Here is a 570933-nt window from a genome sequence, read left to right on the forward strand (position 1 = left end):
TGGAGACTGACTCATCTGTTGTTGAAGTAAGTAGACCGTAGACACAGACCAGTTCTGTACCAACGGACCCCAAACAGGCGTTCAGCTCATACCAGAAAAGGGCAAAGGTTGGGTCCTTACTTCTAGGAGGAATGGTGTCGTGCCTGGAGCATTGTAGACACCTGAGGAAAGTCACTGAATGGTTAACTCAGGGTGGATGGTGTCCAGGCTAAAAATGGTTGGTGGCTTGGCATTCATTGGATCCTGGCTTTCTCCCCGGCGCGGCCACTGAGATTTCACTCTTGTTTCCCCACCTCGCTGGCAGGGGCTCAGACTCCATCTGGTTTCCTTAAATACCCAGAGGACCCGACACAGTGCTTTGCACGTGGCAGATCTTAGCAGTTAATCCTTCTGTTTTGCTCGCTAAATGCCAAGTATTATTCTAAGATCTTCACACACATTAGCCCACTTAGTCCTCACAATCCCCGAAAAAGGGGGGCTATTCTCTCATTTTACAGATGAGAAAACTGAGGCACAGACAGACAAGTGACTCACCCAAGGTCAAGGTGGGGGGAACTGAGGTTTCTGTTGAGGCAGTCTAGCTCCAGATTCCATGCCCTTAATCACAATCTATATTAATTCCTTCAAAATTCTAAAAAATAAAATGGTCTATTTGATAGAACATATGTGTGCATGTATATATATATATATATATATATATATATATATACATATATGTATATATTACATATATATAATATATATTTATATATGTATATATTACATATATATGTAATATATATTTATATACGTATATATTACATATATATTCATTGATGATATTCTCTCAATGCACACATCACATACATATATACAAATATGTCTGTGTGTCTGAGGATTTTCTACTTGTGCACCATGGTCTTAGATGTCGGGGAATGCAGAGAACAGTCCTCGCCATAGAGAGTAATTTACTATCTGTAAGAGGGAAACATGTGTATAAATAGATCATTTCAATATACCGAGGGATTAAAATCCACCGGGGTCTGTCTTAGAACAAAGCTATATGAAACTGAGACACCTTGGCTCTTCCCCCTCCCCCTTTTTTAAATGTTTTTATTTATTTATTCATTTTGAGGATGAGAGAGAATGGGGTGGAGGGGCACAGAGAAAGGGGGACAGAAGATCTGAAGCGGGCTCTGTGCTGAGAGCAGAGAGCTTGATGTGGGGCTCGAACTCACAAACCACGAGACCAAGACCTGAGCCAAAGTTGGACGCTTAACAGACTGAGCACCCCCGCCCCCCCGCCAACCCAGGCGCCCCTGTTTCTTGATGTGGGTGGTGGGTACAGGTTATGTTCACTGTCTGAAAATTCACTAAGCAATGCATTTAGGATTATGTGGGTTATATTCTTTAATATAATCAACACTTTAAAACACTTGAAAGGAAGAAAAAGTGTCTTGGGAGCTCAGAGGATGTAGCAAAGATTCAGTTTTGGCCGGAGCCTCAGGGATCAAGCACCCTGTGTCCTGCCCGGCATCTGATCACTGCTTGTCTCTCAAAGTGCCACCTGGGCCCTCCGATGACATCAGCTTCTCTCATGTGGCTCCAGAAAATGCGTTTTTCTCTCTGGCACCTTCTACCGCATTCTGCACAGATGTGTCTTGTTTTGCTTTGCTTCTTACATTTTTTTAAAGTTTATTTTATTTATTTTGGGGGGGGAGAGCGTGCAGGGGAGGGCCAGAGAGAGGGAGAGAGAATCCCAAGCAGGCTCTGAGCTGTCGGTACAGAGCCTGATGGGGGCTGGAACCAGGAACCACGAGATCATGACCTGAGCCGAAATCAAGAGTCTGATGCTTAACCAACTGAGCCACCCAGGCGCCCCTTGCTTTGCTTTTTAAAAGCGAACTGAGTGTCTCTTTGTGAACCTTTCCTACGTGGACACACAGGGGTTATGAACCATACAAAGGACCCTGTACACTGTGGAGGGCAGAGGCCACTGGGTATGGAACCCCCCTGCTCTAGGTGAGGAAACAGTGCGGGAGACCTCAGCACGCCCTCCTGGTTGGGCTTATTCTGGCAAAAATCCATCCGACATCTCTCCAAATATGCCTGGTTCGACAAACCACAAAATTCCATGCGGCCATCATTCATTGGGCACATACCTGACTAGAGCCCCAAACATGAAGAACTTAGCTGATTTCTCCTTATTCTGTGGCTACCGTTCGGCATAAGCAGATCAAGTGATTTTATTCATAACATTCAGGGATGGTTTGTTCATTTTTCCAGAAATGACACGTTCACTAAACACATGAATACTTTCTTTAGATGAATCTAAGTTAGGGCATAATTAGGGTTGTTATAATTTAGCAGCTTATTTAAAAAAAAAGAAAACAGCAACCTAAATTATGTCTTCAGCAACCTGTGGCCTCAATGATATGTTAGTTTAAAATATAAGATAAGTTTATATAATATTATAACAACACATTAGGAACCATGCAGAACACCACTGCTTTAAACACAACTTGCACGTTTAGCAATTTTTTTAAAATTTTTTTTAAATGTTTATTTTTGAGAGAGAGACAGAGACAGAGCACATGAGTGGGAGAGGGGAAGAGAGAAAGAGGGAGACACAGAATCTGAAGCGGGCTCCAGGCTCCGAGCTGTCAGCACAGAGCCCGACATGGGGCTTGAACCCACAAACCATGAGATCATGACCTGAGCCAAAGTTGAATGCTCAGTCGACTGAGCCACCCGGAAGCCCCATAGCAATGTTTATTTTTAGAAGCAAAAGTGCCTAGCAATTTAAGTACAACATTTCCAACATTTGTTCTACTTAGTTGCGATAAGGTGTCATTCCATCCCGCTGTTCTCATTTTGTTTTATCACTTGATTATTCTTCTAAGTAGATTTTACTATAGGTAGAAATGAGGAAATTTCGAAGAAAATATATATTTAAAGTAACACAAAACTAATATTTTAAATTTAAATTCGTGGCTTCTTGATGAAAATTAAAAAAAGGAAGTATGGGATAGTCACACAGGCTATCAATCTGTGTCTGTTAATTAAGGGAAAAAATTTCTGGATACCCTTCCATCAACAAACATGTGCGGGCAACACATTTTATACTTTTGGTAGTTAGAACCTTGCTTTCCCCTGTCTTCAAAACTTCTTACCCTCAGTGTTCACATGTCCCATCTCCTTTGGTTACCTCGATTAAACTCACTGTCAGGAAAGCCTGAGATGCTGATTTATACTAGAGTGTCAATGGTTGATATCTTCTGTAAGAGTGATCTCACTTAAAGACACTGGCATTTTACGGGGAACCAGTAGCTGAAGCCAAAGGTGTTTAATGAAGGGTAAGATGATGGGTAGAAAGTTTACCCGGACCACAGCCTTCTGAAGTCCACCCCAGAGATGTTCGTTGTGGACGTAAGTGCCTGGCTGGTCTGCCTCTGCAGAGCTGGTAGGTTGTGGCTAGCACATGGACACCTTCCCTGGGGCATTTGGTGGCAGGTGCTCAGATGCACTCACAAGGGCATGCCCGGCAGGGCCGGGAGCAGCTTCCATTTCCCGAACACTTTCCGAAGCCTTGGGTTCCGGGAATTTGTGTTGAGAGTGCTTACTGCCTTTCCGTACCCTCTGCTTCTTTATGAACTCCAGGCGGGCTGCCGTGTATCTGTTCACGGCCATGACCGACACAGCCATGCAGAGCGCGAAAGAACCCCACGCGAGGCTGTCAACAAAAGGCACAGTTAGGGAAGAGTGTGGGGCTGTGGTTTCCTTCCTGCGGGAGGTCAGTCTGATGAAAATCCAGCTCGTAGTTCCACTGAGCTCGGACCCGGACTTTGGATCACAAGTTTCGGACACCAGCCAACAGTGTTGTTAAGAGAAAAGATTTCGGAGTCATTGTGCCCAATGTGCACTGTGGGTTTACGCCCATCTCTTAGGAACTGTGCACCCTTGAGCTGATGACTTCACCTCTCTGTATCAGTTTCCTCATCTGCAAAACTTGACCGATAGTAACACTGCACACAGGGCGGTGGTGAGGAATTTAATGAACTAATGTGTGGGAAGTACTCAGCATGGGATCTGCTGATACAGAAGTGTTGCTTTTTTGTTATTGTTGCTCTTGGCTCTAACGCAGGACACCGGCCCTGGGTGTTGTTACTTTAGATCCCCACCCTCTGGAAACCTGTTACATTCAGAGATGATGGTCTGTCTACACTTTTCATCTTCCACAGAATAAGGAGGAATGAAAGAGAGATAACCTCTGCCAAGTGACGAGTGTGTGTTTTCGGGGGACGAAATTCCCAGGTAGAAGAGAAGCCTCCACATCCAATTACCTACAAAGAAGCCTACTGTAGCTAAGTTCTAAACTCGCTGCGGAGTTTCCAATCATCCCTAAACATGACTTGACCCTCAAGGACACCAACATCTAGGGGGAAAGCCCAACAACAAACAGAAAAAAAAAATCCAAAGGAAAGAGCTAAGAACAGAAGAAAACACCAAGAAGAAAACCTTTTGATAACTATCTACAGAGACATATGAGAAGCTATTGCATGAACAAAGCAAGATCAGGATATTTAGAAAAGGAATAATTAGAAAACAAGAAAGACCTAGGGCACCTGGGTGGCTCAGTAGGTTAAGCATCTGAGTTCGGCTCAGGTCATGATCTCCCGGTTCGTGGGTTCGAGCCCCGTGTTGGGCTCTGTGCGGACAGCTCAGAGCCTGGAGCCTGCTTTGGATTCTGTGTCTCCCTCTCTCTCTGCCCCTCCCCTGCTCACACTCTGTCTCTAAAAAATACATAAACATTAAAAAACAAACAAACATGGGGCGCCTGGGTGTCTCGGTCGGTTAAGCATCTGACTTTGGCTCAGGAGATGATTTCACAGTTTGTGGGTTCGAGCCCCACATCGGGCTCTGTGCTGACAGCTCGGAGCCCGAAGCCTGCTTCGGATTCTGTGTCTCCCTCTCTCTCTCTCTCGGCCCCTCCCCTGCTCATGCTCACTATCAAAAATAAATAATAAAGACATTTTTAAAGAATGTAAAAAAGAGGGAACAGAAAGCTAAGAAATGGAAATAATCAAAGAAATAATACCAGAAAAAAAACCCAGAATTCTAGGATGTGAATATTCCGATTGAAGGGCCCGTCAAGCACAGGAAAGGGAGAATGAGTGTGAATGAGAGATTTTCCCTCCAAGGTGCATCATCCTGACATTTCAGAATACCAATAATAGAGTAGAAAGGAGCAGCTTACCTATAAAGGGACATGAATCAGAATAGTATGGAACTCGTGCCAGAAGCAGTCGATTCTAGAAGGAAATGGAGCCACACCTTCAACATTTTAAGGGAAAATGGTTTCCAGCAAAGGATTATGCACGCTGCTAAACTATCAAATATAGAGCATTGGATAAATACATTTCCAAATATGCACGAAATAAAATAATATCTTTGCTCCTCGAACCCTTTCTTAGAAAGCTACTGGGGGATGTGCTCCCACAAAATGTGAATGTGAACTAAGTTAGATAATGACATGGGGCCCAGAAACAGCTCTCTGCTCACAGCACTGTGGCAAACCTCCGGGCAGGGAGTCCAGAGCGGAGAGGAATGTGGAGGGTTTTGGTTGGGGCTGGAAGAGTGGGATAGGAGGAGACGGAATTGAGAGATTGCTATATTTAATGCCATTTTATTTTCAATTTTTAAACATCCTTAAATGTTTTTATTTATATTTGAGAGAGAAAGAGAGCAAGGGGAGGGGCAGAGAGAGAGGGAGACGCAGAATCCCAAGCAGGCTCCAGGCTCTGAGCTGTCAGCACAGAGCCCGACGCAGGGCTCGAACCCACGAGTGGTGAGATCACGACCTGAGTGGAAGTTGGACGCTTAACCAACCCATGATTTTTTAAAAAGATATTATTTTTAAGCAATCCCTACACCTCATGTGGGGTTCAGACTTACAGCCCCAAGTTCAAAAGTCATACACTCTACTGACTGAGATAGCCAGGCACCCCTGTTCAATACTGTTTGAGTTTTAAAAACTATTTGTATGTACTTCTTTGATTAGAAGTTAAGTAATTACAATTAATAGGAAACAAAACAAAACAAAATGATATTGGAACCAATACCATTTTTTGAGAGAGATCACGAGCAGGGGTGGGGGGAGGAGGAGAGAGAAGGTGAGAGAGAATCCCAAGCTTGGCGTGGAGCCCAACGCGGGGCTCAATCCCACGACCCTGGGATCATGACCTGAGCTGAAATCAAGAGTCAGACGCTTAACCGACTGAGCCACCCAGGCGCCCCTGTATAATGTGACATGACTGAGATTTTCTGTTAGGAACACAACTTATCTGTCCATTAGAAGCAGGGGCAGGGTCTCTCATGATTGGAGTATTTATTAGGCAGCATTATAACTCAGGACTCTTCCCCGTAAGCCATGTTTAAGAATGGGATAACATCAGTATCCCCATTTATTTATTTTTTAATATTTTTATTATTTTTTTTAATGTTTGTTTATTTTTGACACAGAGAGAGACAGAACATGAGCAGGGGAGGGGAAGAGAGAGAGGGAGACACAGAAGCTGAACCAGGCTCCAGGCTCTGAGCTATCAGGACAGAATTCAACACGGGGCTCGAACCCATGAACCGTGAGATCATGACCTGAGCCGAAGTCGGACACTCAACCAACTGAGCCACCCAGGAGCCCCCAGTATCCCCATTTCTTGAGGGCTCGACTCTTTGCCAAGGATTTTACAAACATAATCTCTTTGAATGCCTAGGGACACATGAGACAGGTCTCATCACCTTCCAGATGAGAGAGCTGGGCTCCAGAAAGGTTAAGAAATCAACCCAAAGTCAGACGGCAGAGCAATGGCCAAGGTCGGTAGTCTTACAGAACCTGCGTGTAACCCTGCGGGGCCGTCGGGGCTTGGGCACCATGGTCAGCAACTTACCAGTATGACCAGCCATAGTCCCACGTCTGAGGCTTCCAGTCTTCGGGACCAAGGTTCACAGCAATTTGAAAGATGGTTGTGTACATCATGTGGGCCACCATCCCGAGGAGCCCTGCACGAGGAAAGCTTTGTGAGCCACAGGTGGGGATGGGGTTTCCCTACCTTGCGCGAGTTGGATGTAAACCCCAGGAGCGTCCTTCTTGAACCCTTCCAAGCAGGTCCCCCGTCACATTCACACCAATTCCTCGTTGTCCTGAATGCATATGGCGTGTGTTCCTCTGACGTGTTGTTCCTCCCGTGGCCACCTCTCCCCGTGTGTCATGCCCCTGTGTCCCTGTGCTCAGAGGCACTGATGCTCCAGTCTCTCCTTCCCAGGGCAGAGGAGGGGTCCTTGGACCACATTTGGCCTGAAGCCACACTCCACGGGGTTCTGTTCTGTTACTTCTTTTGCGTGTGGATGGTTTGCTAACTCTGGGATACTTTAGGGAAAAATCTGAGTGCGGGGGGCAAGCCTGGGTGGCTCAGTCGGTTGAGCATCCAACTCTTGATTTCAGATCAGGTCATGATCTCACGTTTTGTGAGTTCGAGCCTCACCTCGGGCTCTGTGCTGATGGCACGGAGCCTGCTTGGGATTCTTCCTCTCCCTTTCTCTCTGCCCCTCCCCTGCTCGAGCTCTTTCTCTCTCTCTCGAAATAAATAAACATTAAAAAACCCAAGAAATTGGGGCACCTGGGTGGCTCAGTCGGTTGAGCGTCCGACTTCGACTCAGGTCACGATCTCGCGGTCCGTGAGTTCGAGCCCCGCGTCGGGCTCTGTGCTGACAGCTCAGAGCCTGGAGCCTGTTTCAGATTCTGTGTCTCCCTCTCTCTGACCCTCCCCTGTTCATGCTCTGTCTCTCTCTGTCTCAAAAATAAATAAACGTTAAAAAAAATTAAAAAAAATAAATAAATAAAAATAAAAAACCCAAGAAAGTTGCCTTGGATTTCACTTTTAAATGCTGGCTGTTTCATTGTTGTGTCTTTCTTTTGTGGGGAGTCTAATCTCACGCGTGTTTTCATTGGATAAATGCGTGGCAAATGGTGGCCAGGTAGGGATCAGCTTCAGGGGCCCAAATAGAAATGAGTTTTAATTGGTGGGGGCAATTATTTATATATTAATGGGCCATCTAAAGTCCTTGTGATGTAAACCCTCCAACAGTCTACCTGAAACTGTGTTTGCACACTTGAAACTGAACAGACGTCCAGAAAGAGGCTTACTCATGACCTTGGCAGGGGTTGGGGGGAGCACTGGAGGGTGCCAGGACCTGGGGAGGAGTCTCCAAGAGCCCATGGCCTACCTCTTTGTTATGAAGATCCAGAAATTGGATTTTATCACCCTATTCGCTGATGATAAAGCTTGGGAAAGACTCCTGATACTTATCACGCACAGAAGTGAGCTCCCGGCTGGACTGATGTACTGTTAGCAGGGCTTGGGGTATGAGGACAGAGAAACAAAGGAAGTCATCTGTTGGGGGTCCTTTTCTTGATGGAAAGGCCACTCCGGAGACCAAATGAAGCTGCTCTGATACAGAGGAGGATACAGAAGGAAGACCGCCACCCCAAAGAAAGGGAGTTCTTTATTCTTACACGTACATCGAGCTTGATAATGACTTTCAGCAAGCAACCATTTCTTGCATTCTTCCCACAGAGTAGGTGCATTTACTTAGTCATCACTATAGCCACTGGAGGTAGCTGGCTTAGAGAGGTTGAGTAACTTGCCTGGGGTCACACAGCACTCACGTAGCAGAGAACTGACACCCAGGTAGGATTTCCTGACAAACTACTGTGGGACATTAGGCAATTTCTGTTCTCAGAGCCAATGTGTCTCCTTCCCAGGGTTGTGATAAAGACCCAGTAATACATTTTATTTTCCATCCCCTTTCTTTTCATCCGTCAGCCAAAGCATCATTGCTTTCCCCCGCCCCCTGCCCCTCCAATGGGATTTATTCAGTGACTTCTCCGGTGGACCAGCCAGCTGTCCTGCTGAACGGGCCGTTGACAGGATAAGAGCCAGCCTGCGCTTTGGCAGTGGGGACAGACAGCCCGGAGCTTTGTCCCTCCCGCTGGGACAGGCTGTGGGGAATCCCCTGTTGGCTGCTGTTGACAAGTACCTGCGAGCACCGTGAGGATGGCTACAGAGGCGTCCACCTTGAGCCAGCGGAAACCAGCGCTCTGAGAACTCACTCCGGAGCCCAGGAGGACGGCACTCGTCAACACCAGAAGGATGTTCAGGATCTCGGCCCCAATGGACAGCCACAAAAGTCCTGCAAAGTGTGAGGATGATAGAGACATTGAGCCTGGAGAGTTCAGAAGCACCATGATGTCGGGGCGCCTGGGTGGCTCAGTCGGTTGGGCATCCAACTTCGGCTCAGGTCACGATCTCGCGGTCCGTGAGTTCAAGCCCCGCGTCAGGCTCTGGGCTGACGGCTCAGAGCCTGGAGCCTGCTTCCGATTCTGTGTCTCCCTCTCTCTCTGCCCCTCCCCCATTCATGCTCTGTCTCTCTCTGTCTCAAAAATAAATAAAACGTTAAAAAAAAAAATTAAAAAAAAAAAAAAAAAAAGAAGCACCATGATGTCGAACCCTTTGATCCTGTTCACTTCTAAGACACAAAAACAGGGTGGCCTGGATGGCTCAGTCGGTTGAGCATCCGACTTTGGCTCAGGTCATGATCTCACTGTTTGTGAGCTCGAGCCCCGCGTCGGGCTCTGTGCTGACAGCTCGGAGCCTGCTTCGGATTCTGTGTCTCCCTCTTTCTCTCTCCTCCCCCGCTCATGCTCTGTCTCTCTCTCAAAAAATAAACATTAAAAATTTTTAAAAAATTAAAAAATAAAATACAGAGATTGTCAGCATGTAAAAAGAAACAGAAAACAGGGGCTCCTGGGTGGCTTAGTCAGTTAAGCGTCCAACTTCAGCTCAGGTCATGATGTCACAGTCTGTGAGTTCGAGCCCTGCGTCAGGCTCTGTGCTGACAGCTCAGAGCCCGGAGCCTGCTTGGGATTCTGTGTCTCCCTCTCTCTCTGCCCCTCCCCTGCTCATGCTCTGTCTCTCTCTCTCTCTCTCTCAAAAATAAATAAACATTAAAAATATATTTTTTTAAAAGATTGTCCTTCGCTGGGAGGGGGAAAAATAAAAACAACAACAATAAAGCAGGAGTCTGATGTGGGGACAGGAGAGAGGCTGGGGGGGTGGTGGCCTCTCTATTCCCCAGTTCAGAAGTTAGTACGTTGTTTGGATTTGACCAGAAGACTTTATCTTGGTCTTTTTTTTTTTTTTTTTTTTTTATAATGTTTTATTTATTTTTGAGAGACAGGATGCGAGTGGGTTGGGGCAGAGAGAGAGGGAGACGCAGAATCCGAAGCGGGCTCCAGGCTCCAAGCTGTCAGCACAGAGCTGGATGCCGGGCTCGAACCCACAGACCGTGAGATCATGACCTGAACCGAAGTCGGACGCTCAACCGACTGAGCCACCCAGGCGGCCCAATCTTGGTTTTTTAAAGAAGACACCAAGCTTAAGGAAGAAGGCAGAGGCGGCTGAGCGTTTAGGAGCCCTGGTTAGAGATCCCGAAACCTTGTTTGTATCTGTGTGGGCCGATCCTTTGCCCTCCGGAGGGCATCCCGCCCGCTTCTAGGAGACACTGTGCTGCAGGTGGAGGTAAGAAGACAGAGGAACAGGGAGGGAAGCTGGTGTCTGTGAGCTGCGTCCTGGGGCCCCAGCAATGGGCGAAACAGGTGTAGATCCAGCCTTCACAAAACCTGCACTCCCGCTGGGGAAACAGACCCCGCGAAACCATCACGGATTTGATGAGCGGCACAGACAAGACGAAGGGTGCGGGAGCCCATCTCTTCCCAGCCCTGCGTCCGCCGTGGGCCGCTGTGGGCGTATGCGTGCCCTGGGACCCGGTAAACACTACCGGTCAGGGCTTCCCGCCCCTCCCTGCCGGCAAGGTTGGTTGTGTCACCTTTTCCAGCGCCCCTGATGACTACAGGGCACATGCAGGGGGCAGATGGTTCCAGTGCTTGGACTTGACTTTGTGGAAAAACCACAAAGAGCTCTCTCGTGTCTCCGCCCCTCCCCCCGCCTCCCCCAACACACACAAAGTGACCCACGCTGTGAGGCGCCCTGGTGGACAGAACATGGGTGTTTACCGTGTTCTTCAGCTGGTATTATACTCTGGAAACTTCTACACTTTTCACCTAGAACACAAAGAGAATATACTCATAAGGAGGAGTAACTGTGTTTCTAGCACCCTCACTCTCTTAGGGACAGACTGTGTTTCGAGCACCTTCAGTCTATCCAGGGTCATTTTTTTTTTTTTATTTTTTTATTTTTTTTTTTGAGAGAGACAGAGTGTGGGCAGGGGAGGGGCATAGAGAGAGAGGGAGACACAGAATCTGAAGCAGGCTCCAGCCTCCTAGCTGTCAGCATGGAGCCTGACGCGGGGCTCGAACTCACAGACTGTGAGATCATGACCTGAGCTGAAGTCGAACGCTTAACCGATTGAGCCACCCAGGCGCCCCTATCCAGGGTCATTTTAATGGAGAGAGAGACAGAGCATGGGTGGGGGAGGGACAGAGAGAGAGGGAGACGCAGAATCCCAAGCAGGCTCCAGGCTCCGAGCTGTCAGCACAGAGCCCGACGCGGGGCCCGAACTCGGGAACGGTGACATCATGATCTGAGCCAAAGTCGGACGCACAACTGACTGAGCCACCCGGGCGCCCCTATCCCAGGTCATTTCGAACAAGGATTAGGGGACGTGGCAGATGGCTTTACTGTTCACAGACATGTGCTGGCCCCCTTACCCACCCCACCCACCCCTCAACAGGAGCATGATTCAATCCCCTCCTGGTGAATCCAGGCTTGGCCATAGGACTTCCTTTGGCCAATGAACTGGGAGCTGGCATGGGGTGGGTCACTTCTGGTCAGAAGCTTTAAGAGCCAGTGTTCTGGTTCTTGTTCCGCTGTCTCTGTGTTCACAGAAGCGCCTGTCCAGATGGAGTCCCCATCAGCCTGGGTCCCTGGATAGCTGTGGGGAGGAGTCACCCTTCGCCAACCTAAAAAATACATGCGGAATGAACTAGGGATGAACTTGTTGATTTAAACCCCTGGGATTTGGGGGTTGTTTGTTACTGAGGCATAATCCAGCTTGTCTGGGCTGATACTGCGAGCCTTAGACCACAGGTTCTCACCTTCCCAAACAGCATCCGTTATGGTATGAGTCTCAGTTTGTCTCTGGTTAGAGGGAAAGGAACAAAGTTTGTATTGTTTTTTTTATTTTATTTTTAATGTTTATTTTTGTGTGTGAGAGAGAGAGAGAAACAGAGTGCAAGCAGGGGAGTGAAGCAGAGAGAGAGGGAGACACAGAATCAGAAGAGGCTCCAGGCTCAAACTCACGAACGGTGAGATCATGACCTGAGCTGAAGTTGGACGCTTAACCGACTGAGCCACCCAGGCGCCCCTGTAATGATTTTAAAAAACACACTGGAGCAGATTCAGAGCTGTTACCGAGTGACCTCGCTGTTGGAATCCTACTGTGCTTTCTGGAGCGTGGAAGGACGGGGGTAGTTACTGAGTGTGCACCAGAGGCTGCTTATTTCGTGTTCCGGAAGGGTCCCGGAAGCCTGGGAGTATCATCTGCCATGACAGATGCCCAGATGCCTGCACAATCACCTGCTTCTTCCCTGCAGAGTTCAGGGGAGTGGCTCCAAGGACCCCTGAGGGTAAGTGGCTGGTACAGGAGCATTAGGACTCGGGCCGCATTAGGACACCGCCCCCGCTGCATCACTGACTGGATGCAATCTGGTGCACAGCCCAGAAGGTGCCAGAGGATGCAGACAAGCCTGAGCCCCGGAGCTGCTCCCCGTCTGGGCTGGTGGGAACTAAAACAGGGCCAGGTGGGGCACAGATCACTGCCTCTCCAAAGGAATGGCTTTCTCAGCCCTAAACCAAGCTTAGCGGTCCCCGCGTTGGCCTCGCGTCAAGGATTTAATGAAATAATGGACAGGAAAGCCGCTCTCACTTCCTACGCACCGAAATCTCCCTGAAATAAAATGAGTTGTACTGGGGGCTGTTTGCATGTGGTTAGGGCCCAGATTGTTATTAAATATAGCACACTGTAAGTATCCTGAGGGCCAGGGTCACGTCACCTACCTTTGCTGGAAGTTTTCAGGGACAGAAGGAAGCTTGGGGGAGCATCTTTAGACCGCAGAAATTATTTCTCCTTTGTAGGAGAGAAAACCCCAGGTAACTCTCCTACTCAAGAACCTACAGTGGCTCCCTATTCCTCCAGCTCTGAGTCAAGGTTCCTCTTCTTTGATGGCCTTGCTTCCTCAACACACAGCCCTTCCCTTCGGTTCACCTTCTACCGCGTCAGGCTCATGCGGGAAGGACTGTCCACACGAACAGGTGCACGCTCATGGTGGTGCACGTCTAAATGCCACAGACCTTCAGATTGGCCACACTTGTCCTCACGAAACACCAAGCGCCCTGGGGCCTCATTGCTTCCCACGTCTGCCCTGCGCCTCTGTTGGGCTCTGGGAAGAAGAGGAACAAAGGCTGGGTTTATGATACAGCCACTTGGTTGAGCTGCTCTGATGGGATTCTTTCTGGCGAACGTGTCGCAGGCTTTACCCATCACATGACCCGGGGGAGGGCATTTACACAACCTAGGGGTGAGGATGACAGCACTGGGGACCCATCTGCCAATCTGTAGCCACGGTGGCCTCTTCAGCTTTTGAATTAAGCCCACTTTGGATGGATGCAACCGTTTTCCTGAAGATTCTCTGATTTTGGCAGTGGGCACGGTGTTAGGGTCGCAGCAGCAAAACTTCGGCCAGTTTTTCCTGGTTGTACCAAGGAAGTCGCCATTGCACTGGGGACATCTCCACACTCACACGCTGCTCTCAGAGAGCTTTTGGGGCCGGCGAGCGCTTCTTCACGTAAGCCCCCGTGTCATCCCCACGAGACCCAATGAGTGAGGCCGGCAGGGGGTAACAACTGCATGTCAAGGACAGAATGGGGCACATAAATCCTCAAGGCCTGGCCTCTGTGCCTGGTTCTGCCATTCAGTAATCGGACCACTCTGAACCTCGGTCTCTTCATCTGTGAAATGGGTATGATAGAAGTCCTCCAATGACAAAGTTGCGAAAGGATTCTGTGAACTGCCTTATGTTTTTATTTGTTTTTGGTTTTTTTTTGAGTGTTTTGTTATCGATAAAGACAAGTGCACACAGCCACATTTTACAGATCTGGAGGCCAGACACAAACAGGTCGGTAGAGTCAGGAATCGAAACACCTGAGACCCAGTGCCTTATGCACATCACCCACCTGCTGTCTTTCTCCATAATGCACGGAGGACGAATTCTCTCTCTTGCCTTCCTTGGAGGGCCGCCCTTTCTCTCAGGAATAAAATGGAGGCCAGGTACAGAGCCAGGGGCAGGGCAGAAAAGAAAGCGGAGGCCGGCCAAGGAGATTAGGAGAATTCACAATAGCTTAGAAGGCTGAGGTCAGCCTGGACCAGATGTCAGGCCGTCGTGACCCCTTGATTAATCTGAATCCTCAGAAATGGTGTTCCTTTTGAATGAGGCCAGCGGGATTAAAAGGAAAAATCTTCATAAATCCCACGAAGCCAGAGAGGCGGGTGTTAACGGAGCTTGGGGATAGAGTTTCACCAGCCAAGCAGGGCAACGTGCCAGCTTGGGAACTGGTGTCCGGGTCCCCAGTGCTGAACTCCGGCATCTCTGTCTGCTTGTTCCTCACCCCCTCCCCTCTATGGGGTGCCCAGGCCCCTCTGTCCTTGACCTTTGGGGTTTAGTGCAACAGCGAAGAATTGGAAACTGACACCTTGTGTTGGCTCATTGATTGGACGCTTTCATCTCAAATCTCCATTTCAGAGTGTGGGATCAGAGGTGCTGCACCCCTTTAAAGGCACGTTAGGCAGGGCCCCCCGGGGGGCTCAGTCGGCTAAGCATCCGACTCCGGCTCAGGTCATGATCTCTCCGTCTGTGGGTTCAAGCCCCGCGTCGGGCTCTGTGCTGATGGCTCGGAGCCTGGAGCCTGCTTCCGATTCTGTGTCTCTCCTTCTCTTTCTCCCCCTCTCCTGCTCATGCTCTGTCTCTGTCTCTCAATAATAAACACATTAAAAAAAATTTAAAGGCACTTTAGACAGTGGCATAAAGGAATGGGAGGAGGTGGCTTGTGCAGAGGATGTTCTAAAATCACACTCTGGATTAGCCTCCCCTGGAAGGTCAGCTTTTGCAAGGACAGAGCTGACTCAGAAGGAAAAGATCCAGGGACACTTCTGGGGACATCAGAGCTGGGGAGGGGGTGTTGGACTTCCCGAGACCCCTTTCCTAGGCTTTCTCAGATCAAGGGGCACCCTCCCCAGGATGGAGTCCTTACTGTCAGGTGTCCTGAGCTCCCCCCTCCTCCGGGACTCTCTCTTTGAGCAGTTTGGGTGCCCTCCCATTCACCTCCAGCTGTAATCCTTCTCTCTTCTTTTTTTTTTTTTTTTAATGTGTATTTATTTTTGAGAGAGAGAGAGTATGCGTGAGTAGGGGAGTAATCCTTTTCTGTCGTCTACCCCAAATCTCCCAGACACTTGTGATAAATGAGACTTACGAGCAGATGTTTATGGGGACTGATCTTCAACTGGGGGCCCCAGGCTATATTCCGCAGCCAATGTGTTTTCCTGGGCCTACGCAATGTTTTTGAGATGCTTTAAAATTGGGGATTTTCACAGGGAAATCCAAGTATTTTACTTTTCTGTAAAACTTGGAGGATCTGACAACATTGAGCACGTAAGCCCTCATGACCATAAAGTTGAGCTGAGCCAGGGGCTGCCTCTTTATCTGGGGATGAGGTTTCAAGGTCATTGGTATTCTCTGATGACCTTGCTTCATTTGCTTTTGTTACCACCTTCTGTGGGCATTGGTTTGCGACCTGTGGCATGTATCTTTTGTTTTATTCCTTTGTGTGTTTGCTGTTAATTTAGTTACTCTTTAGTAAAAATTTCATTCTAAGCTTTTTGCTCTGGGAGCGTCTCATAACACATGAAGGTGATCACATCTCTCCGAGGGAAAAAAAGGTGTTCTGGAGAACATGCTTCTTCTTGGCTCTTAATAAAGTGATGACGGTATTTAGAGACTGTGGTTTACTCGGATGAACTTATTATCTTAGGAAGCATAAAAAATGTGAGCAGAGGGTTTTTTTTGGATTGATAGACACAAAATTATTCATTGTCAATTATAAGACAACTTCTCTTCAGTTGAGTTTTGGGCACTGTGGAGGGAAAGAGGGAGTCTGGGTAAGACTTTTACAAAGAATGAGGGGCGCCTGGGTGGCTCAGTTGGTTGAGCGTCTGACTTCAGCTCAGGTCACGATCTTATGGTTTGTGGGTTCAAGCCCCGTGTTGGGCTCTGTGCTGACAGCTCAGAGCCTGGAGCCTGCTTCGGATTCTGTGTCTCCCTCTCTCTCTGCCCCTCCCCTGCTCATGCTCTGTCTCTCTCTGTCCCCAAAATAAATAAAAACATTAAAAAAAAAGAAAATTAAAAAAAGTATATAAGATGCACATAAATCAGAAAGGAGTCAAGAATCCCACTCTTTATTTCTACTTGACTTTGTCCATGAAACGTTGAGAACATCAACCCTCCTTAGAATTCAGCCTGTGTTCCTGACAATATATTTAAAAACCTTGCAGAGGTGTGATCCACGAGAAGGCAGTGTGTGTGTGTGTGTGTGTGTGCGTGTGTGTGTGTGTGTGTGTGTGTGTGTGTGTGTGTGTGTGTTGGTAGAATGTCAAGGAGATTCCGGGTCTCTAGAGGAAGAAGTGTGAAAGGTCTTCTCACGGCCCATAACTCTGCTGTCGGCCTCTTCTTAGGTGGAGAAAGCCCCCCTCCTCCCGCCTGGGTCACAGGTTTTTATCAGAAAGCTCAGGGACAGGTGTCTAATTTCCTGGCTCCTGAGAAGCAGTGCTTCTCATCTTGTTCATTTAGGTGTTTCTTTCTAGGGAACACTGTCTTGCTGTCTTGCCCAGATCCTTGTCCTGAAGTGACCATGACCTTGCGTGGCAGGGTAGGAGAGTTGCCTCAGGTGACACTGAAGAGACACATGGGTTAAGTTCTTCTGTAACGAGGCTTCCCCTTCCACCCTGCTTTGTGTTCTAATGCAAATACCTGGACTGTTCTGCCTCAGACACTCTGTCCTGTCTGCCTGGAATATCCTAATCTCCATCTATTAAAGTCACAGTCCTGCTTGGAGGTACAGTGGCCACCTCCTTTATGAAGCCTTCGCCATGCCCAGAGCTGTGAATAACCTCTTTCTCCTTTCTATTCTGATATCATATGTGAATCTTTGTGGTAACCATGGTCATATTTTTCCTTGTTTTAGTTTCATCTTGATCCTCACCACTGTGGTCCACTCACCTTTGTATCCCCCCATTCCCCTCATCTTGTGCTTGACAAGGAAATGTTTTTTAGTGAATTTGTTCCATGCTGCTCAGAACGCCCTTTCCAGAGGGCTTTGCTATACCCCAGGGCATGCTTCTCTAACTCTGGTGTGTGTCTTAATCACCAGGGGAGCTTATTAGAGATACAGATAACACCATATAGAAAAGAGAGCTGAGGGGAATAAAAAACAATGCTATGAGGATGGGAAAAGAAAAGGCAATTAGGAACTCCAGGGAAAGCAAAAGGCTGTACAAGAAATTTAATGTACTGGTAGCACCTCCTTGATTCTGTAATGAACAATATTTATACAGTCTAAATAATTATTGGTTTATTGATTTATAGAAAACAACAATATAAGTATATTAGGAAGATGGGAGAACAGACATAGGATGTGGTGGTATGAGAGATTTATCCTTATCTGTCATGACAGAAAGTCAATAAATCATGTCTAACATGAAGACAGCATATGGTTTTTGAAACATGGAGGCAAATACCAGAAGAAACAACTGAGCTAAAAGTGGTTTCTCTGAAGGGTGGGACCAGGTTATAGAGCAGGAAGGCAGCAGGGGACTGTTGGTTTCTCTTATAAGTGTTTTTAAATGATTTGATCTCTTATCTATGTATAAATATTACCTTACTTAAATATATATATATATATATATATTTTTAAAAAGACTGTGGATATCTAGACCCCATTTAGATCTATCGAACCAGAATCTCCTGCACTGGGCACCTGGACTTGTATTAACTTGCTGGGCGATTCTCATGCACAACAAACATTTGATAACCGGAGTGGTGCTTATATGCAGCTATGGAAATAGAAGTAGGCAGACCTCACGTGGGGACTTGGAAGGGGAGTGGAAATTCCCAAGCAACTTCCCTATAGGTTTGGTGACTATATTTTCCAAACTGAAAATCTGAGACTGCCTTCAGTGCCCTCCAGAATGCAGGATCATGAGCCTCCTGTGTCTGTGGGGGTAGAGAGAGAGGACGTATAGGAAGATAGTGGCACCCCCCCAGAGGAGAGGGGCAGGAGGCCCTTCCAGTAGCTTTAGCTCTAGGTACTATTGTATCGTGTGTACCACACTTAAAGCAAAGGCCATATGTACTGACGGGGACACATGGAAGGGTAAGACTAGGCACTGGTGGCCCCCAGTAGGGCAGGATGGAGAGGGGTAAGCAGCATTGAGAGGGTTCCTACTTGGAGCCTTTTACTTAGACCTCAGAAGAAACCACTAATGCTATAAGGATGAAAAAAAGGCAATTAGAAACTCCAGGGAAAACAAAAAGCTGGTCAAGAAATTTAATGTGTTAAGCCTGAGGTCAAGAGAAAAAAGGGGGGGAGGTCCTCTCCTTTCCACCTTGACAGGTGTGCTTTTCTAGGAGGAAGGGCAGAGCATTGTGGCCCCAAGCATGGATTTGGGTTTGCCCTCAGGCTGTATGACACTGCGGAGTTCAGCTCCTCCCTCCTTAGTTCCTTAGGATGTAAAACAAAAAAAATTTTTTTCTGAAATAGGTGTTCCAAATACCAACCATTCCCTTCCCTCTTCTCTCTTGTCTTCCTCTCCCATTTCCCTTACCAACTGGCAGAAGTTCAAAAGATATGGAACCGGGGCTGAGTAATACGGCAAAAGCGGGGTTGGGCTCGCCAGCCATATGACCTGAAACTCTGAGCCTCAGTTTCCTCACTTGTGAGCTGAAGAAATAATACCTACTCTGCAGGGTTATTGCAAGGATTTCCAGAGACAAAGGTCTAGCTTGTTAAGGATTCTTACTTCTTGAAGGTGCCCCCCAAGAGGGAGGATCCTTTCCCACCGATGATGATAAAAGTCAATTTTCCAAGAGAACTTGCCATTTCTTTTTTTTGTAAGTTTTTAAATTTTATTTTTAAGTTTATTTATTTATTTTGAAGGAGAGATAGAGTAAGGGGCAGACAGAAAGAATCCAAAGAAGGCTCCACATTATCAGTGTGGGGCCCGATTCGGGGCTCGAACCCACGAACCGTGAGATCATGACCTGAGCCGAAATCAAGAGTCGGATGCTTAACCGACGGAGCCCCCCAGGTGCCCCTGAGAACCTGCCATTTCAAGACCCCCTAAAAAGCGCAGGGATGCGGTTTAGGCTCAGACGGGGCCACTTTGGGTTCTCGGGGGATTGGGTAGACACTAGCAAATGGTCAAAGCGCATTCTTACAAACACCCCACATCAGGCACTGTTGCAAGGCAGGGAAGCCAGTCATTTACGCTTTATAATAACTCTTGCTGACATACTGCTGTCATCCTATTTCACAGATGAGAAAACGGAGGCCCAGAGAGGTGAAGAAGCTCACCCAAGGACACAGAGGCTGTCAGCGGCAGCACTGGGATTCAAACCCAGGCAGCCTGGCTCCCGAGCCCCTGCCTCTGTCGCCCCCACCCCCGGCACCTGCGGCCACGCTCGCTCACCTGCGCTGCCGAGGTTTTCCTCACAGGACTGCCAGAGCCCCACGTGGAACCGGCTCTGGATGAACCTGTCGTCTCCCGTCTCCCAAATGTACTGGACGGCCTGGCTCTCGTCGTCCCTCCTGCCACCGCCGTGGCCCCTGTTGAGATGAATGCATCCTAGCCCTCCCGGATGGTCCTGGCACAGAGGCTTTGCCACCCTGCGGGTCCCCTCGCACCAGTGGCTGCTGCCCAGGGCGGCGAGGGAGAAGGCCAGGGCGAGGCAGACGGGAAGTAGGGCGTGCACCTGCTGTCTCCCAGCCCCGTCCATGGCTGGAGGAGGCGTGCGGCCTCGGGATGAGCAGCGGGCCGCCTCCCCACCTCCGCGTGCTGCCCGCCCCTCTCAGCCCTGCCATCTGGCACCCTTACGGGCTTCTCTCCCATCCCCGGGGGGCCCCGCAGCGTGTGACGCCCGTGTGCGCGCCTGTGGCCTGAGAAGCCGCGGGAGAAAGAAAGCACGAAGCCGACGTGTTCCCATCAGCTGCATTCGCGCCCCCAGCCTCCCCAGGGTGTGGGTGTGTAGGACGATGCCGGCTCTGTTTTTGTCTTTTTAAACCCGGGGTAAAATACGCACAAGACAAAATTCACCATGGTGACCGTTTTCTACTTTCATACTGCTGTGCCCCAGTCTCTAGTCCCCTCTTCATCTTGGGACCCCGGGGGCGGAGCTCCCCTTTCCTGTCCCTGGCCCCGGGCACCCGCCACTCCACTTCCTGTCTCTACCAACCGGGCCACTCTGGGGACCTCACCCAGGTGGGGTCATGCAGTACCCTCTCTTCCTGACCGGCTTCTTTCACTCAGTGTAATGTCCTCAAGGTTCACCCGTGTCATAGCGGGTGTCAGAGTTTCCTTCCTTTGTTTTTATGTATTTTTTAAGTTTCCTTTTATTTCTTTAGAGAGATAGTGAATGGGGGAGGGGCAGAGAGAGAGAGAGAAACAGAATCCCAAGCGGGCTTCACGCTGTGAGCGCAGAGCCCAATGTAGGGGCTCGAACTCACAAACGGTGAGATCATGACCTGAGTCGAGACCAAGAGTCGGACGCTCAACCGACTGAGCCCCCCCAAGGTGTCCCAGATATTTTTAAGTCATCTCCATATCAAACGTGGGGCTCAAACTCACGACCCCAAGATCAAAAGTTGCACAATCCACCAATTGAGCCCCCCCCCCCAGGCGCCCCCAGAATTTCCTTCCTTTGGAAGGTTCTGTGGCATCCCTGGTGTGGATAGACCACGTTTTGTTTGTCGATCTGTCCACGGACACTTGGGTTGCTTCCACACTTTGGTTTGTATGGAGGAGGTCGGTGCTTGATGAAGACCAGGGGCGTATGGGCAGGTGTCTGGGTGAGTCTGGACCACCCCCCGCTTGCCTTTTGCATCCATTGGGGTGCTCAGGATTGGGTTCCAGAAATTTGGAATCCCGCAGCCTGCCACAGCCTGCTCCCTGCCCAACCCTACAGAGACAGGGACTGCCAAAGACAACGTCCTGCTTCGGGGACGGAGAGACTCAAGGTTCAGGCAGCCTCCTCTGGGGCCTCAGGGCTGTGCAGAGCAGGGGTGTGGCACCCAGCACCGTCCTGGGGTCTCCAAAGCCGGCAGGCACACCCGTTGGCACCCTCGGTCCTGTCCTTGTCATGGGGGCTCTCCGGGAGTGGTGACACAGAGGACACTAGAGTCACTTCTCGGGCGGAGGACACTGATGCAGGAATAAGAGCAGGAAAAACATCACAGAAGATTGCACGTGGTCCTACATGGAAACACACGGGTCCTAGACTGTATGGCCCCCCAGATGTGCCCCCAGATGTAACAGAGAATCACCGGGATGGGCGGGCAGGGGAGAAGGGCAGTGCCCTGTGGGTCGCTGTCACTCTCTGCCTCCTGCTGGCTCCTCCTGTGAGCCCTGCATTTGCGGGGTTGGCCACCCGAGTCTTGGGAAGAGGAGTTACCACGTTTCGTCACTAGATGGCATCTGTCCAGCAGCCGACAGCTCGTGCGTGGCCCGGACTCCTGTCCCTTCAGGGAAAAAAGGATGCTTGTTCTTTTTTTTTTTTTAATTAATTTTTTTTTTTTAGTGTATTTATTTATTTTGAGAGAGAGAGAAAGAAAATGCAAGCAGGGGAGGGGCAGAGAGAGAGAGAATCCCCAGCAGGCTCTGTGCTTCCAACAAAGAGCCCAACGTGGGGCTTGAACCCCTGAACCATGAGATCGCGACCTGAGCTGAGGTCATGAGTCGGATGCTCAACCGACTGAGCCCCCTGGGAGCCCCAAGAGCTGCAAGGATTTCTATTAAGCGATGTTTGCATGTTTCTCCCACACGGTTCAGCAATCATTTACTCAGATAAGTGAGCTCAGGTGAGCCCCCCTGTTCGAACTTGAATGGAGACAAAAGCAAGAGTAAACTAAATGAAAACACAATCTTTTTGTCTCCTGCAGACTGCGTTTCATCCAGTCAGGACCTCTTCCTCCTGGGCCTCTCTGGGCTGGACGGGGAGAGGTGAGGTGAGAAGGGCCGAATGGAGCCTTTCAGAGGCCCCGCGAGGAACCCGCCAGCACAAAGGAACAAGGCCTGCAGACCTAAGGTGAGATAGAGCACGTGACCAAGTAACCGTGGCAGGTGATTCTGGGTAACCCCGACTCTCCCATTTACTGCTGTGTGGCCTTGAGCAAGCATCCTAACCTCTCTGGACCTCACCTGCTCATCTGTCAAGGGGGGAAATGATCACGCCCTCACCAGACCATCGTGAGGGCAAAGGAAACAGGTGGTGGGCCGAAAGCTCCTGCGCAAATGCACATGTGTGAAACTACAAACATGTTAGTTGCCTTTTCCCCTCGTCCTTGTGCTCTGGTGTAGACGGGGCCGGGGTCCCCGACTGGGGGCTTTGCTTCAGGACCTGGGTCCGGACCTGAGCTCTCCCTGGAAGTGTTAACATAGACGCCCCCCCACCCCCCCCCAGGAGGAGACCCTGCCCTCGCGGCCAGGACGAGCTGCTGCCTTAGTAAGAAACGCAACCCCTCACCAAGACGCCCACCGCACAGCTGGAACCGGGCCCACCCTGTCCTGCACGGCAGCTGGAACCAGAGGTGGCCTTGTGCCCTGAGCGGGGGCTTCGGAAGCGGGGCCCATTGCCCGCCCGGCTTTTCCTCCCGGGGCGGCCTCTGCTGAGGAAGTCCCTGGGAGCACAGCCGACTTGGGGAAGGTCTGGGAAAAAATCTCCCTGCCCTCGGGGTGGGGGCCGGGGCGGGGGATGAGCCGCCGGCTTCTGAGAAACCCTGCAGATTCGGTAGGTGGCTCTAGACCGGTTCGGAGGCTCTCCTCCCCGCGTGCGCGCACTGGGTTTGTGCAAACATTCCCCCCACCCCCGCCCCGTGCAGGGAAGAATGCAGCGGGAGGCCGCCTGTGGTACATCTCGGACCTTTCTAGAAGCGTGCCCGCACTTGTGAAGTCGCGGCAAGGAAGGGGAGGCCGGCACCGAGCGGGGCGGCGCCCCGGAGAAGGAAGCGGGGTCCCCCACCTGGAGTCCACGCGCTGCCCATGGGCACCCCCGTTGCCCGGGGGGCCAGGCCTCTCCCCGCCTCCGGGAAGCGCTCTCCCCCGGTCCTCGGCCTGCTCCTCCTGGTCTTCATCAAGCAAGTAAGAGCGCGTTCTCACTGTTATTGTTACAATGATTGCTGTTAGGACCACTTTTGTATCTTTTCCGATCCGAGAAGCCGTGTGGGGCTCTGGTAGGCAATTTGGAAAAACATTAAGACGGAAGCAGCGAGAAACCACAATGTAGGTATTCGGAGGCCATCGCTGTTCGTATTTTGGCATGTTTTCTGCAAATCCTATGCATGCTTCTAGGCAGCTGAAATCGTGATGTATAAAGCGTTTTGAATCCCACTTTCCCCTTGACATCATTTATATAAGCATTTCCCAGGGCCCACGTGAACTCTGTCAATAACGTTCAAGGGGCGCCTGGGTGGCTCAGTCGGTTGAGCGTCCGACTTCGGCTCAGGTCACGATCTGGCGGTTCGTGGGTTCGAGACCCACCTCGGGCTGTGTGCTGACAGCTCGGAACCTGGAGCCTGCTTCCCATTCTGTGTCTCCCTCTCTCTCTGCCCCTCCCCCACTCACTCTGTCTCCCTCTCTCTCTCTCTCAAAAATCAACTTAAAAATTTTTTTGTAAATAGCATTTAAACTTGTCACATAGGTCCTCTTGTCTGCTTTTACAGTTTTCTCAGGCCTGATTATTTAGGTTGATGGACAGTGGGGTTTTTTTTTCCTCCTTTCCTTTCTCCTTTTCCTTCCTTCTCAGTATGAAAATATAGAATGAGCATTGGTTAAAAAATTAAACGTATGCAATCTGACGAAGTACAAACACCAGCTATAAATCACTGGATCCCCACCCCCCCCAGAAATCACCCTCGTTCGCTTTGGGGGTCTTGTACTTTCAGACATTTTTCTGCCATTTATTTCCATATAGTTTTTTTTTTTTTTTTTTAACATAGGCTCGGACTATAAATATTGTATTGCAACCTGCTTTCGTCTTAACGAAATACAGTAAGAGCTAACACGAGCTAACACTTGGATGGAACACTCACGATGTTCTCCAGGGCCGTGCCTGGCACGTCCTGTGTACTAACTCATTTCGTGCTCTCAGCAACCCCGAGAGGGAGGCCCTCCTGTTAGAAATGCCTCCTCTGCCCCCGTAACAGGGAGGGCCGTGTCCCTGATCTTGTAAGTGTGCACCTCATCGGGCTTTCTTTGCTGCTAACCCGGGACCAGACGGGCAGAAAACACCCACCAAATTCTCTGCATCCGACTCCTCCCCGAGACTGCCTTCAAGCCCTCACGGACTGTGGATGTGAGCCCGATGGATGGTTTCGTGGAATCCCTGCCATGGTGGCAGCCTCTGGGCGGGCCACCATCGTGCTCCTGAGAGCCAGCGGGTTGCCGGGCGAGTCCCTACGGAACTCGCCTCCTGGCTTCAATCTTCTGTACGTGGCATGTTAAAACTGAACACAGAGCTGTCTGGCCTCGTTCCCCTTCTACGCACGATCACTCATCGATCGTCCCCTAAGTGCCCACCACTGCTGTAGCACCGTCCCGCTAGGTCCCCGCCACGAGCCTCGGACGGAGGTGTTATCACCGAGCCCATTTTACAGTCGGGGAAATTAAGGTCGGTGGGAGTTAGATGGTCACCTGAGATCACGTGGCTCGTGAACAGTGGCACCAGGGAGTCAAGTCAGCCCGTGGTGTCTGAAGTGTTCTCGCTTCCCTGGCATTCCTTTGGGAGCTGTTGACATACGGAATATATACGTATATATGTTACGGCAGCGAAATTTGCAATGTGTCAGGCCGGCTCGTGACACTGAAAAAGCCACACCTCAGCTCTATCATTTGGCATTCTCACAATCAATACTCTTTCCAAGCGAGCAGTGTCCCTGGTCTGCCACCCGCATCTATTTCCAGAAGCTCTTTCCTCTGTCTGTCCTCCAGTGTGCATCTATAGCCCCAATGTCCCCCCCGCCCCCGCCGCCCCGCTCTTGGTTCTCAGTCTTAAAAACCCATATTTTCCCTCCAGATGTTTACACGACGAGGCTTTGCATAGACTTTCATGATGGATTTTGCTCACAGATGCTTTCCCTGCCTGGAATATTAATGACTATGGCATCTTTTCTGGCAGAAAGTCTTCGTAAAATTCACTTCATGAGAAATTCTCAGGGATGGTTTAGTTTTGAAATCCAAGCAGGTTCCACCCCCCACCCCCCACCCCAACTCATTTAAGTGAATAAGCAGTTGCTGTGGCTTTAAAAAACATGAACTCTCTATCGAAGGCTCTTGGAGAAACAAATCTGTGACTCTTTGGTGCATTGCTGATGAGAGTGTAAAAAGGTGCATATTTTTAAATTAAAAAAAGTTTGGCGAGGACAGTTTGGCACTATGTTACCAGAACCCTTTAAAAATGTGTATCCTCTCTGGCCCAGAAATTCCAATTGAAGGAATTTCTCCTAAGAAAATGAAGATGTGCTCAAACATTTAACTGTGAATATTTTCAGTGCAGCATCATTTCTATTAACAAGCCTCTAAGCCAGTGCAAGTGTTTCATGCTGGAAGATTTAAAATTATATCACATGTGTTCATAGAACATTATGTAGCTGTTTAAATGGCATTTTAGAAGTATGGGTCTTGAAATGGATACATAGTCACCCTATATCTTCCGGTGAAAACACAAAGCAAGATGATTTCCTTTTTTGGTTAAAATAAAAAGGGAAAGAAAAAGAAGAAAGTAAACGGAAGCATGTGCACGGAGAGAAGAGTCCGGAAGGAGATGGTATTTTCTGATATAAGATTCTGATTCCACCTTCTCCCCTTTTTGCTTTCCTGTAATTTTTGTTTGATTGACAGAGAGGCAGATGCCTTCTTGAACCAAGAATACAATAAAATGTATTTAAAGCCGTCAACAGAAGGTCTTTTTTTCCTTTTCCTCTCTTTTCAGCCAAGTTAGTCGCTGATGCTGGTTGCCTGTGAGAAAGGGAAGAGGGAAAGAAGAATCGAGATCAAGTCAATTTTTCCAGTTAGAAAACATCCATCCGTGTTCTTGCCGTGCCTCTATTTTGTTTGAATCGGGCTGTGATTGAACTTGGATTTGCGTCTTGTGTTCCTTGTGTCTTTAGGACAGGTACTTGGGAAGGCAGTCTGAGTTTTTCCAGCTCCCCTACATTGACCAAACTCAGTGCTTTGTAGATTTCTTCTCCTTCTTTTTCTTCTCTTCTTTGTCCTTCTCCTTCCCCCCGCCCTCCTCCACCGCCTCCTCCCCTCCTTCTCCTCCCCCTTCTCCTTGCACTTTCAGCCATGGCCATCAGTCATGGCACAGGGCAGGAGGAGAGGGTCATGTCCATCCAGGGACAGTTCACGTGCCTGACTGATTTTATTGTCTTTTCCTCGGCCAGTTCTGGGGAAGTCCCTGAGGACATAAACAGCACCTTATCTAAGAAAGGGTCTTCCTTCGGCGGCCTGCAGGATTCTGGAAGCTGACAATTTGGCTATCAACTTATGTGCTGAACTTGTAGACAATAATATAGAGTCCGCTATGGTCCTGTTAGGATGTTTATTTCCTTAAACAATGTGTTAATAAGCTTCCATCTTGATTCTTGCTACAACCCAGAGACAGAAAATATTAAGGGGAGACTGAAAGCCTGTTGCCTAGGGATAAATGCCAACTATTTCCTCCTCATTATCATTATCATGATTACTTGTTGGCTAATCCCATGGTTTCTAAATTGTGTGCTAAGGTGCCTCGAGGCACCGCTGTGAGTTCACAGGGCTGCTGTAAGACATTTTAATTTTTCAAGGGAAGTCCAGCTCTACGTGACATCTGCCGGACCTGGCTCAGGGTAGTTCATAGTTTCAGTATTCGGTAACACTCCTCTCCCTTTGATGATGTTGGATCTCTACAGAGCTGGCAGTGTTTTGCAGATGCTATCATAAAAAGCAAGGACCACCCAAACATCAGTATGGAACAGGGGCAAACATGGCTGTGTCCGATCTGATTCCCAGATTTGGGAGGTTGTCCAATCTCCGGTGGGCACACAGTTGCTAGGATGCAAAAGTTTCTTAAGTTGTTTGGCCCTACCTACTAAACGAATGGGACTTTAGGCATTTCTTTTGGCTTAGGGGTGCTGTGGGGGAAATGATGCAGCCACTGAGGGCACCATGAGTTGAGAAAGTTTGGGAACTCCTGGTCTAACAATGACTATACCAATTCTTCTTCAAAAAGCTAGCCGTGTGATTCTTTGGGGAAAAAATGTGAAGGAACTATTCCCAGACCCCGTCATGAATTCCATAGCACTGGGGGGTGGGCCACGCAGGGCAGAGGAGGGGGAAGGTAGATTGGACTAATTACTCAGAAGGTGGAAACTGGCTGCCCCATTGGGCTCATAGGTGGTTGGGGTATTTTCGTGGGGGGTGAGGGTGATGGTGGTGCTGGCTGTGTGTGTGTGTGTGTGTGTGTGTGTGTGTGTGTGTGTGTGTGAGTGAGATCACATATTTAACCCCTCTTGTGTTCAGCCCCACCCCAACTCTGTCCCACACCTGTGCTTCTGTTTCTTTAGCTGGAATTTGGGGGAAACTGAGGACAATAGCTCCTGCCCTGTGCTAGAGGCTTGTATTCAGAGATGAAAAGACACATGTCAGCCCTCAAGGAATATATGGGATAGTGAAGGGGTTGGACAATTCAAGCCCCAATGACAATACAACACAATGGGCCATAGGACTTGTTTATGTATGGGGTCACTGGGGAGAAGGGTCACTAGCTCAAGACTTGAGTGACAGAGGTGGTCAAGCATGATCAGGGGTCATTAGTCTCGACTGAACAGGGGCAAACAAGGAGTGAGCCAGGTTGACGACGAGGGTGGACGAGAGGACGTTTTCCAAAGTCGTAGAAAAGCATGACTGGGGTCGAGAGGCTTGAGCTGGGGGTGGTTGAGATATGAAGTCAAGTCAGCAGGCTGCGAGGGGAAGACCTTATGCAGGAGAGCCCTGTGGACCTATCCCTTTGGGGGCAGTGTGGACCAGGTCAGAGACAGAAGAAATGGGAGGCAGGGTTAGGCAGGAGAGAGGCTTAGGACAGAATCTGGTGCTTAGTTGAGCCAAGGAAAACTCCTCATTTCTGGTTCATGACCAATGGTGCCGATACTGAGCCACTAGGAGATGAGGCTCTTTAGAAGCAGAGGACGATGGCATAAGAATGTCACTTGACTTTGCATGCCAGCCAATTACACAGTTGTCTTATCTTTAGCAGATTCTAAGTCCTTTAGGGCAGAAGCTGTATCTTGCTCATCACTGCACCCCTTCGGTCCCTCCTTAATGCAAAGCCTAGCGCACAACAGGTGCTCAATAAAGATGAGTTAAGTTAAAGAAGAGAAAACCCCTTTAAACCCCTTGTTTTGTTCAAAAGACAAAAGCAGTGGTACGGATATGCAATTAGATGTTGTTGGACAACTCTGTTGTCTGCAAAGCCCAAAAAGTTGTGCTGTATTTTTAAGACTCTATGGGAGGAGATAGTTCATGTCAGAAAGAGAAAACTCCCAAGGCCTCAGTTTAGTAGCAGAGCATCTGTCTACCCAATCTTTGACTCTGGACCCACGGGCCGCTAGGTGGGATGGCACAGGTCCCTAAAATTCGTAGCCTTTCCCTGACAGTATCGGGCCCTTCTTGGTACAATGCTTCTCTCTTTGAGATGCACATAATCTTAGGAACGTGCAAATATTCATCTACCAGGGCGTGCCATTCAGGGTGAGCAGGTTGCCTCCTCTTGAAACGTCAACCCCAGTTGAAGATTTTGCAGCGGAAGAAAAATCTTCCACATTTGTACTAAAACCAGTGTGATTAGATCAGGAGACCCATTAGATCAGATTAGATCAGATTAGACCCATCTGTAAGATGGGACATGAGATGTCGAAGAAGTTCTGCTTCTCAGTGCAGGGCAGGAGGGTCCCTTCAGTGGGACGGTTTGAGAGTCATGGCAAAATGCTAATGAGGCCTCCTCTGTGTTTGTGGCTAACCTGGGGGTCACCGTGGTGTTTTCTGCCCAGGTTACAGGATCCCTCCTTGAGGACACAACTCGCAAGTGGGCTCAATACAAAGAGAAGTGTCTGAGAGACTTACTCAAGGAACCTCCTGGTAAGCACATGTATGAGCTTCCCATGGCTGTGTAACAAATAGCTCCAAAGGTTAGTGGCTTAAAGCAATCATCGTCGTCATCATCATCATCATCATCATCATCATCATCATCATTTATGATCTCTCACAGTTTCTGTGGGTGAGGAATTCAGACCAGGCAGAGCGAGGATGGCTTGTTTTTGCTCTTCAGTATCTGAAGTTTAGCTGGAAGACTCGATGACTGGGGCTGGAATCATCTGAAGGCTTGTTCACACTTACATCTGCTGGTTGATGATGGCTCCCAGCTGAGAGTCCGTTGGCCATAACACTTCCCCACATCCTGTCTACACCGCCTGGGCTCCTCACAGCATGGCAGGTGACCAGAGGCCATGTTGCCTTTTATGATCTAGCCTCAGAAGCTACTTCCTCCATGTTTAATTGGGTCAGATGGTTACCAAGGCCTACCCACGTTCAAGGAAAGGGAAGAGAGACTCCCACCTCTTATTATAAAAGACAATATGAGACAAGATGTTCATAGATGTGACTATTTATTTAAAGCCATCGGTCACAGCACACTCACCACCATGATGTGAGCGACTGCCATAGATTAACCTGGGACTCTATTGGGTAGGTGGGTGGGAGGAAGTATTATCTGAATCTGAGTCTTAACATTTCTCTTATCCAGATCTACAGTAGATTTAGAGTGTTCTAGCAACTATGCTAATAGTTTGATCAGTCCATGGCCTCTCCTGCCCTCATACTGACTCTTTGAGTACATCTAGACTCTTTTTTTTTTTAACTTTTGTAATGATGAAAGCCAGCCCCTCCTTATCCTTCTGGCTGCTTTCAGAGTATTTCATTTAGGGGCCCACAAGAAGACAGGACATCATGAACTCTCTCTTCTTTTTCTGGACCCAAAACCAGTGCCAGCCTTCAAGCCATACCCCTCTCCCTCTGAATATTTTTTTCAGCCTGGACTGGTAGCAATCAATGCTTGACATCTGTTACAAGAACCACCCCTCACTTTGGGGAATGCCGAAATACTTTGCTTTCTGAAATCAAAGTAGGACAAGTCCTCTTTATTTGAAGTCATGCCGTGAGCAGCTCGGCCAGGTGAGCACTGCTTCACATAGACCATGTGCCGACACTTGGCAGTTGGGTCCACAAGACGCCTGAGCCAGCTCATAACCTGGCAGATCTGTGTCTGTGGGGTCCTGACGCCAGGAACGTGGCTGTTCAACCTGAGTGGCCCTTGCGTTCCAGACCCAATAGGAAGCAGATAGGAACGATGCTTGGTTCCCAGGAGTGAGCCGCTTGCAATATGGACATTTGGGATCCGGCCTGAAACCCCTTCATTCCATTCCAGGAGGCCCATAAGGCTGCATCGTAGGTTTTTATCTTCTCATTGCCAAGTGCCAGGGTGTAAATCATCCCTTGAATTTGAGATGGTGCAGATATCTCACAATGATTGTTGGCTTGGTCTTCGAATGGAGAAATATGACCAAATAGGGGTTGGGTCAGATACATGTAACCAAGAACCTCAATTCTCCCTGTCTACCCACTGGCCATCTTGCACATTTCAGTACGGGTATTCCAGGATCTAACTGATGAAGATTTGATGATTCTTTAGTTAATTATGGAACAGAAGGCCCTGGCTGAATCCCCAAGTGTCCTCTTGACCCCGAGTTTGTGTGAGAGTTCAGTCCATGTTAAAACAAACCAACATCAGCGTGACGTACACACTGACATAGCTGATGGGACCAGGGCCAGAGGTCAGGTTGGGTAGACAGAGTCACAGTGCTTGGGGATGCGCTAAGCTGATTCCTTCCTCCCCACACCATTCCGCAACCTTGACCGTCTGGACAGTGGGATACCCATGCTAGTTCCTGAGCAAGATGCACCAGCTTCCCATGCCAGGAAGGGGGCTCTGGGCTCCTGGGCACCTCTGCCTCCATCAGTGCCTTGGATGCTCCAACACTTCCATTCATTCTGGACCTTTTCTCTCCACAGGGACCTTTTGTAACGGGACCTTTGATCGATACGTGTGCTGGCCTCATTCTTCTCCAGGAAATGTCTCTGTTCCCTGCCCTTCCTACTTACCTTGGTGGCATGAAGGTAGTAAGTCTCATTTTACCATTTTCTGGCAGTTTCCTTAAAGGCTGCTCCCTCCTGGGTAGGCCAGTCAGGGAGCAATTAGAGAGAGAGAGAGAGAGCTCCAATCTTGTGGTCTTCTGAAGTCCTGCTCCCCACAGAAGGTCTCCTACACTGTCAGTAACACACTTTCCTTCTTCTCTGTGTACCTCTGCTTGTCTTCTGCACCTGGATGCTCCATTAATGCAATAGTCCTCTTTTCTTTGAAGACTGGAGAGTCTAGGCCCAGCTATCACTGAATTTACTGCAGGGTCATCGTGGAGAGGAGTGAGAGGTGGGGGAGAGATTGGGATGCTCACATCCCCAACTTTGGGCTTGTCAGATGGAGAAGAAGGGCATCAAAACTATCCTCACAAGGGGTGCCCGGCTGGCTCAGTCAGTAAAGCATGCAACTCTTGATCTCAGCGTTGTGAGTTTGAGCCCCGTGTTGGGTGCACAGATTACTTAAAAATAAAATCTTGGGGCACCTGGGTGGCTCAGTCGGTTAAGGCGCCTGACTTTGGCTCAGGTCATGATCTCACAGTTCATGGGTTCAAGCCCCACGTTGGGCCCTGTGCTGACAGCTCAGAGCCTGGAGCCTGCTTCTGAATCTGTGTCTCCCTCTCCCTCTCTCTGCCTCTCCCCTACTCGCATGCATGCTCTCTCCCTCTCTCTTTGTCAAAAATAAAATGAACATTTAAAAAAAAGTTTTAATCTTTTTTTTATAATTTAAAAAAATGTTTGTTTTATTTTTGACAGAGAGAGAGACAGAGGGGGGCAGGGGCAGAGAGAGAGGAAGACAGAATCCGAAGCAGGCTCCAGGCTCCGAGCTGTCATCACAGAGCCTGATGCGGAGCTCGAACTCATGGACTGTGAGATCATGACCTGAGCCGAAGTCGGATGCTTAACCGACTGAGCCACCCAGGTGCCCCCCAATTTTTTAACCTTAAAAAAAATTACCCTTGCAATAACATTGGAAGGTGGCGCTGGTGGATGGTGCTTTTAAGCCCCATGGGACTTGGATGGAATCTTTAACCACTCAGCTCGCCCCCACCCTGCCTGAAGGAAGTGGCTATTACATAGGACTCCAGGATGATTATCCTGCCCCCCCACCGGCCCCAGCAGCCCAGCCTCTTGGTGGGTTTATTCTGGAAGGGGACAGAAGCAATTACTGGTTAGAACTCTTTTGCCTTTGATCGCAGACCATCAGAGAGCAAGTAAAAAAAAATTATTCTCAAAAAACATAAGCGGTTACAAAGTTCTAGGCAAAACCAAGTGAGAACGGGTTTCTGTGCAGGCGAGATGGTGATACTTTGTGTTTAATTTCAGCTCACTAACTCATCATCAGTTAAAACCTGGTTTCGATTAAGAGAGAGTTTCCAAGGAAGAGAGATGCATGTCTCGATGGGAAAGCTAGCAGCATATTCTGTGGAACTGTGCTCTGGTCAAATCCAGCTGAAGGTGACCCAGAAGGCATGAGGACGTGATGTTTAAAGGGAGATACCAGAGTCTGCTGGACCAGAGAGTCTGGATAGTTGGGGCAAGCCAGCGTAGTGGGGTGGAAAGAGCCCTGCATGTGGGGTCCAGAGCCTACCCCTTGCTTTTACCCTCTGGGACTTTGGGCAAGTGTCCAAGCCCTCCGAGCTGTGGTTTTCTTGTCTGCAAAGTGAAGCAAACAGTGGCTACTTTTAAGGCCACGCAGAGGAATGAACAAAAAGGCAGGCACGGAGTCAGCCGCATGGTAGTTGCTTCGTAAACGGAACTGAGGCTGAGACCGAGGTCAAGCCCTTGGATTCCTGAAGGTCTTTAAGACCCTGAATGTCCATGGGTCTCAAGGGCACATGAAACGGACCATCACCACCCGGCCCCTCCGTCCACCTGTTTTTCCCAAGAGCTAAAGACACGGGTACATTCCATTTGGGGGGAGGGGGGGGGAAACGTGGTCCAAAATCTAAACTTACAAAGAAGTTGAGTTCAAGGCTTTTTTTAAAAATGGGATCTGGGCTTCTGGAGTGTCCCAGAGGGAGTGTGATTCACAGAAGGTGGGAAGTTACTCTTTTGCTCAGCATCCTGTGCGTTAAATCTTAGAATCCAGACGGGTTCTTGCAAGTGAGAAGAAAATATGGAGGCAAAGGAGAGGGTTAGAGAAGGAAGAAGGAGAACAATTCTGGTGGGAAAAGACCAGGGGAACAAGAACTCCGATCCGAGGGTGGGGAGGGTGTGATGGGGGACTGTAACGGTGACAGCCCTGAAGGGGAAAGAGAGCCACCGGGAGGTCAGGTCAGAGAGTACTAGGAGCCAGACCTTCCAGGGCTTTGTGGGGGCCAGGGAAGGACCCTGACTTGTTTTCAGACAGCCCTGGGAAGATTTGGGATGAGGCATGACATGGTGTGACTGTCGTGTTACCCATAGACCATGAGGAGGGGCAGGAGTATTGGAGGCATTTGCAATAAACCGAGAGAGGGAGAGAGGGAGAGGGAGAAGGGCAGCTCCAGGGAGGGGGAACAGAAGGTGAAAGGTGAAAGGCTGTGCTCAGACTCGGGTAGGTTGGAAGCCCGGCAGCTGACAGGCTTGGTTGATGGGCAGGATGAAGCGTAAGAGACACAGAGAAAAATCAAGGACGGCTCCAAAGTTTGGGGCCCCAGGCCTGGGAAAAAGGGTGTGCCATCAACAGAGGCAGGAAGTGGGCAGGGGGCGCAGGTCTGGGGAGCAGGTGTTGGGAGAATGGTCAGTCGGGGTCAGTCGGACAGGCTCCGAGGGGCCCTTCGGGTGGCAGATGGGAGCTCCCTCTGGGTGGCCGTCCATTAAAGCCAGCGAAGCGTCACCATCAGCCTACTGCCAAAAGGCTCGGGGTGGGAAAGTTCGGACATTTTCCATTTCTCATTTGCAAGTCCAGTCGCCAGTGGCCCAGGGAGGGGGAGACCCCTTTGGGGAAGGGTCCCGGGAATGGATGTGGCTGGGCCACATTGATCATCATCGCGGGCAGAGCATCTCAGGGAGCGGAGGGACCACGAGCTCCAGGCCACCGAGCTTGGAGGTGGCCCAGCAGGCTGGGTCCCCCCCGTCTCTTCCTCGCCACATCGCCCCTTAAGCACCAGGACGCGATGGCCCTCCGATCGCACCCCAGGTCCGCGAGTCTCCCAGCTGGGCTGTGCATCTCCGAGTCAGGGACTCAGAGGGACTGTTCTGGCTCCTGGGATTTTGGGTAAACACAGCAGACGTGAGCAGGTCGTGGTTTGTTACGAAACTCAGAAGCTTCCGTGTTTTCCTGAGGGAAATGCAAATCCCTTTTCCCTGGGATTTTCCACAGCTTTGCGGTGAGGACCTCACCACGTACTGGGGAATGGGCTGTGGCCCCTGACCTTTCTCCCAGAGCTCTGTTTACTTTTGCAGAAAACTCTGGAAGGGCCTACAGACGCTGCCTGGCTCAGGGCACCTGGCAGACATTGGAGAACTCCACAAATATTTGGCAAGATGATTCCGAATGCTCCAAGAAGCACAGTTCCGAACAGAAAGTGAGTCTGCTTGGCCCGGTGACGACGGGGTCCTCCCCTCCCCCCACCCTCCACCAGGGTCCCCCTCCACCCCCACCCACCCCCGGTTGGCTTTCGGGGCCACACAGAGAGCCTTCCTCTGAAGCCAGTCTGCCCCAGACTCACCTGGGGAAGGTCCACAGTCACACAACAGCCAACCTCTGGCTGTTTTTCTGGCTGAATTTCTTTTGCAGCTCAGGGTGACGTGTGGACCCCCAAGGACCCTCCGCTTCTCACCCCTGGCCTAGTACTGGGGTGCCCAGAAACGTTTTCACACCATGGGCACTTAATAAATACCGAAGGGATGGTTTCACAGATTCTTTTTTTAATGTTTATTTATTTTGGGGAGAGAGAGAGGCAGAGCATGAGCAGAGAGAGAGAGAGAGAGAGAGAGAGAGAGAGAGAGAGAGAGAGAGAGACAGAATCTGAAGCAGGCTCCAGGCTCCAAGCTCCAAGATGTCAGCACAGAGCCCGACGCGGGGCTCAAACTCAAGAACCTCGAGATCATGACCTGAGCCGAAGTCGGACGCTTAACCGACTGAGCCACCCAGGCGCCCGTGGTTTCACAGATTCTGAGTCGGTGGGTCTGTGATGGGGTCTGGGCATCAGACGGGTACCTAGTTCCCCAGGGGAAGCCAACGGGCAGCTGAGGCTGGGGCGGAGGTGATCCCGGGGACTCACCAGCAGGGCTGACGTGACAGCCTGCCGCTTCCTCTGGGCTCAGGTCTGCAGGGGCCCCCTCGGAGGCAGGGGCAGGGACAGCAAAACAAGAGTTGAGAACTGCACTCACCAAGGTTGCAAGTAAAGATTTCTCTCTTTAGGAAGGTGACGACCAGGGTATGGCCTCCTCCCCTCTGCAAATGACCGTATTTCCAGGAATTCAAATACTCAAAAAAACAAACAAAAAAAAAAAAACCCAAAAAACAAAAAACAAAATCCACAAAAAACGCAAAACTCCAAAACACATAAAAACCAACTTCTGGCCATGTTTGCCTGTGTTTCTAATAGAGGGTTGACATTTTGTCCACAAAAGGCGAGTGATATTAGATCTTTGCTTTTCAGAGTGTTGGTAAACAAAAATCTCATCAGTTGGGGGTCCTTATGTATGATAAATGGTACTTTTTAGAGATTGTGTTAGTGCACGTGTGTATATGTGTATGTGTGTGTGTATAATTTTAATTTATAATTTTAATGATGACATTTGGTTTCCATATAACACAAGATATATCAACTATATGTGTTTTTCAGCATTGTATTTTGAAAAATCCAAACACACAGAAAAGTTACAAGAATAATAAACACTCACAGACCCATTATCTAAAATTCAAACTGTCTTAACATTTCCCCGGATTTGCTTTTGCTTTGCCTCTCTTCTCATGAAATGTCTGACAATAATTTGCAGGCATCATGAGATTTCACTCTTAAATATTCATCAGGTCCTTCCTAAGCAAAGACATTATCCCTCATGAGTACAAACCAGCAATTAACTGCATATCAGCTGATGTTTTATCCATATTCAAATATCCCCCGTTTTCCCCTCCATTTTTTATAGCTTTTCTTCCCTGGACTAGAGTCTTGTCCAGGTTTGTATAGAGCATTTCATTCTATATCACTTTCATATCTTTTCATCTGTAATCTCCCCACCCTGGCCCATGACGCTGGCTTTTTTAAAAAATTTAAATTCAAGTTAGTTAACATATAGTGTAATAATGATTTCAGGAATACAATCTAGTGATTCATCACTTACATATGACACCCAGTGCTCATCCCAACAAGTGCCCTCCTTAATGCCCCTCCCCCATTAGCCCACCCCCCACCCAACACCCCACCCCTCAGTTTGTTCCCTGTATTTAAGAGTCTCCTATGGCTTGTCTCCCTCTGTATTTTCATCTTATTTTTGCTTCCCTTCCCGTATGTCCGCCTGTTTTTTTTTCTCAAATTGCATGTATGAGCGCAATCATATGATATTACAACACTGGCTTTTAGAAGACCCCCCCCCCCCCGCCCAAAGAACTTTGTTCTAGAATGTCACACAAACTGGATTTGTTTGTTTCCTCGGGATGTTATTAGATGCACTCTCTTGTCTTCTGTATTTCCTGTAATCTGGAAGTTGGATTTAGAGACTTGGGAAGACTCAAGCTGATCCACACAGGTGCTGGGTACTTTGTATAGCATTACATCGGGAGACCAGAATCTCGGGTGTCATACCACAGTGATGTTCTGTGCGATCATTTGATCTAGGGGGTGACAGCCAGATCTCTCCACGGTAAAGGCGCTTTTTCCTTTTGTATATTGTCAGTCATTGGTAGGACAATAGTTTGGAACCTTGGATCTTCATCCCTAAGAAACCTTTATCAGTGTTTCAACCTTCATCGATGATGCTTGCTTGAATTGATTCGAGCTGTGTCCTTTCTTCTACATTTACTAGCTGGCATTCTTCTGAGGAGGCTCCTTCCCCTTCCCTCTGGCCTTGAGCGTCTGCTCTGAGCTCACCAATTGCTTTATTCACTTATTATGATGATGATTTTGATGATCAGTGTTTTTCTAAATTTAGCTAGTGAAATCCCTCCAAACTGGCTCTTGTGTCCTTTTGTGATAGTCTCGTTAGTCTTGGAGCGTTTCCTTATTTTCTGGCACAAGACGATGGTCCAAGATCATCTCGCGTTTTCCCTGTCCCGGACCCAAATCAGCGAGTTCTCCAAAGAGTTCTGGATTCTCTGCGTGGAGGAATGTTATTAGAAACCAAAATCTGATTGCTAGGTGTGTTCACTGTTACTACAACTAGGACCTTTGTAGGATACAGATTTAAGAAAAAAAAATCACATTTGCAGTATGTTTTTTCCTGAGGCTATATGTTCAGAGTACGGTGCTCATAATTATTGGAAATAATTATTTTCTCTACGTGGTCATGTTACTGATTGGAGACACGGTTTTATTCAATTGTTCCTATTAGTGTTAAGGATTTGCCTTTTTCTCCTCTCTTTCCTTCTCTTCTCTTCTCTCTTATTTTATTTTTAATAAATACAATATCAACAGGGTTTGAAAGCCAAGACTATATACAAAACATTTGGTCGGAGAAACCACGCTCCTATCGCTGTCTTTACCGTTTCTGCCTATCTCCTCTAGATAACTAACCATTTTAAAGATTTTTCGGTTTAGCTTTCCTTCCTTTTTTTTTTCTTTTCTTCTTCTTCCTTTTTTATCAGATTATCACGTACAGCTTATGTTTCTTTTTGTAAAACTCAGCCAAAATCTAAATATGTTGTTTTACCATTTTTCTTACGTAAAAGGCAGTACATCTGAAGCCTGATAGGCATTCTGCATTTTGCCTTTTTCACTTAACAGCATGTTCGAGAAGCATTTCTCCCTTTTTTCCTTTCACAGTTGCATAGTACTCTGTCTACCCTGTGTATCTACCATTGTCCATTCACCCACTCTGCTGTGGCCACTGGGATTATTTCCAACATTTTATTGCTAATGATGCCACCTCAAATAACCTTGTATGCCTATGTTAGTTCGTATTTGTGATGGTGTATCTCTGGAAAGATTCCCAGAAATGGGGCTGCTAGATTAAAAAGTAGATGCATATACAGCTGTGTTAAATATTGCCAGAGTCCCACCCTCCCCATAGGAGTTGTGCCATTTTGCCCTCCCTTCAATGTCCGAGAATACCTGCCTTCAATATGCATACCTCAGTGTATGCATATTGCACACCATGATTACGAAGCATTTCGTAAAGATGTCTGAGTGACTTAAGACTCACCTGTTGGTACTGAGAGTGACCTGGGTGTTCTGGGGTCACTAGGGAAGTAGCCAGGTTTTACTGGAGGCTGCATGTAGAGGACAGTTTAAGAAACTCCTCTGAAGGGGTGCAGTTAAACCAATTGTTCTAGGTGCTCTTGGTACTTACGTACATCCCCTTGCCCTAACCAATTCAGTACACAATTGTCTAACTTCTTAGCGTTAGCACATGTGTTTCTTTGCTGGTTCTCTGGTTCTTGGTTTATAGCCTATCTAAAAATCCAAAACAAATGCAAATAACACATTAATGAATAATATAACTGAGTCCCCTCTTTGTGAAACAGACCACAAGTGTCTTCGAAGTTCAGAGTTGACAATACACAGAGAGGCATTCAAGGAGGACTTCTTGTAAGAGGTAGGCTGGTGCTGGTTTTAGAAGGATAGATTTAGTTTTGAGGAGAGGGGAGACCAACGAAAACAGGGACAGGACAGGATTATAGAGATCTTGATGGGGTCCGTAGAAAGTAATTCTAGATAGAAATATGGTTGGGCTTGATTTGGAAAGACTCAAAAGTTACATAAAGATTTCTGCATCCAGACCACCACTACAAGAAACGTTTAAGAAAATCCTTAACATAGAAAGGCATATATGCCAAACGGAATTTGTATCAACATAAAGGAATGCAGAGCACCAGAAATGGTAACTAGGAAGGCAAAATTTTTAATCTTATTTTTTAAATCTCTTAAAAGATAAGTGAATAGGGGCGCCTGGGTGGCTCAGTCGGTTAAGCATCTGACCTCGACTCAGGTCATGATCTCATGGTTCGTGGGTTTGAGCCCCGCATTGGGCTCTGTGCTGACGGCTCAGAGCCCGGAGCCTGCTTCCGATTCTGTGTCTCCCTCTCTTCTCTGCCCCTCCCCCGCTCACACTCTGTCTGTCCCTCTCAAAAATAAATAAACATTAAAAACTTTTTCAAAAGATAAGTGATCAGTTAAAGTGAAAATAGTAACAATGTATTATGGGCTCTAATATACATACAAGTAAAATGTTCAGCAGTTGCACAAAGGCCAGGATGAGGGACGTAGCAGTATGGTAAGTTAAAGATGTGTACCGTAAACATGAGAGCAACCACTAAAAAGCAAAACAAAGACGTATAGCTAGTAGGTCATTGAAGAAAAAATTGAGTGAAAAAAATACACTCAAACCAAAATAAGGACAGAGAACAAGGACAAGACGGGACGAAGATCTAAAAACTCAGCCAGATAAATAACCCCATTAAATGTAAATGGCCTAAACACTCATTAAAAGACAGAAACTCTCAGGTTAGATTAAGAAGATAAAACAAAACAACATAAAACCCAACTATGTTCTGTCTACAAGACCCAGGCAATTGATTTTTGACAAAAGTGTCAAGGCAATTCAGTGCGGGAAAGAATAATCCTACCAAAAAAGAGCACCAGAACAATGGGATGGGAAAAAAAAGAAAGCGAACAAACAAAAAAGCAAACAACCCTAAATTTCAACCCTTGCTTTACACCATGAATAAAAATGAACTAGAAATGGATCATATACCTAAATTTAAGAGCTCATTCTATTAAACTTCTAGGGAAAAAATAGCTGAAAATATTAAGGCCCTTGGTCAGGTAAATATTTTTTTCAGGGAGAACTCAAGTGCAAGCAGGAGAGAGGCAGAGGGAGAGGGAAAGAGAGAATCTTAAGCATGGAGCCTGACATAGGGCTCGATCTCACTACCCTGAGCTCATGACCTGAGCTTAATTCAAGAGTCAGATGTTTAACTGACTGAGCCATCCAGGTGCCCTAAGACTTTTTATTTTTATTTTATTTTTTTTTAATTTTTTTTAACGTTTATTTATTTTTGGGACAGAGAGAGACAGAGCATGAACGGGGGAGGGGCAGAGAGAGAGGGAGACACAGAATCGGAAGCAGGCTCCAGGCTCTGAGCCATCAGCCCAGAGCCTGACGCGGGTCTCGAACTCACGCTCCGCGAGATCGTGACCTGAGCTGAAGTCGGACGCTTAACCGACTGAGCCACCCAGGCGCCCCCCCTAAGACTTTTTAAACAGGACACAAAAAGCACAACTATATAAAAAAGTTGATAAATTGAACTTCATCACAATAAAAAAAAAAAAACACTTCTGCTCTTCTAAAGACACTGTTAAAAAAATACAAAGGCAAGCCACAGGATGGGAGGAAATGCTTGCAAAACACCTACCTTACAAGAGATTTATATCTACAATATATAAAGAACATTCACAATTCAACATTCAGGCAAACAATCCAACTTAAAAGATGGCCAAATATTTGAACAGATACTTTATCAAATAAGATACACAGATGGCAAATCGGCACACGAAATGATTCTTAACATCATTAATCATTAGAGGAATTCACGTTAAAACCCCAGTAAGAATCCTACTACATACCCATTAGAACGGCTAAAATTTTAAATACGGATGATATGAAGTGTTAGTAGAATCTAGAGCCACTGGAACTCTTAATCCACTGCTGGTGGAAATGTGAATTGATACAACTTATTTAGAAAGCCGTTTGACAGTTTCTGAAGAAGTTAAAACATACATCGTGCCACTCCCACCATTTTATGTCTACATATTTATCTGAGAGAAATAAAAACCTATGTCTACATAAAGACTTGTACAGAAGTTTTCATAGCAACTTTACTGGTGAAAGCCAAACTCTGAAAACAACTCAAATGTCCGTCAATAGGTGAATGGATAAATACATTGTGGTATATTCACAATGGAATACGACCCAACAATAAAAAAGTAGACTATTGATACATGCTATGACATGGGGGGAATCTCAAAGTAATTATTCCAAGGGAAATAAGGCTGATCAAAAAAATAATAAATAAAGAGTACATATCATAGGATTCTTATATAAAATTTTTAAAAAATGGAAACTCATTTCGAATGACAGAAAGCAGACCAGGGTTTACTTGGGCATAAGATGGTAGGCGGGGATGAGAGATGGATTATAAAGGGTCACAAGGAAACCTTTGGGAGGTTATAGAAATGTTCATTATCTTGAGTGTGGTGATGAGATCACAGATATATTCATACCTAAGTTCATCCAGGTTAATTCTTCAAATATGTACAGTTTATGGTCCACCAGGCATGCTTCAATGAAGCTGATAAAAGTGTTATGTGGAGACATTTAAGGCATGATTTAGCAGGTAATACATATTTTCTGTGGGTTCTTGTACAAAAATGTATTAAGAAACATAATTTTTATGGCGATTAGTATGATGGATTGAGTGAGAAGGTGGGATTCCACTGGAAAATCACAACAACAGACTTTCCGGTAAATTATGCCCTGTTCACAATCAGGCTATCCAGAGACTCAGGGAAAATATTCCACTATTTTATTGGGTGTCCATCTAAGGGGTCATCAATGAAAAGTTGTTTTAGGAGGGCCCCATCTTCAGAGAAAGGGACTTCTATATTCTAGGAACAGCATGCCCAGGGACAGAGAACCTGTCCTCATTTCTAAGCCACACTTTGGTGTTCTGGTGCTCTGGGCACAATACTTCCATGATACTGAGAATCTTGGTGCATCAATGCTGGGCTATGGGACAAGCCAGGAGGGTGAGACCCCCAGTGGGCTTTTCAATTCATCAAGACTCTTTGGCCTCTAAGTGTGCCAGAGAACAGTCTAAGCTACCCTACTTGGCTGTCAACAAGGCTACAGTGCCTGCCTAGAACCTTGGTCATCCTGGGAATGGAGCTGGGGGTTGGAGGTCATAGCTTCCGGGCTTGGTGGTCAGATCTACTCCTTGTCTGTGCTCAGGTGGAAAACCACGCCTTGCTGTCGACCTTGCAGCTGTTGTACACCGTGGGGTACTCTCTCTCCGTCGTCTCCCTCCTCTTGGCTCTCACCATCCTCTTGTTTCTTCGGTGAGTGGAACTTCTGCTGGCACCCTGGGATTTGCTTCCTGGCTCCCTCTAGAAGGCAGAAGACTGGGTTGAATGACATCATGGTCCACCAGAGCTGGAAGGGATCTGAGAGTCTCCAGCCCATCAACCCCATTGTGCAGGCAGAGGGGAAAGGGATAACGATGGTCTAGTGAGAAGCACTGGGTCACTGCAGGTCACGGGACACTGCTAGAACTGGAATCTGGGAGTCCTAACTCTGATTTAGCCACTTTGGATTGGATAGCCTCCTGTGTGCCCTGCCCTACTGGAGGCATGATTGTTACAGAAGAGATTAAGAAACTTCTCCAAAGCAAATTAGTGAGCGGTAGAGCTGTGATTTTAATCCATGGCCCTCAGACTCCAATTAGCTATTAATCATGTGAATGCTTCCTTGGTGCCAAACATTGTTCTAACCACGTTACATGCATTAAGCCCTTTAAATTTCTTCCCTAATCAGAATTAAGGTTAATTCTAATCCTAGAAGATTAGCATTATTATTAGCCCCATTTTATAAATGAGTTGACAGAAATATGGAGAGATCAAGGAACTTGCCCAATGTCACACAGCTGGTGAGTGCTGGGGACAGGTTCACAACCAGGCAGTTCAGAGCCTGAGCATTTTCATTCCCTTACGCTGCCTTTCAGAATCCCAAAGCCTGAGTGCATTTTACTAAACCATGTTTTCATACATCAACCAAATGATTTATTTATGGACGTCCTAAGGAGCCCTCCAAGCCTGCGTCTTGGCCTCACCCCTTCAGGAACATAACTGAGTATGATGTGGCCGAATGAACATTTGATACAGATGCAGGAGACCTAGATGGGCACTGTGGAGGCCTGGATGCTAGCTCCAGAACAGGTCCCCACATAGGCTCCTGTAGCACCAGGTCTGGCCCCTCAATCCCAGGATGTTCTATGGCTCCCCAGAGCACAGTCATGACCATATACCCCATCTAGAGAGCAATTCTTGAGCAGTGGGAGAATTCCATAGCCTGTACCCCCTGCTATCCATGACCTCCTACACTCGCCTTCCCAAAGTCCCAGAAGCAAGCCAGGAGAAAGTAACTGCCCAGCTAAGCAACTGCTTTAGTGAAGCCTAGGTTGACCAGATATCCATTTTGCCCCTAGTGCTGGAAAGAACAAGATCTAGTGCCTGCCCTTGAGTGGCACCCAGTCTAATTAGGGAGAAGGATGCATAAATAATAAAACACTTGCCTCAAGTACTGTTTAGAAATTTAAAAAGTAATAATAGCTCTAAAGCCAGGCAGGTGTGTGTGCTACATGGGGGCACAGGCAAGGCTGTGAAGGCACAGTGATGGAAAAGGGTCCTTTTGTCTAGAGACACTAAGGACACACAGTTTTACACCAGCCAGTACAAGAAAAAGAGCCTGCAGGAGGCTTCATGTGGGTGAGAGGGAGGTAATGAGAGCTGACATTTTCTGGGCACTTACTAGGTGTAGGTACTGTGTGAGTACTTTGCACCCCAAACCAGATTGTTGCTACGGCGATCCTTGAAGGAAGTGCTCTCGTCCTTACAGGCAGTAGAGCCTTGGAGAGCTGTGCTTTGGCCTCAGAGTGTCTGGGTCTGAATCTCACCTCCACCACTTCTCTAGGACTTTGGACAGCTGACTTAACCCTTCTGCCTCAATTTCCCAATTTGTGCTCCACGTGTACATGTTATCCCTATTTTCCAGATGAGGGAAATGAGGCACAGAGAAAATCACATAACCCGGCCGCGTGGCTCTGGAGCCTACACGATGAATGTCTGTCCTCTAGTGATAGGTACATAGGTGTTTCCGGCACATGCCTGTTGGTCTGAGCTGTTCTTTCCTGAGGGGAGACACTTGGTTTTTTCCCTGCGCAGAAAACTCCACTGCACACGCAACTATATCCACATGAACCTGTTTGCTTCTTTCATCCTGAGAGCCCTGGCCGTGCTGGTGAAGGATGCCATTTTCTACAACTCTTACTCCAGGAGGCCCAACAGCGACAACAAGTGGCTGTCCTTCGTGTCAGAGGTATGTGCCTCCCTACCATAGCCTCCCACCCGGCAGATCAGGGCTGGGAACCGTGGGGTGGGAAGGTAGGACGGGGAAAGGCAAGAAGGACATGAAGAGGTGTCAGAGGCCTCTGGTGAGAGAAGTATCATCGGACTAAAAACAAAACCCCAAAACCAAACCCCCCAAAAACCCCTCCAAACCTCCCGAGAGTGAGGCAGGTAAAGGAAATCAGCCACGGGCTGCTGTGTGCCCGCGGGTGGGAAATTTCTTCATCTGTGAACCAAAGAGCTGAACCAGATCAGTCTTTTTAAAAAACTATTATTACTAATTTTTAAAGAGACAAAGCTTTCCAAATTGAAATCTGCCTCTGTTGGGATGCTTTTTCTTTTATCCTATTAATACTGGTTGTAGTAACTTGTTAAATTAACCTTGCACCCCTGGAATAAACCCAACTAGGTTCTGATATATTACTCTTTTTCCTATATTTCTGGATTTGTTCACTGAGGTTGTGTTTTGTTTAGCATTCTCTCATCTGCCTCAGTGAGTAATTTTCTTGTGATAAAGAAACTAAAATTTACGCTTACGTCAAACAAAGCGGACTTGTTAACCTGTTTCTCTGTTCTCTGGAAGAACTTATTTAAGATGAGTATTTTTCTTCTTTAAATGTTTGATAGATCATTCCAGTGAAGCCACTTGGGTCCAAAGTTTGCTTTGTTGGAAGGCTTTTAACTGGGGGCTGTTTTCAGCTCTTATATTCAGATTTTCTATTTCTTCTTGTGTCAGCTTTAGTACCTGGTGCTTTTCTAGGGATTTGTACACTTCATCTAACTTTTCAAATTTCTTGCCATCATATTGTTCGTAGTTTCTGAAGATCTTTTAAGATCTTACCATCATAGTTAGAGCAGTATTGCTTTATGTGTCCCTGATACTGACTATTTATACTTTCACTCTCTTCCCTCTTGCTCATCCTTACCAGATGTTTTTCAGTTTTACTGGATTTTCCATAGAATGAAATTTTGGCATTGCTGATTCCCTTTGTTTTATGTTCCCTATTTCATTAGTTTCTGCTTTTACCTTTCTGCTTTCCTTCCACGTCCTTTCCATAGGTTAGATTTTGCTTCTCTTTCTCTGACATGATAGTTAGGATAGTGGACTTTCAGCCTTTTTCTTTTTTAACTAAGGCTTTTAAGATTATAGGCTTTACTCCTGGTGTGGTATTAGTTGCATACGACACATTTTGATATGCGGTATTTTCCATTCATCTGGGTCAGAAATAAGTTCTAATTTATATTATTTCTTTTTTGATTCCTGGGTTATTTAGAAATTTCTTTCCTCCTTTCCAATCATCTGAAGTTGTTTTTTGTTTGTTTGTTTTGTTTTTTAGATTTTTGGTTTCTAGCTTAATTGAACCAAGACCAGAGAACATACCTTTCAGGGTTTTCTTTAGGGAAATGGCGCCAGGGAATTCTCTCTGTTTTTGTCTACAAATGCCTAGAACGTTAAGGGAGAGACTGGGCTTTGAAACCTACAGGAAGCCCCCCTTCCCACTTTGGTATTGTCACCAGCCTCTCTGAGATTGTCAGCAGGTTCGGGAGTGAGGGGGGTGAAGAGGGAGGGCTGTGGGTGGGGGGGGGCCCTTCTTCACCATCTTGGGCCCACGTGGGAATGCCTGGCCTCACCCTCGGGTGCTCTGTCCTCCTCAGATATCTGTCTCCTGCCGCTCTGCCCAGTTCCTGCTGCACTACTTTGTGGGAGCCAATTACTCGTGGCTGCTGGTCGAAGGCCTTTACCTCCACACGCTGCTGGAGCCCACAGTGCTCTCTGAGAGGCGGCTGTGGCCCAGATACATGCTGGTGGGTTGGGGTGAGTGACCCGAGCCCCCAACCTCTTCTCCTAGGGGCCATCGGAACATATGAACCCAACAGATCCTTTGGTTTCCCAACTGGAGGGACCATCTGGGATGGATAACTCCTCAGGGACGAGAGCCTGAAGACAGCGGGGGCGGGGGGCGCACACGCACAGAGACGCACAGGTGCTGTAGACCCAATGCTTATGTTAAAAAACCAACAAGGTTTTGGGAGAATCAGATGCCATTCCTCCCACCCCGTCCTCAGCTGTGGTCACCCGCTTGGGGCACCATAATAAAATGCATAGACTTTATGGCTCAACCAACAGACATTTATTTCTCATAGTTGTGGGGTCTGGGAAGTTTGAGATCAGGATGCCAGGGTGGCCCAGTTCTGGCAAGGGCCTCTTCCTGGCTTGTAGACAGCTGGATTCTGACTGTAGCCTCACATGGTGGAGAGAGAGAGAGACAGAGACCGAGAGAAAGCAAGCTCTCTGGTCTCTTCCTACAAGGACATTAATCCCATCATGATGCTTACCCCTCCCTCCAAACCTAACTACCTCCAAAGGTCCCACCTCCAATTACCATCACACTGAGGGTTGGAGCTTCAACATGGGATGGGAGGGGACACAAACATTCAACCCATAACACCAACTGAGTCTTCAAGACAAGATTTAGAGGGGCATCTGGGTGGCTCAGTTGGTTGGGCATCCAGCTTCAGGTCGTGTCATGATCTCACAGTTCATAAGTTCAAGCCCCATGTTGCGCCCGCTGCTGTCAGCCTGGAGCCTGGAACCCGCTTCAGATTCTGTTTCTCCCTCTGTCTCTGCCCCTCCCCCATTCTCTCTCTCTCTCTCTCTCTCTCTCTCTCTCTCTCTCTCACACACACACACACACACACACACACAAATAAATAAACATTAAAAAATTTTTCTAGAAAGGGATTCCTGAGTGGCTCAGTCAGTTAAGATTCTGTGTCTCCCTCTCTTTCTGTTCCTCCCCCTCTCGCACTCTGTTTCCCTCTCTCTCTCAAAAATAAAAATAAAGATTAAAAAAATTACAAAAAATAAAAAAAAAAAAGATGGGATCTAAACCCTGAAACCCCGTTGTCACAAATTCTTAGAGAACGTGATGCTGCAGGATTCAGAGGAAATGCCCTTGACCGACAACTTGGGAGACTTTGGTTAACGCCTTGGATTTACTCTGAGCTGCTTTGCAACATGTGGCAAATGTTTTCTCCTCTCTGCTTCCTGGTTTGTGGGACAGTAAAACAACAGATGGGCTCTGTGCCACCCCAGGTCTCTCCAGATCTCAGCCTGCAATTCTCTAATAGTTGGGCTTTTAACCGGATGTGTTTGGCCCATCAGGCTGGGGTGAGAGGCAGGCGGATTGAGTCATCCGGCCCCTAACTGCATTTCCCTGTTGTCTCCCCAGCCTTCCCGCTGCTGTTTGTGGTACCCTGGAGTATTGCTCGTGCACAGCTGGAGAACACCGGGTAGGAAATTCACACCCGCTTTCACACCTGCTTTCACCTGCTCGCAGCCAGGAATTCTAAGATATGCCTAGATGCAAGGATTTATGCCATTTTCCCAAAGAGCATAGCCACCCCCTTCCATTTTGGCTGTCTAGAATATGCTTAGGGATGTAGATTAAAAAAATCAAAGACCTTTCTTACAGTAATGAGTTTGTTAGCTTAGGTATACACGCAAAGTAGCACAAAAATCTGCTCAAATTAATGCAAAAATTGGCTGCCTAGGTTAGCAGTGACCCTCAATATGTAAGGATATGGGTACAAAATTGGTTATGGTGTCATTGTTCACAGTGGGGGGGGGGCAAAAAAAGCGAACTGAAATGAGTGAAGGGGGTCAAAAGGTACAAACTTCCTTATAAAATAAGTAAATCCCAGGGATATGAAGTGCAACATGGAGACAGCATGGTGAGTTGATAATACTATATTGTATATTTGAAAGTTGCTAAGCAAGTCTATTTTATTTATTGATTTATTTAAATGTTTTTTTTTTATTTATTTTTGAGAAAGAAAGAGAGACAGAGACAGAGTGTGAGCAGGGGAGGGGCAGGGAGAGAGAGGGCGGGGGGACACAGAATCTGAAGCAGGCTCCAGGCTCCGAGCTGTCAGCACAGAGCCCGACGTGGAGCTCGAATTCTCGAACTGTGAGATCACGACCCGAGCCGAAGTCGGACACTCAACGGACTGAGCCACCCAGGCGCCCCTAAATGGGTCTATTTTAAAGGTCCCTGTTGCAAGAAAAAATATTTGTAACTATGTGTGGTGATAGACGTTAACTGGATTTATTGTGGCGGTCATTCTGAAATATATACAAATATCGAGTCATGTTATACACCTGAAACTAATATAATGTTATGTATCCATTAGACCTCAATTAAAAAATAACCCCAAACAAACAAACAAAAAAGTGCCTGATCATGCACAAAAATGAGAAGCCATGAACAAACTGTGGCATACCTATATTGCGGAATATTAAGGGGAATACTGAAAAAAACAGGTTGGTTCCGTACCTTTCGGCTTCTCGGGCTGACTCCCAATAGCACATTGCCAAGCCTGTTGTGAATAATGTATGTCATGTGATCATATTCTTTTCCCTCCAAATAATCATTACCAAAAGTCCCCTATGCATAATTAAGAATTTACTTTTGGAGGGGAAAAAAAGAATTTATCTTTGTGTGAACGTAGGGAAAAGTGTAGAGGGTCACGCACCAAGGAAGGGGTTTTAATCCTGTTTTTTCCCTCTCCCCCTCTCAGGAGAATCATGGGTGGGAAGTCAGTCCTTCTTCCAGAGGGTCTGAGGCCGTCACACTCAACCTTGTCCTGCCTGCTCTCTGCCGTAGGTGCTGGGGAACCAACAGGAATAAGAAAATCTGGTGGATCATCCGGGGGCCCATGCTGCTTTGTGTCATGGTAAGGACCATCCCGCCCCCTCTTTTTCCTCTCTGAACTTGGCAGCTGTGGGGGACCCCGCACCCCTGCACCTGCCCCCCACCAAATTCTCTGGCTCCAAATGAGCCTGGACCAGTTCCTTGGAGAAGGAGTCGCCGAGCTGTGAGTAGGATGTGTTGAATGTTAGAAGGAACAACTTGGAAACTTCTCCTTGTTCTGGCTCTGGGCTCAAATGCAGGCTTGTACGCACGCCTCCTTCTCTCTGGGTCTGTAAACTATGTATAGCAACCTATCTATCACCTGCTCGGCGACCCCGTATTGGGGGCTGTGATTTGTACATGGGTAGGTGTCATTGTTCTGTTTCTTCTACCCACGAGGACACGGAGAAGATGGCAGGAGACTTGCCTCAAGTCCCAGTAAGTGGGGGCACTGGATCTCAGCCCAAAGGGACTGACTGGGGGCACTGGCACTTGTCGCCACAGCCCTGTGCTGCTGCCCCCCCCCAATATTTATTGACTCCTGCCCACGTGCCTGATGCAGACCTGTCACGCATTAGTACCTCGCTTTGGACTATCCTGAGATTTGTCACTTTATCCACCCACTCCCCCCCACCCAGCTGCTGTCCCCAGACATTTCCACCGAAAGGTGGATGGTCACACCCCGCCTTGTGTCCTTCCAGATCCCTTACAGACTTCTGCTACGGTCCCGGCAATGTTTCCTTACATGTATGTGTCTAAAACCTGTCCGCTGCCCCCGTGAGTCCTGTGTTCTTCATCCTGGCAGCCAGTCCGGACAAATGGCTGTCCACATGGGCTTACTCAGCGAACGCCTGGGACCCACGCTCCCCGGCACTAGAACGTTCTCTCTAACCAGCCAGGCCCTCCCCGGGATGGAGCTCAGGCTCGGTGCAGCTGGAACCCCAGTGTTTACTCTGCAGTCCTTCTAGAGGAGACATCCATGCTTGTTATTGATGCTCTTGATTGATTCCCTTGGCTGCTCTTAGAAGCACCGTGGTGTCTTTTTTTTTTTTTTTAATGTTTATTTATTTTTGAGAGAGAGAGAGAGAACAGGGGAAGGGCAGAGAAACAAGGAGACACAGAATCCGAAGCAGGCTCCGGGCTCCGAGCTGTCAGCACAGAGCCCGACGCAGGGCTCAAACTCACAAACCGCGAGATCATGACCTGAGCTGAAGTCAGATGCTTCACCGACTGAGCCCCCCAGGAGCCCCACCGGGGTGTCTTTAAAGATTCTTCTGTGCTTGGGTCTCACACCCAGAGATTTGTGTTGCGTTGATCTCGGGTGTGACCCAGGGATTCCAAGGTGCAGCCAGGGTTGAAGAACATCTTGTGACACACGCTCAATGCTCCAAGTGTGGCCACCCAAACTCTTGTAGCTTCAGGTTCTCAGGCCCCACCCCAGCCCTGCTGAATCCGAATCTGCACTGCAACAAGATCCCCAGGTTTGGGGTGCACATCGAAGTCTGGGGAGCTCTTTGCCCACACACCAGTGGTTCTCCAAGCTGGCCGTGCGTTAGAAACTTAGTGACTCGTATTGTAGAGAATTACATCAGAAATTCTGGAGGTGGGGCCCGGGCGGTTGTAGTTTTACAAGCTCGCAGGTGGTTCAAATGGACTTCTCCTGGTCCCTCCTTGTTCCCGTAGCCATATTCTCTCCCCGCAGGGGAGCAGACAATGTGCTTTATCGGCTCATCTCTGATAAAGTGACCTTCACACTCTTGCTGTCACCAGCTACGCAGAAGTGGCCAGAGTCACCTTAGCTCACGGTGGCTCCTTGCTCTCCCATCCACACCTCCCGCTCCCCCCCATTGCCCAGCGAATGACACCGCCATCCATCTACCAGCTACCCAAGCCCCAAACCTGGGTGCCCTCCTGCCTGCTCTCCTCTTCCTCCCTGCAACATGCACTCAGACTTAAGTCATCAGTTCTCTCTCCAAAGATCTCTCCAAGCTGTCCCTTCTCCCCCCCCTCCCCTCGTCTCCATTGTTCTTCAGCCTCTGGGGATTTCTCATGCACACTTGTGCAAATGCCACCTGCTTGGTCTCCCTTCTTCCTTCTTGCCCTCTGACAATCCATCCTCCGCATTGTGGCCAGAGTGGTCTTTCTTGAGCAAACTTTGGTTACGTCTGTCTTCTACGTGTGTCTTTCTCGTGGCGCACTGTTGCCCTTGGGCGTGCCTTCCAAACTCCTTAGTGTGGAAAGTATTGTTATTCCTGGTCTACTCATCCAACCACAAGCACCCCACGCTTTATTTATATGGAGAAACTCGCCGTTCCCCGTATCCACGCTGCTGTTTCGCTAGTCCCACATTTTGCACACGCTGCCTTCCTGCCCCCAATGCCCATCGGATGGCCCCGCGACTGGTGAACACTTAACTTCCTGCTTGGAGACTAAGCTCTTTACGAATCTCTCTACCTCTCAAATTAAGGAAGAGTCGACAGGCATGCCTGAAAGGGACACGTTCATAATCGTCCTCAGGTCTGTGAAGATCTTACAGAGGACCTTGCTGAACTATGGTTGTCTGTGTACAGGGTCTTGGACAAGAGGAATGGGCTTAAATAGAAATGGGAAAACTTCCCTTTGGACACAAGGAAGAACGTCAGAATCTAAACTGGTAAAACATTGGTGTGGACCACAGAGAAAGGCTTTGGGTTTTTTTTTATCTCTGTCCATTTCCAAGAGGAGAGACTCTGTCCTGAGAAGCAGGCTGCAGAAACTCATGTCTTCCTCTCCCTCCCCCCACCCCACCTGATGTCTTCCTCTCCCTCCCCCTCCCACCTGATGTCTTTCTTTCCCTCCCCTTCCTCATGTCTTCCTCTCCCTCCCCCCACCCCACCTCATGTCTTCCTCTCCTTCCCCCCACCCCCCACCAGCTCTAGGATCCTATACACTCCAAGGACAGTGGGATTTGCATGCCCTACATGAAGTGCAGGCTTCGTGGTTAATCTATGGTGTGCTGACCTCTCTAGGCTGCTGTTTCATCTATAAAATCAGAGTTGGCCCAGACCAATGGTTCTCAACTGAAGGTGATTCTACCCCCTCATTTGGGCAACTCTGGAGATATTTCTAATCATCTCAACTGGAGTGGGGGTGCTGCTGGCAGCCAATGCATAGAGGCCAAGGGTGCTGGTGCACAAAACAGCCCCCACCACAAAGCACTATGGTCAAGAGTACTGAGGTTGAGGAACCCAGGACTAGACAGTTGGCTGTACATTATAGCTCAGGAGGATAAGGAAAAAGCCATAACTAACCCCAAACTGGACTCTACCCTAGATTGATGGAAACAGAACTGCCAGGTTGGGCTTCCTTAGCTTTGGAATCACACACATTCACTCTCTTGCACCTTCATTTAACATTTATGGAGCACCAGCTGTGTGCTTAGCTCAGTGCTAATTTCTTTCTGGGAGAAAAAAGATGAATTCCCCATAGTTTTTGCCCTCAGTCAGTTCAAATCTAATAGTTGTGATTTTGAGACTCATCAGACTATGACTGAGCCAAAAATTGCCTTCATGCTTAGTTAGAAGACCACATGTTACAGTTTTCCTCTGACCTGAGTGAATGTAACCCAAACTCCAAAATAAAATTCCTTGAACCACACATGGAAGGAACCAGGGCCCCTGAATGTCTTCATAGAGCAGAGCTTCTCCCATTGCAATAGAGTATTTAGTAAGCAAAATAATAATAATAATAATAATAATAATAATAAACCTTTATTGTGTTTGGGGGAACAAAAAGAGTTTCTTGACCACATATTTTCTAGCTAAGCTGAAATACTAAAAACAACATAATAATCAAGATGTTGCTCATAGCATTTGGCATTTCAGGGCACTTCACAATCTCATTTCACCTTGTCCAAATCTGAGGCTGGTCCTATTCTCTAGAGGATGGATCAGAGGTTTCTGGGAAACCCCCAGGCCAACTCAGCCCCCCAGGCAGCATCCTTGTTGCCATAGCTGGGCTTCCCCCACCACCTCCTGATTGGGTCTGTGTCTACAGATCAGCATCTGGGTGAAGTGAATGAATGTCATGCTGGGTTTTCAGACCTCCCACCTGACTTTATCTACTGCCTTCTGGATTCTCTGTGTTTCAGAATAACATATTATGACAGCCTGAACAATTCAGATGCTCTGTAGGTCTTTCATGAGACATAGAAATTGGAGACTTCCCAATTCCCATCTTCTTCAGGATAAAAGACTCTACTACTTAAATTAAGCTGTTACCCCTGAGTGTACATTAAGAATAGAACCATTCTGGGGCACCTGGGTGGTTCAGTTGGTTAAGCGTCCAACTCTTGATTTCAGCTCAGGTCATGATCTCACAGTTCGTGGCACCGAACCCCATGTCGGGCTCTGCACTGACAGTACAGAGCATGCTTGGGATTCTCTCTCTCCCTCTCTCTCTGATCCTCTCCCCACTTGTTCTCTCTCTCTTTTTTTCTTTCAAAATAAAATAAACATTAAAAAAAAAGAATAGAACCATCCTGAAATATGGAATATTCTTATATCCCAGTCTCCTCTGCTCCCAGTAGAAAATCCATAAAGCTTTAATTAGTCCAAACCTTCAGGGTTTACAAAATACATACATTGTGCAAGATTGTTCTATCCATATCATAATTCCTGGAGATAACGGAACAACCAAATTAAACAGCCAGTTGAATAGCTTTTTTGAGCCAATGACTGAATAGACCATCTGTTGACTTTATGAAGTTATATAGTCCAATGCCTTCATTTGTTCTTACTGGATCTTCTCTAGCAGCCTCAGGACTTGGCAAAGCTGAGAAATCAGTAAAATTAGTCTTCACTGGTCTTGTCCCTTTTTAGGTCTTCCACCTCACCAGGAACCCAGGGGCGTGCTGTGTCCTCAAAACATCTCCTAATTTCCATATCCCCTCCTCTAAGAGTTACAGTGGGAATCTCTCCATACCCTGTATTTTCCCACCCCCTTAAAACTTAGTTTTGGCGCATCCCATCTTCTGCTTCCCATGGTGAAAGTAGGTCAGATCATAAGTAAGCAATTGAATTATCCATTGTGAAAATGGACACATGAATGAATAAGAGTTGGAGAAAATCCCCTCCATCCCACCCCAAGTGTTCTTTATCTTCTATGTGATGTGTACACATCAGCAGCGTTCTAGGGATGAACTATTTTAAACCAAAGGAGCAACTCTAATGGTAGGCATTTTAGTCCACACAGCAGGCCAGAAGAGGAGGGGTTGGGGTAGGTGGAGAAGCTTAGGGGTAGATGAAGCCTACTTCTGAGCCCCCTACTATGTTAGCCATCACCTCTTCTAGCACAGGACCTAAACACAGGAGCTGCAATGCCAAGGAAGTGTCACCAAGAATCTTATATCTGATAATGCATTCTGCACTGTCTAGGACCTGAAAGGGAACGTTATCTATCTGGGGTCCTAAGCACCCCCATTCTGATCACAGCATCTAAGAGGAATTGGCTGGGTTCTTGGAAGATTTCCTCCTTCTGCTCCTTTTCCTACTTCTGTACAGATGAAGAACAGTACTACCCAACGTGCCTACTGACTCTTGTCTTGTGTCTTGACCATGAACCCAAGCTCCATGGTCAACCAGGCTGGTGTTTCATCCTGTGGCACTGAAGAAGCACTTCCTCTGCACGGCCATTGGTTGATGCCCATTTTCTCATGTCTGGTCCCTGGAAGGCACAAACAACAGCAAATCCACATCCTCTCCATCACAACCCTTCGTATCCTAGGAAACAGTCCTGATCGAAATTAACTTGCTAAAATATGTGCCTTTCCCCAGTTAAGCTTACTTTACAAGAAAAAATGCTTGAGTTCAACAAATCACTAAGCCAAGGACACAACGTTTTCTCTTCATGAGGAAAAGCAGATATCCCATTAAAGAAATAAATTACTTGGTTGCATTTAGTTTGTATTTAAGTGTCCTGTTGCTAAATATTCCTTGGCTAGGAAGCTCCATCATTCCTGTTGGCTAGTGGGTTGGGATAAATAGCCTCTTGCCTGGAACTGTAGACTGCTAGCTTTGAGCACTGACTCTCCTGAGGCCAATAAGGCAAGTCTCAGTAGGTACACATTGGATTCTGGAGCTTGTGTTTCAATATGTGGTTCAAGGGATTTGTTTCCAGACAGGGGTGGGGGATTAGTACTGCACTGGCTCAAAGTTCATAGAGACTTTGATCTCTAGTTTGTAGACTCCATTAATTGTTACCCAATCACCGTCTCCACTGGCTCTTTTTTCATTGCAGAGAGGCAGTTTTGTCTTTTCCATTAAAAAAAAAAACAAAAACAAAAACCTGTAACCCCAAACCTCTTCTAGCCCTGCACAGAAAAGTGATCTCCTTCTGTATCTCTTGTCAATTATTCTTTTTATTCTTCTGCTTCCCTTCACAGCCAAGCCTCTTCAATGTGGTCTACACCGGCCGTCTCCCTCTTTACATCTAGCTCACAAAACAAAGCATTGCAATCTACCTTGGGCTCCCACCTGTGAACTGCACCTTCTCTCAGCTCTTTGTTGCTAAATGCAGTCTTATTTTGCTGAAATTTCGGGTAGCATTTAAGCCTCCTCAAAGTTCTTACAGACATGAGTTTCCAGGACACCACTTCCTTGTGGTCTGCTCCAACTGCCCGGGCCTGTTCTTTCTCAATCTCCTTTGCCGTCTCCGCTTCCACCATTCCCTTCATTACAAGGTGAGTCTCTTACCCTCTTTTTCTCCCAGTCTGCACAGCTTTTCTGGCTGGAGCCAGCCATCGCTGGCTCCATGCTCCAGCTGGGACCTCTCTGCTGAGATGCAGACATAAATATGTCACTGCCTTGGGACATCGCTTGTGTCCAAAACAGCTGGAATCATCCCTCTTCTCCCCACACCGCTCTTCTTCTTCCATGTGCTTATTCTCAGTGAATGGTAATACTGTACATCCGAGATCAGCCGAGAAATGTTGGGGTCATCTCGGACCTCACATCCAACCACTAACAAAGGCCATTTGACTCAAGCTCCTTAGAAAGTTCGAATCCCTCTCCTACTTCCCATCACTGATGCACCATGGCTGTGGCTTTACCTCATCTCTCCATCATCTTCCTCCGATTAGCGTCCCCTCCTCTGATTCTCCGTTAGTCTCCCCTCCTCTGATTTTGCCTTCGTCTAATCCATTCTTCCCACAGCTTCTAAAATGATCTTTCTGAAGTTCGGAAATATAAATCTCATCGGGTAACTTACCTGCTTGAGATTCATCACCGGCTTTCCATTGCTCTCAGAAGAAAACCTAAACTCCTTCCTCCAACCTTGAGAAGACTGTGCAGGAGCTGGTTCTCCACCCCTACTCCAGCCTCACTTTTCACAGTTCTTGTTCTCATTCTCCAAGCCCTACCCACACTCAAATATTTGCCCTTCTACCTCTCCAAGAGCCCCACAATGTCTCACGTGGTTGCTGTCAAGGTGTTGGCCAGGGCTGTGGCCGTCAGATGGCTTGACTAGGGCTGGAGAATCAGCTTCCCAGTGGCTCATACACATGGTTGGTAAGCGGTGCTGGTTGTTGGTAGGAAGACTCAGGTCTGCCATGTGGGTTTGTCCACAGCCTGCTGAAGTGTCCTCACAACATGGCGGTTAACTTTCCCCAGAGGGAAAGAGAGAGCAAGAGAGACAGAACCAGGTGGATACCATGCTCCTGAGGACCTAACTTCAGAAGTCACATAGCATCCCTTCCGCCATATTCTTTTTATTAGATGCACACAGCTAAGTCTAGCTCACGTACCAGAGGGAAGGGAGAAATTAGGCTCTGCCTTTCGAAGGGAGCACTGTTGAAGAATTGTCCGCCATATTCTTTTCATTAGATGCACACAGCTAAGTCTAGCTCACATACCAGAGGGAAGGGAGAAATTAGGCTCTGCCTTTTGAAGGGAGCAGTGTTGAAGAATTGGCACACATAGTTAAAAATCTCTACCAAGGCTGACAACAAAGGGATGAACTTTCCCAACCCATGACAGGTGTGGAATATAGTCTAGGGAGTGGGGAACATGTAATTTCCAATAAATTCCATGGCAGCAACAAGATCTCAGGTTAGATACCAATAAGGCTGGAGTTCTTTACAGAAGGGAGGCAGTGAGTTTTCTGTTTCATGGAAGGAAAGGTAATTATCGGGTAAAGCTGTGTGTAAGTACCAGCTCCATCACTTACCTGCTGTGCGAACTTGGTAATTGTAATTGTTCCTCTGTGCCTCTGTTTTCTCATTGTATCACAACATAAAAATAGTGTGGTTTCCTCAGAGGATTCTTATAAGGATTAAATAAAATAATCTATGGATGTATCAAGATGGCCCTAGGAAGAGTGTGGATGACCACAGGCACATACTACCCGAATGGCCAGTTGCCAAGTTTCCCCTGGTTTATCTGGATAAGGATCCAATGGCCAGGCCCCAGATGACCTTGATATTCATAACCACATGGACTCCATCATGTATTTACCCATATCTGCTTTTTTTTCCCCCAAGGTCAATTTCTTCATCTTCCTGAAAATTGTCAAGCTTCTCATTTCTAAGCTCAAAGCCCATCAAATGTGCTTCAGAGATTATAAATACAGGTGAGTGGCCTGAGGTCAGTACCCAATGCTCCAAGATTATTTTGACCCCTTCGGGCTGTCCTGGTTAATGCTCTGGGAAGAGGGGCATGAGTTACATCAGTATGTCTATCTCCTAAGATAAGAGTATCCGGAAGAGACCCTCTTAAAAGGTGTCATGGTGTCGTGTGGGGTTTTTGCCACTGCTGAGGACCTTCTGGCCCCGTGGAAATGAAGCGAGTAGTCAAGGGTACACATTTCCTGTAGCAGGAAGCTTAAAGTGCACCTAAGAATGGGTGGTTGAGCCATTTGGTTGAGCCAAAGGAGGGGCTCTAATGGTAAGGATTTTAGTCCCCGTGGCAGGTCATAGGCAGAGATGTGAGTGGGGACAGCCAGAGCTCTGTTTCTCTCTAAGGCTAGAATGGGGCCTGACCCACATGTGCTGGGAAGGTGGTTTTCCTGTTTAGCTGACAAACATTTATTTTTATTTTTTATTTTATTTTTTTTAATTTTTTTTTAACATTTATTTATTTTTGAGACAGAGAGAGACAGAGCACGAACGGGGGAGGGGCAGAGAGAGAGGGAGACACAGAATCTGAAACAGGCTCCAGGCTCTGAGCGGTCAGCACAGAGCCCGACGCGGGGCTCGAACTCGCATACCACGAGATCGTGACCTGAGCCGAAGTCGGACGCTTAACCGACTGAGCCACCCAGGTGCCCCTTAGCTGACAAACATTTAATGAACGCCTACCATGTGCCTGGCACTGAGCTTGGAACAAAAGAAAGGTACTATGCAGACCCAGTCTGCAAAGACCACACATTCCAACCCCAAGGACTAGTATATTGGCGTGAACATGCATCAGGGAGGCTGGTGCTGGCCACGGCTCCAGATTCTCTGAGTGACCTTGGGCAAGTCACTTGGCCTCTCTGGGTCTGATTTCTGGTGTGGAGAATGGGAATGTCACATGAGACCCATCTTTTGCCTGTTTGGAGGACCGAAGAAGGTCATAGATGTGGGTACTCAGTCTAATCAGATGTGGCGAGTGGTGTTTGCCCAGGATCCAGACCCCAAGTCCTATCTGCTTAAAACCCTTCTTCCAGGAGGTCCCGAAGGGTAAACACGCATGGTTCCACACTGGCAAAATATATGCTATAACTGGCCCAAATATTTTGCAAACACCCTTATCCCCAGAGCACTTGGGCTGGCTTGGACAACACAGAGCCACACCGACTCTCTTGGCGCCTCTGGTGGAGACTCTAAGTGGCTCAAAGTTTCTTTGGCCCTTTCCCAAGGCTCAGCCTCCAACTGTTCTGTGAGAGTGGAGGTCCAAAAGCATAGTCAGAGCTGTTCTAGTCCGCCCACTGAGGGTCCATTCAGGGAGGGCAGCCCTCTCACCAACCAGGTGCAGGGGACACTGGGGCATCTGGGAAACTGGAAAGAGAACATCGTTCCCCACAGACAGATCAGGGAGCAGACAGATCCCAAGACACCACTCTCCATGCAGACTGAGAGCCGGCACCCTGCTATTTGGTGGCCCCAAAGCCCGCCATGTACCACTGGGGCTCTCCCCGTGCTCCAGACCCATAGCACCCCTGCAGTAACTTTCCATTCTGGCTGCTTGTAAGCGTCACCTGACAGCCAGCCTAAAGGATAGACTCGTGAGGCTCCCCACTGGGTATTCGGACTCAGTAAATGCGACATGGGCCCCCCCTCCCCCGCCATGTGGACTCCTTATGGAGCTCCCCAAGAGATTTTGATACACAGAGTGCAGGACCTCTGCCTCAGATGCCCTAGTGAAATAATGCGTGGAATTTTCTGGTGGGGCCGTGGCAGATGTGTTTCTAAGCAGCCTCAATACCCCTTTTTGCAAGGTCTCCTTTGGAGTTATCCAAGATGGTGGTCTCTAAACTTTTCTGATCATGCATCTTTTTCAGTAAAGAAATTTTGAGCATGCCTCTCATCATATGTACACATGGTCTGCTGAACTAATATGGACATTATAAAATACAAAAAAAAGAGAAAATTATAAAGGATAGATTAAATATTAGCGCATAGAACTCCCATTATCTTTCCTTCTTATATTTTCTCCTAATACCAAATGGATTGTCTTGAATATCCCTGAAGCTCATTGACCGATTGGGAACCAGTGATCTAGGGAATCGTAAATCAAGATACCGGGGAGACCCTCATGGCCGAGAAATGATTCAGGACAGCTATTTTGGGGGAAGAAGGGATAACCTGTCTGACATACACAATCTATCTGGAAGGTTCTCTTTTCCTTTCCTAACTCTCGTTCAAGGATAAAGCTTGAAAAGAGGAACCTGGGTGCAGGGCCACCTGGAGGCCCCCCAGGGTGAGCCACCTCACCTTGGCAAGTTTGCTACCACCTGGCGGCTGAGCTGGGGACCTATCAGTGTCCCCAAGTGACTGAGACTTTAGAGGGCCGACTCACACACCAACTGAACTCACAAGAGACAGATACATAAACCGGACTCTACAACTGTTCATTCTTAAGAGACCGTGGAAGGCAGGGGTGGGCTGAAGCTTCCTTCTGGTGCCGTCACTCCTAGCTCCATTGGCAACAAACGATCCAGAAATCCAAAGCGGTCACCAGAGTCTCACTGGTGTGAGTAGGGTGGTCGGTGGGAAGGATCACTGACTGTGAGCAGCCACCTGCCTGGCGAGAGCAGGGTTCATTCCCCCAGGGTCTCCACACGTAGGGCTGGGTAAGTCCAGGGGACTTCTCACTTCTCGGTGATTTTCTCCATCATTTTGGTTGGCCATCAATTTCCCTTTACTTACCCTGTCTCCGTGCAGAGTACAGTACAATTAAGTAGCTTGTGCTCATTAATGAGCAAAAATCCAGGCCCTGTCTCTCAGGGCACACCGGGCCACCTTACTTTACTGCCTGGGCTGGAGAATCCTCCAACGTCGATGAGGCAATTGCCCGTTTTTCTCTCCCAACAGCGCTAACACCCTCATTTCTAAGTTCCGTCACCCACGGTGGGTCATCAGCACCCCCAGCTCACACTGCCCTCTCCCTACATTGGAGGGGTCTCCCCCTCCCCCTCCAGGTCCCCCTCCAGCTTTGTTTTCTTTTGTCGTCCTCTGCCAGGGTGGGGAGGAAGAGGCAGAGGGACCCAGGGCATTTTGTCCAAACTCTGGTAGAAACGGGTCTGCCTCCACCTCTCCCAGATTTTGAGAACTTTCAGAATGTGGCTCTCAAGATTTGGCCCCCCTCCAGGAGTATATTTTAGGAAGGTTTAAAGTAAATATATTTAGGTCTTGCCAAAAAGGCAAGTGGCTAGGAGGTGGAGGAACTTTTGTAGTCCTAGCTCTGTCTCTGGGCTCCCACCATTCAGGCAGAGGAACGTTACGGGGTCCCCCTGCCTGGCCCGGAGCAGGAGAGCTGACCCAGTCCCCCTGAATGTGGACAGACACCTGCCGACGATCAGCGCGGTCTCTGATCTGTGTGGCTCCCAGCCTTCAGGCGACTGTCCCCCTGGAGGACCCGTCTTAACTCTGTGTGTGGTGTGTGGGCAGAGCTCTTGACGAATTTATAAAGAAGAATTATTTCTTAACCTGCTGGACCCCAGAGCCCTCTCTTAAAAGACTTTCTAGCAGGCAACCAAAGACAAAAAAAAAAAAAAGTTACAAATGGAAGTAAAATTGATCATTGAGGCTACAAAGGCACCCCAGGGCAGGGATGGCTTCTTTATTTTTTTAAATTTAAATCCAAGTTGGTTAACATTTAGTTTAATAATGGCTTCAGGAATAGAATTTAGTGATTCATTCTATATATAACACCCGGTGCTCATCCCAACAAGCGTCCCCCTAATGCCCATCCCCCATTTAGCCCGTCCCCCCACCCAACACCCCCTCAGCAACAAAAATACAGTTTGTTCTCTGTATTTAAGAGTCTCTTATGGTTTGTCTCCCTCTGTGTTTTTACCTTATTTTTGCTTCCCTTCCCTTATGTTCAGCTATCTTGTCTCAAATTCCACATATGCGTGAAATCATTTTGCTTAGCAGAATACACTCTAGTTCCATCCATGTTGTTGCAAATGGCAAGATTTCATTGTTTTTGATCGCCGAGTAGTATTCCATTGTATGTATACACCACGTTTTCTTTATCCATTCATCAGTCAATGGACACTTGGGCTCTTTCCATCCTTTGACTATTGTCAATAGCGCTGCTATAAATATCGGGGTGCATGTGCCCCTTTGAATCAGCATTTTTGTACCCTTGGATAAATACCTACTAGTGCAATTGCTGGCTCATAGGGTAGCTCGGTTTTTAATTTGTCGAGGACCCTCCACACCGTTTTCCAGAGTGGCTGTACCAGTTTGCATTCCCAGCAACAGTGCAAGAAGATTCCTCTCTCTGAGAGTGTCAGATACCATAATTTTAAGGGTTTACATGTCATTTCGTCTTTAAAAATGACTGTATTATTATTAATAAATAATATCTTATTATGGTTTCAACACTTCTTATTATCAGCCGTAGAACCCTTGTTTTTACAGACGAGAGGTGAAATAGTCTGCCCAAAGCTACATGGCCAGTCATTGATGGTGCCGGGATTTGAACCCAGGCCCAGATACTGGCCTGTGCTGTCTTTGATGGCAACTCTTCCTCTCTCACTGCGCTGACTCATGCTTAATAAATATTTGTTGGATGGCTAACGGACTGCAATAAGCCAAACAATTTAAATAAACAATTGGCCGTAGATGAAAAAATGAGCATAAATACGGTTCACAAGCGTAAATGGCGAAAGACATTTATGGATTTCCATTCGACCAAGGACACACACGGGGTTCTGTCTAAGCAGAAGTCAGAGCAAGGTGAGGAATGGGAAATCCCTTGACATCCATGGATCTGGTCGTTACCAAAACCTCATAAAAAAGATGTCATTTTTTAAAAGATCATCCCGTACTAAATGCAGGATTCTGGCACGTGCAGAGGACATCCGTGGGAAAAATTGGTGAAACCCGAATGGAATCCGGATGTATAGTTGTTAGTCACATACCAATGTTGGACAAATGGTCTGTGGTTAATACAAGACTAACATTAGTGGAAACAGTGAAGTTGTATGTGGGCACTCGCTGTACTATTTTTGCTACTTTTCCACACATCCAAGATTATTCCAAAATAAGGAGCTTATTCAAAGCACGTAATGGCATAGCGAGGCCCCGAGAATGATTTGAGAGTGAGATGCGGATCTGCACTCAGTATGTAAGTATGTGTCCTCGAAACCCAGATGACCGGAGCGAGGGTGGCAAACTGAGATGCTTTCGGGGGCCAGGCGAGGAACTGTGGGTGAGTGGGGCAGACCGGCTGCATGTCCTGGAACACATGTTCCCTCTAGAAAGAAACAGCCACCCTCAGGCCAGAGCCGACGGTCACCAAGCAAGAATTCGGGCCCCGTAGAGCCAGCTTCTCCCACTTTTCAAAAGAAGCCGGAAATCTGGACCTCTGCTCAAACTCTCCTTACTTATTACTTAAAGATGGCTCCGATAACAAAAATCACCCTCTTCGCATAAGTAAAAACCGTCTGCAGGACAGATACACCCTGTGGCCACCATTTCGCCATTATCTGACCCAAGCATTTTAAAAATACTCCTGGAAATTAAAACACAAATATCTCTTGACCACGGGCCCGGGGGGCATCCCCTCTGCTCTTTAACGGGCTTAGGTCTTTTCGGGGCACAAAGGTGAGGGTTTTCTTGTTTTCTTGATAACATTACACTTGAATGGCTCTCACGGGTACAGGATCCATACTAAGCACTTTCTCTTGGGCACAGTTAAACCTTCCTGAGGATACTGCCCGGGAGCTGCTGATATTCCGACATGTTTAAGTCCATGGCCTTCAGCAGGGGAGAGATTTCTCCAAGTCTGGCCCTTTAAGACAAGTGATTTGGGCTAAAAGTCATTACGATGAAACTCTTTTTTTCCAATGTGTGTATACAAGACAGTAGCTCTGTTTGTACCCTGCATATGAGTCACTTTTGCTAATGTAGTTAGTTTTAAATTAATCTCAGTACTGAAAAGCAGTTGTTCCCAAATGTGGCTGCTTATAAGAATCCCATGAGGAAAGCCTTAAAAATTCACATTCCCAGGACCAGACATCCAGAGGTTTTGACTCAGGAGGTCGATACCGGGGCCCAGGAAGCTAGCTGGCTCTATCTATTATCTATTATCTATCATCTACCTATCTATCTATCTATCCATCCATTTATCTATCCATCCATCCATTTATCTATCTATATGTCTATCACCTATCTTCATATATATATATATATATATATATATATATATATAACCATTTATCTTCCTATCTTCAACGTATCTATCCATTTATCTATCTACCATCTATCTGCCTATCCATCTATCTATCTATCTGTCTATCCATCTATCTATCCATCCATCCATCCATCCATCATCTATCTTCTTATTATCTATCCATTTACCTATCTTCCTATCATCAATGTATCTATTTATCTATCTACCATCTATCTGCCTATCCATCCATCTATCTATCTATCTGTCTATCTATCTATGTATCCATCCATCCATCCATCCATCTATCCATCTATCATCTACCTTTTTAAGTTCCTTAAGGAATTCTAACGGTAAACCATGTTTGGGAACCACCGGTATGTGGTATGGAATGTTTGGACCCCAGCTGTGCACTTTGCACGTGGGTGGTACAAAGGAATGTTTGTCTTTTTTACGTAGAGTATATACAACAGGAGCTTCCACACAGCACTTTTTATGAGGAGGATCAGTCTCTCATTTCCTGCAGCCCTTGCCGTCTTGGGGCTGAGGGGCAGCATGGAGGCTAACGGTCAAGCCCTCCATGGAATGTGAAGGGTGTGAGTGTGAGGTCAGAAATCTTACTTCCAGGCCTGGATTTGTCACTTAGTAGCTATGGGACCCCAGACATGTCAGTTTCTTTCCCTTCTCAGGTTCAGTAAAGCACTGACATTGGAAGTCCTGAATAGAGAAAGGAAGAGAGGCACCTGCTAGCCAGGTAATCAGGTAACAGGAAATCTGTCAAATGTGGTAGTGCTGTAGTGTCCCGAGGTGACAGCCATGCACGTGGAAATCTATCCATCAGGCAAAACATAATCTGATGTTTATAGATGATGATAGACACATCATAATCTATATAGGAGAATTCATCCATCCATTCATCCATTCACTCAATTCATGTTTGTTTTCTGAACGTCTGGCCACGAGTCAGGTGGAGGGGTGCATCAGTAACGAAGACCACACTGGCCCTCAAGACATCCCATGTGTAGCCAATGAGACAAACTGGAAGGTCAACTATTTAGCAGTAGGATAAGAGCTACCATAAAGTCACACACAGAAGAGCGGGAAACGTTGCCTCTTCCCAGTGTGGTCCTCGTGACAGTGTTGTTGGTTTTCATTTGCAGATTGGCAAAGTCAACGCTGGTCCTCATTCCTTTGTTGGGCGTTCACGAGATTCTCTTCTCTTTCATCACTGACGATCAAGTCGAAGGATTTTCAAAACTTATACGACTCTTCATTCAGTTGACTCTGAGCTCCTTCCATGTAAGTAGGCGTCTGAACCAGGATTCCTGTGCTGTGGTGAAAACAAAATGCTCTTGACCCCAGCAGTCTCAGAATTGAGAAAGCCCACGGATGTAAATGAAGCCGTAGTGCCAGTGGGCTCTATGAGAGGGCCTTTGGCACTGGAAGAGTGGGCGGACCAAAAGCATTGCCTTGATCCTGCCAGCGTGACTCAGTGACTAAGAAGCAAAAAGTGCTCTGTTTCCTGGGCGGTAAGAGTTGGTGTCTCTCACAACCATATTAACCGTGAGTATCAACGCGAAGCCTTTCATTAAGTGTCTATTTTTGCTGGATTCTCCGCAGGGCACTGTACGAAACGAACGTTGTTTATGCTTCAGGTGACACACTCAGAATATAACACCACTTGGTAGGAACCAGTGAGTTGAGACCAGGAGGCTCTTGAACCTAGACAGACATGTCAAGATGTGTCAGATGGGGCTGAAACGAGAGCCAAAAGGCCAGCCGTGTTTCCTTCACCTGGATATTTTGGGTATCCATTCCTTAAATGGGCTAATCATTACCCTGTAGCTCACAACAGTGATGATTTTTATTATTTCTCATTATTCTGGGGACCAGGATTCCAGGTGGGGCACAGTTGGGATGGCTCACCTCTGCTCCATACGTGCCTCCCGGGGCTGGAACTTCCAAGATGCTTCGCCACTCATATGTCTGGTGCCTGAACCGGGAAGGCTCACGTGGCTGGAGTGGCTTCATTTGGGTCGAATTTCTGGGGCTTCATTTCTCACTGCCAGCTACATTCCTCAGTTCCGTATCGTCTTAGGGCTTCTCTCTCACTACATGTTCTTTTTCCGTGGTCCTCCTTGCAGGAAAGCTGGAACTTCTTACGTGGCAGTTCAGGGCTCCCAAGGGCACAAAAACAGGGACTTCCAGGCCTTTTATATGCCTAAGCCTGACAATTCCAGTGTGTTTTAACATTTAAAGCAAATCCCAGACCCAGCCTGGACTGAAGGGGAGGAGACCACACAGGGGCACCGATACTGAGAGGCATGGCTCAGTAGCCAAGGCCATGAATGCAAGTGACCACCATAAGTAATGTTGGCAGCAGAGGTCCCATAGAGTGGTCTCAGGACTAATCATTCTAAAATGCTAATATAGGGCAGGACTTCTGGAATGGAGAAGAGAGACTTATGGCACATACCCTCCCCCAAAAGCAACAATAAAATTGGAGCACCGTGGAATCCAGCCAAAGGCATACAAAAGGTTGGGAAGGGTTTACTCAAGAAAAATGACTGAAGCTGAGTGAGAACAGTGGGGTCTGTTGGTTTAGCCTCGAGTGTGTTTGTTCTCCGACCTCATCTCCGTCAGTAAGGAACTTCACTGCAGAGAGGGGCTGACCCAATGTAGATCAATCGGAAAGTGGAAAAAGCCCACACCCCTGGCCATTGTCAGATACAGCAGTGATCTCAGTGGCAAACGATCAAGGAATGACAATATCATAGGCTGACATGGTGTCCTAACTGGGACGAGAAACAGCCTGGTGAGCTAGCCAGAATTCTAACAGGGGGATCTGAGGAATGAGACACCTGTCATGAGCCTTGATCAGCTTCTACATATCTCTCTGGGGGGCTGGAGGCTTGTGTACATGGACAAGGTTGCACACACACTCGGGAGAGACCAGAGAGGATATCGACACGTTGCTGGCTGAGTTCCCACACACACACACACCCAGTAGACACAGGAGGTGGAAAATAAAAGCCACCAAAGACTTATAAACTGTCTAAACTTGGAACTGGCCCCCCAGGCTACACGCAGATCCGTTGTCAAAGGGTGTGTAAGCTTTCTTGGCTTCAGGTGGGTGAGCACAACTTCTGACCAATCAGTGAGTAGTCGGGGCCAGGAGGCCAGGCTTACACACAAAACCAAAAGTTTTTGAAAGGAGCACAGACATCAGTGGCTGTGTGCCCCAGGGGAGAAAGATGTCACAGAACTGGCGGTCCAGGCAAATTACTAAACAAACAAAACACCAGCAACCACCCAGGGAGTGGGGAGTAGGGAACCAGATTCCTGAGCTGCTACAATATATGATCTAAAACTTCCAGTTTTGAACACAAAAAGGAAAGTACGAAAACAGGAAAGTATGACACGTACTCAGGAAAAAGAAAATCAGTCCATAGCAACTCGCTGAGAATTCTCTTAGACAAAGACGAAGCTATTATAAATATGTTCGGGGGTGACTGGCTGGCTCAGTTCGTAGAGCATGCAACTCTCAGTCTCAGGGTTGTGTGTTTGAGCCCCACGTTGGGGCTAGCGATTAATTAAAAATAGAATCTTTAAAAAATATATGTTCAAAGGATTGGAAGAAACCATGTTTAAGGAAGTAAATGTATGTATGATGACAAAGATGTATCGATCAGGAAATCTCAGCACAGAGAGAGAAATGATAAGATAAGAACCAATCTGGGGGTGCCTGGGTGGCGCAGTCGAGGGAGTGTCTGACTCTTGATCTCCGCTCAGGTCATGATCTCACAGTCTGTGGGTTCGAGCCCCGTGTCGGGCTCTGTGCTGACAGCTCGGAGCCTGGAGCCTGCTTTGGATTCTGTGTCTCCCTCTCGCTCTGACCCTCCCCCACTCGCACTCTAACTCTGTCTGTCTCTCAAAAATGAATAAGCGTTAAAAAAAATTTTAATAATAAAAAATTATATATATATATATATATATATATATATTATGTGTATATATATAATATATATATATATTAAAAAAGAACCAATCTGGAAAAATTCCGGAGTTGAAAAGTACAATAATGGAAATTTCACTTGAGAGGCTTGATGTCAGATTCAGACGCCCCCCCAATCCCTGCATCACAGTCTTTTTTTTTTTTTTTAATTTTTTTAAGGTTTATTCATTTTTCAGAGACAGAGACAGAGTGTAAGTGGGCTAGGGGCAGAAAGAGAGGGAGACACAGAACCCGAAGCAGGCTCCAGGCTCCGAGCCGTCAGCACAGAGCCCGACGCGGGGCTCGAACCCACGAACCGCGAGATAGTGACCTGAGCCGAAGTCGGACGCTGAACCAGCTGAACCACTGAGGCACCCCTCTGCATCGCAGTCTTAAAGCCACTGCCACCAGGTGGAGCCAGGTGCTAAGATTCCAGGACGGAGCAGGGAGAATGCGCCAGCCCACTGCAGGCTCACCAAAGGCCAGGGACACAGCCTGGGGCACGCGGTCTGGGCAGCTGGATGATGGCTCCTCTCTCCTGTTAGAGCTGTGGCTCTGAGCTGAGACAGGACCCATTGCTAACCTTTTTTTTTTTTTTTTTTTTTTTTTCATTATGAAACCATGTTTAAGTTATTTCAATCTTTTGGGGGATTTCAATGGCTAAGTTTTAATAATTTGGGGTTTTATGTTGTTCAGTTTAATCTTCTTTAAAAGGTAATCCCAGGGGCGCCTGGGTGGCTCAGTCTGTTAAAGCATCCGACTTCAGCTCAGGGCATGATCTTGCAATTCGTGGGTTCGAGCCCCGCATCGGGCTCCGTGCTGACAGCTCGGAGCCTGGAGCCTGCTTCGGATTCTGTGTCTCCCTCTCTCTCTCTGCCCCTCCCCTGCTTGCACTCGGTCTCTGTCTCTCAAAAATAAATAAAAGAATTTTTTTAAAAAGGTAATCCCAAATTAGAGACATCAACAACAAAGCAAGAAGCGACAGCTGTTCTGTCAGTTAGTATTTGATGGTCTTTCTTCCTCTGAGGGCTCAATTGGTCATATGAACCAGGGATCTCACACACTCAAGGCCGTCTGAAGACCAGACAGCCATGGGGAGCTATGGAAGATTTTGAGGAAGAATCAGCCTATCAGACCCGTCTGGCAAGGGAGCCATCATTTGCTATGTGGCAAACTACCCCAAAACTTCATGGCTTAAAGCAAGGAACCGTGTTACCTTTAATGAATCTATAAGCTGGGCCACCTGGACTCAGCAGGGTGATACTTTGGATACATGCAAGTTTTGAATGGGGCTGAGCATATCTGAAAGCTCGGTTGGGTCAGAACATCCAAAATGACCCATTCACGTGGCTGGACGTTGACACGGTCTGTTGGCTGGGGCTCCGAGGAGGCTCTTAATCACAGAACTTCAGCTCTCCTCCATGTATCTTGGGCATCTCCTAACCGGGCAGCTGGCCTCTCAGAGCATCCCCAAAGCAAATGTTCTAAGAGGGAGAAAGTAGACACTTCCAACCCTCCTAAGGTGTAGGCTTGGAAATCCCAGGATATCTCTTCCACCATGTTGTACTGGCAGAAAGAGTCACAAGGTCATCCCAGATTCGAGGGGAGGGGACAAACCAGGTCTAACACTTCCTGTGAGCGGTAGCATATGCCTACAGGGAGGGGAGAGATCTTTGGGACCATTTCTAGACACTGGCCACCACGCTGGATCCTTTGGTCCTGCAGCTGGAGCTCTGCCCTTCACCCTGCACCTGCTGAGGGACGTGAGGAACCAGGGTGGCCCTGCAGACTGGGGCAGGAAGCACACTGAGAGGGTCTGTGCATGCGCAGAGACTTCCCTCCTTCTGAGCACCGCTGCACGGCTCCCCTCCCTGTGGCCAGGCAGATGTGAGAGTGTGGGTGGGCAGAGGTGTGGGAGCAAATCCGGTGGGTCCCATCTCAGTGCATCGGCAGGAATTGGCATGAACCTGGCAGCTGCTTGGAGGGTCCTTCACTCTTCCGAGTGCTTATTTCTTTTCTTTTTTTAAATTTTTTAATGTTTATCTATTTTTGAGAGACAGAGAGAGTAGGGGGAGAGAGAGAGAGAGAGGGAGTGAGGGAGGGGCGGGAAGAGACAGAGACACAGAATCGGAAGCAGGCTCCAGGCTCTGAGCTGTCAGCACAGAGCCCGACGCGGGGCTTGAACCCACAGACCGTGAGATCATGACCTGAGCCAAAGTCAGAAGCTCAACCGACCGAGCCATCTAGGCGCCCCCAAGCGTCCATCTTTAGGGAGTTTCACCTTCAAGGGATCTTTGGGAAGACTGCCCAGTGGTGGTCACATTGGGAGTGAGCATTGTCTCTTCTGTGGGACCACTCCCTTCTCACTTGCTTTATCTGGAAGGAGAGTTAACTGGATGCCAGGAGGCTCCTAAAATGGTGACCCAAGAACCCGAAGACGTGAAGGACACGTTTGTGATGTGGAATCCTATTTTAGCCAAGTCATTTGTGAGAATTCTAACACCCTTCTGATATCATATGTCCAGAGGCAAGCATGACCAGCCCTGCTAACTGCACCGGGCGGCTGTGAGCCTCCAATGAACTTGTGTGTTTGACAGTGATAAACTGGTCCCACTGTGCCCCTGTTTAGGAGCTATAGCCATGGAATATGGGGTGCATAAGAGAAAGAAAATTCCGCACTGACGGGCAGAGTCCAAAGTGACATCGGGATAGCCAGCATGCTAGACTTTTAGCTTCCATAAGAAAGCATAAAAACTTCCCCTCCCCCCCCAACCAGGGCAACATGTTATAATTCCTTTACAATGTCAGCTCCTTTCCCAGTACCAGACCCTCCTTACCAGCCACTAGGGGTAAGAGAAATGTTCTCAACAGAGATGGGAGAGTCAGCCTGCCCTGTGACCTTCACTCTTCAGTTGGAAATGTGTCCTTTGCTTGTGAGTCCTGGCTTTTTACAAGGTTCCTCCCATAAACACTCAAGTGCTTGGGTCCTGCACACGTATGGAGGTCCAGTATTTCAGACACACGGTCCAGGCCCCCTAGACCCTCATGTCATGGTGGGCGGGAAGCCGTGGCAGGGAGCTCAGCTCAGGTGGTTATCACATGAGGAAGCATAGGAGTCAGAAAATGCTGGAAGACCAACATGAGCTCGAGTAGCCTTGATTCCAGACCTCTGGCAGTTGAGCAGTGAATCCAGAAAAATTTTCCAACATCAAGTCAGTATCCCTGTACTGAGACTTCCCCAACAGAGATGTTCTGGAAAGGGAAGTGCTGTGTGAAGGTGGCCTATTGTTTTTACTGGGACCCTTGTGTCCGCCATTCTTTTTTTCCTTTAATGTTTACTTATTTATTTTGAGAGGGGGAGGAACAGAGAGATAGGGAGAGAGAGAGAATCCCAAGCAGGCTCTGCACTGTCAGCACAGAGCCTGATGCAGGGCTCGAACCCATGAACCATGAGATCATGACCTAAGCCGAAGTCAAGACTCAGATGCTTAACCAACAGAGCCACCCAGGGGCCCCCACAATTCTTTACAAATGACTAGGGAGACAACAGAAAGGAAACTGTCCTGTCCTATTTTAGAAATCGTCTGACATTGTACAAGGCAAGACTCCTGTAGGAGTAAGTTACAGAAATCTAACTCATTCATTCATTCACTCACTCACTCATTCACATATTCCTTTTATGGATATGATTGAGCTCCTCTCATGTGCCAGACATTTGTTTCCAGTGCTGGGGATCTGGCCGTGAAAAGATTCCAGCCTTGCTGGGGCAGGGGCAGGGAAGGACAGATAATAGCCAAGTTGACTGGCAAGTAACAATATAATTCTCGGGCCACAAAGAATATAAACTAGAGAGCCCACAGCTCTGGTGATATTTGAGCTAACACCTGGATTTTGAGAAGCCAGTTAGGCAGAGAGTTGAGAGAAGAAGGGTCCAGAAGACAGAAGGTGTGAAAGGACCTCAGTAGGGAATGAGTCATGCTAGTCAGTCTCCAATATGGCCCCCAAGGATCGTCTCCTCCTGGTGCTCACGGCCCCGCAGAGTCCCCGTTCGTATGGAATAGGGTTGACCTGTGTGACCGTATTGTGGACATGAAGTTGTGTGTGGCTTTGGAGGCCACGTCATCAAGGGGTTGTAGTTTCCATTTTGCTCCCTTGGATCAACCCCCACTCTGGGGGAAGCCAGCCCCTGTGTCATGAGGACATTCAAGCAGCTCTGTGGGGGAGACTGAGGCCTCCTACCACCCACCGGCACCAACGTGCCAGGCGTGTGAGCCATCTTGGAAGCAAGTCAAGCCTTCAGAAGACTAAGGCTCCATCCAACATCTTGACCGTAACTTGAACGGTGACCCTGAGCCAAAATACCCAGCTTAGCCACTGTCAGATTCTTGGCCCATAGTAAGTATGTGAGGTGATAAATCTTTACTGTTTTGATCCACCAAGTTATATGGCAACAGGTAACTAATACATTAGCTTGAGATGCTGGAGGGAACCAGAAGGCCGGTGTGGCTGGAAAACAGTGGTTAAGGGTAAACAGGGCACAAGATCAAGTCAGCGACACAGACACAGAGCCCAGGTCGCCTTTAGTCCCTTCTGTGGTGAGGAGCTATTATTTTATCTAAGCGTGATGAGAAACCACTGGCATGAAATGATCTATCTTTTCTTTATTTTTTAATTTTTTTTTACATTTATTATTTTTGAGAGACAGAGCACTAGTCAGGGAGGGATAGAGAGAGAGGGAGACACAGAATCCGAAGCAGGCTCCAGGCTCCGAGCTGTCAACACAGAACCCGACGTGGGGCTCGAACCCACGGACCATGAGATCATGAGCTGAGCTGAAGTCAGACGCCCAACTGACTGAGCCACCCAAGCACCCCTATCTTTTCTTTTTTTTTTAAAAAAATTTTTAATGTTTATTTAGTTTTGAGTGAGAGAAGAGTGTGAGTGGGGGAGGGGCAGAGAGAGAGAGAGAGAGAGAGAGAGAGAGAGAATCTGAAGAAGGCTCCAGGCTCTGAACTGTCAGCCCAGAGCCCGACATGGGGCTCAAACTCACAAACGTTGAGATCATGACCTGAGCTGAAGTTGGATGCCCAACCCACTGAGCCACCCAGGCGCCCCAATCTACCTTCCGAAAACAAATGTTCTGACAAGAGAAGGGGATATTTCTTATCTCACATAAGTGAAAGTTTCAGCATCAGGCATAGCTGGAGCCAGGTACGCCAACAAAAATTGTAAATCTTACCATCTCCAGCCTCTGCTTTTCTCTCTGTTGGCATCATCCTTGGACAGGCCCCCTCCATGCAGCTGGGTAGATACTCATGAGCATCTCCAGGCTTCCTTGGACAGGATACAGTTGGCAAACACAGGGAAGAGAGTTGAACCCTTTTTTCCGTTCCCAGTGAAAAGAACTCAGTTGGCCCTGTTTGGGCCCTATGCCCATTTGGGCTGGTTTATTGTGGTGATGACCATCCTGGAACGTGGGGACCGTGACTGGCAGCCTTCCCAGAAGCCCGGGGAATAGGGGAGGGTGAGCTCCCAAAAGGAAAGAATGAAATTCAGGCCCAAAACAGCCAAGGCTCACTATGAGCAAGTAGACGTGGGACGGCGGTCTTGTACAATATTTGTACAACTGGATGAAGAATATAGGGTCTTTGGGATTCCATCGTCATTCACCTGTAAGCATCTAAGCGAACATCTGGGCTGATGTGAGGGGTGGGGGTCAAAGTGAGAAGAGACCCCCACGAAATCCAGGTTAACATAACCCGGATGACGACCTCTGGTTAGTGCTAGCATTGTGATCGTCTGCCTCTTCTGGAAGCTACCAGGACTGGCGGGCCCTTGGGCTTTCCAGGGGACTCTCAGACACCTTTGACTGAGTCAAACCTCTCACCGCCTCCTCCTTTTGTTACAGGGATTGCTCGTGGCTTTGCAGTACTGCTTTGCCAATGGAGAGGTACGTCTCCGGAGCGGCCAGCCAGGTTCCGGAGAGGCCAGGGTTGGCCTCCTGCTGTCCCCCCTGGAGGTGGCGGGTCGTGTGATGGTGCCGTGGGGCGGGGTGGGTGCAGTGCCGGGCACGTATTGGGACAAATTTGTACTCTGAGCACCCAGCAGGGGGAGCAGGAGGCAGTTGAGACCAGTGGGAAAAGGTGTTGGGATGAGTGAAAAGCTCAGAACCCAACCCTGAGTCAATCAGGGCACCGTAGCTATTTGAGACTCAGTTTTCTCATCTGTACATTGGGAATAATATCTGTCCCTGCCCTATAGTATTGCCCTGGGCTTGCTGAGCTCCTGGGAAAAGCCCCACACCTGGTAACTATGATGGCTTTTCTTATTAATATTATTGCAAGCCTTGGAAAGGGGCTCGAAAGGAGGAGGGCAGGGGCCAGACGGTTCTCTCTCGGCTTTAGGAGTTGGTGGAATTTCCAGGCCCCCTTTCACCCACTAGAATGGGAGCTTCTCGACAGCAAAACCCTTTTCCCCCTCCCTGTTCATTGCTGCTGCCTCTGTCTTCGCGAGGGGGCACCTTGCCCGCCAGGCACGTGTCCTGTGGTGCCTTGACACAGTCCTTTCCAGAACACCGTATCTCAAAGCTCTGCCCCCTCGCCCCACTGTCCTGCTCAGCGTCCTGTGCTTCTCAGTTTCTTCTGTCTGCTCATCATCCCCAGTTAGGAGGTAAGTGTCCCAGCGGCGACACGTAGGAGCCATGCAGTAAATAATCACCGAGAGGACACACACACACACACACACACATACACACACACACACACGGCAGAGTGACTCCAGGGCAGTGACCCGCCCTCTCTCCCCTCCACCCCCACCCCGGCAGGTGAAGGCTGAGCTGCGCAAGCACTGGGTCCGCTTCCTGCTCGCCCGCCACTCCGGCTGCAGGGCCTGGGCCCTGGAGAAGAACTTCCGATTCCTGGGGAAATGTCCCAAGAAGCTGTCCCAGGCAGACGGCAAGGGGACGCTCCAGAAGCCGCAGCCCTCGCCGGGCGGTGGGCAGCTCCTGCACCTGGCCATGCAGGGCCTGGGGGGGCTGGGCGCTCGGCCGCCTCGGGGACACGGGGCCTGGCCCCGGGGCAGCAGCCTGTCCGAGAGCAGCGAGGGAGACTTCACCCTGACCCACACCATGGAGGAGATTCTGGAAGAGAGCGAGATCTAGGCTGGAGGCCCACCGCCCTGGCTCTGCTCCCCGAGAGCACGGTTCAGAGTCACCGGTCTTCCCCACGCACCCCGGCCACTTTGGCATCAAGTTCACGTCCCAGTCTTGCATGCTGGAGACCTTGAGGGGAGCGTGATCCGGAGGCTGAGCGGGGTCCAGGCCATTAGAGTCAGGCTCAGCGACTGAATGCATAAGTCAAGGGGCTGAAGGAAAACCACAGGAGGAACGGCCTAGAGAAACGCGTGTTCATTCCCTGGAGTGTCGCTTTTAGAGAGTGCAAAATGCATGTGTACGTGGGCGGGTACGTTGCCAGGGGACCAGATACAGCCACGCAACAGGGGGAGGGACGGTATGGTATTTATCAAGGCGGGTTGCCAGACTTAGGAGTTCAAATACATAACAGTCAGTTACATTTGCATTTCAGATACATGAATAATCATATTGTAGCAGTATTCCCCTTTATCTGCAACTCAGATGAAGTCCTGCATCCTGTATTTTATTTGGCAACTGCATTGTCAAGGATGCTTTGCAACACGGGTGGGGACAAGGGTGAGGCAGGTGAAGAACGCAGTTTGGGTACAAGATTTCGGACAGTCCTGGGAAAAACACCTCGATTGTCACAATAAGTGATATTTTAACACGACATTAAAAAAATAAACTATAATCCGCAAGCTACAGTGGATGGGCCCTTTATAAACATAACTTTTTATCAGAACCAGGGCCAGGCTGAGAGTGAGGTCAGTTCCTACAAAGGCGGGGTCTGATCCTGACTTTATTGACTATTCTGCTCGTCATGGACTTTTTAATATTCGTTTCTATTTTTAAACGATTGCCCCAAAATATTATTTATCTTGGTGATTGAGGTTTTCTTGGCACTTTCCCCAGGACAGACGAGGGCATAACAAAGCAAAGGGGTATTCGTGGGGGGGCGGGGTCCAGATTTTCCAGAGTTCAGTCATTAAAATACACATCCTCCTAATATCTCCTTGCTCTCAATGTCTCTGACTTTCCTCGTCCTAAAAAGCTGGGGTCCCAGCACAGCTGGACCAGAGTAGGCACTCAGCACACGTTCATCGGTGACACAGGACAGAAATGTCCTGGGATCATCAGATGCGGGTGAGTCACCCGGGATCCGGCCTCGAATAGAGGGAACTTTTCTTTCCCCAAAGCATCTGTAAATATGTCCTGCCCTGTCTTCACTCCGCAAATGGCGTGCATGTGGGCGCGTGCACGCACACTCACACACACACACACACACACGCACACACACACACACACACACAGCTTGCTCTTGTCTTGCTAAACATTAAAATAACAAGTTTATTTAATTTGGTTTGTATGTGGTCGATTCTTTGACATGTGTTTCTTACTGGTGCCTTGAAGGACCCAGTGAGCTGTTCTTGGGTAGAAGTGGAAGAAACAGGGGGCACCCGGGTGGCTCAGTCGGTTAGGCAGCCGGCTTCGGCTCAGGTCATGATCTCATGGTTCATGAGTTCAAGCCCCGCGTCGGGCTCTGTGCTGACAGCTCAGAGCCTGGAGCCTGTTTCAGATTCTGTGTCTCCCTCTCCCTCTCTCTCTGCCCCTCCCCTGCTTGCATTCTGTCTCTCAAAAATGAAGAAACGTTAAAAAAAATTAAAAAAAAAAAGAAGTAGAAGAAAGAGCTGTGGCATTAAGCCTCCTCGGGGACCAAGAGGAGTGGGCAGAAGGGTAGGGGACAGAGGTCAGAGGTCAGCGGTCAAGAGGGCGGGCAGCAAGTGTCTTCCCTCACCTAGACCACCCCGTAGGTCATTCACTTTGCTTGTTGCTTTGAAGGTCTGGCCTAGTGGGTCTCAATCCTGGCATGACAATTACCTGAGGAAATTTCTAGAAACACTGATGGCCGGGGCCTGAGCCAGAGATTCTGACGAAATTGGTCTGAATGAGCCTGGACACAGGTATTTTTTAGAAGTTCTTGAGTGATTCTGTTTTTTACTGTGGGTAAATATATATAACACCGAATTTGCCACTCGAACCACTTTTAAGTCTATAGTTCAGTGACATTAAGTGCATTCACACTGTTGTCCAGCCATCCCTGCCGTCCGTCTCCAGAACTTTCTCACCTTCCCAAACGGAAACTCTGCGCCCATTAAACAATAACCCCCCATCTTCCCACCCCAGCCCCTGGCACAACCATTCTACCTCCTGTCTCTGAACGTGACGACTCTAGGTACATTAATTATATCAGCGGAATCACGGTATTTGTCTTTTGGTGACTGGCTTACCTCGCTCAGCACAATGTCCTCAAGGCTCATCCATGTTGCAGCATGTACTAGAATTTCATTCATTCTTTTTTGTTTATTTTTGAGAGAGAGAGCGTGCGCGAGAGAGCAGGGGAGGAACAGAGAGATAGGGAGACACAGGATCCAAAGCAGGCTCCAGGCTCTGAGCCCTCAGCACAGAGCCCGATGTGGGGCTCGAACTCACGGACCGTGAGATCATGACCTGAGCCGAAGTTGGACGCTGAACCGACTGAGCCACCCGGGCACCCCAAATTTCATTCTTTCTTATGACAGAATAATATTCCATTGTACGGCTATTTTTTCGATCCATTCATCGGTTGATGGACGCCTGGGTTGCTTCCCCATTTTAGCCACTGTCGAATCATGCTGTGTCAGCATGGCGGTGAGAAGGGGTCTGCTTGGGTCTCTGTTTTCAATTCTTTGGATAGATGCTTAGGAGAACGGCTGGATCACATGATCATTCTGTTTAACCAAGCTGAGGAATGGCCAAGCTGTTCTCCGAAACTGCACCATTTTATAGTTCCACCAACCAAGCACAAGGGTTCCAATTTATCCACATCCTTGCCAACACCTACTTTCTATTTTTTTGATAATCGCCATCCTAACAGGTATGGGGTGGTAGCTGGAGTGGTTTTAATTTGCATTTTTGTTTTGTTTTGTTTTTATTTTTGAGAGAGAGAGAGTGTGCGAGCACCTGTGAGTGGGGGGAAGGGGCAAAGAGAGAATCTCATTGTAGGCTCTACACTCAACACAGAGCCCCACCCGGGGCTTGATCTCACAACCATGAGATCATGACCTGAGCCGAAATCGATGTCCTGGGTGGACGCTTAACCAGAGGAGCCACCCAGGTGCCCTATCTCCTTTTCAGTTCAAGTGACATGGGTGCCCTGACTTCAGAGAGAAGTGAAAAGCCCCCAACCTGACTCCCCAACAAATCAGATTCACTCGTGGAGGGCTGGGGGCGGGGTGGGGGTTGGCGAAGGAACCCTGAAGCCCTTTGGCTGTACCCTTGGGCTACCCTGAGCTGGGCCCAAGGTCCTTCTTCTCCCCCTGAGCTGGCTCCTACTTGTCTCATACTGGAGGGGTGTCTTAGGCAGGTGATTCTAACAATAACCCCTTCCCTGACCCTCTGGAGCAGCCGGCCCCTCCTGCCCCTGCTGTGCGGGTCTCCACGGTAACCTCACCACCCGGAACAGCTTGTTGGAGGCCCACAGGGCACCCCCTGCAGCCCTCCATCTGCCAGAGAGCAGGGCAATGCTTGCTCCCTTCCCCTCACCCCTCCCCACCCTGGCGGGTGTCTGCAACGGCCATACATCCTGGTCTGGGAGGCTGAGACGACAGAAATCATTCCTTCTCCCAGTTCAAGAACGACCAGTCAGCTGTGTGCCCAGCTCCTCTCGCATTTATTGGAACCTGCTTACCCAGCAAACCGCAAAGGAGCTTACACAGTGGTGGGGGGGAGTGGGGGAGGGTTGGTAGGACTCCAGCGACCCAATCCTGGGATTATCACGGAGGCCCCAAGGGGCGGGCAAGGGAGAGGAGGTGGCTGGGAGGAACGGGAGGGACGCTAAGGCCTGGGAAACCCCCTTGGCCCCTGGGGAGGTGTGCGCATGCCCGGGTTTCTGTGCGCGGCGGGGGGAAGGGCTGCGCAGTTGGCATCAGGGTTTCTTCTCCTTTAACTTTTCCTTCACTTTTTGAGGCTCAAATTGGATCAGTCGCAGGATTTCCTTATTGGCCAGGGTCCCCTCGATGAACTCTTCCTCCGTGAGTTTGTCTGTGGGCGAAGGGGGGAAAAAGAGCGCCGTCAGGCTCGGCTGTTTCAAGCTGCGGCCGAGCTGACGCCGGCCAGCGCGCCCCGTGCGGACGTTATCCAATATGAAAACACGGAGTATCTGCGCCCCCCGAGGGTGCCGCCCCCCAGAGACCCAGCTCCTCCCCGGGGCGCCCTGGGCCTCTCGGTGATCCTCCAGGGTGCATTCCGGTGCCTCGACTCTTCTGGCGGGTTATTAAATATTTAGAATATTGCCCAAGCCCCCAAGCTTCAAGCCCTGGGGGGGACTTCTGGGAGACTGAGCAAAGCAAACAGTATCCCTGTCAGAAGGAGGAAACAGCATCCACCCAGGGAGTGAGGAGTGACAAGTGAGGGGTCCAAACGTGGTTCCCTGGGAGAGCCTGGCTCGCGGAGAGGTCTCTCTGTCCCCCTCCCAGTGCTCGGGCTGTGGCAGTGCCACTGTGCTTGGGGCTGAGGTCGCTGCAGCTCCTGGTCTGATGGGGAAGGCAGTCCCATGTTGAAAAACCTCTGGAAGGAGGAGCTTCTTTCTGCTTACGGTTCTGTGCACAGCACCTGCTACATGCAAAGCTCGGCTGAACTGAACTGGGTTTCCATTGGCCTATGTTCCGCGCCTTCTGGAAATCCTTAGTGCCTTCCCGGGTTAGGATTCAGGGTGATTCTCTGCACAGGTCTGGGTCGTGAAATTTGGGTTTTAAAGGCTCAGCTGCCCCATCAGCCTCACACAGAGCTTGAAACTTCCACAGAGCCCAACTGTGGAGTGAGGCATTCATTGTCTCCAGTGGGGCCATCCGGAAACAGCCCCCGAACACCACCGCCTCCTGTGACCGTGATGTTCACCTGGGTCAGTTTTCAGGTAGAACAGGGGACCCCACACAAGGCAGACCTGAGCGATGTGCCAGACGGGGTTAAAAAGCCAGTGGGGGTGGGGGTGGGGTGCCTGGACGGCCCAGTCGGTTGAACCTCGACTTTGGCTCAGGTTGTGATCTCATGGATTGTGGGTTCGAGCCCCGCGTCAGGCTGACAGCTTGGAGCCTGGAGCCTGCTTTGGATTCTGTGTCTCCCTCTCTCTCTCTCTGCCTCTCCCCCACTTGTGCTCTCTCTCAAAAATAAGTAAACAAAAAATTTACCAAAAAAGAAAGAAAATCAGGTGATGAGGTCCCAGCGGGCCCCAGTGGGCCTGCAGCAATCAGCAGGAAGCCATCAGACCACTATTTGCCAGTCCCTGTCACGTAGTAGGCCTACTGTCCTCTTCTGTCCCTTCACCATCCGGGCCCCTGTGGCCACGTGACTTTGCAGCCCCCGCCTGAAGCCACTCTCTGCCGTACGTCCCTCTGCCGGTGCCACCTTCTCTGCAGTCTGGTGGCATTCCCGGCCTCCTCTGCGTCCCTCCTCCCCGAGCCCGGCCTCCCTGGGCCCTTCCTCAGTAAATCCCTTGCAATCTACTCTAAATCGAATTCCATCTTCTCCGGGACCCAGACTGACTCCCTAGAGTAAAACCAGGTAAGGCGAGATCCCACTTACCGGGGACTCGATGCTAATACGGCCGGAGACTGAGCCGAAGTCGGCCGGCCCTGTCGTCTCTGGCCCTGTCCTAACCTTGCAGAGAGCATCCTTAAAACCGAGTAAAGCACGCCCAAGCGTCTAAGGCGGATAAGCAGCCGTTTAAACAGAAAGCTGCTTTGTAGTTCCTCTAAACCAGCTGCTGCGTCTGCTTGGCTTAGGAGCTGCTGGCCTTTCCACCACTCCGAGGGTGGCTGAGGCTGGCGACAGAAGATGTCCTTCACAGGCGCCCCACCATCCAGAGCCTTCCCTCGGCCCCAGAGAGCTCAGGCAGCCATGGAGCTGGGCGAGCCAGGGGCGTGTGGTGGCATTCCCCATCAGCAGCTTCTGTTCCAGGGCGGGAGCAGAGCTGGGCCCTGCTGACTGCTCTGCTGACCCCCCTCCAGGGCCCCCCCCCAGGCCCCCAGACGGCCCTGCAGTGCATGCTGGGATGGGGTGTCCCCTGCCCCCGACCCCAGGCCCCCAGACTGCCATGCAATGTGTACTGGGATGAGATGTCCCCTGCCCCTGTCCCCAAGCCCTCAGACAACCCTGCAGTGCGTGCTGGGATGAGTGTCTCCCGGCCCCGACCCCAGGCCCCCAGACTGCCCTGCAGTGCATGCTGGGATGGGGTGTCCCCTGCCCCCGACCCCAGGCCCCCAGACTGCCCTGCAGTGCATGCTGGGATGGGGTGTCCCCTGCCCCCGACCCCAGGCCCCCAGACTGCCCTGCAGTGCATGCCGGGATGAGTGTCCCCCGGCCCCGACCCCAGGCCCTCAGTCAGCCCTGCAGTGCATGCTGGGATGGGGTGTCCCCTGCCTGTAACTCCAAGCCCCCAGACAGCCCTGCCGTGCATGCTGGGATGAGGTGTCCCTGGTCCTATCTGGGCACTGGCCCCCGGAAGGATCACTCTCGGGGTCTCCAGGAAACAACTCGTGACTGTAAAACCACAGGCTATGAAGGGGAGGGAATTCACCATCATCTTTCTTTCCAAAGAACCCCCAGATCTTCTCGGTTCGCTTCTCTGGGGTGTTTTCATCCTCTGGAAGGTTCTTCGCGTCCTCGGGACTGATCATTTTGAAAATAGCCTGCACCAAATAAAGACGAAGGTCTCAGAAGGAGAAGCAGAAGCCTGTGTGCCCCCCCCCCCCCACCCCGGGGCCAAGCATCCTCTATGGCAGAGACTGAAAGGCAGATGTCCAGGCCCCGGGCTGCCCTGCTGAACCAGAATTCATGGGAGTGGGGTCGGGGCGTCTCCACCTCCGAGATCCTCAGAAGGGACAGGGAACATGGTGGAGAAGTGAAGAGGTTGTCGGTTATTTTCTCCCTCCTGTGCCTTTTGCATTTCCCGACCATGTAGGCACATTACTTTCATTTTATAAAAGGAAGAACTTAAAAGCGTTGTGATGATAAGCCCACAGCAGCCCCCAGGTTGCAGTCTGGGATCCGCTACCTTGAGCCTTATGCCCGGAAGTTTTAGGATATCAAACAGCTTCTTCCGGGTCCATGTGGTACCTTGGTTGCCCAGCCGGGCTGGCCGCATGGTAAGAATTGGTGAGAAGTGTTGAACACTTCCCGTGCCACATTTCCAAACACCTTCATATGTTACCTTCATGACAACCTCACGAGGTGGGTGTCACTGGCCCCATTTTATGGGTGAAAAAACTGAGATAAACTAGTGTGCTAAAAGTCTCCCGGCCAGAAGCAGAGGAGCAGACATTCCAACCCAGCAGTTTGGTTCTAGAATCTCCACTTGGAGGGCATCCCAGAGGCTGGGGAAGAGAGAGGGGAATGTGAACGAGAACATTCCAAAGCCCCCACCTCCACCCCCACCCCCACCCCCACCCCACCCAGGACACAGGAAGCCTCTCATTTATGCTTCCGCTCAGGGGGCGATCCAGAGAAAGATTTAGATTTAGGCTCCAGGATCCTTCTCGCCTCCCTCTACTCGCGCTAGTAAAGGAGCTCGATGTGTGACGTAGGACAAAGCAGGGCCTGTGACAGGGAGGGGAGACCTGGGCAGGTCTCCCTGGGCTCTGCCAGCTCCGGGTTACTAGGATTCCACCAGCTCAGTAAGTCCAGGCCTGGAGGGCAGGCAGGCGTGTTGGGTGGGAGTGGGGGGCACCTTGGAGACACCGAGGCAGGGGCAGTAAGCCTGGGAAACTGGCCTGGAGGGAAGGTCAAAAGCTTTGGGAAGTCTCCTCCCAAGTCCCCCCTCTCCCCCGTCCCTCCCCCCACAAGCTGTAGCAAGAGAAGCAAAAATCCACTCCAGGCAGGAGCCTGGCTGGCAGCACTCAGGGCCTAGGGGGGCCCAGCAAGTGTGGGTGGGGGGCTCCCTGAACGCCTCTCTCTGTCCTGAGCTGGGGCGACCATGTGCAGGCCCAACTGCTAAACACCGGCCACGATGCCCGTCTGCCCCACCTTGCTTCTAACTCCGAGGACAGACCGCCAGGGGCTCAGTGAAGGAACAGGCCTTACCCCGGGCCCCAGAGATTTTTTCCAAGGCCACGAGAGCTGGGATTAGAACCCATAACTTGGGCCTCCCAGGGCAGCGGCCGCGCGATCGAGTGAATTGCAGAACCCGGGCACCACCTTGCACGGCCTCAGCGGCTGGCTGCTACCCCTCCCCCTCTCCCTCTTTCCCTCCCTTCTTTCTTCCCCTCCCCCCCTCCCTCCCCTTCCTCCTCCTCTTCCTCAAGGAGCAACCAACTTTCAGGCCACGGCTGGGCCTGACCCCCTTTAGGTGGTTCTGAGGACGCGGTCCCTGTCCCAGGCCACCTGCCAATCCAGGGGAGCTGTCTGTGGGTGGTGCCCGGGTGCCAGTGAGGTTCCCGCCCTGACCGGGAGGCCCAAGCAGAGTCTGCTGCCCGCGGCCCGCCCTCTTGGCTACTTGGTTTATGGTCTCTCCCTAATCAGGGGATGGGCCGTGCAAACGAAAACAAGATTACAAATGCACCAAAAAAATGAAATAAAAGCCGGAGACATTCTCCCCTCTCGCCAGGCACGGAATTAGGGAAATAAAGCAAGGATGTGGGGTAAGTGAGGGGGGACTAAAAAGATTTAGGGAAAAGATACCAAGTGAAGAGCACCTCAAATGACATCATACGGAAAAAATAGAAGCATCCGAATTGCCCAAAAATATAGGGCTACTTATATATTTTTTATGGCACTTCCATTAAGATGGAATTTTAAGCAACTATTAAAAATGGTTTTGAAGAGGATCCATGGAGAGAGAAAACATAACAAAATCGTAACTGAAGAAAGTTCTGATAGAAATCATACATGGCGATGCCATAGTTCCTAAAATTATTTTTAAATATATAGAGATGAAGGGCTGGGAAGGCATATACCGATATGCTGACGGTCTCTCCCTCTGGATGATGACATTAAAGGCAATTGCAATTGCTTTTAAGTTTCACCTATTAAATAGGACTATTCTCGAGACACCTAAATTCTTTACAGCAAATGATGTGATGCTGGGCCAGTGCGGGCAGGAAGGAGAGTGTGTTTTCAGAAGCGCTGGCCAGCAAGGAGCCTGAAGACCCCTCGCTCAGTCCAGAGCACACGGTTGGGGAGGGGGGCGGTGGGTGTGAAAGCAGAGCCCCCCCACCCAACAGCCTGGGGTGAAGTGGCCTGTCCCAGGCTACGAAAGACCATGAGGACTGGAACCCAGACTTCACGTCCCTCAAAGCTGGCCTCCTTCTGCTGTGTATTGGAAACATGTTACAGACTTAAAACTAATTCCGGAAGAAGCTGAATATGTACTGTGGAAGGTTTGGAAACACATTTTAATGGAGGTTGGAAGGATGAATGAAAGGACACGTGGACAGAAGGGCAGATGGAAGGAAGGACAGAAGGAGGGAAGGAAGGAAGGAAAGAAAGAAGAAGGGAAGGAAGGAGGGAAGGAAAGAAAGAAAGAAGGAGGGAAGGAAGGAGGGAAGGAAGAAAGGAGGGAGGGAGGGAAGGAAGGAAAGGAAGAAGGAGGGAAAGAAGGAAGGAGGGAGGGAAGGAAGGAAAGAAAGAAGGAGGGAAGGAAGGAAGGGAGGAAGGAAGGAGGGAGGGAAGGAAGGAAAGAAGGAAGGAAGAAGGAGGAAAGGAAGGAGGGAAGGAAGGAAGAAAGACGGAGGGAAGGAAGGAAAGAAGAAAGGAAGAAGGAGGAGGGAAGGAAGGAAGGAAAGAAAGAAGGAGGGAAGGAAGGGAGGAAGGAAAGAAAGAAGGAGGGAGGGAAGGAAGGAAAGAAGAAAGGAAAGAAGGAGGGAGGGAAGGAAGGAAAGAAGAAAGGAAGAAGGAGGGAGGGAAGGAAGGAAGGAAGGAAGGAAGAAGGAGAAAAGGAAGGAGGGAAGGAAGGAAGAAGGAGGGAGGGAAGGAGGGAAGGAAGGAAGGAAAGAAAGAAGGAGGGAAGGAAGGAAGGAAGGAAGAAGGAGGGAAGGAAAGAGGGAAGGAAGGAAGGAGGGAGGGAAGGAAAGAAGGAAAGAAAGAAGGAGGGAGGGAAGGAAGGAAAGAAGGAAGAAGGAGGGAGGGAAGGAAGGAAAGAAGGAGGGAAGGAAGGAAGGAAAGAAGAAAAGAAGAAGGAGGGAGGGAAGGAGGGAGGGAAGGAAGGAAGGAAGGAAGGAAGGAAGGAAGGGAGAGAAGAAACCCTGGAGACCCCTCCTCCCGTGCACTCAGCACCCCTGAGCCCCAGAGCTGGGATCCCCGCTCCACCTGCCGGCCCGGCCCCCGTCGGGGCACCCCCACACCCCGGGGGCGGCAGCGGCGGCCGGGGCCCGGACCCCGCCCCCCAAGCCCGTGACCCCGGTCCCACCACGGGGCGCTGGAGACCGACCATGACGATCTCCAGCACTTCGTTCTTGCTGATGGCTCCGTTGCCGTCCACGTCGTAGAGGGAGAAGGCCCACTCCAGCTTCTGGTTGGTCTTGCCCGCGGAGGTCATGTGCAGGGCGATGACATACTCCTTGAAGTCCAGGGTGCCGTCGCTGTTGGCGTCGAAGCTTCGGAACACATGCTGGGCGTAGGCCTTGGGGTCGGCTTCGGGGAAGAACTTGGCGTAGATGCTCTGGAACTCCTGTCGCGTGATGCGGCCGCTGGGACAGTCCTTCAGGAAGGACTGGTACCAGGCACACAGCTCCTCCTCTGTGAACTTGGTGTTCAGCTGCAGCTCCTCCAGGATCTCCTTGGACAGGGCCCCGCTTTTGCTGTTCCCCATGGGTGAGGCCGGGCGGCTGGGTGGGAGCGACGCGGTCTCCTGGCTGCAGAGGCGGGTGCTGCTGGAGGCAGAGGAGAAGGTGCTGGCAGATGAGAGGCCGTGTGGCGGGTTCACCCCAGCACTGGGAGGGAGGAGGGGCCGGGATCGGGTGGGGGCGGGGTGCAAGCTCCAAGACCCCCCCCCCCCAAGATTAAAATAAAGAGCTGACAGCAGGTGGCCAATCCATCTCGGCCTTCTGGGAGGACAGGGCAGGAGATCAGAAACTTCAGAGCCAAAGCCTTGGCCTTCTCTGTTGCCCCTTGTCCGTCCCTCCGCCTCCTCTTCGACTCCAGCTTTCCAGAAGCCATGAGGCTCACAGCCTGTCTTCCCCCCCCACCCCAAACTCTGAAGATCCCAGGGACAGGAGTGGCATCTTGCATTGGGCCCTATACCGTAACCCTTAAAAGCCAGGCTCTGGAGCCAGCCCCAGTTCAAACCCCAGCTTTGCAACTTACTAGCTGTGTGACCCTAGGCGTGTTTCTTAACCTCTCTGTGCCTACAGTGCTCCTCAAATTCTTCACCTCCTTCAGGGCTTTCCTCAAATGTCACCTTCTCAGCAAGCTGGACTGACTACTCTATTTACAACAACGCACCCCGCTGCCAGCCGTCTGCATGCCCCAAACCCTGCTTTATTTTCCTCCCTTTCAGGTACACCTCCTGATTCACTTTTAATGATCCCGTGTGCTATGCCTGTACCAGAACGAAAGCTCCGTGAAGGCAGGGATTCTCTCTGTTTTGTTCTCAGCCACATTGCCATTGCCCAAATGGTGCCTGGCAGGTTTGGGCTCTCGGTGAATATTCCTTGAGTGACAAGGCATAAAAACAGTATCTACCTCATGGTTATTTTGAGGCTAAAATGAGTTAATACATGCAATGCAGTTAGAGCCTGGCACACAGTCAGTGCTAAATTCATGTTACTTCTTATTCATCTGCAACAGGGATCAAAACGTAGACTGCCTTCAGGGGCCAGCAGGTGGAGGAAGTGAGCGAAGCAGGTGAATCAGGGACAAGACAGGTGGTGAGGCCTGTACCACACACAGAAGGGGCTGCCTGTGGTCAAAGCCATGTGAATGTGATCATCCGAGATGACGGCCCAGTGTTACCAGATTTTTCAGTGCTGACCCCTGGGGTTCCGGAGGATTTCTCAGGAGGCCTTAATGTTGGGGGTGTTTCTGTGTGTCTCTGTGTTTACTTACTATTTTTTCCCACCGGTTTGTGAGCGCATGTGATTTCGTAATGGAAGGCCTTTCTTTTTTTTCCTAGAACTTCACTATCCCATAGCGAGGCATTTGTTCTCAAGAGCAGTTGGGAATAGGACAGTCACCAAACTCAAAAACCAACCAACAAACCAATCCACCTCAGCCCATGAAAGTGAGGCCACAGGCTTCACCTCTTGCCCTTGAACCAGATGGGGGAGGTGATTAGAAATGCCTGTTCGTGCTGGGCCTGTCCGCGTGGGGCCTGCGGATCAGGAGAGGCATATTATAGGGAGGAAATGGAGCCCAGAAGGGCATGTAGCCTGCCTGGGTCACACGTTGCTAAACGGCAAAGCCGGAAGGAAAGCCCTGGTCTGCCAGGCTCTCTGTTCGGGGTCTTTTTGTTATATTGCAACTACCTCCTTTCCCAAGGAGGCCTGAGTGAGGGGCTAAGAAGCTCCATTTTTGCAAGAGCTGGGGTTGCCCTGGCAGTAGAAGAGGTGGTGGGCAAGGAGACAGGGCCCTGGGTTAACACAGGAGGCAGTCAGAGACCCCCCCCCCTCCACCCTGGGGCCTTCTGCCCTGGCCAAGGCCAAGGAGGAAGGAGCCAGAACCAGGTGGGAAGCAGCCTGGTACTTCGGGTCCACATTCCTCAGGTTGTCGTACCCAGGAGGGCCCCGCCGCGTGGAAAAGACCACAGGCAGCTGTGTTGATGCTGTTGGGAGAGGGGTCATGACCTGGGGGGTTTGTTTGAAAACCTGTATAAACATCTTCTATCAGAGGGAGAGTTTATGCGTATGCGCCTTAGTCAAACAAGTTGTTGGAGATGATGTATTGTGAATGGGTTTGTTAAGTCTGAGCTGGGGCCATAAACTCTCCTCGAGCCCCAGAGGGTGCTGGGGAGGAGGCCGGCCCCCCAACCAGAGGACCTCCGTTTGTGTCTCCCCATCCCGGCCTTGCCTCCAAGGAAAAAAGCGGTCTCTTCCCAGAGGCCGGGTCGGTCCCTCCCGGAGCCAGGAGCTCTATCTTGGCCGCTCACGGGGGCCTGGCCGCCACACTCATGCCACCCCCAACTCCTACCTTCGCTTCTTTGGAGCTGAAGGACAAGATGGCCTTCCCTCGCTTGTCCTGGAACCGGAGCCGGCACCCCCATCTGCACTGGTGCCCGGAAAGGGGGTGTGGAGAGGGTGTCCGGGCGGCCCTCCCACGGCTCCCCTGTTGCACTAAATGGCTGTCCATCTTTCGGTGGCTTGGACTGGAGTCCTGGGGCCGTCTTGTCCCGTCAGCACCTGTCACACCCCACCCCAGTGTGCCGGCACATCCGGCCCCTGACGACTTCCCTGACTTCCACGATACCACCTCCTGCAGGCACGGTCACCGGTCTGGTCCCTGCTTCTGTCCTTGTCCCCAGCAGGCTGTGAAGCCAGCCCCACAGCCATGAAGTAGGCCGTGTGCTCCTTGGCTCAGAAACCCCTCCCCGGCGTGAAAGCCAGAGTCCTTCAAGGACCAGCAAAGCCCCACAGAAGCTGTCCCCGTCCACCATCCCGCACCTGCCTCCCCCACCACCCGGGTCTCCTTGCCTTCGATCCAATGCCGCCTTCTCAAGGAGGCCGCCCCAACTGCCCTCTTTAATACTGCGACGTACCCACTGTCAGCCTCACACCCTGCCCTGTTCTTCTTTCTCCCGAACACCTAGCACCTTCCACAGCCATGCTAGATTCGTTATTATGTCGACCTTCTTTGTTTGCCTCTCCCTGCTGGAAAGCCAGGTCCACGAGGGCAGGGCTCACTCGCCGATGCGTCCCCATGACCTAAAGTGGTGTTTGGGATAGAGTACATGCTCGATAATTACCGCATGGATGAATGGTTGGATGGATGGATGGATGGATGGATGGAGGGAGGGAGAAACAAAAGCCAGGAGCCACTTCTGTCCACAGGGACGTTAGGCACCAGGGGAGGGGGCCGAGCAGGGCCAAGTGCGTGGGTCTGGCAGCGTGGTACCCATCTGGGGGGGGGGCGGTCAGTGCCTAGGTGCCCTCTGCTAAGACATCAGGCATAAAATGATCACCACCCCTGGGTGCCCTGTGGTTATGCTGAGCCCATTTATACAAAGGAGAGGGTGACAGCGGGCTCCAGGAAGGAGGGTCACCCAGCAGGCCCCAGTGTCTCTGGACAGTTTATTTTACATGGGATGAATGTAAGCATCTTGAGTGTATACACAGAGCCAAAGGGGGGGCGAGGGGAAGAAAGAGAGAGAGAGAGCATTTAACTTCCTGAAAACGCTTTATAATAATGCAGAACAATTATATATAGCAAACGCCTTCAAAATTTAAACCCTTTAAACATTAGTTCTTTAGCATTAATACACACAAATGCTATTACGGGGGACGGGGCGGGGGGCAGCCGGGGGACCGGAGGAAAGGGCGAGTTACAGCCTCCATAGGGATCAGAGTTTCAACAGTGTTACTTATAAATTATGGTACATCGATGTTATTTACTGATCTAGGCAGCCAGAGGAAGGAAGGATATACAATGTGGGGTAAACACATTCATACCAGGATGAGCAATGCTGGCAGGAGACGCAGCTTTTTAACATTAAAAATGTATAAAGTATTTAGCAAAAGTTACAGAAAACAGACCAAATAAGCAAGTTTATTTTGTTAGAAAATTCCACTGTCACGGGCTTTGCTGATGTGCTCGTCTGTGAAAGGGCTGCCCCCGCCCCCGGCCCCCATCTCCTCTTCCGAAGGGAAGGGAAGGGAAGGGAAGGGAAGGGAAGGGAAGGGAAAGGAAGGGAAGGGAAGTGATGCCAATTTGGGACCCCCCGTCACCAAGGACGGCTGGTGTCCCTTTATATGTCTGTTCCTGGGTCCACGTGGCTGCTAAGAGCCAGTCTGCTGAGTGCAATGCCAGAAAGGGCCCGTCTCCGCTTGACAGGGGAGTGCAGAGGTCTCGGGAGGGAATGTGACTTCACTTTGGGTTACAGGACGAATGAGGCAGCAAAGTGGGGCCAGTCCAGTGCTCTTGCCCTGACGCCATATGCTTTCCTTCTCTGTCCCCACGTCACACCGTCCCCATTACGGCACCTGCGAGCCCAGACCTTTTGCATTCCACCACTGCAATCCTACTAAAAACGTCTCTCAAACACCAAGGGTCAATGTCCCCGGAACGGCACACAGAGAGATCCGAAGGCCACCGCCACCCGTCTCCGTCAGAGAACCCTCCCAACAGAAAGGCTCCAGACAGGGCCACGCGCCAGCATCTAAAGGGTCAAGGAAAACGAACCATCGGTTGTCGTCACCCGTCTTATTCCCACCCAAGCCTGTTGCAACAGGATTGGGTCCTTCACCGTCCACAAAAAAAAATTCTCCCGCGGGGGTGGGGGGGGATGGGGAGTCCTTCCTGGCACATCTCGACCCAGAGGCGCCCACGAAGCATGGGACCCTGCAGACTTGGGCTCCACGGCCAACACCTTCACCTGGCCTGGACCCAGGAATGTCTTCTGTTTGCTGGGGGCGGGGGGGGGGGTGTGTGTGTGTGCCTGGTTGCCTTCAAGGGCTCACCTTCCACTGAGCAGGACCTAAACAAGACACGGTTGGTGGAGTCATTACCTTGGGGGTCACGCCCATAGCCTGCCCGGCGTTAGTGGGGTTTGGTCCTATCTCCGTCACCACTGGCCACCACCCGGCGGGCCGCAGGCACACGCCTGGCTCGATGTGACCGCCAGCTGAACGAGGCTCCGGCAGTGACAGGAACCTCACGGGAAGAGACGCGTTCTTCACGCCCGAAGACCTCAGCACACGCGATCAAAGATGGGCGGACGAGACCCAAAAGATAATGACTTCTGCTTCCTTCAGGGGCCCGGGAGGAACTGCCTCATTCTCACCAGCTCAGGAAACTCTTTAATGTTAGCTCTGCTTTGCGTCTACACAGAGAAGTGCCAGGGTACCCCTCTCGGGCAGGTTCCAGACCCCCGCGTGCACGACGGCGCCCGTGGGGCCCAGGCCAGGCACGACCGGGTGTCAGGTGAGGGACTGGAGACAAGAAGGGGACAGCGTTCGAAGTAGCTGGAGGAGCCTGGGGAGACCAGAACGGACACCTGCAGCCCAAGGAAGCGACACAGATCCAGGGGAAGGCCGCTGACGAGCCAGCCCCGAGCCCTCACCCCCCGCTTTGTCCGTTCGCTTTCCACACCCCCTAATGCTCAGTGCCTGCCCGGGGCCACAGCGGGGGGTTGAAGCCAGGGTCCCCGGGAGTGCGTGGATTTGCCAGCCGACAGTGTGACACAAGTGGGAGGCCCCCTTCCCCCCTCTTCCCTGGCCCCTTTCTGCACAAAAGCCTCAAACGGACCACAAAGAACCACTGTGGGCACAGCTGGCATCTGGAGAAGGAGCCTCGGGAGACACAGGAAGCAGCCGTGCAAACAAGCCGGAGACCCCGGGCCGGGAACCACTCACGGGCGCGAACAACTCGCTTCAAAAAGCGGGGAAGCGGCCGTGGGTCACCCACCCGTGCAACGGAGCGCTACTCTGCGAGACAAGGGGACACGCTGGTGACACACGCACGTGGGTGACCCAAAGCATTAAGCCGAGAGGAAGAAGGCACGAGGGCCCCATCGGCAACTCCGTTTCCCCGACATTCTAGACAAGGCAAACACCATAGCATCAGAAAACCCATCAGCGGGAGTGGGGGGAAGGGGGACAGGAGTGGATCGACCGTAAGGGAGCCGCAGGGAATTTTCAGGAGTGATGGAAATATTATGTTGATTTTGGTGGTGCATTTGTCAAAACTCACGGGCCGGGGGGACTCTCACTGCACATCAATGAGCCCCGATACTGTTACGTCAAATACCTCTCGATAAACCTGAAGAAAAGAAAAGGGAGTAGGTCTTGGAGGAGCGAGGGGGTTGGGGGGGGAATATGCAGATCTGTACCTCACTTCACATCTTTAAAGTGCTTTCTCTGTCTACATGACCACCAGCACAGGATCCTGTTTAAGATCTCCCTGTCAAGGCCACGCACGGCTGGAAGCGAAATCACTTAAAACGAGCCAAAGTCTTTGCTGTCCTTTGAAGTTTATGGCTTGTGTTTCCAAGAAGGGAGTTTGGCTCAGCCCGAGATGTTCATGCACCCATCCGCTCATCCAGTAATCGATTGGTTCTCACAAAGGGATTAGAAAGCCCTGGTTTGTGCACATGCACAGCGTTCCCGTCTGCTTCAGTCGCTAACCAGCCCCGATGAGGGGGGCCTCCTACTGCAGAAATGCTCCTGGCTCGACAGGAGGGGGGTGGAGGGTAGAAAGGAGACCCAAGGTGGTCTTGATCGCAGCTACCCTATGGCTCTGCTGGCCGGTGCTTTGCAATAGTGATTGAAGGCGACAGGAAAAAAAAAAAAAAAAAAAAAAAAAAGGAAGGAACAAGAGATTTCTCCCAGACACTGTCGTGGAAACCGACTTACTCTGCACACCATTTGTCTTACATTTCTTTTCTCAACGATCTGGCTTTCACTGACCAAACGAGGTGCGTCCATGTTTCCCGGGGGGCAGGGAGAAGGACCCACCTGTTCCGAGAAAGAGAACAATGGAGGTGCTCAGGAACATTCCAGACACTCCCGAATACGCCCGGCCACACCCTCTTCTAACCCGAACGCAAGAACAAAAGAGAACAGCAACAACGAGACAGAACGCTACTCCCAAAGCTCGCTTTGGGACATTCTAGACTTCACCCTAAGCTCAGTTCCCCCCCCAGGGCAGGAGCCCCATGAACAGACCGTGCTCTTCAATCACTGGGCTCGCTGGCCGGCCTTGGGCTTCGTTATTCCTCTTTGTGAAGAGAGGAGAGTTATTTACAAGAAACAAGAGAGATCTCTGAGATCCCAGTCGGATACGGGCTGCAAGCTCTGGTGACCAGGTGATTACACTCTTGTGACTGTCCACCTGTCCACCTGCCATCCAATGGTGGACCCCACACTGGCGGTGGTTTGTGTTCTCATTACAGGCTCCAGGTGGGTCGAATGTGGGACAGATGCAATGCTCTCACTGTCCAGAAAGACCTCTCAAGAGCCCCTTGTCTGCGTGGAGAACAAAGGGGATGGGGAGAGAGTGCCGGTCTCACATGCGGCTACGTTTCCAGCACCCCTCCTGGCTCATGCCCAGTATCGCTCGATAAGTGAACGAGTGAGCGAGTGAATGAATGAACGCGGATCTACCAGCATTAACAGGATCTCAGGAAACCTCAATGCTGCAGAGAGTACTTGGGTGTGAATGCCAAGGTCGCCGGATTGCAAGAGCCCCGGTGAAAAAAGTCTAAGTCTACACAAACGAAGAGATCCCGTGCCCGGTCTTGTCCCCAGATCTCAGCGCACTGCCCAGCCTTCTCTAAATTCCCAACGAACGGAGGAGGAGAGGACAACGAAAAGCAAAGAAAAGAAGTGTGTACTAACGTGGGGGAGGGGGGGGGCGGGAAGAATGATTCCGGAAAATAGACCGGCCCATACGGGGCCCAATCCAGGCTCCCCTGGAAAAGGCAAGAGAGCTCCCCCTGTCCCAGGGAGCAAAGGAAGACTCAAGAATCCTCACACGGGAAGGAGAAAACAAAATCAACGAGCCGTATCGCACTCAAAATATCTGTGTTAGTAACAAGGCTACTTACTGGCTTTGAACATTTGAAAATCACCCACAAATTAGTTTACTAAGCCACAAAGCGATGACTGCTAGCACCCATTTTGAATAGAGAAACCCAGAAATAACATCCTAAAATTGGTCGCTGGTGTCATGGGCACCAACCCCAGATCTGGAAGCTGTGGTCCTCCGTGGCAGGGACACACCCATTCTCACACTCTCGTGCTGGGGAAGGCTTTCACGCTGGCCTTTCTGGGTCGGGGACAGTTCAAGAAGAAAAGCGACAACGTCTGGCTTGCTCTAGAATACTCAGCATCTTTCTACTAGAAGCTGTGAGGCGGTAATTCTGAATCAGTGAAAGAGGGGCCGAAAGACTCGAAGTCATCAACTCCCGGCACGTGAGACCCAGGGACCAGCGAGTTGTGCTCTTAGAATCGTGACCTTGTGTGTGTTGGGGGGTGGGGTGGGGGCGGGGTACGGACCCTGCACGTCCAAAGTAATCGAAGGGAAAAACGAACTAAGAAAGATGGGCTCTCAGGGCACGGGTTCTGGGCTAGACTCTGCCCCCTGCTGGCCGTGTGACCACGCCCACCTTCAGGGGGCACTTCTACGGGTCCCCTGGAGCCAATTCTCAGGGTTAGATGCTGCACCAGGTTGTTTGCCGTGTTTCTATAAAGGGAGAGACTGATGAACGAGGACCCAATGGGACGGGCTGAAAGCTTCCCAAGTCACGCACCAACCCGGCTTTCCCAGGAATTTGGTGGGGGGGGTGGCAAAAGGGGAAGGGGGCACCAGCACCAAGCAGGGCTCTGGAACGTGCAGAAGCAGAGGTCAAGGTGACAGGACACTGCCTGGAAGCCAGGACCGTCTGCCATGTCCGCACGGTGTCCACGAGGGAGCGAAAGCCTCATGGGGGTTGGCGGGGGGGGGCGGGGGGGTTGGAGAGTCACCCCCCCACCCCCCACGCACAAGCAGGGGGAGCCCTCTGGGGGTGGCAAAGACCCATCCCAACCCATCTCCCACAGGGGACCGACCCAGCCCCAGTAAGAGCCCGGGAGGGGGTGGGGGCGGGAGCTTCCTTGAGGAAACAGCCGAGGGCTGGGTTGGAGGAAGGTTTCCAGCCCAGAGACCTGACAGGAGATGCCTGACCGAATATAAAAACACGACTCAACACTCTGACTTGGGGCCGATGTGCTGAATGAGGTAGTTCCGTCCTGACCTCTCCAGGCAGGGTCAGTCTGGGTAGAGAGGAACCAGGCCTTATTCCCAAGACCCCAGACGATGAAAAGTGGCAAAGGAAGAGCCAGGATGTGGGTTTCCAGAATGCAACGGGGGGAAAAAAAAAACTAAGAGGGCGGGCCACAAGAGGTTCTGGGTGCGGGCTGTTGAGCTGAACGGTGCCTTCTATCCACGATTCCGACCCTCGTCCTGGGTTGGAGACAGGGACCTTTCTCCCATGACCCTCCAAAGCCCACCACACAGCTGGAGGCAGGGCCTTGGGGCTTCCGGGGACACAAGCGTGCGACGCAGCCAGCTCTGGGTGGGGATGTGACCCCTACAGGGTGCAGCAGGGACCATAAAGTTCCAGCCTCAGTCTGTTCTCGGAGCAGCAAGCACAGGACAGGAATTGGGGGGCTTCAGCCTCGGAGACAAGGGCAGGGCTGTGGATCAGTCTTCTTGGCCTGGGGACACGGGCAGCTCCCGGCAGGGCCGCCTTTCTGGAATCACCAGCTCAGCAGACCCGGACAGTGGGCGGGAGGACAGCTGCACTCAGCAGCGGCCCCCTGGCCACCTGCTCTCCATGGGACCCCCCGGCCCCTCTCCTTGGCAGGACCCCCGGGGCCGTGCATGCCCGTCTAAATCTCCATGTCCACGGGGCGGATGTTGCCTGTCTTGTGCTCTCTGACCCACAGCTCCCTGTCTTTGGCTGGGTCCACTTTCCGAAGCAGTTGGTCCACAGGCTCGACTGTCTGTAAGGGACAGAGAAAGGGACGTGGTCAGAGGTGGCGGCTGGGGACAGCACCATTGGGCCACGCTGCTTATGCCTTCTGGCCTTCGGAGTAGCCTTTCTAGAAGGTCGTGGGGGCCCCAAGGGAGGCCTTGGGGAGGGACGGCTGTACGCAGGGTTGCAAGAGCAGGGAGCCCCAGGCTCCTGTCCCCCTTCTGCCCTCCAGCCCACAGGCCTGCGTGACCAGGCAGGGTGGCCCATGGCCACCAGTCCGGGAACTCCTCCATCTGTCCCCACCTTAACCATCCAAGAACATGGCAGATAGAACTTCAGCTTTAGAGATTTTGAACAACACTTCTGGGTTATTTATTATTTTGGGGGTGAGCAGGCAGGTGGTAAGAAATTTGCCAGGGGAGGGGGTGCCTGGGTGGCTCAGTCGGTTAAGTGCCTGAGTCTTGACTTCAGCTCAGGTCATGATCTCATGGTTGGTGGGTTCAAGCCCCGTGTTGGGCTCTGTGCCGACAGCATGGAGCCTGGTTGGGATTCTGTCTCTGTGACTCTCTTTCTCTCAAAATAAATAAATAAACTCAGGGTGCCTGGGGGGGCTCAGTCAGTTAAGCGTCCGACTTCAGCTCAGGTCGTGATCTCATGGTTTGTGGGTTCGAGCCCCGCGTCGGGCTATGTGCTGATGGCTCAGAGCCTGCAGCCTGAGATTCTGTGTTTCCCTCTCTCTCTCTGCCCTCCCCCTGCTTGTGCTCTGTCTGTCTCAAAAATAAATAAACATTTAAAAAATAAATAAATGAATAAGCAAACAAAAAAAGACATTTGCCAGGGGAGGCGATAAGGCCTTCAGTACTTCAATGGTCATGACCTTCTCTCTCCTCAAGGGAACAGCTCACGTGTGTCTCCAGCTCATGTGCTTGGGATGGAGCCACACGGACATGCAGAACAGACCGTGAGCCCCTCCCAAGAGGTGGCCCGTGGGTTCCAGCACCTGCCACGGACCACCTTCACCAGCCCAGCGCAGGGTGGCTCTCCTCTCGCCCCGCCCCGTGGGTCCTACCGGCCCCGGGCAGGGAACTCACGCTTTGGTTGAACATGTCTGTCTCGTGCCGCAGCTGTGTATACTGGCATAGATGTTGTCGAATCATCTCTACCCTCTCCGCCTCCAGCCGCTCTAGCTCCTGCCGAGGAGGAGACCACAGAGCCCTGAGCGTGCGCCCTCACCTCGGGGGACCTTCCCACCATGCAGGTCCCAGCCCGCCCTGTATGCAAGACACGCGACTTAACTGTCCTCGATGATTTTAACACACAAGCATCGCTTGCCCGAAGCGCGCGGCATTATGGGGGAGCAGCAGGGTTCGAAGCAGGGTCTGTCGGGCTCGGACTCCTGATTCTGCACCAGTGCATACCCAGCCCTAGTTCCCCGACGAGGTGGACAAATAGGTCACGTGTGGAGGTTCTGTGCCTCTGACTCTTGGGACTCTGTCCCTGGGCCTCTGCGGAACAGCCTCCCCTCCTCTGTCCATTCCGGGTGCTGAGGTGCAGACCAGAGACCAGGTAAGGGGAAGCAGGGAGCGGGGGGGGATGGCCATTGGGAAACGGAAGAGAAAGGGTTTGTCCTCTGGCTTCTAGAGGGTTCCGCACCTTGGGAATTTAGGGGATCAGACTGCTGTTCTGGGCACAACTAGGTCACTGCCTAAGTGATTAACAGGGAACGAGGGTAAGTCAGGGGGGCTTAATTAGGGGATTAACCAGGAGGAAAACTGGGTCACTGTCCCTGGGGGAGGCCTCTAATCTGCTCTGGGGGTGCTGACACGTGGGGAAGGCAGAGAGTTCTTCTGTCCTGTGCTGGATGGATGAGGATAGCTTTGGGCGGTGGAGACAATAATGCCTGGCCCAAGACCTCCCTTCTCGTCCAACCCGATGGCCCAAGTGCCAACCACGCTTCACTGTCCAATCCAACGGGTGCTGGGGAGGAGATGCTCTCCCTTCACAAGAAATACTCAGGAAGGCAAAAGAAAAGGGGTCTGATGCCTATTCCCTGTGCCCTTTGGGCAGGGACCTCCCCTCCCATTCTCCCTAAGTACCTACTACCTCCCATCCCACTCCAAACGTGCTTCTTATCCTTCTGGGGGTGGGAAGGGTCATGCGTCCTACAACCTGGCTATTTGTCCTAAAGGCACCACTGTACATTTGGCTGAGGGCATCCTTGGATGACCCTGACCCTTCAGAGGACAGCCAAGGAGGACACAGTAAGACTCAACCCTCTCCTGTGTCCACACAGCTAGGAAGTGCCCAAGCAGGATCTGAATCCACACAGACTGGCTCAGGGTCGAGGTCTTGACCTTGGCGGTAGAGCAGATCTAATGACCACCTCGACGGCCACCTCCACTCCATCATCCTCACGGACGCCAGCACCCCCCCCCCCACCCCCAGGACTTCCTGAGCACGGGTCCCTGTGCCGACACGCTTACACATCTCTGCTCACTCACCAGTGTGGTGGTCACCATCTCTTCAAACCACTTGGACTGGGCCTGGTTGTAGAGATCCACGCAGCGCATGAGGTCATCTCCTGGAAGAGACCATCAGCCACCATCACACTCTGTCTTGTCCTCACCATGGCTGCCCTCTCGTGTCCCTGGGTCGTGGAAGCCACTGGAAAGCGGACAGATGGAAAGCAGAGCAAAGGAAAGGGGCCACCCAGCACCACGAGAGAACAGCTTCGGAGTGCCCATCGGAACTTGACCCCAGATAACCAAGAACTCAGGATGAGGGTTTCCTTAGCGTGTGTACGTGCGAACGTGTGCGGTGCTCCCAGGGCACCCCCAATCCTACCATGAGCCCAAGGAAAGCTTCCCTCTCTAAAGATCCCAGTTTCATTTGACATTGGAGGGTCCTTCTTGGTTTTAAAACATGTCACGGCAACCTGGAAGCAGCCAAGAGTTCAAAAGGAAGTCTGCAAATTGTGTGTGTGTGTGTGTGTGTGTGTGTGCGCGCGCGCACCCCAGAATATAATTCTGAAACACAAAATAACGTGTCTGATGGTTTGTGGCTCGTTCATGTGCAGCGAGGGTACAAAAACATGCACTGGCAGCTATATATCAATCCCAGGACAGGGGTGACAAAGAGAGGGAAACAGGGTAGGTGGGAGGGAATGAGCTCTTCCCACGGCATTTTATTTCATAAAAGAGAGACGGGAAACCAACATAACTACTCAATCTCGATGGCTGGCATGTTACTACCTTCTGTAACGGCAGGTACATTTGAAGCCTTTCGTTAACCAGAAAGAAAACACGCTTTATGTAAAAACAATCGCAAACATTACTAAGTACACAGGCACCAAGAACCTCATCACCCGAAACACAGTTCCTGGACCTGTAGCATCAACGTGCACGGAGAACTTGCTAGAAATGCAGGTCTCTGGGCACAGAGGAGGCCTGCCGAACAGGAAACTGCATTTTCAGAAGAGCCTCGGGTGAGTGGCGTGCACCTCGCAGCCGGGGTACCACCAGAGCACGTGGCTCCGTCTCAGTGTGGTTTTCTGATCATCGCAGGGTGCCAGAGACGGGAAGGCATCGTGGTCTTTGTTCGCGGCGGGAAAACCTCATGAGCCAACCCGAAGCTCGCTCTTTAGGTCTAGTATGGTAATTCCAGCAAATTCAAAGTTACTTAATAATATCCCCTGGCTCACGGGTATTCTGAAATGGAGGTGAAAGAAATCAGGGAGACTCGTGTCCACGTGACCCAGGGCCCAGCTCAGTACCCCCTCTACCGAACTATACCTAGCCAGCTGGGAGACGGGGCTGAGTAACAGAACCCAGTCAAGGGCTGTGTTCATTTTGCTTTTGATCTATGGCCAGCGAATGGGTCCCCGATCCCAAGACGGAATGACCAGGAGAGAAGGAAGTGTATGCTTCACTGCAAACACATTCCCACCAGCCCCCGCCCGCTGCCTGGCCGAGGGGGGTCGGCATATCACCCTACAAACGTACAATGATAAAACTCCCAAAGCCCTCTCTGTCGATCCCGATTTCGAGAACATGCTTCGGAAAACTTCTCCGACACCAGGAAATAGGGCAGCTGAAGGAGACTGTGTCTTCTCTCCAAGTAGCCCAAGGGTACCCTTCTGAACAAGCTGAGTGGGAAAATGTGGATTCTGGAACCAGGGTATCCGGGCTGTCTTACCGGCATCCCTGTGTAGGAGCTGTGGGAACTTGGACAAATCAACGAACCTGCTTAAGCCTCAGTTTCCTCATCTATGCAAACATCTATAAAACAACAGTACCTTCACAGGGTCATGTGGACAGTTAAGTCACCCGATACCTGTCTGGTGTTTGGAACGGACACAGGCAGAGTTAGCGCGACAGTAACGCGAGCTAAGGGGGTGACGGGGACAAATGAGGTCAAGCCCCCTGAGGACCCAGAGGTGCTCCCTTCCAGCAGCCTTGGAAAGGATGAGGGAGGGAAGGAAAAGAAAGGAGAGAAGAAAAGGAGGCATCTTCTGGGTAACATGCTGTCCAGAGAAACGGAGACAAGGAGTCTTTGGAAGAAAAGAAGGTGAGATTCTGGGGAACAGGGCTCCATGACTGTGATCCTGGGGAATGTTTGTCACCTGCCATCTGCTTTCTCGCCTGTAAAGGGCATAGAAATACCTCCCTGCAGGAATGGGGGGGTTCAATGCGGAGGCTATGACACACGGGGCTGGGCACCTCGCACATAGAAAAGGTTTCGGAAAGGTAGACTTTTTCACAATCAGATCCAAGGACAAGGACAAGTCACTTCCATCACAAAATAATTCCAAACTTTAGGGATAAGAGACGTATTGTCTGATGGCAATGCACCCAATGGAGACACAGCAAAACCAGAGAGCCAAGGTAACCGAGCCCCCGGCTTGTGAAAATGCAACATTTTCTAAATTTGGCTTAAATTTAGTAGAAGTAGCAAATCGCAAGATTCATCTAGAACACAAGAGAAAGGAAAACACGAGAAATCAGGACTTGAGGAACGTGGTAAGGAGCAGTGGTGTGAGAAAAAATAAACGCCCACCGGGGCAAATATTTACGTATTTATTTTTTAAACCTGGGGTCAAAGGCAAAAAAAGTGATTAAAAAAATATGCAGAAAGGAGAGGTCTAAGTCAGTCACAAAACCCAGAATTTACAAGGGAAAAGACCGCTGTACAAAGAAATTCAACAAAACAAGCCAGAGAGAGAAGAAAAGAAAGAAACACAAAGACCAAAATTAAATGATCGAGGGCAACCCCGGAAAAATATTTCCAATTCAAATTTTTTTTTTTTTCAACGTTTTGTATTTATTTTTGGGACAGAGAGAGACAGAGCATGAACGGGGGAGGGGCAGAGAGAGAGGGAGACACAGAATCGGAAACAGGCTCCAGGCTCCGAGCCATCAGCCCAGAGCCTGACGCGGGGCTCGAACTCGCGGACCGCGAGATCGTGACCTGGCTGAAGTCGGACGCTTAACCGACTGCGCCACCCAGGCGCCCCAAAATATTTCCAATTCAAACCACAGAAGGTTAATTTTCCTGACACAGAAACGTAATCCTCGTCAACCAATCAGTCAGAAAAAGACCAGCTACGTCGACAAGAAACTGGGGACAGGACAGGAGTTCATCAGTTCACAAGAAAAAGTCACACGTGACCTCTACAAGTCTGTTTTTAAAATGCTCAAACTCACTCAAAAAGAAATGTAAACTTGAGTTACCCACACAATATGGATGCTCACTAGACAGCTATGGTGTCGAAGTCGGATCGCACACAGCGCTGACCGGAGTTTAGGGAACGGACATCCCTACTTTCGGTAACACGCACACCTCTCTGGAAAGCCATTTGGAAATGCCCACCCAAACCCACACAACGCTTTGACCCAGAAAATCCACACCTGTGTTCTCTCTATCCGAGGACTGAGTCTCACATACACACAGATGCCGGGACACTAACAACCATCACGGCCGCTGACGAATCTGAAAGTCCTGCAAACGTCAACCAGGTGAACTCATGAAATAAATTCGGGGCCAATCACACACTTGGACACTATTCAACCATTTATGAAGTCCGATGTACAGGGGACGCCCAGGTGGCTCAGTCAGTTAAGCATCCGACTTCGGCTCAGGTCACGATCTCATGGTTTGTGAGTTCGAGCCCCATGTTGGGCTCCGTGCTGACAGCTCGGAGCCTGAAGCCTGCTTCAGAATCTGTGTCTCCCTCTCTCTCTATTCCTCCCCCGCTCGACTCTGTCCTCTCTCACTCTCTCTCAAAAATAAATATTAAAAAAAATTTTTATTTTTAAATTCAAACACTTGTAAGTGTTCATAGTGATTATATCCAGTGGAGAAGAGTTTATGTTCTTAGGTGCTGATTACAATGTTTTGCCAAGCAGTGACAGAATTTTATTTTTAAAGTAACTTAATATATTAAACGAATTTAAATAGCCTCTCCCTGTCCTGGGGTTCCCTTCTCAATCCCCGGTTAAGTACATTACGCCTTCTATTTCTGGATCCAATTACCACCAGGCATTGTAAGATCTTTCCATCGAATGTTGTGTTTACGTGACATTGCTTTGCTATCCGCTCTTCCTACGCCACTGTATCTCGTAACGTCCAGACGGTGGCTGCTTTGTTCTATGATGAATGAGCTGTCCCGAGTTCACCAGCAGTTGAGGTGGGAAAGACTCAGAAGCCATCTGATCCAAACCCTAATCACAGCACATGCTTTAATCCCGGAGGGCAACACGCATTGTCCTTGCAGGCGGTTAAACTCTGGGTCTCTAGGGGCTCCTGGGTGGCTCAGTCGGTTAAACAACTGATTTCAGGTCATGATCTCATGGTTCGTGGGTTCGAGCCCCGCATGGGGCTCTGTGCTGACAGCTCAGAGCCTGGAGCCCGCTTTGGATTCTGTGTCTCCCTCTCTCTCTGCCCCTCCCCTGCTCTCTCTCTCTCTTTCTCTCAAAAATAAACCTTAAAAAAAACCCAACAACTCTGGCTTTCTGAAGGAATATTTACTAAGTTTTTTACTGGTTTACCCTTCTTGTGCATCGGCTAATTTTTGCCACAAGGTGGAAGCAGAAACCGACTCAACTGGGGGAATCTTCACGAGAGAAGGTGAAATCTGGTTATTTCACTGAACAAGACGTGGGCCTCCGTTCTGGGGCAGGAGAGCCCTGATCGCCACGGGCGAGCCCTTGGAGTATCACTCCCTGGGGAGGTGGGGGGGTCTTTACTTCTGCTATGGGCTCCTCGCAGGGACAGGACACGGTGTCACCGCCCCCACCCCAGCCTGGCCTTTCAGTGCGGCCAAGGCCAAGGTCGGGGGAGGGCAGGAGAGGCGGGGGGGCGGGGCTGGCCGCACTCACCAGCCTGCGTGGACTTCCTCCGAGCCTTCTTGATATCCTCCTCTGTCTTGTTGCTCAGCTTGATCTCCAGCTGCTGGGTCTTTATCTCCAGGTCTCTCTGCCTCTCCGTGAGGGCCTTCCGGGCCTGGGGTCCAACGACACGGGGACGCTGCTCACAGGGCCCCGCGGGTTATGTGGCCCCCCTCCCCCTTGCCGGATAAGAGTCCTCTCTTCCCCCTGGTTCGTGATGTTTTTTTCCCAGCAATGCTTAGTGGCCGGAAGCACCAGCCAGCCCATTTGGGGGCCGGATGGGTCCTTTGCCAGCAGCAGCTGGCAAACTCGGGGGTGCCCACAGGAGTACGCATCCTTTGTCCTGCACCCCTCCCCAAGGCGCTGGGGTCAGCAGCTCCTGGCGAGGTCGGACCTCCCAGGCCTTGGCAGGGGAGCGATGCACTCAGGAGAGAATTGGCCCCGGGAGGCCCGGAGAAGGGCCTGTGGACCAGCACACGAGCCAGCGGGGGCTGTCCCACAAAAGCACGGTGCGTGTGCCTGAGTGAGCCCCACCGTGTCTCCCACTGGCCCTGTGGCAGTGACCCGAGTGCCACGGGGAAGCGGCTCCTCCCTGCCCCTTTGGCGGGGACGGGGCTGGAGGCTGGCGCTCCCTGCCCCCCACCCCTGCCACAGGGGAGCCGGCCCACCCGCTCCCAGCAGGTCCGGCCTCCCGGGCCGCTCACCTTCTCCACTGCGGCGTGACGGCTGGCAAGCTGCTTACGGAGGTCGGTGATGTGGTGTTCACACTTTTTCATGTCCTTCTTAAAGTTCTCCCGGAAGTTCATCAGGGGCTTCTCGACCTCGCTGTGAAGCTGTCAAAGACAGGAGGGGGGACGCGCTCAGGGCCCCCGGATGGCCGCCGCGGGAGGAGGAGGGGGGCGCTCTCCCCAACTCCACAGGGGAAGGTGGACTCGGGGACAGTGGCCTGGGCCACCCGACAGGAAGGCAGAAAGAGGGCGCCAGGTGTCAGGTCTCCGGTGAGAGGAGGTCCCCTCAGCTGGCGAGGCCCCGGGGTTCACACCAACGGACTGAGGGACTGGTTAGTGTCCGAGGCTTTCTGGGCCCTTCATCCGCTGCCTCCTACCTCCTGCCTCCTCTCGATTCCTAGAGCTGCCCGTCGGGTTTTGCTCAGGTGCCCGTCACCCTTCCCTTCCCCACTGGGAACCTCCTGGGGGCAGAAACCAAAAGCCCACCTCTGTGTCCCCAAGCACTTTGCACAGCGACTGCCACACGTACGCCATTTAATTAGAGGAACTCAAGTCAGCTCTCTTTGTTGAACATCTGCTACGTGCCAGGCGCTGGGACCGCAAAGGTGGTCTGGACACAGTTCAGAGCCCGAGGAAGCCCCGGTGGGAGGCGCTGGAGGCCGGGAGAAGCTCACAGCTGCGCCCAGGAAGGCTTTCCTCACCCCTCCCGCCTGCATGGGGACAGGTGCACGGACCCTCCCGCCAGAAGGGGCCGGCCTCGCCCTTCGAGGGCCAGAGAGGCGCTGGGTGACGGGGGTATTTTGAGCTTTTTCTTTCTCTTTTATGCCTTCTCTTTTCCCTACTTCACTCTTTTCAGGAGAGATTTTACTTAAATGTGTGTGTGTGTGTGTGTGTGTGTGTGTGTGTGTGTGTGAACATAGGTTATGTTTGATGAGAAAACAGATCAGTGTGGGTCTGTTGCAGGCACAATCAGAGCCCAGAGGACTCACACTCTCAGAGTCTCATTCACCCCTCCACTCAGTCTCCCGGAGCCCCCCCAGGCTCATTCCTCTGCCCCCCCCCACTCAGCCTCCTGGAGCTCCCCCCCCCCAGGCTCAGCCTCCCAGAGCAGTCCTCCCCCCAGATTCAGCACTCGGCCTCCCAGAAGCCCCTGACTCAACCTCTGATGGGCCCCCCTGATGGCCTTCCAGGGTCTCTCGGCCTGCACCTGTCCCAGAAGTGCCTTTGAAAAGCACAGCTGAACCATCCTGGACATAGGACCTCCCAACACTGGACATCTGTCACTTCTCTGTCTTCCTCTTCACCAGGTTCTGGCTACATTGTCTCTTTTTCTGGAGACCTCAGGACTTGGGCGTTTGCAGCTCTAAGCCACCAAATACTCGGGACTGTGACCTCCAAGAGGGCAGAGGCCCTGCTGGCTTTGCCCCCACTGTGTCTGCAGGGTCTGGTTGGAGCCCATGCGGGCCAGGTGCCCCTTTACTACCCGGGAGAATGGCAAAATCTTCAGTGCCCAATGCCCAGGGGCAGAAGGTGACACCTTTGTGGTCAGATGACCTTTAAAGGCTAATAGAGGGCAGGCCATCCAGACAGCCCTCTCCCCCTGCTGTGAGTTGTAAAGCCTTCCTGTGAATTTTCTGTGCCCCTTGAAGTTGCCTTGCAGAGGAAAACACCCCCATCTGGTGGCAGCTTGTAAGATGATTCAGGCCTGAGAGCAGCCACTGAGGACTGCGTAGATCCCTTTCCCATACAGATCAGGGGAGGAGTAGCCAAACTTAGCTTTCGTAGGAACCTGCCCCTGACTGGGGGGTCTGTGAGGGGTAACTCAGCCTGCTCACTCGGTAACTCTGGGGTCTCTTTCCCAGGGCCTACAAAGGGAATTGATTTCCAGATTTCCATGTGCCCAGGAGTGACCCCCTGAGGGTGTTTTCAACATTCATCCTGGGCTCCAGTCCCCCAGTTCTGTGGTCTGGGAGAGGGGCCCAAGAACCTGCCAATATACCAAAATCTGTTCCCCAGATTTCGAATGACTTTCTGGAAACATAAGGCCACTGGTTGTCATACATAGGCAATCCCATAGATAGAGACCCATGGATTCTCCTGTATTTTAAGTGCTTTTAAAAAAAAAACTAATTTAAAAAATTTTTTTTAACATTTATTTATTTTTGAGAGACTGAGAGACAGAGCATGAGCACGAGAGGCGCAGAGAAAGAGGGAGACACAGAATCCGAGGCAAGGCCCAGGCTCTGAGCTGTCAGCACAGAGCCCAATGTGGGGCTCAAACTCACAAACCGTGAGATCACGACCTGGGCGGATGTCAGACAGACATTTAACTGACTGACACACTCAAGGGCCCCTAAAAAACTAACTTTTTGGGGGCTCCCTGGGTGGCTCAGTCGGTTAAGCATCTGATTCTTGATTTCAGCTCGGGTCATGATCTCATGGTTCGTGGGATCAAGCCCCCACAGTGGGCTCCACACTGAGTGTGGAGCCTGCTTGGGATTCTCTCTCTCTCTCTCTCTCTCTCTCTCGCTCTCTGTTTATGCCCCTCCAACTCTCTCTCTCAAAATAAATAAACATTAAAAAAAAAAAAAGGCTAATTCTTTCTTTAAGAACTCTGGCTGAGTGTCCTCTTATACTCATTCTTAACTGTTGAGCATCTCTCTCCATCCAGATGGTGGAAGGCCTTCCTAGACATTTGTCCTCATGACCTCCCTGCTGTCTCGGGTGGGACAGGCCCCTGGAGCCACTGTCTGCCTTTCCAGAACCCTGGAACTCTTGGCCAGCCCCTCCTGTCTTTCGCCTCCACATCGGAAGACAATCACAGAAATCACAAGTCGAAACGGATGTCACAGACTATCTGGTCCTGTGCTTTTCGAATGGTGGGTTCCTGAGACTTGTGAGATCAGTTTAGCGTCAGGACCAGCTTTCTGACGAGGACAGACCAGATGGGAACAGGACACATCCGTGCATTTCAGACAGGACAAGTGCGCCTTTGTGAAACATTGGTCTCAGCCACGCACGTGTGTGGCTAGCTGGGTACGGGTACCTGTGTGTTCTGGCTGCCCGTGTAAAATGCATTCCCGTGGGAGTAAGTTCCAACAAGTTTCAAGTACATTTCAAGCCACTGAGCTGATCCAAACTTTTGAGGTCACATGTGAAAAAAAAAAGGGAAGCCCAGAGACGCTAAGACTCGCCCAAGGTCACAACGCTTGTGAGCGATGGCACTGACGTAAGACTCATGTCTCTTGACTCCCACTGTCCCCCGCCTAAGAGCTTCTGTCTGCAGTGCATGGCCTCTGCTGCATGATTAGATTTTCTTCGATCAGAAGGAACTTTTCTATTTTCCCTTCTTCGGCTGAAGTCAGGTCTAACTTCCTTTTGTACACAGTAATCTTCTTTCTTTCTCGGCCTGTTGCTATCAGCTGTGGCTTAAGCCGGCAGACTAGCAAAGCCTGAGAGATTGCCATAACAAAATTGCATTTTTTTTAACGTTTATTTATTTTGGAGACAGAGAGAGACAGAGCATGAACGGGGGAGGGTCAGAGAGAGGGAGACACAGAATCTGAAACAGGCTCCAGGCTCTGAGCTGTCAGCACAGAGCCCGATGCGGGGCTCGAACTCACGGACCGCGAGATCATGACCTGAGCCGAAGTCAGGACGCTTAACTGACTGAGCCACCCAGGTGCCCCTTTAAAAAAATTTTTTTTAACATTTATTTTTGAGGCAGAGATAAAATTGCATTTTTTAAAGAGCTCTTGCCCCTGACATGGAATATTCAGAGCGGAATTTCAATGAGCCCTCTGGAGCAGACAGTAAGATGGGTTTCGGGCATTTGAAGCCATATGACCCATGGCGGGTAGATAAACCCTTGGAGCCCCTTGGATTTAACCACACGACCACGCGGCTGCTACTGTGATTGCCTAAGGCCACCAGCGGCTCTCATAGAAAATCTGCGTTTCGTGGGCATTCTTCACAAACCCCCCGCCATCGGGTGCACGGAGTGAAGTCAGCCTTGCTTCGTCAACTCCTGACTTAAAACATCCCGACCATCCCCTGGGGAGGGAAGGGGGCCTGGAGATTCAGCTAATGAGCAATCGTGCCTGAGTGATCACACTTCCAAAATAATCTGTAAATTACAGGGTTTGGAGAGCTTTGGGGTTGGTGAGCATACCCACGTGCCGGGCCGGTGGTACAGCCCAACTCCACGGGGACAGAAGCTCCTGGGTTCGGGACTCCTCTGGACCTCGCCCTACATGCACCTCTTCATCCGGCTGTCCGTCTGTATCCCTTATGATGTCTTTTAATATATAACAAACCAGGAAAGCTAAGTACACATTCTGGAATTCCTAGCAAATTATCAAACCCGAGGAGGGTGCGGTGGGAACCCCATCTTGCAGCCGCCGTTCAGACGGAGGTGTGGTTACGTAACCTCCGAGCCTCCTACTTGCAACGGACATCTGAATCGTGACAGAGTCTTGTGGGATGGAGCTGCTGCCCCGTGGAATGGGACACCAGAACTGCGGGGCGCCCGGCTGGTGTCAGAGCAGTGGTGGGGGTGGGAAGAAAATGGTGCCTCGGAGAGCATTTTGTCACCTGCTAAGCGCTCTATAGACAATCAAGACTCAAGGGTCCTGCTGATGGGGAGTAGATGCCACCAGGGTTCCTGGGGACCCAGCAGGCGACCGTTCAGAGCTTGTAGAGCCGGCTGCAGAAAGAGGACAGAGCCCCTGGGGCCGGGACACGAGAAGGGAGGCCCCCGAAGGGAACACTCCCCAGGATCAGCAGGTTGAACAACTCACTGCTTTGCACGCGAGGCAGAAAAAAAAGGTACTGGGTGGAGCCCCCTCCCCCACGCTCGCCGGGCAAATTTCCCGCAAAGCGCTCAGTGCGATGTGTTAGGGTGTTACTCGCTGGGAGCCCAGAAGGTCTCACTCACAGCTGGGGTCAACCCAGTCTCAGGGCGCTAACATCCTTCAGAAGCGGGGAGTCCGGTAACAGTTTCTTCCTCCCAGCTCTTTATAAAGCCCCTGCGTGCGTCCTCGCCGTTTTGAGCCATGAATTTCGCCCTGTGTGTGCAGGGGACCATCACGGGGTGGGGTGGCGAGGTGTGTACAAAGCCGATTTCTGTCCTGCAACAGCTCGCATCCCTGGGGGACCCCAATTCCTATAAGGAGAGCGCTGGAGAACAGATGCAATCAAGTGCTGAGTGTGGAAGTCAAAGAACAGTCGCCTTAGGGAGATGCTATCTTTACGTTACAGTAAAGGAGGCAGCGTGCCCTTCAGGTTCAGGGGCTCAGAGTTTAAATGCGTTGTGTGAGGTCCTCACGGGGCTGCCGTGTCTGACTGGTAACTGGGAAGGGTGTGGACCCCAGGAGGCAGAGGTCACTGGGAACAGTGCCACTCTGAACAGCCTCTCTTCCCTTAAAAGGTAACCAGGCAGGGTACCTGGGTGGCTCAGTCAGTTAAGTGTCCCACTCTTGGTTTTGGCTCAGGTCACGATCTCATGGTTTGTGGGTTCAAGCTCCACGTTGGGCTCCATATTATCAATGTGAAGCCTGCTTAGGATTCTCTCTCTCTCTCTGTCTCTCTCTCTCTCTCAAAGATAAACACTTTAAGAGGCAACCATGTTAAAAATAAAAAAATAAAAAAATAAAAAAATAAAAGGCAACCATGTTAGTGGGTAGCCCTATCAGTCATGCACACTTTAGTATGAATTATTTCACTTCAGACATTTGGTTTACTTTTCCCCTGAAGAGTAGGTGAGAGCCTTAAAAGGAATTGGAGATATGAGCTGGGGGTGAGGGGGGATGGCATGGTGGTGGGGGACAGGGTCATTTGGAAACACAGAGAAATCCAGAGAGAAAGTAGGGCTTAAAAAGATGGGGGGTGTCAGAAGGAGTAAGTCAGTTGTCCCTGTTCATTCACTACTTTCAGAAAATATTTATTAAGCATCTACTGTGTGCCCGACCCCACCCTGAGTACTGAGGGCAGAAACCATACTGCCCTCAAGGTCATGGTGCTAGATTCTGTAGGACCAAACAAAAGAAGGGTCAGCTACCTAGTGTGACAACAAAAAACCAAAAAATCCTCCCTGTGGCACAGTCTAGCCTCTCCTGACAGCAAGAACATGCACACATGTTCCTCTGACAGCCCAGCAAAGTGAGAGTGGGGGGTCCCCTGAGGAACTTTGGGGCACCCACTCTCACACGTCACAGAGGTGTACTGGGGCTGTTTGGCAGAATTTGTAGAAATTTTGTGAGCCGCTTGTTAAAGATGGCCGGTGTGAAAAATTAAACATGATCTACACTTAACCAATCATATTAAAAACAAAGGTAATGGGGAGCCTGGTTGACTCGGTCGGTTAAGCATCCGACTTTGGTTCAAGTCGTGATCTCACAGTCTGTGAGTTCGAGCCCCACGTGAGGCTCTGCGCCGACAGCTCGGAGCCTGGAGCCTGCTTCGGATTCTGTGTCTCTCCCTCTCTCTGCCCCTTCCCCGCTCGTGCTCTGTCTCTCCCTCCCCTCCCCTGCAAAAAAAGATTAAAAAAAAATTTTTTTAATAAATAAACTTAGATGTAAATTAAAAAATAGTTAAAAAAAAGAAAATACGAAATAAAAAATGAGAGTTGCAAGAATAAAAAAAAAAAACAAAAAAAAAATGGAAACAAAGGCACCGAATACTTAGCGTTTATGAACCTTTTACTCTTCTCCATGCTCCTGACGGGCGCTAACGGCTACCGACGCCATTGCACGGGGACAATGGACACACTGGCTGATGATGGTGAGCTCTGGGGACTCTCTTGCCCCCACTGGAAATCTACACCACGGAAAGGGGCCGAGAGCACACGCTGGAGAGGCTACTGTGAGCCACTCGGCAGCACACGGCCGCGGACCGCCAGCCCGGAGGGGCCGCGGGGACGGACAGCTTACCTTGGCAGAGAACTTGAGGTGAACTTCCGCCTCGTCCGCAAGGCTCTTCTTCACCTGGGCCCACGCTTCTCCCAGGGAGCTGCAACCCAAAGAGGACTGTCAGACCCAGACCCCGGACGGCCACGCTGCCCTCGGATCGGAGATCTCGGCCCCTCCTGGGCGGCGGGGACGGCGGGTCTCGACGTGGAGCCCGCCCGAGACGGCACGTGGATGGGGCAGAAAACGCCTGTTGAGCAGCGCGCTCTAGCCTGGGAGCCAGGTGAAGCCGGGAAACACCCGGAGCTCAGAGAATCGGGGGGAGATGAGAGAGGAAGGTGGGGTACAGCTGCAGGGCGGGACCTGACACCTGCCTGTTACTGCCCCCCGTGCGCCCCCCCCCAGTGCCTATCCCTGGTTCACTAACAGGCGGTGCGAAGGCCTGCTGGTCAGTCAAGGGAGAACAGCCACGTTCTCAGGGAGAAGCAGATCTCAAACAGAAGGTGCCACACAGCCCTGCCTGTGGGCAAGCCTCCAGCGGCCTGACTTCCAAGGGGGGCAGAGACGGACCCCTGTGCCGAGGGACGGCTCACGGACGCCCACACAGCAGGGAAGGCTCTCCGTCCCCATCCTCAAGAGGCATGGCTCCTGCCGGTCCTGATTCCGGGCTGTGACCTCTGGTGCCGCCCACACCTTCCCGGAGAACGGCAGAATCCCTTTTCCACCCCAAGGAGATGTTTCAAACAGAAGCATCTCCCCAAGTCCTCAGGGCTTTCACATGTGGCCCCCAGGCCCCACTCTCCACTCCTTGGAGCTCCTGAGCCTTGCCGGCCTTCAGGTGATGCCCCTGCGTCCTTGCTGGAGACCTCCCCCCGCCCCGCCAAACTGTTCAGGTCACTTAACTGCATCAAAGAGCCATTTTCCTCCAAAGAACTGAGCTCGAGTGACACGGCACGCAGCTCCCAGCTTTTGAGCGGGGCCAGCGGCAGCTGAGAACGAGTCCCTCTGGTCACAGCCCAGGCCTGTGTGGTTGTGGCACGGGCTCAGGCCGAGCGGGCGTGACGGGAAACGACCGACCAATCTTATCTAGGAGTCCCTCGGGTGGTCCTGGCCGGGGAGCGGAGCCCCCCCCAGGGAAGAGCAGGGGTGAGAAATGACGGTCCGAGCTGCTGGCGGGTAGGGGAACAGACCGCGAGGTCCAGAAGCAGACACAGCATCTCAGTGGGGAACGGATGGTCTTTTCAATAAATGGTGTGGAGACCACTGTAGAGCCACAGGGAAAAGAAGCAATGTCGACCCTGACCTGACACCACACATACGGATGAAGTCAGGACGCAGCACATCTACAGTGAAAGCTGGGACTGCACAAAAGCAGGCCCAGGGGGAGCAGGAACTCAAAGACGGGCTGACAGACAGGAGCCGTCCCTGCACCGAGCTGCTCACGGGCCTACAAACGAGAGCCCAGAAGCCACAAAGGCCCTGGCTGGTGGGGAGTTTGTAAGTCTACCGTGGGCAGAGCGTGAGGTCAGCCACTGGCCAGTGACGGCTTTAGTGGCCTGCGCAGGTCACCGGCTGTGGGGAACGACAAGGTCCGCGGCCCCACCTCCAGGCTGGGCACCCAAAGCCGGGCGGACGCCCCTGTGAACACGCAGCTGGGCCCGTCTGAGCAGATACCCTCCCCCAGACACCCCCCCGCTCCCCCCCGCCATCCGGAGCCACCTTCACAATCGAGAAAAAAGCAATTTAGAAAATGCTCTCACTTGAAGACCGATTTTTCCATCTGATGAGAGGTTAATGAAAGAAATCAAACCTGAGCTGTGTTTCCGTTGCAATATCCGGTCCGAGGCATATGCCAAATCGGAACGCAGGTTACTGGTGCAATTACCAACCAGAAAAGACACAAATCCCATTTCCTTTCCACACAGGCGAGAGGAAAAAAAAAAAAAAAAAGGAAACTGCAGGCGTAATAAACAATCCGATCTTGCCTCTCTACCAACGTGCACGTACCCTCTTGGAGTCTAATGGGGGCCGGCACCTTCCTGGCCTGCCCCAAATTCCTAGGACGGGGCCCACGTGTTCACCACCCCGCCACAATCCCACGGTGCCTGCCGGAAGGAGCGTGTGCGTGTGCGTGCACGGGGACAGGGCACAGGGTCATGCCCGTGGGCAGGGGTGCATCATCCGTGTGTGTGAGAGAGTGTATGTAAGGGGTGGTGGTGAGGGCCTGGCTCGTGCAGCTGGGAGCATATGCTGCTGAGCGTGTTGGCAGGATGGAGTGTCCTTGGCACCAGCCCAGGCCGAGGCGGCAGCCGGAAGGTTCCGGATCGGCACTGTGGTTTGCAGGGCACGGGGATGTCCAGGAAAACCTCCGTGCCAGGTCGGAGGGGCGACTCCCCACTCCCCCCGACGATGCCGTCTCGAGCCCAGTGCCTGGGCCAGGAGGGGGCCACCAGGGCAAGCTCATTTCTGTCTGCAGAGGAGCCCCTGACCCCCCAGGGCCACCCTGTGCCCACCAGGCCAGTGACAGGCCTGTAGAGGCGGCCTCTTGGCTGCACCACGAGCCCACGCAGAGGCCGCAATCAAAGCCGCCTTTGGTTGGCACAAGCCATCCCCTGAAGGCCTCAAGCCACGCAGGCAGATCTGGACTTGTTCAACATTGCAGCCGTCTGCCAACCACAACCACACACGACACAGCGTCCCCCTTCCTTGGGGCTCACCTCCCCTTGCAGAAAGGGCCCCGACATAGACCGCACCGGCGGGAGAGACCTCGGGGGGAACCTTTTGCCTCTAACCTCCCGAGCCTGGTGTTCTTTATTCCCGAGGCGAAAGTCACATCATGTGAAATTAACCGTCTTAGAGAGAACGGTCCTGCGGGGCATTTCGTACGGTGACCACATTGTTCAACCACTACCCTCCACCTTGTTCCAAAACATCTGTATCCCCCTGTTATGCACTGTTTGTGGACCCCCCCCACCCCCAAATTCATATGTTGAGGCCCTAAGCTCCCTACCCACAGCGGGGCTGTTATTTGTAGATGGGGACCTCTAAGGAAGTAATTAAGGTTATGGGAGGTCATAAGGGGTCGGGCCCTGGCCCAGTTGGGTTCCTGTCCTTGTAGGAAGAGTCACCAGAGAGCCTCAACACCCAGAAAAGGCTGTACTTAGAACTCTAGAGGAGAGGTCTCACCAAAGCTGCTGGCACCCTGATCTTGGACTTCCCAGCCTCCAGAACCACAGTAAATTAGATTTCTATTGTTTAAGCCGCCAGGTCTCTGGTATTCTGGGAGAGCAGTCCAAGCAAATGAATGTACACCCCAAAAAGAAACCCCGTACCTGAGGGGTCTGGGGGGGCTCAGTCGGTTAACCATCCGACTTTGGCTCAGGTCATGATCTCACGGTTCGTGAGTTCGAGCCCTGCGTCGGGCTCTGTGCTGATGGCTCAGAGCCTGGAGCCTGCTTCCAATTCTGTGTCACCCTCGCTGCCTGCCCCTCCCCCAATCGCGTGCTCTGTCTCTCAAAAGTAGACATTTAAAAAAATTTAAAAAAAAAAAAAAAAAAAAACAAACCCAAACCCGTACCCATTAAACAGGGACTCCCTGGCAACCAGCCACGTTCTTCTGTCTCTGTGGATGTCCCTATTCTGGACATTTCACATAAACAGAATCCTACAACATGCAACCTTTTTGTCCAGCTTCTTCCACTGAGGATAATGTTTTTCAGGTTCATCCGCGAGGCAGCACACAGATCAGGACTTGATCCCTTCCTGTGGCTAAATAACATTCCATCACTTATCCATATATGCAACGGGGAGGTACCCGATGTGCTAATCCGTCCACGTACGATCCGTCCATATGTACGGACACGCACATATACACAGATTCGTCTTGAGGATCTGTTTCCAGTTCTATTGGGTATAAACCCATGAGTGCAACTGCCGGGTCATGGGGCCATTCTGTTCAGTATTTTGAGGCGCTACCAGTTTTCCATGGCGGCTGCACCATTTCACGTTCCCACCCGCGGGCTGAAACTCTTTGTTAAGGGACACGCAGAGTAGACTACTCTCTTCCTTCAGGAGGGACGCTTCTGGGGCCTGGAGGGTGTGGGTGAGCCTCCCCCAGCCCAGGCCCCACCCAGGGAGGGCAGGACTGTCAAAACTGGAGAGGAAGGAGAGCTGGCCAGAGAGAACTCTAACCAATGGGGCCGGGTACAGAATCGTCTCCCCACCCCCACCCCCAGTTTCTTCTCAGCCTGTCCTCAGAGACAGGGGATTCGATTCGGGGGCAAGGGGGTGCTGATATACTCCAGCATCTGGTGGGAGGCCCTCGGTCACGGGGGAGTGTGGAAGGGCCCATCCTAAGTATGGATGTGCACACCGGGGGTCGCGGGTGCCCGGCCTGAGCCAGGCCTGGCAGACTTCCCCATTTAGGGGAGGCCACGGCAGCGATCAGCGATGCAAAGAGGAATCCACCCCCGACGTCCTGCCCCCTGTCCCTCCCCACTCACCCTTCCTCCTGTGCAGCCAAGGAGTTCTGAGAGAGCTTAGCTAAGTTCTTCGCATACTCCTCTTCAATCTTTATCCTGCAAAACGGAGAAAACCCAACACGTCAGCCCCCCGGTGCGAGACTGCGGGTCTGACCCGCTGACCGGCCGCTTGTGAACTCTGTAAAGGAACCCACTAGACCAGACGCTCTGACAGTTCGGGGCTCTTGTCCCTCCGCTGACACACGGCAGGGGTTCCCCAACTATCTGCTGAAGGAACGAACTTCTCTGAACCTCTGTCTCTTCTTCTGTGAAATGGGATGTTCCCAGCTGTCTGCTGGGCTGTCGTTCACACAGCTCCCAACCCGGGGCTGGGCACTCGGGAGGCCTTCAGATGGGTGAATGTAACTTGTGATGCCCACAGGCATGCCCGGTGGTCCTCACCTCCCGTCCAGCCCCCAGTGCCTCTAACTGTCAAGCTGCAGGGCACAGGGATTTCCATGGAAACCAGGCAGTGCCCAGAGCATGTGGCTGATTCCAGTTCCCTAGAGAGGGAAGTTGCCTTGGTTTCTGCTTTCAGCAGGGCGGGCCCTTGACACACTTTCAAGGCAACTCTCTGGGGGGTGTTCCGTATTATCTGGCACATGGCGTTAAAGTGTCGTCAAAGGCACTGTTCACCGCCTGAGTGGTCCTCTGGGCCTTGTGGGGACAGGGGCCACCACTCAGAAGCCCCGGGCCCGTCGCTGGGCAAACAGGAAGGCCCCGGAGATGCTCTGAGGGGCTGGGGCACTCGTTCCCAGCGGCTTCAAAGCTGATGGCCCAAGGGTGTGGCGATGTGGAAACGGGGGGCCTGACTGAGCCCCGTGGCATCATTCTGAGCAAGAATCCTTTTCTGCTTTGGCCTGAGAGACCCACAGCCATGTTCCTCCCCTCCCGGCTCTGCTCTCACCTCCACCTCCGGCCGCCTCCGGGGGCCGGCTGGAGTCTGTCTCCTGGTCTGTCACTTCCTAGCCTTCGCTCTGCCCTCCCCAGGGTGACCCGGGGCGGGGGGCCGGTCTGCAGCCCCCAGCCGGCGGTCAACACATCTCTCTCGAAAGCAGATCTGACCACGGCACACTCCTAGCTTCACGACTCCAAAGATTCCTCGAGGTCAATGGCACACACCAGGCAGGGGCCCCGGCTCCACCCGCCCATCCGCCCCAGGCCGCGGCCACGGCAAACCACCCGGCCCAGCACGCTCTACCCGGGCACCTCCACTCTCGCTTGTCTCCCTAGCAGACCCCGGCGGGCCGAGAAAAGTCTGCACTCCTCGCGGAAGACCAGAGTGTTCTCAAAGGGCAGATCCCGCTTATCTGTCAACACGGTGGTGGTGTTTTTTTTTAATTTTCTTTTTAACGTTTATTCATTTTTTGAGAGACAGAGAGAGACAGAGCATGAGTGGGGGAGGGGCAGAGAGAGAGAGAGGGAGACACAGAATCCGAAGCAGGCTCCGGGCTCCGAGCTGTCAGCCCAGAGCCCGACATGGGGCTCGAACTCACAGACCATGAGATCGTGACCTGAGCCAAAGTCAGGTGCTTTGCCACCTGAGTCACCAGGTGCCTGGCCTTTTCCTGTATTTGATACCATTGTTTCTTCGCATCTGAGCTATGAGCTCTGCTCATTCCCTACCAGCTTCATGGGTCATAAAACAAAGATTTGAGGGGCGCCTGGGTGGCTCAGTCGGTTAAGCATCCGACTTCAGCTCAGGTCATGATCTTACAGTCTGTTGAGTTCAAGCCCCGCGTCAGGCTCTGTGTTGACAGCTCGGAGCCTGGAGCCTGCTTCGGATTCTGTGTCTCCCTCTCTCTCTCTGCCCCTCCCCTGCTCATGCTCTGTCTAGGTCTCAAAAAATAAAAAAATAAAATAAAAACAAAAACAAAAAAACCCCAAAGATTTGATGAAACAAATCGAAAGCATACCTCGGAAGGAAAAGAGGTGTTTTAAAATGCCTAAGAATGATTATTAAATGATTACTACAATTAAGAAAGATTTTTAAAAATGCATTGCTATTTATTGTAAGTATTTCCAGCGTGCCCTGGAAAGTCCAGATGGAAACTCGTGTGCATGTGAGTGGGTGCTCAGACCTTGGAGGAACTGAAAAGGCAGGAGGTGGAGAAGGAACTTCTTATAATCTGTCCTGGCTGAATTTATCGTTTCCTCGTTTCTGTTCACACAAACCATCCTTCAGCAAAACCACTATTATAATCCCTACACCTGTCATAACGACCCCACCTGACTCTTTCGTCGGACTGAGCCCCCGCCCCCCCCGAAAGGGATGGGGGAACGGGTTCTATCTGCCCAGGTCTGGGACACAGCTTTGGTTTGAGGATGAAATAACAAGGGAACATTCTCCTTTCTCGTTATGATAGGGACAGAGCGTCAAATGAGGGCCACGCAGGTCAGTACAGGGGCCCAGCGGTCTATGTGCAGACGCCGTGGGGAAGGAAGATTCCAGCAGACCAGGCCTTTCTGCCTTCTCCAGACAAGCCAGAGAGCCAGCTTGTAACGTAAAATCTACCAACTCAAAAACAAAAACGAAAGATGTTCACAGTCCAAACCTGAAAAACCCCACATGGGCCAAAGCCATGCAAGCTATAGGTGTCCCAAGAGCCGCAGCGGGGGCCTCTGGCTCCCCTTGGTGCTGGGCGGGCAGGACGCATCCCAGCTGCCAGCCACCGACCTGGGGCTCAGGGGCCGAGGTGGCGCTGGGACTGGTCCCGGGAGCTGGGAGGGGCCCGGGTCTCACCTCTCCCGGATGAATTCTGACATTTCCTTCTGCATCTGTTTGCCCTTTAGTTGTTTCTGAAGGAGCAGTTCAAACCCAGCCATGGTGCCGTTGCCTTGGGGGTCCTTCTTATCAGCCTAAAAAGGATACAGAAGCACGAGAGAGCTTAGGTGACAAGGGTGTCCCGGGTGCAGGGAAGGGAGCCCCGGAAGGGACCGGGTGTGCGTGGCAAGCAGACCTTAGCCCAAGAAACTTCTTGGGCCCTGCCTAAACCTGTGTCCTCCGCTGTTAACAGCCTTTCCCCACCAGGAATCCAGACTTCAGTGCTTTGGTACTTCATGGAGGGAGCGAAAAACACATCCTTTGATATCAGACAGGTGCATCGCTGAGGACCGTGTCCCAAGTTCCTAAAGACCTGGTCCTTGTCTCAGCTCAGCCACCAGGTGACACGGCCAGGCCTTTCCAATCCTGGGCTCTGTCCCCTGCAACCCACACCCTTAACGTTGCAATAGGACTGGGTTGCATCTCTAAGATCCCTTCCAGAGCAGACTTTTTTTTTCTTTTTTAAATGTTTATTTTGTTTTTTCTTTTTAATATGAAATTTATTGTCAAATTGGTTTCCATACAACACCCAGTCCAGAGCAGACGTTTTAGGGGAAGGGCATTTCAGAAACAGGTGGGTGATGCCTGGAGAGACCCCACCTCCCATCGTCAAGAACTCGAAAAGCTTACGGACACCCCCTCCCCTAGAACTCTCTCCCAATGCGGGATTCTCCCATCCTCAACTGAAGCGTTCTGGGCCACATCGCTAATACCTCTTGTGACAGGGAGATCACTACCACACAAAACGCACCACATCACAGCAGGGTGGCTCTGACCATTTAAAAGCTCCTCCAGGTATGTCAGGTTTGTTTGCTTTTTTTAATGTTTATTTATTTTTCAAAGAGAGAGTAGGAGCGGGTGGGGGGTGGGGCAAAGAGAGGGAGACACAGAATCCGAAGCAGGCTCCAGGCTCCGAGCTGTCAGCACAGAGCCTGACACGGGGGCTCGAACCCACAAACTGTGAGATCATGACCTGAGCCGAAGTCAGACGCTTAACCCCCCAGGCGCCCCTTCTCCAGGTATGTTTAAGATTCGAGCACTTCGCGGTATGAATGCTACACCCTGATAAAGAAGCAAAAGAGGGGCGCCTGGGTGGCTGAGTCAGCTGAGCATCTGACTCTTGATTTCGGCTCGGGTCACGATCTCGGGGTTCGTGGGCTGGAGCACAGAGCCTGCTTGGGATTCTCTCTCTGCCTCTCGCTCTCTGCCCCTCCCCCGCTCACACATGTATGCACGCTTTCTCTCAAAGTAAATAAATAAACTTAATGATTAAAGAAAAAGGAAAAGAAAAATCCCCCCCAAATACCAGGCCTCCGTGTGCCTCCCACATAAGGTGGGTGTGCCGAGCGATCCGTCCACACTCGGGAAAACCGGCCAGGAGAGGGGGGCTTTAGCGGCCCATTCACAGCAGGGAGATTTCCGTTAGAGGGAGAGATGATGGTTGGAGAAAGAAAGCCCTAGAGTAAGGAACAGAGTCCCAGCAGAGCCTGAAGGAGGATGAGAACACACAACTTTTGCTCTTCGATGCTGGCCAGGGGCAGGTCCACACACTCCCCTCTGGCTCCCCAGGGCTCCCTGAGGCCCCCACATGGTACCCCACGCAGGCTGACCTCCGGCTCCTAGGGTCTCCCCTGAATACTCTGCTTCCCGCGTCCCTCTTTAGGGCTGGCGTCCATAAACTCAGCCACTTGTCCTCATGCCCCCGGGGCTCCCGCACCTGCCGCTGAGCCCTGCCCTTGCCCACTCACAGTCCTTCCCGAGCGATGCTTCTAAACCAGACCATGCAGCCCCCCAACGTCTTCCGAAAGCAGTTGGAATAAAAACCGCCGGGCTCCCAGCGCCTAAGGAGTCTCGAACACTCTGTCCCCTGCTCACCGTGAGTCACCTCTGAGCACCCCCCCCGGCCTCTGATGCCCCACGGAGCCCTCCCCACGATGTCTGCTGCCCCTGCACGCACCCCCAGCATCTGGAAGAAACACAGCTGGGCCAAGACGACTCACTGGGTGTCTTCGAGAGTGCAAGTGACTTATTAACAGAACAGAAGTGCTTTCGTCTAGTTCTTGGTTATCAGCAAATCTGAAAAAAGGGCAGTAATCCATTCTGCACGGTATTCTGTTTATTTATTGTTCCTCGGGGTCTCTGCACCTTTTTTTTCCCCCCAAAGTGTACGATTCCGTGGTTTTTTAATATGTTCCCAAGGTCGTGCACCCATCACCACTATGTGAATCCAGAATGAGGCCCTCTCGGTGTGAAAGTCATTGCTGATTTTCAGATGCAAATGGCAACAGCTATTCCCAGAGTTTCTGAGCAGGTGGGATGTGCATTTGTCAAAAGGTATTTATTTAATTGTGGGAAAACACACTTAGCATAAAATTCACCACCTTACCCACTGTTATGGGTGCCACCCGGTGGTAGTAAGTCCCTGGTCATATGCAACCATCATCAGTGTCCTTCTCCAGAACCTTTTTTTTTTTTAATCTTGCAAAACTGAAACTCTGCACTCAGTAAAGAGGATGCAGCAAGTTCCAGAACCACAGTTACTGAAGGTGAACTCTCTACCGATCCCTGCCCCCAACCTCATCACTGATGGAAGCAGGGAGGCCCAAAGAGGTAAAGCGTTTGTCCAAGGTGTCCCCTTCAAGCATGCCCCACCAAGTCGTGAGAGCAGATCCCTCCACTGAAGGTGCTTCCAGTCCCCTGCCCTTACGGAGCAGCAAAGGAGTGACCCTCGGGCTTATCTGCATTCTGTCCAGGGGTTTGTTTCCTTCCATGTGGCCCTGAAGGAAAATCCTGTGGATTCTCTGAGATTTACGGAATCATCTGGACTTCCAAGAGGGGCTTAAATTCCTGCCTCGGATGCTAAATCTCCTGTTGAGACCTAAAGAGAGAACCCTTCTTCTTCGAGCTCGAGGCCCCTCATGCCCCTTCCGGCTGTCCACTCCTGACCCTTTGGTGGGGGGTTGGAGGGTGGGGGAGAGGGACGGTCACAGAGCAGGGGAAACCGAGGCACCACTTACCCAGAAGTAGTCACAATAGCTCCACTCTGTAGGTTTCAGCAGTTGCTGCTCTGGCATCGTGTCCGGATGAGGAAACGTCACGCAGTTTATCTGCAGGGCACAGGACAAGGCAGGAAGTGACTTGCCTGGACGGGAAGGCTTTGCGCCTGGGACACAGCATTACAGAGGCCTCCGTTCAGCGCCCGCTCGACAGAGCGTGCGTGGCAATCCTGGGAGGCACGTGTTTTTCGAATGAGGGGCAAAGGACACCCACGCCCGCAGAGGGGCTGGAATCGGCCGGAACTCTCTGGAAGGCAGTACAGTAACAGCATCCACCAAAACCACACACAGCGTGAGCCTCTGACCCGGCGACTTGTTCGTCAAAGACCACCCCCTACGGATGGATCGCGTGTGTCTAAACCCTCTTGTCTGCCAGCACACAGGTTTGTAGCAGCAAAAACACAACTCCACTGTCCTCCAGCAGGGGAAGAGCTACACAAAGCTTGGGGCAGAGGGGCATCTGTGGGGTGTGCATCGAGAGCAGAGGACACGGGGAGAAAGTTCTAACGTGCGGCTACAGATGTTGTGCCGGGTCATATTATTAAGTGGGGAAGAAAAACATGAGCTGCAAAATGGTACTTAAGAGTATGCTACCATTTGCATAGGAAAAAAAAAAAAACAAGAGAGAGAGAGAGAGAAAATACGCACACATTTGGTTATTTACGTACGGAATACTTCTGGAAGCCGATAACATCGTTTGCTTCCAGAGAAAGGAATTCTGTGGTTGAGGGTCAGGGCGACAGGTTACCTTGTGTGTCTCATTTCACAATATTTATTCTACGAACAAAAAGCGTCTGAAAAGATGGTCCAGGATGTGTGCTCGGGGCTGGCCCTCGCCCAGGAGAGGGCAGTGCAGACATTCCTGGGACCCGTCTCACACTTTTCCTGCCCAAGCTTGCCCGCCAGGGGGAAGTGGTTTTACCACTGCTTTTGCTGGGCCTGTTTCCAGCCCGGGATCCGCTCCTGTGGAACCTGCTCGTTTGTGTCCTTTGTGGGAGCCACAGAGCCTCACCCTGCAGACTTTAACTCTCACCACGGAGCCTGGAGCTGCTGCGTTGGGGGCCGTCTGATGATCAAGGCAAGAGCTGTGCAGAAAACCCAGGGGTCCTGGGGTCGCTTGGGGGAGGCTCAGTCGCTTAAGTGTCTGACTCTTGGTTCCGGCTCAGGTCATGATCTCCCGGTTCGTGAGTTCGAGCCCCATGTCAGGATCTACGCTGACAACACGGAGCCTGCTTGGGATTCTCTCTCTCCCTCTCTCTCTGCCCCTGCCCTGCTAACATTCTCTGTCTCTCTCTTCTTTCGCTCTCAAAATAAATAAGTAAACTTTAAAAAAAATTAAAAGAAAAAGAAAACCCCAGGGGTTCTGGAGAGAGGCCACCAACTCCAAAGCCAAGCGGCCATGCAAACAAACAAGGTACAGGAGCCAGTTGGTCAGAAACTACAGCGTGGGGGCAGAGGGGGGGGGGGGCGAGCAACCTCGGCCTTGGGGAGAGGTGGCAAATGATTCAAAGCTAAAGATGCTAATAAGGAAGACCAAATTCCTCTGCCAGCTGAGTCGGGCTCACGGGCCCCCCAGCCGTGTCCTGGGGTTCGGGGCCCCCACCCTCTGCTGCCAGGGGCACAGGTCTTCCTTGTAGTCTCGGGAGGAGAGCAGGGGAGGAGTCCCAGCCGAGGACAGGAGCCCCCTCCTCCCGGACCCTGACATCTGGTGGAAGGAAGGGCCGAGATGCCCACTCTGAAGGAAAAGACGGAGTGGCAGGAATGACCCAGAGAACCCCAGAAACAGGGAGCACGGATTTCCACCAAGGTCAAAGTGTAGGTGCGAGGGACCGCCTGGGGTGGGGAACTTCCGCCCCAAGGTGTCCCTGGCCTGCAGGAGCCTGCTGTGGGCGGTAAGGGAGGGCCACCTCTCAATCCCCACAGCAGACAACGGTCTCCCCAACCCTCTCTCCAGGCTGCCGCTCAAGGCGTGTCCAGAGGGGAGTCTCCTTCAGGGGCTTCAATGACCCACCGCCATAGGCATCTCCCGTTGAATCGTGGAAACGAGGGCTGAAATGCAAAGCTTCACGTGTTCCTTATTTCATGTTCTGGCTACTCCTGTGTCCAAAGATAACAGCGATCGCGAGGCATCTTTGTCTTGCTTAATATTGTGGTCCGTGAAAATTTCAAACAAATCTAATGGCAAATTAACTGTGACATTAGACTGGGCCTTAAGGATCACGGAACCAGGAGGGGAGGGGGGCATGGTGGACACAAGTGTCTTCTAGGGTGTCCTGTCGGCGTCTAGAGGCAAGGGGTCCCACACGTGGCCCCATCACAACCACTGAAAGGGAGCTGTCTGGGCTGGGGGAGACAGGAGGGGAGGGTAGGGGCTCATCCCTGTTGTTGCCCTTACCACTCGGTGAGGACACAGGTCCTTGGACAGACTGGTTGGGGACCCCAGGGTGCCTGTCCCCCGCCTGTACCAACTCTGGTTTAGGGACAGGCTGTCCCGGGTGGGGGGGGGGGGTGCATTTCCCCAATGCTCACAGAGCCCTGCGCCTCCTGGTGGGCGACTGGAGAACTGCACCCTGCCGGCCTCCCTCCCCCCAACCACCGCCCCAGGAGGCAGCTGTTAACACCCCCCTCCACCCCCCGGGGGGAGGGGCGGAATCAGAGGACAGCCCTCACTCGGACACCCCACCAGGGGCCTTGCATGCATTCACTCCCAGGTCTTCATCCCAGCAACCCCGCCAGCTGGGTAACACGGGCCTCATTTTTGCAAGAAGAAAACCCGAGGATCACAGAAAGCAAGATTCCGAATCAGAGCTGGGCGGACCACAGAGCTCAAGGCCTCCACCCAGAGCCGTTCATTCGGTGGACCCCTTGCTCGTCCATTTCCCATGCAAATATCTGCTGAGTGGCTACTTGGACCCACAGACCCTGCTAGATCCTTCCAGCCCTTTGCACACACGCATTTGTAATTACACTTCTCATGACTGCTTAATTAGCATCTCTTTTCTTGCCAGACAGTCTGCCCCACGAGGGGAGGGAGCCCCTTTCCCTGCTGTTTCCCTATTGCCTGGCAAGCACAGCCCCCGATGGGAGCTCAGGAAGGGTTTCTTGGTGCAATGACTCAAGGGCCAGAGACGGACAGAATGCTCTCTGTCCTCAATGGTCTTAGAGCCTCACGAGGAAGGCACACAAGTGACAAAGTAATGGCAGCACTTTGGGGTAAATATACCACTGGGCTTAAACATGGGTGCTGGGACTGCAGGAAGGGAGAGGGACTGGGGGAGGAATCAGAGAGAGAGAGATTTAGGTAATGAGAGGGTTAGGGTTTGGCAGACAGGGGGTGGGAGGTACAGAGAGTTGTAGCGGGGGGAAGGCCCGAGGTCTCAGGATGCGCCCCACAGTTGGGGAGGCAGGGAGCAGTCAAAACTGAGGCCGGAGGGGCACCCTGCAGGCACGGGAGCCCGGAAAGTGCCCTGAAGCACAGTGACCTGACTGGGCTACTCACGGGGTGCACACACTGGCCGCGGCAGAGGGGGGGCACTGGAGGGAGAACACCCACCCTGGCCACCAGGGAGGCTCCCCAGGGACCAGCCCTCCTCCCAAGGCCTCCCGGGCACCCCCAGAGCTCCACGGATCGTCTTCCTCCCAGCAGACACGGGGCGCGGGGTGGGGGGTGGGGCGTCCTAAGGAACCATCCCCTGCTAAGAGCTAGTAACTCGTTCTGTTTTACACCTATCGCCTCACTCAGTCGTCATGCCAACCCTGGAAGGCGGGTGCTATTATTATCCCCATGCTACAGAGCAGGAAACGAAGGCACAGAGAGGTTAGGTAAGTTATGCAAGATCACACAGCTTGTGTGTAACTAACAGTGCAGTCGCGGTCTGAAGTCAGACAGTCTGGCTTTCCACTTTAGTCGCACCGCCTTCTACGCTCCTATCCAAGGCAGGGGCTCAGGCAGGAAGGGGTGCTCAACACAGAGGAGCGGGGGTCTGCCTCTCCATGAATACTGTTTGCGAGAAGTTCTGGGAGCCACACTCCCACCCTCGCTCCTCCTGAAATCACCATCCTCGACCTGCAGCATCTTTAAGCTGACACCAACCCTGTTTTCTCCAACCCTCAGATAAATGGAGTAAGCCCCTCCCCTCCCTGCTGAGCACAGGTTCGACCCGCGCCCGGGGCCCCGATGCGGGGGGTCCCTGAGCGCATCACCCTTGGCCCCCAGTCCCGGCCCCATGCGGAGGCTGTGCTGGAGGGCAGAGGCCACGGTCCCTCACCCACCTATCTGGGCAGCTGGCTCTGACTGTGCTTCTGGAGGGAGGCTGATCTGGGAGGGCGTGGAAGGAGGAAAGTCAGAGCCGAGGTCTGCGGGAGCAGAGAAGAAGCAACCCGGAGGGTTCACCTCCCGCCCTCGGGCTCCCACCCAGGGTTCCAGGGCGCCCGCCGGGTCACATCAGGAAGCGGAGGCTGAGGACCACAGGAGTCCCCAGAACCTTCCTTCCAGGACGGGAGTGTGGCTGTGTAATTGTCATCTTCTCTGGAATCGTCTAGATTCTGACACATCGTGTTTGTGCCCAGGGCTGCGAGCTGCCCTTAGTGCTTGTCATTCCTCATCAAGCAATCCGGTCCACAGCTGGCCCTGCCCAAAGCGTGCTCCGGGCCACCAGTGGGAGGGGGAGGCTGGAATCTCAGAATGGAGTTCAATCCTGGCTCCGCAGCCCCCACGAAGACGCAGACCCGGACCAGGACCCGGACGCACGACCCTTTGCTGCCCAGCAAGCATCCGGGTGAATCTCTCTAAGCGTCTGCTCCGTGGGATCTGCACCCCGACAGGGTGACAGGGTGGGAGACTGCTCACCCCGTCGTCCCCACTCACCAGGAGGGGTTTCCTGCACCCCGGGAGCTGGGCCATACCCCTTGCCCCCACCCCGTCCCAGTGGCCCTATGGGGTCTCCTCCCTGGAAAACCATGAGCTCTGGAGGATCAGAGCCCAGAGGAAGGGCTGGGGACGGGGCAGGGAGGGAGCGAGTGCTGTAGGGACAGGGTAGAGGGGAGGCACACAGGCCTTCACCCATCTGGACACCTGGGGGCACGCAGCCGGCAGACCCAGCCCCAAGACCGGGGAGCTGCTCTGCACCCTCTGGCCAATCCCTCCCATCCTCAGGTTCTCCAGCAAAAACTGGCAGACTCCGGCTGGGGTCCCAGACCAACCAGGTCGTAGGTCCAGGAATCCTTCGAGGAACCCCGCGTTTTAAGTAAGCTCCCCGGAGGCTGTGGCGGCCGACTGCACTTTGCAGGCTAGCTCAGAGAGGCACCGATGTAGGTCAGTGGAAGGAGGAGGGAAGACACGGGGATGGGAGGGCCGGTGAACAAGGTGTGCTGGAGAGGAGACCCTGGGGCGAGGCCCAGGGCGCTCAGAGGATGCCCCAAGCTCCGGCTCAAAGGCTCAAAGGCTCAAAGGCTCAAAGGCAAGGCACAGCAGGTGGGTGACGGGGGCCCCACCCTGGGGCCTGAGACTGTCTCCCCCTTCCCGGCAACTGCTTTCCGCTTTCCATTTCTGCTTCGGACTTTTCTTCTACAATTCCCACATACGCTCCCCGCCTTCTTCTTCCTCTTTCCCCGTTTCAGGGAACTTTAGGGGCTTCTGCCTTGCTCTGGGGCAGTTGATGGCACCCTAAAGTGGCAGGAAGATGCCCTCAGGAGGTCTGCCCTGGACTCAGGCCCCGCTCTCAGGAGGTGACAGCACAGGTCTCGAATCCTGATGCTTCCCAGCCGGGAGAGGTATATGGCTGTGTGCCTCAGTTTCCTCATCTGTAAACCGGGTCGAGAAGGCGACTGGACACAGAGCACTGACTACAAGCTCTGTTCTAAGTGCTTTCTGTGTACAGACTCATTTAGTCCGCACACGATCCCCAAGGCACAGACACCCACCATCTCCCCATTGTACAGACGTGGACACTGAGACCCAAAGGGGCAGAGACACTTGTCCCGGGCTGCCGTGCAGCTCGCAGGTGCTGTAACGGACCCTCTGGCTTCAGACCCCTTGTTCACAACACTGGTTCTGTCCCCTCCCCCTCACACGGTGAGCGGAGAGGGAAATGAGCCGCTCGGAACACTACTGGTGCATAATAAGTGCACACCAAAGTGGCAGGGACTGCTGCTCCTGGTGTCGTTGTGCATGCAAACCTCTCTTTCCTCCAAAGCAGGATTTGCAGCCTCCACCAGCCAGGGGAGGCATACCCACTGTCGGGGTCATCTCCGTGGGGGTGGTCAGAACGGCTCAGAGCTGCCTGTGCCAGACGGAGCCCGGGAGAGCAGGTCCCCGTTCCCGGCTCCGGGGCCCCTGTGTCCAAACAGCAAACCCAGGACCACACTTCTCACGTCTCCAAGCCCTTGGCTGTCTGAGCAGCCGGACGATGCATCTGCCCCCAACATGCGGCTGGTGTGTGTGTGTGTGTGTGTGTGTGTGTGTGTGTGTGTGTGTGTGTAGAGGGGTGCCCTCCTCAGCCTGCACGTGGGAGCTTGGCGGGCTTCTGCAAGAGCCCCAGGAGGCGGTCTGGCCACCCCAGGCAGGAGCCGCCTGCTCCCGTCAGGAACTCTATTCTTAGGGTGCTTTCTCTTGTTTTTTAACTTTGGTACCTTCTAGAAGTCACCCTGCATGAAAGCAAGCCCCAGTGGGTGTAATTTACATGTCATGTCGCTTAGGCGGAGTATGGCCCACCCCCCTTCCAACCACCCCCCACCCCCACCCACCACGGCTTCTGCATCGATCCCACCATGCCTGCACTCGGTCGGTCATCCTCGGTCATCCGGAGGGAAATCAACAGAAGGGTCGGGGTGGAGGGCGGGGGTGGGGGGCGGGGTGGAGGGCAGGGGGCGTTTCGGCTACATCCAAGCTCTGGAACTCCCCAGTTTCCAGCCTGGGCTTCCGCTCAGCTCAGCGGTCCACATTGCCATGGCAACCACCCAGCATGGCAGCAAGCCCCAGAGCTCGCCCAACCTGCCCAACCTGGGAGCAGCACCCAGCGGGGAGTCACTTACCGTGATGGTGTTCTCCTTGCTCTGCTTTTTGCCTGGTGACGAGGATCCCAGGTTCTGGGGAGAGAGGCAAGAAACATCATCAAAGCTGTTCTCCATCCTGGACGTTTGCGCTTTCTGTTCGGGCTCCCCGAAGGCAGGGGGGATGAGTGGAGGCCCCTTGCTGGGGAAGTTGGTGGGGGGGGGGGCGGATGCTCAAGCTGCCATTAACCCTTAAGTCACCATGTTCTGGAAGAGGGCAGGCAGGGGTGGCCCGGACCCCACACTGCTCCGGGGGCCCCCCCTGCTTTGAAGGCAAACAGGAGGAAGCCTCCCGCACAGCTCCAAACCAGGTCTCCCTCCTCTTCTCCCAGTTCCTGATTCGGGCAGTTAACCCCTCAGCTGCCCTCTGCTGGCAGACCGGTCCGCCTGCTGCCTGAACCCGCAGAAGCCACCCGAGAACAGAGAGTTAAAGCAGGCCACCACCTCCATGACTTCTTATTCCGAATCCCCAGGGTCCGACATGTCCAATCCTCAAGCCGCGGAACGTGCATGGCTGGCGGGGTGAGGGGGGGCGGGCTCGGCCACCTCCGTGACGTGGGAGGGAGGCAGAAGGGATTTCTCGGCAGAGGCGAGTTGAGGCTCTTATTCATTCAGGCTCTGGATTGCCTTTTTATGTTTTCCTGTTGCCTGCAAGCAAACTAGGGTCCCAAATGCCTCCGTCCCCAGGTCCTCAACATCTTGCCCCGGTCCTAGGATGGTCCTGGTGCAGAAAATTAAGGATTCCTAAGCTGAAAACACTACATGGGTCACAGGAGCCTAAAGGGGGCAGGTCGATCCTGGGTCGTCACTGCCCCACAATCAGCAGTTACGTTAACGAGTCAACAGGGTCCCAGACTGTCCTGAGCCACACGGTGCGTGGGGTACACGCATGACGTGGGACCCACGGCCTTCTTTCTCTAGTGAAACTTAAGGACATGGTTGTTGACATTTCCTAGAAAAGGCTCAGAGAGAGAGGTCCCTCCATCCAGCCTCAGGGAACCAGCAGCCCCCCATCCCGGGCCAGCAAAGCCCGGACCACCGGCAAGGATGAGCATCGGTGGGGTGGGGAGGGGCAGGGGTAGGGGTCAGTGCTGCCTCAGGATCTCAGCTGCTCACCACACAAAACAGGGAGCTTGACTGAGTCCCTGTTTGTGGTTCCCTCATTCCTTTACTCCCGTCCAGATCGACCTGGGCTGGTAAGGGAAGTCCGTTAATGGAAGCGGATGCCCTCTGACCGTCCAGCTAAAAGAACTCTATAGATCGGTCATGTCCCAGGCGAGGAAATAAACTCAGTAGTCTGGACACCCTGCCAAGCCACGGGCCTTCTCTGAGCCTCGATTTCACCCGTTGCTATCGACGGTCCACAAGCTTTGGAGGGCATCAGAATTAACAGGCATTGGCCCCAAATTGGGTCCTGGCCGCACCCCCCGGAGCTGAGCCGGCAGCAATCAGGTGGGCCAGCGCCTCTGAAGCAGAGTCCGGGGGCCTCCCTTGGGGACACACTGATCTACGTGGTGTCATTCACCCAGGCTCCCTTACTATGGCAGCCGCACCGGCTCAAGCGTGTGACCAACCACAGCTTCCACCAGAGCAACGACGCACGACCTCCCCCGAATCGTCTCGAGCTATCAGTGGTCGCCCAGGGCATGTGCCCAAATTGGGAGGAAGACCGAGGCCACGTGGCTGGAGCTCGAGTGCCACTATCCTGTGGCAGGTGTGGGGGTCTCTCGCAGGTTCATCCACGCAGAGGCACTGGCCAAACAAATCCATGCCGGGGAGGGGAAAGGGGAAGGGGACACTCCAGCATGGATTCTCCCCACCCTCGACACACATTGCCACCACGCTCCGAGCTCTCGCCCACCAGGATGTCAGCTAATGCACTAGCAACCAGTCTCCGTATCGATGCTGACGACGGGGACGAGGGGGGGAACTCTCAGAAGGAGGAAGACACCAGCCTAGGCATCAGACATACTCAAACCTGCGTAATCCTCCCAGACTCCGCGAATTCAGAGGCACCGCCTCCATTGCACAGATGGGGATACTGAGGCTTGCGGAAACGAACTCATTTGTCTAGGGTCACAAGGCAAGTGAAACTGGAGCCTGCGGCGGAATCTCGCTTTTCTCGATATTCTGCCGGCTCCCCACTTTTGAGACCAGGGACAATCTCTTGTTTTCCAGGTGGCTCCACAGGGGTCAAGAAAGATCATCATCCACAGTCACTGACCTGGGGACCACCGTGTCCAAGGCTCTGTGGAATGGAGCCGGACACAGAGGTGGCCCTCCTCCCTGTAACTGGGGCCAGGACAGGAGTGCAAGTAATGGCATTGACGATGGGGGGGAGGGGTCCTCTGCCCCCCCCTTCCCCGCCCTCTCTGCCCTCCTGGATGCTCAGAATCAGCCAGGGCTGAGCAGGGTGACGCCCAGCCCTTCCAGGCAGCTCAGGCTCTGTCCTTGCTGCCAGTGGTCTGTGCCTACTGTCCCAACATCACCTACATACACATGCATCATATACACGCACTATATATACATACGTGTACACACATCCACACATCACACACATCCACACACACACCTGTAGCACTTCACAAAAGGGCCCGGAAGGAATTACACCTCCATCACAGAGAGAACACCTACTAGCCAGAAGCTGGCTTCTAAATACTATTCCATACTAAAAGGAAACGAGTCCCTTGGAGAAATGGCTCATTCCAGATGCCAGACAGATCTGGCACATTCAATTGTTCTGGGAGGTAAGAAACAGGGCAAAGAACAATGTGGTCTCACCAAAGGACCCAGGCGCCAGCAGAGAGAGGGTCCAACAAGCCAAATTTGGGACAATTTGGGCATGACCGAAAACGAGTAACTTAAAAGGCAGCAAAGGGGGCGGGGGGTGTATGCGGTATTTCTTTATGGAAGAATGCCCCTAAAAATGGTTAAGGAATCAGAAAATTACCACTTGCAAACCCCAAAGTCAAAACGGATCCAGGCCACAGTCACCAAGGATGCTGAAGCACTGAGGAACAGTATCACCCTTACCGTCCCCCCACCCCCAGATTACTGGCTAATCAGAAAGGGAAAATGCGCCCTTGCAAAGGGGCCATCGCATCAACCGGGAGCTCAAACTCAGCATCGCTGGAGGGGTGCTAACCTGAGAAGCCCCAGGAGGTAGAAATCTTTGCCAAAACTGCTAACCCTGAATCTAAGCAGAAGAAAAGAAATAGATAATGCATCAGGGTCACTCTGCAACTGACCTGGGCTCTTCCCACAAACAGCCACCGTGGGGCAAGACAGAAAGAACAAATGTGTGGGGAAAATACAGTCTAGATTAAAAGGAGCTAAAGCCATAGATGAGATAAAATGGTAAGCCCACAGGATGGGATACTACGTGGCCCCGGGGAAAGGAACACAGTGTCACTCCGTTTGCAACATTCGCAGACCTTGAAACATTGTTGTAAGTGAAAGAAGCCAGACACACGGAGGCCCTGCATGGTGCCGTTTCACTTCTATGAAATGTCCAGAAGAAAGAGGCTCACCTACGGAGACAGGCAGAAAGCAGATTAGTGGGTGCCCAAGACTTTTGGGGATTCTTTCCAGGGTGATCAAAGTGCTCTAAAATGGAGTGTTACTGATGGTCGTGCAACACTGTACGTTGTAAATGACTGGATGAATTACATCTCCGGAGAGAGAGGAACGGAGTAAAAAGATACACCAACCAATGTATCCACCTGTAAAAGTGGAATGGACTTTAGACTCGGGATGTTGCCAGTGTCCATAATAAAAGTTTATTTATTTATTTATTTTTAAATTTTATTTATTTTGAGAGAGAGATCAGGGGAGGGGCAGAGAGAGACAGACAGACAGAGAATCCCAAGCACGCTCAGTGCCCGCGAACCGCGAGATCATGACCTGAGCCGAAATCAAGGGACGGATGCTTAACCGACTGAGCCACCCAGGCACTCCAGTAAAAGTTTGTTTGTTTTTAAATGTGCTTTGCCTAGGATTCTGGAAAGTTTCTCTCCTTTTTTAAGAGTCCCTCCCCAGCCTGGTTTCCTCCTCTCTGGCTCAGGCCACTCTGCTGTTACCGTGCGGTGAGGCCCCACAAGGGTGGTCACCCACAAAGGTAGAGCTGGGTGGACTGCATTGTACATTCACAACTGCCGAGCAAACCCAGGCTTTGCATGTCTTCTGACCCTGTCTGCCAGCCCTACCTCCTCGGCAGGCGGGATCCAGAATGAAGCCTCTCGATGGCTTCCCTGTACCGTCAGAATAAAACCCAAGCCCCTCACAGTAGACCTGTGCAGACTCGGCCGGCCCCACCTTCCGCCCTCCTGACACCTGCTGAGCCTGTAAACCACAGCCCCACTCGGCCGCTGTGGATTCTCTGAAACCACTGCCCTCCTTCCCCTTCCGGCTATCCACATGTGCTGTTCCCTCCACCTGGAAGGCTGTTCTCACCACCACCCTGTGCCAGGCTAAACCCTCACTCATCTGTCTAGTCCTAGCTTACGCACCTTTTCCTACAAAGCCCATCACTGACCGCCACCGGCCGGGTCCCAGGGACACACACTTCCCTCCAGCCCGTACCACTGCTGACACGAAACACTTGTTTATCTCGTGCCTTCTCCAGCAAGGCAGGGGCCGGGCTATGTGCCTGCGAGTCAATGCCTGGCCAAGGAGGAGACACTCAATGCAACATGTGTTGCTGGGCTCAAGGGAAGCCCCACCGGGTAGAGGAGTCTACCTCAAACTCCCTTCTCCGGTGGGACCCTTCAGTTTCCAAGCCTTTGGTCCCAGCCCCTGTCTCCTCTCCTGGGTCTTCCTGGGGGATGCTCATGGGAAGCCAGAACAACTTTGGCCACCAAAGGGCCTGGGCTCCAGGGGCAGATCCCTTGTGTGACCCCCACCCCACCTGCACAGGGATCTGAGAGGGAGCCCATCACAGGCGGGCAGGCAGGGGACAGACCAGGATGTGCTTCCAACAAAGGCCAGTAAGACTATCAGCCTCTGACACCCCAGCCTCGCAATCAGGTGGACCCCATTTATCCAATACCCCGGCAGCCCACCCCAAGGCTGCAGGCTGGAAAACTTCCACTAGGTGGCACCAGGCCACCACCACCTGTGCCCGGCCATCTGGTCTCCCAGGACTTGGGGAGGACCAGACAGGCACCCAGCCTGCATCAGTCCTGTCCACGACGGGGGCACGGTGGGGGACACATTCCTGGTGGCCCGGGAAGATCAGGTATGTACTCCCCACCCCCAACATTTTAATCTCCCTGATTAGCCTGCTTAAGGAGGAGCAGAGAACAGAAAAAAAAAAAAAAAAAAAGAAAGAAAGAAAAAAAACCCATAAAGGGCTTTGAGCAAACCCTGGGCAAGCTGCTTGGCCCAGCCCCCTACCCTGTATCTCCACCGGCCATGTGTTTCTTTGCTCATTCATTCACTCTCCAGGTATTACAAAGTCCTAATTGCTGTTCATTATAATTCACAGGGATAGCGTGAGTAATACTTTGCATGTCAAAGAGCGCCCTGTTTACTTTGGGGATAGCTTGCTGGCTCTGTAAACAATAAAACTCATCCTCTTTCTGTGATTGGCCCCAAGCACCTTTGTGGGAAACCAGCGCCTTCCAGAATCCTTCCACTGCCTAAAAAAAAAAACCCAACATGCTACATTCCAGTCGTGGGAAGCGGTGAACCACTGCGTATTTGCTCTCTCCACACGCACTGTGTTATTTATTTTTGTTACTTAAAGACATTTTTTTTTTTAACATTTTTGAGGGTGGGAGGGCGGAGGGGCAGAGAGAGCGGGACAGAGAGAATCCCAAGCGCTCTGTGCGGTCAGTGCAGAGCCCTCCACGGGACTCGATCTCACGAACCATGAGATCATGACCCGAGCCAAAATGGAGTCAGACGCTTAACCGACTGAGCCACCCAGGCGCCCCTATTTTTGTTACTCTGATGACACATCAACGCTCAACGTTACCATCCAAAAAGAATATACACTCAATTTCCACCTGCCCCTCAGCAGTCACGGCCTGTCCAGGCCTGGGTCTCCAGAGCTGGCCTGCTCTGCGTCCCCAGGGACCAGAACCTTGTCTCTACCACTGCTCACTGTGTCTGCCTTCCATTAAAGTAAAACGTACTCATTCCAGGCAATGCGAAAAATACTGCAAAGCGCAGAGAAAACAAAAAGTACCTTAGGCCAAGGTTTCTCAACCTCAATACCATGTGTGTTTTCTAACTGGACAATTCTTTTTCTTTTCTTTTTTTTTAACTTTATTTATTTATTTCGAGAGACAGCATGTGTGTGCAAGCGGGGGAGGGGCAGAGAGAGAGGGAGAGAGTGAATCCCAAGCAGGCTCCAGGCTCCGAGCTGTCGGCACGGAGCTCGGACTTGTGAGTGCGAGATCATGACCGGAGCTGAAGTTGGACGCTTAACCGACAGACACCCAGGGGCCCCTTTAAAAAAAAATTTTTTTTTAGTATTTATTTTTGAGAGGTGCGCGTGCTTCCCCCCCTCCCCAAACTATCATGTTCTCTCTGCATTTCCCTGAATCATTATATATTCTTCAGAAAACGGCTTTCTCGTGTCTGCATGATATATAGCAGGCTGGTTGGATATTCAGTGCCAAAATCCATTTTACCCGTCCCGTGTTGTTAGATAGTTAGGTTGGGCCCAACACGGGTAGTGCCGTAAATGATGCTTCGCACATAAATCAGAATCCCTGGATGTGTTCCGAGCACAGAGACTGGAGGGGGAAATTCCTGGGTCAAAAGTCAGCTTCTGAGATGGTCATATCCATATACGTTAAAAAACAAAAAGGTTTAGTAGTAACGTCACTGTATTTGGGGGTGGGGGGTACTATGTTCTATCAGAGAAAAAAGCAAGAATGACGGGGCGGGGGGGGGGGGATGTTGCCAATATTCTTCTTGACGTACCCAAGCCAACACCAGCTTTTTCCGTTCTGTTACAGCAGAGAAGGACCTAGGCTGACGTCTTCAGAAATCACCATGCAGGCGGGCGGTAAAAGTCAGGTTCGTCCCACATAGATTGGCAGGGGCAGTTTGGGGGCTCAGCAGAAAACACACAGTGCCAGGGCTGGGAGGGACGTGTGCCATGAGCAGGGGAGCAAAGCGGTTACATTCGCATGCTGTGTCCTATCGTCTGTGCCCGGGTCCTCGTGGCTGAAGGCGCGGTCCCCTGACCTACATCATCAGCATCATCCGGGGACTGGTTGGAAACACAGAACCTCAGGGTCCCTCCTAGACCTTCTGAATCAGAATCTATATTTTTAAAAATGTTTATTCATTTTTGAGAGAGAGAGAGAGAGAGAGAGCCGGGGAGAGGCAGAGAGAGAGAGGGAGACACAGAATCCGAAGCAGGCTCCGAGACATCAGCACAGAGCCCGAAGCGGGGCTCGAACCCACGAACCACGAGATCATGACCTGAGCCGAAGTCGACTGAGCCACCCAGGCGCCCCAGAACCTACATTTTTAACAAGAGGCCTGGGTGATGAGGAAGTCCATCAAAAGGGGAGAAGCCTTGGCCCACAGGGACGTCCGATTTCTTTCCCAGAGCGTTAGCGGAATTAACCTGGGCCCGACAGAACAAAGTTTCCAAAAACGAACACTCTTGTCTGTGTGACTGCCAAGTGTCACAGCTTGGCTGAGCTCAGCAACAGATCACAAGGCCTTGCTCTGAAGGGCACATGGCACCTGCTGTTGGGGATAAGCAGCCATGGTCACCCCGCATAGCAGCCAACATAAGTATCACCATTGCTATCTTCACCCCTGGGGCCTGGCAGAGGAGCGCCTGGAAAGGACTGGTGGACCCTGGGGCCTTCACTCAGAACATCTTCTGGATAGAACCTACGGACAGACTAGAACATGCTGATCCTTCGTTCCTCGGACACAGCTTAACGCAAACTAGGAGCACCCCGGGGCTCGGCGTCAGAGTCCGGTCTGATCACTTGGTAACCGTGTGAACCTGCCTGAGTCACCTGAGCGGTCTAAGACTCCGTGGCCTCACCTGTGACACGGGAAAGGTACAGATGTGTATCTGCACAAGTGCCAACAGATGTGGTGATGGAGAAGCCAGGATGGGAATCTTAAGCCTTTCCCCCATGTCCTCCCACCCTACTGTGGTCTCTGTGCTAGATTATTAAGTATGAGAACAAATTTCACATGGGGGTGGGGAGAGGGTGCACAGAAGAAGGGAAATCGCCCGGCCCCATCCATACTCGCAAAGCGATGGAAAGCTAGACTCTACGTAACAGGAATCCAAACGGCAGGATGGAACCCTGTGCCCTACGATCCACCAAAATCACCCCCCGCCCCCCCAGCCGCCTGCAAGTCCTAGAGAAAACCAGCAAGGCACAATCACCCGCTTTCCTCCAATCATGGCACGTGGGAACGACTCAGATACACCAACCGTTTTCTACACCAACCAGACCTGCACTGCCGTCCCCCGGACCCCCAGGACGCACCGTCTTGACGACAGCCCCCTGGCCCTGCATGACTGACCCCCCCCCCACTACCTCCCGTCACAGGACCCCTTACCTGGGAATCACCGGTGGATTTTCGGACACTCATGTGGGCAGTCTCGGGAGGGTGCGCTGGGGTCCCTGCCGCGTGGTATCCATTCACTGCGGGAGAGAAACACGGCTCAGAAGCTGCACTGGCCACAGGCGGGCAACACCGGCTGCCTGTAACCACAGCCCCTTCTCCTGCCTGGCTCTGAGACGTCTCGCACGGCTGGGACCATCTCTCGGGATCTTATCGGTATTCACGGAGCCAGAAAAGGCTGGCACGCATCTCTCTAATCCCCAGCACCCAATGGCGGAACTCCTGGGGGAACCACGTTTCTTCCTGAACCAGAGAGGAACGTGCTGAAATGGGAGGTGGGGTCACGAGAGTCTAACAGCCGTCACCGAAAGTGCCACATCAGTTGCGGCCACTGGTGCCCGTCAAGGGTCCAGCCTCTTTCCACAGTCAGGTGGCCCGTCCACTACCTGCCTGCGGTTCGTGGTTACGTGGAGCTTACTGAGCTCGGTGAGCCTCAGTTTCTGGATCTGGAAAATGGGGACAATTCTCCCCAATCTCCAAACCTACCCTGTTGGCATGAAAATCACACAAGACACGGGCCGCCTGGGTGGCTCAGTCGGTTAGGTGGCCGACTTCGGCTCAGGTCATGATCTCGCGGTTCGTGGGTTCGAGCCCCACGTGGGGCTCCGGGCTGACAGCTCGGAGCCTGGAGCCTGCTTCCGATTCTGTGTCTCCCTCTTTCTCTGCCCCTCCCCCGCTCGTGCTCTGTCTCTCTCTCTCTCTCAAAAATGAATAAACATTTTCAAAATAGTTTTTAAAAAAGAAAATCAAATGAGACAGTATTTGCCAAAAGGAGCTGTGAGTTATGGAGGAACTTATGAAAAGGAGAGAGGGATATAGATGGAGAGACAGCAGGTCACTGCTTTCCTGTTCCCGAATCCAGTCACCCTGAACCCCAAGCCTGTGTGACCTCTGGAGACCAGAGAAGCGTGCCTCCCTTATGCCCTGGGCTTGGAACAACATATCCACCATGCGGGTCGAACCAAAGACCTACAACGTGGGGTCCAACACGTGCTTCTTATGGAGAGAGCCCTGGAATGTGGCCAGAAGCAAGAGAGAGACTGGCTGAAAGCCACTGACACCTACTGATTTGCTGGAAGCAAGCAATGGGGTGATGGAGGCTGCCCCCAAGCAGGACCTTTTCACGCTGGGGGATGCCTCCCATTCTCTACCATTTGCAGTAAGAAACAAACAAACAAATCCATAAGCCCCTGCGACCAGAAACACAGACCACTGGGCAGACCCCCGTGGGCAGCTAGGCTTCTCTCTGATCTGCAGGGTGGTCTGATCCCCTGGAAGAATGCTGGGCACAGACACAGGAAGGCTCCCGAAAACTGGGCACGGAGGTGGCCCCCAGGGAGGTGGCTTGGGGAAGTAAGAAACAAATTAACCTGCTGGGCCAGCCACAGTCCTGGTCTGCACACATGCCCTTCAGCAGGTAGTTACATGCTGATGCTATCCATGAGTCCCCAGCTTAAGGGGGTGGGCTTCCAAGAGCATCGGAGGGTGCTGGGGGGGCGTCGAGGAGAATCCACTCGAGTTGGCATAAGCCATGCCAAGAAGGGCCCTACCCTGATAAGTATAACCCACGATGAAGGCATAACATTTGAGAACTATTACTTATCAAACAGCACAGGACTGAAATGGATAAAACTCACGTGGTGCGGCATCTAAAGACAACAGGGGAAAACTGGACCGCTTTCCGTATGCAGCTGAGCAGGGGGCAAAAGTGAGGCTATCCCAGCAATTTAATCAACTAGATATTAAACATCATGCGCTACAAAGAAAGGCACCGTCTTTTGCCAACAAGCCACAGAAACTTAAAAAAAAAATGATTTGGGCATATTTAAGCCACAAATAAAGTGTCAGTAAATTGCAAAAGGCATAAAGAACGTTGACCACATTCTTTGACCAGAAAGCAGTAAAAGAAGATAATAGCAAAAGAACAAATATCAAATTCCCCATCCCTCCAACTCCCAAACACTTGGAAATTTAAGTAAATGCCTTCCAGGGTCGCCTGGGGGGCTCAGTCAGTTAAGCATCTGACTTCAGCTCAGGTCATGATCTCATGGTTTGTGGGTTCGAGCCCCGCATCGGGCTCTGTGCCGACAGCTCGGAGACTGGAGCCTGCCTCAGAGTCTCTCTCTCTCTTTCTCTGCCTTTTTCCTGCTCATGCTTTTTCTCAAAAATAAAATAAACATTAAAAAAATAAAAAAATAATAATTTAGAAAAGATTTTAAAAGCCAGTAAAATTAACCAAAGGAAAACATGAGGAGGGGGTGTAAATACAGCAACAGAAATGAATTGGTTAGGAAGCAGGATGACATTCACAACTCAGGCAAGTTCTCTTTGTGTGCGCCTGGGGGAGGAACCACAGCAATAAAAAAGCAGGTCAGCCCATCTAATTTGAGACAGAGAGAGAGCACGAATGCTGAGAAGGTGGAATTAGAAAGAACATATAAGCAGATCTCCTAAGAGATTTTTTTATAAATACAAGAGCATATGATTTGTAATTATGTGCTAATAAATACACGACCTTCCGTAAGACCCAAATGATTAAAAATGGCTTCAAAGGACCCTAGAAACACCAAAATGAGTAAAACTTTTGAAAAATGACCTCCCTCCAAAAGGCACTGGACCCAGATGGTTTTACGGGCAAATGCATTCAAACGCTCGACAAAGAAAATCCTAGAAAAAACCGCACCTGGCTTTAGGAACATGGGGCAAATTTCCCAGTTTATTGCACAAAGCCAGCATTACCCTGACCCTAAAACAACAGAAGAACTGAGCCACAGTTCAGTTTGACTACACACACGAAATATGTATACTCTTACCTGAGCAGGTCTTAGCCTGGAAGCAGTCACCACCTCTGACGATGTTGGGTCCCTACAGGGGGCCTCCTGGAGGCCAGGGGCCGCCCTTCTGACCCCCACTGACCCCCTCACAGCACCTAAACGTGCACCCTCAGTATACGCCTGTCTGCCTTCTGCTTCCAGCATCCCCCAGGCACCCCGTCTGCCACATTAACGCCAGCCAGGAACTGCCTAACGCAGGGGCATTCTGTCCCTAATCCACTCTCTTGTTCTCACTTCGGTTCTGAGCTGTCAGCTGCTGGCTAATTACTCCCCATGTCAAAACAATTACCGGGAAAGAAAAAATAATTTTGCATCCAACCATTTCTCTCCATCCGGCAGCTCTGCCCTGACCTGGTGTGGCTGTGTTTCAGGCCCCCAGTCCCAGGCACACTCAGAAAAAGTGCTTGGTGGAGATCTGAACGGTTACGGCTTACCCACGAGCATTCCTGATTATTCCCAGTCCTCTGGGCTCTCAGCTGACCAAGAGTTAGAGGCCAGAAGTGGGTGCTTTTGAGGCCTCCAGCCTCCGGGTAGCAGGGGGCGGGTGGGATAAAATACAATTGGTCAATGATCACTCACAACCATAAGGGACACAATTCGTTCTGGGGATACAAGAAAAAAGGAAAATGCCCATTTCAGCTGTTTTTAAGAGAAGAAAAAGGGAACAGAAGCTCTTATGTAGTAACTTTTCATAATTTCCAGCACAGATATAAACACACACACGTATATGTTTCATCCCTCGTTGTGGGCGGTTAAAAACAAAGAGAGGGGGGCTTGAGGGATGCATCAGAAGAGGGGACGGGTGTTTGGGTAGAAAGGGAAAGAAGGAGGCCTTCAGGGGTGTCGGAGAGGAAGTGGATAAAGACAGAACGGAGGAACACAACAAGAGTTCCCGAGAGACGCCAAGCAACAGAAAAGAGTCCGCAACGTCCGTCGCCCAGAATCCATGGGGTCAGTGGCCCTGCTTCCCTCCGGCTCCAACCCCCAGCAGAGAAAGTTCCCTCCTCCATGCCTCACTGTTCCCTTAGAGCACCCCAACGAGTAGACTTAACCCTTCCAAATGAGAAACTCAGCCCTGGACAGCCCCCCTTCTAATCTCCCTTCCTTTCTTTCTAACTCCCTTGAGTTCTTTCCTCAAGCTTAAGGAACCCAGGAGCCCCAGGGTCTTGTTCAGGACACCCGCACGCCCACCCCCCCTCACACAGTCAACATGGCGGAACGCAGGGTTTCCCCAGGCATGCAACTCCGCGGCATTTGTTCTAAATGTGAGGCGGTGAAGGGAAAGGGAAGTGTCTTATGGTCCAAAGAGTTTGGGACAAGTGGCCCCCATTATTCACTGCTTTATTACCCGAGGCCTGTTTAAAGACAGGCACACCTCAGAGATATTGCGGGTTGGGTTCCGGATCACCACGATAAGCAAACGTCACCATAAAGTGGGTCAAACGCATGCTTTGGTTTCTCAGATGTACGTGAAAGTTATGTTTACATCCTACTCTATTAAGAGTAGCGTAAGGGCAGTGTGTCAAAAAAAATGCACATACTTCATTTAAAAATACTTTATTGGGGCACCTGGGTGGCTCAGTCGGTTAAGTGTCAGACTTCGGCCCCAGGTTATGGTCTCGTGGTTTGTGAGTTCGAGCCCCACATCGGGCTTTGTGCTGACAGCTCAGAGCCTGGAGCCTGCTCTGGATTCTGTGTCTCTCCGTCTCTCGGCCCCTCCCATACTCATGCTCTGTCCCTCTTGCTCTCAATAATAAATGAAAAAAACGTTAAAAAATAAAAAAAAATAAAAATACTTTATTGCAGAGCACCTGGGTGGCTCAGTCAGTTAAGTGACTTCAGCTCAGGTCGTGATCTCACAGCTTGTGAGCTCGAGCCCCACGTCAGGCTCTATGCCGACAGCTCAGAGCCTGAAGCCTGCTTCGGATTCTGTGTCTCCCTCTCTCTCTGCCCCTCCCCCACTCACACTCTGTCTCTCTCTCAAAAATAAGTAACATTTAAAAAATTAAAAAATCACTTTATTGCCAAGAAACATCAGGCATCAATCTGAGCTTTCAGCGAACCCTCATCTCTGTGCTGGTCGAGGGTCAGCGTTGATGGCTGCGGACTCTGCAGGGTGGTGGCTGGAGGGACGGTGGCAATTTCTTGAAATAAGACAACAGTAAAGTTTCCTGCATCAGTGGACTCTTTTCACGAACAATCTCCCTATAACAGGTGATGCTGTTTGAGAGCATCTGACCCTCAGAAGAACTTCTTTCAGAATCAGAGTCTGTCCTCTCCAACCCTGCTGCTGCTTTATCAACTGAAGTTCATGGAATATTCTCAATCCTTTGTTGTCATGTCAACAATCTTCACAGCATCTTCGCCAGGACTGGATTCCATCTAAGAAATCACTTTCTTTGGGGTGCCTGGGTGGCGCAGTCGGTTAAGCGTCCGACTTCAGCCAGGTCACGGTCTCGCGGTCCGTGAGTTCGAGCCCCGCGTCAGGCTCTGGGCTGATGGCTCGGAGCCTGGAGCCTGTTTCCGATTCTGTGTCTCCCTCTCTCTCTGCCCCTCCCCCGTTCATGCTCTGTCTCTCTCTGTCCCAAAAATAAATAAAAAAACGTTGAAAAAAAAATTAAAAAAAAAAAAAAGAAATCACTTTCTTTGCTCATCCATAAGAACCAACTCCTTAGCCAATGAAGTTTTATCATGAGATTGTAGCCATTCGGTCACATCTTCGGGCTCCACTTCTGGTTCTAGCTCTCTTGCTGTTACTGCCACATCTGTAGTAACTTCCTCCACTCAAGTCTTGAACCCCTCAAAGTCCTCCATGAGGGTTGGAATCAACTTCCTCCAAACTCCTGTTCATGTTGGTATTTCGACCTCTTCCTGTGAATTGCGAATGTTCTTAACGGCACCTAGAATGGTGGACCCTTTCCAGAAGGTTTTCAGTTTACTTTGCCCAGATGCATCAGAGGAATCACTATCTATGGCAGCTAGAACCTTCCAAAATGTATCTCTTAAATAATAAGACTTGAAAGTCAAAATGGCTCACTGACCCAATGGCTGCAAAGTAGATGTTGCATTAGCGGGCCTGAAAACAACATGTATCTCACCGTCCATTTCCATCACAGCTCTTGGGTGAGCAGGTGTATCATCAACGAACAGTCATATTTTGAAAAGAATCCCTTCTTCTCAGCAGTGGGTCTCAACAGTGGGCTTAAAATATTCAGTAAACCAGGATGTAAACAGACGCGTAGTCAGGCAGTCTCTGTTGTTCCACTGATAGAGCCCGGACGGAGTAGAGGAGCACCATTCTGAAGGGCCCTGGGATTTCTGGAATGGCCAACGAGCACTGGCTTCACCTTGAAGTCACCAGCTGCATTAGCCCCTAAGGAGAGAGTCAGCCGGTCCTTTGAAGCTTTGAAGCCAGGCGTTGACTTCTCTTCACCAGCTCTGAAAGTTCTAGATGGCGTCTTCGTCGAACAGAACACTGTGTGGTCTACCTTGAAGTCTATTGCTTAGGGGAGCCACCTTCATGAACTCTCTTGGCTCGACCTTCTGGAGAACCTGCTGTAGCTTCTGCATCAGGACGTGTTGCCTGACCTTGCACTTTGACGTTGTGGAGACGGCTTCTTCCCTCAAACCTCCTGAACCAACCCCTGCTAGCTTCAGGCTTTTCTTCTGCAGCTTCCTCACCTCTCTCAGCCTTCATGGCATTGAAGAGAGTTAGAGCCTTGCTCTGGATTGGGCTTTGGCCTCAGGGAACGTTGGGGCTGGTGTGACCTTCCATCCGGACCACCCAAACTTTCTCCCCATCGGCAATAAGGCTGTTTCTCTCATCCTTCCTGTGTTCACTGGAGAAGCACTTTCCATTTCCTTCCAGAACCTCTCCTTGGCGTTCACAACTTTAGCCCAAGGGTTGGCCTATTTCAGCTTTCAACATGTTTTCCTTATAGAGTTCAATCATGTCTAGCTTTTGATTTACAACGAGAGACATTCCACTCTTCCTTCCCCTTGAACACGTAACAGGCCGTTGTAGGGTGTTCAACTGGCCTAATTTCAATATTGCTGTGTCTCGGGGAAGAGGGAGGCCTGAGGAGCAGGAGAGACAGGGGAATGGCCAGTTGGAACAGTCAGAACACACACAACATTTATCAGTGAAGTTCACTGTCCTATACGCACACGGCTTGTGATGCCCCAAACGCAATCACAGCAATAACATCAAAGATCGCCGATCACAAAGCAAATCACTGTAACATATATCATTGTAGTGAAAGAGTTGGAAATATTGAGAGAATTACCAAAACGTGACTCAGAGACACGAAGTGAGTAAACGCCGTTGGAACAAAATGGCGCTGACGGGCTTTCTCGACACAGGGCTTGTACAAACCTTCCATTTGGAGAAACCTCCCCCATCCGCGAAGCCGCGATGTGTGCTCCTGGACGCTGACATGTTCTGTGAACCTCACACAAGGCAACGGTGTGTGGTATTCCTACACTTACATGGCTGCTAAAGAACCCATTCTGGGCAAAAAGGCAAGAATACCATGGAACCCACTTTGGGAAGAGCTGTGGCTGTAGGAAGGCAGGTTTTGAGGGCAGGCCAACCCAGGCAGACATGGGGCCCAGTTTTGTGCTCAGCACCTCTGAAGGCACCACGGGCACACCCCTGCCTCCCACCCTCACCACACCCTGTAAGGTGGAGGGAGGCTGCGTCTACACGGCTCTGTCCAGGGGGAGCAGTTTCACATGACGGCCTTCTGGTCTGGAAACATCGGTCTGCCCACCTGGGCCTCACTGTCTTCACCGACTGTCTAGAATGAAAACTGTATTCCCCCAAAACAGAACTCACAACACATCCGTCCCCGGGGTTGTAAATGGCTGAAAGCCTGTGGCTATTCTCCAGGCCGCCAAAGGTTCAACTGGTTTGCCTGAGCTGACAAAATCACAGAGTTAGGAACCACACGCGAGCCCTCCTGCCAACCAGAAGTGTTAACCGTCTTCCTTGAAGTCGATGGTGAGGTCTAGCTGAGGGCCGCCACGGAGGCCTCTCTAGGCCTCATAACTTGCTAATTCTGCAGTGAATGGAGGGTCCTGCTTTGCAGCGACGCTGGGGAGGACAGCTGCTAGGGATTCCTGATCTGGAGAGGGGGTGGGTGAGGGGGAGCCCCCTTCCCAGGGGCCCCTGCTCAGGGGAAGCACGGCTGTCTGTGGGCACAGTGCTCCTGCCTGGCTCCACCAGCTCAAAGGCAGGCCCTCCCTGATCGGCAAGGGAACCAGCTCATTGCCCTTTGATCTGGCTCCCCCGGGGGCTGACGGAGGGAGGCTCTTCACCCAAGGATGATCCCTTAATGGGCGCAATCCCCCAGGCTGGACAGAGCCAGAATCTGAACCTGGGTTTCCCGACAACTCCCACCCCCTCACCGCCAGCGCAAGTCCGTAAAAGACCGATTACCTCCAACCTCAAGAAAAACCCAAACAAGGGGCGCCTGGGTGGCTCAGTCGGTCGTGCGTCCGACTTCAGCTCAGGTCATGATCTCACGGTTCGTGAGTTCGAGCCCCATGTGGGGCTCTGTGCTGACAGCTTGGAGTCCACTTCCTCTGTTCCCCCCCCGCCCCTTCCCTCCCCCCCCAAAATAAATAAAAACAATAATTTTTTTTACACTAAAACATAAATGCCACATGGTATCCGGGACTGGATCCCAGAACAGAAAAATGACATTGGTGGAAAAACTGGTGACAGCTGAATAAAATTTAGTTAATAGTAACGTATGACATTAATCTCTTACTTTTGACAAATGCACCCAGTTATGTGATGTTAACAGCAAGGGAAAGTCAGCACAGGGTTTGTAAGAACTCTCTGTACTGGTTTTGTAATATTTCTGTAAACCTAAAATTATTGCCAATTAGGGGCGCCTGGGGGGCTCAGTCAGTTAAGCATCTGACTGTGGCTCAGGTCATGATCTCACGGTTCGTGGGTTCGAGCCCCGCGTTGGGCTCTGTACTGATGGCTCAGAGCCTGGAGCCTGCTTTGGATTCTGTGTGTCCCTCTCTCTCTAACCCTCCCCTGCTCACGCTCTGTCTCTCTCTACCAAGATTAAACATTAAGAAATTTTTTTAATTATTCCAAAACAAAAAATACATATATTAAATAAAGTAAAAATACGTTAACCATTCAGTTCCTCAGCTACATTGGACACAGTGTATCCGTTAGCCACAGTGCCTAGTCCTACTACAGTGGACAATGTAGACACACACGTTTCTGTTATCACAGAAACTTCTCGTGGATGACACTGCTCTATGGCATCATTCATTCTGCCCAGGGACCCATCCGTGAAACTCCCAGAACCTCATTTTTCACCCGGTATTTTCCTTCCGTCTCACTGTGACAATCTCTCTCTCCATAAATCACTGCCTCCACACAGGGTATGAAACCAGCCCAAGGATCATTTTTAATATTTGCAGCAGTTACTGAATAGAGCCTTTGGTGTTTCTGTTTGGGTTTAAACTTTATTACCGACGCGGACCTCGCCCAGAAAGCCTGGCACGAAAGGTCTCCAGGAAACCTACGGAACGAACACACCTCCCAAGTCTGGTGGTCGTAAAGGAGGCGGTGTAGGAAAAGTCCCCAGCTCAGTGCCGACCCGACGTGACACCCCACATTCAAAGAGTGGAATCCCATTTTGGGGGGTGCACTGGGCCTTGCTCCCCCCCGGTGGGTAACCCGGCTGGCTGTGCTAACGGCATCTGACGAACCTGCCCGTCCCTGCCAACCAAGAGCAATTCTGATTAAGCCGAGTACTGCCTGGCTGCTTCAAGGAGGCGGTGTCTTGGGTAGTCAGTAGAGCGTCTGACTCTCGATTCCAGCTCGGGTCATGATTTCACGGTTCTGGAGTTTGAGCCCCGCGTGGGGCTCTGCGGTGACCATGCTTGGGGAATTCTCTCTCTCCCTTGCTCTCTGCCCCCTCCCCCACTTGTGCTCGCTCTCTCAAAAAATCAATCAACTTAAAGAAAAAGAGGCAATGTCTCATGAAGACAACTCTACCGCGTTTCACTGTCACCCTCACCTCCAACCACCGCACTCAGAATGAAGTTCTGACCCCTTCCTCTGGCTTGCTGGTTGGGGGAGGCAGGCTCCGCCCCTGCTGATTGCTCTTCCCCTCATCACCTACCACTCCCCACCCCCTTCATTGCCCACCCTCCAGCCATACTGGCCTGCTCTGTGTGCTCAAACACGCCAAGGTCACTCCTGCCTCAGGACCTTTGCACCTGCCGTTCCCGGACCCAGAACACATCACCGCGACCCCACACACATACCATCTTCTCCTCACTGGGGCCATCCCTGACTCTCCAGTCCCACACTGCCCCGCGGCCCTCACTTTAACCCCTTCCAAGAGAACATGCAAGAACAATCCGACACAACTCACATTTGGGCTTATTTGCCCAAATTCCCCACTGGAATGCGGGTCCTTGGGAGCAGGGACCACAGAGGTGTGGCTTATCTCTGGCGCAGTCCCCAGCACCGAGAACAGCATCCGGCATATTCTTCGAGGGAAAGGTTTGAAAGTCTATCACGGCTGCGTTCTCCAAAGCGCGAGCACAACAAGAGGACCCTGAGTGGTGGCCAGGAGAGGAGTCAACAACCCCAGGAGCGTGGGGGTGGGGACGGTTACGCTGTGAAGCAACCTCGTGTCCTCGCCGGGTCCGTTTCTCTCCCACAATGAAATTCAACCTCCTGAAAGCTGACTGTTCTAAAACCGAACGAGAGAATGCCTGGGGGAAAAAAAAACCCTAGTGCTCCCCATAGAAAGAAATGTCAATGTGGCTGCTCTTCTCTTCTTTTGATCAGAGGTTTCCTGCGAAAGCTAGAAAAAGCGCCAAAACCTCACAGATGCTCCTGGAGCCTCCCTGGTAGGATCCTTCCTGTCCCCCAGAGGGACGATGCAGACTTGACCGGCATTCACGCCCCGGGGCGGGGAGAGAATCAAGAGTCATAATCCACAGAGGGCTGGATGGGACCCGAGCTACAACCTTATTCCTCCAGGCCCTCGTGTATAAATGGGCAGAAGCAGGCCTGGCACGGAGACGCGACGTGCCCGAGGCCCCAGTCTGACAAGCTGTGATTTCTAAATCTAAAATGCCGTGACGACCAGGGAAGGAAACAAAGGGGCCTCTAACTGAACGAGCAGACGCCCCTTCTGGCTCCCACGGTATTTGCAAAAGGTGGGTCTCAGAGCCCGTGAGCCACGGTTCTGCAGATTTCGCCGCGGCTTCTCATGTCGACGGGCCACGGTATGTCGCGTGACCCTCGAACAGTGCACGACCCGTGTTCTGAGTCACCCCAGGACAGAGCCCCTCAACTCTGGTACTACTGACAGGTGGGGCCTTATAGCCCTTTGGGGGGTGGCTGTGCTGGGCAATGCAGAGGTCTAGCAGGATCCCTAGCCTCTGTGCACTGAATGGCCACCCCGAAAATTGTCTCCAGATGTTGCCAAATGCCCACCGGTAGGCAAAATCACCCCCAGAGTTCAGAACCACCCTGCTGGGGGCAGAGAAGCTTAAAAAGTCCGTGCAGGTGTTGTAGACAGACAAAAGAACAGAAGCACGGAATCAAACAGGGTCTTCACTCGAGACCCCGAGCCTTCAGAACGCCGATGCACCTGCTGAGTCGCCAAAGGGCAATAGGGTAGGCAGAATTTCCACCTGCATTCGCCCACAAATGCAGAGAAGTCGACAGACCTCGCATCCTGGGGCCTTGGGAACAAGTGTCTCTGGTCCCCAGTGGGTGGGGGCAGAGGAGGGCGAGTCGGTGTCCACGTGCTCGGGCTAAACGCTTTGGCAGTTCTCGTCATTGGGTCTGACCCTCTCCCTCCCGTCTCCCCCTCCCTTCTCAGCTCCAGAGTCCCAGCACCCAGCTCTGCGCTCGGGGTTGTGCCGATCAGGGGAAGGCAGGAACCTGTCACCTGAGCAGGGCCCTGAGCCAGCCCCTGCCACCCCCTCTCCTGGGAGATGGGCCCCGAACCGCACAGAGGGGACAGAAGGATACTAGGGACAGTGCAAGGGAGAACAGGCCCCGGTGAGGTGGGCCCACGGACTCAAAAGGCAAGTCCCCCAACCCGCCCCATCAGCATGCACTGCAGGCCGCAGATCAACTGCTCTGGCCAGAAAAGACAGCTGGGTTTCCTTTCTAGCGTCTTGGCTGGCCAGGATCAGGGGCCACACCTCACTTTCCGCACACTGGCATTTCTACTGTTATAAAGAACAAGAACAAAACCACGAGAACGACAATGGAGAAGGCAGCGTGCCCGAAAAGCCTGTCGTCTACAACAGGTCGCAAGGCTGAATGAGACCCCGGTTCTGGAGACAGGCTCTCATCAGGGAGCCCTCAGCCCAGCCCTAGAAAAGCAGGAATAAATGCCCCATCGCCTTCCTTCCCAAGTGGGTTCCTTTCCGGGGCTCCCTGGCGGCCCAGTCGGTCAAGTGTCCGACTCTCGAGTTTGGCTCAGGTCACGGTCTCACGGTTCGTGGGTTCGAGCCCCACATCGGGTTCTGTCCTGACAGTGCAGAGCCTGCTTGGGATTCTCTCTGCCCCTCCCCTCCTCCCACTGTCTCTGTGTCTCTCAAAATAAATACATAAACCTAAACAGAAAGGGTTCCTTTCTGTTTGAATCCTTTTTTTTTTTTTTTTAATGTAGGTAAAAGATGTACGGAAACACATTTCAAAAGCCCGGAACATCCCGCGCCTCGGCTGACTGTCCAGAGCTTCCTGTGTATAGTCCATCTTCATTTCCCTAAATAACATACTTTGATCGTGTTCTGACTTCTTAGTGCACCAGCGATCAAGTCCAAAGACTCTCCACTATGAAAGGCAGGCTGTGTTCAGCCCACTCTCTGCACCCAAGACCCTTCCTCTGTTCCAAGGTTTAAGGGTCTTCTTTCTACTTACTACGCCTGTCTGCACACACGCATTCATTCATTCACGCAGCCACTCATTCATTCATTATTTCAGCTCTTCCGTGGGTCACCTGTGATGCGTTAGGGAAGCTACTCAGACCTCTGATTTGGGGCCACCGTGAAGACAGTGCAGGCCCTCACTACCCTGCACATAAGCTGCTGTTCCTCCCCCAGCCCCCTCCCCACCCTTCCCCTCCGTCCAGCTACACCGTCTGCCATGTCTCTTCAAAGCCGCCAACTTGAAATTCCAGGCTGCCACCACAACCACACCTTCTGGACTTTGCCCTCCGGGTTGATGCTTAAGGTTGGAAAACCATCAAATGAGGTTCACACCCCCTGTGGCTGTGAAGACATTCGCTGCAGCCAGGCCGTGTCTGGGGACTGAGGATCCCACAGAAGAAAAGGAGAGACGAGGTCCCCACCCTCGGGGAGTGTCCTGCCGGGATCGCCAGGGAGAGCCCATCCTCCTAGCGCTCCGGACCGCTCCCTGGGATCGGCCAGTAAGATCCCCCGCCAGGCTCCAGACCCCAGAACCCACAGTCTTGGCCTTTCCGATGAAGGTGGGTGTGCGGCCCCTCCCGGCTGCCCCAAAGTAGTGGGTAGACTGTACCTGTCGGAGGCAGAGAGCTCCTGTGAGGGCCAGGGCTGGCTGGAATCCCAGAAGAACTGCTGGGGCGTTCCCAGGTGGTCTCTGGTCAAAGAAAGAAACACAGTCACTTTCAGATTGTCATAGGGCAGAACCCCAGAGGGTCGCAGAGCAGAGCTAGATGGGAGAGCTGGAAAAAATAGGGACCTGGCCGGGCCACCGTCCTGCCCAAGCCCGGGAGGCGGGAGCTGGCTTTCTGCTCCCACGTCATCCCCTCCCCACCTGCCACGACGACCGAGCCTCTCTGCTGGGGACCCTTCTCCACACGGCTGCGAACAGGAGGCAGCCTTCCGGCTGGGATCCTTGGAACCGTCCCCCGCTGGCCCCCTACCCAGCCCCCACGGATCCCCCAAGGCTGCCGACCCATGTACCTCCATTTCGGTCTTGTGCCCTGGAACCCAGACGCTAACTGGGTGTTTCTCCCAAGTGCCCACTATCACCTGAAACCCCAAAGCCAGAGGAAGGAGCCCTGGCCTGGGGTCTATACAGAGACACGGGTCCCCTGTCAAGTGAGGCTGATTTCCCAAGTCCTTCCCGGCTCTCCAGGCCTACGTCTTGTCTGAATTCCAGCCACTACCTCGGCCTGGCCCCTGCCCCCTGCCCCTTCTCCGGATGCCCAGCCAGGAACAGAGCTAACACCGCAGCCGTGTGATGGCCCCCTGAACTCGACATGAGCCACACTGCCACTGTAAGCAGAGACTTCTCCTAAAGTTACCTAGGGACAAAAAGAATACCTTCTCACTCTGTACAATATGATGACGTAGAAAAACACAAAGAAAAGAGTAGACACCCATAATCCCACAGCTCTAAGTCAACATTTTGGTATCTCTGGAGATTTATTTTCTTTCTTTCTTTTTTTTAAAGTTTATTTATTTTTCAGACAGAGAGAGACAGAGCATGAACGGGGGAGGGTCTGAGAGAGAGGGAGACACAGAATCAGAAGCAGGCTCCAGGCTCTGAGCCGTCAGCCCAGAGCCCGACACGGGGCTCGAACTCACGGGCCGCGAGATCGTGACCTGAGCTGAAGTCGGACGCTTAACCGACTGAGCCACCCAGGCACCTCTGGAGATTTATTTTCAAGGCATATACACATCTTTAAAAGGAAACAAGGGGCACCAGGGTGGCTCAGTTGGTTAAGTGTCCAACTTCAGCTCAGGTTATGACCTCATGGTTCGTGAGTTCGAGCCCCGCATCGGGCTCTGTGCTGACCGCTCGGAGCCTGGAGCCTGCCTCGGATTCTGTGTCCCCCTCCCTCTCTGCCCCTCCCCTGCAAGCGCTCTGTCTCTCTCTCAAAAATAAGTAAACATTAAAAAACTATTAAAGAATAAAAAATAAAAAATGAAACAAACATCATACTGTACTTTCTTGCCACGTATCGACTTTTGGATCTTTCCCAACGTATTAAAGCAGCTGGGAAGTACAGTGGTTAGCATCTATTAACAGTGGTGATTCTGGGGCCAGATGGCCCGGCTTTGAATCCCGGCTCTCCCTCTTCCCACCACCAGTGGAAGCTTGGCCAAGCTAACGGTCTTCCAAGAGTCTCCTCTGCAAAATGAGATCAAAATGGGATCCACCCGAGGCAATCATTGTATTCGTGCGAAATGCCCACGTAGAGTTATTTTTAGCCAGTGGAATATACGGACATGACATTATTTAATGAAAATTTCTATTACTAAGAACTCAATGGTCTCAAATGCCAAAAGCAAAATTAAGCACAGCTTTCCACTGGCTTCTCTCAATTAGGATTCGAGAGAACTGGGTTTCTGTCTGGGCTCTGCTGCTTATCTGCTGTCCAGCCCTGGCCAAGTCACTCTGCCTCTCTGGTCCTCGGCTTCTCCACCCAAAATGAAAGGGTTGAGCTAACTGGTCTTTCAGGCCCCCAAAGTCCCGCCCTCCAGCTCCATATCAAGGGTCTTAAAACTTTAAACCCATTGTTTGGGTTTAAGGAGTTTATGGCTCCAGGAGTCAGTCGGGAGGGAATATGGTCCCTTCATGTCTTAAGGGAGAGAATACAGAGGGGAGGTTGAGGGAGAGGAGGAGCAGGGAAACAGCCACCAGGAACAAGGAGGGACGGGCAGACCAGGCTCAGCGTTTTCCCGGTGGGAGGAGGGGTAGGCGGGCTCAGCCCAGAGCCCGTCTCTGGCTGCAGGTCTCGAACAGGGACAATCCTTTGCTGGCTCCTCTCCCACAGGGCACACAGAATAACGTCCAAACCCTGTAGCCCCCCGCAGAAGGGCGCCCCTGTCTGTCTGTCCAGATTGAATTCTCACTTCACCCCAGCCCATTTGCTGGTCTCGCAACATGCCTTTGCTATCACGGTTCCCTCCCCCCCGGATGCCAGAATCTCATGCACTAGTCAAGTCTCAACGAAAATGCCGCTTCCACCAGGCAGCCTTCCCAGACTGCGTTTCTGCCCTGGTGTCAAATGCCCAAACTCTCTAGAGCGAATGCTGCCCAGCTGCAGAGGCTCACGGTGGAGTCCCTCTTGGGGCACAAGGCTGTATCTGGGCTCGGGGGCAGGGAGTGTTGCCTACACAGTGGCTGGCCCATGTTGGGGGGTAAAAAGCCCACCAATTCCCTTGCCTGGAGGCAGACAATTCCACCCAGCTCAGAGCTCTCAGGGACTGGCAGGGGCCCTTCCTGTGACTTTACTACATTACTGCTTCCTTCCCTTCCCCGGGGGGTTCCTCCCAAGAGTATACCCCTGCCCCCGAGCCTCCTGCACTTAAGTCTGTCTCAGGTTCATCGGAGAACCAGGCCTGAGAATCCCCGACAGCAACACCCCCCCCCCACACACACACACCTTCCATCTAGCTCCTCTGAGGGAATCAGCACTCTGTCCCACCTCTCAGACAGCACAGACCTTGACCCCTGTCTTATCTCCCTGAGAGCCGGGTCTATGTGCGTGGACAGATGGGCAGACAGAAGGACAGACACCGTGACGGCACAACGCAGGTTCCCATGTGATGTGCCTTCCAGTCTCTAGGGATAGACAGCCCTGTTCTTCCTACATGTGGGAAAGGTCCCCAGGGAACTGTCCACTCTGCACCGTGGCCTTGACCCCTTTGGTGGCTGATGCCATGGACCTGATTTCAGAGAAGGCCCTGCAGCCACATCGGGGCTCGTGAAAGTCGGCTGGGAGCAGGGGGGCAAGGTCACTGGGCCGCCTCTATAAGATCACCAGGCCGCCTCCACGTGGGGCCTAAGACGGAGGGCCAGCTCCTCTTAAAGCTGAAGCTGGTCACGCCCAAGATGAAACTCGGATTCTAGCTGGACGAGAGCTGAGCGCACGTGCACGGAGAAAAGAACACAGTGGCAAATGACTCCTGGCGGCAAATGGAGGAACCCTGGAGGGCGGCAGGGGGAGGCGACTCGTGGCACGGGAATGGTGGCGGGGGGGTGTCGGGCCAGACTCGGAGCAACCTTCCCACTGAAACCACTGAATCTGCGGGATTCGGGACCCCTCAAGGATTGAAACTTACTGAAAAGTAAATACATGAAAATGTGACCTGGTGGCCTTGGGGGGAGGGAGGAAAGAGAGGGAAAGAGAGAGGACACGGCAACAGACACAAGGACTTGACTCGCCCCTCTGTCTTCTTACATTCATCCACCTGTGTGCTGGGACCTGAGAGACACCACCAAGCTCGGGGAGAACAAAGCAGCCTGACTTGAAGGCACTTTTAGCAGAGAAGCCTCTGTTTCTTGTCCCTCCTCCCCCCAGCCTGGGGCTCTCCAGGGAAGGGGGCGACAAGCGGCAGAGACCCTCGGGCAACAAGAGAAAATGCACCGAGAGCAAAGAGCAGGGTACAGCTGCCCCTGTGGGTCCCCTTCGCCTCCCCACTGGGAATCCTAAGGACGGAGCAGAGAAGCCAGCGTGGCATCATGTGCTTGGAGGGTCTGCAGGGGGCCCCGAGATCGCAGGCAGGTGCAGGCTTGCAGTCTGAGCCCCTCACCAGAAGACTCGTTGGCTGGGTCACATACAGGCCCCCCAGAGGCTGGAGTCCCTCGTTCCCATGTGAACCACATCTGTCCGGCCAAACGCCATCAGGGCACCATAACTTCTAGAGGATGCTTTCTAAAGGATGCTCGCCTTGGCTGGCTCTGACTTAGCCCAAAACCCAAAGCCACTGCAAGTCTGAGGCGGGTAGGTGGCCAGGCCGGGCCTAGCAGACGTCTGGAGAGAGCCACGGGGACTGTGGCTGAGTGACCTCACCAGCAGCAGGAAACATCACCCCAGATGACCATACCGCCCACAGGGAGGAAGCCATTTCTACACCGAGCTCGTCGACCAAGTCAAAGCAAAACTGAAGCGGGAGTTGGGGGCCCGAGTCACCCTGGATTAAGGCTCTTCTACATTCTCTGGGGACCTATCCCTGGGGCTTTAGGTGGTTCCAGGAACAGCCAGACTCCTTCTGATACCAGAATCGTCACCACGCAGCCCCCAGAGGCTCTAGGGAACATGGGGAGGTCAGCCTGGAGAAGTGAGACGTGTTCTTGGAGAGACTGTCCATCCAACGCAATTCACGAGAAACACGCTTTTCCTAAAGGCAGCCCTCACTCAATTCGGACCTCCTCCACGAAAGCCAGGAAAAGCCACACACACAGATCGACTGACTGTGGATCAAACCGGCCCAGGGAAGTCGCTCTCTAAGCCATCAATGCTACGAGCTAGAAGTTTTAATTTCCCCGTCAGTGGATGACAGTTGCTGCCGTGTAGAATAAAACTTTCAGAGAAAAATCTAGTTCAAAGGAGGACAGAGACGTAAATCTGGGTTTCAAAGCACAGATGGCCCCTCCTTACAAGAATAACCCTAATGCTAATAATAAAACAGGAAGCGAGGCACAACTTATTGACTTTAAACAGTCACTTCTGGACTTCATTGCCCTTGTTAAGACTGCATCCTGCTTGCATTAGAGATACCGGCTTCCGGTGGGAAAGCCACAAGGATCCCCTGGATCGAGGCCACTGGTCCTGGTGATTTGCCCTTTGGGGAAGGTGTGAACCCTACCCTCCCTGTCCCGCTTGGTCCCACCCTTACACCCCAACCCCTACTCCCTGTCCAGCCCCAGTGGACACCTGTTCCCCATCGGTCCACTTGCTTGGCTATGGTGGTGGCTCTCTGCTGCCCCCAGTGGCTACCAGGTGAAATAACCACAGGTACCAGCTCAGAGGGAATTGGGTCCTTTGGGGTCCTGGCTGGCCTCTGCCATCAGGCCACCCCCACAAAGGCAAGTTGCAGCAAGTCACAGAACCCAGGTCAGCGTCCAGAGGGTCCCGCTCACCTCTCCCCCCATCGGGGACTCAGCAGCACACGCTCTGGTTCCCTCCCACGCACCAATGTTTCCGTGGTCCTTGGCTTTGTAATCACCCCAGTGACGGGCCTCTGGCCTACAAGGGCATTCCCAACCCCTTCTTAAAATTAAATAAAATCTGACTTCCAACCACACACTCTCTGCAGGAAATGAACTACCAACTCTCTGCGCATCCACTCGTGCGTTTCCCTCCATGGTCCCCAAATACCTACGAAATGGGTGCAACCGTTTCCACTTTCTAAGAAACTAAATCCTTCTTTCTAAAGAAACTGAGGCCTCGGTTGAGAACCAGCAGAGCTAGGACTCGGTCTGCCAGCAGGGACCACCAAGTGCCCGCTATGCCAACCTCCCTGAGCTCTGTGCAGGGAGCTGCACAAAACAGTCCTGTTTTAGTCTATGTACCACTCTGTTTGAGAATCATTTTTTTTTAACGTTTATTCATTTTTGAGAGACGAGAGAGGCAGAGTGGGAGCGGGGGGGGGGGGGGGCAGAGAGAGAGGGAGACACAGAATCCGCAGCAGGCTCCAGGCTCCGCGCTGTCAGCACAGAGCCTGATGTGAGGCTCTCAGGTTAGATGGTGGGACATGCTAAAGACAATAAAGCAGGGAAGGGGGATAAAAAAAATTGTATTAGAAAGGGATTTGATTTTAGAAGAATATCCAAGGGGCCCCCGGGTGGCTCAGTCGGTTAAACGTCGGACTTCGGCTCAGGTCATGATCTCATGGTTCGTGGGTGCGAGCCCCGCGTTGGGCTCTGGGCTGACAGCTCGGAGCCTGGAGCCTGCTTCCGATGCTGTCTCATTCTCTCTCTCTCTCTCAAAAATAAATAAATAAAGATTTATAAGAATAGCCAAGGAAGTTCTCCCCGAGAAAGGCACATTTGAGTCAAGTTTGGAAAGTAGTTTAGCAAGTTTCCATTTTGCTGCATCAGAAACCACCCCGAACTCAGCAGCAGCTGCAATCAATGAGCATTTATGACACCACACTGTTCTGGAGGGTCAGGAATCCAGAAGGGGCTTAGTGGGGCGGTTCCGGCTCAGGCTCTCCCATGAGGTTACAGTGTGATCTTAGCTGGGGCTGCATCATCCGAAGGCTTGAGCGGGGCTGGAACCACTCACATGGATGGGCCAAAGTTCCTTGCCCCCAAAGCGTGAGATCTGAGAGAGCAGGGAGAAATCATGATGTCTTTTACCACCTAGCCGTAGAAGTGACTCTCCGTCACAACGACCAGATTCTACTGCTTGCAACGCTGACAGAATGTGGGAGGGACACAGAGCAGCATGAGTGACGGGCACTGGGTATGTTGGGGGCCCTTTTGCAAGCCGGCTAGTGCCAAAGAAAAGTAACAAGCCATGCACGTAGTATGTGAGGGAACAGAACTGTGGGTGGAGGGAACCGAAAGGGAAAAGGTTGAGAGGCAAGCACACATCTGTCACCTTCAAAGAGCTGCAAGGAAGATTATATGGCTGAAAAGTGGGGGTGGAGGTGGAGGGCCAGAGTCAGAGGTCACAGGGCCAGACTCGATCACCCAGGGCACTGGCTCTCAGAGTCGGGTCCTGGACCAGCAGCATGAGTATCTCCTGGGAACCGGCTAGAAATGCAAACCCTCGGGCCCCATCACAGACCTGCGGAATCAGCAATGCCAGACGTGTGGGGGCAGCCACCGCGGGGCTTGAGGCAGAGAAGTGACATGATCCAATGGTGGCCACTCTGCCAGGCCCTGCCTCCGAGCAGGCTTCCTGGGCTCACGCCCCTCAGCACGTCTGGTGCCCTGGATGTGTCATCTGTGAGTTCTGCCTCTCTGTGTCCACCCTATCAGTCCTCCAGAGACTGAGACAAGCTTGGGCTCTTCCAGAACTCCCTCCAGAAGGAGCAGTGGCAGCTGGGGAGTGTGGCGTGAGTGGGGCAGGGTCCATCCAGGTGAGGACGGCACGGCCAGCACCACCGCCATCAGCTAGGATGCCGGAGGGATCCGGGGATGTCCCACTCGGGAAGGGTCAAGAAGGGGTGCCCAGGTAACGACCCCTACTCGCAGCTCTAGAACCAGACCCTTCCGTGCTGGTTTCAGACCCTGTGGGTGAAAAGGCAGTTCCTGGACGATCTAACGACACCCAGGAAGGGCCGCTTGACGGAGGACATTCTGGCATGGGAAGCTTTATCTCGATCCGCCTCCTACGGGGGCTTCCCCAACTACCCTCAACTCCGCTCACACAGCACGGATTCCCAGCGGCAGGGACAGATCAGGCGGCCTCTCAGCAAATGGAAACATGCAAAGTCTTTTTGCAAACTGCCATCAGCGGGCGCGTCAGCAGAACTGTGTTCTGTGGGATCGATCGCCTACGTCTGATCGCCAGAGGGAGGGCTCCTGAGCCTGGGCCAGACCCTTACTTTCGGGCAGTGTGGACCACTGGGGCCCCAGAGTCCGCATCTTGAGTTCCAGCCAGAAATGCGTGGCAGGAGTCGAGCCTGAGGAGACCGGAAGCAGACGTGGGGATGTGCTAGCTAACGGCCCCCAATTTGCAGTGTCTACGAGCCACAGGCAGTGCACGTGTGACCACGATGGCCCCCGGGGCGGCTCCCCTGAGCTCTGAGAGCCCCCGTGCTCTGAGGAGAGGGTGATACCAAGACTCTGCTGTTCAGGAGAAGAAAGGAATGGACGGTCCACCTGCCCTGGTGCTTCAAACGCCGTCCTCAACCCAGAGTTGCTGTTATGCACCTCGGAGGTCAGGCATCGGTGTCCTCCAGGCAGATGTTCAAATCCCAAGTCAACCCCTTGGCAATGAATGGCGTGGCACCCGGCCTGCTTCCTCATTGCAAAGCAGGGATAACATTGCAGGAGTTTGGGGGTGCTGGATGAGCAGTCAGTGGGCCACACACAGCCTGACACAGAGGAAACCCTCAAAGCCCCGTAACGACAACGACAGTATTAATAAAACAAAACCCTCTCCATTCCTTCCTTCTCTCTGCTTCCCAGCCTCCCACCCCAAAAGCCTCCTCCCTGCTTTCAACCCTGTTCATCCCCTCCCAGAGCACATCTCCCAAAGGGAGAGGGAGGGTAGGGCTCCCTCTCTGATGCTAGGGAGAAGAAGGTTCTAGAATGCCTTCCTTATCACGTCTGAGCTGTAGAGGGTGTCCCTCAGCCAAAGAAACATCACTATCAGTGGTCTACCACTTTCCAGCAGCTCAAAGGATCCTTTCAGCAAAGCCTGTGATCCGGGCAGGACAGGGACCCTCACGCCTGGTTCACAGACCGTACAGAAGCTGGCGATGTTGTCGTGCAATAAAGCAGCAGTCCCTTTAGCACCCTGGCCCTTTGACATTAGCCTGAACCAGAGGCTGGCTCCAGCCTATGTAGAGGCCCTAGAAAAGTAGGACCAGCCATGGCCAGAGAAATTCTAGTGGAGACCTGGGGCACCGGTGGGGCGCCTGGAACTCTCTGAGCCTGTCCTTTAAACCCTTTAGGGTCCCTAGTGTATGTCAGCCCCCTTAAAGAGTGCACACCCGGGCAAACACACCAGGAATCCCTGACCTTGAATCGAGGGATAACAAGGGTTGACTGCAATGCAGGAAAAAAACAGGTGGTTGCAGCTCAGAGATATTATGACCCACAACTTAATGGTTGAGAAAACAGGAGGTAGGTCCTGAGAAAGAAACCTTATCAAAACCGAAGCCTGGACCCTCGGAATCCGGGACTTACGCACAGGTACCTGCCAGAGCTCCAATCCTGTCTCCCCAAAACCTGGTGACTCATCAGGGTCATTGGGACCACTTGGTAAAAACATAGATTCCCAGACCTGGGACCTGAAAATTCTCCAGTCTCCGTGATTAACCAGATTGGGGGGGGGGGCAAGTGGTACAGTCCATAGTAATCCATCCCAGGAACCAGCCACAGACCAGAAGACACGTAAATGAGACAAAACTTGAGGGTTAGGATCAGGCAAGGTTTGAAGCAAGACGCATGGCGGGAATGTAGGGTAATTTAAGGAACTCCCTAAACACCCATCATCATTACCCAACCTTCTAAAACTATCAGGCTCACGACACCTGTCTCCAGAGAGCCACGGCTTTGATGTGAGGTTTTGTCATCTATCCTAGTTCCGGGGCAGACTCACGAATTAGAGTAGGACTGTCACAAACCCTTTCGCGCGGCTCAGTCTTCAGACTCTTCCTAGAATAGGGGACCATGAAATGGAGAGGAGAAAGTGTGCAGTGAAGGAAGCCGAGAGGGAAAAGGCACCAAGAGAAGGTGCCAGTGGCTGCTTGATGGGGACAGAGCTGGCAGAGGGCGGAAGGCAGATCAGGGCCACCTGGTTCAGACACGGGGAGAGCCCAGGCGACCTCACGGTCCTGCGTGCTCCTCGTCCACACCATTCAGACTTTCTGGGTACTAGCTATGAACAGGTGCCAAGCCTGGGGAGGGGATCCAGGAGCCCACAATTTTGTCCTGCTCTCAGGCAGCTGACGGCCTGGATGGGGAGCACGGATGACCTCCTCGTCCCTCAGCTACAGCACCTGCCCTGAAGTCCAGCCCTCCCAATGGATGTATCCTGAGGGCAGGGACTGTATCCAGAGACAGGGCAGGGACCCTGTCTCCCAGGCAAGGTAGAGTGGGCATTCGGTGTTGGAGGAATGAACACAGACTCAGCTCAGAGCAAACACGAGAACTCAGTTTGGCTACGTGGCCAAAGGCTGCTTTTCACAAAATGTGTGTGTGTGTGTGTGTGTGTGTGTGTGTGTGTGTGTGTGTCTAGATGAAAAGACAGACAAATGGATGGAAAGACAAAGAAGGACCAGGCAGAACGGACAGACTTCCCATTCCCTTCACACAGCATGAATTACAAATCCTACAAGCAGTCCAATCTAAAACGAGCAAAGAATACATGGCAGCAGGGGGGGGGGGGGGGGGGGGAGGTGGTGTTAAAGAAACATAATGGCAGATTACCAAGCGGAAGAGACGTCGGTCTCACTCAAAACTGGAGAAACCCAAACAGAGGTGACAACAAGACACTGTTTTCTTACCCACCGGACACGTAATGCCTTTCAAGACTGACAACCCCTCATTACCAAGGATCTGGAAAAACAGGCTGGGAGTGTCTTGGAAAGGCAGTATGGCAATAGCGATCAAAATCCCAAACGCACACGCCCTTTGACCTAACAACAGTTTCGGGGGTGCAGTGATGGCATCAGGACGAAGATATGTTTGGGGGCATGTTTTGTTAGAGGAGGAAAACTCCAGGGACACGCTGGGGATGCCCAGGGGACATGATGCCGTTGTTCCAGGGTATGAAGCGGATGAGGGTGTGTTAGTGCGTGGGGCGTGTCCAAAACACATGGCGAAGTGTACAAAAATGCACAGAAGTGTACAAAAGGTTCTCAGATGCATTTCCGAAAGGGGCCTACGTGGGGGCGCCTGGGTGGCTCAGTCAGTTGAGCGTCCGACTTCGGCTCAGGTCATGATCTCGCGGTTCGTGGGTTCGAGCCCTGCATCAGGCTCTGTGCTGATGGCTCGGAGCCTGGAGCCTGCTTCCCATTCTGTGTCTCCCTCTCTCTCTGCCCCTCCTCTGCTTGCATGCACGCTCTCTCTCTCGCTTTCCCAAAAATAATGACATGACATGACATGACATGACATGACATGACATGACATGACATAACATAACATAAAATAAAATAAAATAAAATTTTTAAGGGAGGAAAAAAACAATCCATGAGAGTGTACTAGAATATATTCGCCTCTTTTGCTGGCAAAGCCCTTTTCAAGTGTGACCTCAAAAGAAGGAATCGAAAAAGCTAGAAATTGTCCCTACTCTCCATAAAAATCATAATCAGAACCTTGAAACATCATTTTACAAAATGGAACTGTTTGTTACACATCATCAAGGCCCTTCTCTAAGAAGGGTGCAAACACCAGAGCTCGCTCTTTGTAGACCCACCTGCCTGCTTGGCCACCACTCCCTGGACCAGTGGACACAGCACAGAACGGCTTGGGTGGGTATCTTCGACCGTCAGCGGCCAGTTTCTGCTAAAAGGCTGCTAAGGAGAAGAAGCAAGTCTGCAGAGAGAAATACGTAGAAATACGTAGGAAGAGAAGCCCAGAGAAGCAAGTAGGCGTAACACCGCGAGGTCCCAGAGACAGGCCAAACAGCTCAGCACCTGATTCCTTCAGCTGGAGCTTCTACGAGACAGCATATATCCTTCTCATCAATGCTCCCTTCTTTCCCCACAAGCTAGTTTGAACGGGCTTCTATTCTCCTGCCCACAGAAACTGCCCGGTAAACAGCCAAGGCCAGCCCTGAGGCCATCAGATCCACATCTGGAATATTCTTCTGTGGTCATGCTGCACTGGGGCCTCATAACACGGCCCCAGGAGGACCTCCCCAGCCTGTCCGTGGAGAAATCACACCGCTCAACCGTTCAGAAGCTTCTCTTCCCACCAAGTGGGATTTTCCACTCATACATCACCTTTCTGATTTGCTTTCTGAGAAAGTCGGCCTTTATGAACCTCAGTCGCTCGGCACCGCTGATCCTCATTTAGAAGACTTTCCAGTAAAAGGTGTGACTTTATGTTTATAAATAATGCTCGAAATCACGGAGTGCTGCTTTTCACAAAGACACAGGAAACTGTCAGAGAGAGCTATGGCTATTTTGGGAACAGGAATAAGCCATCCTCCCTCCTGAGAGGCGACCGCCAAGGCACTTTCCGAGCCCTGCTGGAAGACCATCCGGCCCCCGAATCACAAAGGACCCCGGCCGCTCCTTCGGGCACACCGAGGTCCTTATCAGGAGCCAACGGTGCAAAACATGTACAGTCCGCAATTCTGGACATCACCACCTCTCTCCAACATCAAGAAAGGCTGTGCACGATAGACAGGGCCACACAAGCTGGGGAAGAAACAGACAGCACTTGGGTGTTGAGGAAATAAGATTTCCTTGGGAAACAGCACAAGCAGGTTGGAAAGAAACCTCTCTGCCAAGAGGCCCGCCAGCCTCACCCACTAAGGGAAATTCTAGAATGCTGCAAACAGGGGCAGCCTGCAGGGTGGGCTTAAAGTGCGGTAATGATTCTCCATCACCTGGAGGGCTGGTAAAGGCACCGAGTTTCTGAGTCAGGAGGTCTGGGCTGAGAGACTGCATTTCTGACAAGCCCCCCCGCCCACCTCCAGGTAATGCTGCTGGCCCAGGAACCCGACTTTGAGAACCACAGGCCTAGAGGGGGCCAAGGAAGGCAGAGTTCTCTCCGCAGAAGTGCTTCCTCCTGGTAAAGGAGATATGGTACGTCTATATAGTGGAATATTCCTCGGCGATCAAAAAGAAGGAAATCTTGCCATTTGCAACAACGAGGATGGAGTATATTCTGCTAGGCAAAATTAGTGACAGAAACACAAATATCATATGATTTCTCTCATATGTGGAACTTAAGAAACAAAAGAACACAGGGGAAGGGAAGGAAAATTAAGATAAAAACAGGGAGGGGGGCAAACCAGGAGAGACTCTCAAATACAGAGAATAAACAGGGTTGTTAGAGGGGAGGTGGGTGGGGGGCTGGGCTAAGTGGGGGATGGGCGTTAAGGAGGGCATTTGTTGGGATGAGCACTGAGTGTCATATTAAGTGATGAATCACTAAATTCTTTTCCTGAAATCATTACTACGCTATATGTTAACTAACTTGGATTGAATTTTTAAAAATACAAAAAAAAACAAATTAAAAAAAAAAAACTGCTTCCTCCTGTCTCCAGGTGTTAGGGGAAAGTTTTGGGTTTTTTAAAAAAATATTTATTTACTTTGAGAGAGAAAGGGAGAGAGAGAGAGAGCACAAGCAGGGGAGGGGCAGAGAGAGAGGGAGACACAGAATCCGAAGCAGGCTCCAGGCTCTGAGCTGTCAGCACAGAGCCCGACGCAGGGCTCAAACTCACGGACCGTGAGATCGTGACCTGAGCCGAAGTCAGACGCTTCACCGACTGAGCCCCCCAGGCGCCCCAACAGATGTCATTTTTATATACCGGTGGCAGAAAGCAAGTGAGGTCTTTATCTGGGGCCAGGGAAGAAGAGGGGTGAAGAAAAGGAGGCAGGAGTCCCTCTTGACTCTCAGCCTGACATTCTCCTCCCTTGGCGGGAGACAGCACATGGCCCGGCCCCCTTGGATGCTCCTCACCCCCAGATAAATGAGACCAGGCTCCCAACTGTGCACCCTGGCCCCAGAAGAAACCCCAAAGCTTAGCAGTGCCCAAGATATGATGAGACACTCCAACGGGAAAATGGCATCTGAGAGAGCAATGTGGAGTCCAGGAGGGTGGGCTGGGATCTGAAGATTGGGAACTAAGAGAGAGCGTTGGGGCTCTCAGCTCCTGTCCTCTCCTGCACCTCAGAGGCATAACTTTTATCCTACTTATAAAATTAATACAGGTCCCCGGAGGAAACGCTGGAAAACACGGAAAAATCAAGAGAGAAAACAGAAGTCCTCCTGGATCCGTCGCTGGGAAAGAACCACCACAGACCAACCCCCAGCCCCCCGCCCCAGCACCTGGCGGCAAAGGTGTGGCATGGGGGCCAGGGGGCCACCCCATCCTGCAGGAATCAGGGACAGAAGGAAGGTGGTGGCACGGCTCAGGGCTATCTGCACGGCCACCAGGGTTCATCCCCTGGGGGAAATTCGGAGCCTGAAACCAGCCGGATCCACTCTTGCAAACACAGGGAAATCAAGACTTCAGGATGCCGGGGCTGCACAAAGGACTGACCAGAGCAGGAAGGGGCAAAGCTGGGGGCCCGACCCCCAGCCCGGTCCTCTCTGATGCGCTCAAAAACCGTTATGAGAACAATCGAAAGGATCTGGAAATCAGCTGCTTAATGTGTCCCTTTCCGGAAGCTTACATAAAAGCTTTTCTGCACGTCCCTCTCCTGGAAGCACCAGGATTCTGGGACCCAGGCGACTATTTTCAGCCAGAGCCCACGCCCTGCATTCCCCAACAGGCTGTCAGTGCAACGGGAAAGGAGGCCACCTTGCGGCTGCTGGTGCTACTTTACCTGAGGGCCAGGTGTCAGAAACGCAGGTGACAGGTCGCACGTCTCCAAGGCCTTCTGGAGGACATGCTGCCACCCCTCTGACTTCACGGTGCCCAAAGAGATCACCGGTGGCCTGCCATGCCGGGGCCTGGGAAGTGTGTTGGTTTTCCGGGGCTTCCCCACAAAACACCACCAACCAGGGGGCTTAAACAACAGAAATGTGTTGCGTCCCAGTTTTGGGGGCCAAGAGCCAGAGATCCAGGTCTGGCGGGGCTGGTTCCTTCTGAGGGCTGTGAAGGAGAGTCCGTTCCAGCATCTGTCATCTGGGTCTTTGTATCACCTCCCCCGCCATGTATTTGCCACTATGCCCCAAATTCTCCTTTTTGTAAAGACTCCCGTGGATTGGATCGGGCCCACCGTGTTCCAGGACGACCTTATCTTAATTCGAGCATCTGTGAAGATCTTATACCCAAGGTCACGTCCACAGCTCCTGGCGGTTAGGATTTCAACATCTTTTGCAGGGGCACAGACATCAATCCCTATCAGGAAGCAAGGGGCTGGGGCTGGGGCTGGCTGTGAAGCCTGGGCTAGAAGTCCAGAGGGCCTGGGTCTGTGGCACGGCCCAGAGGGGCAGCAAGGGGACCGACCGCCAGGGACCGGGAGACAGCTAAGCCCCAAGTCTCGCGCAGACCCCAGGGGGCCTCCGATCAGACCACATGTGCCCAGTCAGGCTGGCTGTGAACATACGAGCTATCAAACTGCTTCTGCTCTGACTTCTCTAACCCAAGTGCCCCCAGTCACACGGAACCCCTATGAGGTCCCCACAATGGCCACGCGAGGGTTAATTTAGGGGGTGGGGGTGAGAGGCAGGACCCCCCCCCCCCAGGTCATATTGTTCCCACAGCTCCTTCCTGTTCCAGATTGCAGGATCATTTCCACTCTCCCCCATTACAGGAGCTGTTTCTCCCGGGGCTGAGGGCATCTTTGGGCGTACAGAGAAGCGTTAAGCACAGCTGGTCAGGAGATTCAGTCAACAGCAACGACCGGGGGGGCTGCCATATGCAAGGCCCGGCTTATGGTGTGTGCAAAGGACAAGATCCTTCCAGCGCAGGGTCTCAGTGCCCCTGCGCTCGGCCCAGCACGCTGTTCCCAGGGAGCGGCATGAAGTAATAAACACATCCTGCATGACTAACTTCTCACCCTGTTCTCCTCCCACGCCTCTTGGATGAGCCCTGCCTACTCTGGAATCCGACTGGGACTGAAGTAACAAAAACGCCGTTACCCCACTCCGAGATCTTCCTCCGATAACAAAGATCTGATCATCGGGAAACCGCGCCAGCTTTACAGACGGAGGCGCGTTCCCAAACTGTGGCGGGTGATGGGCACGCTGGTGTTGGGACTCTTTGGTTTCAGAGAATCTTAGAGCCGGAAGGGATCTTCAGAGAGCTCTATGCAAGCAGGAAAGAAAACCTGAGATCCAACCCACGAGGAAAAGACCCATTTAACAATCCCCTCTCCACCTGAAGGACGCATTCCGTCTTTGCAAACATGTAAACATGTAGCCATGTGCACTGTTAGCCCACACCGCCCTCCCCCGTAAGAAGCCATCCAAGTGGATAATTGGAGCTGAGCTCAGAGAGGCATTAACAAACACTTGTTGCTTGATAATCAATTCTTGCCGCGCTCGCCCACTCACTGATCAGAATGCAACCTACAGATCCTTTCCATTTTTGCTAGGGGTTCCCAAGGCTCTGTGGACTCTCACCCTTTAAGCAGCTACCCAGTTTCCACTGTCCAGACGGCCCTTTCAGATGGACCCCAACTTCCTGCTGCAGCCACGGGTTCCCAGAGCCCCAATACACACACACACACACACACACACACACACACACACACACACACACACACGTCATGCCAGCCCCGGAAAGGCAATGCTTCCTGTGCTGATAGTCAGGTGCACGCAAAACCTCCAGGAATAAGGCAGCACACGAGATGAGCCGGAGGTCCTTGCTGAAATAGATGCTTTGTAACTATATACCAGTCAGCCATTTCTCCCTGGATTCTCTTTTTTGAGTTATTTTAATTTTTATTTAAAAAAATTTTTTAACGTTTATTCGTTTTTTGATAGAGACAGAGTGTGAGTGGGGGAGGGGCAGAGAGAGAGGGAGACAGAATCAGAAGCAGGCTCTGGGCTCTGAGCTGTCAGCACAGAGCCCGACACGGGGCTTGAACTCACGGACCGTGAGATCATGACCTGAGCTCAAGTTGGACGCTCAACTGACTGAGCCACCCAGGCGCCCCTGTTTTTTATTTTAGAGAGAGAGAGAGCGTTTGACCAGGGGAAAGGGGAAGAGAGAGAGAGAGAGAGAGAGAAAGCTTAAGTAGACTCCATAGTCAGCACGAAGTCCAACACAGGACTCGATCCCAGAACCCCGGGATCATGCCCTGAGCCAAAATCAAGAGTTGGACGCTCAACTGACTGAGCCACCCAAGTGCCTCACTCCCTGGATTCTTGATTCTCTTACCGGATCGGATCCCCTTTCTTAATCTCCGATTTCCAAGAGCATTTATAAAATAAATATATAAATATATATAAATATAAATAAATCCTCCCGACTTGGTGTCCAATGCCACCTCTCTTACGCATTACTTGGTATAAAACCACGAGGCTCTGTCTCAACGCAGGTCAAAACTCCAACACCCACAGGAACTGGACACACAAAACGCAGGCGTGCGACAAAGGGTAAGAAAAATCAGGGGGAGTGAGGCAACCTTCTCGGCTCCTCCCGGCTTATGTGCATGCAGGAAGGTGGGTACAATGCGGCCACACCCCATGATTCTTCAAGAGAAGACAAGTTAACCCATGTTCATGGAAAACGTCCCAATTTGCCAATGTTGTCAAGTCACAGAACATTTTAAATCGCTACGTACGCAGAATAAAATGCCGACCCCTGGTCTCAAGACAATCCAACACATGACCTCCGTCACACCTGCACCTCTTCCGGGCCATTCAGCAGGATCTGGAGGTGCTGACCCTGCTGTGACCGTCAGGTCTCCTACCGACACAGAGGCACCCTAATGCCGCTGCCCTAGAAATTTAGTCATCGTGGATGAGCACTGTTTTATTTTATTTTTTTTAATGAGTTCAAGCCAAGCAAACACCATTTCCTATGGGTCCACAACTCACAGCCATATCGTACTCTTATTTTGGCCTTTAATGAATGAATATTGCTCAAGCTAATAACCGGTAGAGATCCCGCCACCTGATACGGTTGGGTTACCCTGACAGGGATGGATCAGCCACTCCAGCCCATCAGATGCCACCAAACTCCGCTCACGGGGTCACGGGGCTCTGCGTGATGTGCGGTGAGGGGTCAATAACTCTATGCTGGCACTTGCTTCCTGACCAAAGCTGAGGCAACTTAGCAAGCCCCCGTCTAAAAACCTCCAGAGAAGAGCAATACAAAAGTAGAAACCTTACGGCTTCTTGCCGTATCAAAGGCTTGAACGATTTCACTAGACTCTTAAGTTCCCTTTGAAGACAAGGATCGTGTTCGTTCGGTCCAGATGTCACGATGGGAAAATGAAAATCGTAGAAGCCCCCAAATGCTCTGACTTAACCACAGCTAGAAGCAGAGTCGAAACAAGCGTTCACAGGGGTTTTTTTAGTGGCAAAAATGCTGAGATTAAAAAAAAATTTCTTTTTTGAACTTTTGACGCGAATGCTCTGAAATTGAAAGATCTGCCACTCATCCTGGTTAGAAGAATCAGGATAAAGACTGGAAGGTATCCACAAGTCCGTTACCTTGACAACACTGAAGAATATAAATGCTAGCCAGGGTGAAGGGTCTTTCGTGACAGGTTTATACTCAATCTGTAACTTGTCGGCGCAAAATTGAGTAATCTGTTCGGAAGCGGCTCGTCTCGGAGATTCCGCCTGAACTACAGTAGCTTACGGTTATACAACCTTTAACCTCGAGACTAGAATATGTGTTTACTTGTTGGAAGAAAATTGTGTTTTTTCCACTGTACCTCTGTAAAAGAAAATTGGATTTAAGTTTACTCTTCAACCTCATGCTATTTGATCTGCTGACTATGCCCTCATCAATCTTACGGTCTCCTTGCAAGTCAAAAATGGGTGGGAACTATTAGAAAGTGCTTAAAAATATAAAGCAGACGTTTTTACTCTTTCCAAAGAACAGATTCTGATTCAATAGGTCTGTGGTGGGACCTGCCTGCATATTGGTATTTTTTTTAATGTTTATTTATTTTTGAGAGAGAGAGAGAGAGAGAGAGAGAGAAGAGGAGGGGCAGAGACAGAGGGAGACATAGAATCCAAAGCAGGCTCCAGGCTCCGAGCTGTCAGCACAGACCCCGACGCCGGGCTCGAACTCACCAACTGCGAGATCATGACCTGAGCTGAAGTCGGACACTTACTTAGCTGACTGAGCCACGTAGGCACCCACCTTTTTAAAAATTTCTTTTTAATATTTATGGTAGCAAAAAAAATTTTTTTTAATGTTTATTTTTGAGAGAGACATACAGAGTGTAAGCCGGGGAGGGGCAGAGAGGGGGGGGGGGGGGGACACAGAATCTGAAGCAGGCTCCAGTTGGACGCTTAACCGACTGAGCCACCCGGATGCCCTTTAATGTTTGCGGTATTTTTAAACAAACTCCCTAGGTATTTCTAATGCCCACCAAAGTTTGGGAATCAGGCAGAAGGAACCTCCAATCAAGACATCATATGCCTCTTTTTATTGTGTTAATTTATATACCATAAAATCTTCTCTAAAAGCACGTAATAGTTTCTACTATGTTCACAGAATTGTGCAGATATCACCAACTATCTAATTTTGGAACGCTTTCATCATCTAACCCTCGTACCCATCCGAGGTCTCTAATCCTCCCCTCTCTCTGCCTGGGAAACCACTCATCTACTTTCTGGATCTACGTCATTGCCTATCCTGGGTATTTTGCGTAAATGGAACCATACGGCGTATGGTTTTTTGTATCGGCTTCTTGCGCTCAGCATGATGTTTTCAAGGTTCATCCGTGTTGCAGCAGGTGTCCACAAGTATTTCATTCCTGTTTATGCCTGAATAAGATCCCATTTTTAAGGATACAGCTCATTTTGTGTATCCATTCATCGTGTGACAGACATTTTGGTGGTTTCCAGCCACGATGAAGAATGCCATCGTGAATATTCACGTACAGGTTTTCGCGTGTATATAACCAATTCTCTTGGGTATGTATCTAGGAGTGGAATTGCTGGGTCATATCCCACACGTTCCTTTTTTTTTTTTTTTTTAACATTTGTTTATTTTTGAGAGAGAGAGAGGGTGCAAGCAGGGGAGGGGCGGGACACAGGATCCAAAGTGGGCTCCTCACTGACAGCAGTGAGACCGATGTGGGGCTTGAACTCATGAACCGCGAGATCATGACCTGAGCCGAAGTTGGACACTCAATCGACTGAGCCACCCAGGCGTCCCTCACACATTCCTTCCTGTTTCACTTCCATATCTGGATAATTTGCTGCTAATCGGTGACCCCGCCTAACAGCCCATGAGGATAGTTCTTACACTCTGGACCAATCAGCTGCCTTTTCCACAGTAACTCAACTTCCTAGAACACAGTAAACAATACAATCCTTTTTGTCTCCTTTGTCTTGTTTTTTTACGGGTCTTCCGTATCCTGGCTGTGGGCAGGACTCTAACCCACTCGGCATTTGCCAAAGTTCCAAGATTACCGCTCTTCAAAAAGGCTGAGATTCGAGGAATGTGTTGTGCACTTTAAATGCTACCTTAAGGCTAGAAATTAAAATGGATTCTCTGCGAGGAAAAACAAAACCCACACAGAAACAGATTAATAATAAGCGCTAAGGTCTAACAGCTTTGCGCAAAGAGTCCATTAGATAAAAATAAGAAAGCCAAAACAAGAAACATGTATGAATGCACACACACATACACACACACAGCGAACTCAAATCAACTAAACGTGCCAAGAAAAGGCAACATTCTCATCTCACATTTGTTCAACACAGATGGACAGAAGAAAACAGATAGAGGTTTCTGAGTGTAGAAGTTTCTCCGGGCAACTGTTATTAACAGGGAATTACCAGGGCTGTTCTATCTGGAAAATGAGAAAAACATCTAATTATTTGTAACAAAGAAGAGGTCAAACAATGCTTTTGAAAGTGTTCTACTGGAAAACTTACCCACAAACTCACATTAATTCCTGGTGTAATAAAGTTAAATGGGAATCTACTCATTTAAAGAAAAATTAAAACAAGAAATCAAGAGAACGACCGGCCATTTGGCAAATGAATCCAAAAAGCTCAAAACCTGGTGAGGCCCTCCGAGCTTCACTCACAAACATAATAAAACATTTGTACGTATGGATACTTTATCAAAAGAGCAAAAACAATTCCCAGCTCCTCTGGGCTTCGGCTGGGGCTCCAAGAAGATAGTTGTGTTTCCCTTAAAAATAAATTTTATTTTGGGGTGCCTGGGTGGCTCAGTCGGTGGAGCGTCCAACTTCGGCTCAGGTCATGATCTCGCAGTCTGTGAGTTCGAGCCCCGCGTCGGACTCTGTGCTGACAGCTCAGAGCCTGGAGCCTGCTTCGGATTCTGGATCTCTCTCTCTCTCTGCCCCACCCTCTCAAAAATAAATAAACATTAAAAAAATAAAATAGGGGCGCCTGAGTGGCTCAGTTGGTTAAGCATCCGACTTCGGCTTGGGTCATGATCTCACGGTCCATGAATTCGAGCCCCGAGTAGGGCTCTGTGCTGACAGCTCAGAGCCTGGAGCCTGCTTCGGATTCTGTGTCTCCCTCTCTCTCTGACCCTCCCCCGTTCATGCTCTGTCTCTCTCTGTCTCAAAAATAAACATTATAAAAAAATTTTTTTTAATAAAAATAAAATAAATAAATAAAATAAAGTATCACCTCTATCATAAACTTGATCTATATTTCAGTTTCTGAGTGTTCTTCTCAACCATCATTTCTCTTTTGCCCTTCACAATATTGCCTTCTTTCTCCTGAATTCTTCCTATCTCTGACAATTATTTCAAAGTCTCCCTCGCTCCTCCTTCCATGTTTCTCTGCAGGACTCTCTCCTAGAGGTTCGCCCTGGATGATGATCTCCTGCATTTCACGGCTTCATTCCTCCGTTCACGATGGAATGAAAATTCTGGGCTGCCCTCTGTGGTCGTACAGGTTGGTCACTGCATAACGTTCCCAGGCCAAAGGGGTAAGAAGAGGTGAAGTCCATTCTGCTTTCTGCTTGCCAAGCCAGGCACCCACATGGCTCCCCAGATCCTCATCTCCGGCCCAGGTGCCCCCCCCATGTCACAGACGCATCCGTCCAAACATAGGCTGGCCAGCTCTCCAAGGAACCCTACGTGCAACATGGATTTTTGTCTCCTCTCCTCCAAACCCGTTCCTCCCTCGCGTCCCAGGTGCTCCCTGCACGGCTCCATCACACAAAGCAAAACAACTCAGAGGAGCCTTGAGTCCTTCTTTCCCTCACCTGCTACATCCTGTCGGACGGATTCTACCTCCTCCCTCCCCAGCTACAGCTGTAGGTGTGGAGCTGACCTCATTCCTTCTATTCTCATTTTGTTTGCGTGGGCCCATGCTCACCGCCCCTGCTTCCTCCCCTCTGCTACCCAAGCAGTCTTGCCACGCTGTTCTGATCACGTCAGGCCTCTGCTTTAATGCCTTCTAGAGCTGTCTGTTGCCCTCAGGGCAAAGTCCCAGGTCTTCCCAGTGTCTCGTGGGGTCATCAGTGGGTCAGACTTTTCCCCGCTGTCTCGCCCTTGTGGCGCGGTGACCCCCACGTGGAATCCCCGAGTCCAGGGTCCCTCCCTCTTCCAAGACCCGGCAAAAGCTGGTGACCCTCTACCCCGGAGCCGCCAGATGTCAACACTAACACTCACAACACCTGTGGGCATGTGCTGTCTAGGACGCCAGTGTTCCAAGGCGGAGATGGCTTCTTGTCCGAATCGGCATCCCCACAGCCCAGCCCGGCTGCCAGCGCTGTGACGATGCCTGTCCCTAAAATCCTCAATGGATTTCAAAGTAAGCAGATGAGCCAGAGAAAGATAATACAAATGTAAACTTGGCTGCCAACTCATTGCACTTATATGTGGTGTAGAAACAGGGACCGAACACCCACCGTGCTCAAGCGCCCTCTGAGAAGCCATCGGGGATTAAGGGACACCAGAAGTATCTGGTAGAGAGGGAGATGAACAGGAAGACGAGAAGAAAGGTGTGTGGCGGCCAGAGCAGGGTGCACGGCCCTGGCCCGGGTCACATGGCAGGAGAGGCCCCAGGGCTGGGGCAGAAAGGGGGGAAAGCGGCTGGCCCGGCCAGGAGGAGACACAAAGTCAAATGCCCCCCGGGAGTCAGGAGGTCAGGAGGAGAGCGAGAGGCTGTTCCGACAGGTGCTTCCCCCACAGAAGGGCGATCAGATCCAAAAATGTCATCGGAAGCCCAGCAGCCAGAATCAGAAAGATAGCTGGGCTTCTGTTCCCTCTGGCTAAAGAACAAAATGCTTACTATGATGTTCAGGGTCTGCACGATCCCTCCAAACAGGACTATCTCTTTGCCGTCAGAAAGGCATTTCCCGGGGCGTCCGAATGTGGCTCAAGTCCTGATCTCACAGTTCATGGGTTCGAGCCCTGCGTCGGGCTCTGCCCCGACAGCTCAGAGCCCGGAGCCTGCTTCGGATTGTGTGTCTCCCTCTCTCTCTGCCCCTCCCCCGCTCGTGCTCGGTCTCTGTCTCTCAAAAATGAATACGCATTAAAAAATTTTTTAACTTTTAAAAAAGAAAGAAAGAAAGGCATTTCCCACCCCCCAACCCTTTCCTCGGCCAGGATTACCGCAAGCCTATCAGAGAAAGCAGGCAAGGGGAAGGAGAGCCAATCCTACAGGACGTAACAGAGAGCTTAAAGCAGGGGCCGGTAGCTCAAGGGCCCACCCTCCCCTTATCACACAGCCCATGAACCCGCGAACTAAGATCGTCTTAAGTGCTTGAGAAAGAAATCACGTTGGTGACGTGGAAAAGCTATTTGACATTCACGTTTCAGTGTCTATAAACAAAGTTTTATTGGAACACAGCTACACTCAGTGGTTTCCGTGTCGTCTGTGGCAGCTTTCATGTGACGAGGACAGAGCTGAGGAGCAGTGACGGAGACCACAGGAGCCTCACGAACAAAAACGTGTCACTACCTGGCCCTTTACAGAAGACAGTCTGCCCGCCCTTGGTGTAGAGTCTCTGGGGATCAGTATATCCCCGGACCCACAAGAAAGCCCTGACCGCCAGGCACAGGTGAAAAGCCTGGGGCTCAGGAAAAAAAGCCCCCAGACACTTGTCAGTTAATTAAAATGGGACTTTAATATCCCCTTAACGAAGACGGGAGAGTTACATTAACAGTAGCATATACCTGCAATGGAGCATCACGGAGCCGTGTTGCAACATTAGTTCCAGGAACATGTACACATACAGAAAGACGCTGTCTGACCAGTTCCCAGAACCTGGACCGTTCTTCCGATTTGTTAAGAAGAATGAGCACGCACGTGTCAGAAGGTAAGAGGATACAAATGTCTGCAACGATGTGCAGGATAAACAGCTTTAGGGAAGGCAACCACAGATTTTTACTTTTTATTTTTTTCACACCCAGTGAGTTTCTTAACCAGGAACGTACTACTCTCTAATTAAAAGAAAAAAACAGGGGCGCCTGGGTGGCGCAGTCGGTTGGGCTTCCGACTTCGGCCAGGTCACGGTCTCGCGGTCCGTGAGTTCGAGCCCCGCGTCGGGCTCTGGGCTGATGGCTCGGAGCCTGGAGCCTGTTTCCGATTCTGTGTCTCCCTCTCTCTCTGCCCCTCCCCCGTTCATGCTCTGTCTCTCTCTGTCCCCAAAATAAATTAAAAACGTTGAAAAAAAAAAATTAAAAAAAAAAGAAAAGAAAAAAATAAAATAAAATAAAATAAAATAAATGCAGATTTTACCAAGCCTCTCTTGACCACCCACCCTCACTCAGCCCCTTTGCAATAGAGTGGGTTGATTCAGGACGAGAATCCATCCAAGACCCTGAGGACCTCGGTCGGCATCATGCTGTGCCTAGAACTTCCTCTGAAACTTCAAAGGCCGACAACGGTGCAAGGCCATTCAAGTGTGTGTTTGGAGGAAGCTTAAGATTAGAATGATCAGAAATAGTTCTACTTCCCTTTTCCTAGAAACCCCAGTGACCGCCTCAGCTGGAACAAGCCCCTCAAGCCCGCAGGGGAAGAGAACACAAACCAGCGACCCCTAGTGGCAGCTGCTTTCTCTGCTGCTCCCTCTGAAAGGCTGGCTCCCCGTTACCAGGACCCCTCCGAGGGTGGCCTTGCAATCACCGGCCATAGTAACGGTCCCACTGGGTCAGAAGAGGTGACCGTTAAGTCATGTGGGCGCAGACATGGGAGGTGAAGGACCAAGGCAGGGCCGACACGTGGACATAGACTGTATTTCACATCCCGCCTTGACACGCACATCTGTGATTCGCCTCACATCGAACCTTCTGTGTTTCCCTCCTCTGGGGAGGTGTGGAGGCCAAGAGACAGAGCCCTCTGGCTGCATTTGCTCTGCCCTGCCCTGCCCAAGACCACCCTGTTCTAGAACCCACTGCTGCTCCTTCTATACACCTTCCCTAGCCTTCTTGCAAGCCCCACTCTACAGCCCGCATGCTGGGGGGTCCTGGAGTCACCGTGAGGCCCAGGAAGTCCACAACAACCGAGTGCAAGGAGGTGTGGTCCTAACTCAGCTCAGAACTGCACATGGTTACCCGTGTCCTCTATTAGAAAAAAATAATTCGCAAGTAACCCCAGAATTTCCCAATGAGCATCCCAAGAAACGCGAGCCAGTGGGATACTTCGGGGAAGATGTTGCAGTCAAATTAGGGAAACCCCACACCGACAACCCCTGTGTGGAAGCTTCCGTCTTATTAGCACAGGCCACACTCCCAGAGGATCCTACAGTAGCTAAACCTGGCTTACTCAGCTTAAACCAGATGTTGACTTGAGAACCTTCTGAGGTCCCGCTTTGGGAACTGGCCCCAGACCATGAGACTGGGTTCGATGGAGAAGCCGGGAGTGGCTGTGAGTTTCCAGAGATGACCCCCAACCCTGAAGGGCGGTCCTCCCCATCCGGCACAGACCCCCACCACCCGGCACTGTGGGGAAAGCAAGAGTCCCCCACAGCCCCGGAGGTAGGTTTCTGAAGAAACAGTCTGAGCATCGGTCGGTACACGCCAGAGAAGGACAGAAACCCTGAGGGAGGCTGGTGCAAGGTCCCCCCGTCCCCCCCCCCAGAGCGGGACTCACCATTGGTGGTCGTGTTGACATAGTAACGCCGACCCTGAGGAGACAAGTAACTCTGCCAGCCAGGCGGAAGGAGGATAATCTGGCTTTCCTCTCCTGGCGGTGGGGGGACCATTCCAGGTTTCTGTGGAAGAGGAGAGAAAAGGTCACACATGGTGGGCACGGGGGGCTGTCGGGGTCAGGCGCTCACAGGGCCTGCACCTGTGCTTGCTCCGGGGCCCCATCACTCTGCACACCCCCGGCTGCAGAACCTGAAGCCAGAGCGCCTCGGGACCCCCGAGGACAGCAGCAGACGAGGCCCCGAGGCCGGCTGTGTGAACCTACCAGAAGTAATTAACGCAAGTCTCAGCAGAGCGCGATGCAAAAGCTTCTCAGACAACGCCGAGAACGGATGGAGGGCAAGGGGGGCGCTTTTCTGGTCCTGCGTCCAAATCTCTCTGGGAGAGATCTGGAGAGAACCGGGCTCACAGGCCAAAACGCGACTCCCTTTTGCTCACGTGTGCTTACGGTGGTTTAATTCTTTTGACCAGGGGGAGCAGTGTTCTTAAAAATAAAAATTGGAGAGATGTGCCTGGGTGGCTCAGTCAGTTCAGTGTCTGACTTTGGCTCAGGTCATGATCTCGCGGTTCATGAGTTCGAGCCCCACGTCAGGCTCTGTGCTGACAGCTCAGAGCCCAGAACCTGCTTCCGATTCTGTGTCTCCCTCTCTTCTCTGCCCCTCCCCTGCTTACCCTGTGTCTCTCTCAAAAATAAATAAATGTTTTAAAAAATTTTTTTAAATAAATAAGAATAAAAATCAGAGAGGGGAGCCTGCGTGGCTCAGTCGGTTAAGCATCCGACTTCGGCTCAGGTCATGATTTCACAGTTTGTGAGTTCAAGCCCCGCGTCGGGCTCTGTGCTGACAGCTCGGAGCCTGGAGCCTGCTTTGGATTCTGTGTCTCCCTCTGTGTCTGCCCCTCCTGTGCTCATGCTCTGTCTCTCTCTCTCTCTCCCTCAAAAATAAATAAACATTAAAAAAGAAGGAAAAAAAGCAAGCAGTGCAGACACATGGTTCTTTGGCTCTCCTGCTCCTGTATTTTCTTAAGGCTGCAAAACCACGTACATGTGCCCTGCACGCCCTCAGCAGGGACCCGGTCAATCCTAGATGCTCCCGGGACCCTGAGTAAACACGGCCTCCCCATGGCCAACTTCCATCTCCACGGCTTTTAACCCACAGTGCGTCTTCGATTCAGTATGGACAGGTGTCCCAGCACCGGGTGCCGGACAGCGGCCAGGCGGCCTCCTCCGCAGCAGGGCATGTCCAGAATCCCAACACCTGATCACGTTTACCTGGACCTCCAGACACCTGCTTTGGCTCCTCCCACATCGGCCAGTGGTCAAAACACACACACAGCAAACAGTCTTATGAGGAGTCCACTGTGCAGGTGCACATGTGTGTGTGGATAAAATATCCCACATACAGGAGATGTGCATCTTGGCTGAGTGGAGCTGGGAGTATTACAGGAATGAGGAGGCTATGAGGCTTCACGTAAGAGAGGAATATTCTAGAACCCAGAGGGTAAGACGGCAGGCTGCTTCTGTGGAGTCAGGTGTCTTAGAGCGTCCAAGAAGGGAAGGCCATATTTGTTGCTTCTCCTAGCAGCCCCGGGGAGGAAATGGGCAATTGTTAAAGGGTATTAAGCAAGGGTCAGAGACAGACACGGCCAGAAATAGGGTACAGAGGAGAGAGGGACCCAGAGGCAAAGGGGAAACGGCCCTCCGGCCTGGGGCTCAATCCTGACTCAGCCCCTGAGCAGCCACATGACTCGGGGAAGTGACTCAGCCAACTGCTTTTATCTGTACATCCACAAAACCGAGGGGGAAGACAGGAGCCCTGCTGCGGAAGGCGCCATGGATGTGAACGATAACGCACTCAGCACCCAGGAGAGTCCCTGTCACCAAGATGCCTCGTAGCTGAGGGTTCCCGGCGGGAGGGACGCGTTTAAGAGCCCAGTGAGACCCAGTTTCACGCAGCCTCTGCCCCCTGGATGTGAAGTTCAGGGGCCCACAGTCCAGCCTAGCACTCTACCATGTCTGAAACAATGTCACCGTTAACTGTCGCTCCTCCCCAGACCTCTGTGTCCAAGACCGTGCAATTCAAAGGGCAAAGACCCACCCGCTGGGGAGGCTAACGCGTTAAGAGGGTGACGAACACGGAGGCTGGGTGGTGAGCAGACCGCTAGCTCCTTGGGGTGGGGGGGCGGTTGAGGGAGTGGAGGGAACTTCTGACCCTCCATGGCCTACCTGTGACACAGCAAACTATGACACCTGTCCCGTGTCCAAGGCTACACAGTGCTTTTCATCTTCAGAATGACTCTAGGGGCCACCTGGGTGACTCAATAGGTCAAGTGTCCAAGTTTGGCTCAATGTCATGATCTCGCGGGCCGTTGAGTTCCAGCCCTGCATCGGATTCACTCCTGTCAGTGCAGAGCCCGCTCTGGATCCTCTGTCTGCCTCTCTCTGCCCCTCCCCTTCTCTCAAAAATAAATAAACATTAAAAAAAAAAAAAAGAATGACTCTAGGGGATTCATCTAACTCTGTGGGATCAGACTAAGCCTTGGCTTCCATTATAGGACACTGATGACCACAGAGGTACCCTGACTGCCTTGAGGTCTTACCCATCTAGGAAACGCAGGATTCTCCCTGCCTGGACCCTACAGAGGACACCTGTCGGGGAGGACCTCTGATTCTGAGCCAGGAAGGGCCAACTTCAGCCTATTTCCAAAATGGACCAACGTAGCAAAGGGTGTCTGTCCCCTATCCCCCTCCAGCACCGCCACGGCTGCCCCCTCTGCCTGTCACCTCCCTGTGCTCTGCCCCCACCCACCGGGGCAGCCACAGTCCCGCTCTCCCGAACCACATCGGGAGTCAAAAGACACGGACGCAACTGGGTACGTACCCAGGAGAATTGAAAATGGCACCCAACGCTTACCGTAAATCCGTATTCACAGCAGCACGGTCTACAACAGCCAGAAGGCAGAAACCACCCAAGGGTCCATCGACGGATGAGCGGGGGTCAACAAAATGGGGTGCCTCCCAAAAAAGAAATACCCGCCATCAAAAGGAACGAGGTGCTGATACACGCTCCAGCACGGAGGAACCCGGAAACCATGCTACGTGCCGTAAGCTAGAGACACAAAAGGGCCGCATACCGCCCGCTTCCATTTATATGAAATGCCCAGAATAGGGAAATCTATAGAAACAGGAGGCAGATTAGCAGTTGCCAGGGGCTCGGGAGGGAAGGGGGGAGGATGGGTACAGGGTTTCTTTTTTGGGGTGATGCAAATGTTCTGGAAGCAGACAGAGGTGATGGTTGCACAAATAGCAGCCATGATACACTTTGTTAGGTGTATTTCACAACTAAAAAAAAGAAATCATTGTCAAGCTGTGGAGGAGGGAGAAGTCAGACTCCCCACCTACAGGCCCTGGTCGAAGAGGCCCGAACCACCCACAGTACCTCGTCGCTCATGGCCATGGAGGGACGGGCCTCCTGGGAGAGCCGCCCCACAGCCATCCAGACAGATGTAGTGCAAGGAACTACCCAATAATTATGGTCTCTCTCAAGCTGCTTCTTCTAATTAGTTTCCTTCAAGTTAAATCCTTTCCTTCCTTTTGCTAGTCCTGTGGCTTCTCCCCTTCCCTCCCGGCAGCTCCTTCCCATGGGAATAGGAACCAGCAGAGGAAGTGACACAGGCCCGGAGGTTGGGGCCCTACCTACAATGAACAAGATCGGAGGTGAAAGCGATTTCCTCCAACTCAGAAATTCTTAACCTGAGGCACAGCATGGCTCTGTGGAAATTATAAAATGCTGCCTCTTCCTCCAGATGGGCCATCCCTCTGAGCGCAAGGCTGGATTGCAGCCTCCCTTCTGTCCCTTTGTTCAGTCAACAACCTGCTCAAATGCATATGGAAAACCATCCTCGGAGAATCTGAAGGAAGCTATGGATCTTCTGCCCCCCTCCCCCGCACCATGGAATCGTTTGTGCATATACCCCCTCACTCTATTTCCTATAGAGTATCAAGAGGCTTCTAGATGACTTTAGAGCCCTAATCTAGCCGGTACTCAAGAAACACAGGAGCTCAGATCCCATTTCCGTCCATCGGTAATGACTTTCATCATGCACCGAATGTTTATAGTGCTCCAAGGACTGGGCCAGATGCTTTATGCACTTATTTCTAGTTTTTACAATTTAAACCTGCCACTAGGTACAAATTGTTTCCCATTTCAAAATGAGGAATCAGAGACTGAGAGAATTAAAAAACCCATCCAACGCCGCACGGCTGATCAAATGGTTAAAGCAAACTTTAAGACACTAGCTTTGTCCTGGAGACTTCTGTCCAGCTACCTGCCTCCAGGCTACCCTCAGCCCATCTCTCCCCAGCTAGCCACGGGCGGCTGTTTGTTCACCTGGACCACCTGACCCCCCCAGCCCCCATCACGGACACAACTCAGACCCACTTCTCCTGCCCGTCTCACAGTCTCCAAATGAGCATATGCCTTCCCAGGAGACGCGCAGAAATACCACCACCCCCACCCACGCTGTCACGTTCCCGGCTGTAGGCTAACTTCCTTGTTTCCTTATTTAAAATAGTGCAACCAAGGAAACCGTCCTCTTAACGATGGCTACTGGTCCTCCTTGGGGGGAAAAAAAAAGAGCAAGCAAGCAGTTACCCAGAGACTGAAAATAACCCCCCCCCTTCACCCCCGCTACAGCAGCGTTTCTCAAAGCATGGTCCTGGGGACACCCAGTCGGTCCCCTGGGATGTGTGTGAAGGCACAGATTCCGGGGCCCTGATCCCACCGCCAAGGCAACCTGGAGCCTTTCCACATGCATCCTAGGTGAGCCTGATGCTTACTGAGCTTACTGAGCTCAGAACAGGCTGCTCTGCAGCTTGAGAGAAAGCACTAGAGAGAAAACATCACTTCTGACATCAAGACTTGGAACATAAAATTTTAATAAGTGCAATTTATAAAAAAAAAAAAAAAGACAGTGCTTAGCTGCATGGCTACTTAGTACAAGAAAGGCTGCTGTCCCCTAGCCCAAGCCCTTCTTCAAATAAGACTATTTTAAGAAAGATTTGATCTGGTCTCTGCAGCAGCCTCCAGGCAGTGCCAGCCCCCACCCTCAGCCCCCCACAGCCTCCACCCCTCCTCAAGTTCAGCCTGGGACTCAGTCCCCCCCCTCAGGAGACTTCTGGGAGCACCTGACTCTTACCTTCTGCAGATGTGAGCAAAGCGACGGTAATGGGTGGTCGTCAATTTGCTCTAGCAGCCAGATCAGACAGTTTTAAGGTCCCCCTGTTCTGCGTCTTCTCACACCCCAAGCCCAGAAGCAATAGGAACTCCAGAGAAAGGCATATCCACGGGGCCCCACACCCCCACTCCCCCCACACCCAGATCTATATATAACATCTCCCAAGTTGTCAGCCTAACGAGCCACTTTCTGGCAGACCCGTTGCCATGGCAATGACTGCTAATGAGCCGGGTGCCGTGATTGGCAGTGCTTGAAGGCTCCCCCACAAAGAACTCTCCAGCAAGTTCTCTCTTCCCAGACACACGGCCAGCCGGGACACCCAGAAGCAGCCAGGCCACGGCCGGGTGTGGCTGGGAGAGTCCTGTCTGCTGCACACCTTTCTGCTGGACACCTGTTGAGGATGGAGAGGCTCCTACGCAAAGCTGGGAACAGCTACAGGAGGAAAGGCGCTCTCTCCCCTGCCCTTGGGTCACGACACAAAGCGTGAAGCAGGGCCACCCGCTCCCACAGTTATGCTGCCAGGGTCTGCACCCACAACAGGGGGCACCTTTGCAATCTTACGGGTAAAAGTAGTCCTCTCTCCAGCTCTGGTGGCCTTTGTATGCAGTCTGAGCGCGACTCACAGAAAAGAGCTGGGGAGGAAGAAAGGGGCCCCTACCAGTGGATCAGAGCATTCTGCAAAGTGAAATCCTCGTGAGTAGTTTTATTTATAAGCTGGTGGGGAGAGGATGGACCCTGGCAGTGTCTTCCCGTCCTTCTGAAAGGAAGAGATTTGGAGACCTGTCCGGAGAGAGGAGGAGGAGGAGACCATACAACAGTGAGAAACAGACTAAGATTCAGAAAGACACAGCCACGTCCATCTTGTCCCTAGCTTTAGTCTCAGCACCGTGCCCAGAACATTGGATGGAGCGATGGAAACTTGGAATCATAGTTGAAACTGGTTCCAAACAGATCCGAGGAGGCCACTGCACCAACCAAGTAGACAGACTGGGGGGTCTAAGCAATGTGTGTGCCCCACCCGTAACAAACCCCAGCTCTTCCCGGATCGCAGTGAACGGGCTATTCAACCCTGAGTCCAGGGAGGTGGGAGGACACAAGATAGTATAGTTTCTTTCGCTGTAGAGAATAAATGGAGGAACAGTATCCAGAAGCCGCCGAACAGGCACAGTCTTCTAATCATGACCTCATATGGTATCCAGACAGAAGATTCCAGGAAAATGTTTAGCAACCTCGATAGAAGGCAGGAAGATACAGCATCCATAATACAAGAGCCAAAACAACAACAACAACAACAACACCACCACCACGTCCTAGGAAGTGGACAAACTAATGCAAAGCAAGTCGGGTGGAAAAAGGAAACAAAGGCTATAAAAAGGAGACAGGAAATTAACAAAATGGTAGGGAAATTTACGAGGTAGCGACAGAGGAACATCCACATGGATTGCAACAGAATATGGAATTAATCTCGCACAAAAAGGGGAAAAAAAAGAGTCAGTTATATACAAAGCCAATGTTAAGAATTTTTCCTGGTATGCAAAGGAAATGGGGAAAAATGAAAACAGAGGGACAGAAGAATAAGCCAAGAGGCAGACTTGTAGAGAGCTAGGTGCTCCTGGAGAAAAGAAACCATAAACCATGGTTGATAGGAGGGAAAGGAAAAAACAAAAAATCCCTCAGCTAAAAGAAGACATAGATGGGCATCGTGGAAGGAAGGTCTACGCTGCTGAAGGCAACACGGATTTTACAAGCCTGATGGCGGACGTGTGGAGGACGATGTATTTTCACAACAAAGATAAGGAGAAAGTCTGACAACGCTTAAGTGGGTGAAGGGTGTCCCCAGTAAAGGAGCATAAACAAAGCTGGTTTCGGGTTCTCTGTAACTGCATCTCAGAAGGTACCTCCTTTTAGGGGCACCTGGGTGGCTCTCAGGTGGTTGAGTGTCCAACTTTGGCTGAGGTCGTGATCTCACGTTCGTGAGTTTGAGCCCCACGTTGGGCTCTGTGCTGACAGCTCGGAGCCTGGAGCCTGGAGCCTGCTTCGGATTCTGTCTCTCTCTCTCTCTCTCTCTCTCTCTCTCTCTCTCTCTCTCTCTCTCTCTGCTCCTCCCCCACTCATGCTCTGTCTCTCTCTCTCTCAAAAATAAACATTAAAAAAATTTTTTTTTAAGTGAAAAACATCTAGGAGTGGGACAAAATAAAGCGAGGGCACCTAGAGAAATGAAATCAAACCTCTCTTCCCACCCCAACAAGAGAACATCCTTCTTCCTCTTAGTCCCGATGGCGAGGCCATCAGGTACCTGCCCCATTGGCTCCCGTCCTCCAGCATCTGGATCTGCTCTCACTGCTTTCCTGGGGAATGACAGGTTTCCAGCCAGAAGGAATGGGACGGAAGGGCAGGACTCGTTGGGGACCACAGACCTTTCTTGGTTCCAGGGGTCGTGAGTCTGACCTCCAGCCACCTTTCGTTGGCCCCATGGGCAACAGGCTTCCACAGGGAGTCCTGAGCTCCGGAATCCATTAAAGAGGACAGAGTGGCATCAGAGCCCTTTGCTGGCTAAGGGAAAACTCAGTGGGAATCCAGGCTTCCCCGAGTCCTGATTTGCACCACCCTCAAAGCATCGCCAAGGCCAAAGCCGTGCTCGGGAAGCCACATTGTCTGGCACGATGCCTTCCTTCCTTCTACTCCTCTGTGTGCACCATCTCTCAGGGAACGGGACCCACTCATCAAAGGCCTTGCCAGACCTCTTCATGTGTCTACTCAAACTGCTCTTATAAGAAATCACCTCGGGGCGCCTGGGGGGCTCAGTCGGTTAAGCGTCCGACTTCGGCTCAGGTCATGATCTCGCAGTCCGTTGAGTTCGAGCCCCGCGTCAGGCTCTGTGCTGACAGCTCAGAGCCTGGAGCCTGTTTCCGATTCTGTGTCTCCCTCTCTCTGACCCTCCCCTGTTCATGCTCTGTCTCTCCCTGTCTCAAAAGTAAATAAAACGTTAAAAAAAAAAATTAAAAAAAAAAAAAAAAGAAATCACCTCTGGGGACGCCTGGGCGACTCAGTCGGTTGAGCGTCTGCGACGTCGGCTCAGATCATGATCTCGCAGCTTGTGAGTTCAAGCCCCGCGTCGGGCTCTGTGCTGTGACATCGCAGAGCCCACTAAGGATCATCTGTCCCCTTCTCTCTCTGCCCCTTCCCCCCGACTCTTTCTCTCTCAAAAATAAACACACATTAAAAAAGAAAAGAAATCACCTTTAACATGGCTTCCTGGAGCCCCTTAAAGGAACTTTCCAAATCGGGGTTTCATCATTTAGATGCAAAGGTCCCCAGGACTCTTCCTCTGGCCTCACTGCTCAGGGTGAATGGACTGGGGGGGGGGGGTCATGCTTGCAGCAGTAATGCACATCTCAGTGGCTGGAATCTCTCACTCACTCCTGCCACACCTCCACCCCCATGAAGCGTTCCTGGATCCTATATACAAGTGGCCGGAGGGTGACTCACTCAGGTTCCCCAGCTCCAGGCCCTCTGGAGTGTCTGTCATACTCACCCTTGCCTGCACGGGCTACCTTCTTCCATCCCGTCCCCCCACCCCACCCATCCCTGCCCTCCATCCACAAAGCTGCTAGAGGGAGCCTTACACCTGCTCCCATTGGTACCCACTAACAGAGGTAGGTATCAATGCCATAAGAGCTTTCTCCCAACACCCACAAAGCTGCCAGCCACATGCCTGGAGCCCGCCCCACTTTGTGTCTGGATCCTTCTGAAAGACTCAGTGACGGTCCTGGCCGCCCTGAATATCCATCCATAAGCCCCTCAGTGCCTCCCGGGGCCTGTTTTTCAGGACTGGGCGGGAAGAGGACACAGAACAATACACTCTATTTTCTGATCCTAAAAAGGAACAGAGTGATCTGGTTAACCAGGAATTTTGATTAACACAATTACAATCTAGTCTGTGCAAGAGAACAGGAAGTCAGCCCTCACGGGAAAGCTTGCTAAGCTGGAAAACATGGGGTCCCCAGTGGGGCAAGTCTGCGAACGATCCTGCAAAACTCCAAGGCTGAGTCAGGCGGCCCCTCCTGTGTCAGAAGCCAAGTCATGGCCCTGAAGTGCCTGGGGTCAAGCAGTGGAGGGCAGGAAGGAATCCATCACGTAGGAAGTGACTTCTATTCGGGTCTTACGCACATTCCTGTGGGAGCCCTTCCTTGACTGATGCCGGAGAAAGACATTTCCGTGACTGTTGCACCTGCCGTCCGGACACAAGACAGAGGGGCCGAGGTACAGGGTTCTGGAGGAGACGGTGCAAGGAACGAGGAACCCTAGATGTCAGCCAACACCTCCTTTCTGAGAGGACTCGTGCTTTTTTGCTGGTGGCCATCCATCCACCAACACTGTACAGCATGACAGGGATCCAAGAGATACCCACTCGTCACCATCTCTCAGAACCATCTCCGCACTGACCAAACAACACCACGGGGCCCCCGGGTGGCTCAGCCAGTGGAGCGTCTGACTCTCGGTTTCGGCTCAGGTCTTGGTCCCGCGGTTCATGAGCTCGAGCCCCGCGTCAGGCTCTGTGCTGACAGGTCAGAGCCCGGAGCCTGCTTCGGATTCTGTGTCTCCCTCTCTCTCTACCCTTCCCCTGCTCACACTCTGTCTCTCAAAAATAAAAAATAAAAGGAACAGTTCCAGGGATAAGACGAGAAGCTATACCATGGAGCCTGGAGGGGTTTGGGAAACCCCAAAGAAAGCCCATTAACTTCTGCCCCACTTCTAAGATCGATCTGTCTGGCCCTGATGTTTCAAAGCTATAAAGGGCGAGCGAGGCAGCATGATCCCAGCAGACTGTTCCAACTTCTGGCCCCTAAGCAGGAAAACCTGAATGATTCTGCTCACCAGCTTGTAACGAACAAGGCCATTTTATTCCAACTCTCCACTTCGAGGGATGCTGGCTCCGTTCCTCCTACCCCCTCTCTGGCAGATAAAAACAGCACAGGCCATTCTGATGTCCTACCTCCAACCTCTGGACTTAACAGAAAGCCTTGGCTTCTAGAAAGCACGCAGGCCTGGGCTAAGGAGACCGTGTTCCCAGACAGCGAGCTGTAATTTACACAGTTCCCTTTGCCTCTCTGGGCCCCCGTTTCCCCATCTGTTAAAACCGGCCCTCCAACACCAGGGTCCTATGACCCGAGGACCACATTTCGTAACAGGGCCCAAAACCACCGCAAGGGAAATTTCAAGGCATTTAAATGACCGGCGCGAGCTTGCAAAAGGGTCAGGCACATACCCAAGAGAGGACAGAGACCTCCCAACAAGATGAAATATTACCTTCCTCTCACACCCCCCGGCATGTTTCCCCAAAACGTTTTTTGGTCCAGAGAAGGAAAGTTTGCTCAACCAAACCCTACTCGGAACTCGGGGGGAAAAGATGTGCTATCTTAAGATGCCAGTAAAGTGATTTTACAAAAATCGGAAATCACGAACATGTATGCCCCGGGGGCGCCTGCGTGGTTCAGTCGGTTAAGCATCCGACTTCGGCTCAGGTCATGATCTCGCGGTTCATGGGTTCAAGACCCACGTCAGGCTCTGTATCCTCTCTCTCTCCCTCTCTGTCTCTGCCCCTCCCCGACTTGTACTTTCTCTCTCTCTCTCAAAAAATAAACTTTTAAAAAAATGTTTCAAAAAAAAAAAGGAAAGAAAATTTATGCGCAGACCAGGATACTAAATTGTATTAAACCCATACGGGAACCTCAAGCCCATACGGGAGGGCTGAACACATTCTTCTCTTCCCCTTTATTCCAAGTCACTGTCTGGGCCTCTTTAGGGCTGATCATGTCCCTATGTGTCACAAGAAGTAGGTGGGCTGGGATTTAGCACTCCTCTTAGTTGCGAAGGATCTCAAAAGGTACCCTAGATTTTCCATACTGGTTAACACCAGTAACGATATCCATTATCCTGCCCTGGGAGATGCTTCCGCAGGATATTTTGACGATCATTCACCAGCAGTGCAGCTCCCGGTAGGGAGAGGACCCCTGGCCAACACTCGATATTGGGGGGTGCATGGCAGGGCAGGGAGAAAAGGAAATACTACTGAATCCCCCTCCCCAGCCTTCCTTTAGTATTAGGGTACAAAAACCCCAGGGGCCTCACGCCATTGTTTCTAGCACATTCTCAAGTCCTTCTGCCCCTGCAGGAAACCCCGTACCCACATTTACCAAGCATTCTGTTGCCTTCAGAATGGACTTCAGAAGTTCAGAAGAAAGGACAGGAGCTGAAAGCCGCTGGCTCAGGGAGTCACAGGCTCAATACCTCACGCAAAGCAGCCTGCCCACCAGAAAGGGGATCCAAGAGCAGGGGCCACCACCGTAGCCCCCAGATGCTCAGGGACACAAGCCGGCTTCTGCGGGGAGTCAGTGCCACTATAAAGAATGGCAGGCTAGGGCCGCCTGGGTGGCTCAGTCGGTTGAGCGTCCGACTTCGGCTGGGGTCGTGATCTCAAGGCTCGTGAGTTCGAGCCCCGCGTCGGGCTCTGTGCTGACATCTCAGAGCCTGGAGCCTGCTTCAGATTCTGTGTCTCCCTCTCTCTCTTCCCCTCCTCCCCAACTCTGTCTCTCTCTCTCTCTCAAAAATAAACATTTTTTTAAAAATAGCAGGCTGGAACTCATTGGGGCACAAAGGTGGGGGTCTGACGGCCCACCTGTGGCTGCGATCCAGCTGGTCCAGCTTGGCGGCCGCCAGGTGCAGGTTCACTGGCACCAAAACTCCAGGGGCAGCACGTGTGGTCACCAAGGAGGTTCATCTCGGCCACCGTGTGGCACAGAGCTCCAAGTGGCTCCACTCAAAGACCTGTGACCGCGGGCTGGCTCCCAGCGAGTCCTGGCTGGTTCTGAACCACAGGCACTGGAGGCAGAGGAAGGCTAACAGAGGCGGCAACGGTCTCCACGGGTCAGCAAGGGGCGCCCTTGCAACCAACCCAGCTCAGCCGACCTTTCTGAACTCTGCTGCGGGTCCCAGATAGATGGCGACAGCCGAGGACATCGCTGTCCAAGGCTGGGACCCCCCTCCCCCACCCCCTACCGCTCTGTAGCTCCGTGCGGACAATGTGAGAGGTGCACAGGAGGCCCGAGTGCCTGGCCGTGGCCGCTGCCTTGCTGTGAGATCTTGAGCAAGCAATTCCTCTCTGCCGGGAGGCCCCAATTTCCTCATCTCGAAAATACAGAAGTTGGACCAGATGGTCTCCAAGGGTTTCTCAGGTTTCCCTTTCTTTCCTTCCTCTCTTTATATATCCTAATACTCAATGATTCTGGATGTTGGTCTTCATCTGTCTGCTTTAAGGACGCGCAGCTTTTGCAAGAGGGAAAAAAAGTCACATTCAAGTACAGACGCAGGTTCAGGGGCACGAGAGCGGACCCAGCACGCTGCCTGGGCCCCGAACACCTGTGATTCTGCCTCACGACCTCAGAGCACCGTGAATTCTGGTGAGTTCTTCCGCCCTGATAGGCCTGTCGGCCCCTTCCCAGTCATTCCAAGAATCACACACGATTGAGTTCTACGTGCTCAGCGACCAGATTCCTGGACTTTCCCCAGAAGCTGGGATTCACCCCGCATCCAGCTCAGGCTTGTTCTGAGCCTGGTAGCAGATAGCTGTTCCCCACACACGCCGGGACTCGAACAGTCCACCTCAGTTCGGGCACCGCAGGCCTCAGTCCCTGCCCGAGAGCTTACCTGAGCTCTCCCCGTGCTCCCTGGAGGTCCCTTAGGGTACATCTTCTTTGCTGATCCCTTCTTCCCCAGGAACATCCCTGCCATGGCCCGCGGCCAGGGCGAGACCCCCGGAACCCCTAATGCTCCCCAACATTCCATCAGAAGGTGACTGGTAAGTCTGCATTCTTTACAAACATCATCCCCAAAGTGGGGCCCCTGCACCAGCAGCACAGCTGTTCTCTGGGAGCTGGCCAGAAATGCAGAGTCCCAGGCTCCACCCCAGCACCAGACTCTGTATTTTAAAGGTCCCTGGGCAATGCGGATGCACTTTAACCTTTGAGAAGCCCAGCCGTGAACTTCCCAGGTGCCCCTGGATGACAAGCCCCATCTCCCTCTTCCTGGAACAGGTTCAGACCTCCATCAGAAGCCACACCAACATTCCAGATGCCGTCTGACCCCATCAGAAGGAGAGAATATCCTGGAAGAAGGCTCTGTGCAGAGACAGACTAGCCTTTCCCTACAAACTGGACGCCCCCCTCCCCCAGCTGTCCACAAAGCCTCCAGGGAGTGGCCACTAGAGTCTTGGCTGATGTGAAGTCCGTCTTTCCAAGAAAGGCAGGCGTCTAACTTCCAGAGGCAGGAAGGTTGGTGCAATAAGGCTATTCCACTGTTGCATCTCAGGAGAGCATCCGTGCATGACCCTAAGCACGGCCACCACTGCCACCTCCAGCAAACGGGACAGAAAGCGCCCAGCCCAGCCTGGAACCACAGCACAGACGCCAGGTTCCCCGGGCCGATCCTCGATGACCTTGGCGGGAGCTTTCCCCTTAGAGCGTCCCACCTAGAACGTGGCCATGGGTACGTGGTGGGTGGGCAGGCAGGGAAGAGCCAAGCTTCACATTTGGGAGAAGCAAGGGAGGCAAGATGTGGACTCTAGTCGCCACAGTCCATGCCACCACAGGGTCACACGCCTCAACCACACCGCTCGCCAGGTAACCAGGGAGCCGACTCCCTCTCTCTCCATGAACAGTCCCTTGGACACCTTCCTCCTCCTCCCTTCCCCATCTCGCACGCACCAGGGCCCTGGCTTCTCCTCCCCCTACTCCTGCCTTGGGCCCGTCACAGGTCCCCGCACGCCCCTGAGCACACAGGGTCCCCAGGCCTTCTAAGTTCTACCGTCAGAGCCCCCACTCCGAGGTTCTCAGAACCGCTTTTTAAAGATATCAGAGTTATTTCAGAAACACTCAGAAAAAGCTGAGGTCACACCTGCGGGCGAGCCGAATTGATCCTTACCATCAGAGAAGAGGGAATCTTCCCGGAGGGGCTGCTAGCTCAGAGGAGAGTCCTGGGTCCCATGCGAGGTCCCCAGACGCGAGGCCAGGCCCCTGCCAGCTTCCTCCCCATGGTACCCTCTGCAGGAACTAAGACTGATGCAAGTAGCCTCCCCGGGGTCACTGCTCAGGGCTCCCCGGAGGGCGTGCCTGTGGCTGTGCGCTCTGCTCTTTTTTCACAAAGAACACACTACATCACACAGTTCCTTCCAAATCTGCTCCAGGTCCGGCGAGGAAATCAAGGGCGCATTCTGGACTTTCCAGTTGCAAAGTTTCTGGAGGCTTCCCCCTCCCCCCCCCCGCCCCCACCACTCTCTTTTTTCCCCTTTCTCAGCTAAAAAAAAAGTTGGCCAAGGTCACGACATACAATGGCCAAGCTTGTGTCACTGACCAGATGCCTCCCACCCCCCTAGGCCCGTAGACAAGACCTCCTTTGTCCACTGGATTTTGGGCAGGACTCCCTGGGCCTGCCCAAGCCCTGCTGGGGAATGTTCCGCCAACTTCTTCCCAACCCTAAGTCACGGCTCTGGCCTCGGCCCCAAGCCCCAGCTGTGTGAGTGAACCCAAGGCCAGATAAAAACCAATATAACAAGAATGGAGAACGCTCCCCCAAAGAACCATTGTGTCAGACCCTTCCAGGGCTGAAAAGCCAGTGTCCCCAAGACGAGGGTCCCCTGCCTTCGCTCTGTCCTCACCGTCTCCAAACCTGGACAGACAGCAAGTGACAAAGAGGGGCAATGCCGTGCATCTCAGAGGAAAGGGGCTCTAGAATCGTTAGCTACGAGGGAAGGAAAGATTGGACCCTGAGTGCAATATGGCGCCCACCAGCTAAATGAGTTCAGGCAAGAGACTTGGATCCTGGGTACATCTATCAAATCACTCCATTCAGACAGCTTTTAGGAGCAGCTGAAGGTTTAGCACTTAAAATCCACTCATTCCTTTTTTTTTTTATTTTCTTGTTGTTATTGTCAAAGTTTATTTACTTATTTTGAGAGAGAGAGAGAGAGAGAGAGCACGATCACACTCGAGTGGGGGAGGAGCAGAGACAGACAGAGAGAGAGGATCCAAAGCAGGCTCCATGCGGTCAGTGCAGAGCCCGATGTGGGGCTCGAACCCACGAACTATGAGATCATGACCTGAGCTGAAACCAAGAGTCAGAGGCTTAACCGACTGAGCCACCTGGTGCCCCTGAAATCCACACACTTCTGTGTCTGCTTTAAATGTAAACCTTTGTGATTTTAGGAAAGGAGTCTTTATATCGGAGTAAATATGGTTTTCCAGAGGGACCAAGAGGGCTCAAGGTCTGGATGGTCTCCTATAAAATAGCATTCTCTCAAACATTTGGTGTATTTCTGATGAGATTTCAATGCCAACTCCTCGGTCAGGGGGCGGGAGAAGAAATCAGAATGCTTACCTACGGACAGAGCCGGGGAGCCCTTGTGGGTTCACACCTATTCTCTGTGACACCCAGGGCTTCAGATTTCTTCAAGTGTAAGGGGGAAATGATTACAGAGTTTTTCTCAAAAGGTCGTTGGGAGGGTTCAGGGGGGAAATCCACGTAAACACGGAGCACACAGCAAACAGGACCAAGATACCCGATAAAAGCCGGCTGCTGTCTTTGTTACCGTGGGCAGTGGCTGAAAAAGCAGGAGCTGAGGTTTCCCCGGACCCACAAGACGTTTACAGTGAATGAAACCAAACACCAAACAACCCAATTAAAAAACAAAAACAAAAACAAAACGGGCAAAGGGCATTTGCCCAAAGAGGACAGACACACGGCATTAAGGGCACGTGAGAAGGTGCTGCATCACTAATCCCCGGGCAAGTGCCAACAAAACCCACAACGAGGGATCCCCTCACACCCGTCAGGATGGCTACTATAAACCAACAAATAAAAACAGGAAGGTCAGAAAAAGAACAGGCAGGTGGAAAAATCCTTGCTGGAGGGACTGTAAAATGACACGGACATAATGGGACAGAGTCAAGCAACTCCTCAAAGAGCGAAACACAGAATTACCATAAGACCCAGCAATTCCACACCCAGGTATACACCCCAGAGAGCGGGAAAGCAGGGATTCCGACACCTGCACACCCCGCTGTACCGCAGCACCGTTCGTAACAGCCCCAAACATGGAAACACGCAAGTGTCCATTCGTGGATGAATGGATAACCCAAACGTGGTGTGTATAGACAGTGACATGTTAATTCGATCTTAGAAAGAAAGGAGATTCTGGTATGGATGGACCTACCAGCAGCAGGCTAAGTGAGATAAGCTAGTCAAGAAAAGGCAAATGCTGTAGGATCCTACTTCTATAGAAGAGAATAGTTAAATTCACGGAGAGAGAAAAGAGCATGGTGGTTGCCAAGGGCCAGGGGACGAAGGGGGGACTGGGAGTTAGTGTTTAATGGGGACAGAGTTTCCGTGAATAAGGTGACAAACCCCACGTGGGGCTCTGTGCTGACAGCTCAGAGCCTGGAGCCTGCTTCAGATTCCGTCTCTCTCTCTCTCTCTCTCAAAAATAAATAAATATTAAAACAAGTTTTTTAATGGTTAAAATGTTATGTATATTTTACCACCACACACACACACGTCTGCATACCACGGAGATAATTTAGATCAAGGGACCCCGGCCAGTGTGACATCAGCCATATCACAGGAGACACAAGTGGGGGGACAGAACCTCCAGGGAAGGTGAAACGTGTGTCCAGAAAGGGAAGCCGCCCCAGCCTGTTGGTGAAGGCCGACAAGAAGACAAGGCCCGGGTATCTGTAAGCAGGGCTCACTGTGGTCCGTCTGGTGTTCGATCTTGGGGAAACTGAGGCAGCACGGCCAGCATCTTAATGTCAACCACTGGCTTCTTTGCTCAGGGGTGTGCACACTCAGAGCCCCGCCCCCCATCCCCCAAGGGCCAATGGCAACGTGCCTCTCCCCGGACACATCAACTCCTTCCTTTCTGCGACTGTGTTCCACCTTTCTGGACTTCTCCCCCCCCCCACCCCCAGACACAGAGCTCCCCCCTTCCTTCTCAAAGCCCCGGGGGGCTGCTCCAGGGGCCCAACATCTCCTCTCCGCTTGTCAGGCTCTAATCCGCTGCAGGGATGATAATGAGTTCTCTTGAGTACTTGCTCTGGGCCAGACGTCGTCCTAAGTGCTTCGACTGCCCTGTGTCCTATAACCGGTCCAACAAATCAAGAGGAAATTTCCAGTATCGTCCCCAGTTAATAGAGGAGAAAACAGAGACCCTTGGGATGGGCCAGGAAGGGTGGGTAGGAGACTGAGCTAAGGGGATGACACTCCAGGCCACGTGGCCACAGGAGCGAAGGCCCAGAGAGAAAGCAGTGTGGGCGGGCTTGAGGATTCACGGCCATGGAAGGCGCAAGAAGGAGTAGTTATGGACGGAGTCCAGTTGTGGGAGGCCATGAGGGCACCAAGACTAGGGATTCAGACTCCCTTGTATGAACCAGAAAACATGGACGCATCTTGAGTAAGGGAAACACCACCAATGTTGTGCTTTGGAGAACAACACCAGGGTGTAAAAAGATCAAATGTCAGGGAGAGACTAGAGGCAGAAAAGGGGTTACGGGATCCCTCCCCTCCTTTCTGTCTCTCTTAAATGGGAGGCTTAAGTCTACATTCGTAAACCAAGAAGTAAAGAGTCCTCCAAGGGCTGAGGGCCTCTCCCCTCTGTGATGTGAGAGGGGAGAGGCGGGTCCTGGTGGTGACCACACCCTGACCTTGGAGGTCAGCCCCCTGCCGTCAGAATGCAGGGATAGAAGCCTGTCTCCTCTCTGCTCCTGGAAACGGGCTCCCAGCCATGCAGGAGAAGGTTAACATCAAAAACTTCATCTGCACCCAGATAGCCGAGACCCTCATCTTCGTTCCTTCAGGTTTGGCAGAATTCAAATACGCGCGCACACTCCCGCAGCCCGTAACTTTTTGGTTTTATAGCAGCAAAGACGGGGCAGTTTTAACGTTCTTCAGCCCTGCCACCTCTCTGACAATGCATCGTACACGTGAATAGGATACGATCACAGACAATAACGCAGCCCAATAGGCAACATGCAGAAATTGCCATCGCCGCTCCCGGGACGGCCTCCAGCCAATGGCGAGGGGCCTTTCTGGGCCACGATAAAACAGGAGGCTAATCTGCTCTGACCTGAGCTAAGCAGAGACCAATCAGAGCCCTGCAGATGTTTTCTTCTGTGAGGGTTCGCTGAAACAGATACCTCGGGGAGCGTAAGACTCATGAATACCTTCTCACGGGTTTACTGTTTGTGGTTATCCTAGCGTCTCCAACCAGAGGCCCCTCGAGTTTGGCTTTACCAATGGTCTTCTATCATTGAGTCACTTATAAAAAGCACACAACATTCTTCTCCTTCTGGTCTCTGCAAATGGGTAGGTTTCTACATGAGAAGCCGTAAGAGATGGTGGGAAACCCATGATCCCCAAACATAAAGACCGACAATCATTTCCACAGAGCTCCATTTCCCCGAGTTTCACGGAGTCAGATGCAGCCAACCTCCTTGTTATTATTCTTTGTTTCAGCCGAGTTGAAGACTGTCAACCAACACAGGCCACGTGCGTGCGCTGTGGTCCCCCACCCTCTGCAGCACACATCACGTCATCTTATAATGATAACGGATACAGGAGACTGGCTACGGCCACGATTCACTTTCTGTAAACGCTCCGTAGCCATGACGGGGGAAATCTTTCGCCACTCTGTGCGGTCTCTGGGGTGCGGGGTCTCGAAGACGCTCCCACGCCAAGAGGCAGCCCCCCTCGGCCACAGGATCAATCGGGCGATCTTTGCCCCGCTGCTGTTATGGAAGATGAGGGCAGGTGTAACACAAAGGGACTTGGCTTGTGCAATGTGGAAGATACGGCACAGACATACACGACTGAAAAACAGAAATAACTACACAAGGGAGTCTATCAGAAGTGCCAAACGAGAAGCAGGCAGACAATAAGAGCTTTCAGAATCCAGAGGAGGGAGGGACCATTTTCGGCTGGGACGGTCAGAGAAGGCTTCTCAGAAGACACAGAAGTTTCCGGACAGCAGGGATGAAAAGGAAGGGCTTGACCAGAACAGAAGGACGTTAAGTGAGAAGTAGAATCGGCCTCGGGAACTGGGCAGACGTGGGGGATGTGGGAGGAAGTAAAAGTCAGTTCTGAAGGGGATGAGAGAAGCCGGAACCAGTCCCCAGGGAGACCCATCAGGCCATGGTAGAAGCCACTTTGGGGATATGGGTAGAGTTCACTGCCTACACACTCAAGTTCCAAGAGCTTGATCGGGGCACCACTGGGCTGAGTCTGGCCCTTGACATGCGGAGCTGGGCTATCTGCCCAGAGACGGGCGCAGTCTTCCGGGTGGACTCAGAGTTCATAAAGAAAGAATGGATCGCGGAGCCCTGAGGTGGGCTCACTTATGCAGCAGAATTATTAGATCCTTCATGGGGCGCCTGTGTGGCTCAGTCGGTTGAATATCTTGACTCTTGACTTTGACTCAGGTCATGATCCCATGATCGAGCCCCATGTCGGGCTCCAAATTGAGCGTGGAGCCTGCTTGAGCTTCTCTCTCTTTTTCTTTCTCTCTCTCTCTCCCAAAAATAAAAATAAAATAAAATACAAAATATAAAATAAAATAAATATAAAGTGAAATAATAAAATGTAAAATGAAATAAAATATAAAATAAAATAAAATATTAAATAAAAAATAAAATATTAAATAAAGTAAAATATAAAGTGAAATAATAAAATATAAAATGAAATAAAATATAAAACGAAAAATATAAAATGAAATAAAAAATAAAATATAAAATATAAAATAAAATAAATATAAAGTGAAATAAAATAAAATATAAAATGAAATAAAAAAATAAATATAAAATAAAATAAAAAATAAAATAAAATATAAAATAAAATAAAATAAAAAATAAAAAAATAAAATATAAAAGAAAAGAAAAGAAAAAATATAAAGTAAAATGAAATAACACTACCAACAAAGAAAGACTGCCCCCTGACACTGCTTGGGCCCAATCCCTCCTCCCGAGAGCCCTCCATTAACACATGCAGCATGCCTCGGTCCCCTCTCCGAGACCCTCCAAGGCAAGGACGGCCTTCGTCCTTTCTTCCCTCCAATGCAGCCCGGTGCCTCACACTCAGGGGCTGGCCCCAGGATGGAAAACGAATGGAAGGGAGTTCTGGGAATGAGTCACAGAAAGCAAATAAGGACGGGATCAGAAGAAGAAATAGGTAGCTGTGTCCACGTGAGACGCGGAAGAAAACGCTCCCTGACTATGGGGAGGATGGTCCCCCCGCTGCCGATTCCAGAAAAAGGAGCATGGGAGTGAGGTGGGTGTGGAAATCTGGTCCCGAGCACGCAAGGAGCTGGTGAGCCTGAGGACACACAGGGACAGGAGGCAAGAGACTGAGACAGATGCCACTGTAGAAGAAGGTGAGGACAGAGGACAGGGCTGTATGCAGTGGCTGGCCCAGGCCCACTCGGCCCACGGATGGCTCTTATGAGGTGCCCACACTCAACGTGGGTGGGTCCGAGGTCCCTCTAACGGTTTCCATGTGTCCATCCCATAAAAGACTCCCAAGGTCAAGCAGACATATCAGAAACGGCACCCACTTTAACAGGCTCCATCGAGACCCCAGAGATACTTTGCTCTGTGTCTCCCAAACTCCAGCTCAACGTCCCCCTGCCCCAGATCTGCCTTCGCTATGTATCAGCTGTACTATTATTTACCCAGAGTTGTTTTTTTTTAACCTGTCTTATAACGAGATTGACTTTAACCTGGTCCTAAGCCATCACATCCACGAAACATGGGATTTCCCCCCCCCATGACGTGCTTAAATAAACAGCACTCGAGAACTGCCACCACAACAGGTCTGTGATCCCCGTGCCTAGCCTTGGGGGTACAACGAGCCCACTTGGCGAAACACCGTCTCAGGCTACGTGTAAAATTACCATTTTTACAGCCGTGAATTGGTTTATAGGAGTTCTTTTTTGAGACCTGGGAAGCCAAGTTTAAGTTCTCCGCTAACCCCAGGCCCACGAAGGCAGGAGAGAGGTCCCGAGTGTGTGCCCAAGTCACCGCTGGGAGGCCCAGGAGGACCGTCAAGGGAAAGGCAGAGAGGACATCCCGTTAAGGGCCACGTGACAGTGCTGTGGACACCTCTGTCACTTCCCTATTGAAGGAGGCAAGGAGGGGGAAAGAATGGGAAGGAAAAAATAAAACTTGCATAAGCTTCAAAAAAGGAAAGGGTGGGGGCGCTTGGATGGCTCAGTCGGTTAAGTGTCCAACTCTTGCTTTTGGCTCAGGTCCTGATCTCATGGTTTGTGAGTTCGAGCCCCACGTCGGGCTCTGCGCTGACAGTGTGGAGCCTGCTTGGGGTTCTCTCTCTCTCTCTCTCTCTCTCTCTGCCCCTCCCCTGCTCATGCTCTCTCTCTCTCTCAAAATAAATAAGCTTAAAAAATAAAAAACAAAAAATAGTGGACAATCAGAATCAAAAAACAAACAAACAAAAAACCCAGAAACCTTGAGGACCATTAGGCCAGTGGAGCGAATGGGGACAGTCTTACAACCCAGAGACTGGTTGCGGGAAAAGACCAGTATTTTATACCCTCCTCTCTCTGTGTGTCTAATTTGAGATGTGGGACCTGCCCCCACCTGAGCACTGAGGCTGCCCGAGAACCTTTCTTCCCTCCCCACCATCCATTCCAGCTGCAGTGACTTCCAGAAAGCAGGTGAGCAGGGGGCTCGGGGGGGGGGGGGGTAACCATTCTGAAGGCGTGGATCCCACAGGCCAGGCCCAGTGAATTCGCCAAGCAGCAGCACACAGGTCTGGAACCAGGGAAGCTATGCTCGCTCACGCACGCCACTGCTTGGGAACCTCAGGGAGGCAGGCGGCCAACAGCAGGACACGGGGGGGCCCCCAGTTTGAAAGCCAGAACCGGGCTGCGAGATGCGCGTATCACCGAACGTACGGGGACCTCAGAAGGGATTCAACCTTCCCCCGCGTGCACGCAGGGTCAAGGCCAACGACACATCACATGTACCGCGTCTGGTGGTTGTATGCAAAGTCAGCACAGATGTCACTTGTCTGAGACTGGAAAGGGGCACGGGAACGTGGGGAAAAGCGTGAGGAAGCACCGACCCAAGGGCTTGAGGAAGAGCACATCTCAGAAGGCAATTCAGAAGACAACACGGGGAAACTGCTAGAAAGCAGGCGGTCGTAACGCTCTTTGAAAGAGGAACAGAAAATCATAAACGGAAAAAGCCAGCCAAAATAGAAAGGATGACACAAGCAAGAGGAGAAGGGTAAGGATTATACCAAAATTGCTCACCTAAAGCCACATGAGTGCTTGTGGGCAAAAAAAGATTAAGAAAAAAAAAAAAGTTAAATCAATAAAGTGCAGGTTACACTGAAAAGAATATCCCCCAATGGCAAAGTTAAAGAAAAAAAAAAAAAAAGGCAATGTACTAAGTGTAAGAGGCATTTCGTTAGAAAAGACCAGACCAGGGGTGCCTGGGTGGCTCAGCCGGTTGAGTGTCTGTCATTGGCTCAGGTCATGATCTCACAGTTTGTGGGTTCAAGCCCCACATCAAACTCTGAGCTGACAGGGTGGAGCCTGCTTGGGATTCTCTCTCTCCCTCTCTCTCTGTCTCTCTCTCTCTCTCTCTCTGTCCTTCCCCTGCATGCACACTTCAGCTGTGCATGACTTCAGCTCAGGTCATGATCTCACGGTCCATGGGTTCGAGCCTCGCGTCAGGCTCTGTGCTGACAGCTCAGAGCATGGAACCTGCTTCGGATTCTGTGTCTCCCTCTCTCTCTGACCCTCCCCCACTCATGCTCTCTGTCAAAAAAAAATAAACATTAAAAAAAATTAAAAAAAAAAGACCAGACCAAATAGACTAAAATCAATAATCAAATGCACAAATAGCTAAAGATAATTTAAAACTTCTTTTCAATGTTTTATTTCTTTTTGAGAGAGACAGAGACAGAATGTGAGCAGAATCTGAAACAGGCTCCAGGCTCTGAGCTGTCAGCACAGAGCCCGACGTGGGGCTCGAACTCACGGACCGTGAGGTCATGACCTGAGCCAAACTCAACGCTCAACTGACTGAGCCACCCAGGCGCCCTGATCATTTTAAAAGTCATGCACACAAACCAGCAAAGAGAAAGGTTACCTGGGAAATCCGTTTCTCCTCAGACTTTTCTTCTGCTCCTGCTAAGAGCACTTCCCACTGGAACCCATGCTCCATGAGGCAGGGACTGACCAGGGCCTGGCGTCAGCCCTGTGAAAGTGCTAGAAAGTGCTAGAAAATGCTAGAAGGCATATCCCACCCAAGTCAAAGCTTCGGGGGGTGGTGGTGGTTGTTTTGTTCATCACTATGGGAGTTCAATAAACTTTTGTTGAATGATGAAACAAAATGAGCTGCACATAGAGTTTTTTAGGGGCACCTGGGTGGCTCAGTCAGTTAAGCATCTGACTTTGGCTCAGGTCATGATCTCACAGTTCGTGAGTTCGAACTCCACGTCGGGCTCTGTGCCGACAGCTCGGAGCCTGGAGCCTGCTTCTGATTCTGTATCTCCCTCTCTCTCTGCCCCTCCCCTGCCTATGCTCTGTCTCTATTTCTCTCAAAAACAAATAAACATTACTTTTTTTATAAATAGGAGGTTTTTTTGTTCCAAACATCTGAGCTCCAAGATGCACGTGTCTAGCCAGATCGTATTAATATTTCACACGAAAGAGACAGGAAAGGTTCTCCAAGCATGCACCCCCCACACCCTCCAGGCACTGAGAGAGAAGTTAACATGAGGACGATGACGATGGGAAGTCACCGCATCGATTCACCTGTGAGGCCTCTCTTACTCAGTGCAGACCCCCAATTCAGAAATCAGGCGAACGGGTTTTCCGGCTCGTGCCCAGTGTCTCCCTTGGCCCTCCTCCTCTGCTTTGTGCCCACCCTGGAACCGGGCTCCATAGTTCTCCCGAGACATCCTGCAAGGCCAGCACAGATGAAGCCTCCCACTCCGTGTGGGGAGCACCGCTCACTGAGGCGGTCTTTTTCTGCCCAAGCACACACGCTGACCCTGGGGTGGGTACTGGAGCTTTGGAGGCATTGGCTGGAAGCATCACTGAACAGAGTCTCTGTCTCTCCTCCACCCAAGCACCCAAGCAACGCAGCACATGTAAAGCATCACAGTGGCCACTCTGTCTGCCAAGGAGCTAGAAGATATTTAAAACTCACGTTGAATGAACCAAGCCTCTCTCCTGCCCAGATCAGGAAAGACCCACAAGCCCCCTCCCTCCCCTGCCAATGAAGCACCCAGAAAATGTGGCCCCAGGTTATCTGTGGGTTGTGGGGTTCCTCTGGATGTTTTCATCGTATTTCTTTTATCACATTTAAAATGTTAATTTATTTTTCATTTTAAAATTTTTTAACATTTACTTTTGCAAGAGAGAGAGAGAGAGAGAGAGAGACAGAGTGAGAGTGGAGGAGGGGCCGAGAGAGAGGGAGACACAGAATCCAAACCAGGCTCCAGGCTCCAGGATGTCAGCACAGAGCCCGACGCGGGACTTGAACTCACGAACCGTGAGATCATGACCTGAGCTGAAGTCGGACACCTCACCGACTGAGCCACCCAGGCACCCATAAATTTACTTTTACAATCAGGAAAACACTGCCTTCCTCCAAAATCGGCATGTACAATTCTAAAATATACCATATGATCCCAATTATGTAGACAAATATATACAGCAAAAAAAAAAAAAAAAAAGAGGAATGAAAAGCATGCTGAATATTTTTTGTTTCTGCTTTTCCGTATTTTCCAAGTTTTCATAATGAGCAAATTGATTTTAACCCATTTTTTAAAAAAACCTTTATTCCGTTATGAACTAACGTACGAATACAGCCTTATCTAAAATAGGTAGATAGTATTTGTTAATAAAATTCCCCCTTGATATATCCCTTCTCAGTTGCCATCCCTAAAATATACACTATCAGATTAGGATTCATTGTACTACCTTTCAAATGCTAAAGAAACATGGAGGTGGGGTTATTTTTGAGAAAATGAATTAAGACAAACAGTAAAGAACTTTCTGAACCAATGCAAGGCTGACATGAAAATTAGAGGTGGAAGGGACCCCACCGATCACTTGAGCCCATGCTACCATTTTGCAGATTGGGAAACTGAGCCCAGAGACAGATGGGGATTGGATGCCAAGTCTCCCCCAGCCCAGTGCACAGGCCCCTCCTTCCTGCTCTCTGGCTGCCCTAAATCTTGATGCTGATGTTGCTGGCATGGTTAGAAGACTATTCTAGTCAGACAGCACAGCAAGAGCCAGAGCCCCACCTAGGTCGGCTCCCAGGCTGACCCCAACACTGCTCTGTGCAAGCCGACCTCTAAAGAGTCCAGCTGTCTGCTCTACCACGATAACTTCCCATCCCTTTGTGACCAGTGAGCCCCCTGTGAAGGGAGGGGGAACAGGGAGGAAACATCTGTGCACACAAGGGGAGTAGAGGGGAGTGAATAAAAGCACTTGATTTTCCCTTTGGCAAATCCTCTCCTGCCTATTTTTCCACTCATTGAAATGCAAAGCTCCATTCCCATGAAGGGGTCTGGAACATTCCAGAAACTTCTAGAAATCACAACCTCCCGCTCTGCAACAGGGATTCCCAAAACAAGGTGTGCATGGATGTGTTGGTGTGTAGGTGAGGATAAAAAGCAGACACAACCCCCAGAAACCAGCCACAGGCATCCACTGGCTTGTCCCCAAACCCAGCATCTAACTGTCAGCCAGGCAGAGAGGAAGTCCCAGTATGTGCTCCATAGCTTTCCAGCCATGTAACCACAGACAAGACACTTCACCTCTTTTAACCTCATGTTTTTCTTTTCTGCATGTAAAAATGGAAACACCACCATCTCCTTCACAGAATTCTTGTAAAGATCGGACGACCGAAACAACGGTTAGCAACTCCATAAATGTTGGCTTTGCCCCACACCTTCCCATCCCCGTTAAATCACCGAGCAACCTTTGAAGAAAGTCGTCAGCTGAGGTCCCCAGCGCTGAGTCACTCGCATGGCACTGACTGGGTTCTCCCCACAGCCTGGGCTGATCTGCGATGACACCTTCTCCCATTCCTGACACAGACCAAGCTCATCAAAACAGCACGAGGAACAGTGTGTGAGATGAAATTACTACGCTCAGTGGACGAGATTAGAGTTTAGAGGACCACCAGGAAGGGGACAGAAAAACCCATGGAGCCAAGCCATGCTTGTCCACCAGAGCCGCGGGAAAAGCCGGCGACCCCAGCCAACCAGACCAAGAAACAAACACGGCCCTGGACGGGGTCTGCAAACCAGCCACACAAGTCCCCGGCAACCTTCCTGACGTGGCCTGAGAGTGTCTCCACTGCCATGAGCAAAGACACCCCATAAGAACACCACGCCCCCCCCAACTTCAATCTCCAAAACACGGGACAGACGGGATGACAGGAAGGGCCAAGGGTCAGGTTTCTTTTTCCCACTACTCTACATCCCCAAAGTCGATCCCACCACCTGTAAGACCTTACCTTTCCCTTGTTCCTAGATGCCGAAGTGCGGTCGGGAACTTATACATATTGGTGCCTATTTGACCCTCACGAGAACGCTGGAGAGAGCTGTTCTTATTTTCCCCCTCCTAACTGAGTAAGCGGAGGTCTTCCCCAAGGTCCTACAGCTAACAAGACACAGAACCCAGAGTCCAAGAACAGCGCGATCCTCTCTCCCCCCAGGTTCCTCCACAGTATCCAAGAATCCTCTATCCAAGAGCAGATACTCCAGAGGGAAGTTACAGTGAGGCTGTGACCAGCCACGACCCTAACTCTCAACTTCACGTGGTGGAAGGTGGTGGCTGAATGCCCAAGGGGGTGGGGGAAGGGGCTCCTTTGCTAACCGGAGAGAGAGGCGCCAGAGGAGGGAAGGAAAACGTCAACATAAGCATCTCCACGGACAAGGGCCCTGACCGTGGCCAGGGCAAAGAGCATAAAGAAGCAGAGTCAGCCTGGAAGCTCAGCCTGGGTTCAAAGCTCCAGCCGGGATGGGGACCCACCCTGCTTTGCCTCACTTCTTGCCGTCCCCTGGGGATGCAGCCCCCTGACCCCAGCCCCACCTTCCCTCTCGTGTGAGCTGGTCCATTCCTACCTCCATGGCCGCCCTTCTTGGCATGGCTTATGCCGAGTGGTCCTCGCTCCCTGAGAACAAGAATGAGGTCCTACTCCCGTGTGTCCCCAGACACAGAAAACACACCCAATGAATACGTGTGGAATCAAAGGACTCCCCCCGAGTCTCTGAGTAGGATTTAACAGCGCACCCCCCTAGAAAGCTGGTGTCTTACCTTCCTGAGATTATCTGCGCACCAATTCAAGAGTAGGGAAAGAGAGGAAGACAAAAAGGTAAAGGCAGAGACCATGTGTTTATCTATTCTACACCAGGAGAGGACTTAGATACTGAAATGTTGTCTAGGGCCCCCACATCACAAATGAACCAGACAGGCTGGGGTCGGGGGGAGGAGAAGGGTCATCAATGGCTTGTCTGGGTCTCTGACACCAGCCTCTCAAGGGCCTAGGGTCCTCCAAATAAATACATTCAGAAAAGACACGCTCTCTCAGTCACTGAAATTGGCCACAGTGTAATTAAAGATTTTTTAGCCGGAGGGAAAGCGGACAGGGGCCAGATATGACCATCTATGAAAAGCAGTCTGAGCGATCGATGCCTGATGTGAAATGCATGCATGTGGTTGGCTCTTACTCATACTTTTTACAGAACGGGTATGTTATTTTCACCCAAGGACTCCCAGCCCATGAATGCCTGGCCACCTCTGATAACGCTTGAGCGCCCAAGCTGATCTCTCTCTCTCTCATCACTCAATCCGCTGGCCTTGTCTGCTAGGGTCACACGCCGCTTCTCCCATAGGAACAGAACCCAGTGAACATCCTAATCGCTAGGACAGTCCAAGGCATTAGGGCTTATTCACCAATGTGCACCGAGGGGACCCACAGATGGAAGCAGTGAATTGCGGGTGGCTGGACAAAAAGGGATCAAGATTTGCTGAGATCCTAAAAACGGAAAAACTCCTACCGCCCTCACTCTGGAGTGGTGTGGGGTGAACCCCTTAACTCCTTCTCTTTGGCTAGGAATCCCCCCTTTCCTCCTCTCTTGGTCTTGAAAGGATGGAAAATGACAGTAACAGGTGTAAGCACTCCAACCACACCCTGAGCCTCAGATATGGAGAACATTATCCCCCCCAAAGACAGCAGAACACACAATTCTTCTCGAACGCACATGAACATATTCTGGGACAGATCAACTGTTAGGCTCCAAAATAAGTCTCAATAAATTTCAGAAGACTGAAAGCCTATCAAGCCTCCTGCTCTGCCACAATGGTAGGAAACTAAAAATCCGCTACAAGGAGAAAACCAGAAAAAACACGCACAAAAATTCAAGGAAATGAAACAACATGTCCCTGTATGACCTGTTTGTCATCAGACAGAGGAGAAAGCAAGCTAATGCCTGAAGACAAAAACAGAAATACAATACAAAAAAATCCATGGGATGCGGCAAAAGCAGTTCCAAAAGGGACATTCGTAGCAATACAGACCTACCTCGATAAGCAAGAAAAATCTCCAACAATCTAATTTTGCACCTGAAGGAACTAGACAAAGAACAAATGAAGCCTCACGTTTGCAGAAGGAAAGAAGTAATAAAGCTCAGAGCAGAAATAACAGACCTAGAGAGTATTACACTAAGTGGAAGGAGTCAGACGGAGAAAAGACAAATAGCATCTCGTTTCAGTCATACGTGGAATCTAAAAAGCCAAAAACAAACAAACAAAAAAAGAACAAACAAAACAATATAAAAGCAAACTCATAGATACAGAAAACCCACTGATGTTGACCAGAGGGGAAGGGGGTTTGGGGTGGGCAAAAAGGGCGGACGGCTCAGTGTGTGGTGATGAATGTTAACCAGACGCTGGGGGGAGGTGATCACTCTGTAGTGCATACAGGTATCGAGTTATGATGTCGTGCACCTAAAACCTGTATGATGTTATATCCCGATTTTACCTCCATTTTTAAAAATGAACAATGGCAACCGTTTCATCATCGGTCACAGTGCTGGTGAGCAGCGGAGCCGGGTGGGGACTGCGGCACAGTGGAAAATCCATCCCTCGTCATCAGGGTGTTGACACCACGCCGGGCTGCCGAGGCTTGGTGTCACCGAAGCTACTCATTTTTGGCAAGAGCAGCCGGGTATCTGAATTTCCAGTGTGAAATCTGGTGATTCGTCGACTTTGGCGAACCAACCCAACAACTCTAAAACGAAACCGTGGGCAAAAACAAAACAGAGCGACAAAACCTCCCACAGTCCTGAACTCGATTCTGCCCGTTGGCCACCAGGGCGCAGCTCCTCTCGTTAATTGCTGGGTATCTGCATAAGCGGCAGATTGAAGGGAGGGTTCTCTGGCTTTAAAGAATTGAGTACCACCGTCCTAGACTAAGAGTAGGAATTAACGCTTTCACCCTCTGCTAACCGTCCCTCTGCTGCCACCTGTTACCGCCAACACCCCCTGCTGGGTGCAGCTGGCCGCCGGTTTCCGGGGTTTCCAAGGGCTGCAAATGCGTGGCCAACTTCCTCTCGCCCCAGAGCTACACGCCCCCACCCCCACCCCCAGCCTGGGTCCGACCTTCCTTGGAAGGGAAGCACAGGACAAGATTTCTGGGGCACGAGGGACTCTGAAAGTCTGTCCTGCTCTGTTTATGGGAAGGTGGCACCCCATCAGCTGATGAGAAGGTTTGGAAGGGGAGGAGAGGGGGTGGGGAAGAGAAAGAGCCTACGGAGTGAGGCACGTGCCACCAGTCGTGCACTGAGCAATCTGATGGATCAGAGATTTGGGGAACCCAGGAGAAAGTGAGCCGGGCACAGCCACCTTGCGGAGCACAGACGCTCATCCACGAGTCCAAACGCAAGACGACACAGTTGCCCCCGTGAGCAGAGAGACTCCCCTTGGGGTGGCAAGACCGAGTCCTGGGGACCCGGCACCCTTGGGACACGGTCAATGCCCGGCGGGGAGGAAGGCTGGATCCGTCCTCGCGGAAGGAGCGAGCAACCCAAATCTGCAGGGCTCTGGAGCCTGGAAACATGTGTCCTGGGGCCCCCGGGGTGAATGCACGGTGATGGGGACAGTCACTGCAAGAATCACGGTGTCCTTCTCAATCTGGCCACAGGGAGCTCTCCTCCTGACCTCAGACTCCGGGAGAAGAGCTAGGATCTCCCCGTCCCCGGACCTCACACTTTCTCACCTACCCTGTAGCACGTGGCACCACAACAGCTTTCCGAAACACCATGCGTGCACGGGGCTCCCCCCGAGAGCTTAAGAGTCCTCCAAGTCTTTTGTTTTGGAGAACAGGGACCAAGTCTCTGGATTCAGTGACTTAAAATATGTGTCGAACGTGTGATGTCAAAGAAGAGGGGGCCCGAATGAGACTTTCTAATAACGATGCTGTGTTTTGCCACGAAACCCAATCTTCAGAGAAGTCCTCTGCTCTCTGCAGCACCCCCCGCCCACCTCCCTGCCATGGGGGTAACGGAGCTGTGCGGATGCCTCTCTTTTCCAAACAGCTCTGCGCCCAGATGCATCACACCCCCGTCGGGGCCGGAACACGGTCCCCGACAGGTTCACGCCGGCCGTGACCGTGACTTAACCGCAACAGAGCTGGGGAAGAGATCGCACACCCCCAGGGCCCGGGGGGGGGAAATCGAGAGAGGCTGCCACGACCGTCAGACCTGTGACTGCATCCACGTGAATCTGAGTTTCCTCGACTGCCGCTTGCACGGACTTTCCAGAAGCCTGAGTGGGTTCAGGCGCCATTATGTAATCCTGTGTTTGTTACATGCCCCACCCCCCGCGATTTACGCCACCCTCTCTGCACCCCCTGTAGCTCCGTTGTGTATACCCACGGCCGCCCTGACCCCACGGCAGAATGTGCCCCCACACGGTACATGTGCACCAGTCAGAAGATCCCCATGGACCTGGCTGCCGTCCCACTCTCTGCCTGACTGGCTGTGTGACATCTGGCAGCTCACAGCACCTCTCTGGGCTTCCCCCTCATCTAGAGCTGGAGGGAGCTGAACCTGCTGATTCCTGAAGCCCCTTCCGGGCCCCTGCTGAGGATTCTATCAGCGCCATCTGGAACGACTGCGCCCTGGCGAGGACTGGCCACACTCGAGAATTAAGAAAAAGCAAAACAGAGGCGGCAAAGAGCCAGGGCAGGGAGCCAAGGGGAGTTGAAGGCAACAGGAAAAACTTGCTTTCCACTGAGCTCACCCTCAGATACCACCCCGGCCCCAAAGTGGCTTGGTCTTTCCAGAGCCTTGGGTCCCCAAGCCACCCGGACTCTAGGAAGGCATGAGGACGGCAGACAGGTGCGCAAACAGCAGACCCACCCTGGGTCGCTCCAAAGCAGCACCAAGCACCTGCCCACGGAGGCTCTCCAGCGCTGGCTTCTCTCCCCCAGGTGTGGCGGGCCACCTGGCTCTCACGGGGCTCCAGTGAGCGCTTCGAGCACCTGCCCGGGGGTTCCCACTCACCTCAGCCCCACAGCCCTTCCTCTTGCAAAGCGGACACGCTGGTCATTTTCTGCCACCGTCTCCACATCCGCTGCTTCCTGTGGCATCAGCTAATTCACTGTGCAAAGCAGCATTTATATATAGAAAGTTGCAGCCACGCAGGTTAGCATTAAAATAGAGACTTGGCGTTGCCGTGGCAACCAAACAAATGATATTCAAAATGAAAGAGAAGTATTCTGCAATCGGGAAAGCATGTCCACAGCCTTCCAGGGCAGCTGCGCCCTGTCCCCTCGAGGGCGGGTGGGCCGGCCTCCCGAGAAAGGACCTTCCCATTAAGTCACCCGCTCTGGTTTCGGCAGTGACCACGACCCCCCGCTCTGCACAAGCTCCTCCCTGAAGCCGGCTCCTGCCTGGAGCAGACCCGAGGCCAAGGCACCCAGGGAGTATGATGATCTTGACCAGGTATATCGATTTGCAAAAGCTCTACTCCTCAAGCACCGAGGGGAAGCAACTTGTGGCCGCGGTGCCATCAGCAAGGACGCTTCTGGAGACAAAAGTGGCTTCTGCCCCAGGCCGGCCACAGCCCGCCACAAGCTCATTGCGGTGGGGTGCTTCATCCCCTCAGAGCCTCAGCCTACAAATAAGGGCGCCGGGGGCAGAGGGATATGGAGAAGCAGCCCAGTGCTTTCTGCCTCTGTGATGCTAAGATGTGCGCCTTTCCTCTGTCATCTCTTCTTTCTACTTCCGTCTTGTTTCCCTAGTCCTGGGGCACAAGCCTGGCTCGGCTGCACGGGCCCTGGATGTTGCTGGAGCTCCAATCACATACAGAAGCCCCGGCTTCCCAGCTCCTGCTCAGCACAGCCTTCAAAGCAAAAGATCTGAATCCAAGAAGCCACCAAGAGGCTGGGGGACCTTGGACTCCGAGCCTGCCTGAGATTCCTTCACACATTTTCAAATCAGGCATGATCTCGGGGCGCCCGGGTGGCTCAGTCGGTTAAGCGTTCGGCTTCGGCTCAGGTCATCATCCCACGGTTTGTGAGTTCAAACCTCGCGTCGGGCTCTGTGCTGACTGCTCGGAGCCTGGAGCCTGCTTCGGATTCTGTGTCTCCTCTCTCTCCCTCTGCGCCTCCCCCGCTCACGCTCTCTCTCTCTCTCTAAAATAAACATTAGTAAAAATTTTAAAAATAATTAATTTAATTTAATTATGAATGATCTATAAAGACTACAAATAAAAAGAATGACAACCCCAAGTGCCAGCAAGGACACAGAGCGGCTGGAACTCCAACACACCAATGTGGGAACGCAAAATGGCACCCCGCCCCTCTGGACAGTCGTGTGGCAGCTTCCTATGAAGTTAAAACCTGCACCCACCATACGAGCCAGCCATCCCGCTCTCAGGTACGCGCCCAGGAGAAAGGGAAACATTATGTCCGCACCAAGTCTTATACAGGAACGTGCATATGGCAGCTTTATTCGTTATAACCCCAAACTGGAAGAAACCCAGAGGCCATCAACAGGGAATGATGAACCGCCACGGTACATCCATACGATTGCGTCGCTGCTCCCAATACAAAGGAACCAACTACTGATCCGTGCAGTGACCTGGATGATGTCACAGGTGTCTGTTAAAAAGTCAGTCTCAGGGGCGCCTGGGTGGCTCAGTCGGTTAAGCGTCCGACTTCAGCTCAGGTCACGATCTCGCGGTCCGCGAGTTCGAGCCCCATGTCAGGCTCTGGGCTGATGGCTCAGAGCCTGGAGCCTGCTTCCGATTCTGTGTCTCCCTCTCTCTCTGCCCCTCCCCCATTCGTGCTGTGTCTCTCTCGGTCTCAAAAATAAATAAACGTTAAAAAAAAATTTTTTTTAAGAAGAAGTCAGTCTCAAAAGGTTACATACCGTACGATCCTGTTTACATGACACACTCAAAAAGAAAAGCCATAGGCCTGGATGGGTCATGAGGGGTTGGGGGGGATGGGGTATGAGAGCATAGGGAGAGCACAAGGGAGGTTCTTGGGGACGAATTATTCTATATCTTGGGTAAGAGTGTGATTACATGAACCCATATATATGTAGAACTATACCCCTCAAAAACAATTTTACTTATTTATTTATTTATTGTTTGTTTATTTTTGATAGAGAAAGAGAGAGAGCACGTGAGCGGGGGAGGGAGAGGAGCAGAGAGAGAGGAAGACACAGAATCTGAAGCAGGCTCCAGGCTCTGAACCATCAGCACAGGGCCCAACATGGGGCTCGAACACACGAACCACCCAGATCGTGACCTGAGCTGAAGTCGGATGCTTAACCGCCTGAGCCACCCAGGCGCCCCTAGATCATGCCTGATTTGAAAATGTGTGAAGGAATCTCAGGCAGGCTCGGAGTTGTCCAAGCCCCCAAAATACCCAACACCCCCAAAATAGTCAATTTTACTGCATAACAACTGAAAAAAAAATTGCTGCTTTCACCTTGGGGGAAAAAAAAATCCTAGAAGATGACAGTCTCTTTGTAGCAGTGTTCAGATCAAACGTGGGGTCCCCATGCACAAACCGTAGGATCCTAAGAACCGTTCGTTATCAGTTCCAATTTTCGTTACAAAGACCCTCTTCTTGTCCTAGGACAACGGTTCTCAACCTCGGACCAGCCACGTCAGCATCACCTGGGAATTTGTCGAGAAGTATAAACCCTTGGGTCTCATCCTAGCCCTCCTGATCAGAAACTCCAGGGGGTAGGGGTCCTGTTGCCCATTTTAACAAGCCCTCCTGCTGAAAGATTCTAACGCATGCTGAAATTTGGGAACCCCGGCCTCCATATACCAGTTAGGTCCAGCGAGGCCAGCCCAACCCGGAATGGTCTGACCCGCGTCCCTTCAATATCAAAACACCGTAGAAACAGACAATGTCTTTCTCCACATCCTATTTGCTTGAGGACTTTTCCTTTTTGTAATTTCTTTTCTGACTTCTGCTTTTGGTCTGCCCCCCAAGCACCTGCAAGGAAGACGTAAGGGGCCACAGCTCCATGTCACCACCTGAAGCGGCAGGTAACACGGAACCACCTGCTGTTTCTTCCCGGTGGGAGAAAGAGTGGCTGTTACCGTGGCCGTGCAAATCCGCTCCTCCCTTCTCACCCGGCCCAGCTCCCGGGCCAGGACCAGAACCGACCTTGCCAGCCTCCTTCCCGCTCAGTTCCTGGAGCGCTTCGCAAATCAAAGGGGACCTCGTGGTCGTCCCGATGAACCCTGGAAAGGCACCACTTCCTACTTAGGCCAGAACAACAACTTCAAAGCCGCTTTTTCTGGGTTTCTGGCTCCAAAGCCACACAGAGATGACGGATCACAAAGAAGAAATCAGAACCATATGAATGTCATATTCAGCAAAATAAACAGAATCATAGCATCAGGGTTGGGTCCAGGGGGCTGCGTGTCTGGCCCAGAGCCCGGGCTTGGTGGCCCCTAGCGTGGGCCGGGCTCCCCGGCCTCTCCTCCCCGCCCACGACTCCCACACACAGAGCCAAAGGCGCCCAGCGTGCCGTCCCTCCTCGCCGAGGCCCCCGCTAGCAATGCTGCTTTGCCTGACATTTCAATGTTTTATGGAGTTTTTATATTCTCTTTTATGGTTTTCAGCTCAGCTTCTTTTCTAGTTCTGTCCAAATATGCACAAGCACCAACATGAGCATTGTGCCATTAATGGCAGTGTGACAGCTCCAGGAGCCTCTGGTGGGGGGGAAGGGGAGGTTGGGGGGTGAGTTGGGGGAGCGGCATGGCACCCACTCCCTTTTTATACCACTGGTTTCCCCCAGGGCTAATCCTGCTGGGCGTCCTCACTGCCAACCTCATTCTCATTGCAGAACAGAGAAACCCTCTCCTCTCACTGCTTCTAGGGAAACAATATGGCGCTCCACAGAGCCAGCGTTTCTGAACCAGGGGGATTCCGGAGACTCTTCCTCATTGTCACATTGGGGGTGGGAGAGGCGGGCGGTGTGCCAGTTTCCTACCGCCACTGAAACAAGTAACCACAGACCTTGTGGCTCAAGACCACACAAATTGATTATCTGAGAGTTCTAGATTTATTATCTAGAGCTCAGAGATGGATCTCACTGGGCTAAAACCAAGGCGTCCCTTTGGCTCTGTTCCTTGTGGAGGATCCAGGGAAGAATCTGTTCTCTGGTCTTTGTCAGCTTCTAGAGGTGGCGTGCACTCCTTGGTGGCTGGCCCCTTGCTCCAGCTCCAAAGCCAGCAATGGTCTGTCCAGGCCTCTCTGGTTCTCTCTCCCTCTGCTCCCTTCCTCTTCCACTTATAAGGACATTTCAGATTATATTGGGCCCGCTTGGATAATGCAGACATCTCATCTACCTCAATTCCCTCTCGCCATATAACTACATATTCACGGGTTGCAGGGACTAAGACGTGGGCATCTTGGATGTGTGTGCATGGGGGTGGGGGCAGTCAAGATTATGCTTACCACAGGGAGCTCCAGGCATCTAATCAGAGAAAGGAAGGGATCCTGTTAAACAGCCTACCGTGCAAAAGACCATTCACCCACAACAAAGAATGATCTGCCCCCAAATGTCAATTGTGCCGAGGTTGAGAAACCCTGGGACAGCCTAATGCTGACTGGGCCTTAGCCGGTCCCAGGGATGCTGACTCAAGTCTATTCCCACAGAGAGGTCAACTATAGGGTTTTGGGGGATCACAGGGAAGCTGTGACCCACAATTAAGGAGGAATGTTTTTATCATTCTATTAAATACTTTAATGTAGAGTCTGTAACTATTCCAGAATCATCCTCAAATGCTTCTCATTTGATATACAGAAAATACAGACTCTAAAAACACATAACGTGCATCTTGCTTCCGGAAGGCACATGGACACAGTGGATACAGATGATCTGAATCCCTTTATGCGAAGAGATTAAGAGGTACGAACCTCCATTTATAAAATAAATAAGTCACGGGGATATAAAGTATGGCCCAGGGAAAATAGTCACTAATACTGTAATAATGGCGTGTGGTGGCAAATCCGATGCAGCCAACGTTTTGTAACGTATAAAAATATCAAACGCACCTGAAACACAGTAATGTGTGCTGGGTAGAAATCAATAAAAAAATTAATAAACTTCTTTATGTGACTAACTTCAAATAACACGGCTAATTCTGCTTTGCTGATGGGCTGCCTTTTGGTCTCAGAAATTGCTGAACTGGGGTGTTGGGTGGGGGGATGGGCTAAATGGGGGACGGGCATTAAGGAGGAGGGCGCTTCTTGGGATGAGCACTGGGCGTCATAGGCTAAGTGATGAATCGCTAAATTCTACTCCTGAAATAGATACATACTACTGTTTTCAGGAGAATACTCCTGCGAAAAAAAAGAATACTAAAATAAAATAAAATAAAAATATAAAATAAGATAAAATAAATAAAATACTAAAATAAAACATAAAATAAAAATAAAATATAAAATAAAAATAAAATAATAAAATAAAGTATAAAATAAAAATAAAATTAAATAAATAAAATACAAAATATAAATAAAATAAAATATAAAATAAAATAAAATAAAATAAAATAAAATAATAAAATAAAATGTAAATAAAAATAAAATAAATAAAATGAAATAAAATAAAAATAAAATAAATAAAATAAAATATAAAATAAAATAAAAATAAATAAAACAATAAAATAAAATATAAAATATAAAAATAAATAATATATAAAATAAAATAAAATAATAAAATAAAATAAAATAAATAAAATATAAAATAAAATAAAATATAAAATAAAAATAAGACAAAATAAGATATAAAATAAAATAAAAATAAAATACTAAAATAAAAGATAAAATAAAAATAAAATAAATAAAATATAAAATAAAAATAAAATATAAAATAAAAATAAAATAAGATATAAAATAAAATAAAAATAAATAAAATAAAATATAAAATAAAATAAAATAAAATAAAATAAAATAAAATAAAATAAAATAAAATTGCTGAATTAGCAAGCCAGCACCACTCACATCCCCATACTCTTCCTTCTGCCAGAAGAACTGACCCACCAGTAGCTGGTGAGAATTCCCAATGACCCTGCAGACCTCAGTCCCCACACCAAATGCCCTCTTGAGCCCCAGACTCCTGCAGGTCCCTAGGACAGTCCTGCACTCTCGGGGTGAGGCCTGCAGACAGCAGAGGGCTGTCCCCTGCTTCCCTGAGGATGGTTCCCCAGGAAGGGTACCCTCCCCCTAACCCCAAGGTCCAGTCTGCCGGCTGAGTTTCCCAGGGGGTATCCAGAAGGGGCGGCAGAGAGTGACTCTGGTGGTTTCACAGGGATTTCCCTGCAGGGACAGGTAGGCAGGGCCTCCTTTTGTCTGACAGAAGGATTCCCCCTCTCCCCCGGCCTCCCCCCATCAAAGTGAGGAGCAGAGGCTTGGAAGCACCTGGCATGATTATATGTGCACCCACGTGTGTCCCTGTGCCCTATACCCCAGGCGAGCCCCTGCTATCCTGCCCTCTCCGCTTGACACAGCAAAGTACTTATTTAACTCCTCAACTGCAACCATCCAGATTCTCTGCCAAAGCCACATCCCTGCCCCAAAGCAGGGAAGCAATGCCCTCGTGAAGCCCTGATAACCATGTCTAAGATACTTCAGGCCCGGGGACCACCTCATCGAAATGTCACCCACAGAGCACACGGATGTGTTCAATCGTCCGCCCAGCCAATGCTCGCTGCTGCCCGTTTACAACACGCTGCATAACTTTCGCGATCTGGAAGACAGAAGGCCTTGCCCACAGGGAGCTCAAATCCAAAGTGGGAAGAATGACCCTGCTGTGAGCACTGACGTGCATGATCTCATTTAATATCCACGCCAACACAGAAGGCAGGTAATCTGAAATCGTCTCTATTTTCAGATCATCGCGAGCACAGCAGGAAGCTCTTATGTGACGCTTAGCACGGGCCTGACTGTTCTCATCCGTTTACACACGTTCGAGCTTTACTCTGCCCCGTGAGGTTGGTTCTGTAATTACACCCATTTTACAGGGGAGGAAACTGAGGTTCAAACTGTCGGCAGCGTGCCCCAGGTGTGTGCAGGCATTTCATAGGCTTGTGAATGGCAGGCAGCACCAGGCTCGGCCAAATGCCTCTTTGAGGACACCCAGCCCCGGGTTCCCACTTTGGACGGGCAGCCAGGGGCGGAGGAAGGGCTTTCTGTCCTGGAGCCATAGCAGTCTCTTTGTCGCTCAGACCCCAGTGAGTCACCTCCCTCCAGAGATATCGCCAAAGAGAGCCCCGCTGTAGTGGGGGGCCGGAGGGGCTCAGCCTCACTCCCTTTTTTCACTTCTCAAACACACCTTTTGCCAGAGCCCAGGTAGTCATGCAAATGCCAACAGAAGTCCAAAGATGCTTGGATAATGGGATTTTCAAATACACCAGAGCTTCTCGGCCCTCTCACTCAACCTCCACACGCTGGGAGCCCGCTTTGTGAGCCGTGGGGTCTGAGGGTCTGGCTTCCATGCTTGGGATTCTTGTGGCAGAGGCCGGGGCACAAGGAGAGCCTCGATGGCGTGGTCTGGCATTTCTAAGCCCGCCATGGCCGATCCGGTGGCCTAGAAACCGCGTGGGCTCCAAAGGCGTCCTGCCAGGCTCGAGAACCACAGCCAGGAGTGGATATTATGTCATTTGGAAAACGGGTCTTCGCAGATGTAATTAAGGGCTTTGAGGTGATGAGGGTATAGCCTACAGTATCCAGCTGTGCCCTAAATGCAATCCCCAGGGTCATTCTAGGAAAGAAGCCGAGAGAGATTTTATTACACACGGAAGAGAAGGAGTCTGGGGGCGCCTGGGGGGGCTCAGTCGGTTGGGTAACTAGGTCATAACCTCATGGTTCACAAGTCAAGCCCCACATCAGGTTCTGTACTGACAGCTCAGAGCCTGGAGCCTGCTTCAGATTCTGTGTCTCTCTGTCTCTGCCCCTTCCCCACTCGCACTCTCTCTCTCTTTCTCTCCCTGTCTCTCAAAAATAAATAAATGTTAAAAAAAAAAAAAAAAAAAAAGAGGAGTCTGATCGGGGAAGCAGGGGTCAGAGTCAGACAGCCACGAGCGAAAGGTGTCAGCCCATAAGTCACCCCAAAGAGAATGGAGCATCGGGGAGAAAGTCCTCCCCTCCCCGCTCTGCCCACAACCCCAAAAGAGGCTGGCGCGGGAAGTGCTTTGTCGGGACACGTGCACAACGCAGGGCAGACAGCTCTAGGGACACACAGGGACCAAAACCAGAGTCAGAAGCTTCCGCTGTGGTCTGCAAACCCGGATCGTGAAGCAATGCGGCAACACAGGGGTTCCCCAAAGCCCAGCCATTCCCATAACGCATGCAGCACCCGAGACGATCCCTTTGGTGGCTGCAAGACCTGTCAGGTGTTTTGAGAGGCTCATTTTCAAATGGGCCTTAAGGCCTCAAGGTCTGTCAGGAAAAGTCAGGTACGAGGACACGAAGCCTACAGTTCCTTCTTCCCCAAGGGTCACTACCCGACGCCAGCCGGGATCAGCGGGCCATGCCCCCTCTCCGTCCCCAGTTTCTGCCTCCACGGGCTGCACCCAGCTCGCCAGGCTTCTGGCCCGACCTCAGAGAGAAAATACCAGCGAAGAGGCCGTTTATCTGGCCCGATTCCAAAATCAGGAGGCTGCTCGGGAGAGAGGGGCGGAGGCTCTCTCGTGGGCAGGTCATAATCTGGGAAGTGGGGGCAGAACACACAGATGTCTGAGGTTTGCCATTTCTCGAAAACGGGGACTAGGTTCCGGATTCCCACCTCCCCCCATTGCGACCCAACACCTCACAGCCCCCGGGTCTGGCCCAGCCAGGACTCTGGGGAGCCACCCAGTCAGACGGCCCTACTCAGAGGCCACCGGTGGGGTGTCCCCGGGCAGCAGGCCAGAGAACAGAACCGCCCAGGCGTCTGTGCTCAGCAGCATCATTCTTACAGAGCTGGGCTCAGAGTCCGGGGCCAAGAACCAGAACAGAAAACCGGCCTACGCAGGGGGGGCAGGTTGTGGGAAGACAAACACACTCAGCCACGTGGTGCAGCCCAGCCCATCCGAGTACATGTCAGAGACCAGGAGCTGATGTATAAAAACGAGGCAATTTCCCATGAACACCTCAAAGTTTCAGGCGTGACCCAAAAAATCAAGAAGGCCGTATACTAAAGTCGTCTCTGACAGTATGAAGGGAATTGGGGCCGCCTTCTCCGCCATTCTCTGACGTGGTGGCTTTCAACCCTGGCTGCCCGTGGGAATCATCTGGGACCTTAAAAAGCACCTGATGCCCAGAAATCCCCAGACCCAGTCAACAGAGCTCTGGGAGACGGCCGTCTTACAAGCTTGCCAGGCGATTCTAACGGGCAGCTGAAAAAGGCTCTGATGTCTCCACCTGCTCTCTCAGCACCGTTACCTGCCTGGCCCAACAGTTTGTTCAGGCAAGGTTCAGAAAAAAAGAAAGGCTGGAGTCGTATTAACACAGAGCTGGCAAAAAAAAAAAATTTTTTTAAAAAAGGGGGGGGCACCTGGGGGGCTCAGTCAGTTGAGCGTCCAACTTCGGCTCAGGTCACGATCTCACAGTTCGTGGATTCGAGCCCTGCCTCGGGCTCTGTGCCAACAGCTCGGAGCCTGAAGCCTGCTTCGGATTCTATGTCTCCCTCTCTCTCTGCCCTTCCCCTGCTCATGCTCTGTCTCTGTCTCTCAAAAATAAATAAATGTAAAAAAAATAAAAATTAAAAAAAAAAACACAGAGCTGGCACGCAGACCCCCACCAGCGGCCCCTGCGTTAACTACAGTCCATTCCACGGCAGCTACGCCGGAGGTGATGAGCCCCATCCCGTAGGCCTGTGTCACCTCTGCCCATCCCAGAGAAAGCAAAGGGACAAAGGACTGCGCTGAGGTCTGGGAGTGTGCTAAGAAGCACGCAGCCAGGCTTCCCCTGCCCAAGGTCTAGGGACAGTCCTGAAGACATTCCAATTCCAGACTGTCCTGCTGTGTAAAAGGATCTTGTGGCTGTAAAACCCTTGATCCAGACCACACCCACAGAAAAAACCCCAGGGTCCGTCACTTAGTGAAGGAAGATCTTTATATCCACAAGCCTCCCAGACTCCAATGCACAGGAGTTGATATGAACACAGGGGAGGAAGGGGACAGACCGCTTGCCTGCACCATTTCCACAACGTGACGGGACAAGCTGGGGAAAGAGACCCGAAGCCCCGATGGCGCCCGTGGTCTGTCTGGCCCCAGGATCAGTGCATTAGTGGCTTATCTGCGATTTGGGGCATTGCCCACTGGGTTTGTGCATTTCTCTAAGAGCAGAGAGACTAAAAAAGAAGAAAAAGGTGGGTGTGAGGACGTCATTGTCCCTGGCCCGTGTCGTGCTTCTGAAGAGAGGGGAGTGAGGGCTGCCTGTCTTGCCCAGGGCGGACAGCACGACAGAAACCAGAACCCGAGGACGAGAGGGACAGGCGGGCGGAGGCTCGCAGGAATGAGGCAAGGAAATGGGATTTTGATTGCACAGATAAAGTGTGACGGTACTGGAGAACAGTGACAAGTGACATGTGAATCACCAAGATGAGAGCTTCCCAGGAGGCGACGTGTCTGAACAAGCCATGTGGCTCCGCTTGAGAAACGAGAAAACCGAGGAAGAGTGTGATCGCCATGCAGGGAGCTCGGCAAACTCCTTCCATCCCAGGCCCCCCACCTCCACCCCGCCCTGCACAGAGCTGGAGTCGCACAGTATGAGGCCAAGGGGTACCCCTCCCTGCACCGGCAGGGGCTTGGAGCCCTCACGTTCACTAGTAACAGCCCCGGAAGTTAGAATAATTTCCATCTGAGCCTATTCTCCAAGTACAGGGCCACTGTGCTGTCCCCAAGCATCCAGGCAGGGTATCAGCGTAGGTAATAACCTGAAGCCCTGCTCCATAAAGCACGGTCCACGGGGTTTGTCAGAAATGCAGCATCCGGGCCCCGCCCCAGAACTCCTGCATCAGAATCTGTGCCCTCACAAATGCCCCCAGCCCCCCATGAATCGTGAGTGTGTTAATGTCTGAGAAGCACTCAGGCCACCTCATCCCCTGTACGAGAGGTCCCCGGGGCCCCCCTCGTACCCACCAAGCACATAACAGCTACACGCACAGTAGAGGAATTTAATGGTGGTTTCAGTGGCTTTCCCCCCCCGCCCCCCCATCAAATTCAAGGCTGTAGCTCCTTCCTCAGTCCCTAACTCACGGATCAACCAAGGCAAGCACAGATTAAAATGTCCCTAGAGCCACAGAACCTGCTAGAGTGGCTCTGTCTGCAGGGTGTATTTGCTCACCACACTCATCCAAACTTACTAGGCACATTCTGTATGCCAGGCACTCAGAATGAGCAGATGAGTGGCCCAGAAGCCAGAAGAGTCTGCTTCCCGTGAGACAGAGAGAGAAAGAGAGAGACAGCAGACAGGCGGTCACGGTGCAGGGGCCTGTGTGTGGAACGCTAAGGAGAAACACCCAAAGGTCATCGCCATGACGTGCTTTCTCTTTAGCACACTCTTCTCTTTGCTGTTTTGGTTGGCTTCCTCCCGTCTTGCTTTCTACCAGGTTGATTGCATTTTACTTTTTTTTTTTTTTTAATGTTTCTTTAGTTTTGAAAGACAGAGCGACAGAGCACGAGCAGGGGAGGGGCAGAGAGAGAGGGAGACACAGAATCGGAAGCAGGCTCCAGGCTCAGCTGCCAGTACAGAGCCCGACGCGGGGCTTGAACTCATGGGTCGTGAGATCACGACCTGAGCAGAAGTTGGACGCGCAAATGATTGAGCCACCCAGGCGCCCCTGAATGCATTTTCTTTATTCTCCCTCCCGCCCCTGAACGCTTGGCAATTCTGGTCTATTTATATACTACTTAGGTGACTTAGGCAGTTATACAGACATTTTTAACATGTACTCTCAACTCCCAAGCACAAAGATAATCGATAGCTCTTTTCTCCTTCTGAATAATACAAAAACCCTGGGACGCAGTCACTTTGATCTCCCCCCTTCTACCTTTCGGGTGTTGGGAGCATGAATCACTAAGGTCCTATTTTCCCCACAAGTCTTGGCACTGACCGGTCATTTGCTACCTCTCATCACTGATCGCTGATCATTCTCCAGAAAAACTAAAAATTCCAAATTGACTCAAGAGGAAACAGAAAACCTAGATAGATCTATAACCTTCAAAGGAATCGATTCAGTGGCCTAAACTCTACCTTAAAAAGCTACAACACATCTCTGTGGTTCTGCGACAAGTTTTCTCAAACCTTGAAAGAAAAGACATTAATCTTATATAAATCTCTTCCAGAAACGGAGAGAAAAAACACTCAGTTCCTCTTACACTACCTTGTACTGACCTTCAAAGAAAACAATGAAAGACTTAAAAGCCTACCTCCTAACCTCACAGGGCATAACTGTAAAAATCCTAAACAAACATTATTTAATCTCAGGAAGAGAGGGATATTAAAACATCAAAAAAACTCATTAGTTAAACACACCACATTAAAAGACTATACAAGAAAAATATAATTTAGATGCAGAAAAAGCATCTGACCATTAAAACTCCTCACAAACTAGGACCACAAAGGAAATTTTCTGATAAATTGTAACTATCAAAAAATTACAATAGGGGTACCGGGGTGACTCAGTCAGTTAAGCCTCCGACTTCAGCTCAGGTCATGATCTCACAGCTTGTGGGTTCGAGCCCCGCGTCGGGCTCTGTGCTGACAGCTCAGAGCTTGGAGCCTGCTTCTGATTCTGTGTCTCCCTCTCACTCTGTTCCTCTCCCACTTGCATTCTGTCTGTCTGTCTCCCTCTCTCTCTGTCTCTCTCAAAAACAAAGAATTTTTAAAATTTTTTTAATTTTTAAAAAATAAAACTTTCAGAGGAGTTTTAGACTACTTTAGGACCTCAGCGTAAGAAAAGTTTTCTCTAAGACCTAAAAAGCACAATTCACGGAAGTAACAGTTTTGCCATTTCTCATAAAGTCACACATCACTCGCCATATAAGCAGGCACCTTCGCGCCTAAGTATTCACGCAAGAGAGAGGAAAGCACGTCCGAGAGGCTCGAACACAAACGTTCACAGCGGAATTAATCATTACAGCTCAATGCTGGGAACAACCCAAATGCCCATCAATTGACAAATGAAGCAAATTATGGTATATCCAGCGAATGGAATTCTACTAGGAAATCCCAAGGCGTGAACCACTGATACAAAAATATGGGTAAATCTCAGCTATTACCCTGTGCAAAAGAAGCCAGATTCCAGGGTGACCCGAGGAGATGAGGGAGGACAGGAGAGAAACGGCCTGCACATGGACAAGAGAGAACATTCTGGAAAGATGCCCTGTGCTTTGGCAGTCACATGACTGTTTACATTTGTCAAGTCACTGACCTGTACAGGTAACATGGGTAAATTCTTCTTGACCGCAAATTACCGCTCAGTAAAGCTGATTTAAAACTACGTGTGGTAGACGGGTTTGTTAGAATCTCCGTAATTTTCTGTGGACAAATTTCATGCAAAATTGACTGAATCTGAGGAAACTTTGGTTATTGACTACACATACCAGTGAGCAGGTTTCAGGGGGAGAATAAGGGCTACAAACCCAGTAACGCTCATTCGTATTTCCTCCCTGTCATCAGAGAAGTCCTATCAGAAACCACAGGGTCCGGGGGCACCCGGGGGGCTCCGTCAGTTAAGCGTCCGACTCTTGACTTGGGCTTAGGTGGTGATCTCACGATTGTCAGCTCTGTGTTGACAGTACGGAGCCTATTTGGGATTCTCTCTCTCCCTCTCCCTCTCTCTCTCAAAAATAAACACTAAAAAACCAAAAGGAACAAGAAACCATGGGGTCCAGTGAGGTCACCACCCATCTGGACAGTGCCCCGCTTCGTGTAGGGAGTTCTCTCCCCGCCCCCCGACACACCGGGCGCTTTTTCTGCAAGACTGGGAATCCCAGGACCAGCTCGTCCGCTCCAAATCCGAAGGGGTCTTTCACGGGACACAGGTGCATGTGGCCCATGCTCACCGCCAGACTCTGGGCCGACCCCCTGAGAGATGGGTGGGCTTCGTCCGTCACACCCGACCACCTGACACCGTGCCCGCCACCCCTTCCTGCAGGGCCTCCAACAAGCGAGCACCTCGGTGTCTGTCGGGTGTTCAGGCTCCCCCAGCCCCCTGCCCACTCTGCGAGCCGCAGCATCTCTCCCATGGCTTCCCCTTTGCTTTTCATGTCAGCCACAATCCGTTTCTGGCGTCTGCGACCCAAGAACACCCAAGTGGCGCAAGGCGGACGGGGCGCGCGGCCCGGAGTTCTGCATTCCGGACAACCGTCCCTGGGTGTGCCGGCCTCCTAGCCGACTTCACAGGATGTCCCAGCGCCGATCCCCGGGGCCCCCTGGGCTGTTGAGACACAGAAGAGACAGAACGAAAGCAAACGCGGAGCGATGTGCGAAGCGCTCTGACACGCTTCCGTCTCGTCCTCCTGCAGCCCGGTAAGGTAGGGACTGCCCCAATTTCCCTAGGAGGACACGGAGGAGGAAGAAAAACATTTTCCCAAGGCTACGGAGCTCATGAATGACGACAGAAACCTGAGCCACATCTGTCCAACTTTAAAGCCTCGCCCTTGTCACCTCGTCACAGGGCCGCACCTCAAGAAAGCATTCGGTCGAGTACAACCCGGTCACTGGGGCTTCAGACGAGGCATCGGAGGTGTGGCTAGATGGTGACTGAACCCACAGAGCAGCGAGGGGTGTCCGCTGCACCCGGGGGACCAGGGCGCCCACCAGGAGGGAGCGACAGCGGATGGGGGACACGGGGGGCGGGGGGGAGGAGGAAGGGGCGCACTGCAGCCCGAGGGAGAGCAGAGTGCCCGGGGGAGCGGTGTGGGAGACGTCCACATCCCAGAGGAGTGGCAGTGAATTCTTTCTGCTTGGAGATGAATCGGTGTTCACGTCCCCATGGCAACGGAGCATGCTCACCGTTGTCCCTACCTGCAACTGAGTGAATCACACTTTTGGCATCGCACTAGCCCGGTCCAAAGTCATTAGCTAATCAGCCTGGAATGTGTGCACTCTGGCACTGACACTATCTGGGAGGGAGGCAGGGTCTCCGTGGGTCCCTGCAAGGCTGGGAGAGCAGCGATCCTGTCTCCTCCGCCTTGGCACAAAATTTACGCTACCCGGAACGGCCCCTGCTACGAAACCATCGTGAGGAACCTGGGCTCGTCCCGGGCTCTGGACACGGGCGGAGGGGATGGCGACCGAGTCTGAGCAAAAGCGGAGGGCAGGGAATTAAACGTGACAGGAAAAGGGATGCACGTGGGTTGCAGAGGCTGTTGGAACCCACACAAATCGCTGGCAGGTTAAGTGTTCTGACTTCACACCAAAGCTGGTGAATACATCCTCAAGGGTGGAGTGTAGATGAAAACAATCCTGAGAGATCCTGCTGTGCGGACCGGGCATCACCCCCAGCTGGACTCAGGCTCCGTCACACAGAACCGTAGAGAGGGCAAAAAGGAGACTTCCGGGACACTGCGTGGCCACTCGTTCCTGGGAATAACACATCAGGGCTAGCCACGTCACCGTCAGAGGACAAAGGTTGACAGAGCACGGATGCCAGAGAGACCCCAGCGAGAGGAAGATCCACGAGACTACACTGGACCACCAGACGTGGCTTCCAAGCTCCCGGATGAGTTCCACAGAGGACCTCCGCGGGGCACCAGCAGGTACCGGCTAAGGGCCCATAAATCCCAGCGGTTACGCAAAACATTACCTTTTTTCTCCTCTAAGCAAATGGGAAACCTGTGTTCCCACTGAGTTCCCACTTAGTTTCTTGAAAGTTGATCCCAAGGCTCGGGTGTGCCTGGGGAAAACCCAAAAGGGAAAACCCATCAGAGAAGGAGAGTCCAGGGGATGGAGATATGCCACCTGCCCAGGGTTCCGAGCGAGCTCAGCCTGGCGTCCCCAAGAGGGCTGTGCACGCAAACTACCCCAATCTCTGCTAAGCAGGAAGCCCTCTCCCGGGGGATGGGGGCAGTGACCGGGTGCCAGACCAGGATGCGTTCGGAGGGGCACCCATCGCCACCGCCGCCTCGGTGTAGGCTGGAACGTGGCCCGTGTCTGTCCCAGCCGGGACACGAACTTGTAAGCCCCTGGGACGCAGAGGGCCAAGTGTCCACACTGGGTGTCTACACTACCCACAGGTCCCAGCGGACACACCTTGCAAACATACCAAAGAAAATCAATAAGGCTTCTCTGACTCATGTGGAGTGAATGAATGAATGAATGAATGGATGGATGGATGGAGAGGGCTTTCTGAACAGCTTCCTCAGACATTTGGGAAGCCTTCACCATTATAAAGAAAACAGACTCCACACGCCTCAAGGGCTCAGGCTGGCCATGAGGGGGTCTCTGCGGGGAGATGTCACCCTGCGGCCCTCTGGCTGCAGAGAAATGGAATCCGAGCTAGATTCCAGGGCCCTTCTGGTGCTCAAACCCACAGGATCTTGAGGATCCTCCATAAAGAAAGCTACTGGAAACTAAAAATGGCATCAGCCTGCGGGGGAGGGAGGGGGGGCGTGGGTTCAGGAAGAGGAGGGAGGGTGAAACCCTGAAGCCCCCCAGCAGCAGAGCTGGGAAGGTACGATCTCATCGGGGATGGTTCCGGTACACAAAAGGGGGTAAAACACTTGTGGTGTTTCAGAAAAGATGCGGGAAGGGGAGAGGAGGGGAGAGGGAGGAGAGGGGAAAGCAGGGAGGGAGAGAATAAACTAGGGAGCCAGTGTGGTCATAGACAGTGCCCGGAGCACTGGGGGACAGTTGCCCGAGGGAGGGAAGGGGAGAATGAGGACCCCAGGCAGCCCGGCTGCTGGCAAACATCTCTCCTGGTTCGAACCTTGCGGGACTCTGAGCGGCGATGAGGGGTTCAGGAAGGGGCGGCCCAAGCACCTCCCCTCTGCACAAAGTGCCTTGGCCCCTGGCTGCGTCACCAGCACCTGTTCCACAAGGTCAGCGTGCGGTCCGTGTGGACTCGCAGGCCGGGGTCTCCGCCCGAGAAGTAAATCATCCCTAATGACGCAGGGCAAGCTGCCGTCCGACCCGTGCAGTGGCTGCTTCCCGCGTTGGGAGGGAGGGGGGCACCGAACCCAGAGGAGGAAAGTCAAGTCTAGCCGGCCCCACACTGGAGCAGGGAAAAAGGGTGGCAGGACGGAGGGAGCACAAAATGAGGCTTCCCTCTCACCATCAGGACTGCAGAAAGAGAATCTGCGTCCCCACGCTCCCTCTTTCTGGACCAGACACCTAGAGCGGCAAATGAAGGGAACACAGGGCAGAGAAAGTAAGGGGAAGGGGAGTGGGGAGGTCCCGGCTTCCAGTTATGAAACGAGTAAGTCCCGGGGATGAAAGCAACTGCATGGGGAATGTAGTCAGTGGTGTTCTAACAGCACTGACAGATCGCTCTGCTGTTCGCCGTAACTCGTGGAACATCGTGTGCCAACCGTACTGCAATAAAAGGAAAAATATTTTTTAAAGAAAGATAAATCTTTAAAAAAAAAAAAGAAAGAAAGAAACTATGATGAAGTTTGGGAGAAGTCAGGGACACCGGTGATGCAATCTTCCGGCACACGAGGTGGGCCCCAGATCTGGCACGAGCTTTGCAGCCAGTGCAAGGAGGGCAATGCGTTTGGCTGAACGGTCCTTGGTCCTTAAAAGAAGCCAGCGGGCTCAGGGAAAGTACGACCGTTTCTGCCTGAACGCCAAAAGAAAGCGCTCCCGTGGGTTTGTGGGAAGAGAACAGCTTAAAAAAAAAAAAAAAAAAAAAAGTCTTTAAAGACCGTGGGTTTCATAGGACTGTTAATTTTAACCCTTGGTTGTCAACTAAATCCTTAAGAAGCAATCCCGAGAGGGGCGCCTGGGTGGCTCAGTCGGTTGAGCATCCGACTTCAGCTCAGGTCATGATGTCACCATCTGTGAGTTCCAGCCCCGCATCAGGCTCTGTGCGGACAGCTCGGAGCCTGGAGCCTGCTTCGGATTCTCTCTCTCTCTCTCTCTCTCTCTGCCCCTCCCCTGCTTGCACTCTGTCTCTCTCGCTCAAAAATAAACAAACATTAAAAATTTTAAAAAAAAAATCACGTCCTGCTTCAAATCTCCACAGTGGATCCCCATCTTCCGCAGAGTAAAAAGCCCGTGTCCACAGCGGCCTGAATGATCTCCCCGTCTCTCCCTCCCTCTATTCCAGACACGATGGAGGGGTCAAGCGTATGTCCACCTCTCCGCCCATGTGCGTGCATTTTTCCTCCCCCTGCAACACTCTTTCCTTGCGTCTTCATTTTACTCGGGTCTGTTTAAATATCAGGGACCACAGAGACTTCCTGTCAACACCATCTAAAACATCACCTCCCACTGCCCTCTGCTCTGCGACAGGAAAACAGTACCTCACGAGCTCGAAAGCACATCATCTAGTTATTTTATCGTCTGCTTTCCCCAAGAGAACCTAAGCGGTGAAAGCAGAGGCTTTTGTTAGAAACACCGGGCACCTCCAACCTAACGTGTAACAGGTGCTCAATAAAAAGGTGGTGAAAGAAAGAACGAATATTCGTTTGTTCAAGGTTCAACGTTATTTGACCAGGGAGTCACTTTTATCCCAAGGGGCATTGTGACACGCAGGTGTTGGCAGGCTGACTTGGGCAAATGCTCACTGTAGGGGCGCCCGGGGGGCTCCGTCGGTTAAGCATCCGACTTTGGCTCAGGTCATGATCTTGTGGTTCATGAGTTCGAGCCCCCGCGTGGGGCTCTGTGCTGACAGCCAGGAGCCTGGAGCCTCCTTCGGATTCTGTGCCTGCCCCCCACTCTCTCTGGATCACTCCCCAGTCCCTCCACGGGCCCCACTCATGGGATCAACCACACTCTTCCTCAGAGACACAGGCCACTAACATCTCAAATGCAACATGTGCAAAACCAAATTCCATTCCCAAACCACTCCCACCCATCTATATAAATATATACGTATATTATGTACGTATGTATTCCCAGCCCCCAGAAGCCCAACCCCAAATCAGCCCTCTTCAATGTTTCCATTTCATATCCAACTCCCCATACTCAATCACCTCCAACGTGGCCTTTAGAGACCATGAGTTTCGTACGGCTTATTTTAACCCTCGGTGGGAACCAAGTCCTTGAGAAACAATCCCTTTGGTGCCCACACCCAGCTGGGTTCCCACCACCCAGGTGTCAGTGACCAGCTGGGGAGCAGAGGAAGTAAAAATAAAGAAAGCATCATATCTGGGAGGAGGGTAAGGAAGGGACTTCCCAGGTCCCATCTATTCAACCGCTAAGATCTCTCCAAACTTTCTCCCCCCACGTCGTCCCTCTTCCGTTTGCCAGGACAGCATCCACCTACTCAAAACCACCTCTGGCACGCAAAACAAAAGCCACAAATCCTTCCTGGCTCCTTCACGTTCTCGGGAACCAGTGGTGAACGCGTGTTGATCCTGCCTGCCCATCCCCCAGTCTCCTTGTTAGGGTGCTGGCACCCCATTGCTTTCCCAAGGGGAGCCACACCTCTCCATTCTCAGGGGAGTCTTTTCTTTTCTTTTTCTTTTTTTTTAGCTTATTTACTTATTTTGAGAGAGACAGAGAGAGAGTGAGTGGGGGAGGAGCAAAGAGAGAGGGAGACAGAGACTCCCAAGGAGATTCCACGATTCCACACTGTCAGCGCAGAGCCCGATGCGGGGCTCGAACTCATGAAACCGTGAGATCATGACCTGAAACAAAACTAAGAGTGAACACTTAACCGACTGAGCCCCCCAGGCACCCCTGCCGGAGTCCTCAACATGAGGTCGGCCTAAGGGGTGGGAACAGCAACGCAGGTGCAGTGAGAAACCACATATCCTGACACCTTCGGAGCTAATGGAGAGTGACAGGGGAGTCCCAACGTTCCCTGCTTTGCTTCAGCAGCGCTGAGCTGGTTTTTAACCCCGGCCATAGAACGGGTCCTATCAGAAGAAACAACTTCCTTCCCTCATCGTCTTACCTCTCTGCCCATCCCTCGGCCGGGCCAGACCAAACATCTTCTAAATCAAAACAAAACAAACAGTACGGAAGCAAGTTCCCCGATGTGATTCCCGAGCATCCCTTTGGAACCTCTGTTCCAAAGAGAGAGAGTGAGGAAGAGGCAGAGAGAGAGAGAGAGAGAGAAAGGGAGAGAGAGAATCTCAAGGAGACTCTGAACTGTCAGCTCAGAGCCCAATGTGGGGCTCGAACTCACAGACTGAGAGCACGACCTGAGCCAAGACGAAGAGTCAGACACTCAAGTGACTCAAGGCAACCCAGGTGCCCCGTCCTGCTCGTCCCCCTATTCTGAGCCTCTGTGATGCCCTGCACACATTTCCTGCAGATGCCTGCTTACGGCTGGCCTCCCCCACTGGCCCTCGAGCCAAAGCGGCCACAACTGTCCCCTCTGCATCGTGCCCACGAGGTGCTCCATAAATACTTTCTTCCCGGAACCAGAGGGAGAGGGCAGAGCACAGGTGCTCAGACACCCCAGGCTCTGCCGGGTCCCGATCCCCCACAGGCTGTGCTCCCTGGGATACCCAGAACCTGCCGGGCGTGTAAGTCAGGTGGAACTGGTTCAAGGCTGTCCAGGGCACACGTGCAAACGCCAGGCCGTGGGCTCCGCGAGCTCCGTGGTCCAGGCTGCTCTGCTTTCCAAGTTTTTGCAAACCCATGACCTGCAAACGCCAGGCCGTGGGCTCCGCGAGCTCCGTGGTCCAGGCTGCTCTGCTTTCCAAGTTTTTGCAAACCCATGACCTGCAAACGCCAGGCCGTGGGCTCCGCGAGCTCCGTGGTCCAGGCTGCTCTGCTTTCCAAGTTTTTGCAAACCCATGACCTGCAAACGCCAGGCCGTGGGCTCCGCGAGCTCCGTGGTCCAGGCTGCTCTGCTTTCCAAGTTCTTGCAAACCCATACCTCAGCACTGTAAAAACGCACTCGGGCTCCGTGCCTTGGGTCGGATCTGCAGGCGGACACAGCAGGCCCGCGCTTAGCAACGCCAGCCCTCACTCGGGGCAGGGAGGAAGGCGGATACAAACGTGCACTGGACCCACTTCCTGCCACCAGCGAGACCCTGGGGCGTCCCCGTCTCCCGTCAGGACGCTCCCATTCACCTCACGCCGCCCCCCTCTCCTCCCTGGGGGGCTCCACTGGGTGACTGGACGAAAGAGCTGCTAGCAGACGTGAACTGGAGGAGAGGGACGCACAGGGACCCCCCACCCGCACCCCCACCCCCACCCCAGGGCTAGGCTGGCCAGGGAGGCAGACACTAAAACCACAACTCCCTACCCACCCCCCCGCAGGTAGGACAGCCCTCCCTGCAAAGAATGGACCCAAGAGGAGGGCAGGGCCATCAGGTGACCCAGGCACCAAGCAGAAAGGAAGTCTTCTAAGGTGGGCCAGGACTTCTCACCCCAGGGTCCGAGGGGGGAAGAGAACACGGTGGCATTCGAGGAGGCACCGGGGTCACACAGACTCGTCCCCCTCCCCCGCCAGCCACCGTGCCAGCAACTCACCGCCTCCTGAATATAAATGACCAAAAAAGCTGAGGGCCCGAGCTGTGGCCACGGGCGTGAAGGCGAGCGCTGGGTCCGGGACGTGCACCTGTCCGCACAGTGCTCCCACGACCTCCTCCGCACGTCTCCTGGCGCTTGCGAAACAAGTCTCCGAAGCTTGTCCAGCACCTCGGTGAGTCATGGGAAACCCAGCGGGAGCCGGGGACGCGCCGTCCAGCCCTCCCTCTGCCGCACCTCTGTTTTCAAACAGCACCCGCCCGACCAGCCGGCCACAGAGTCAGGATGCGCTCATCCCCACGAAGGAACTCGTTCCGCGTGGCCCTGCGAGGTCTCTGCCATCGACGCTGGCTTCTCTGCCGAGCAGGCAGAGACTCTGTACGTCCGTCTGGCCTGAAAAGTTTAAACACGGTCACGGGGTCAAGTGATCCGAGAGGCATGTTCCAAGGCCCTGGGGTGGGTGTGGCAGATCGCTTCCTATGCCTGGCACGGAGGAAGAGACGCTTCCGGACCTGCTCCTCCGTCGTATTCCCCCCACCCCCCACCGCCGGGATTCTTGCGGAAGCGGCCAAGTGGGATGGCCACGCACAAGCTGAATCCTCTAACACTCCGCCTGCCCGGTGAGATGGGAGAGAGTGATCCCACCCGGGCGGAGCCCCGTACAAAAGTGGAAACGTGCCCGTGCACACAACACTGCATCGGGAAGAGAGCTGTACCTCCGTGACTCCCGCAAGACTGGCCACCCTGGGCGCACCAGCTAAGCGTGCCAGGGCACACAGGGCCCTCTGCCCGGCCCTCCTCCCCAGCGCTGGACTCTCGTAAACCTAACGTACCCCAAACCCCAGAGCACGATCAGCTCACTTCCTCCCCAGACTCACTGGAGACCGCCTGCCTCCACTTCCCCCCGAGAAGCATACGACAGGGACAGAGAAGGGCCAGGAGTTTTCTCTTCTCTCCTGCTGGGCACGAGGAATGCTCTCGGCTCATGAGGCCAGCTCCTGAACGCCTACACGGGAGACCAAGAAGGCAAAGAGAGAGGAGAAAGCGGGAGGCGGAGATCCATTTATTTGCCTCCTCGCTGGGGAGTCCTAAAGCCTCAGGAGGAGGAACCAGAAACTGCTGGTGGAAAAAAGACTTGTAGGAGGAATTACTCAGGTTTGACAGACAGTTGAATCGCGGTGATTTATGGGGCTCCTCGCAGCCTCGGCGTTTTCCGAGGGTTAATTTCATTGTCTGCCAACCCAGCCCGCCACCCTGCCTCCTATTAGCACGCGTGATCAAAATCTTGCCACCAGCCTACACAAAAGGATGGTGTCCCCGTGCCTGCTTTGACGTCCTCGCCAGCGCGATCCCTCGGTAGGTACTCTCTCCGCTTGGATGTGGACCCGAATGCTCTCACACGCAGGTAAAACCGGGAACACCCCTCCCCATCGGTTTCTTTGCAGCCCTCGCTGCCTCTGGTCTCCCCAAAGCCTTGGCCTTCAGGCCTCGAGGCTTTTCCACCGACTTCCACGACACGGACCATCTGGATTCCCCGTCTGCCCCAGAGCTGGGGCGGTTTTCTCAAATCCCACCCAGGCCGACGTCAAGGATCCCCTCACTTCCACATCCTGCCAGTGACCATTTTGGGATGGGGCTGTGGCAGCCACCCAACCAGGCCACCCCGGGCTCCATTTGAAAGCTACCCACTCATTGATTTCTTTCTTTTTCTTACTTTTAAAATTAATTTATTATTTTTTTTTTAAGGATCACCAAGAGTGTAGAATCCTTCTGAAGAGGTTGCTAAGGCAGAAAATGAAGCAGCAGACAGGAAAGTAAAGAGACGGAACCTTCTGGCGATGCGGCCTTGGCCCCTTCCGTGTGTTACAGAGCGTCGCCTAACCAATTAGTCCAAAACTGAATGGCTTCAAACAACAAACATTTAGCACCTCGGTTTCTGCAGATCAGAGACCTGGGTCCAGTTTGCCCACACCCTGAGCCTCAAGCGGGGTTTCTCACGCGGCCACGATCAAGGTGCCCGTGAAGACCGTGATCATCTCAAGGCTCAATTGGAAGAGGATCCACTTCCAAATCTGATCGCACAGCTGTTGGAAGACCTCAGGCCCTTTGCTGGCTGTGGAGGCATTAGTTCCTCGCCACGTGAAGCGATGCTTTGGGCCCTGGCTTCTATCGTGATTCTTGTCATCGCTCTGGGCAACTGGATGGGACGATTCATCCTCATGACATTTTGGGCTCTCAGCCTTGCAACCAGCCTCGCTCATGACCGGGCTGCAGGACTCAAGGGGCCCCTCTGTTGGAGAATCTTCTCTGAAACTGTCTGAAGGGCTAGGACCAGTAAGGACTGGCAGAACCATCTGAGCAACTCCCTCCTCAGGCCCGAATGGGTCCCCCAACCCACGAATCCTGTAAGGTAGACCAGATGCCCCAAGGAGCCATCCCAGGACCCTATGAAGATTCCAGAAGGGGAGCCTGATGGGCACACTGCTCCTGCTGGCTGACATGGCATGTCTTTCAAAGGACTATGTAAAATCAGACAGCCACAACAGCCTCGGCATGCTGACTTGGGGTGACTCAAGTTGTTTATACAGACAGGAGCCCGCACCTCCTAGGGGCCTCCCTGCCTCCACCCCACCTGGGCCACTTACTCCCATGATCATCCCCTTGACCTGGTATTTTAGATCCGTGTTTCTCAAGCCTGGATAAACATGAGAATCACCAGGGGAGCTTTTGAAAAACAGGGAACCCTGGGAATCCACCCTACATCCCTTAATTCAGAATCCCAATCAAAATCGAAATACTCAGGCCCTGTTCTTTTTTTAAAAGATCTCCCAGATAGGTCTGACATTGAGGAGAACCTTTTATTTATTTATTTATTTTTTATATCTACAGTGAAGTGTCTTTTTATTTTTTATTTGTTGTTTTTTTTAATTTACATCCAAGTTAGTTAACATATAGTATAATAATGACTTCAGGATTAGAATTTTAATGATTCGTCACTTAACATATAACACCCAGTGCTCATCCCCACAAGCGCCCTCCTTAATGCCCCTTACCCATTTAGCCCATCCCCCCCCCCCGCACCCAACACCCCTCCATTAATCCTCAGTTTGTTCTCTGTATTTAAGAGTCCCTTATGGTCTGTCTCCCTCTCTGTTTTTATGTTATTTTCTCTTACGTTCATCTGCTGTGTACGTTAAATTCCATATATGAGTGAAATCATATGATATTTGTCTTTCTCTGACTTATTTCGCTTAGCGTGATACATTCTAGTTCCATCCACGTCGTTGCAGATGACAAGATTTCATTCTTTCTGATCGCTGAGTAGTATTCCATTATATGTACAAACACCATGTATTCTTTATCCATCATCGGTTGATGGACATGTAGGCTGAAAAGAACCTGCCTTTCAATGGATGGCCGCAAATCTCGAATAGGGACTCAATTCCTGCTCAATTCTGCCTGAAGTGTAAGTTCAATGGGCAAATAACTTAGGCATCTCTGGGACACATCAGTGAACCACATGTCTTCTTAAGCTTCTCATTGCACAAGCGCTGTGGAGTCTCATTCACTCAAAGTGGGACCCAAGGACAGCGTCGTCAACATGCCCTAGGAGCATCATCAGAAACCAGAATCTGGGGCGCCTGGGTGGCTCGGTCGGTTGAGCCTCCAACTTCAGCTCAGGTCATGATCTCACTGTTTGTGAGTTCGAGCCCTGCGTCAGGCTCTGTCCCGACAGCTTGGAGCCTGGAGCCTGCTTCAGATTCTGTGTGTGTGTGTGTGTGTGTGTGTGTGTGTGTGTGTGTGTGTATCTCTCTCTCTGCCCCTCCCCTTGCGCTCTGTCTCTCTCTCTCTCTCTCAAAAATAAAATAAACATTAAAAAAATTTTTTTTAATTAAAAAAAAAAAACCCAGACTCTGCATCGTAACAAATCCCTGGGTGATCCATTTGCATGTTCAAGTTTGAGAAGCACAATCCGAGCCATGTGGCCACGTGCAGTCCTCTTGTAGTTACCCCTGTGGACTGTTTTCCACCACTGGGACAACTACCTATTGTCTCAGATAACGGTCTTGCCTCTCGCTTCACTTAGAAAGACAGGAGCAGTTGGACAGTAAGTGCTCATCAGCCCTTGGCCCAAACTCCATCAGGGCTCATATGTGCAGCCGTCCCTCCCCCCCACCCCGCCATTATGGCGACTAAAAGGCCCTCCTCCTATCAAAGGCAAACTACCTGCCTTCTAGCTATCAGCACATAACACATAGCTTTAAAACGAAAGACAAAAATATCCCTTGATCCCCACTCCTCCGGGTCCCGCCCATTCCTTTGCTTCTGGTCACAGCAAATATTTTCCCCAAAAGAGGTACCTGTGGTCATGACCTCTACTTTCTTAGCCCCAATGTTCTGCTACTCCCTCCACTGAGCCGGCTCTCCCAAGGTCACCCATGACCTCCATGCTGTTGACCTTGGATTCTTCTCGAGTCCTTGGCCAATCAGTAGCATTCAACGTTTCTTCCTTCTGGAAACCAAGAGAATGACTTCTCTTGGCTGCCATGGGCACCTCACATTTCTCAAGTGGTCTTTCTGGATCTTCCTCGGATGCTCCAGCTCAAACGGGATAGGAGTCTCCTGCCCCTCCCCCTCTTCTCCATAAACGCACTCTCTTCAGTGGCCTGACCCTGTCCCCTGGCTTTATACACCCTCGATTTCCTTTCTCTAGCTCTGGCCTTTCCCCATGACCACCTGGCTACCTGCCATCTCTACACGGATGCTCAAGAGACATCTCTAACCAACCCCCTAAAAGAGCCTATATTCGTCGCTTCCAAAAACAAAGCAAACCAAAAGGACACGTGCTCTCCATACCTCGTTTTAGCAAATGGCGCCATGATCCCTCCTGCTGCTTGAGCCCCAAATCTAGGATTAGCAAATTCTCCCACCTTCTCCATCCCCTCCCCGTCCACTCCTGCCAGACCCACTTCCAACGGAATCCATCCGTGTTTCTCTGGCTCCACTGTGGCCATCCTGTTCAAGGCACCAGCAGCTTTCCCCGTATCCTCACGAGGACCTAACTGGCCTCCTGTTCCACCCTTACCCCCCTACAATTCACTCTCAACGTGGCAGCCAGAGTGAACTTCTAAAACATCAATCACATCATGTGAACTTTCAAGTAAGCCCATCCGAAGGCTTTGCGCCATGTTAGAAAAAAAGAAACCCAGACTAGGTAGCCTAATGCACGAAGCAATGAAGTCCGGCCTCTCTCTATCTCCTCTTACTTCACACGATTCTCTCCAGACACACGGACCGTTAGCCCCTGTGCTGTTCAACAGAAAGGGCACCAGCTTCCTGTGGCACTGAAAGTTAAATTTAAGTCAGCCAAAATGAAAATAAAACGTACAATTCTGTTCCTAAGTCTTACTAACCGTGTTTCAAGTGATCGGCTATCCCGTGCGGCTGGTGGCCAATTGGTCAGCCCAGATACGGAATTCCCATCTCTGTGGAAAGTTCTACAGACTATGCTGCTCTAGCTCCTCCTTGGATGGGGCGAGTCTGGCCCTTCCTCGTGGCCTTGGCACTCTCTGTCACTCCTGCCCAAAGAGCCCTTCTCCCAGCTCTTCCCATGGCTGGTCTACATGTCAGCTTCAACACCACCTCCTCAGGGGAGCCTGGGTGGCTCAGTCGGTTAAGCTGCCAACTTCAGTTCAAGTCATGATCTCACGGCTCATGAGTTCGAGCCCTGCATCGGGCTCTGTGCTGACAGCTCAGAGCCTGGAGCCTGCTTCAGATTCTGTGTCTCCCTCTCTCTCTCTCTCTCTGCTCCTCCCCAGCTCGTGCTCTCTCTCTCGAAAATAAAATAAACATTAAAAAAAAAAAATTTTTTTTTAAAGTCACCTCCTCAGAGAAGCTCTCCCGGAACATTCCACCTAAAGAAGTCACCAGTTAGTCATGTGCAATCACGTGATTGTGGCTATGTCTCTTGATTATTTATGTCTGCCCGCTAACTCCACCAGGCCACCTCACCCCAAAGCATACTCACGACACCAGCGTCCCTGTGGGTCCTGCTTGCCACGGCACTGCAGCCCCTTGCCCCGTGCCCATACATACAGTGCCCGACACACTCTGCTCACTTACTACAAATGCATTATGGGGGCGCCTGGGTGGCTCGGTCAGTGAAGCATCTGACCCTTGACTTCCGCTCAGGTCATGACCTCACAGTTCACGGGATCGAGCCCTGCGTCCGACTCTGCACTGACAGTGTGGAGCCTGCTTGGGATTCTCGGTCTCCCTCTTTCTCTCTGCCCCTCCTTTGCTTTCTCTCTCCCAAAATGGGTCACCTTCACCCCTCTTGTCAAATCAGTTCCCCGCCCCTGCCCCGTCTGGCCCCATAAATGGCCTCCGTGTCCCCAAGCAGGGCCTGCTGGTTCCTACCTCAGTGCTGCCGGGAAGGCCTTTCTCTCTGCTCCTAGCACTCTCTCTCTCTTGCTTCTCGAAGCCACACCTCGTCTCACCTCCCAGGTGTGACACAGGTGGCATTTCCTCTGCCAGCCAGGAGGCCCCTCCTCTGGTCTTCTCCCACACTTCCTGTCTGTAGGCTGGCTCTGGCTGCTTACAGAAAACAGGAAGTTCCACCTCCCACAGGCCCGCACACAGATGATCCCGGAGAGGACTCCCCAGAGCGACGGTTTTCGGGCGTTGCTGAGGACCGGAGTCACCCGGAAAGTTCACAAAGAACACAAAGGGCCAGGCTCATTGAAGTGGGTCAGGATCTGGGCCTCTGTCCCTTTCCCACATTTCCTAGGACATTCGAGGACCCACCCAATTCGAGATCCACTGCTTCTGGGACATCAGTCCCGCAAAGATGGTTTGCTCAAGCTCTGCCCTTTCCCACCAATTCAGAGCATCCGGGGAAGTGACCGACTCAGCAAATGCCCTTCTGTCACCCAAACTTCCTCTTTCAAGTACTGAAAGTCCCCCCCTGGGGCGCCAGGGTGGCTCAGTCGGTGAAGCGTCTGACCAGCTCAGGTCATGATCTCGCAGTTCATGGGTTTGAGCCCCGCGTCAGGCTCGGAGCCTGGAGCCTGCTTCGGATTCTTTGTCTCCCTCTCTCTCTCTGCCCCTCCCTCACTCATGCTCTCTCAAAAATGAGTGTTTAAAAAAGTTTAATTAAAAAAAAAAAAAAAGAAAGAAAGAAAGCCACCCCTCACGACAGGCCAAAAACGGCCTCCCAAACACAGGCAGACCCCGAATCTGGGAACCTTCAGGTGTTAACCTTATATGACAAAAGGGACTTGGTGGGCGTGAGGAGGTTAAGGATCCTGAGATGGGGAGGTCACACTGGATTGTCCGGGTGGGGCCTAAATATAATCACAAGGGTCCTTGTAAGAGGGACACAGAGCAAAGAGGGAAGACATTATGTGAGGTCAGAGTTGGGGAGATAAGGCATTATGATATGTAGCCATGAGCCAAGGAAGAAGTTTCTAGAACACGGAAAAGGATAGAAACAGACTCTACTCCCTCCGCACCCCAGAGCCTCCAGAAGGAACCAGCCCTTTGACGCCTTAATTTTTGCTGCAGAAGACTCATTTCAGGGGGGAGCCTGGGTGGCTCAGTTGGACATAAACATCCAACTCTTGCCTTCGGCTCAGGTCATGATCTTGCGGTTCAGGAGGTCAACCCTCATCCGGCTGTGCACTGATGACACAGAGCCTGCTTGGGACTCTCTCCCTCTCTCTCTGTCCCTACCCCACTCACATTCTCTCTCTCTCAAAATAAATAATAAGCCTGAAAAAAACAAAAACAAAAAACAAAAAAAAACCAGACTCATTCCAGGCTTTGGGCCTTCACAACCAGGGGAGAATAAATGTGTGGTTTTAAGATACTAAGTTTATGTCAATTCATCACAGAAGCGACAGGAGACAAATACACCTCGTCTTCATTAACACGACAAGGAAGTTCTAAGTGTCCAAGGACCATGGTTTTCTGAACTCCTGGATCTGGGTTTAACTCATGTGCTGAGACCCAGCACGAGATGCCCCATCCGGACAGGACTGGCCTGCTCGGCTCACCTCTGTGCCCACAACGCTGAGCTCAGGGCCTGCCGTGTCCAGCCGAGGATATCAAATTCCCAAGGAGGGGCACCTGGGTGGCTCAGTCGGTTAAGCGTCCGACTCTCGGTTTCGGCTCAGGTCACGAACTTGTGGTTTGTGAGTTCAGGCCCCGCATCCGACTCTGTGCTGACAGTGTGGAGCCCGCTTGGGATTCTCCTTCTCTCCCTCTCTCTCTGCCCCTCCCCCACTCACTCTCTCTGTCTCTCTCAAAACAAATAAATAAATAAACCTAAGAAAGAAAAAAAATTTTTTTTCAAAATTCCTCGAGGAAGGCCAATATTCCAAGTTTGAATTTGGGACCCTCCCTAATCCCAGCTATTTTGACTTGATTCAACACATAGCAAATACACTCTGCTTCGCAGATTTTTACTCTCATCCTGAGAAGTGGACACACAAAATCCAATATGTGACCGCTGTGCACACAGAACTGTTTAGATTTTTTTTTAATGTTTATTTATTTTTGAGAGAGACAGAGACAGAGCGCAAGCAGGGGAGGGGCAGAGAGAGAGGGAGACACAGAATCTTTTTTTTTTTTAATTTTTTGTAATGTGTATTTTTGAAGAGAGAGGGAGACACAGAATCTTTTTTTTTTTTTTTAATTTTTTGTAATGTGTATTTTGGAAAGAGAGAGAGAGACAGAGCATGAGCATGAGCAGGGGAAGGGCAGAGAGAGGGAGACACAGAATCCGAAGCAGGCTCCGGGCTCCGAGCTGTCAGCACAGAGCCCGATGCGGGGCTCGAACCCACGAACCATGAGTTTGTGACCTGAGCTGAAATCAGACGCTCAACCAACTGAGCCACCCAGGTGCCCCCCGCCCCCTACAGAACTATTTAAATATAACTAATTAAAAGTAAAACCGAGGGGCATTTCTGCCCAGCCAGGCCCACCTGTCCATTGAAAGGATGCCATCTTTGGAGAATAGAAAGCAGAAGCAGCAGGTTGAGGAAACTGCTTCGTGCAGGGGTGAGGTGGAGAAAGGTAGAGATTAGAGAGGGAGAAGCAGGGGGAGACCAGGAGAGCAGCTTGGAAAAGGAGCAGAAAATTCAGATGGCAAACGGAGGCCCCTCATCCGGAGACCCGAGAGCCTGTAAAACAAGCTGTCAGCCTGCAGAGGCCCTGGGCCACTGCTCAGAAGGGTCCTCTGCCTGTGGCCCTCGGGAGCCTGGAGAGCCCCCATCCACTCACATGCCCCCCGCCTCCCGCCCAGAGCAATAGTGGGACATATGGGGCCAGACAGGGAGAGGCAATCGACTAAAAGGACACTCTTGCTACCGACTAAACTCCATGATATACGGCTGTGGGTTTGCAAAACAGCAGCGGCCGGGTCAGGAGCAGCGAGCACCTGCGTGAGGGAAAATAAAGACGCGCACGTCTTTGCAAATGCCCGAGGTTTCTGGAACTGCCCGCAGGAAACCGATAACTTGTTTGCCTCTGGGGAGGGGAACTGACAGGCAGAGGCGGAGGTCCGGTGTGGCGAGGAGGCCACGTGTTTTTCTTTAGACTCTTCAGTACCTTTCGAACAGCAGGCCTGATCTATCCGTCACCTATTCAGTAAGCACAGAATTAACAAATAAAGAGACACTTCTGGTACATATACTCCACAAAAACACCCTTCTGCTTTGAGGCTGCGATCTCAGCGCAAACGGCACCTGCCAGGTGCATGGGGTGCATGCTACCAGCCTCACACCAGCTATGGCTCCCGGGGGCTGCCAGGGACACTTCTTTCTCCGTGCTGTGGGCATCGCTTCCCCCGTGGTCCAGGACCTCCAAGGAGGAGCTCCCACGCTCCCAGCCCTCAGCAAACCTGGGCTGTATTCCAGCCACGGAAATGACCGGAGATGAGCTCCCCGGGACTAAGTCCGGGCTCCGGGGTCCCATGTCCAACCAACGTGTTGCCACACCGTAGTGGCCCCGATAGGGCAGGGTGCCCACAGCCACTGCCCAGGGATCCCCTGCCAGCCTCTCAATCTAGGGAAGACAATAAAAGCAAGTGCCACGGCTGTGGTCTGATAATCACTATGGACACCAGAAACCAGCCTGTATCGGGTCTGTGTCCAATTAGCCACCCCCACAACAATGCCATAGCAACCAAGGTAATATTATTGTTCTAAAAAGAAGAAGAAGGAGGAGGAGGAGGAGGAGGAGGAGGGGAAGAAGAAGAAGAAGAAGAAGAAGAAGAAGAAGAAGAAGAAAAGAAGAAGAAGTAAAGAAGAAGAAGAAAGCACACACACACACACACACACACACACGGTTGTGCGATGGCTTTTAAAACCACAAAGATAACGTTTTTTTCCACACCCTGCCACGTGCACCTCCCTCTCACTTCCCAAAGATGTGGCTTCCTCCGCAGGAAGTCACCAGGCTCAGGGACAATTACCTCTCAACACCACTCCAAGATGTGAGCCCTCCACAGGAAAGCCAGGCACAAGAACGTGTCCCAAGCAAGCCTGGAGAACAGGCTGTGTGGTTTCCTCTGCCTCCCTCTTGGAGGCAGGGAGGCTGGAGGCAGGACAGTCCGGGGCAGGCGGGGTGAAGCTCCAAGCTTCCTGCCCCCCACCCCCGGTCCCTCCTCCGTCTGGCTGGCTGCCTGCCCTCTTGGGGCCAGACCCAAGCTGGGCACTGGGACCTTGGTGGTTGCAGCCATGAGCCACGCACTAATCCTCAGACCTAAATGTGGAAAGCATTAGCCCAAATGAAAAGACATAAATCAGGAACGGGAGCTATGGCACAGAGGAAAACAGCCCTTCTCGGGGAGCGAGAGCCCGCACCGTTGCACAAGAGCCGAGTGAGTCACCAGCCGGCAGGGGGAGGACCGGGGAGGGAGGGGGGCCCCCAGTGGGACGGGGCGGGTGTCCAGGGAGGTGGGGGGGGGTGCAAAAACACAGCTGGAGGTTTCTAACTAACCACACTTCATCAGCAATCTGGGGGCAGGGGGGGCGCAATGCATCACCTCCCTCCCCGGCTCAGGAAGTGTTTCAAAATGTGTCCTCCCCAGGGAAGACAGCGGGAAGGAGTCTCCCTAACAGCCAACTGGTCACCCCCTACAGCCTGCAGCTGCTTCCTGGGGAAGCGACCCTCAGCCCAGAGCGTGCACCTCCCTTGTCCTTCTCTGTTCCTCCCTGCCATGCACCATACTCTTTGGGGGCCCCCGAGCCCAAAGCGCCCACAATTCTTGCCCCACCCGCTCACCCATCCTTACTACTCTTCTCTCTGCTTCTTGTCCTTCTTCCGAACACACCAACCTCCACACAAGTTGCTGTTGATGAGACAAACCCCTCAGTCTCTCCCATCCCTCGTCCCCGGGAGGAACCTCTTACCCTCCTGTGAGACCTCACCTCACCCACCAACTACGCAAGTTCTGAGTGTCAGCTGTGAGCAAGGCACTGGTGTCCTGGGGTGACACTGGTGACAGGAGCCCCCAAAGAGGTCACTCAGTTGGGGCATAGTAGCACCAGGACGCCTGAGCCCAGAAGGCTCTGGAAATTAGCAGGGCCGGACCCCTTCGGCCGGAGCAGGACCACCCCCCTAAGGATCTTCATCTTGCTCTGGTGAAATAAGAGGTGAGGGTTGGGGACAAACAGGTCCTCAGACAACAATCCCCTGTAAGAAACACACAGAAAAAAAAGTCCTGAGGTGCCTGGCTACAGTACGGTCTACACCAGAGAGCATGGCCAATAGCTGGGCCATTTGCAGTCGCTGGGCACTCAGTAAGAACAACCAACAGAAAGCCCTGAGAGGGGAGAGGCCTCATGAGGAGGTGACCCAGGAATGGTCTTATTAGGGGACAACTGGCAAAGAGAACCAGGTAGAAGAAGAGAGAAATCCAGGCCATGGAACCATGCACTCCCTCATCCATGCATTCATTCACCCATCCATCCATCCTTCCATTCACTCATCCATCCATCCATCCATCCTTCCTTCCATTCACTCATCCATCCATCCACTCACCTCCATCCATCCATCCATCAATTCACTGACCTATCCATTCACTTATCCATTCATTAACCCATCCATCCATCCATCCATCCATCCATCCAACTATCCTTCCATTCACTCATCCATCCATCCACTCACCTCCATCCATCCATCCATCCATCCATCCATTCACTGACCTACCCATTCATTTATCCATTCATTAACCCATCCATCCATCCATCCATCCATCCTTCCATTACTCATCCATCCAACCATCCATCCATCCATCCATCCATCCATTCACTGACCTATCCATTCATTTATCCATCCATCCATCCATCCATCCATCCATCCATCCATCCTTCCATTCACTCACCCATCCATCCATCCATCCATCCATCCATTCACTGACCTATCCATTCATTTATCCATTCATCCACCCATCCATCCATCCATCCTTCCATTCACTCATCCATCCATCCATCCACTCACCTCCATCCATCCATCCATCCATCCATCCATCCATTCACTGACCTATCCATTCATTTATACATTCATTAACCCATCCATCCATCCATCCATCCATCCATCCATCCATCCTTCCATTCACTCATCCATCCATCCATCCATCCACTCACCTCCATCCATCCATCCATCCATTCACTGACCTATCCATTCATTTATCCATTCATTAATCCTTCCTTCCTTCCTTCCTTCCTTCCATTAATTCATTCATTCATTCACCCATCCATCCATTTATCTATTCATTTACTCATTCATTGGACAAATACTTCCTGAGCACCTCTTATAGACCAGACACAGTTTTAGGTGCTGGGACGCACTGGTCACAAGACAAAAGGTCCGCATCCTAGCGGGGCTTGCATTCTCATGAGGGCAGACACCCAAGCCACAACAAGCCCGACACACAGGTATGAGGTCGGGTTTTGCTGGAAGGCAGTAAGTGATGGAGAAGAGGAAGAAGAACAGGAAAAAGCAGGCATGGCAAGAGTGACAAGATTTTGAGATGAATCGGTAGCTTACTCTTCTTGAGGGGGCTACTGTGACAAATGACCGCAAACGAAGGGGCTCAAACCGGCACAGATTTATGGTCTTACGGATCTGGAGGTCAGAAGCCTAAAGGGGTCTCCCTGGGCCGAAGCCAAGGTGTTAGCAGGTTCAGCTCCTTCTAGAAGCCCCCAGACAGAACCTCACCCGGTTCAGTCCCCAGAGGCCGCTGCATCCCTGGCATATGTTCCCTTCAGATCATCGCTCAACCTCCTGCTTCTGTTGTCACATCTACTGCTGACCTGGCCCTCCTGCCTCATCTCACAAGGACCCTTGTCATCGTGCTGGGCTCGTCCGGATAGTCCAGGACCCTCTCCCCATCCTGATACCCTCAACTGCACCTGCAAAACCTGATTGCTGTGTCCCAGGCTCTAGACTGGACATCTCTGGGGGACCCACATGGGCCACAAAGACCCTCACGAGGAAGCATGCCTGGGACATGTGCAGGGACACGGTGGAAGCTGGTGTGCAAGGAAAGGATGAGCGGGATGAGGGGGTGGGGTGCAGGCGCTGAGGTCACGTAGTGCCCCACCGGCCACCGTGAGGGCTTCTTCGACTCTACTCCACCATCGTGGGGACCCATCGCCACGTCCTGAGGACCCAAATGACACAATCGGACTTGTTATGTAAGAACAACAGAGCAGGGAGCACCTGGATGGCTCAGTCGGTTGAGCATCCGACTTCGGCTCAGGTCCTATGTCACAGTTTGTGGGTTCGAGCCCAGCATCGGGCTCTATGAGGACAGCTCGAAGCCTGCTTCGGATTCTGTGTCTCCTTCTCTCGCTGTCCCTCCCCCCGTTCATGCTCGGTCTCTCTCTCGCTCTCTCTCAAAAATGAATTAAAAAAAGAACAACAGACCAGGACCTAACAGAGGATCTGGGCAGCCCCTGTAAGAAACCAGGGACACAAGGGTGGTGGCTTCATCTCACCCAGAGGGGGCGGCGGTGGGGATGACGAGAAATGGCTACACCTTTTTAAAAAGTCTATTTGGAAGGAGGGGCCCACAGGCTTACCTGGCAAACGAAACCCAAGCAGGGGGAGGAAACAGGGGTGCCAAAGCTTTTGAGGGCTGTGAGCCACGCAGCTGGAAAGACAGGCTTGCCCGTTGCTGAAAGGCTGCAGGGGGCCCAGACCCGGAGGAAGGACCCGGTGTGACGGCTGGAGATGTCGAGCAGGCGGCTGAATCGGGAGGTCAAGAGCAAACCTGTGAGCAGAGCTTGCCCACCCAAAGCTGGAGGCTCCCACGGGGGAGCCCGCCGGCGGTCTGGGCTGGGAATCCGGGTCTGGCCTTGACCCCGAGAGGGATGGGAAGCTCGCAGGGTGTGGAGGCGGCCGTCACTGTCCCTCCCGGATTAAGTTTGTGAGTCGGGCATCAGTTACAAGGCGAGATGACAGAGGCTGAGTAAACAGGGATTTCGCCTTAGCCCTCGGAGTTGCTCAACCAGGCTTTTCCACTTCCCACAGCCCACAGGGCGGGACGGAGTTGTGGGGCAGGGAGGGGCAGGCGGGATCCAGGAATGCGGTCCTGCCACGGCCCCCGGAATCCGTAGCTGCAAACAGCTCCACTCACTCACCACCTGGCCAGCCCCTGGGGCCCTCACCGCCCGCAGCGGGGATTCGGGGAAGCCCTCGCGTGGTCCCTACTCGGGGGGCCAGTAAATCATGAGGACAGAGCGGAGCCGAGGGCAGGCGGCCAGACCGTGTGGGCACCTCCCAGGGGACGCGGGTCCTCCCCTCCCGCCGGACGCTAGCAAGGTGCTCAGATGGCAGTGTGTCGGCGGTGACTGCACGCGTGTTCCCAGGGACGGCGGGCCCAAGCCAGGCGCTTCCCGGGCACGTCCGCCCACGCGTCCGTTCCACAGATGTTTAGTGAGCACCTAAGGTGCCAGGCCCTGCTTCTGGACACTTGGGGCACAACAGTGAACAAAACAGAAGGGGCACAAAAAGCTCTGTCTTCAACAGAGCACACATTCCGGCATGCGGCAGAGCAGGGGGGAGGGGGCAGACAATAAAAATAATAAGTAAGTAAGGGGGCACCTGGGTTGGTTCAGTGTCCAACTTCGGCTCAGGTCATGATCTCACGATTCGTGGGTTTGAGCCCCGAGTCGGGCTCTGTGCTGTCGGCTCAGAGCCTGGAGCCTGCTTCGGATTGTGTGTCTCCCTCTCTCTCCCTCTCTCTCTCTCTCTCTCTCTCTCTGCCCCTCCCTCTCCTCCAAATAAATAAACATTAAGAAAACATTAAGAAGCCTACTGGAAGGCAGCACTGGGGGACCCTGCCGAGAACGTCTGGTTCTTGGTCCCCGGCCCGCCTCCTTCCCCCGTCACCACCATGACCACCGTGACCTGGGTTAGTTAAAACTGTGCAGCAGAAACCACAACTCTGGAAGCCACCCACTGAATGGGGTGTCCTTGCAGGTGGCCCGGTCACCGACCCAAAGCATCTCCTGGGTTTGGGGCCCCTTCTCGGCCAAGCCGTCAGGTCCGCGCTTCAGACGCAACATCCCCACGGGAAGTGCCAACCCGAGGACTGAGGACTGAGGGCTCCCGTCTCCTCCCATCTGAGCATCTCCGTTAGGCGGGAGTAGCTGCTCTTGCCTGACCGGGTCTCCTCCCCGGGGCCCGGTGGCGAAGGACGGACAGGAGAGGATGTCACGCTTAGGGTCCCCACGCCTCTGACCACAACTTGGAACTCTCGTACCAGCGGCGCTCACCACGGGGGAAGTGCGAGTTGAGCTGAGCACCAAGGCTCTTCCTGTTTGGAGGACAGCCAAGGCTGACTCTGGGTGCACGTCCCTGGCAGTGTCTTGGCCCGCGGACCCTCCCACCGCCTCCCACTACGCATCCAGCTGTGAGCCAGCTGGCCCGGTGCTGGCCTCAGGCTCCAGCGGAAGAGACAGCCACCAGGAGCCGGTCCAGCCGCCGTCCACCTCCCTCTGCCCCTTGCCCTAAACTCTTCTGGTCTCCTCTACTCCCAAAGCTGTGAGGCCCTGAAAAGTTGGAACACCCAGGCTTTCCCTTCTGATGCCACTGCAGACTCTCCTCCCAGCTATAGACGGGGACTCAACCCCCAGACCGCCTGCAGAAGGTCCCAGAGGCACAAGGATCATACTCTTCGGGGTCAGCACCTGGGGGCGGGGGAGGGAGGTGTGAAGAAAAGGGAGCCCCACCCCACCCCGCCTCACCACTTCCTCCCCTACTCAGCTGCCCCACGAAAGCAAAGGCCTGCTGGGACCCCAAGCTGGGGAACACCCAGCTTTCGAACTGGGTGTGCAGATACCTTCAGGATGGGGTTAAGTGAAGGGGCTGAGGGGTCCCCCCTCCCCTCTGGGGGGCGTGGCTTCAGAACTAACATGGACACAGGAACCAGTGGTTCCAATCACAGGCTCCTGACAGGGATGGTCCAGGTACAAGCCCCGTCCCCTGCTGGCTGACGCTGAACAAAGTCTTCAACTTCTCCGTGACTCAGCTTTCCCACCTGTAAAACGGGCCTGGTAATACCTGGAGCGTGTTGTAAGGATCCAATGAGCTAATAAATGGAGGCACAGTGTTTAGACAAGCTACGTGTTAGGTAAACGTTGTCTGTTGTTATTATAGATCTCTACACCTCTGGACCGACAGATCTATTCGAGAACGTTCTTCTATCCACCAGAGAGGCCACAGGCCCACTCGCTGGTTGAGAAAATACAGTGAGGAGCAGGTACAGACATACTGAAGAGCTAATCTGGTACCACGGAGGTTGCTTACCTGTTCCTGGCCAAGCTCTGCCATAGACCTCCGAAGCCCCTTCCTTCCAACCAAGTCTGGAAGCCACTGAGACTGGGTCTCATGGGGGAAAACATGGGAGGTGGTGAAACATGGGAGACTCTCTCTGGAGAGTCTGCTTTCTCGTCTGCAAATGGAGGTGGTGATGCTCTCCCACCCCCACCCAGGGGACCCTGCTTCAGAAACCCCAAGAGCCTCAAAAACGGTCAGCCCTGTTTCTGATCATCCTGGCCTCCCCTGGGCGGGGGGGAGGGGGGGTGGCTTACATTTCTAGTGCTTTCTTCCTGGAAGAGCGGCTGGAGCCCAAGACACGGTCTTTCAGAAACCCTCGCAGGGGCGCCTGGGTGGCTCAGTCGGTTAAGCATCCGACTTCGGCTCAGGTCATGATCTCACGGTTCGTGAGTTCGAGCCCCGCATCGGATTCTCTGCTGTCAGCGCAGAGCCTGCTTCAGATTCTGTGTCCCCCTCTCTCTCTGCCCCTCCCCTGCTCATGCTCGCGGCTCGCTCTCTCAAAAAAAATTAATATTGAGGCACCGGGGAGGCTCAGTCAGTTAAGCATCTGACTGTTGGTTTCAGTTCAGGTCATGATCTCGTGGTTCATAAGTTTGGAGCCCACACTGGGCTCTGTGCTGGCAGTGTGGAGCCTGCTTGGGATTCTCTCTCTCTGCCCCTTCCAAATAAATAACTAAACTTAAAAAAAAAAAAAAAAAGACATTATTTAGAGGCACCTGGGTGGCTCAGTTTGGTCAAACGTCTGACTCCTGGTTTCAGCTCAGGTCTCACAGTCTGTGAGCTCGAGCCCCGCCTCGGGCTCTGTGCTGACAGTGCAGAGCCTGCTTGGGATTCTCTCCCTCTCTCTCTCTGCCCCTCCCCTGCTCACACTGTCTCTGTCTCAAAAATAAACTTAAAAAAATAAAAGTAGGAGTTAAAATTATAAAAAAAAAGAAAAGAAAAAGAAGAAAAAAAAAAAAAGAAACCCTCGCAGGTTGAGACAGAGCCCTAGATACTGAAGCATTTTCCCAAACACATGCATTTATGTGTGCGGTCCCATTCAAATACTCAATTCTCAGGACAGGCAAGGAGCCACCAGGAAGGTTCACCAGGAGCCCCCCGTCAACCCCTGGCAGGGGCAGCCTCACCCCACGGCTAGTGGAAAGCTCCCCCAGCTCACGGCGGAAAACCCTGGCTTCCTATCCCACCTCCACTGCATGGGCAGCTTACTAACACCTGGCTCAGCTTTTTCAACCAGAAACCCCAAACACGGCCTCACACAGTTGTAGAATTAACTGAAATACGTACAAATGTGCATGTTGAGATTTCTTTTTTTTTTTCTTAGGTTGAATGAGAGACTCCATGTTCAGCCACACAAATATTTTTAGATCTCTTGATCTGAATGCCTGTGAATGGAAGTGTCCCCACCAGGCTGCCATGGGCTCAACACTCCTCTGAGTCACCTGACAGACCCGGGAAACCAAGGAAGTCTGTTTTCTTTTTAGAAAATTTTTTTTTAAGTTTGAGAGGGAGAGAGAGACAGAGTTCACAAGCAGGGAGGGGCAGAGAGGGGAGAGGGAGAACCCCAAGCGGGCTCCACACCATCAGCGCAGAGCCCGATGTGGGGCTCCAACTCACAAACCATGAGATCGTGACTTGAGCTGAAACCGAGAGTTGGATGCTTAACCGACCGAGCCATCCAGGCGCCCCAGGAAATCTGTCTTCAAACACCCTACTCGGAGCAGTGGCACTGGTGCTCCACGTGCATCAGAACCCCCCCACCCCGAAGAGCGTGTTAAACAGATTCCCGGGCCCTGCTGTCAGTGCCCGACTGAGTAGATCCCGGGTCCGCCGCGAGGATGTGCATCTCGAGCCAGCTCACAGGTGATGACGCTCACGAAGCTGGTCCGGGGACCACGGTATGAGAAGCCTCGTCCTCGGGAACCAAAGGCTAGAAACTACACTAAGGATCACCCAACCTGATCACAAGGGGAGCCCAGCAACGCTCTCCACCGGGCGCCCGGGTAAGAGAGCCTGGTCTATTAAAATGACACGAGGCTGTTCCATCCGCCACCTCAGACACAGGTGGGGCTGCTGGGGGCCCCTGCTGGTTCCTGCCTCCTCTACCCTTGGTGGGGGGGCTGTAGAGGGAGGCCACCGAGCTGCCATCAACACCCATCCCCTCAAGCCGGGGCTCCATCCCTCCCTCCCTTCCAGGAACAAACAGGAGTGGCTACTCAGAGGAGGTCTCAAGGCCGGGAGGGCGGAGTCCGAGGCCCCAGGGAAGGGAAGGAGCAGGGCACAGCCTTGGGGCAGCTGACTCCAGGCCAAACCCCTCCATGCAGAGCAGAGCCTGGAGACAGTGGTCTGGGGGGGTGGGGATGGGGCATACACGCACACTGCACCCAGTGTCCTGGCCGCACAATGCACAAGGGGCCGGCGGGGCAGGCAGCCAGGGTCCACTCATGCCAGTACCATCTGGGAGCCCTTGCCAGGCCTCCGAGGGCCCACAGAAGAAGCTGGACTCTGTCCTGGGGCACAGTCGGGCTCTATTCTTATCTCAAGGGGGAATGTGTGACTCTCCTTGCAGTGAATGGGGGCCCCCGGTGAGACGGAGGAGGAAACAGAGCCATCACTGTGCCCCAAGAGGGCTCCCCACGCGGCTCCCGGCTCCGACCAGCCCCTCGTGGCGGGGCCTTGCACAGCCTCCAGCAAGGAGAGGCCAGGCCGGCGGCAGACGAGGAACCGGGCGGCCCGGGGCAGCCTGGCCCTCACTCACACCGCCGCACACACAGGGCCTAAGGGAGACCCGCAGAGGACAGGGTCCTAGAGGAAACACAGCTTCCATGCACAGCTCCTTACCCCATCCCAAAGGAAGGAGCCCAGAGATGCTACGCACCCCCCACACAGGCACAAGGCCCTGAGACAGATACGGCCCCCTACCTACCTCCCCATCACCATCTGCACTGGCCAGATCTCATCCAGCGCTCCCTTTAACTTGACAGAAGGAGCCACAGGAGACCCGTGTGATGGGACGTTTGTTCATCCAACACCTCTAGATGTCCCAGGGCAAAGGGACCATGCACATAAGAGCCTGGGTTACCACCGTATCCTCGGGGACCCACATCACTCCCCTCTGGGGTCTGCAAGTAGGAAGTACCCTGCGGCAGGTTAAGGGACAAGTGGGGGTTCCAGAGAAGAGCTGGAGGTCGGGGAGACGGAAGAGAAGTTACATAAGCTGGAGTAACCCGGGAGGGCTTGAAATAAATATTGACTCATCACCCACCATGCGCCAAGTACGAGGTACAAGTATGTGTCTTCCCATTTGAAAGAATTACTGTGACGCAAGGATCATTGTGCCCATTTTAAAGGTGAGAAAACTGATCCACCAAGGAGATAAGAGCTTTTCCCTTTTCCTTTGGTCGTTAACAGAGCCAAGGGTTGGGGACACGGGCCTTCGGTCCGGTGCACTTTTTACGTTATATCAGCCCACATCTCAGTGCTCATCGGGTCTGGAAGGACGGGCAGCAACAAGGCACGGGAGTGTCCCAGGCACGGTGACCCATAAGAGCATCAGTTGAATTTGTTGCTACCAGTTTTTCTGTTACATTTTTCTCTCTAAAAATAAGTGGGGGGTGGGGGATAGAAGCAGGGTGCTCCTGTAGGTCTGAAAATCCCCGTGTGGGCCAGCAAATGGGGCATCAGTCACGCTCAAGGACTGTGGATCCGGTACACGCTTTCTGAACAGCAACTGACAGCATGGGTCAGGATGCATGCCGCAGGCAGACACGTTAACTAGAAGATCACTTCTTTCTCCCCAGAAAAGCAGTCTCAGTGCAAGGAGATGCTGTCACAAGGATCGTCAGTGTCGGTGATTTTTTTTTGTAATGTTTATTCATTTTTCAGAGAGAGACAGACAGACAGTGCGAGGAAGGGAGGGGCGGACAGACAGAGATGGAGACACAGAATCCGAAGCAGGCTCAGAGCGGTCAGCACAGAGCCCGACGCGTGGCTCGAACTCACGAACTTGAAGTCAGAGGCTTAACCAACTGAGCCGCCCAGGTGCCCTCTATGTGCCAGTGATTTTAACAGCAAATAAAGGAAGCAACCTCAGCGTCCATCACTAGGGAATTAGACATAATAACGAGTTCATCCAAATAACGAACGGATAGCAGAAACCAAAAATCACCTGTTAGATACACATACTAAGGTAGAAAGATATTCAATAAATATCGAGCGTAAAGAAAAAACCAGGTTGCACAACTGCATGTCTCATGGGACTAAAAAGAGGGGGGGAAAGGAGACTATTCTCTTTCCCAGCAGGATGAAAGGAGGGAGTGCTACAGAGGGTGATGGGGGCAGGGTCCCATGGTGCTGGGAATGAGGCCAGGGTGCAAGGGGCTGAGAGGTCCAGGAGGGTGGGAGTTACTGGAGAAGTTAGGCTAAGTCCCACTTAGTTTCGGAATCCGGATCAGCCTTAAACGACTATGAAAACATCCGGAAAATATTTAGCTAGTAAATCTCGTCGAAGCCCCTCCACCCTGCTTTGTTTATTAACACTTCCTGCCTCCCCCCCCAAAAACCTTCACACACCCCGGACCCTCTGCTGCTAGATTCCGATCATGAAGCCATGGGGAGTTTGGACAAGGTGTCCTCTGGGAGCTCCCGGGGTCTGCACACGGAGAGTGTTGGCGGTCCAGACTCCTGTGCCACCTGGCTCACCCTGAGAGCCCCCCAATCCCCAGGGGACCCACAGTAGGGGCTGAGCCTGGACACGCTATGCAGGATCCCTGGACACCAACTCCCCAGCAGCGACCGAGCCAGTGGCTCAGGGAGGGCACAAGTTAAGTGGGCCTTTCTTGCTGGGCGGGGCGCTGAATCTCAAGCAGGGAAAAGCCCCTATTCTGACTCCTCCTTCTGTGGGGCTCCTCAAAGCTCTCAGAGAGGAAACCCGAGAAGAATGAATGGGTGTGAGGAAGAGGGACAGAGAATTCACATGCACACGGGTGCCCTCAGGATCCCCTGCTGCTCCCCAAACCTCCACAGAATTCAGGGAAGCTGTTCACTAGTCAAACAACAGCTCTGGTTTGAGGGCTAAGAGCCAATCCCAGGGCACAGCTGTTAGAAAATCTGCTCCAGGGGGCGCCTGAGTGGCTCAGTGGGTTGTGTGTGGGACTTTGGCTCAGATCATGATCTCACAGTTCGCGGGTTCGATCCCCGCGTCGGGGTCTGTGCTGACAGCTCAGAGCCTGGAGCCTGCTTTGGATTCTGTGTCTCCCTCTCTCTGCCCCTCCCCTGCTCATACTCTCTCTCTCTCTCAATCTCTCTCTCTCTCTCTCAAAAAGTAAACATATATATATGCAAAAATATATATATATACGTATATATATAAGCAAATATATATATATGTGTGTGTGTATATGTGTATATATACATATAAAGCAAAAAAAGAAAATCTGCTTCAGAACCAAGCAGATGCCAATCAATTCTCCTCCCAGCGACAGCAGATCGGACAGAGCCAGACAGTTCTGGGTTCAAATCCCGACTCCACCCCTTCCTATGCTGGATGGTTGCCCTTCCTTAATCTCATTGGCTCTCCGGTCTGCTTGACTGGAGGGTACTGGTAAGGTAGACCGGACATAGCACCAGAGTCTAGGAGTCTAGAAACCCGGGAGTGAATACAGGCTGCTTACTGGATTGGGCCACCTTGGGTGAGTCACCCCCTGTCCCTAAGACCCAATTTCCTAAGCAGAGAAAGGGTTACAAGGAGGCTGCCGGAAGGTTCTGAGCAGCACACGGCCGTTGTTTTTAACGTGAATCAATACCAGCATTATAAGGGGCGCCTGGGTGGCTTGGTCGGTTAATCGTCCAACTTCAGCTCAGGTCATGATCTCACGGTCCGTGAGTTCGAGCCCCGTGTCGGGCTCTGTGCTGACAGCTCAGAGCCTGGACCCTGTTTCAGATTCTGTGTCTCCCTCTCTCTCTGCTCCTCCCCTGTTCATGCTGTGTCTCTCTCTGTCTCAAAAATAAATAAACGTTAAAAAAAAATTAAAAAAAAAAAATACCAGCATTGTAAGATGGGGAGATTTCAGATTTCCCGCTGGACATGCGTTCCCTACATTTGACTACTACGGGCTGTTTCCAAAATCCCTGGGATCTCAGCGGCCTACCTGGCCCCTGACATCTGAACCTGCCTGAACCCCCAACTGTGGGACGATCCAACATTCTGTGATTGTGGGTATCGGCCCCACTCTGGACACTGGAATTAACTAATAAATGGTGAGTGGGTGGGGCGCCTGGGTGGCTCAGCCAGTTAAGAGCCTGACTCCTGGTTTTGGCTCAGGTCATGATCTCATGGTTCGTGAATTCAAGCCCCATGCAGGACTCTGTGCTGATGGTGCAGAGCCTGCTTGGGACTCTCTCTTTCTCTCTCTCTCAATAAATAAATAAACTTAAAAAAAATTAAAAATAAATAGTGACTTGGTCTCAGGGAGGCACCAGGGAAGGAGGCAGCTGTGCCACCTCAAACCCCTCCTTGGACCCAGCCCCAGCTTACATCAGGGAGACCCCTGGTTCGCGGGGGTCACTGCATGGCCCTCTCTCTGTTGCACAGTCTGCAGTGTGAAGCAGGGCCAGCTCGGGGTGGCCGGCCAGGGGCCTAGGCTTTTGCTTAGCTGGCTCCCTGGTCTGGAAGAGACCTGGGTTTTTTTTTCGGTCTTGCAGGCAATGCTCACTTTTTCTTTGTTCCAGAACCCTCACCATCAACAGCCCCACCCAGCTTCCCTAAAAGCATTTCAACTGTGAGCTCACCGAGGGACAGACTCAGAGCCCGAGGCTACAACCCTTAACTTGAGAACTTGACTTTTTAAAAGCTTGAACCTGAACCAGGACGGAGAATTCCCCCAAGTCCTGATTATGGGATTCCCCTCCAAGAAGTGAGCCTCTGTCTCCAACCCCACCCCCCACCCCCGCTCCCGATAAGCCCCTGAGACCGGTCAAGTTCCAACCCGGGCTGAGTGGACCCCGGCAGAAAGCTCTGAGGAAATCCTGGAACCCCCAGCCTCTCCCCGGAAAGGCTGATGAGACAGAACCACACAAAGATCGGAGCCAATTCCAGAACCACCTCCAGGAGCAGGAAAGCAGACAGAGAGTCAGGGTTCTAAACATCTGGGGCTTAGCTAATGCTCCGCTCTTGGGTGTTCAGCTTGACTCAGGGGTGCAGGTCCAGCCTCCCGGGAGCCGGGCCAGGCCTGGGGAGCTCAGCACACGGCCCTGCCCGGGCTGGGGCCCCAAGTCACACGGGAGGCCGTGGGTGCAGCCTCCAGGCCCACACCCATGCGTGGGAGGCAGAGGCCTCTGGGCTCCAGGATTCTGTTCTGCAGTGGAATCTTCTAGGAGAAAAAGAACTCCCTAATCCGTCTCTGGAATCAGGGCCAAGAAACAACTTGTGCAGAGTCCCACAGACGGCTGCTCCCTGTGACCCCCGGGCTGTCCCCACACCGACCTCCTGCCCCTAAGGAAGCACTGGGGGAGGGGGAGAGGCAGGACATGGGGCTCCCAGACTTGATGCACTGGGCTCAGCTTTGCAAGCTACACAGCACGGAGCTCCAGAGCAGGCTGAGGCCAAGTCCCTTCCCCGCTCCCCCCACAACAGGGCCAGAATAATACGAACTCCCAGATCATTACTTCATCCACTCAACTGCCCTGTCTGTTGCCTATTTTCAGGGAAAGTTTTCATTGAAATCTTGTTGTGAATCCCAAACAAAAGCACTTTTTTTTTAAGGGTAAGTGATCCTTGATTGATTTGCTCTCTCCCTGTGGGTCAGGGGACTGACAAGGGGATGCTTCCTCACCCAGTGACTTAAATGAATAACGTACTTAAAAGAAGCCTTCATCGCCTGGGTGGCTCAGGCGGTTAAGCGTTAGACTGTGGCTCAGGTCATGATCTCACGGTTCATGAGTTCAAGCCCTGAGTCGGGCTCTGTGCTGACAGCTCAGAGCCTGGAGCCTGCTTTGGATTCTGTGTCTCCCTCTCTCTCTGCTCCCCACCCCTCTCAAAAGTAAATAAACATTAAAAAAAAATTAAAAACAAAAACAAAGCAAGAAGCCTTAAGGATAAAAGTGCCAAGACCATAAAATGGAAAGAGGACAGCCTTTTTCAACAAACGGTGCCTGGACAAGACAGTCACATGTAAAGGCATCAAGCTGGACCACTTTCTTACGCCATTTACAAAAATTAGTGCAAAGCATGGGACACCTGGGTGGCTCAGTTGGTTAAGCATCCGACTCTTGGTTTGGGCTCAGGCCGTGATCTCATGGTTTGTGGGTTCGAGCCCCACATCGGGTTCCATGCTGATGGTGCAGAGCCTGCTTGGGATTCTCCCTCTCCCTCTCTCTGTGCCAACCCCACTCACGCTCGCTCAGTCTCTCAAAAGTAAACTTAAAAAAAAATTAATGCAAAGCAGATCTAAGTTCCACATGTAAGCACCAAAACTATATATACAACTCTTAGAAGAAAACAGGTGTAAAAATCTTTATGGCCTCAATTTGGCAATAGTTTCTTAGGTATAACAACGAAAGCCGCATGCAAGAGAAGAAAAAAAACTACGTAAAGTCGACATCATCTAAATTGAAAACTTTTGTGCTTCAAAGCACACCATAAAGAAAGTGAAAACACAACCCATAGAGAACAGAAGGAAGTTTCTGCAAATCGCAGATCTGATAAGGGACTTTTGCCTGGAATATATAAAGAACACTTACAACTCAGTAATAAAAGGGCATCGGTTATTTAACTCAAAGAAAAACGGGCATAGGTTCTGATAAGACCTTTCTCCCAAGATAACGTGAACAGCCAGTAAGCACTGGAAAAGATGTTCGGTATCATGAGACTTCAGGAAAATGCAAATCAAAACCACAACGAGGGGCGCCTGGGTGGCTCAGTCGGTTAAGCATCCGACTCTGGGTTTCCGCTCAGGTCATGATCTCACTGTTCATGAGTTCGAGCCCCACGTGAGGCTCTGTGCTGACAGCTCGGAGCCTGGAGCCTGCTTCAGATTCTGTGTCTCCCTCTCTCTCTCTCCCCTCTCAAAAATAAATAATAAACATTAAAAAAAAAACATTTTTAAAGTGATTGATCTTTTTTTTTAAGAATTTTTTATTTTTAAGTAACCTCTACACCCATTCGGGGGCTCGAACTCATGACCCCAAGATCAAGAGTCACATGTCCCACCGACTGGGCCAGCCGGGCACCCCAAAAGCAATTTTATCTTTAAAGTCTCTTTAGGGGTGCCTTACTTAAGCATCCAACTGCTGACTTTGGCTCAGGTCACAATGTAGTGCTTTGTGAGCTTGAGCCCCACACTGGGCTCTGCCCTAACAATGTGGAGCCTGCTTGGGATTCTCTCTCCCCCTCTCTCTGTCCCTCTGCTGCTCATATGCGCTCGCTCTCTCTCTCTCTCAAAATAAATAAACTTAGAAAAAAATTAAGTCTCTTTAAAAGGCAGGTGGCAGGGGCACCTGGGTGGCTCAGTCAGTTAAGGTCATGATCTTGCAGTCCATGAGTTCAAGCCCCACGTCAGGCTCTGTGCTGACAGCTCAGAGCCTGGAGCCTGCTTTTGATTCTGTGCCTCCCTCTCTCTCTGCCCCTCCCCCACCCTCTCTCTCTCTCACTCTCTTTTTCTCTCCCTCTTTCAAAATTAAATAAACATTTAAAAAAATTTTTTTAATAAATAAATAAATGGGAGGTGGCAGGGGAGAGGGGAGGTGAGGACTTCACTCCCAGCTGGTAGCAAAAAAAACAAAAAAACAAAACAAAAAACAACAACTTAGTCTTACCCTCTCTTTCAGTCTGACTCACAGGCAGTGACAGCAACACAATGCCTTCCTCCCTTTCTCCAGTGGGTTTCAATTCCTCCCAAGCACCCCCCCCCCCCCACGGCTTGGGTCTTTCTCCCCTGCAGGCAACCTCCTCCAAAAGACAGATAGACCCTCATACATACATCCTAGAGATCAGTCCTTTTTCTCCTCCTCCTGAAACCGCCCTTCCAGACTGCTCCCTCTGCCCACCACTCAGACTGCCTCCCCACAGGGAAGACTCATCCCGAACCAATACAGGCGAGGCCATCAAGCCCTGCTGTTTCACGTTTATGGTCCCGATTTCGCCTTTTAGTGTCATTTTTAACGTGTGCTTTCCAGTCTCCACGTGGTCGAAACCAGCCACGTGGGGTAGCACAATCCCTTCGTTTTCTCTCCTATCAGGTACCACCTTGTGAGCTCTGTGCCCAGCAAGCAGGAAGGTTGCAGAACTGGGGCGGGGGGGCGGGGGGAAGGGGGACGGTGGAGGCGGGGGGGGGGGGTGCCCGCCAGCCCCAGTGGGGGTTTGCACTGCTCTGAGCTAGATGCCTCCGCTTTAGGAAGGAAATAAATTCTCAGCAGAAGATCAAAGGGAAGAAAACTAGCAGAAAACAGTGGGGGGAGACCTGAAGCCTTAAGAGGGACAGAAGAGGCTTTTTCCAGTTCTGAGTTGGGGTAGTTGAGGGAGCACGGGTATAAATTAATGACTTGGCCCCACAGGAGCACGGGGGTGGCCCCGGCCCATAAGAGCACAAAGAGCTGTCTGAGGGAGGACCGGACACCCTGAATTAAAGCGAAGGCCTCCCGAATGTTGTCTGTCTTTTCTTAATGAATCACGATGTCCCTGATGGCCAAGGATTCCATGACTAACACCAACTCTGACCGGCAGCACGGGGCCAACGTGCTTGTCTTCCTTGCCGAGCGAACCCCACAATGACCCTCGGGGACAGGGGGCGCTGGGGCAGGCCACACCACGGCCTGAGTTTCTGAGCTCGGCCGCAGGGCAGAACGTCTCCCGCAGACGCCCAAACCCCACGGTGAGTTTCATCTCTCCGTCCAGCCAGCCGTTTGTGGAGACGGGCTGGGGTCCTCAGTGTCCCCAGACATAGCACAACGCAGGCCAGATGGCCCCAGACCCGAAGGAGGGTGGCGGACACATTTTCTCTCGGCAGGAAGGGCCAAGCAGCCGTCTCTAGATGAGATGTGCAACTTGTCAGCAGACCCCTGCCAGGTGCCTTCTTCAAACCGGACCCCAAATCTGGTACCTCCCCCCACCTGTGCGGCTGTCATGCACCCCTTCGGGTGTGCCTGCCTCCACCCTTCACTGGTTTCCATCCACTCTCCACAGGCAGCCAGAGTCACGGGTGTAAGACAGGAAACCAGGTCATGTCCCCCACGGCTCCCTTTACCCCTCCAAAAGGGAGAGTCCTTTTACAGCCCACGAGGTCCCGCATTACCGGACTCTGCTCACCCTCTCAAACCTCAAACTCCTTCCCTCTGCTCCTGCCTGCTCGCCCGACTCAAGCTGCAGTGGCACTGCTGTTGTACCTCAGGGCCTTTGCACTTGCTGTGACTCTCCCCCCAGACCTCCATCTGGCTCATTCCCACTCTCCAGGTAGTTCTCTGCTCAAATGTCACCTCACTGAGGTCTTCCCTGACTATCCCACTTAAACTCAGCCTCCCCAGACTCTGCCTTCCTCTCCATGCCTCTCCATGCCTCTCCCTGCTTTACTGATCTTCCCAGCACTTACCTGTTTATCAGAATGTAAGTTCCACTGTGCAGGGAACTCATCTGCTTTGTCTACTGCTGTGTTCCCAGCGTCTGGAACAATGCCTACACAGTGCACATCACAGCTGCTCAATAAATATTTGTTGGATCAATGAGCAAATGAATGAAAAACGAGTTGCTGGTTGATAGTAAGTAGGACCACGGTGTCCCCTCCCTTTACACTTTTTTCATGGTTCTTCTACAGATGGGAAAGCACTTACATCAATGTGGCAGAAGGGCCTATGGATTCATCAACATCCTTCCAAGTCGCCAATTTTCCAGATGAGGAACGCGGGTGTGGGATATCGTTAAGGGGAATGACGAAACGTACCGCGTGGTCCAAGGTCAAATTCGTAACCAAAAACCGAACCAGACCTAGCATCCAGGTTTCCCGACACTCTGCCCTCTCCTCTTTCTACCAAGTTGCCTCTAACGTCAACATTCTGTCCTGCTAGAAAACCTATGAACGTTGGTAATCGTATTACTTTTTTAAGCAGGCTTCATGCCCAGCGTGGAGCCCAACACAGGCCTTGAATTCACGACCTTGAGATCAAGACCTGAGCTGAGATCAAGACTCAGACACTCAACGGACCGAGCTGCCCGAGCATCCCTCGTTATTATTTTCTTTAATGAAAATATACACAGTCATCTTGAGAGATTCTGGCATCCTTCGATAAAATTCCACGTCTATCCGCGGCTTCAAAAACCCCTCTTCTTGGTATTCTTACACTCCCCATAAAGACCCAGAAAAACACACATTAAAAAGGGTATTAAACTGCTAAATAGAAAACACACATGCATCTAAAACCAACAGCCAGGATCAGAGTTATGAGGAAACCCCAAAGGAATTCCCACTTAAAGACAGAACACAACTCTTGCATGAACCTCCTTCTGGAACCCTAGAGCATCAATCACTAATTTAAAAACATAATTAAATTTTATTCACAATAACCAGAAGGAAGGTCCACTTCCTGGGGAGGAACTTGATGGAGGGAGTACCCCAGCCCTCTGTGAAGAAGCCACTTACTGGGGAGATAAAGTGAAACTTAATTATGTGGAGATATGATGTTCCTGGAGAGCATCAAGAACGGTGTAAGTCTGAGATTTCTTACCCTCCATCCAGGAGTCAAGTGGGACGCTTGACATCCATTAATAACCCTGCACAAAGAGGGTATTAGTGTCATTATCCACACCCTTCATGGAAAAGGCACAGATCAGATGGGTCTCCCTAAATTTAGGTCGTTCTGACTCTCCAACCTACGGTCTTCCCACCTTCTGGCGGGCAGCATGATGGACTTCTAAGGCGTCAGCTCGGCGAGGCCGAACTTCATTTTCCCGCACGTTCTGGGTTAGTGCGCGCCATAGGAAGGTTCCGGGGAGTTCTGGAGGGGAAAAGGGAGGCGGCAGCCGCACCGGAGCTCATGCACGCCGCGGTCGATGTGCCTCAGACCCTCCTTCAGCTTCTCCGACTCGTGGACCAGACGTGCGTATGGCTCATTCACGACCAAGGCCCGGCTTCTGTGGGACGCCAGTAACACCAAGGTCAGAGGCAGTTTCAATCCGTTCCCCTGGGTCTCCAGCTCCTGATCCCCCCTTCCTGACTCTGCCTACCCCGTGGGCTGCCAGCACCAGCATCAGACGTGGACCCAACAGCCTAAGGCCATCTCCCGGTGAAACTCTCTTTACAAATGTATTCGTGCATATGTTTCTCTGCCTACATGCGAGTCTATGTGCACTGTGTGTATGTCTGTGTCTATCTACACTCGTGTGTGTGTGTACATGTGCGTGTGTTTCTGTCTACACACGTGTATACGTCTGCGTAAAAAAGACCCCACGCAACCTGGGCGAGTACAGCCCTGTGTACAGGCACAGGCTGAAATCACAGGGGCTCAGACACGAATAACGGGTCCCCCAAGCAGGGGTGGACACACACAGAGGGGTCACTGTCAGTACTGCTGGTGGCTGGACTGACCGTACCCTGGCCTGCACCCAGCTGGGCCCCTCTGGAGACCCAGAGAGGTGGCCCCAGGGCCCTGGCCCTGACGTACCCCTGGAATTTCCTGCCTTGGGAGGCCACATCCAGGGGACATCAGAGTCACTGTTTGAGCATCCAGGGAGCCCTGAACAGACCCTGTGGATACCCCAGGTCATGTCCACATCCTGAAGCTCTGAAATCTGTCTTCCAGAGAGCCCAGCTCCAAGGAAATGAAGGGCAGGGAGAGAGGGCAGTGGAGTGGTCACCCCAGATAAGCAGGCCTAACAAGACAGGGTCAGAGGCAGGGCTATTTGTAATCACGGAGGCTCCCCATCAACGTTAGTTCTGCTGAGAACTAACCCAAGTGACCTTGGGAGAGCTCTCTAGAATTCCTCACCTTTAATATGGATGGGGGGCAGAACGCCTGGGTGGCTCAGTGGGTTAAAGCGTCTGACTCTTGATTTCAGCTCAGGTCATGATCTCACGGTTCGTGAGTTCGAACCCCTCACTGGGCTAACAGCGTGGAGCCTGTTTAGGACTCTCTCTCCCCCTTTCTCTCTCTGCCCCTCCCCTGCTCTCACTCTCTCTCTCTCAAAATAAATATACGTTACAAAAAAAATTCTTTAAATAAAATGGATATAACAAATATTCACAACACAGGGTTGCAAACAGGGTTGTTGGGTTTTTTTTAATTTTTAATTAAGTAAAATAAATGTTAGTTATTTCTGTTAAGATTATCACTCTGTAGGGGCGCCTGGGTGGCTCAGTCAGTTGAGCATCCGACTTTGGCTCAGGTCATGATCTCGCGGTCTGTGAGTTCCAGCCCCGCGTCTGGCTCTGTGCTGACAGCTCAGAGCCTGGAACCCGCTTCGGATTCTGTGTCTCCCTCTCTCTCTGCCCCTCCCCCGCTCCTGCTCTGTCTGTCAAAAATAAATAAACATTTAAAAAAATTAAAAAAGGGGCGTCTGGGTGGCTCATTCTGTTGAGCGGCCGACTTCGGCTCAGGTCACAATCTCGCGGTCCGTGAGTTCGAGCCCCGCGTCGGGCTCTGTGCTAACAGCTCAGTCTCTCTCTGTCTCTCTCTGTCTCAAAAATAAATAAACGTTAAAAAAAAATTATAAAAAAATTTAAAAAAAAAGATTATCACTCTGCAGAATAACATTTTCACAGCTCACACCGGTAGGTCAGTAAGTTTATCTAAAGAAACCGGGATGGTGCATACTGTAAAGTCGTATGCTAGTCACAAAGACGACTACTTACCAGACTAAAGGCAGGTTGTAAACTCTTCAAATTATCTATACGAACATACGCAGCAAAATGAAGTCAATAAAACAGACTATATGGCAAGCATATGGCAAGTACATATTTTTAAAGGTTTAAAAGCAAAAACCTAACAAGCAATCGTAATTCTTATAGAAAACGATTTTCGGATGTCCCCAATGTACTCCAAACTTCTATAAATTTTGTTACTTTTTCAAAAATGCTTTTTAATGTTTTTATTTATTTTTGAGATCGAGTGCGAGTGGAAGAGGGGCAGAGAGAGGGAGACACAGAATCCGAAGCAGGCTCCAGGCTCCGAGCTGTCAGCACAGAGCCCAGTGTGGGGCTCAAACTCACAGACCGCGAGATCATGACCTGAGCCGAAGTCGGCCGCTTAACCGACTGAGCCACCCAGGCGCCCCTAAATTTTGTTACTTTTTAAAATCCTACACAAGCTTGGGGTGCATGGGTGGCTCAGTCAGTTAGGCGTCCAACTCTTGATTTTGGCTCAGGTCGTGATCTCACAGTTTGTGAAACAGAGCCCCACATTGGGCTCTGTATTGATAGCATGGGATTCCCTCTCTCTCTCTCTCTCTCTCTCTCTCTCTCCCCCTCCCTCCTCCTCTAATCCCCTCCCCAATAAATAAATAAGCTTTAAAAAACTTAATTTATAAAACTGGGACACCTGCATGGCTCAGTTGGTTAAGCATCCGACATCAGCTCAGGTTGTTATGATCTCACGGTTCGTGAGTTCAAGCCCCACATCGGGTCATATGCTGATGGCTCAGAGCCTGCAGCCTGCTTCGGATTCTGTGTCTTCCTCTCTCTCTGCCCCTCCACCGCTCGCACTCTGTCCCTCTCTCTCTCAAAAAAATAAACATAAAAAAAGCCATACAGGTCTGGGTGCAGGCACAGGCTGAACTCACAGGAAAGTCTGTATGTTGCAGTCCTAACCTTCCCCCACACACACACCCCCCTTGGGATGTGACCGTATTTGGAGACAGAGCTTTAAAAAGGCGATTAAGTCAAAACGGAGTCCTTACAATGGGCTCTAACTCAACACGACTGGTGTCCTTACGAGAAAAGGAGGTCAGGACCCACGGGCGTGGACGGAAGGCCACGTGAAGACTCAAGGAGAAGGCGCCCACTTCTCACAGGCCACAGAGACAAGCCTCAGAAGCAGCCAAGGCTGCCGACGCTTTGATCTTGAACTTCCCACCTCCAGAGCCCTGAGCATGTTTTGCTTAAGCCTCCCAGTCTGTGCTACCTGATTCTGGCAGCCGGAACAGACCAGGACAGCAGGGAAGGACAAATGATCACAGCACGAGAGGCCCCAGGATGCGCTACTGGGGGCCTCCGTCTACCAGACCGGGGTGAACCGCACACAAAATTGTGAGATCAGCCCAAGGCAGACAATCTCTGCAGAAATGATTCTGGAAATGAGTATGTGTATCAACGGCTATGGATGTTGAATTTCTAAGAAAAAGTATAGCCTTTTTTTTTTTTAATGCTTATTTCTTGAGAGAGAGACAGAGTGCGAACGGGAGAGGGGCAGAAAAAGGAGGAGACACAGACTCCAAAGCAGGCTCCAGGCTCCGAGCTGTCAGCACAGAGCCCGACGCGGGACTCGAACTCACGAACGGGGAGATCGTGACCTGAGCCGAAGTCAGATGCTTAACCGACCGAGCCACCCAGGTGCCCCCCCCCCCAAAAAGTATAGTCTTTCTTTAAGTGAGAAGAGAATTATATGGCAGACACAAGTAGCCAGATCCAGAAACCAAACCCCTCAACAGAGATGCCCAATTTGATGAGGAAGGGGGGAAGGCACAGGACAGAAGCCACTTGATAGCAAAGATCATGAGTGTTTTCTAGAGATGCCCCAGGTAGTTTCCGGAAAGGAACATATATGGCCGGGCCATTCCACTGAGATTGTACGAGAAAGGCTGGTTCCCCCAGGCAGAGGGGGAAGGCCTAAAGGAAACCCACAGCCCATCGCTGGCACTGACCCCCTCACTCAGCTCAGGGCTGCAAACATGCTGTGTCTGGGGCTGTGTGCCAGGGACACGGGACAGGTACTGGTAAGAAATGCTCAAAACACACCCAACAGAAAGGAAAACAATCTGTACATCAGAGAAAGCACGGGGAAGGATGTGGACAGAGAAAAAGAGAACCCCCAGCTCCTGTGGAGTAAGTCATGCCCATGTTAGTCTAAGCGAATGGTGTCTAGGGAAGCTCGGGCAGCCTGCAAGACTGGAGAACCCCCACCCCCGACACCCCAGATCCTTCATTTGAAAGGTCAGTTAAGGCAAGAAGCCGCAGAGGTTTGGAAGAAACCGTCAAGGCTCAGAACCTGACACTGAAGCCCCGCCCAGGGCCCAGTGGGCTGTCAGTTACACCACGGAGATTAAGCAGAGCCCACGGCCCCCAGGACCCCGCTCCGAGTTCCTACCGGCGTGCCAGCCCAATCGGTGGCCTGATCCTGCCTTGGAGAAGAAGAGGGGCACTCTGGGGGTCCTGTTCCTGCCAGGGACACCACCACCACACCTTTGCTGGGCAGATGGAGGGGCTGGGTCAGCATGGGCGGCCAGAGTCAGCGCCTTGCAGGGACAGGCATTTACAGCAATGCCTTCTGAGCCCCCCAGAAATGAGGGCCCTCTCCCAGGCTTCAAAGGACTGGAGCAAAGTCCTGGGGCTCAGGGAAGGGCAGAGGCACATTCATCTGTCCCCGTGGGAGCAAGAACCAACATCTCAATGAACAGAGTTTGCCCCTGCACACTGGTCCAAATCCAGGGTCATTCTAAAAAGGGTCCACTGTGCGAGCCCCAGGCCCTTTGAACCAGCAGGCATTCATCACAGAAGCCTGGCACCTGTACCAATGGGACCCTCAGGGACATGGTGACCACAAAGGACAACTGCGAAACAGCATCCATGTTCAAGCACCTGACAGACCCCCCTCCAGACTCAAGAAGTCCACTTACAAACTCACCCCTGTCAAACAGCAGGATACCCTAAAACCACTGGGAACCAAGTCTGACAAACGCAGGTTTTTATAAGGTCTTTGTGACCAAAACTAGCGTTAAGTGGAAAGAACGGATAAGAAATGGGATGTTTCGCCCACCCCAGCCCGCCAAGCCCGCTTCCCAGAAGCAACGCTAGAGAAGACGTCCCAAAGTGAGCCTTGGGAACGGGTCCGGACCAAGTCTTCAGAATTGGGACTGATTTTCGTATCCTTATGAAGCAAAATCTTCTTAAGAGACAGAGTGAATTCTCCAGAGCTTTGCTTCTGAAAGTGGGGGCCACAGACCAGCATCTCTGGGAACTTACCAGCCCTCCAGCGGACCCCTGAGGCTCAGTCGGCTTTGTGTGCTGTGGCTAGAAACTGACTACCTCCATATACGACAGGCTGCATACACCATCGTCAAGGGGTAACGGCTCAAAGAGCTCAAATTTTCCTGCAGTGAGACCATAACATTTCTTTATTGTAGGACCTGTTCTTCCAGAACCCAGGCTTCTTGGAGCATGCTACGCTGAGATGTGCCTATTAAGGCAAGAATTTCCATAAGCACCAGGGAAGCCAAAAAGATGTCTTCCACCAACGTTAAGACGTCCGGTTTATCGCTGTTTTTTTTAATGTGTTAATGACAAAATACTTATCCACACCTACCCAATTCACTCGGAAACATCTTAAAGTATTTTGTTCAGCATACCAGCATAATATCCACCCAGTGGATGTGCCTGGGTTTGGGCTTATGAATAAATTAGTTGTTTTCATATTTCCAGGCAAAGCCACAGCACTGGGGCTTGTGTTTATTTTCTTGGTGGAAGAGAGACGTACGTGTCCGTGTATTTCAACCCAGTGAAATATAACGACATACCTGCTTCTCTGCACTGGCAAAATCTCTCAGAGGAACCTCAAGTAAGTTTCAGTTTTTAAAACACTCCAACAAAAGGAAACATCCCCTAAGTTTCTGTAAATGGTTTCCGATCACACAGCTGAGCCTAGCTACCAGTTTGGAATTTTACACGCTATTTAAAGTGACAGAAACATCCTTGTATTTCCTCTTCCAGCTCAAAATGAGACTCTTACGACCAGCCGAGCGGGGTAAGGAACTTCATTTGCATACACACAGAATCACAGACCTGTGAAAATATACTGGGTAATTGTGTTTGTACACACGGGATGGGATCGGGGGGGGGGGGGGGGGGGTACACACGGCCATTCCTCTCTCTCATGCCAGAGATCCAACGGGTGATTTTATCAAAGCATCCCAAAACCAAGTTTAAACTCTCTGACATGATTTTTTTTTTAAATAATGATGATAAGGGGCAGCTGGGAGACTCGGGTCTGTTAAGTGTCCAACTTCAGCTCAGGGCATGATCTCGAGGTTCTTGAGTGTGAGCCCCTCGTCAGGCTCTGGGCTGACAATGTGGAGCCTGCCTTGGGTTCTCTCTCTTTCTCTCTCTCTCTGATCCTGCCCCATACTCTCTCTCTGAAAATAAACTTAACAAAAAAAATCAGTGTACCTTTTTCTAGATTTTAGAATTAATATGAACACACTGCCAAATCTCCTAACAAAGCAGTACAGAGCTCCAAGTTAAAAGATCTGAATGCTCAATCTGTCCTGAAGCTAACGGCCCTTCCTAACCCAGAGCCAGTCCCAAATCCCAAGCCTCCCGTGTCCTCGCCCATGAAATCGGGATGGTGGAACAAGTAACCGCTCCCCCGAGCTCAGGGAGGTGTGGTAAGGACCCATCGCACATCACACGTGAGAACATCTGATACATCCTGAAATTCACAAAACCTTAATTACTGCCTAGAACAGGCATCTTTTCTGGAGGAGCCTGGGAAAGAAGGAGTCAGTCAGAATCATCGGGTTTTGTGTCTTCTAATTTCTTTCGTGTGTGTGTGTGTGTGTGTGTGTGTGTGTCTTCTAACTTCTTGACTGCATTTTGGTGTTGGGCATCACTTTTGTGGGGACCGGAGGGGCTTGTTGGTTAGTCAGCCTGGACGCTTCACCCGGCATCCCGCAGCCCGTCTCATACCATTTTAGGACACTGTGGCCAAGGAATGAAGGCACATCGAGTTAGCGGTTTTGCAACTTCCATAAATGACACTTCAGGATCAGCGGCTAAAGAGCCGCAAATAGCGTGGCCCTTCCTCAAAAAGCTAAGCACGGGGTCACCACGTGACCCTCCAACTCCACTGAGAAATGAGAACCTGTCCACGCAAAAACCTGTACACAACCATTCACAGTGGCGTTATTCAGAAGAGCCAAAAGATGCCAACAGCCCCAGTGGCCACTGACTGATGAATGCTAAATCAGACGTGTTCTACCCACACGATAAAATATTATTCCGCCGTTAAGAAGGAATGAAACACCGATCCACGCTACCGCCTGGGTGAACCTTGAAGACACCATGCTAAGTGAAAGACACCAGGCGGAAAAGGCCACATACTGGATCATCCCATTTAAATACAACGCCCAGATTACATAAACCCATCAACAGTAGCTCAGTGGTCTCTGGGGGTAAGGGAGGGAGAATGGGGAGTGACTAGCGTGGGTATACGGTTCCTGTTGAGGGTGCTGATTGCTCTCCTAAAGTGAATTGCTATAGCTTTTGTTTTGATCTGCCTATTAAGATACCCTATCGCTCATTTTTGGCAGGACCCCCCCCTCCCTACCCCCCAGCAGAGGTAGGTTGCTAAGCTGGGAGGAAGTTACTAGTCATCTCTTAATTGGGAAGAATCCACTTGCAAAGGATGGCCCACTAGACGTAATGGTGCCCTGTTGACATTATGTGAGCCCCTGGAACCGGTCATCCCTGAACTCCACCCGGTAGATTGAGCTCACCAATTAAAAACTCCCCTCTCCTCTTGGCTAAAACTTGTGGATTGGATTTCTGCCACTTGCAACTGAAAAGCCCTGCCCTTTTTCCCTTCCCTCCTGGAAGGCAGCGATGCCCTCTCATTGTCACAGGCTCAGCACTGGCTACGCGTTCTGGTGGGATACGGGAGGATTTATAATAGTAAGCTGAGTTTCTAGAATACCACTTCCAAGGGGAAAATTGATATCATGTACACTGAACTCTTAAGCTGTAACGGTGACAGCTTAAGGGCCTCACGTGACAAAGTGAGGCCCACCTAGACAGAGTGACTCACGCAAGGTCCCACAGCCAAGATGTGACCCGTGGGGACACTCCCCTCCACACAGGAGACAAGGGACCATGTTCAATACTGTGGACCTCTCTGTCTTGGGGCACCCAGATGGCTCAGTCAGTTAAGAGTCTGACTCTTGATTTCGGCTCAGCTCATGATCTCATGGTTCGTGAGTTTGAGCCCCACATCGGCACAGAGCCTGCTTGGGATTCTCTCCCCTCTCCCTCAGAATAAATAAACTTAAAAAAATTTTTAAATAAAAAAAATAAAAAATAAAGGACCTATCTTAACACATACAGTTAAACCCTGACCGATTCAGGGCAATATATGACAGGTGCCTCTTAGGTGTTTCCCAAGGAAGGAGAATCTAAGAGCTGGGTGGCCGGCCGGACCTCCTGGAGGGAGGCCTCTGCAGGATGCAGGAAGAGAAGGGTCAGACAGGCCAAGGCAGGGTACGTAGGTGGCCAAGCAGGGGAAGAGGAGGGGGCGTGGGGGGTGGGGGGAGGCTGACAATTAGAAAAGAAAACCCAAGCACGTGGCTGGCTCAGTGGGTAAAACACAGGACTCTTGATCTCAGTGTCATGAATTCAAGCCCCACATTGGGTGTAGAGATTACTTACAGACATATATAAAAATTAAAAAAAAAATAAGTTAGTAATACCTAATTTTTTTAGGTTATTTATTTTGAGAGAGGGAGAGAGTGCATGCACACAGGAGGGGGGGGGGGGGGGGGGGTGGGGAGAATCCCCAACAGGCTCCGAGCTGTCAGCACAGAGCCCGACGCGGGGCTCGGACCCACAGACCGCGAGATCATGACCTGAGCTGAAGTCAGACGCTTAACCGACTAAGCCACCCAGGCACCGCTACCCCATTTTTTAAACAAACAAACAAAAAAAGGAAACCCCATGAACCACTGTTCTAAATTATTTATGTGTTATTAACTCTTTTATTTAATTCTTCCAGCCATATTAGGAGATAAGGCCCATTATGATGCCCAGTTTACAGGTGAGACAACTGACGCACTGAGAGGTATGTGAAGCTTGCTGCAGGCGAGGAGGACCAGGCAGGGACAAGGCCCCGTGGGTCCCCCATGGCATGACCACACGGTCCCGCCTCTCAGTGACGCTCCAAGCCAGTTAGCAGACACCTTTGTCACAGCTGAAAAGACATGTTCGGTGCCATGTTCTAGGACAACCCGCCCTGGACGAACGTGTCATAAAAGGTAGAGCCACCATCAACCCCAACCCAAGCTGCTCACAGGAAGACACGCTAGGTCCCACACAGTGCCTCCTGGGACCCTCCACTTCCGGGGTCCTAGAGCACCAATGACTCATCAGGACGAGAAACAAAATGCGGAAATAAAACGGCTTCTTCTCCCTCCACCTCCCTCCTTCCGCCAACGCTCTCCCTTCCCAACACCCACGTCCTCAGGCTCTCGTCCAGCTCTGCCCTACTGAGAACGCACAGGTCCTAATAAACTTATTCATACTAACGTGTAAATGACTGGTGAATTCCAAATAGCTGTCTCTGTGACAGATGGCCATGGCTATCTCAAGGATCAGTTTGGATCATGGCTTTCCTCCCCTTCTTCTCTTCCCGGTGGGAGCAGTCTTCTCTCCTTCCCACCTGCCCCCCACCCAAAACCACTTCATTAAGTCCCCTCCAGTGTCAGAAGGTGAAACCATAAAGCAATCGTTCTCCACACTAACCACACCCTAGAAACACCCAGTGAGCTTTAAAAATACGCTAATGTCGGGGCGCTTGGGTGGCTCAGTTGGTTAAACATCCAACTTGGGCTCAGGTCGTATCTCATGGTTCATGGGAGCGTCCTGCCTCCTTCAGCTCCTGTCAAGACCTCACCATCTGTGAGTTTGAGCCCCCACACCGGGATCTGTGCTGACGGCTCGGAGCCTGGAGCCCGCTTCTGATTCTGTGTCTCCCTCTCTGCCCCTCCCCCACTCATGCTCTGTCTCACTCTCTCAAAAAATAAACATTAAGGAAAAAAATTTTAACAATATGCTAATATTTATGTCCACCCCCCAGGCGATGCTGGTTTAATTCCTGGGACTCAAGCAATGGGTATTGTTTATTTTTTTTTTAACTTTGTTTATTTTGAGAGAGAGAGAAAGAGAGCATAAGCAGGGAAGGAAGACAGAGAGATCCTAAGCAGGCTCCCCACTGTCAGCACAGAGCCCCACGTGGGGCTCGAACCCACAGACTGTGAGATCATGACCTGAGCCAAAACCAAGAGTCGCTTAGCCGGACTGAGCCACCCAGGTGCCCCAATGGGTATTTCTTGAATAACAATCATATTAGGGGCACCTGGGTGGTTCAATGACTCTTTCTCTCTCAAAATAAATACATAAACTTAAAAAAAAATTAATGATCACGTTAACAGATAACAGCAACTGGCGGGTCCCTCTGTGCTGAGCATTATTTTAAAGCTTGTCTGTTTATGTATGCATTTGAGTCTAAATACAACTCCATGAGAGAGATATTATTTTTTTAAGTTTATTTATTTATCTTGAGAAAGAGACAGAGTGCAAGCAGAGGAGGGGCGGCAGGGAGGGGGGGTTGGAGAGAGAGAATCCCAAGCAGGCTCCAGGCTCTGAGCTGTCTGCACAAAGCCTGACACAGGGCTGGAACTCACAAACCGCTAGATCATGACCTGAGCCGAAACGGAGAGACGGACACTTAACTGCCTGAGCCACCCAGGCGCCCCTCATGAGACAGATGTTATAATGGTACCATCTCCAGAGGAGAAATCTGAGACACAGAGAGGTTAAGTAAGCTGCCCACAGATGCACAGCTAATATGCACCAGAACCACTCAGCTCTAGCGTCTACACCCTGAACCCCCATCTCACACCGTCAGGGAGCACTGCATCACCAGAGGTCAAGTTCGGAGGGCATCCCCTCTCCTGCCACCAACAACTGGCTTACACTCAGCTCATTCCACAGCCTTGGGCTCGTGGCTGCCTCTGCCTCCTTTTCTCGTCCCACAAGCCAGCCTCTAACCACCTGCTTCTCCCAGCTCTGAGCTCACTTTCCTTCTTGGCTCGTCGGGTACCCCCACCCTGGGGCGCTCATCCTGGCCTCCCCCACCTCCTGGACCCACGATTCCCCCAAGACCCTTCTGCTCCTCCCCCTGAGGGCCCCTCTCCCCATTTCCTGACTCAGGCAAGCAGAGGAAGGGTCTCCACTTTGAGGTCCATACCCCACACTTGATTTCAGTTCAGTTCCTAGGTCAGCCACAGCTCCCCTCGAACTCACGAGGGGGGTTTTAGAATACATTCCCACAGAGCAGATATTTGGGGTCTACGCCTGGCCGGCCTGCTCTGTGCACCGAAGGCTGACCTGTATGGACCGCCCCTGAGGACCCCCTCGTCCACCGTCTGCCAGGTCAGTTCAGCCAGAGGGCAGGTAGGGAGGAGGTGAGAGCAGGAGAGCGAGGCTGGGCTGTGGTGTGGCCGTGACTGACACCCCCCCCCCCCACCACCACCACCTCTCTCTCCAGTTGCCTGTCACCGCTCCCTCCCCTTGTCTCCCCAACACCAGCTTAAGGATCCCCCCTCCCCATCTCGCCCACATCTGTGCAAACAGTGCCTCCTTAAAAACTCCCCACTACTGTTTCTTTCCCCTCTGGACCCTTATGGATGCACCCTTCAATAGATGCACCCCCCAATGGGTGTGCCCGACGGCAGAAATCAGACACGACCGCCACTAAGGGCAGGCTCTCGGGCGGGCACCTGGGACATCACACCCTGATGACCACCTCCCTCTAGCCAGTAGCTCCTTCACAAAATGACATCTGATAAGAAACAGAAAGATCAATGTGGCCCTGGGCGATAGCATCATCCCCACCACGCCCCCCCCATCCCTGGAGCCCACTGTTCATGACAAGGCCACATGGGCCTAGTCACAGGGTTAGACAAACAGGGCCCCAGGGAGGAGGAGGAGGAGGGGGAGGAGGGGGGAGGAGGGGGAGGAGGGGGGAGGAGGAAATACTCATTGCTTGCAAACCCACAGTCCCAGACCTCCAACGGGGCTGGGGACAGCTGGGGAAGGGGCCTAACCCCCTGAAATGCAAGGTCAGCCAACCTCCTGGCTGGCCAGGGAAATCCTTTTTAAAAGATCCATTTCTGTCAACCGCCCTGAGAACATCCGTCCTTGCTCTGGCGCCCTCGCCTCTTGGGACGACGGCAAGTCTGATGTGAAGGGGAGCCCAGAGAGTCATGCTTCCCGGCAGCTTGCTGGTCCCATCTCTTTGCCAATCCGCTAACGATTCCGAGTTCTTCTGCTAGACTGACACTCGTGAGAAAGAAAGCTACAGAGCTGCCAATGATGAAAAGATAAGGCTTCAACCGACGTGCTTCCTAAGCGCACTGGGGTATCCAGTCTGGGGATGTTTTTAACACATCAGCCCTACGGGGTGTTGAGGGTACGGTCTCCGTTAACGGCAGGCACCCTGGAATAAAATACTGGCCACAGGAATATACAGTTGGGCCCTCCCAGCAATCAGCTGGACCCGTCCCCTCACCCCACCCCACCCCCCCGAATTTTAAGTCATCCTTAGACAGGTTACAGGACAGGAAACCCAAACGGCCAATAAGCATCTTCAAAGGTGCTCGGCATCATCAGTCACCAGGAAGACACGAGTTAAAATCATAGGGCGAGAGGTGCCTGGCTGGCTCTGGCGGTAGAGTGCGCGACTCTTGGTCTCGGGGTTGTGGGTTCGGGCTCCACGTGAGGTGTAGAGATTACTTTAAAAAAAAAAAAAAACTTAAGAAAATTAAAAAATAAAAACTAAAAAAATTTAAAAATCAGCAGGCAATTCTAGAGCAGGAAAAAAATCAGAGCAATGGTTGCTTCCGTTGGGGGTGGGGACTGGGATGAACAGGGAAAAAGGCTGGCGGGTGGGGGTCATGTTCTAGAACTTGATAGGGTTAGAGCCACTCCCAGAGGTAAGCATTTGTCAGAAGTCGACAGATGACACATAACGTCTGGGCACCTGATGGTCTGTCCTTTAAAACCTCAAAAAAATAAACTAAGTATAAGCATTGTATTGTAGTTAACAATATGCAGGTTGAAGTATTTGGGGTGAAGCGAACGGATATTGTCAACTCACTCTGAAATGCTTCCTAAAAATAAATAAGTCCAATGTGTGCATAGAAGGACAGGTACGTGACGAATCAAGCATAATCAAGCAGGATCCAGATGATAGAACGAGGGCACACACTCTAAAATTCTTACAACTGGGGGTTCCCGGCTGGCTCAGTACAGTGTGCAACTCTTGATCTCAGGGCTGTGAGTTCAACCCCCAAGTTGGGTGTGGAGCCTACTTAAAAAAAAACAAAACAAAACAAAACAAAAACTTTGTAAAAAAAATTTTTTTTAATGATTTCAAAGTTCATCTTTGGGAAAAAAAAAAAAAAGGATTACAGGGTGATATACAGAAGTGCTGAGTCACTGTATTGTGCACCTGAAACCATGTAACCCCATATAACATATTAACTGTTATGTTAACCATACTGGAATTAAAATCAAAAATAAAAACAAAAGACGGGGTCACCGGAGTGGCTTGGTGGGTTAAGCATCCGACTCGTGATTTCGGCTCAGGTCATGATCTCACAACTCCTGAGATGGAGCCCTGAGTCAGGCGCAGAACTCTCTCTCCCTCGCTCCCTGCCCCTCCCCCACTCCCTCTCTATATAAAAAATAAAACACACATCTTCAAGCAATGTGTAGAGTTTTGGAGTTTGGGAATATTTTTATTGATTGGCTTGGGGGTTTTTTACTTATTTAAATTGTCCATTAATTTGTAAATGTGCTTTTTGCCATGAGCAAGCTTTTATTTAAGAGTTTTATTTGTTCGGGGGCTCCTGGGTGGCTCAGTCGGTTGAGCGTCCGACTTCGGCTCAGGTCATGATCTCACGGTTTGTGGGTTGAAGCCCCACATCGGGCTCTGGGCTGACAGCTCGGAGCCTGGAGCCTGCTTGGGATTCTGTGTCTCCCTCTCTCTCTGCCCCTCCCCTGCTCATGCTCTGTCTCTGTCTCTCCATAATAAACGTTAAAAGAATTTTGTTTTTAAAAAGAGTTTCATTTGTATAGTCGAGTTGACACATGGTGCTACATTCGCTTCAGGTGTACAGGTCAGTGACTTGACAAGTTTATACATGATACTATGTTCGCCCCAAGTGTAGCTGCTGTATCTCTTGTTACATCACTATTCCCGTATCCCTGTATTCCTTATGCTGTGCCCTTTATTCCTGTGGCTCATTCATTTCATAGCTGGAAACCTGTATCTCCCCCTTGCTGCCCTCATCTCCCCGCTGGCAACCCGCTGCCTGTTGAAAACATCCATTAAGTAAAACGGTTACAGGATCCTATTGAACTGAAAGAGAACTCACAGACCAACTAGTTTATCGCCCCGGCTTTCAGATGTCGGGAGCTGTGGCCCAAACAGGTTTAGAGACTCACCTGAGTTATCCAGCCAGGGAGGGCAAAGGCCCCCGAGAACCTGTGAACCCCAACTCCTCTCCCAACAGTCTCTCCACCACCCACCTGCGTCCACCTTCGCCACCGGGCAAAGCACACTGTGTTCACAGTATGGTACCCCTCTCTCCGATGTGGAAAGTTCATGATGTAGTTGCTTTACACAGGACACAAGAGGGTGCAAGCCACAGGCCATGAACCAAATTGCTTTAGACACACACACACCCACATACACACACACGAAACCGAGGAGGCACAGTATTTACTAGCTTCCGTAACTTGGGAGTTCAGGAGCGCACTGCCTTCAGGTACTGATGGATCCAGGTGTTCAAACAATGCCAGTTCTGTTTTCTTTCACTCTACATGCATTCTCAGATGCTCCCTACGTATTAGCAGAAACGGTCACGGCAGCTCCAACTTTATAATTCTACTATCTTAACAATCCCAAGCGGGGGAAAGAGCATCTCTTTCCCTAACGTACACAGCAAAAGCTCCCAGGGAGGGAAGACTCTCACAGGTCTGGCTGCAGGCACGTGTCCATTCCTGGATCACACTGGCCAGGGGGAGTCAGGTCAAGCCTGGGTCACGTGTATACAAGTTCAGCGATGGCACGAGAGCCAACCAAACTGTTTCTGGTTTTTTGTGGGGTTTTTTGTGGAGGCGGGGGGGGGGGGGGGACTGGAACACACGAATCATGAGATTTGACCAGAGCTGAAGTCAGACGCTCAACCAACTGAGCCACCCAGGCACCCCATTTCTGGTTTTGTTTTTTAATGTTTATTTATTTTTGAGAGAGAGAGAGACAGAGCACAAGAGGGGCAAGAGCAGAGAGAGAGGGAGACACAGAATCCAAAGCAGGCTCCGGGCTCTGAGCCATCAGCACAGAGCCCGACGCGGGGCTCGAACTCACAAACCACGAGATCATGGCCTGAGCCGAAGTCGGACCCCACCCAGGCGTTCCTTTCCTATGAACCCACCGCACCTTCGATCCTCCATAGAAAAGCCAAGGTGTTATCACCAAAACAAGGAGAGTAAGAGACCACAAACAACAGACAGCTACTACGATAGGTTTCTTCCCTGTCTCCTAACTTCGGCTTTGTAACAGAAAGCCACCAGGTCACCGGGAAGGAAGGTCACAGACTCTGAACTTGAGCTTCCTGCCACTCAACATTCCCACATGTTTCAGCTGACCGCTCAACAGTTAATCTGGACGGATCTCAGTCGCTCCACTCAGTGACCAGGTATGACATGTAAAGGGAACGCGCCCTCCGGTCCCAGCCAAAAACACCCAACGATCCACGAAGAAGCCAAAGACAAAATGTCAACCTGCCAGTCTGCCTCCTCAGACGCCCTTCCAGCATCCCAGCAGAACCCTCGCAGGGGCTCTCACTCCGAAGGCGCTAACATCCCAGGCACATGCTGGGTGCCTCTGGAGGTGCCAGTTAAGAGCAGCGTCTTGGCTCAAGACCATCCCTGCTCTGGCAGCCAGGCCTGAGCCGGCAGGAGCTGCCCAGTGTTAGAATCACACAGCCTGGGACGCCTGGGTGGCTGAGTCGGTTGAGCGTCCGACTTCCGCTCAGGTCATGATCTCGCGGCTCGTGGGTTTGAGCCCCGCATCGGGCTCTGTGCTGATGTCTCGGAGCCTGGAGCCTGCTTCGGAGTACGGGTCTCCCTCTCTCTCTGTCTCTCCCCCATTCACACTCCATCTTTCTCTCAAAAATAAATAAACATTAAAGTTTTTTTTAAAAAATTCATGCAGCCTGTGTGCAGAGGGCTCATGGACTCGTTTCAGAGGGGGGAAAAAATCACACGAATCCTCTCTGTCTCTCTCTCTCTCTGGCAGGGAACTGCATATTTTATGAATCGTGTGAACTGCTCCTGGCTGTCCCTTCCTGAATTTATTTGAAGAACGTAATTTATTCTTCAAGTTTCCTGGGGTCTCCATCACCCTCACTCTTCACAAGCACTCAGGGGGACCTCCTATCTTCCGATATGAGGAAAAAGAGGAAAAAGGAAAGAAAAAGGAAGAGGAAGGAAAAAAAAAAAAAAAAAACCAAGGAACTGCAAAGCTCCCAGGTTGTTCTGTGGGTATTTTTTAAAAAGTCAAGTTTCACGTGGCTGACCATTTGGGACATTGCTTTTGCAGGCAGGTATAAAGTGAGGAAAAACCAGAGCCGTAACGATCAGTCCATATTCTTCTACGAATCCACAACTTGTTATAAGAGAACAGACTACATTATTTTCCTGTTGCAAATGTTTTAGAAGCTGGGGCGCCTGGGTGGCTCAGTCAGTTAAGCGTCCGACTTCGGCTCAGGTCATGATCTCACGGTCTGTGAGTTCGAGCCCCACATCGGGCTCTGTGCTGACAGCTTGGAGCCCGGAGCCTGCTTCGGATTTGTGTCTCCCTGTCTCTCGTCCCCTCCCCTGCTCATGCTCTCTCTCTCAAAATAGATAAACGTTAAAAGAAAATTTTTTAAGAAATAATATCTGGGTATAAAAATGCTTTGGAGAGGAATACAGAGACAAGAACAGAGTTGAAAGGAAAGACTGCTTTCTCCCACATTTTACTTAGCACCTGCTAACTGCCTGTTCCTTATCACTCCATATCCTGCTGTAATCCCTCCACCCCAGGTTAGCCACAAAGGCTGTGCAGTGAGCAAAGACAAGCCCCTGGCTCCCTGATGTCCTGGCATTCCATTACACCCTGTGAGCAAACCCTCCGGCCCCCCGGCCCCACGTCACTGCTGCTGTACAGAGAGGCTCTGAGCTCATGTTAAGCTGCACAGACCTGGGACCCCACTTGCCCAAAAGCAGGTTCCTCCGCTCTCTGTCCAATGAGCAAATTAAAGACCCTCGCCCCACAGCATGTGCAGATTAAATTACAGAAGGAGGGTATAGTGTTCTCTTAGCCCCTTGTCTGGGGCAAAGAAGGTTCTTGGGACATAAGGGATGTCATTAACAACACCCCAGCACGGCCACCCACCTTCCGCCTCCTTAATGTCTCAGCTTCTCACTCTTGGGTGCTCGCTGGAAACCCCTGGGGAGCTTCACCTGGTCTGACATCACTGGCCTGGATACACTTCCCAATGTGCAGCTGGGATTAGAAGCATGGCCCACAGACTGGTCTATCTCCTGGGAGGAAGCCGCCCTCAGACACATTTCGCTCGCCCTTCCTATGGTTGCACCGTGACTTCTAAAACAGAGGAGGAGAGCTCAGTGGCGGACCATCATCACCCGCCCCCGAAGGGTGGGGTGGGGCCTTTGCTCTCACCTACCTGAAGAGCCGGTCACACCAATATGGCGCCCTCCTTGACATCCACAGCCCCTTCTGGATGCAGCAACGCCCCTTACCATCAAATTCTACAGGCGGCTTACCACACAGGCCAGCTCTGTCCACCGGTTTGAAACCATTGGCTTTTTGCCAAGGGTGCTCTAAAGGGTCGAACCCTCCTCTTCCTCTTGCCTCCGGACGTCTTCAAGCAGAAGTGTACCCCCAAAGTACATCTAACCGAAGGGTCCCCTCCTTGCGTCTTGGTACTGCCCCTGCCCCTCTCACACAGGGCCCCCCAAACACAGCTCCTCCCACTACCGTGTGCACAGAGGGCAAAATCTGTGCCATTTCTGTGGCTCTCAGGCCTGGACACGGGACCCCCGCGTGGGCCTGGCCACACATCCTTCCACATTATCTGCCTGGCGGGGGTTTCCAGACACCCTGCTATTACACAGGAAGGCCATCCTGCCCACCCCTGCCTCCCTCCGCCCAGACAGCTTCTCACAGCCCTCAGAGAAAAAAGCACCCAGAAACCCAAGACCACTGGCTCCTTTCCAGTGACTGCGGCCCTCAGGGGACCCTCCATCTGGCTCCCTGGCAAAATGTAAGCTGCACAGACGGGTAGCAGAATTTACACCAAGCTGGGGAAACAGCTCTCCCGCCTCTCTAGCGTCCCTCTAACTTTTAACGCTTTTTCCAGTTTTGCTGAGATTCAGTTAACACGCAGCACTATGTAAGTTAAAGGTCTGTAACACAGTGACCGGAGGCACACAGGCTGTTAAAATGATCACCACGGTAGGTTTAGTCGACATCCATCATTTCATGCAAATACAAAAAGGAAGACATCCCCCCCCCCCCCGTAATGAGAAATTTTAGGATATACTTTCTTAACTTTTAAAAAAAATTTTTTTAATCTTTATTTATTTTCGAGAGAGTAACAGAGTGTGAGCAGGGGAGGGGCAGAGAGAGAGCGAGACACAGAATCCGAAGCAGGCTCCAGGCTCTGAGCCATCAGCACAGAGCCCGATGCGGGGCTCAAACTCACGAACCACGAGATCATGACGCCCAGTCGGACGCTCAACCGACTGAGCCACCCAGGTTCCCCTATACTTTCTTAACTTTCAAAAACGCCATACAGCAGTGTGAACTCAGGTCAGCAGTGGTACCTCACAGGCCCAGTACATAGTTGTTGTGTAACGGGAAGCTTACACCTTCTGGCTCCCCTCCTCCAATGCCCTGGACCTCTGGTAACCACAGATCTGATCACTCTTCCTGTGAGTTCAATTTCATTTTTTTCTTTTTGCAGATTCCACAGTCACAGGAGCTCATACGGTATATCTGTACCGTGTTTATCTTTCTCTGGCCAACTTACTTCACATAACATGATCCCCTGGAGACTTATTCCTATGGGTGCAAATGGTGGGATTTCCTTCTTTCTCACGGCTGAAGAATATTTCACCGTGTGCTTATATATATCTATATAAATATCTATATATAGATATATAGATCTATATAGATATCTATATAGATCTATCGATCGATAGATCTATAGATAGATCTAGATCTATCGATCGATAGATCTATAGATCTATATATATATCTAGAGAAGGAGAAGGAGGATATATAATATGTACAATATATGCTTATATATAATATTAAGATATTTATAAATATACTAAATATCGTTAAGTATTACATTTTTAATATTATATTTATACTATTAATTTATATTACTCATAGTTTCATTATTTGCTTATACGTTTTCCTATTTTTATATCTTATGTATTTACTTATTATTTTATTATATTAATTTATGTTGTTTATATTAATTTATATTATTCAATACTAATGTTTAATGATAATATTAAAATGCTGATATATAATATTAAAACAATTATATGTTATAAATGTTATAAATATTTTCCTATATTTATAAGATATGTATATATACATAAATCACAACTTTTCTATGCATTGGGGGACACTTAGATTGCATCCATATCTTGGCCACTGAATATTTCTGCAACATACACAGGGCATGCACACGTCTCTGTGACGTAGCTTCCTTTTACTTCTGAATGAAATATGTGTCGATGCTTCCCTTTTATAGTGTATTTTGTTTCTCTAGTTACAATACTCATACATAATATCTGAAGGAAATGGAGGAGAGGGGTTAAGTGCAGAAAGCCCAAAAAAGCAACTGTATCTTCCCGTGATCCCTTCACTGGGCTAGAACTACCATCACTAGGGGCACCTGGGGGGCTCAGCGATTTCAGCAACCGACTTCGACTCGGGTCGTGATCTCACGATTCATGGGTTCGAGCCCCGCGTCGGGCTCTGTGCTGACCACTGGGAGCCTGGAGCCTGGTTTGCATTCTGTGTCTCCCTCTGTCTCTGCCCCTCCCCTGCTCACACTCTCTCTCTCTCTCTCTCTCAAAAATAAACACTTAAAAGTAATAATAAAAACAAATAATAAAAATCCTTGAAGAATACATTCTTGTTATTTATTTCCGTGACCAACAAATCCTTAGGATAGATTTTCACAGGAGCTTGGAAGATGGGCAAAGGGGTTTCGTCTAATTCTGGCTTCTCAACCTTTCTTTCGATACGCTCTCTGAGGAGCCTCTGAAGACCTGTCTTTCCTCATCGCTCCCCGACCACCGTGAAATTTTAATGCCACAGACAAATCGCTGATGTGTGTGTGTGTCATGACCCTCTGGAGGGTCACTGGCGATCGCTGGTCAGAGCTGGGGTATTTCTGCTGCCCAAGAACCAACTCCTCCCCGCTGCAGACGCAGTGTTTAATTCATACGTTATTTATGTGATTAAAACTGGAGAAGCTAAAAAACTCCCCCCTCAGCACCACGTGAACGAGTGAGACAGTGTCTCCTTCCCCAAACCATCCACGGATGGGTCAGCCAGTGAGGCCGGGCGGGATTACGCAGAAATGCAAACGTGGCATCCAGCCACACGGATATGTCTGCGCTCATACGGAAAGCATACAGACAGCAGAGAAAATTCGACTCGCTCTGAGGCTGCAAACCTTCCCTGAGATGTTGCTGGGGGGTGTTACCTAGTGTCCCTTAGTGTCCCTCCGGTCCTCCAGAGCCCCCAGGTCCCAGTGACTGTGAGCTGCGCTCTCGGAACCCCGCGAGAATGTTCTGGTCTCCTGGTTTTCCTCCCACCTCTTGGCTGAACCTTCTCCCTTGCCCCCTCTGGGGTGCCTCTGGGCCCCATCCCTGGCCCCCTTCTCCTCTCTGTCTCCCCAGATGATCTCATCCAATATGGCAGCCTGAAGACCAATGCCAAATCACCACGTGACTTCAAAATTATACCTGCAGCCGACTTCTCCCCTGAACTCAAGCTTCATCTTTCCAAATGCCTACTCCGTATCATTATTTCATTAATACCAGCTCCTCCTTTCCAGTTCCCTAAGCCAAAACCCTTGGGGCCCTCTTCAAGTTATTGCTCAAGCTCTACACGTCCAACCCATCGCCAAATCCCATTGGTCTAACCTTCGAGATGTATCCAAAACCCAACTGTGTCAACCACATCAACGTCTAGTGCCCTGGTCAAGTCGCTGTCACCCCTCATTTGCGTTGCCGCGATAATCTCCTTATTCCTCCTCCTTCGATCCCTGCTCCCTGCTCTACCCGCAGCCCCCAGATCCCTTCCTAACAAAGTGCAAGTCCTTGTCAATGCTAAGTCAGGTCACATCAATCCTCTGTTCAGTGGCCTCTCCAATGACTCCGTGGGCATATGGAGTAAAAGTCAGGTCCCCGTGAGGGTCTCCAATGTCCTCCTGCCCTGGGACCATCCCCAAGACCCAAAGAACAACAATCCAAGACCCCCCCCCACACACACACACACACACTTTTCCCCAGCCACACCGACCTCACTGCTGCTCCTGGTCTCCAGGTATGCCCAGGCCACAGGGCCTTTGCACTTGACCTGCCTTCTCCCTTCTGGCTGGAATGCTCCTGTCCCAGAATCCACACACTTGTTCCCTCGTATCTCCTAGGGCTTTGCTCAGATGTCCTCTCCTGCCCATCCCATTTACAACTACAAATCTCTTCAACCATTACACAGGCTTCTTTAGTCTTGCTTACTGTCTCTGGCCCTCAGCTAGGACGTGAACTCTACGAGACAAGGATCTCGTCCACTGCTGTGTCTCCGGGCCTGGGGGCGGTGCCTTGCACAGGGCAGGGGCTCAGCTTTCATTCAGTGAAGGAACTCCTCATCCTGATAATGTGCTGAAGGGCTCCACTGAGGACAAAGTTAACCTTAACCCTGTTAACCTTCTATCTTCTATCCAACAATTTCTCTCACCTCCGAGAAGTCTCTAAGCTCAGAAATGCCACTTCCCAGGGGCGCCTGGGTGGCGCAGTCGGTTAAGCGTCCGACTTCAGCCAGGTCACGATCTCACGGTCCGTGGGTTCGAGCCCCGCATCGGGCTCTGGGCTGATGGCTCGGAGCCTGGAGCCTGTTTCCGATTCTGTGTCTCCCTCTCTCTCTGCCCCTCCCCTGTTCATGCTCTGTCTCTCTCTGTCCCAAAAATAAATAAAAAACGTTGAAAAAAATTAAAAAAAAAAAAAGAAATGCCACTTCCTTGCCCCACCCCCCCAACACACACACACACACACACACACACACACACAATGCCACCACGGATCCCTAAACAACACAAAGGCTAGCAGCCGCTTTCTGGGGCTGAGCCAGCACATACCAGCCGTGCTGTATATGTTTTCAAGGCTCAGCAATTCGCTGAGGGCCCAGCCAGGGGCAAAAGCCCCTCCTAACTGCCAGGCACCCTTTTTTCCCTCCCCCTCGCTTCACGGGAGCCACAAAGAACCTAGGATCCTTCTATCTCTGCGCTCCATTCACGGAAAACCCTAAAAACTGAAGTCAGGATCTCTTCCTCTTCGGATCTGGAAGAAAACCAGAGGTGTTAAAACAGAACATCTTGACCGAATTTCCTCCGGGCAAGCTTTCCCCGGGCTCGCTCACTCCGACACCCCCGCCCCTCCCACCAGACCCAGCGGGAGCCAGACTTCTCAGTGACTCCATCCAACGCCGCCAAGCTCTCGCAGTGAACCCAGATCCGGATCCCAAGCTCCGGCATCGTCCCCAGCTGGCTCCGTGCCTGTCACCACGAATGACAACAGTTCCTTAAATCAGACCCTCTGGTAGCAAATGAGGAACACACCAATTTAGCAGAAAAATCGGTTTTCCTTAAAGCTTCTCTGAAGTTGGTTGCAAAAAGAGGAAATCGGTCCCGATTGAGAAACAGCAAAGGCCACCTGCAACTCCTACAGAATTTAGGGCTTGAAAATTCTAAGATGTTGAAAAACAAAACTCTCCAAAACAAATGAGGTCCAACTGCCCGCAGATTCATTTCTCATCTTCCCAAGTAAGTGGAGCCCACATGGTTTTTATCTGCTGTAAAACCCCTCAGAAGGCGGGGGAGGCTGTAAAAAGCATTGGTTCCAAGACAGAGAGCCTGCTGTGCGTCCAGAGCAGGTTCCTTAACCTCTCTGAGCCTTTAGTCTTGGAGTGTCCGACTTCGCCTCAGGTCATGATCTCCCAGTTCGTGGGTTCGAGCCCCGCGTCGGGCTCTGTGCTGACAGCTCGGAGCCTGGAACCTGCTTTGGATTCTGTGCCTCCCTCTCTCTCTGCCCCTCCCCACTCACGCTTTGTCTCTCTCTCTCTCAAAAATGAATAAACAGAGGCGCCTGGGTGGCGCAGTCGGTTAAGCGGCCGACTTCAGCTCAGGTCACGATCTCGCGGTCCATGAGTTCGAGCCCCGCGTCAGGCTCTGGGCTGATGGCTCAGAGCCTGGAGCCTGTTTCCGATTCTGTGTCTCCCTCTCTCTCTGCCCCTCCCCCGTTCACGCTCTGTCTCTCTCTGTTCCAAAAATAAATAAAAAACGTTGAAAAAAAAATTTTTTTTTTAAAATGAATAAACGTTAAAAAAAAAAAAAGAAAAAAGAAAAAAAGAAGTAAAAAAGAAACTTCAGCTGGGACCACACACACAAGCCCGTAGAAGATTCAGCAGTTACAGGGCAATGCACCAAGAAAAAGCACACACCTCCATCCGCCACTTTCCTCCAAGCGTCCCCGGGGTCTGCTCGTTTGGATTCTAATATCTGCCTAAGTATCCATCAACCTGGCTACTTCCTGGACCGCAAAAGGCCTCAGAGTTGTGTGTCAACTGAGTCTCCCAAGCCAAGCCGGACGCGGATCTCTGCAAAGATGCTCACACACCGTGCCATCACCCAGTTCACGCAGCATGGTGCCGTACAGAATAGCACCCACCGCATCCCCCAGGCCAGCTAAAGAGGGAGGAAGGGAGAAGCAGGTCAGAGGGAATTCAAACGCAGTCAGAAAAGGAGAAGCGAGGAAGCAGCGAAAGTGAAGAAACCAAAGGAAAAAGGAAGAACGTGAATAACCATCATTTGACATCTGCCTCGGCTCGCAAAGGGCTCACAGTCACGTCCTAGGGTGAGGGTGGCTCGTGCGATGCCCCGCAGGGCTGAGTAAGGAGGGCAGAGAGTTTTATGCCCATTTCTCCAATGAGCAAACTGAGGCTGGACGGAAATCTCACACACAGAGAGAGAACTGGACCCTGTGAACCTGCCTTCTCGTTTCTCGAGTTGCTTTCCAAACACTGCCAGCAACCGCCGTGGCCCGGACAGGAGACCAGGTGCTGCGTTTGGAGGCAGAACCAGAGACGCAGAAAAAGAACCTGGTACGATTCACAAGAGCCAAAATGTGGAAGCAACCAATCTACAGTCGTCCGTCGACCGACGTCCAACAAGCAGGTGCAGGGTCGCACCAGGTGGAAGAAACCAGGCACAAAGGACCACAGGTTGTGCGATTCCATTTACATGAAATGATGCCTCGAACGGTCAAATTCATCGACACAGAACACAGATCCGTGGTTGGCAGGGGCCGGGGAGGAGAAACGGGGTAGAATGGGGTGTGACTGCTTCACGGGCCTGGGGTTTCCTTTTGGGGGAGGGGGTGCACAAAACTGTCCTGGAACTGGATCGCACAACGCCGTAAGGGTACCAACGTGTCACTGGGTTGTGTACTTGAAAATGTCACAACTCTAAGTTTTGTTCTATGAGCTTCGCCACAGATTTTAAGAACGGAGGGGACAGAGAGAAACACGAAGAGAAAACTGGATACGGAGTTAAGAGAAGTAGGAAGTAGCTAAAGATCCTTAAGCAAGAAAAGAGCGTCCCCAAATCGGGGACCCCCCCCCCCCACGTCTGGCCAGGGGGAGGTCTGCTGGGTACAGAAGGCCTCTCCTCTCACACTGAACCGCTAACAGGATGCCTCCATCCTGGAGACAAAGAGAGAACCAGGGCAGCCCGGAAAGGAACACGGCACAGCAAGCAGAAGGAAAGAACGTTGAGGTAGGGGGCTGCCATCTCTCCAGAAAGACCGCTGGAAAGGCTCAGCCTTGACTCATCTGTTCTTTTTTTTTTTTAATTTTTTTTTTAATGTTTATTTATTTTTGAGACAGAGAGAGGCAGAGCATGAACGGGGGAGGGGCAGAGAGAGAGGGAGACACAGAATCGGAAGCAGGCTCCAGGCTGAGCCATCAGCCCGGAGCCTGATTCGGGGCTCGAACTCACGAACCGTGAGATCGTGACCTGAGCTGAAGTCGGACGCCCAACCGACTGAGCCACCCAGGCGCCCCGTTGACTCATCTGTTCTTGATAAGGACGGAATCCTTCGTTCCCCAAAGAGGACTGAGCCCCCAGCTCTGGGCCAGCCCCTGTCACCGGTGTTAGGGACACTGAGGAGGTCAGACCCCTGGCCTCACAGAGTTAACCCCCCGGAGAGGAACCACATTCAGACCCATTGGCTAACGACCTCATCAGCGGATTAACATAATCCGTGGCTTGGTCCACCAAGTGTAAACCAGAAATGAACAAATGAAGCTTTCTTCTCTGGTGTTCACGTGTTTTAATCACATTTGGTGGCCGAGCAGAGGTCAGACGGAACATGGGACGTGGCCTGTAGAAACGCCAGCCCGTCACGACATGGCATGAGCTCTATGTGGCGACCCGCACGCAGAAAACCAGCTCTTCTAATTACAGATTCTGGATTTAGGCCCAGAGTTAAGGAATTTGACTTCAGGCCACTGTTTCTGACCGAATTCTTGCAGAAGACACATAGCGATGCTCAGATGGGCCTTTTCTCGTGCTCAGTCGTAGGGACCCTGCAGGGAACAAAAGGGACACACAGCTCCACCCTCGTGGGGCTCACGTGTTGATCAAGGAGACAGGGGACCGTGGAGCAAACGGTATGTTCACTAGGGACCCACGTAAGGAGAAAAGCAGAACAAACACAGTGCCCCTGCTTACACCGAGGTCTTGATCCCACAGAGAACTACGCAGCGAATTCTCACATCTACATCCAGGGGACGGGCCCCGCAGGATGCAGGTGAGGCTGCCAGAAGAAAGGGCCACAGGCTCAAAGCCTTCAACGAGAGACATCTACGGTCTCGCGATTCTGAGGCCAGAAGTCTGAGATCGCGCTGTGGGCCGGGCTGGTTTCTCCCGAGGTCTCTCTCCTTGGCTTCCAGACGCTGCCTTCTCCCTGCGTCTTCGCGTGGTCTCCCGCTGTGTGTCCCTGTCCTCATCGCCTCTTAGAAGGACGCCCACAGGACCTCATTTTTTCATTGATTTTTTTTTTTTTTTTTTTTTTTTAGCGTTTACTTATTTTTGAGAGCGAGACACAGCCTGAGCGGGACAGGGGCAGATACAGAGGAAGACACAGAATCCGAAGCAGCTCCAGGCTCCGAGCTGTCAGCACAGAGCCCGACATGGGGCTCGAACTCACAGACCGCGAGATCGTGACCTGAGCCGAAGTCGGATGCTCAACTGACTGAGCCACCTAGGCGCCCCATGCAGGACCTCTTTTTAACTTAATTACTACTTTAAGGACTCTACCTCCGAATACTTTCTGGGGTACTTGGGGTTATCACTCAACATAGGAATTGGGGGGCGTTCACAGTTCAGCCCCTCACCAGCCCCGAGTGCCCCCACTGCCCTGGCCTAAGCAGCAGACAAGGGGGGTCTCAGGAAGCAGCCTCAGGAACAAGTTCAAGGGGGCCCGAGGGGGACGGACCACCCAGCACAGGGCTTAGCAGGTAGGACAAGGCTGACAGCTTCCTGCACAAAATCTCTGAACAGACCTCGTATGGACATCAGCTTCACCCAGAACCTCAAACCACGTTCACGTCCACCGTCACCTTCAAAATCCTTCTAGGCAACTTAAGAGGCACAGGATGGGGGTCACCACACTCTAACGGACCTATCAAAAACCTGGTCAGAGATTTTAAATGAATTTTGCGGGGCACCTGAGTGGCTCATTCAGTTAAGCATGTCACTCTTGGTTTCAGCTCAGGTCATGATCTCACGGTTCGTGGGTTCAAGCCCCGCACGGGGCTCTGTGCTGACGGCTCAGAGCCTGGAGCCTGCCTCGGATTCTGTGTCTCCCCCTCTCTCTGCTCCTCCCCAGCTCGTGCTCTGTCTCTCTCTGTCTCTCAAAAATAAGTAAACATTAAAAGAAGAGGGAGAAGGAGAAGGAGAAATGTTTGCTAAGGATGCAGTTCACAGAAAACTTGCCCACTCCCGGGGGTGGGGGATGGGGGTGTCTGTCACCTTCAAACTGCTTCCCTCCAGCCTTCTCACCTGGGGCGCAGCCACCCATGGGAGAACAACCTCCTCCCCTCCCTCTTCCCGAAACTATGAGAACTTCAAAGACCGGGGACTCCGTGATTATCCATCACGCCCGCCATGCATCCACAGGGCGCCCCTCTCCAGCTTCCCCCGCGTCTCACATCGGTCCTCATTTACAAGACTTACAGCAGAAGCTGAATACATACACAGTCGTGATAATTTGCAGTGAAGCATAATTTACACTTTCTCCTGCCTCTCAGAGAAATCATTTCCCCAAGACTAATAATAAAGCAGACCGGCCACCCAGAGTAAAGCACCCTCATCTGCCAGCCCCTGAAAGCCCGGAGGAGGGGTGGGGGTGGGGGGGGAATGGAACCAGAGCTGTACTTGAGTTTGGCAGCCTAGAACAATGCCCACCCCCCACCCCCGCCCCTCCAGGAACTGCAGAATGGGAGCTAGCATTTGCCTCACAGGCACAAAATCCTGGGCTTTTCCAACGGAATCCAGCAGAGCTCCAGGGGCTTCCTGGAGGAGGTGCCTGAAGAGGAAAGGGAGTGATGGAGTCCACCGAAGGGGGGTGTGGGCAGAAGCACAGCCCCAGCACACAGACCTCCAGGAGTCAGCGCCCATGAACACCGAGTCTGGGAAACAGACTTTCACACAGGCTCCGACTCCCCCTTCCTCCCATTGGTGCTGGAGTATAGCTTTCTTCTGGGGCCACGGTCCTAGTCAGGGCCAGAGGGCAAAGGACTCAGGCCAGAGCGGTCTCTACGACCCCACCGGAGTGCCTGGCAATGCTGTGGCCAAGCCCCATTTCCACATGTCCCCACTGGCTGGGCTCTCCCCCCACCAAATACACACTTTGGAATGAGGAAGACGCCTGGTTCATGGTTTTCATCCTGGCTACTTCCTCCCGGGCAAGGCTGAGCAAGTCCCTGTGAAATTTCAAGCCTTATCAGGATCTCTGCTGCCATCCCCACCACGGGGCTCCTCAAGGGCACACACAGATCAGGTCTCTCAGTCTCGTCTCCGTCTGGGCACCCACAAACCCCAAACTACCATCTCTCTGATCCCAAGCTCCCGATCGGCATGCATGATCTGGCCACAGTGGTAAACAGACACTACTATTTTTTTCTCTAAAGACCAAAGATCGCCTCCTCTTTTCAAAGCAGGGAGCCAGACACACAAAGACTCTGCCCTCTCCCCGGGGTAGGCTGCTGTGAGCCCGGAGGAAAGACTTTTCCTCTGTTCCCTGATTAACAGAGGAAAGCGGAAAGAAAGGATGAGCAGAAAACCCCAAAAGTGGAGACGTCTGGGTGGCTGAGTCGGTTAAGCGTCCGACTCTTGATCTCGGCTCAGGTCATGATCTCGCGGTTCGTGGGTTCGAGCCTCGCATTGGGTTCTGCGCTGATGGCACGGAGCCTGCTTGGGATTCTGTCTTTCTCTTTGCCCCTCACCTGCTTGTGCTCTATCTCAAAATATATAAATAAACTTTAAAAAAAAGAAAAGAGGGGTGCCTTGGTGGCTCAGTCGGTTAAGCATCCGACTTCAGCTCAGGTCATGATCTCGCGGTTCGTGGGTTCGAGCCTTGCGTCGGGCTCTGTGCTGACAGCTCGGAGCCTGGAGCTGCTTTGGATTCTGTGTCCCCCTCTCTCTCTGCCCCTCCCCTGCTTGCACTCTCTCTCTGTGTCTCAAAAATGAATAAATTTAAAAAGAAAAGAAAAAAGTCCTAAAATTGCCACCTTGAAGGACTGGATTATAGAGCCAGTGCAGATGGGAACTGGGGCACAGCATTTCCCCACTATTGTGATACCCCTCTGCCCCCCTCAAAAAACCCACAATGGTGTTTAACAGTTGCAGCTGGCTAGCTGAAAGGAGGAATCAATGTCCCGTTTGCCATGTCACACAACCCATCAACTTTAAAACAGAGAGGAGGGCATCTACCCTCACTCTGAGAAGGAACCTGACCAGTCAGGGAGATGTCTCCGGACCTGATGGTGCAATCTTCTGCAGAAAATTCTGTGTTTACACGATGCTTTATCTGTCACATGCTCCAGGATAAGATTCCCCTTAGTTACTGACCTGTAGGTAAGGCTTCACTTGGTCACACCCAGGGTCACACTGTGCCCCGATGTCTGTGGGGCATTTATGCCAAAAGAGACAGTTCCAACGTTCAAGGATGCTCTGATGACGGCCTCATTATCCCCATTTTAAAGACAGGGAAACTGAGGTCCAAGGTCAGGTAATCCATGTGCCCAAAGTCTCCTAGAGCCAGCGTCCACACCCAGACCTGTTCAGCTGCGAACACGGTGACACCCGACTGCCTCCCCCACATACTACAAAAACCAAGAAAAAACTCCCATTCTGGGATTCTAGGAGCGACCCAGTAATCAAGTCAGTCTGGCAGGAGGTCAATTTCCTCCACACCTGTTTTCTCTCGCCAGCAGGAAATAATAAAGGTTTGTCGCCCTTTATATACAAGGTGACAAGCCTACTTCATGTACTCGAGATATTTGATCCCACAGCGGGGATGCTGTGCTCTGAATGGTGCACTCTCTCTCTCCAAGGTCTTATCACCCACAGTCCTTAGGCATAAGGTGTGTGGATGGAGAACAGAGATTCTGTAAGAACGTCACTCTGTAAACTTTTTACTGTTTTTTCCCCCCGGGTGAAGCCCACAGATCCCATGCAGAGCAAACCGGAATCTTGTATACATTGATGGAAATGACTGAACCGTGGTTCTTTTTGGGGTTTTTTTTGTTGTTGTTTTTAAATCAAATGCCTATGCCTGGTAGTACAATAAGAGATGAGTCTATAAAGATCAGAGAACCAATCCTTGACCTCAAAACCTCGACAATATGATAAGGGCACAGAGAATTCCAATACAGGGGGGTGAGTGCTGAGAGGTCTGGAGGAACACAGGGGAACTGTGCTGCCTGGGTCTTCCCAGGATGCTAACACCCAAAGCCAACAAATGAGAAGTTAATCTGGCTACAAAAGAAAAGAAAAACAGAAGAGACCATAGCAACAAAAACAAAAACACAAAAAGCGAATCACCAGTTAAAAAAATGGTCCAAGGGGTGCCTGGGTGGCTCAGTCGGTTGAGCACCCCACTCTTGGTTTCGGCTCAGGTCATGATCTCAAGGTTCATGACACTGAGCCCCACGTCGGGCTCTGCGCTGACAGTGTGGGGCCTGCTTGGGATTCTCTCGGTCTCTCTCACTCTCTGCCCCTCCTCTGCTCACTCTCATTCTCTCAAAATAAGTAAATAAACATTTAAAAAATAATAAAAATAAAAATGGTCAAAGAATCTCAACAGACGTTTCTCTAAAGACATACCAATGGCAGGGCGCCTGGGTGGCTCAGTCGGTTGAGCGTCCGACTTCGGGTCATGATCTCACGGTTCGTGGGTTCGAGCCCCGCGTCGGGCTCTGTGCTGACAGCTCAGAGCCTGGAACCTGCTTCAGATTCCGTCTGTCTGTCTGCCTGTCTCTCTCTCTCTGCCCCTCCCCTGCTCGCGCGCGCTCTCTCTCTCTCAAAAATAAATAAACCTAAAAATTTTTTTTAAGTAAGATGCCAGGCCGATCGTGCCCGCAGGCCACACGCCATGACCACAGTACTGCAATGGGACAGTCTTGCACTGGGACCTCAGAGGGGCCCTTGGGAAAAGGTTTCTCCCACCTCAGTAGCGCCCCCAGTGGAAGCCCCAGGAAACAGGCAGCTATCAGCAAGCAACCTGGCACGATGCCCAGAGCACACGGGGTGTCAAATCCATTTACAGGGTGTATACAAGGTGCCAGAGCCCCTCCAGGCTCTCCCGACCCTCACAGGAGCCCCATAAAACTTTAAAAGGTTCTGCAGCTTGCCCAGGGTCCCACAGGCAGCAAGGGCTGAGCCAGGACTGGAACCCAGAGCTGCCACACTCTTGCCACACGGGTGGGGGGACGCAGTGGGGGGGGGGGGGGGACACGGTCCCGCCCCGCCCTTGAGTGTGTTCTGAGCAGTCCACATGCGGGGCAGACACAGGGCTCACATTCCAGCTCACAAAGCAAACCACTCCAGGCATCCAGCGTCCCCTCCGAACTGATAAAGGGCTTCAAGATATGGAGGCCACACCCCGCTGCAAGACTGTCCTGCTGGGATCTGGCGAGAGACCATCCTGGCTCGCTCTCTGCCATCGAGGTTCAGTCTGCAGTCAAGACCCCGGCCAGCCACGCTCCCGTCACTCACCACTGTGCTCCCCAGCCTTGCTTCGTCCACGGCCAGCTCCCGTCCCCAGCAAAGCGTTCCTGAGTGTCATGCCCGCCCTGTGACGGAGGGACCCCTCTGGGCAAACAGGACACCAGCCACCCCCCTCCCCAACCTACCTCTTGGCCACCTCCCTCTCTCTGTCCTCTGATTAAATAGATTCAAAGAGGAGTCTAATTCCAAAGCCTGTGTTCTTTCTATTAGCCTGGGTGGCCTCATATAATCCACTAAAATAAAAAAAAAAAGATAAACAAAATCCAATCTAATCTCAGGACTTAATCATGACTTACAGGCAAATTTAAAACCCCTCAGGTGATTTAGATGCTTTGCTCCTCTAATCGCAGCCCAAAAGCCAACAACGCGATCCTAGCTTGGGAGCTAGAGGTAGAAAATGCAGAGCTTGGGGCCCTATCCCTGACCTACTGAATCAGAATCAGAATTTTATCAAGTCCCCACGTGCTCCGCATGTGTGTTAGTGTGTGAGAAGCATGGTCTCAGTGCCCTGCAGTAACGTGATGTCGTGCAGGCAGGTTGTAAGCACGTGCCGTCACCCAGAACACAGTCCCAGACCCTCATAACTTTCTTAAAAATATGAAAGTATTCGGGGACTTAGTCAGTTAAGTGTCCGACTTCGGCTCGGATCATGATCTCATGTTTCACGGGTTTGAGCCCCACGTGGGGCTCTGTGCCGACAGCTCAGAGCCTGGAGCCTGCTTCGGATTCTGTGTCTCCCCCTCTCTCTGTCCCTCCCCCGCTCACACTCTGTCTCTCAAAACATGAATAAACATTAAAAAAAATTTTTAATAAACATTTAAATATTTAAATACATAAATAAAATAAAAATAAATAAATAACAATATTAGGCTTGAGTATCAGATTAGGAGAGTCTGCGCTGGGCATTTCCTTGGTTATCGAAAACTCAACCCAGTTTCATTTTTCATTCTGAACACAACAAAGGCTTGCAGGTATAGAAAGAAAGAAAAGAAAGAGAAAAGAAAAGAAAAGAAAAGAAAAGAAAAGAAAAGAAAAGAAAAGAAAAGAAAAGAAAAGAAAGAAAGAAAGAAAGAAAGAAAATGGAAGGAAGGAAGGAAGGAAGGAAGGAAGGAAGGAAGGAAGAGGAAGGAAGGAAGGAAGGAAGGAAGGAAGGAAGGAAGGAAGGAAGGAAGAGAAAGGAAGGAAGGTAGGAAGGAAGAGGAAGGAAGGGAGGGAGGGAGGGAGGGAGGGAGGAAGGAAGGAAGGAAGGAAGGAAGGAAGGAAGGGGTAGGGAGGAAGGGAAGGAAGGGAAGGAAGGGAAGGAAGGAAGGAAGGAAGGAAGGAAGGAAGGAAGGAAGAGAAAGGAAGGAAGAAGGAACTCGTTAATGAGAACACTAGACTCAGATTTCCTATTTCTAAATTATACTAGGAATCAGAAACTAATGGCTCCGTGACATTCTTCCCCAAGCCACTGCTAAAGTAAAGATCCTCTGTCATGATGAAATTAGGACAAGGGCTCATTTCTGTAGAATTTTTAAAATACCACTTCTAAGGAGTTTTTACAATCTAATTAGTTTTTTTGTTATTGACTGATCCTGGAGTTCTCCGTACATCAGAGAAGCAAAGGAGACAGGAGGGATTAAGGCCCTGGAGACTAAAACGGCTTTCATTCCAAAGGAACAAGTGTGAAACTCAAGTCTCCTAGGTCACCTGCCAGAGTCACCCTGGAGGGGACGGCACATCCCTAAGGGCTCCCCGAAGAACAGCCACTAACCTCAGCTCCCTGTCTTGGCTGTAGCTCACTGAGCCTTGTGGAGAGATGGTACATAGTAGATGCTCAAATACAAATGCCTGCTTTTGGTTGAACTAGAAGTTGTGACAGATGTATTGACCACAAAGGGGAAAAAAAAAAAAATCACAGAAAGTCTAGGGTCAGAAAATGATTACGTCTGTTCAAAACTTCTAGGTGAAGTATCTACTCCTGGGTCCGGGAGGGTGCTAAATGCCGGGACAGCTTGGGGATGGGGAGAGCGGCTTCCTGAGAACAGTAAGAGTTCACCCTGGCTCTCAGGAGCTAGGGGGACCCACGGAGGTCTGCACTGTGGCTGAGGACTTAGCGTCAATGGGAGCTCGTCAGACACGCAGCACCTGGGGCCCCATCCCAGGGTCTGCTGAGCCAGAATCTAACCAACAAGACCCAGGAAGTTCATTTTGAGAACCTTGTCTAGAAGCACTGAATTCAGGGGCACCTGGGTGGCTCAGTTGGTTGAGCATCCAACCTCATCTCAGGTTATGATCTCACAGTTCGTGGGTTCAAGCCTCGCATCAGGCTCTGTGCTGATGGCTCAGAGCCTGGAGCCTGCTTCCCATTCTGTTTCCCTCTCTCTCTCTGCTCCTCCTCCACTCATTGTCTCTCTCTCTCTCTCTCTCTCTCTCTCTCTCTCTCTCTCTCTCTCTCAAAAATAAACAAACATAAAAAAATTCTTTAGAAGCACTGAATTCAGTTTAAGAAGCACGGCTGTAAGGATGACCATTCAACACTGAGCCTTAAAGGGCCCAGAACTGGGGCATCCCCCCCGAGTGAACACACAGGTGGTGGTCAACAGAGCTGTCCACACATATTCAACTCGCTCCTTTCCTCCTTCTGCGCACATGGCGGGACGGCTACCTAGCACGTTGGGTGTGCTTTGGTCAACGAAATAGGATCACAAGCAAGTATTGTAAGTCGCTTCCGGGCAGAAGCTTTAGGGACCACTGACATGCCCACCAGCAGGATTCCAGTGGTTGCTGCTGCATCCTGGGTCCCAGAGGGTCTTACGGCCCCAAACCAACTTGCGACGGACCTGCAGCCCGAGGAAGAGGCAAACCTAGGTTGTTTTACCCACTGAGATCTGGGGGCTGTTTGTTACGGCGGCATATCCTAACCCATCCTGACTGATACAGCATGTAGCTCACCGTGCCCAACCCTTCTGCTACTCCCTGCTGAGAACAGCTCCGTCACATCATCACCTGCAGGAAAGGACTTCTTTTAACCCCTGAACAGCATCACTTAATCCAACTTCCCTCCCTGCTCTTCAGACTTCACTGTGCCTGTTACCTTCTTTTCTCCTTTCCAGATTTCCTTGCACATTTACGCTTTTATGTTTTCGTGCCGTATGCTTTTTGGTAAGCTGCTTTAAGTCTTTTTTGCAACAAGGTGATAGACAGATAGTCACATGTACAGACACACCAGATGTGGCTCCAAGTGAATTTTGGCTGTTTCCAAAAAAAAAAAAAACCACCTCCCCCTCCCCCAAAAGACAGAGATTTGTTGTTAACTAAGGATCTTTAAAAGAACGGGGTCCTGGCCACCAAGTATCCCTTCAACCTGTTCTCTCCATGAAAGTACACTTACAGAATGCACACTACACACAGTCCCTGCTTTTAAAAAGCAATTCATTCCTGGGCGTGCCAGCTCTCTTTGCCTCATCATACGGTGAATCTAAACTACACTGACTCCATGAAATATTTAACATCACTGACCAAATCCCTTATTTTTTTTTAAATTCAGCTTCAATATAGCTGTCGAGCCCCTTCTGCCCATCTGACCTTGTGCTCAGCACAAGTGAGCCTTATCTTAGCCAGCTCCTCCTGGACGGTGAGGCTGTGGCCAATTCACACTCCAGCATTAGACACGGTGCCACGGTGGGCTTCCTGATGCCCACGGCTTGCCGATCAGATGCTTCCGGGGTCCAAATTTCTAGAAATGGAACCGTTGGATCAGAGGACATGTACATTATGAAGGCCTTTAGAGTATATTGCCCAATTACCCTCCAGGAAGCACAGGATGATCTTCCCACACCCCTCCCAACGCTCATTATTTTTTAACGTTGACAGTTTTCATTAAAGGAAGTGTGTTTTTTAAAACGTGCCATTCTTTGCTTACCAGTGAGACTGAATATGCTGATGACGACTTCGGACACCTTTTATCATCAAGCATCTACCCAAGCTCTCTGCCCATTCTCTTACGGATGCGCTCCTTTGTGTATGTTTCCATAATTTATAAAAAGCGCTTTCTGCATTCAAGACGTTAACTTCTTCCCAATTTTTATTTGCCTTCCCCTAGTGCTTTAAGGAAGGAGTCTCTGGTGGCAGAATGGACGGACGATTCACAGGAGGGGCACCTGGTGGCTCAGTCGGTTAAGCGTCCAACTCTTTTTTTTTTTTTTAATGTTTATTCATTTTTGAGAGACAGAGAGAGACAGAGCGTGAGCAGGGGAGGGGGAGAGAGAGAGGGAGACACAGAATCCAAAGCAGGCTCCAGGCTCTGAGCTGTCGGCACAGAGCCTGACGTGGGGCTCGAACTCATGGACTGGAGCCTGCTTAAGATTCTCTCTCTCTGCCCCTCTCTCCCACCCTCTATCTCTCTCTCTCTCTCTCAAAAAAAAAGGAGAATATAGTCAGGAAAGGGTTATCACAACTCACATCAATATGCAAGAGGGGAGACGTGCACCCCCCAGAGTCAATCCACCGACAAGTGTTTTCAGGCCACCTATAGAACACACCCCAGGTTCGCCCCCTTACCACGGCCACACGGCCACCACCGAGCCTCCCTTCCTACCCTCCTCACAGCCAGTCTGCACTCGCCAGCCCAGATGAGCTCTCCAAAACACATCAGAGTGCACCCTCCCCTCTGATCCAACCACAGGCTTTCTGCGGCACTTAGAAAACCAGCCACCAACCACCGCCGGAAAGAAGGGACAATCACGTGACGGGTGGCAGCGTACCAGTACAATGAAACTACACCGTCTGCACACAACATATAAACGAATCAAATCAGCACGTCGTATGCCTTGACTGCACGCCACGTTCTGTGTCCAATATTGTCCGCTGCAATCAGCCACAGTGGCAGTTCGGATACCCCAGAAACTGGCAAACGCTTCCTCATCAGGACTTTGCACCTCCCCGCCTGAGCTGGTTTTAAACGTTTACATCCGCACCAGCGGAGCAGGGAAGAAGCCTCCGAGTCCGAGAACGATACTGTCCTCCCAAAAACTGCTGAGAAGGAGAGAGCTCCAGGCGAGGGACCCGGCAGAGAGTTGCATTGTCTCTGGCAACTGCCTGGACAGACAGACGGCAAAGGCCCACATGGGGAGGGCAGCCCAGGAGATGCCCGAATGACATCAAGAAGCAGCTGGACTCCTGGAATGGAGCTGTCTTTAGTGAAGTGCCCCCCAGAACCGAAATGTAAATCTGGGGTAAGGGCAAGGAACCCCAAATTATTTCACAGCACGTTTCTTCTACTGTGCAGAATACGGACTTTTACGGAACAATCAAGTTGTGCGTATCTGAACTTCTAAACTACCTTCAGCCTATAAACTAAGGATGGCTTTTATTTTTTTTTTTTTATCATTTATTTTGAGAGACAGTGCAAGTGGGGGAGGGGCAGAGAGCAGGGGGACAGAAGGTCTGAAGCGGGCTCTACACAGACAGCCTCATAGCAGAGAGCCGATGTGGGGCTGGAGCTCGCGAACCACACCATCGCGACCTGAGCTGAAGTCAACGTTCAACCGACTGAGCCCCCCGGTGCCCCATGAAATGGCTGAAAATTTACAAACGGCCCATGAAAATTGTAACAAAGTCAAACCTCAGTGTCTGTAAATAAAGTTTTATTGGCACTCAACCACACCCATCGGTTTTCGGATCATCTATATCAGCTTCACAGTCTACCGGCACAGCTGAGTAGCTGGGACAGAGACCATATGGGGCACGCTCGTGGCTCACCACCTCTGGCGCTCACAAATCCCGGTGACGCAGCCCCTTGGCCACAAAACGTAAAATGCTTCCTAGCCCTATACAGAAAAAGTGTGCCGACACCAGGGAAGAAGGAGAAGTCTTTGAGCAATGTTTCTAACGGAGAGCAGACTGGGCTTGCTAACATAATGAACAGGAATAGAGAAGGTAAGGGGGGGGGGGTGACAAGAAGGGGTGGGGGGGGAGACAGTGCCAGGCGAGGCGGAGGAGAGATAGATGGTAGGGACATTCACCGTGGTTTGGTGGGTAGGGGACAGAAGGCAGTGAGGAGGACTGACAGATGAGGAGTCGACCCTGGACGTAGGAAATTGAGTACCTGGGGGTCGAGTCTAAATCCCAGCTCAACAAGTGAGATAAATACGGTCTACCAAGATTAACCTAATAAAGCACATCTTTTTTTTTTTTCTTTTAAATGTTTATTTATTTTTGAAACAGACAGGAAGTAAGCGGGGGAGGGGCAGAGAGAGAGGGAGACACAGAATCCGAAGAAGGCTCCAGGCTCCGAGCTGTCAGCACAGAGCCCGACGCGGGGCTCGAACCCACAAACCGCGAGATCATGACCTGAGCCGAAGTCGGACGCTTAACAAACTGAGCCACCCGGGCGCCCCAAATAATAGAGCACGTCTTTATCAGACAGCAGACTGGGGAGATACTAACCGTGCAGGGAGGAGGCAGGGGAGTCCTCATGAATCCACGAAAACTTCTCACAAATTCATACACCTGTTGGATCCGATGAACCAAAGGGCAAAGCGGGACCACCTGCCGGCCGCCATTGCTACTTCTCTCCATAGGTGGAAACGCCACCCCAGGAGCCTCGCCGGGGCAGGGAGAGAGGAATCTACTAATTTTGCAAGGCAGCTCCGTGCTGGCATTCTGTGAGAAAATGTGCTCCCGTGCCGCTGTGAGTAATAAGGGAGCAAAACCCAACAGACCGACGTCCCCTGGAGCGGCCTCACAAAAATCCCCACGCCTGACATGTACCGAACATTCTCTCTCCCCAGCAAAGTGCCGCCCGGCATCCACGCTCATAGAGGAGGTCACTCAGACGGCCAGATAAAACACGGGTTTGTTTCTAGGCTGGAAGAGTCCAGGAAGGTCAGTATCTCATTCACGTTTCTAGGTGGTCACGGGCAGCAGGGATCCACGTGATGGTGAACAGATGTCAGGGATTCCTGCCGACGTGTTGCTAAGGGAACTTTTGTAGAGATGCCCTGAATCCCTGGCACCCGTAAGCCCTGCCCACTGCTTTGAAGTCCTGGGGCGGGGGGGGCACTTGACCAGCCCCGTGCGCAGCGGGGACGAGGGGGTAGGTTCCCGAACAGAGGCGGACAGAGGGATGAGCTCAAGGTAGATTTTTCAAACAGCGGGAGCTACAACCGTGGACCGTGAGCCCCCAAATCAAAGGGCAGAATGACTCCGCGACGACCGCACAAAGCACGCTGGTCTTTTTTGGTCACCGTGCCATACTCTGCGAGCCACCAGCCCTAATTACAGCTTTGGGAACAGACCGGATAATGAACTGCCTTAAGAAAAAAAGTAAAAGAAAAGGAAAAAAAAAATTGACAAGGTCACACCCACTTTAGGTAACGCTCCCGTTAGAGAAAAAAAGGCCGTGTATTGAAATCAATTTGTGTAGGGGCGCCCTGGGTGGCTCAGTCGGTTGGGCGTGTCTGACTCTTGGTTTCGGCTCAGGTCATGATCTCACGGTTCGTGAGTTCGAGCCCGCATCGGGCTTCGTGCTGGCAGCACGGAGCCTGGTTGGGATTCTCTCTCTCTCCCTCTCTCTCTCCGCCCTCCCCCACTCACTCTCTGTCTCTCTCAAAAGAAATAAACTTAAAATTTTTTAAAAAATAAACAACATAAAATCAATTTGTGTAACAAAGCAAGCATCCACTAAATACTGGGCAGCTAGGATACACAGTGTCTATTAATAACCAGCACAAAGCCAACCCAACCCAAGAAGGCTGGAAGGCCAATGCCCCAGTGGACAGACTCAGGCTTTAGGGACAGGAAAATCTGGTTCCAAATTCAGCTGCAACATTTATCAGGTGGCCAAGAAATCCCTGGCACCTTAAAAAAATTTTTTTTAATTTTTTTTTATTTTTTTTAACGTTTTATTTATTTTTGAGACAGAGAGAGACAGAACATGAACAGGGGAGGGGCAGAGAGAGAGGGAGACACAGAATCGGAAGCAGGCTCCAGGCTCTGAGCCATCAGCCCAGAGCCCGATGCAGGGCTCGAACTCACGGACAGCGAGATCGTGACCTGAGCTGAAGTCGGACACTTAACCGACTGAGCCACCCAGGCGCCCCCAAAATTTTTTTTTTTAAAGAAGAGAAAATCTCGTCTGAGGATGGCCGTGGAGAATTTTCTAGCAAGTCAGCTAAGACTCCTGCACCTTGCCTCGCTCTGGGGAGGCGCTCTCTCTCATCAGTTTAGGCTGGCACACTGTGCCAGACGTGTTCTCCCTCCCCTCCTGAGGTTGCCAGTGTGCAAAACGGCCTTCAATGAACCTGTGTCCATACCCGTACCCACACCCTCATGCACCTCCTTCCCACACAGGATCTCCTGCTCCTGTGACTCGGTTTCCCAATCGAATGTGCCAGAAGTGAGCTGCCAGTCCTGAGCCCAAGCCTTAGGAGGGCCGGGCAATTTGTGACGTGCGTTCTTGGAAGCCGGCCACCCTGGAAAGACTCCAGCTCCCTGCTAGAGGGAAAGGCCGTGCGGAAAGGCCCTGGAGGATGAGACACAAGCGGAGAGAAGAAAGTCACTTGCAAAAACAGCAACACGCCAAGCGAGAGAGTGAAGATGCCACTTTGGAGTCCCTGCCCAGCTCTGCCTGCCCCGGGACCCCAGCCCTGGCCACCGTGAGGCGTGACAGATGCCAAGAGAGACCAGCAGAAGAACCACCCGGCGGAGCCCGGTCGGTCCCCAGCAGTGTGCGACGTGATGGTAAATGCTTGTGTCGCGGTACTGAGTTCCGGGGTGGCCTGTTACACGGCCATCGATTACCCCCCTCCCCAGCTCCACGTCTCACATCCACACCTTGGAAGCTCCGGCAGGAGCACGTGAACCCAAAGCGAGAGAACAGAAGGCGGAGAGGCGACCGGGTTCAAGGAGGGGACATCATGTCACCCTAGCCCCTGAGGCCCGCACCTCGCGGCCAGACAGCAGATTCTCAGAACAGCACTTCAGTCACGGAAAACTCTGGGGTGTTTGTGTTCCAGTCTTATTCCCCCCTCCAGAATTATTTCCCAAAAGCTCTGGGGGTTTCCACAGATGCCTTACAGCATCTTCCGGGTCCCCAATTTGTTCTCTCCATTCAAGGTTAAGAGCAGACGGCGGGGAATTCCTGGCCCTCCAGCCACCGGACCTGCCCACGTCCAACTCTCGGGCGCTTCCCCAGGGACGGGGATCTGGGCTCTGCCTGCCTCCCCCAGGAGCTGTTTGTCAGGCACCAGGCACCCCACAAGTCTGGCAGAAACCTCTGCCCCCACAGGGCCTCCAGTCTATGCAGGGGATCCTGGCCTGGCTTGGAGCGGACAGAACATTCCCCTGAAGTCTCCAGCCCGTCTCAGCTCCTCGACCACATCGCCCACATATCAGGAAACTTCTCAGCTCCTCCCCTTCTTCATGCAAGGCTGAAGAGACCCTCAAGAAAGATTATTCTGGCAGCTTTTATCTCAGGGCCTTTACATCTCACCTTACATCTTTCTTGGGAAAGACGGGTTCCCTCTTCCAGGGCTCTCCTCCTCTGGAAGGCTCCACCATCCCCTTGTGCCCAGCCCTTGGCCCCCCACACTTCTCCACTTGGGGCTGACACCTTCCTGGGGGCCGCTTTCTGGAAACCAAGGATGTGCTGTACCCTTCTCCCATTTCCTTGATGGCCTGACCAAAGAGATTCTCCCCCCAGGAACCAGGACAAGAATCTCCCCAAGCTGGCCTCTCCCCCGGGGCTGGCCGGCCTCCAGGACAGATCTTTCAGCTGTGTCACAGCTAGCTCCCAGCTCCCCTCCGTGGGGTGTGCTGCTTGCAAAGCCAAGGGCCTCTCAGTCCCACTTTCTTTATCTGAGCGAGCAAGGAATCCTTGAGGAGCGTCCATCTTGCATATGCTGTTCTCAACCTGCTGCACCCTTCTGCCAAGACGGGGCTTCTTGGTATCACTCTGTCCACCACTCCCGGTGGTGCCCCCGCCTCCCCACTCTTCCGCCAGGAGGCTGGTGCCGTCCGTCTGTTCTGTCTGTACCTGTCTCCCCAGCGGCTCCCCTGGCCTCCTGATCTCCATGCCTCCAGCAGGCACACGTCCCATGAGGATTCCCACCTCCAGGCCCCGTCTCCAGCCTCCTGGCTCCTGCACTAACGTCCAGGCTTGACAAACCCGCTGCTTCCCCAGACGTGTGGTTTCGTGTACCGGCCAGTCCCCTGGGAGCTGTGCTTTCTCCGCGAACCGGGTCTGCCTTTGAGGGCTCACCCCAGCCCCAAGGGACTCTCCCCACATATCCTGCAGCCCGACCCAGCCCTCCGCCCTGAGGTCCAGCCTGCTCACCGACGAGGTGCCCGGACACAAAGGGCCCGATCTCTGATCCTTCCTACAGGACTGCTCTTGTCCTTTCCCGCAGCATCCAGACCATTCCCTCCCTCGCCTGTTAGCAGTTGAGCCCACACTGTCACGTTGAAAACCGGCACAGAGGTAATATTCAGCCCTCTGAGCCGCTAAGCAAATACACAAGCATTACTCCCTCGGGCAATTGCTTTCACTTCTGCTCACCTGGGATGTGGGGAGAGCGCCTCCCCCTTCACAGAGCGGTCAGGGGAGCGGGCGCCTAGTGGGTGCTCCACAAACGGGCCCCCCTCTCGGCGGTACTGCTCCCACACATGGGCACCCCCCCTGGCGCGTCACCAGTTGGCAGCTGTCCAAAAGCCCCTCACTCACCCGCCAGAGATTTGCTCAGCACGTCTACCCGCAGGACGCGCCCGACCCAGCTGATCGTTCTGTTGCCCCCTGGGTCTGGCTCAGGCCTCCCTTTCGCCAGAGGGAAACGCAGAGCCCCCACTCTTGCTAACAGCAGCCTAAGACCCCACCAGCCTCACCCGCACCCCAAAACACTCCTTTTGGGCACCCAGCCAGGGACGCTCCTGACCGGACAGACCCACAACTGCCAAATTTCCACATTAGTGCTTCCTGGAGAAGTGTGGTCACCAGGGGAACTCGAAAAGAGGAGGCTCTCCCAGGGCTGCTTTTGAGCCACCGACAGGGAGGCCGCGACACCTGCTTTCTTTTACTTCTGAACCTCGGCACAGATCTGAGGAACACACCTGAGCCTTCCCTGCGTACACAGGTGTCTCAAAATACAGAACCAAAAGCGTCCTGGAACGTCCTCTTCTGCTCAGACCCTGAAATCTCTTCCAGCCTAAATTTTGCTCAAATGCTCCTCATCCATTGGGAGGAGGGGGGATTTTTGCATTGCCCTCTGGACCCTGGAAGAAGACCCTGTGAATCCAGCCGGGGTTCTGATCATATTTCCACAGGTTATCTTTCAGCAAACTCACCCATAACCATTTCACCACATCCAACCATCCATCCATCCATCCATCCATCCATCCATCTTTCCTTCTCTTTCTTTTTCTTTCTCTTTCTTTCTTTGGGTCCCACGGACCAATTTCTCTCAAAACTTCCTACTCTGTTCTTTGCAGAGTAGGTCAGGGGTCAAATTATAAATAAATGCAGTCTCCAGTGATTTGGAGAGGTGTTTCAGCAAAACGTTTATACTATCTACTTACACGGTTGTGGGTAACCGCCTGTTTAAGGCCAGGCAACAATCTGGCAGCCCTTTGGGAAAGGGGATAGCCTATGAAGTCACTCCTCCCCAGCCCACCCCCCCCCCCGCCCCCACCAAAGGACTTCAGAAACTTCGGAGGCCACTCTGGCTGTGACCGAGAGCTCAGCGATTAGAGGACAAGGAGACCTCCCAACTGTCACCCAGACAATAAACAGCCAGCCGACTTGGCTCAGCAGGTCCTCTGCAGCCCTGGGGTCAGGCCAGAACCCCCGGAACAGACCACTTGTAGGTTCTGGACCTTAGCCTGGGGGCGCTGGACCAGGGGAGGAACCGCAGGATCGGGCGGGCGGCTCAGCTGACCGGCAAGTGGGCGGCCCCCAGGCGGCCTGACCCGGGGCAGCACGACCGTCCTCGGGTCGGCGGGCTCCGGGGCCCAACCGATGACGCCGCTGTTCCGGATCCTCAACCTCCAAGCCTCTATGCCTAGACCTCCGGACTCCGCAGCCCTCGGCCGGCCCCCTGCCACCGCCGGGAGCGCGCCCGCCCGCCCGCTCCAGAACTCACAGAGGCAACAAGTTCTCCTTCCTCAGGGCGGCCACGATGTGCTCGGGAGGCCCGGCACGGGGGGCGCTCCGAGGGCGATCCCCGCGCCGCCCGGCCCGGAGGGGCGCCCCGCTGGCTCCGCCGCCCCCAGAGTCGGGGCGCGCGGCGGCTGCACCCCCAGCCCGCCCCGCGGCGCCCCCTCGGACGGGGAGCGGCTGGGGCGTCCCCGGTGCGGGCAACAGGTACGCGAGCGCGCCGAGCCCCGCAGCCCCGGGTCTCCCGGCCCCCCCGGCCCTCGCCCCTTTTACCTCCAGCAACTGCACGTAGCTCGCGGGGAACCAGCCGCGGAGCCCGTCCTCCTTCTCGCCTTCCCACCAGCCGCCGTCCGGAACCTGCAGCAGCCTGATGAGCTCGCCCGCGGCGAAGCGCAGCCCCTGGCCGTGCCGCTCCCCGGAGAAGGGGTACAGGGTCCGGCAGCGGGCGCCGGACATGGCCTTGGCGCCGGGGTTCACAGCGCAGCCTGCATCCCGGCCGAGCCCCGCGGGCTGGGCAGCGGCTCCGCGGGGTCCCAGGCGCCCGGCGCTCCGGGCTCCCGCGCTCTGGGCGCGCGCCGTCTCGGGGGGTGCGCGGGGGGTCCCCGGGCAGGCGGGGGACGCGCGCGCGGCGCAGGGCAGCGGAGACTCGCTGGCTTCGCGGAGCAAAAGCGGCGACGCCCCCGGGCCGGGCGGCTCGCAGCTCGGGCGCGGGGCGGGGGGGGCGGGGCTCAGGGGGAGGAGACCCAGGCGCCGCGGGCTCCGGAGACAACTTCCCGGGGACGCGGGGCGCGGGCTGCGGCCGCCGGGGCCGGCCGGAGCGGGGGCCGCCCGGGCGCGCGGAAATGCGCAGCTCCCGGGGGAGGTGGTGGGCTCCGGGGCATCGCCGAGGGCCCGGCTCCGCGGCGAGGGGGCGGCCGGGCGGTCCGCGGAGAGGGGCTGGCGGCCGGGGTGGCCGAGCTGGGGCTCGCGCGGAGGCGAGGGGGCGGGGCTGGGGCGGGGCCAGGGCGGCCACGCCCGCCGAGGGGGCAGGTCGCTGGGGAGGGGTCTCCCCGCGCGCGCCCCCGCCGCCCCGAGCCGCGGCGCTAGCAACGCCCTTCGGTGCGGGCTTTGTAGGTCTGGTGGCCGCCGCCGGCGGGCTCCGCGGTCGCTGGGAGGGACTGTGACTGTGGCCGCCGCTGTCGGGGTTGAACCTCGGGCCGAACTTGACTCACCAAGACAGGTTTGCAGCCTGGCGCCCGAGCCGGGAGGCCATGTGTTCACACTGGACGGACTGGGGTTAGGAGTTGGTCGAATGGGAGGCAGGCCAATGAGGATACGTGGGGGAAGCGGGGAAGGTGAGAGGGGCTGCCTGCCCCCCCCCCTCCCACCCACCCAGGGTACCAGTCTTCCTGAAATCCACGTGGGCCAGGAGGAGAGGTCTACACTCACATACTCAATCAACAAACAGCAGGAGGCCGCCACGTTCCATGCAATGAGCCGGGTACCTGCAAAGATCATCTGGACTCCAGCCTGCTCTCCAGGCAAGCAGGCTCCTCCATCCAAGCTGTCGGCGCGGAGCCTGACGCAGGGCTCGATCCCACGAACCGTTGTCAGACGCTTAAGCAACTGAGCCACCCAGGTGCCCCTGAGTAACTTTTTTAAATGCTTGGGCCCAGGCCACCCTAGCTTTGGAAAATCACTGTTGAGCCATAGTCTGCCTTTAAGCTGTCTAACCTTGAAACCCCTCAGTCTGGCCTCTGGCCACGGGCAAGCTGACAAATCCAGATTGCTTATAATGCTCCATCGATTGCAAATTCACAAACCCTTGCTTGGCTAAAAACATGAGGGGAAAAAAAAAAAAAAAAAAAAAAAAAAACCAAAAAACAGCTCTTGACCACAGTCCCCACTAAGAGTCCCTTAAAGCAGAACTACCAAATTTGATGTGGGCAACAGTCACTAAAAGTAACTGACCGAATCAGCTAAAAGGGCCTCACATTCCTTGTATGGGGGAACGTGTGACTATTTGCAGACTGACCTCGAGTTTCATATCTGATGATAAGGCCCAGCTCAAGTGAGGACAACAGGTCCGGAGCCTTCTTGCAACTCGGAGTCTTCCAGGGTGCCTTGTGAGCAACCTATAATCCAGTTTGGGCTTGGAGAAATCTCCGCCTACTCAGTGTCCCGTACACCCTACTCCAAGTGACTTGCTCAGCACAGAGCCCGACGTGGGGCTCGAACCCGCAAATGCGAGATCATGACCTGAGCTGAAGTCAGACATTTAACCAACTGAGTCACCCAGGCGCCCCCAGATCTGGCTTCTTGTACACCAGGGGCTGCTTCCTCTTGTCCGCCCTGCCTGAGTCAGGAGACAGGCCCAGCTACAAATAGCATCTCAAGAAAAGGTTCTCTGGTTGAAACCCACCGCCAGTCTGTATAGAGTTGACTGCTGGAACCCCAATCTCCGAACCCTTACGAAAGACGGAACTTCGACAATACCTAACACTAACACCTTCAGGCTTCTTTCCCCATCTGTGATTGGAGTCTGAATCCAGTAGCTGGCATCTGGGACTTGAGAGGGTTAAATGTACTTAGTGGCTCGCTTTGTGGGCTCTCCATTTCTCCTATTCAAACCACCTCAAGCCACTTTCTCGCTGTGTGCCCTTGGGCAATTTACTTAACCTCTCTGGGCTTCATTTTCCTCATCGTTAGAAGATGTTAGTAGCATTTCTATCCTAGTTATTAAGAGAAGTAAATAAGTAAAAATGTAAACAATGTTAAGCAATACCTAGTGTATTAAGTATTCAGATATTGGCAATTATTATCCATCTAGTCCAATGGTCCTGGTTGTTTATTATCTAACACTTCCTTTTGAACTAAGATTTCCAAGGCAATAAGTGTATCTTTGGGATGCCAAAATTTTTTTAAAAACACCGTCTGGGTTTCTGTTTTCTCACAAGATCTTGAAGGGAAGATGAGTTTCTCCATCTATTTCCATCCCTTTGCCTTCCTCCTCCCTGATGTATTACTGTCTTGAACTTTTATTTGAATCTTTGATTATTTACCTTCTTTTCACAATAAGTCTTATTTCACTGAGTAGACTCTTCGTAACCCAGGGGAGGGATAGCACGTGTTTTAATTTCTAGCTCTACCTCTTAAAGGCTAACACTGAGTCTTGCAAAAAGCAGGCATTTGGCACTTTCTGAATTCATTTTGCAATATGAGCAGGTTTGAGCCCCTGCTCGTGTTCAGATTTTCCATACTGCCAAGTTACTCCATAAACACGTGGGTTAGAACATCTGGATTAGGCTATAAACTCCTAAAACCAGGCCAGGGGTGCCTGGGTGGCTCAGTCGGTTGAACGTCCGACTTCGGCTCAGGTCATGATCTTGCGGTTTGTGAGTTCGAGCCCTGCATCGGGCTCTGTGCTGTCAGCTCGGAGTCTGGAGCCTGCTTTGGATTCTGGGTCTCCCTCTCTCTCTCTCTGGCCCTTCCCCTCTCTCTCTCTCTCAAAAATAAATAAACATTAAAAATTAAAAAAAAAATAAATTCCAAAAAGCAGGCTTTAGTCTGTCTTTTTCTTAGCCTTCTATTGACACTGTGCACTTAATCGATAACTGTGGGCTGGCAGGTATTTCTTTTCTACCCAAGACAGTCTTACATGCCTTTCCGTCATCAGCCTATGGATGGCAGAGAAATACAGGGTTTCAGTTTCTTAAAAAGTTAAACATAAATTTGTCATATAACCCAGCAATTCCATCCTAGGTATCTACGTAAGAGAAATCAAAACAGCTACACAAAAACTTGCAGAGAAGGAAGGGCGCCTGGGTGGCTCGGTCGGTTGATCGTCCTCCTTCATTCAGCTCCTGTAAAGACCTCACCATTTGTGAGTTCGAGCCCCACGTCGGGCTCTGTGCTGACAGCTCAGAGCCTGGAGCCTGCTTCTGATTCTGTGTCTCCCTGTCTCTCTGCCCCTCCCCCCAGCTCACACTCTTTCTCTCTCTCTCTCTCAAAAATAAATTTAAAACAATATTTAAAAGCAAAAGACTTGTAGAGAGGGGCACCTGGGTGGCTCAGTCAGTTAAGTGTCTGACTCTTGATCTCGGCTCAGGTCATGATCTCACAGTTTGTGAGATGATGCCCCACGAGGAGCCTGCTTGGGATTCCTTCTCTCTTTCCATCTCTCTCACTGCCCCTCCCCCACTCATTCTCGCTAAATAAATAAATAAATAAATAAGAAATCAGATACAAAAGGCTGCATGTTGTATGATTGCATGTATGAGAAAACTCCAGAAAGGACAAATCTGTAAGAGGCGGTTAATAGATTAGTGGTTGCCGGGGGCTGGGGGTGGGAATAGGGAATAAATAAACGGGCACGAGGTTTCTTTTTGGGGTGATGACAATGTTCTAAAATTTAATTGTGGTCATGGTTGCACAACTCAGGAAATCATTGAGCTGTACACTTAAAACAAGTAGAAGTTTTGGTATGTAAATTATACTTCAATAAAGCTGTTACATAAACCAAAACGTAAACAAGAATATATAAAAGCCTCATTCATTCCACGAGGGTCCCCGCCTCCCTTTCCTTGCTAGTTTATTCAACAGCAACTTGAACAACCGAATGGTTAAGACGAGGAAATGGACAGTGTGCTGGGCTTGGGGCTAGAGAGATACATGTGGCAATATAAATAGAGAATTCCTGTAGGTCAGTAAGAAAAATATGGGTGACTCCATAGAAGAAAAAGGCAAAAGACATTTCACTGAAAAAAGATAACCCAAATGGCCAATAACACATCAAAAGGTGCTTAACCTCGTTAATCGTCAAGAAAAGCAAATTGAAATCCTAACGAGGTCCAAAGCGTCCGGCTTTGGCTCAGGTCATGATCTCACAGTTTGTGATTTCAAGCCCTGCGTTGGGGTCTGTGCTGATAGCTCAGAGCCTGCTTCGGAGTCTGTGTCTCCCTCTCTGTCTCTGCTCCTCCCCAGCTCACACTCTGTCTGTCAAAAATAAACAAACATTAAAAAAAAATAAAGAAAAAGAAAATGCCACATACTGATAAGGACGGGTACACCTGGAGCTCTCCTGCATTGCTGGCTGGAGCCCTTTGGAACATGTGATATTTATTTAGCACACGTGACTCATCAATTCTCCTTGTAGGTATGTGCCCAACTGAGATGGTTCACATGTTCACCAAAAGACCTATGCGATGTTTGTAGACGCAATATTCATAACAGCGCAAAGCTGAAAACAGCCCAATGTCCATCAACAGTAGAGCGGATAAGGGGTGCCTGACTTGTTCCGTTGCGAGAGCTCGCAACTCTTGATCTCAGGGTTGTGAGTTCGAGCCCCACGTTGGATGTAGAGATTACGTAAAAATTAAATCTTAAAAAAACAAAAAAAAACAGAGTGGATAAATGATGACCTATGTGGAGGAAAACTCTACTCTCGGAGAATGAACAGAACATTGCTACAGGTGAGTAAATCCCACAGATGTAATGTAGAAGAAAGGAACCCAGACACTGAAGGGTAAGAAATTCTTAGAAGTCAGGAGGAACCACAGCAGGGCATATGGGATGCTTGTGGTAATCTGCTTCTTGATCTGGGTGCGAGTTACACAGGGCTGTTCTCCAGGCCGTATACCTATCCCTGTACTTTTCTGTAGGGATGTTGTATTTCAGTACAGTTTGTCGAAGAAAACAGTACAGGGCGCCTGGCTGGCATCAGTCAGTAGAGTGTGTAATGCTTGATCTTTGGGTCGTGAGTTCGAGCCCTACATTGGGCCGTAGAGCTTACTTAAAAACAACATTAAAGAAAAGAAAAGAAAAGAAAAGAAAAGAAAAGAAAAGAAAAGAAAAGAAAAGAAAAGAGAAAAGAAAAGAAAAAAGAAAAGCGGGGTGCCTGGGTGGCTCAGTCGGTTAAGTGTTGATTCTTGATTTAGGCTCAGGTCATGATTTTACAGTTCATGGGACGGAGACCCACATCGGGCTCTGTGCTGACAGCTCAAAGCCTGCTGGGGTTTCTCTCTCTGCCTCTGTTTCTGACTCTAAATAGATTAAATAAATAAATAAATAAATAAACTAAAAAAAAAAAAAAAAAAAGGCAGTGGGACGGAAAAGAAATTTAGTATTCTGAAAATAAGCTTTTTTGGAATCATGACTTTGGAGAAAATAACTGGGTCCGGATCTCCTCTTGGAGTCTGGGAGAAACCGGGCACTGAGCCGGAAAGATCTGTTCACCTCCTTCCCAGTTCTCCCATCTGGAATGTGAGACAGGTCCAGCCAAAGATCCTGAAACTTGAGTATCGTAGCACCGAGTTAAAAATGGAGTCGCTTCTGTCGGAGCAAAATGGAACCCATCAAATGCAGGCGCGTAAAGGAAAACTCAACCCAACCTTGCAGGAATTTATTGGTTTTTTAGAACACCAGCCGATCGCCGAATGCCAAGTCTGTTCACGTGCTCTCCTGACTTCTTGTTCCCCTGACTCTGCTACTCTCACCCCCACGTAAGAAAGAAGACCACTGGGCAACCAATGAGCAAAAAAAAAAAAAAAAAAAAAAAAAACCAAACAACTTGCACATTTACTCCCCAGTCACCCTTGGTCTGTGAGCGACTCCGAACTCACTGTTCCTGGAGCCCTAAGCTCCCCAGTGAGCAACCAAAAACACTGCAATAAACTCCTCTTTTTCCTTTGTTTTTATTCAGTTTGCAGAGTTTCGTTTTGGACACCCCAGGGCAGGGGCAGGGGCAGTTAAGGGTCCGACTTCGGCTCAGGTCATGATCTCACGGTTAGTGGGTTCAAGCCCCGCGTCGGGCTTTGTGCTGACAGCTCAGAGCCTGGAGCCTGCTTCGGATTCTGTGTCTCTCTCTCTCTCTGCCCTTCCCCCACTCATGCACTCTTGCTCTCTCTCTCTCTCAAAAACAAATAAACATTTAGAAAATTAAAAAAAAAAAAAAAAGAAGAAGTAAGAGAAATGTTCTGGGGCTAGAAGAGAGAGGGAAGAGGGAAACAGGCAGATCTTTCCCCCAGCCAAGCCCCCTCCCCCTCCCATGTACTGAGAGGCCCAACCCCAAGTCCCGGAGAAAACTGGGGGTGCTTCATTTGCAAAAGAAGCAGGGAGGGCAGGAAAGAGAAAGAGGAGGAGAGAAGAAAAGAGGGGCTTCAGAGAAACTAAGTACATTGTATGAGGCAGAAATTGACGCGCATCTTTTTACTGGTCTTGGCCCGTGGGCGGAGAAAGAACTTTCTGCCTCATTCCCTCCTGCCCCTGGAGACATCAGGGAAGTCCAATAAGACTGCCCTTTGGGGAGTAAATAACAACAAAATATCCACCAAGGAGCCCAGGGGAAATAGACAAAGTCACATGAAAGAGAAGTTCTCTCCTCCCGGCTTGAGGGCTGGGATTAACATACCCAAAGCTGGATTGCCTTTGGATTCCTGCTTTTCTCACCTCAAAGGCCAGCCAAACAGACCTTGAGTTTTTTCCCCAACAGCATGGCTGAAGCTAGAGTTTTTTCATCCCTAAGTTTTGTCCCTCTTATCAAAGTGTGAAAATAGTTCTGGAATGTTCCTTCTGAGTAGCTCAGGTTGACCCAGATCCCTGGAGACGCTTGAGCTTTGCCAGAAGCCACCCGGGTTGAGCACGATATGCTGGCCAAGGAAGACTGTTCGGACGGGAGCGTTTCTTTCTCAGAACAAAACCCCGCCACGACTCTCCGTTCTTTTGAAGACTAAAAATAAATTCGGAATTAATCACAACAGAAAAGGAACAGTCTCTTCGATGACTATAATTAGTTCTCCGTTTATTAATGAAGACTCCAATTATTAGGCTCGTCCGAGTCCCAAATTTTTGCTTACTAATTACATGCCTAGAGCAAGTGCCTTCACCTCTGGAAACTTCTCTGCAGAGCTCTGTCGTCTGCAAAGCAAGAGGCCGTGATACCTGATTCATGAGGCCATGGGAAGGAGCGGTCGCAGGGGGCTGCCTGGGGAATGTTTGTGGTCGAGGCCCCAGCTCTACCCATCTGCGCAGGGCTGGGTTCAGACCAGAAGAGATTTCGCTTCTAGAAGGTTTGAGAACGCAGAAGAGTGGTTTGTGAAAACCTCCAGGCCTGGTATCCTAAGGAGGTGAAAGTAATGCTTATTTGCTCTCTAGGCTAATAAAAAAAACTCCTGCCAGAACCTTCCAGAACAACCACACTGAGGAAATAGAATGCTGGTTTTACGTTCCTCTCGACTTCCCGGCAGGATCTCCCAGTGAGGCAAAGGAGGCTTTCCAGAGCCCTTCTGAAGGTCACCTGAAGGTCATGCCTTCCACGCAGACCCATGGGGCATTCTGGAGACAGGGTAGCACGTGTTTCACCAGAACCTTCCAGCAAACTGCCCTTCAAAGCTGTCTCTGCCAGCGAACACCTTGATAACCCCCCGCCCCAGGAAATGAAAGGGCACGTGACGGGAGTCCTCTCTGGTTATTCAAGGTTGATGCCAAGGATATAGGAAAGCTGTGATTTCCTGGAGCCCAAGATCCAGCTCCTTCAGGAACCCAGAATTCAGCGAGAAGTGGGCAAAAGGAATTTGGAAGACGCAAGGCGTGTTCGATGCTAACTGTCAAAGTTGGGCTACCTCAACGATGGGGGGGTTCATTCTTCTATTTTCCCCACTTTCTGTAGGCTTGGCATATACACCTGTGCCTACTTGGTATGCCTGACTCTTTTTTTTAATGTTTATTTATTTTTGAGAGAGAGAGAGAGAGGGAGACAGAGCATGAGAGGGGGAAGAACAGAGAGAGAGGGAAACACAGAATCCGAAACAGGTTCCAGGCTCTGAGCCGTCAGCACAGAGCCCGACACGGGGCTCGAACTTACGGGCCGTGAGATCATGACCTGAGCGGAAGCCGGACGCTTAACCGACTGAGCCACCCAGGCGCCCCTCGGTATGCCCGACTCTTTACGAAAGTCCTTCAGAGGGGCAGGGAGAGAGGGAGACACAGAATCCAAAGCAGTCTCCAGGCTCCAGTCCTTCAGAGCCTCAGAAGAACCTACTCACTCGAGGTTTTCAAATAATTCTAACAAACGAGTTTTTTTCATCTAGTTTTTAAGTTTACAGTATATAGAACAAGGTATCTTGACAGCAAAGCAGGAGGAGGTGCCTGCGGACGGTTTGAAAATGGGAACACAGAGATCCGGAAGAATCATTTAAAAAAGACTCCAGAAAGTAAATCTCACAGTAGAAAGTAGAAAGTAGATCTCACAGTCTGTGGGTTCGAGCTGACAGCTCAGAGCCTGCTTGGGATTTTCTCTCCCTCTCTCTCTGCTCCTCTTTCTCTCTCTCTCTCTCTCTCTCTCTCTCAAAATAAGTAATAATAACAATAGTAATAAATAGAAATAAAGATCTCTGGGTATCACCGAGTTTGGGGAACACAGAAACACAGATGCAGTGAAGGATCATGGAGTTTGCTGACCTTCTTTTCCAAGGGCAGGAGTCACCTGTGGCCCCAAACCGACCACATCGCCAGGGAGTAGAACGAGCCCAGTAAGGGCAAAGAGCTGCCCACTCGGGTGGCTCTGGTTAGGGCCTGGGTCCAGCTCACCCCATTCCTGAGTGCCGGACTCACTGGCTTTGCCCACCTGGCTGTCTGCCTCTGGAGATAGGACACCTGCTAACAGCCCCGTCTGTTTCCCGGCAGTCTTGCTTTCTGATGCCCACTCCATGAGGGACACACACTTGGGATCCACTTCCCCTGCCTGGGAGTGCAGCCCAGGACCCACCAGGGAGCGTGTTGCCATGACGATCGTGGCATACTGCTCCCCAGCCCCCTTCTGCCACTGCAAAAGCCCCGTGAAAAATCAGCATTCACGGGGCTTTCTAGGCTGCCTGGACTTCTCCACAGGAGGGGGATGTGAGCGATTTTCCCCCTCTGTGCTTTGGGAAGATGGGGGGGTGGGGCGGAGAGAGACGCTTAGCAGCCTCAAACAAAACCAAAATTTTCCTAATCTACACTAAAGAAATCTACTCCCTTACAGCAAGGATTATCAACTGTAATTGTTGTCATGATGCTTGTCAAGAGGGAAGGAGAAGGAGCCATTTCTTTAAAAATCGTTTAATGTTTATTTATTTTTGAGAGAGAGAGAGAGAGAGACAGAGTGCAAGCGGGGGAGGGGCAGAGAGAGAGGGGGAGACACAGAATCCGAAGCAGGTTCCGGGCTCCGAGCTGTCGGCACAGAGCCCGACACAGGGCTCGAACTCATGAGCTGTGAGATCGTGACCTGAGCTGAAGTCGGATGCTCAACCTACTGAGCCACGCTGACGCCCCGTGAAGCCATTTCTTTAGGTGGAGGAGGAGGGCAGGGACAAGGAGAGAGGAGGGGAAGTGTGGGGGCAGCACCAAAGGGTGATTCTTGGAGAGAAAACAGCAGGTGAAGAAAGAGGGTGAGATCACCCTGCGTGGAGCAGGGGTAGGTAGCCTGATAAAGAAGTCAGGGAAGGCAGCCAGGAGGAGGAAATGGAGCCAGGGAAGAAAAGGCTGACGAGGGAGAGAGTATGAGTTACCCACTGTCATGGAAAGAAGTGACTGCAAAATGTAGTGACTTCATACAACACTAAATATAATCTCACAGTTTCTGCAGGTCAGGGATTCAGGAGCAGGTGCTCTTGGCGTAGGGTCACTCGCGAGGTTGCAGGCAAGGTGTCAGCAGGACCCGTATCATCTGAAGGCTTGACCGGGGCTGGAGGACCTGCTTCCCAGGTGGCTCTGTCATGTGGCTGGTGAGCCCATGGAGCCTGTTGGCAGGAGGACTGTGTTCCTCAACATGTGGTGCCTTCCATCGGGCAGCTTGGGCGTCCCCAGGGCATGGCAGCTGGTCTCCCCCAGAGGGAGTGATCCATGAGCCCGTAAGAGAGAGCTGCCCTCTCTTTAATGACCTGGCTTCAGAAGTTACCCATCTCAGGTCTACAATATCTTCTTGGTTGTGCAGTCAGCCCTGCATAGGGCTAGGAGGGACTTTTTGTATTTGCTTTATGATTTTTTTTTAATTTTTTTATGTTTATTTGTTTTTGAGACAATGCAAGACACAGAGTGCAAGCAGCAGAGGGGCAGACAGAGGGAGACACAGAATCCCAAACAGGCTCCAGGCTCTGAGCTGTCAGCCCAGAGCCGGATGTGGGGCTCAAACCCGCGAACCAGGAGATCGTGACCTGAGCCAAAGTTGGACACTTAACCGACTGAGCCACCCAGGCACCCCTGCTTTATGATTTTTAAAAAATGTTTATTTATTTTTGAGAGAGACAGACAGAACATGAGCAGGGGAGGGGCAGAGAGAGAGACAGACAGACACGCACACAGAATCAGAAGCAGGTTCCAGGCTCTGAGCCGTCAGTGCAGCGCCCGACTCAGGGCTCCAGCTCACAAACCGTGAGATCAGGACCTGAGCCAAAGTCGGACGCTTAACTGACTGAGCCACCCAGGTGCCCCTACAGAACACTTAAAGAAAAAAAGAGAGAAGAAGAAGGAGAAGGGGAAGGGGAAGGGGAAGGGGAAGGGGAAGGGGAAGGGGAAGGGGAAGGAGAAGGAGAAGGAGAAGGAGAAGGAGAAGGAGAAGGAGAAGGAGAAGGAGAAGGAGAAGGAGAAGGAGAAGAAGAAGGAAGAAAGGAAACAATAATGTATTGATTCAGATAAATGAAGGGTGCAGGGTGTGAAGCTTCAGGTAAGGCTGGATCCAGGGTCTCAAACAATATTGTGACCTCTCTCTCTTAACTCTTTCTTCTGATTTGGCGTAACTCTGGGGGATCTTTACTCTCATAAAGCTCTCTGGTTACCCTGGCATGCAGAAGCACCAGTCTTACTGACTCTGGGTACAGCCTGGGTGCCAATAATCATTTTTCCAGCATTAGATCTAAAAGTTCGGAGCCTGACTCTCTCTGACCCCTCCCTTGAACATTTACTGTGGCCAAGGAGATATGCTGATTTGCTTCACCCATGATGTATGGCCACCCCTAGGAAAGATGGGGGGTGGCTGGCTCAACTCCGTGCAACAATTCTGAACAAGTTTTACCAAAGGGATACCAGAGCCAGAAAAAGAAAGATGACGCTGGGCAGGTGAAAAACCACAGCAGTCCACCAGCCCCAGGCCAGCATTCCACTGACCGCAGGGACAGCAGGTCCTCTTGGGGTCTTGGGGTGCCACCACCAATTAGATCAATGCCGAGGGACAGAGGTAAAGGGGGTTCATGTGACCGCTCACTTAGGTGCGGTCAGAGGCTTGGTTTGCCCCCAGGCGTGGCTGGTGGACCCTCGGATCATAGGCTGGCGATCTAAGCTTAGAGCTTTTGGAATGAAAATAAAAAGTAGGATTTCGCTTTCAGATTACTTTTCTCAGTAGCAGAAACAACGTATGTACTAAAAGAGAGAATCTATTCATCTAGCGGGGATTTTCCATCAGATAGGTTTGACGCGCTGCCCATAGGCGTGATGGCTTGTGACAAAACGATGTTTAAACAGGCGGGGGCGGGGCGGGGGGAGGGGGAAAGAAGCCCAAATCCAGGACTGGCTTCTTCTAGAACTTTCTCGTCAATACCCACTGTTTGGCAGAATCTACTCCCAGGCTTACGTGGGACTAGCCTGACTCCCCTTTTCGGAGCTGGGCACCTTCCTCTACCCCCGCCCAGCCGTGTCCATTTTATGAGATCTAACTTTTGAGATGGAGGTCTGAGGCTTTGTCCATCCCCCTGCCTGAGTCTTGGGAAACCAGTGAATAATGGGCATCGTCTCCTCCGGGTGGGGGACTTACCAACTCTATCACCTCCCATCGCTCAGCCTCCAAAAATCCCCCTCTGGCACAGCAATGCCTGCTTGACCTCCGCGGTCCTCTGTCCAGAGGCAGAGGCGAGAGAACAAACAGAAAAACACGGAGAGCAGCCATTCTGGTTCGGGCTGTTACCTAAGCTTCTGCTACTGGATCTAGCTCCCTGCCAGCACACTCCATGGTTCCCTCCTTCCCCTGTGAGGGTCCTTATCTAGATGTCAGTAACTCTACCAAGAACGATTTAAGATTCTGCTAAATTCTGCATTTTAAAATCTGGCTCTGTGAAAATTTGCAGGAGGAACAGCTTCTATTTTTAAAGGGGCTGATTCTTTCCTTTTTTTTTTTTTTTCCTGATCGTTTTCGAGTGGAATCTGAACTTAACAAAGCGGGTTTGAAAGCCCAGCTGCACGATGGATGCTTCCCGAGCCGTGTGTGGAACTGGGTCAGTGTTTCACAAAGTGAGGGGCACTCCCACCGGTGGTCCCGGTGGCTCATTTGATAATTGTAGAGCACGCAGGAATCAGCATTTCAAGTGACGTGAAGTTAAACATTTGGGTAGGTGCCAGACTTGTGATTTCTTGAATATCGTGGCTGATACAAAGTGGAAGTAAATAGCCATGTTAGCTCAGAACTGACTGATTTTTTTAAGTTTATTTATTTTGAGAGTGTGTGTGTGTGTGTGTGTGTGTGTGAACAGGGGAGGGGAAAAGACAGAGAGAAAGGGAGAGAGAGAGAATCCCAAGCAGGCCCCCAGCTGTCAGTGCACAGCCCAGTTCAGGGCTCAGTCCCATGAACCATGAGATCGCGACCTGAGCAGAAATCAACAGTCACAAGCTCAACCGACTGAAGCACCCAGACACCCCAGCTCAGAATCAATTTAAAGAAAAGTGTTAGCGGGGCGCCTGGGTGGCTCAGTCTGTGAAGCGTCCCACTTTGGCTCAGGTCGTGATCTCACAGTTCGTGGGTTCGAGCCCCATATCGGGCTCTGTGCTTATAGCTCAGAGCCTGGGGCCTGCTTCGGATTCTGTGTTTCCCTCTCTCTCTGCCCCTCCCTTGCTCGTGCTCTGTCTCTCTCTGTCTTTCAAAGATAAATATGTGTTAAAACATTTTAAAAAATAGGAAAATGTTAACAAACAATTACGGTATCGATACGCAAACTGGCAAGAGTCACGAAGGGGACTCTGTTAGTTTTCTGTGGCTGCTGGGGGCAATTATGAGCAAGCCTGACTTTCAGCAACGCACATTTATCCTCTTAGAGCTGTGGAGGCCAGAAGTCCACGATCAGCTTTATGGGGCTGCACTCAAAGTGTTGGCAAGGCCCTGCTTCCTCCTAGGGCTGTGCGGGACAATCTGTTTCTTGCTTCTTCCCCTCTCTCGTGGCCGTTGATAGTCCTTGGCTGGTGCTCACATCACCCCAATCCGAGCATCGCTGGTCACATGGCTTCTCCTTCCTCTTCTGTGTCCAGTAAAATCTCCCTCTGCCTCCCTTTTAAGAGCATACTTGTGACAGATAGCATTCCGGGCCCACCCAGACAACCCAGGATGATCTCTTTGCCTCAAAATCCTTAGTTGAATCACATCGGCAATTGTCCGTTTGTTTTGGCCAAACAAGGTAACATATTCACAAGTATTGGGGATGATGAGGATGTGGCCATCTTTGGGGGAAGGGGGGGTATTATTCAGCCTATCACCAGGGGGCACGAGAAGTTTGGGAAGCACAGAGCAGGTCAGGAAGTACGACTCATACTGGCAGAGTTCAAACACCTGAGGGCATCCCCCGTCCTCTTGTGGAGTGGATTTTGCCCTCTGCCCGCACCATCTTCTCACCAAAGGTACCGGAGGAGTGGGATCCAGGGGGAAGGACAGGGGTCTCCGGGCCTTTGGGGAAGACAGACTTGTGGAGTGACCCTGGACCCCATTCATTCACCATACCCTGAGACTCTTGGACACGGTTTGATTCTCTGGTGTCTACACTGGTGACAGACAGCCACCTTAGAAAAAGCGAAATTTAAATTGCACAGGTTCAAATGAGCGTTGTTTTACTCCGTCCGTCCGTACAGATCACTACCTTGGGGCCCCAGCTCAGATTCGCACTGTCTTTATTTAAACTGCTTTTGAAACGTTAATCACTGGATGTTAATAAACAAAGTAATTGTTCTTGATTTTCTTATGGGTTCCGTTTACTAAAGGGAACCGAGATTTTCTGTGATTTCACAAGGAGGCATGAGATCTGGAAGTAGGCTAAGGCGCTTTGCCTATGAAATTAACGAAGACATTTTCTTATCGCATAATCAGTAAATTGGAAACGGGATTCTCGCGCGTTTCAGGGAAAGGTGCCTGGAACAACTTCTCGCTCAATCTGATTAGTGCATTCACAGCGAGCGCTTTCTCCGGGGAGCCTTTCTGCAAGGAGGGTTTATCAGCTGAACTCATGCAATTCAGCAAGTGGGGGCGGGTGGAGAAGCGGGACATCTCCCCAGCAGCTTTGATCAGGCCCGCCTGCTCTCCACCCCCCTGCCCACCGCCCACCCGCACATCTGCACTGGCCCGTGGCTGTTCTGACTCCAGTGGTATGTGATGTCTCCTTTGCCCCAAGCAGACAAGAGCAGACCAGAGGAGCCAGCAAGCTCTCCGGGAGAGGCACGGCGGTCTGCAGCCCCCACAGGAAGAGGAAGCCAGAGGAGAGGTCAGCTCCTTCTCAGAGCAAAGTCCCCCGGAGCCTTGTCAGGGCCCCTAAACGTGTGACCTGACCACCTTTCTTGGACACCCCTCTCCTGGGGGCTCACCAGGGTGAAGCAGAAATGCTGGCTGGGATCCACAACAACAAAACCTCATCACTTTCATGCTTTGGCTCCTGCTTCCTAGTGAGCCGGGTTCAGATCCCAGTGTGGGGTCTTCTCCCTAAATGGGGTCCTTTTATATAAAAAGGCACATTGTTAGAGAAGAGAGGAGGGCTTCAGCCAAACACAGAGAGGACCTTCTCAAGGAAAGAGGATGAAGTCATACAGAGGCTGGGGTCATACGTTACAAAGTACTAATCAGAGCCAGTCAGAGACACAAGGGGAGGGACACCTTGCTGGTTTTATTCACAGGACCTTTCCCTAGTGACTAACAGTTAAAATCAATATAGAAGTTCTCAAAAAACTAAATCAAGGGGAAAAAAAAGAAGCTTAAAATGAATATGGTATACATTGTCTTATGATAAATGGTGATTGATCTTCCTATAAATGATGCATGAGGCATATAGAATTTGCCTCAAAATTTTCATAGATGTTCCCCAAACTGGCCATCGTGTGTACAATAAGCAACAATTAAATAGATTTATTTTCTGTCTTAGCATATTTGAAAACAAACCAAAAAACAAGGAAGTCTCTCAAATCCAATGAATGGGGTGACATACCCAGCACTCAGAGATTGTGAAGGTCCCTTCTGGTCCTACAAGGCTGATGCGTTTCTGATTCACTTACGCCCTCCTTGAGGGCGGAGGTGTGGGGAGGGGGGCTGGGGGGGGGGACCGAACATGGGCTCTGGCATTAGCCATGACTTTGAATCAAATCCCACTACTCAACAGCTGTGCAGTCTTGGGTTTGTGACGGTGACAGGCAGGAATCCGACCAGAGGAGCCAGAAAGATTTCCGTACAGGAAGGGCTCGAGAGAATTGCCAGGAGAAATCCAAAGAGCCTGGTCACACGGACCCAAGAGCCATGGACCTCTCTGCTTGTCACAGCAGGGCTACCTCCCTTTGGCACCTCCAGCCGCAGGTGCCCGTGGCTTTGGCTTCATCAGTGTGTTTCCTGCCCAGGGGTGGAGAAGGACCAGGTGTGATAGGAGGGGAAGAGGCCGTGAGCTCCCCCTAGCGGCCACTGCCAAGCACCAGACGAGGGCCAAGCGGGGCTGTTGAGACCCTCCACCCCCCTTTCATCAGGCCCTTGTCCTCTCTTGAGCCTGCTTTCCAAACCTGGCCACTGCTCCCCACACGAGGCCAGAGACCATAGAGACCCGTGGCTCTAACCATTAACACGTGAAAGAAAAGGTTCCTGATTGCAGTAAGTCTAAGCTGCCATCCCCAGGAGTTGATGGGTCTCTCTCCCCTTTCCCACGGAGGGGTTAGCCACCCCCCAATCTTTGTAGGTAGCTCGTGTTTCTGCAGGGGAGGTCACAGAAGCACACAGGCTCTGCAGGGCAGCGGCTAGAAGGCACAAGCAAATGCCAGACCCCGGTGTGACTGGGGAGCTGCTACCCTTCACTCAGTCCTGCTGACGAACCAGCCAGGCTCTCTCCCTCTCCAGGGTGTTCTTCGTCCTATTCTCTTTATTCTCTTAGACAACGTCTTCCCTCCTTCTGGCCAGCCCTTTCGCGGCGCAGAGATGGCTCTCTCCAGAGCTTCCTTGACGGAGAGGCCTTTATGGGGTGCCTCTCCCAATGGAAAAGCCACCTGACACGGGACTGGGACTGGGGTGTAAGTTTTCAGGAGGCATTACTCCCACGGCCTTGCAGTGTAGTTGAGGCTTGGGGGGTGTGCCTCCTTAAATTCTGCACCCTGAGAGCCCCCCTGGCCGCCCCTGGCACCGGCCCTGGCCGTGGACCCATACATGGGACCGCAGGGCAAGGAGGCGTCCACGGCCTGGCACATCATGTCTGCGAATCCCTGCGGGTGTGGCTCTGGATCGGACTGAGCCCACAGGCCAGGCTCATCCACAGCAACACCCCTCACTCCCGAGGTACCTTCCAGAGCTCATCCGCTGCGGGGCTGCAGCCGCTGGGGACCACAGGGAGACCCCCCCCCCACGCTGGGCTGTTTCCTAAAGCGACCTCCCTGGCCTCCCCTGCCCCCCACATTTCCATTTCTTTCTGAGAAACGGCCCCCTAACTGCCTCCAGTGGCATCTGCTTTCCAGGTGGAACCTCTCACTGACACACTCTCCCGCCAGGAAGACAGTGAGTTCCGCAGGAGCCACGTGAAGGAGCACCAGCTCGGGGGGACACCTGGGTGGCTCAGTCGGTTAAGCCTCCGACTCTTGATCTCACGGGCGGTGGGTTCAAGCCCTGCGTTGGGCTCTGTGCTGACAGTGGGGAGTCTGCTTGGGATTCTCCCTCCTCCCTCTCTCTCTCAGAAATAGATAAACTTAAAAAAAAAAAAAAAAGGAGCATCAGCCTGTGCTTGGTCCACCTGCCCCCAGGCCTCCCGCCTGCCCTAAGTGCCCCCACCTGCACAGACTCCTCGTCGCCCTCCTCAAGCAGAGTCCCCAGGGAAGCCTCCGCTGGCCCTGCTCGCCCTTCATCGCACACTACCCTCCACCCTGCTGAACAGTCAACTCCTGACTCCACGGTTTGTTTCTGGCCATGAGGTTCCTGCCAGGGCATCTGTCTGGTCATTCAGTAGCCGCTGGCCTCTCTGAGGAGACGGTAGGAGCCACGAGGCAGGTGCTCTGACAGCCGGCGCCCAAAACACAGCCTGGTGCTGGTGGCTCGCAAGGAGCGATTTGGAAAACGAGTGCCTAGTAGGTACTGGAAAAATCCTCTGCTGCTTGGGATTGAGTCAAAGGGTCAGCACCACAGAACACTTATGGCAACACCAGCCCAGCGGCAGCTCTGTGGGGGGAGAAGTTAAACAAGAGGGGCGCCTGGGTGGCTCAGCGGGTTGAGCATCTGACTTTGGCTCCGGTCATGACCTCACAGTTTGTGGGTTCAAGCCCCACGACAGCTTGGAGCCTGAAGCCTGCTTCGAACTCTGTCTCCCTCGCTCTCTGCCCCTCCCCCATTTACGCTCTCTCTCTCTCAAAAATAAACAAACATTAAAAAAACATTTAAAGGGGCGCCTGGGTGGCTCAGTCGGTTAAGCATCTGACTTCGGCTCAGGTCACGATCTCGCGGTCCGTGAGTTCGAGCCCCGCGTCAGGCTCTGGGCAGATGGCTCAGAGCCTGGAGCCTGTTTCCGATTCTGTGTCTCCCTCTCTCTCTGCCCCTCCCCCATTCATTCTCTGTCTCTCTCTGTCTCAAAAATAAATAAACGTTAAAAAAAAAATTAAAAAAAAAAAAAAAACATTTAAAGACAAAGTTACCCAACCAGCCCCCAGCGGTTCTGTCACAGTTGTTTTTTTTTAAGATTTTATTTAAAAAAAAATAAAGAAAGAAAATTTAAAAAAAAATAAAGATTTTATTTTTAAGCCATCTCTACACCCAACGGTGGGGCTCGAACTCACAATCCCCGAGATGAAGTGTCCCGTGCTCCACCCACTAGCCTCTGTTTTGATGCAAGTGCCGGAGGCCCCAGGCCAGACCTGCCCAGCCAAGACCTTCCTGAACTCCTGGCTCCCAGAAAATATGAGTGATAAGTAAAATGAGTACCGTTACTTTAAGCCGACGAAAATCGGGGTGATTTGTTACATAGCAAGAGAGCCCTAGAATAGCTCTCCACCTCAAGGAACTGAAAATCTAGTTGGAAAGCCAAGAAATGAGTGACTTTAGCCAAGTTTATTAGTAGACGCGGGTAAGTTCCCACCTAGGTGAATAAAGTAAATCCCCCCACCCAAGTACTCCATTCTCCTTGTCCTACCTGTTCCTCTCCACTGGCCCCCTTCCCCGGCCCCTAATTTTGATTGGCCCCCCCAATCCTTGATTCTACGCCCCCTTCCCCAGCCCCTAATTATCATTTGGACCCCCAAATCCTTGATTGTGGGCCCCCTCCTCTGGTCCCTAATTTTCATTTGGACCTCCAAATCCTTAATTCTATGCCCCCTTCTCCGGCCCCTAATTTTGATTGGCCCCCCCAATCCTTGATTCTACACCCCCTTCCCCCTGCTCCTAAATTTGATTGGTCCCCCCATCCTTCATTCTACACCCCCTTCCCTGGCCCCTAATTTTGATTGCCCCCCCAAATCCTTGATTCTACGCCCCTCCCCCGGCCCCTAATTTTCATTTGGACCCCCAAATCCTTGATTCTATGCCCCCTTCTCCGGCCCCTAATTTTGATTGCCCCCCCCAATCCTTGATTCTACGCCCCCTTCCCCAGCCCCTAATTTTCATTTGGACCCCCAAATCCTTGATTCTGGGCCCCCTTCTCTGGTCCCTAATTTTCATTTGGACCTCCAAATCCTTAATTCTATGCCCCCTTCTCCGGCCCCTAATTTTGATTGGCACCCCCAATCCTTCATTCTACACCCCCTTCCCTGGCCCCTAATTTTGATTGCCCCCCCAAATCCTTGATTCTACGCCCCCTCCCCCGGCCCCTAATTTTCATTTGGACCCCCAAATCCTTGATTCTATGCCCCCTTCCCCTGCTCCTAATTTTTTTTGTATTCAGTACAATTTATTGTCAAATTGGTTTCCATACAACACCCAGTGCTCATCTCAACAGGTACCCTCCTCAAAGCCCATCACCCACTTTTCCCTCCCTCCCACCCCCCCAATCAACCCTCAGTTTGTTCTCAGTATTTAAGAGTCTCTTATGGTTTGCCTCCTTCCCTGTCTGTAAACCCCTGCTCCTAATTTTGATTTGTCCCCCCAATCCTTGATTCCACACCCCCTTCCCTCCTGCTCCTAATTTTGATTGCCCCCCCCCAAATCCTTGAGTCTATGCCCCCTTCCTCTGCCCCTAATTTTGATCGGTCCCCCCAAATCCTTGATTCCACAACCCCTTCCCTCCTGCCCCTAATTTTGATTGGTTCTCCAAATCCTTGATTCCTGTTGTGTGTCTTCAATTTAGTGCAAGGATGACATTTGCCCAAACTCTCAACCTGCTGGCACCCTAAATTAGCAAGTGGCCCAGTCTCCCCATCTTCATTTTGGATATACTGCAGGGAGTGGAGTCAAGGCTGTTTAGACCACAAATCCCTAGTCCCGGCTCCGGGTTCCTGGCAACAGGCATCACATAAATTTTCTACCAAGAGACACATCCGCATAATTAGACCAAAGATATTGCAGACACAGACACAGGCAAAGAGAGCAGGGCTGGGAGAAGGGTACCATTCATCAAAACCTCATCATAAATTCAAGTTGAAGGGCTGAAAAGAAACAAAATATGGACACTTCCCAAACCCAGCAGCTGGACCTCTCGCTGAAATCCCGAAATCGTTGCCGCTCAACTCAACATCTGGGAGAGAATGAAAAAATAATAAAGATTTAAAAAGAACAGACGCAGGGCAATTATCAATTGAAGTGCGGATCGGGAATATAAATTCTCTGAGAGCCTAAAGACAGAAATACACATCAGCACATGGGTCTTAGGACTGTGAATTTCACCCAGCTGTCACCACTATTCTTTTTTATTGTGGCTAATATTTCTTTCTCAAATGCACTTTCTAAGCGATGAACATAATTACGTTCAGGTTGACACGACCTGAATTAGGGTTACCGCACTTTTACTGACTCAATGGCGGCGGGGTGGGGACATTTCCAAGAGGATTCTGGTGCTGGAAGAATGCTGTGTCTAGATTTGAGAGACCCGGGTTCAAGTCCCGCCTCCCCCATTTAATTGTGTGAAACTGGCTATTTAATCTTCTAAACTTGTGAAGAAATCTGAAAATAGAAAGCCTGCCTCAGTGAGTGTTTACTGGGATTAAAATAGGTAATGTATCTTCAGAGTTGTTTCTGCCACGGTGTTGCTTTGGGCTTCTTCCCCTGTGAAATAGGGTTTGTTACTTTGTAAGGATTCTCCCCTCCCTCCCTCCCTCCCTCTCTCCCTTCCTTCCTTCTTTCCAGTAAATTAATCTCTGTGTCCAATGTGGGGCTTGAACTCACAACCCTGAGATTGAGAGTCACATGCTCCCCTCAAATGAGGCAGCCAAGCACCCCTGTAAGGATTTTTTAGTTTATGATATTATTTAAGCTACTTTAAACAATTTTTTAAGTGTTTTTATTTATTTTTGAGAGACACAGAGTGCCAGTGGTGGGGAGGGGCAGAGAGAGAGGGAGACACAGAATCTGAAGCAAGCTCCAGGCTCTGAGCTGTCAGCACAGAGGCCGACACGGGACTCGAACCCACTAACCGTGAGATCATGACGTGAGCCCAAGTCGAACGCTTAACCACTGAGCCACGTAGGCTCCCCTAAGCTACTTTTAAGGCAGTTAAGATACTTGTGGTTGTAAGTAACTGAAAGCAGGACTTATAGTAGCTTTAAAGGAAATGAATTGAATTGTTCCAGTCAATGAGAAAGCAGTGATTGGCTACAGGGTAGGATCAACGTGTCGGGGATCACTAACATCCCAGGCGTTGAGTGCCAGTCTCCGCAGCCCATGTGGCTCTTCCCTCATGGTGCCAAGATGGCTGCTTCAGCTCCAAGCGTCTCGTCTTCACACCAGAGCACCCAAAGCATGAAAGCAGAGGAATCTTTTCAAACCTCTCTCTTACCAAGGAGGAAACATTTCTCAGACACCTCCCACAGACTTCCTTTTATATCTCATTGGCCGGATCTGGGCCATGGCTATCTCTTGCCGGGAGGCAGCCTGGGGAAAGGAATATCCAAAAAGCTAACACAAGAAGCTACTTCTAACAGGAAGGGAGAAGGGAGAGAAGAATGACACTGACCTGCCGCTGTAATGTACGTAGAATGCCCACCGCGACGGGACCCATCGGTCAATGGAAGTAACATTTATTGAGCACTTACTGTATGCCAGCCACCATTCTGAGGGAGTTGTATGTGCCACCTCATCCCGTCCCCTCAGGAACCTTAGGAGGAGGTGTGACTATTAGCCTTGTTTCCCTGATGTGGAACTCGGGGCTCAGAGATGTTAATAAACTCGCCCACGGCTGCGTACCCAGTGCCTGCTGGGGCCACGGGACATTTGATCTGAGTCGGAGGAGACTGAGGCCCCACATTAGCACACAAGAGGATGCTCGGCTCACCTCTGAGGTCTTGCTGGTCACCCATCCCTTTACATGCCCATGCATCCAGAGAAGGAAGCAGCAAGCTGGGCTTTGGCTGCCACAGGAAGGAAGACCCTTAACACAGACCACGGGGAGAGAATCTAGCCTGGTGTGAGATTCTGGGTGCGGCCACAGAGCCTGAAGTTTCAGGGCCTAGCACGGGATCTGACTCTGCATGACCGCCCGCCCCCCGCCAGGGAACAGAACCACAAGGGGGGAAACCTCTTTCCCAAACCGATCTGGAGAAGAAAAGCAACCCAGGCAACCCCAGGGCAGAGCAGAGCCCGGGAGTGTTCAGCGGTACCCTTTAACCTGGTGCTGGCAGGTTAAGGCACTGTGAAGGTGCGCACGGACAGCCGTGGGTCTAGAAGTTACCTATCGCTCCGTAACGATTACTCTGAAACTTAGCGACTTAAGCCTCACATTATCTTTCAGTTTCTGCGGGTGAGGAATCCCAGCGAAGCTAAGCTGTGTCATCCTCTGGCTCAGGGCGTCCAACAGGCTTCAACCAAGATGTTGGCCAGGGATGAGGCCATCTGAGGCTCCAAACTCGTTCTCTGATCATTGGCAGGAGTCAGTTCCTTATGGGCTTTGGACCAAGGACCTCAGTTCCTTGGTGGCTGCTATAGGGAGGCCCCCTGGGGTTCTTTGCTTCACAGGCCTTTCCACTTGCTTGTAACAGGGGAACTTGCCTCATCAGAGAGGGAGGGAGACAGAGAAAGGGCGGGAGGGAGTGAGGGAGAGGTACAGAGCGAGCAGGACAGAAGTCATAGTCTTCTGTGGCCTAATCTCAGGAGTGATTTCCAATTACCTTTTTTTTTTTTAATGTTTGTTTATTTATTTATTTTTATTTTTTATTTTTTTAATTTGTTTTTTTTTTTAAATTTACATCCAAATTAGTTAGCATATAATGCAACAGTGATTCCAGGAGTAGATTCCTTAATGCCCCTCCCCCATTTAACCCATCCCCCCTCCCACAACCCCTCCAACAACCCTCAGTTTGTTCTCCATATTTTTGAGTCTTTGATGTTTCGTCCACCTCCCTGTTTTTATATTATTTTTGCTTCCCTTCCTTTATGCTCACCTGTTTTGTATCTTAAATCCTCATAGGAGTGAAGTCATATGATTTTTGTCTTTCTCTGACTGACTAATTTTGCTTAGCATAATACCCTCCGGTTCCATCCACGTAGTTGCAAATGGCAAGATTTCATTCTTTTTGATTGCCAACTAATACTCCATTGTGTGTGTGTGTGTATGTGTGTGTGTATATATATATGTATGTATATATATATACATACATATATACATATACATACATATATATGCACACACATATATACACGTATATATACACATACACATATATACACATATATATACACATACATATATATATATACACACACACATACATATATACACACACACACACACATATATATATATACACACACACATACATATATACACACACACACACACACACACACACACACACACACATATATACCACATCTTCTTTATCCATTCATCCATCAATGGACATGTGGGCTCTTTCCATACTTTGCCTATTGTCAATAGTGCTGCTAGAAACATGGGGTGCATGTGTCCCTTCGAAACAGCACCCCTGTATCCCATGGATAAATGCCTAGTAGTGCAATTGCTGGGTCGTAGGGTAGTTCTATTTTTAGTTTTTTGAGGAACCTCCATACTGTTTTCCAGAGTGGCCGCACCGGTTTGCATTCCCACCAGCAGAGCAAGAGGGTTCCTTTTTCTCCGAATCCTTGCCAACATCTGTTGTTGCCTGAGTTGTTAACGTGACCATTCTGACAGGTGTGAGGTGGTGCCTCATTGTGGTTTTGATATGTATTTCCCTGGTGATGAGTGATGTTGAGCATTTTTTTCATGTGTCTGTTAGCCATATGAATGTCTTCTTTGGAAACGATTATTTATTTTTTAAAGAGAGAGAGAGAAAACAGGAGCAAAACAGGGGCAAAGAGAGAGGAGGACAAAGGATACAAAGTGGGCTCTGAGCTGTCAGCACAGAGCCTGATGCGGGGCTCGAACTCACCAACCGTGAGATCACGACCTGAGCTGAAGTTGGGCACAATGGACTGAGCTACTGTGGTGCCCCAACTTCCTGTTACCTTTGTAGTACTCTATTCCTTAGAGTCCCTGGGTGGGTACCGGGAGGCAGGATCTTTGGGAGTCATTTTAGAAGCTGCCTACTGCAGTGGTCAAGCTTGAATCAGCGAACAGGTCACAACGGTCAGGCCATGGGGAGGTCTAGGTAGGGTGGCCCCTTGACCATCAGGCCAGCAGCTGGGGACCTGTCATTAAGGCAACGCCATGGGCCAGGCCTAGGAGGACACTGCAGAATCAGGCAGCTGTGGGAGTCAGAATTCCAACAAGGTGTTGCATCGAGTAAAGGAGGATGGTCCAGACTCTGAGAGCCCAGGCGGCAGAGGTGAGTCAGGAGAGTGGGAGAATTTTAAAACTTGGTAATGACTCTCGGAGCCAGGAGGCTTCTTAGGCACTGTCTCCCTGACAAAGATTGATCCTAGACCCTGATGAGTCCGGACCTTGTAGGTGGGACCAGAGACCCTCTTTAGGAAGGAGGGAAGCAGCACAGAGAAGGTTCCGGAACCAGGCAAGTGGGCTTAGCATCCTGGCCCAACCATTTGCTAGTTGTGGGAACCTGGGCGAATGAATTGACCTCAAACCTGAGTTTTCTCTTCTCTAAGATGATACCTAACCCACAGTGAGGCTGAGAAAAATGAGGCAAAATGCTAAAAGCCCCCCATGCAATGTTCTGCTGAATAGCATTCAGTAAAGGTTTATTATGTTATCAAGATGGTTATATAAAAGTAGCACATTTAGAAAAAAGAATGAGTCCTTTCCTTAAAATCGAAACAACACCCATGTATTTATTTATTTTTTTAAGTTTTGTTCATTTAAGTAATCTCTACACCCAACGTGGGGTTTGAACTCACATCCCCGAGATCAAGAGTTTTATGTTCTTCCGAATGAGCCAGCCAGGCATCCCAAAACGACACCGATTTAAGGAAGCTGATGTTCTCTGGTTGAGAAGATAAGATCTGACCCAGGTTCACATTTACTAATAAAGGGTGATTGGCTGTTTCAGGTCAGGTATTGAATTAGATGCCTAATGTGTTGTTGTTGTTGTTGTTAAGTTTATTTATTTATTTTGAGTGGGGAGGAGCATAGAGAGAGGAAGAGAGAGAGTCTCAAGCAGGCTCATTGCTGTCAGTGCACAGAGCGCTATGCAGGGCTCAAACCCACGAACTATGAGATCATGACCTGAGCCAAAACTAAGAGTCAGAAGCTTAACCGACTGAGCCACCCAGGTGCCCCTAGGCGTCTGTTCAATAGCGTTGGGGTCTCCCTTGGGAAGGAATACCTCCTCCTGCGATCCTTCTTCACCTAGAACAGATTTAAATTCACACATGGTCTCCAGAAGGCTTCTGAGCCTCCCGGGAGGTTTTCATTAAGGATGAGAGATTTTCTAACACACCCAACCTGGGGCTCGAACTCACAACCCCGAGCTTAAGAGTCGCCTGCTCTACCCAGTGAGCCAGCCAGGCGCCCTTAAAGACAGATTTATTGAGATATGATTTACATACCGTCATATTCATACAATTCGATGAATTTTAGTCTATTTACAGATTTGAGTCACCATCACCACCAGTTAAATTTAGAATGTTTTTTTTTTTAATTTTTTTTTAACGTTTATTTATTTTTGAGATAGAGAGAGAAAGACAGAGCATGAACGGGGGAGGGTCAGAGAGAGGGAGACACAGAATCCGAAACAGGCTCCAGGCTCTGAGCTGTCAGCACAGAGCCCGACGCGGGGCTCGAACTCACGGACCGCGAGATCATGACCTGAGCCGAAGTCGGCCGCCCAACCGACTGAGCCACCCAGGCGCCCCAAATTTAGAATGTTTTTATCAACCCCCAAAGAAACCCTGTCCGCATCAGCAGTCACTTACTCCCCATTCGTACTCTGTCTGAACCCCAGCAACAAGTAACCTCTGTTCTGTCCCCACCGATTTGCCTATTCTGGACACGTCACATACAGACGCAATTATATCGTGTGTGATCTTTCATGACTGGCTTCTTTCACTTATAGCATAATGTTCTCCAGGTTCATCCACATTGTGGCTCGGATCGGTGCTTCGTTCTTATTGTGGATGTCATTCCATTGTGTGGATGGATCCTGTTTTGTTTATCCAGTCCTCCGTGGATGGACCCTTGGGTTGTTTTCGCCTTTTGGCTATTTGGTAAATAATGCTGCTGTGAACTTGGTATGAGAGTATCTGTTTGAGCCCCTGCTTCCAGCTCTTTTGGGTATATACCTAGCAGTGGAATTGATGAATCATATGGTAATTCTATGTATAGCTTTTTGAGGACCTGCCAAACTGGTTCCCACAGCAGCTGCACCATTTTTCATTCCCACCGGCAGGGTACAAGGGTTCCAATTTCTCCACACCCTTGCCAACTCTTGTTATTTCTGATTCTAGCCATCCTGGTGGGTGTGAAGTGATATCTTCTTGTGGTTGAGACTTGCATTTCCCTGAGGGCTGATGATGTTGAGCATCTTTTCGTGTGCGTATTGGCCATTTGTCTATTTTCCTTGGGGAAATGTCCACTCAAGTCTTTCTCCCATTTAAAAAAATATCTATTTGAGAGAGAGAGAGAGAGAGAGAGAGAGAGAAGACCCCAAGCAGGCTGTGCACTGACAGCAGAAAGCCCAACACGGGGCTCGAACTCACAAACCGTAAGATCATGACCTGAGCCGAAGTCAGACACTTAACCAGCTGAGCCATTAAGGCACCCCACTTTGCACATTTTTTAAATGGGCCTTTAAAACGTACTTTTAATTGAGTTGTGATACTTCTGTATATATTCCGGGTTGCAAGTCCCTTACCAGGCAAATGATTTGCCAATATTCACCCCCATTTTGCGGATTGTCTTTTCACTTTCTGGAGGGTGTTGTTTGAAGGACAAAAGTTTTAAATTCCAATGACATGTAATTTATTTTTCCTCCTATTGCTTATGGTTTTTTTGTGTGATATCTAAGAAATCATGGCCTGAGCCAACTTCGTGAAGACTTTCTCGCATGTTTTCTTCTAAGGGTTTTATAGTTTTAGTTTGTATACTCAGGTGTATGATCTATTTTGAGTTAATTTTGGGATGCGATGTGAGGTAAGGGATCTCCATTAATTTTTTTGCATGTGGATATTAGTCTATGTTTGTATATGTTGAAAGTTTTCCACAATAAAAACTTAAGAAAAGGCAATGACAAAAAAATATGTATATATACAGCAGATGGGAACTGCCTGTAGTTGCTAATAACCACTACCAAAGAGTGGCTTCCACAAGATATGTTTGCGTTTCTACTTATTTAGTTTGGAGGCAGGTACAGCTGATGTGGCTTGAACCAACATCTTGCCGTCTGTTTGTTTCAACATTCCTACACGTTGCCCCCATCCTCAAGGTTGCCTCATGGTCAGGAAGTAGTTGCTGGAACACCAGCCATCACTTCTCCATTATGAGCAGGAAGAAGAAAAAAAATGGGGGTGGGGGGTGGGAAAGGAGCCATAGGTCTTTAAATAACCTTTCCTGGAACCAATTTAAAAACCTGGGTTTACAACCCATGGGCTACTTCCACGGCGGGGAGGGGCACATTAACATCCTTGTCAATATAAGGTCTCTGACGGTAAGTCACCTGCACAGGCATGGGTGTCATGTAACCAAAGCTGCAGATTCTGGCGTGGCTCTGAGCCAGCAGGGGGGGGTTGCGGGGAGTCACGAGGAAGGAGGTTTTGGCTCAACTCTAGGAAGAACTCCATCCGCAGAGCTGTCAAAAACAGAAGGAGCTGGTCGGGGAGGTAGGAAGTTCTCCGTTGCTGGAGGTGTTTGTGCAGATCCTGGAGGACTGCTCGCCGATGACTTCAGAGTCTCCCCCCTGCCCCCGGAAGTCTCTGAGGCTGTTTGAAAACTGCCACGATGACTACTTCTGCAGCATTGACTTCCTGCGAGGAGATCCCACAGGGGAGGGGAAGGCAGGATGCTGTGTCCCCGCCTTCCAGGGGACAAGGTAGTGGAACCTGGGAAATTCCCTCACCATCCCCGTGGCCTCTATTAAGCTTAGCCTGTCTGGATGGCAAAGGTGGACTTTCTAGATGCTCACAAGCATGATCCGACTCATCTCCAGACTCACCGCTTGAGGTTGCACAACACACATGTGGCTTTTCTTATGGGGGAGGGTGCAGGCTATTTGATGCAATTGAGTTATTTGTTCAGGCCTTCAGGGCCGGTGACATGGGGACACGATTTGTGCAGGTGCACAGGGACCTGCCTCCGGAAGGTCGCTGCATCTGGTGTAATCACTCTTCTGTCATCTTAGAATTCCTAGTCACTTTTGGGGCGCCTGGGGGGCTCAGGCGGCTAAGTGCCCGACTTCGGCTCAGGTCACGATCTGGAGGTTTGTGGGTTTGAGCCCCGCGTCGGGCTCCGGAAAATCAGTGCGGACCCTGCTTGGGATCCTCTCTCTCTGCCCCTCCTCTACTTGGGCTTTCTCTCTCTCTTTCAAAAATAAATAAGTAAATCTCAAAAAAACACAATTCTTAGTCGCTTTTGGACAAGGGGCCCCACGCTTCCATTTTGTACTGGGCCCTGCAAGTTAAGTAGCCGGTCCCCCATACTTTTACTCAAAATGTCCGGAAAGTGCAAGGCATTGAGTTTGCAGACAGCCTCACACAACATGCTCATAATCTAGTCAGGGAAACGGACGAAGGGGAGAGGTAGGCACTATGGAAATATTTGCTATGTAAAGCCCCAGGTGTTTGCAAGAGGGACCTCTGACTTAGGGAGGTCAGGACGGAGCAGGCCATTCAGGAGTCCAGGTCTGAACGTCAATTGCTTGTGGAAATTCATTTTTCCATTACAGGAGAACTCTAGGCAGGCACATGGCTGCTTACCTAAGGACTACATTTCCCAGCATCCCTGGCAGTTAGCTGTGATCATGTGACTAGTTATCACCAATCGAATGAGTGGAAATGGCAGGGGCCACTTCTGAGTCTGGACTTCCGAGCATCCCTGTGTGCCTTCTTCCTGCAGGTGGAATCGGCCTGGGGAGGGGACCCAGCTTCAATCATGCAGGGGACCGAGAGGGCCTGGAGGTGGGCAGAGCAATGACTGGAAGGAACCTGGGTCTCTGAATGACCACTAGGAACAGAGCTTCCCGCTCACCTGGACAAGCTTATCTCCGAACCACTACTGGAGCAAAAAGAAAGTTATATTCTTTTTTTCCAAATTAAAATATTAAAAAATTTTTTTGACATTTATTCACCTTTGAGAGACAGAGCACAAGTGGGGGAGGGGCAGGGAGAGAGAGAGAGAGAGAGAGAGAGAGACCGAAGCCAAAGTAGGCTCAAAGCTCTGAGCTGTCAGCACAGAGCCTGAAGTGGGGCTTGAACTCAGGAACCATGAGATCATGACCTGAGCTGAAGTCGGCTGCTTGACCAACTGAGCCATCCAGGCGCCCCTAAGATGTGTATATTTTTTAAATTTTAAGTAGGCTCCATGCCCAATGTGCGGCTTGAACTCACAGCCCTGCAATCAAGAGTTGTGTGCTCTACCAACTGAGCCAGCCAGCCATCTGAGAAACTTAATGCTTTTTAAGCTACTGCATTCTGGGACCTCTTTGTTAGCCTCCTCAAACAAATGCAATGAGTAAATAGGAGGTATCTGTGTGGGAAAAGGGAGAGAAGGCAGCCTCCAAAACACCCAGTTGAGAGAGAACATAGTCCATTCAGGAAGGGAACTGGGAACGATTCAAGATGCCTGAAGCCACAGCTGAGGGTGGGGAGGGGGTCTTTGTCGACTAGGGATGTTCTACTCAAATACCTTGGACTGCGTGTTTAAACAATAGACACTTATTTCCCTCAGGAGGCTGGGAAGTCTAAGATCAAGGTGCCTGCAGATTCAGGGTCTGGTGAGAGCTTCCCCCCATCTTGCAGACAGCCACCTTCTCACTGTCCCCGCTTTCATGTCCCTTCATCTTCTCACAGGGACACGAATCCCATCACGGGGATTCCATTTGACTGACCCCATTTAACCGTATCGATGAGGGAGCATAAGGCAAGCTGACAGGCCGGAAACACCCCCCGACCCCCAAGTGGGATGTGTGTGCTATAAGGAAAAAGGAAAAGGGAAAAACACATGGTTAACTGATAGGGATCACAGTCCTGAGGGACATGGGTCTCCATCAGTTTACAAACATCTTAGTAAATCGCAAGAAAAAGCCAGTCTTATCAATAGCCTCATCTCCAGAAAACTGTAGACTCAGTTTCCTGGAGCCTCAACATCACCCTCCATAGTGATGTGGGAACAAAGGCAGAAGGAAATGGCAGGTAAAATTAAATGTCCTTATAACCTGCAGCCCATTGACAAATACTTGAGGCCGGCAGAGTAAAACGTTTCTCCAGGAACTCCCTGCGGTCTTAATGCTAATGCTCTACCTTAGCTTGACCATAGCCAGGCCTCCAGGATCCTGTGAGTCGTTAGCATATGAAAATCTCAACCCAAACTTCCCTTGGACTTGACCTCCCCCAACTCCCAAATATATAACCCTTCTCTCCACAGGGTCTGGGACAGCTCTTCCTGCCCACGGGTCCTGTCTCCGTGCTTTAATAAAATCACTTTTTTGCACCAAAGACATCTTCAAGAATTCTTTTTTGGCCGTCGGCTCCAGACCCCACGAACCCCACCATCACCTCAAAAATCCTCATCACTATCACCTTCAAAAACAATCTTCTTGGGGTGCCTGGGTGGTTCAGCTGGGTAAGCATCCAACTTTGGCTCAGGTCATGATCTCAGGGCTCTTGAGTTCGAGCCCCACGTTGGGCTCTGTGCTGACAGCTCGGAGCCTGGAGCCTGCTTCAGATTTTGTGTCTCCCTCTGTCTCTGTCCTTCCCCTGCTCGTTCTCTCTCTCTCTCTCTCTCAAGAATAAAGAAACATTATGGGGCGCCTGGGTGGCACAGTTGGTTAAGCATCCGACTTCAGCCAGGTCACGATCTCGCGGTCCGTGAGTTCGAGCCCCGCGTCGGGCTCTGGGCTGATGGCTCAGAGCCTGGAGCCTGTTTCCGATTCTGTGTCTCCCTCTCTCTCTGCCCCTCCCCCGTTCATGCTCTGTCTCTCTCTGTCCCAAAAATAAATAAAAAACGTTGAAAAAAAATTAAAAAAAAAAAAAAGAATAAAGAAACATTAAAAAAAATCTCATTAGGACTTAGAGCTTCAACATAGTAACATTTTGGTGGCAGAGTGGGGTCGGGACACAAACATTCATCCTTAATAGATAAGGAAAAGGAAGATGGGACCACATCTTGGACCTCATATGCCAACAACGTCTGTTGTCCTCCTGTGGGCTGTGGGGAGCCATGCGGGTTGTGACATGATCGGATTAGCTTTTCGGTTGGTCAGCTTGAGTTGCAACCTGCAAATTTTTAAATGTATGAAACATTTCAGAAGACTCGTCGATAATACAATAAGCAGTCACATACCCCACCGCCTCGCTTGAAAAATACATTACAGATGAAGTCCCAGGATCTCTTTCCTGATTCCAAATTCAGCTTAGTTTATTTTGTTTGGTCTGTTTGGGGTTTTTTTGAGGGCCCTTGGATAGGGCAAGAAGGAAAACAGGGCATGAATCCTTGAATATATGGCGTGTCCTCAGCACCATGCCAGGTACTGTAGGATTACACATAACAGACAAGCAGACGTGGCCGGGTGAAAAACAAACAAACTTGTGCATCCCCAGAATAAGCAGATTCCCTTCTGAGACCAGGTGCAGCGTGCTGGTGGGGGCATATGTTTCTGGAGCACAAGTACAGGCCAGGATGGAATATTTGCACAGAATGTGCAGGCAGGACTCCTTCTGATGCACGTGTAGAGGAACGGTGTGGTCACAGGAACTCTGAACCACGTCTCGGGAAGGTTTGCAGTTCTGAGAGGACTCCGAAGGATGGGTGGAGGGGCGGGGATACAGGTGGTATTCTATCTTTTCGCTCAGTGGATGGCTGGGACTTTGGAAGACAAAGAAGAGGACATGGGAAGCGAGCAGCTGGTGATGTCAATGGTGTTGAAGAAGATTTCATTTCCTGGGCAAGAGGCGAATACAGGACCACTGGCCATAAAGTTAGAGAAGAATGCGTTTGGCAGGAGATATCCCAATGGCATCAAAGGGCATCGAAAAAAGGTTGTTATGGGATGCGGAGCGGACACCTGTTGCTTCGGTCTGTTCGGCATCCACTTACCGTCTTCTTTCAACAGCCTCTTTATCTTGGAAGGGAAACCATCCGTCTTTTTCTCATGGTCTATGTGGCCAAAGAGGTTTGATCCCATCTTTTAGCACCCAAAAAGTCACCAGAATTTCAATGATTGATTCAGAGGTGGCCCCACGACCCTATCTGGACCAATGAGAGTTGTCACTGGCACTTTGCTCAAATGGCTGGCAGTGACGTCTTCTTTCTTTCTCTGTTAGAGAGGTAAGGTGATCAATTATATGTTTGCAGCTGCTGGATGACACCTTGCTTTAAGGAGACTGAGAATTAGGTCAACATAGCAGAAAGCTGAGCCTGATGATGGAGAGAGAGAGAAACACCTTAAAACATTACAGCCCCTGGATTTAACCATGCCTGAAGCTAACCCTATTCCTTGGACTTTTCAACTATACAAGCCAATATTCTCCCTCCCAGCCCTCTGGTTTAGTGTAGTTTCAGTCGACTTACTGCCACGGATAGTTGAGGAGAAAATGGAAAACAGTCTTGGCGCAAGAGTCCAGAACAGATAACAGAGACAGTGTCATTATTCCTGAGCAAAACTAGAGACTAGAACTTCATGGTTTTACAGGTGTATCTCCCAATGCAAAGGGTATAGGGAATGGATAAGGCAAGATTTTCATGTTACTGAAAGAAGCAAAACGTAATTTCATAAACATCACTGCCACTTGGAGGGGATTCATGACTCGCAGGGCCAACGGAAGGATACATGTTGTTTAAAAGATGCAAATCTAATGGAAAGGGCAAAGTGTGTAACAGCTCCTGCAAAGAAAGTCTGTCAGGGGCACATGGCTGGCCATGTGGCTCTTGATCTCGGGGTCATGAGTTCAACCCCGCCATGTTGGGTGTAGAGTTTACTTAAACAGATAGGGGTGCCTGGGTGGCTCAGCCGGTTAAGCGTCCGACTCTTGATTTCGGCTCAGGTCGTGATCTCACGGTTCGTGAGTTCGAGCTTGGGATTCTCTCTCTCCCTCTCTCTCTGCCCCTCCCCGACTTGTGCTCTCTCTCAAAAAAGTAATTAATTAAAAAACTTAAAAATAAATAAATAAAAAGAAGAAGGTCCATCCATCAGTGTGGAAGGCTTTTGGGTCAGGACTAACACAGACACAAGACCCCGCTCCACCTGCCCCACCCCCCTCCCCACCGGGCCCGAGGAAGCTTCTAGACGATGCTTTCCTAACACATGTCCCAAAGGCCATGATACAGGGTCACTTATAAATCCATGTCCCAGATATAAGGGCTAGGACTTTCATGCCAGATGCTGGCCAAGTGTTTCATAAACAGGTTCACTTACTCTTCACTGCAATTTTAAGAGGGACATTACAAAATGATCCTCATTCCATAGATAAGGAGATGGAGATTGAGCAAAGCTAAAAAAATTCTCAAAATGAGGTCAGTGTTCTAGCCAGGATTTGAACTCAGCCATCTGGATCTTAACCACTACATTATGTTGCGTATTTCCTTTCATTTGTGTAAATTCCTCATTTTATTGTGTGCTTAGACTTCTGTGGCTTGCATATTACCCTTCTTTTCTTTTTCTTTTCTTTTTCTTAGTAGTTTGTTTGTTTGTTTGTTTGTTTGTTTTAGTAGGCCCCACACCCAACATGAGGCTTGAACTCACAACCCTGAGATCAAGAGTTGCACCCTCCACCATCTGAGCCAGCCAGGCGCCCCTCTTTTTCCCCTTCTACCTGATATCATAATAGAGGCACTTTCCCATTTTGTTTAAAGCTCTTAACTTTTTTAATTAAAAAAAGTACACACATGTAAAATGAGAGAGACTAATCTAAGGGAAGCTATGAACCCATCACAAGGCTTCAACAATTATCAACCAATCTTATTTCCTCTGTCCACGCCTCACTCCATTATCTAAAGCAAATTGCAGACAGCACATTATTTTATCTGTAAATATGGCAGCGTGCAATTTTAGTAATTTGTTTCTTTTTTATCTTCCGTCTCCTCAGGAAACCACAGCCCTGCTGGTCGAGTAACGATTACATCCAATGGAAAACTTCAATATTTGGTCATAGAGTTAAGAGCTCTTGGTTTCAGTCCCTGAATCCCTCTTTGAAATGACCTAAGTAATTTCTTTTTTTTTTTTTTTTTTAATTTTTAACGTTTATTTTGATTTTTGAGACAGAGAGAGACAGAGCATGAACGGGGGAGGGTCAGAGAGAGGGAGACACAGAATCTGAAACAGTCTCCAGGCTCTGAGCTGCCAGCACAGAGCCCGACGTGGGGCTCGAACTCACGGACCGCGAGATCATGACCTGAGCCGAAGTCGGCCGCTTAACCGACTGAGCCACCCAGGCGCCCCATTAATTTCTTAATGTTGTCGGAATCCAGTCTGTGCTCAGATTTTCCCCATGTAGACATTACTGTGAATGCTCTCCTTTATTTGATTCTGAGGACACATCGGGAAGAATTTGGTGGGCGGTATGGAAGTGTCAGAACTCTTGAGCCGATGTGTCCCTGTCTCTGCGGAATCCGAGATTGCAAACCAACAAAGATGCTCCCCAGATGTCGGAAACCAGATTTCCAAAAGTTCAGTAGAAAGAAATATGTCTGACTCCGTTTCTCACTGCTCTGTCCAATATGGTAGCACTAACCACATCTGGCTGTGTACATTTATATTAATTAAAATACAGTTTTAGGGGCAGCTGGGTGGCTTAGTCGGTTAAGCATATGACTCTTGATTTTGGCTTAGGTCATGATCTCACGTTCGTGAAATCGAGCCCCATGTTGGATTCTGTGCCAGTGTGGAGCTTGCTTGGGATTCTCTCTCTCTCACTCTGTCTCTGTCCCTATCCTTCTCTCTCTCTCTCTCTCTCTCTCTCTCAAATAAATAAATAAAAACTTTAAAAGAATCTTTTAAAAAATACAATTTTAAAGTCAGTCCCTTGTTTGGCATCAGCACTGAGTAGGGACGTGTGGTGAGCGGTTGCCATATTGGACAGGGCAGACACAAGGCATTCCCACACCATCACAAAAGTTTCCATTGGACAGTTGGTCTAGAGTCGGAGAAGGAATGGTAGTCACAAGGGGCAAGAGACTCTAAACAATTTTTTTTTTAAATCTGCATTTATAATTGCGGAAGTTCTTGGAAGAATGCAGCGTGCCCACATGGGGAACTTGACGAACTTAACATTCAAGAGGAAGTCGGATATATGCCTCAGGTCTCACTGCTCATTTAATAGCTTTAATTGAATGGTCTCCATCTAGCCCTGTGCCAACAAAAGGTTTGCTTTATTTTTAAACGTACTTCCTTTTCTCTAAAAAAAAAAAACCAAAAAACCAAAACCGATTCCTGCTCAGCAGTGGAAAACATGAAGTTAGCCCGGTCTTATAAGTATCAGCTATGTCCAGCCACTTCCAGTTTTAAATAGTTTCATTTCAAGAAAACATTCTGTCACATTCAGATATTGGTATTTTCTATTGCAGTCTGGTTCAGACCCCCTGCCCGGGGCTCGGGAAGCAGAAGACAGCCTTGTGCATTGGTGCCCTTTCCCTTCCTCCTAACAGCCCCTCCTGTCTGCTCCAAGGGTCCCCTTGTGGGAAGTGACAAGGATCTCTCCTTTCTCTGCTAGGCCAGCCTTCTCTGTTTGACCAGTCCTTCCCTCAGTGTCCGGCTCACTTGTCTGGATCCGCCTGTGCGGGGAATCCAGGTAGGATTCAGCTATGATGCCATACTTCATGTAGGCAATGACCCTGACAGTACGTCTGTCCAAAGTCCCAGGCTGGGTGGACCTTCAAAGACTGGTGGTCAAGCTTGCAGACCCTCAGCCACTCTGACTGTCAGGGGGGAGACTCCCTCCTTGGTCACCTAGGCTGGCTTTCCTGACTCAGTCCACCTTTACCCAAGATGGCAGAACTTCTTCTAAGGGTCTTCTTGCATGAAATGCCAGGCATGAGGCTCCATTCTCTTTCTGCCAAGTGCAATACCCCACAACTCATATACACCAGTGGGGTGCCAACTGCCAATAAGTGACTCCAGAAAAAAAGGGGTTACGTGTCCCCATTCCAGACTCTCCTACCTCACAGACATATTTCCCTTGGAGCTCACCAGTTTGAGAAGACAGGTCAAGAGTCCCCATACTTCATGGCATGGGAGCGATGGTCGAAGATATAATTACTTCCTCAAGAACTCTGCTCCCTCTCAAAGACATCCCCCTCATCCTCCTTTGCCCCCTTCCCGTTATCTTACCTCCTCCTGGCGTTTTAAAGCTCATGATCCAGGTTGAAAGGGTATATTGGTTATCTATTGCTGTGGATCAAATTACTCCCAAACTTAGCAGCTTAAAGCAACAAACTATTATTATCTCACATCGTTTCTGAGGGTCTGGAACCCAAGTGTGGTCTAACTGGGTCGTTCTGGCTCAAGGTTTCTCATGTGGTTTCAGTCAGGATGTCAGCTGGACATGCTCTGTCTCTCTCTGTCTCAAAAATAAATAAACGTTAAAAAAAATTTAAATTACGTTTTGTTATTATGATACAAGTAACACGTATTAAGTGTTAAAAAAGGAAAAAAAGACACAGACAAGTAAAAAAGCAGACAAAAGTCATGTCTTAGTTCACTATTCAAAATCAAACCTTGACGTAACGGTTTTATAGAATTTTCTTCTGTATGAATGTTTACTTTTGCAGATTCTTCCTTGTTGGCTCATGCTTCTAACAGCATCTTGTGAATATCTGTATTTGTTGGTGATCCTATTCCTAAGGATTTGCTTCAGGAAATATTCAAGTCCATGAGCAAAGCAAAACTTCAACCAATTTAACCCAATATATTCATCTGATAACCTTGATGTTTTATATTTGTTTGCATTTCATATTTAGAAATATTTCTTCATGGTTTCTGATTCCAGAAGTTTCTCATGCTCGTCTGAGTTTACCTAAATTAATTTTAAGTGGCACGATTTTTTTTTTTGAGTTTCTACTGTCTTTGCACTATAATAATAAAAAAAAAAGGTACAGTTATGGCCATTTGGTGCCCTCCATGACTATGCTTTTCTTTCATCATGTTTTTGGTTTCTTTGTTCTTTTCCTCTAAAGTTTGAAAGAATTTTTCAAGTCGGTCCGCACATGTGAATATTCACCTTTTAAAAATTTTTTTTTGTTCTTAACCTTTATTTGTTTTGAGAGAGGGAGAGAGAGTGTGCACTCAGGTGAAAACGTGTGCACATGTGAGTGGGGGAGGGGCAGAGAGAGAATCCCAAGCAGGCTCTGCGCTGTCAGCACAGAGCCCCACGCGGGGCTCGATCCCATGCACCCATCGTGAGATCGTGACCTGAGCTGAAGTCTGACCCTTAACCGACCCAGCCACCCAGGTGCCCCAACAAAGTTTCTTTGTGGCACCAGTTCTGAGCTGAGAGGAGTAATCTGCTTCCAGTTTCCTTATACTCCTCCTTTATTACCCGTTTCATGTGACCTCGACAAGGCTACACGTTACCCAGTGCTCACAAGTATACCTACCACCTGTCACCGCCTGACACGGTTACAGTACCATTGGCTATATTCCTGATGTCGTACTTTTCATCCCTGAGACTTATTTGTTGCACAACTGGAAGCCTGGACCCCTCTCTCCCCCCACCCACTTTGCCCATGCTTACCCTCTGGCAACCACCAATTTGTTCCCTATATTTAGGGGTGTATTTCTGCTTGTTTGTTTGTTTGATATTTTTTTAAGTTTAATTAATTAGTTAATAATTTCTTCAAATTTACATCTGAGTTAGTTAGCATAGAGTGCAATAATGATTTCAGGAGTAGATTCCAGTGACTCATCCCCTACGTATAACACCCAGTGCTCATCACAACAAGTGCCCTCCTTAATGCCCCTCCCCCGTTTAGCCCATCCCCCCCACCCCATGCCCCACCAGCAACCCTCAGTTTGTTCTCGTATTTAATAATCTCCTATGTTTTGTCCCCCTCCCTGTTTTTATGTTATTTTTGCTTCCCTTCCCTTATGTTCATCTGTTTTGTCTCTTAAAACACTCATATGAGTGAAGTCATATGATTTTTGTCTTTCTCTGACTGACTAATTTCGCTTAGCGTAATACCCTCCAGTTCCATCCACGTTCTTGCAAATGGCAAGATTTCATTCTTTTTGATTGCCGAGTAATACTCCATTATATATATATATATATATATATATATATATATATATATATACCACATTCATCCATGGATGGACATTTGGGGTCTTTCCATACTTTGGCTATTGTTGATAGCACTGCTATAAACATTGGGGTGCATGTGCCCCTTGGAAACAGCACACCTGTATCCCGTGGATAAATTCCTAATAGTGCAGTTGCTGGGTTGTAGGGTAGTTCCATTTTTAATTTTCTGAAGAAGCTCCACACTGTTTTCCAGAGTGGCTGCACAGTTTCCATTCGCATATTTATTTATTTTTGAGAGCGAGAGAATCTCAAGACACGGGGCTCAATCCCACAGACCTCGAGATCATGACCTGAGCCAAGATCAAGAGTCGGGGACTCCACTGACTGAGCCACCCAGGTGCCCCTGTTTGACCTCTTAATTTGCTCTTCAACAAAATATGATCTAATGTTTGTCAACGAGCAGAAGACAAATTGCCTGTATTCTCATGGGGAGCATGGTTCCATGTCCTTCCTCGTCCAGGATCTTCCAAGTAGATCTTTGTCTCCTTCGCTGATGAAAAGAGGCTCTCACTTGGGACTCCCCACCTTTACCAGGTGACATCTTCCTCTTGCTCCTCTCATAGGCTTTGGAGAGAAGTCAGATTCAACTGATTCAGCACCAAGTCTGCCTGCATTAATGGTGGGGCAGGAGAGAGTAAAAATGCCAGTGGCCTTCTCCCAGAAATGGGGCTGATAATAGTGTCTGTGGATGAACAGCTCACAAAGGTCATGATGTCCTGCAGACGGCAAGCGTTTAATAAGTGGTTGCTGCCGACATTATTATTCTATTGTTGGTATTTTATTACTGTAATGTATCTTTGTGTGTCCGTTTTGTTCATTATTTTTTTTTATCCTTACCAACCAGAACAGTGCAGGAGCCATTCGAGACACTCCAGAAATATTTATTGCATGAATGAAGTTTTGAGAATTTGGAGAGGCGATCATAGAAATGGGTCACCATGCGCCATGTTGAATCAGACGTTGGTAGTGTTGCTTGCAATAGTGAAGAATTTTGAATCAACCTACGTGTCAAATAGCAGGGGTCAGTTGAATCAATGATGGTGCTTGACGTGCTGGAATCCTATGTCCTTTCTTGCAGAGCATATCGTGCAATACTTTGGATGGGGGAAATGTTTACTCATATTGTTGGAATGAAAAAAAAAGGGAGTTACACAACAGTATGTACAATATGATCTCAAATACATAAGAAGTATGTATGCATAGAGAAAAACTGAAAATAAGGTTTGGAAAGCATGGATCCAGGGGCGCTTGGGTGGCTCAGTCGGTTAAGTGTCCGACTTCCGCTCTGGTCATGATCTCGCGGTCCGTGGGTGCGAGCTCCACGTGGGCGTCTGTGCTGACAGCTTAGATCTTGGACCTGCTTCAGATTCTGTGCCTCCCTCTCTCTCTCTCTCTGCCCCTCCCCTGCTCACACTCTGTCTCTCTCCCCAAAATAAATAAACATTAAAAATTTAAAAATAAATGTGAGACTATAAAGAAGTTAAAACGAATGAATTAGATCTATATGTATCAATATAGATACAGTTCAAAGCACAATATCTAGTCCTGGGAAGATACATGCATGCAATGTTACTCATGCAACATTTTCAAATTAAAAACATCCATAATGCACATGGATACATAGATGCAATGTTCATGGATACATATAAGCGTCCTAAAAACACAAAAGCCACAGCAATAACTACTCCTCCTTTAGGAGGTGGGAAGGGGTTGAGAGCTTTTAACTGTGTTTCCTCAAAATAAAAAAATAAAACCCACAAACAACCAAGATCTCTAAGACAATGTGGCAAACTACTAACATGTCTCATCTGGGTAGTCGGGCCATGGATACAAGCATGATATTAATAATACTTAACCACTGACATCCCCTGGGTATCGACCAGCCAGAACAGACACTGATCATAATGTTGGAGCCCCATCCTGAGGTGCCAGCCACCACATTATTGCTGGATCGTGGGTGGGTCCTTGAGAAAGAGCTGATGCCATGTAAACTGCCACCAGGGTTGTTAGGTAGGTTCATAGGTAATTATCTCTCAGGCTGAAGGCGTGCTTCGTAGATTGCCAGGGGACCCACTTCTTAGCTGCCTTCTCTCTCTCTCTCTTTTAATATATATATATATTTTTTTTTTTTTGAGAGAGAGAAACAGAGCATGAGCAAGGGAGGGACAGAAAGAGAGGGAGACATAGAATCCCAAGCAAGCTCCAGGCTCTGAGCTGTCAGCACAGAGCCCGACGCGGGGCTCGAACCCACGAACCATGAGATCATGACCTGAGCCGAAGTCGGATGCTTAGCCAACTGAGCCGCCCAGGCGCCACGGCCACCTTCTCTTCAACAGTGTCCTCTGTGACTTGGATGAAAACCACGGAGATAATTAAGTAAGATTTGCAGGTGATGCAAAACCAGAATGGCTGAGTATTCCCATGCTTGACTGAATCTTAAGACTCTTCAAACTCCTACTTGACTCTCAAGAGGTAAGACTGAATCTCTAACGTAATAATAATCCCAACAGGTGGCAGAGAGACACAAGAGCCAATTAAACAAAATTAAAGAAGTGTAAATACAGTATTTCATCTAGCTTACAATCACTTACTGCTTACAGACACCTGGCATGGCAGGCTGTCATGTGAAAATTCCAGGAGTCTTAAAGCCTTTTATAATCTGCTGGTGGGAGTATAAATTGGTTTCTGGAGGGTAATTTGGTGATAATTAAAAGCCTCCCAAGAAAACACATATCTTTTGAACTAGCAATTCAACCTCTAGGGATTTTTAAGAAATCAGGGTGCCCCTGGTGGCTCGGTCAGTTGAGCAACCGATGTTTGATTCTGGCTCAGGTCATGATCTCGGGGTTCGTGGCGGGGTTCGTGGGTTTGAGCCCCGCACCAGACTCCGTGCTAGCAGAGAGGAGCCTGTGTGGGATTCTCTCTCTCCCTCTCTCCCTCTCTCTCTCTCTTCCTCATGGTAAGGCACTGTGGGTTGGGGGAATGGGGAGATGTTGGCAAAAGGATGCAAACTTCCAGTTATAGGATTGACAAATTCTGGAGATGTAATGTACAGCAAGGTTGTAGCAGGATTCTCGCACAGAGAGTTGTGACGCTGAGGTTTTTCTTTCCAGGAAGCAACTTTATTTCTTCCGGAACATCTCAGTTGGGTTCATACCGGAAGAACTGAGTCCTGAATGCCACATGACGTAGCTTTCTATATATTTTTTACTTCTTTGTCTCCCATGTATGGTAACATACAAACCTGGAGTCTGATTAAGTGGTCTCATGTTACAAGGTGGTGAGGGACGTTGTCACGTACCCATATAGCCAGGTTGCCTTGAGGGTTTTTTGATTCCTTACTTAGGGAGGGGACCCTACCACAAGGTGGCTATAGCTAATAATACTCTATTATTTCAAAGTTGCTGAGAGAGTAGATCTTAAATGTTCTCACCGCAAAAAAGAAATGGTAATGGAGCGTCTGGTCTGGCTTAGTCAGTAGAGCATGCAACTTGTGATCTTAGGGTTGTGAGTTCAAATCCCGCGTTGGGAGTAGAGAGTACGTTTATAAATAGTAATTATGTCATGAGCTGGAGGTGTTAGCTAATGCCATAGTAGCAATCATTTCGCAATATATAAATGTGTCAAATGAACATGTGGTACACCTTGAACCTATACAATGTTAAATGTCAATTGTATCCCAATAAAGCTGGGAAAAATTGTCAGAGAAACACACAGAGATGGTTATTTAAGGATGTCAATCCAAGCATTGTTTGCAATTGTGATACAAAACACAAGTATAAGGAACCTATCAAGAGGGTACTAGTTAAATACATAGTATACATTGGGGGTAGTGTATGACCAATAGAAAATCCAAGATAATAAACATAGGGAATAATCTGGAAGATTTTACATGAATGTATTTATAGTGATTATCACTAGGTGGTGGGTTGTGAGAGTTTTTAAAGTTTATCTTTTCTTTATTTGTATTTTCTAATTTTCAAAGATTATGTGTTGCCTATGTGATGAAGCAATGAGCTTTAAAAATTAGTTTGACAGTAAATTTCATATATTAAAAATAAATAAATAAATAAAATATTCTTAAAAGAAAAGTAAAAAAATAAAAATAAAAAGTGGAAAACCACAGGTTAGTATGTAGCAAATATTGCTATCAATGATAGTGAGTTCTTAAGAAATTACTGAGGATATGGATAATGAAGAAAATAAATAAAAGGAAACAGAAATATTTTTTAAAAAATGTTTAAATAAATATAAAGTTATTTTTCTGTTTTGCTTCAAGGTAAAAATAAATAAATAAATAAAATTTACATGGAAATATAAAGGACCTAGTTTAACCAAAACAAATTTAAAGTAGAAGATAGTTGGACCTGAAGTCTTACTATAGAGCTATAGTAATCAAGATGATGTGGTATTGACATAAGGATAGACATATAGAGTAATGGAACACTAGAGTGTGCAAAAATGGACTACCATAAATATGGTCAATAAATTGTTGACAAAGATGCCAAAGTAATTCAATGGGAGAAGAACTATCTTTATGTCTAACAGTGCTAGAACAACTGAACAGCCACATGAACACACAAAAAGAACCCTGAGCCTCACCTCATACCACACACACACACACACACACACACACACACACCTTAAAGTTAATGATAAAACTAAATGTGAAAACTAAAACTACAAAACTTTCAGAGGAAAATATAGGAGAATATTTTTGCAACTTTAGGATTTCCTTGAATACAAAAATCGATCGTTATTGAAAGGAAAAGTTGATAAATATGGACATCATTAAGGTTAAATGATCACCAAAGTGCTCACCAAAAGGCACCACCAAGAAAATGGAAAGATAAACTGCAGATGGAGGGAAAAAAATCTCAATACATATATCAGACAAGAAATTTATATCCAGGATATATAAAGAATGCTTACAATTCAATATTAACCCATTTAAAATGGGCAAACCATTTGACCAAACATTTCTCCAAAGAAGATATACAAGTATTCAGTAATCATATGAAAACATGCTCAAACATCATTAGTTATCTGGGAAGATTGAAATTACAACCACAATAAGAGAACACTACACACCTTTTAGAATGGCTAAAATTTTTAAAAACTGACAATACCAAAGGCTGACAAGGACATCGAACAAATGGAACTCTCATTTATTGTTGGTAAGAAAGTAAAATGGTAAATTTGTGATTTAAGAAAGTGAAATCAGTGGAAAAGTGGACAATTTGAAAAAAAAGTTTAGCAGGTCCTTCCACCCCTTCCTTCCTTCCTTCCTTCCTTCCTTCCTTCCTTCCTTCCTTCCTCCTTCCTTCCTTCCTTCCTTCCTTCCTTCCTCCTTCCTTCCTTCCTTCCTTCCTTCCTTCCTTCTTCCTTCCTTCCTTCCTTCCTTCCTTCCGTCTTGTCTTCCTTCTTCCCTTTCTTCCTTCTTCCCTCCCCTTCTCCCTTTTCTTTCTTTTTCTTTCTTTCTTTCTTTCTTTCTTTCTTTCTTTCTTTCTTTCTACAAATGAAGCATACACTTAACATAAAAAATAGCAATTCTACTCCTAGGTAGACTTACTCAAGAGTAATAAAAACAGGGGTACCCGGGTGGCTCAGTTGGTTAAACATCAGACTCTTGATTTCAACTCATGTCATGATCTCATGGTTCATGAGATTGAGCCTCAGGTAGGCTCTGCACTGACAGTGTGGAGTCTGCTTGAAATTCTGTCTCTGTCCTTCCCCTATTCTCTCTCGCTCTCAAAATAAATAATAAAAAACTAAACATTTTTTTAAAAAAACTAATAAAAAATGATATCTACACAAAGACTTGTATACAAATGTTCATAACTGCTTTATTCATAAAAACAAAACTGGAAATAGCCCAAATGTCCATCAACAGATGAATGAATAAACAAATTGTGGTTATACACACAGTGAAATACAAGTCAGCAATAAAAAGGAACATACCACTTGGGGTCCTGGCTGGCTCAGCCAGTAGAGCATGCAACTCTTGATCTCAGGGTTGTGACTTGGTTGTAAGTCAGTCAGAGAAGACAAATATATGATTTCACTCATATCTGGAATTTAAGAACCAAACAGATGAACATAGGGAAAGGGAAGGAAAAATAAGATAAAAACAGAGAGAGAGACAAACCTCTTAAATATAGAGAACAAACTGAGGGTTGCTGGAGGGGAGGTTGGTGGAGGAATGGGCAGTAGGGTGGGCACTTGTTGGGATGAGCACTGGGTGTCATATGTAAGTGATAAAAAAAAAATTAGTTTTAGCTGACAATACACTTAATGTAATCCAACAATGTGATGTTGCTGCTAAAAAGAGTGGTCATTTGGAGGCGCACGGGTGGCTCAGTAGGCTGAGCATCAGACTCTTGATTTCGGCTCAGGTCGTGATCTCAGGGTTCGTGAGACTGAGCCCCGAATCTGGCTCTGTAGAACCTGCTGGGGATTCTCTCTCTCTCTTTCTGCCCCTCCCCCGCTTATGCTCGCTCTCTCTCTGCCTCTCTCTTTCTCTCTCAACATAAATAAATAAACTTAAAAACAAAATAAAAAGAGTGGTCATTTATGTAATTAGGGAGGAGACCGGGATAAACATTACAACTTTCACGCTCCTGTGTTGGGGGTTGCATTTTTTAGGGTTCACAGGAGTGGGACCAGAAATGTTGACCAAGCTGGAAGTTATGTTCTACATAACTGTTGAGAAATCAGGGCTATTTATCCCAGGAAATAAATGACTAAGGGAAAGTATCTCGTCCTTAAATGATTGAAGGCCCATCGCATGGAGAACATTGGCTCAAAGTTGCTGCAGAAAACAGAAAAGGGGTAGGAGCAGAGAGCAGAGAGCAGTAGCTTGCTAACAGGGAGAAACTTTCTAACAACCACGGATTGTTACTATTGCCATAATGAGTTGAATCAGTCAGGGCTCCTTGGTTGCAAATAATAGAAACAGACTCCAGTTAACATATGCAAGAAAAAATTATTGGAAGATTTGGAGTGTCTCATAGGGAAGAGCCTGGGGAAGCAGGCTTGGAAAAATGAAAGAATATTCTGAGTCATACGCAGGGTGTTTTGCAGAAACCAGGGGCAATCTTCATCCAAGAATATTAAGGATGTACTTCTTAAAACTCCCCAGTGTCCTCTTTGGCATCTGATACGGTTTCACAACCCATGAATTAAACAAACCTTTTGTGTGCCCGGATATTTTTGTTACAGTCTACCTCTTCTGCTTACTTCATTACATCTGTCAGCATTTGAAACCCGAAAGGCCATGATCATGTCAATGAGTTCTGCTTCTGACTTCCCCAGATTCTGCTTCTAAGCATTGACAGATGTCCCCTAGTGTCATGTCTTGGGGTTTGGTGAACAAGTTCATGTTAGCCCTCAAAACTGCTTTTATTTTAAAAACAGAGGGCTATTCTCCACCCCAATTTTGTTAGCCCGTGGGATGATCTTTTCTGGGCAACGGTGAGGTGAGTGGTTACGGGATGGAGGGACTCCATGTTTTCTTCACATGAGAGTGGTTTTCCTCCCTCTCATCAGAGCATCACGTAACTAGAACGAAACACGAGTGGAAGGAAAGACGCGGAGAATAAGTGGCCGGAGGGAGAAAGGAACCAATTTGAAATTCCCACTCCACACCAGGCATCCTACTGGGTGCTTGTGTGGGCAGGTCCCCGGGAGAAGCACATAGAACAACGGAAACAGATTGAAGCAGAAAAATCATAATTTTGACGTCATGGGGTAGCACGCAGAATTCTCAGAAAGATTAGATAACCAGGCAGACCAAATAGGCAGTAACAAAATGGGGCTTTGCAGTCAGAAAATAGCAAATAGTATGCCACAGAATTGGTTCAGAGGAAGAAGAAAAGAAAAGAAAAGAAAAGAAAAGAAAAGAAAAGAAAAGGGAAGGGAAGAGAGAGAAGAAAAGAAAAGAAAAGAAAAGAAAAGAAAAGGGAAGGGAAGAGAGAGAAGAAAAGAAAAGAAAAGAAAAGAAAAGGGAAGGGAAGGAAAGAAAAAAAAGAAAAGAAAAGAAAAGAAAAGAAAAGAAAAGAAAAGAAAAGAAAAGAAAAGAGGTTGCTGTCAGCACCATTAAATTCCAGAGGCCAGAGTTTGCACTGTTGGCCCCCTTGCACATTACTGTCCCCCTTCCTCCCCACCCTATTTCTCTTTTCTAGCCTCAATTCTTCTCTTCACCTTCATTTATTTTTTTATAAAAATTTTTAATATTTATTTTTGAGAGAGAGAGAGAGCAGGAGAGGGGCAGAGACAGAGGGAGACACAGAACCGGAAGCAGGCTCCAGGCTCTGAGTTGTCAGCACAGAGCCCGATGCGGGGCTTGAATCCATGAACTGTGAGATCATGACCTGAGCCGAAGTCAGACGCTCAACCCACTGAACCACCCAGACGCCCCTTGACGTTTCTTCTAATATGATTATCTCAGCAGCCCCGTGAGCGGGTGTCTCCACCTTCCAGATGAATGAATGGAGGTTCAGATCATTAGACTGAGGTCAGGCAGTGAGTGAGCTAGTGCCCTGGTGTCCTTCCTCATCTATTCTACCACGATGTCTCTTACATGCCAGGCAGGAGCCAGGCTGAGCCCTGGACACAACGATTCCACGAGCGAGGCATTTCACAGGTGAGGAGATAGAAGCTTACTCAAGGTTCTTCGTTTGTAAGTGATGGGAGACTGGTTGCATGACATCAGAGTCAGCCCTTCAGTCAACCGCCTCTCTTTCTTGGGGAAAGTGAGAGGTTGGATGAATCCTCTGTTTCTCGTGCTTTCAGTCTTTGTCAAGCAGGTGTGGGGAGCATGCCAGCTGAGCCCCCCACCCCCACTCTTCCATCTCAGCCGATAGTGCACCAAACCCCTCTGTCACCTAAGATTGGAAGCTTGCAGCATCATTGACTGCTGGTTTCTCACTCCCCATATGATGAGTTGGCAAGTTCTTTTTCACACGCAAGACGTGTCTTCTGGTTCTTCTCCTCCCTCATACCCACAGCCGCATCCCTGGTCCAGGTCTGATTACTTTATGCCAGTCATCTTGGGGCTGTCTTATCAATTGGTCTCCCTGCCTTCACACTCGCCCAGGAGCCCATCTGCATGCTGGCAGCTAGGGTCTTTTCAGTGGACATCACGGTTGACTCTCCATGATCATGCAACCCCAGAAGACTGGTCCAAGCCAGCCATGGAGAACGACTGTGTCATCTGACCAGGCCCTGTGACCCATAGAGACCCGGAGAGGCGCATCTCCGGGGAGGATGCTTCAGGATTGGCTTGTGCCTGGCTGTGTTACTGGCCATTTGGCCATCTTGCAAGCACCCCAAGAATAAAGTGATAGCGTTGACACAGTGGAGATGGAAAGGGATTGTGGGTCTTTGAGGGATTCGTTACTCTATGCAAATCTACTGATCAATCCCCCTCCTCTGTGGCTTTGTATTACCTTTGGAATCAGGTCCACACTCCTCAACGTGGCTTTTGAAGCCCCTTCCGGGGACATGATTCACGCATCAGCCCCCGGGTCTGACTCTCCCAGCCCTTTTCCCTTGGCCTTTAGGTCGTGATTGGATAATCCTGACTCCTCTTACCCCCCTCCCCCCACCCCAAATCGTCCAGAACGTCTCTGCTCTTTCTTCTCTAGAATGTTCTTTTTCTCTTTCTCCATCTACCGAATTTATTTTCATCTTCCAGGATCAGCTCAAATGGTGGCTCCTCTTTGAAGTGTTTCCTAATCCCCAGGCAGAATTAAGGAATCGCTTGAGTGTCTGCGAGCACTTTGCGTCTGTGTTATGGGGCTCTTTCCATCCTCATACACAGTCATAGGCACTTATATTTCTCCTTTGCTAAAAAGTGAGCTCCTTAAATACAGGGGCTTTTTCATCCACACTGTAGCTTTGGTACCCTGCACAAGACCCAGTGATTCCGTATGTACTAATGACACTTTTTACTGAAAAGTTCTCATTCATTCCGATTGTAGACCATCCAGCATGTGGCTATTGATTATTGTTCATTTTTTATTAAAAAAAATGAAGCAGTATTCTCCATCACACTGTCTTCGGGATTTTGCAGTTGAAGAAGCTCTTTAACAGACACCGTCTCAATTAATCCTCACCTGTCGCTATAACACCAGTATTATCCCCACTTAACAGATGGGGAAACTGCACACCCAATCCAAACCTGTTTGTTGAGTGCCTACCATTTGCATAACGTTATGTAAGAGGCAAGCTGTGGAAGGAGGTTGCAAAGGGGTCCAAAAACCATAGTCTCTCCATTAAGAGAGTTTGCAACTTACAAGGGGAGGTAAGAAATAAGTCAGAATGTTTCAGTTGCAAGATATAAAAGCAATGCAGTACAACATTGGAGAGATCTTGAAGGCAAAAATGTATAACATAACACAAGAGGGATGCACAACCTTAGTACCATAAAGTTAAGAGGGAAGATTAAAGTGTGGGCTTACAGTAGGAGTCTGTGAACCATCTTCCCAAAAAGAATTGAACGGGGGGCGCCTGGCTGGCTCAGTCGGTAGGGTGTGCAACTCTTGATCGTGGGGTCATGAGTTAGAGCCCCACATTGTGCACAGAGATTATTTAAATAAAAAGAGTTGGACCTGAATTTTAAGGATCAGCAGGCTTTCACAAAATGGAAAAGAGGTAAGGCATTCCCTGTGGAAAAGTGAAGGCTTGCTGGGCAAGGAAGTGAAGCTAGTGAACTGAAATGAGTTCCAAAGAAACTCATGAGCTCCAAAGAAATGAGTTAGTGTTTGTTGGATGGATGGATGGATGGATGGATGGATGGATGGTTAGATGATAGATAGATAGATAGATAGATAATATAGGTGTGTGGATAGGTAGATAAATGAATAAAGAATAGGCAGATAAATCTGCAGGTTCAGAGGCTGGGCTCAAATTTTACTGAGAATGTCTCCCAACACAGAAGCATGATGATAAGCTGTATTCTTTTTGCAGAGCAACCTGGCTTTTCTTGTCCAGCTGAACGAAAGGAATCGTGGGTGTCCAAAATCATGTTGAATTAAGACATTCGAATGTGGTCAGAACTACAGGGACATACCTGGGCTTAGGAGGTAATCAGGGCGGTGTGGCCTTTTAACGTTATGTGTGGGTGTGTTTTCTCACAAACACATGTGCAGAGACACACATAAAACTTTGTTTGGGGTTTTTCTTTTCCTTTTTACTGTGTTATGCCAAGCTTTTGTTTTGACTGAATTGTCAACTTTCCAATGTCTCATGCGTGGGAGCCCAAGACCCCGTCCCGTGTAAATGAGATACTTAGACCCATAATAATGATGGCAGCAAGTATTTACATAACTTGGATAAAGGATCCAATTCAGCTGGTTGGGGAAAAGGATTTTTTTTAATATGAAATTTATTGTCAAATTGGTTTCCATACAACACCCAGTGCTCATCCCAAAAGGTGCCCTCCTCAATATCCCTTACCCACCCTACTTTCCCTCCCCTCCTCATCAACCCTCAGATTGTTCTCAGTTTTTAAGAGTCTTTTATGGTTTGGCTCCCTCCCTCTCTAACTTTGTTTTTTCCTTCCCCTCCCCCATGGTCTTCTGTTAAGTTTCTCAGGATCCACATAAGAGTGAAAACATATGGTATCTGTCTTTCTCTGTATGACTTATTTCACTTAGCGTAACACTCTCCAGTTCCATCCACGTTGCTACAAAAGGCCATAGGGAAAAGAATATTTTTAAGGATATTATTATTATTATTATTACTATTATTTTAAGTAGGCTCCATGCTCAACCTGGGATTTGAACTCACAACCCTGAGATCAAAGGTCACATGCTTTACCGAATGAGCCGGCCAGGCGCCCCTGGGGAAAAGAATACTGTTTTGTTTTGTTTTCCCCTAGAAGTCAAACTATGAAGCACTTTATAGTCCATAAACTAAGCAGGTGGAGACATGTGTTCCTGAAGAGCGAGGTTGGCCCAGTCAGGTGGGCTTAGTGTAATGGCTCTGTCCTCCACTAGGTGGCGCTGCTTGGCTTACTGGGGTTGATCGTTGTGCTCCTCGTAGGTGCGTAGGCGCATGCGCGGGAGCCGTGAAAATGGCGTCACCCAGCCACCCGGTCTCTAGTATCGCAAGATACCTGTGACCAAGCCCCAGGCAGCACCTCCCTCCTGAGTTTTGCCTCAGGTGCGGCTGTGTTTCCCGACCCCTTACTTCTGAAGGACTGTGCCTTTGACCCGTTCTGCCCCTCTGTGGGAGGGTCTCACCAAGCGATGGCCGGGTGCCGGCCGCACCCCGGGAACGTTTGCGGGACTGTGCTGCTGCTGATGCCCAGAGACTGCGGCCAGGTGCCAGCCCGCCCCAGAAAAAGTCGGCGAGATCATGTAGCAGCAGCATTTCTGGGATTATGGAAAATCACAATATGCGTTTGGCACCAGGCTTCACCCCCAGCGACCTCGTTCCAGCACCGGCGAATGTGGTTGTCCTCCCGGGTCCACTGGGGCCTTGCCTTTGTGGGACCCACACAGTCTCTACCAGCTGTCCTCCCAGCCGGGGAGCCACCTCTCCCCGTGTGGCCTGAAGACCCCGGTCCCCACTCTGTTCCCGGGGATTCGCCCTTCCCACCAGAGCACCGCCAGGTACCGAGCTGCGGAGTTTCAGACTCTGAACTCCCCCTGTTTACAGTCTGAATGGAATTTAAACCCTCTCCTTTCTCCTCTCTCCTTTTTAGTTCAGTCCCTGCGGCTGTTTCCACTTTTCCGCTTTCTCTCCAGCTGCTTTTGGAGGGGGGTGCTTTTCCCGTCTTACTCCCCTGCCCCCGCCCGTCTCCGTCCTCTCTCCCGCATGCAAAACGGCTCCCTGCCCTCGCGACTTCTCTCTCCCCAGTTCACCTCTCCGCGCCGGGTACCTGCTGAGTTCTGTGGTTCAGGTTGTGCAGATTGTTGCGTTAATCCTCCAGTCAGTTTTCTAGGTGTGCAGGATGGTTTAGTGTTGGTCTGGCTGTATTTCATGGATGCGAGACACGCAAAAAAAAACTTCCATGCTGTTCCGCCATCGTGGCTCCTCCCTCCGGAAAAGAACATTCTTGATGGGAAAGTGGTTTTGGCTCCTTATTTCTGACAAAATCATGTCCTAGGTTGACGGGCTTGTGTGATCAGCATGAGGTGGGAGTTGCCCCTGCTTCTGGCTTTTAATCCCTAACAGCTGATGAAACCATATTATCAGCGGCAAAGTCTTTGATTTCTTTCTAGTCCACAATGTAACCCATCATCTAGGTTTGTGGGACTGACTTTCCTTGGGCCACAGAACTGGGAGCCATGCCTCTGAACACAGAAGCTTTGCCTCCAGCACAGGGCTTTCCAGCCTAAGGTTTTTCCTAAGGTGGGTCTAGCTCTGTCCAACTCCATGTTTGAACTCAGCCTAAAATGTGCCGTTTTTCTCCATTTTCAAAAACTTCCCAGGCTAAAATGGCTTGAGTAACTTTCCGTTTCTGATGTCTTGTGGTTTCTCTGTGAAGGTTTTTCCAGCAAACACTGTTGTTGGCCAGAAATTCCTGGCCTTCCTCTTTCTCTCACTGCCTCTCACTATGGAAGCTGGAAATCCCAATGCAGAATTTCCCCGTCTTCCTGGGGTTCGATGTAGTCTGGTTTGGGCCACTCATAAGAAGAGGCTGTCCTCTTAGGCTACTGGGAAAATATGTCTCCCTTATATAAGGGGCAAGTCGAGAGCTCAATGGTCTTGTCTTTCACTCCTTAATACATCTTGGGTAGAGAAGCGAGGCGTAGAGTTAGGACGGCCATCCGGGATCGTGATGTTGCAAGAATGTGGAAGAAGAGGCAACCCACTAAGAAGAAAAGAAGAAAAAGATACAGAGAGCTAGAATGTCACAGCTACCAGACAAACAGTGACACCACTTTCAACAAATGTCTGCATCATTTAAACCTTTGTCGTTGAGTTGTCTGATACGCGCAGCCAAATACGTTCCTAACGTATGGTCTGCCCATGCTTGGCTGAGGCAGTGAGGAACCAGGAGGTGGGAAGTTGGATCCCAGAGACTGACCTTGGAAAGAACCAAGGGTGTGGGAAGTCAGAAGCCTGGTTGATAACTGTCTTCCAACTGGACTTTCCCTAATACCTGTGACTGTACATACCTCTTGACCTGAGCTTTAATGCATAAAATCCCTTTAAAGAGAATCCAATATACTGTTGTGGCAAATGCCACATGTTGCCTACATCAGTAGTAAGTTAAAAGTATCCTTTCTTGGGGGGCGCCTGGGTGGCTCAGTCAGTTGAGCGTCTGATGCTTGGTTTTGGCTCAGGTCATGATCCCTGGATTGTGGGATCGAGCCCCTCGTTGGGCTCTGCACTGAGCATCGAGCCCGATTAAAATTCTCTCTCCCTCTGACCCTCTCTCTTGCTCATGCTCTTGAATTCTCTCTTTCTAAAAAAATTTTTTTTAAGAAATCCTTTCTCAGAATCAAGCTCCACAGAGGTGTGGATTTCTGGTTGTTTTTCACAGTATTTTATTCTCAAGTTCCTGAACAGTGCCATGCACATAGTAGGTACTTATTAAATATGTGTTGAACGAGCAAATTATTGAGACTTTGCCTTAAAAGGCTGTTGTTGGTTTGAAAGCAGAAGGTTTGGCAAATTAAAAGCAATAAGGTCTGTGATATGATCATGTGGTTGGATTGTAGATTTCATTTTGCTTCCTCTAAGGTCTTTTTAAATAAGTCTTAAGGTCTGTCATGGCAACAGATACCTTAAAATGAGTTGAAAAGGCACCAGGCATGGAGAATGGGCTCGGAAAAAGTGACTCCTCCCTTGTGACTTACCAGTCAAGTTCTACTGGACTTTGGGATTGGTCCAAAAAAGGAAAGCCCCAGGGCGCCTGGGTGGCTCAGTTGGTTAAGTGTCTGACTTCAGCTCAGGTCATGATCTCCCGGTTCATGAGTTCAAGCCTTGCATTGGGCTCTGCACTGACAGTGTGGAGCCTGCTTGGGATTCTCTCTCCCTCTCTCTCTCTGTCCCTCCCCTGCTCACGTGCTCTCTCTCCCAAAATAAATACTAAAAATAAAAAAATAAAATAAAATGAAAAAGGAAAGCCTAGTTTAGGTATATTTTGAGGACAGAGTTCTGCATACCCCACTTCTTTCATTTTATTTAATTGTACACTAACTATAATGTACTTAGTCTTTAACAGGCTGGTCCGAAATTACCCTTCCAGCCTTATGCCCACCTCCCTCCTCACACCTCACTCACATGCCCCACCTTGTGTCTGACCTTCTCCAAGTCAACCCTCAAGACCCAGCTTAGCTTTTCCCAATCTGCCCCACATGGGGATAGTTGCTATCATCCCCAGGATCCTACAGCCCCTCATTCTGGCCTCTGTGACACTGTCCAGCTGTCCCACATGCCGGGATTATGTCCTTCCCATCTTTTTATCTCTTGTACACACTGGGTTTGTAGAGTGGATAATGACAGTCATAGCTAATGTTTACCGAACGTTTACTGAGCGTTTATTCACTTCACACCAGATGGTTCTAGGTGCTTAAGGTGTATTGATTCATTTACTCCTCCCAATGCCCTGAGATAGGTGCTACCGATAACCCCACTTTATAGATGAGGAAATCAAGGCACAGGGGGCTAAGCGTCTTGCCTGTGGTCATCTGGATGGTGGTTGGCACAACAGCATTCATGTCTTGCTCTCTGAACCACTCCTTTATGCTTTCCCTCATGAATGCATGTATGTTGGGATATGACTTGAATAGTTGTGGGTGAGTTGAGTCGTTCATTTAACAAACTACAGATATTGACGGAGATCCTACTGGGTGCTTGGTGCTGTCCTAGGTACCGGGGATGTAGTATGGAACATGGCGGGAAGGGTACTGTCCTCATGGGGTTGACATTCTGGTTCCAGCGAGGTTAAAGTCCACAAAAATAGTCGCGGGGGGGAGGGAACCCTATGGGCCAGCATTTATAGAAATTGAGCAGGCCTGCTACAACTTTCCAGGTCTGGGGATGAGGAGGGAATGGGTCCCACCGCAGGGTGCAACCATGAAAACACCGCAGATACGCCAGGCTGAAGATGAAAGGGTCATAGCGGGAAACTTCACACAACCTACTGGGCACAGATCAGTCTGAACCATGAAAGGGAGGACGAAAGAGGGGAGTGCAAAGCAGAAAAGAGCGACAGGGGTCCGCGAGGCACGCTTCCATGCTGCACGGAGAGAATAGGATGGTTAAAGAAAAGCCTTAAAACACTGGCAGGGCAGAAAGAGGGACCCTCACAAGTGCCCTGGAAATAGGCTGGTGGTGATTGTACAGGCTAGGGCTCTAAAAGGCTTTGTTCTTCTGTTGAAGAAGGAAAGCCATTGTGGTGCATGGGAAAGAAAAAGCTTGTGTGTGTGCGTGTGTGTGTGTGTGAGAGAGAGAGAGCGAGAGAGAGAGAGAGGGAGGGAGGGAGAGAGATTGGAGGAGACGCTCTCTACCCCAAATACAGAACGATTGTCACTGTCAATTCTGTACCTTGTACTCACCCAAGCGGAAGGTTCTAGAACTACCCCCACAGGGACGTCTGTGATAAAGCCAGGCTGGGGAGGTCAGGATGTTGTGTGCCTGACTCACAGCACATGACTTTCTGTGAACACATACAACACTGCCAGATCAGCAGCAAGACGTTGAGCCCCTGCTTTGGGGTCCCAGAGCCCAGTGGGCAGGGGTCCAGGTAAGACAGTGGAGGCACAGTTGCCCCCAAGGAAGCCCTTTGTGACCCCAAAGGCTGTGGGGGTTCTGTTATCTGGTTCAAGCAAAGACTGGAGAGCAACCGAAGGCTGCAGACAACAGCAGGCTGGGATCTTCTGTCTTTCTTGCCCTCTTCTGCTGTTGGAGGGCAACGTAATGAGGGGCCGCAGAGTGTGGGCTCTAGGGTCCTCCCCACGGTCAAATCCAGGCTCCTTCTCTATCTACAGGGTGGCTTTGGGCAAACCCTAACCGCTGTTTCTGCAAATACAAAATGGGCACATTAGTATCTCTCTTGGGGTGTTCTAGGGGGACACCCCTAGCTGAAAAGGTAAATAGAATATGATAAGCAGTCAATATCATTGCCCTTGGGGTTGTGTGGCTCCAGAAGGTCTCACACTCTTTGGGAGATACCATTTCCCCTTGTTCCTTAGTTTCAAGGGCAACCACATTTTTTCTTTTCTTTTTCTTTTTTTAATGTTTATTTCATTTTGAGAGAGAGAGAGACAGAGCATGAGCTGGGGAGGGGCAGCGAGAGAGGGAGACACAGAATATGAAGCAGGCTCCAGGCTCTGAGCTGTCATCACAGAGCCCAACGTGGAGCTCGAACCCACGAACTACCAGCTCATGACCTGAGCGGAAGTCGGACGCTTAACCGACTGAGCCATCCAGGCGCCCTGCAACCAGATTCTTTCAGGACAAGATGAAGTCTAAGGAGAAACGTTGATGTGAAGTCCCAGACCCCCGAGTCTGTCCTGGGAAGTGGGGAAGTGTGTCTCCAAAGGTGGTGTCACCCTGGGCTAATGACTATCAGGAGGAGTGCCTACAAACAAATGAGCCCGATCTGTCACCCCTTCTCCAGGAATCCCAGTAGCCCAGGTTGTAGGTTATCATGGGGGGGACACTGTAACCGTCCCTGCCCCCCAACTGCCGCCATGACACGGTATCTTCTGGACTCTGCTCAGCAAGGGCATCGGTCCTCTTTGTCGGATCAGTTTCTCCCTTAGCCCCAAGAGGAGGCAGGGGCAGGAGGGCTGATTTGCATAACATTTGGAAACAGAATTTTGGCAGCTTTTGTTAGGGGTTTTATGAAGGACACACATGCTAGAGAGGAAAAAACAAAAGGAAATATTTTGGGAATTCCCAGTTTGCTCTTGACCCCTGGGTGGAAGTTTCTCTTCTGCATCCCCATCGTCTTCACCCCACCTTATGCCTTCCTCCTAACTCTCCCTAGCTTCGTGGGTGCTTGGGGCTAATATGAACCTGAAAGAAGGTCCCAGAGGGTCCCCTGGCTCCCTCGGGTCCACCCCAGGAGACGATGTTTGTACAGCACGTGAGCTCAGAGGGGGTGCTCAGGGTATGTCTGAATCTCTCCGCAGTGTGAGCTCTTCGGGGACCTTGTTCTCACAATTGTTCCTTAGCTTCATGGGGCTCCCTAAAGACGTTCACTGGGGCCATAATGGGAGCCACCTCCCTGATTTGTTGCAAAGACGGAATGAGTATGTTCACCAAAGAAGGCTCAGGACAGTGCCTGGCACATATAAGCACTCAATGAATATTAGCTATTTTCTGTAGCACGCCTTTTGTTAAAAGTCAACTATTTTTTAAAAGACACATTCTTCCTACCTCGTCTCCCACAGGTTCCTTTTGGTGGAAAAATCTCTCCTCCTCCTTCCCCTCATTTTTCTTAAGAATGCCCTAGTCATTCTGGATCTTATGCATTGCATTTCCTTATAAAATTTAGAGTTAACTGGTTAATTTCTTCCGGGAGATAGATAGATAGAGAGAGATGTAAAGAAAGAAAGAGGGAGGGAGAGAGGAGAATGTAGGGCAGGAGGGAGGGATTAAGGAAGAAATTTAAAAAGCTGTAGTAGTTTTTCATTTGGATTGTACTGAATCTATAAATCAATTTGGGAGGAATTGATACCTTTATTGCTATTGAGTCTTGTAATCAATGAACATGCTATATCTTTATTTTAGGCCTTTTTAATGGCTCACAATGAAAAAAAGTTCTTTCTTTTCTCTGTGGAAGTCTTGTACACGATTTGTTTTATTTGCCCCAGAACTTGGTTTTTTAAATATTCGATTACAAACATACAATCACAAAATCAGTTTCTACCCATTTGGTCCTGGTATATACAAGCACAATTCACTTTTGTATTTTGATTAAAACAATTTTTGTCATAAAGAAACTTTGTTTGGGGGGGGGGGCCCTGGGTGACTCAGTTGGTTAAGCCTCCACTTCAGCTCAGGTCATGATCTCATGGTTCTTGAGTTCGAGCCCCATTGGAATCCTTGCTTCGGATCCTCTGTCTCCCTCTCTTTCTCTTTAAAAAATAAATAAACATCTAAAAAAAAACCAAAACCCTTTGTTTTGGATGAATTTCGATTTACAGAAAAGTTGCAAAGATAATACAGTTTCTGTATACGCCTCGCTGAGTTTCCCCCATTGTTAACATCTTACATAACCGTGACGCAGCTATCAAAGCTAAGAGATCAACACCCATACATGACTAATAAATAAATTCCAGATTTTATTTGGATTTCACCAGTTTTTCCAAGAGCGTCCTATTTTTTGTTTCCAAGATACAATTGTGGCTACTTCATTGGATTTAGTGGGGGTTTTTGTATTTTTGTTTTTTTAAAGTAGGCTCCATGCTGGGTGTAGAGTCCAATGTGGGGCTTGAACTCATGACCCTGAGATTAAGACCTGAGCTGAGATCAAGAGTTGGACGCTTAACCCACTGAGCCACCAGGTGCCCCTCATTTAATGTGTTTTGGTTTTTGAAAACAGCTACCTGTGAAGCCCTCTTGTTAAATCTAATATTTATATATGGATTTCTCAGAAAATTCTACATTTATAACCAGCAAATAGTGACAATTTTGTTTCTTCTTTCCTAATCCTTATATTTTTTGTTTCCTATTCCTGTTGTATCATATTAGGTAGGACTCTGATTTCTAGAAATAACAGTGGTGGGTATCCATCCATGCTTCTTCAGTCCTGATCGTAAAGAAAAAGCTTTCAACATTTCACCATTAGGGTCTGAGGTTTTCGGAAGCCTTTCTGAAGACTCTTCATCAGATCATGGAAGTTCCCTTCAATTCCTAGTTTAAGAAGTGTTTTTAAAAATGGTGAATGAAGGGGCACCTGGGTGGCTTAGTGGGTTAGGCATCTAACGTCAGCTCAGGTTATGGTCTCCTGAGTTCGAGCCTCGTGTCGGGCTCTGTGCTGACAGCTCGGAGCCTGAAACCTGCTTTGGATTCTGTGTCTTCCTCTCTCTCTACCCCTCCCCTGCTCATGCTCTGTCTCTGTCTCTGTCTCTCTCTCAAAATAAATAAACATTTTAAAAAATTAAAAAAAAAAACCCATTAAATTTAACAAAAATAATGCACTTTTATGAAAAATAACTGTACTTTCCAAGATAAAAAAAAATTAATGAGAAGAGTGGCATTGTTTTATAATTTTGCAAATCTCTTTAATTTCTGGCTTATTGAAGATACCTGATTCTCATGTCTGTTTCTAGCATTCGATCTGTTACAATAAGATTTTGGGTTCTTTGCTACAGTATGTGATGAAAATTTAGTTGGAAAAGGAAGAACATTTTAATAGCTTTTGGGATAATTATGGATATTCTTTTTTGACTATTCACTAAAACTTGACCATATTGGTAGTGTCCTTTTCTTTTTTCTTTTCTTTTCTTTTCTTTTTTTTTTTTAAGTAGGCTTTACACCCTGCATGGAGCCACGTATTGTCATTTGTGGCCTCTTAAGTGATCTGCGTTCTTTTTTTTTTGTTTTTTAATGTTTGCTTATTTTTGAGAGAGAAAGTGCAAGCCGGGTAGGGGCACAGAGAAAGTGGGACAGAGGTTCTGAAGCGGCCTCTGCTCCGACAGCAGAGAGCCTAATGTGGAACTTGAACTCATGAACTGTGACACTGTGACCTGAGCCAAAGTCAAGATGCTTAACCGACTGAACCACCCAGGCACCCCAAGTGATCTAATTTCAAGACTTTGTCTGCTGAACACCCATAGTTTGTAAAATCCAGCCCCATTCACAAAGTAAAAATGGTGTTTGAGGGGCACCTGGGTGGTTCAGTCAGTTGAGTGTCTGATTCTTGATTTTGGCTCAGGTTGTGGTCTCATGGTTTGAGTTCGAGCCCCGCATCCGGCTCTGTGCTGACAGTAAGAAGCCTGTTTGGGATTCTCTCTCTCTTTCTTTCTCTCTCTCTCTGCCCTTCTCCCGCTTGCTCTCTCACTCTCTCTAAGAATAAATAAATATTTTTTAAAAGTCTCTAAAACATGGTGTTTGATGAAAAAGCGGCTGGTTCAACTCATAACTCAGTTGCACAAGAGCTTTTCCTCAAGACAACCATCATGTTTCAGCTCACAGTAGAAGTCCTTTTGCTTTCTTTCCGTTTCATCACAGAATATTTTAAAAATGTATTCAAGGGTTGTGGTTTAATAAAAGTAATAATTTGTACTGCTTCACCAAGGACCTGTTGAAGGAAAACCGAATTTCCTGTGTGTGTGTGTTTTTTAAGTAGGCTGCATGGCCAGTATGGAGCCCAACATGGGATTTGAACTCACCACCCTGAGATCCAGACCTGAGCTGAGATCAAGTGTCAGATGCTCTGCCCCTGGATTTTGTGTTTCCTGAGAGCACCTGGCAGAGAGAATTCAGTGGTGCTGGTAGAGCTGGGTACCACGGCCTTGATTTGGCCAAGGCACCAAGAGTCTACCACTGCTTTTGTGCCATCAGGACTAATGGCGACACGGCAAAAAGGGGGCATGCCGTGTCAGAATTGCAGTGAGAGTAGTTGTGACCTTGCAGACTTCGAGACTTGCAGAGGTAGGTCTGTGGACCACACTTCGAGAACAGATGCACTATGACCTTGACTTAACTGGGCCTAGAAATACTTGACGAGTCGCAAGAAACCTTAAGCCTTCAAGATGACGATGACGAAGATGATGGTGACTTCCACCATTTATTGAGTGCCCGATGTGTTCTGTGTCTTGCCGAATCATGTATCGTGAACTCTCTCTTTCAATCACCGCCCTCTCCTTTTTAAAAAATGCACTGATGCTTTATTGGCGAGTGAGGGGAAAGGGAAGAGAGGCAGAGAGGAAGGAAGAACACTTACTGGATGGTGCCACTGAGCTGGCCAAGGCCGGTTATGGGGTCGTGAGGGATTTTTCTGGAGAGGCCATCTGGAGTCCGTCCAATGCAGATCAGTGGCCTGTGCAGCTGTGCCGTGATTCAGGGATCCAGGCCACCTGCATCCTGGGAGGCCGCCCTCTCCGCCATCTTGGCTCCAGTTAGGGGACAGACTTTATTATTACTTTCATTTCACAGATGGGAAGACCGTATGGCTAGTGAGTCAGGGAGCTCTGAGCTCTAGCTCTCTGGCTCTCCTGAACAACCTGGGGGGTTTGAAGGTAGCAGGAGTGGTCATAGAACAAGTTGAGTATGGTGATCCAACCACCATAGAGGTCCCAGTGAATCCTATGTTTGTGGGGTGATGGGGTGGGACTCTGGAGCTGGGCTGTTAATCTTGCTGTGAGCAAGGGGATCATCCTTCATCCCGTCTCTGCCCAGCCATGGGATGCAGACTGCCCTGGGTAAGGGGGCATGGTCCTGGGTGAGGTGGCTTTCTTGGGTTAAGGTCAATTCCTGGTGGTAGTGGGGGAACCTAAGCAGAGAGCTGTCAGCTACCAGCTCTCTCAGTCGTGGTAGTGATGAATGCCTGGGTATGTGAAGGGGGATCTGAGAGGATCCTACTCAAGGGTCTGATGCTCAAGATAGTTGACTGCTTTAGTCTAGAGCCTGACTCCCAGTGAAAGGAGAGCTTCGCCTCTGGGGAATGAACATAGCCCGGATGATAGATCTGTGTGAGCTCTTATGAAACCCACCAGTCTTCATTTTTTTTTTTAAACAAAGCTCTTCTAGTGATTCTGAGAAATTTACCGGGCATGGTGAGTCCCCAGCTCATGCCATATGCAATTCACCATGTCAGTTTTGCAATACTCAAGATGCATCCTGTTCACTGATATGGGTCCACTGACCATGAACCTAGATGTCACAGAGTATCAGATTTTTTTAAAAATATTTATCTATATTTTAGAGAGAGAGAGAGAGGCAGTGTGTGAGCAGGGGAGTGGCAGAGAGAGACAGAGACAGAATCCAAAGCAGGCTCCAGGCTCTGAGCTGTCAGCACAGAGCCTGATGCGGGGCTTGAACCCACGAACCATGAGATCATGACCTGAGCCGAAGTCGGATTAACCGACTGAGTCCCCCAGGCGCCCTGTCAGATGGTTTTAAAAGCTTCCAAAAGCCCTCGATTTCCGTACTTATCCCACGGCAACCCATGGACAAAAACATTTCACAGGTGAGCGCTGGTCTCCGGACCGCAGTGTGAGTAGAATCGCTCCAGATCTGTGCTTCTCAAATTTAATGTGCTCGAAAATCACCTGGAGGTCTTGTCAAGGGGCACATTTGGATTCGCTACGTCTGGGAGGGAAATTGTGCATTTCTAAGCCCCAAGGGATAGCGATGCTGTGGCACCACCTAGAATAGCAAGGCTTTAGACTACAGCCTGTTCTTTGTTGTCACGAACATCTACCTAAGTGTCTGAAGCTGGCAATCACGCTCCCATCCCCAGGCATCTTCTCCAGGCTAACTACGACCAGTTGCCTCAACTATCCTTCAGCCAGTCAGGTTTCCACATGCCAAGCTCTCCCACGCCGCACCCCCCAATTTCGGCTGGTCCCAGAGACGGCATCCACTCCCTGGCTCTCATCCTGCAACGTCTCTTCTCTCTTCGCCCCCTTTCCCCTCCTCTCTGCATTTGGAGCTGTTGCCTTCAGGATCTCCTAGGCTGGCTCCAGCCCCAGGGGGGATTTTCAGATTGCTCATGCTTCTGGGAAACTTTTTAGGCTAGAGGAAGGAAATCACTCCCGGGCTGGACAGAGCGGTATGCATCTGTCCGACCTGGACCAATGCCCTGGTGAGCTTCCTGCCCCCACCGCCCCCCTCCGAGGACTCCCGCCTACCCCCTCCGGAGTCACCCCAATTCAACACTTTGTTCTCTCTGCGGTCCCTTATCGCATCCTGGGGCCCTTGAGGGGCTGGAAGGTAGCGACAGAGCAGAAGAAGGGTCTTCCTCTGACCAGGCCAAGACGAAGCAGCCTTTGTGACTGAGTTGACAGTTTTGTGACACTCCTCCTACCACCCCATGGTCTCCTGCTCAATCTCTTGGGACTGCCCAGAGCCAACTGCACTCCCGAAAAGCCAGCCTCCACCAGGGCTTTGTTTCAGAAGAAGGAAGGGAATGTGTTTGCTGAGAAGGAACGGAATGGGGCCCGTCTCACGCCTGACCATCTCAGCAAGGATTCATCCGTCAAATTAGCAAAGTTTGCCCCGTCCCAGGGGCATTAAACTCACAGGTAGATAACCGTAAGAAATTACAAGCTTCACAGAGAAATGAAGACTCAGAAATTAGAAATTCCTTTTCATTTACCCTGACCATGGGCCTGTCAGACACATCCATATGTTTTCACAAGATTGGATCAGTACAGATATATTGTCTTTTGTTTAATTTTTTCTTTTTTTTTTTTTTTAAGCAGAGAGAGAGAACTTTCTTTTTTAATTTTTATTTATTTTTGAGAGAGAGACAGACAGGCAGAGCATGAGCAGGGGGAGGGGCAGAGAGAGAGGGAGACACAGAATCCGAAGCAGGTTCCAGGCTCTGAGCTGCCAGCACAGAACCCGATGTGGGGCTCAAACCCACGAACCGTGAGATCATGACTTGAGCCAAAGTTCATCGTCCAACTGACTGAGCCACCCAGGCGCCCCTTGATTAATTTCTTTTAGCAAATACATTAATATATGCATCTCGATGTAGCCATATGTTGTTTGTGCTTTTGTTTTTTTATCATATATATAACCCTCCCAAGTAACCCTAGACCAGCACCGGGGTTGCAAGCTCGAACCCCACGACTGACTGGCTGTGTGACCTCAGGCCAGTTCTTAACCTCTCTGAGCCACAGCTGTAAAATGAAAATAAAGTAAGAGGCTGTGGAAGAGGCGTCTTGTCAGAAATGAGGCGAGGCACATAAAACTCTTTTAAAAACCGTCTGGCACATAAAAAGAGCTCAGTTAATGTTAGTGGCTTTTATTCTAATTTATTCCCATGAATGCCGGCCCGTCCTCTGTTACTGAGCATTTTAGGTTATTTGGAATGGTTTTCTTATAAAAGCGCTGTTATGGGCAGTCATCCTTTCTGGCAACGTGTGTGGACTGCTTCACCCACCCCAGAACACCCTGAGACGGTGAAGAGCTGGAGGGCCCCTGATTTGCGTGGTGGAGAGAAACCCGCGCTGGCAGGGCCCCGAGAAGATGTGCTGTGCATTCGTGGCGGGCCCGGAGACAGCGCGTGAGGCAGGTGAGAATCAGGAGACTCTCAGCGGAGCAGCTGACATTTCAGATGCATTTGGACCGTCTCCCAGAGGAAGGCACTTCGCACACTTGTTCTGTTTCACGACCGCATTCCTGGGGCTCAGAAAGCCTCCTGGCTTGTCCCACAGCCTCTGTCAATTCCCCGCTGAATGCACGACGGTGGCCCCGCCTGCCTGCCTGTGGTGGGTTCAGATCCTGATCTGGGTCCAGATGTTTTGTCTGGCCCCACCCAGACCTCTCCTTCCTGACTCATGGGACAGGAAGCTCCCGGGGGGCTGCGGGGCAGAGCCTCTGAGTCTTTCTCCCCTGTCGGCAGTGAGAGGCCCTACATGGAATTCAGGTCACTGGCGGGGGTGGGGGAAGAAAGGACGTCCTGTGATGAGAAGCTAGACTCTTCCCAGGAGTGTGTGGAGGGGGGAGAGATGTCTGCTGGGTCCGCCTGCCAGCTGGTCCGACACTGAGTGAGGGAAGATCTGGATATATCCTCTAACTCGGAGGCTGAGGTTAGCAGCAGTGACTCTTTCGTGGAAGGAAATGAGCAGGGACAAGCAAAGCGAGGAAGGGAAGGGAAATGTTCACTGGCGTTCCTACATGGCCCACTTTGTGCCGGGTTCACAGCCGTGGTGCAGACGCGCCCATACAGCGGCCCTGTGGGAAGGTGCCATCAGCCCAATTCCAAAAGTGGGGAGCAGACTCAACAGAGCCCACAGCCACGCGCTGGTGAGCCCTCATCCTGGACGGTGGTGTTCTTCTCCAAGCTTCTTCCTCGGGGAGCAGGAACCTCTCCTAATAGGAGGATTAAAGCACACCCCTCCTCGCTCTCTCGGTTCGTGGGGTTCGGGCAGGGCTGACCCCCATGACTCCCACCTGACCAGCCTAAGCTCCCACCCTCCTCCAGTCACCCCCTGACAGGGCCCTGGACCATCAGAGCCAGCCACAGCCAGCCCTGAGTCGTTCTCAAAGAAAGAGAATTTCTTTGCTTTTGGCTGCCAGCGTAAGATTCAAAGATACAGGATCTAAGTGTGGCTGTTTTGGAGTCACAAAGGGGCAGCCTTCTTGGGAATAAAGTTAATTTAGAGGAACGCAGAAATGAGAGATGGAAAGAAAGAGGAAAATAAGAAATCATCTGAAAACCGAGCCCCCACCACATATCGGTGCATCCAGGCAGCTTGAAGATTGACTACCCCCGGAATTTTCATTTAGGTGAGCCGATAAATCTTCGTTTTTGCTGGACACCCGAAGCTGACTTCCCGTCAGAGGGGAATGAATTCTCACGACCAGGGCAGAGCACTGGAATTAGGACTGGGCCGGGAGGGTCCGCGTTCCTTCTTGTTCTTGGTGCCTCACTCTGCAGGATGTAAACCCTTGTCTCTGAAAAGACCTCTCAATTTGCTGCCTTGTATAGGCCGACCTCATCCCGCTAGGTGGGAGGCTGGTGGGGAGGGAGGTCTGGCCCTACAAACCCCGATACCTGCACGTACAGAATTGCAGATTGCTTTTTACCTGGATTTCATTGGTTCCACTTCATGCTGGTGAACGTTTAACAAGCGAACAAACAAAAGAGCTCTGTTCCGTTTCTGTGGTGTAAATATTTCCACCGGGGCCAATGCCAGGCTGCCAACCTGACATCAGTGAATGTGGGCGCAGGAATAAGTGGAAGGAGCACCCCATTAAATAGTATTCCCACCATGGAGTTGTAATAGTTGTGAATAACCGTAAGATGATAAGAAGTGGGGACACTTGGGTGGCTCAGCCAGTCATGCATCCGACTTCAGCTCAGGTCATGATCTCCCGGTTCGTGAGTTCAAGCCCCGCATCGGGCTCCACGTTGACCGTGTGGAGCCTGCTTGGGAATTCTCTCTCTCCCTCTCTCTCTCTCTCTGCCCATCCCCCACTTCCAGTCTCTCTCTCATTCTCTCTCTCTCTCCCCAAATAAACATTAAATTGCCTTTGCTTTTCATATATTTTATCCCCTTATAAGTTTATATAATTTAATTTTTAAAGTTAAAGATTTTTTAATGTTTATTTACTGTTGAGAGAGACAGAATGTGAGCGGGAGAGGGGCAGAGAGGGAGACACAGAATCCCAAGCAGGCTCCAGGCTCTGAGCTGTCAGCAGAGTCCCACGCAGGGCTCGAACTCCTGGACAGAGAGATCATAACCTGAGTGGCAGTCAGATCCTCAATCTACTGAGCCACTCACTCACCCCTTGTTCTGGTTTAAATTTTTTAAAAAGGCCGGTGGGTGGAGGGGGGTGGGGGTGGGGCTGAGAACCTGGAAGCAATCCTGAAAGCTTGATTTTGGTGAGGGTCTGTACCAGGTTGAAGTGAAACTGAATGTGTAATTAACTATCTGGATGGAATTTATGACCCAAAGATGTCTGTGGGCAAAGCCAGGAAGCACTCTGTAAAAAGAGATTGCCAAGTGCAGGAAGCCCCTCCAGAGAGTCCTGGGGATAGGGCAGGGAGGACACTGAGGAAGGGGGCCTAAGCAACCCCTCCTGTTGCAATTTTTGGAACACCTTGGACTTTTCACCTTTGTTCCTTGCAGCTTGTGAATTACACCACCACCGCCTTCTGGAACACACCCTTCTACTTTGCACTGAAATAGCAATAATGTTGCATCTACTAGCTGAATAGCCAGTCCTGCAGTAAACAGTTTAACTGTGTCAGGGCCGATCATCATTCTTTGAAAACAACTCCTTGTAACCTTGTGGGTTTTGCCTTTATGAGCCTGTTGATTCTGCTAGGCTGGCGTGTCTCCCGGATTTCAATCCTAAAACCTCAAATAAATGCTCTGGTTCCTTTGCAACCTCTTCTTGGTCCGCAACTCTTCCTGGGCGTGGTCTGCTGGTTCTGCTCCGGAAGAGCGTCTGGGAGCCCTGAAATAGGTGTGCGGGGGCCATAGGTGAAATAGGTCTTGTGTTGGGCAGCAGTCCAGCAGGAAGTAGAGGGCACGTCCACATTAATATGATGTGAGGTTTTCTGGAGATGCGCTTCACAGAGGTGCGGTTAGGTACCCAGATACAGTAGGGGTGCAGCTGGACTCCAGGCCTGATAACGTCCGGGTTCTGGGACCCTGGGTGTGAATGTGCAGGCATTGGGGCTTGAGGACCAGTCACCGGAGATGGGGACAGAGGGGGCTGGGGAGAGTGGCACGTCTGCTCAGAAATGGGATCTTTCCCTGGGGATGTGCAGGGAGGGACCCAGGGAACAAACACTCTTGACCTCACTCTCCTCCTTCCTTCTGAGTCTCTATCTCAACTTGGCATTGGCTGGACCCGCTCATAAGCCAGAGGGTAAGGAAGCTGGCCATTTTCAGCCTCTCCAGGAGACTGCAGAAAGGTGGAGGGGTCTGAATGTCAAATGGCACCGGTCTTGACCTTGGGTATCTCACTGAGTCCTGGACACCCTGAGCCTCTGTCTTGGGGCTAGGAAAAGGGCCAAGGAACATGGCTTTTGGAACCACCCTGGGCCACCTTTATCCCAAAGGCATTCAGGATCTGGTCACCTCCCCTGCTAGGGGCAGCGGGCTGTTTCTGAAGGTGCACTGCCCTCCACCCTGGGGCCAATCCTGCTTTTCCAGCCTGGCAAAGCTTCCTGGCATGAGGAGAAGGGGGTCTGGGGGGCAGACCCCTGGAAATGGTCCCAGCCTCTGTTGCCAGAGACATCGCCAGGAACCACTGGTTGGTGCTCGCCCTGCATCTCGAGATTCTACAGGGGCCTCTTCCATGGACACTCAGATGAGGGAGCCCTTTCCCGGGGGGACAAGGGCTCCGGGCGCCCCTTGTACTGCCATCCTCAGGGATTGTAAGACCTTCTCACTAATCTGAATTTTCTCATCTGCAAAACTGGAGGGCCTGGACCAGATGATCCTGGTTCCGAAGGCTACCTCCAGCTCTCCGAATGTCTAATGTCTAGGAGTGGAGTCTCAAGGTCATTCCCATGATGGCAAGTGTGTCCTTCTACAGCCAGGAGGTGGCAGCAAAGCCCTGTAGGCTAGGGGGAGGTTCTGCTCTCCAAAGCACGGTTTGGTGGTTGGGCTTCTAGACTGAACAATAGTAATCAATGATAATGGCAACAATGTCATTATCGTTGCCACTATTGTGAGCAAATAGCAGCAGTGCCTCCTGAGGTTCACTCTGTACTGTGCAGGTGAGGAAACTCCTTGCACAGTATCACATAGGAGTTTTCCAACAACCCCATCCTTTCCGTGGGTATAGTGCCAAGACTTCCAGCCCCATGTTGAGGCTCAGGGACATTACCTGACCTGCCCAAGGACTTCTAAAAAGCAGGACACGCCAAGACAGGAACGCACACTTTGGTCCTATGCACTCTCTACGTCACTGCTCGGGAGACCTGAGGCGAGGAACTTTCTGCCACCCTCTTGGTTTTTCCAGAGAGTTAGAGGGGTCAGAGGGGCTGAACCAAAGAGCCTGAGTGAGGCTCTCCCTGAAATTTGATAAGGAGATGCCGGGAAATAAAGCTCAACACAGGAGCCTCTTTTTTCTTATTCCAGTCTTTAGAAAAGAACTTTCTTAAAAAAATTTTTTTTATTTTCATCAGGACATACTTGGTGTCTAGGTATGGAAGATTCTCATTCATTCATGCATCCCTTCATTCAAGGACCAGGATTCTGATGTAGTGTAAGACATTGGAATGCACTGGGAAGGGTATAGGAACGTTCTTTCTTTCTAACTCAGAAATCTGGGGGCCCAGAGCTTGGATGTGGGGACCTGAGTAAGTGCAGACGTGTGGGGGTGGCTCATCGTTGGGGGGAGCCTCGAGTAAACTGGGGAATGTTGGAGCCCATGGGGATTCTGTTTTTTTTTTTTTAATTTTTTAATGTTTATTTATTTTTGACAGAGAGAGAGAGAGACAGAGCATGAGCGGGGGAGGGGCAGAGAGAGAGGGAGGCACAGAATTGGAAGCAGGCTCCAGGCTCTGAGCTGTCAGCACAGAGCCTGACGCGGGGCTCGAACTCACAGACCTCGAGATCATGACCTGAGCCGAAGTCGGACGCTCAACCGACTGAGCTACCCAGGGGCCCCTATTGAGATGTCAGAAGGGAATGGAATTCTAGAGGAATTTTTTTTGATGACTCTCCTCCCCCACGCCTGCACGGTGTAATTAAGTCCTCAAACCAGCGGAAGCCCCTTAGAGACACAGACCAACCCCAGACTGTTGTCCATCTGGTCCCAAGTCTTAGACTCCACCCATGTCCTGAGGCTTACCCCTCCCCACTGTGATGACGGGTCCCTGGAATGCTAACTGTGTGCCAGGATCTAGATCAAGGGTGCTTCTTCATTATCTTATTTACTTCTCAAAATAACCCTATAAAGTGCATTGTAACACCCCCATTTTACACGCCAGGTAGCTGAGGCTTAAAGTCGTAAAGTGACTTGCCCCAAATCACCAAGCTAGTTAGCGACGGGGCAGGTCTGGGACCCACGCGGGTCGGCACCCTGGGGTGGCTCTTACCACCGCATCACGTGCCTACGCGGAGGCAAAACCCACCCTGTGAGACTGTGTGCTGTGCGGTGAGTCTGGTCTCATCTTCTCAACACGGGACAAGCCGTAGCCTGTCTGCAACCCTTCTAGAAAATGAGGGCATCAATATTGGCCTGATCTGGCCGGCTTGTTTCGTGGCTTGAATGGAAAGGAAAACAAAAATGCACACGTGAATGCCGGAGATGAACAAACTCGTTCTGTGTGTTTGCATTGCTATCATTACTCTTATTGGGAGGGCTGGACTGGGGCTGCTTTCTGGGGGCCTTGAGAATGACCTCAGTTTCCTCGTCTGCAGAATTGAGGAGGTTGGGCCCTTACTTCTTTATATGCACAGCAGACTCTTAAACCACCCCGAGCAAGCAGAATGGATGAACACACAGATAATGAACACACAGAGCTGGAGAGACGAGGAGTCAGGAGATTTTATTCCTCACAACATTGTGCCTCCCTCCACCGCCCATCTCCCGAGGCGTCCCATGGCAATGGCGTCCGGAAGGCCTCATTCTTCCATCTTCTGTGGGAAAAAAACAATCAGGGAACGAGTCAAACCAAAGGCAAGGTGGACTGTTGCCTTCATGTGGCACAGCCGGAAAGGCACGAAAAATATTACGGAGTGGCACGGTTTCCCCCTTGCACGTCATAAAAACAAAGCCGGGAGCCCCGAAGATGGACGAGCCCCCCCGAGAAAGTAGGGGCTTCCTGGGCAGTGCCTCTTACCACAAAGAGGGACCGGGATGATTAGGTGTCTGGCCCCCTTGTCCCCCTCTGCCCCATGAGCCTGGAGCCACCGGGGGCCTGGCCAAGGCGTGGCATCTGGGAGTTCAGGGCCAGCAGCGGGGAAGAGGCTGCAGCCTACGTCCTCCACACTCTCCCTGGGGTGCTCCCCTGGTCCTGGTCTCGGGACGTCTGCTCTCACCTGGCTCCCCACATCTCGGCTCTTGGCCCGGAGCTTGTTGACCTGAGACTCTGCGATGTCGGCCCTCTCCTCCGCCTCCTCCAGCTCGTGCTGGACCCTCCGGCACTTGGACATCTGTGTGTTGGCCTGCTCCTCCTGTGGAAGAGAGAGGGGCTAGAGGCTGAGGAAGCCCTTCACTCTGGCTCTGAGGCTCCGAGTCCCTGAGGGGCCTTGGGGGACACTCCCAGCCCCTGACGGCCGATGCTGTCTGATCACCTCAAGGGTACTGCTGTCCTAGGACCCCTGCCTGTCCCCTCATGTCCCTACTCTGTGCTAACACCCCCACTGGAGCTCTTTGGCGGGGACCCCAGTCCTCAGTCCTCCCGAGGCACCTGGGAGGTCAGAGGCCAGTAGCCCAACCCGCCCCCCCCTGCCCTGGCCTCCTCTAGCCCTTGTCTGCCTGTGGCCTGGCCACCGTGCACGTCTGTCAAGGGCGATCTGAGAGTTCTTGAAGAAGGTGGCCTCCTGGGAAGTCCTGCTGCGACCGTGCTAATCCAATGGGTACAAATCCCTCCCCCATTTAATCAGTTCAGATCTGCTTCCTTGCGGTCAGGATGGAACCACCAGCCCCTTGGGCACGGAGGAAAACAGGGCAAGGAGAGAAACCATATATGCTCAGTCATTTGTCGACAGCAGGGTCTCCCCAGTTTTGTTCCTCAGGACACCAGTCCGGTGGGCTGCTCTGGATATAATAAAAGGTTCTGGGGTACTGGGTGGCTCAGGTCAGGATCTTGCAGTTTGTGGGTTCAAGCCCCGCGTCGGGCTCTGTGCTGACAGCTCAGAGCCTGGAGCCTGCTTCAGATTGTGTGCCCCACCCCCCCCACCACCTCTGTGCCTCCCCAGCTCATGCTCTGTCTCTCTTTCTCTCAAGAATAAATAAACATTAAAAAAAAAAAAAAAAGGTTCTGAGTTCCACTAAGGGTGAGCCACATTACGTTCTAGAATATTCTGTCCACTTTGAAGGGTGCAGATCACGTCACCTAAAAAATCTGAGAAATCCTTGAAAGAAGCCAGTTCAACTCTGTTTAACCTAGAGTTTCCAAAACTATTTCTTTTCTGTAAAATAGAAAGTACCCCCCCTTGCCCTCCTCCTGCCCCCCCCCCCCCGAAGGTTCCTGCTAGTAACTTCCCTTAGGTCTATCTGATCAGGGTGGTGGGTGGCAATTAGAGAGGGCAGGAAGGATAAGGCCCTGGGGACCAGGGATGGGGGCAAGGGGGGATGCCGTGAACCAGGGTAGGGGGGTTTAAGGTGAGGCTGTGGGGTACCCTGAGCTGGTTGGGGTGTCAGGGCGAAGTGAGGCCGGCAGGGTGGGGATAGGGGATAAAATGAGGGGGCTGGCCACGAGACTGAGGCGGGAGGCACCCAGGAGGTGCAGCTGGGGTTTGGGGGACAGGCTTGTTTGACACAAACCAGGGGAGGGAGGAAGGGCAGGTGTCCCTGAATCAGCAACCTACAAATAAAACCCCAGGGTCTGGCTCCGTGGACATTGCCCAGGGCTGGGGGTGCTGGGGCCCCCCTACTCACAGCCTCCTCGGCCTGCCTCTTATACGCCTTCACTTTGGCCTGAAGCTTGTCCACCAGGTCCTGGAGCCTAAGGATGTTCTTGCGGTCCTCCTCAGCCTGCGAACACAGCGCCGTGCCAGGGTCCCCCAGACCCTCCTCTGCTCCCGAGGGGGCCGGCGCTCGCGGAGGCTTTGGAGCCCCTTACCTGGTACGTCATTTCCTTGACTTTGCGCTCATATTTGTGAGCCCCCTTCAGAGCTTCGGCCCCCCTCTTCTGCTCGGCGTCCAGCTCACTTTCCAGCTCCCGCACCTGGGTTTGGGGGGGAGAGAGCACAGCATCCGGGTCGGAGCCCCTGTGCTTCTCCCGCACACGCGTGAGTGGGGGGCATTTTCGGGAAAACTCGGGATCCTCTGATGATAGTTTGTAAAAATGTCTCCTCCTCACGCTCAGGAACCACATTTTTAATTTATTTTTAGTTATTTTTAAAAAATGTTTATTTTTGAGAGAGAGACAGAGCATGAGCGGGGGAGGAGCAGAGAGAGAGGGAGACACAGAATCTGAAACAGGCTCCAGGCTCTGAGGTGTCCGCACAGAGCCCGAGCGGGGCTCGAACCCACAATCCGTGAGGTCACGACCTGAGCCGAAGTCAGAGGATCAACTGACTGAGGCACCCAGGCACCCCGCTCAGGAACCACACTTTGGTCACAAGGCCACCACGGTCTGTGCAGTGGCTTTGTGCAAACGATAGCAAGATGCCCTCCTTGGGCAGTGACAGCTCTTAGGGGCACACGGCTGGGCTATCAAGCCAGGCTCTTCATAAGACGCCTCTTTCTGTGGGGCCAGCAGCCCGGTGAGGCCTGTGCTCTGGCCCTGACTTGTCCCCGCGGGCGAAGCCAGCACGGCCATCTGGGGTGGCCCTGATTCCTGGTTAATGAGAATGTGCGGGTCATGATGAGAGCCTGGGCCAGGAACGGTCTGGGCGTGTTGAAGGGCCTGGTCCAGCTGATTGATGCTGAGCAGGTCAGGGGCTGCTCCTGAGAATGAGTTCTTACGCGTCTAGGACGGACATTATAATTCCTTCCCCACTTACCTCAAATGTGGGGATCAATTAGACAAACGAGGGGCGCCTGGGTGGCTCAGTTGGTTAAGCGTCCGACTCTTGGTTTCCGCTCGGGTCATGATCTTACCGAGTCCCGCATCAGGCTCTGTTCTAACAGTGTGGAGCCTACTTGGGATTCTGTCTTTCTCGTCTCTCTCTGCCCCTCCCCCACTGTGCTCTCTGAGTCTCTCTCTCTCTCTCAATATAACTTAAAAAAATATCAGACAAAGTTATGTGCAAGTATGTTTGATAAAGCGATACATAGGTGTTGTTCATTTCACAGCTGCCTCTGCCTTTCCTGAAGTCTTGAGAGGATTGGTCAGCCACTGAGAACACAGGTCACTAACTAGCCCCGACTCCACAGTCCAGGGACCGTGGCGGCCAGCCCCCGGGAATCCCAGCGGCCACAGACAGGGGCAGCTCAGGCCTTGTGGACTCACCAGGTCAACCTTGAAATCCACCAGTGGAACGGGGTAACTCTGGGCACTGTCCCAAAACAGATCCCTGGGACTCCTGGCCACCCCACAAGCTCTGGGAAGCTGCTTTCCATTAGGTTCTACAAAACGCGTGTGCTCCTGGCAGTGCTCTTGTGGCCTCTGCGAGGTTTACAGAAGTAAAGATAACTGGGTGGCTGTTATTGGAGGCCAGTCGAGATGCCTCGTGTGCGAGGGGAGGCTGGCCGAGGAGGGCTCCCTGCCAACCCAGGAATCAAAGAATCCTGGAGGATGGCATGGGATCTAATCCCTCCCTCAGTGGAGGGATCCGTGAGAAGGACAGACCTAAATTCACTTAACACTGTATGACTGGGAATAATTAAAAAGAAGCATTTAAAGAATTTTGGAGGACAGCGCTTAGCGCAGAGCCTGATGCGGGGCTTGAACTCACAAACCGTGAGATCATAACCTGAGCAGAAATCAAGAGTCCAATGCTCAACTGACTGAGCCACCTAGGCGCCCCCTGGTGTTGACTTTTGTTACTCACATGTCCACGGCTGCCTCGTTTTTAGCCAAAAGATCCTTTTTACGGCGTGTATGTGCTGGTGACCACATCCTTGGGAGGCTGGCATGAAGACTGACCGCATTTGAGGCCCTTCCCTGCTGGGAGAGGTCATCTCCTTCCCTTTGCCAGCCCCTCCCGCCCTTCCCCACCTACGTTTCCATTTCCTCCCTCTGGGACATCGGGGACATTCTACAAACTCCCCCCAAACCCCAGCCCTTTTCCAGAACTTCAACTGGTAGTGGAGCCCATTTTCAAAACAAAAGAAATAAGAACCGTCACAGGTCTAAAAGGAGAAGCAATGGGTACAGGAAACCAAGGGAGAAATTAACAAAGAAAGGAAAACAAACACAAAGAAGTTCCCAGATAATGAAAGAGCAGGATTCCCTTGGGCAAGGCGGTGAATTTTCCTGCGGGCATTGGCGGGGGGAGGGGGAGGAGGGGAGTGGGGGGAGCGCCAGTCTAGGAAGGAGCACAGTGTTGTGGACTGCGTTGGGACTGGGAGAGCTGGAAAGGAACAGGAGCCAGAGGTAAAGAGACACTATAGACTTCAGGTAGGACGGGCCACTGCTCACCAAAGTGGAGGCTGGCCCCAAATGGGGCTCCCACCAAATATGTGATTTTAAGAATGTGAAGTATATCCCCCCTTATTTCCGTGGGTCCCAGTTCCCATGAAAACAGGACGTGAACGTTTGCAAGTGTCATTACCCCCGAAGCTACCGAGGCCTAAGCCTTGTAAAGTGGGTGGGGGTGTGTGTTGGGCTGTGGGAAGCAGCGAATGTCTGGACCAATGTCTGGACCGCGGCTGTGCCCCAGGTGGCGAAACGCGATATCACTTGGAGAGCCAGAGTCCTCTCCAGCCGCCGCCCTGCCCGCCCTACCCGGTTCTCCAGTTTCTGGATCTGCTTCTTCCCGCCCTTCAGGGCCAGCTGCTCAGCCTCGTCCAGACGGTGCTGAAGGTCCTTCACCGTCTGCTCCAGGTTCTTCTTCATCCGCTCCAGGTGGGCGCTGGTGTCCTGCTCCTTCTTCAGCTCCTCGGCCATCATGGCCGCCTGATTAAGCGCATGGAAAGTAGCAGTGGGCCACCTGGCATCCCTACCCGGCGCACGGGGAGGATGCCATCAAGGTCAATGCTGAGCGTGTTGGTCCCGCCTCCCTCATTCAGTCTGCACCGCGACGCACCTCCTCCCCACGTTGTCTCTGCGGAGGCTTTATCTCATTCCCTCTGCTGACGGCAGGTCAGCAGGAGACGAAACCCACTTGCCTGGTCTCGGCTTAGAAGCCCCTTCCCCACCAAGCCAAGCACTTGCTCTGAAAAGAAGGAACGCAGCTCACATCCGTGATGGCCTTCTTGGCCTTCTCCTCCGCGTTTCTGGACTCCTGCATCGAGTTCTCCACCTCTGCCTGGCACTGAGCTATGTCGGCTTCCAGTTTTTTCTTGGTATTTATCAGGCTCGTGTTCTATAAAAAGAATCAGATGCCAGAGGTATCGGTTGTATTTGGACGCTCGAAACAACCGAGAGGGAGAAAGTTGGGTGGGGAAGGAAACACATCACGATCGTGTTTCTTATTTCCCACACGGGGATTTGCCGGATGCTCTTTTATTCTTGACCGAACACAAGGTCCTGAAACAGACACAAGAACTGCACGTAAAATCATTGGTTAAATGATACAAGTAGATTTTCCCATAAATGAGGAAGAATATTCAGTAAGAGGTGTTGGAGCAAAGAAAGGATGGGTAGACATAAGTATATAAAACGTGAAATTTGTTTTTTTTTGAGGGGGGTGGAGGGGCAGAGAGAGAGAGAGAGAGAGAGAGAGAGAGAAAATCCTGACGCAGGGCTCAAACTCATGAACCGTGAGATCATGACCTGAGCCAAGATCAAGAGTTGGATGCTTAACCAACTAAGCCATCCAGGTGTCCCTAAAATGTGAAACAATTCTTTAAAAAATTTTTTTAATGTTTTATTTTTGAGAGAGAGAGAGAGAGAGAGAATGAATGAGTGGGTGAGGGGCAGAGAGAGAAGGAGACACAGAATCGGAAGCAGGCTCCAGGATCTGAGCCGTCAGCACAGAGCCAAACGTGGGGCTTGAACTCGTGACCATGAGATCATGACCTGAGCCAAAGTCAGACGCTTAACTGGCTGAGCCACCCAGACGCCCTGGTATTTTTCTTCTGTTCATGTGCTTGTATTGTCTACATTTTGCAACAAATAATTAAAAAAAAACTTTCATAAAGGTAGGGGTGCCTGGAGTGCCTGGGTGGCTCCGTCGGGTAAGCGGCCGACTGGTGATTTTGGCTCAGGTCATGATCTCACAGTTTGCGTGTTTGAGCCCTGCATCGGGCTCTGTGCTGACAGTGCAGAGCCTGCTTGGGATTCTCTCTCTCTCTCTCTCTCTCTCTCTCTCACTCTCAGTGTCTCAAAAATAAATAAGTAAACTCAAAGAAATTAAAGAAACTTTTACAAATGTAACAACGTAATTATTTTGAAAGACAATTCTCATTTTCCAAGGTGGTGGCTTGGATGTCTCCTCCTCCGGCCTCCTTATGTAATAATTCATCCTTGCCTTCTCTGATGTCCCCACAACGTGCATCTTCAGCTTAAAGACAGCTCAGAAATCTGGCATCTGGAGCCTACTCATTCCAAGAACGGAAGCTTGAGGCGACTGGCTCTTGACCGCTGGTCTGGGAGGAAGGGAGGGTGCTGCCTTCCGCTGTATGGGTGGCCTGCCTGTCCCCCGTGCCCCTCCGGACGGACGCACCTGCGAGTTCAGGAGCTGCACGCGGTCGCTGGCGTCCAGAAGCTCCTGCTCCGACAGCCTGCGGGTCCGCTCGGTCTGCTCCAGGGCCGCCTTCAGCTCTTCCAGCTCCTCCAGCAAGAGGCCGTTCCTGCGCTCCACAATGGCCAGCTGCTCCTTGAGGTCCTCGTTGCTCCTCAGGGCGCCATCCAGGTGCAGCTGGGAAGCCTTCAGGGAAAACCTGGCGTGAGGCTGGAGCCCAGGCCGAGAGCCCCCCCCCGCCGGGTCCGCCAGGGCCTGCGCGCTGACCTTGAGCTGGCCCTGCACGGTGTGCAGGTGCTTCTGGGTCTCCGCCACCTGGCAGCTGGAATGGCCCAGCTGGATCTCCATCTCGTTGAGGTCTCCCTCCATCTTCTTTTTCAGCCTCAGGGCGTCGTTCCGGCTCCGGATTTCGGCATCCAGCACGCTTTGCATGGCCTCTGCGGCCCGCTGGCTGTTTCTTTTCAGCTGCTCGATTTCTTCGTCCTTCTCAGTGACCCTGCGGTCAAGCTCGGATTTCACCTGGCTCAACTCCAGTTGGATGCGCAAGATCTTGCTCTCTTCGTGTTCCAGGGAACCCTGAGGAAGGCAGACGGGTGACTGGGTGGGCAGCTGTCTTCTCAAACGGCTGTTTTCCTCCCCGTTACGAGAAAACGGGTGTTATTTTACCCGTTTTACAGAGAGCCAGAGGTCAAGCAATTTGCCCCCAGATGACCCTCCCAGTAACGAAACTGGAACTAAAACTTTGTATCTGTTATTAACAATTTTATGTCTTGCGGAGGACGGAGCATCTTTTTGAGTCAGTAAAACCTTTATTGGGTGTGTCTATTCTAAGTGACCATAAGTCAGGGGCCACTTATTCTCCAAAACGACAGGGTAATTGCTTTCCGGTCGTCCTGCGTTATGCAAATTTCCCTAGACACAGCGCGACTGTCCACCCGCCCTGCACTGGCCACACTGACCAGGGCATCGGGACACTGAGCCTATATGTTGCCTTTACAGAAGTCCCAGTGGCCAAAGATGGTTGTGTGTGACTGTAAAAACCGAGCAATTCTGAGACAGCTCTCAGGATGTTTGATGATGGATTCTTGCTTCCTGAGAGGAAGACACTGAGGGCATAATGAACACATTTATTTATTTTCAAAAGGGGAGATGTGATGAGCTGAGCTGGAGGGGCCCCGGGAGGAGAAACACAGCACAGCTGTTTCCCCGGGGATGGCTGGATGTTAATTCCCATGAAGGCTTGGCATCTCCTGGCAGGAGACAGCCCCAAAGTCATGGTCTAGTCAGTCCCCCCTCGTTCAGGGTCCCGCCCTCCTGAGCTTCCTCGTGTCTTGCCCCAGACCCTTACCTCCACCTCCTCCAGGGCCACCTGGAGGTCTGACTTTTCTTGCTCTACCTGCTTCTTGGTCTTTTCCACTTCCTGCAGATTCTTGCCAGTCTCTGCAATCTGCTCGGTTAAGTCGGAAATCTCTTCTGCAAAGGACGGGCTCGATTTAGATCATTTCATCTGGTTCCAGTTGACAACCGAGGCATTTTGCCAGGGATCTTGGGGATGGGTGACACATTCACGTTTATATAGGACAGGATACAGGGGGACCCTTCAGGTGAGGGGTCAGCAGGACACAGGTTTGTTGCCTCACCTGAACTCTGCAGAGAGGAGTGGTAAGAACAACACCCTGTGGCCCTTAACACTTCACAAAGTGTATAACAGGGTCACGGTGAGGGCCAGAAAAGGAAATTTGTGGAGACGATGCATAGAATATAGGATCATTGTCTTTCAGAGCCAGAAGGAGTTTTAGGGGGTGTAGGATCTGGTCTGATTTTGCAGATCAGGGGTCTGAGGTCCTAAGGGATTTAGTGATATGCTGGAGGACACAACGCCACGTAGAGACGGAATCCATGGGGGGAACTTGTTCTCCAAGAAGAGGTGAGCTTAGCAATTCATTTTGCCCTTTGTGCTGCAGAATGAGACCTTGGTGTGATTGCTGTACATGAGCAGGGCTGAGCTCCAGGGTCAGCTGAACAGATGGGAGGGGTTTGAGGGACAGCGGGAAGAAGAAAGAGGGAGGAGGCAAGAAGGGGTACGGGTGCAAACCTGGGGTGCAGAGAGAGCTCACCTTGCAGATTTTTTTAAAGCTTATTTATTATTTATTTAGAGAGAGACAGAGACAGCATGAGATGGGTAGGGGCAGAGACAGAGAGAGAAGAGAGGGAGAGGGAGAGAGAGAGAGAGAGAGAGAGAGAGAGAGAGAGAGAGAGAGAGAATCCCAAGCAGGCTCCATGCTGTCAGCACAGAGCCCGACACGGGGCTCGAACCCATGAACTGTGAGATCACGACCTGAGCTGAAACCAAGAGTTGGACACTTAACAGACTGAGCCTCCCAAGCGCCCCATCACCTTGCAGATTTTTATTCTCCCGCCTCAGTGTCTCCAGCTGGTCCACCACCTCCTCGTAGGCATTCTGCATCTTGAAGATTTCAGTACTAAGTGACCTGGATCCTTTCTGAGCGGCTTCCAACTCAGCCTGACTCTCGTCCAGCTTTTGCTTCCACTCTGCGAGGACCTGGGAGATGACCAAGGGACACGTGAGCAGCAGAAAGGGCCAGGGGACCCGGGAGAGCCCATGAAAACAAGGAAGCTTGTGTCAGCAATGCCAGGGTTTCACCCTCCCGTCCTGGGGCCCCAAGAAACAGGTCTAGATCACGGGCCCCAGACTCTGCTATTCCCACAGGCCGTCTGCTGGGTTCCTATAGGTGTTTGGGTTCTCCAAGGGAACCTGAATCAGCTTTCTCTAAAAATTCACTTTGGAGAGACAGTCACAAAAGCAGAGAGGCGTTGCAAATCCCAACCGCCCACACCGTGATTTGCTGCTCAGAGGGTCTCCCTGATGTGTGGGCATCTCACACATCCCAGCGTGAGAAGCCGGGGCTCTCGGGGGGCAGACCTTATCCAGGTCTCTCTGCTTCCTGTCCAGGATGGCACGGGCTGTGTTGGTGCGTTCCAAGTCCAGCATCAAATCATCCACTTCCCCCTGAAGCCTCTGCTTGGTTTTCTCCAAGGAGGCGCACTTGGCACTCACTGCCTCTGTGTTTTCCTCTGCTTCCTGGAGCCTCTGAGCCAGCTTTTTCCTAAAAGAACCAGAGTTTCCCCCCAACTTGGCAAAGGTGGACTATTTCAGAACTACCTGTTAGACCGGATGAGGAGGAACAGTCTGTTCGGGACTGGAACTTGGTAAGACCAAGACCTGGAAGGTCATGAGTGGACAGGGTCTAGGTATCGCCTGAAGAATTGCTAAGTGCTGGGTGGCAAAGCAGGCCAGCGAGAAGCCACCAAAGCAACAAGGTGGAGTGGACAGTCCCAGGGGAGGGACAGGGATGCCCCATCTGAAAGCTTAAGAAAACTCAAGGGCCTGGAGAGGAAGGAAGAGAGAGTCTCTCAAAGTAGGAAGAATTCTCTGTCTCTTCACTTGTGTCTTGGGGTCACCTCTCCCGCCGTAGCCCGGGACCCCGTACTTGGCCTCCTCCAGCTCCTCTGTGCGCTGGATGGCGTCCGTCTCGTATTTGGTCCTCCACTGGGCCACCTCGCTGTTGGCCTTGGACAGCGCCCTCTGCAGCTCGGCCTTGCCCTCCTGCTCCTCCTCGTACTGTTCCCGCAGCAGGTCACAGTCGTGGCGGGAGGACTGCAGGGCGTGGGCCAGCGCGTTCTTGGCCTACGGCAGTATGATGGTGAGACTGCAAAGATGTCTATCTGGCCATCTTCCAAGCTAAGGTATTTCCACTTTAAACCAGCATTTCCCAACGTGAACCATTCCCAAGCTGCCTTCACAAAGCTTTGCCACACCTCCATACATCCCGTCTCATTTAAAATTTTTTTTTTTAGTTTTTTAAGTTTATTTATTTTTGAGACAGAGAGAGACAGAGCAGGAACAGGGGAGGGTCAGAGAGAGAGGGAGACACAAAATCAGAAGCAGGCTCCAGGCTCTGAGCCATCAGCCCCACGCGGGGCTCGAACTCACGGACCACAAGATCATGACCTGAGCCGAAGTCAGACGCTCAACCGACTGAGCCACCCAGGCGCCCCTCATTTAAAATTTTTTTAAAGCTGACTCCCTTATTATATTTAAATACGTGCATTTCAAAAGTAAACCTTTACACTGCATTAAATCGCAAAGTGTTAGCATTTGCCATAAACAGGAGGGAACCGTTAGAATAAACGCCACGGAGATAAAGCCATAAAGCCGAGTTATCTATCACCTTCTAGCTAGGTACTTTCGGCCGTGGCTCTGTGGCTGAGGCCTCCTCTCTGTATAACGAAAATAAGCACCTGCTAGAGAGATGGTGTCCAACTTGAGATCTTTTCCTTATGTAATCAGAAGAATTGAAACAGAACGAGAAAGGAATAATTTTCTCCTTGTTTGATGCAATGTTAGGGAAAGCTTTCCCTGAGCTTAGCTGCTACTGTATCCTGGCCTGAGGACAGCCTCGTTCCTATAGTGGGTCTTCTCGCTGCTTGTTCGTACTCTGCTTCCTGCCACAACCCCCACCCCAGCCCACTGAAGACCCTTAGCATATGATAGGAAGATGGCAGACAAAAAGTGCTCGTTCTTTTTTTAAGGGTATGCAGAGCCCTGGAGAATTCTGAAAGATTGCCTTGTAGATCTTAGCCGGTGCATGGCAACCTCAAAAATCACAGAATGCAGCTTTGTGGACTCCTGGACTCCCATTCTAACGCTTGAACACACATCGGCAGCATTTATTAGGCACCTGCTGTGTGCACTGTTCTACGCACTGTACCTACTGTTTACCACAAGGGAAAAATTATTCTTGCCTAGGCATTTATAGATCAGTGCGGGGGAGGGAATGGGCATGATGGACATAAATATCTCGATATCGAAGTCAAGAACATGATGATGATGTGCATATTTATGTACGTGTCCCAAATGTGTCCCTAAAGCCATGCGGTGTTTTTGGAGGAGGAGAGCTTGAGAGCAGGTGTTGTAGCAGGTGATACGTGAGTGATGTGGAAGAAAGAGGAGGGCGTTTCGGGTGGTCAGGATAAATGGCTGAGCAGGGGGAAAGGATACACAGAGAGAGGTAGAGAAAGTCAAGCTGGTGCAGTGAATGGGGCCGGGGATGCCCTGGCTGGAGAGGCACGTTTATCAGACCACCTCGTGGGGAGCAGAGGAACCCAGAGGATGGGGCACCCTGGCTCTGCGGAAGGAGATCCAAGGTCAAAGTCCTGTAATCTCAGAGAACAGGTTCCTGTAGGTTCCTATGCAGCAGAGGAGAAGCTTTCTACCTCCAGGGGTCACACTGCCTGCAACCACTGTTTGTGGCTTCTCAGGTTGTGACTGTGCCAGAAAGAGGCATTCTTACCTTGGTTTCTTCTTCCAGCTGCTGGGTGAGGGCCTGCTTGCCTTTGCTTAGCTGTGAAATCAGAGACTCCTTCTCTTCCACCTGATGGCTCAGCTCCCCTGCCGAACAGATGCATGAGTGTTGCACACCGTCCTCTCCCGTGGCCTGGCTGCACCCCAGGGCCCTGCCCATCCGTACCATTTTGGGTCTGCAGTCTTGCCTTCTGCATGTTCAGATCATGGATCAGCTGTGTCTGTTGGTCATCCTTGGCCTTGATCTCATTAAACTGGTCTTCCACGGTCCGGCACATTCTCTCCATGTTACTCTTTTAAGAAAGAAGTCAACACGAATGGGAAAAATGGGTTTCCGGTGTCCAGGACTGAACTGGGAAGTATGGTGGCTTAGGCTTCTTGTCAGGTAAAATAAAACAAATTTGGTCATGTTTATTTTTGGGAGAGAAAGCAAGACAGAGCGTGAGCAGGGGAGGGGCAGAGAGAGAGGGAGACACAGAATCCGAAGCGGGTTCCAGGCTCTGGGCTGTCAGCACAGAGCCCAACATGGGGCTCGAACTCATGAACCCCGAGATCATGACCTGAGCCGAGATCAACAGTCAGATGCCTAACCGACTGAGCTACCGAGGCACCCTGAATGTCAGTTTAAAAAATTACAGTTGCTTCAGATTTGCTTTATTTTTTTTTGTCTGTGAATACTGCTTCGCCCCCAATAAGTTGGAGCAACAGGGTTTTGGTAGCTAAGTATTGATTGGTTTGTAAAAGACACCTTTGAGGAGATGCTATTCAAAGGAACCCCAGAATCTTCTTGCAATGTAAGTAATTCGATTGCCATTGGAATAATACTACCTTCTGATTTGTTTGCAAGCAGTATATTCAGGTCACAGTGTTGAACATTTCACTCGATTATACAAAAGGTTCTGTATGGTAGAGATAGCAGGAAGGGAGTCACTCCTGTAGCCTCTAGTTGGCCTGTATTTTTGTGAAATTTGTTTCAAAACTTTGCATATATTATCGACTTCTTCCTCCCACCTCATGTAACACAAGATAAATGTATTGAGTGTATATTTTTCCTTAGACTGTGAAGTATAAGATGGCGGCAGAAGAGTCAGGGGTAGGGGCACCTGGGTGGCTCAGTCAGTTGAGTGTCCAACTTCCACTCAGGTCATGATCTCATGGTTCATGAGTTCAAGCCCTGATTCTGGCTCTGTGCTGATAGCTCAGAGCCAGGAGCCTGCTTTGGATTCTGTGTCTCCCTCTGTCTCTCTGCTCCTCCCCTGCTTGTGCTCTCTCTTTCTCTCTCAAAAACAAACAAACATTTAAAAAAAAGAAGAGGCAGAGATATTAGATTCTAAGGAAGTTCTCAAAGTGCTTAGGATATCTTTGAGAAAATGACATATGAACATAAAATAATTTTATCTGGGGTAGTTGAAAAAGAGACAGCAGACTCACAAGGAGAAACAAAATCAAAGGACACAACAACTTAAAAAAAATAAAGCAATATAAAAGACTTCCTCCACTGGATTTTAAAATTGAGAACGGAGAGCGGGAAGCATGACAGAGAAAGGGAGGTGACAAGGCGGTGCTGCGCGTGGGTGCTGCCATCCTCACTTCTAACCCAGGCAACCCTGAGACCTGGCCCGTGTGTTACGGGGGAGAGGGACAGAGATGGAGACAGAGAATACATAACTCCTGAGAGGGAGGACAAAGCCAAGAAGGGCAGAAAACCGGGGAGGCAAGCAAGAGAGAAAAAGGAGTGGCAGTCAGGCAGTGAGGAAGCAATCAAGACGAAGCCCGGCTGTGAATCCAGATCCTAAACAAGGACAGCAAGAGGCACCGTGAATCTAGAAGCACATAGTCACTCCGTGAGGAAGGTTTGCCTTGAAGTCACACAGGAGCGGCTTTACCATGAATCTGGTGAGGTTTGAGCTTCACAACCCTCACTTCCAGGGGCCCTAGGTCATGCAGGTGGCTATAAAAGGTTCCAGGTGGGGAAGGAAGCTGCATGCAAGCAGAATATATTTCTAGGGAGGCATTTCTGGCAAATGGTCCGAAGAGGTGTCCGAAGACGGGGACCTGATTTGTTTTTCTCACTCTAAATGAATATTTACTTTTGTGCTTAACTTTGTATTTATAATGTTGGGTACATTTTATTTTTTGTTTTTAATTTTTTTAAATTTATTTTTGAGCAAGAGACAGAGTGTGAGAGGGGGAGGGGCAGCGAGAGAGGGAGACACAGAATCCGAAGCAGGCTCCAGGTTCTGAGCTGTCAGCACAGAGCCCGACGCGGGGCTCGAACTCAAAAACTGCGAGATCATGACCTGAGCTGAAGTCGGACGCTCAAGTGACTGAGCCGCCCGGGTGCCCCTAATTTTGAGGTACATTTTCTTAAAGAGCCCCTCCCCTCCTGAGTTTTACTTCGAGCGGCACAAAACTCGGATCTGCCCCTGTTCTCACGCATAATTTCACATTGGTAATGCCACCCAGGATTAACACGGTGGCTAGGGAGGAAGTGGCATGTAGAAAACCATGCCCGGCAAGGCCCTTTGGTACAACCCATCAATAGATTTAGCTGTAGAAAATGCCAGATGGGTTGGAAGGTTCTGAAAGCTTTCTGAGACTCTGGGAAGGATGATGAGACCTTGCATGGCAAGGAGATCATTGGGTCAAGCTTGAATGACCGGAATGGATTTCGGGTGTTGGGAGCAGGAAGAATTGGGGGAGAATCGGTTTAGAAGGGGAAGTGAATTCGTGGGCATCAAATTACATCTGCCCCCTGGGCAGGTGGATGTGACTGCCTCACACTTGCTACGAGCAGGGAGTCAGGTACCTTGGCCTTGGAGACGGTCTCCATGTTACTGGCCAGGTCGTCGATCTCCATCTTCAACTCGCTCTTCTCCTTCTCCAGCTTCTGCTTGACCCTCTGTAGGTTGTCTATCTGCTCCCCCAGCTCGGCCACGCTGTCCGCGTGCTTCTTCCTCAGGGTGGCCGCCGTGGCTTCGTGCTGCAGGGTGGCCTCCTCCAGGTCCCTGCGCATCTTCTGGAACTCGGCCTCCCGCTTCTTGTTCATCTCGATCTGGGCGGAAGTGGCCCCGCCGGCTTCTTCCAGCCGCTCGCTGATCTCCTCCAGTTCCCGGGAGAGGTCTGAGCGCTGCTTCTCTGCTTTGGCCCGGGAGGCCCTCTCTGCCTCGATTTCCTCCTCCAGCTCTTCTGTGCGGGCCTGAAAGAGTCACTGCATCAGGCATATTGGGGAGGGGGGAGTAGCCCTCTTTGGAAGGGGCAGGGTGGTGAGGGACTGAGGGTAGGCATCACAAAGAAAAGGATATGCTAGAACATTAAATTAGTGAGGAACAAACTTGGAAACAGTCTAAATGTCCATCAATATGGGACTTGTTGGGCTCTGTGCTGCCAGCTCAGAGCCTGGAGCCCGCTTCGGATTCTGTGTCTCCCTCTCTCTCTGTCCCTCCCCTGCTCATGCTCTGTCTCTCTCTGTCTCAAAAATAAATAAAACATTAAAAGAAATTAAAAAAAAATATGGGACTTGTCAAATCCACCATGGTGGGGCCGTGTTCCAGGAGTTCGTGAAGGGTTAGATTGGACCCATGTCTATCACGGACAGGTCTGCAGGAGCAAGTTGTGGGGCGCCTGGGTGGCTCAGTTGGTTAAGCATCCGACTTCAGCTCAGGTCATGATCTCACGGTTCGTGGGTTCGAGTCCCGCATAGGGCTCTGTGCTGATGGCTCAGAGCCTGGAGCCTGCTTTGGATTCTGTGTGTGTGTGTGCCTCTCTCTCTGTCCCTTCCCTGCTCTCACTCTCTCTTTCTCTCTTTCTCAAAAATAAATAAAGATTTAAAAAATTTAAAAAAAAAGAAAGAAAGGAGCAAGTTGCAGAACCACAGCCTCTGTGGTATCATAGTTAAACTAAGAGATATAAAATATCCATATATTTAATGAATATATTTACATGCATAAATATATATGTAAATATATATAGTTTAATGTTCTTGTTCCTTTATATTTTAATGTATATGTGCATATACATATGTATGCATTAATATATCCTATTAGTTTCTTTGGGTCTTTTCTTAAAAAAATATTTTATTTTTATGTAATCTCTATGCCCAGCGTGGGGTTTGAACTCACAACGCCTAGATCAATGTACATAAATCCATAGCAAAAGATCCCGGAGGATACACATCCCATTGAGGGTGGGAGTGACTTCTTTTTTTTTTTTTAAAAGCTCATTTATTTATTTTGAGGGAGGCAGAGACAACATGTGGGGGAGGGACAGGGAGAGAGGGAAAGAGAGAATCCCAAACAGACTCCATGTTGTCAGTGCAGAGCCCAATGCGGGGCTCAAACTCACGAAGCCATGACATCCTGACCGGAGCTGAAATCGAGAGTCAGACGCTCAACCGCCTGAGCCACCCAGGTGCCCCAGGAGTGACTTCTGAGAAGATGTGGAGAGCACCCAGCTCGCTGGTGGTGATCAAAGCACCCTTACCAATCCCATTTAGGCAACACTGTAATATTCTCAAGGAGATTGCCTATGTGCTACTGAGAAAATTAAGGTGTTAATTTCAGAGACATAAAGGGAAGGACAGGACATTCTGGCTCTGAGAACAGGAGGAAAACCAGCAGCTAAAGAAACAAAGAAACAAAGGGAGAAGGGCAGGAGGGCCCCTTGCAAAGGGTTTTCAGGTTGGGGAAAGAAACAAAGAAACAAAGGGAGAAGGGCAGGAGGGCCCCTTGCAAAGGGTTTTCAGGGTCGGGAGGGTTTTGATGTTTCCACCTGTAGTTCTTTGATCTTCTTTTGTAATTGCAAACTGTGTGCTTGTTCCTCCTCAATTTTGGTTTGTAACTGACTGATGTCAAACTCCTTCCTGCAAATAAATAAATAAATAAATAAATAAATAAATATATGTATATATATATATATGTGTATATATATATATTTTAATAACACGAAATACAAGCCTTTTAAAGGGGGTCGACTGGCTTTCAGGCTCAAACACAGAGGTCAAACATGAATGAAATACCTACTTTTTCAATTTCTCCTCTACCTGCTGCTTATCATTTTCTAGATCCATGATGGATTCCTGGGACATTTTCAGGTCTCCTTCCAGCTTCCTCTTCATTCTCTCCAGGTCCGCCCGGAGCTTCTTCTCCTGCTCCAAGGAGCCCTCAAGCTGGGGAGACGTGGGTGCAAAGGTTGAGACCCCGGGGAGAACGTGAGCTCGTCCCTTGAGCCAGTGTGGCCGCCCACGGCTTCTGAGGACCTAGATTGAACACCGTCACTCCTCCCTCGCTCACATGCATGGCGGTGGGGGGGTGATGAGTGCAAATCTGTGAGGGTGCACGAGGGCGTGTGAGGAACAGAAAAACTGATGCCATCCAGACAAGTTCAAGCCACAACCGTGAGTGAAACCTGAAAAACCTCAGACCCGGCTCTTGCACCGAGAACAAAAAATGTTAACATGATGGGGAACAATGGTCATTGTCATGGTTACTGAACACTCTCCACCTCCTGAGCTTTTTCCACGGAAACCCTCCGAGGTGGATCTGGGTGTATCCCCATTTCAAGAGGTGGAAACGGAGGCTGAAGAGTTTAAGGGTCTCACTCGACATTCCAGGCTCCTGTGGAGGGGGCTGAGGTCCAGACTCAGGCAGGGATTCTGACTCAGAATCAGAAGCTGGACCCCACCCCACCCCCACCCCCCGCTCTTGCCCGTGCTTCTGCAAGCAATAGCTCTTAGAACGCAGTGGTAAAATCTCCTTACATCATCCGTTTGTTGTTCCAGCTTGACATTTATTTTGATTAGACCGTTGACTTTATCCTCCTCAACCTGGAGATCATCCAGTGTTTGCTGATGGGCCTCCTGCAGAGACTTCTTCTCTTTGGTCAATTTGGAAATGTTTTCCTCTAGTGCTGTCATTTCCTCGGAAAGATTCTTTACCTGGAAGAGTATCAACACAATCGAATCGTGCAAACAATGAAGTCAGGGGCTTCCAGCAGAACCTAGATTGTTCATTTTCTTTACTTTCTCTTTTTCATTCTTTTTTTTTTTTTTTTTTTTTTTTTTTTTTTTGCCACTGCCTCTTTACCTCCCTGGCAGGTGCTTAGTGTGTCGTTGGGTGTATCATCCTGAAACTGGCAGTCTATGAATTCTTAATCTTCCTGACTGGCCTGCACAGAGAGCCTCAAATCCTCCCGTTAGGATCATTCCTTCAGAGAGGGTTAGGGATCTCACAGGGCAGCATATTGATAGATGCAGATAGGGTGCCTCTGAAGGACAACCGATCAATCTATGTTTATCATAATATATCAATGAGAATTTGGGGGTTAGAATAAGGTAGGAAGCATAAGGAAAGAGATGAAGTGCCATGCAAGAGCATCCAGAATGGGAGTCTTGTGCTGTCAAGAAGCAGAAGGCGGGGCACCAAATGTGAAGTTGCAAGGCATTTATTTATTTATTTATTTATTTATTTATTTATTTATTTATTATTTTATTTTTTTAATGTTTGTTTATTTTTGAGGCAGAGACAGAGCATGAATGGGGGAGGGGCAGAGAGAGAGGGAGACACAGAATCTGAAGCGGGCTCCGGGCTCTGAGACATCAGCACAGAGCCCGATGCGGGGCTCGAACCCACGAACTGTGAGATCATGACCTGAGCTGATGTCAGATGCTTAACCGACTGAGCCACCCAGGCACCCCTGAAGTTGCAAGGCATTTAAATTAAACTTTGTTCCACGTACGACACCCTTCCAGATCAGAGGTTGTTAAGCACCTGACTTGTGGGCTGAATCTGGCAGAAGACATGTTTTCTTTAGTCCATGTAACAGTTTACAACTTTTGAGTTAAGTTACCAGGGTGGAAAAAGGAAAAGCAGTTTCACATAAGATCTGGACTCCTGGCTTCTCATGGAAAATCAGAGGCTTTGGCGACAATGGATTTCCCACCGGGAGGCAGTTGGCTAGAGCCAAGTCATGGCTGCCATCTTGGACAGGGCAAATGCCCTTCTGTTTGCCACAATCTCCACCCCTCCCGATTGTCCCTTTCCCCTACTCCTGGTTGTCTAACCAACACTGACTCTGGGTCGTCTCACACCAGGTCAACCCTATCCCTTGCTCTATCTCATTGGCAACCATTACGATGTGAATCAGGTGTTGCATTTTTCACTTGTTTCTGTAAAATGTGTATTCTTGTGCGTACATGTGATTTTTAGTTCACGTGAATGGTATCGTATTGTACCTTTCATTTTCCTATTTTCAGCGTTAGGTCTTTCGTATCCATCTTGGTGCCCTGTGTGTACAAGCCTGGTGTTCCTGCTGGCTTTGTAGAACTCCCTGATGGGCATCTTCTACTCCTCAAATGTCCGCTCCCCAGTGTGGACCCTGATACTGCCTCTGGCTCTCCCCCACCACAAGCGATGCTACTGAATGTGTCCCCTTTTGGGCTGGTGGGAGAATTCCCTGGTCTAGACACTCAAGAGCAGAATCATTGGCTCAAAGGATACGTGGATTCTTAATGTGACCAAGTATTTCCAGATGCTTTCCTGAAAGCTGCATCAGTCTACACTCTGCCAGTAACACACAAGAGTCCCTGTGCCCCCACGTCCCTGCGAGCGCTTGGTGTGATCCAGCTTTCTGCCCCTGTCCCCACCTGCCTGCCTCATCGTCTGCCTGGCCCCTGGAGGCACTTGGGTTTGCTCTTCCTGGGACAAATGTAAGTGATGATGAATAAGACGCCATCCTTCTCCAGGATCACTTCCTTTGTGCAGGATGGGTTGGGGCTGGAAGTTTGGGGTGCAGCCATCCAGGCAGGAGGAGGGTTGAGCAGAGTCTCCGGGCTCCAGAACGAGGCAGAGGAGAGGACTGGGTGGGACCTCACTAACTGTCCGTCCGTTCCTACCCCTGACCTCAGGCAATGTCTCCTCCTCACAGAGAGGGAGCTCCAGACACTCTGGGGACCCCTGGGGTTGCCCACCTTGTTCTCAGTGGCATGTTTCTCCTTTTCCACTTTTGTCAGGGTCAGCTCCAGATCGTCGATGTCTCTCTTGAGGGATGAGCATTTATCTTCCAGGTTTCTCTTCTTGGCCACCAGCTCCGAATTCATCTCTTCTTCCTCCTCCAGCCTCTCGCTCAGCTCCTTGACTTTGGCTTCCAGTTGAATCTTGCTTTTGATGAGTCCCTCACACCGCTCCTCGGCGTCCATCAGATTTTCTGTTTCCTGAAAGAGCCAGATCATTGTGTTTTGGTCAGACTCTCGGCAAACCTTACAAGGGAAGGGCTCTGCCCTCCAAAAGCCCACTATCTAGACCTAAGCCAAGGAATAGGTCACACACACAAACATGCACCTGCACACACACTCGTGTGCACACACACACACACACACACACACACACACACACTCACATGTCTAAACGCAAACACACATGCACACATTCATGTGCACACACGCACACGTGCACACACACTCATTGGCACAGATGCACACACACCACTTATATACCATTCGTATACACCTTTTTAAAAATCTTTATTTATTTTTGAGAAAGAGAGAGAGAGACAGAGCGTGAGCAGGGGAGGGGCAGAGAGAGAGGGAGACACAGAATGTAAAGCAGGCTCCAGGCTCTGAGCTGTCGGCAGAGAGCCCGACGCGGGGCTCAAACTCGCAGGCCGTGAGATCATGACCTGAGCCGAAGTCATATGCTTAAACCAACTGAGCCACTCAGGCGCCCTTGTATACACCTTTTTAAAAAAACCACCAGGGACATCCACTTACTAGAAAACACCTAAAATAATTGCAAACAAAGGAGTGCATAAAGTTCATAAAGCTTCTGCAAATTTGTCAGATTTGGGCACTGGCCATTTCATGCTTCCATCTACTATGGGGTGAAAAACGACTCATCTACTCGATGTTACCACCAGCTAAGTGGCATTTTTGAAACATTACTACCTTTTCACTTTCAATGGAAAAGGCCTGTCGATGCCTAGTTAGCCCTGCCTCCTGGAGCCACAGGGCAGAAAATTCAAAACAGACAGGAATGAAGTGATAACATACAAATGTATCCCAGAAGGCTCTGTAATGAGTCTCTTGGACAGACCAAGATTAGCTAATTATATTCTTAAACTTAATTGGGCTACTTCTTTTTATATAAGTGTTGTAAAAACTGGACACACATCCCAAGGTTATGGATAAGAATAAGTGTGTGTGTTAACTGAACATGTACTATGTGCTAGGCATTTTGCATGCAGGGACTCATCTGATCCTCCCCATAACCCTAGGACATGGGTGCTATTACTGTGGCCATTTTACAGGTGAGGAAACCGAGGTACAAAGAGGCTAAGAAATTTGCCCGAGGCAACACAGCCATCAAGTGGAAGGCCAGGGATATAAATCTAGCTCTCTGGTTCCAAAACTAGTCCTCTTGCCCACTCGGCTTGGGAAAATGCTCTTAATAACCACCTGTACTGACTGGAAAGTGAACAACGGAGGAGAAAATGCTTTGCAAGTGCCACGCATTTAGGAGTTCATTCAAAAGGGCAAATGATAAGCATCTTAACTTGTGTATTGATACAATTATTGTACCACATACTAGGTATGGTTTCGTTTCCCCTATTTCCTTGATTTTAAAAATGCTTTGAGGCACGTGGGTGGCTCAGTCCGTTAAGCGTTGACTTCGATTCAGGTCATGATCTCACTGTTCGTGAGTTTGAGCCCCGCGTCCTGCTCTGTGCTGACAGCTCGGAGCCCAGAGCCCGCTTCGGGTTCTGTGTCTCCCTCTCTCCCTCTGCCCCTCCCCCGCTCAGGCTCTGCCTCTCTCTTTCTCAAAAAAAAAAACATTAGAAAAAAAAATTTTTTAAATAATAAAAATGCTTATCAGGGCGGCTGGGTGGTTCAGTCGGTTGAGCGTCCAATTTCAGCTCAGGTCATGATCTCACCGTTCGTGAGATTTAACCCCACGTTGGGCTCTGTGCTGACAGTGCGGAGCCTGCTTGGGATTCTCTCTCCCTTTCTCTCTGCCCTTCTCCCGCTTGTGTGCGCACACACACACACACTCTCTCTCTCAAAATAAATAAACTTAAAAAATGCATATCTTCAAAGCTTTTTTTTAGTAGAATCCTATTATCAAAACCATATATATAAAATTACTTTCTCCTTTGAATTATTTTAGTGATTTACTTTGATTTTAGTTACATGATTTTCCGGTGCATTCCGGACAGTTTTTAATTATGATGACAGACACATTCCCTTCTGGAAGACAGAGACAAATGAGGGCGAGCAGAAATTCACTTTGTAGACTTGCCCCCAGCAAGCACCTGTGCTTGGGCTAAACCAAGCCCTCATCTCTGCCTCCAACTGGCTGCAATACTCTGTAGTGCCACTAGGTGGCACCACTGCCCCTTGAATCGATGCACCTGCTGCGGCCTCCCTTTTGTTCCTCCTTTTCTAGCCTCCTCGGGAAGGTACTTACAGACTGGACCTGTAGCTGGAGGTCATTTTTTTCCTGCAGCAGGGTCACCATCTTCTCCTCCAGCTCCTTCCGGCGAGCCTCGGATCTGGCCAGCTCTTCCTTGGCCCTCTCGAAGTCCTCCTTCATGGTGGCCATCTCCTTCTCCGCCTCCGCGCTCTTGAGGAGGGGCTTGATCTTGAAGAACAGGTTCATCCAGGGCCAGTGCTTGACGTTCATGAAGGCTCGGATGTTGTACTGGATGCAGAAGATGGACTCCCTATTCGCCCAGTAGGACTGGGGTTACTGAACCACAGCAAGGACTTGTGTCCACCCCCACCTGCCCCGTGGGCCCAGACCCTTCACCCTTCCCCGCTACGTGGGAAGCAGGGACGGCTGAGCCGTGCAGCTCCTGTGAACCCTGCAGTGCTCTCTGAGGGTTCAGAGGAAACAGCACTCGTTGAGGTTGGGAGCTGAGGGAGGACACGGGCCATCTGTGCCTTCCATGGCTCCCCAGCCCGATGACCCAGCCTTGCCTCATTAACTCGGTGCAGGGGAGCCCGCGTTGAGCACCCCTCCCTCCTCGCTCCCACCATGGTGGCCTCCAAGCCCTCCTTTCTCAGGCCATGCAAAGCTTGCTTCGGAAAGTTCTTTCTTCTTGCTGACCCCTTCAGCCAGCCCCAACTCCCAGCCATGTGGAGGGCTTTCCTCACCACCCCCCCATTGCCCTGAACGTGACTCTGACATTGCACTTGTCACGGGCGTTACAGTCAAACATGCAAGTGTCTGCTTCCGGCCCGTCTCTGAGCTCCTGGAGGGAAGGACTCCTTTCTGCATCCCCAGCACCACGCGGGGTCCCCAGCACAGAATGGCCGCTCAGCAGGTGTCAGTTAAGTGAATGAACGAGGACGTTAGTGCCCCAAGACTAAAACCAGGAAGCAGCAGTCAGCTGCTAGGTAGGGAGGGCGGTGTGAGCCGGGACGAGGGTCCACATCACCTCCTCTCCATCATCTTCTTGAACTCCACCCGCATCAGGTACCCCCGGCAGATGGCCTGCGTGTGTGTCATTAGGGTCACCAGCTTCTCATCCCTCATCTCCTCCAGGAGTCCAAGAAGTCCGGCTTTGAAAAACACCTGAACCAGGGGAGACATGAGCCTGGCTTTGTTCTCAGCAGGTGGGGAACCTGGGCCCTCCCAGGAGCCTGTTTGTGTCCAAACCAGCCCCCGGCCTTCAGCACCCTGGCTCGGGACTGGCAGCCATCTGGGCTCCACAGTGGACCCTCCTGTGCCCTGTTCCAAAGTACATTCCAGGTCCCACCAATGCACAAGGACCGACTGGGACAGCCTTACATATTGGAGGCGAGGATGAGTCCAGAAGTAACCTCAGAACTCAACTGTGCCCCGATTAGGAGAAATCCACAGACAGTTCTGCCTCCCCATTCTCTTGTCTGTCTGCCCATCTGAGACTAGTCCCACCCTGAACCCATACACCCACGGCCCACACCAATGTTCCAAGGAAGCAGGGAACCCTTGGAGGCCAGCAGGCCCGGCTTGGCCCTTTCCAGGAGGGAGAGTTCTGGAGTCAGGCTGGTATTTGAAGCTTTGTGCCTCAGTGTCCCTGGGACCTCGAGCAAATGTTTTGCCCTCTGGGAGCCTTTATATCCCTGGCCCAACCTGTAACCCCACGAGGTCAGAACTATCCTTATCACCTTTGGGATACTGGGAGGACTGAGTGCAAGGTGCATGGGGGGGGTGTCACAGGGCTGGATCCACATGTGATCACTAGATGGCAGCCATTTTTATCTGTTGTAATCATTCCCTCCAAACTGTCACTGTTCCTGGAATCCTTGCTGTGTTTTCCTCTCTCCTTGACTCTTTTGTCCCATTTAAGAGTGCCTTTTCTTGGGACACCTGGGTGGCTCAGGTGGTTAAGTGTCCGACCTTGGCTCAGGTCCTGATCTCACGGTTCATGTGTTCGAGTCCCGCGTCGGGCTCTGTGCTGACAGCTCGGAGCCTGGAGCCTGCTTCGGATTCCGTGTCTCCCTCTCTCTCTCTCTGCCCCTCCCCTGCTCGAACTCAGTCTCTTTCCCTGTGTCTCAAAAATATATAAACATTTTTTTAAAAAAGTGCTTTTCTCTGCTCTCTCAGGATACTAGGACTTCCTATTGCTTTCCTCCATTGCTGAGGAGGCCCTGGCTTCCAAATTAAGCCACTAGCCACTTAGAAACCAACAGAGACAGAACTCTCGACACCTAGACCCAGGCTGCCTCTGCTTGGGCTCCTGTGCAAAGGGGTTTCCAGGCTGACCGGACGGGTGAAGAGCCCTTTCCCCCAACTGGCCGACGAGCAGCCTGGGGCTGTGGGTTACACGGGTTGGGAGTGTCCCCGCTTCACACGCTCTCACCTTGGTGTGGCCAAACCTATACTGCTCACGGTCCACGTCGATGGAGCTCAGCAGCTTCTCAGAAGCGTTTTTGCTGTCAATAAACTGCCCTTCAGGGATGGCGTTGGCGTTGAGGATCCGGTAGCTGAGGGGGGAGACAGGCTGATGAGATACCTCCTGGCAGCTGGGCGTGGCGGGGGGGGTGGTGTCTTGGGGAGAAGGGCCTCTGGCCACACAGAGCTGGGAAGGTGTTCCCTTCATGCACTTTGCTGTCTGTCCAGGCCCGGGGGCCTGAGAGCCCTGCCAGGGCCCGGGCCAGTCATTCTGTGACGACCCGGGTCAGGAAGGCCATGCCCTCCCCCAAGGAAAGACAGACTCCGGAGAGCCGCCACGGTTTAGGCGACAAGAGTCTGCCAGCAGTTGGCCAAGCACACAGGAAGCACACGCAAAGACCCCTCACCGGCACTCAAGTCCGGCACTGGAAGCTGGGTCAGGCCTACTCCCTACTTGGGCCCTCTCATCAGCATGGCGATTATAGGCCGGATGGCAGTTTCAGTTGAGGGACAACATTTCCTGAATGGATTCAATCCCCGAGAAAGACCCCGGGCTGTTTGCTTTCAAAGAAAATGGTTCTCATTTGACATAAAAGAACCTTGACATCAACTATGACTTGCAGACCTCTGGGCCTCCTACCTCTGGAGTGTCCCCTCCCTTCCTCTGTTCCAGACAAGGCCTGGACTTGACTTGTGGGCCCAGATGGCAGCTGGGAGGAGAGTGCTGGTCGGGAGCAGTGGGGCTCAAATGGGGATTATTTATTCCCCCTCTACACCCCCACCCATGCCCAGGGGACATGTGGGAATGTCTGGAGACATTTTTGATCGTCCCAGTTTGGGTGGGGTGTGCTTTGCTACCAACATTGTAGGTAGAGACCAGGGATGCCGCTAAAATCCTACAACACACAGAGCAGCCCCAACAGTGGAGGATTATCTAGCCCCGGATGCCAACAGGGCAGAAGTTGAGAAGCCCTGGTCTGGAGGGTCGGGGCTTGGACCTTGCGACCACTTGGGGCTGGCCCTGCACTTGCTTTGAGCTTAGATCATCCTCCAGCTCACGGAGACCCTGGGAGGCTGTGAGCTCACCCAACACCCAGCCGGAGGGGCCCCTTCGGGAAATGCACACGGTGCCCTCAAAAGGAGACAGAGGCAAAGTCACGTGACCTACCGCTGTTTAAAGTCAGCATAGAGGATCCGGCTGGGGAATCCTTTCCTGCAAATCCGGATGCCCTCGAGGACCCCGTTACAGCGCAGTTGATGCATGACCAAGTAGTGGTCCATGACTCCTGGGGAGAGAAAGCCCCAGGGTGGTGGGGGGGGGGGGATGTCAGCAGCTTTCCCATCGTCTTTGACGGTCTGGCTGCCGTGAGACATGCCAGCACACCCAGACTTGAGTGGAAAGAGTCAGTGCCAGCTCTAAGGTGGAGGGGTTGGGAATGGCTGGAGCCTACCTACAGCGTCACAGAAGAAATAGTCCCAACCCCGTAGGGACACTCGAGCGCTCCATTACTATGGGATAAAAGACCAAATACTGATCTTTAGCCTTGAGTCTGTAGCTAGGCTCCAAGGGAGAGCAGAATGGGTGTGGGTTCCCCTTGGACTTCCCATTGGAGAACTCGAGATCCCCTTCTCTACTCAAGGACAGGGATGTAGGCTCTGAAGGCTGTGCCTTTAGAGGGACAGAGAAAGAGAGGGCAGCATGAGCTCTGGGAAAGAAGGGGGACCACCAAAGCTGGGTGGGAGGAGAGGAGCCATAGGAACAAGCCCCCCAGTGGGGGTGCTCTTGGGTCAGATACCAAACGGGGACTGGGAAAATTCTATACTGGGGCTGGGTGAGGGATTAGGAGCAGTATCATGGCTGTGTAATGGCTTTTCCTTGTGGGTTCCCTAAGTTGCAGGTTTGGGGGAGGGCTAAAGCTGTCTTTAATGAAACTTCTGGAAACTTCTAGAAGGCCCACACGTTTTCCTGGTTGCTGGGTGGAGAGAGGACTATTCATTTATGCAGTTTTCAAGGTTCTGCTAGAGCTGTGCTGGCTGGTACAATAGTTTCTGGCCGCGCGTGGTTGTTTAAATTCAATAAAACGGCAAGTTCATTTTCTCGGTTGTGCTAGCCTCATGTCTCATACCCAGTGGCCGCCATACTGGACAGCAAGATGTAAACATTTCCGTCATTCCTGAAGGTTCTACTGGACAGTGATTCCCTCGAGGAAGGAGTGGTTAAGACCAAGGAGAACTGTATCAGACACTCAGAGGACTTCTCGGGTGAACGAAGCTTAGGGCTCACCTCGTCCAGCTCCCAGTATTTGCCAGATGAGGATTCTGAGGGGCTCAGATGCTGGCTGTGCCGTTTGCTAGCTGTGTGAACTTGGACTTTCTGTGCCCCCCCCTTCCTGGAGACGTGAGGGTCCTGCTGGGTAGTCGCAGAGCTGAGACTGGACCCCTCCTCCTCAGGGGCCCCTGCTTTTGCTGCAGGCTCAGAAGAGGGTTGACGTCTCACAGGGCTCTCCCGTGTCCCTCCCAACCCAGGCAGAGACGGTCTCTGGACAGCCCATAAAAAGAATCCTCTTTGCCCTCTGACCCACGTGCAAGACTTCTAAAAAGTCCCCCGAGCTATTGCTTTAACTTTCTCGGGTTACCATTGCTAAAGAATTTGCTCTTTACCCCTCATCCATCACCTCTGTCACTCCTTCCCTGCCATCTCAGCTTTGTGGGCAATTGTGTGAATCGTGTTTCTTACACCCTGTGTCTTACAAGGCTTTGGCATCTTGGGGCCTTGCAGACCCCGAGGGGCTGCCCTTCCCAGAGCTGGCCAGTTCCAAGGATGACTAACTGCCCCCCTCCCCGTGAGCACCCCCCCTCACAGAAAAAATGAAGAGGCCCCACTAGGCACCTTCCAAAGCGTCACCAAGGCTCCTGTATGTCTAGGGTCTATTCATTATGTAGTATATATATTACGTATATGCATACATACAATACATATATTATACGTATGTACATACATATAATATGTATTCCATGTCTTAGTCTATTAGTCTAATAGTCTATTAACCTATCAGTATGTATGTCTATGGTATTGTCTTAGTCTTTTCTCAGAAATGGGAAAGAAAACAGAGAGGTGCCAGAGTGAAGGAGAAGCCAAATGGAGAGGAAGAGATGGAGATTTCCCCACAATTTACCTTCCAAGAGAAAAAGTAAACCAGTGGACCGCCAGACACCCTGGGAGCCCCTAGAGGCACAGGCTGCAGCCAGCAGGATGTAACCCCCTGTCACTTGATATTTGCAGGCATGCGCCCTATGGGTAAGTCATGCCATACGTGTTTGATTTGTGCAAACGTGCCCATAAAACACCAATAACGGAACTCAATTTTCTTTATGATACAACATCCACACATAAGCCAATAATTTTGTTCGATGCTTAACCAGGGGGACAGCTCCGTTCCAACACTGGGGGAGAAACGGGCTGTGTGCTGGGCACACTGGGAGGGGTACAGCGTGCCCAGACAACGCGGATCCCAAACATCGCGCGGCAGCTGATTTTTGCCTTTGACTTAGACTTTCACGGAAGATGAATTCTACCACACATAGTAGACTTGCTTCTTCGGAGAATTAAAATGTCTGGCTTGGGGCGCCTGGGTGGCTCAGGCGGCTAAGCGTCTGACTTTTGGTTTTGGCTCAGGTCGTGGTCTCACGGTTTGTGGGACGGAGCCCCACGTCGGGTTCCACGCTGACAGTGCGGAGCCTGCTTGGGATTCTCTCTCTCCCTCTCTCTCTGCCCCTCCCTACCCATGCTCTCTCAAAATAAATAAGTAAGCACTGAAAATATAAAAGTGAAAAAATAAAATGTCTGGCTTTCAGTAGTAACAATAATAATAAATATGATAATATAATTGTAATGTAATCATTAATATAATAATTAATATAATAATTAATAGAATAGTAAAATTATTTCCCCACAATGTTATTATTGCTCTCATGATTATTATCATACATAATGTTATCATCATAATTCTTCTCATAATACGAATAACAACTGTTGCTATTATAATTGAGAGCTGACATCTGAGTGTTCGCGATGTGCTTGGCCTCAGTTAAAATGCTTGACATCGAATCCTCACTGCAATCCTCCAAGGCAGTTTATTATTTTTCTTAATAAAATTTTTTACGTTTATTTATTTTTGAGAAAGAGAGACAGAGTGTGAGTGGGGGAGGGGCAGGGAGCGAGGGAGACCCAGAATCTGAAGCAGGATCCAAGCTCCGAGCCATCAGCACAGAGCCCGATGCAGGGCTGGAACCCACGAATCGTGAGATCATGACCTGAGCCGAAGTCAGATGCTTAACTGACTGAGCCACCCAGGTGCCCCAGGTTATTTTTTTTTAACTGTATTTATTTATTTTGAGAGAGAGCACGTGAGTAAGGGAGGGGTAGGGAGAGAGAGAGGGAGAGAGAGAGAATCCTACTTTCAGTGCACAGCCCGATGTGGGGCTCAATCCCACAAACCGTGAGATCATCACCTGAGCGGAAACCAAGAGTTGGACACTTAACCAACTGAGCCACCCAGGCGCCCCTAAGGCAGGTTAAACGAATTACTATTTACAAAGTTTACAAGCACTCATTAAATAAATGAATAGCTAACTAAGTGAACGCATGCATACAATGCCACTTTAATGCTCCTTTTATAGCCCAGAAAGCAGAAGTCCTCAGCTAAGGTTCCCATGGGCGGTGACAGGTGAAACCGGGGTTTTCTCCTCCAGCCTTCGGATACCTCCGGCCACTTGTCACGTTGCCAAGGCAGGACACTCACTCATGTTTGGGACAGATAACTCGGCTGCCTCAGAGCCACAGCTCTGTGTGACCGTGTGTTCTCTCTGTGACAAATGACCCTAAGCCACACCTATACTCTTAAGAATGTTTGTGGATCTGGGATTGAGTGATGGTTAAAGGTCTGTTGTACTGCACAGGTTTCTAGATCTGCAGTTCTCAGTGTTCCCATCTGTAAAATGCAGACGGTTGTTAGCAATACAAAGAGTAGCTGCATACCATACAGACTCAGAAAACAGGTGTTATTGCTGCTGTTTTAATTGTAAAATACCCCAGACGCGGTGACTGTCTTTGGGAGAAAGGGAGCCACAGGGCCCTGGGAGAACCTTAATGAAAGTCACGGATCCAATGTGCCTTCATACGGATGTACAGACACTACTTTGGATCTGACCTCGGAGGAGGGATTGCCAGATACAATACAGGACGCCAAGTTGAATTTGAATTTCAGATACGGCGAACCGGTTTTTAGTACGCGTATATCCCAAATATTGCGTGGGTCATCCTTACACAAAGAAGTTCTTCATTGTTTATGTGAAATTCGGACTTGACAGGGCAGCTGGTATTTTTATTTGCGAAATCTGGCAATCTTGCTTCGTAGATGATGTTGAGGAGTAATTAAGGCTATATAACGCTTTCTTTGGGGAAACACACACACACATGCATGCACGCATACATGCAGAGTCCTGTTCTGATGGATTCTTACTCACCAGGAGTCTTGGTCTCGTTGGGAATCAGGCATCGCACAAAGTGAGGGTGGGTGCTCCTTAAATTTGTCATCAGTTTGTTTAAATTTTCCTGGGACACAAATCAGAACAAGCACGTTTAACTGGGTAAATGCCATTTCGCCGGGCAGAAAAACAACAGAATGTGGAACTTGCCAGAATACAAACCCTGAACACTGCGGACACAGTCTGGAAGGAGGACCCCTTCTTCTTCCCGCCCTTCTTGCTTCCCCCGGAATCACCTGGATGGACACAGAAGGTGTGTCAGATGTGTCCCTGAGGACACAGTGGTGGCCTCTCCTCATGCCCCCAGTTATATTGACATACAATTGACATAACATTGTGTGACTTTCAGATGTAGGACATAATGACTTGATACATGTATATATATATATATTTTTTTTAATTTTTTTTAATCTTTATTTTTGAGAGAGAGAGAGAGACAGAGACAGAGAGAGAACAAGCAGGGGAGGGGAAGAGAGACAGGGAGACACAGAATCCGAAGCAGGCTCCAGGCTCTGAGCTGTCAGCACAGAGCCCGACGTGGGGCTCGAACTCACGAACCGAGAGTTCACGACCTGAGCCGAAGTCAGACGCTCAACTAACTGAGCCACCCAGGTGCCCCTCTTAGCAACTTTTAAATATGTAATACAGGGATGCCTGGGTGGCTCACTTAGTGGAGCATCCGACTTCGGCTCAGGTCGTGAACTTGCGGTTCGTGAGTTCGAGCCCCACGTCGGGCTCTGTGCTGACAGCTAGGAGCCTGCTTGGGATTCTTTCTCTCCCCCTCTCTCTGCCCCTCCCTTGCCTGTACTCTTTCTCTCGCTCTCTCTCTCCCTCTCTGTCCATCTCTCAAAATAAATAAATAAACATTGAAAAAAAGATCTACCCGTGTAATCACAAATCCAAGGTTTTGTCTTTTTTTATGGCTGAATAGTACACCAGATTTTCTTTATCCATTCGTCCACTGATGGCCACTTAGGTGATTTCCATGCCTTGGCTCTTGTAAATAATGTCGCAATGAACACGGGGTGCAGATATGTCTTTAGGACAGTGATTCTGTTTCCTTCAGATACAGACCCAGAAGTGGGATTTCTGGATCATATGGTAATTTCATTTTTAACTTTTTGAGGACCCTCCATCCTGTTTTCCATAGTGGCTGCACCAATTTACATTCCCACCACCAGTGCACAAGGGTTCCTTTTTCTTAGTGGTGGCCACACCCTTCAAACCCTGGAATGGAACTTGGGGTTTTCTTTTGATGTAACAGAGCTGCAGGGTGTTTATTTCTTGTTTGTTTTTAAGACGTGTCTCAGGGCGCCTGGGTGGCTCAGTCAGTTAAGCGTCCGACTTCGGCTCAGGTCACGATCTCGCGGTCCGTGAGTTCGAGCCCCGCGTCGGGCTCTGGGCTGATGGCTCAGAGCCTGGAGCCTGCTTCCGATTCTGTGTCTCCCTCTCTCTCTGCCCCTCCCCCGTTCATGCTCTGTCTCTCTCTCTGTCTCAAAAATAAATAAACGTTAAAAAAAATTAAAAAAAAAATGTGTCTCAAACTAGTCGTATTAGGGAAAACTCATCTTTATCACTAAAAGATGGGGTGGGGTGGGATGTGGGTAGCATTTGACCAGGAGTATAGCTTAGACTCTCAGTATCAAAGCCGAGTCTTCTCCTGTAGGAACCAGACAAGTCAACTCAACAGCTGGTAAGATTGAGATATTCCTCTGGATGGACTATAGTTTCTTTCACGAGTCTACCTCCTTCTTGCGTCCCTGTTTATCTTGCGATGAGGAAGTAACTGAAACCAGTACAACTGATGCATCTCAAGAATTTTCTACAAGTCAGTTTCTCTTCTTGTCTCAAAGGAACAACCTAGCTTTTTGGCTTCTCTAGGAGTCGGTGATATTGGGTCTACTTTTTGTGAATGGCTCCATTTCAGATTTTGCCTCCCACATGCGATCAAGATTTAGTCTAGGGGAAATAAATGTCATGCCTCATTCTCCACCCATCTTCCTTGCCTTTAAGGGCTAGCATGAAATGTGGGTAGCAGGACGGGGTGGGCCAGAAAGCCACTTCCCAAGACCCAGACCCACACAGGGCCTTCTCCATAGAGTCTCAGTGATATCACTGAGTGCGATTGGGCAACACAGTCATAGAGATGCCCTCACTAGATTTGAAGAAAACGATATTCATCCTTTGAGTTTAAACTTGTGCTCAGTTTTTACATTCTACTATCCCAGAGTACACAGGATGTTAATATTTAAAAGTGATCTAATTATAGAATGAACGAACATATTGCCTATATTTTCACGTTACGAACATTAATTTTTAACAATTTATGCATTTAAGATAGTCCATAATTTTAAAACCCTATTTTGGCAATTATTTTAAAAATAGATGATGGGTAACTTAAGGAGTGATACTGGCTTGTGCAGCCATATTGGAAAACAGTCTGGAGGTTCCTCGAGAAGTTAAATCTAGAGTTATCATAGGACTCAGCAATTCCACTTCTAGGTATATACCCAAGAGAACTGACAACGTATACCCACACAGAAACCTGTATACAAATGTTCATAACAGAAGGGTTCACAGTAGCTAAACGTGGAGACAACCTAACGTCCATCAACTGATGAGTGGATAGAGGAAACGTGTACTCTCTATACACTGGAACGATACTCATCTTAAAAAGAAGTGAGCTAGGGGTGCCTGGGTGGCTCGGTCCATTAAGAATCCAACTCTTGACTTTGGCTCAGGTTATGATCTCACAGTTTGTGGGTTCAAGCCCTGCATCAGGCTCTGTGCTGACAGTGCAGAGCCTGCTTGGGATTCTCTCTCCCTCTCTCTCCGCCCCTCCCTTGCTCTCTCTCTCTCTCTCTCTCTCTCTCGCTCTCTCTCAAAAGAAATAAACTTAAAAAAATAAATAGAAGTGATGTACTGATACATGCCATAACACAGACAAACCCTGAAACCATTCTACATGAAAGAAGCCAGTCACCAAAGACCATACAGGGTATGATTCCATTTACATGAAATGACCAGAGTAGGCTGATCCATAGAGACAGAAAGTAGATGTGTAGTTGCCAGGACCTGGTGAAGTGGTAACAGGGGTGATGAAAATGTTCTCGAATTAGATGTATGGATGGTCGCACACCCCTTAAATATACTAAAACCACTGAATTTTCCAAAGAGTAGATTTTATAGTGCATGAATTATATCTCAATATTTTAAAACGTTTTTATTTAAGTAATCTCTACACCCGACGTGGGGCTTGAACTCACGACCCCAAGATCAAGAGTCGCACACTCCTCCAACTGAACCAGCCAGCCACCCCATCTCAATTTTGAGAGGTTATTAAAAGATGTGGTATTGGCGGGCGCCTGGGTGGCTCAGTTGGTTAAACACCTGACTTCAGCTCAAGTCACGATCTCGTGGTTTGTGGGTTCGAGCCCCACGTTGGGCTCTGTGCTGACAGCTCAGAGCCTGAAGCCTGTTTCAGATTCTGTGTCTCCCTGTCTCTCTGCCCTTGCCCTCTCTCTCTCTCTCTCTCAAAAATAAATAAACATTATAAACAATTTTTAAAAATGTGGTATTGGCTATTTTGTTCCCTGAGAGGCCCTGTTACCTCCATAGGACTCAATCTCTTAAGGAAGAGGAAGAAAATGAGAGACCAAAGACAAAATACATCCAGCTCAGTCTGAAGCTCACAGTTGTCTACTTGATTTTCAAGGACACCTTTGGGTTATGAGTAATTACACAGAGCTTTTCACACGGGGGTGGGGAGAATTTCACCTGCTTCTGCACCAGCATAGTTGGAGAAAAGGAAAGACAGCAGCTTCAGCGAAGACTTCTGGTACAGCCCAACCACGGTCTCGTTCAGCGGGTCCTTGTTCTTGTCCAGCCAGCCGGCAATGTTGTAGTCCACGGTGCCGGCGTAGTGGACCAGCGAGAAGTGGGCCTCGGCCTTGCCTTTGGCAGGCTTGGGCTTCTGGAAGTTGTTGGACTTGCCCAGGTGCTGGTCGTACAGCTTGTTCTTGAAGGAGGTGTCCGTGGCCTTGGGGAACATGCACTCCTCCTCCAGGATGGAGAAGATGCCCATAGGCTGAAAGGAGAACAGACCATGTCTCAGCGTTTAATAGTACGTTTCCATGACTCCACTGACTGCAGGAGCCAAACACAACTTCTTCGGTGCTACTGCTTTCTGGCTAAGAGCCTTGCAAGGTAAGTGCTGTGACAGCAAGGTGTGATGACAGAACAGAACTAGCCGTGTAGTATGTGCTTAATAAACGCTTGTTGAACAAGAGAGCATGGAAAGAGATTGTATGTGTTTATTATAAACGTAGCTCACTTTTAGCGATCGGCTTACCCCCCAAAAAGTAAAGTTACATACCTAGACATAAAATACTATGAGTTATACATATATATATATATATATATATATATATATATATATATATATTTGAAATTTATTGTCAAATTGGTTTCCATACAACACCCAGTGCTCATCCCAAAAGGTGCCCTCCTCAATACCCATCACCCACCCTCCCCTTCCTCCCACCCCCCATCAGCCCTTAGTTTGTTCTCAGTTTTTTTTTTTTTTTTTTTTTTTTTTTAATTTTTTTTTTCCAACGTTTTTTATTTATTTTTGGGACAGAGAGAGACAGAGCATGAACGGGGGAGGGGCAGAGAGAGAGGGAGACACAGAGTCGGAAACAGGCTCCAGGCTCCGAGCCATCAGCCCAGAGCCTGACGCGGGGCTCGAACTCACGGACCGTGAGATCGTGACCTGGCTGAAGTCGGACGCTTAACCGACTGTGCCACCCAGGCGCCCCAGTTTGTTCTCAGTTTTTAAGAGTCTCTTATGCTTTGGCTCTCTCCCACTCTAACCTCTTTTTTTGTTTGTTTGTTTTTTTTTCCCTTCCCCTCCCCCATGGGTTTCTGTTAAGTCTGGACATCTCAGGAGCCACTTCAGAAAGATAAACTCATTCCAATGTGACAGTGCTCAGAATGCTATGGGAATTCCTTTTTTTAAATTTATTTTTTATTTAAAAAAATTTGTTTTTAGCATTTATTTATTTCTGAGAGACAGAGAGAGACAGAACACAAGCGGAAGAGGGGCAGAGAGAGAGGGAGACACAGAATCGGAAGCAGGCTCCAGGCTCTGAGCTGTCAGCACACAACCCCATGCAAGGCTCGAACCCATGAAACATGAGATCATGACCTGACCTAAAGTCAGATGCTCAACCAACTGAGCCACCCAGGCGCCGCCCCCCCCTTTTTTTAAAGTTTATTTACCTATTTTGAGAGAGACAGAGATAATGCGAGTTGGGGAGGGGCAGAGAGAGAGGGAGACAGAGAATCCCAAGCAGGCTCTGCACTGTCCGCACAGAGCCTGATTTGGGGCTCAAACTCATGAACCTGAGCCAAAATCAAGAGTCAGAAGCTCAACCAACTGAGTCACCCAGGAGTACCCCCCTGCCCTTTTTTTAAGTTAATGTCCTCTGCTATTTTTATAATAACGTGGTTCCAAGAACTCCTCACATTCTTGGGGAGAACAGAGCCCTTGGATCTTAACCATCCAGGTACCCCTTAAGGTGTCTGAATTACGGGTGCTTTCCAAACACTTACTCTTCAGCTTCAAGGGGATTCAGCTCTCTTAAGGCTGGGAGAGTAGGGTTAGGGTCGCCACTCGATTAGCAGGGAAGGGTGAGAGCAAAGATGTGGTGGTCCCAAGTCCCTGGGGAGCACCTCTGTTTCTCTACCTTCTCGATGAGCTCGATGCAGGCAGCCAGGTCCATCCCAAAGTCGATGAACTCCCACTCGATGCCCTCCTTCTTGTACTCCTCCTGCTCCAGCACGAACATGTGGTGGTTGAAGAACTGTTGCAGCTTCTCGTTGGTGAAGTTGATGCACAGCTGCTCCAGGCTGTTGAACTAGGGCGTTGCAAACACCAAAGAGCTCAAGTGAGTTTGGGAAACCCAGGGGGAATTCGGCAGAGCAGACACGAAGTGGAGGGGCCTAAATAAGGCTGCTTATTCCAACAACTCACATCAAAGATCTCAAAGCCGGCGATGTCCAGGACCCCGATGAAGTACTGTCTGGGCTGCTTGGTGTCCAGCTGCTGGTTGATGCGGGTGACCATCCACAGGAACATCTTTTCGTAGACGGCCTTGGCCAGGGCGCCCACCGCGTTGGTCACCTTGAAGAAAGATCACTCGCTCATCCCTCAAATTAATGTTTATATGGTGGTATTAAGTTGAAGCATGAACCGGATGACATCTTCAGGGTCAAAGCTGTTGGAGATGGGTCCAACCTAATATTAAATATTTCTTTTTTTTTTAGGTTTGTTTATTTATTTATTTTTGAGAGAGAGAGAGAGAGAGAGAGAGAGAGAGAGAGAGCACAAGAGGGGGTGGGGTAGAGAGAATGAGAGACAGAATCCTAAGCCGGCTCCGTGCCATCAGCGCTTAGCTGATGCCAGGCTCAATTGCACGAACTGTGAGATCATCACCTGAGCCGAGATCAAGAGTCAGCCGCTTAACTGACTGAGCCACCCAGGCGTCCCACCCCCACCCCCCCATTAAAAATTTCTTGAAATGTTTGCTACCTTAGAATATTCCCCTTTCTGTGAGAACCATTGTATGTACAAAGATAACCTTCTAACAACCATGGTTATGACATGTGACTCTAGACCCTGGCTGCACGTAATTGAACCACAAGGGGACATTTGATCCAAGTTGGGTTGTACAAAGTGTCTCTCCTGTGAATTTGGAATTGGGATCAAAGACACTGGTCTCAGTCTCAGTAGGAGGCTGAACTACAGAGATGTGAAGCTGGGAGCTATGGGGTGAGCAGGAGAGATGGAGAGAGATTTTCTTCCTGGTGAGGACACGGGAGAGGAGAGCAGACAGCCCATGGAGCCCCCGGGAAGGAGCTGCACAGGGACTGCCTGGCTCCAGAGGACCCTTCAGTTTCTGGCTCCAGGCCCTTAGGATGCCCGATGGTACTCTTGATTTACATTCCTTGAGCTAGCTACACCTAGGGTTGTAAGGATGAAACTCCCCCTAATGCTGATGACAATTGCATATGTATTTCTGATATCTTCAACTGAGAGAGCTCTAAGATGATGGTTACTGTTTATTTACCTTTGAGAGTGAGAGACAAACAGAACACGAGAGGGAGAGGGGCAGAGAGAGAGAGAGGGAGACACAGAATCGGAGGCAGGCTCCAGGCTCTGAGCCGTCAGCACAGAGCCCAATGTGGGGCTGGAACCCACGAACCGTGAGATCATGACCTGAGCTAAAGTTGGACGCTCAACCGAGTGAGCCACGCAGGTGCCCCTAAAATGATGGTTAAAATAGCAACATCACTGAGTCAGCTGAACTCAGATCATCTCCATTACCTGCTGGACATTTTGGCCTTTAGTGACATACTCGTTCCCAACCTTCACCCTCGGACAGCACAGGCCCTTCAGCATTTCTGCAGAGTTCAGACCCATTAAGTATCCAGCTTTGTCAGCCACTGGAGGAAGAGGGGAAACAGCGTCACACAAAAACAGCAGCTGCTGATGTGGCCAGTCAGGCCCCAGGGGCCTCCCAGCAATGTTTCCTACAATCCTTTTGTTTTTGTTTGTTTGTTTTTAAATGTTTGTTTCTTTATTTTGAGAGAGACAGACAGAGAGTGCCAGCGGGGAAGGGGCAGAGAGACAGGGAGAGAGAATCCCAAGCAGACTCTGTGCTCCCGGCTCGTGGGTTCGAGCCCCGCGTCGGGCTCTGTGCTGATGGCTCAGTCTGCAGCCTGCTTCGGATTCTGCGTCTCCCTCTCTCTCTGTCCCTCCCTCTCTCACACTCTCTCTTTACCTCAAAAGTAAATAATAAATGTTAAAAAAAAATTGAAGAAAAGATACAGTTACATAGTAATTTTGGAGTCTGATAATGCAGCAAAATGGTGTCTGAGTAAAGGAGGCACCATTTGGACATATAGCTAAGCACCTTCTTGATTTATGCAAGCTCACAGCTGAGGAAGAAGTACAAAACTTTGCCCCAACCTTCCTGTGTTGGAAGAGGTCAAAAGCAGTCGAGTCTTGGCAATTTCACACAGTTCACTGGGAGTTCAGTTGACTTGGGGACGGACCTGGCTGCCTGCACTGAACTAATCGAGAAGGTCGAGAAATGTTATTCCCCTAGAGACAGCTCCTTCTTGGCTGGGCCCATCACCTTATTGCTGGCTTGGGAGATGAGCTAATCAAAATCCAGGACAGTATTTGTTAAGTATTTAATAAGAGGCCAAATGGATGCTTTCTTCTTTGCTCCAACTATCCTCTTTTCCTGCTTTGCCCGCTTAGGTGGGTGGTATAATTATTGTTCTAGTCACTTAAACTTGAATGCTTGGGGTTGATCATATCCCTCCTTTACATCCCTGATGTGCCTGTGGTCAGACAGGCATCAAATCCTGCTCACTTCACCTTCAAAATAGCTTGGATCTCCATTGTTGGGAATAGTAGAGTGGTAGAGAGCTTGGGCTCTCGACTCAGCCTGATGTTCACATTTTGGTTCTGCTTCCTTGTACTCATGGTTTTGTTTTTGTTTATTTATTTATTTATTTTTTAAACTGGGGGTAGGGTGATTCTTGGTGGTTTCCCGTCGGTTCGGTTGTTGGGAAGTAGGCCTGGTGCATGGTGAGCCCTCAGCAAACGTTTACTTGGATTGGCATCCTCATCAGAGGACCTCAGGCCTGGATCACTTTCCCCTGTTCGGGCTCTTTCTGCTCCTAAGCACTGAGCACACGGCTGCCAGGGCTGGAAGGGGGCCTGGGCCCCCACCGTGATATTCATAATACGAGATCCACCCTTTGCCGAGGAGCCTGGTACATTTTCTTTTCAAACCCCCACACTCTTGGCAACCTTGACTGGTCACAGATTAACTCACATGCATCTCCCCTCCTATGTGGAGCGTCCGTGGTTTCTGGTGCCTATCACATCCATTCTAAGCTGTTTAGCTCGTCATTCAAGGCCTTTTCAAACTGAGGCCAAAATAACTACTCTGTAATTCCCATGTCTTACACTTGCACACATCCTCTTCTGCAGCCAATGTGGACCACTCTTCTGTTTATTTCCATCACATTCCTTCTCCTGCCCCCTTGATCATCATGTTTCCTCTGCCCAGACTACCTCTTTCCTTTCAACCATACCTTTCAGGATCTACCCACCCTTCAAACTCTGTATCAGTGCCCTCCTCCCCCAGGAAGCCCTCCTCGATTACCCCCAATCAGAAGTGCTTCCTGTTCTGAACACAGTCTCTCTCCCGCTGCTTATCTGGCACCATTGCCAGAGGCAGGATTCCAAGATGGCCTCCCGGATTGGTGCCCCTGGTATATATTCCCCGCATAATCCCCTCCACTTGTGTGGGGGTAGAACCGGTGAACGTGATATGACCTGTCACTCCTGTGAAGAGGTCACTAAGGAAAAAAGATTATCCTGGGCAACCCTAGCCTAATCAGGCGAGGCTTTATGGGCAGTGGTAAAGTCACGTATATTTTCCTGGTCTTTCTTTCAAGGCTACTGCACCCCTGTATCATCTGGGGTTCAAGACACAGTGCTTCCCATAGTGTGGGGATGTTATAACAGGTAGGATTATTGGAGATGAACCAGTCTTTTACTTAACAGAACTTGGAAGACACGGCGGGAGAGAGATGAGGGGAAGAACAGGGGGTGTGTGTGTGGGGGGGGGGTCCTGCTGCTGTGAGCCCCTCCCACTGCCCTCTGCTCTGTTTCCAGGAGGGGGACTGGAGATCATCCAGGTGAGAGCCATGGGGCGCAGGGAGATGCATACACTAGTCCATGGTTCGGGGTTCAACTTCAACAGATGTCAGAATTAAAGGCAATGAGAGGAGGAGACCTCCTCACCTGGTCTTAGGCTCAGGTGCTTAAGGACAGTATTCTGGACACTAATCATGGCGTGCACAGAGAGAAAGTGAAGTTCGTGGAAGCATACCCTCTTAGAAATGTCTACCCCAAAATAACAGGTGAGCTGTGATAGCGAGCAGTAGTGGTGTGGACAGTGATTATTCATTCACGAGAATGCCCAGACGTGGTTACCTTCGGTGCCGTCAGGCTCCGCCTGCTCTTCTCGCTGCTTCTGCTTGAACTTCATGTTCCCATAGTGCATTACGGCGCCCGTCAGCTTGTAGATCCCGACTTTCTCCTCTGAGCTGAAGCCCAGAATGTCAATGGCGTTCTGGGAGTTAGAAAAAGGACAGTTGTCACAGAGACTCTGTTTTCCCTGGTGAAGACCTCACCCTTTCTGTACAGCCCGGGAGATGGCGTTTGCCCAAAGGAGTGGTTGACAGGTGGGATGTGTTAAGATAGGGGTTAAAAGCCATTTCTTTGTGGCGCCTGGGTGGCTCTGTCGGTTAAGCGTCTGACTCTTGATTTCAGCTCAGGTCATGATCTCATGGTTTGTGAGTTTGAGCCCAGCCGTCGTGCTGTGCTGACAGTGTGGGGCCTGCTTAGGATTCTGTCTCCCTCTCTCTCTGCCCCTCCCCTGGTTGTTTTCTCTCTCTCTCTCTCAAAAAAAAAAAAAAAAAAAAAAAAAAAAAAATATATATATATATATATATATATATATATATATATATATATATATATATATTTGATTTAAAATCCATTTCTCTAACATGTTTATGTGGGAGGGGGAGATTATGGAAGAAAATGTGAATCATCTGTAAGAACTGATTTGAATCCTTTATACATAGATTTGGGGCTGTTTTCTGGAGGAGGCCGTTGGGAACCATTGTGTGATAGCAGGAGAAGGAAGTGTCATGGAGAATGTCTGAGGAAGTGTCCAACAGCTTGAAAGCCTGGCATGGTAAGCCGGGAATTCTGGTGTTGCTCAGAATTGAGACAATATGGCGCCCCAGGCAACTAGAGCCTCAAGGGACAGTCATGGAAGAGAATGCCACCATTTTTCAAATAAGGAAGGGGAAAACTTTTGCAGAGCCTACCTGTGCTAGGCACATCCATATATCGCCCCGTTAGGTCGCTATGAGAACCTTCTAGGTGTGCAGATGTTTCCAAAGTTACAGGTGAGACCTGAGGTTCTAAAAGGATAAGTGACCTGCCCCAAGTCACACAGGCAGGATGGGATAAAACTGGGGCCGGACCAAGTGCTTGGGTCACTTCAGAGCCTACAGCGGTTGCTGATTTGGTCTGACAGCCCTTGGCCCGTCATCTACCACAAAGACTTAAATTAGCGACTCCTTCTCTGGGGTGTATGTGTTGACTATGCAGTAGGCCTTGCAGCCTGAGCCTAAGCAATCCCCACTGGTGGATTTGACATGTATGGACGTGCTGGTGAGCAGGTTGGTCAGTGTCAGCAGGTGGCACTCTTGGGGTCGTGCCCCCTTTTGGAGAGGGAGAGTCCATGCCAGGAGCAAACCTGCAGGATGAGAGGCCGTGATGGCCTCCTTGACTCCATATCCCACCCCATCAGATGCATATCTGTGTCCTAGGAAGGGGTCATTGTAGGTTAAGAGAGAAAACCTTTCATTAAATTTTGAATGGAACCAGGTGAAAGCATTACTGTCTGGGGACCCTCTTGGAGAACGCAGTCTCTGGAAGGGAGAAATCCCCTTCTGCTCGGCCATAAACCATCGCCCAGGAGAAGCTCCATGAGAGGGATGAACAGTGTCGGCCCCTGACAGCTGGGGACCTATGCTGAGGACCTGAGACATCTTTGGTGACTTTAGGAATTACCTAAGGGGCGCCTGGGTGGCTCAGTCGGTTGAACATCCGACTTCAGTTGGGGTCATGATATCGTGGTTCATGAATTCGAGCCCTGCGCTGGGCTCTGTGCTGATGGCTCAGAGCCTGGAGCCTGCCTCAGAGTCTGTGTCTCCTTTTCTCTCTTCCCCTCCCTCCCCCTCAAAAATAAATAACAATCACAAAAAAAAAAAAAATTTAAAAATTATCTAAAAGGCTCTTTCTTAGGGGCTGGGGAGACTTTGCCCAGGTCATTAACCCAATCTTTCCATCTTCATCAGTTGGTAAGGGCTGGGGAAAATTGGTAAAAATATATATAGCTAGGTTTGAGTTAACTAAAGTTTATTTGCCCAAGAACATTCTCTTCTTGTCTTTTTTTTTAATGTTTATTTTTGAGAGAGAGAGAGAGAGAGAACAGGGGAGGAGCAGAGAGAGAGGGAGACACAGAATCAGAAGCAGGCTCTAGGCTCCAAGCTATCAGCACACAGCCCGACACGGGGCTTGAACTCATGAACCGCGAGATCATGACCTGAGCTGAAGTTGGACACTTAACCGACTGAGCCACCCAGGCGCCCCACATTCTCTTGTCTTAAAACAATTAGCGTCACCCGGAAATGTCACAAAATGAAAGCCAAGGAGCTGGCACTGGACAGTGCCCCCAGCCTGTTGGACAAGACCCCTTTCCACCAGCTCTTATGGGTCCTGTGAGGGCAGAGCCAACAGCAGTGGAGATGAATTGCCCAGAGATGATGTCTGTCCGTTAAAAGTGCAATTAATTAAAAAAAAAAAAAAAAAAAAAAAAAAGGAAGTCCTGGGGTTGGGCAGATCTGGCTTCAAACGCTCTAACATTTACAAACTCTGTCTTTGAGCAAATTGTGTGTTTTTTTCTTCTAAGACTCCGCTTCCATCTTTGTGACTCAGAAGTCATAGTCGTTACCTCTACCACAGGTTTGGGGGAGGCTTAAACAAGGTAACACGGACAAAGCCCTTATCTCAGTTCCTAGCTCATGTAAGTGCTCAATGCACTTCGTTATTATTACTCTAGTTATTAACCTTAGAAATGCTTCCCAAAGCTAACGGCTGGGGGTGGGGGCCGATGGGTGCGCTAAGGATGTGGGAGCTGAAGGTGAGCCTGAGTGGGCAGGTAGCCTGAGGAGTGGAGCGTCTGCTACAGAGTGGGTTATCTTTCCTGCTTCATACTTGGCTGTGTCTTAAAATTTTTCTTGGGGCGCTTGGGTGGCTCAGTCAGTTAAGCGTCTGACTTAGGCTCGGGTCATGATCTCTCGAGTTCGAGCCCCGCGTCCGGCTCTGTGCTGACAGCTCGGAGCCTGAAGCCTGCCTCCAATTCTGTGTCTCCCTCTCTCTCTCTGCCCCTCCCCCACTCACGCTCTGTCTCTCTCTGTCTCAGAAATAAATAAACATTAAAAAAAATTTTTTTTAAATTTTTTCTTAAAGAACCGTGCAGATGGTTTTGTAACCTGAGAAGTTCGGACAAAACCTTTCAAAACCTTATATGTGTGAACATCTAAAGTGCTGGAGAAGGGAACGGGAAGTCCTGTTTGGGAGAACGTTCTGGATCCCCCAAGGGATCTGCTGAGGTGGTGCTGGGTGCTTGGGAGGGGTGCAATCTGGACGAATTGTCTTGACATCTCCATCTCTGAGATCTTGGGTCTGATCACCTAACATCTCTGGGGCCCCGTTTCTCATTAGATCGCTAGGATGCCTCTCCGTTCACAAGCTCAGTGATTCCACACAGAAAGAAAGGAGGAAGGAGAAAAGATGCTTACATCAGTTGCCAGTAGCTCTTTACTGTCATCGATGCTGGCCACGGTGACCTCTCCTTGGCTCACGAAGGGGAAGTCAAAGGGATTGGTTGAAATGAGGAGCAAGTCTGTGAAACACAAAGGAGGTCCCATCAGCGCCTCGCGCACCTCGTACACGGGGTGTTTTTCCTACGTGACTGATTTGGAAGATGAGAGCAATAACCCCTAAGACCTTACCGATTAGTTCTGGCTTCTTGTTTGACATGATTTGGTAAAAAATGTGATAGCTTCTCTCACTGGACAGCTGAAATGTCACTCTGGATTTTTCTAAGAGATCTAAGGGAACAGGAAATAATGTGATTTGAGGTCCCTGGGAGATGCCTCTGTGGTCAAATCCCATGGTGCCCAGTGGGGTGCCCTGACTCACAGGTTTCGATGTCTGCAGATGCCAGCTTTCCCGTGGCTCCGAAATGAATCCGAATGAATTTCCCCTGTCCAATGGCAGTTAGACAAACATCACCATTATTTCATGTATATGGTAGCGTGGCTGGCTTTTGCTAGGGACCACCAGCCATGAGTGGGAAATGTAGGGTCACGGAGAAAGTGATGCCAGATGCAGAGGACTTGCCTCTTCTCTGTCTGCCTGGCATCCAGTGTCCCCATTCTGGGTCCATCAAGACTCAGATAGTTCTACCCAAAGCATCTGGCCCTGTTCCTCCAGCTCTGGGGATGCCCACAGTCTCCCTCACCAACTTCTGCTTGAGACCACCTCACGCTAGACTGTCCCCTTGGTTTTTAACCTGCTCTCTGGTACCCGGATTCCCAAACACTTCATGACAACTTCGATGGGTCTCATTGGATTGTCTTGCTGACCTCCTTTTTTCCTTCTGAGATTTCTTCCTTTGGTTTCCCTTACTGCTTACTACAGGCAAACCTAGCTTCCAGGCTCAGGCCAGGCTCTCTGGCTCCCCAAATACACATTCAGAGTCTGAGTTCTCCCCTTTGGAGGGGAGGCGAGAGGTGAAATTTTATGAGTGATTGGTCTTTACCAAACTGTGAGCAAATTTGAGGGCAAAAATGTTGCCTTGCTTATTCACCCATAGTCAGGAATGTGGTCGTTAGTAATATTCTCAATATTTTCTTCTTTTATTTTGAGCTTATTTATTTATTTTGAGAGAGATAGGGAGAGAGAGAATCCCAAGCAGGCTCCACACTCTCAGTGCAGAGCCCCAAAGGAGGCTCGATCCCATGAACCGTGAGATCGTGACCTGAGCCAATACCAAGAATCGGATGCTTGAATGACTGAGCCACCCAGATGCCCTGGTATATTTTCTGAATGAAGCTTGAGAAGAGTTGGTGTAGGGCCAGTGGAGGTATGAGTGAACTGTAAGTGTTGGTCTTCGGTATTGTTAGCTGCTCAGTGGGAGATGATGGAAGTTTTAGCCTGCAGATGTTTGGTGGGTGGGCGGAAGGTAGACAGAATAACCAGGGTGATCGTGACTTCTGGGTCTGGGCCAAGAGGAGAGGCCTAAGGACTATAGGGGGTGTCTAAAGGCATTGTCTTCCTCATAGCACCAGGTTAGCTCAATAACTGACTTGATGCCAATGTATGTACCATGTCTCTGCTGTGTAACATGCACCCAGGTCCCCTACGAGCAAGAGATTTTAGTTGTGCACAGGGAGGACAGATGTGCAAATGGGCAATGCACAGAGGACCGAGGGAAAGAAAGAAGAAAGGTCAGGGATCATTGTCACAGTCCTTGATGGCTACATCTACTCTCTCATCGGTGACCACTTTATCTTTGAGAAATAACGATGAAACACAAGCTTGAGATTATCCACCTCCTGAGATGTGTGAAGTCCTGATGTACTTTTGCAACTACAGGCATAAATGAGGGCTTCACCTCGTGGTATTTGCTCACCTCCTGGTACAGCGAGGTTAGGTAGAGGACTGGTTGTTTATTTGCCGACGGAGGAAGTCAATGCCTCTTTGGCCGAGCTAAACTTAAGTGAGACATTGAGGGATGGAACATATCCTTCAGTATTTTCAACATCAACTTATTCCCAGGTTTTGGGCTCTCCTGCCTTCACAGGACTTTTCCTTTTCCCAATGCCTCTGACTTGGAGAAATTAAAGCTGCTCACTTAATTCACACTAAGGTTTATGTGGCTAATAAGCCAATGAGATTGCTCAATGGACTTCAACATTTTAAAATGTGCTACCTCAAGGGGCGTCTGGGGGGCTCAGTAGGTTAAGCATCTGACTCTTGGTATCGGCTCAGGTCATGATCTCACAGTTCGTGGGATCGAGCCCCTCATCAGGCTCTGTGCTGAGCCTGTAGCCTGCTTAAGATTTTCTCTCTCCCTCTGCAACCCCCCCCCCCAAAAGTTTCTGCCTCAAGAGACCAATTTTAGCATAAAAGAATTGCTCTCTACTTGTGGAACCTGAATCACCGTAACTTCAGGATGCTCTGAGATGTCGCTGTCTAGTTAGGGAGGGACAGATAATTCTCCCTCTGCCGAGAATGAGCCAACACATTCTTCAGTGTATCAGAATATCCCAGCAGGGCAGATAGATCTGAATCACGTGAGGGTAGAATAGGGCTGGCTATATTCTGGTTTATGTGGCATTTTTTAATATCCAGCATTTGAGGAGAGGGTTTGGTTCTGGGGTGGGGGTGGGGGGGGTGTGGAAAATTGGACTGGGTCTTACAAATCTCGAGGAGTTGTCATTCCTCACAGTCTTGGCGTTTCCAAAGGCCTCCAGCAGGGGATTGGCCTGGATGATTTGATCTTCCAGCGTCCCCTAATAATAAACAAGAAGAGACAAAGGGAGGACTTTGGACTGTCCCTTGAAGGAGCCCCCTGGTGACTCGAATGTGTGTATGCTCCGGGCAGGGTCCAAGGAGAGATGCTGACCAGTCCAGCCCGGTGGCCAGTGCAGATGTGAGAAGGAACCCACGGCCTCACCCCCCACCTCCCTGGAGGCTTCAAGGTCCCATCCAGGAGACGGTCTGATTAGTATAGCATTGACGTGACTCTGGTCACACCAGATTTCAGGCTTCATCTTGATTTTTCAGGCTGCCTTTCTTCTCTGATAACACTTCATTATAAAGCATGGATTTTTAGAATACATACACCCCTTACTGCATGCATCGGGACCCAACTAATAGATTTGGATTCAGAAGTATAAATAGAACTGAGCAATTAAAGTGCCCCAAGAGATCACTTATAGAAATAGTGGTTCTCAAAAAAATTTTAAGTAGCAAAAAATATGTCATGAGAACTATTGCTCAGAAGTCCGCTTAAAGAAGATGTCGGGCTCTGTGCTGGCAGCTCAGAGCCTGGAGCCTGCTTCGGATTCTATGTCTCCCTCTCTCTCTGCCCCTCCCCCGCTCATGCTCTGTCTCTCTCTGTCTCAGAAATAAACATTAAAAAAAAATGTTTAAGAAGGTAGAACTTTTACCCTCAGCCCCCACCACGACTGCTTATCCTTCTGTCTCCAGGGCAGTTTTCAAACTCCTGTCCCGCCCAGCTGGTTCTCAAAGTGTGATCCCTGGACCAGTTGCGTGAACAGAGGGAACGTGATGAAAATGCAAAGCGTCAGCGTCGTGAATGTGAGATTGGCATTTCGGTCAGAAATTCTGGGCCAGGGGCTTAGCGATCGGTCGTTCACAAGCCCTCCTGGTGATTCTTACGTGCGCTCACCTGTTTTTTGAGAGCCCCTGGCCTGAAGCATCCCTCCTGGAGGGGAGTGCATAGTGAGTTGCTCACCTGTCCCTGGCTTTTCCTGACGGAGCTGTGGTGCCACCACCTCCCGCCCTGCCCCGCAAGCACCCTTAGGACACGACGCGGCGCACTGCCTGCACTTGGTGCTCACCCACTCTTTAAGTTGGACTTATGCCCGCAAACCTCCCGATGGAGGGAGCTGCTTACCTGCTGCTCCTTCTTTTTGTCCCCAGTGACCGCAATTGTTGCAAAGTACTGGATGACACGCTTGGTGTTCACGGTCTTCCCCGCGCCGGATTCGCCGCTGCCGATTTAAAAGTAAGGGAGATAAAAGGGTGGAAGGGGCAGTGCCGGCTTCCGTGTCCTCATGGTGCAAACACAGGTTACTCACGTGATGAGGATGGACTGATTGTCTCGATCTGGAAATGCAGAGGGAAGAAGACGGAATAAAGAAACAGCAAACACACGGAATAAAAAACAAAAAACAAAAAACAAAACACAGGGCAACATCGGGTGTGGTCGGGGTCCATGTGGCGCTGACCTGAACGAGGGGTGTGAGGCTGGGGAGTGTCTAATCTTCCTCGAGACCATTGGTGCAGGTTTCCCAAATGTGGGATGTGCACCACGGACAGCGTGGTGTCCGTGAATGAACAGTGAGTGAACAGTGAATCCCACAGTGTGCAAGTTTTTCTTGTTCATGGGTCTTTAACTCCTTGCCAGCCCTTTCTCAACAAAGAACAAGTCTCAGACTCAGGGCTTGTGGGAAGGCACGGCTTCTAATTAGAATCTATGGGCACTGATTGGTTGTCATTGAGATTTTCTTTTACCTTTACTCTGTACTCGTGGAAAGTGACCATGGTTTTCCACTTACAGTCGCTTATGAGTTGAGTGGTGTCCCCCACAAATTCATATGTTGAGATCCTTACCCCCAGGACCTCAGAATGTGACCTTGTTTGGAAACAGGGTCTTTGCAGGTGCTATTGGTGAAGATAAGGTCGCCCTGGGGTGGGTGGAGCCCAAATCCAATATGATTTCGGTCCTTATCAAAAGGAGAGGTTTGGAGATAGATCCACTCAGGGAGAACACCATGTAAAGGCAAATGTATAAGCAGAGTGATGTTTTTACAAGCCAAGGAACCCCACAGACAGCCAGGAAGCCTCCAGAAACAGCAAGAGGGGCAGGGGACAGATTCTGCCTCTCCGCCCTTGGAAGGACCCAACCACGCTGATACCCCAGCCTTGGACTTTGCACCTCCAGACTTTGAGACGATAACTTCTGTTGTGTGAGCCACCTGCTTTATGGGATTTTGCCACAGCAGCCCTAGAAACTCATACAAATAGTGGTATTGGGGGCACTTGGGTGGCTCTATCAGTTAAACATTGATTTCATCTCAGATAATGATCTCATGGTTTGTGGGATCAAGCCCCATGTTGGGCTCCACTCTGAGTGTGGAATCTGCGTAAGATTCTCTCTCTCTCTCCCTCTCTCTCTGGCCCTCCCCAACTCACATGCATGCCTCTCTCTCTCTTTCTCTTAAAATAAGTAAATAAGCTTTAAAACCACCCCCCCTCCACAGGGCACCTGGGGGCTCAGTCAGTTAAGCATCTGACTTCGACTCAGGTTATGATCTCATGGTTTGTGGGTTCGAGCCCCACATCGGGCTCTGTGCTGACAGCTCAGAGCCTGGAGCCTGCTTCAGATTCTGGGTCTCCCTCTCTCTCTGTCCCTCCCTTGCTCATGCTCTGCCTCTCTCTCTCTCAAAGATGAATAAACATTAAAAAAATATTAAACCCTCCTCAAACAAAAAAAAATAGTGCTATCGATCTTCCTTTTCAAATTGATGTAACTTTAGTTGATTTGCAGACAAATATGAAATGTACAGTAATGTCTAGGACTGAGTGTGAAGAGAGGGAGGGCTGAGGTCTGGACAACATGAGGTTTAGGAGATGACTTTCAGGGTCGTCAAATCTCAGAGGCTTGCTTCTGCTTCTTGAGTCTGCACCAAATCGAGTCAGGTGAAAGTGGCACGGGTCAAAGTGACAGAAAACAGGGTGTTGTGACGCTATCGTCACATCTCTATATCCTGTGCCCTCCTGGAAATTTAGGGAAGAGACAGAGGAACCCGAGTCTGGGGAGGAAGACAGCGCAGGGACTTTGCTATGCGCATTTCTCCAACTTTGCTTTCTAGCTGCCACTAATAGGCTCCCTTCTAAGCATGCTCATGTTGGGGGATTCTGTGGAGGTAAGGGCAGGGCATCTCCCTGCGTTCCTGGTCCCCCCCCCCCCCCCCCCCCCCCCCAGTAAGCATGTGTGCAGCACGGCATCAGTCGTCAGCACTGGCCTACGAACCATGGCTGCTAATGGAAGATACTGCAAAATCATCATGCAATCATCGGAGTCTCCCAAGGTCACTTTGCTCATCGCCCCATCCAGATGATCGAAGGGCTTGAATAATTAGCTGAGAAGCAGTCCAATTAAAGGGCTTGAATAAGGAACTAAAAACTACTCATAAGAAATACGGATTGAAGAAATGACTCACCCGTCAGCATGAACTGATAGGCGTTGTCGGAGATGGAGAAGATGTGGGGCGGGGCCTCCTGGCGCTTCTTGCCTCGGTAGGCGGCCACCACCTCGGGGTTGTACACCGGCAGCCACTTGTAGGGGTTGACGGTGACGCAGAAGAGGCCCGAGTAGGTCTGAGAAAACCAGAAAATGCAGCATGTGGATCTTGTCTTTACTCGGAGAGGGGGACGGCTTAATAAGGAGATGCCAAAGGGCACTCACGTAGATCATCCAGGCTGTGTAACGCTCTTTGAGGTTGTACAGCACGGCGGGCTCGTGCAGATGCGTCATCATGGCCATGTCCTCGATCTTGTCAAACTTGGGAGGGTTCATGGGGAACACCTGGTCACTGTTCAGGGTGAGTGTCTGGGGATTGAGAGGAAAAGCACATGATGAGTAGGAGAGCCAATGATCTGTACCCCACTCTACCTGGTGCAGAGGAAGTCGTGCGACACTGCAGTGTGATCACCCCATTACCATGAATAGCTTTATGGATCATCTCCATTCCCAGAGATGATCCACAAAGAACTATCCTTGATTAACCTAATCCCGGTCAAACTGCATAACCGGTTCTGGTCTGGTGCCCCCTGTCAGCATGCCATCCCGTGTTCGGGGAATGAGCCACAGGTACGCACAGCAATAGAGCCCTTTAGCCCTCGGGGTCCAAGTGGGACTCGGGATGGCCAAGGCCAGGGCAGGGCAGGCCGCCTCTGTTCGACCCATTTGCCGTGAGTGCTGATATGAGACAAAGGTCAAGAGGCTGGAAAGAAGTATTCCAGTGTATTCTGTGCATTTCCACCTCAATACCTCTGCTCACATGGGTTCCTTTGTCTCGAGTACCTTCACCGAAATTATGTTCAGAACCCCTCAAAGTTCAGCTCAGGCGACACCTCCCCTGTGACCTGTTTCCTGTCTCCCTATCTTTTCCGGGGTTCCATCATTCTTTGCATTTACAGCATTTGGGCTTGCACCATGGTCCGTGGTCAAACTGTATATTTCTGAGACTATTACTTAATTTCCCTTCTGTGGGTTTCCCCTCAGAAGGCAAAAAGGCGGGGATTTGTTGGTACGGGCCAAATCTCTTGAGGAAAGGAGACTCATTTGCCCCGCTGCTCTGCACTAGAGTAGATACCCAAGATAGCATAAGGGGAGATGGAAAATTCTGTGTATCCTGAACCTTCAGACATTGGGACTTGTTTCTTTTCAGATCATTCAGGGAAGCAGTGAGATCCTCAGCATGTGACCGTGTAAGATTACGAAAATGAGGCACAACCATGGGAGGGGCCCCCAAGAATGACTGAAGAAAATTTATTTCCAACTCAGTGCAAAGAGGCTGAAATCAGAGGTTAAGTTCTATAAACAAACAACAAATAAAATAAAGATCTGCCTTGTATGCCTGAGTTTGTGAACTGAGACTCATACCTGTCAGTCACATCTTAATTCCTACACAAGATGGTAAACTTTGGGAAGGCAGGTTGTGAGATTTGCTTCTGTCTGCAAAGCGATGGACGCCAGGCGTGGTGGGCGTCCAGTGAATATTGAATTGAATGGTGCCCTGTAATTCTACATTAAGCTAGGAATCGCCTCTAGTGTTTTCTCTATAAGTCACTCTGCAGCCTAGGGAATGACATTTGCCTGGCCCACCCAGCAGCAACCAGCATCGATCTTTCCCTTAAATGGTCCAACCTCTGCCACCCTAACCTTCTCCTTTCTCCAAAGCAAACATCACAAAAACTCTCAAAGCCCAAGTCCCAGAAAAACGAAAGAAGCAGGAATGAAGGCGTTTGCAAATGTCACTTCACTACGGAATAGATCAACGTTAGTTGTGTTCTGTCTTCACATTGCTACGGACTAGCATGTGATTTCCAATATTCCACGCCAAAGGTACATGAGAATGCCCACATTTTCAAGGACATCTGAGATCAACACTTACCCGGTCATCCAGCGTCTTGACCGTGACTTTGTCATTTTCCCTGCTCTGGATCATACCTTTCACGTACATTTCCTTATCATCTACTGCAAAGCAGGCTTTCTTAGAATCAAAGGGGCGGTTTTGTGACTCGATTCTCTCCTTCTCTGGCTTCCGCAGGTAGGGAGCCGCCTCTCCAAAAATGGCCATCTCGGCATCAGAACTCATGACTGCAGGGGGGCTGGGAAGACCAGGGAGATGGCTGAGTCTGGAGCCGGGGTGACTCCTGAATCTGAAGGGTCCCACCCTATTATTTCTACCCATCCCAGGGGGTCGGATCAAAAGCTCCTGGGATTAATTTAGGTCATGAGGAATCTAGGACCATGTCTAGGGGCTTAGAGTGGGCAAGGGGCAATGAGCTAAGGGAGAGACTGCATCCTAAGAAAAATGGTTGAGGGGTGGTTTTCATCCCTGCGTGCTGATTTGGGGGGGTATCTCTTAGTTCAGCTCCACGCTCGGAAGGAAGTCTGAACCAACCAGAGTGAGTCCAACAAAGGTGAGTCCAACAAAAGAGGACTTGGGAACTACTTCCTTAATGACATACCTTGTTTGAGCCCTGTGATCTCAAATCTTAAGATCCCCTGAAGATTCCCAAATCTTAAGGGTGTCTGAAAACAATGATTGGGATGTTGATAGTTCCTAGTAGAAATTTCAGACAGCCCAATGGAAAGTAATGACTTGAACATAAATAGTCTTGCCACACTCGCTTAGAACATTCTAGGTAGCAAGCTGATGGGAAGCATTATGGCCAAATACAGTGGTTCTACATTTTAATGTGCACCAGAGTTTACCTGGAGGGCTTGTTAAGACACAGAGGGCTGGGCCCCAACCCTGGAGTTTTGATTCAGTAGGTCTGGGGGAGGGCCTGAGAATTTGCATTTCTAGCAAGTTCCGAGGTGATGCTGCTGCTGCTGGTCTAGGGACCACATCTGAGAACTGCTGGCCTCAAACCTTCTTATAAATGTGGTCCTTGAACCTGTTATAATTGCACCACCCAGGGATGTGCTGGAAATGCAGAACCCACGCCGGATACAGAATCAGAAGCTGCATTAAAAAAATTTTGGGGGGGGGGGCGCCTGGGTGGCTCAGTCGGTTAAGCGTCCGACTTCGGCTCAGGTCATGATCTCACAGCTTATGGGTTCGAGCCCCGCGTCGGGCTCTGTGCTGACTGCTCAGAGCCTGGAGCCTGTTTCAGATTCTGTGTCTCCCTCTCTCTCTGACCCTCCCCCGTTCATGCTCTGTCTCTCTTTGTCTCAAAAATAAACGAGAGAGAGAGAGAGAGAGAGAGAGACAGGGTGTGAGTGGGAGAGGGGCAGAGAGAGAGGGAGACAGAGGATCCGAAGCAGGCTCCAGGCTCTGAGCTGTCAGCACAGAGCCCGATGTGGGGCTCAAACCCACAAATGGTGAGATCATGACCTGAGCCGAAGTCGGATGCTTGAATTGACTGAGCCGCCCTGGTGCCCCCAGAAGCTGCATTTTAATGAGATCTCCAGGTGATTTCTAGGCATAGCAGACTTGAGAGGTATTGGCCATCGTGCAGTGTCCTCCAAATTTCACTTGTGTGTAACAGTGTCAGGGTGTGACAGGCAGTGTTTAATTAGATTAACAGCTGCCTTACAACTCACTGGCTGGTGTGTGTGTGTGTGAGTATGTGTACACGTGGCTCTCCCCATCCCTCTCTCCTCTTTCCCTCCCTCCATCCTATCCCTCCCTCCCCAAACTATCCCCCTCTTCATTGATCCTTCTATGTATTTTCCCTGCTTAGAAGCCAGAAAACCTGGCTTTAACGTCCCAGTGCTGCACTTGGTCAAACCACTTAGCTTCACCGGGCCTCTGTTTCCACTTAATTTTTAAAAAATGTTTATTTATTTTTGAGAGAGAGAGAGAGAGAGAGAGAGAGAGAGAGAGAGAGAGGGAGAGAGAGAGAGAGACCACAGCAGGGGAGGAGCAGAGAGAGACACACAGAATTTGAAGCAGGCTCCAGCCTCCATCCGAGCTGTCAGCACAGAGCTCGACGTGGGGCTCGAACTCACAAACTGTGAGATCATGACCTGAGCCGAAGTCGACACTCAACCAACTGAGCCACCCAGGCGCCTCTCTATTTCCACTTAAAATGAGGTTGCAAGTCTAGCTTATTTCTAAGGCCCCTGCAGATGCTGTGACTCTCAGACTCCTTTTCTGCCTCTGCACCTGCTTGTCCTGCCCCCTTTGGATTCTGACCGCCCCCCCCCCGGGGCCCCTCCACTTCTTTTCCCCCAGTTACCCACCTTCCCTTTCCCTCCTGTTTCCCTCCTACTTGTTCTCCTGTAACTGATTATAGAGTGATGTTACACATATGTATCCCCATAGCTCTCTTAAGAGAAGTTCATCTCTTTTTCTAATAAGGCCTTTTACGTTTCCTATTAAAAGTAGGAGGATTGAACTGTTTATGGTTCTCTCTTGGAAGTCAGTCTCCCCCAGCTTACCCGTTATGAAATTGCTCTTCATGGGTAACAGTTGTTTTATTATTCCTTCTGGTGCCACTGCGGGGTTTTATTCCTACAGGCAGAGAAGCATTTGCTTCCCTCTGGGCCTTATTGGGCTAGGCTGCATCGTAATTCTACTTTGGTCAGTGCCTCCGCTGAACCATGGTGGTTAGATTTTCAGAGGAGAGACTAGACATTAGAAATTAAAGTGGAGAGCATTTAAAAATATTCATTAATTCGTTTAAAATTACTATTAGGGACACCTAGGGGGCTCAGTCGGCTAAGCAGCCAACTCTCGATCTCAGCTCAGGTCACGATCTCACGCTTTGTGGGTTTGAGTCCCATGTTGGGCTCTGTGCTGGCAGTGTGGCACTTACTTAGACTTCTCTCTCCTTATCTCTCTGCCCCTCCCCCCCAAAATAAACTTAAAAAATAAGTAAAATAAAATTGCTATCAAATCCATTACCTGTTAGCGTAAATAATACATTTTTATGCAAATGACTATATTTTCCAGAACAAAAATGAATTAGTGTGAAGAATAGCATTGTTTCTTATTTTTGCAACTTTCTTTAATGTCTGCTGAATAAAAGACAGCTGGATTTTCATGCCTGCTTCTGTACTCAGTCTGTTACTGGAAGTTTTATTTTTGTTGTTAATTTTTTTTCACATTTATTTATTTTTGAAAGAGCAAGACAGAGCATGAGTGGGTTAGGAGCAGAGAGAGAGGGAGACATGGAATCCGAAGCAGGCTCCAGGCTCTGAGCTGTCAGCACAGAGCCCAACGCGGGGCTCGAACCCATGACCGTGAAATCATGACCTGAGCCGAGGTCGGATGCTTAACCAACTGAGCCACCCAGGCGTGCCTTGCTTATTTGTTTTATTTTGATTAAAGTAAATACAGAAAATCTGGCCTTCTACAGTTACGTAGTTTGAAAAGGAGAGAGTATTTTCATTGTCTTTTCAAATAATTGTGAATATTCTTCTTAGATATTGTACCAAAACATGACAAGTGGTAGTTCCTTAAAGGCTAATTGCAATGTGGAATAAAACCTGAAACTGTATCTAGGAATATTTTGTACGATGTGGGGCTCAAACCCATGAACTGCGAGACCATGACCTGAGCTAAGTTGGACGCTTAACTGACTGAGCCACCCAGGCGCCCCCTGTATTTGAACTTTGAATGGATCTTTTCCCACCTGTGAACATCATACGTGAGTCCCTTGGAAAATACTGGTTCCCTGAGTTATACGAAACTTCCAAATGTTAACATGTTTCGATACAGTATATGAAACAATCACAATTATCAATGTCTGCACTGACTTCATTAGAAAATTCTTCAAGTATTAGGAAGTTGTCAAGTTAGTGGTAGCAGATGCAAGTATTCAAAAATTCTAATTTTTGCTTGAAAGCTCAAATATAGGACCACCTGGGTGGCTCAGTCAGTTAAGCGTCTGACTTTGGCTCAGGTCATGATCTTACAGTTTGTAGGTTCGAGCCCCACGTCAGGCTCTGTGCTGATGTCTCGGAGCCTGGAGCCTGCTTCGGATTCTGTGTCTCCCTCTCTCTCTGCCCCTCCCCCACTCATGCTCTGTCTCTCTTTCTCTCAAAAAATAAATAAGCATTAAAAAAAAAAAGAAAGTTCAACTGTATCATTAGTAACAAATACTGTCAGGTGTTTTTCTCGAGATGATAAGCAGACTTCATTCCTTTCTGAGAACATGTCTGCCAAATATCCAGTTCTGGAAAACCACATTTCTTTCAAGTATTGATGGCACCGTGTGAATATAGTGGCTAGCTCATATTGCAACTCAAGCAACTGTGCATGTGCTTTTCCTGGAGACAACCACCTAACTCTGGTACGTAGCAGGAGTGCCTTCCACAGACTTCCCATTTCATCACAGAGAATATTCTAAATATATGTATGCAAGAATTGAAGGATGCTAAAATTAATAATTTTTGTTGCTGGAAATTGTAAGTAATTTTTAAGTACAACTGGCTTTTATTTTTTAATTTAGGTTTTTTTTTTTTTTAATTTTTTTTTTTCAACGTTTTTTATTTATTTTTGGGACAGAGAGAGACAGACAGAGCATGAACGGGGGAGGGGCAGAGAGAGGGAGACACAGAATCGGAAACAGGCTCCAGGCTCTGAGCCATCAGCCCAGAGCCCGACGCGGGGCTCAAACTCACGGACCGCGAGATCGTGACCTGGCTGAAGTCGGACGCCTAACCGACTGCGCCACCCAGGCGCCCCTAATTTAGTTTTTTAAGAATTTTTAAATGTTTCACTTATTTTTGAGAGAGAGAGAGGGAGAGAGAGAGAAAGTGGGGGAGGGGCAGAGAGCAAGGGAGACAGAGGATCTGAAGAAGGCTCTGTGCTGACAGCAGAGAGCCCAGTGCAGGACTGGAACTCGCAGAACCTCATGAACTGTGAGATCATGACCTGAGCCAAAGTTGGATACTCAGTCGTCCGAGCCACCCAGGTGCCCCCAAAACTGGCTTTTTAAATTAAAAACAATTTTTTTTCCAACTAGTCTGGCTTGGTGGCATCCCTTGATTTGTAATAAAGCACCAGAAGTCTTGCCCACCCTTGTTTTGCATCATTAGGTTAACACAGTGAAACAAGGCAAATAGTATCTAGGCATTATTATGAAAATTGTCTGGATCTCCTGTTCCTCCTGAAAAGTTCTTAGGAATCTCTGAAGATCTGCAGGTTACACTTGAGAGTTGTTGGCACAATGAGGGAATCTTGTCAGGTTACAGGTGTATGACCTTACATGATTTAGCATGGGTTAGCATTCAGCATGATACCCAGTGTTGGAAAATGATCTACGTCAATCATTGGCAACAGAATCTCTGTGGCTGAGGCTGGGGAACCTGAATTCTTCCCAAGGGCCTCAAACCCAGCGATGTTTGGGAACTACTAGCTTGAGTCATTATTTTGTTCTCCTGAAACCACTCTTTCCAAAACCATGGCATGGTCCATCGGTCCTGCACAAAATGACCTTAGGCAAATATTTCTTAATTGTAATAATTATGCGTTCGTTAAATCTATTAGTGTATCAAAACCTAACTGTCATCAATTGCGAGGTAAATTATTTCATGTTTCAGAAATAAAAAAAAAAATGCACCTCACTACAGTCCTCATTTCACTGATTGTAAGATGCTTCTCATGATCAGAGATAATATTTTATGAAAAATGTGAAGAAAATTAAAATGGGTCAAACAGGGTGATTGATATGTGCCTCGCATTTAGAGAGTGTGCTGTTCCCGTTGATGCCGGTGATGTGATATAAGGCAGTGTTTTTCTCACACGCTGGCGTGCGGATGAATCCACCTGGGCGTGTTGCTGAAATGCATGTGTTGATGCAGCAGGTCTGGGGTGGGATCGAAATTCTGAAGATCTAACAAATGTCTCAGCTGGTGGTCCACACTTTCATAGCAAGCATCCAGGGTAGGGTGACCAAAAAAACGAATCAAAGAAGGGGCGCCTGGGTGGCTCAGTGGGTTAAGCATCTGACTTCGGCTCAGGTCATGATCTCAGGGTTCACGAATTCGAATCCCGCGGTGGGGTCTCTGGTGTTGGCGCAGAGCCTGCTTCGGATCCTGTCTCTCTGTCCCTCCCCCATGCTCTCTCTCTCAAAAATAAATAAACATTAAAAAAAATTGAAGAAAAAAAGGAATCCATGTAAATAAAAACATTAAGGGACTTAACAGTACTGGTGTTAAATGGGTATATCACAGAATGTGTGACCGTGCGTAAGAATAGAGCCTGAAGATGGGGACAACCACAATAGCCCACGGACAAACTATTTTTAGGCATCTCAGAGAAACAAGACTTTCCTGTGGGTTTCAAGTCACGATCAGTTTTAAAGTGCAGATTCTTTCCTTTTAGCCACTACTCTAACCGTGACTCGGAACCCAGGATCTCCTAATTTTACTACCAGGATGAGGCACGAGTCGTGTCAGCAACATTCTGGAAAAGGGGTTATCCCTCCTCCTTGAACACCGTTAGGGACAGCTCTCTTTGTTTTGGACAGTTTTCACGGGCTCAAGATTCCTCGTGCTGGAGACTAAAATCTGGCTTGTTGTAACTGCTGGACGACCCACCCGCATCCCGGCTCTTGGTAACAACAGGGGGAGTGCGAGCCTTCTGCCCACAAGACAACTCTGAACCCATCTGGCGGCTTCTCTGGTTCTTCTTAGCTTTCTCTTCTCCATGCTGAACGGCCTCCATCCCACCTTCACCTGCTTCCTCTGTGATGTGCTTCTGACTCTCCTCTACTGTCATGGCGAACCCACTGCTGTTAATCTCTCAAAGTATGACATCCAAACCACATGTCGTCCTCCATCACCTTGTGCCCTCCCCTCTCTTGACCCAGGTGCAACGCCCGAGGTGGCGACTGCCTTTTGGCAGCCCCGTCCCCCTGCTGACTCACCGCTCACTGTCAAGCAAAACCCCCTCAATCCTCTGCGTGCGTGCGGTTGCTAAGTCAGATCTTCTCGTCATAGTTATGCAACTGTGCTCTGTGACCCAAGGATAAAACCATTCATTCTTGGCTGATCAGCTTTGCCTTGTTAGGTCTGATCCAACTCTCTAGGCGTGACTCATGGTGCTCCTGGACGCTGCCCTCCCCAAGTCCCTTAATTAGCATCTTCTCTGTTTCAAAAACTGGATCTGGGCTTATATGCCCATGCAGCCCTGTCTCTTCATCCCCCAACTCTGTTCCTGTCCTTGGGGGTCTTCTGAGACAGCCACCCTGGTCCACTTAATCTCCATTGCCACCTTCTGAGTGCCCCACCCCCCTTTATCTGTTCGCCGTCAGGGCACCTGATGTCGCTCTTGAATTTCTTTCATCCCCCTTCAGGCTGGGAGTTCCTCAGCCACCATATCTTGTCGGCAATGGTGGGGTCATGACTCAATTATACTTTGGTGTCCTTGGTCCTAAGTCATCTGGAATTGTCTCTAGTAAATGCAAATCTTGCAGGGAGGTGGGAAGGAAAGGGCTTTTTATTAGTATAGGTTTGAATCGATCTCTGTTCTCTCGGAGGAAAGGCATAGTTGGGTGGATTCAATGATGTAGACTGCTCAAGGAACAGCAAGGTTAGCCTGTGTGTGAAGACTGAATCATGACAGTATGAACGTTGAACGTTACCTTCTGGGCCAACTAACTATATTGACCTGGAGCTTGTGTGTCAAAATTCTGCACTGTATTTTATGCCTATTAGGATAATGAGCAAATTTGGGGAACTATTCTTCATTTGGTAAAACCTGCGTATTTTGAAATCTGCCTTTAGGAATACTTAAGTAATTGGTTTCAGTTTCCTCAATTTCAGCTCCTTATGAGCGCAGTCGGAATGAAAATAGGTAAAACAAAGTTTGCTAATTTCAAATCTGGTTGAAATTGACTCTTACCTTCTTGGTTTCCAAAGCGATGGTCGGTGTCCTTCAGGAGCAATGTGTCTTCTTGGGGGTCATTTCAGAAACCAAAACCAAACACAAACAAAGAACAAGTGAACTCTAAATAAATAAATAAATATATATATAACATATATGTTTATATAACAGTTTAAATAAATATAGAAACTGTGTTTGCTGCAAGTTCTGCTTTTAAAAAGGTACACAGCAAATGTGGGATGGAATTAAATTTGCCACTCCCCCCCTTTGGTTAAATGATTATTCTTTAAATAATTGGTTAATGACAACATACGGTTTATATCTTTTTAAAAAGTATCTTCTGTGTGTGCAAAGTACCATGTCAGTTCTTTAAGATGAGGTGCAAAGAAGAATAAAGATGGTCTCTGCCCTACGTGAATGCAAAATTTAGTAAGAGTTAAAGAGACACGATCAAATAAATCGTCAACCAAGGAAAAGTAACATAAATTCTGAAAGAGGCTGATGAAATGCTATGGGGCCTTAAGGAGATGATGCTTCTGGCTGAGAGTAGGGGGCTGTGAGCGGTCAGGAAAAAAAAAAGAAAGGAGGGAGAGGAAATGATCCAAATTTAACCTGGATGCTTAAAGCCAGTAGTTAATTCATTTGGAAATAAGAGAAAGGTGTGAATCGTAGGCAAAGCCTCTTTCAGGCGTGTAGGAAAAACACTCCCTTGAATAGTCTACATTCTCCTAGAGAGGATGAAGGTTAGGGAGGGCAGCTGAAAATTCGTCTAGGACTAAAGCATCTCCAGTCTAGCAGTTTATAACCTACGTGACGATCTCTAGGAGCCGTGAGAGTCTGAACGTTTTTGACATCAAATTTAATTTAAGCAAACTTCCCATTTATTCCACAGTACTTCTATGGAACCAGGGGACCTGTCATGAAATACCATTTGGGCAGGAAGAGACATTTCAACACTTGGCTTATTATTTCTGTTGCCCTTTCCATCTCTTTCTCTTTTGAGTCTCTGATCATCTCCAGCTATATCCCCTGAAATTCTTACCAAAATTTTCAGGAAAAAATTCAGTGATTACATATTATATTCTGAGTCCTTAGTTTAAAACAAGTAAGACGTGGAGGCAGAATCTGTTTTCTAACCCTGGTTCCATCAAGAAGCTCTTGTAATTTCTTTGAACTTTGGTTTCCTTCTGCTAAACGAGACAGATGGACCAGAATAATCTCCAGGATTTCTCTTAGCCCTGTGAATGCATGACAGGAGGTACTCAGGTGGAGACGATGGCCTGGAATCAGAGTCTCCCAAGCCTGGGGCCCCTCTGATGGATGCAGTGTCAGACGTGACCCAGCCCACCGTCCACAAGGCACGCTGTGCAAGACCAGTCTTGGACACCAGCTAATCATGCCCACGGGGCACCCTAGGATGGATAGAATGCTTGGGAGAGCTTCTTCCTGCAATCATCTCCCAGAAATCCTGACATGGGAAACAATTTTTAAATAACCATAAAAATTTCAAATAATAGTTCAAGGCAATCACAGAAGAGATATCACAAATTAACATGTTTATTTGCTAACCGCGTGGTGTAACACGTACCTAAACAATTAGGAGAGAGGCGGAATGATGCGTCATATTCAGTTTTATTCTGCAGGTTACACACCTTTTGGTCTCCTAATTGCTTACAGTCTTGTCTTTTTCCTCCTTGTAAGAGCTTTTTGAAAGGCAATTATCTATCTTCCCGTATTGTCACCTGTCTTACCCTTAACACCAGACCTTACGCTTAGTAGGTCTTCAATAACGACTACCGTGTGGCCGTACCTCCTTGACCTGTAACCTGATGAGGTTTAATCACAGCTACACGGAGCAAACAAGGGGGCACTTGTGAGCACTTACCTTCAGATGCTGCGGCGAAGCAGTTTCGAGAGTGTGGCCCCCCAGCTCTCTTTATACTCCCAAATCTGCCAGCCCAGCACTCCAACTTGGCTATATTTGGGGGATCACCATTTACTTGTGAGATGTAAATGCGTCGTAGCCCTGATCTCTCACTCTTGTTAAATTACTTGGATAAATGACCAGCGGAGGCTGCATAATGCCAAGTCAGCTGCGTAGGGATTTTGACGTTGGACACAGATCTTTGAGACTTAGAGAGTCCTAGGGGCTGAGTGCACTGGGGCAGGGTGTGCTAAGAAGGTCAGTGAAGGGCAGAACCACAGGATGAATTGTCAAGCAATGGGCGATCAATAGCACGGACGGTAAGTCCATCTCAGCTAGCTAGCATTGATATGGAATGGTGCGTGCCTCTTCTCAGAAGTTTCTGGAAAATTTAAGATCAACCATTTAACACATCCAGTGTTATTTATTTATTTATTGTTAAAAAAAAAATCCAGGCATCTGGGAGGATGATGGAAAGCAGTCATCATAGTAATTAGTTTTTCGTAGTGGGTTTTTCCCTGTGCTAATTGTTCCCAGATTGTGAAGAATTTTTGTGTTTGCTTTTTAGTTTTTTTTTTTAATTTTTAAAAAATGTTTTTACTTATTTTTGAAGGAGTGAGAGACAGAGCATGAGCGGGGGAGGAGCAGAGAGAAAGGGAGACACAGAATCTGAAGCAGGCTCCAGGCTCTAAGCTGTCTGCACAGAGCCCGATGTGGGGCTCGAACTCACGAACTGTGAGATCATGACCTGAGCCCAGGTCGGATGCTTAACTGACTGAGGACCCAGGCACCCCTTGCTTTTTAGTTTTTACACCTTCAACTTCATGGCCAGCCTCTCAGGTGTGATTTCCTTAAAAAAAATTTTTTTTTAATGTTTATTTCTGAGAGAGACAGAGACAGAGACAGAGAGAGTACAAACGGGAGAGGGGCAAAGAGAGAGGGAGACACAGAATCCGAATCCAAAGCAGGCTCCAGGCTCTGAGCTGTCAGCACAGAGCCTGATGTGGGGCTCAGACTCATGAACCACGAGTTCGTGACCTGAGCCGAACTCGGACACTCAACGGACTGAGCCACCCAGGCATCCCAGGTGTGATTTCTTTTTGTGGTTAGTATGCTTGCCTCTACCTGCCTGAGTTTGTTTTTTCTAATCTGGTATAGACCAGGAAGCAGATTACAAAGTTCGAATCATGCTGAAGTTCAGAGTCAGTAAGTTCCACATGAAATTCTGGAGTTCTGATGACAATACATGGTCTTTGTGACAGCTCTTATGGTTGCTTGGGTTTTCTTTCTTTCTTTCTTTCTTTCTTTCTTTCTTTCTTTCTTTCTTTCTTTCTTTCTTTCTTTCTTTCTTTCTTGCTAGAACATAAGTGATATTTGAATGTGTAGAAAATTAGAGCCATTGATGGCAACACAGAATGACTTAAGTCATATATGATCAATAGTGACTCAAGAGTCTCATTCAGTCCTCCAGTGGGTAGTCTGGTACAGGTGGGGCATTGCCACAGGAAAGTTGACGTGTGCATAGAGGAGGAACAGGAACAAGATGACACTGTGTGTAGAGGAGGAACAGACAGGAATAAGACTTCCATGTGGTGTTTTCCAAAGTAGATTTGGCAGAATACTGCTTCTGAGGGAAGCTGCAAAATAAATGGCCCAGTGGCGAACTGGAAGAATGGCAAACACTGTTGCCAGCCATCAGAGATTCCCTGAAGATATTAGCACATTAAGGGATCGGAGCCATCTTTTTCAGTAAACAGGAGTAACTTTCGTACCTGTGGATCTGATGGTGCAATCCCATCCTAGTCCCTGTTCCAGAAAACAAGAAGGGAACCAGAAGGCTGTAATCCACATGGAGGTTGTCTCTGTTCCTTAGCAGCATTTGGCCCAGGAGAAAGCCACAGAGAGCCACAGCTGCTTTTATTCAAGGGACAGCCTTCTGCGCGTAGCAGATGTTGAGTAGACGTTCCAGCGAATCAGTGAATCCAGGGGATTCATGGGGAATCTGTGGAGTGGTAGGAAAGACAACGGAATCAGGCTCAGTTTCACTTAATAGTCGTAGTTTACACTTATTAAGAACTCACCGCATGCCAGGCTTTGTCCATATAGGTTCACTGAAGCTTTGTGATAGTCCCTTCTGTGAGGGGAGCACTAATATCTTTCTAGTGACCTTTTTACAGGCAAGGAAATTGGGCCGCTGGCAGTGGAAGTGAACTTCCCCAGGCCATGTGAAGAGTAAGTGGTAGGAACAAGATTCAAACCTTCTCTGACTCGAGAACCTGTGCCTGTAAACTTTTGCTTCCACAAGCATGTCAGTTTTGGGTGCCTGCTCTGCACGAGGTTCTGTGCTTGCAGTGGGGAATGGGGATGCGAAAGGGGGTCATTGCCTCAAAAGAGCTGATAAAAGACGTGGGGACAGGGCCCCTGGATGGGAAAGGAGAAGCCACTTTTCCAAGGTTCAGCTAAGCATCCAAATGAGTGGGATGGGCCACGGATTAGATGTATGCACAAGGCATTTGAACCCCCTAAAGCATGTTGTATATGCAAAATCTCATCAGAATTGTTACTGGTGATAGTGATACTGCTTTGGAGGAGAGAGAGATCTCTCCAAAGAAGGAAGGAAGGAAGGAAGGAAGGAAGGAAGGAAGGAAGGAAGGAAGGAAGGAAGGAAGGAAGTCGGCGGCGGCCGGTGGGGGGGTGCTGCAGAGATAATAATGAACTTTTTGTAGTAGTTTCTAGTTCATCTTGCCGTTTCGTATATTATGTTTGATTTTCTCTACCAGCCTGAGGGGTTTATGTTGTTCATATTCATATTATTATTATTTGTTTAATTTTTTAAACATTTATTTATTTCTGAGAGACAGAGAGACAGGGCACGAGTGGGGGAGGGGCAGAGAGAGAGGGAGACACAGAATCTGAAGCAGGCTCCAGGCTCTGAGCTGTCAGCACAGAGCCCGACATGGGGCTTGAACCCACAAACCATGAAATCATGACCTGAGTTGAAGTCAGACACTTAACCGACTGCGCCACGAGCTTCCAAGGCCCAGTGAAGGAGTTGGGACATTGTTCTGAGATCACTGGGGGATCTTCTGATGTTCTGAGCAGCACAGTGAACATATATATGTAAAGATATTTGATGATGCTTCTAGAACTGATGGTAGGATATAGTGGAGAGGGGAGAACCCAGGGGAGCCCAGAACCATTTAGCAACTATTTAAAAAACCTTGCTGCAAAACTCGCTGAGATGATTACACAGACTCAGAGTCTGCGGGCAGGCAGTTAGAGAGTTAGCATTATCCCCTGGATGGCCCTACAAACTCAGATCTGTGTGAAAACTCTCCACAGCCCCGGAAGGCTGGCCTTCACAATGGTCGTGCCCTGCTGTCTCTGAGTCCATCCTGCAGATTCAAGGAGAAGAAGATTAATGTGGATCAAACTTTTTCCGCCTCACTGTCCCATTTAGGTATAGCGAGAAGAGAAAATGTTTAAACCTTGGAGATGAAAAGAACTCTATGGGCCATAGGCTTATTGTTTTGAGTCCTAACCCCGCATTGTGTCAGTACATTAAAATCTACTTGTGTTGAATACAAAAATAATCATGGTGTGAAATAAGGAGGGCCTTGATTAAGTGAGACAGAATGAGATTTAAAGGGAGAGAGAGGGGTGCCTGGGAGGCTCACTTGATTGAGCGTCTGACCTCGGCTCCGGTCATGATCTCACGGTTTGTGAGTTTGAGCCACACATTGGGCTCCGTGCTGACAGCTCAGAGCCTGGAGCCTGCTTCAGGTTCTATGTCTCTGTCTCTTTCTGCCCCTTCCCTGCTCATGCTCTGTCTCTGTCTCTCTCTCTGAAAAGTAAATAAACATTAAAAATAAATACATAAATAAATAAATAAATAAATAAATAAAAAGAAAGAAAGAGAAAACCCAAGGGATACCCTGAAGGTAGCATCCATGGGACTTAGATGGCTTCCAAGTTTGACCACCTTTCATCTAGCCCTCATTTCAGCCTGGGAACCTAGGGGCATGACCCCAGCCCCAAGGAAGTACAGGAGAGAAAGATGAGTTTAGATTTTCAACATATTGAACTTGAGATGACAGGATGGAGGGACAAGTGTTCAAAGTTTAAAGAAGTCAAGGCTGAAGACCATAGGTCTATAGGGAAGGGGACTTTTTGGGGGGAGGGGAGCTGTCACCTGTATGGGGCAACACTTGAAATCATTAAGGAGGTTAAGCTCTCTCAGAAGAAGGCTGCATGTTTAGGAGGTGAGAGGAGGGAACGCAGAGTGGGGAGAAAAGGTCATTCTGCGGGTGGGCAAATACCTGAGTGAAGGTTTCGTTGGAGCCAAAGGGAACCAATGGGTTTGCATTTTACTTCTGCCAGTTAGTGACTGTGGCAAGTCACATAACCCCTTTTACCAACTGTGCTGTTTTCCCTTCAGCTGCAAAAGCATATGGATAATTCTGTTTCTGCCCAAGCAATGTGGATGGTGTGGGGGATCAAACAAAATACCATCATTTCCATCTTGATCTGGGTGTCTCTGCACGCAGCCTGTTTCTAGCTCATGACAAACACTATGTTTCCACCTGCGTCATCCTTGATATAGACCACAGCAAATAATCCGTCAGCACCAAAAACCCAAGAGAGCAACATGGACTTTATTAAAGATTTTGTGGGGGGAGACGTGGAAGAGGGTTATATTACACTCCCTAGAGTTAAGTATTCAAAGTGTGCATCAGAAATGTCAGGTCTAGGGGCGCCTGGGTGGCTTGGTCGGTTAAGCGTCCGACTTCGGCTCAAGTCATGATCTCACGGTCCGTGAGTTCGAGCCCCGTGTCGGGCTCTGTGCCGACAGCTCAGAGCCTGGAGCCTGCTTCGGATTCTGTGTCTCCCTCTCTCTCTGCCCCTCCCCTGTTCATGCTCTGTCTCTCTCTGTCTCAAAAAGAAATAAATGTTAAAAAAAAAAATTAAAAAAAAAAAAAAGAAAAAAAGAAATGTCAGGTCTACAAACTCCATTTTCCTTCACAAGGATGCTGGTGGTTTATTTCCTTTCCTCCCCGGAGTGTCTCCCCCAACTCTTACGGGTACTCAGCTCTGTTATGGGAGCCCTTCAGCTCTGCTATTCCTATTCAGCTGATTACTCAACAAAATAAGAGTCCTCAAGTAAAGAAGACTACTTTTGGCTTTAGTAAGTGGGGTGACCGCCTATTTTTACACTCACATGCCCTTTTGGGGGTCTCATCTTTATCCCACTGCTATCGCCTGCCATAGTCCATAGCTCACACACCCACACCATCATCCCATCTCTCCCAGACCTGAGAGGAGATCTGTGAACAAGGGCTTTCTCCATTCTTGTGACAAAATGGTTTTGTGAACTCGAAAGCAAAGGGAACTTTATTATTAGAGTCAGAACAAGTCAAGGGCGGTGATATTTTCAAGAGAGAGGGTCTAATGGAGACCACTATAGAGAAGCCAGAGAAAAAGAAGACTGAAAAGGGCATTGCATTGGTCAGGGAGGTGATCTTGACATTAATGTCAGCAGGATGGTGGGGGTGGAAGCTTTGATGGCAAAGGATTAAGGAGTGAGCAGGTGTCAAGGAGGAGGGAAACGTTTTCCTGATTTTCCTAGGAGCAAATCTCTCCACCAATCAGTATGCAAGATGCATTCAGAGGACGCATAGATTTGGATGGTGCAAGAAAGAGAGAGGCAGTAGCAGGGCCAAATAGAGAGGACTAGGAAATAAGTGTGACCAAGGTCATTCCTCAGAGGGCTACTTGAGAAGAAAGGGCAATTAATTGTGCTGGTAGCGGGATCATACCTTACCCCTCACAGCCATGTAAGAGCTTATGTAACAGTTGAAATTTCAGCAAGCAGCAGGAAGTTCCCTAGCTAGGGACAGAAATTTCTGGGTGAAAGTCATAGGACAGGTACATCACTGAGTGACACTAATTCATATTTGCATTGCCTAATTAAAGATTTGGGTGAGAATATTAGATCCCAGAACCAGAGTTGGGGGGGGGTGCTAGAATATTATCTAATCTAATTCTGACCGTACAGAATCAGAAATTGAGGTTCCAGACAAATTACCTAATTAATGCTACAGGTGGAAACAGACTCCCTTCCTGTTCTACTTTCAAACCCAAGAGACCTAATTCAGAACTTGTTCAAATGCAACGTATACCCTTCTTCACTGCTGGCATTCATACATAGGAATTTTGCAAAGCACAGTTGATAAGGGATTATCAAAAGAATCGTTTAAATAGATTCTCCTTAAATCTCAATGAGGAGATAGATCGATCAGCTTTACACGTGGGAAAACTGAGGCCTGGCAAGGTTGAGCGGCTAGTCATACAGCTAGTAAGTGGCAGAGGGGCATGAGAACAAACATCTTTGACTCCAAGTCTGGTTTGTGTTTTTGCTCAAGGCAGCTGCTTTTGGCTTTGCAAGATCCTGTTAGACACTAATGCTCTCAGAATTATACACGCTTCTCAGAATTACACACAAACCAGGCAACCCTCTCTGAAACAACATGGGAGAGATTGTGTGGATGGTCTGGGAACACTGTGTTCAAAGAAGAAATCCTACTGGCAAGGTCTGCTCTGTAAACTGGAGACTTCCCTGCTTGGCCTCATAATCTGGACTGATACCCTGCCAGCATTAGGGTCTCCTGTCATTTGCGTGTCATTTTTGTCCGATTACTTTTAATTACTACTGTTGGGGGGCGCCTGGGTGGCTCAGTCAGTTGAGTGTCCGACTTTGGCTCAGATCATGATCTCATGGTTCGTGAGTTTGAGCCCCACATCAGGCTCTGTGCTGATAGCTCAGAGCTTGGAGCCTGCTTTGGATTCTGTGTCTCTGTCTCTCTCTGCCCCCCACTCCCTGCTTGTGCTCGGTCTCTGTCTCTGTCTCTCTCTCTGTCAAAAGTAAATGCACATTAAAAAATTTTTTTTTAATTACTACTGTTGGGATCTTAAATGATGTATTCTAAAATACGTGTATTCTTTGCCAGACATAGCCAAAATGTATATTTATGTTGCTAAGATCTGCATGCAATGTAGTAATTAAGAATGGACCTTGAGAGTCACAATGCGGAGGTTCAGATCCTGATTTCATAATTTAAACTGAATTTGGGGCAAGTTATTTAACTTTTCTGAGCTTGTTTCTTTACCTGTAAAATGGGGATAATAACAAAACCTAACTCATGGGGTTCTTATGATGATTACGTTAATGAATGCATGGCAGGGTATTATTTGGAAGTGATTCCATAGTTTGGGAAAGGGAAGAGTAGGCAAGGCCATGTCAGCAGGACAGCCTGAGATTTAGAAACCAGGAGCTTTCTCTAGAGCTTTCTCTGTCAGTGCCAGGGGGCTCTGGAAGCCAGGACAATGCCATCTTTCTTGTTATTTCCTGTCTCTTATGTTGCTGTTTGGTGAAGCTCACCAGATGACCACACCCTGACCATTGTCCATCCAGTCCTCCCATCCTACCGGATGCGTTTAGCCAATTTCCTGTTCAGATGGCGAAGAACACTCTTAAGTCAATAGCACCCCTCTTCCCCCAAACACACACTCATACACACAACAATAAGACAAAACATGCAAGATGGAGCCTGGATACTGGAAAGCAGCATGACCAACTCTCCTAGTTTGTGTGGGATTGAAGAAGTTCCTGAGACTTTCAGTTTTAAGGTCAGTACAGTCCTGGGTAAATCCAGATAAGTTCATCACCTTACCTGAAAGGTTGTTGGGGGGGGGGGTATGATGGCAACGCCCTCGAACCTGGCTGAGATGGGGCTACCTAGAACCAGCTTGCGATCTCCCACCATGCCAGGATGGTGACGGAATTCATACCTGGAATTGCTAATTTTGAGGCTGTCATGCACAGAACCAGCAACATAGTGAGCATACACTCATTCAATCGTTTATTCAACAAACATTCATTGAGCACCTACTATGTGCTGGATTTTAAGTGCTGGAGAACAAAATAGGCAAAGTCTCGGGATGCTTGCATGGCTCAGTCGGTTAAGTGTCTAACTTCAGCTCAGGTCACGATCTCACAGTTTGTGAGTTCCAGCCCTGCATCAGGCTCTGTGCCGACAGCTCAAAGCCTAGAGCCTGCCTGGGATTGTGTCTCCCTCTTTCTCTGTCCCTCTCCAGCTCGTGCTCTCTCTCTCTCTCTCTCTCTCTCTGTGTGTCTCTCAAAAATAAATAAACGTTAAAAAATTTTTTTTTAAATAGGCAAAGTCTCTGCCTTCCTGTAAATTCTTTTCCAGTGTGTATGCATTGTTGTCTAGGGACAGACAATAAACAAACACCTGATGTCAATTAGCGATAAATGCTCCGAAGGAAAGGCAAAGCAGGATCAGGAAATAGCGGTTGTGTGGTGTCTAAACTGATAAATCAGGGAAAGTTTCTCTGAAGAGGTGATCTTTGAATAGACACGAAGTGAAGGAGCAAGCCATAAGAAGGCCCTGGGAGGTGAGTGTGCCTGCACAGGAAGGGAAAAAAGGCCAGTAGGGCAGGGGCCAAGGGAGCCAGGGAAATAGTAGCAGGGAATGAAGTGGCACAGGTGGCCAGGGGCCAAATGGTTTGGAGCCTTGCAAACTAAGGTAAGGACTTCGGGTTTCAAATGTCAGCTGTTATTATAATGGCAGCTTTGTTCTTTTTTATTGCATGCTGAGTATGGGCCCTAGCAGCAGCTCTGCTTCATTCAGTCCAACGGAAAGAATTTGGCTCCTGAAGATACTGTTCCGGCCATTGAGAATAAAAAGCTGGGGGGCGCCTGGGTGGCTCAGTCGGTTAAGCGGCCGACTTCGGCTCAGGTCATGATCTCGCGGTCCGTGAGTTCAAGCCCCGCGTCGGGCTCTGTGCTGACAGCCCAGAGTCTGGAGCCTGTTTCAGATTCTGTGTCTCCCTCTCTCTGACCCTCCCCCATTCATGCTCTGTCTCTCTCGGTCTCAAAAATAAAATAAATGTTAAAAAAAAAAAAATTAAAAAAATAAAAAGCTGGTTCTCCGTTTATACTCCAGTTGGGGTTTGGAGAGGGAGAAGTGGGTCACAGCTCTGAAAATGCGGGAAAACTCACCTGCCCTGCGTGGGCTTCGGGGGACGCGCCGTGAAACTCCTGGAACTAAACAGTTTGAATTTCCCAGAGAGGGGAGGGGCCACTTCCGGCGCGCCCCAGGGCATCATGGGAGGAGTCGGGTGGAGGGAAGAAAAGGCCGGAAGTGGCCCGCCGCCATTGTGCGGACCTGGCTGAGGCGAGGGCGCGGCGTTGCCGGTGAGTGCGCGTGTGGGGTTTGTGAGGGAAGAGCGCCTCGCGCGTCCTCAGGACCTATTCGCGCTGGCGATGACGGAGAATAGCTGCACGAGGCCGGGTGGTGGCGCGGGGATGAAACTGGGCTTGGGGCGCGAACTTGAAGGCGGGGCCGTTAGAACCTTCTGGAAAATTCTTGAGTCCCGCACATTGCACAGGGCGCGGGGTTCGGTCGAATATACCTGTCATGCACGTCATGCCCCCTCCGGTTTGCGTTGCGCGCCGTGGGATTCAGCGGCATTGTTTTCCCGAATCCCGAGGAGGAGGACTGTGTTGCCCAAAAGGCACCACCTTTCCCGCCCACGCTCGTCACGCGGGTGTGTCAAGCTGTGAGCCCTTGTCCTTTGAACCTCTGACTCTAGTAGCTCCGTTTCCCCGGAGCGAGCCGTGAACCCCGGTTTCTGGGTGAACCCGTGAAGGTCAGGCCGCCGTGGGCCGAGAAGAGCCCTGCGTTGGGCGCTGTCCCCACGGGGACTGTTGTTTCTCCTTGGACACCGCACGGGCTCTGTTTTCCCTCGTGGGCTCCGGAAGCGGCCTCTTGGTGGCCCTCGGGGGCAGGAGGGAGGAATCAGGCTGGTAAATCCCATCCCTTAAGCAAAGGTTCTTTCCATCTGCCCACAGCCGAGTCCTCGGCTTCCCACTTAGGAAAAAAATGTGACCCATGAGGTCCGCCGTGAAGGTGGCCGGGGACACTGGTATGTGTGACATGTGCCCGGACCTCTGCCACGGCCGGGAGGCCGAGTTTACCGTTTGCTCCCTGACAGCTGCGGTGTCAGCCCCGGAATGTTAATCCGGCCCGACAGCTTGTGTGACAGGGAGCAGCTCTGAGCAGCTGTGCTAACGGTCTCCTCCGTCACATGACCCCCGTCCTCTTCACCTTGCTGTTGTCCGTTGTAGCCTCGTCTTGGCTGAGACGTGGGTCGGAAATCTCCTTAAGGAGCAGGTGTTATTTACTCACTTATTTAAAAAATGTGAGCCTTAAAAAAAAAAAAAAAATTCCAAAAGTAGCGTTTGCATTCTAGAAAGACTGACAAATATAATCAAACACGGAAGGGGAATTTTATTTTTTCTTTAAAAAAAATTTTTTTTTAACGTTTATTTATTTTTGAGACAGAGAGAGACAGAGCATGAATGGGGGAGGGGCAGAGAGAGAGGGAGACACAGAATCTGAAACAGGCTCCAGGCTCTGAGCTGTCAGCCCACAGCCCGACGCGGGGCTCAAACTCACAGACCGCAAGATCGTGACCTGAGCCGAAGTCGGCGCTCAACCGACTGAGCCACCCAGGCGCCCCTCAGTATTCTTTAAATAAAGGCATGAAATTATATTTGTTTCAGAGTTTGACACAGTAAATCTGTCTCCTCTGATGAGCTAGGGTACCACCTTTTTTTAAAGATTTTTTTTTCCCACAATCCCCCATCCCACATTTATTTATCAGTTCGTATCTTTTTTTTTTTTTTTTGAGTTAAAAAAAAATTTTTTTTTAACGTTTATTTATTTTTGAGACAGAGAGAGACAGAGCATGAACGGGGGAGGGTCGGAGAGAGGGAGACACGGAATCCGAAGCAGCCTCCAGGCTCTGAGCTGTCAGCACAGAGCCCGACGCGGGGGCTCGAACCCACCGACCATGAGATGGTGACCTGAGCCGAAGTCGGACGCTTAACTGACTGAGCCACCCAGGCGCCCCTGGAAGGGGAATTTTAAATCACTCCTAAAATTCTGGGGGCGCCTGGGTGGCTCAGTCGGTTAAGCGTCCGACTTCAGCCAGGTCACGATCTCGCGGTCCGTGAGTTCGAGCCCCGCATCATGCTCTGGGCTGATGGCTCGGAGCCTGGATCCTGTTTCTGATTCTGTGTCTCCCTCTCTCTCTGCCCCTCCCCCGTTCATGCTCTGTCTCTCTGTCCCAAAAAAAAAAAAAAAAAAGTTGAAAAAAATAAAATAAAATTTAAGAGATGATGAAAAACTTCTCATGGTGCTAACTCTTCTTCCACATCATGATTTTTTTAAAAAGCTCATTTATTTATTTTGAGAGAGGGAGAGCACCCGTGAGCAGGGGATGGGCAGAGAGAGAATCCCAAGCAGGCTCCTTGCTATCAGTGCAGAGCCAGATGCAGGGCTTGGACTCAGGAACATGAGATCATGACCTGAGCAGAAATCAAGAGTTGAACACTTATTTGACTGAGCCACCCAGGCGCCCCCACCCCCCCATCATGATTACTTAGCATTCCATCCTGTGAAGGTACCATAACTTACCCAGTTTTCTATTGACAATTTAGGTGCTCTAATTTTTTGTGCCTTGAAATATCCTAGTAAGCGTATGTACACATAAATGTTTTTATGCATATCTTTAATTATGAAATTTAGAAAATAGACTTTGTGGTCAAAGGCTATAGATGTTTTAAGGTTTGCAATAGTGGAGTCCCTGGTATTGCAGTCTCCATAGCAATGATATTTTGTAGGAAAACAAAAAGTATTCATTAATGATTGTGCTGATCATCAAATGTTGTAAATATGCAATAATTAAGGCAACAACCTGATTGCAAAATAAGATGACAGATCTTGCCAAAATTGCAGAATTTAATGAAATTGATGGAAGTAGTATTAGAAATCTGCTTGAATTTTGGAAAGTATGGATGCAGCAGCAGTGAACTAGTTAACAAGTGAAGAACTGAAAATAGTGAAGCTGATCCAGTGTTTCACGAGAACTGAGTTCAGAATCAAAGGATTAGGAAGGCCCTTAAAAATAATGAAGCCATTACACATTGTTTGCAAAAAATGAGACATTCTTTATGATTGCATTGCAAAACTTCAACCTAATGGATGCCATACATAGTGTGTAAGACTGGGAACTTTCCCTTTTCTCCCAACTCCTTTGTCGATTCCTTCTTTATTCTAAGAATTAGCAGAGAGTTGCAATTACAAGCTAAATCTTGTGAAATATAATAGAAAATAAATTTATTTCAGTAATTTTTGTTTTATTTTATTTTTTTAATTTTTATTTATTTTTGAGAGAGAAAGAGAGAGGGAGGGAGTGCAAACAAGTAGGGGGAAGGTCAGAGAGGGAGACACAGAATCCGAAGCAGGCTCCAGGCTCTGAGGTGTCAGCACAAAGCTGTATGCGGGGCTCAAACTCACAAACCCTGAGCTCATGACCTGAGCTGAAGTCAGACACTTAACCAACTGAGCCACCCAGGTGCCCCGAGTTTGGTTTTATTTTTAAGGCAAAATCCCAATCAGATTCTTTCCCCAGAATTTACTATGCAGTTTTGGACTTCATTTTAATTTAGATTCACTTTAAAAGGGTTGTTTTCCCAGATGACATGTTTGTCTATATAGAAAATTGCAAGGAATTTATAAAAAACTTCCAGACTACTAAGTGAGTTCAGTAGGGTTTCATACAAAAATCAGTTGTATTTCTATATGCTATGTGCTAGTAACGAACATATGGATATCAAAATTAAAAATATAATACCATTTACAATTGCTTAAAAGCAAAAAGAAAGGAGGGCCTCCTGGGTGGCTCAGTTAGTTAAGCATCTGACTTCACTCAGGTCATGATCTCACAGTTTCATGGGTTTGAACCCTGTGTTGGGCTCTGTGCCGACCGCTCAGAGCCTGGAGTCTGCTTTGGATTTTGTGTCTCCCCCTCTCTCTCTGCCCCTCCCCTGTTCTCTCTCTCTCTCTCAAAAATAAATAAAGATTAAAAAACTTTTTTAAAAAGAAGAGAAAAATTAAGGAAAAGAAAAATTTAGGTGTGAATCTAACAAAACATGTATAGAACTCTATATGCCCAAAACTACAAAACCACTGATGAAAGAAATCATGGATCTAGATAAATGGAGAGATATACTAACTTCATGAATTGGAAGAATCAACAGAGTATGTTAATTCTCCCCAAAGTGATAAACAGATTTAATACATTTGCTATCAAAAATTCTAACTGTGGCTTTAAAGTTTGACATACAGTATTCTAATTATCTTACCAAAGCACTGTAATTGTAGTATGTCCCTCAATGAAAAATTATAAACAGCTTTATGGAGGTATAATGACATATTACATACAGCACATATTTAGAGTGTATTGACATGTGCCTATGCTCTGATGCCATCATCTGAGTCAAGACAATGAACATGTCTGTCATCCTGAAAAGTTTCCTTCTGCTCCTTTGTAATTCCCCCTGGTGACCACTGGTCAGCTTTCAATAACTACAGATTAATTTTTATTTTCTAGAATTTTATATAAATGGAATAATAGAGTTTATAATTTTTGGGGGGGTTGTCTTTACTAAGCATAATTAGTTGAAGAATCATCCACTTTTTCGTATGTTAACAATTTATTTCTTTTCATTGCTGAGTAACGTTCCATTGTATGGATTTACCCCAGTTCATTTCTCCATTCACTTGTTCATGGACTTTTGGGTTTCCATTTTGGGGTTATTACAAATAAATATATTATGGATATTTCTTTTGGGTAAATAACTAGGTGTGGAATGAGTAGAACAAATGGATTATTTCTAAACTTTTGAAGAAGCTGCCAAACTATTTTTTTTTAATTTTTATTTATTTGTTTTTTAAGAGGGAGAGAGTGCAAGTAGGGGAGAGGGGCAGAGTGGGAGAGAGAGAGAGAGAGAGAGAGAGAGAGAGAGAGAGAGAGAGAGAGAATCCTAAGGAGGGTCCACTCTCAGTGCGGAGCCCAACTCAGGGCTTGATTCTGTGACGTGGGTATCATGACGTGAGCCAAAATCAAGAGTCGATGTTCAACTGACTGAGCCACCCAGGCACCGTTGCCAAACTATTTTTTTTTTTAATTAAATTTAGGTTAGTTAACATGTAGCAGTCTTGGTTTTAGGAGTAGAATTTAGTGATTTATCACTTACATATAGTACCCAGTGCTCATCCTAACAAGTGCCCTCCTTAATGCCCATCCCCCATTTAGCCACCCACCCCTCATCCACCTCCCTCCATCAACCCTCAGTTTTTTTCTGTGACATTAAAGGTCTCTGTGGTTTGTTTCCCTCTCTTCTCTCTGCCTCCCCCTCCCCATATGTTCATCTGTTTTGTTTATTAAATTCCACATATGGGTGAAATCATATGGGTAGGGGAGGACAGAGAAGGGTGGGGAGACACAGGATCCGAAGAGGGCTCCTCATTGACAGCAGAGAGCCTGACACAGGGCTCGAACTCATGAACCATATACCACATCTTCTTTATCCGTTCATCAGTTGATGGACATTTGGGCTCTCTTCTTAGGGCCAAACTATTTTCTGAAGTGATTATGTCATTTAACATTATCACTAATGGATGTGAAAGGTCCAGTTCTTGGCTAACACTTGAACTTTTAGCCATTGTAATAGGTGTGTAGTGGTATCTCATTATGTTTTCATTGTTATTTACCCAATGACTCAGTGTGTTTAAATTTTTTTTCATGTGCCTTTTTGTCATCTGTATATCATCTTTGATGAAATAAATTTATTTGTTAATTGACGTATAGTTGGTATATAGTATTATATTAGCTTCAGGTGTACAACATACTGTTCCAACATTTATATGTGGTACTAAATGCTCATGATGGTAAGTATAGTCACCATCTGTAACCATACAAAGTTATTACAATATTATTGACTTTATTCCCTGTGCCATACTTTACATCCTTGTGTGTTTAACTTAATAACTGCAAGTTTGTACCCCTTAATCCCCTTCAGCTGTTTCACCCATCTCCCCTCTCCTCCCTTCCCCTTTGCAGCCACCGTTTGTTTTCTGTATTTAGGAGTCTGTTTCTGTTTTGTTTGTTCATTTATTTTGTTTTTTTGGATTCCACAAATAAATGAAATCATTTGGTATTTGTCTTCCTCTGTCTCACTAATTTAACTTAGCATAATGGCCTTGTAGGTCTATCCATGTTGTAGATGGCAAGATTTCATTCTTTTTTGTACCTGAGTAATGGTCCATTGTATATAATATATATATCCACACACGTATATATACATATATACATATTTGTGTGTGTGTGTATCACATCTTTTTTATTCATCTACGAGAGGACACTTAGGTTGCTTCCATGTTTTGGCTATTGTAAATAATGGTGTACTGAACATAGGGGATGCATATGTCTTATAACTTTAGTGCTTTCATTTTTTTTTTTTTTTTCGGTAAAAACCCAGAAGTGGAATTGCTGGATCATATGGTATAGTTCTATTTAAAAAATTTTGAGGAACCTCCATATTGTTTCCATGGTGGCTGCACCAATTTACATTCCCACTACCAGTGCACGAGGGTTCCCTTTTTTCCACATCCTCTCCAGCCCTTGTTTCTTGCCTGTCATTCTGACAGGTAAATATTAATAGAATGTTTATTAAATCTTTTGCCTCTTTAGAAATTGGGTGATCTGTTTTCTTTTTATTGAATTTTTAGACTTCTTTAAACTTCTGGATACAAGTCATTTATCAGAGATATAATTTGCAAATACTTTCCAGTCTGTGGCTTATCTTTTTTTCTCTTTATTTATGATTTTATTTTTATTTTGTTATTTTATTTTATTTTTTGAGAGAGAGAGAGACAGAGACAGAGTACGAGCAGGGGAGGGGCAGAGAGAGGGGGAGACACAGAACCCGAAGCAGGCACCAGGCTCCAAGCTGTCAGCACAGAGCCCGACGCGGGGCTCAAACTCACAGACCGTGAGATCATGACCTGAGCCGAAGTTGGACACTTAACCGACTGAGCCACGCAGGCACCCCTTCATTCTCTTTAAAACATGTTTTCAAAGAGCAAAAACTACATTTTGATGAAGTACACTTTTTTTTTCATGGCTTGTACTTTTGGTGTTGTAACTAAGAATTGTTTGCCTAAGCCAGGATCACAAAGCTTTACTGTTATGTTTACTTCTGGAAGTTTTTGTGATTGTAGTGTTGGGTTTCTCCTTGATCCAAAATTTTCTTGAAGAAAATTTATTTGGATTTTTTTTTAATTTTAAACTTTTTTAGTAATTTGAGACATATTTGAGATCATAGGCTGTACAGTTTATGCTGCAAAGGTTTGAAGATGACAGGGCTGGGAGCTGGGGGCAAGTAGATGCTGCAGGAGGGACAGGAGGACATAAAATAGATCATGGTCCTGACCACCAGCTTCGCTCTGCTGCCTTCCCTCTTTCTGACGACCAGACTCCTGCTGTTTACACTGCACCACTTTTTTCTTGTATCCTTTGTCCCTGTTTTCTCTTCTTAGTTTTTTCTTCTTCCTCGCTTTCTCTCTGACTCACTCATCCAGTTGGTCAGAAAATCCTTGTGCGTCACCTTCGTAACACATCCAGAATCCCCCACCCTAATATTTTCCCAATGCTGTTTCTCCAGTCTAAGCCATGGTCATTTGTTATCTTTTATTTTACTGTAGGCCCCTCACTAGTCTCCCAGCTTCTGCCTTTGCATTCTTCAGTCTATTTCTCAATGCAGCAGCCAGAGTTATTTCTTAAAAATGTCTGTTAATATGTCTTCTCTACTTAAATCCTCCAAAGCTTTGACATCTCACTCTGAATAAAGACACAAGTTCTCAGGCCCTCAGGCCCTACATGATCTGGCCCCTGGTTCCTCTCTTATGTCATAACTCTTTATTTTGCTCATTTTCCTCCAGCCCCTGTGACATGCTAACCTGCCCCTGCCACAGGGCCTGTGCCTTTTCTGTTTTTCCCTCTGCCTGGAAATACTCTGACCTCACATACTCAGCTTGGCTTACTACCTTGGTTCCTGCAGGTCTCTTCCCAAATGTCTTTTTTTTTTTTTTTAAAGTTTATTTATTTTGACAGAAAGAGAGAGGAGAGAGAGAGAGCAGCATGCACAAGGGACAGAGAGAGGGAGACAGAGAATCCCAAGCAGGCTCCTCACTGTCAGCACAGAGCCCAATGCAGGGCTCGAACTCACGAACTCTGAGATCATGACCTGAGCCAAAGTCGGAGGCTTAACCAACTAAGCCACCCAGGAGCCCCTCCGGTGTCTAATTTTGTAGAGAAGCCTATTCTCTACAAAGTAGTGCCTCCCTCTACTTCTTTATTTCCCACTAGTACTTATTGTCTGACATGTTACATGCCTTCTTATTTGTTGGTTGCCTTTTTATCCTCGTAGAATGTAAGTTCCCAGAGGGCAGGAACTCTCTTTGCTCACTGTTGGACCTACACAGGAAAGAACAGTGCCTGGCACAGAGTAGATGCTCAGTAACTACTTGTGCAGTAGGTCAGTGAATGGATCCTGTCTGTAGAGGCAGCCCTGGGGAGTATTTTCCTTAGTAGTTTGTAACAATCTAGAGAGTCTTAATAAAACCAAGTCCCGCAAAAGATACTTGTGGGGGTGGGGTGCAGGTGAGTGCTGATGGAGGTATAAAAAATTGAATGCTCTGCAAAGCCATATATCATATTAAAAAAATAGCTAGGTGAGAACTGTATTTGAGAGTAAATAATTTTGCAAATGAAAAATAATGACAGTATGGTTTAATTTATAAGTTTACTAGAGTTTTTATTTACTCAACATTAAAAGAAAAATAAACATCATAGCCAAGTGGCCCAGAATAGCACATTTTGTGCATTTCTTCAGCCCCTTGGCAGGATCAGGCAGCTGTGTTCACTCCGCACTGATTTTCGTGTGGACCTCCCGGCTCTTTGCCCGCAGCTTGTTGACCTGGGACTCGGCAATGTCAGCGCGTTCCTCGGCCTCCTCCAGCTCGTGCTGGAGCTTGCGGAATTTGGAGAGGTTGACATTGGATTGTTCCTCCTGAGAAGAAAGAGAAACTTGTGAGAATGAGACTTTGTGGTTCTCATTGCACTTGTCACCAAACCAGATTATCTGCTCAACCCAGATATTTCCTTCTTATGGTCTGTTTTAAGCCACGTCTGACTTAAAATCTGGACAGAACTTGTAACTTCAATTACATTTTTCTTTTCACTCTAAAGAATGAAAGAAATACATTTGGAGTGGAAGGGACAACCTTGGTATGGCAAACCCAGGTGTATGTGAAGTCTGTTTGTGATGCATGAGTTGGGTAGAAGGGAGGAGGAGAGCCACGTACCCTGACGGTGTAGTAAGTAAATGCAAGGTCAAATTTTAACTTTGGGACAACCTCACTTAACAAATTTGGCCATTTATTTTGACTCTGGTATACAGAGAAAGGGAAAAAGTGGGTCTGGGAAGAAGCATGCATCTATTGGTTTTACTTATTACCATTTGAGCCTCTTCCTTCCTTCCTCCCCCTCCTAACTTCCTGCCCGCTTCCTACCTACTGCACTGTGTCTAGAAGAATGGGGAACAACCAGGAAAAGTGAAGCTGGAGGGTCTTCCCGCTTGCCTTTATTTGTCACGGTGCAGTGGAGAGGTGGGCCCTGATGATAGTGGTAGTGCATGAACAAGTCGGTTGGGGTACAAGATTTATGTTTGGCTCTTGAGAACACTTAGTTTTGTGCATTTCTAGAGGAAGAGGAGTATTTATCATGGAACAGAGTTGTGATGGTATATTTTTTGCAGCTATCAAGTAAGGTGGGTTATTTGGAACTTTCTTCCCCCTCCCCCAACCCTTACAAATTGCTTAATGATAAAAACCTCTTCTTTTGAAGTCTTATTCATTTTCTACCTCAGAATAAGTTTTCTTCTTCCCTCAAGGGCTTAAGGATACTCACAGCCTCCTCAGCTTGTCTCTTGTACGATTTCACCTTTGCCTGTAGTTTATCTACCAGGTCCTGCAGCCTGAGAACATTCTTGCGGTCTTCTTCGGTCTGGGAGTTTGAAAAAACAATCTGCACTCAGCACAATGAAATGAGCCTACTACAGGTGGTAAAGTAAATCACTTTGGTATGATGGCAGGTGGGCCTGGGGTAAACTTGGTCCATGTTGAGGCTTCCATACTGTTAACAGTAGCCATTCTTGTTAAGTGTCCACTCTGTGCAGGCACTGTATTAGGGAATTAGACACATGTTCTTTAATCTTTACCTCCCTACTCTGGAGAGTAGATGCTGTTACTCTGTTTTATAGGTAATGAAACTAAAGTTTAGAGTGTTAAGTTACCTACCCAAGTTAAAAAATTAAGTGAGGCCAAATTAGGGTGAATACCCAGTTTATCTGGCTTTAAAACCTGTGTTCTTTTCTCTTGTATGCCATTTTCTAAAGGCCTCCATGATTTTCCCGGCTTAGGAAAGGGTCTGTGATAAGCAGTTGTAGCATTTACCCCTTAATTTATATATCAGGTTAATGTGTATCTATTTGTGAATACCACTTTAATAGTTGCCAGTTGTCAGTTTTCCTTTGAGCAGGAAGTCTGGATATTCTAGAAAGTTATTCCCCTTACCTGGTAGGTAAGTTCCTTTACTCTTCTCTCGTGTTTCCGCAAACCTTTAACAGCCTCTGCATTACGTTTCTGCTCATTTTCAACCTCTCCTTCAAGTTCACGTACCTACAACCGAGAAAGATATGAATACAGCCAATCTTGAAGGATATTAATTAGCTCAGGACCTGCTGAAGATACTGGGTGGATGTCCTCAGGGCGACGACAAAGATGGGTATCACTATGTAGGGAGAAAGGGTAGACGGCGTGCCCTTTCCCCTTCGCATATTCAGAGAGAGTGAGAGACCCACCCTGGCCTCCAGTCTCTGGATCTGCTTCTTCCCGCCCTTCAGGGCCAGCTGCTCAGCCTCGTCCAGACGGTGCTGAAGGTCCTTCACCGTCTGCTCCAGGTTCTTCTTCATCCGCTCCAGGTGGGCGCTGGTGTCCTGCTCCTTCTTCAGCTCCTCGGCCATCATGGCCGCCTGTTAGCAGTGAAACAAAACCGGTTGAGAGCTGGGCTGGCGCATCGGGATTCAAGTTCGAGCACCACCGTGTTGCCCTCTGCTCACATCCGTGATGGCCTTCTTGGCCTTCTCTTCTGCGTTGCGGGCTTCCTGGACAATGTCTTCCATCTCTCCCTGGATCTGGGAGATGTCTGTCTCCAGCTTCTTCTTGGTGTTGATCAGGCTGGTGTTCTGTTAAAAATAGTCAATGGAAGTTTACAAGACTTGCTGTCTGCCATCATGGGATTTTACATATGTTTTCCTTGTTGGCTTGTGCAGGGGACCTGATGGCAACAGTTTACTAAACTTTAAATATTTGTTCAGTGGAAAGTATTAATCATTTGAAAGGTTGGAACACTCCCCTCCCCCACTACTGTCCCAGTAGCTTTCTAATTTATGCATAAGGACTTTTGAGATTTAAGAATTCCTATAATTATCTTTCAATTATATTTCGAACAGACATTACTAGTATTCTATCCTTAAAAGGTTGGAAATATTAGAAAATAATAGATTCTTTTTGTGAGTGCCTGGCATTGGGAGCTTTTCAGTTAGGATCTCTGTTAACTTTCATGGTTTGCTCCCTGGGGGAATACTCAATTAGTTTTATGAAAACATTTTATTAAAATTTTAACCCAGTGGTTCTTGGAGGGAATCAGTACTGCCTCAACAGGCATATGGGGACATTTGGGGGTAGATAATTTTGCTTGAGCACCACCGTGTTGCCCTCTGCTCACATCAGTGATGGCCTTCTTGGCCTGCTTGTCAATTTTGACAATTTTGCTTGTCAAAATCACTACAAGGTGCTACTGCATTTGATGTCCAGGCAAGTCAGCAATGTCTTGCAAGACACAAGGCCAGTAAACACAATAATGTTAAGTGCAGAAGTACTCCTGATGAGAAACACTACATAGAACATTTTTGGATTTGGGAGTTAGCAGATATCTTTATTCAAGTTTATTCTGCATCACGGTTTTCAAAATAGTCTAAAGAGTCAATTTTGCTTTTATAAAAACTCTCTCCCTTTTTTGGTAGAAAACCTAAAAAAGAAGACAGGAACACACACCAAAAAGTCACCTACAGTCCCTTCATTCCAAGATAACTTGCAGTTAACATTTTAGAGCACATCCTGCATCCCTTTTTTTTTTTTTTAATATACATACACACATATTTACAGTAATGGAGTGTTTCCATACTTTAATTCTTATCCATCACCTAACAATACACCAGCATCTGTTTGCTCTGCAGGCCTTACCTGGGTGTGGAGGAGCTGGACGCGCTCACTGGCGTCCAGGAGCTCCTGTTCTGCGATTTTCCTGCTCCTCTCCGTCTGCTCCAGGGTCGCCCGCAGCTCCTCGATCTCAGCCTGCAGCAGGTTGGCCCTGCGCTCCACCATGGCCAGCTGCTCCTTCAGGTCCTCCTGGCCCCGGAGCGCGTCGTCCAGGTGCAGCTGGGTGTCCTGTTAAGTAGAACAAAACAAAAAAAATACAACAAAACAAAAACAAAAACAAAACCTTAGGCACTCTGAAGAGGACATGAACATTCCAGGAGATGAATTGGAAGAACTTACTGGTGCCAGGAGCAGGAGATGACAGTTCTGTCATTTGAGCGTGCAAATGGTGATGTCACCGGCTTAGGTGAGAGAGAATTATCAGGAGACAGATTCTCATTCTATTTATGCCATTGACTGGTTATTTTTTCATGTGCGAGTAACTAATGTCTGTCATTTACAGAGCATTTTCCATATGTTCTACCCAGTACTTGACATCTGTTATCTCGTTTGATTCTCAGAGGAACTCTATGAGATATGAGTATTTTCATTCTTATATTGTAGAAGAAGCAGCAGACGTTCTGAGAGGTTAAATAATTTGTCTAAAGTCAGGCAGCCAGTAAGTAACAAAAAGCTTCAACCTCAGGCTTATTGGTACCAAAGTCTTGCATTTTCTCTCATATCAAAGCTTATCTCTGGGCTTCTGTTTGTTCTTTTACATAATGTTCCTGTAAAAATATAATCTCTGTATATGTACATATAATATTTAATTTATATTTGGTTTTACCAGCATACTGTGAGCTACATAAATTGTTAAAAGAAAAAACTGGATTGTTTAGCACAAAGATGTTTTGCCGAATGGAAGACAGATAACTTCCCTGACTTAGCTGTTAATGTGGACCCATTTACCTTCAGGATGGCCTGGGTGTTCCTGTAGTTCCTCAGGGCCTCTGCAGCCTGGCGGTTGGCGTGGTTCAGCTGGATTTCCATTTCATTGAGATCTCCCTCCATCTTCTTCTTGACTCTCAGAGCATCGTTCCTGCTCCTGATCTCAGCATCCAAGGTGCTCTGCATCGACTCCACAACTCTGATGTGGTTTCTCTTTAGTTGATCGATCTCCTCATCCTTTTCAGTGATTTTCCTGTCGACTTCAGACTTGACTTGGTTCAACTCCAACTGAATGCGTAGGATCTTTCCCTCTTCGTGTTCAAGAGATGCCTTAACAAAACAGTGATCAATTAATAATGGAAAGTAACTTGAATATTTGGAGTATATTTCCTTGTGAGCCAAACTCTTATTAATGTCAGTTGTCTGAGTTTACAAAGTATAATACAGCAGTTCCAGGAGCCTGCTAAGTACACCATTTTTTTTTGTTTATTCAGCCATAGATTATATAGGGTAGCTCTGTAATAAAGGTGCTTTGTAAAGTGTAAAGCGGTATATAAATAATATTCATAGGAGTAATAACAAAACCTATATGATTAAACTCATGGAATAAACATAAACTCTCCATGTGTTATCTTATTCAGAGAGAGAGAGAGAGAGAGCATGTGGGGGAGAGGGGCTGAGGGAGAGAGAGAGGATCTTAAGCAGGCTCCATGCTCAGCATGGAGCTTGACATAGGATTCGATCACATGGCTCTGGGATCATGACCTGAGCCGAAATCCAGACTCGGATGCTCAGCTGACAGAGCCACCCAGGCGCCTCTCAGTCATAAACATTAAACATTAAAATGTTTATGTGTGCTATATGAATTCTTGTTGTAGAAATTCTCAGTTTAAAAACATATGTTTTTCTGATTGCAAAGTACATGTTCACTGCAGAAAATGGGGCAATATATAAAACAAAGAAAAACCTCCTATTGTGCCCCCCACCCAGACATAACCATCTTATTGTGGTACATTTTTTCTAGTCTTTTTTCCTACTTCTATATATTTCTGCATGATGACATTATAGTGTATATTCAGATGTGTGTTGCTTTAAAAATTGTCTACCATAAATATTTCCCCATGTTAATTATGTTTAGGGTTGCATAGAATTACATCATATGGATGTTCCTTGGTTGCTTCATCTTTGTTCTTGGATTGCACATTTTTGTGTTTTTAAGATAATTTTCTTGAGATAGAGTCTCAGATATAGAATTGATGGGTCATAGTATTACATTAAAAAAAAATTTTTTTTAACGTTTATTCATTTTTGAGAGACAGAGAGAGACAGAGCATGAACGGGGAAGGGGCAGAGAGAGAGGGAGACACAGAATCTGAAGCAGGCTCCAGGCTCTGAACTGTCAGCACAGAGCCTGATGCGGGGCTCGAACTCACAAACCGCAAGGTCATGACCTAAGCCAAAGTCGGACGCTCAACCAGCTGAGCCACCTAGGCGCCCCCATAGTATTACATTTTTAAGCTTTTTCTAACTATTGCCAAATTGTCCTTCATAAAGATTGTGTGCATAATAATGGATCCACTGCCTGCTTTGGGTGTATTCACCCATGTCTTTGATTCCCGCCCCCCCCCCCCCCGGCCCCAAACATCATAATATGTACCTCTGCTTCCTCTAAGGCAGCCTGAATATCGCATTTCTCTTGTTCCACTTGTTTCTTTATCTTCTCCATTTCGTGGATTTGCTTCCCTCCCTCAGCAATCTGCTCCGTGAGGTCAGAAATCTCCTCTGTGGGTGAATAGACCAGGGAGAGGTGGTCAGACTGGTGTGGCATGGAAGGGTCTTACCACGGCTGTCGGAAGTACAGAAGTTCAAGAGCACTCACGCTGCAAGTTCTTGTTCTCTCGCCTCAGGGTTTCCAGGTGATCCAGGGATTCCTCGTAGGCATTCTTGACCTTGAACAGCTCAGTGCCGAGAGAGCGGGACTCCTTCTGGGAGGCCTCAAGTTCAGCCTGAGTCTCCTCATACTTCTGTTTCCACTCTGCCAGGACCTGAAAAGCAGCAAATTGTCAGCCTCTGCAAGGAGACAGGGAGGCCAAGTAAAACTCTGATGAAGTTTCAGCAGGCTGGGCCACCTTGTCGAAGTTCCTCTGCTTCTTGTCCAGGGCCGCGCAGGCCGCGTTTGTTCTCTCCACGTCAAGCATGAGGTCTTCCACTTCGTTCTGGAGCCGCTGCTTCGTCTTCTCCAGGGAGGCACATTTGGCGTTCACCGCTTCTACGTGCTCCTCGGCGTCCTGCAGACGTTGGGCCAGCTTCTTCCTGAAAAGTTAGCCAAGCAGTTAAGGAGAGCGGTCAAGAACAGGAGCAGGCGATCACTTCCTTGGTCCCCTTCTCAGTCCTGCTTCTGTAATGGTGCATTACGTATGGTCATCCGAACTGTGGCAGCCAGAACTGCTTTCTAGATTGTTGCTGTATGAAAAGGTCCAAAATGGTGAACAACGGAATTCAGTTCTTAGAGGCTGCTGTTAGCACTCTATTATATGGGTCTTACTGTGTAAGTGATTCAGGACTTTAAGGACTTCTGATTGAGTATGGTTGCGGAAAATGATTATCCAGGACAATTTTGTTGATTGATTTATATATCTCATCTCTTTCCAAAAAGGATTTCAGGCTAACTAGGTGTTTTACCGGGCAGAAATGTACTGAGCATATTCATTTGCTTTCTCAGCCTTTCCGTTTCATTTTATGTACTTTATCCCCAGAGAAAAATAGCTAGTTTCTTCTAATACATATTTGGAATTCTCACCAGAGAAAGAAATTGGTGGATAAATCAGAATAATTCATGCTGTTTAAGCAAAGGCAGGTTTAATTTTTCCTTCTGAATTGCCTACATTCTTGCTTCATTCCCCATAGTGTTGCCAGCTCTACATACTTAAGGTACAGAAAAGCCTTTAGCCCTGAAGTCCAAGAAGATCTATTTGAAGGTCCCCTTTGGTCTGTACACAGACTAAAGCTTTATTTTATTTAGACTAACTGTGGACATTATGTACAATTTGGTGGCCTCCAGCTATGTCTTCTTATTACAATACTTAAAAAGGTGGGCTCTGGAATCAGAATATCTGGTTCTAATCCTAGCTGTACCATTTATTAATTGTGTGCTCTTGGGTTAGTTGGTTCACCTCTCGTAGCCTCAGTTTCCTTGTCTGTAAAATAGGGATAAAACATGATGTTGCCATGGATACTAAATGAGCTGACATATGTATAGTACTTGACACATAGTGTGCAGTCAGTAAATTTCACATCTGCTGTTACCCTCATGTTATCATCATCAACATCATCATAGTGTTGCTGGGAGTTGTTGAGTTGTGCAGCTAGGAAACCATGTCGTTTTCTTCCCCCAGCGTTCACAGCACATACTTGGCCTCCTCCAGCTCCTCTGTGCGCTGGATGGCGTCCGTCTCGTATTTGGTCCTCCACTGGGCCACCTCGCTGTTGGCCTTGGACAGCGCCCTCTGCAGCTCGGCCTTGCCCTCCTGCTCCTCCTCGTACTGTTCCCGCAGCAGGTCACAGTCGTGGCGGGAGGACTGCAGGGCGTGGGCCAGCGCATTCTTGGCCTGTGGAAGTACCATTTCAGTGACTTAAAATCGTTTATTCAGTGCTACATAGTTCACATACCCAGAGGAGAACCTAACTTGACGTGTTTAGATTTGCTTAGCTGAGAAGACCTTTGGTAAAACTCACTTTTGTTTCTTCCTCCAGCTGATGTTTCAGCTCCTCAATCTGTTGTGTAGATGCTTGTTTGTTCCTTGAAAGCTGAGAGACCAAAGCCTCTTTCTCATCTAATTGTCGGGAATATTCACCTAAGAATAAGAGAAGTAGATGAATTTGTTAATGGCATAAAAATAAGCTCAAGCTTTCTTATGTATCTGTATATATTTATATACGTGTATCAAATATATACTTTATCTGCTTCTAACTATGAGTATAGCACTGGTTAGAACTGGAGTTAAGCAGCAGAAATGCCACAGGAGTATAACAAACTACTCTGCTCATTCTTCCTTTGTATTCTTTCTGACCTGCTCAGCAGATTCCAACAGTTCGTTTATTCCCCTCTAAAATGGGAGAGAGTAATGCTGTTTATTCAGAACCCCTGGAATCACTTAAAAAAATTTTTTTTAATGTTTATTTATTTTGAGAGAGAGAGAGTGCTAGCAGGGGAGGGCCAGAGAGAGAGAGAGAGGGAGAGAAAGAATCCCAAGAAAGCTCTACACTGCCAGCATAGAGCCTGACACGGCGCTGGAACTCATGAACCAGGAGATCATGACCTGAGTCGAAATCAAGTGTCGGACGCTTAACTGACTGAGCCACCCAGGCGCCCCACCTCTGGGATCACTTTTATTTAGTACGTAGTTTCAGGGCTCAGGAAAAGTCCCCCACCTGCTTCTGTCTGCAGACGCGCTCTCTGAGCCGTCAGGTCATTGATCAGCCGCTGCTGCTCCTCTTCCTTGGTCTTAAGTTCACTCACCTGGTCTTCTAGAGTGCGGCACATCTTTTCCAGGTTCCCCTATAGGACATGTGTCAGTGAAAGGTGAGACATTGAATGCAGTAAAAAAAAAAAAAAAAAAAAAGATTCTTCAAACAAAGGTTTTTTTAATGTTTATTATTTTGAGAGAGAGAGAGACAGAGCGTGGACAGGGGAAGGCCATAGATAGAGGGAGACACAGACTCCAAAGCAGGATCCAGGCTCTGAGCTGTCAGCACAGGGCCTGACGTAGGTCTTGAACTCATGAACTGTGAGATCTTGACCTGAGCCAAAGTCAGATGCTTAACCGACTGAGCCACCCAGATGCCCCTAAAACTTGATTCTTAAAATATTTTTAGAGTGAATAAATTCAAGTCAAGTGTGAGTAGGAAGTTATGGCACCAACTTTATGGGACAGGCTAGGATTCAAATATGATGAGTGTGGAAATGTCCTTGAAGTGGTCATCGTTGGAGCCTGTTCATTTATCCCACTGATACTGATGCTTGCTTAACGTGGATTTTGCAATAGTCTTAAGGGGTCATAACTAAGTACTGACAAAAATGAAGTAGAAGGGAATATATTAGAATGTTAGGAAATATTAGTGTTGTAAGCTGCCAGCAAACAATGTTTAATGACAGAACAATGAGTGTTGTTACAGGTTATTAATTACCATCATTTGTAGATGGTATTTGGTACCTTGGCCTTGGAGATGGTCTCCATGTTACTGGCCAGGTCGTCGATCTCCATCTTCAACTCGCTCTTCTCCTTCTCCAGCTTCTGCTTGACCCTCTGTAGGTTGTCTATCTGCTCCCCCAGCTCGGCCACGCTGTCCGCGTGCTTCTTCCTCAGGGTGGCCGCCGTGGCTTCGTGCTGCAGGGTGGCCTCCTCCAGGTCCCTGCGCATCTTCTGGAACTCGGCCTCCCGCTTCTTGTTCATCTCGATCTGGGCGGAAGTGGCCCCGCCGGCTTCTTCCAGCCGCTCGCTGATCTCCTCCAGTTCCCGGGAGAGGTCTGAGCGCTGCTTCTCTGCTTTGGCCCGGGAGGCCCTCTCTGCCTCGATTTCCTCCTCCAGCTCCTCGATGCGGGCCTGAGGGTGACACACCAACGTTAACATAAACTCTTCTCAATCTCAGGGGTTTTGGGGGTACAGAAACAAATGGAGGCTAGATGATTCACCTGCAGCTCTTTGATTTTCTTTTGTAGTTGAATTTCTACTGCCTGCTCATCTTCAATTTTACTTAGCAAATTACTGATTTCAAATTCTTTCCTTCAGACAAAAGAATGAGACATATTAGTACTCCTAGGAATTGAAAGATGATACCACACAGGATGTTTTTCTGGAGTTCCTACTTTTTGAGTCTCTCATCAAGTTGCTGTTTCTCATTTTCTACATCCATTGTGGATTCTTGGGCTAATTTTAGGTCTCCCTCCAGTTTCCTCTTTGCTCTTTCTAGATCCATGCGGAGTTTCTTTTCTTGCTCTAATGACCCTTCAAGCTAATGAGAAAGGAAAGTATGTTAAACATTGAAAGTGTATTTAAAAATATCCTTCACATGGATATCAGAACCACACTTACGTCATCTACTTGCTGCTCGAGCTTGGTTTTAGCTTTGCTCAGCGTGTTGACCTTGTCCTCTTCTGCCTGTAGGTCATCCAGGGTCTGCTGGTGGGCCTCCTGGAGGGCCTTCCTCTCCTTGGTCAGCTTAGCGATGGTTTCGTCCAGGCCTGCCATCTCTTCCGTGAGGTTTTTCACCTTGAAAAATTAAAGAAGAAATGGTATCTGCTCTAAAGCAGGTTTACTAGGCTGGTGGAACCTCGATATGGCAGAACAGAGTGTGATTCGTACCTTGTTCTCTGTGGCATGCTTCTCCTTTTCAACCTTGGCCAGGGTCAGCTCAAGGTCATCGATGTCTTTCTTGAGCTCTGAACACTCGTCCTCCAGTTTCCTCTTCTTGGCCGTCAGCTCGGCGTTGATCTCCTCCTCATCCTCAGCTCTCTCAGTCACCTCCTTGATCTTGGCCTCCAGCTGGATTTTGTTCTTAATGAGTTGCTCACACCTTTCCTCTGCATCAGCCAAGGCATCAGCTTCCTGTGGAGGGATTCATTAAGATATTTAGAAAACTTGTTACTGATTTTGAACTTGTTCTTTGCACAAAGTAGTAGTGTTTGTTGAATTCTGGTGACTCTTTCAGTATGAATGTAAATTAAACTTAATTGAACATTATTACATGGCTTAGAGAGATGCAGCTAATTAAAAGTGAGACTATAGATTTAGAAGCAAATTAACCTGAAAAATGATTGTATTGAAGCACTGACTACACAGTAGTGTCTAGAAGAGTGATAGGCCAATGGAAGCCTGAGCTCTTGTCTCAGTATTGCCTCCGTATGGATGAACTCAGGCAAATTGCTTTAGTTCTATTGTTCTCACTTTTCTCATAGGGAGTTGAGGGAGTGGGAATAAATGACCACTAGGAACACTTTAGCTATAATATTCAAAGATTGTGACTTAGATTGGTTAAATTTGGTTTTGATTATTCTCTGCTCACCTCAAACAGCTAGTTGCTGGACTGGATTTAGAAAGGAAAAGAAAAAGAACTTAAACAGTTTTATGCCTATGAATACCTTTCCATGCACCATTTGTCACACACTCCCAACCTTCCTGATAGTCCCTAACAGTGCTGTAATTGTCCACAATTTTCGTTAAATTTTTTTTTTCAACGTTTTTTATTTATTTTTGGGACAGAGAGAGACAGAGCATGAACGGGGGAGGGGCAGAGAGAGAGGGAGACACAGAATCGGAAACAGGCTCCAGGCTCCGAGCCGTCAGCCCAGAGCCCGACGCGGGGCTCGAACCCACAGACCGCGAGATCGTGACCTGGCTGAAGTCGGACGCTTAACCGACTGCGCCACCCAGGCGCCCCTATTGTCCACAATTTTCATTTCCATTGTACGGAACACCTATTAGTCTCAATGTGAATTTTAGAATATACAAGAACATGCAATTTTGAGGCACTATATAGCTCCACACATTTTTTTATGAGTGACTAAGGGTCTCAAAAATCAGCTCAGCCTTATTAGATTACTCTAGCCCAGGGAATTTCTTTAACTTCTCACTCAGTGCTGGTTTTGTTCATATCTTACGTTTTTTAGTTTAAACACCTAAGTGGATGATAATGGGGACTTCCCAGCGTTCCTTTGCTGTTATTTTTAATAGTGATGCACTCGATAAATATTTATTCACTGATGATAATAACTGTGAAGAGAGGTTAAGATGGAGAGGCTTTTGATCTTGTGCTTTTGGGAAAAGGTAACCTTCATGTAAGCGAAGTTATCAGAAAGAAAAGCTGAAAATAGCTTAACGATTTTAGGTTTCTTCATGACATTGGTGGGCTTTAGGTCCAAGGAAATGGGAAGTTACATTTGGTCAGAGCCCAGAACTGTCCCCCACCCTGATTACAACTCTTTCCTGAGATAATAAACGGAAGTCTAAAGACTCGGGGTCTCTATCGAAGGAAGAATCGCAGAGGGTACTTGGCTCTACTTGAGACTACGGTTACTCAGTTCAGGTAACTGCAAACAGGTTTATTGAACTAAATCTCAGTAGGGATGGAGAGAAATAAGAGTAATGATTTTTCTTTCATTTCAATACAATATCCTACACTGCGTTCGGAAAATAGGATGATCCTTGTGAGGCTGGGATGAAGCCTGCAGGGCAAGTGGGTAAAATATTGACTGAGTTTTCGCTTTAAACTGCTTCCTTTGTGGCTGTTAAAATTGTGATGTTATTGAACACGTGCTTTAGTCTTCCCTTTTCCATTTGTAATTTGGAAGTCATTGTGCTGTGTCTTCCTCACAGGACTATTGAAAGGTAAGCGAAATGCTAAAAAAAGTAACTTGAGATTTTCTGTTTCAAGATGAGGTTATTTGTGGGGCGCCTGGGTGGCTCAGTAGGTTAAGCGTCTGACTTCAGCTCAGGTCATGATCTCATGGCTCGTGGGCTCTGTGCTGACAGCTCAGATTCTGGGGCCTGCTTCAGATTCTCTGTCTCCCTTTCTCTGTCCCTCACCTTCTCACACTCCGTCTCTGTCTCTCTCTCTCAAAAATAAATAAAAACATTAAAAAAAAAAAAAGATGAAGCTATTTGTAAATCCAAAATATCTATGCCTTCCAGAAACGCTTCCATAACGTGGTGTATCCCAAATACACAGTACTCACGGATTGAACCTGAAGCTGCAGGTCATTTTTCTCTTTCAAGAGAGTGACCATCTTTTCCTCCAGTTCCTTCCTCTTCGCCTCTGACTTGGCGAGTTCGTCTTTGGTTTTCTGAAACTCCTCCTTCATGGTGGCCATCTCCTTCTCGGTCTCCGCGCTCTTGAGGAGGGGCTTGATCTTGAAGAAGAGTTTCATCCAGGGCCAGTGCTTGACGTTCATGAAGGCGCGGACGTTGTACTGGATGCAGAAGAGGGCTTCTCTGAAATGACGTGAAAATATCAGTGTAGATTGATCCGTCAGAGGCAGCGTCACTGTTGTTATTTTGTATTTTCCACACAAATACCCCTTGTAATGATCCCGTATGTAGAGATGATTTATACGCAGGCTTTATATACACACACACACTCCTGCTGGTTCCCCGTCTAACCACTTTGCTAATGTATACTGCTCATACCAAATAATCCTGTGTTCTTTTTAAAAGCAATTTTTTAATGTTTATTTTTGAGAGCATGAGAGACAGAGTGTGAGCAGGGGAGGAGCAGAGAGATAGGGAGACACAGAATCCGAAGCAGGCTGCAGGCTCTGAGCTGTCAGCACAGAGCCCGACGTGGGGCTCGAACTCACAAACTGTGAGATCATGACTTGAGGGAAGTTGGACGCTTAACCGACTGAGCCACCCAGGCACCCCTAATTCTGTGTTTTTAAGACCTGACCACGCTAGCAAAGGAGCTGACCTTAAAGTGGGAATACTTTGCAGGTATGAGCAACACATACCAATTTAAGATAATTTGGATATACAGTCTTAGTGATTTGGGAGTGGGCGTGGCAGTTGTAAGCTGAGTGTGCCGCTTGGCTGCTGGCACACAGATGTGAGCTGTAAGATGGCATAGGGTGCTTTCTGTGTTTCCCCGCTGTGTGAACTTCTGATGTAGCCTGTCTTTCTTGAAGCCTTTCCTCTTATTTTGATTACCACTGAATTATCCACTCATCAGCTTTTGTTAGCTTCTTCAGACAATGTACTGATGTTTCTCAAATTCTTTTAAATGCCTCTCATTCTTAGTTGTCTAAATTGTTAATTTCTGCAGGGGATTTAGTATGCATTGAGCACTCAAATTTGTTTTATTTAAATAAAATTTTAAATAGTAATAAAAGACACCCCTTCTGCAGACTGTAGCAATAGACAAAACAAGGTTTGACTACCTTGTAGCAATGTGTAGGCCTCTTTATTATTAAAATGTAAATTCTGTTTCTGTATAGGTGCAAATTACAAGAACCATGACTCTGAGAAGGCAAATACCATGCAGAAGCCATAATGTAGACACATGGGAAAGGCTTGGGAACACTTACAGTGCAAATCCAAATAAGCACAGATGAGCAAAATGTGTGGTGGCGGGGGGGGGGGGGTCGTAGGGAGCACAGTAGTGCTGGGTAGAGCAAGCTGGACGAGGTTTATTGGAGAAAGAAGTGCATGTTCTGAATTGGTAAGTAGGGAAATTAGGATGAGGGGAAAAGGCTGGGGCAAACATGAAAACAGACAAGTGAATTGTCTAGCCTGGCTGGAAAAGGCTGTGTGGCTGGGGATGACGGATGTAGTGGGGAATAGAGACAGCCTTGATGGCCACGCAGGGAAACTTGGATTTGACGTGAAATGGGAGGCACAGACTGAGATACGGCCTGATGAAAATGGTGCTTATTGCCGAGTATTCTGGCAGGTCTATGTGAGGTGGAGGGAAAAGGAGAAATTGGAAGGAGTCCCAAATGTGAGGGGTTAAGCAAGGCTGATGTGTTGTAGGAGTGAGTTCTGAACTGTGTGAGAAGCACGTATCAGCCACAAAATGAAAGTTAATGAAGAAAGAACACTGAGTAATAGTCCCCAAGGGATCTTACAGTTCTGATAATCTGCACAACTTTTACCTCCTTTGCAACATCTTCTGATATTCTACCCTCATTAGGAATCCCCTGCAGACAGCTTGAGTTCTTGTTATAATCTGGGCCAACTTTTCGTCTCTCATTTCTTCCAGAAGACCCAGAAGGCCAGCTTTGAAGAACACCTGGAGGAAAAGTGAATCCCATGTCATCCCTATAGTACAGAAGATGCAGAAATGGTGAAGGGAATGGGTCAGGTATGCATAGATAACAGCTATACCTTGGTATGCCCAAATTTATATTGGGTGTGATCAATATCAATAGAGGCGAGAAGTTTCTCAGAAGCCTTCTTGCTGTCGATGAACTGTCCTTCTGGAATAGCACTTGCGTTTAAAACTTTGTATCTGTTCAGTGAAACAAAGAAAAGAATTATTAGGGAGGTGTGATTATATGTGGAAACTGAGACACCAAAAAGAAGCATTAACAAAAATCATATAAAAAGTAAAAGTAGAAAATCCACATGTCGTTTTAAGTTCCAACAGTAAAACAATGTGATTTTTCTTTTGCCTAATGCATGCCTCCTTCCTGTTTGTAAGAAATACCACCCCTTTGAACTGTTCTCCTGCCCTGCTACCACGGGACTATATTATTTGACTTCTTAATTTTACAGTATTCACTGAGTAGGGTACATGAGACACAGGATACATGAGACACAGAGGACAACAGTTAAGGTGACAGAATGGTCTGCAGCATGCAGTGAAATACAAACAAAGAGAGACAGGCCTTTGCTTAAAATCCCCATATAAGATTCTGCTGGGGAATCCCTTCCTGCAGATGCGGATGCCTTCCAGCACTCCGTTACACCTCAGCTGGTGCAGGACAAGTTCATGCTCCATGGCCCCTACAAATAGAAGAGTACTTAGTTTTGGGTAGTCCATTTTCAAACTTGTGCCTGTTTGATTATTTCATGCTCTTATATCTTACCAGGAGTTTTGGTTTCATTGGGAATGATACACCGTACAAAATGAGGGTGTGTGCTCCTCAGATTGGTCATCAGTTTATTTAAATTTTCCTAGAAAACCAGACAGAAGGAAGTTCTTGATGAGGAAGTTTTATTTCAGAGTGCTTTTTTTGGTAATTATTTGGACTAAACCTAGACACTCTCTTAACTGTTAGGTATTAGCCTATGAGGCTTCGATTGCTCTGTATTTTAAACGTCTCAAGAGCTCTAGCCTGCCAAATAACCACCAGGTCAAAGTGCTGGGAAGAATGCAGCTCTGTAAAGGTATTCATTTATAACATCTAGGGTCTGCCTTATAAACAAGCTGCAAATCCAGTAGCCTTGATGCATAGGAATTGTTCTCAACTGGGAATCAGAAGACAAAAGACTGTGGTCTCGTTCTGCCAGCTAATGAGCTGCTTGACTTCTGTAAAATCCCTTTCGACTCTCTGGGCATTAATCTGAAGAGTTGAGATTACCTCTAAGGCCTCTTCCGTCTGTCTCAGTGCTGGTAATTTTCACAGTAGTAGTTTACAGTGGTAACCTAGGTTAGCCATTCCTTCCTCAAGTTTATTATTCCCTGGGACCTGTGACTTCTTGTTTTGTATTGTTTTGTCGTTTTTTTGAAGAGTCTAAAATCCTGAGACTATATAACCTTGTTTAGGTGGATTTCGGGTGCATAGGAAGAATGATCCACAGTCTGAAGCATCTGGAAGGACTTATTCCAGAAGTTGAATAACTGTTTATGACCGATGATGATGTTTTACTCAACTATAGGAAACTCATATGTAAATATTTCTTAGGTATACTCTGAGAAGGCAGAGTGGCTTTTTCTTTGTCTTTCATGTCTCATTTAACTATTCAGAAATAAAATAATTACTGTGAGCTTCTAATCTTGAAGATACATACAAGGATGAGTTGATGAAGCAAGAGCCTCCATGAGATAATGCAATTTGATAGAAAAAGGACAGGCTGGTTTTACTGTTTCAGTCATGGATTATATCCTCATTTTAGTTTTAAGAGGAATGAGACTTAGCCATACAGATTCTGACAAAGCAGCCATTAATCCAGACATTTCACACACGTCCCTTTGGAGGCGACAGTTTTTAAGCTACCTAACAAAATCACATTATTTGTAGTAAAATTGTTGTTATTTTAATCTCAAGATATATTTTCTAAGCTTAATCATCCATATATCACTAGGCTTGGCTTTAGATGATTTCCAGCCATTACAAAAAATTCAATCCACCTCGGAGGATGAAGATGTGTTTTGGTGGAGGGATGTCCTAAAGAGTGTATCTCTGGTTCCTTCTCAAACAGGAACTCGGGAGCATCTCAAAGGGCAACATTAGTAGAATAAAGATACGGCTTCCCTAGGGACAGCCTTGAAGTTCAGCTATGCTTCTTTAGAAATCAGCCTGATTATGTAATAAGTAAGCTTCTAAGGATGTTTTGGCATTCCTCAATACATCAGATGATCATAATGAGGGATAATGGGTAAAGCATCTGACCCTGTAAGAGTGGTTTTGCTTTGGTTCTACCATGATAAGAGAATATTAGAACATTCTATTCTGTTATAATTTATTTCAAACCCTGTAATCATGATAATTCATAGAAACTTAATAGGATTTTGAGGAGCACCTGGGTGGCTCAGTCAGTTAAGGTCCGACTTCAGCTCAGGTCATGATTTCACAGTTGGTGAGTTCAAGCCCCACATTGAGCTCTGTGCTGACAGCTCAGAGTCTGGCGCCTGCTTTGGATTTGGATTCTGTGTCTCCCTCTCTCTCTGCCCCTCCTCCACTTGCTCTCCCTCTCTCTTTCTTTCTCTCTTTCTCTCAAAAAAAAAAAAAAACCATTAAAAAAAAGAAAATAGGATTTTGGGATGGACTTTGTACTTTACCCTGAAGAGGGCTGACACAGTCTGGAAAGAGGAGCCCTTCTTCTTAGCACCTTTCTTTGTACCACTGTCTGAGGTAGAAAGAAAAACCCATCAATTAAAGTAGAATCCTAGAGGCTGGAATGTTGTATGGACATTCTGGGGGAATAGGTTTAATATAGATGGAAGGCACAGAAAGTACCTGCTTCAGCACTAGCATATGTGGAAAAGAGACTGGCCAGAGTCTTCATTGCGGACTTTTGGTACAGCCCAACCACGGTGTCATTCAGGGGGTCCTTGTTCTTGTCCAGCCAGCCGGCAATGTTGTAGTCCACGGTGCCGGCGTAGTGGATCAGCGAGAAGTGTGCCTCGGCCCTGCCCTTGACCACCTTGGGCTTTTGGAAGTTGGCGGACTTGCCCAGGTGCTGGTCATACAGCTTGTTCTTGAAGGAGGTGTCCGTGGCCTTGGGGAACATGCACTCCTCCTCCAGGATGGAGAAGATGCCCAGTGGCTGGATTCAGAAAGGTGGATATTAGTGTCAACCTGCCTTCTCTCAAAAGATACAGACATGGTGACTTTATTTGATTAAATTATTAGAACTGCCAATTAAAAAATATGTAAAATAAAATAGGGTCATAGCTCACAAAGAAGTCCTTTTGTTATCACTAGAATGATGTTTCCACCATTCCTTGCCATATTCAATCCAAAGCAACATTTTCAGTTAAAAGAATAGCTGAATTCAGACTCCAAATGTCAGCAGAGCATGTCTGGGCAGTTTGTTAAAATCTTCTGTATCATCACACTTTTTGCCTATTGAGTGAATTAATCTGCTGTCATTGTTTTATTTTGCTACGAAAAGGACTTACTGACTTAGAGTGATGTTTCCTTTAGGTGCAGTAATTAATAGTAAAAATAACCCAAACCTTATTTAAGACATTTTCTGTATTTAATCTCCTTAAAGATAGATTATGGAAAAGCATAAGTAATTGGACTTCTTGACCTGTGAACAGATTACCTTTCATACAGGCCTTAGCTGGGTTACATGTGTACTAATTTTTATCTAGAAAAAAGACTTATTTTTGCTGCTGACACCTGGGATCGTAGCAGGGATAGATTGAGGACTAATGAGGTACTTCTGGTAGCAGAGCACATCACCTCAGTTGAGTTCTCAGAGCAGCTTAAAAACCGGGTTGCGTTGCTGTTAGAACCAAACCGTTCAGGACACAACAAAACTAAACACTGATCCTTCTCATGTAAAAGTTGAAAAGAGGGAGTTCGTTCTAAAGAGGAATTCTGATATCCATCTATTTAGATCACAGTGATACTTTCTAGAATTGCTTCAGACACTTGGGAGGGTTGTCCTTGCAGTCAGCCTTTCTTAACAAGTCCTACTCACCTTCTCGATGAGCTCGATGCAGGCAGCCAGGTCCATCCCAAAGTCGATGAACGTCCACTCGATGCCCTCCTTCTTGTACTCCTCCTGCTCCAGCACGAACATGTGGTGGTTGAAGAACTGTTGCAGCTTCTCGTTGGTGAAGTTGATGCACAGCTGCTCCAGGCTGTTGAACTAGGGCGTTGCAAACACCAAAGAGCTCAAGTGAGTTTGGGAAACCCAGGGGGAATTCGGCAGAGCAGACACGAAGCGGAGGGGCCTTAACAGGGCCGCTTACTCCAACAACTCACATCAAAGATCTCAAAGCCGGCGATGTCCAGGACCCCGATGAAGTACTGTCTGGGCTGCTTGGTGTCCAGCTGCTGGTTGATGCGGGTGACCATCCACAGGAACATCTTCTCGTAGACGGCCTTGGCCAGGGCGCCCACTGCGTTGTATACCTTCGTGGACAGAGTAACGATTGTTGCCGTTACTAAAGACGTGTTGAGAAGGCTGGGGATGTGTGTGATTCATTGAGGCCGTTCACTTACCTGCTGCACAGTCTGGCCTTTGGTGACGTACTCGTTGCCGACCTTGACCCTGGGGTAGCAGAGGGCTTTGAGCAGGTCAGCAGAGTTCAGACTCTGGAGGTAGGCTGCCTTGTCAGCAACTGCAGAGACACAATTCAAGAAATGTTGTTTAATAGCAGATATCCTCTTTAAGCTAATTTTCTATTTTCATCTAATTAATTTTCTTTACTCTTTATAAAAAAAAAAGCTTTAAGTAATTATGTAGAGGGTCAGATGAGGCTTTCTGTACCTGAGAGCATGTACTCGCTAATAAATAGTCGGCTATACTGGACTTTGGAGATTTATTGCAAGTAGCTTTTGAGAAATTCATCAACAGTGAACATATGTCCAGTGTTTATTGTGACACTTTATGTAAGGCAAAAGCCGTTGTCTCTGCCCTTAAGGCAGACACATCAGGTGTAGTTGGAAGGAGAAGATAAATCCATCTTAATATTTACTGTTAGAGAGGGATAAAAGTGTCAATGTTTGGATCCTCATTTCAGTTTTGCTCCTCCCAACTTAAATCCACTCGTTCAGTTTCACTCTCTGAATATGAGGGTATTAAATTTCACCATGTGACCCCTACAGGGTCTCTTTCTAAAATTGTGTCAGTGACTATAATGTAAATGCCATATGTCAGGTGCAGAGTAACTGCTGAAAAGTTTAGGAGGAGGGAGAAAATATGTCAAGCTGAAGTGGTCAGGAAAGGCTTCAGGGGACAAATAACTTCAGCTTCCTTGGTAGGTCCTGTATGTTCCACACGTGGAATATATGATTTTTTTCTTTCTCAGTTTTTTTATATTAATCTTACTGCCTAGACTGTGTATGGGTTTATATGCAGACAGCACACACATGCATACAGATGTCTAGGGACATCCTTCAGCCCCAGCCCCATGTTTGGGCAGATCCCGTATAGCCAGCCACCAGTTTACCCAGCTAGTGCTGAAATAGGCTGATAAGCCACCATTGCCAAGGCAGAGCAGAAGCACTGCGCCGTCTCATTCTCTCATGATCTGGCCCCAGGTTGTGCTCTCAGATATCTCTTGATAAGTGCCTATAAGGGTTCATTTTCACTTGTTTGGGCTGCTTAGAAATGATGGCGATACAGAGACATGAGGAAGGAATGGGGGCGAGGAAAGCATGCCGTATGTGTAAATACATACGTGCCCGTCAGAAGTCCAGTTGTGATGAAGTTGTGAGTTTAGAATAGCCCCCCTCCCCCCCCACCATATTCTTTAATTCAGGCCCAGAAGGAGATTCATCTGGTACCTTCCGTGCCATCTGGCTCGGCCTGCTCCTCACGCTGCTTTTGCTTGAACTTCATGTTCCCATAATGCATCACGGCCCCTGTGAGCTTGTAGATGGAAACTTTCTCTTCAGGAGTAAAGCCCAGGATGTCAATGGCACTCTGGCAGGAGAAAGGACAGAGGTGAGGGCAGAAGAAACTAACTTATTTTGGAGAATTTATACTGTGTCCTAAGGTAACCACACCTATAGTGGGCTGTTCACACACATAATGCATTTTTTTACAGTGTGTGTGTGTGTGTGTGTGTGTGTGTGTGTGTGTGTGTGTGTGTGTGTCTGTGTGTATGTATGAATGAATGAGTATGAGTGTGAGTGTGTGTGAGTGACTTACATCTGTGGCCATCAGCTCCTCTTGGTCATCAATGCTGGGGACTGTGATCTCCCCTTGACTGACGAAGGCATAGTCATAAGGGTTGGTGGTGATCAGGAGCATTTCTGGGTACACAGAAGTCAGGGTATACATTTTACACTAGAAGTTGTTAATAAAAATACTAATGTTCATCTGTGAATTTAAGTTATTTCTTACCAATCAGATCTGGTTTCTTATTGGAAGTGATCTGATAAAAAATATGGTAGCTTCTTTCTGCCTTCAGCTGGAAAGTAACTCTAGACTTTTCTAGAAGATCTGGAAATAGAAGTAGATATTTAGAAAAAAAATCAATGCTGCTGAAATATTAAATGAACCTTGGTGTCTTTACTAAAATTGGGAACATTGTATTTGGCTCCATTGAGATTTCTACCTGATGGTCAATCCTTTTGGTGTTACATATAAGAATTCCAAATACATATGGCAACTGCCCAAGTTTCTCACCATTTAAGAGCAGACACTGAAGCATGTCTGCTCTAGTAAAAGTAAACTTTTAATATGGGAGACCCATGACTTCTGTATTATAATTGATCTGTAATATTCCCCTCCTTTCTCAGGGAGACTTTGTGGTGAGTGGCTCCTTAGAAACACCTACCAAAGCTCAGATCAAGAGCAAATCACAGAGAAGCGTTGTAAACCTATAGGTAACTCATAGGAACCTGTAAGTAGTCCTAGTGTTTGTCCTAGAAAAAATGTCAGAGTTGCTCTGTGGCAGGAATTTCAGAATGTGCTCCGGAACCATCAGTCTGCATCGAGGTAGATGGGGCATGCGGTGGATTATGTCTAAGTCTGGCCATTAGCTCATGGGCAACACTGGCAGCAGGCTCAGTGCACACCAGGTGTTGCTGAATATGCCTGCGAAGGAAGTCACCTGTCCCTCTGTTTTGATTTTCAGTGGTCCTATTACTCACATGTTTCAATATCTGCAGAAGCCAGCTTCCCTGTAGTACCAAAATGAATTCTAATGAATTTACCCTTGAAAAGAGAAAGATTACTTAGTATTAAAAAGTTGAAGGGCACAGAATGATGCAATCGAAATGATAATTCACACATGCTTTCTCGGGCACCTAAGGGCTGAGAAGAGCCTTCTGTGACCAAGAGACTCACAAAGCGAGAGGAGTTGTCGTTCCTCACGGTCTTGGCGTTGCCAAAGGCCTCCAGTAGGGGGTTGGCGCTGATGATTTGATCTTCCAGAGTCCCCTGCAAAGGCAAGCACGGTCCTCACCTCCAGGGCTCCAGACTTCCTGAGAGCCCTGACATCTTGAGTCTGACCCCAGACCCACCTGCATTTTGCCAGCTTCCTCCTTCTTCTTCTCCCCTGTGACCGCAATTGTTGCAAAGTACTGGATGACACGCTTGGTGTTCACGGTCTTCCCTGCCCCGGATTCGCCGCTGCCAACACAGTGACCAGAGATGAGAACAGAACTACTACAACTCACGTTGTCTGTATCTAAGACAATCACCACAAACCAGAGGAGGAAAAAGTCACGTACGTGATCAGGATGGACTGGTTCTCACGATCTGTGAAAGAGAAATCAAGACCATCAGTTAAAAAACGAAAACAAGAACAAGAACATTCAATATAAAGATTATTGAATCCATTTAGATCAAACACAGCTTATTCTTTTTAACATGTTGAAGATGTCACCTATGAATGTAGTTTTCTAGTTAGCCCTCAAATAGCTCTTGGCTCTTGGAGTAAAATTTGTGAAAATTTGTGAAAATAAGAGGCAAGCTATCATCTGTTTCCTTTTGTATTTTATTTTATTTATTTATTTTTTAATGTTTATTTTTGAGAGAGAGAGCACGTGTACACGTGTGCATGAGCTGGGGAGGGGCAGAGAGAGATGGAGACACAAAATCCTAAGCCGGATTCATGATGTCAGTGCAGAGCCCAGTGCAGGGCTCGAACTCACAAACCGTGAGATGGTGACCTGAGCCGAAATCAAGAGTCGGACACGTAATCCACTGAGCCACCCAGTTTCCCTTTTTTTGTATTTTATTAATTTAAAAACCTTTGTGATTAGAAATTTCAGATACCAAGTAGAGACAATAATATAAAGAGCCCCCTGGGTTCCCATCATACAGCTTCGACAATTATTGTCACTTAGCCAATTTTATGTCCTCTGTACTCCCATTCCATCCTCCCTGGATTGTTTTAAAGAAAATCCCAGGCATCATGTAATTTTATTGATAAATATTTTAGTACGGATTATAGAATTTTGAAGTCATAATGGATCTTAGAAATTACTTAGGCCAACTCTTTTATTTAACAGATAAAACAGCTGAGACCCAGAGAGGAATAAATGACTTTTCTAATAACAATTACATAGCTTGTTAAGCTCAAATATATTCAGGTCTTCTGTCTTGCAGTGTATATATTTTTCTACTACCTAGCCTCCTCCCAACTCTTGATAGGACTCATTTGACTGCTGGTAACACTATCGGGAAGGGATCTGGAATTATAAATGTGTTCATTTAGTCTTATGTTCCCTTTAATTTTATGTACATTTCAAAATAATAGAAACAGAAATTGTCACTAGTTATATGCTGATATGTTGGATCTATACCAATTTTCTGATTTGTTAAATATCGAATTTTGTACTCATGGATTATAGATTTGAGTGAATTCTCAAAAAACCTATTAGGGAAACAGATACAAATCTGCCTGTTATTTAGATGTGGATGTAGACTTTAGGGATCTTCAGAGTTCTACTCAGAGATGTAGATACGGATTTTAGAACATACTCAAATTGATTTTTTTCCCAATAGCAGAAAAATTATAAAAGATCATATCACATCTCATGGGAGCACAGATAAGAAAACAAAGTTCGAGGCTGTCTTGGCAATGCTAAAATAACATTAACCACGTCAAATGCCATGGTTTTGCATGGTTTTATATGCGAATCACGTTTGGGAGCCATGAGTAATCTTGGATTTGGAGCAGCTCCAAAGTTTGGGGAGTGGAGACCTTGGTGGGGGTGGGGGTGTACATAGCAGGGTCAGTGCAGCTGCTGAGTATTAAAACCTCCAAAATGAGCCAGCCTTTGGATCATTTCTGGAAGGTAGTTAACTTCTGTTGACAACCAAAGAACAGTTTCCTGGCATGAAATCCTTGTAGAATTGCTGGCCAATTTGTCATGGAAGATTCCTATTTTATTCCTTTCTCCTCTCTTGTCTCCTTTAATAGACAGCTTAACAACAAGTGCAGCAAAAACAAACAAACAAATAAAAACCAAAAGAGAATAAAACCCTCTCAGTTTCCAAAATCCTTTGGAACAACAGGAAACTCAGGAATTTCGAATATTTCCAAAGGCAATACATTTGGTGTGTGAAGATAAAAGGTTTTAATGCTGTACTTGGGCCTATACTGTGTATCAAAGCTGTTTGTTTATGCTTTGATAAGACAGAAATAACACACTTTGATATGATTTCAAGAATATTGTCAGAGGAAGAGGTATTTTTATTTTCTTCCATTCTAATAGGAAATGCTTCAAAATCATCAGGAAGAGGGGCGCCTGGGTGGCGCAGTCGGTTAAGCGTCCGACTTCAGCCAGGTCACGATCTCGCGGTCCGTGAGTTCAAGCCCCGAGTCAGGCTCTGGGCTGATGGCTCTGAGCCTGGAGCCTGTTTCCGATTCTGTGTCTCCCTCTCTCTCTGCCCCTCCCCCGTTCATGCTCTGTCTCTCTCTGTCCCAAAAATAAATAAAAAACGTTGAAAAAAAAATTAAAAAAAGAAATCATCAGGAAGAAAGTGGTAGCTCTTTCTTTACACGTGTCCTACCCCCAAGGCTGGCAATATTAGCTGTGTCATTTAAAGATAAAGACAAGAATTTGCAAAGCTTTCCAGCTATAGCTGGTAACTACTTTTCTTGATTGCTGTGGATGTGTTTATTTTATTTATTTATTTATTTATTTATTTATTTATTTATTTATTTTAACATTTATTTTTGAGAGAGAAAGAGACAGAATACGAGCAGGGGAGGGGCAGAGAGAGAGGGGGAGACACAGAACTGGAAGCAGGCTCCAGACTCTGAGCTGTCAGCACAGAGCCTGACATGGGGCTTGAACTCACAAACTGTGAGATCATGACCTGAGCCGAAATCAAGAGTCGGACATAACCAACTGAGCCACCCAGGCACCCCTGGATGTGCTTATTTTAAAATAATCAATTTGAACTTTTTTTTCAGGAATTAAAAAATATAGTGGACGACATCTTTGCAGAGGCCTGCTAATTGTTTTGGCTAGGCTTCCACTAATAGCTGAGTTAGTATGGGCAGGTCAGTGAATGAACTCAGCTAGCTTCTCTACTCTATGAAATGGGGGTGGCTGCTGGGAAGAGCGTATGATATTATACTCTGGAAGTTCCTTGAAAACAGTGAGGCCCGTGTGGCTGCAATGTGTGATAATCAAGTTCCAGTCAGAGTCTGTTTGCTCATTAAAGATTCCGTTTCCACATTTCTGCAAATGGCTGCATCACTCACCCGTCAGCATGAACTGATAAGCGTTGTCGGAGATGGAGAAGATGTGGGGCGGGGCCTCCTGGCGCTTCTTGCCTCGGTAGGCGGCCACCACCTCGGGGTTGTACACCGGCAGCCACTTGTAAGGGTTGACGGTGACGCAGAAGAGGCCTGAGTAGGTCTGAGAAAACCAGAAAATGCAGCATGTGGATCTTGTCTTCACTCGGAAAGGGGGACAGAATAAGGAGATGCCAAAGGGCACTCACGTAGATCATCCAGGCTGCGTAACGCTCTTTGAGGTTGTACAGCACTCCAGGCTCGTGCAGGTGCGTCATCATGGCCATGTCCTCAATCTTGTCATATTTCGGAGGGTTCATAGGGAAGACCTGGTCCTCCCTGACAGTTAGAGTCTGGCAAGGAAAGTGAGAGATGACTTGGTATTGACAGCTTGATGTAGGATTGGTTTGTCTGTTTGGTTTGCTTGCAAAACTATAATTACAGATACTTTTCATTATATTATTCAGTATTCTTTAAATAAAGGCATGAAATTATATTTGTTTCAGAGTTTGACACAGTAAATCTGTCTCCTCTGATGAGCTAGGGTACCACCTTTTTTTAAAGATTTTTTTTCTTCCCACAATCCCCCGTCCCACGTTTATTTATCAGTTCGTATCTTTTTTTTTTTTGATTTTTAAAAAATTTTTTTTAATGTTTATTTATTTTTGAGACAGAGAGAGACAGAGCATGAATGGGGGAGGGTCGGAGAGAGGGAGACACAGAATCGGAAACAGGCTCCAGGCTCTGAGCTGTCAGCACAGACCCCGACGCGGGGCTTGAACTCACGGACCGCGAGATCATGACCTGAGCTGAAGTCGGACACTTAACTGACTGAGCCACCCAGGCGCCCCAGTTCGTATCTTTTTTAAAAAACTTTTTTTAACGTTTATTTAGTTTTGAGAGAGAGAGAGAGAGAGAGAGAGAAGGGGGGGGGAGAGTGGGGGGAGGGGCAGAGAGAGAGAGAGGGAGACACAGAATCTGAAGCAGGCTTCAGGCTCTGAGCTGTCAGCACATAGCCGGATGTGGGGCTCAAACTCACGAACCATGAGATCATGACCTGGGCCAAAGTCAGACGCCTAACCAACTGAGCCACCCAGGTGCTCCATCAATTTGTATCTTTTTACTCTTATTTTAAGAGGTTAAATTTTTAATTTTTCCTGGCCATTCATACAAGAAACTTCAATCTGGGGGTGGGCGGAGTAATGGGGTTATTAATACATTATTTAGCTAAGTAAATAATAGTTTTCTGACAGGAGAAGCTAGCTTCTATTCCCCCCACCCAAGGGGATTTAGATTGGGAAGTAGGGTTTGCGGGGATGCGGTGGCGGCTGATTCTAGTGTGTTGAAGTCCTGTGGGTGGATGGGAAGTGGAGGAAAGGAGATAGCTGCTGGGACCTTCCTCTGCAGTCCAAATCGGGTGTCGGGAACGTACTGGAAGGATGTTTGTGTTGGCCATAGGCTTAGAGATTCTAAGCCATTAGAGCTTCACTTTGAGGTGAGGAGACCCAGAAATACAACAGGGACTGTTCTCTCCCCGTGTTTATACTCACTGCTCCACCTTCAGTCTTGACCGTTACTTTCCCTCCTTCTTTGCTCTGGATGGTGCTCTTCACATAGGACTCCTTGGGCTCCGCGACAAAGACTGATGTTTTAGCATCGAAGGGCTTGTTCTGGGCCTCAATCCGCTCCTTTTCCGATTTTCGGAGGTAGGGAGCTGCTTCGCCAAAAACCGCCATCTCAGCATCTGAACTCGCGCTCATGGCTGCAGTTTACTTAGCAGAGGATTCTGCCTTGGGGAAGACGTGGGGGAGAGGGAGAAATAGAAACCAGAAGTTACACCTGGGAGCTAGGATTTGGAGTGAAGGAAGGAAGTGTTGAGCCCCCATCGCTGGGGCTGTCGATGCTCCCGCAGGTTGTCATCTGCCAGTGTCCTCACACAGGCCCCAGGACTGGTCTGGAGCGAGGTTGTAACTGGAGGCTTCATTTTTGGTACCTTGCAGATTTTCTTTCCCAGATCACGTTTCTTAGTCCTCAGGGCTAGGGTGCCTACCTGGGAGTCTTTGCATGTTTGAATCTCTACACTAACAGCATCTACAGCTGGAACTGCAGATGGATTGTTTTAAGGCAGCTTCTTCAGTCCCCACTTTTCCTTCTGGGTGATTGGGTCTGCCACACACTGGGACCATCATGCACTTAGGGTGGAAGGTTTGTCTTGTGGGAAGGAAGGGTGATATTTTCAAAGCGTTCAAAAACTTGCTTTACGTTTTTACTTTCTAGGTGGCCATTTTCTTCTCATAAGGCACATACTATTTTTAACATCTACTTTACGTTAATATTTGGTGTTAAATCTCTTGGTGGGTTGTTAAAAGAACCTCCTAATAAATTCTTAATACTGTGTATTTTTGTCATTTGGCTTGCTACCAAAGAGACTTAGCATTGCCTTAATTCCAGAATCTCTTCTGACACTTTGTTTTTGGCATGAGGGATTTCAACAGTCAGTTAACAGATCTAACCACAGAGAAATGAGAGCATGAAGAAGGTCCTTCTTCCCACATGCATTCCACAGGCTTCTTTTCTTTCCACCAATAAAAAGAAAACTGACAAAAATGAAAGGGTTCATCACAGGGAAACCATTCCGCTGATTGATAGATGGGCCTCTGCAGTGTTGGCCTGTTACACGGATTGAGTTGTTCCTTTCCTTTTGTTTGTAAATTACTTGGGGAAGGGCCAGGGTCTCTCTTAAATTGGGTTCCGTATTTAGCACTCTGTGGGTGTACCACTGGGGACTTTTTAGATGAACAATAATAAATCTTTCTAAAAACAAATAACAATGAATCATCAAAAAGTAGCTAAAACATTGTGGTTTTCACAAGATGTTTGTGTTTTCGTTTTTTGATAAGGATCTTTCCAAGAAGTTTCAAAAATATCTGTAAAATGGCTAAGTATCAATGCTCTGCGATAGAGGGAGGTCGACACGCACAGAAGAGTCTCTTGCCCCTCGACCGGTCTACATGTAGCTGAAAACTCATTGTCAAAATTCTTTCTGTCCTAAGTATAGTCCTTTAACCCTGAACTCAGGTGAGGATAGCGTCAGAGAATAAGGCTCTCTGGAATAGTGTTTTCTCAGCGTTTATAAGCAGTCGTTGGAAGTACCAGCTACTTAGATAACTGCAGAAATGTGGAAATAGTGTACAATTAAGAGTTGTTCCCAGCTTTGTTAGCCTAAATGCCCTCTGTCATCAACACATCAATAAAGCTGAGGCTTACCTCCGGAGTTCCAGATGAAAACGCAGGTTCAGAAGTGACTGACACTGTGAAACAACAGATTTCTTATTAGCGAAGCTGTGGAATCCCAGTAAAATAGTTACAGAATTAAAACTGTCCTGGTCTAAATCTTGACTCTGAGAAAATAAAAGTCAGAGTTGGGAGGGACGGTTTCATGCTCAGAGGTGGGCCATGGGGTCAACTCTCCCTGTCCCGGGGTCCCTGGGGATCCTTGAAGCCCCAAGGCCCCCCTGTCACTCACCTCTGGGTTCTTGGTGGCGATAAGGCAGGCGGGGTCCCCGTGCTTATATAGGCACCCGTGTGCTGACGCTGTGGCTCTCTCCTCTTTGTTAGGGCAGGACATTTGGCAACATGACCCTCGGCATAATTTGTACTGACATTTGGCATGTTTGGATATAATTAGAAGTATTCATATCATTTTGAGTATGTGAACCGATCGCCTATAAATAATTTGACAGGGACCAATCTGCCAGCAGAGAATGCTTTCTAGTATGCTAGGAAGGTGATCTCTGACCGTGCCTGGTGGGGCCCCAGAGTCTGTTCCTGTGAGCTGTGTTCGATTTGGCAAACTCTTTCACACATACCTGTGGTTCTCAGTGACACATTGCTGCCTTAACCACTTGTCCTTATTTGTTACCATAGGAACCCTCACTCCATTCCCTTGGGTCCCTGCCAAGGCTTACCCTTGGAGTCTGGGCTTGGGCAGCTGTGCCAAGGTGAGAGGAGAATCTGCACCGAGTCTCCACCGTTGGCCCCGTGCCCACCCACTCCACACTGAAAAGATTATTTCAGTAGAACATAATATGTATTCATTGTAGGGAAAAAATACAGATAAGCAAAGAGAAAAAAAAAGTTATCTATAATCCTACTATGCAGAGATAAAATAAGGTAGAGAGGTATAAGTGGATTCATACTCTATACGTGCATATCGTACATAGAGGTCTTATAATCTGCTTTAAGAATTATAGGTAATTTTATATAATTTACACCCTTATTCTTTAAACAGATTATATTGTGATCATTCTTTTTATTTTTTATTTTGTTTATTTTTTAAAGTTTATTTTTGAGAGAGAGAGTGAGAGCGTGTGCTGGGGAGGGATAGAGAGAGATAGGGACAGAGGATCCGAAGCGGGCTCCATGCTGACGACACAGAGCCCAACCCGAGGCTTGAACCCATGAATCGCAGGATTATAACTCAAGCTGAAGTCACATGCTTAACTGACTGAGCCACCCAGGCACCCCTATGATCATTCTTTTTAAATTAATATTTTTCATTTTTAAAAGGTCAGGTATATTGAGGTATAATTTATGTACAGCAGAATTCACTGTTTGGCTGACAGTTGTATGAGATTTTTTTTTTCTGCCATTTAAAACATTTTTAACTGTGACAGTAAATTCCCTTTCTCTGTTGTATAGCTCTAAGGCCTTTTACACATGCACAGATTCTTATAGACACTGCCACAGACAGGACGCAGAACAATTCCATTTATGTGAGTTCTGACATGTGTGTAATTGTGTGACCTCTTACATACAAATTACATGAAAAATTAAAGCCTTGAAGATGAGGCTAAAATTCTCCTTTGATGAACTCACAATGGAGGTAGCTCCCTTCTCTCCAGAGGTAACCACCTATTACCAGTTTGGTGTATAATATTCCAGACCTTTTCTATGCACTTACTAAGTTATAGTTGGGAAAATATACATTGGTAAAACTGGTCTAAGAAAATTGGCTCATTGAAAATATATAATTAGATGTTTAAAGTATGTTTGAGGTAGTATCATACTTTACATTTACCAACTTGTTTTTTGTTGTTGAGTTGTTGTTCTGTACTCTTGGATCATTTTCCATATTAGTACATAAATTAAAATATGCAACAATTTAAAACATATACAAAAATAAAGAAAATGGTATAGGAACCCATTATATTCATCCAGCATTAGTAATGATCAGTTCATGGTCAGTCTTTTTTTTTTTTTTTTAACATTTATTTTTGAGAGAATGAAAGAGAGAGAGAGAGAGAGAGGCAGACGGAGGATCCAAAGCAGGCTCTGCACTGACAGCAGAGAGAGTGACGTGGGGCTTGAACCCACGAGCTGGGAGATCATGACCCGAGCCGAAGCCAGACACTTAACCGACTGAGCTACCCAGGCGCCCTAATTCAGCCCAACCCACTGCCCTATACCCAGAGGACTGACTTGATATTACTCATTTAAAAATGTCTGTGTAGAATTCTCTGTGATTATATGATTTCTTTGTTAGGTAAGTTGCAGAAGGTTTCTCCTGGTCTAATAGTGATCTTAACTTTGCTGTGGCATCTCAGTCTTATGGACGTTTTAAATTTGTATGTAGTCAAAGTTACAAACTTTTCATTTGTATTTTTGCTTTTTTGTGTGTATCGTAAAAGAAGGCCTTTTCTAAATCAAGGACTCAGGGTCATAAATATGTTCTATATTTTCAATCTAATGCTTAAAAAAATATACTAATGGGTGCCTGGATGGCTCAGTCGGTTGAACTTCCAACTTTGGCTCAGGTAACTATCTCAACGGTTTGTGAGTTTGAGCCCCACATCGGGCTCTGTGCTGACAGCTCAGAGCCTGAAGCCTGCTTTGGATTCTGTGTCTCCCTCTCTTTCTGCCCCTCCCTCTCTCACACTCTGTTTCTCTCTCTCTCTCTCTCAAAGATGAGTAAACGTTACAAAAAACTAAAGAAAAATATAGAGAGGGATTTGTAATCTAGAGATTTGTGTGTGTATGTGAATGTGTATGTGAATGTAATGTTTCTGAATTCCATATTTTGTACCATGTTTCTGTGGCAATAGCACATATGCTTTGATATGTAGTAGGGTAGATTATCCCTAATTATTCATTTATTTTAAAGTTGTCTTGACAGTTCTTGCATTCTGTTGTATTAATTTTAGACTCTGTGTTTCAGATTATATGGAAAATCCTGTTGTGATTTTGATTTAGGTTAAATTGAATTAATAGGTAATTTAATGAGAGTTGGTGTCTTTTTAATAGTGAGCCTCTCAATCTACAAGTACGATATATTTTCCTGTTTATTCTTTTTTTTAAAGTGTTTTTCAGTCATTTTTTCTCGAGTTTTTTTCTCCCAGAAATATCTTAAAATATTTCTTGTTATGTTTGTTCCTAGCAATTTTAGTTTTTTTGTTGCTCTAGTGAATGGGATTTTTCTTTCCACTTGGGTTATCACTGGCATGTGGCAGCCAAGATTGTGTGCCCAGAACCTCTGTTTTGTCTGTGGCAGCAGGTACCCACTACCCTTCACTTCACAGCACCAGGGCAACCACATGACCCTGTTTTGGCTAATGAAACGCAAGCAGGAGTTGCTGGGTGGGACTTCCAGAAAAGAAAGTAGACTCCACTGGTACTACTTTTTCCTTTCCCTTCTTACTGCTTTTTGGTGTAGAACACAGATGTAATGGCGGAGCTCCAGCCTTGAAGGAGAGATCAAGAGAAGTTCAGAGACAGTGTTGACATGTGTGAGTTGAATTTTATTACATAAATAAAAAAATTAACCAGTCATATTAATAAGGCACTATTCACTCAGATTTTCTGTTCCATACAAACACAATCTCTGACAGACACGCAGTGTTTCAGAAAGTTAGTTTTACTGGTATCTTTCATCTAACTCACTTGCTGAACTTCCTTATCCCTCCTGATAGTTTATTTGATTCTATTGGGCTTTTGATGTATCATGCACAAATAATCACAGTTTTGTGTCTTCTTTTTTTTGTTTTTTTTGTAATTTATGTGTTATCTTTCTCTTATTGCATTGTCTGAGACATTTAGGACAATGTTGAATACTAGGATACTTCATGTACGAGATGAGTGATCCTTATTTAGATCCTGACTTTAATGGGATTACTGCTAATGTTTCCTCAAGTATATTTGCTGTGTACTTTAGTTTGCCAATAATTTTAATCACAAAAATGAATCGAACTGCTTCATCCTTAGGTATATGATACGATGAAGAGAATTGAAAACATATACAAAAACTTATACACAAATATTCATAGCAGCATTATCCACAGTAGCCAAAAAAAAGTGGAAACAACCCAAATGTTCATCAACAGACAAATGGATACACTAAATGTGGTATATTCATATGGTGGAATATTATTCAGCCATAAAAAGGAATGAAGTACTCACACAGGCCACAGCATGGATGAGCCTCAGAGACACTATGCTTGAGTGACAGACGTAATGCACTTAGGTTTGATGATTCCATTTGTATAAAATGTTGAATAGGCAAGTGCATAGAGACAGAAAGCAGTTGAGTGGTTTCCCAAGGATGGTCTGGAGAGGGGAGATCGGGAAATGACTACTAATGGGATTTCTTTTCGAGGCGATGAAAAGGTTCTGAAATTAAATAGTGGTTATGACTGCATAACTTTGTGAATCTACTAAAATGACTGAATTGTACCTTTAAATGGTGAATTGATGGTATGTGAATTAAATTTTTAAAAATGCATTGGATTTTATCAGTGTATTTTGCATTTATTGAAATTATTCTTTCTCCTCAAATTTATTAATATAGTGAATGATATGGCAGATTTTTTTCACTTTTACCACTAAAATTCATGAAATAAAAGCCATTGAGATAATATTGTTTAATTTCCTGCTGATTGATTTAAGTTTACTTTTTTTTTTTTTTTTTTGGTAATGTGGGATTTCTACATCTGAGTTCATTATGGGCCTAGCATATAGTTTTCTTTTCTTATGCTGTCCTCTTCTGGTTTTGATATCAACATCGTGCTAGTCTTGTAAAATAAATAGCTTCCTGTTTCTATTTTCTGCAATATTGTGTTTAGAATGTGAATAATCTGTTCCAGGAAGATTTGTAGAGTTCCTTCAAGGAACTCTTTTAGTCTGTAGGCTCTTGGTGGAGGAATCTTTTATTTACTTTTATTAGTTTTTTTATGACTATTGATTAGTTTGTTCAGAGTTTCTATTTTTTTTTTTTTATTTTGCCCATTTAGAAATGTTTTGTTTTCCTAGCAAATTACCCATTTCATGTGAGGTTTCAGATATTTTGACTTTTTTTGTGCATATCTGTTTATAATAAAAACCTCCTGATCGATTCTCTTTTATTCTTTATTCCTTTTCATTTGCCTTTTATATAGTTTAATTTTATTCTTTTTATTTTAAACCATATTTGCTAAAGTTTTGTCTTTTGTATCAGTCTTTTAAATTTAGTTTTACGAAATAACTTTTTTTCCTATTTTCTATTTTGTATTCTGTTTTTAATCTCATTCATTTCTTTCTTTTATTTCTGTACGTTTATTTTATTGGTCTGTATTCAACATCTTAAATTGAAAGCTTCATTTTTTTTCATTCTTTCTTATGATCTCATGGATTTATTTGTGGTTATCAATTTTTCTTTGGTAACCACTGTGGCTAAATTCCAGAGGTTTATATGTAGTACTCTGCTTGTCCTTCACTTATAATTTACATTTTAAAATTTCCATTTCCGTCTCAACTCCCAAATTATCTAAAGCATATTTGTTTTTTAGATTTTCAAATGAATACATTTGGGCATTGGGGGGAGGGTTCTCTTTTAGTTGTTAATTCTTTTCATCACGTGCATGTGAGTGTGCAAATTTAGTTTGGTTCCTGGTAGACTTGATAGGAGTGAGGGACGTTGTTCGTGTGTGTGTGCGTGTTTGTAAGCAATAAGATTATCAGCACCCCAAAACCTCTCATGATCCTTCTCATTAGAACTCAGATTTCCCTCACCTAAAGGCAACTACAATTTTTACCTTTATGACAGTCATTTCTCTGCTTTTCTGTATAGTTTCACTCTTTGTGTATGCAGCTGTAAACAATACATATACTTTTTTTTTTTTTTTTTTTTTTTTTGCCTAATCTTGAGTTTCATGTGAATAGATAGAACTTTACTTATTCTCTAGTAGTTCACTTTTTTTGGCACAACAATATTGTGGGATTTTTTTTCCCCCATGAAGTTACATGTAGCTGGATTTTATTTTCATTATTGTGCAGTATTACATCGTATGATGATATTCTGTTGTATACAGAATTTGGGGTTATTCCCAGTTTTTTGCTGTATTTATTTATTTATTTATTTCAAGATGAAGAGTGACTGTCACTTCTGTGGTATCTTGTTCTAGAAATAGTTGGTGGTTCTTTTGTGGTTTTGTACCTGGGTAGTTGTTATTCCATCTCTTCTTCCTCCTCTTTTAGCAGCTTTATTCAGGTAGAAGTTTATATACCTTCATCAATTTTAAGTGTATATATAATTCAATGATTTTTAGTGGATTTATGCAGTTGTGCAACCATCACCGCGATCCAATTTTATAAACACTTACATTGAATTAAAATGCTCCTTTGTGCCCTTGTGCATTCAGTTCCCATCCCAACCCCAAACCATAGACAAACACCGTTTTCTGTCTCTATCATCTTGCCTTTTCTAGAAATTTCCTATAATGGAGTCCTACAGTGTGCATTCTGTTTTGTAGGGCTCCTTTCCCTTAGTTTTGGAGTTCATGCATGTTGTCACTTGTATCAGGAGTGTGATCATTTCTTTTGCTGAGTATGAGTCCATTGTGTGGATGCGTCACATTGTGTTTATACATTTACCAGCTTATGGCCATTTGAATTGTTTCCAGTTTGGGGCTATTATGAATAACGCTGTTAATAATACTCCGTACAAGGCGTTGTGTGGAAGTTTGTTTTCATTTCTCTTGGGTCGATAACTAGGGGTTGAATAGTCAGTCCACTAGGTTGTGTAACTTTTTAAGAAACTGCCAAGTTCTTTTCCATAGTCGCGGTACTATTTTGCACTTCCACTAATCACGTGAGGGTTCCAGCTTCTTTCCATTCTGACCTACACTCGTGTTGTCCTTCTTTTCACTGATAGCCATCCGAGTGAGTGTAAAGTAGCATCTCCTTGTGGTTTTAATTTTCATTTCCTTAACGAATAATGATTTTGGTTATGTGTTCGTGTGCTTGCCATTTATGTATTTTCTTTAAGTGAAGTGTCAATCTAAATCTTTAGCCCATTTAAAAAATTGGATCATTTTCTTACTAATTACTTGTTAGAAGCTATTTATCAGATGTATGATTAACAAATATTTTCTTGCAGTCTGTGACTTGTCTTTTCATTTTCTTAATGGTTTCCTTTGAAGAGTTGGTTTTAAATTTTGATGAAGTCCAATTTTTTGATGAAGTCAATATTTTCTTTTATGGGTCATGCTTTTTATATGATATTTTACAAATATTTCCTAATGCAAAGTCAGCAATACTTTTATGCTTTCTTTTATACATTTTATATTTATAGTTCTTACATGTGGGTCTATATTCTGTTTCAAGTTAGTTGTTTTTAATGTTTATTTATTTTTGAAAGAGAGAGAGACAGAGACAGAGACAGAGTGTGAGTGGGAGAGGGGCAAAGAGAGAGGGAGACACAGAATCTGAAGCAGGCTCCAGGCTGTCAGCACAGAGCCCGATGCGGGGCTTAAAATCACAGACCGTGAGATCATGTCCTGAGCCGAAGTCAGATGCTTAACTGACTAAGCCACCCAGGTGCCCCTAAGTTTTTTGTTTTTTTTAATGAAGTGTACAAATTTTAACATTTGTCTTTACAATTCAGCTTGGTTTTTGTGTTATTCAGTCATCTATGTTTTTTACTTTTGTTTACTTGGCCTATAGTTTCTCTAGTAGATGGAAGTTAAATTCATTGACTACGATTGTTCTCAGATGTTTCAGATTTCGTTTGTGTAATTCAAAGATAGTTATTAACTTCATAGAAATTTGTGATCAGTTGATCTTTCTGGTAAACTGAATCTTTTAAAATAAAATAGGAACTGTCCCTGCTTCATTTAGTATTTTTTTGCCTTGAATTCTATTTTTGCTAATATTTTGCTATATTTGCTTTTACTTTTTTGGTAGCATATAGATGGGCCATCTTTTCCCATACCTTTATTTTTCAACTCTTCTGAGTGTTTTTAGTTTACATCTGACGTTTAAAAAAAACCAAGTAGTAGCTACTTTGAAAATCCAGTGTGAGAGCCTTTTTTTAACAGGTAAGTCTTAAATTAAGGGCAGCAATGTGCACAATGCTTTAAATAGCAACTGAATCAGATGTTATTTTGTATGATTTTAGGCAAGTCACTTAACTCCTGTAAGCCTCAGTTTGTTCATCTGTTCAAGGAAAGCAATAACAATTATTTCCTACTATCTCACTGGATTTATGTGAGTATTCAATGAGAAATATATAGAGAGCATCTGGCAACACAGAAAGTATTTAATAAATATTGACTGCCATCACTCTGTTTAAAATAGTATGAAAAATAGGGCTCTGTGGCTGTGAGTCATGGAATATCACTGGAGTCTTAACCAAGAAGCTGATGTCATAAGATTTGTGTTTTAAGCACAGTTATGGTAGCAGCACGGAAGGTGGATTGGAGGAGTGAGGCAGAGAGAAAGAACCCACTTAAACAGTTGTTGTACTATTTTAGGAGAGCTGAGAACCTGTTGTAAGCCAGCAGCTCTTAGAAAAGAAGACGAAGAGGGTGTGAGCAAGAGGTACTTAGGTTGTAGACTTGACTCTGTTTGCCGCTGGTGAAACAAATAATTTTAGATGTTCAGGAATCACCTAAATTTATTCTACCTGAAGACAACTAAAAATAAACAGAATTTCCTGAGCTTGGGGGGTAATACTTCTCATGGCAAGGGAACACACTTGGAAATACTCGATAAAAGATAGAGGTATAACTTTGATGGAACATTACAATTCCAGAGTTTGCAGTAAAAGAATGTATTTCTAGGGATAATGAATGAGCTTTTACCAGACAATGAGGTAACAAGCCACCCTAACTAACATCAAACATTATTTTAGGAATATGGTGGTTAAAATAGTATAAAATTAGTGTAGGTGAAGAGAAGTAGATCAGTAGAACATAATATCGTTCAAAATGGGTTCTTGAATGTATAGCAATTTAGAATATGATAAAGGTGGCATTTTAAGTCACAAAGGGGGAAAAGAAGGACTAGACAGTGAATGGGGTTGAGATTTAGCATTCAAAAAACAATTAAAGTAGGTCCTTGCCTGACACCACTGATAAAAATTAGTTCTAGATGAGCTGAAGTCTTAAGCATTAAAACAAAGCACAGTTATAAATGTAGTAGAAGATGTGTACATATCCTTCACATCAAGAAGAAAGGGAGATACAAGCAAATGGAAAAAAAAGCCGAAAGATATAAATGGGGACAGTTCACGGAAGAGGCAGGACAAATGGCCAGTGAACTTGATAACACGCTCAGCCTCAGGAGGCACAAGCTCAGATAACAGCCAGCATATCTCACCCATCAGCTTGACAGAACAATTTCCTAGTAGCAAATGGTGGTGCTGGAGAGGGGACGCCCTCCTCTGGTTCAGGTAAGGGTGTAAAATTCCAGGGCAATTTGTTGCTTCTTTTGAAATTTAAAATTGCCGTAATTTCCCCTTACTCTTTTTTCTACAGAAGCAGAGGGAACAGAAGATAGGTCAGGGTTGTATATTTAACATTTCTTCTAATAACGAAACTTTGGAAACGACTTAAATATCCATTCAGTTGCTTCGTCTGTAATTTAAGTGGCCACCTGTTAAATGGTGGTGCTCCGTGGTCAGTGGTTGATACCTGACACTCACTTGAATCTGAGAATAGGATAAGCATGATACATTTTCCACTGCTTTTCTTTGAGTTGTAACCCTGGAAATGGAAAATCTTGTTTAAAATAACATGAAACAATGAAGAGTTTTAATGGGCAATATAAATAAGAAACTGAATTGTGAGGTATAGTTTTGCTGAAGTCTATTTATTGATATATTTCAACCCTTCTCCGATGTGCAGATATCTCTTACACAATTGTTGTATGACAACTATTTAACTTAGGGTAAAAGCCCTTCCAAGGTCTGGCTCTTATTCCTTGTCCTTACTTTTCTTGCTAGTATCTGCTTACAATTAAGCCCAGGGGCAGCATTAAATTACTCTGTCTGATGATCCTTCTGTTCTACGAGTGCATATGTCAGAAGTTAGCTTATAATTCCTAAGATTCCCTTTGCTGTGAGGATTTGTATGTTCTCTCCCTCCAGTGAGGAAAAGCAGAGGGATTACAGCAACTAAAGGCATCATTACCTTTTTACATGAAATTCTGTAATTATCTCATCTTCAGACAAAGGGAACAACTCACCTTTCATAAGATTCATGCCAGAGAGGAATGTTATATAGATTCCTCTGTGTTCGTGCATGTAGGTCAGTTATTGTTGTTATTGGTGAGTAGCATTTCATTGGGAGGGTATAGCATATTTTGTTCATCTGTCCTCGTGCTGATGGATATTCTCATCTTTTTGTGAATGTGTCTTTCATTGCTTTTGGTTAAATTCCAGAGTTGAATTGCCAGATCAAAAGGTATATAGGTGTGTATTCAACTTATAAGAAACAGCCAAACAAGTTTTCAAAAATAGTTGGACCATTTTACATTCCCAGTATTCACATATGAGAGATGTTGCCCAGCGTCCTTGTCAGCATTTGTCATTGTCTGTCTTTATAATTTTAGCCATTCTTATGGATGTCTATAGATATCCAGTGGAATTTCCTTGTGGTTTTTAACTGTATCCTCCAGACCAGTGATACTGAGCATCTTTTAATGTGGTTATTGGGCCTTGACATGTCTTCTTTTTGAAAGTGTCAAATTCTTATGTTTATTTTTACTGGATTGTGTTCTTTTCCTCATTGTTTTGTATGTGTTCTTTTTTTTTTTTTTTTTTTTGAGAGAGAGCGAGTGGTGGGGGAGAGGGACAGAGAGAGAGAGAGAGAGAGAGAGAGAGAGAGAGAGAATTCTAAGCAGGCTCCACGCTCAGCACAGAGCCCAATGTGGCACTTAATCCCACTACCCTGGGATCATGACCTCAACTGACTGAGCCACCCAGGTGCCCCTGTAGGTGTTCTTATAGAACAGATATAATAAAGTTGTTTGTTGCAGATATGTATTGCATATATTTTCTCCCAGCCTGTGATTTACCGTTTTGCATTCTCAATGGTATCTTAGTGAGCAGTACTTTTGATTTTGAAGAGGACAGTTTATCTTTTTTTCTCTTTATTTAGTACTTCTTATGTTCTGCTTAAGAATTTTTGCTCAAGATCACAAAGATATTTTCCTACATTTTCTTTTAGAAGATTTATAATTTTAGGATTTGCATGTAGATTTGTTTTCCATGTTGAGTTAATTATTGCATATTGTATGAGATACTTTTTTTATACAGATATCTAATTGATCCAGTATCATTTCTTGAAAAGACTTTCCTTTCTATATTAAATTGCATTTGCATCTTAGTAAAAAGTCATTTGATTGTGTGTGTGTGTGTGTGTGTATAGTATATATATATATATGTATATATATATATATATATGTATATATATAGATAGATAGATTTATATATCTATAGTCTATACTTGTCTATATATACATATACATATGTATATATATGGTGGATTTCTTTTCAAGATCTCTATTCTTCTCTTTCCATGTATACACACACACACACACAAGTATATAATTTATTTAGATCTTTACTTTCAGCAATGATTTATAGTTTATAGTATAGAGGTTAAAAAATTAAAAAAATTTTTTAATGTTTATTTTTGAGAGAGAGAGGGAGAGACAGAGAGTAAGTGAGGAAGGGGCAGAGAGAGAGAGGGAGACACAGAATCTGAAGCAGGCTTCAGGCTCTGAGCTGTCAGCACAGAGCCCAGTGCGGGGCTTCAACTCATGAACTGTGAGATCATGACCTGAGCCAAAGTGGGACGCTTAACCAGGTGGCCACTCAGGTGCCACCACTCCCCCCAAGTTTTTAATTAAGTTTATTCCTAAAATATTATGTGATTTATTTGATGCTATTGTAAATGCTATTCATTTTTAGTATTTCACTTTCCAATTGTTTGCTGTTAATATAAAAATAAAGCTTATTTTTATATATTGACCTTACAATTTGACACATGCTCAATTTACTTCTTGGATTAAGTTGTTATTATAGACTTTTTAAATTATTCATATGATTTTGTCATCTGCAAATAAGGACAGTTTTACTCCTTTTTTTCTTTTTTCAATATCTGTGTCTTGTATTTTCTTGTCTTACTTCATTGACTAGGACCTCCAGAGGGTTAGCTAGACCAGTCTTAGGTAGGGAGTCTTCACTGTTTCATCATGAAACATAATATTTTAGCTATGCTGGTTTTTTTTTGATAGGTGCCTGTTATGTAGGTTGAAAAAGTCCTCTTTTATTGCTAGTTTTCTGAGAATTTTTCTATTTTTAATCATGAATGTGTGCTGGATATTATGAAATTCTTGTACCACATCTGTGATGCATTGAGATGATCAGATAATGTTCACTTTTATTCTGTGAGTATGATGGGCTTCGAATGTTAAACCAGCCTTGCTAGTAGGCTGTCCATATTTTGTCCTTTGGCTGGAGAGAGTAGGCTTTTTATGGGGCTTTTTGTCTACACCCATCGGTGTTTGTGTTGTCTTCTTTTTCAACTCCGAGTCCCGGGCATATGAAGCAGGGAACTTACCTGGTCCATCTTCTCTCCACCACTCAGAATCTTTTATGTTAGTTTGATATATAATGTCCAGGGGTTTTAGTTGTACTTAGTGGGAGGAATAGGGAAATTAGGTCAACTCCATTTTCCTGGAAACAGAAATCCTGGAAATCCTTACTGATTTTTTAAAAATCAATTACTGAGAAAAAGGCATTAAAGTATCCTTTGCTTTAGGATTTTTTTTTTTGGATGGTATATATAAAATATCTAGCCCAGTGTGTGTCACAGATTAAGTTCTTATTAAATTATTATGTGTCCCGCAAATATTTCTTGAGCACTTGTTACATGGCAGGCAGTATTCTACTCATTGGACACTGAACAGTGAACAAACATCCTGCCCATGTGGAGCTTATATTTTAGTAGAGGGAGACAGATACTAAAATAGTAGTCAAGTGGTCAGATAGTCAAGTGGTTGCATGGACAGATTTAAAGTAAATCAAGGGGATAAGAGGTGTAATTGGCAGGAGAGGGGAAAAAGGGTTGCCTTTTGATACTGAGTAGCCAAGGAAGGCCTCTGGATTAAGGTGTAATAATCCAGAATCCTGCAGCTGTGAAGGAGCAAGCTATGTGGATGTCCAGGTAAAGAGCAGAGAGCCTTCTCTCCTCCAGTGAAATGATGGATTACTGACCTTGTTTCTAGGCAAAGACTGTCCTCAGAATCTTCCCTTGATCAGCTAGGGTGAAAGTCCGGGGCCGTGCATTACTTCCCAGGATGAAGAGCTAGAAGATCTCAGTCTGGCTTTATCATATATTAGTTATACAACTTTTGACAAACCATGATTGTCTTTGTACCTCCGTCTCCAAAAGGAGTCTGTCTCACATAGTCGTGAGTATCCAGTAACTGACAAAGTGTATGTGGAAGCATTTTGCAAATAAATCAGAGTCCCACAAATGTACTGTGATTATATCATGATTTTTTAGAAAAAATCTCAATGTTTATTTTTGGGAGACAGAGAGAGCATGAGCAGGGGAGGGGCAGAGAGAGAGACCCACACAGAATCTGAAGCAGGCCCCAGGCTCTGAGCTGTCAGTACGGATATAGATGCAGGGCTCGAATTCACGAACTGTGAGATCATGACCTGCGCCGAAGTCAGACGCTTAACCAACTGAGCCACCTAGGCACTCCATGATTGTACCATTATTACTGACAGTGCTGTCCAGCTTTGACTCTAAGGCATTTCGATTGGATTTTAGTGATTATTTAGCTCAGTGTTTTCATTTTACAGATGAAGAAACTGAGGCTCAGAGAGGTTTGACTGAATTTATAGGTATAAATGCAGGACTATAGATATCATGTATAATTTCCTTTTTGGAAAATTTTGGTGATAATGTAGAGCTGTGGTTTTCAGACTATTATCCTGGACTAGCCACATCAGCATCACCTGGAAACTTGGTAAAAATGCAAATTCTTGGGCCCCACCTTTGACCTAATGAGTTAGAAGCTCAGGAGGTGGGGATCCCTAATCTGGGTGGTTAGGGTGCCCTCCAGATGGTTCTGATTCAGGCTATACCAGAGTCCTGATGTGGGGGGGGGGGTGGTTCACGTAATCCATAGACGCACGAGGAGGGTGCCAGGCGTCCTGATCCCCAGGGGCAGCCCTAAGTTTTGGGCAAATGGTTTTTGTAGAGACATTTTTAAAGTCTCCCCCTTTCTCTCCCTTCAGGCACGTTTCAAGACACTTTTTTCTCTAGATGCTTTCTTAGTTGATTAGCCAGTAATTCCAGCTGAGGTGTTAGTGGAGATTAGTGCATTTCCAATGTAATAGGAGGTTAGAAAAGTCCATATCTTTTGGGATGCTGAAGATTTCAGTCTCACAGTGGGAGATTTAGATATGAAAGAGAAGGGGAGGTAATGGAGAGGGATCATGAGATTTCTTCTGTTCTTGCTATCTGTGTGGTTATGAATGGAGTTGGAAAAAAGGTTTCATGGTATTTTCAAGTATCAGTATGTCAGTGGTACCAGTATTTGCTTTGAGTAACCATGGTCTTTAAGTCCTCGGAAGATAGAGAAGGAAAGAATCTGGCCTTGTTATAGATTCTGAGATTTTTTTAGTGTAATGATTCCTGGCTGGATACCAAAAATGCTAGGGCATGGCTATGTCTGTCTAGTTAACCGCTTATGTGCTTGAAGTGGGTTTATCTAACCCGTTAGGTTACCTGACAGTTGCCCCGTGTGGCAGTCCATAATCTTCTTCCAGTCTGTTTCTCCCCATCACAGGAAGTCTTAGTGTTGCCATCAGGGAGGAGTTGACGTAAACTACCTCCCTTGTTCCTAATTCAGAGTTGTTCTCGGAGATGGTCTCCTGCCTCCGTACTGCATGCATCCCATTTGGGTCCTCAAATCCGGCATCAGTAGGTTATGAACAGTTCCCAAGTCTCAATGGTCCCTCATTTCATTTAAAGGAAAGACAAGGGTGTTATAAGCATTTCTGGATTTTCATGTGTGCTTTTGTTGTGAGAGATAAGGAAATTAGCCTGTAAATGTCTAATCTGTGAGGAAGATGAGGAAGAATATTAACCAGAGTATCTGTGACTCTTAAATCCTTGCTGTTTTAATCAGAGACCCCAGGATAATTGACCCATATATAATGAAATCCACTCCCAATTCTCTACATGAGCAATTATTTAAATAGTTAGGAGACAGAATAATAAAGCAATTGCCCTGGGCTTTTGAGGTCAATAGGTTAACTCTACAGAGTTTAATTAAAATTTGCTAATAAATGTCTGCCTACCTTAGGCAGGTTATTTCATTAGTCTTCATCATGGCCTAAGTCAAATATTCCTTATTAATTATTTTTCACCGCTCTTAAATCCTCTTCTTATGAAGCAAGCAGTCTTTTCATTACTAATTAGGATTCCCACACTGGGGAAGGAGATTCCTTGAAGCAGCCGCCTCATTAGAAAGGGATATCCACCACTGTAAATGAATAAATTGGGATTCTACTATCTTATTTTTTAGTATATGTGCTGCCGAAGTGAGCACTACTGTCTTATTTTTTAAAATAGCTACACAGTGAAGCCAAATTGCGAGCTTTAAAAAAGTATCAAAGAAAAAACCACTCTGGCAATGGCTATGGTATATTTCAGTCACATTCTTTTTGATATTAATAGGAAATTCCCTTTCTGATTCTTCCTTAAAATATGCATGGTACTGAGAAAAATCAGGCTCTTTGGGTTTGGTAAGCAGAATTGTATGTAGAAATTAGGTCAATAGGAGGATTTATCTAAGAAGTTCTGTCCGTTTTCTTGGAGGGGTTCAGAGGAAGAGAATCTCCCCTAAAAAGAAATAGAATCTGTAATCACAGAGTAGCTGGGAGTTTTGAATGCCATGAAACTGTGTTACTTCTTCACTGCTCTTCCGGCCCTTTCTTTAGACCAGTATTGGAGGCCTGCTTGCACTCTGCATTTTTGTTCATTTCCATCCCTGTCATCTCTAATCTGGACCATTTCAGCAGCCCCAACAGTCTCTCCAGGCTCTGGTCTTTCCTCTCCTACTCCATCCTCACCGGAAATGTGTCAACTCTCCTCCTCATGAAACTTCTCCAGGTTGATGCATATCCTGATTCATCAGCACCACACGAGTCAGGTCCCTTCATAGTCAGGCCTTGCTGACTGAGGGCCTTGCTCATGGAGCCTATGCTTAAACCACTCTGAAATCTCATGCTCGTTTTCTCTTCTTAGAATGACCAGCTCCATTTCTCTTTCACCCGATAACCACCTACTCATCTTTTAAGAGCTGTGTTAATTGTTGTTGTCCTACTGGCTTGATCTCCTGCAAGGGGGGGGACATTTGTGATATCCGTGGTGCCCATTTCTGTACAGACACATACTTGGTAGTTAGTAAAATTGGGTGAATGGTTTTGAGGGTGCACTGAGCACCTTTGTATCCTTTCGGGGAACTGCATTTCATTTGCCTTCTATTCAAGTTGGTTCACTGACCACACTCATTTTTGTCATCATCTTTGATTGCCCAGTAAGCGCTTAACAAATGTAGAATAAATGAATTAGTTCTGATAGTTCTACAGAACTTGTGATTAACAGAGACATATATTTTTAGATTGCAAAATTCTCTGCAGATTTTATTGCCTTAATGCTACAGTGACATGTGACAGTGACAAAGAACTTCACATTTTGCGCATTTCTTTGGTCACCTTTCAGCGTAAGAATGAATTACTCTTCACTTATGATTTTTGTGTGGACCTCCCGGCTCTTCACCCGCAGCTTGTTGACCTGGGACTCGGCAATGTCAGCGCGTTCCTCGGCCTCCTCCAGCTCATGCTGGAGCTTGCGGAATTTGGAGAGGTTGACATTGGATTGTTCCTCCTGAGAAAAGAAATGCATTTGAGAGAACAAGAAAGTTTGACATTTTCAGATTCTCATTGCCTTCTTTACTTCTAGAAGCAGCTACTGATGGATTTGCTTCATAAGTGAGAAAACAAAAGTTCTATTGTTTGGTCATGTACTTATCTGGGGGTAGGGCATCCCACATGCTCGCCTCTGTGAATGAGTGGGCTTAACAAACCCCCCGCTTGGGCTTTTTCACTGGAAAGAGTGTCCTGGAAAACTTAAGATGCTATAATGTCAACAAGGAGATCAAAGTAGCGGGAATCTGATTCTATGAGACAAACTTGAAAAAGTAGGCACAGTCGGGGCATCTGGGCAGCTCAATCTGTTAAACATCCGACTCTTGATATTGGCTCAGGTCATGATCTCACAGTTGGTGGGATTGAGCCCTGTGTGCTTGGGATTCTCTCTCTCTCTGCCCCCTCTGCTGCTTGTGCTCTCTTTCTCATAATAAATAAATAAATTAAAAAAAAAAGTAGACACAGTGGTACTATTGGGTGCAGAGAATCTTAAGGGAAGTTTCTGAATTTAACAGGAGGAGAAAGATAACAAGATGAGAAAGCAGCCAAATGAAAAGGAAATGTTCTGATGGATTTATTGTGAAGTTTGTTCAGGAGAGCTTAGACTTCAGAGCCCTCATTTGCACAGACCCTGTGAGTGCTGGAGATTTCTGGGAGTGGCAGAGTGTTCTAGATAGGGAAGTAGGTTGTAACCAAGAAGCATTTCTATACTAACATGTCTGGAAAATTGCTTAAAGAGGTCTCAGAAGAAATGAACCTGAATCTAAGGCTCCAGTAATTAGTGGTAAATTTATTTTCATTCCAAATACTCATTTTCAGACCTGATTTTATATTCTTTGCCTTAAAGAAAGACTCTTAAATTCTATAAACTTCAGACTCCCCGAAACCTGGACCTGCTCTGGACTTTTCTGTCTCATTGCGCAGATACTCACGGCCTCTTCAGCTTGTCTCTTGTAAGCTTTAACTTTGGTTTGTAATTTGTCCACCAAGTCCTGCAGCCTGAGAACATTCTTGCGGTCCTCCTCCGTCTGAAATGTAAGAGGCAGCAAATAGTGTTGTTATTTGAAAACAACGCATTATTTTCACTCTCTTGAAAGCAAGTGGGCCTGAGAAATATGGAAAGGCAGGTCACCTGGTAAGTGAGTTCCTTTACTCTTCTCTCATGTTTGCGGAGACCCTTGACAGCCTCCACATTGCGCTTCTGTTCAGTTTCTACCTCATTTTCAAGCTCCCTCACCTGGAAGAGAAAAAAGGTGTTTAGCAATTTGGCTGTAACTGGCTGCACGAACAGGTCAGGAACTGAATGAACTGATGGACACCCACCCTGGCCTCCAGTCTCTGGATCTGCTTCTTCCCGCCCTTCAGGGCCAGCTGCTCAGCCTCGTCCAGACGGTGCTGAAGGTCCTTCACCGTCTGCTCCAGGTTCTTCTTCATCCGCTCCAGGTGGGCGCTGGTGTCCTGCTCCTTCTTCAGCTCCTCGGCCATCATGGCCGCCTGTTAGCAGTGAAACAAAACCGGTTGAGAGCTGGGCTGGCGCATCGGGATTCAAGTTCGAGCACCACCGTGTTGCCCTCTGCTCACATCCGTGATGGCCTTCTTGGCCTTCTCTTCTGCGTTGCGGGCTTCCTGGACAATGTCTTCCATCTCTCCCTGGATCTGGGAGATGTCTGTCTCCAGCTTCTTCTTGGTGTTGATCAGGCTGGTGTTCTGTTTCAAATTAATAAGAAAAAGGAGGGGGGGAAGCACATTTAATTATATTCTGTTTATACTATCATTTTTATTAGTGTATACAGGCAAAAATTAGTGATCCAAGAAAATTTCAGCATAAAAATCAAATGAAAAGTTGACTCTAAGTTATGCCTTCTCTTCTTATTCACCCATACTTCTGTTAATGAATATTTTCTTAAATTCTAAGGTAAAATTTGATTTTTGATGCCAAAGATGTTCAACAATTACCATTGGCTGCCTGTAAGCATGAAGCACAACTGCGAGCCAGGAAAAAAAAAGTAAAGTGCTGTGGCTCATGGAAAATGGATTACTGATTTTTAGTTGTTTATTCACATGTGGTTGGCTTCATATTTAAAGTACATAAATAGCATCATTATTGGTACAAAAATGAACAAAGGACCTGTTATGTTTTGGAAAACTTGATGGTATTTAAATGTATTTAATCAACTCAAGGATACTAAGCATGAGTATGAAAAACACTGCATTTTAATTTGAATTTAAAATTATTTGTCCTACGTGATTTTAACGTTTCCATGATGGCTATTTACTTATATTGCAGTTTTTAAAAAGTATGTAGTAATATATGTTTGTTACAAAAAAGAACATATAAATTAGCAAAATAAGAGGTAAAGAATAATTGTTATACTCTCCCTACCCAGAGATAAGCATTGATAATACTTTTGTTTATCCTATATATTTTTTACAAAAATGATCATGCTTTATATATTATGTTTAAATTGCTGTTTTCACTTAGTATATTGTGAACATCTTTCCATGGCAGTAAATGCATACTGTAATGGCTCCTTATTAGCCATCATGAGGCTCTACCACCATTTATTTAGCACATCCATTATAAACAACAAATGCTGACTAGCAGTAATGATGGCCTCTGTGAATTTGAACTTAAGAGCTTCTTTTTATATTTCATGTAGTTAGCTCTTATGTGTGTCTGGGACACACAAAATTACTTGGTGGCTTATTCTTTCTCCTCTATTTTATTTGCTTATCTATTTGCAGCTTAGAGTTGCAAAAGACAAGATGGCCACTAATGTCATATGTATGGTTATTAGCAGATCGCCTTTTGTGCTTTCCTTACGAAAGTTTCTAGAACCCTAAATTTTTTCTAATCAGCATGATTATGGCAGCCTACAAATACACTTGTGAGCTGGCTAGGCCCGCCCCCCCTTCCCAGTATGTCTTAGTAATGTGCATTCTCCAGAACTTCACGAAGGACCCTGGCCAGGGTTACTCCTTACTTAAAAACAAGCTTATCCCCTCAGATTGTCTTCAACTTCAGGAAGTGCCTTTGCTCAGCCATAGTCCTGAACCTCACCTGGGTGTGCAGGAGTTGCACACGCTCACTGGCATCCAGGAGCTCCTGCTCGGCCACCCTCCTGCTCCTCTCCGTCTGCTCCAGGGATGCCCGCAGCTCCTCGATCTCAGCCTGCAGCAGGTTGGCCCTGCGCTCCACCATGGCCAGCTGCTCCTTCAGGTCCTCCTGGCCTCTGACGGCATCATCCAGATGTAGCTGAGTGTCCTGCACAGAAAGAGGCAAAGACTCTTACTCATGTTCCAATGAAAGTGAATGCAAATTTCGGGTCATCGACACATCTTGTTCTCAATAACTTAGAGTATGGTTAGAGAGAAAAAATGAGAAAGTCCCTTTAATGACATTCTCTGTAGCCTAGGGTAGCAGATCTACTCAAAAGAACATGATGTTATATTTTAGATTGTGAATCATAAAAAAATACCATGGCCAAAGCTACAAAATTTTGGATCAAGAAAGCATCCTCAGAGATGAGCTAGTCTAATGATGTTGTTTTACATATATTAAACAAGTGTAGATATATGTATTTTAAAAATATGTGTATATACTTATATACATTATACAAATGAGGTTCCTATAAAGTGATTTGTGCAGTGTCTTCAGCTGACAAAGTGAACTTTTCTTTGACTTTTCCAGAAGCAAGCTATTTTTCAGCTGTGTATTTTTCAGCAGTGTAAATTTTCAACTGATTACCATATTATTTAGGTTTACGGCATATAAATTGCACAGTTACACCTTGACTGCATGACACCATGTGTGTTTATCCCAGTGTACCTTCAGTATTCCTTGTGTGTTTCTAAGATTCTTTATTGCCTCTGCAGCCTGGCGGTTGGCGTGGTTCAGCTGGATTTCCATTTCATTGAGGTCTCCCTCCATCTTCTTCTTGATCCGCAGGGCATCGTTCCTGCTCCTGATCTCAGCATCCAGGGTGCTCTGCATTGACTCCACCACTCTGAGATGGTTCCTCTTTAGCTGATCGATTTCTTCATCTTTCTCAGCAATTTTCCGATCAATCTCAGATTTCACCTGGTTTAACTCTAGCTGGATGCGAAGGATTTTGCCTTCTTCGTGCTCAAGAGATCCCTTTTTAAAAAGCAACATCTAGGTTACTCTTGGTTCTCAACCCCCTCAGGATCTTCCCAGGTATAATCTGCAACTGGCCCTTGGGAGGGCAGGGAGAGACCAAAGAAAGAGGCAGGCCACTCCAGCTTGGTAGTGGCTATTTAATAATAGCAAAGTGACTTGGGTAAGAGGCTTGTCTTGAATGGCAGGAAGCAGAATGAATCGTGCCTCTGCCCACAAAATTTTAAAAGTTTACAAAGAGGCCATCAGTGGATTTAGTCACGTGTACCGTCTAGGTGTTCTCAACACCACACCACTGTCTCAAGGCTGTTTGTGGAGCAGCCCCTGGGAGCAGGAAAGGCAAGCGGAACCCACATTCCAAGGACAGGGGAGGTCAGTGGGTGTCACGTCTTTTTGATGATGTTTCCCAATTGATACCTGAAGAGCTTGTTGTTGTTTGTTCTGCACATTATGATGATTTCTTGAAGGCGTTAAAAAATGCACAAACTTTCATACATCTTAATTTAGCCTGTTCTGCATTCCCAAGGAAATTCAGTATTTCTCACTGAATTAAGGAGTTATCCCCTGCAGCTTTACCACATGACAGATCTCAGTTGCTATTAATTTTTCCATTTATTTATAAGACATAAGTGAGCAAACGAAACATGTACCTCTGCTTCTTCCAGGGCAGCCTGTAGTTCACTCTTCTCTTGATCTATTTGTTTCTTTACTTTCTCCAATTCATGGATATGCTTTCCCCCCTCCGCAATCTGCTCCGTCAGGTCAGAAATCTCCTCTGTAGGTTCATAGTAAAACACCAAATTCAGTTGAGAAAAATGAAAACTTGAAAAGATGCCTCCCTGCCATTTTGGAAGAAGAATTACAAAGACTCACGCTGCAAGTTCTTGTTCTCTCGCCTCAGGGTTTCCAGGTGATCCAGGGATTCCTCGTAGGCATTCTTGACCTTGAAAAGCTCAGTGCCGAGAGAGCGGGACTCCTTCTGGGAGGCCTCAAGTTCAGCCTGAGCCTCCTCATACTTCTGTTTCCACTCTGCCAGGACCTGGAAGTACATCAGAACTAAGCCTCTGTAATCAAGAGTCAGGCCACTTTCCCCCAAGAAGCTGGTCATTGTGGGCCACCTTGTCGAAGTTCCTCTGCTTCTTGTCCAGGACCGCACAGGCCGCGTTTGTTCTCTCCACGTCGATCATGAGGTCCTCCACTTCGTTCTGGAGCCGCTGCTTTGTCTTTTCCAGAGAGGCACATTTGGAATTCACGGCCTCCACCTGTTCCTCCGCATCCTGCAGCCGCTGGGCCAGCTTCTTCCTGAAACGTTGGTCAGTGCGGGTGACCAAGAGCAGAGTTGAAGCCACCACAGTGAACTTAATAAAGCTGCTGACTAGGAAAGCATGTTTTCCCCAAGAATTTTTTGCTCCTGTGTCCACAAATTGTTAAGGTTTCCTAAAATGTCTTCTCAGTACCCATTTTGTCTCTTTAATTCTCCCTAGTGAAGTCTACTCTTTATCTCTGGGGTTGCCAAACATACTCCTGAGCCAGGCCTTTTTGTGTGCATGGTGATGGTAATGTGTGTGTGCGTGTGGGAGAGAGATGAAGAATGAGTAAGCGCTTCAGCTGAGTGAGCAAGGTGAGGGTGTGAGAGGGTGACGAAGTGACGGCCGTGAACAGGAGGCATGTCTTCAAAGATGCTAGTGCTGAATAGCATCGTAAAACATGTGTTAACATGGTCCTCTTTATGGATGAAACTGGGGCCCAAAGTGACATGTCTGAGGGCATATGATTAATGACTAATGTTCTGGGTCTGAAGCCCCAGACAATAAATATTATTCCATAATCACATTTTCCCCAAATACCTTCCTTCACCAGCCCCCTTAACTCACAACCTCCCCCAGCCCATGCTCTTATCTGGAGTGCTCCCTCTGGAAATGCTTGCCAAACCCCTTCATTCTGCTTAATTCTAACAACTACCAAGCTATATCCAATATAGAGAAGTTTCCTTCACTGGGAACATAATGATTATTGCCTTTCCATGTGTAACTCCCATGAGTTTTATTCCATTAAAACTGTACATAATTAATGAATAAGTTTATTGATACTGGTTGTTAAATAATGACAGAGTATGATAGTCTCATTCTGAACTTCTAAATACTCCAGGTAGGGATAAACTGATTATTGCTAATTATAATATTCATAATAATGTATCAGACAGCCTCAGTGTCTCCATTTTTTCTTATATTGAAGGAAATTCTACTCAGTTCGTAAAGGATATGCTGATAATTTTTGGTTCATTTTGTTAGAAAGAAATTTAAGATATTTTTGTAGTAAACGAGATTGTGGGGAAGGCTGTGGTCTTGGCCCTTTCTTCAATGGACATGTACCAGTTTATAAAGAGAAAATGGTGGTTTCCACCACTCTGTAATCAGATAGGCTGGTATTTTTCACCTATCTTCATGTCTGGAGTATTGTTTCTTTCATTATTTTATCTTCACTGTTTTTAAACTTCTCTTTCTGTCCCCATCACTAAGACCCCGTACTTGGCCTCCTCCAGCTCCTCTGTGCGCTGGATGGCGTCTGTCTCGTATTTGGTCCTCCACTGGGCCACCTCGCTGTTGGCCTTGGACATTGCCCTCTGCAGCTCAGCCTTGCCCTCCTGCTCCTCCTCATACTGTTCCCGCAGCAGGTCACAGTCATGGCGGGCTGATTGCAGGGCGTGGGCCAGTGCATTCTTGGCCTGAACCAACCAGAAAATGTGCATTGTAAGTTTATGTTCTGATCATTGATATTCTCTAAGTGAAGCTCAGTTGTATGTCATGCTGCAAAGTTCGAGGGATTGGAAATCTCAGCTGGAAAATTCTCACCTTAGACTCCTCTTCCAGCTGCCTCCTTAACTCCTCAATCTGTTGTGTAAATGCTTGTTTGCCTCGTGATAGCTGAGACACCAGAGCCTCTTTCTCATCCAGCTGTCGTGAAAATTCACCTGGGAAAGACAAAACATGAGAGCTTTAGTTCTGTTTTCTAGGTGCCAACTAGTTTACAGACTGCTGTAACATCAGAACTCTTATTCCATGATGAAAAGAATAACTCAAGAACTTTGATATGGTTGAGGTGTTATTTCTTTTTTTTTAATGTGAGCTTTCTTTGATATTTCAGGATGGATATATATATATATATATATATGTGTGTGTGTGTGTGTGTGTGTGTGTGTGTGTGTGTGTGTGTATATGAATAGATTATTATTTTTTTTTAGTAATGCCACGACAGCAAATATCTCAGTCCAGGGCTTAATTTTCTTCCAGTTATAGCTTAGAACCATACTTTTTACCATCTCCCAGTAAAAAGGAGAAGGAATGACAAATCAGTGATACTGGACACATGTGGCCTGAGAAGTGATGGGCATCCGGTGGGCGCTCACAAGTGGAGGCCCGCCTTCCATTCTTGGCCTCTGTGCGCATCGGCCGTGCACCTGCTGACCTGACTCTGTGTGTAGGCGCGCCTTCTGGGCCGACAGCTCGTTGATGAGGCGCTGTTGCTCTTCTTCCTTCGTTTTCACTTCACTGAGCTGGTCCTCCAGTGTGTGGCACATTTTCTCGAGGTTTCCCTGTGGTGGGAAGTAGGCAATGGGAAGAGCAGATACTTTTATTTGTGAGTCTGGATTTGGAGAGAACTACTTGTGGAAAGGAGCTGAGTTTTATGTACTTTTCTATCTACTCCAAAGCCCTGCATGGTGCCTTGGATGTAGAGGCACATAATTTGGGCTAAATGAATACACATATGATTATGAAAATTAGGTCATTTCCTTTTGGAAAATATGAGCATCACTTAAATTCTGTATCCTGTAGAGTATGGTTTTTAGAGAAAAATTTTTTTCCTGTAATTACATTCTTTCGTGGTCATAGTGACAATATTTAAAGTGGTTTCTACAAATAAGATAGGAACACTGAAGTGATTCATTTCAATAGAGTGATGCCTAACAGACGTAAAATGAGATAACATTGAAAGTTCCTACAGTTAGATTGGATATAGTCATATATAAACTCTATAAAATGAAAAGGAGACAAGTTAATAAAAACCTTGGCCTTGGAGACGGTCTCCATGTTACTGGCCAGGTCGTCAATCTCCATCTTCAACTCGCTCTTCTCCTTCTCCAGCTTCTGCTTGACCCTCTGTAGGTTGTCTATCTGCTCCCCCAGCTCGGCCACGCTGTCCGCGTGCTTCTTCCTCAGGGTGGCCGCCGTGGCTTCGTGCTGCAGGGTGGCCTCCTCCAGGTCCCTGCGCATCTTCTGGAACTCGGCCTCCCGCTTCTTGTTCATCTCGATCTGGGCGGAAGTGGCCCCGCCGGCTTCTTCCAGCCGCTCGCTGATCTCCTCCAGTTCCCGGGAGAGGTCGGAGCGCTGCTTCTCTGCTTTGGCCCGGGAGGCCCTCTCTGCCTCGATTTCCTCCTCCAGCTCCTCGATGCGGGCCTGAGGGTGACACACCAACATTAATGGCAACTCGTGGCAGTTTTGATTCCTGTGATAATGTGGACGAGGTGGAGGTTGTGACTCACCTGTAACTCCTTGATCTTCTTCTGTAGCTGCATGGCGAGGGCCTGCTCATCTTCAATCTTGCTTTGCAGATTGCTCATTTCAAACTCTTTCCTGTCAGAGGAGCAACAAATAAGCTCTGTCAGTTCTCTTACCAGTCTTCTCTGCCACATATGGTAGAATATCTTTATGCTGCTGTGTTGAGGACATGAGTAGTACACGTTTTACAAGTCAATACTGTACCATTTTCATTTAATAAAAAGTCAAAGATGCCATTATTTGTTTTTTTATGTGTACTCCAAAGTAATATTTTGGAGATCTTTAAAACATATATTTGGCCTGAATTGACAGATGAATTGACAGACAACAAGCAAATTACAATTTAACTATATCATGCTCACTTTTTAAGTTTTTCATCGAGTTGCTGTTTGTCATTTTTGACGTCCATTGTGGACTCCTGGGCCAGTTTTAGGTCTCCCTCCAGTTTCCTCTTGGCTCTTTCTAGGTCCATGCGGAGTTTCTTTTCTTGTTCCAGAGACCCTTCAAGCTAAATTTATAGTGTATTTTATTTATTTCAGTCCTGAGGCACTGAACCATATGTTACTGGCCACCAAAGATGCACAGGAGAATTTTAAAAGATGCACCAAATAGCATGGGAATTTTAATGATTATTTTCAAACCCGCAGAGAAAGGCATATGTCACAACTGTTTGTTTTATCTTAAGAGGAAATACTGTGTTTTTCACACTTACATCATCCACTTGCTGCTCGAGCTTGGTTTTAGCTTTGGTCAGCGTGTTGACCTTGTCCTCTTCTGCCTGTAGGTCATCCAGGGTCTGCTGGTGGGCCTCCTGGAGGGCCTTCTTCTCCTTGGTCAGCTTAGCGATGGTTTCGTCCAGGCCTGCCATCTCTTCTGTGAGGTTTTTCACCTTAGATTTGAACAGATTATAGAATGTTAATGACATCCCGTCATCTTGACAAAAAACATGGTAATAGCTTAGGACAGTGTCAGCCTAAGATGGAAAATGGAGACGAGAAGCTAACTCAGGCCTCCATAGCTGAAAAATATGGGAGGTAAGGGTCAAGGTAATTAGATAGAAATGGTGAAGATGACATATATATGATGGTACTTTTCTTTCATATTCATTGATTTTAAGATTAAACTTTTAGTTAAAGTATTTCCGTAACAAGCTAGCACTTTTAAACCCTCTAAAATGGATCATGATTGTACCTTGTTCTCTGTGGCATGTTTCTCCTTTTCAACCTTGGCCAGGGTCAGCTCAAGGTCATCGATGTCTTTCTTGAGCTCTGAACACTCGTCCTCCAGTTTCCTCTTTTTGGCCGTCAGCTCGGCATTGATCTCCTCCTCATCCTCAGCTCTCTCAGTCAGCTCTTTGATCTTGGCCTCCAGCTGGATTTTGGTTTTAATCAGCTGGTCGCATCTTTCCTCTGCGTCAGCCAAGCCATCTGCTTCCTAATGGGGGAAATTAAACACTTCCATTTGTATAAGCTATATCTGCAAAGACACAATAATTTATTAAAAGGTGGATACTTTAGTGACTCAACCAGTTTGGTCAATACATACGCCAACTTTTAAGAGTCCAGTAGACAAAATGTTAGTAATTTTAATCCACTGATTAAGTATAGTAACAGTTTCCTCCAGATATCCATGTGTGGAAGACCAAATCGGGAAAACTAGCCCTTTGGCCAAATCTGCACTTGTGCTGCTTTGGAAGGCAGTTGTTAATTCTTGGACTCGGTTTTCTCAGGTTTGAGGGGTTCATTAATTTAACCTTTTCCTCACCCTGGTAAGAACAGCATAACTTCTATTTTATGCACAATGTATTCCCTAAGGAAACAACAGTCTCATCTAAGAGAAGGTTCTATAAAGGAAGGAAAACATCTTTGGATAGCTTTATGGCTTTGCTCTCTGATTTCCATACTACGTATGGATGTGCATATGAACATATGCAGCGTAATTTGTGACTTCATGTCTATTGCTTCTTCAGGTCTGAGTCTGAGTATTTTTGAAAGATGAACAGTGACAACACATATTTTAGTGGAAACCATTGATTTATAAACCTTAAACTAAAAATGTTTCATATCTACTTATACAGCATTTGGAGGATAAGAAGTGGCTGAGCTGTGCAGGGACTAATGCTCACAGATTGAACTTGAAGCTGTAAGTCATTTTTCTCTTGCATCAGAGCTACCATCTTCTCCTCAAGTTCTTTCCTTTTTGCTTCTGACTTCGCCAGCTCTTCCTTGGTCTTCTCAAATTCTTCCTTCATGGTGGCCATCTCCTTCTCGGTCTCGGCGCTCTTGAGGAGGGGCTTGATCTTGAAATACAGCTTCATCCAGGGCCAGTGCTTGACGTTCATGAAGGCGCGGACGTTGTACTGGATGCAGAAGATGGACTCTCTGTAGGAAGAACAAATATGGAAATGAAGAAGAATGTGGGCAGTGACTGGCACTCAACAGAAGTAATGACTGCATCGGATTCAACTATGAAAATGTGGAGAACGAGGTCCCTCACCTCCTCTCCATCATCTTCTTGAATTCTACTCTCATCAGGTACCCTCTGCACACAGCCTGGGTGCGTGTGATGAGTTGGGCCAGCTTTTCATCTCGCATCTCCTCTAGAGTTCCCAACAGGCCAGCTTTAAAGAAAACCTGGCCAAAGAACAAGCGAGATATGTCATTTCCACTCAAGAGAAAGTCCCAAGGTGATGAAATTATGATAGAGATTTAGGTAGATTGGTACCTTGGTATGACCGAATTTGTACTGGGTGTGGTCGATATCAATAGACCCCAGAAGTTTCTCAGAAGCCTTCTTACTATCAATGAACTGACCCTCTGGGATAGCACTTGCATTTAGAACCTTGTATCTATCAGAATTTAAAGAATATGAAAGTTTGTTTTTCTTACCAAAACTCATAGTAACTATCATTGAAAAAATAATAGACTGAGTTTTGAGGAAAAAATTCCATTAAAATAATCAAGCAGTGCTTTAGATAAACCTTGGGAAAATATGTTTAAAAACAGTATAATATAAACCAAGGCTTCATTCTTTCTGATAATTGCATTTCAGTTTTCTTTTTAAAAAAATGCTTATTTATTTCTTTTGAGAGAGAGAGAGAGAGAGAGAGAGCGAGCATGAGCAGGGGAGGGGCAGAGAGAGATGGGGAGAGAGAATCCCAAGCAGGCTCTGCACTGTCAGCATGGACCCTGACACAGGGGTTGATCCCACAAACTATGAGATCATGACCTGAGCCAAAACCAAGAGTCAGATGCATAACCGACTGAGCCACCCAGGCGCCCCAGAATTTCGGTTTTCGGGGAAAAGTTAAAAGATGTTTGAATTGCATGGCAATAATGATCTGGACTAGCACATTGAAAGGGAGAAAAAAATGAGACACAAACCTCTGTTTGAAGTCTGCATAAAGGATTCTGCTGGGGAATCCCTTCCTGCAGATGCGGATGCCTTCCAGCACTCCGTTACACCTCAGCTGGTGCAGGACAAGTTCATGCTCCATGGCCCCTTACAAACAAACAAACAAACAAACAAGCAAGCAAACAAACGTGTTGTCTGTATGTCTATAGAATAGTGAAGTCACACTGGAGTCTTACTTGGATGTCAGAAGAGTCTTACCGGGAGTTTTGGTTTCATTGGGGATGATGCAGCGTACAAAGTGGGGGTGAGTGCTCCTCAGGTTGGTCATCAGCTTGTTCAAATTCTCCTGAGAACCATAGGGAAAGTTTTAAAATTGTTTTTTGTTGCATTTACGTGAGACTCCCTATCAAGGATCTGTAGTTAATGGGCTCCATTTCATGAATAAAGTCAATGTAACTGACTACAGTAGTTGCTTCCAGAGAGGGTTTGATTTCATGTGAAATTTGTTCAACGCTAGATCTTTTAGATTTGGAGCTTTGAAGGGAGATGTTTCATATATTGTAAGGTTTGAACTCACACTGCAGGTTTTATTTTTGTTCAATTTTTCCTAACACATTTTTCATTCTCCTTTGTACAACATTACCTTTTTTATGTTTCACTATAGATCTCTTTTAAAAAAGTTTTTTTAAGTTACGATAATTTAATTTGTCACAGAAGTAGTTTTTTTGGCATTCAAGAATATACTGTACCCTAAAAAGCGCTGACACTGTCTGGAAAGAAGAACCCTTCTTTTTGCCACTTTTTTTTCCACCGCCACTTTCTGAAAAATAATATAGAAGAATTAAAACTATTTAATTTGTACCATCCATAGGTATAAGGACTCCCAAGATTCCCTCTGGAATTTAAATGTGCACTCATTCACTTGTATCATCCCTCATCTTCCCTCTGTATCTTTCCTCCTTCAGCTCTGGATTAGGGAAATAGATGCATTGGCTCACATTATAGGTATTCAGGAAAACAACAGCAACAATAAAAGAACTGTGGATGAAAAGGGTAGATGTGGGGAAGAGGTAGGACCCCTCTCCTCCAAATCAGCAGAGGGGGAGTGCCAGAAGACAGAGGAGTAATGCCGCCTTAGTGCACACATCCCCCAGAGAAGAGGCAAAGTTGCATGCATGGTGCCAGGGAGGTGAGCCTCTGCTAACCTGCAGGCAAGTCCTGCTTCCTGTTTGCTTGTGTTTCTCTACCTCTGCTTGCACATCTAGTCTTAGGGGACTTAGGAGAACACAACTTGCATTCCTTAAGCACTAGTGCCTTGACAAAGGATTTCTTCATCTCCAGCTTAGCTGGATCCTTTAAGGAACCGATACTATCAAAATAATTGAAATAAGCTGTATGATCTTGAGCACGTCACTTAACCTTTGAGTCTCTGTTTCCTCCTGGGTGAAATGAGGCCATGGACAAAATGATCCATAGGGTCAATTTTAGCTCTGAAAGCCTATGATCATAAGACTCACTAAATATACTTCCTATCATTAAGTCCATATTGGCCAGTATTTTCATGTTAGGTTTTGAGATAACTATATCAGTCTCTGATAAAAAGTATATTTTTGTTTTGTGACTCTAGGAACATATTAGTGATATTAACAACCTGCTTCAGCACTTTGTCCCCCGGCAAAGAGGAGAGCCAGAGTCTTCATTGCGGACTTCTGGTACAGCCCAACCACGGTCTCGTTCAGCGGGTCCTTGTTCTTGTCCAGCCAGCCGGCAATGTTGTAGTCCACGGTGCCGGCGTAGTGCACCAGCGAGAAGTGGGCCTCGGCCTTGCCTTTGGCAGGCTTGGGCTTCTGGAAGTTGTTGGACTTGCCAAGATGCTGTTCGTACAGCTTGTTCTTGAAGGAGGTGTCCGTGGCCTTGGGGAACATGCACTCCTCCTCCAGGATGGAGAAGATGCCCATAGGCTGAGAGTAGGAAAAAAGGGATGATAATATGAGTCCCTCAGAAAAGTGTGCTCTAATAGTTTATGTACTTGGTGGAAACCTGAACATGTTCCAGAATAAGAGTTCGGGTGATAAGAAATTCGATAGGCATGGTTCTACTTTGCTGCCTCTCCTCTGCTACTGAAACGTGAAACAGTCCTGTATCAAGGACATATGGGACATATATTTGCTAGAAAGACTCAATTAAAAAAAAAAAAGCCCATCTGTGCCATTTGGCAAACTTTATGTTCAGAGTATAAAATTAAATTCTGAAACTACCATTTCAAAGCTGAATTCTTTATCCCATGTATGTATCTATCTAAATACTTTTTTCCCTACTGACAGTGTAATTTCCTTCACCTCAACTCTAGACATGACAAAAGTATGAAGAGAAGAGAAATTGAAGCTAATGATTAAAAATGGTCTGTTCCCAGGAGAAAAGTGCATCTCACGTTGTATCATTAGAACTCTCTGTACTCTGTGCTATGTTCCGCACTCTGTGGAGTTGAGTGATGATAATTAGGTTTTGCTTTGTAAGCAGATCGACTCCTCTCAGTGGCAAGTTTGATATGAACGACTGATAGAAAACTCAATGTTGATGATGTTCAGTCACAAATTGTCTCCCCAAACCTATTTTGATGTTCCATGAACTGAGTACCGCACAGTTTTTGTGAATAGCAGAGATACTGTATCACCAAATTAAAGTTATTTTCCTCTAATTGGGTAGACCCAGGCTGATATTACCCCCTCCTCTTTCATATTTTGATGAATTTTGACATGAGTGTGTGAAGTTGTCATAGATGGCGGTTGTACTTACTTTTCCCTTTCGTCTGCTCAGGCTAGTGTTCGCATGTAACCATGTACTGTGTGGGCTTCCCTAGGCATGTGGTGAGTGCCCAGTGCACATTCGAAAGTGCTTAATGATTGCTTGTTGGGTTTTAGTATACACACAACCGATAGAATCATTGCCCCACCTCTTTGATAAAGGGGAATTTAGGGCTCCCCTTCCAGGTAAGGCTGTTTATTCAGCAGTCCACATGGTCTTACTGACTGCAACAACTGAAGAGCTGCCCTCCCAGCCTATAAGACACCTTGACATATCCTGCCTTGATACCCGTGAAGGATGATTCATGCATGGCACACCATCATGGGACAGCCAGGATCAATGACCGTACTCACAGGACTAGCTGTGATTTCATTCCTGTCACCCATCCCCAAGAGATCATGTAGGAACAAAAGTGAGGGAGAAGGAAGTGAAAAGAGGGACAAATGTGAATCCTTGTGTCTGTGGATGTGTATGTATTGCAATCATTTTTCTATGAAAAACTACTCCTTAATATGTCGCTTGTGATGCACCATGCACCTGGTCACTGTGCCCAGGAATGTCATAAAACACCGCTGCTGGTTCTTTGAGAATTGGGATTGCAGTTCATTCAGCATGAGGAGGTGGACAGTTTGTTTTTCACATACCGAAGGCTTGAAAAGTCCTACTCACCTTCTCGATGAGCTCGATGCAGGCAGCCAGGTCCATGCCAAAGTCGATGAACTCCCACTCGATGCCCTCCTTCTTGTACTCCTCCTGCTCCAGCACGAACATGTGGTGGTTGAAGAACTGTTGCAGCTTCTCGTTGGTGAAGTTGATGCACAGCTGCTCCAGGCTGTTGAACTAGGGCGTTGCAAACACCAAAGAGCTCAAGTGAGTTTGGGAAACCCAGGGGGAATTCGGCAGAGCAGACACGAAGTGGAGGGACCTAAATAAGGCTGCTTATTCCAACAACTCACGTCAAAGATCTCAAAGCCGGCGATGTCCAGGACCCCGATGAAGTACTGTCTGGGCTGCTTGGTGTCCAGCTGCTGGTTGATGCGGGTGACCATCCACAGGAACATCTTCTCGTAGACGGCCTTGGCCAGGGCGCCCACTGCGTTGTATACCTTCGTGGACAGAGTAACGATTGTTGCCGTTACCAAAGACGTGTTGAGAAGGCTGGGGATGTGTGTGATTCATTGAGGCCGTTCACTTACCTGCTGCACAGTCTGGCCTTTGGTGACGTACTCGTTGCCGACCTTGACCCTGGGGTAGCAGAGGGCTTTGAGCAGGTCAGCAGAGTTCAGACTCTGGAGGTAGGCTGCCTTGTCAGCAACTGCATGAACCAGGTGAGGATGGTAAAAACAAAACAAAACAAAAAAAAAACCACAGTGTGCACAGCTTAAGGTGTGAAGGACAATGACAAAGAGAAAAAGTTCTGCTCAAAGAGTAATATGTGCAAATGTGGCAAAACCATTTGTTCATATTGCTTCAAAAGTATTGCCAACTTTCACACTAACTTTAGTCATTTTTTTTGAGATGATAATTTGGAACTTGGGGAATTGATGCTCTGTGTGATATTTAAAACATAGCTAAAGTAGACCACAGATAAAAATAATTTGTGAAATTCTAACCTAGAGGAGTAGTGACAGGAAAATTCCGATCAGTTTTTTTTTTTTTTTCCTCCAGTGCATGTGGGCACACAAATTATTGACTGGGATGAAAAATGCTTTAATCAGATCGTAAATACTAGCGTACAGTAAGGCAGTGAAAAATGGAATCGGCAGAAATCACGTCTCCACAAATCTCAGTTGTGTAAAACATGCAGTGTGTGTCATTTCTGTTCCCTTCTAGTTTTCCCCACTGTCGGATAAGTCAAGAAAGTGAACCCAGAGCCCTTGCCCTTGAGGAACTGATGGTGTCAGCTATAATCTGAATTGAACGACGTGAGCAAGCAGGGAGTGTAGGTACCTTCGGTGCCGTCAGGCTCGGCCTGCTCCTCACGCTGCTTCTGCTTGAACTTCATGTTCCCGTAATGCATCACGGCGCCCGTGAGCTTGTAGATGGCAGCCTTTTCGTCAGTGCTGAAACCCAGAATGTCCACAGCACTCTGTGGAAAGAGTTGGATTTGACTCGGCTCGCAATGATCACCATGGCAGATGCCCTCAGTACACAGGGGCCTGCCTCCCCACCTTCTCACCCTGTCTTGCCTTTGCATTTGACTAGCACTTTGCTGTCTAAAGGCACTCCTGTTCTTTAGCACTTAGTTCCACAAAGCAGCACCAAGAGGTATGCATCAGTTTCCCATGGAGTCAGGTGAACAGGGAAGATCTTACGCGACTTGTCCACACTCACCTAGCCAGGACTCAGAGCCTTGGCTTTGGATGCCAAGGCCAACGCTCTTCCCGTTTCTCCACATGACCCCAGCCTTGCCCCGTATGTTTCTTATCTCGTGGGTTCCCTTTGCCTCACAAGTCTGTTTGCTCCTTTTCCTCCTGTGTTGTCCCAGCCAAATACGTAATCCTAGCCTGCCTTCCTGGACAGGGCAGGTGAAGTTGGGAAGAGGGTATGAGGAGGACAGCACATGCCCTGTGTTTTTCCCCATGTTCTTCTATGATATCAGGTCCCGTGAGATGCCTGGCAGGGAACTTCACCTGGTTGTTCCTCATGCAGGGAAGACACATTTCTGAACAGAACTGCTTTCATTGAAGTATTGTTGTATCTTTTTTCTCTATCAGATTTTGATCACCTTCTTAGTTGCCCATGTTAGGCTTTGAGAAAGCAGGGAGAGCTTGGTTATGTAACACTCGTGTCTCCTAAGACTCTCCAGATAATTTACTTCCAGCTCACTGACCCGACCTTAATATTACAGAAGTCTTGGGGCAAGACTACTAAGTTTTGTTTTTTTTTTTTAACCTGTCAACTCCTAACACTTTTGGACATAGGAATAATAATGCGTTAAAGCTTGTGAAAGCTGTTATTTATCAGATAAAGGCACACAAATAGTTCATAGAGTTTTTGAAAGTAATATTTTAAGAGAAAAAGTATTCTTGTAAGCAACTCTCAATCTTGTCTTGGGAATATTGGGGTGTTCCCACTGGTCTTAAAGTTGAGAATAATTGAAGGTTGACTATTCAGAAATTCAAAAGAAAACTTGAAATATGTATAAAGTATATGTATAAAGAAAATAAAAGAGCAATGATCCTTAAAAAAAGAAGAGAAGGGAGAGAGAATCTATAGTTCCCAAAACTAAACGTTCATGGAGTCCCAAAATGAATTTTTGAGGTAGAGAATCCATTTCTTCAAATGCTACATGGGGTGGAGTTGGGGGGGGAGAAGGGAATACCATTGGCCCACAGAGTTACATTTGAAACAAAGTTCGTATTTACGTCCAGTTACAGAAGAACTGTGGAAATATCATGTTCTGTTAAAAATCTTTTAGCTCCTTTTCCAAGACTCTTGGCTGTAGGGTGTGACATAGGAGAAATGTCACTATTGGAGTACAAAAATGGACCCCAATGACCAATGAGAAAAAAAGAAAAAAGGAGCAAACCAGCTGAGAAATGCCTAACGCTCGATGTTTATTCCAGACTTTTAAAGTTTTCTGATACATGGTAGAGGTCATTGAAACATCCTATAACTTTGTTCCAAGGGTAAGGAAGCCTGAAAGGTAATATTGCCCCTAATGTCTTTCTGCTAATGCTGTTCACTCTATAGAGGAGAGTGTCGTATACTGCAAGATGAATTTGCTTTTTCCTGTTTTGTACCTATTACTTACATCTGTGGCCATCAACTCTTCCTGATCATCAATGCTGGGCACTGTGATTTCACCTTGACTGACAAAGGCAAAGTCGTATGGGTTGGTGGTGATCAGGAGCATTTCTGTGCACGTGGAAAAGAACAAGTATAGCCAGAATTACTTTGGTCATGAGAAACTTTTTAGAGGGACTATTAGGAAGAAGGGCTTTTATTCTTCCTCGGTGGAAATAAATCACAGATACTTCTTACCAATAAGCTCTGGTTTCTTGTTGGACATGATTTGATAAAATATGTGGTAGCTTCTTTCAGCCTTTAGCTGGAAAGTAACTCGGGACTTCTCTAGCAGATCTAGAAAAGCAGATCGAGCACGTTTAAAAGAAAAGGCACAATGGAAAATTAAGCATTTGAAAAGTTCACCCAACACAAATAAGATTTTCAATATATTCCCTGAAAGAAAAAGATTTTTAATCCCTAATATTTATTAACTTACATGTTTCAATATCTGCAGAAGCCAGTTTGCCTGTTGCACCAAAATGGATCCTGATGAATTTTCCCTTAACAAGGCAAAGGAAGACTTTTTGTACACATTCAAAGGCAGACAAATGTTTTCTTTAGCTACGGACCGAACAGACGGTAAAGATGTCGACACCACACGTCCAGAAGTGTCAGTGCTGATGTTCACGTGAAAAGGAAGAGCAAGAGACTCACAAAGCGAGAGGAGTTGTCGTTCCTCACGGTCTTGGCGTTGCCAAAGGCCTCCAGTAGGGGGTTGGCGCTGATGATTTGATCTTCAAGGGTTCCCTGAAGAGAAATGAGGAAGATGGACAAAAAGACCCCGGAGAAGATGAGTTGCAGTCTGCTGAGGTAGCCTCCCATTGACTTCCTGTCCTGCCCCCTTCTCCCTTCGCAGACCTCTGTAACTTTGGGGAGGCTTTCTGCAGCAAGTAGAAGGAAGACAAAGTGGGGGAGGGAGGTACTCCAGTGACATGGCCTTGATTTCTGTATTCCGCAATGCCTGGTTTTTCCTCCTCATAAATGGTTGTGAGAACTACTACCTGGCGCACCCAGCAACAATCAATCATCTCATTCTTACAGCCCACCCAAGAGTTATTTTCCGCATTTGGGCGTCACCTACATTGGTGGCCGTGGCTCTAAAGGACTTGGTCAGATTTTTCAGAGCCTCTGATGTCTTGCATCCTGGGAAGAGTATCATACCCACCTGCATTTTGCCAGGAGTAGGTTCTTCTTTTTTCTTCTCTCCAGTGATTGCGATGGTTGCAAAGTACTGGATGACACGCTTGGTGTTCACGGTCTTGCCCGCCCCGGATTCGCCGCTGCCAAGTCCACACGGAGGGACAAGTCAGAGTCTAACCACTACCTCGACCAAAATCCAACAGAAAGAAAGGCACTGAAATCTACATACGTAATCAGGATCGACTGGTTCTCACGATCTGTGAAAGAGAAACAGGAGATAATGCTGAAAAATACACTTAACACATAGATTAACACAGTGCTTGCAAACTCAAAATTGCCTTTTAAAACCCCCCACTCACACACACAAAAATAACTATATGGATTGGTGCTTTGCTTTTTTCACAAGATTCTTTTTAAAATAAGTAGCAAAAAGATGTGTTAATTAGCCAGTGTGTTGCACTCCTGCGACCTTTAGTGTGACATAGAACGTGTGATGCACTATTTCAACAAAATGTCTGTGAGAGTCATGTATCAATATCCAATGAGTACTGGCTCCATTATCCATTTAGCCACTTGGTCCATAGTGCAAAATCTCATCATGCTATTAATGTCCCATCCAAAGTTTTGTGTCGTGATTGTGGCGACCTGTGAGCTTTCAAAGCTGTGAGCTTTCAAAGCTCACTCTCTAGGAGAGAGCACACATTAGCTGTGATTAAAATGCATAGATGGTACCTACATTTGGTTAATTTTGAGCTGAAATTAGCATTAATTAGTATGGATTTTACCATGGAAATATAAGCAAAATTCTCTATGTTTTTGGAACTGGTCCATTTTATTCTAAGTATATTTCCCAATTTTATTATTATAGTATACTACTTGCCATATTAGCATACTATCATTATTATTATGTTTGTGCTGAACGTTTTATTCTCAAAGTACTGCCTCTGCGTCTTTTGTGTTATCAGTATATACTTGCTTCATAAATGACTCTGTAAATTGTAATTATGGACTCACCTGTCAGCATGAACTGATAGGCGTTGTCGGAGATGGAGAAGATGTGGGGCGGGGCCTCCTGGCGCTTCTTGCCTCGGTAGGCGGTCACCACCTCGGGGTTGTACACCGGCAGCCACTTGTAGGGGTTGACGGTGACACAGAAGAGGCCCGAGTAGGTCTGGGAAATGACAAGCTTGCTCAGTCAGCAATCACCTTGGAAATACTGCTCGATGTGCAAAGGGAGAGGGACCAGAGCACCAGGATGGTTCTCCTAAGGCTGCCTCCCACCCACACACACCCTACACAAGATGCTTCAGTTTGCCAATTAATTCAGCATTAAGTAGATGCTTTTCCCATGCACATTTTCAAATACATTAGAATTCACAACAGTAACCAGATGATTAGTCTTAATATTATAATAACCAAATCAAAAAATAAAGTCTTTAATAGGGTTTAGCTAACATAGTTCATGAAGTTAGTGGAAAGTGAAAAGAAAAAGAAGGGGGTGCTCACGTAGATCATCCAGGCTGCGTAACGCTCTTTGAGGTTGTACAGCACGGCGGGCTCGTGCAGGTGCGTCATCATGGCCATGTCCTCGATCTTGTCGTATTTGGGAGGGTTCATGGAGAAGATTTGATCTTCCTTAACTGTGACAGTCTGTTAAGAGAAGGAGCTGGTGCTTATCAGCTGAGGAACAGAAAAGCATCAGTTATGTTTGCCCACCTCCCTTTGTGTTACTTACAGCCCCAGCGTCAGTCTTCACCGTCACCTTCCCCCCTTCTCTGCTCTGGACTGTGCTTTTCACGTAGGATTCCTTAGCATCCACCACAAAGACAGAATTCTTGGCATCGAAGGGCCTATTCTGGGCTTCAATGCGCTCCTTTTCAGACTTTCGGAGGTATGGAGCTGCCTCCCCAAAAACGGCCATCTCAGCGTCGGAACTCATGGCTGGGGGTTATTGGCGGCAACACAGCACAGGTGTACCTAGAGGGCAGAGAGAGCCTGACAGTGAGGCTGGGGGAGCGTGGACGTTGTCCTCTTGGTTTCACGTTCCTGTGCCTCATTGGCCTTGCCCGTTTCCTCACTGCCGCCTGTCGGGATCACTCTCGTGTCCTGTACAAAGGTGCTGAGGGATCAGATCACAGGTTGGAAAGCCTTATGTTGGCAGCTTCATGTTTGTGACATTTGAGGCCTCCATTGCATCCTCTGTGTTGTAAGGCTTTGCAGAGAAATGTGGAAGAATTCATATTTCAGTCAGCAATGTTTATGATGTCCCAAGTGTGTTCAGAATATTCTCTTTTTCTGCTTGCTTAGCTTTGTTTCCTTTTTCCATTCCCCCTTCCCACTTTTTTTTTTTTTGACATTGCAATGATACAAAACCATGGAAAATAACTCTTTTCAATGGCTTTACAATCTGAACCTAATGTAAAAACTCACATATTTTGTCCAATTTTTCTCCTGGCCCAAATTTTAAAAATCAGATACATACATTGGATGTCATATTTTTAAAAATAGATTGATTAAAAGGTAAATCTGTTCATTCAGGACACGGTCCAAAATGAAAATAGTTAATAAGCACAAATAAACTCCCAGTTTAGGAGTGCATTATTTAGGTATCAGGTAAATAAAGGGAAAAGTAAATGCAATGAAAGTTGAAAATCCAGCAAATGATTTTTCCCTAAGCCAAAATTAAGTCTCCTTGATCACTTCTTAAATTATGTGAAAGCAGTGTTATTAAAACAGAAGATAACTTTAGAAAACCGTTTTAATTAAAAAAATTTTCATAGCGTTTGTGTATTTTTAGTCTATATTCTCTTTGTTTTTAGCTGGATTTCAGCATACCAGTTATTTTTATCTGATTCTTATTATTTCAGATCTCTCTTTCTTCTTCCTTTAAAAACAAAACAAAACAAAATACGAAACAAAACCCAGAAACCAGTTCTTTGAATATCTCTTCTGGAGTGGATAGCCAGTATAAAGTTTCAAGCCAAAATGAACTTAAAATTTTTTTCCCACTGACAAATTAATTGTGAGAAAATACATCCTCTTGCCTTGATGGCAAGGATGAGACAAGCGACCAGTGACAGAAGGTGACTTCTGTGGAGAGGAAGAGGGGCTGGCTTCTGGAAAACAGTGTCTTGGTTGTCAACGACAGTGAGAACAGCAGCCTTCACCTCAGGTGGGCTTTTCAGAAGGGGTCTTGGTATTTTGTCATCTGCATTAAACATCCTCGCGATTGAGATGTTAGATGTGGAATTTGCCACATATTCTAGCTCTAAAATCAGTCCCGTTCACACCTATGAAAACCTCTTGATGATCCAGTGAAATTTCAACATATTTCCAGGGGACAAATATTAAATATTTAACAGTTTTTTTCTTCGAAGGAAAAATGTTATCCTGTTAATGTTATTTTTTGTTTCTGTGTTTTTACATAAGGCCATTTTGGATTAACAGCACACTACCACGTAGAGATTACTGTAATGCAGTGTATTCACCGAACACAGAAAGGAAGTCACCCTTGCCGTCTCATGTCTGAGATCAGTGGTTTCCCGACCTGTGGGGTCACAAGCCCCCAAGGATCCTCAGGGTTGTTGCAGGGGACTCTTGAATCCATCTGGACAGCGATAATTGCCTCCAGTTTGAGCAAGCAACATCATCAAACAAACAGTGTTCTCTGTTAGAAAGTCTAAGTGACTATAGCTTCCCATTAAATATAAACTAATTAAAAATGTATTAAATGTGTAGCTGTTTTTCATCATTATGTATCTTTCTAACGTAATACTAAAAGTACAGGTCCCAACATGTGGAGTTGGTTGGGGGGGGGGGTCCATTGAATGTTTTGATTCTGTGGAGGAGAACTTGGAAACGACTGGTTTAGGTTATAGATGGCAAGAGCTGGGAAGTAGCTTAGCAGTCACCTAGAATGTGGTGTCCTCATTTTACTGATAAGGAAAGTAAGACCCAGAAAGGTGAAGGGGTCATGCAGCACCACAGAGGTGTGACGGCGGGGCTGGGGCACGAGCCCTGTTCCCCTACATCCAGGGCCAGTGCTAATTCCACCGCGGTACACTGTATTTAAAGACCCGTAAAACCAACTGGCTTCCCTCGGGCAGCCAGAGCTCGTGAAAAGCCTGGATTGGCACCTGGAAATTTTGCCTCCGCGACCAACGTGTTGTTGATTTTACCAAATGGTCTCTATAATACAGCTTTCCTGGTTAAGTTGGACTAGCAGTCCACATTAGAATATTACACGTGATTGTTGGCATTCTTTCTGAAGTGCTAACAGCACATGAAGGAGACTAGTCATTAAATTTTGCGTGGGTAAGTGGTCTGAAAAGTCAATATTTTACGCAAAGCCATTTTTAAAGAACAGCTGCTCCTTGTATTACCCTATTCCCATCACTAAACCAGGAAATAAAATGGTAGCTCTTTAGGACTTAGCAGTAGAGATCCCTTTGTTGTTTAGAGTGCAGTAATAAATCACTCTTACCTCGTGTGTTACCAGATGAAGACAGTGGCAGGCTCAAAGCAGACAACTGTTGAAAGAAAAAAAAAAAAAACTAAGAGAATGTAGATTCTTCTTTTTTCCACTTAATCACAAAATACAAGTAACTATATTGTGTACCGTGTCATTCTTAGGAATGGTGGAAAGAAAAATTAAAATTTGGAAAGAGTAGCCATCTCCCTTAAGTGAATGGTCCTCACCACCAGGACTGTAGAACCAGCCAGATGCCCTCCATGTATACATACCTTGAGGAATTTTGAAGAAGGACGGGACCAAGGCATGTGGGCTCCACTTTTATAGAGACTGTTCTGCAAGCACAAGCTGCCACCTCAGCTGTCCGAACTGGTACCTACTTGGCAAAACCGTTTTTGGCAAATCTCTTTGCACAATATTCACTGACTGTGGCTGTGAATGGATATAATTAGAAATATTTCTTGTCACCTATAAATAATTTGACAGAGGATAACCTAGAGTTCTTTATAGGCATTTGATAGGGGACAGGGATTCAGGGCTTCTAAGGCTGTTTCTCCAGCTTTGCTGTTACATCATTCACCATGGAGTTCAAAGCCAGGCCCCCACTTACTCTCCTGCCTCTAAAGTTGGTCCAACAGAACGAGCTGGACGTGAGGAACTTAGGACTAATTGGTTTTTAGCACTTAAAGCCATTAAGGAGCTGGGATGAATTTTAGATCTGACACTGTCTTTGGAAGCAGTGAGTGATAGATATTAAGGCAGAAAATTCCTAGCCAGGGTCCCGATTTTAGAAACACTGGCGATAGATGCTTTTAAAGTTTGAAAAGCTAAACATGATGGAGAAAACGAATTGTCAGGTTAGGCAGTGGCGGTAGACCAGTGCAGGCCTCATAAGGGATTTAGAACAGATATAAACACTTCTGTTCCTTTTCTGAAGAACTTGCCATGGCTACGTCCAGCTCATTTGTTTTCACTGAGGGGACACCAGGATGCCGTGTGGTGATCACGCGTGTTTCCCCTGCATGATGGAAGGAGACACAGACATGCGTCCCTAGTTCACGGGCAAATCCTCATGACTAGCTGTAGCCCTAATGAGGTGGGTACTACATACTTTGATTTAAGGTGGGAGGAAAGACGTGGTATCCACAAAACTCTAGTGGATTGAGAAGATGAGTGGGAGTATGCCATATGCCCATGATACTTGTAAATTGGGTTTTGGTGGTTTTGCCACATACACAGCTGTTGCCGAATATGACGGGAAATCTATCTACTCTAAGTGTGTCCCTGAGATCCGATGTGATATTTTTTACTATCATCTGCTAGCTTAAATTACTGATTAATGTGATCACTATTTTTATGCATCCTATTGAGTTAGAATTTTCTCTTTAACACATTAACAGACTGAATATTTTATACTTTTTTTAAAATTTCTTTTGATACAATCCTGTGGAAGGCAGACATTATTTTTATTTTCTAAAAAATCTCTGTGGAAATGACTCTCAGAAGTTCAGCAATGTACACAAAATGTTGGGGGTCTAAGAAAGAGGAAATGTCTTCTGATTTTTTTCTATGTTAAGATTTTCACAACTCATTTATTTTTACTTCTTTTGGAACTTGGTACCTAAATTCTAGACATAATAACTATATTATCAAGCACACCCACCACTTTTAGAACTAAAAGAGAAGAAGACACTGTGGATGGGACCAAGACACAGGCTGAGTTATGCAACTATAGCTAGTGAGAACTGTACCTAAAACACAGAGCTTTGACAAACTGCAGAGACCGACTGATCATCCAGATCTTGAAAGCTCTGAAACGGGGCAGGGGTCTTGTGGAGACTGGCATAGACCACCAGGAATGGGTCAGAGAACCTTGCAGAGCTTGGACAAGGACAGAAGAGTAGCAGCGCTGAATGAGGGAGAGGCCTTTCCCTTATACGTGCTTCTCTAAGGACTGTGTGAACAGGAAATACAGGAAAACAGTGCTAAGCCTTCTTGTATCTGTGTGGTTCTTTGTGATTTGGATGCTGTGTTTAAGCAGTTTGGATAAGAGCTTCTCCCTTGTGTGTCCCCCCATTATCCTTGCAGATTTGGAAATGTTATAGGATTCTGTGATCTTGGACTCCTTCATCTACTAAAAGCATAAATTTAGTGAAAACCTGAGATTCCCTTTATCCTATAGAGTTGTATGAATTAAATTAGGCTATGTAAACAATCTATAGTATAAACTGCCTTTATGAGTAATAAAGGCATTACAGATGATTATTATTGGAGGTTATATATAATCACTTAATTCTTAAATATACACACCCACAGACATACACCCACACACACATACCTACACATATGTAAGATGCTTAGAACAGTGTCACCAGGGGCTGCTGAAGCAGACATTTTGTAATTCCAAGTAAAGGTCACAATGACATGCTGACACTCCTGAATGTACCACGGGAGTCCAGATGGTAGTAAAGGACCGCAGAGAGATGGTGGCTAGGAAATGTCAGCGAACAAGATTATTATTGTTGTTTTATGGTTTTATTAGATGAATTTTGTCCAAAAATTATAGTTGGCACCCAGTCCTAGCTTCTGTGGTATCTGGCATAGCAGCACAGCCTCAACGAAACCCCTTGAGATTCGGCAAGTCACATTTGTTGTTTGTCTTTTTAAAAATTTGTCTGGGACTCCCAATGGGTCATCACTGTTGAAGAGAAGTTGCATATTCATTTTAAGTCGGTTGTTTATAACACTGAGCAGAATTCTCATTCCAGGGTGTGGGTAGAGTCATTCACTCGCTTTTCTACTCTACACATACTTACTAAATGTCCACTGTGTACCAATAAATTACCCAAACTGGCCAAGCTCATGCTTCAGTCAATGGGGGTGGACATACACAGACAAAGAAGTCAGTATGTAGTACGCCAGATGACACTACATGCTAAAAGGAACAATAAAACCGAGTAAGGGGGAAAGGGAGAACTGTACCAAGGTGGGCGATCTTGGAAGGCTTTTCATGGAAGGTGACAGACATTTGAATAGAAGCTTGAGGGAAGTTAAGAAACAAGCAATGTGGGTATCTAGAAGAAGAATATTTCAGACAGAACAGAAAATGTAAAGGTCCTGAGGCTGGAGTACCCTAAAGTGTTGAAGGATCAGTGAAGAAGCCTGAAACAGAAGCACACTGTCAGGGGACAAGGTGGTAGCGTGGCGGCAGACGGAGTGGGAAGGGTCAGTTAACGTAGGAGCTTGTGAGACCATGTCAGGACTTGGTTTTTAATCTGAATGAGATGGAGAGCCAGAGGAGAATTTTAGGAAGGGGGGCAGTGTAGTCTGACTGAAGATTTAAAAGAACCACTCTGGTGCCTGTGTTGAATGTAGATTGCAGGGCAGCAAGGGGAGGCCAAGGAGAGGCAGCAGGCTACTCACTGCCACAGTGTAGATGGATCATAATGGTGGCTTGGGCCGTGTTCCTGTTAGTGTGGCTGACTTACCATACTGCCCCAGATGATGGCCTAAAACAAACATTTTATCATGCCTATGGATTTTGAGGGTCAGGAATTTAGAATCTGGAAGGGACACAGCATCCTTTGTTTTATAGTACCTGTGTTCTCTGAGAACAAAACCTGGGGGTGATTCAACAGCTAGGGGCAAGTATTATGTCCCATAACAAAAGCCAGAGAACAAAAGGATTGTTGAGAAGGGTAGCTAATAAATACAGTGATGCCTGGGGGCAGACATGGGGTCCAGGGAAAGTTTGTTAAAAAAGGGGAGAGACTAAGCATATTTGTGTTGATGATGAGGATTCTGTAGAGTTAATACAAACTGATGACACAGGAGAAGAGGGAATTATTGTGAGTGGCAAGGCAAGGGGGACTGGAGTCCAGAGGCTCTGATGGGAACATGGACAAGGGTTAGGGTTAGGAAAGAAGACGGAGAGTGAGAGCGAGATGCAGGTTAGCTGATAGATTTGATGGTGGGAAGATGAGGGGGTTCCTATTTGCTTGCTTCTGTTTTCTCAGTGAAGTATGAGGCAAGGTCACTGGCTGAGAGTGAGGGCAGTTGAAGGAGATGTAGTGGGTATACAGAGAGAAGGTGTGACGTGTTCTCTTTGAAGAGGGAGAGGCTCTCCCAGGAGTACTGAGTTATAATCTTGTAGTTAAAGTGAGACCAGGTTAGCGGATCTGTTTTTCTCCAGCAAGTTCAGATGCTTGGATGTAGCCATAGAGAATCTGGGTTTAACCAAGGTGAGACTTTGTCAGGCAAGTGAAATTTAGAGAGAAGGCCAACGGAGTTAAGAATCTTTTCGAGTGAGTTATTATAATGTTGGGCCATGAAATTTAGGCCTGGTTAAAGAAGGAGGTGAAAGAACATATCAGAACAATGAAAAAGTGGTAGGGGTCAATGGAGATGATGGGATATCTGGAGTAGGTGAGCTGGAAGAAGAGGCGGTGTTAGAGATTGAATGGAATGAATCCCGCTTGGTGGTGATGTGTGATTATTTCATATGTGGTTGGATTTGATTTGCTAATATTTTGTTGGGGAATTTTGCATCGATGTTCATAAGAGACACTGAACTAGTTTTTCTTTCTTGTAATATCTTTATCTGGTTTTGATAGTAAGGTCATTCTGGCCCCATAGAATGAGTTAGAAAATGCTCCCTCTGCTTTTTTCTTGAAGACATTGTGGAGAATTGATACTATTTTTCCTTAAATCTTAGGTAGAATTCACCAGTGAAATTATCTGAACCTGATGATTTCTGTTTTAGAAGCTTATTAATTATTGATTCAATTTCTTTAATAGATGTGCATCTATTCAGATTATTTATTTCTCCTTGTATGCTTTGGTAATTTGTGCAGAGACTGAATGGGATGCTTGAGGTTGAGATTTTTGTGAATGTACAGATCTTGATCATGACAAGGGCAGTGATGACTATATACTCAGCTACCTCAAACTATTCCCCAGAGCTAATTTTCTACACATGCAAATATATAGTGTATTATATACAAATATATCATATTTGTATATAAATGTATAGGGTGTATATATATATATTTATTTATACAAATGGGATTATATATACTGATGGTCTTCAACTTGGTTTTTTACTCATTATCATGTATAGAAATGCTTTCCATAGTGGTATTTATTCATTTAATTGGTATTTATTGGGCAGACATACAAGAGTTTAAAAAAAGAAGTCCGTGCTCTCTTGGAATTGACATTTTGATGGAAGGGGGTGGTGGATACAATGAATTCATTAAAAAAAAAGTTAAAGATGTATTTTTTATTCTATGTGACGTGCTATGAGAAGTGTAAGTTAGAGTAACAAGGTAGAGATTACTGTAGGCAGGGGGCCACATTGGTGTGGCAAGCAAGATAGACTTCTTTGAACCAAGACTTGAATCATGCGAAAGAATTACCTCTGAAGAGATCTGAATGAAGAGCATTCCAAGCAGGGACAATTGTGGGGAAGTGAGTGAAGGAAAAATAGGTCCGTATCTTCAGTGTCTACCAAGAGCCACGTGTATATTCTCAGTATTTGATTTGCCTCATTTGATCCTCATGCAAACTTCAAGAGTAGAAAATGCCATTATGCTGTCTACTGAAAAGGGACTGAGCTGCAGTCTGGTTCAATAAATTGCCCAGGATCACATAGCTAGTGTGTGTGGTGGAGCGGAGACTCGGCCCAGGCAGGGCCGCCCCCGAGACTGTCACCTAGTCACCAGCTCTACAGCCTCTAGTGTCCCTTCCAACTCCGAGATTCCATGTTTTTTTAGTGATTTTACTGACACAATGAAAGCTATGCCAGAAGTAAACAGCTAACAGAATGATAAATGAGAGACCTCCCGTCAAATTACTGATTTACGTTTTGTGAAAGCTGCATTTTATGAGAACTGCATGTGGTGTTGTGTTGTCCTGTTGTTGAACATGCCATAACCTTGCCCTACCAAGCCAGCATATCCAAAACCAGGATGCCATAAGCAAACTACCCCATGATACACAAATCTATGCAAAGTACATGATGCTAAAGAGATAGAGAAATGTAGAGACTTGTGTTTTCTGTGCCACAGCATGTAGGGAGAGCCTTGAAGATGTTTTTCAGAAATTCTGTCTTGGGAGCACATCAATAATTTGTCCCTACATGACACGTAAGTTTTGCTCGCTTATCACCCACCCCTTCTAGCCATCTATACCTTTCCACTTCCTTGAATAGAGTGAATACAGGAGCACCTACTAGGTGTTAAAATTAACTCAGATGCACACAGATTCCTGGGGAAGCAAGTCTAGATGGGAAAAGAATGGGGAGACAGAATCATTCAGCTCTTTCTAATTATTCTCTTTCATTCTTTAGGGACTCCCTGATTCCCAGGGCTTGGTATGTACTTGTTTGGCTCACTCTTGCTCCCCGCCAGGTATTAGCTGACATTCCTACTCTTATGTGTAAGAAGTCATGTGCTGTCCCCACCATGCAGGCAACATTAATAATTAATATTTGACAATCTATTCTCCCATGTATTGGTGAACTATAATAAAAAATAAATCAGTGGGACAAATCTAATTTTAACTTAAATCTTTTCAAATTCTCTGTCCTTCTTAGTTCCAGTTAGACAGCAAGACACACGTCTAGGATCGTTTTTCTGTTCAAGTCTTACGTATGGTGCTAAGTTTCCTATTCCAGAAAACAAGTACCAATAAAGTGTTGCCGTCCGTACTGATAGCTGGTATCTTCTACACAATTGGAAGTACTGGTAGGAGGAGAATATATTATATTCCCAAGTGGCAGGATATCAACAAGAGAGAATTGTAAAGAAGTAAGAGGCAGTTGTGTAGGGGAAATGAAGTAAATCTTTTAGTATTCCTGTGCTGGTTGTTTGTGGATGTTTTGCATTTCTATAAATGTCACTGTGTAAACAGTTGCCCATTGGTTTTGAAGGTGTTGAAAGTAAGAGAAAAGTTTTAAGAAACTATTTTTTCCCTAAATATATATTGTAGTTGGGCAAAATTCAGAAGTAAAATGTGAATAAATACAACTCTTTTTCTTTAAATGAGTAAACCAGACTAATCAATCTAAATTCTGGAATTTCCTTGGGTAACAGGAGAGATCAGACAGATTGCAAGAATTGAAGAGGAGAGAGAGACAGGGTGCATTAACTGAACAGGAGCCATGAGGCAGGATAGAACATCTGAGCAGAAGAGATAAGACAAGATGCAGTAATTGAAGGGGAGAGACAAGAAAGCATGCAATAAATGAGAGGGAAAGAGAGAGAAAGGACAGGATGCAATAACTGAATGGGAAGGACAGGTAGGATACAGTAATGGAAGAGGAGACATAAGAAAACATGCGATAAATGAGATAAATAAAACATGCGAAATATGATGCATACATATTGCATCCTGAGAAGACAGGATGCAATAAATGAGCAGGCGAGATAATACAGGGTGCAAAAATGAATGGGAGAGATCAGACAGGATGCAATACCTAGGCGGGAAAGATAAGGCAGAATGGAATAACTGGGCAGAAGAGATCAGACAGGATGCAATAAATGAGCAGAGAGATAAGAAAGGATGAAATAACTGGACGAGAGAGTTAAGACAAAATACTGTGACTGTGAAGGACACATGGCCAGGGTGCAGTAACTGAACATAAGAGATAAGACGGGGTAGAATATCTCGGTGGGAAAGAGAAGACAGGAAGGGATAATTGAACAGGAGAAGATATAGGTAATTGCTCTAGAGAGATTCTTCTTCCTATTAGGGATGGTTGCTTGGAGCCAGTGCCCTTGAAGGATAAGTAGGGTGCACTTACAAAAGAGGAGGCGAGAGTATGATGGTCAGAGGCAGCAGCAGAAGTGAGGAGAATAGGACAGTGAGATGAAAGTACAGGAAAGGAACATTTCCGTCCACCTGCAGGTCATAGAACACTTATCAGGGGATGCTTTGACTCTTAAATAAGGCTTTAAAGGGAACCATGTCGAAGCTGAGACTTAAGGAATGGTTAAACATTTGTCAGATGGATAAGAAGGGGAGGGCATGAAGGCAGCAAATTCAAAGGTATGGAAACTTTCATTCATTCATACTTCCAAAACGTCATTATTGAGCAGATACTCTGGTCAAGGCACAATGTCAAGTGGAGGGATATACGGGTGAATAAGAAAGACCCCAAACCTATATATGCTTCATGTAGCATCCATTTTAATGAGGGAGAATGACATTACTTATTTGCAGTTTAGTTAAGTGATAAGTAAAGAGAGCATACAACAGGGAAATCAGACCTATTCGGGAGGGTCTAGGTCTTTTTCTTAACATAGTGAAATTTAAGCTCAGATTTAGAGGATAAATAGGCCCTAGCTAGTCGAAGTATAGAGGTAAGAAGTGAGAGGGTCCTTGAAGCCAAGGCAGGTGAGAAGGCTCAGAGTATGTCCCTAGAACTAAAAAGGAGATCAGTGAGGCTGAGACACACAAGAGGAAGGCAGAGTGTATCACAAGGTGGAGCTTACAGGGTAGGCGAGGGCCATCCTCAGGATTTTAATCTTTATGCTACGAGAAAAGAGGGGTGACTTTAAGCGGGACAGTGATGTGGCCAGTGTATTGTTTTTAGAAAGCTCTCACTGGCTATAGTTTAGATTCTGTCAGAATGGTTTAGACTCAGGAAAGAAGAGTAGATGTGTGGGAGACCAGGCAGTAGATGATGGCAGTTTGGATGGGGAACATGGTGGAAAAGACAGAGTTGATGGTCTTGAAAGATATTTAAGGGCAGTGAAGAAAAAAACATGATGACCGATTGGATATGGGTGAGTGAAGGACAGGTTGGTCGGTCTCAATGCTGGTTCCTAAATAGTTAGGTTGAGGAACTGAATGATCACCGTTGCCATGTGCTGTGATAAGGAACAGTGCAGGAATACAAGAGAGGCTAAAGGATTGGAGGCTATGGTCATGAATTAATTTTGGCCACGTTGAGTTTAAAGTTTCTATTAGCAGAGACATTAAGCCTGGAGTTCAGAGTACAGAACTAGAGTTGGGGTGTAAATTTGGAATCCATACGTTATGGATGGTAATAGAAACCAAGGGAGCAGGTGAGATCATCCAAGGAGAAATGTAAACTGAGAGGAGAAGGGGGCCTAGGATGGAAACTTGGGTCACATCACATTGAGTTCACAAAAGAAAACTTCCTTCTTCTTCAGAAGAACTTCAGAAGAAAAACTTCTGATGGTTAGACAGAGGCAGATGAGATGATGAAGGAGAATGAGAGAGGCTGGAGAGCTGGAGCTATGAAGGACACCAAAGCAGGTCAGAGTTTTGGAAATGAAGGGAAGAATACATTTCCATAAAAGAGAATGGTCAGATGTGTAACATGCAATTGAGAGGTTGAGGTGATTAAAGATTGGGAAGTGTCCATTCGATTTAGCAATAAAGACGTCACTGAGGATCATAGTGAGATCCATTTAGGTGCAGTGGAGGGAACAAACACCAGCCTGGAGTGAGTTGAGGAGGAGGTGAGGAAAGGCAGCAATGTGTATATGTAACAGTTTTGAGAGATTTTGTCAGAAAGTAGAGACATGAGAAAGGAACTAGAGTGAAGAATTGGGTCAAGTGAGAGTTTTAAGATAGGATGCAGTAGAGTGGAAGATATTGAGAAGAAGGTGGAAGAAAAGGAGTGTCCACTGTATATTCTGAGAAGGGGGGAGGGGATGAGATTTAGAATAGGCAGATGAGGCGGCCCTGAATTTAAATTGGAGGAGCGACCTCCACATTCGAAGGATGAATATGGCTTGGCAGCAGAAATGGGAGGCCATTGGCATCTGAGAACACCTAGTTTTTCTTTTAAGCAGGATGTGAGGTCACCTCATGGGGCCAAAGGCAGGGAATGGAGATTTGAGGAGAGCAGAGATCTGAAATAGAACTAGAGGGACTGAGCAAGTTGACTGCAAAACTCCAGCACCGAAGGCCCAGCGGGGTCCGTGATTGGGAATTTATACTGGTACCATCTCCTTGGAAATGTGGAGTAGTGAACTGTTGCATTCATTCAGGTTTGGTTTCTTTCCACTCGAGTGTGGCAGGGGATAGGAGATGGCAAGCAAGTTTGGGGTTTTGTGAAGAGAGTGGACAAAAGATTATGAATTTTTGCTTGCTTGGAAGAGCAAAAGGGGCTGATGAATATGGAAGAAATAAAAGGTCAGAGGTTATTGGAGGTACAGTGTGGTTAAATAAGAATGTTAGATTAGGGATAGGGCAACATGCAAGCTGGAAGATCAGAAAGGTGGTGCTTGATTTGGTGAGTGTGATGTTGGGGCCTTTTCCAGAGTGGGACTGTGGACGAGGTGCAGGGGAGGAGAAGGCAGTGGAGGATGGGAGTCACTGGACTAGAGACATCATCCATATGGATGAGGAAATCTCCCAGGAATGTGGGAAAAATTGGGTGATCAGAGAAGAAGGGCCAAAATCGTACTGAAGGAAGTCAGTCAAGGACCGCAGCAGGTGTGGGGGATAAGCAGACCAGCAGGAATCTCAAAGAAGGAAGAACTCTCTACAAGAGGATGAGCAGCACTGGGGATGGAGGCAGGATATTGCTTGTAGCTCAGGGCTCCTTAAGAACTTAAGTTCTCAGAGCCTGAGAGAGTAAAGGTCACCTGTTAGGAGAGCTTCCAGGGGAGCATTGCTATCAGGGAAGGGTAGATTTTAATTTATAGTACAGCTCAGGATGCAGCATTGGGATGAACACTTGTCTCTAAGGCTCAGTAGAAAAAAAAAAGTGAAGGTGCATATCAACCCAGAGAGATTTCCCCCAGGAGCTGAGGTCCAGAGGAGTGCAGCCGGATAATTTAACTGACTAGATAGTTAAGAAAAAAAAAAAAAGTAATCTGGTGTTGTTCTTTTTAAATAGGTGTATGGTTCTTGGGGCACCTGGGTGGCTCAGTCGGTTGGGTGGCCGACTACAGCTCAGGTCATGATCTCACGGTCTGTGAGTTCGAGCCCCACATCGGGCTCTGTGCTGACAGTTCAGAGCCTGGAGCCTGCTGCGGATTCTGTGTCTCCTCTCTCTGCCCCTTCCCTGATTGCTCTCTGTCTCTCTCTCTCAAAAATAATAAACATTAAAAAAAAATTTTTTTAAGAGGTGTATGGTTCTTGTATGTTCTTTTGTTACATTCCTGGTCGACAAGATACTTGCTATTTTACTTGCTCCTTGTCTATTAAAAATGAGGTGAGGAGGCCCATGCCACCTCCAGCACATGTAACTCCCTGGTAGTGATACCAATTCTAATCATGATGAGGACAATTGCTGCAGCATGGTAGAAAGGCACAGCGTCGCAAGCCAGAGAGAAAATAATGAGAAGGGGGAACTGACTGAAAAAAAGATTAATTGGCCTTCCACTGCTGTCAGAAGTACTGGGAGAATGCCTTGTAAGAGATACCGAACTTTCCAGAATGAGCACAAATACTGCAAATATATTCATTCTTAACTCTCGTTTCACAACGAGGGAGGAACTCAGGAAAACAAATAACTAAACACATCGCAGTGGCAAAAAACAAAAAAATCTCTTATATTTAAAAAGGACTAGAAAATCTACAGAATATTTCTCTCTCAAGGAATCCCTAATCCCAAATTAATAGTTCACGTAGTTATAGTGGAGAGTTTGCATTATTAATATTGTTGAGGGTCTAATCCAAACGTTTTATATTTTCACTTATTTTATGTAGCTAATTAGTGTTTTAATTTATTTCTACTCAATCTTGGGATCAAGAATTTCCTACCATCTTATGAAGAAAATAAGTTACTTCCTTAATAGAAATCAGCCTCTCTGATAGCTAGCTGATGTTTTACCAAGTGAGACTTATCAGATGTTCCATGTTGTGTACACCTAATGCCCGCCTCTAGTTTCACCTGCTCCCCCCTCCCCAGGGACAAGGGGGGTTTAGGGCATTTACCAACACAGATTGGCCTGGCTGTTCCTATCCTATTTTATTCTTGGTGACTAAATCCTTCTCCATAAGATATAAGCAAAATCTCTTTCCTTCTCTTCTTGATGCAGAAAAAGATTAATTGACATGGGGGCGGTGGGGGGGGGTGTGTGTGGAAAGAGAGACTCACAAGTTATTTGCGGATAAATTTTTTATCTGCAAAAATCTGGAGTAGAAAACGGAGTGACAAAGATGTTCACATTTTGTGCATTTCTTTGGTCACTTTTCAGCATTTGGTTGAATTACTCTTCACTTATGATTTTCGTGTGGACCTCCCGGCTCTTTACCCGCAGCTTGTTGACCTGGGACTCGGCAATGTCAGCCCGTTCCTCGGCCTCCTCCAGCTCGTGCTGGAGCTTGCGGAATTTGGAGAGGTTGACATTGGATTGTTCCTCCTGAGAATGAATGGAAATGCATTTAGGAGGGAAAAAAGGTCAGGATTTCTAGTTTCTTAGGTCAATGGGTCTCAAATTTCTTTTTACTTGAAAAGACTTCACTCTAGTAAACCTTTTTTTTAAAAAAAAACCTAGAGAAATGCTCTTGAATTTGTTTTTATTTTTTTATTTTATTTTTTATTTTTAATTTTCCTTGCATGCTTCTTGAACTCATGGATAACAAGGAGGGACAGGTGACATTTGCCACCAGGCTTTCTAAAAGTTCTCCTTTTTAACATGTAAACATCTTAGAGCCATTACTAAATATGTCAGTTTTCCAAACTTTTTGTCCCCCTGAGTCTGGTGAATGAAACCAAACCTTCTAAAAATGCAGGTACACCACCTGTGTTATACTGAGCTAATAGCCTGGAGTATAAATTATTGCTTGTTGAATATAAATTATTGCAACTTAATGCAGTTTACAAATTAAAGAAAACTTGTTTCTTAAAATAGTTTTGAGTAGTCTCTGATTATGTTTGAACAGATAATCAGTGAGTTTGGGAAGGCCAGTTCGGGTTTAGTCTTTAGAATTTTGTCCTTTTTTAAAAGGCTCATTGACAGCTGTCCATAATGTGGCATTCAAATTTTGAAGTGAATAAAACTTAGAATCACTAAATAACAGAGCTTGAAAAAAACCTCAGATCTTCCTCTTATAGATGAGGAAAGTAAGAGCCAGAGAGACATGTTAAGTCTCTCTGTCACCACCCCCCCCCCCAACCCGCGCCCACTCCCTGCCCCAGACCTTAAAGGTCAGCAGAAAAATGAAAAACATTCATGGACAAAGGAACTAATTTGTGATAAGTAGGTATATATATATATACCCATACTTAAATACTTAGGAAATCAGCATTATTTATTATTTAAGATAAATCATAGGCTAGAGAAGTGAGATAAGGTGGAGTGCCAAGAATCTGCTGATTTGAACATAACCAAGATCTTCTGAGCTCAGTGGTTTGAACATAAGCGGGACCTTCTGAGCTCCAGGCTTAATATTTAACTGCTTACTTGTCACCTTCACTTATGTATACAGTGGTATTTCATTGTTTCCAAAACAGAATTCCTGTTTCTTTCTTGCCCTGTGAATCTGTTCCTCTCTTAGTTCCGCATTTTAGTCCTTGCTGTGCCATCCACCTGGTTATTCAAATCACAGACTTGATGAATTGCCTTTGATTTCCTTTCTCTCTCGCCAACCAAGGGCGACCTTTTAGCATATCCAGTAGTTTCTCCCTCCAGAATGTGTCTTGAGTCTCTCCACTCTGTCTGCTCCACCACCATTGTAACACAAGCCATGGGACCTCCTGGAAAGCCTCATAAAATGTCTCCTTGTACTGCCTGTGTTACCCAACAGTCCATTCTCCACAAAGTAGCCAAAATATACTTTAAAGAGTATAAGCCCAGGCATGACTGAGCAGTTCAGAACCCTCCTGTGGCTTCCCAGGGTCCCACTGTACTTGGAATACAATCCAGACTTCCTACCAGGGCCTAGAAGACCCTGTGATCTGCTTCCTACCTCACTCTACTGCCTCTTCTCTACTGCTCTCTCCGTGGTTCTTTCTGTTCCTTGAACCAGACTCTTTTCCACTCAAAAGCATTTTGTTGCTCTTGCCCTTCCCTGGAACCATCTTCCCTGGCTCCTTGAGTGGTTGGTTTCTTCTCATTCTTTAGAATGTCATTGACCATTTTCCTTTGATCCTTCCTCACCATACCCTCCTTTTCTTCCATCCCTTAAATGAAGTTGGTTCTGCCATATCTGAGACCAGAGGCTGCTCAGTCACTCCAAGGGGTTTGGAACTCACCGCTTCCTCAGCTTGTCTCTTATAAGCTTTCACCTTCGCTTGCAGTTTGTCCACGAGATCTTGGAGCCTGAGCACATTCTTGCGGTCTTCCTCAGTCTGAAATAATATTTTTAAGAGTGAGTCTCTTGAGAGTACAAACACCATCACATTTTGTTGTGCATTTGCTTTTTGATCCCTTGCAAACTAGGGTGAAAACCTAGACAGGCCATTTTCCTTACCTGGTAAGTGAGTTCCTTTACTCTTCTCTCGTGTTTGCGTAGACTCTTGACAGTTTCAACATTGCGCTTCTGTTCACTTTCAACTTCTCCTTCAAGTTCGCGTACCTGCAAAAACGTGGACATTTTAAAGACATTTACTGTGATCCATTCACTTAACGGATTTCTGCTTCTTCAAACGACCTGTGGTGCTTCTTTCACTCTGTTTTATATCTAGGTTTCATGCCCTAGTCTAATTGTCCCCTTAAAAGCTCTTTGGCAGCAAGGAATGTGTCTCATTCCATCTCTGTATGCCCCACTCATCCAGCAGCACTAGGTCCTCAAAAGGCCCTGGACTGGAATGAGGAAATGTGCCATCAGAAGACCCACCCTGGCCTCCAGTTTCTGGATCTGCTTCTTCCCGCCCTTCAGGGCCAGCTGCTCAGCCTCGTCCAGACGGTGCTGAAGGTCCTTCACCGTCTGCTCCAGGTTCTTCTTCATCCGCTCCAGGTGGGCGCTGGTGTCCTGCTCCTTCTTCAGCTCCTCGGCCATCATGGCCGCCTGTTAGCAGTGAAACAAAACCGGTTGAGAGCTGGGCTGGCGCATCGGGATTCAAGTTCGAGCACCACCGTGTTGCCCTCTGCTCACATCCGTGATGGCCTTCTTGGCCTTCTCTTCTGCGTTGCGGGCTTCCTGGACAATGTCTTCCATCTCTCCCTGGATCTGGGAGATGTCCGTCTCCAGCTTCTTCTTGGTGTTGATCAGGCTGGTGTTCTGTTAAAATAACATATTTAGAAATATTTAGTATATGAGAGCAAAGTTGGGATGCCAGACTTCTAATGAACTCACAGGCTAGTTAATTAAGTAATTAGTATCCCTCCTTGTTCAATAAGTTATCTGAGATGACAATATATTTTTGAACGACAATCAACTTCGGATGTCACAGTACAGATAAATATTACTAACCCACAAATATTAAATGTTTTAAACGTTATCCTCCATAAAACACTGTGAGTACATTCTGAGATAAAGCTACGATATGAGCAAGAATTTCATTTTCATTCCTTTGTATTTTTCACTCTTCTATTATACTCACTTGGGTGTGGAGGAGCTGGACGCGCTCACTGGCGTCCAGGAGCTCCTGTTCTGCGATTTTCCTGCTCCTCTCCGTCTGTTCCAGGGTCGCCCGCAGCTCCTCGATCTCAGCCTGCAGCAGGTTGGCCCTGCGCTCCACCATGGCCAGCTGTTCCTTCAGGTCCTCCTGGCTCCGGAGCGCGTCGTCCAGGTGCAGCTGGGTGTCCTGTGGAATGAACGATCGTTGAGACACCTCGTTCTCAGGGCTGCAGTCTCCCCAAGCCCCTTGGGGCCCTTTTTCGAACCCACTTACTTTGAGGATGCCCTGGGTGTTCCTGTAGTTCCTCAGGGCCTCTGCAGCCATGCGGTTGGCGTGGTTCAGCTGGATTTCCATTTCATTGAGGTCTCCCTCCATCTTCTTCTTGAGCCTGATGGCGTCATTCCTGCTCCTGATCTCAGCATCCAGGGTGCTCTGCATCGACTCCACGACTCTGATGTGGTTTCTCTTCAGCTGGTCAATTTCCTCATCCTTTTCAGCGATTTTCCTGTCGATTTCAGACTTGACTTGGTTCAACTCCAGCTGGATGCGCAGGATCTTTCCCTCTTCGTGTTCAAGAGATGCCTTTAATGACAGCAAGGGGTGACGTTAGGGAATGGAAGTTTATGGTATTCTAGAAATAGGAATTAGTTCTTACTTTTTTGCTACCATAAGACATCTTTGTTCCCTCGTTACAGAAATTTCTACAATGTGTTGTTGGTTTTATATATTTCTGTCTCCCCAGCTCGATCATTCCCTTGAGGGCAGGGACCTTAACTTACTTGTTTTTGTTCCTTTGGTGTCTAACACAGTTCTGACTAACACCTGTGTGTTAGTTGCATGCATAGTCAAGTCTCCATCCTCATATGTAGTACACAGAGTGAGAATTACTTTTCTTTTCTCTTGATTCAAGAATTTCATCAATTTTACATGCAATAGACTCTAATTCCCCTTGTAATTGTTTTTAGAATGTATGATAAAATGTCTACCTCTGCCTCCTCTAGAGCAGCCTGAAGTTCAGACTTTTCATGTTCAATTTGCTTCTTTACTTTTTCTAGTTCATGGATACGTTTCCCTCCTTCTGCAATCTGCTCAGTAAGGTCAGAAATCTCCTCTGTTGGTGAACAGAGATATAAAAAATTTGTTCAGTGAAGGAAAACATTTTTTCAAATCTTTGGTTAAAGGAGATTAAAATGTACTCACGTTGCAAATTCTTATTTTCCCGCTTCAGGGTTTCAAGTTGGTCTAAGGATTCCTCATAAGCATTCTTAATCTTGAACAGCTCTGTGCTAAGGGAGCGGGACTCCTTTTGGGAAGCTTCAAGTTCAGCATGAGTTTCTTCATACTTCTGTTTCCATTCTGCCAGGATCTGCAGGGCAAAGGGCAGTCAAGAAATTTAATGGAGAGAGTTTGATGGGATATGAGAACCATCTATTCTGGCAGCTGACAGGCAGAGTTGGGATGACCTGAGACTGACAAGTAGTTATGAATGAAAAAAGTAGAAACCACAGGACTTGTCTTTCCCCACTGCCACCTGACATGGAGCAGGAGCTCCCAAGAACAGCTCTTTCAGATAGTTGGAATAAGGCCACTGAAGGCAGCAGGCTTTGGTCCCCTGTTGAATGCCAAGGCAGAGGCTGCAGCACAAGGTACCTTGTCGAAGTTCCTCTGCTTCTTGTCCAGGGCCGCGCAGGCCGCGTTTGTTCTCTCCACGTCGATCATCAGGTCCTCCACTTCATTCTGGAGCCGCTGCTTCGTCTTCTCCAGGGAGGCACATTTGGCGTTCACCGCTTCTACGTGCTCCTCGGCATCCTGTAGACGCTGGGCCAGCTTCTTCCTGAAAGGTGAAATAAGGACAATAGAAGTGAAGGCCATCAGCAGAATTGGAAGTTTCCAGGTATGTACAAAAGAGTGCTTTCCACAACCAGACTCCTAACAGTCTGCTCTTCGAGCTTGTTTTGTAGGCCTAGTTCTGTGTTGACTCATTCCCACTCCTGCAAACTAAATGCTGACAACAGTCCAAATTTCAACATCACCACACTTCATAGTCTGGTTTTAAGGCCATCTGTGATCAGCCCAAGCCAACATTTTACCCATTAAGGTCACTGGTTTATTCCTTCTCTGTAAAATATTAATATCTGTCTTGAATTACTGTTACGTATGTCTTGCCTCCACTGAATTTTCATCTCCAGAAGGTAGAGTGTGTATCTTGCTAATCTTTGCAAGACTGTCACACATGTTAAGTACTCAAATGTTGGATGAATTGAATTCAAATGAATTCAAATTCATTACCAAATATGCTTGATTTTGGCTAATTGTGTCCCTCCCTTATTTTTCCTGGCTTTCCATTAATCCTTTAATAAAAATAAACTTTTCCAAATCAATGTCAATTTTGCTTTGTGAGCTCCACTGAAAATCTCCTCTAAGGCATCCACCCAAACATGATTCCAACCACATGGTTGTACACTTGTCACGGGATAAACGACTAGCTCCCTCCTGAAACCTTTTGAATGAGTAGGTTTCTTCTTGTCAAGATTCTCCCTCTTCACAGTTGCATCTCGAACTGTTGATTACATTGAATATTTGGTCCTTTTTGAAACCATGTGTTTCCTTTCTTATTGCAGAATTTATGTTTTCTTTTTAGTCTTTAATAGTATATGTCTTTGTTCCCCTACAAATAGCCATGTTTTTACATCTCAGAAGGACGAGCTATGCTTTGAAATCTTGGTTATTTTTCCCTTACATACCTAACATCTTCGAACAATTTTTCCATTAGTGGCTGAGAGGAAGGAGAGGCACAGGGCAATACAGTTAACTCTTACTCTGTCTACACCTTTATAGATAGAATGATGCCCAAAATACCCCCTTTTGAAAATAGTCGTTCAGCTTCCTCTTGCCTTACCTGCTTTCTCTTTTTGCCCTCTAGCTTAATTCTTTTCCTGCACTGCCAGATTGTCTGTCTTGCTTTGGTTTGCGTTCATGCGTGTTTTTTCCATTGTTTTTAAATTTTGTTTTTGGAGCAATGGACATTTTCCCATATAGCGCTTATAGCAGATGCACTTGGTTAACAGGGATATTTCCATTTTAACTAAGTCTAGAACATACTTGGCCTCCTCCAGCTCCTCTGTGCGCTGGATGGCATCCGTCTCGTATTTGGTCCTCCACTGGGCCACCTCGCTGTTGGCCTTGGACATTGCCCTCTGCAGCTCAGCCTTGCCCTCCTGCTCCTCCTCATACTGTTCGCGCAGCAGGTCACAGTCATGGCGGGCTGATTGCAGGGCGTGGGCCAGTGCACTCTTGGCCTAAGAACGTAGAGATCAGTGACTTAATTTTATATCTTTAAAGTGATATTTAGTCTCTAGGCTCCTAGAGGTCACCAGAAGAAAATCTATGGAAGTAAGAAAACCACAAATAACCTCAAAAATAAGGATAGTGACAACAACAAGTAGGGCTTACCTTTATCTCCTCTTCAAGCTGCCTTTTTAGTTCCTCAATCTGTTGTGTGAATGCTTGTTTGCCCCTTGAGAGCTGAGAAACTAATGAGTCCTTTTCATCTAGCTGGCGTGAGAATTCACCTATTAAGACCAAGATGGATAAAACTCAGCCTTACTTTTGGAAATCAGAGCTCTGAATTAAAAGCTGGAGCAGGGAAAGGGAGCTGAGTTTGAAACACTTTGGAGAGTATGGATTACAGCAAGCCACCAACGTCCACTTCAGTTCTGATGAGAAAATCTATATGAGAATGAGAAGTATGGAAAGCTTTGAGGCAGATTACATACTTACAGGCAACACAAAACATTTTGCAAGGTATTTAAGATTATTTGATCACAGTAGAAATTGGTCAAGAAACATGCAACAAGAAATGTAAATCAAACCAACAAAACATCCCAGTGCTTCCTGTCTAAGGCAATAGTGTTGTACTAGTGTACCTTACACTGAAAGTTGATTGAAACAAAGAATTTATTGTATGGAAAATAGGAGACTTTGACCGATTCCCTCCATCAGTAGAAGTGATGTTCAGAAGAAAATCCTGGAAGCATTTTTATGTTAAGAAATGATCAAATACCGTTCCACCCCAGAATTCATTGGTTTAGGGGGCCTGAGCAGTTCCTAGACTAAATGGCATTTAAATCCAATCCAACTCTTCAGGCACCATAATTCAGAAAACATGCTGTGCTGTATTAAAAAGGGAGGAAAGACTTTCAGCTCCATTTTTGAACTGGTTACCTGGAAGCTTTATCTCTTTAATAAGAATGACAACTTTCTCTTTTTTCCATACCACTAAATTCTAGAAGGAACTTAGAAAAGATTCTTAAGATTCTTTGAGAATACAGGTTTTCTTCTTCCTGCATGAAGTATACTAACTATCTGCATGACAATAACACAAGCCTTACTTTGAACTTTGTTCTAGAAAGAACAATATTTGAATGGATATGAAAAAGTGGTTCTCCAACACTTTGATCTGCCTATCACTTTAATAGTCCAGACAACCCATAAAATAATTACCATCTTGTTAACCTCTTGCTTGAGGAGGTAGAACTTTGGTAAAATAGTTGGTAAAACTTTGGTAAAAAGTTAATTAGGGGAAGGGGTTAATGCACAGACTCTCCAATTTGGGAAGTCAAAACTCTACAAACATCCCTTGAAGGCTCCAGGGGGGGTTTGTAGTACTATTTCTCTGCATGATGGTGCTAGCTAGCAGCAGTTGGCCAGACTTCAGGAAAAAGAGTGGAGTAAGCGTTCTTGGACAGCCACCTCATCATTGCCATAGTCTGTCATTTTTAAAATGTGGATTACATTACACAGGCCATTGAGGGTAATAGAGTAATAAATAACTTGGGCAAGCATTTTGAAAGATGAAAATAAATATTGTGAAGATACACTTTAAATCTGATAACTTGATTAAAGTCAAATCTGCTTTAAAATGTGAACGAGCAAAAGAGCCCGGATCTCTTTAGTGAAATCAACAATTACAACAAAAAAGAAAGCAGTCCGTGCCAGGGGTCAGTAATGTGCTCCTACGAGTGGTGGTGGGTGGCCCCCAGGCAGATAGTATGTGATCTCAATTAAGTCATTGCAGAGGTTTTCAGCAAATTAAGCATCCAAGCTAAATTTGTCATTCAAGGTCAACACTGGTCAATGGCCCACCTGATTCTGTCTGCAGACGCGCTCTCTGAGCCGTCAGGTCATTGATCAGCCGCTGCTGCTCCTCTTCCTTGGTCTTAAGTTCACTCACCTGGTCTTCTAGAGTGCGGCACATCTTTTCCAGGTTCCCCTGCATCAAAAAGTGGTAGAAGGCATCTCAAGCAAGTATTTGGACCACAGAAAATTTCAATAATCCACACATTCCATACGGTGGTACTTCCTTATTTGGAGAATTAAATATCTTTACAAGCAAACAAAAACTACAGAGGCCTTGGGTTGTGGTGGAAAGAGTAACGAATGACAGAGTCTAAACGTGCTACCAGCAAATGGCTTTGGGAATTTAAGTCTTAAATCAGGTGGCTTATCTCTGAGATGAGAATAATGACACTTGATTTTTTTGAGCAGCAAGTTTATGTATTTGTGCTTAAGGGGAAAAACAAAAGCCTAATCAAGGTGAGGTGTTTTTAAAAACCCCAAATGCATAGTTGAGTTGCTCTCATTTGGAAGAGCTGAACTTTCCGCCCTACATGTTCTTTGGGTGTGGCTGTTCTCACAGCAAAGAGTGGATGCTTTGCCATCACACCCTGGGTGTCCCTCGCTCCCGCCAGTCACCTGCTTGTGCTGCCAGTTACTAAGGACTCTTGACCGGCTCACTCACACCTGTCTCACAGAAATCTCTTTAAGACTTAAACCATGGTTGTACCTTGGCCTTGGAGACAGTCTCCATGTTACTGGCCAGGTCGTCGATCTCCATCTTCAACTCGCTCTTCTCCTTCTCCAGCTTCTGCTTGACCCTCTGTAGGTTGTCTATCTGCTCCCCCAGCTCGGCCACGCTGTCCGCGTGCTTCTTCCTCAGGGTGGCCGCCGTGGCTTCGTGCTGCAGGGTGGCCTCCTCCAGGTCCCTGCGCATCTTCTGGAACTCGGCCTCCCGCTTCTTGTTCATCTCGATCTGGGCGGAAGTGGCCCCGCCGGCTTCTTCCAGCCGCTCGCTGATCTCCTCCAGTTCCCGGGAGAGGTCGGAACGCTGCTTCTCTGCTTTGGCCCGGGAGGCCCTCTCTGCCTCGATTTCCTCCTCCAGCTCCTCGATGCGGGCCTGAGGGTGACACACCAACATTAATGGCAACTCGTGGCAGTTTTGATTCCTGTGATAATGTGGACGAGGTGGAGGTTGTGACTCACCTGTAACTCCTTGATCTTCTTCTGCAGCTGCATGGCGAGGGCCTGCTCATCTTCAATCTTGCTTTGCAGATTGCTCATTTCAAACTCTTTCCTGTCAGAGGGGCACTTTATGTCAGTCACAGAAACAGTAGTAGCACTTTCCCCATAGACGTGTTCTCATTGCTTACTTTTTGAGTTTCTCATCGAGTTGCTGCTTGTCATTTTCAACATCCATTGTGGATTCTTGGGCCAATTTTAGGTCTCCCTCCAGTTTCCTCTTGGCTCTTTCTAGGTCCATGCGGATTTTCTTTTCTTGTTCCAGGGATCCTTCAAGCTATAAGTTAATAATGCATGAATATAGTTCCTGAAACGTTACCATCTTTTATCCCAGGTTTGACTTGTAGACATTTAACTCCTATCTAATCAGCAGCTTATTTTGATTTTTCCATGAATTAGGCAAATTTGTCCCACCTATTCCATTCTCATAACTATTCACTTAGTCCCAGGAATCATCATTTGAAAGGTGAAGTGTACCTCATTACCATATGATTACAGTAAACTGCCAGGGAGACAGCATGCCTTCCCTATCTCCCCACCGGAATCCACTGTGACTGTGCTTCACCACACCCACAGACCCCACAGCTGTGTTTCTAACCATGACTTTTGTCACTTCCTCCCTGATGCACACATTTATAGCGGGTTCTCTATTTGGTATCAGACTACGTTTAAAGCCGAATTCATCTTCCACATTCTTTATTTGGAAACCTTTCTTCCTGTGAGAGAGAATCTTACGGATGTTTACTACTTCTTTGCTATTGCTATGCTCCCCACTTGGAGCATCTCTCAATTTCTTTGCATGGCCTCTTGCTTTTCAAGCCCAGGCCAGACCCATTTTGTTTGTACAGATTTCTTTGGTAAACACAAGCTTTCCTTTTCCCTGAGTCTTTTTATGTGTATTGTCTGTTAACCAACAACTTTCTTTATTGATTTTTTTTGACTTCTTGGGTGTCCATCTTAGACCTTGTAGCAAAGATAATGTCCTATACACATATCCATTGGAAGCTCTTGAAAAGTCCTCATTACATCATAAGAATGCAAACTCATGTTTACTTAGTTTGTTACAAAATTAAAAAAAAATTTTTTTTTACATGATTTTAGGCTTACGTCATCCACTTGTTGTTCAAGCTTGATTTTAGCTTTGGTCAGCGTGTTGACCTTGTCCTCTTCTGCCTGTAGGTCATCCAGGGTCTGCTGGTGGGCCTCCTGGAGGGCCTTCTTCTCCTTGGTCAGCTTAGCGATGGTTTCGTCCAGGCCTGCCATCTCTTCCGTGAGGTTTTTCACCTTGAAAAATTAAAGAAGAAATGGTATCTGCTTTAAAGCAGGTTTACTAGGCTGGCGGAACCTCGATATGGTAGAACAGAATGTGATTCATACCTTGTTCTCTGTGGCATGCTTCTCCTTTTCAACCTTGGCCAGGGTCAGCTCAAGGTCATCGATGTCTTTCTTGAGCTCTGAACACTCGTCCTCCAGTTTCCTCTTCTTGGCCGTCAGCTCAGCGTTGATCTCCTCCTCATCCTCAGCTCTCTCAGTCACCTCCTTGATCTTGGCCTCCAGCTGGATTTTCGTTTTGATCAGCTGATCGCACCTTTCCTCTGCATCAGCCAAGCTGTCTGCTTCCTGAGAAGGGATAATAGGCATTTTTAGATTGTAGTTCTTTGGACATTTTCAGATTTTATTAATATTTCAAAACCATATAAGTGAATTGTGTTTTAAAGCCTTAGGTTACTTTTTGTAAACTTCCCATCATCTAGGAAATATTTATTGGGCACTTATTATGACACTGGAGATTTTTTTTTAATTTAAGGAATTTAAGTCATGGTTCCTGATGAAATTATGATACAGTTTTATTTGATAATGATGCAGTTCAGGACATACTATGCCAAAATATGGCACCATGGCATATTGTGTACCATAAACTGAAGGAGTTTGAGAAAATGGAAGATGCAGGAAACCCACTCTGACCTCCTTCCCTCACCCCCTAAAACAGGTCATTAAACTCCCGTGTAGAAAGTGCCCTTCCTGTACTAGTAGGAAAGAAGACATTCTTATCACCAGAGATGAGAATTGGGGGCCAAGAAGGCTGTATAAACAAACCTTGTTAAACTAACCCTTATCTTTTTAGTTACTTTTTCACCATTTATTACTCTTAACTCAAACCCCTTTGTCCTGTCAAATCTTTACAAATTTATTGCCTGTCTAAAAGATATATAAGCTTCCTGCTCTGCTTATTTCTTTGGGTCTTCAGTCTCTTGCAAAGGCTCCCATGTACATGTAAAAATTCAGTAAATGTGCATGCTTTTCTCCTGTTAGTTGATGTTGGTTGCTTTAATTTTCAGACCCAGCCAGGGACTTTAAGAGGGTCCAGGAAAACTTCTTGTTCCCCTAATGATGACCTATATTTAATGTGTTGGTATATAATTTCAGATAAGTCTCCTTTCTTTCTTTAGTATTTATTTCCAGAAAAGTTTAGTGTGTAAAAAACAGACAAAATGGTCAGGTATCCAGCAGGTTGCTAGAGGGAGGGGTAATATCAGGAAAGTAACTTAAAGGGAAGATGTCTTACAGTGACAGAGTAGCTGGGAATCACAGGAAACACATGGAAGAAATAAGAGGCACTAAAAATGTTCAGAGGTGGTGCTTAAAGAAGTACCAGGTGGGTTTCTCATAAGTTAGAATAGAAACTCTGTGGGAGCAGGGGCCATGCCTCTTACTTCAAGTTGTATCCCTGGTGCTTGGAACATTATTCCGTATTTATTAAATGTGGAGACTTGACAGAATGATGTTGGAAAGAGGTCATACTATTCTCAGAGGAGAGGAGTATGATTGGAAACTGAGGTATACCTTGCAGTTAGCACCTGGTTCTCAAAGGTGTGATGAGCCTCTTGTCATTTTGGAAAAACTGTTCAAAGTCACAGTGCCAACCCAGGTAGGTACAGACAGTTCATCTTTCTTTACATCTTCTAGTGAAAGGCCCTAAACCTGTACGTCCAACTGGACCAAAGTAGATGTTCTTCTGAGCTCAGAGGACTGTAGGACAACTCTCAGTACTCAGGTAGTGGGTCTCAGTAGCAAACTGAAAGTCTCTGGTCATTTGCGTCACAAAAGTGGGTTAAGCAGTGGTGTTTGATCAAACATTTCTTCCAGGTCTTCTGGGTGTTTATTGGGACATCAAGCAAGAATGTCAACCCTGTCTCTCATGCTTTGGATAAAAACTGACACTGTCTATAGAAAGTGTTCTCATTATCCTTGTCATGATCCTACTCTTTCAGGTACTGGAGAGTTTCTAAAGATAGAACTGTCAGGGAAGTTGCCAGAATACTGGTTTCAAGTGAATGTATTTTCATCATGATGTGTCCTCCCTCTTCACTGTGAATATTGTTCTTTTCACTGGTCTAATTTGCTCTTCTCAGTAGGGAGAATCTTGGGGAGCAAAGATCACCTCATTTTTTGACCACATTCTGCTAGGAAAAACACTAGGGGGAAAGGGAAAATGCTTTTGTTTTTCCTTTTAAACAGCAAAGAATCCTACTGCAGTGCTTTGTGGTAATGTTGTGTATGGGATTGTGTGGATCTTCTATGGAGTTGTGAGTTAGGAAAGATTGATAGTCCCTTAGTGAGGTGGAATCTAGACCTTTCTCTAGCAATTGCTGAGCTGAAATTTTCGCATCAGATTGGGTGCTAAACAAATGGGTTCTGATACTCACAGCTTGGACCTGGAGTTGCAGGTCATTTTTCTCTTGCATCAGAGCTACCATCTTCTCCTCAAGTTCTTTCCTTTTTGCCTCTGACTTCGCCAGCTCTTCCTTGGTCTTCTCAAATTCTTCCTTCATGTTGGCCATCTCCTTCTCAGTCTCGGCGCTCTTGAGGAGGGGCTTGATCTTGAAATACAGCTTCATCCAGGGCCAGTGCTTGACGTTCATGAAGGCGCGGATGTTGTACTGGATGCAGAAGATGGACTCTCTGTGACAGAAGCAGAAACGTTCCAAGTCAGGTTCTCACAGGAAGCAGAGTGAAAAGGCCTTGGCTGCTGGGGCTCAGTAAAATATCTCTGTCAATACCTTCTCTCCACCATCCTCTGGTACTCCACTCTGGCCAAGAAGCCTCTGCACCTGGCCTGGGTTCGGGTAATCAGCTGGGCCAGCTTCTCGTCTCGCATCTCCTCTAGAAGCCCCAGAAGACCAGCTTTGAAAAAGACCTGTGTGGGGGGAGGATTTGCAGATCAGAAACTGTACATAAACTTCAAAGGGACATGGATAGCATCGGGTGGGCTTTAGAGACCATTACCTTGGTGTGACCAAATTTATACTGAGTGTGGTCAACGTCGATGGACCCAAGGAGCTTCTCAGAAGCCTTCTTGCTGTCAATGAACTGCCCTTCAGGGATTGCACTTGCATTTAATACCTTGTATCTGTTTAGGCCAAACAAATAAATGATACAGCTATTGTCACCAATAAGAAATCTTCTTGCCTTATTTTAGAAATGATGTAACTTTTGGGTAGTCTAACAAACATAAACAAGAAATCATATCTACGTCTTTATTCTCTGCATATTCAAAGGGTGTCAAACTTTTGGCATATCAGCATACCAAATGATCAATACAGAGTCTGTTAAGTGTGTTTCTCTTCTCCTCAATCATAATAGAACGTATAAAGGATTTTTATTTCAATCAAAAAAGTTGAAATAAATAAAAGAACCTCTTAAAATAATTTGAAGTGAGAAAGTCTGACCTCTGTTTGAAGTCTGCATAAAGGATTCTGCTGGGGAATCCCTTCCTGCAGATGCGGATGCCTTCCAGCACTCCGTTACACCTCAGCTGGTGCAGGACAAGTTCATGCTCCATGGCCCCTAAAGGGAAGGATACACATGCCTTATTTCATGGTCTAAAGCAAACACACTGGCACTTGTCTGGATGTCAGAAGTGTCTTACCAGGGGTTTTGGTTTCATTGGGGATGATGCAGCGTACAAAGTGGGGGTGAGTGCTCCTCAGGTTAGTCATCAGCTTATTCAGATTCTCCTGTGGAATTAATGAATATTTGGTTTGAAAGTGTGCTCTTTTCATACATTCATATTTACAGACATAATCACTGTGACAACCGTGACATTGCTTCAATTCTAACGAATGGTATCCTAATTTGAATTTGCAAAGAGTTCTTTCTGGAATTTCCACATTCCCAAAAAGTCCTTTCCTTTCCTGTTTTTGTGCATTATAAACATATTTGTCTACAAGTTGTTGAGGTGGTTGTTCATTGCTTTTGAATCTCCTAGCATGTGTTGTAGACTTAATATGATATTCTAAATGTAGGGAAACACCCCACCCATACTGTTTCACCTGGATATGTGATCTGACGTTACAAGTAATTCAGTGTCTTATTCCAAATCTGTCATTTCTTTATTTACCCTACTTTCAATTGTATCTGCTTCTCTATCACATTCCTATTCCTTCTCCTAATTACAGAGCTGTGTCCTCCTGCTCATTCCACAGAAAGTGGCCTTTTAGTGCTTCACTCTGGGAATTGGCAGAAAACCAACAGCCATGTTACCAACTGTGAGAAGGGTTCCAATTTGTGGAAATCCTGTTTGTTTGTTTGTTTGTTTGTTTGTTTTTCCAGAATAACTAAAGCTTTCATTGTTACAGATGGGATTGTCCAAAGAAAAGCAAATTTTCCTTCAAGAGCTATTTTTTATCACATCTGTTTTATACCCTTCGTTTAGAATCAGCCTCCAATTCCCAACACTGTTCTTCTGTCTTTGGCTTTCAAAATCCACTCTATTCAGTTCTGTGCCAATATATACCTAGGCACGTGCATCATTTGGAGACTCCCACATACTCCAAAAAATCTCGTTTTGCTTAGTCCTATCCCAATAGGACCTTTTAAATGTCAAATGACTTTATTTCCTGGCATTCAGATTTAATTTTGTTATCTGATACTGACTTCTGCAATTCACTGTCATCCCTCCTGACACCTTGTCTCCTATACACTGAAGTGTCTCTTCCAAACTACCCCAGACCCTCTGAGACTCCATTCTACCACCACCAACTGACCTAGATCTTTGAGTCACATTCAGTTCTGGAATCCTTGCAAGATTACTCCCCTTGCCCCACAGATACAATAAAATTGAAGTTCTTAAATCAAATAAGAGAGAGCAAAGGATGTTTGTACCCTGAAGAGAGCAGACACAGTCTGGAAAGAAGAACCCTTCTTCTTGCCGCCTTTCTTACCACCAGCTTCTAAGGGGGGTAGAGAGAGCACAAGCAAATCATAAGACAGGCTTTCTCAGTATATGTTTTATACATTAAATGAAAGATGACTTCTGTTGCAAGTTACCTGCTTCAGCAGCTGCTCCCCCAGTGAAGAGGAGAGCCAGAGTCTTCATTGCGGACTTCTGGTACAGCCCAACCACGGTCTCATTCAGGGGGTCCTTGTTCTTGTCCAGCCAGCCGGCAATGTTGTAGTCCACGGTGCCAGCGTAGTGGATCAGCGAGAAGTGGGCCTCGGCCTTGCCTTTGACCACCTTGGGCTTCTGGAAGTTGGCGGACTTTCCAATATGCTGCTCATACAGCTTGTTTTTGAAGGAGGTGTCTGTAGCCTTGGGGAACATGCACTCCTCCTCTAGGATGGAGAAGATTCCCATAGGCTGAGAGTAGAAAAAGAAACAGATGCCGTTTGAATTTTGTCTGCTTATAAAAATAATATGTAACATCATGATCCTATTTGAGTAAATTCATCTTTTAATTTCTTACAACTAATGAAGACTTATTCCTTGGGCCAGAAGTCGTTAAGTCAGCAAATATGTATCAAGTGCCTCTAGAGATCTAGATGCTGTGCTGGGCTCTGGGATGTGATGGTGAGGGAGATGATCGAAGGGCATGCTCTTGTGGAGTTTGTGTCTTGCCCCAAGGCTTTACAGCCGTATTTCTCCCATTGTGACTCAAAAACTGGTTGCATCAGAATCACTTGATGAAAATTCAGGTTCCAAGGCCCCCATCCACACTGACCAAAAAGTTTTTCCAAGGGTAATGTGCAATTTTATTAAGTACTTGTGGTGAGTCTTAAACCGAACTTTGAGAGCCTCTGCTTTTAAGTACTAGAAATTGGCATTTCAGTTACCAGTAATAATGAATCTAAGGATGACGAAGTGATAATAAGTACAAAATACTCTATCTAGTGCTCTTTTATAAGGAAAGATGGCTTTAAATATGAGGCCATCATTGCAAACCATTGGGAAATGTAGAGTTCTGTACGTTAAAGAAAATATTCACTCTCCTTTTACCAGGATATCTACCTTGGAGTTAGCAAAAGAAGGAGTTTTCCTGATTTTGTTTACCAGTGGAAATATTTTAAGATTCTCACTTAAATACTATTCAGCAGTATACTCTGTGACCTGAATAGTCATACGAACCTTCTCGATGAGCTCGATGCAGGCAGCCAGGTCCATCCCAAAGTCGATGAACTCCCACTCGATGCCCTCCTTCTTGTACTCCTCCTGCTCCAGCACGAACATGTGGTGGTTGAAGAACTGTTGCAGCTTCTCGTTGGTGAAGTTGATGCACAGCTGCTCCAGGCTGTTGAACTAGGGCGTTGCAAACACCAAAGAGCTCAAGTGAGTTTGGGAAACCCAGGGGGAATTCGGCAGAGCAGACACGAAGCGGAGGGGCCTTAACAGGGCCGCTTACTCCAACAACTCACATCAAAGATCTCAAAGCCGGCGATGTCCAGGACCCCGATGAAGTACTGTCTGGGCTGCTTGGTGTCCAGCTGCTGGTTGATGCGGGTGACCATCCACAGGAACATCTTCTCGTAGACGGCCTTGGCCAGGGCGCCCACTGCGTTGTATACCTTCGTGGACAGAGTAATGATTGTTGCCGTTACCAAAGACGTGTTGAGAAGGCTGGGGGTGTGTGTGATTCATTGAGGCCGTTCACTTACCTGCTGCACAGTCTGGCCTTTGGTGACGTACTCGTTGCCGACCTTGACCCTGGGGTAGCAGAGGGCTTTGAGCAGGTCAGCAGAGTTCAGACTCTGGAGATAGGCCGCCTTGTCAGCAACTGTAAAGACACAATTCAGGCATCCTGTGTGACCTACTGTGGGCCCCACAATTCATAGGAGCAGAGTGATGAGTGAATCATTTTATAGAAAGTCTGTATGGGGGTAAATTTGCATACATCCATCAGAAGCTCAGCTGTAAAGGAAACATGAATATGGAGTGGGCTTTTCGGCTCTGTTACCTTCGGTGCCATCTGGCTCGGCCTGCTCCTCACGCTGCTTCTGCTTGAACTTCATGTTCCCATAATGCATCACAGCCCCCGTGAGCTTGTAGATGGAGACTCTTTCATCAGAGGTGAAGCCCAGGATTTCGATGGCACTCTACCAGGAAAAATGAGAAGACAAAAGGACAGAAGACACTAACTTATTGAGGAGAATTTATACCTTATCTTTAACCACACCCAGAGAGGGGTGTTATTTTCATTCCCATACATAATGGATTAAAAAAAAAAAAAACACCCCTGCATATGTAACTTACATCTGTGGCCATCAGCTCCTCTTGGTCATCAATGCTGGGGACTGTGATCTCCCCTTGACTGACGAAGGCATAGTCATAAGGGTTGGTGGTGATCAGGAGCATTTCTGGGTACACAGAAGTCAGGGTATACATTTTACATTAGAAGTTGTTAATAAATGATTAACGTCTAGCGTATAAACTTAAGCTCTTTCTTACCAATTAGGTCTGGCTTCTTGTTAGACATGATCTGATAAAAAATGTGGTAGCTTCTTTCTGCCTTCAGCTGGAAAGTAACTCTAGACTTCTCCAGAAGATCTGCAGTGGAAAGTAGACACTGGTCAGGGCAGAAAAATTATAAAGTTCCTGGAGTGATTTTGGAACTTGGGGTCATTAGCTGCTTCTCACTGGCCCCTTGAGATTTCCACGGAATGTCCCCCCGAGGTACCACATATTGTGCCTCTGCAAACACCATTGCAGTTATTCTTAGCACCTCTGGAAAGAAACTAAAGCCTGCCTGGCCCAGGACATAGACATTTCTCATGCAGAAGATCCTTGACATTTAGAGTATAATTGATTCTCAAGAACCCCTGTCTCCCCAGGGTCTCTTCTCACTTTAAAATAGACCATTAAGAGCAACGTTTATCAAGGCTCAGTAGGCAACTCATTTACCCTCATGTTAGTGTTTTCCTAGAAAAAGTTGAAATTCATTCTGAGGCTGGATTATTTCAGACAAGCCCAACGGCTCCCGGCAGTTCTTACGGAATCATTAGCTCATGACTGAGGATAAAGCACTCTGTGGGCTATGGGTAAGACTGGCATTAACCATGGGCATGTTTGGCAGCAGACTGGTGTTTCACAGGCTCCAGGCTCAGCAGGAGCTGCAAAATGTTCCTCCAAACCATCAGTTGTCATTCTTGGGTTCTGTTGAGGAGGTCCTGTTACTCACATGTTTCAATATCAGCAGAAGCCAGTTTTCCCGTGGTACCGAAGTGGATCCTGATGAATTTACCCTTGCAAGTAAAAATGATGATGTTATATACCAGACTTGAAGCGCACGAGAAAGAAGAGACTGCAACGATAGTTCAGGCATGCTTTCTTGGGCACTTAAGGGCTGAGAAGAGCCTTCTGTGACCAAGAGACTCACAAAGCGAGAGGAGTTGTCGTTCCTCACGGTCTTGGCGTTGCCAAAGGCCTCCAGTAGGGGGTTGGCGCTGATGATTTGATCTTCCAGAGTCCCCTGCAAAGGCAAGCACGGTCCTCACCTCCGGGGCTCCAGACTTCCTGAGAGCCCTGACATCTTGAGTCTGACCCCAGACCCACCTGAATTTTGCCCGAAGTAACTTCCTCCTTCTTCTTCTCCCCAGTGACTGCAATTGTTGCAAAGTACTGGATGACACGCTTGGTGTTCACGGTCTTCCCTGCCCCGGATTCTCCGCTGCCAAACAGAGACCAAACATCCGTGAGGAATCAACCTCTGTGACGAACGAAAGTGCTTCCACTAGCAGCATTTACTACCTTATGCGTCGATCTTTATATGTCTTTGTCAGTTCATATTATTTCTGTTGCTCTCCACTGATAAGAAGTAGAGAAATCCATCCATTAATCACCTAACACATACTTCTTGAGAGCTTAAAATGTGCCAGGCTCTCTTCTAGGTGGCCTGGGGTTGAGGGGGCCAAAGGGCAACCACCCACAACTATGTGGGAAGTGAAACCGTTAGTAAAAAAAACTCTATGAAACAATTATGTGTTCTTCAGTCTCCTTAGATTAAAGACATGACTTAGGTTAAGTCTTTGAAGGACTGGACGTCTCTCAAGGAGGCCTTAAAAATGAGCTACTGGTAACATTCCCAAACGGCTCAGATGTTCAGGAGGTGGTATGTTATTCCCTTCCATGCACAGAGACGGGATTTTATACCATCTACTCTCAGGAAAGTTCTTTGTAGCCTTTAAGACTGGACTAGCAAATGACAAAATTTGGGGCATTGTTATTTTATATTCTGAGGTAGTCTAAGCCCTCCAACAAGCTATAAACACTATCTATTTCCAGGCTGATCAGCCATCGCCTCAGTATGGGAACATTAACTATTTTGTTTTTCTTTTTTGGTGTCTTTTTCCCAGTGCAAATAAACTGCCGGTGAGTCCCAGGATAGTAATACATACGTGATTAAGATAGACTGATTCTCCCGATCTAGAAGAAAAACAGCAGGCAATCAGCATATATACAAGTTACACAAACAAAACTTTCTGTGGGGATGGACCTGTGATGTTGAGTGTCTCACTTTAAATGGAGTTTTTAAATACATTATTGTCAAGTTATGTATGACATTATTCTTAAACCTCTTAAGTTGAGGAGAAACACAGAATGCTGTTATATCTTGAATTCCTTAAGCTGTGACAATAAGCATGTCCTGGTTTAAGACAAAGAGCGGGGGCTCTGGGCTGATGGCTCAGAGCCTGGAGCCTGCTTCCGATTCTGTGTCTCCCTCTCTCTCTGCCCCTCCCCCGTTCATGCTCTGTCTCTCTCTGTCTCAAAAATAATAAAATAAACATTAAAAAAATTTTAAAAAAAGGGGCGCCTGGGTGGCTCAGTTGGTTAAGCGTCCGACTTCGGCTCAGGTCACGATCTCACGGTCCGTGAGTTCGAGCCCTGCGTCGGGCTCTGGGCTGATGGCTCAGAGCCTGGAGCCTGCTTCCGATTCTGTGTCTCCCTCTCTCTCTGGCCCTCCCCCGTTCATGCTCTGTCTCTCTCTGTCTCAAAAATAATAAAATAAACATTAAAAAAATTAAAAAAAAAAAAAAAAAAAAAAAGACAAAGAGCGATACTTTCCAAAGCCAGACACTGTCTAGTTGTCAGCTGTGGATTCCGGTAGCATGCTGTCTGCTGGTCCGTGCATGAAACTTTCTGAAAAGTGGGTAATCTACTAAGGGTTTGGACTATAGTTCGGTAGGTTTAAATAGTTCATCAAGCCAAGGTTGAGGTGTTGTTTCTAAATGAATCAATTGGCCTCACAAAGAAAAAAAAATTTTTTGCCTTATGGCCACAGACTGCACCCCAAATTCTCATCAACCTTCCCCAAAGTATGACATCGGGTTGAAGAAAGATCAGATGAGGAGCACAAAATCCTTTTAAAGTGGGGGACACAGCATCTGTTCATGTGTGTGTAGCCCCCAAACACCATCTTCATTCAAAGAGAGGGCATCTTCTCTGAGATGGTGTCTGATGACTTGAGAGGTAACAATACTCCTAAAAGCATCAGGTTTGTGGTCAGCAAGAAACTTAAGCACAAAAGGACTGAACGAACGTGTATTTTTCATTTCTATTCAGACAGTGTGATTCAGTTGTTACTGAATCTTAACTCTTATTATTTACATCTATACAATAAATTATGTATTCCCAAGAAGGAGACTGCAAGCAAATGCAGCTGAATCAAGGTGGAGCGGTAGTGTGGCCTGGTAAAATCACGGAGTGGGAGTCTGGAGAGCTAGGTTTTAGTTCCAGCTTTGACGGCTTGTAATTCTCTGTGTATTAATTACCTCTTCTGTACAACCAGGGGGGTGGATTAGATTATTTCCAAAGATCTTTTTAGCTTTAACACGTTGTGACTCTAGGGGGTAAAGTAATTTGTATGAGAAACACTTGAGCCACTCACCCGTCAGCATGAACTGATAGGCGTTGTCGGAGATGGAGAAGATGTGGGGCGGGGCCTCCTGGCGCTTCTTGCCTCGGTAGGCCGTCACCACCTCTGCATTGTACACTGGCAACCACTTATAGGGGTTGACAGTGACACAGAACAGGCCTGAGTACGTCTGTACCAAAAAGGGGGAAAGAAGGAATATAGTCATTTCATGGGGACCTTAATAACCTGCTGTTTTTCAAAAATATTAACTGCCTGCACAAGCAGAAAGGCCATGAGAATGAACTCACGTAGATCATCCAGGCTGCGTAACGCTCTTTGAGGTTGTACAGCACGGCGGGCTCGTGCAGGTGCGTCATCATGGCCATGTCCTCGATCTTGTCGTATTTGGGAGGGTTCATGGGGTAGACTTGATCATCTTTCACTGTCAGAGTCTGGTAGGTAGGAAGGATAACTTTTTGTCAATAGAGTGACCAAACCAAAAATCATCAATCACGTGTGGCCAGCTCCATGGACTCTACTTACCGCTCCCGCTTCAGTCTTTACCGTCACCTTCCCTGCTTCTCTGCTCTGGATAGTCCCTTTGACAAAGGATTCCTTGGGCTCCGCCACAAACACAGATGTCTTGGCATCGAAGGGCCTATTCTGGGCCTCAATGCGCTCCTTTTCAGACTTTCGGAGGTACGGAGCTGCCTCCCCAAAAATGGCCATCTCGGCGTCGGAACTCATGGCTGCGGGTTATTGGCAGCAGCCCAGTCCAAGACCCTGCCTAGGAAAGGAAGGAAAAGTACTACAGACATTCAGATATTACATATTTCACGTTTAGAAAAAGAAAACATTCTGTATTCACTTAGCATTGCGTAGAGTGTGACCACGTTTGGCTAGAGACGAAATATGGGTGTTTGTGTTTTGGGCCAGCACTGATAGGTACTTAACTTAGTCAAGCATTTGGAAAGAGACTGTGGTTTCTGGCTCTGGCTCACCTGCTGTATGACATGGTAGCTGCTTTCTGTTTCATCTGTATACACATTCATTTCTGTTAAGTTGCCTGTGACTGGCTTATACAGGGCACAGAGCTAGGCTCTGACAGGGTTTCCTCCAGCTCTTTCGCTGAGAGCACTCTTCCAACTGGATTATAAGCACCTTGCAGGCAGGGAGTACTTTTCCTTCTACAGCATCCTTCATGCCTCTTACAACACATGTGGGATACATACAAGGGCTCAAAGCTGGCTTTGTGAATTTGCAGCACAATGGATTTCTGTTGCTAAAATTCTAGGAACTATTTTGTACATAGTGAAAACCTTTTCATTACAGATTTGGATTCATTATAGACTCACAAAGACTACCTAAATCAAGGAAAGCAGAAACGGGGGCGGGGGGGGGGGGTGGCTTTGCTTTGCGTTGTTTTGTTAAAAAAAAATTCTATTTTACATCAATGTTTTCTTGTTCCCATACCGTAATTTTGACAAATTTGGCTTCTTCACCTGTCTGTAGTATTTCTGAAAGACTAATTCTAAAATATTATTGTCTGTTTTCTTGCTTTATTATTGATAATCTCAGAAAAATTTCACAAAATTTCCTTTCCAAGATCTGTCTTTTGCCACTTTAACTAACATTCATTAATCCTGTGCTTAATGATAGTGATAGTAGGTAGTGATAGATAATAGTGATAGATAATGATAGTGATCATAGGTAATTTATTTTATAATCATAAAGATATTTTTCCAGAAAGACTCAAAGCACTTGTGTAAGGTTTCCCATGCTTTTCCATTCAAGCTGCAGGGATTTGGGTAACACAAAATGCTTTGTCTTGCTGAAAATGCTCAGTCATTTACATATCTTTCTTTTTTAATTTCCATTTTATGGACTGTGAAACAACATACACGTTTAAGCCACTTTTCCAAGGCAAGGATTCAGTTCATTCAGATAGCCTCTCATGGTTTTTTTATATTATATGATGTTGAGGCAAAGTTGTAGTATAGGAAATTTACATTTTCTCAATAAATGAATAATAACACCAAAATGTTGTATTACATGTTGTAACTCAGTTATTTAAAAGATAGACTGCAGTGCTGGTAATAGAAAAAAATTGTGTATAAAACTTCTCAAGACTCTAAGAAAGCATTTTCATATATTGCAGAGGCTATAAATTAATGAGAACCAGTTGCTAAAGTCCCCTTCAGGATTTTTTCAAGGGAAGCATGATCAGCCATGAAATGAAAATGCTTTCAATTTATAACCCCCCGAGCACTCTCCAACCACCTTCAGAAGATTTCTTGCCTCCTGTGAGGAATAAGAAAAAAAAAAAAATCAGTATCTTACCTTAGAGATGCAACCTTGAAGTGGGCCAGAACTGTAAGAGAAAGAGCAAATTTCTTCTGATTAAATTCTAACGGTTCCCAATAATAGCATAATTGTTAGGCGAGAATCAGGAAATGACTGGGGACACTGAAACATCTAATTAAAATTGCCACGGAGTAAGTAGGTGCCTTACTGGAAGGGCTGCCAGGGGCAGGGAAACCGGGATGTGTGGCATGTATGAGGGCAGCCAAGTATCCCTTACCGTCTCCAGACAGAGCCCTGTCCTCACACACACTTACCTTGAAGCTTTATGAGGAAAGACGAGCCAACTCATTCCAAGGGTACTTTTATAGGGTCAAATATGGAAAACACGTAGCCTCCTCCTCTTTCTTAAAACATATTTGGCAAAACATGTTTTTGGCAATGAAGGTCTCCAAGCATAATTCCCCTCATATTAAAGATGTTTGGATATAATTAGAAGTATTTCCTCTCACATTGGGTTAAGTATATGAATCAATCTCCTATAAATAATTTGAGAGGTCGGCAATCTGAAAGTGATCTGCCTTTGGAATAATGTAAGGTGTTGTTTCAGAGACAGCTATGTTCTGCCATCCCTGGACTTTGTTGCTGCCGTCATTCTGTTTCGCTGAGCTGCCTGTGTGAAGTCTCTTCCACTGGCTGAACAATTGCAGATATTAGAGTAGGAAGGGAGGTTGCAGCTCTTGACCAGAGTGGTAGGAAGAGGTGGTTAGTCGCCCCCAGGAAGGCATGAGTTTTGTTTGTTTTCTTTGCAACTTATTGTGCTTTCCTGAGGGTGCTTGGAAACGTAATTTTGAAACTTGCTTCGTGAAGAGCAGCCAAGGACAGCTTCCTTTGTTGCGTCCAGTCGGCTCCCTCTGATTCATTGTCAGATCAGACCACTCCCACTTCAAGCTGGCTCCAGACTTCTTTGCCTCGCCAAGCTGAGGTGTCCACTTCTCTCATTTTTTGAAAATGCAAGTTGCTTGTGAAATCCTGTTTCCTCTATGAAACTCAACATAGGAAAATATTAGAAAGCAGGGCATTTCTCTGTCTAGAGGCAGCACCTGTGACTTCTCCACCAGCTACCCATGGTATATATTTCACATTTTGCTTACAAACAATACCTGAACATTGTTTTCTATTCTGATTTTTTAAGAGATGTTTGTTATTGTGTCTGTCTTGTGTCTCTCTGTGTCTGTCTGCATTGTCTGTCAGCGGCTGAGACCCAATTTGCTGCATATAGTCTGTTTGACAACAGTTCCTGTATTCTTGCACTTACATTTCAATCAGTTTAATGAAATGGGTCACCTTCTGAAAGCAGGTGTCTAGAGATACCGGTTGTAGTGGTCATGGGATCTATTACTGTAAGGGACCATCAGACCCATACTCCTCATTTTACTAAGGAAATAGCGGAGGTCCAGAGAATAGAAAGGAGTGACCACAAATTACTCAGCAGCCTTGACCCTGGTCACCTGATTGGTATGGCAGCCCAGCGTGCTTTCTGGTATCACTCTTGTATCTGGAGTAGATTAAAGCCATCAGGAAGGGTCTTACAGGAGTCATGCGTCTGATGGGAGCCTTCCTAGCCAACTCCTAACCTGCTTGGTTACCACAGGTATAGATAGAATTTTACTTTCTTTCATAACTGGGTTTTTTTTTTTTTTTTCACATTCATTTTCTTTAGCAGACCTCCGAGAAATGTGGGCAGTGATTTTCAGGAAGACAGAACATTTTAATAATGTTCTCAGTAGGATTTGATATGAATTTTAAGGTAGTCCTTTGACCCACTCTGGACAGATTTTGCAGTAAGTTTGTTGTAAGACATTGGTTTTGGTCATTACTGCCAAGTTACCAGGCACTGAAGCATTTATAGGTGGTGTGGGAACAAAGTGAAAGCGGGGCCAAAGCAGTGAGAAGGGTGATCCCACAGCCTTCCTAAGGCCAGAATGACAGTGGGAATCCTAGTTACCTGCTAAGCTGCTTCCTTGTGTCTGATTTAAGTCACTCTCCTGCAGTACATTTAAACGAATATACTCTTGCTTTCAATTCACATGGATAGTGACCACTTGGCTTTTCCTTTATGCTGTCTAGGAAGGTCATACTTTTGGCTCTGCATCTCAACTGAATTCATTTTTGAAAATTTTGATCATCAGGGTACCTATGTGGCTCAGCCGGTTAAGCGTCCAACTCTTGATTTTCAGCTCAGATCATGATCTCATGGTTCATGAGTTTGAGCCCCGCATTGGCCTCTGTGCTGATGGCACAGAGCCTGCTTGGGATTCTCTCTCTCTCTCTCTCTCTCTCTCTCTCTCTCTGCCCCTTCCCTACGTATGCTGTCTCCCTCTTTCTCTCAAAGTAAATAAATAAACTTAAAAAAAATCTTGGTCATCTAGAAAAACTTCTCTGAGTAATCCAGATTGCTACCATATCTGGGTTTTTGCACCACAGTGATACTCATTATTATGTGTGTTGAATATGCACCTAAGTTATCTAGGGACTCATATTTTATCGACACTTTTGATCATTTATTTATTTTGGCTCTTCACATGATTATACAGGCAGCCATCAAATCTGGAAACATAGGCTAATAGCTTATTGATATTACATTGGAGTATATAGAATAATATTCTCTTTGTCTCCAGACTTGATAGGCACCCTGTAGTTTTCCTAGGGAGAAGGGTATATCTCACTCTTGCATGGCATACTCATTACCCGATGTGTGTTCTGTGAATATATGGTGTATCGGCATTAGTGCTGAAAAAAATCCTTGTGGGCTAATGATACTAATACTTTGGATTTGTATTCTTGATAACATCAAGGAGAAGTAATGATATAGTGTAGTCTATTTGGGAGTATAGCCACTGTCATTCTTTGCATAGACCTGGAAAAGTAGGTTTATGTTAGGTGGATCAGGAGCTTTCTAAGATCCTTCTATGACCTGGCATTAGGGAAAGGTTAGAAAGAAAGGAAGGTGACCCTCAGATTTCTTCCAAAACAGACTTCCCTGATAGGCAACAACTTTGTAGTCTTAAAGTATTTTTATAGACTTAAAAGTGAATGCTACTTCTTAATGGCAGGTTGAGTGTAATTGTTTGATAGCCTTGTGATTATTCTAGCTTTGACACCACTTTAGGAGAAAGAGAAAAGACCAGTCTAAGAATGCTGTTTGCAAAGTACCCTATGCTCTTTATTTCCTTTGCAGTAGGGTAGAATAGACAATAATTACAGAAGGAAATGACCAAAGACTTCACATTTTGTGCCTCTCTTCAGTCGTTCCGTAGCATCAGGACATGATCACTCTTCACTTATGATTTTCGTGTGGACCTCCCGGCTCTTTACCCGCAGCTTGTTGACCTGGGACTCGGCAATGTCAGCGCGTTCCTCGGCCTCCTCCAGCTCGTGCTGGAGCTTGCGGAATTTAGATAGATTTGTGTTGGATTGTTCCTCCTGAGAATGAAAATGGAATTGTAAGGAATCCCCACTGTGCATCTTTCTAGACCCTGTAGATCTAAGGGAAGAAAGGACTTGGCATGTATGGAGAACTTAAAATACTCAGCAGGGAACCTTGTTGTCTTACTGCCTCCTGGATTTTGGTTATTATTGAAGTGACATTATGATTTATTTGGGGCTTGGTGTCCCACAAATAATTGCAACCCTATTTTTGCAATGAAAACATATTAAAAGATGTGCACCACAAGTAAAGCAGAAAAAATATATAAGAGCAGAGCAGGCAAGAATACTGAAGTCCTGCTTCTTGTCAATGCTTTCTATAAGGTGACTGTAGGCTCGAGATAGATATTCTTTATATAGATATAAAGATAGATATTCTTTATCATATAAAGGATGAATTTCTTAATAGTGTCTTTAAATTGAAATAAATGTTGAATTTTATATATCATTTTGGAACATTTCAAAACAATCATTTTTTTGTCCTGTTTTGGATGTAATGATTCTACTGACAGATTCGCTAGTATTAAGTAATCCTTACACTGAAGGAATTAAGCCTATTTAATCATGATGGACAATCCCCTTAATAAAATAAGGTTTCGGCGAGTTAGTTATTTATCTTTGCTGTAACTACATTCATGAGTAAAACTGCCTTTAGTTCCATGCTGCCCTCCCCCCCCCCCCCCCCCCGCCTTCTCTCTTGGACAGGTTTTGGTATGAGGGTTACGTGAGCTTCTTAAAATGATCTGGAAAGCTTTCCATCTTTTCCCATGCTCTGGAATGGCTTACATAGCTCAGGGATTATCTGTTACTTGAAATTTTGAAAGACCTATCTGGACCTGAGTCCATTTTCAGAAGTAAATGGACTTTTATAGCCTCCTATAAAAATCATCAATTTTTAAAAAAATCATCAATTTCTGTAAGATTTCAACTTTGTTGACAGATTTATATTTTACGTAAAAAATAATTTTCTGATTGTGTGGTTTTTCTCTTTTCTCATTTATTTCTTTATTTTTCAGTAATCTTTTCATCTAACATGGGGCTCAAACTCATTACTCTTGAGATCAAGAGTCTCATGCTCTTCTGACTGAGCCTGCCAGGCATGCCCCCCCTTTCTCATTTCTAATGTGTTTGTATTTTCTTTCTCTTTTTCCATGATTAAGCTAGTTATAAGTGTATTTATTTTATTAACTCCCCAGAAATGATCAGATATTACTGAAACTATCAAATTAGAAAATAGTATACTCTAATTTATCAATGTCTACCTTTATCTTTAACAATATTTCTTTCATTATTATTTGTAATTTCTTTATTGGACTTTCAGTTTATTTATTTGTTTTTCTTTTGATTCATAAAGCAATGAATTGTCCTCCAAAGACAACTTTGACTACATTCTTTAGGTTTGTAAAAGTAGCATCCTCTTTGAAGTTTTATTTATGATTAATAAGTATTCAGTAATTATGTTTTTTCTTTCCAATTTAACCCAAGATTATTTAGGAAAGTTAGTGTTTTAAGCATTTAAGCATTTGGGAATTTGTGTTTATATTTTCCTGTCACTTTACAATTTTATCACACTATGGCTAGAGAATGTGAGCTGCATTATTTCTACTTTGAAATTTTTTGAGGTTTCTTTGTGTATAGAAAATTTATTTTATTTAATTGAAATGTTTTAATGTTTATTTATATTTGAGAGAGAGAGAGAGAGAGACAGTGCAAGCAGTGGAGGGGCAGAGAAAAAGAGGGAGACAGTATTTGAAACAGGCTCTAGGCTCTGAGCTGTCAGCACAGATTCCGATGCGGGACTCATGAGCCATGAGATCATGACCTGAGCAGAAGTCGGATGCTTAACCAACTGAGCCACCCGACTGAGCACCCAGAAAATTTACTTTTAAAATCAAGCCGTTAACATTACAAAATTCACAAATGTTTTTAAGGAGTACAAGTCTTCTAAAAAGCAAATGGCTTATTTACTACCGGGAATAGTAAACCTTAATTATTAGCTTTTCTTAATAAGGGACCTCTCTCTTCCCTACCATCTTAAGGATACTTACAGCCTCTTCAGCTTGTCTCTTGTAAGATTTCACTTTGGCCTGAAGTTTGTCTACCAAATCCTGAAGCCTGAGAATATTTTTCCGATCTTCTTCCGTCTGAAAGAGTATAAAAACCACAGGGCCTTACTTCAAAACCACTTGACCATTGTATCGTTGTATATGAATGTTTCACGTATGTATGGGAAGCACTTAGCTGATAAAAACTTCTGGTGTACCTGGTAAGTGAGTTCCTTCACTCTCCTCTCATGTTTGCGCAGACCTTTCACGGCATCAGCGTTGCGCTTTTGTTCACTCTCAACCTCTCCTTCCAGCTCACGCACCTACAAATAAGTAGGCTCTTAAGAACTTTGAACTAATAAGGCACCAGGAGTAAATGGAAGTAGACAGAGATTGAGAGACCTACCCTGGCCTCCAGTTTCTGGATCTGCTTCTTCCCGCCCTTCAGGGCCAGCTGCTCAGCCTCGTCCAGACGGTGCTGAAGGTCCTTCACCGTCTGCTCCAGGTTCTTCTTCATCCGCTCCAGGTGGGCGCTGGTGTCCTGCTCCTTCTTCAGCTCCTCGGCCATCATGGCCGCCTGTTAGCAGTGAAACAAAACCGGTTGAGAGCTGGGCTGGCGCATCGGGATTCAAGTTCGAGCACCACCGTGTTGCCCTCTGCTCACATCCGTGATGGCCTTCTTGGCCTTCTCTTCTGCGTTGCGGGCTTCCTGGACAATGTCTTCCATCTCTCCCTGGATCTGGGAGATGTCTGTCTCCAGCTTCTTCTTGGTGTTGATCAGGCTGGTGTTCTGTTAAAATAACAAATTTAGAAATATTTAGTATATGAGAGCAAAGTTGGGATGCCAGACTTCTAATGAACTCACAGGCTAGTTAATTAAGTAATTAGTATCCCTCCTTGTTCAATAAGTTATCTGAGATGACAATATATTTTTGAACGACAATCAACTTCGGATGTCACAGTACAGATAAATATTACTAACCCACAAATATTAAATGTTTTAAACGTTATCCTCCATAAAACACTGTGAGTACATTCTGAGATAAAGCTACGATATGAGCAAGAATTTCATTTTCATTCCTTTGTATTTTTCACTCTTCTGTTATACTCACTTGGGTGTGGAGGAGCTGGACGCGCTCACTGGCGTCCAGGAGCTCCTGTTCTGCGATTTTCCTGCTCCTCTCCGTCTGCTCCAGGGTCGCCCGCAGCTCCTCGATCTCAGCCTGCAGCAGGTTGGCCCTGCGCTCCACCATGGCCAGCTGCTCCTTCAGGTCCTCCTGGCCCCGGAGCGCGTCGTCCAGGTGCAGCTGGGTGTCCTGTGGAATGAACGATCGTTGAGACACCTCGTTCCCAGGGCTGCAGTCTCCCCAAGCCCCTTGGGGCCCTTTTTCGAACCCACTTACTTTGAGGATGCCCTGGGTGTTCCTGTAGTTCCTCAGGGCCTCTGCAGCCATGCGGTTGGCGTGGTTCAGCTGGATTTCCATTTCATTGAGGTCTCCCTCCATCTTCTTCTTGAGCCTGATGGCGTCATTCCTGCTCCTGATCTCAGCATCCAGCATGGTCTGCATCGACTCCACGACTCTGATGTGGTTTCTCTTCAGCTGGTCAATTTCCTCATCCTTTTCAGCGATTTTCCTGTCTACTTCAGACTTGACTTGGTTCAACTCCAGCTGGATGCGCAGGATCTTTCCCTCTTCGTGTTCAAGAGATGCCTTTAATGACAGCAAGTGGTGACGTTAGCAGGGAATGGAAGCATCTGAAAGTTTATCTGCACACCTTTCCTTCCATGAATTTTGTGCTGCTTATTTTTTTAATTCAACCTATGTGGACGTGCCTAAGTATTTTCTGACCTTATTTGTTTGTAATGCACCATTTGACCTATACCTCTGCTTCCTCTAACGCAGCCTGGAGTTCACACTTCTCTTGTTCCACTTGCTTCTTTATCTTCTCCAGCTCATGGATACGTTTCCCTCCTTCTGCAATCTGCTCCGTAAGGTCAGAAATCTCCTCTGTTGTTTGGGTTAAAGACAGGTAGAGATTTAATCAGACAGAGGACATAAGAGAGAGGTTCCTCAAGGCATGGATGTTGCTGAAAGTGAAAGGGACTCACGCTGCAAGTTTTTGTTCTCCCGTTTCAAAGTTTCTAGCTGATCCAGGGATTCCTCGTAGGCATTCTTCATCTTGAACAGCTCAGTGCCGAGAGAGCGGGCCTCCTTCTGGGAGGCCTCGAGCTCAGCGTGGGTCTCCTCATACTTCTGTTTCCACTCTGCCAGGATCTGAGAAACCGGGAGTGGTTATCTGCTGTCAAGTACCAAGGAAGACAGCGGAGAGCAGAGGCTGCAGCACAAGGTACCTTGTCGAAGTTCCTCTGCTTCTTGTCCAGGGCCGCGCAGGCCGCGTTTGTTCTCTCCACATCGAGCATGAGGTCTTCCACTTCGTTCTGGAGCCGCTGCTTCGTCTTCTCCAAGGAGGCACATTTGGCGTTCACCGCTTCTACGTGCTCCTCGGCCGCCTGCAGCCGCTGGGCCAGCTTCTTCCTTGAAGATTATATATGTTTGTAGGGAGGAGTGAACCAAAGCAAGAGAGAGGAACTATTACCACACTGAAGAGTGATGGAAACTTCATATTAACAATATGCATGTATTCATTCAACAAATATTGATGAGCTCCTTCTATGAACCAGACACTGGATACGTAGCAGTGAGCAAGACAAAAGAACAAAAAAGAAGGTCCCTGCCTCATGAAGCTTCCAAATGAGTGCAAGACAGAAAGGATAAGGGAGCGAGAGTATGCACAATAACATCTTGCAGATATAAGTGCGATGAAGAAAAGTAAAATAGAGTAAGGGTTGGGCAGTTATTCTAGATATTCAGGGAAGACCTCTCTGAGGAGGTAGCATTTGAGTCAAGATCTCAAAAGTCAGAGTGAGCTGGAGGGAGATCTGGGGGGAGAGCATTCCAGCAGAGGGACCAGCAAGTATAGACCCTTGAAGCCACAATGAACTTGGTGTGCTTGACAGACAGTAATAAGGCCTAGTTATCTGTATAATTATTTGTTACTCATTCCTCAAGCACAGGAGGGCAGGTATCATGTTTGCTTTACTCGTGTCTCATTCTCAGGGCCTGATAGCAGCCGGCAAACAGGAGCTAATTAATGAACGTTTATGGGCGACTTCACGGAGGGTTGGATCTTTCGGGGTCAATGTGCAAAGCTTTCTGCACATTCTCTCATATCTGCACACGTACTTGGCCTCCTCCAGCTCCTCTGTGCGCTGGATGGCGTCCGTCTCGTATTTGGTCCTCCACTGGGCCACCTCGGTGTTGGCCTTGGACAGCGCCCTCTGCAGCTCGGCCTTGGACTCCTGCTCCTCCTCGTACTGTTCCCGCAGCAGGTCACAGTCGTGGCGGGAGGACTGCAGGGCGTGGGCCAGCGCGTTCTTGGCCTGTGGAGATAGTTACAGCTTCCTTTTATTGGATATTTAATGTTTAATTCTTGAGTTTCAAACCCTTTAAAAGTTGGTGTAACGGACTCCAGTTAGGGTTAGGTCATACGACAAAAATGAGTCTGACAGTATTATTATTTACCTTTATCTCCTCTTCCAGCTGCCTCTTTAACTCCTCAATCTGTTGTGTAAATGCTTGTTTGCCTCGGGATAGCTGAGACACCAGAGCCTCTTTCTCATCCAGCTGTCGAGAAAATTCACCTGATCCACAAAAGAAACGACACCATTTTTAAAAGTGAAGAAACAATTTTACAAGCCCATATTAGAAGTAAATTTTAACTCTTAACTCCCCTCCCCCCACCCCCTGCATTGAGTGCTCAAATGATTGAATTTTCTGCTGGCATCTTCATGCTTAATGTCAAATTTCTGATTTTTATGAGGAAACTTACATATTGATCTGAATGTATAAATACAGCTGAAATTCTTTTTGTTCTCTACCATAACTAAATCTCTCTGGGTATATGATATTGTGCCAAGTCTGGTTATGGGAGCCAGGGTACTGAATTCTACATGATCGCTGTTTCATCAGACTTTTGAGACACGGGCTTATTATGCATTCCCCATTCAGGAATTTGGTTCACTTTGGGGTGCCTGGATGGCTCAGTCAATTAAGCATTGGACTTTAGCTCAGGTCATGATCTCACGGTTCGTGGGTTCCAGCCCCGCGTCGGGCTCTGTGCTGACAACTCAGAGCCTGGAGCCTGCCTCGGATTCTGTGTCTCCCTCTCTCTCTGCCACTCCCCCACTCATGCTTTTCTCTCTCTCTCTCAAAAATAAATAAACATAAAAAACCTTTTTTTAAAATAAAGGAATTTGGTTCACTTTGATGTATAGAAACAGAAGCTCAGCCTGTAACAGGAGTCCCAGGCCCCAGGCGACAGTGACTCCTAATCCCAGGCAGCCCCTCCGTGCGGCCAGCCACTCTATGCTTTTCTGGAGCAGAGCTTGATCCGCTGCTATTGAAGTCTTTGTCTCTAGCGTTGTCCCCAAGTGACCTTGCAAGTAGGTCGAGAGTCTGAACCATTCCGTGAACCACACATGTTCTCAGTTTTTATTAGGCTCTCACGTTACCAAATCGG

General features: G+C 48.6%; 9 protein-coding genes, 1 long non-coding RNA gene and 1 other non-coding gene across 21 annotated transcripts in view; 2 read left to right on the forward strand and 9 right to left on the reverse strand.

Annotated features, from left to right (window-relative positions):
- Window positions 1-3453: 3453 nt before the first annotated feature.
- On the reverse strand, window positions 3454-20158 carry GSG1L2 (GSG1 like 2). The gene is made up of 5 exons (XM_042967831.1): window positions 19852-20158; window positions 11111-11158; window positions 9076-9228; window positions 6927-7038; window positions 3454-3712 (listed from the first exon to the last, which is right to left on the reverse strand). Exons 1-5 carry the CDS (start codon window positions 20156-20158, stop codon window positions 3454-3456), a joined length of 879 nt encoding a protein of 292 aa, XP_042823765.1.
- Window positions 20159-23415: 3257 nt separating this feature from the next.
- Window positions 23416-75961, forward strand: GLP2R (glucagon like peptide 2 receptor). Its single transcript, XM_015539199.2, has 13 exons — window positions 23416-23514; window positions 29460-29547; window positions 31537-31641; window positions 35050-35171; window positions 42760-42866; window positions 44748-44901; window positions 46587-46746; window positions 48164-48224; window positions 49598-49667; window positions 58140-58228; window positions 65643-65781; window positions 74385-74426; window positions 75300-75961. The coding sequence occupies exons 1-13, from the start codon at window positions 23416-23418 to the stop codon at window positions 75633-75635; spliced, it is 1572 nt and encodes a 523-aa protein (XP_015394685.2). The 3' UTR covers window positions 75636-75961.
- Window positions 75962-79357: 3396 nt separating this feature from the next.
- Window positions 79358-86463, reverse strand: RCVRN (recoverin). The gene is made up of 3 exons (XM_007085958.3): window positions 86068-86463; window positions 82222-82333; window positions 79358-79688 (listed from the first exon to the last, which is right to left on the reverse strand). Exons 1-3 carry the CDS (start codon window positions 86446-86448, stop codon window positions 79573-79575), a joined length of 609 nt encoding a protein of 202 aa, XP_007086020.1. The 5' UTR covers window positions 86449-86463; the 3' UTR covers window positions 79358-79572.
- Window positions 86464-89947: 3484 nt separating this feature from the next.
- On the reverse strand, window positions 89948-304233 carry GAS7 (growth arrest specific 7). Of its 8 annotated transcripts, none has more exons than XM_042966365.1 (14): window positions 303879-304223; window positions 176421-176541; window positions 150714-150794; window positions 137265-137350; window positions 128694-128747; window positions 121623-121712; window positions 118525-118640; window positions 115764-115838; window positions 111286-111364; window positions 104333-104461; window positions 103620-103743; window positions 98745-98824; window positions 97335-97433; window positions 89948-96271 (listed from the first exon to the last, which is right to left on the reverse strand). In XM_042966365.1, the coding sequence occupies exons 1-14, from the start codon at window positions 304059-304061 to the stop codon at window positions 96158-96160; spliced, it is 1431 nt and encodes a 476-aa protein (XP_042822299.1). In that variant the 5' UTR covers window positions 304062-304223; the 3' UTR covers window positions 89948-96157. The 8 variants fall into 8 exon arrangements, with proteins under 8 accessions (XP_042822299.1, XP_007086016.1, XP_042822300.1 ...); XM_007085954.3 differs by lacking the exon at window positions 303879-304223 and adding an exon at window positions 244020-244341; XM_042966366.1 differs by lacking the exon at window positions 303879-304223 and adding an exon at window positions 236347-236932.
- A 34325-nt stretch (window positions 304234-338558) lies between these two features.
- LOC122233855 lies at window positions 338559-338689 on the reverse strand. Its single transcript, XR_006211579.1, has one exon. It is a non-coding gene; the product is annotated as a small nucleolar RNA SNORA25 (small nucleolar RNA).
- A 35183-nt stretch (window positions 338690-373872) lies between these two features.
- On the reverse strand, window positions 373873-445345 carry MYH13 (myosin heavy chain 13). 3 transcript variants are annotated; one of them, XM_042965989.1, is made up of 42 exons: window positions 445238-445345; window positions 437928-438157; window positions 434250-434297; window positions 426336-426552; window positions 424625-424768; window positions 424380-424536; window positions 422232-422259; window positions 422048-422144; window positions 420825-420917; window positions 418540-418603; window positions 418350-418448; window positions 418137-418240; window positions 414688-414826; window positions 411994-412112; window positions 410641-410790; window positions 410354-410524; window positions 408384-408693; window positions 404769-404842; window positions 404586-404673; window positions 400228-400345; window positions 399028-399151; window positions 397621-397757; window positions 396648-396903; window positions 394157-394399; window positions 391949-392125; window positions 391212-391357; window positions 390961-391051; window positions 389000-389389; window positions 386357-386483; window positions 386180-386277; window positions 384317-384513; window positions 383749-383932; window positions 383202-383367; window positions 382153-382277; window positions 381072-381380; window positions 380787-380990; window positions 379359-379484; window positions 378905-379075; window positions 376133-376237; window positions 375949-376044; window positions 374385-374519; window positions 373873-373982 (listed from the first exon to the last, which is right to left on the reverse strand). In XM_042965989.1, exons 2-42 carry the CDS (start codon window positions 438032-438034, stop codon window positions 373968-373970), a joined length of 5949 nt encoding a protein of 1982 aa, XP_042821923.1. In that variant the 5' UTR covers window positions 438035-438157; window positions 445238-445345; the 3' UTR covers window positions 373873-373967. The 3 variants fall into 3 exon arrangements, with proteins under 3 accessions (XP_042821923.1, XP_042821922.1, XP_042821924.1); XM_042965988.1 differs by having other exon boundaries at window positions 434250-434300; XM_042965990.1 differs by lacking the exons at window positions 437928-438157; window positions 445238-445345 and adding an exon at window positions 436117-436766 and having other exon boundaries at window positions 434250-434300.
- LOC122233501 lies at window positions 445345-523787 on the forward strand. The gene is made up of 3 exons (XR_006211048.1): window positions 445345-445432; window positions 469167-469268; window positions 523501-523787. It is a non-coding gene; the product is annotated as an uncharacterized LOC122233501 (long non-coding RNA).
- LOC102967510 (myosin-8) lies at window positions 454052-481777 on the reverse strand. The gene is made up of 38 exons (XM_007085947.3): window positions 481568-481777; window positions 480227-480370; window positions 479985-480141; window positions 476995-477022; window positions 476785-476893; window positions 476609-476701; window positions 476413-476476; window positions 475661-475759; window positions 475466-475569; window positions 475099-475237; window positions 473812-473930; window positions 473572-473721; window positions 473285-473455; window positions 472090-472399; window positions 471912-471979; window positions 469996-470083; window positions 469795-469912; window positions 469292-469415; window positions 469060-469196; window positions 467149-467404; window positions 464780-465022; window positions 464510-464686; window positions 464284-464429; window positions 464110-464200; window positions 463631-464020; window positions 462849-462975; window positions 462153-462271; window positions 461829-462025; window positions 460547-460730; window positions 460297-460462; window positions 460075-460199; window positions 458439-458747; window positions 457515-457718; window positions 456329-456454; window positions 456071-456241; window positions 455784-455888; window positions 455119-455214; window positions 454052-454219 (listed from the first exon to the last, which is right to left on the reverse strand). The coding sequence occupies exons 1-38, from the start codon at window positions 481775-481777 to the stop codon at window positions 454070-454072; spliced, it is 5814 nt and encodes a 1937-aa protein (XP_007086009.2). The 3' UTR covers window positions 454052-454069.
- Window positions 499973-528031, reverse strand: LOC102967793 (myosin-4). Its single transcript, XM_007085948.3, has 42 exons — window positions 527966-528031; window positions 526881-527240; window positions 524815-524974; window positions 524555-524600; window positions 521807-522048; window positions 521578-521721; window positions 521086-521242; window positions 520301-520328; window positions 520097-520211; window positions 519586-519678; window positions 519368-519431; window positions 519127-519225; window positions 518897-519000; window positions 517090-517228; window positions 516336-516454; window positions 516096-516245; window positions 515809-515979; window positions 513986-514295; window positions 513084-513154; window positions 512593-512680; window positions 512364-512481; window positions 511705-511828; window positions 511477-511613; window positions 511106-511361; window positions 510172-510414; window positions 509693-509869; window positions 509343-509488; window positions 508965-509055; window positions 508489-508878; window positions 507890-508016; window positions 507277-507395; window positions 506953-507149; window positions 505543-505726; window positions 505298-505463; window positions 505075-505199; window positions 504116-504424; window positions 503348-503551; window positions 501868-501993; window positions 501610-501780; window positions 501419-501523; window positions 501219-501314; window positions 499973-500245 (listed from the first exon to the last, which is right to left on the reverse strand). Exons 5-42 carry the CDS (start codon window positions 522008-522010, stop codon window positions 500093-500095), a joined length of 5820 nt encoding a protein of 1939 aa, XP_007086010.2. The 5' UTR covers window positions 522011-522048; window positions 524555-524600; window positions 524815-524974; window positions 526881-527240; window positions 527966-528031; the 3' UTR covers window positions 499973-500092.
- An 8677-nt stretch (window positions 528032-536708) lies between these two features.
- Window positions 536709-559264, reverse strand: MYH1 (myosin heavy chain 1). Its single transcript, XM_007085949.2, has 38 exons — window positions 559061-559264; window positions 558826-558969; window positions 558551-558707; window positions 557061-557088; window positions 556219-556333; window positions 556043-556135; window positions 555845-555908; window positions 555115-555213; window positions 554920-555023; window positions 554624-554762; window positions 554325-554443; window positions 554085-554234; window positions 553798-553968; window positions 552723-553032; window positions 552558-552625; window positions 551323-551410; window positions 551123-551240; window positions 550680-550803; window positions 550454-550590; window positions 550100-550355; window positions 547770-548012; window positions 547500-547676; window positions 546524-546669; window positions 546357-546447; window positions 545881-546270; window positions 545181-545307; window positions 543489-543607; window positions 543138-543334; window positions 541686-541869; window positions 541236-541401; window positions 541022-541146; window positions 540309-540617; window positions 540018-540221; window positions 539570-539695; window positions 539312-539482; window positions 538946-539050; window positions 538728-538823; window positions 536709-536892 (listed from the first exon to the last, which is right to left on the reverse strand). Exons 1-38 carry the CDS (start codon window positions 559262-559264, stop codon window positions 536740-536742), a joined length of 5817 nt encoding a protein of 1938 aa, XP_007086011.2. The 3' UTR covers window positions 536709-536739.
- Window positions 559265-564074: 4810 nt separating this feature from the next.
- The window catches only part of MYH2 (myosin heavy chain 2), a 23363-nt gene continuing 16504 nt past the window's right edge, over window positions 564075-570933 (reverse strand). For both annotated transcript variants that reach the window (XM_042965992.1, XM_042965991.1), the window contains exons 27-38: window positions 569937-570055; window positions 569598-569794; window positions 568706-568889; window positions 568463-568628; window positions 568237-568361; window positions 567756-568064; window positions 567465-567668; window positions 567017-567142; window positions 566759-566929; window positions 566571-566675; window positions 566356-566451; window positions 564075-564304 (exon numbers count right to left, since the gene is read on the reverse strand). In XM_042965992.1, coding sequence (XP_042821926.1) covers window positions 564152-564304; window positions 566356-566451; window positions 566571-566675; window positions 566759-566929; window positions 567017-567142; window positions 567465-567668; window positions 567756-568064; window positions 568237-568361; window positions 568463-568628; window positions 568706-568889; window positions 569598-569794; window positions 569937-570055 — 1955 coding nt within the window. In that variant the 3' untranslated portion in view covers window positions 564075-564151. The remainder of the gene's footprint in view (window positions 564305-566355; window positions 566452-566570; window positions 566676-566758; window positions 566930-567016; window positions 567143-567464; window positions 567669-567755; window positions 568065-568236; window positions 568362-568462; window positions 568629-568705; window positions 568890-569597; window positions 569795-569936; window positions 570056-570933) is intronic.

This window comes from Panthera tigris, chromosome E1 (assembly GCF_018350195.1).
Source record: "Panthera tigris isolate Pti1 chromosome E1, P.tigris_Pti1_mat1.1, whole genome shotgun sequence".
In the NCBI taxonomy this organism is placed as follows: Eukaryota; Metazoa; Chordata; class Mammalia; order Carnivora; family Felidae; genus Panthera; species Panthera tigris.

Excerpts from the sequence above, each read along its gene's own strand:
- GSG1L2 (XM_042967831.1), bottom strand. The coding sequence starts at position 20,158 with ATGGACGGGGCTGGGAGACAGCAGGTGCACGCCCTACTTCCCGTCTGC. Across the intron at positions 11,159-19,851 it reads GGAAAACCTCGGCAGCGCAG|GTGAAAAGTGTAGAAGTTTC; the intron begins GTGAGCGAGCGT and ends TTTGTGTTCTAG. Across the intron at positions 7,039-9,075 it reads CATCCTCACGGTGCTCGCAG|GGCTCCTCGGGATGGTGGCC; the intron begins GTACTTGTCAAC and ends TTCCTCGTGCAG.
- GLP2R (XM_015539199.2), top strand. The coding sequence starts at position 23,416 with ATGGGCACCCCCGTTGCCCGGGGGGCCAGGCCTCTCCCCGCCTCCGGG. Across the intron at positions 35,172-42,759 it reads AGCACAGTTCCGAACAGAAA|GTGGAAAACCACGCCTTGCT; the intron begins GTGAGTCTGCTT and ends GTCTGTGCTCAG. Across the intron at positions 46,747-48,163 it reads ATACATGCTGGTGGGTTGGG|CCTTCCCGCTGCTGTTTGTG; the intron begins GTGAGTGACCCG and ends TTGTCTCCCCAG.
- RCVRN (XM_007085958.3), bottom strand. The coding sequence starts at position 86,448 with ATGGGGAACAGCAAAAGCGGGGCCCTGTCCAAGGAGATCCTGGAGGAG. Across the intron at positions 82,334-86,067 it reads AAGTGCTGGAGATCGTCATG|GCTATTTTCAAAATGATCAG; the intron begins GTCGGTCTCCAG and ends TATTTGGTGCAG. Across the intron at positions 79,689-82,221 it reads CTTTGGAAAGAAAGATGATG|ACAAACTCACGGAGGAAGAG; the intron begins GTGAATTCCCTC and ends CTTCGCCCACAG.
- GAS7 (XM_042966365.1), bottom strand. The coding sequence starts at position 304,061 with ATGTCCGGCGCCCGCTGCCGGACCCTGTACCCCTTCTCCGGGGAGCGG. Across the intron at positions 104,462-111,285 it reads ACCTCAAGTTCTCTGCCAAG|CTTCACAGCGAGGTCGAGAA; the intron begins GTAAGCTGTCCG and ends TGTCTTTGACAG. Across the intron at positions 96,272-97,334 it reads CAGACATGTTCAACCAAAGC|ACAGTCGAGCCTGTGGACCA; the intron begins GTGAGTTCCCTG and ends TGTCCCTTACAG.
- MYH13 (XM_042965988.1), bottom strand. The coding sequence starts at position 438,034 with ATGCTGCTAAGGAACAGAGACAACCTCCATGTGGATTACAGCCTTCTG. Across the intron at positions 394,400-396,647 it reads TCCAGCTACAGGTCCAGTCT|GAAACAGAAAATCTGATGGA; the intron begins GTAAGTACCTTC and ends TGGCTCTTTCAG. Across the intron at positions 392,126-394,156 it reads AACATGCCACTGAGAACAAG|GTAAAGAATCTTTCCGAGGA; the intron begins GTGGGCAACCCC and ends ATACTCTTCCAG.
- LOC102967510 (XM_007085947.3), bottom strand. The coding sequence starts at position 481,777 with ATGAGCGCGAGTTCAGATGCTGAGATGGCGGTTTTTGGCGAAGCAGCT. Across the intron at positions 475,238-475,465 it reads AGGAGCTGATGGCCACAGAT|AGTGCCATTGACATCCTGGG; the intron begins GTAAGTCACTCA and ends TTCTCCTGCCAG. Across the intron at positions 471,980-472,089 it reads ATATGCTAGTGCTGAAGCAG|ACAGTGGTACAAAGAAAGGT; the intron begins GTACTTTCTGTG and ends TTTCTACCTCAG.
- LOC102967793 (XM_007085948.3), bottom strand. The coding sequence starts at position 522,010 with ATGAGTTCCGACGCTGAGATGGCCGTTTTTGGGGAGGCAGCTCCATAC. Across the intron at positions 509,056-509,342 it reads CTCGATGAAAAACTTAAAAA|GAAAGAGTTTGAAATGAGCA; the intron begins GTGAGCATGATA and ends CTCCTCTGACAG. Across the intron at positions 503,552-504,115 it reads ACACACAAGGAATACTGAAG|GACACTCAGCTACATCTGGA; the intron begins GTACACTGGGAT and ends CTTTCTGTGCAG.
- MYH1 (XM_007085949.2), bottom strand. The coding sequence starts at position 559,264 with ATGAGTTCCGACGCCGAGATGGCCATTTTTGGGGAGGCAGCTCCGTAC. Across the intron at positions 555,024-555,114 it reads CAAGAAGCCAGACCTAATTG|AAATGCTCCTGATCACCACC; the intron begins GTAAGAAAGAGC and ends CTGTGTACCCAG. Across the intron at positions 548,013-550,099 it reads TGCAACTCCAGGTCCAAGCT|GAAGCAGACAGCTTGGCTGA; the intron begins GTGAGTATCAGA and ends ATCCCTTCTCAG.